A 485,033-nucleotide genomic window follows, 5' to 3' on the forward strand; every position below is an offset into this window, starting at 1 on the left:
TCTCATCTTTTCTGTGATTTGTAGTAAATGAACAGAAAATTTCCTAGAAACAAGCCTGAGAGCTGCTTCAGAGCCATGACCAACAGCATCACTCCAGCAAGCCTTGGGCCGTGTTCACACGGTGGTTGGTACCAGTCTCAGTGCAGAACTCCTGACCAAGCAAAGTCAAGGCTCAGTGTGGCAGAGCCGTGGGGAAGTTTTCATTTGGGTTAGGTTTTGTGTCCCACCTTCTTCTCATCCAACTCACCATCAGAATTCACTGCAACTGGCAGAGAGTCACAAATTCTGACCCCTCACATATCTCTCCCTGTGAGTTTGGCTCTTTGTCCTTGAGGATCTCTGGCTGTCACTTAATGGAGCCACAGCCCAAGGAGGAGACAGATGGTACTGATGGGCTGAAATTATACTCAGCTAAGTGCAAAGCTATAACTGCTATTTGTCATTCTAACATCACTGATTTGTCTAGAGAGACAAACAAATAACTTGTTGGGGGAGTAAGCAACCGACTGGCTGTGGCCAGGCCAGATTGGAAGTGGGTGTAAAGCTCAGCACACAGAGACCCAGGTGCCATCAGCACTCAAGGGAGGCTATTAGGATGTCATTTCAGTTTCTTTCTCTGCCTGTCTCTCTCTCTGCTTGCTGTGGAGGTGGAAGGTGCATGTGTTGTGAGGTGAACTGGGGAGTGAAGATAAAAATCTGTGGTAAGGAAATGCTACAGCTTTATCTCTGTTCTTTGATGTGGCAGGACAAATTAATTGATAACAGAACCAGCTAAAGCAGATGTGGTCATGGCCTCCTGAACTGCCCTATTGCAAGGAAAAGGCCTAGCAACATCAAAGACAAAGGTCAGCCAGCATTCCCCAAGCACAAAAAGACAAATCATGACAGGCAAATAGCTCAGGCTGCCATTGGAAAGGGTTATGACCACCAGAGATGATGTCTGGCACATGGCCACCATCCCAGGCAGCTGGGCTCAGTGGCTTCTCTTCTCTGCAATTCTTTTCTGTACCCAAAGGCAGAGCTTGGCCACAACGTTTTGCTGTCAAAGTGACTGTAACTTGGTGTGTAGTGGCACAGGAGAACTAAAGCATGAAACAAAATCCAAGGAGCAGGCCAAAGCCCACACACCAGGGTTAGAAAACCAACCTCAGCAAGCTGGAGTCCTCTTATAGCCCTGTCTTTTGAGACGACCCTAAACTGATCTTCTCACCTCCCGCTTAGCCTCAAACGAGTTGGATTCTAGTCCCAGCTCTGTTTGCTGCCTATGTGCCTTGAGCAAATCAGTTCCTCTCTTGTCTCTGACCTTCCCTGTAAAATGGAGGTGATGGAGAAGGCCTCCCTGAGTGCTCCAGAGCTAACAGAGCTCCAGCTAATGTTGCTGCGTTACATTCACCCTTGTTTGTTTCTACCTTTGTGTCTGCTGCGTCTTGCTGCTCCTCAGGCACGCTGCCCGGCAAACGTTTCAGCAGGCGCTGAGCACGGACACTCCTGCCAAAGAGCTGCCTGCACAGCACTTCTCAGCTTCGTTTCTCCATCTAGGAACACAAATATTTGTCCCTCAAACACTGCGACCTTCAAAGCTGAAACCCACACCCCCCTGGCAAGTCGTCGTTACCAAGCTTGGGTTGCCTGTGTTCCCTTCTGCCATAGTCCTGAATTCCTGGCAGACACTCATGTATTTCTCCTGGGATCTCCATAGAACATCAGCACACCAGAAATCCCTTTTTCTTCACCTGCTGTCCAGGTGTTAGTCCAAGCTACGTCTCAGTTCCTTGTCAGAAGATCCTGGCGCTCGTCTCATGCCTCTGCCCCCTGAGTTTGCGCTGGTAAGAAAGCCAGCAGGCTGGAAAACGCCTGCCAGGAGATGCTGCCTGGCAGGCAGCCCTGACGCCCTCCAGCCTAATGCCTGGACATCCCAGGACACAGGGTGGTGTAACGCAGAGCAGCTGCCCCCCAGCTGAGCTGTGGCTGCAGTGCCTACACGGCTAACCCACCCTCACCTCTGAAACCTGCAGCATGCGGAGCGCTCTGATCACCTATTCGAGACTTGGGACAGGGCTCTGGCTGTCCCGAGAGACATGGAGCGAGCTGCTGTGCCAGACACAGACTGCCCTGAGCTCGGGAAGAGTTTCTCCTCGCCACAGGAAGGGAGTCGAGCAGCAGAGCTTGGTGTTCTCAGGCATCCCGGGAGAGCTGCACAGCACAGGCTAGCAGCAGAGGCTTGCTCGTTCCACTTTTGAGTGTCCTTGTGCCCATTATAACACTGTAACAGAAATAACCAGCGGCGGGTGCGTGCTCCCAGCAGGCAGCAGTGATTCACAGCAAACTGCACAACCAATGCAGGACATAGATAAAGGCATTTGAAGCCCCAAGACACAGCTCTGGTGTGTGGATGCACCCTGGACTACGCCACCAGGAAACAGAGGGCTGCAAAGCTCATCTCCCACGGCGTGCAGCCATAACGCGGTGGGACAGGGCACATTCATAACCGGCCCTGTCCTGTCCTTCCCCTGCCGAGGACCTGAAAGGAGAGCCCAGAAAAATGGGAAAAGCTCTTGGAGGGAGCCTGGGCAGCGTCCTCCAAAGCTCTCCTACAAGGAAGGTGGACAGCTCAAACTGTGGTGCTCAGGGCACTGCTGAAACGGAAGGCTGCCAGCTCCCCCCTGCAGGCTGCAGACAGCCCTGGGCAGTGGAATCTCTTGCGCACAGTGCCACCTCTGCTTGTTTACTGCAGAGAGGGGGGCAAGCTTTGTCCCTCTTCCCCAGGGTAACCTTGTGGACAAGTTTAACTGCAGGGAAAAGCTGGAGCAGAGGTGTCAGTGAAGAACAAGGCCGCCGATGGGGTAGGTATGACATGCTATGATATGATCTGAGAGCCGTTTCAGACCCAAAAATGAGCACTACAGATTCCAGAGGAAACATCCCTGTTTACAAAAGGGAGAATCTGACCCACTGGAGTCACCTCTGATTTCAGCTTGGTGTAACTGCAGGAGAGTTAGACCCAGCTGCAAGCCTGAGGAAGAGGGGAGCTGAAGATAGTTGTCACTTGAGTGGGAGAGGAAGCACCTGCCTGGACCATAAGGATGCACACCAGGAAAGCTCCTCCTGGGTCACCCTCGTTCACCTACAGTCTCTCTTTGCCTCACTTTCCCTGTCTGTCAGGGTAGGAAAGTGACATTGACCCTTTTTTTGGAAAGTGATGTGACAAGCACTAAGTATGAGATTGTTAGACAGCTGTGGGAAGCACTGAGAGATCTCTTGGAATTACAGATACAGGAACAAGGAAAGATTTTGTCAGCTGGATACAAGGACTCAAAAAAAGAAGACATTCTGACATGCTATTGCTGCTGAAGTACCCTCCCTAGAGAGGTCTGCTGAGGGCATTTCTCAGTGCCCACTCTTTATCTGAACTCCTCCACATGCCTCAATCCTAATCCAGCACAGCAGAGACTCATCCTATTGTGTTAAAATCAAATGTACTTACAGGTAAATGTCACTCTGCCATAAAAAGAAAGGAAACCACTTAACTTTCTGTTTCTTTGTCTACCTCCCTCCGTAATAGTTCTTGTCAATTTACATTATTCATGACTAGCAGAGCTAACTCAAAATGTATCTTTCAACGGAGTACAATGCAAACAGATTTCTGTGTGGGCAGGGTAAAACAAAATAATAATTACAATACACGATGATAGTGCTTAGAACAAAATATTATTCCCATAAAAAGACTTTTGTGGCAGGAACACATCCTGCAGCAACAACAAAAAATACCAGGCAAGAAAAACATCTCTGCTGGCGCATCAGATTCTATCAATGGCACTGATGGGTTCATTGTCTAAATAAACATTGTGTGTTGAGAAAGTGTGACCTGCAAAGTGAGCCCTCAGATTGACAGGGTAAAGCAAATCAAGTCGCTGCTGCCTTCCTGCCTCCCACCAGATACACAGGCAGCCTTCTCCCTATGTGGGCACTCCAACTGCAAGCATCTGTCAGGATCAGCTATTCTTGTAGCTCAGGTTTGGTGCTTTATGCTAATCTGACCGAATTGCAGCAGACCATTGCAGACAGGGGGGTTTTCCCCCTCTCTTTTCAGCAATACAACTACCTAACATCACGTCTCTGAAAGGGCACAGGTAATTGGGGGTTGCAGGCACTCGGTGTGCACATGTGGGATCATAGAATCAACCAGGCTGGACATCCCACGTGTGGAATTCATTCAGGAAGCAAACACACAGCACTGTAGCTGCCACATCTTAAATCACTGAAGAGAAAACCTAAAGGGAAGATCTTGCTCCTCTTCTAGCTGAGCTTCTGCTTGCTCTCCCGCTAGAATTTTCTCTGCTTTAAAAGCAAAGTAAATACTGTTGGATTAAGGCACTCAGTGTAGCAGGCCCCAAAACTCGTGTGAAGCACTGAGAGGAAGCACCAGGATGTCTAACAAGTGAATTCAGGCTAAGCACTGTCCACAGCCAGAGCAATAATTGTCAAGATGATAGAGCTGTGATAAAGCAGCCAAAGCAGAGTCTCGCCCTAACTCACAGCTCCGAGGGGATCCAAAAGCCAGCTGACTGTGAGCAGAAGAGAAGGGGACAGGGCAGTATAAGGCTATATTCTCTTGTAGCCTTAATTAGCAGCCCCCACCGACCACAGTGCCCACAGTGGCTGCCAAACACTTGGTGCAAACCACCCTGTTAAATGAAGATGCACCTGTGGAAGTGAGCAGGTTGTGCGGCACTGGGTGAAAAAGGATGTGCTGTGCCACCGCCTGCCTGCCCCCAGCCACCCTGAAATCTCCACTGGTGGCAGTTTTGTGGCAGTGTTTTTGCTGGAAGAAGTCCCTCCCACGTTACCAGAGAGTCCTGATGAACCCCTCTTTATTTGTCTTCCCCGGGACTACGGTGACCTTTCTGCAGGGTGGAAATGCTTTCAGAAACTATTAATCTCTTCTCTGGGGTGGAGAGAGAGGACCCATGGAGAGAAAGGCTCCCACAATCTTCCTCATCCCTGTCAACAAAGATCAGAGCCAGGGACTAGGTTTCTTGTTTGGCAATGTACAGGAGTAAGCACGAAGCTATTACAGGGTAGGGCTCTGTAAAAAGGAAGGGTTGAGAAACACAAGATGGAAAAGCAGTGCTGCTCAGTAAATATTGATAGCTGTTCCCTGCACTGCCTCTGCCTCCCCGGCACAGCCATCCCCTTCTCCGCTGCCTTGCACACTGCCACTCTGCAGACCAGAACATTGCTTCACTTTCTGGCTGCTTAATTTAAAGCACGTTTCTTGCATTTGCTCTGCAAAGTGAGGAGATAAGAGAGATGGCAGGAAACTTTCCACTCCAGACCTTCTGCTGAGGGACAGCAGCACAAATGTAGCCCCAGCTTACCACGTGAAATGAGGTGAAAGGTTTTGTCGGTGTTGATCAGTGTTCATTTCACTGGCCCTGATTGCCCACTTTGGTAGAAAGATCAAGGGCTGAATGCTGAATGGAAGGAAGACCAAACTAACCTTTCTTCCCAGGAGATGATCAGTGTAGGTCATGCTTGAAGCACATTAGCTGGCTATTATGAGGGGAAGCAATGCTGAAACTCCTGCTGTGCCTGCTTGGCAGATAAATAAAGAATTTCAAGCTCTGGGGCAGACAGATCAGCAATAAATTCATACTAAGAAATGTCTGTGAGATTTGCTAACGACTCCAAGCCCCTCGGGGCAGGGACCAGGGCCTTTCATGTGTGCATAAAGCACCAAACTGAGCAGGGCCCTAGTCCTGAGCAGGGTAGCCACAGGTTAGCGCAGTGCAGGTAAGGGCTGTACAGCAGCTCTGTGGGCACACATATGCCACAGAGAAAGGGCATGAGGGCACCAGTACAGCCCTCGGACAGGCTTCAGTGCCGAATGATCTGTCCAACCCTCTCCTACAAAGCAAGGCTTCAGTCACAGAGAGGGCTGTTTAGTAACCTCTTAGAAGACTGCTGTGAGTTAAGTTCAGGTCTGCTTGCCATAAACTCCAGACTGAGTCCAGCTCCTGCTTTGCCACAAGTTTGGTTCTTACCCAAAGAGAAAGAACTTGGGATGGGATGCTCTGAAAATGTCTCAGTTAGCTAAGAGTAAGGTGGAACTCTGGTGGGCTCTGGAGCTTCCTGCTCTTAGAGCAGTAGCCCTTTTCTGTGCCAGCAGCATCTGTAGAACCGAACTGAATATTCAGCGTAGAAAGGTGCTGGGGGACTGAGTCTGATGAGTTTTGCAAAGCACTAACATGAATATTGTCACTGTGGTAGCAAGAGAGAGAGTTAGGTGAGGTGAAGGAACAAGATTGTCTCACTAGATTGCTTTCAGTCAGCCACCTCTGCTTTTGCCATGCAAAGCCGAGGGAGAACTCCCCACTCTGCTACTCCTCCCTATCATAATGGCACCCCAGCTCCTGCCAGCTTCCCTCCTTCAAATTACACAAGTAGGAATGTGAAGACTTCCCTTCGAGAGGATATTCATGGGGCCACTCTGGGCCGGGCAGGGTTTGTGGCTCACATGCTGTTGCACAGAAGAGGGAGAGCAGAGGGACACGGCGCTGCTTGGAGTTTATACGGACAAGCAAATTTATCCTGGCTTCAGGAGGTCTTCTTTCTCTGCCCCCTCTCCATCATAATTAGACACATCAAAGAGCTGATCTGTCATCTGAAATGGCAAGATGCCTAATATTTATATTAGAAGGAGTCAAGCCCCAAGCAAACAAAGATCAAGAACATGATGGTGAACGCGAGGGGGGAGATTGAAAGTCTGTCTGCAGACCCCAAGGAAGCTGGAAAGTGTGCAAGGGAAGGAGAAAAGGCACTCAACCTTCCAATTAAAAACCCCAAGGATGGGAGTTTTGTCTGTGCTTGTATTAATCAAGGGTAAGAAATCAGACAACTCAATGAGACAGGAGGAATTGTAGTGAGAAGCAAAGGCCGGGGAAGAGCTGGGGGTCACCGGGGGCTGGGTGCGCACAGGAGGAAAGCAAACAATGACTGAAAATTTAACTACAAGGTGCTTAAAGGAAACAAAAAGCTCCCCGGGGGCCGGCAGCGTTCTGAAGGCAAGACAGGCTTTACTCACCCCTCGACCTAAGCAGCAGGCTGGCTTCAAAGCAGAGCCCTACTGAAATATGCTTATGCAAAGAGGTTTTAAAGCTTTTATTGACAGCGCTTCGCAGCCAGGGCTTTCCTGCACCCCAGCCTGCCGCAGGGCAGCATTGCGTAGGTTGAAAGTCCTCCTCTGGCCGGGGACACTGTCCCTCGCTGCAGGGAGGTGCTGGGTGCAGCACAGGGAAGGTGCTTGCTCACCTCTGGAGCTCGGAATCAGGACTTCTGCAGCTCTCCCTACCTCTGGCACCCACGAGGAGCAGACCTCAGTCAGACCTATAGTGATTAGCCTGCGGCAATAGATGGTGTCAGTGTCAGAGCCAGGATTAAAACTCCAGTGGTTTTTGGCTGCCAGTCTGATGCTCGAATCACCAGACCACACCTCTCATTATAAAATAATTGTCTGATTTTCCCTTTGAAATCAAAGCTGTTTACAATTAGATGGGAGAGAGCGAGAAAATGCAATCTGGGATGGTTCTCTTTAAAAGCATTTCCACCTTTTTATGTTAAATTTCAGCTGAAACAAGCCCTCTGTGTGCAGTTGTTAGAGGATTCTGCTTAATCTCTTCTTTTCCCTTCAATTTGACAGGAGGATTTCTTGTCCCTTCTGGAGGAAGTCTCCAGATTGAGATGAATTCAGGGGTTTTTATCTAACCGAGAGTTGCTGATTGTGATGAATATAAAACGTTACACTTGGAACAGAACATAAATGTCCCCTGCTAACTGAGTAGCCAAAGTGACTCTGTGAGGCTGGAGCACCTCTCCTACAAGGGCAGGCTGAGGGAGCTGGGGTTGTTCAGCCTGGAGAAGAGAAGAACCCTAGGAGACCTTAGAGCAGCCTTTCAGTACCTGAAGGGGCTCCAAGCAGTCTGCAGAGGGACTGTTCCCAAAGGCCTGCAGGGACAGCACCAGGGGCAATGGTTTGAAATGAGAGCAGAGCAGACTGAGATTGGATGTGAGGAGCAAATTCTGCACCAGAAGGCAGCTGGAACTCTGCAGCAGGTTGCCCAGGGGTGTAGATGAGACCCCATCTGTGGAGATAGTCAAGGTGAGGCTGGACAAGACTCTGAGCAGCCTGATCTGTTGGAGGATGTCCCTGCCCATGGCAGGAGGTTGGAACTAGATGAGCTTTAAGACCCCTTCCAACCCATACCAGTCTATGATTCTGTGAAGACTTTGTCTATGGTAGTCTTATGAATTTGTGAGCGTTGCATAGGGGTAAGTTTTCTTCTGAAGTAATCCAAGGCAAGCACATAACACCATAAAAAATCAGTGTTGAGTGTGAGTTTCTCTATGAATGAGGTAATTTTCTAATAACACTAATGAAGCAGTAAAATTTGGAACAATTAAGCACTCCTAAGTAGTAAACTACTAAGCAGAGCAACCTACAGAGTGCCTTCCCTAAAAATCCACACAACTGCTCCAGTATTTCAGGTTGTGCAAGTATCTAAATACTGACTGAATCTGGCCTTATTTAGTAACAGGATGGGACACACCACCTTGAGAGGCAGTTGGCTGAGACTGTCTAACACTGAATTTCTCTGCTTTCTGGTGTGGAGTTTCAGGGTGGGAGGGTTGGATACATTGCACCTAAGCTTGATAAGCCTAATGTCAGCAGGAGCCTTCCCCTCCAGTTGAAGGGCCCTTGGACTGGATCCTGGGTACTCAAAGAGCTGTAGGCAAGTCTGTATTGTAGTCAGCCTTCATATTTAGATGGTAATGTATATTGCTCATGGTTATTATGAAAATGATTCCAATTAGAGATACCAGATGCCGTGATATGAGGTAAGCTGAGGAAGCTGTCTTTAGCTCAGAAATCACAGGCAGCCCTGTCATTAGCAGAAGATGGCTGAAGCAGTTGATATTTAAGGCTGCACACAAATATTAGTCACTGAGAGCTCTGCAATATGGTTCCCCTAATATTTTATAGCTGAAGCCAGCAAGAAGCTGGAGATGTTAACATGCTGTTATCAATATTGTCCTTCCTTCAAGTGAATTCCACTCCTTAACGTTTTGTTGGCATCTGCTTTTTACAGACACACATGAGTTCATTGAGCTGCCTAAACCAAAGCCACAGAAACCTGCTCTCAGTGCAGTGCCTGTTCTGGGAGCCTGGAGGGTCTTTTCCCTGTGGAAACAGACCATAGACACGCACAGGTAGATGACATTTTGTTGTCAGTGGCTCCAGAGGCAATGTTCTCACTGACAAGTAAAGCTCTGGGGATGAGAAGAGGGAGGATGAAAAGGAAAGGTCAACTTAACCCCAAATACTCAAAGTACTACTTATTTCTTCTTCTTATGCCCTATTTTCAGCAACTACCTATTTTTCCCCCCCTCCCACTGGTTGGGAGACATGGAACAGGGCTTGGGTGACATGTACCCAGCCTCATCTTCCTGGGTGGCACATCACAAATGTGTTGACACCAGTGGTGGTAAGCAGGCTTTCTTTCAGTGCTAGGCACGATGATAATGATGCAACCCTAGATAGTGCTGTATTGTAATTACACAGTTGTGCCAGTTATTACATAGTTATAACACAGATCAGCTTCTTGATCAGATATGCCCAGGAGCTTCTTTTGCTTTACACCTAATGTAGGAACAGAAAACTAGATCCCTAATTAACTCTGATTGAACCTTGATTAGATAAGGGAGTGGGGCCAGCAGGCACCAAGCGGGCGGGCGGGGAAGTCAGCCCATAGGTAGATATGTTAAGTGTGTAGGCACCATCCTGACTAGTCACAGGAAAGAGAAAGGAAACTCCCTTTTCAGGAATTGATACCTCCCGACAAGCACAAAGGAATTAGCCCAGACTAGCCCTCAGAAATCTAGCAAACCTCTTCCCTTCCTCATCCAGCAATGCCCCCGCCCTGCCAAGATGAGATCCTCAGCAATTCGCCTTGAGAGCAGATAGATTGGGCTCCCCCCTCCTGCCACCACAGGAGGGAATTGCAGAGCGGGCTGTGCACGGAAGACAATTATTCCTCCCAAGCACCCACCCCTCGCTCCTTATTTCCAGCTGGAAGTGCTGAGCTGCTAGTGCTCTGCGAACAAAGTCCCCTCGGCCCCTCAACAGTTTCACCGAACACGAGATTTTGTACAGGGGTGAATGAAGTCAGCCTGGGCCAGCTCCCTGGTGGGCAGCTGAGACCTGCAGAGCAGCAGAGGAACCTGAAGAGAGCACGGCAGTCATTCAGCTGACGGGACAGGAGGGGTGCAGCTGCCATCTCACCTTGCCAGAGCTGCCCTGGCTCTGCAGCAGTCCGTTGCTGCACCCACATGTTGGTATGTTGGCTAACAGGACCCTCACCCCCACCAGCTCGGTGGGGCAGGATGTGCTGTCCTGGTTTCAAGAGCAGAAGGGCACATTCACACACCAGGTTTGCTGACTGCACACCTTGCTGGGAGTTATTAATGGCAGAAACTCAACAAGAGCTCTGGGTTGTTTAGAGTCTCTGAAGATGTGACTACTTCTACCGGTCACAGAATCACAGAACAGTTTGAGTTGGAAGGGACTTCAAAAATCATCTAGTTCCAGCTGCCCTGCCATGGGCAGGGACACCTCCTGCTAGAGCAGGTTGCTCAAGGGCCCATCCAAACTGACTGAACACTTCCAGGCTTGGAGCCTCAAGAGCTCCTCTGGACAAACTGTTCCAGTGCCTCACCACCCACATGGGGAAGGATTTCTTCCCAATGTCTCATCTAAATCCAGCTCCTTCCAGATCAAGGCCACTGCCCTTCATCATTCCGTGCCTTTGTGCAAAGTCCCTCCCCAGCTCTCCAGGAGCCCCTTCAGGTACTGGAAGGCTGCTCTAAGGTCTCCCTGAAGCCTTCTCTTCTCCAGGCTGAACAAGCCAAATTCTCTCAGCCTGCCTTTGTAGGAAAGGTTCCCCAGCCCTCTGATCGTCTTTGTGGCCTCCTTTGGACCCACTCCAGCTGTTCCATGTCTTTTTTGTGTTGAAAACCCCAGAGCTGCCCCAGCACTGCAGGGAGGAGGTCTCAGCAGAGCACGACAGAGGGACAGAGTGCCCTCCCTGCCCCTGCTGCCCACACTGCTGGGCTGGCAGTGCTCAGTGCTGCCTCATGTCCAGCTTCACACCCATCAGCATCCTCAGGTCCTTCTCTGCAGGGCTGCTCTCCATCTACTCTCCTCAAAGCCTGGATTTGTGCTTGGGATACCCTGACCCAGGTGCGGGACCTTGCACATGCCTTTGTTGAGCACGGGCTCACCTCTGAAGCATGCCCAGATCCCTCTGAACCTTTGAACAAAGAACTGCATGACACTTGGAGTGCCCTTAAAACACTTTCTTAACCATCCAAGGCTGATTTTTTCCCCCATGCATGCTGCTGTCCCATGAATTGCTAACCTGTGTTACACAGATCTGACTGCCCAGCTTCATTACTGAAGATATTTAGAGTCCTTGACCATAGACACCAGAAAAGTGCAACAGTTCTCTGAGAGTGCTCCCAGCTGCCACGGCCTTTTGTACCACCCTGAACATGGAAGGGAGCATAAAGCAGGGGTTTGAGAAGCCCAGCACAGAATGTAGCTCCTCTTAGGTGAAAACACTACTGACTGCTGCGAGGGCACTAAGCTTGTGCCTGCCATGCTCTTGCCAAAGGCTTTCAGTTGTCTTAAGTCCTTTGGGCCAAGTTTGGCTTTTGGAGGCAAGAAGGAGGGGGAAAACTCTCAAAGAAAACTTCTTCACTTTCTAAGTTGCTGGAATCATAGAATTATAGAATTGTTTGGCTTAGGAAAGGCCTCTAAGCTCATCCAGTCCAACCATCAATCCAGCACCACCACAGCCACCAAAACATGGCCCCAAGTGGCATGGGTCACATTGTTCTGGAACACCTCCAGGGATGGGGATTCCATCACCTCCCAGGACAGCCTGTGCCAATCCCTGACCACTCTTGCAGTGAAGAAACTTTTCTTCACTTCCCATCTTCTTCTATCACCTGATAACAGGCAGAAGAGACCAACCCCCACCTCACTGCAACCTCCTTTCAGGGAGCTGTAGGGAGATATTCTGTCCCATGTCACAGCCAACTTTCACTCCTTCAGACTTGCATATTATCCAACCCCTATTTGTTTCGCTGTATGGGCTGTGGACATTTCCCTCCATGAGAGCTGTTTTCGTGCCGAGTATCAGGTTTCAGAGCTCTTTGATATATTAGCTGCGTGGTGTAGAAAAGCATGGCAATAATGTTCCTTAAAAAACAGGGGAAATTCATTCATTCCTCTTCTGCAGCGCTCAGGAGTGGTTTGAGAGTTCCATTTCACACACCTGGCTGAGAATTATGGACACACAGCCACAGACATGAGCTGGGCACAGATGCAGGATGGAGCTTCTCAAAAGCGAATGGGTGAAGTGGATGGAACTTGTCTACTGGTGCAGCTCTGCTCAGTCCTATCGGCTTCATCGGGACTATGGGAGGGAGTCTTAATGCTTCCAGAACTCTGACACCATTGCTCCTTGCTAGCATGCCTTCTCCTCACCAGTACCTTAGAATCATGCAATCAAACAGGTTGGAAGAGACCTCCAAGCTCAGCCAGCCCAACCTAGCACCCAGCCCTGCCCAACCAACCAGACCATGGCACTCAGTGCCCCAGCCAGGCTTGGCTGCAACACCTCCAGGCACAGCGACTGCACCATCTCCCTGGGCAGCCCATTCCAATGCCAATCTCTCTGCCAATAACTTCCTCCTAACATCCATCCCAGACCTCCCCTGGCACAGCTTGAGGCTGTGTCTCCTTGTTCTGTTGCTGGGTGCCTGGGAAGAGAGCCCAACCCCACTAGGCTACAGCCTCCCTTCAGGTAGTTGTAGGCAGCAATGACCCCTGAGCCTCTTTCTCCAGGCTGCACACCCCCAGCTCTCTCAGCTGCCTTCTTGAACTGGAAGGCAGACTGTCAAAACCTGCGCTTCATTGCCATTTCAAAGCATCAGTTTTTGTGAATGAACAGAGCAACAACACACAGCTCTGAGCTGAGGAGGAGAATTCCTGACACCTGGATGGCTGAATCCAGGATGCACTTCCATGCTTTGCTGAACCAGAGGCAATACCATTAGAACTGCAACACCTTCCCTTTATGTTTTTGCTGGTTTCAGGGCAGAGAATCTAAGTGACACAGCAGGAGAAGCATCCTGTAGACCTCTTAGGTCTTTGCAATAGCCACGGAGACTCCAGCACAAGTAAACTGTCTGATGGCACTGATTTGGTTTCCACTGAGTCAGACCTTAGGAGAGAGATCAGCAGCTGGGCTCCAAAGGGAGAGCCTGGCCCTACACTTGTCCCACTCGAGCAGTTTTCATCTCACAGACAACAAAGCAACTTCCCACTTTTGCTGCTTTACAGACAGAGCTGTAGTGACAGGAAGCTGTAACAAACGGTAGAGCACGTGGCTGATTTGTGCTCCCAGCACTTGAACCTCTGAAAAAAATGATGTTGTGTTCAGAGCTGGAAGGTCAGGCCCTGTAAATGCAGTGCTGCCTTCCGCTCTTCCCCGTGGCCTGCAATTCTTCTACCAGGGTTGGCTCCTCTTTCCCCTTTAACAAATCATCACAATTTCAGCAAGCACTCCGCTGACTGCCAGTGCTGTGCTACCGAGAATCCAGCAGAATTGAGAAACTTTCCTTCTGCACAGCTAAATTACCTCCTGCATGCCCGGATTTGTTCCGTTCCGGATGACGTACCAGAGGCTCGGTCCTACCCTGATACTGGGCACTGTCTCCAGGCTCTTGCACTGCGAGCAGTCCCAGGGATTTAGAAGCTAGGAGGATGGGTGGACAGTGTGGTTCCACGAGGAACACTCTGCTGTGCGTCTGGGAAGGGAGACAGAGAGTGGCGTGATGACTGTGCCCCAGCAAACAAAAGCACTTGCTCATCACTTATCAACTTCTGGAGGCTGATGGAGGGCTTAGTGCTTTTTGACACGTCAGCTCCAAGAGCACCTTCCGCAGCAGGCTGCATCGGCACAGGTTACAAATTAACCCCATTTAAGCAGTTTGTAAAGTTGGTGCAAAATGAGATGTGGCAGCTGCAGGCAGGAACGCGGAGGTCCCTTCTTCCTGAGGTCTTTTGGGGGGTGAACTGTACATGTGGAGAGGAGATGCTGCGTGAAGCTGCGATGCAATTTCTCCTATTAGCTGCGGTGCTTAGGCTCAAACTCGTATCAACCTGGGAAATAATCTAAATGCCATTTGAAAGCCTATTCTTGTAACATTGGTGACCCACTTCAGGCTCCTCTCGGTAATCTGGGAAGGGACCTTTGTTCCCATGGCAGCCCATAATTTCCTGACTGAAAGAGTTCAGCTGAGCCCTGAATGACACAGCCAGGCATTTGGATGCTTATCTTGCTTCCAAGTGTTCCGAGGTTCCTCATTTCTCACTTATTGCACAATGCCCCAATCTCGCTGGGAAGGTGAGAACTGGATCAGAAAGAAATATAATTGCCTTTTTTTTATTAGCTTATGATCCAGTCCCGCCCTTCTGTGCTGCCAGCTTACCCAGCTCTGCACAAATGATGATATACATACAGAGAATTATATAATTATCAGCCTATAATTACAGGTATAGAGATATATACATCCCCCTGGAGGAGAGCTGGGCTTGGCACATACCTGCTCGCACCTCGGAGTCTGCAGGGAATTCATGCCCATTCTAAGCTGCAGATTATTTATTTATCAACTGCTTTCAGACGTTTTATGAAAAATGAACCCAAAAGAATCCTTTGATTCTGTTTAATAATGCTCCTGAAGTATGCGAGCGAGCAGATCCAGGCACGCAGCAGCGAGCCCTCCTGCGCGGGGCGAGGGCAGGGAGCTCTCAATAGCGGCGAGCGGTGGGGAGCGCAGCACTGGCAGCCGATGAAGAGGCTGCAGGAGCCATGCTGATTCGTTCAGGGAAGAGAAGATGCCAGTCTTGGCACGGCGATCAGAAGCCGAGGCTGAGCCAGCAGAGTCAGGGCTCTATTCCCATAGACACCTTCTCTTCTGAAAGCCTTAGACCAGAATTAGTCTCTCCTGCGCTGCTGTAAGCACAGCTAAAGCCTCTTGCCTCCGCGCTCCGTTCCGCAGGCTCCTGTTGTCAGCGGGGCAGATAGCGATTCTCAGCTGATAGCAATCAGCAAAGCTCCACTGATTTTTAACAAAGCTCTGCCAGCTCCGGCTAGCTGAGGGTCTGCCTGCATGCTCCTCTCCTTGCAAAGCAGAGAATCCAGCAGGCCAGGCTGCCCTACGTTGGGCATTCACTTGGCTCATTTTCCTTTGTTCTGTCTTTCAAGTGCTGCTCCCAGTCATAACTGCTTGGGTGCCCTCGAGCCTGCGGTGGGCCCTGAGCTGGCTGCTGCCTACCTAGGGGAGGCTGCTGCCTACCTAGGGGAGCTCCCTTCGGTTCAGATCCCTGCTCAGAGGTACTGCAGTGCCGTGGAAGCAGCATACTCGCACGCAGCCCTGGGCTGTAGATCTCACCGTGTGCCCCGTGTCTTTCCAAGAGTTTATTTGCAAACAAACACGGAGAAGCTTCGTGGCTGAGCAGTCTGGTTCCAGCCCGTGGAGAATGGACTGAGCCTCCGCCAGAAACCGGCGGCAGACACTTGCTAATTACCTTGGGTGGCCAGCTCACAAACTTCAGCAAAGGAGAGAACTACCCCATTCAGCTCCACTCTCCCAGTTTGGTGACATCATTCACATCATTATGTTGTGATATGCCAGATGGGAAAATTTGAGGTGGGGATGAAGTGAAAATCCTGGTTACACCTTTTCTCCAGGCTATCTGCCTCTCCATCACTTTCCAACATCACAGAGAGGCTCAGACAGCTTGACTCTGCCATCCCCGGCTGGTTTGGACCCAGCAGATAAATGCTGAAGCACCAAGAATCAATACGTGTCTCCACCATTGCCACAGGTCGGGCTGCAACAGAGCTGACCTTCAGTTCAGTAGTTTGTGCAAGCTCACTGGTACATGGAAGCAGAGGAGGAGGGCAATGGGATGAAGTTTGTAATTTCTATTGCCTGGGGGGAAAAAAATAAAAGCAGCCCTGCATCAAATGCTGCTTATTGAAACTGAAACATATGTATTAACATATGGCAGAATTTCACTTACTGTATGTTTTAGTGCAGAGCTGATGAGGAAGGCATCTGTGCTGAGAGCGTCTGAATGGAGGCTCAGATAATGAGCAGGGCACAGAAAAATACACTCTGAAAGGTTGGGATGTGTCAAAGTGCCCTGCAGTTGATTTGTGTCAGGGCTGACGGAGCACACTCGAGGCTCCTTGCACACTGCTGTGCCTTGCTTCCTGCTGTGGCACCTTTCCGAGGCTTCCTGTGCCACTCTGGGCACCTGCTTTGGGAATCCTGGGCAGATTCTGAACCTGAGACACGTGGCTCCACACCAGGAATGCTGACACAACACTGGAGCTTAAGCAAGTGCTGCTATGGCGTTGCTGCTTGACAAAGAGCAAATTAACTGGAGATCTTAAACGTCAAGCCCCAGTCTGCATCCAGATTCGGCATTCCCTTGAGGACAGCAGCTCCTCAGAGCTGCGAGTGTGGGGCTGTGCTTTCTACAGCCATGCTGACTGGGACAGCGGTGAGCATAATCTCTGTCTTCAGAGAAGGGACACCAAGAAATGAGAGCAACTTCCCTCTTGCTCAGAGCCTCACCCCAGTCACACGAATTGACAAGGTCTGGAGCAAGCCAGGTCCTCTGGTTCTGAGCCGAACCCCTGCATGCCCTGAACATGATCCTACGGCTCTATGACCATCACCCATCTCTCCTGCACAGAGTCAGGTAGTGTCTCAGTAAAACTGTGTAAAGACTCTCAGAGGCTCTTGCTGCCAACTGCTAGTGTTATTAATGGGCACTACAAAGCCACATTGTTCTACACCTATTTACTGGAAGCAAGATATGAGGATACCAGGTGTAATTACTTCACTGCCTTAAGGATAGAAGTCTTTCTTTCTGCTTTGACCACAGCAGAACATCTGCATCGCTCAACCACAGATTACCTGGCTCCTGGGAGATGCTTTCAAACCTCCCAGCTGCTGCTCAGTGACCCAGAAGAAAGTTTACCACCTACTCACAGCCTGGGTTGGAAGTACTACGCCTCTCGTGAAGGCATCTCCAGGTTCCTGCGTACTAAGCACCGCTGTACAAATCGCAGCTTTTGATAGCAAACTGCACTCCAGGGACAGTTCCTTTTCCAAAACAAAAGGAATTCTTGAGACTAAAAGTGTTTAGCCCCTGTACATTGCTTTCCAGGGAGGCTTTTGCAGAGGAGCTTCCAGACACAGTGCTTGGAGATGCAGTTTAGTGGTGGGCTTGGCAGTGTGAGGCTTACAATTGGACTCAACCTGAAGGGTCTCTCCCAATCAGAATGACTCTGTGAAAGAAAGGAGATAACTGGGGGCAGCTCAGAGTGCTCCTCAGAAGTACCAGGGAGATGCAGAGAAGCTATCATGGGGTGGAACTCAAAGCTGTGTTTGCTGAGAGGGTTTGAATTTGTTGTATTTCCATTTTCACCTGGACTGAGGAAGCTTCTGGAGGTCCTGCCATCCAGAGAGCTCGGTTTGTAGCCTTCCAGCAGGGATATTTTTCATGCATTTATTGCACTCCACCCAGGTACAAGCTCCCCCTTCACGGGAAGGACAGGTTGTCTCCTTCAGGGCAGAACACAAAGCTTGTCTTAGCTCTGCAGGGTAAACACCGAGCTGCAAATGCCCGGGATGAAAGTGTAAACGTGCTGAACTGCCTTCAGTCGAAGATGGCATTACTCCTCCTCCTCCTCTGCTCACTCTCTGCGCTGCAGGTTACCTCCCACAGAAGCTTAACAGGCAGGAGACACCTGCCCGCCTCCCCACCACCGCTCTGAGACAAAATCAAGTCCTTTCAGCTCTTTGAAGGCAGGTTTGTGCTAAAGACCCAGCTTTGCTGCTGGAGCGGCTGACACGAATAGAAGGCGGGGGATAAGGGGTAGCCTTTGGCAGCAGACAGCTGAGGGTTGTATCATCTCCAGCCAGCGCCGCAAGATTTCCCAGAGCTTGTCTGCTGGCACCTGGAGTAAGCCCCCGATTAAATCCACCTTGACTGAGGAAAGAGCAGAGTGGATTAGGCATGCACAGAGGGATACGAACAGACATTTAAATGTCTGCTCGGGTGCCTGAACAACCCTGTGGAGAGAGGCTGGGTGCTTGGCTCCGGGGGAGGCAGGAACGTGTGCCACACGCCGGGCCACTGAACTCGGATCTGCTGGGTCCCAGCGCAGCAGTTCCATCGCAGCGCCATTAGTCTCTCCCTGTATGGATTTGTCTATCTCCTATGTCTTTTCCATCATCTCTAAACTTGAGTGACTCCTATGACTAATGTGATTGTAAGTCATAAAACATTAAGTTATGACACAATCAAATCAAGGCCAAGAAATTCATCGTTAGGGTGTAGGCTACATTCTGAACTCAAAACCAGAAAAGCAGCATCGCAGGGTAAACAAAAGGCTGAAGTGTCAGCCCTCATTTTTCACTTTTTGGGCTCTTATCAGTTTGTATCAATTTAAGCCCTTTTAAAGTCTGTAATTTCTTTGACTTTTTTTTCCCTTTCCCCCCCTCTAGGAAGCGAGAATTATTCTGCTTTGAGGTCTGGAACCTGCCATACAATAAACACTACTTAATTGGGACATGCTTAATAGGGATGGCCACTTTAATGGGACATCTCCTAGGGAACCTATTTATGTTAATGAGACTGAATGACAATGACTGTTCCTTAAGTGGGGCAACAAAAAGGAAAAGCCTCCACTTAACAGGGATGCACTCAGCTGTTACTCCTTTGTTAAGTGTTTAACCAGGTGTTAAATAGGTCTGAAATCCTGAGCTTCCATCTTTTAATTCAAAACTGGAATATTCAGACACTTGCATCGGGCTGCAGCGTGGTGTTTGCGTTTGCCCAGCGGTGTTCAGCCACAAAGGAAGGGGCAGGCTGCTTCCAGCTGCGCCAGGGATAGAAGCACTCTTCTCCAAAGAGCTTAAAGCACCCTTTTCTCCAAGCCTGGAACTACCTGTGGATTGGATTAGTTCCAAGATCCGTTGCAAAAGCCAGAAATAAAACCCATCCGCCCTCGTTCTGAACCCTGCGTTTTACCCTCTCACCCCGAATCTTGCCTCCTCTGCAGCCTGAATAAAAAGATGGAAGCCCAAAAAATAGAAATAGGAAAGCTCCTTAAGCCTAAGTGATCCTAAGATCCCTAAGAATAGATGTCTGAAGACTCGCAGGAGCCTCCAAGAGCCTGTAAGCCATTTTGAAGGTTATTCTCCTGCCGAAGATCTTTTGTGTTCTGTGGTTTCCTCAGAAAACTCAGGCACAGGTTTCAGGGAGGGAGGGAACGAGAGACCACGAGAAGGAGCTGTCTTGAAAACAAAAATCCCATCTTAGACGACAGCTATATAAATTTGGGGACTCTCCCAGGCAAACCAAGACATCTGATTATGCCATTGTATCCTGCTTGGCAAAGGAGAGAGTGAAGGCAAGTGATAGACGTGAGGGGCAGATGGAGTTTGCCTAATGTGTCTGTTCTTTTCTTCGCTGCCTTTTCAATTTAAGAATGTAGCAAAATAGCAGCTGCTCATAATTTCATGAATCGAGAAGTATGTAAATTTCAGCTACAAAATTTGGTGCATAGTTAGACACACACACACACACACACAAAGAAGTGGAGGGGGGAAAAGGAGAAGAGAAAAGATCTTGCTTGCATCTACAACTTTCTTAATCGTGCATGCAAATGTAGCTGTCAGGCCTGGTTCTCCTCTGGGTTAGGAAGGAACCGAGAGTGGCTCCACCGATTCCGCTGTCGTCATGTAGGGCAAAGTCTGGGGTAATTGTGCTCCGGGGTTCAGCCAGTCCCTGCTTGTTGCCCTAACACTGGCATGGAAGGATGAGCCTGGCACGAAAGGCTGCTCTCACAGCCCTGAGCTACCATGGGATCTCTACACCAGCACTCTGCTTCCAGGCTGCTTACGGCAGGATCAGATCAGATCAGATGGAGGTGAGGAGGAAAGGGGCTGTGAAAGGTCTCCACCAGCAGGGAAGGCAGAGCTGTGAGCAGCTACCTGAGGATGCTGACAGGCACCGCGAACTGAAATGGAAATCACACTCCTCCTATTTCAGTCCCCAGCAGCCCTCAGATTAAAAACTGGAAAAAGTGACTGGAATTTGTATCATCCAAAGGTAGGAAAGTGCTCAGGAGCTGGGGATCAGGGCCTCCATATCCTCTACAGCTGGTTCCAGTTTTCAGACAAGATTTACTAAACACATGTAAACCCTGCCTATCTGTTTGAATACTTCTTGTGCAAATAACTTCCTCTGTGGTCAAGCTGTTTCTCTCAGATCCAGGCTATGGATCTGTGCTTTAACACTCCTGCCATTTTTACCCTTGGATTTCCACCAGTACCAGTTCACACTCGGAGTACCAAACTGTGAAGAAGGGAGCTGGGTTTGGCAGGAAGAGTCAGGAGGATTGACAGTGCAGAACACGGAGCAAAGCCATGATAAAGGGCAGAAATCATCCCTGGCTCAGCTCCATCCCAGTCAGTGGGCCAGATCCTGAGCAGCTATAAACAGAGAGTGAGCTGAGTGTCTCATGGGAGCTGCAACCGGTTATATCATTTGGTCCAGCAGGCTCTGGCACAGACAGAACACTGCAGCTGCTCCGGTGGGTTTCTGCTGCGCTGCTCCCCTTGAGGGAGCAAGCAGAGCACCGCTCTCTTCTCCAGGTGAAGCTGCCCCACAGTGCTGCCTGCTGAGCGTCACAAAGTGGGACGCTGCACGGAAAGCAAGAAGCTGAAACCGAACATAAAGAAGCAGGAGGGCAGAGTTTTATGATGGATGTTTTATTGCAATCACCCCAAGAACATTGCTCAGATTCCACGCAGGTATTTTACGTGCAGATTTAATGTGAGTCCTCTTCTTGCTAAACTCTGCCACGATCTGTGTAGTGCAGGGCATAAAACACAGCACAGGACAACTATGAACAAGTTTATTAAAAGAGCTTGGGTCCTGTTGACATCACCAACCACACAAGTGCTTGCTCAGGGTTGGTGTGATCTTATCAGCCTTTCCTTACATTTCAGGTTACCTACTCGTTCCTTCTCCCTATATATCTTTCATTGTTACAAGAATTCAACTCATGGGCAGATCTGGGAGATAAATCTGCTGCTCTGTTTTGGGAACATGGCTCTAGTTCTAATTTGGCAGGCTCTGTTCAGGCACTACTCCCTTTGACTTCAGGGATTTTTTTGCCTGAGTAATCCTTTCAGAATTGGACTCTCTGTGATTTTCATTTACTTAGCAACTTGGCATTACATCTGTAAAATGTTAGCCTGGTAACGTGAACTATCAAATTAGATTCATGCATTAATCTAATCTATACACCAAGCTTGATAGTCAGTTCTGTTACACTGCACGGCTGCACTGCCAGGCTGTCTCTGTCACTTCACGTTTATCCTGATGATGCAAGAGACAGAAGAGTGAGGTTTGTAGACCAAAGTTGGTAGCCCACACATGGGAAAAGAAAGCCTGAAATGTTAAACTAAAAGGAGTTTCTTCTTTCAGTTAACCCAGGGAGATGTTTCTCTGTCGGCCACGAAGAGGGAGAGCGCAGACACAGACACGCAAAGCGAAGCCGAAATAACCAACAAAGCAATAAGCTATCCAAAGGAAAAAGCAGGCCGAAAGAGACACTCCAAGTGCAATGTATTCCCTAAAAGTCCTTGGAAAAGACAAGTAAGTGATTGTTCTGTTCCGTGTTGCAGCCTGGGAAGTAAAAAATCACTCCTTCACACGTGTTCCTAAGCTGCGTTTATAAACACTTCACCTAACTAAATGAGATCTCTCCCCTCCAGGTTGGCTGCCCTTGAACATTCTTCTCCTCCTCACAGTTTTAAAGTTTGTTGTGTGCAGTCCTTCCACGAGAGCAGGGTCTGTGCATGTGGCCCTGGTGCAGGCTCCAGCCTCACGCAGCAAGGCGTTCAGGAACAGGTTAAACCAAAGCTTTGCACATGCTTTGGAGCCTGAAAAGCTGACTGCTGGAGACAAGACACTGCCATGGTGTTCTTCCACCTGAAACACATTCACTCCTCTCCAGGAATGCTTTCTGTTTGTTTTACCTCCAGCTTGTGATGTACAGAATGAACACAAGGTTAATAAGCTGTGCTCTGTGCTAGCCTACACCCCTGGGCATTCGTAGTGGTCCCAGCAATGCCCCTGCAATTTCTTTAAGGTTAAAGCTCCAGTCTGGGACAATGCCAAGCAGATGCAAACAAGGGCTTGCATACAAACGTGGAGAACTGTTGCCAGAATCTGTCTGGACCTCTTTATTCCAAAGGAGAAGGTAGTGTTTAGAGATAAAAAGTCCTGTGTCATTTTGCTCTCTGTTTCATGATCCATCACCACCCAAACACCAATGCCAGGGGGGAAAACACATCCACCCCTTGTGTGTATGCCACTGAAGCAATAGGGATTGGCATCCCATCCCAAGCACCTTGGGCCACTTGTGTATGCTATGCCCAGCACCCTGGACCCTTTCTGCAAAGAAGGAGGTTCCTGTGGGGTGCAGCACTGGGTTTGCCAGCATAAGGCAGCACGGGCAGCGGGCTGCTGGCTTCCCTGCCCTCCTGTTCTCTCCCTTTCTGCACTGATCCAGAATTGCTGTTTCCCCACCCCAGCATCCAGGTGTATAACCCCAGACACAGTTGTGTTTGCAGCAAATCCCAGTTGTGCCAAATCAGTCACAGTTGTGTTTATAAGAGATGTGCCTCCCAAAAGGAAACCTCACACTCGTTACTGGAAGAAAATGCACCTCGGACATCCTCAGGTACCACAAACCCAGCTTCCCACCTGCCCCCACAGCTCTGGCAGCCTGGTGCTCAGGGCTGTGCAGTGCGGCGGTGCCAGCCCTGCTGGGCACCTCCCATCCCCACACACCTCTGTGTGTCCTGCATACCCACCTGCCTCTTCTTGCCTGGCCCTGCCTGTCACAACCGGGCTCAGGCGTGGGTCTCTCTCCCCTTGGCACCCATGCGCCGGAGGTGGCTGTGCCACCCTGGGATGGCTGACACCCATGAGGGGACACACCACAAGAGATGTGAGCACTGTGGGTGGTTACAGGCCAGGAGAAGGGGGCAGCCAGAGGAGAGGAGGGATATTGCCTTCTTCCTGTCCCACTTGAAGTGTTCTCGATTGGAAAGTGAAAGAAAAACCTTTTCCCTTTTCCTCTCCCAAGGCAGCGTCAGCCTTGTGCTCACCCACTTCAGGGCCCTGCCTGGAAAAGACCCAAAGGGAAACTGGGAGGTGTGGGAGCAGCCTCTGAGCTGCTTCATTTCCATCTCCTTCTTGCAGCTTCCCAGTTCTGCAGCCGGTGAGAGGCAAGTGCCCAGCAGTCACCACCATACACAACTGTGTATCTCCTGGTGACCAAGCCTGTCTTACAGAAGGGAGAAGCTGGGGGAAGAGCCTGTGAATCGTTTTGTGCCATCAAGAACCCTGTGACAGCAGCTGAATGCAGCTCCTGGCCGCAGCCCCAAGCACTACCTCAGCCCTCCTGCCACAGGGGGAGCGGCACCAAGACAGCAGGAGAGAGCCATCTCAGCTGGGCTGCAGAGCACAAAAAGGGATTTAAACTAATAATGGTTCTGATTCCTACTCTGAAGTAATATCTGAACTATTGCACCTGGAGATTCTGCAGAAATGAGGAACAAAAACAGGTTTAGAGGAGTTCAGCTGGAGAGGAAAGCAGAGCCAAACGGGACTCCTGACTGAGCAGGGAGGGAAAGATGGCAAGAGCAAGAACCTGAAATGAGGAGTGTTGGGAGATTCCTGACAGGAAGAAGAGGAGTTAAGCACAAGATAAAATGGATGTTCAATAAAACCCAAATCCCAAAACTCCAGAAAAGAGGTAAAATTAAGTGAAAGGTTCTAAGTGAGAAAAAAAGGTGAGACTTTTGCCTGGGAACACAACCTCCTAACTTGCCTCCTAACCCCTTTAAAGGACAGAGAAGATAAATGCCCAGATTAGCCAAGAGCCTAAGTGGGAGAGAAGAGTGCTGGCAGGAGCCTGAGCCCTGACCAGCTAAGAAAGGACTCATCCTGATACCATCCTGCTCATGGCTGAAGGGCACTAAGGGCTCACGAACTCGGACTGGTAAGAACCACACAGCAACATCAATCTGGTGTGCAGTGATTCACTGCCAGCTCCAGGAGTGGGTCCTTTTCTTCTCTAATTCTCCTGATTGCCCATGGGTATGGTTATTACTCAGCTTGGCCAAAACACGACCATGCACCTGGGTGGAATGGCCCCTGGGAGAAGCAGCTATCCCACAGAGATGTTCCAAATGTGCTCAGTCTGGGAAGCCCAACTCAGCTCCTTAGAGGTCTTTCTTCTTTGAGGGTCTTCAGCAGCTCCTGCAGCAGGGCAGAGAGCACCACTGCAGTGGCAGTCATCACTGGGTTATGTTGCTGTGGGTTAATCCACAAATCCTCAGTGAAGATCTGTTGTGGGTTGTGCTGGGTACTTACAAACGTGTCTCCAGAGTTAAAGAGTGATTAACCACAGCACCCAAATTTGCTTTGCTCTTAATTGTGGCTGTTTTCCCTGCCCTCTGTCAGAATTGCTTGCTCCTCTTCCACCTACCAGCCTGCAGCTCTCACAGGGCTTCACGCGTAGCTGATGCACGTCACCATCTAAACTGTGCTAAAACTCACACAGTTGATTCTGTTGCTTCAGGAGTACACACAGCTGAATCTCCTCTCTCTGCCAGTGGACACCCAGGGAAGAGCAGGCAGGCACACAGGATACCTCTCCCAGCTTCCAACCATCCTCTGCTCAAGGGGTCTCCTGAGCTTCTGCACATCATGTTCACATCACTGGCCAAATCCTGGTGATTTATATGGTGCAGAACCTCTGGCAACTACATCAGATATAAATCAAGCAGAAGTGGAGTCATGGGCAATAATGGGGAAAAAATGTCTCTGCTTTGGAAGACATACATGAGTTTTGATCTTAATTTGGGTTAAATGTCCCAGCAATACAAATTACCTGTCTGGCTGTCTCTGCTCTCTGCCATCCCTGCAAGTCTCACTATGGAATGGCACAGTGTGATAAGGATGGATGGAGCACAGCTTCCTTTGCTCTCAAATTCAGTTAAAGAGTGAACAGGGTGACACAATTCACAGTGGAGAGGAACGGGGTTTGGGAAGGAGGCACTCCTCTTCAGCAGGGACAGGCAGCTAGGGATGAAAAGCAGATGAAGGAAACAGAAGCAACACAACAAGGGGACAAAGTCTCAAGTTGTGCTGGGGGAGGTCTGGGCTGGATGTTAGGAGGAAGTTCTGCACAGACTAGCATTGGAATGGGCTGCCCAGGGAGGTTGTGGAGTCACCGTCCCTGGAGGTGCTCAAGACAAGACTGGATGAGGTACTCAGTGCCATGGTCCAATTGATTGGCTAGGGCTGGGGGATAGGTTGGGCTGGATGATCTGGGAGGTCTCTTCCAACCTGCTTGATTCTATGATTCTATGAAATGCAAAGATGAGAGCCATGGTCAATGGGCTGGAAAGGAGCAGACAGGGGCACAGATAAGGAATTCTTTTATGAGAAATTCGGGAGCTGCTTTAAGTGAAAAAGAGGAGAGGGAAAGACAAGAGTCCATGGAGAAGAGACTCAGTTACAGCCATGCTGGGAGAAGCACTCTCAGTGTCCTGGCTGTCCCAGACTCACCAAGGCAAACACAAGCCTAAGTCCAGCAATTCCAACTGACCTTGTGGACCAAAACACCTTCATGCCCAAAGGAGCAGCTGTGACAACCAATTGTTTCTGACAAGTTTGGGACCCCTGGAGTAAAGGTCCATTTTCTGCAGCAGTCTGAGCAGTGAGATGTGAAGCACAATGTGCACCAGTTGCTGGTGATGTCTCAGTGTGCACATGTGCTCCTGAACCACCTGTGCCAGTGACACTCCATGACACGAAGCTAATAGGAAACAAATTCCAATCAGGGATTTGCTTCGTTCCTAAAATGGTGCCTGTGTGCCTACACCTGGGAGAAAAATTAAGCAGGAATCTGTGCAACATACTTGGAGATCTTTCTGAAGAGCTCTTAGTCCCTGCTGTCATTTCAGATTTCAAACTGCACATGCCTTGTGCTGACTCTTTCAGGGCTCTGTTAGCACGTGCTGAAAGCCGTTAGCATTTACACAGCTCAAACCTAACCTTAGGAAACCCTTCCTCGGATCGAGAGAGATGAGACTGATTTCTCCAATCACAGTAATGCCAGGAAACTTCCTTCTAATCATCTTCTTGCCAGAACGCACCCAGTTTCCCAAGGTCCTTCCTGCACCCTACACAGGTACCTCTCAGCAGGAACACCAAGGGAACTGCCGCTTGCTCCGAGGTGCTCTGAAGCCTGCGGGGTCTTTGCAGCAGGCAGCCTGAAGAAATCCAGCACTCTGCACAAACAGAGCTGTCAAGCCAGATTTCCTCAGGCTCGCTGCCACACAAAATGGCAAGGAAGGGACTGGATCCCGCACGGAAGACAATAGGAATTATCGGTGCGCAGCGTTTGTCTTCCGGCAGGGTTAAGGTTTCTCAGCACTTCCTAAACTCAGCTGTGCTGTTTGTCCTCGGAACCGCACAGCTGAAGGCTCTGGGATCCAGCCACGGAGCTTCCACTTCCACTTCCACCCGGCGATAACGCCACGCGACCTGACTCCCGCAGCAAACAGCCTGCGACCACGGGAAGAAGATCATAAAACATTATTTATGCTGGGATCGTTTGTTACCTCCCCCCCCCAATCACTCCTCTTTCTTGACAGATGTAAACCTCCGCTTAACACATTAGTCTCATAAATATTACCAGGGAGAAGGCTGCGAGTTAATACCTACCAAATGTATGTGAAAAATATGACTCGATTGAGAACTTTGGATTTTAACCAGATGCCTTTCCAGCAAATGATTCAGGTCAGATGCTTTCTTCTCCTCCTCGCCGTGTGTGCACCTTCAAAGCCCAGCATTCCCCTGTGATTTATTGTACCCTGACTGTATGCCCCGAACCTAAACCAGCACCAGGACACTTCATCCTTGAGGCTGTACACACCTGCAGTCCAAACTAACAAGAGAAAACATCCCCACGGCACGGCAGGAGCCTTTGAAATGTCTTTTTGCAGTTGCTTGGACACAGAACAGACTGGTAGAGCAGGGAGGCAGCGGAGAAAGGGTGAAGACAGGAACTCCAAGGCTCTTTCATCTAGAAAGGGGGGACCATGGAGAGATTAGAGGAAAGGATTTTGATTAGATCACTGGAATGTGAAATGATGCTTCCCAGGATTAAAATCCTATTTTAGGGCTACCAAACCGGTTATGCTGTCAGTCAGGATGTGGAAGCTCCTGCAGTTCTGTCCCTAACAGGCAGCTGTCACTCAGCAGCACCCAACATGCCCTGGCTGAAGCAACTCTGGCCAGGCACCTCTCACATCTCCCCACCCTCATCCCAGGCGCCGACGTGGGGCCTCCATCCCAACAAAGCGCTGCCAACCCTTCAAGGGTGGCACTTGTGGAGGAAAAGGGGTGCCCCTCTCACAGGTCATCCCCGAGTCTAGCCCTGTGACTGCCATAGGGGCTCTTGGATGTGGCTCTTGTAGAACTCCTGGCCTAGCGGAGGCCTGACACTGCCATCACCCAGCACAGGTCAGTTTATTCCCAGTGCAGCCAACAATCCGAGGGGCTGCAGTTGTCAGGCTGATCGTTGCGTGGCACCCATTAACATAAACCCCGCCATCGCAATTAGTATCTTTGTAAGCAGCAGCCTCAGCAAAAAGTGGAAATGGAGGCTGGAATCACGGCGCCGCTCCCAAGGAGGGCAGCAGCAGGCTGGGAAACGATGGGCAGCGATCGCTCTGCCGCTGTCCCCGCCGGGACTGCCCCGGGACAGCCAGCGCCAATGCCAAGCGGTCACCCGCTGCCCGGAGTGAGCGCTGCATGCACTGGGTGATCCAAGGCAATCCGAGGAGAAATACGGCACTCCCTCCCTCCCTAGGGGAAGCTGTATTTGCCTTCTGGATGAAGGGCAAAATAGTGGCAAAAAAAAACCCTGGTTTGCGTGAAACCCCGCAGATCGTGTGTCTGAGAGAGGACCAGGACGCCTCACAGGAGGACACAGGGACTGCTCTCCCGGGGGCGGGTAGCAGGAGGCTGCTTGTGCGCACCCGGGCTGGTTTGTGGAGATGAGCCTGGCGCAAGGCTCTGCTCTCCAGGAGGGCAGACGGAACCCGCTCCTGTTCACAGCAGCATGGCTGTTTAGAGCACAGTAACTTATTTCACCTTTAAGTCTGCGTTTCTGTGGCTATCCCGCGCCCAGACGGGATCCGCTCCTCCAGCCCCACCGCGGTGGTCCCCGCCAAGGCAGCGGTCAGCGGCCTCGACCCGCGGCCCCGGCCCCTGAACAAGTGCCCGGCGAGCTGCGCCCCGTCCCTTCCAGAGCCACATCCGGCCCGCTCCGCACACGGGGACCAGGCCCTGCCGCGGGCTCCGCCGCTGTCGCTTCCCTGAAACTCTCTCACCGAGCCCGTCTGGCCCCGCGGGCTGCCCATCTTCCTCGGCCCTCCGCCACCACCCGCCGTACGCGCTGCTCTGCCCCAGACCCACCGCACCCCGCACTCACAGGGGATGCGGGGGCAGTGCAGGGCACGGCGGGGGCTGCGCGCTGCCACCACTACCACCCCCTCCCCCCCGCCACACTCCGCCTTGCCCCGGCTCCGCATCGCCCGGTTACACCCCGCACTGCCCCGTTGCCCCTCGCATTGCTCCATAGAGCCCCCCAGCCCTTCCCGGCCCCGCACTGCGCGACTGCCCCCGCACTGCCCCGTGGACAACCCCCACCCCATCCGTCGCTCCCCGCAGCTCTCGTCTGCACCCCACACTGCCCAGCTCCGCACCGCCCGGTTACATCCCGCACTGCCCCATCGAGCGCCCCCACCACTGCCCAGCTGCGCACCGCCCGGCCCGCATCGCACAGTTGCGCCCGCACTGCTCGGTGAAGCCCCCCCCCCCCCCCCCCCGGCCCCTCCTTCCCTGCGCGCCCCCCGCGGCGGCACGCGCGCTGCGGGGGGCGATGCTGGCCCTGTGAGCTCGCGCGGGCGCGGCGCCCCCTCCCTCCCTCTCTGCCCTCCCCTGCCCCCCCCAGCAGAGCCGGTCTGAGTCCGTGTTCCGGGCGGGCGCGGGCTCCAGGCCGGGATTTGGGCGCTCCCTGCCCGCCTCCCTCCCCCTTGCCCCCCCGCCCCTCCTCCCCCCTCCCGCTGGCTCCCTCCCTCCCCCTCCCTCCCGGCTCCTGAACTCCAGCCCCTCTCTCTCTATCAGCCGCTCACTCTGTCTCAATATGTCTCAAGATGGCGGCCAATGTGGGATCGATGTTTCAATATTGGAAGCGCTTTGATTTACAGCAGCTGCAGGTCAGGCTCTCCCCGCTCGCCGCTCCGGCCGGGCCGCGTCGCCGGACCCCCCCCCTCCTCGCTCCCCTCCTTCCCTTCTCCGCCTTCCCTCGGGCCCGGCCTCCCCCTCCTCCTCCCGCTGCCGGCCCGCGCCGCCTAAAGGGAACCCCCCGCTCCGCCCGGCCGCGGCGCTCCGCTCCCTCCGCCTCTCCCCCCCCCTTGCGCCATTGATCACCGGCCCCATCGGAAATTGATCCTCTTTGTTCAATTCATCGATCAGCCCAAGATGGCGCCGGAGCCGGCGCTGCCGGGGCTGTCGCCGCTTCGTCCGCTCCGTCCCGGGCTGCTCTCTTTCCCCGCTTCCCGTTCCCCCCCGGCGGCCGGGGCCATAAAGGGCGGCCGAGGCGGCGGGCGGGCGGTGGGGCTGCCGGCGGCCGCTCCTCTTCCCGCGCCTGTCTGTCTTCCTGCCCCCCCTCTCCTGCCCCTTCTCGCCGACGCTTCCCTGTCGCCTTTTCTCCCCAGGAGCCGGGGAAAGTTTACCGAGTGCTGGGACTTTGTGTGGGGGCGCAGGGAGCCGGCCGGGCTCGGCGTGCAGGCGCGGAGCGGCGGGGGCTGGGGGCGCTGTGGTGCCGGCCAGGCGGGCGCTCCCCGCCGCTGCCCGGCCGCCGCCGCCTCGCCTCGCCGCGGGGTGCCGGCCCTCCGCTGCCGCCGGCGGGCAAGGGGCTCCGGCCCGCCGCGCTCCCGCCGGTCCGCTGGCACCGCGCCGGGGAGGTGGTGGTGGTGGTGGGCAGCTGCCGCAGGCGGGGAGGGGGGACGAGGATGGAGCCGCTGCGAGGTCCCCCGAGGAGGGAAGGGGGCGAGCGCCCGGCCTCACTCGGCCCCGGGAGGGGGTGTGCGGGAGGACAGGGGCAGCGCCCAGCGCGGGGGGCAGCGCCCAGCGGGGAGGCCCCCGCCTGGCACGGGGGGCCGATGCGGGGCCGGCTAGGCGCGGAGGCGCCCGGCCCGGCGGCCCATGGCCGGCGGCGGCTGCGGGAGGGCACGCTTACATAATTCACCGGCTCCAGCCTCTCCTGCCGCCCAGCATCTGACAGATGAGCGGAATGTTGATGCTGTACTGTGCTGGCTCACGACAGCCTAGAAGTCTTGTTTCCTCCGAGGGAAAGTCCTCGCAAACCAGCTTCCCTTCACCGTTGGGTGCGTGCCCTGAGGAAACTGCAGATGCAGTATTTAATAGAATTGCTGGGCTATAGATAAGGCCTGGGCGGGTTGGGGAGGGGGGGAAAGAGGTTGTCAAAGGATGAATTGGTGCTGCTCCCGCCGCTGAAGGGGATTGCAACATGCGTGCTTCTCCCAGTTGATTGGTGCAGGAAAGCGCTGCCCTGCCTCTTGAAACCCTCCGGTGCCTCCCGTTTAAATAAATTGGCTCGAAAGCCGCCGGCTGCCCACCCTTGGCCCCCTCCCGAGGCGGGCTCGGCGGTGCCCGGCCGGAGCCCTGCGGCAAGCAGAGACATGGTGCGTTGATGCTGGGCAGAGCCGCAGCCCCGCTGGAGGTGAGGGGATGCGGCCGGGGGGGCGCGGGGAGCGGGACTCGTCGCCCTCCCCCTCCTCGGCGGGGCTTGCAGGGGGTGAGCTGGTGGGAGCGGTACTGTAAATAAAACCAACCCAGCAACCCCTAAAACGGGAAGTGCTGCGCAGGGTGTGCGGTGTGAGGCTGGTGCCTGCTGACTTTCAGGTGCATTAGGAGGTGGGGTAAAGGAGTGTTTTGGTTTAGGCTTTTCTTTCTCCCCCACCCTCCCCTTTTCGGGTTTTATTGTTTCTTTTAAAGGCTTTGGATTAAGGTAGACTTGGCTGAACTTTGCTAAGTTAAAAGGGTTCTTAATAGCGACCCAGAATACCTACAGGAATAGAGCAAATGAGATCCAGATGTGGGGCTGTATAAAATAAAATGGATTAAATTAAGATGTAGTTAAACAAGGTCTGACATCTTTAATTGTCGACTTTTGCTTTTGCCTCTGCGTATGTGTGGTTGTTCTTGCTTAGCATAGGAAAATAAACGCTCTGCACGTCACTGCCGTGGCGTGAGATTTAACAGGGAAGGAGTCCAGACGCTGCCCTTAAAAATAAAGCCTTCAGAAATGCTTATTGATTAAAACATATTACACTAAAGTATCTATCATGGAAATTAAATTCTAAAACGCAACGAATGCAGCCAAATGGCATTTTGATAGATTGTTCTCTTATTTTTTTTTAAGTAAAAAATAGCTTACTTTTATCACAATTTCTGTGCACACTGTAAAACCTGTTGTGGAGTATAGCTGTGCAAAGCTTAATCTTGTTTTTGCAGACTGAAGGTGACAGTCTGACTTGAGCAGCTTGTGGGTGCTCCTTTGAAGCCTTCTGGTAGCGCCGGCTTCAAGTTGTTTGAACAATCTTCATCGCCTGCTTTTGGGGACTGGGGGTTATTTATCTGTGTCGCCGGTTGAGCTGCTCGCTTTTTTGGCAGTGGGTGCAGCACAGAGTTTATTAACTTGGCAGGCAGGCTGCCTGTGGAGAGTCCCAGAGTGACCAGAGCTGTGGAGAGCACCTTCGTCTATCTGCTGAATAGTTAATTGGTTTCAAATTAGCCGGTTTATGTTTATTTTTTATCCACCCATCTGCACGAAGAGGTAGTGTAACATTTACTCCCACTTGCAGATGAAGCAATATGCTATAAAAACTATCCTTACTGAGCATGAAGTTCAGCCTCACCACTGTCCATCCCTCCCTCCCCCATCATTCATTTCTACTAATATATTTCCAGGGTGGAATTAGTGAAAAGCAAAACGCTTTTGTCTGCGCTTCCCTTACTCTGTTCCAGGGGGGAAAAAAAACCCAACGAACCTGAAGGATTTATACTTGACACAGTTACAGCCGTGCCCCGTAAATGCCAGCTCACGTACGTCTGGGTCTAGGTGGCTTTGAAGCTGTCTCTCTTCTGCATCAGAAAGTTGCGAGGAGCTGAGGCTGTGCAGTCCCGTGGCAGCCAGCGACATGCACCCTGCCTGCTCGCAACTTCCTCTTCTGCCTTCTGTTAAAAGACTTTTAACTGTTGATGAGCTTCGACCTGCTGTGTGATATTAAGCAGCGGGTTTCTCGAGTTTTTATCAATATTAATTAAAAACAGAGCCAGGAACACTTGAGGGGCTGACTCTTTTAATTATTTATTTCCTCTAGCCAAATAAGCTCTTGTTTGCAGGAAGAGAGATTTCAGCAGTTGGAGGCAGGATTAAATAATTCAGAACTTGGATTAAAGAACAAAAAGGTCTGTTCACAAATGGAATATGAGATGCAAACCCGGCAGTTTTCTACAGGTATCAAACGTGGCTCTTTGCTTGAGACTCTCCCTGGAAGGCTGAGTATTAACCCTTTTCTCCAGGAAGGGCTGTTCCAGCTCTTAGAGAAACGATGGAGGTTAGGGTGGCATTTCTGCTTCAGTTTGTCATGGAGCAGAAGATGGATCTGTGGTTGCCAGCTGAGGGCGAGGGAGCACGTAGAGAGAAGTGGTCTCGCAAACAGTGAGTGTTTGGGGCAGTGAATGTGAGTTGAAGTGCTGTTGCCCCCCAGTTAAAACTGCGTCTTCTGTCTGGGGTGAGTTGTGCTCTGAGTCAGGCTGCTGTGCAGCAGCACAAAGGTTACCTGCTCTTTGGTCTTGTCTGGAGGTTGTTGTTTGTGGCGTCACTATCACCTTCACCACAAAAAACAACCTTCTGGAGAAGGAACACGAGCCTCATGTTCCTGTGGGTCTGACATGCAGTCCTCTTGAGGTTGTGCTTAATCTTTCTGAGTATCTGTGTCTGTTGATCTGTACTAAAGGAGAGACCTAGCCCTGCCAAACCTTTTCTGACCAGCAGTGCCTGTGAGGAAGTCCAGCTTGGCTCTCGGATCTAAGTGGAATCTGCAGGATGAATGGGAGAAGTTAATACCATTTGAAAAGTTAACAAACTATCTGCTGAGGTAATTTGACAATAAAGACGGCTCAAAATGTCAGCTTAGCTTTTAAGGGCAGGCACACACTGGTACAAAGTGCAGTTTCTCAATGCTTGTGAGTAGGAGGCCATAGCTTGTTACTGTCGGGACAGGGAACAAAAATCTAAAGGCAGATCTTGCTCAAGTGTTTCTCTCATAAAATCTCATCCTGGTATTGCATCATAAATGGTCAATGTAAGGATGGGGTACTAGTTGTGTGCATGCTGTGACTAATTGGTTAATGTAAACCATTGATCTTACAGCATTATAAAATTTGTAACAAAATCTGGAGGAACTAAGCAGCAATGAGAAGCTTTTAAATACCAAAGTGCTTCTATTATTGAATTGGAACCAGGTGGGGTTGTTGGCATCTCTTAGCGGGCTCTATCTGTACCAGAGCACAAGCTGGTTTGCTTTAGGTGAAGGAGCTAATATACTCCAGCAGAGGTGGAATCAGCGCTCATGTCCCAGTGTTTGGTTTTGTTTAGCCGTGCAGGTCGCTGTAGAACTTGCAGTTTATGTCCTGACAGTAGGCAGTGCTTCACTCTTAATAGTGGCAGCTTAATGTGCAGCAAGAAAAGAGTCTCTGGCTGCTGTAAATATGTTTCTGTTCCTTCCAACTGATCAGAGATGTGGGGTGAAAGCAGCTTGGTAGCTCTGCAGGAAGATGCAATACAGGAGACTGGGGGGGGGGTGTGTGTGTAAAAGCTGAGGTATGCTCAGTCTGTATACTCTGAAAGTTGCTACTTCCCTGCAGCAGGAAGCTTTGGCTCTTTGCTATGTTGTCCCTGGACATCTAACACACACTACATCCTCGAAGAAAGGCCCTTGATGTACTTCTGGCTTGAGAACTTGGCTTTCATAGGATTCCTTGAATGTTATTCCTTGAGTCCTGTTCCTTGGAAGGACCTTTCTGAAACATTTTCTATCCTTCTTTCCTCAAAGGAGTAGTGCCCCTCTGAAACGGGGCAGAATCTGTGCGTGTGTCAATCACGCTGCTCTTGTGCCAAGTTTGTGGTTAGCTGGCTGGTGTCCTGGGAAGTGCAGCAGTGAGAGGGTTGGAGTGTGGCGATGGCTGGGAGATGTTTGAGGAAAGCTGGCACCCCTGGGCCACGTCTAACTGTACCAGATAGTAATGGGTGAAGTGTTTGCTGCGGCAGAAGGGGCACGTGGGCCGGAATTCCAGCAAACAATTTTTCCTTGTTTCCAAGCTGAGCTGTAATGCAAAGAGTGGATGTAGAAAAATGCATCATCCAGAGTTTGTTTGCTCACACTGAGGCTGAGAAGGAAGGCGGTTTATTTAGTGACTGGAGAGCAGACACATATGTGCATGCTTAGTGTTTTTCGAGACACCAGCAGGCAGTGCTCACTGACTTGTCCTTTTGATGGAAGCAGAGTAGCAAATTTCCATCTTGCGTGTTCAGGTTTCCCTTGCACATGTTAGGTTTTACTCGTTGCTTATCTTTCTGCTTGGTTGTTCCTCGTACACTTCTTGGGCAGGGTGTTGAAAAGATGATCTCTTTTGGGTTGGGAATATAGCGACGGTGTTCCAGCTCTGCATGCAGGAGTGGTGAGCATGTGAAGCAGAGGGGGAGAAAGCTGAAATGGGGTGGTGAGCAGAAGGCAAGGAGTCTAGGGCAAAGAGACTTGTACAGGAGTACTCACACGGAGTAGTAGATGTGGTATTGAGTTCACCAAGAGACACGACAGAAAGTTAGAGCTCATGATCAGAACAGTTAATGTCCTTGCGTTAGTAAAGCCAGGATGAATCCTACCTGTTTGTGACGTGTTTTCAGCTTGTCTTTGTTGTCTCTGCTTTGACAAGGTAGTAATTGCTGCTACAGTGAAGAAAATGCAGAGGGCCCATTGCTGGGCCTGTGAAGAGCAGAGAGAGAGCTGAATATTGAATGCAGAGTGCGCCGGTGCTGGGTGTAGGCTGTGGTCCTGCCTGTTGTCCAGCACAAGGTGCAGCTCTGGAACAGCAGCAGGCAGGGAGGAGTTTGTACTAGAGCCACTTGATCCTGTTCCTGTTCTGGCTCCGGCTAGAGACAGCAGTTCTTGCTGTACTGTGCATGGTGGCTTCTGTGCCTCGCAGAGTGAAGCATTTGGAAGGAGTCACATCGTTTCCCCATGTGAAGGTGCTGAGGCTGGGAGATGGCCTGGTGGCACTGTGCAGATATTGACAGTGGCCCTGGGTTTGAAGTTGGAGCCTTTCAGGCTTTCAGACCAAGGCCTTTTTACCTTGGTGGTAACTCACTCTCTTACCTGGCAATAATTGAATGCCACTGTCGACAGTTGGGGTAATAAGGAAGTTTCTGTGAGGGCTGGAGTTCAGCTGTCCTTTCATGAATTGGAAGGACAGGATCTGGGGAGGTGCTTGTCTGCCTCCTGCTCGAGTTCACGGACCCACAGTGATCTGCTCTGACAAAAGAGTAAAAATTACTGTCCTTGAAAAGCTCAAAAGCAGATGCACAAAAATACTGAAGCTGCCGTATTGAGATGCTTTAAATTCTTCTATACCTTTGTGTTTCTGGCTGTGAGCTTTTTAAGGCATGTGAAGATATAGGCCATGGCTGTCTCTGAGGCTTTTTCAGCGCAGTTCATACATCAGAGCTGAGCAGCTCCTGTTGCTAATTTTTGTGTTGAAATGTACCTTAGTGAATAAGCAAACTTGGACGTGACAGCATCTGGCAGTGCCAGTACAAGGCTTCTGTGAGTGATATGAGAGTTTAAGTATTGGTGAGGGACTAAATTTCACAGTGGGGCTGGGCCCTTTGTTTTGCTGAAGGATCAGGTGAGCATCGCACAGGTGTATGCAGGTGAGACCCAGCTGAGGGACGATTCCTGCAGCCCTTCAGGTACCCCTCAAGCTGTGGAGATCAGAGGGTCCTGTGCTGCTGAGTTACTGTGTCACTCTGGGATTGCTTTCAGAGGTTTGAGTGTGTCTACAAGGAACTTGAATCACTTGTGATGCTTTCCTGGCTGAGAAGCCTTGGCTTCTGTTTGCAGCTCACAAGGGACAAGCTCAGGGCAGCGGTGTGGCAGGGATGTAAAAATAAAAGCAAGTGAAGAGGGGGAAATGATGCTGTTTAAAGGCCTGGATGGGTTAGAGGGGAGTGAAGAAAGGAAGGAGTTAAGGAAACTCCTTAGACTTGGAAATGGAACTCTTAGTGCAGTGCAGTGTGGGGATGAGGAGAGCTTATTTTAGCATTTATATAAATATTGGGCAGCGCAGCTGGGCAGCGTGGAGGGGCTCCCGGCGAAGGCTGGGCACTGGTGCTGCAATCAAATCCAGCTCACCTGCACTGCCGAAGCCCTGCGAAAGGATAGCCTGGGGTTTGCCACCACGCTCTGCCTGTGAAAACATCCTAGCAAGATGTGTACAAGAGATAGCAGGGTGATGGTTTGACTTCCAAGCACTGACAGGCTTTTTGTGTTGCCCCATGACAAATAGGACTTACGTTGCTGTTGTCTTTTTAACCACATGGGTGATACTTTCAGATATCAGGGATAGCAGAAGTGTTCTCACTGTGGTTCTTGGGGAGGAAGAAAGGCAATTTAGTAGCTTTTGACTTTAAAGAGAGAGTCAGACCAGATATATCTCTGGTTTTGTGTTTTGCATGGCAGTGCCCTGCCTTATTCCTACAGAAACTAATCTGTGAGGCTACAGATGATGAAACATGGGTGGAAATTTGATGAGTGAAGTCTTGCTCGTGCTCTCTGGTACTCTGCAAGGTGTTTGGTGTGGCACAGTCTTGCTGATCTGTCTTAAGGAGCACAAAAGAAGGGCGTGCATCAAAAAGCTATACTTTGGGCAGTAATGCTTCTGGAGACTGGCACTAATGGGCAGTACCTTCTGCTGCTTTGGCTGCAGTTTGAGCCATGGTTACTGGGCAGTAGTGGCTTTGAAATGAGCTGGGAGCTAGTCTTGCTGTGGCAGTAGCTGTTGTCTGTCCTCTGCTCTGCTGTGGGTCTGCTCCAGCCTCTGAGTCTGTAACCGGGCCTCTGCCAGCTCAGTTCTCCGTCTGGAAAACATTGATAATGCTGCTTACTGCTCTTTGAGAGCACTTTTGAGACGCAAGGCTGTGAGCTAGCACTTACTATTCCTTATTGCTGCTACTTCTGTTCTGTAGATAAAAAACTTATGCACCTTTGTTAGCTTTCTTTTTAAATGGATTGAGCGGAGGATGTGCTCCTCTTGAGTGCTTTGCAGACGTGTTGCTGGAAGCAGTGCCTGTAGAAATGAATGTGGAAACAGAGCTGAGTAGCTGTGTCCTGAAAGAATATTGTTGATGATTGGTACTGAATCACTGGGAGAAAATGTTTGCTGCAGATAAAGCTATTATCTGGAGTTACTCATTCATACGTACACAGACCCTTACTTTACCTGTGTGTTCTTTGGTAAATTGTTTGAGAGCCAGATCAGGTTTCCCTTCAGCTTTTTCTCTAAGTTAAAGGCTGTTTGAAATTTACATTCTAGGTGCCCAGTGGTGTAAATGTGGAAATTAATCTTCGGCAGTTTGTGGTTGCATCATTTGAGCCTGCAGCCCTTGGCTGGCTGCAGCCCTGGGTGTGAAGCAGCTCCCTGTCTCAGGAAGACACCACAGGCCAGCTCGGGTGAAGGAGCATCCCCAGCTGGCAGCAAGGCTTTTCCCAAGCCACGAGGACTGGCAGCCCCCTGACTGGCCAAAGAGAGGGCCGTGTTCGGAGCGGGTTGTGTGAGGTGTTAGGTTCCTATCTGAAGGCTGCAGTCCTTTATTCTCCAAACACGATGAGGGAGCTTGAAACTTTTTCTGGCAGCGACTTTTATCTCTTACCTAAACTGTTCAGGCTTTGTAGTCTAAGTATTGATAGCCTGCTAAGGCTGTCAGCAGGGGTAGAGGTTATGATTTAGATGTCTGCTTGTGCCATCAGAACTATCGATCAGCTCCTCATTTCGCATGCCTGCGCTTCCTGCATAGCTATGAGGCTGGAGAGGTGCTGAGCTCTCACCCGCCGCTGCTGCGGGCGGCTCTGCGCTCGGCTGGGTGAACTTTGCAAAGGTGAATGAGCTTTATCCCTGTTTAGCACAACACAAAGGCCCTGACCCACTAAAGCGTTATCACATGTGCTTAATTTTGAACACATGCGTAGTGGCAGCCTTCCGACCGAGCTTGGATGGGAAGGAGCTGCCTGTTCTGACCCGGGCCGTGGTTAACTTGAGGAGGGGCGAACCTCTCTGTACTGGTCCAGTGGCTTCTCACTCTGCCTTTATCTCCTGTTTCTGATCAACTTAATCCTTGTCGTTTCTTCGATATGAAATACAAATGCTGTCAGAAAGCCTCAATAAAACGTAGACTTGTGTTTTGTCTGTAATTATTTTCCATTTCAGTTTTATTGGGTATTTAGACGTTTTATTGCGTGTGCACGTCAGAATAAATTTGTGTCATGTTATCAGTTAAAGATGTTTGCTTAATTTTCAGGCAGAAATAAAACGTAGCCTTTGCTTGTGATTGGAAACATGATCTGGTTAATTTTGTCTGCAGGCGACGCATCACTTCTTCTGTTGCAACTTTTGCGTATGCCTGTTAACATTGATAGTGCTCAGCTTGGCTGTGGTATGTCTGGTATGAGCGTGGCTGCTCTTCTAATACTAATTGTGGAGATGGGATGATATTAAACATTTAAAAACAAGGAGCCAGCTGTCTTGCAATTGATTTTCTGTGGAGACACCTCTGTAGTGTCTTACGTGAGGGTTTGATACATTACAAACTAAAAAGGCTGTGACTACCCTGCTTTTCCCTTCTCCCAGCTCTGTCCTGGCTCTCTCAGGAGCTCTCCTTTTCTTTTCCTTAGAGGTTTCTGCACGTTTTCATTGGCATAGAGTCCTGCTATTAAAGTTTTTGGGACGTTAGACAAAGCCAGCCTGCTAATATTGTGTCTTCAGCTCATCTCCCCGCTGCTGCTCACAACACCCTGCCTGCGTTCTCGAGCAAACACTCTTTATGCTCCTAATTACTGCTGAAACTCGGGATGGCTCTTTTCATTCCTTTCCAAAGTCAGTCGGTGCTGCTTTGTAGGGGTAAAGTCGGGGGGGCTGCTGCGCTCTTGCTTCACAGGGCGGCAGCAGCATTAGGTGCGTGATGAAGCAGACAGTAAGGAGGCAAGATAAGGTCGGTGAGAGTTTATTTCCCTAACAAAGAAAGCTTTTCTGGTGCAAGCCTTGTCCTGCCAGACTCTGGGTGCCTTCTGTGTCCCTGATGGTCCTTAAACCCCACTGGACTGGGGATCATTTCCCTGGTTTAGATCAGGCTTTGGCTCACATGAAATTGCCTTACAAATTCGTGCTGTTTTAATTGTAAAACATTGTTTGCTGTTTCCTCGTGAGGAGGAGCTAGTTTCGGGCTTTTTAGGTATGTGCAGACAGCTTTGGCCAGTCGCACAGCTGGGAGGTTGTTTTGTAAAGCTGCTTTTTTCTGTGTGGTACCTGATGCTCCTTTCCTGTTTGGAGTCCTCTGCTGTGCTCCTTTGCCATCGGCTCGCGTGACTAGAACCGTGGGGGCTTTTCCTTTTTGGTGGTATGTTAAATACAGCACGAAGGCTTAAAACAGCTGTGATCAGGTTGTTTGAGATAAATTCAAACTCGTTAGCATCTGAGATGTCCTGGCGTATCCTAAGTTAGTTCTTTAGTGTGCCAAGCTAAGTAAAACTTAATGTCACTATCTGGGATTTTCTGTCCTCTAAATAGGACTTAAAAGCTAACACTGAAGCTGTGAAAACCTGCTTGAACTGGTCTTAGAAGAATGTGGTGGTAGCTCAGATAGTTGTAGGAATGTTAGGAAGTGGTCGCTGTGCCCCGGAGCTCTCGGACCTGCCACCTCTTTGAAATGAGCTTCCCTGCCAGGGAGCTGCGCTGGAAAGAGTTTGGGTCTGAAGCATGCTCTGCTCAGGCACTCCGTGCTGCGAAAGGTGCTTTCTGTGCTTGGCTGCTGCCTGCTGTGCCAAAGGTTGTTATGTCTCTGGTCTCATGGGCAATGCAACTCCTGATAGCCTTTGAGGTTCTTGCTGGTGAAAGGTGATGGTAGCAGGCGGGGGTGATATTGGAGGCTTCCTTTTGGAGTGCATGAGCAAACGTGGAAGCTTCTTATTTCAGGAAATGTTGGATATATTCATTGACTGGCATTTTCCAAGTCAATTTTGGTTTTGTGCAGATGGATTAAATGGCAAGTGGTGAACTAGCACCGTGGCTGGTGTGAAAAAAACTCAGCTCCTCTTGTTTTGGGGCATCCCTTGCTCCTTCTCTCTTTCTCCTCTCGGTGTCATGGCCATGAATTGCAGTGGTTCTGTGCCCTCTTTGTTTCTTGCCATCATTTTACCAACAAATCAGGGAGTTAATTTCAGTGGTAAGAAATGCTCGTTCTATAGCTAGGGGTTTTTACAGGAGAAGTTGAGGGTTGGCAGCAGCCTCTTTGTAGGGTTTCTTGATTGTCAGCTCTTCATTATAAATTTACTTTATAAATACTGACTTAAGGCCTGACAGGTTGTTTGTTTAGCTGTCAGTTACACTAGTTTGGAGACCTAATAAAAGCCTTTCAGATCTTTTCATTGAATTAGGCCATCCTTTACCACCCTGGTGACTGAAGTAAAACAACTCAGTGTCTTTTGATACCTCTCTCATTTTCACTGGAACCCTGCTCAGATGCTTGCTTCTCCCTATGCCAGTAGTTAGTTCCCTGCTGAAAGGTCACTGCAATATTTTAATTGGATTCTTCATCTGCAAGGAATATAAAAATACAATTTTGTTAATAGCATAGCTTTGATCTTGAAGGGTTCCAAAACATTTGCTGCTTTGCTTGTAGAGGAATGGTTTAGTTTTCCTGCTAATCAATTCTGTGGTGGAGCATAGAAGCTGGATGCTCTACCTAGCAGGTCAGGAGAGGTGAGGAGCACACCCACATGAGACAGAACTTTGTTCCCAAACTGGAACTTCCCCAGGATCCAAAGCTGAACTGAACTGTGCTGCTCTCAAAGGTGCCAAGGGATCTTTCACCAGTGGGTTTGGTTTGAGATCTTTGAAGAAGGTCATGGGCAGTAGGCAGTTAGAGGGACGCCGAGATGGCCTTGCTAGTGTATTTTGGTGGAATTCTTGTGCTTCACACGTAACTGCTGCTTTACGCAGATGGTTATTGCTGCTTTCCATCTGCTCCTCACGGAAAAGTAAAGGCAGAAGCCATCAGCTTTAACTGGATTTGTAACCAGAACTTGTAGGTTTGGTTTCTTCTTTGTCCATGCCAGGTTTATCTGGTGGGTACAGTGAGCTGTGGCTGCAAGGAGAAGAGATCAAAGTGTGAATGTGTCTGCACAATATGGGTCACGATAGCAGCTTCCTGTGTTTCAGGCACCCTTCTCTTTGAACAGTGCTCAGGTATGTAGCATGGTATCACCCTGGCAGGTGGCCAGGCCACGGGAAGGCTCTGACCAAGGCTGACGTTGTGGGAACCATTTAAGCAAAGTGCTTTGTGGCCAAAAGGGACCCTTCAGCTCCTGTGGCTGCTTGTTTCCCGTTGAAGCCTGGTGCTCTCAGTGTGAATGACTTCACAGTACCACAGTGGAGTTTTCCTTGGCTTTCCCAAAACCTGCTCCCTTACGCTGTCTTGATGGTTATAAACTTTAAAATCTTTCAGGGCTGCAGGTGTGGGAGCTTCCTGCTGGCACTGATGCAGCCGAGCAGGCATCAGTTTTAGTGCTCATGGTGATCCTCCGTGCTTCAGTCTCTGAAGAACAGTGTGAGAAGGAGCCCCAGAGATGCAAGAGAATGATCTGGGGGGTTCCACCTGATGAAGAAGGAAGCCAAAGGAAAAACTGCTTCAGAGTCCTGTCATCCTGTCTGTGGCACTCACAGAGGTTTTCTCCACCTGGCTACTCTCTTTGAACTGCTGGGTGATTTGTTCTTGCAGGGCCAGTTTCAGTCGGGATGGAAAAATGAGCCTGTCAGGTGGGAGAGCTGTGCTGAGGGGTCCTGAGCTGGGATACAGAAGAGTCATTTTATTTCTTCCACTCCCACTTGCTCAGCCAGATGTCCCAAGTAGTTTGTGCTAGAAGATGTTAAGTAATTAGATCATTCAGATTCTGGTTAAACTTAATTAGAACCCAGTGTAAACTGAGCGAAGCTGACAGGTTTTATATGTTGGTCAAAGCAAAAATATCAGATGATATAGCTCAGCGTTAGTACAGAAAGATTTCAGCCTCCCTGCCCTCAAATAAAGAGGTGTTTAGTCTCCTAATTTAATCCTTAATTAGAACTGCAGTTTATGGAACACACTAAAAATTTTTCCAGGATCTTGGAAGCCTCACTCAATAGTGCTCCCATGCTGGTTCAGGTTTCTCCTCCTGCACTCCTGGTTCTGAAATGGAGAAGCTGGTAGGTAAAGTTAAATGGCAAGAAGAGGATTTTGCCTTTGCCTGTGCTTTCAGTTAGTGAATTGGTCAGTTGTGTGCTCCTTGACTTGAGAAGGGTCTGGAGAAGTGGCAACATCTCTGCATTGCGCTCCCATTTCCTTCCCCAGGTTGCAGCCAGCTTGCCTATTTGGATCACAGCCTTTGTGTTTTCCCCTTCCAACCGGGGTGCACAGCCATCAGGTTTCTTTGGTGGTTGTTCAGTGGCAGAACCGGAGAGAATCTCTGTGTGATGTGCCCGTGGCTGTTGCAGACTACTGGAGGTGAAGGCAGGTTTGCAGGCACAGGGCTGGAGCATTAGCTGCACGTTGCAGCATTTGATGATTGTTATTTTATTGCAGCACTCTGAAGCTGATCCTGATTATTTCTCTCTCTGGTTTTACAGCTAGGACACGTTGTTGTGGTGTTTGTTTGCTGGCAGGAGAAGCATATTTTCTGAAGGAAGGTGTTAACAGATACACTGATAAAATGCCTGTCTTCTCAAAACTGTCTGAAGACAAATTGAGTATTTGTCTACGCGTGGTGTTCACACTGTTGTTGTGCTGGCTACTGAACGGATTAACAAGATGATTCCTGTCTTTTCTACCCTGTAAACTTTCTTCTTCGGTGTTGTAGGAATCCAGAGTTGTGAACTAGACCTGGGGTGAGCCTCGTTCTGCCGAATGCTCCGAAAGCCGATTGCTGCGTTGCTTGGCAGTGTCTGCTGAAGAAAACAAGAAATGCATTCCCAGGAAAGGAAAACTGTCCTAAAATTCAGATTCAAGCTGAGGGGATTTTGCAGTTAGACTTACTTAAAAAAGAAAAATCAGAAGGGGAAAAAAAACCACAACCCTGCAGTTATTTCTTGGTAATCCTAAATGATTAAGTTGTCTTGCTGGGTACTGAAAACAGCTCCTTTGCATGCCCCACAGAGTTATTTCATGCAAGAACTTCCCACGTCCCCTCCAGCCTCTCCCCACCACGCTCGGTTATGTCACTCGTGCGATGCTGGGAGCCTGGCTGTCCTGGCTGGAATCTCGGGCCCGCTTCCAAGGCTGTGTTTCTCACTTGGCAGCACACGACGCGGCTGGTGGGCAAGCTGCCGCATCCCTTTTTTGTCAAACGTCGGAGTCCGCTCCTGACACCCAGCCCGGGGAGGAGAGCAGCGAGAGGGAAGTGTGCGCAGGGGAACGGAGGAGCTCTGCTGGGCATCTCGCTGCCCTTCTCTGTAGTTGCTGCTCCTGACTGACGCTGGGTTCTGGTGCTGATGGAACCACAGAGATGTTGCTTTTCCCTTTCTTGGGTTAAGTGATTAGCAGGACCTGGGAAGTGGAAAATTTTCAGCTCCTTCTTTCAGTGGAGTGCTACAAGTGGAAAAACTCCAATTGGGGAAAATCCCCTGAAGTTGTGTAGGAGCAAAACAGTTTTCTGGAGGTGCGTGTGTGTGTCTGTTTGTGTAAACACACAAGCTCACACAAGCACAATCTCCTTTCTGGATCAGCTCCCACCATGCAAAATACAAACCTGAAAGTGTTATAATTGATTATGTGCAATAGGAGACAAGCACGCAAGATTTTGGGAGAGGGCAGGGTGTGGTCCAGATCTGGCAAAACATTTAAGAAGTGAACATTTAATTTTTTTTTTCCCTTTTCAAAGGTAGGGAAACTTTAAAACATGGGTCCAAGAGTTAAGACTGGTTGGGAGAAGGAAAAGAGCACAGTGAACTGAGCCATCTCCTTTGTAGGGGGAGGTGCTGGGGGAGGAATTGGGAGGAAAGAACATGCAAGTTTAGGTTAGTACATGTTCATGTTCTTCTGGTTTTTTAACTTCATTTGTTTCCCTGGCAGATGTCCCATGGCTTTGAGGCCTTTGTCTGTGTGAGAGAGAACACGAAGGAGGGCTTGGCAGGCTGCTTTTGGGTTGTGTGGAATAGCTGATAGTCATATTTATAGTGAGTGTTGTCTCTTGGCTTACACAGCTTTGATAACCAGCGATTGTTCTGTAAAGTTACATCTTCTCTTGGCAGGAGGCTCTCCCTGAGTTTCCTCCACGGGTCTGTGTTGTGGAGAGGTTTCATCCACAGGTTTTTCTGAGGTGTAAGTGGGACTTGTCACATCCACACTATTTAGCGTTCAAAGTACTTATTCATAGGCAGCTCCCTGGATTAGACCCTCTTTTAAAATGCCTTCATGCAGCCTCAGCTATTCCATGCAACTCTGCTAAATCAGGTGGAAAAGAAACAGTGCTTTAAGCAGAGCAAGAAGTCCTGAAGCAATGCTGTTTCACTGAGCTTTGCTGCGTGTGTAGGGGTGTTTGTGCTGCACCCTCCTCAGAAGGCTCCTCAGTTTTAAGTGACCATCATAGTGTCCAGTGTTGTGCTCTTTTGGCTTGCTGAAATCCATGATGGAGTTGGTTGCACACAGAATCCCAGCATGGTGGGGTTGTAAGGGGCCTCTGGGGATTAAAGCCAAAATCCCTGCAGGGACACCTGCAGCAACTTGCCCAGCAGCACAAAGCCCAGAAGGGTTTGGAAGCTCTTCAAACAGGGACACTCCACAGCCTCTCTGGGCAGCCTGCTCCAGGCCTCCAGCACCCTCACAACAAACACCTTGCTCCTCCTGCCTGCCACTTTGTGCCCCTTATTGCCCCTTCTCCTGTCCCTGGGCACCACTGACAAGAGTCTGGCTCCAGGCTCTTGCTCCCCACAGCTCCTTTAGCTCTTGCTGAGCATAGCTCAGATGCCCTCTGGGGCTGCTCTTCTGCAGGCTCTCAGCCCCAGGGCTCTCAGCCTTTGCTCCTCCCAGAGCTGCTCCAGGCCCCTCAGCAGCTCTGCAGCCTCCTCTGGACTCTCTCCAGCATTTTGCTGTCTCTCCTCAACTGGGGAGCCCAGAACTGCACCCAGGATTCTGGAATTGGCCTGGCAGGCAGAGTAGTGGAGGGATGAGAACCTCCCTTGCCCTGCTGGCTACAGTGTTCCCTAAGCTCAGGAGTCCATTGGTTTTTCTGGCCATAAGGACAGGCTGCCTTAGCTGCCATGCTCTGCAGGGGAACAGTGTTTGTATGCTGTGATGGCTTGAACCTTCTGTTAGACTTTTGCTTTTCCGTGTCTGTGACTCTAAATGGATTTATAACTCAGCAGCTTTATGCCTCAGAAACACCTGCTGTAATTGCTTGGAGATGCACTCCATGGCAGCCTTTACTGCCTACTGTGATTACACTTCTGGTTACCCTCCTTGGTGGCAGACTCATAAAGTGAGCTTCTCATCATAGGATTCTGAGCAGAGTCAAACAAGATGTGTGGTTTAAAGTGTAAATACATTTTATTGGGGAAAGATAATCATTCTACAGGTCTTTGAAGAGGCTGCCAGGGAGGTTGTGGATGCCCCCTCCCTGGAGGTGCTTAAGGCCAGGCTGAATGAGGCCTTGAGCAAACCTGGGCCGGTGGGAGGTGTCCCTGCCCGTGGCAGAGGGGTGGGACTGGATGAGCTTTAAGGTCCCTTCCAAACGAAGCCATTCCATGAGTTGAGTATATGCAGGAGTCTGAAAGAAATGGTGTTCCTCTCATTTTGTGGATGGGAGGAATGTGGGGGCTTTTGTGTGGCAGGTTTGTGGCTGACAGCAAGGTGCAGGCAAGTTCTTGAACTTGCAGACACTTCCTTAATCAGCAAGCATCGTTTGTGTGCAAACTCTGCAGAGGTTGGAAAAGTGCTGCTGGATGCTGCTGCCTGTGTCCAGTTCTGGGCCTCTCAGATCAAGAGGAACCTCAGAGAACCACTTTGAGGAGTCCAGCACAGAGCCCCAAGCTGCTGCAGGCAGTGAACATCTCCTGTGAGGCCAGGCTGAGGGAGCTGGGGCTGGGAGCTGGCAACAGAGCAGCCTGGGGGCTGTGCAGGGCAGTGTGGGCAGGACGCAGCCAGGCCCTGCTGAAGGGTGGCCAAGGGCAAGGCAAGGGGTACTGGGGGCAAGCTGGAGCAGAGGAGGTGCCAGGGAACAGAAGGGGAAACTTTGTCAGTGTGAGGGTGCTGAAGGCCTGGAGCAGGCTGCCCATAGAGGTTATGGAGTCTCCTTATCTGCAGACTTTTCAAACCCCACCTAGATGCATTCCTGTGTGAGCTGCCCTGGGTGCCCCTGCTCTGGCAGAGGGATTGAACTGGATGATCTTTTGAGGTCCCTTCCAGCCCCTGATGTTCTGTAATTTAACACCCAGGTGCTGTGTGAGTACTGGAAGCATACTGGCGTCTGAGGCCTGTGCCAGCAGCTTGGCACTGATCTTGTGCTTCCCTGTAGAGCAGAGGGTCCTGTGATGCTGTCTGTAGGGTGTGATGGGCGAGCTGTCAGGAGGCTGCTTGTGGTGATGCATTTGATAACGTGGCACAGGGGACAATGAAGGTGCAGAGGATACCCCAGGCACTTGACCTTGGTGCTGTGTTCCTTGGCCTGGCTCTCTTACCTGGCGTGCTTAAGGTGGGCATCAGAGCATTGGACAGTTCTGGTTTAACATCGCAGAGGGACTTGGTGTGTTAATGCTTGTGAAGTGTTTGCAGAGCTGGCAGGTTTGAGGAGGTGTTATTTATCATCACTTCAGCTAAAGAGTTCCACCCATGCAAAATCCTTTGCACTAAGAGAGTTGGGCTCTTTGGTGGGCGGGCTGTGCTCAGAATCTCCAGGAGAGGAAAAGGTGGTGACTGGATATTTTTGGACCTCTTTAATATATGGAAATAAAATGACTGGGGTTACTCAGTGTTCTTTACATCAGCACCTTCATCCTGAGGGATATTTTGGTGGTTTTGCCTTTGAAATTTAGGCTAGACTTCAAAGGAGAGGAGGGAATTTCTCAGAAGAAGCAGGGTGCTGTGGAATAGTAGAGGCTGGAGTTTGAGAAGACAAAGTAAATGAGCGTGAGTTGCTTGGTACTGCTGGCCTGGTGTGTCTCAAATCAAGGAGCCAAGCCTGATTCTGCAGGGAAGTGAGACACCTTCACTTAGGGTCTGGAGAACAGGTTTTCTGAGGAGCCACTGAGGAAACTTAGGTGGCTCAGCCTGGAGGAAAGGAGGCTGAGAGGAGACCTCCTTGTTCTCTACCATTCCCCGAAAGGGGGATGGAGCCAGGCAGGGGTTGGTCGTCTCTTCCAAGAAGCAAGTGACAGGAGGAAACAGTCTCAAGCTGCACCAGGGGAGGTTTAGGTTGGACATTAGAGAGGGTTCTGAAAGCCTAGAAGAGGCTGCACATGAGGTGATGGAACCTCCATCCCTGGAGGTGTTTCAAACAAGCAGTGATGTGGTGCTCAGGGCCATGGTTTACCCCCAGCCTTGGCAGAGTTGGAGAATGGTGGGACTGGATGATCTTAAAGGCCTTTTCCAGCCCAGACTGGTTCTGTGATTCTGCTGCCTGGGATGTATGTGTGCCTCAGACAGTGCTCCTGGGGGTTTGGGCTGTGGTGCACTTGTCTCTATCAGCCTTCTGCAGCAGGGTTTTGATGTGCCTGAATACAGCTGTGAGCTTCTGCCTTAGCTGATGTGAGGCACTAGGCCTGGGGACACCATGTCCAAGTGCTTCATGCTCTTGTGCAAAACCTTGAGTGGTTCTGGCCATTTTCCTGTGGGACAGGGGCAGACCCAGGTTTAATTCCCTTTTTTTTCAGGCGTGGAATGTATGATACAAGTACAAAACCAAATGCTGTGGGATGGCAAATGCTGTTTTTCAAACGAGTTGGCTTGTTGTAGCTGTGATAATCTGTGTTGATCAACCCTTTTGGTGTTTGCTGCAAAATGTATTCTAAAAGGCATGGTAGCTCATCCTCCTTGGTGGCGGGCCAGATCGTCTCTGCTGCCAAACTTGGCACTGGTGCCAGTGGTTTGCTTTAGCTGATCTAAGAATATAATACAGATGGTTTGATGCTCAGTACAGATATATACAGATGGCTTCAGACTTTGGAATGTCTTTATTCCATTCCATTGTTTCTGCTCAGTGTATCGAGTATCTCTGGATATATAATTGCTATTCTTAAACCCATCTGAGTTGTGTTTGCTTCACCTTCTGCCTGTCGTTGCTGCAAGGACTCAGCAGCAGGAGATTGCTGCTCCCTGCGTGTTGGTACAGGCAGGCTTATTTATAGTGCACAGCAATACTTCTGTCAAGCTGTCTGACCACCACACCTGTGTGTAGCCAGCCTGGAGAAGGCTCCAGGGAGACCTTAGAGCAGCTCTTCAGTATCTGCAGGGGGCCTACTGGAAGGCTGGAGAGGGACTGTTCAGAAGGGCCTGTGGGGATAGGATTAGGGGCAGTGGCTTTGAGCTGGGAGAGAGGAGATTGAGACTAGAGGTGAGGAAGAGATTCTTGATAGTGAGGGTGGGGAGACACTGGCACAGGTTGCCCAGGGAGGTGTTCCAGGTCAGGCTGGATGAGGCCTTGAGCAACCTGTGCTGGTAGGAAGTGTCCCTGTCCATGGCAGGGATTGGAATTGGATGAGCTTTAAGTCCCTTCCTACCCAAACCATTCTGTGAATAGGATGAGGAGTGATGGTTTGAAACTAGAGAAAGGTAATTTTAGATTGGACTTTAGGAAGAAGTTCTTCACAGTGAGAATGGTGAAACACTGGAACAAGTTGCCCAGAGATGTGGTAAAGGCCCCAGCCATGAAAACATTCAAGGTCTGACTTGATTTGGCTCTGAACAACCTCATCTAGTTGGAGATGTCCCTGCTGACTGCAGGGATGTTGGACAGAATAAGCTTTGAGAGTCACTTCCAACCTGATGCATTCTGTCATGTATGCTTCAGGTCCTGTGAGGTGAGGCTGTAGGTCTAAACATCTGGAGATTGTGGTTACCAGCACTGGCCTTGCTTCAGATTTGTTGTCAGCACTGGTGTTGAGACTTCTGCAGTGGAAGCAGTGAGGTATAACAGTTGAGGCAGAGATGGGTGAGCTCTGGCTGAAGGCTGGATGGTTTGCTTGCAGGACTCATCACAGCCTATAGTTGCTTCTGTTGCCTACAGAGTGGGACAGGTTGTAAATAGGCATGGCAGCCTGACTTCAGTGCTCTCCCTGCTTCTCCATTTATCCAGCACATTGATCTTGCAGGAGCTGATGCTGGCACAGCTCATTGCCTGGGGAAATGGTAAAATCAACCTCTGCTTTGATTAGCTTCTGATCTGACTAGGTGTGGAAGTTCCTGGCTCTGTAGGTTGAGGGTATTGACAGCACAGTTCTGTGCGTAGCGTTGGAGGTGGTTCTGTGGACTGCCTTTGGAGCAGTGATTTACTTAGCTTCCTTTAGAAGGCTGTTTAAAGTGCTTCACAACGCAATTAATGTAATTTCAGGGCAGTTAAAAGCAGTAGTGGTTCTTTTCAACTTAATTGGAAGGGCTGAGGCAGATTAAGCAGTTTGAACAATGACAAGATTGTGCTCTATAGGCATTGAGCATACAACTAAAACATGCCCTGGTATGTGGAGTTCTGAATCCCAAAGGTATGGAACACTGCAGTGAGTGACCCTGGTTCCATTGCCTTTCCCTGGGCTCTTCAGACTGCTGCCCAGCTAAGTGTGAGCTGTGCAAACCAGGGTTTAGGTGGCAAACCTGGGATGAGCATTTTAGTGCCATAGGAGCTACTGCTGGGGACTTCAGGACATGGTCTGTCTCTGGAGTTCGTTTCAGTTCCTCTGCAGATCCTGACAGTGGTTCCAGCGGTGAGACACAGAAGGGTTTGGGAGCTTGCTCTTCTCTCTGCACAGAGGCATTAGTATTTTAGCCAAAGAGGTGGTTGGGTTCTGTGCATGAAGATGGTCTCTGGTTTGCAGGCATTCTGCCAGATTCTCATTCAATTCATATTGCTAATGCAGAGAGTTCAGATTGTACTGAACAGGAAGGAAAGTTTCACAAGAGTAGCCCTATGATGAAACTGCCACCTAAATCCATCACCATCAGCACTGGAATCATGGAATCACAGAATTGTTTGGGTTGGCAAAGCCCTTTAGGATCCTGAAGTCCAGCCATTCTCACCAGCACCAAGGCTGGTGCTGAACCATGTCCCTCAGCAACACATCTCTGCCTCCTTGAAACACCTCCAGGGATGGAGATTCAACTACTTCTCTGGAGAGCCTGTTCCAGCCTCTGAGAGCACATTCAGTGAAGAAGTTTCTTCTAATGTCCACCCTAAACCTTTCCATGTGCAATCTGAGGCCATTTCTTCCTATCCTATCACCTAGGGAGAACAGACCAACCCCCACCTGGCTCTAACCTCATTTCAGGGAGCTATAGAGAGCCAGAAGTTCTCCCCTCAGCTCCTTCTCTTTAGGCTGAACAACCGTGGGTGCCAGAGGAGGTTTAGTTTGGGTGTTAGGAAAAATTTATTCACTGCAAGAGTGGTCAGAGGTTGGCACAGGCTGTGCAGGGAGGTGGTCGAGTCCCCATCCCTGGAGGTGTTGCAGAAATGTGTGGCCATGATTTAGTGGCCATGGTGGTGTTGGGCTGATGGTTGGACTGGATGATCTCAGAGAGCTTTTCCAACCCAACAATTCTATGAAATCATAGGTGGATGGTGCAGAGCCATCAGCTGCCTTTAGCACCCAGTCCAACTCAAAAAGAGTGTTGCTCTGGTGGAGGCAGCTGCCTTGGTTACACCCTGAGAGCTGGCAGGGCTTTGGCAGCAGTGTCCTCACCTGAGCTTGTGGCATGTACAGTGTTCCAGTGAGCTTTGACAGGCGACTTCAGCTCTGGAGGAACAATTCCATGTGTGGTCATTTATCTGAGCAGTTCTCTTCCAACAGCCTCAAGAGCTTCAGTTCTGTTTCAGACTTTATAACAAAATTTATCTTTGCTCCTCTCTGGTAAGGCTGGAGCTTAATTGGGGTGTTTCCCAGGCAGCTGGTTTAGGAGTGAGTGACTGCTAATGGTGAGTGACAGAATTAGCATGAATTCAGATTAAGGGAGATAGGGTCTGCTAGTGCCAACTGGCTGCATGGGTATAAGAGTCAGCTCTGGGTAGCGATGACAGAGGATGATTCTTTTATCCCTCTCCCCCACTGCCTTCCCACCCAGAGAGCTGAATATCTGACTGGATGTTAAGTGCTTGAAAATCAACCTACTTAGCAGCCTGGATCAGGCTCTGGGGACCAGATCTGAGAAAGGAGGGCTTGTTTGGGGTGGTTTTGACCTCGAGTATGTCTCCAGGGGCTGGTAAAGAGAAGCTGGCTGCTGGCGTGCCACTGCTGGGTGCTTCGGGGCTGTCTGAGCAGTGCTGGGGAAGGCTGGGGCCATGGCTGTGGGTGGCTGGGATGTCTCTCCTCAGCACCCCGAGCTCTCCTGTGTCATGCAGTTCCCTGGTGAGTGCTGTTGCCTGTGGCACCTGGCCAGCTTGTCATGTCGGTGTTGAAAGCCCTGGGATGCTTCCTCAAACGTTGGGAACCTGTCTCGATCTGCCTGCTAACCTCAATATATCCTCAAGCTCCACACGTAGAGCAGCTTCCAGCTGTCAGCCTTTTGACCATGTCTGACCCACTCTTTGTGGCTTGTTAGCAGCTGGGTCCAGATCCACATGCAGCATGGGAGCAGCTTGGAAAACTCAGGGTGTGGTGGAGAAGCAAGAAGGTGTACATGTGGCCACCCTATGCCATCCAGCTGACAGCATCTGGAATCAGGCTAGGCAGGTCTCAAGGCTGTAGCCCGTAGTGGCTAGAGTGGTGGACCTCTAACTGCCTGTTCTGGCTTGGGAGTGCTCCCTGGTTTGTTTGCAGTTGTGACCTGGGAGCAGGTGTGGTAGTAGCACAAAGTGCCAGGAAGGAGCTCCCCTGGGCTTGGCTCTGGCACAACTGTGGAGCTAGAGGTGACCTGCCACCTGTTCCAGGCTTGGGGATGAGGAGTCACAGACACCTTTCTCCTTATTGTCCCTTTCAGAATGCAGACTTCCAGATCCTCTTTGTGATCCATACCTTGGACAACAAAACCAAACAGAGATGAGTGAACCTTTTGCCGTGCGAGGCAGCAGCAGACAAAGCCCTAAATCGGTGCATTTATCAGTGCCCTTTCGCTGTTTTGCTCTCCTCACACTTGGTACCCATCGTGTTGCATTCCTACCTGGTGACACCTGGTGTGCTGTGCAGTAGTGAGGGTGGAGGATGGTCAGCCTTGGTTGTGCCAGCGGTGAGCCATGTGGATCTGGGCAGTATGTTCCAAATGCCCCCTTGCCAGCAGCGCTGCTGTTTCCCCCTGCACGCCTCACCAGCCAGCTCCAGAGAGAGGCTGATCAGATGGGGCTACTGGAAAGCACCTGCAAAATCAGTAGCAGTGCTGAAGCCCTGGGCCCTGTATGCTGATTAGGCTCTTGTTTTTTCCAGCCCTCGCAGTGAATGTGCTGAAATGCCCAAATGAAGTTTTTTTCCCTCATTATTCCCTGCTCGAGTACGCTTTGAAAAGGATTTGCTCTGACGCTGAAGAAAGTGGAATGCTTCTGCCCTTTTCTTGCTCTAAGTGCATGCCTGAAACACTCTGAGTGTTCTCTCACATGATTTCTGATATTTCTTCCTAGCCTATATATTTTCTTCTCCTTTGTTTTTCTTCTGTTGGGCTTACTGATGAGTTCTGTGACTGCCTGTGAGTGTAAAAGACTCGGTAGTAGCCCTGTTAGCTTATTTAGCTGCTTAGAAATAATTAGCTTGTTTAGCATAAACTGGGCTTTGAAGGCAGATTTCTCAGGTATCATTTTATTTGCATTGCCTGCTTCCCCACACCCCCATCACCCACACTCGTGGCAGGTCGGCTGAGACACTGCCGGTGCCGTTTGTCACTGCTCTGGTTGCTTGTTCAGCCGCCGGAGTGGTCAGTTTAAACGTACAGACAGGTTCCTTTCCTTTGCAGCCACAGTGTGTTTGTTTTGGCAGGCTGTCTCTTTGCTCTAACGTGGAGCAGTTCCTATTTTTTGGTGATTATTCAGCCTTTTCAGTCACACAGCACCACGTATTACTCATGGGCCTGGAAAAAGTTACTCTTTGGCCAGACAAAAGCCTGGGAAGCTCTCTGAGCTCCCTGGTTGTTTTAGCTGACAGGTACTAATGAGCTGTGGGCACAGCCTGCTGTACGTGAGCAAATGGCACAGGCTGCTGGTGGCTCTGGAGCCACAGGAGCCCTCAGTGGGTGGTTTGGATGTGGTGATGGTTGTGCCCTACCTACGAGGACGATGCTTTGGATCCACCACAAGCAAACCCTGTGTTCGCCAGGGCTGCTGCTAAGCTTCTCCCACATGGTGGAGCTTTTACCCGTCAGCTTGACCACAAAAAGACATTTCTGAAGAGCAGAGAGCCAGCTGAGGAGGGGAGGGCTCCTCCTGCCCCTGCTCTGATCCGTGAGATATCTGTGTCCTGTCTAATGATGTGTTGGAGCTGCGCAGACACGGACACTATCGCCGTGCTAATGCCTGCCGATCGATTAGCGTTAAGCAGAGGAGAGGCTGCTTGGATACCTTCACAACTGCATGGCAGTTTCCAAGTGGCCTGCACTGGCAAATATCACACAGTGCCCTGGCTGCTGGAAAAAAAAGTCACCTGTTTTGAGACATAAAAAAGGCTAACCAGGTTTGTAACACGTTCAACAGGTATCTGGCCTGTTCTCCCCCCCAGCGCCTCCATTTCCAGCTGCCTCCTTTCACAGCCTCTTGCCATGGTGTTCCTCATGCTGCTGCCTCCTTTCACAGCCTCTTGCCATGGTGTTCCTCATGCTGCTGCCTCCTTTCACAGCCTCTTGCCGTGGTGTTCCTCATGCTGCTGCCTCCTTTCACAGCCTCTTGCCGTGGTGTTCCTCATGCTGCTGCCTCCTTTCACAGCCTCTTGCCGTGGTGTTCCTCATGCTGCTGCCTCCTTTCACAGCCTCTTGCCATGGTGTTCCTCATGCTGCAGGAAGTGTGAAGTCTTGAGATTCAGGATTAGAATCATAGAATGGTCTGGGTTGGAGGGGACCTCCAGAGGTCATCTAGTCCAACCCCCTCTGCTGTAAGCAGGGGCAGGGAGCAGGGCAAACGGCTTCTGAAAGAGGTATTGAATCATCTGGGAGTTGTTGTGAACCTGCCCAGGAACTGAGAGAAGACAGTGTGTCAGCTATTCCTTCCTGACTAGGGGTAGGATGGGGCCTGGAGCTGCTAACGGGAGATGTCCCTGCCCCTGGCATTGGAACTAGGTGGTCTTTAAGGTTCCTTCTGACCCAAACCGTTCTGTGGTGCTGTGCAGCCTTTTAAAGGTGTTCTTTGAATTCACTTCAGTGCTTATCTGTTTTCTAACAATCTTTAGAACAAGAGGTGCCCTTTCCTTTTTCTTTAATTCTCATGGAACAGAATAACTTCAGTGTCATTTTCTTTATTTTCCTTACACAAGGAGGGGAAAATAAACTAAACAAAAACTGTTTCCTCCAGTGGAAATGAGTAATGGTGATGCAGGTCAGTTTGGACTTTAGATCAACCACTTGTTTACATCACAGTAATCTTTCCTCCTGAAAATCTGCAGCCTTCCTGGGAACTCTGCCTTAGTTTTGAGCTCACCCTGTTCACAGCACACTCCCATCTTGTGAAGGATTACGCAAAATTAATAATCTGTATCGATTTTGCTACCCAGGGGATGGTTGTTAATAACTATGGAAACTGTTTATTAATATCAAAACTCGCCAGAAGCTTACTCACAGGTTCAGAAAACACACGGGTTGGAAATTTGTACAGGCAGGGCACAGGCAAAACCAGAGCACTTATTTCTTACAGTGGCAAACACAAATATTATACTGGAAGAGGCTTTAAGTACTTGCTCACAACATTAGAAATCAGACAGTACCCGAAGCAGGTGGAACTCTGTCCGCTTGGCTGCTGAGACTTGATTTCTCCCAGGCTCTGGAAGGGAGGCAGACAATCTCTGCCCTTGTCCCCAGCTCCTCTGGATGATCTGTGTTTCTCCAGGACTTGTAGTCTTAGCAGGAGGACCTCAGGGGCAGGCAGGATGTCTTGCGGTGTGCAGGGTCTCGGCACAGTGTCATTCTGGGGGCTGTGCAAGGTGACCGCCTGCAGGCGTTTGGAGCCTGTGCCTGATCAGCACTCCAGGCAAATTCGGGATGCACAGTGAGGCAGCAGCAGCAGTCCTGTGCTACAGGCAAGGTCATGGAACAGGCAATCTTGGGTGCCATCACAAAGCACCTACAGGATGGCCAAGGGATCAGGCCCAGCCAGCATGGGTTTAGGAAGGGCAGGTCCTGCCTCACCAACCTGATCTCCTTTTATGATCAGGTTCCTGCCTGGTGAATGTGGGGAAGGCTGTGGATGTAGTCTGCTTGGACTTCAGCAAAGCCTTTGACACTGTCTGCCACAAGAAGCTCCTAGCCAAGCTGGCAGCTCATGGTTTGGACAGATTCACTCTGTGCTGGATCAAGAACTGGCTGGATGGCAGAGCTCAGAGAGTGGTGGTGAATGGTGCCACATCCAGTTGGCAGCTAGTCACTAGTGGTGTTCCCCAAGGATCAGTACTGGGCCTAGTCCTGTTCAATATCTTTATTGATGATCTGGATGAGGGAATTGAGTCCAGCATCAGTAAGTTTGCAGATGACACCAAGCACTTTGGCCACAACAACCCCAAGCAGCACTATAGGCTGGGGACTGAGTGGCTGGAGAGCAGCCAGGAGGAAAGGGACCTGGGGGTACTGATAGATAGTAAGCTGAAGATGAGCCAGCAGTGTGCCCAGGTGGCCAAGAGAGCCAATGGCATCCTGGGCTGCATCAGGAGCAGTGTGGGCAGCAGGACAAGGGAGGTTCTTCTGCCCCTGTACTCAGCACTGCTCAGGCCACACCTTGAGTACTGTGTCCAGTTCTGGGCCCCTCAATTCAAGAGAGATGCTGAGCTGCTGGAACATGTCCAGAGAAGGGCAACAAAGCTGGTGAGGGGCCTGGAGCACAAATCCTATGAGGAGAGGTTGAGGGAGCTGGGCCTGTTTAGCCTGGAGAAGAGGAGGCTCAGAGGTGATCTTATTACTGTCTACAACTACCTGAAGGGGCATTGTAGCCAGGTGGGGGTGGCCTCTTCTCCCAGGTAACCAGCAATAGAACAAGGGGACACAGTCTCAAGTTGTGCCAGGGTAGGTCTAGGCTGGGTGTTAGGAAGAAGTTCTTCACAGAGAGAGTGATTGGCATTGGAATGGGCTGCCCAGGGAGGTGGTGAAGGCACCGTGCCTGGGGGTCTTCAAGAAAAGCCTGGATGAGGCACTTAGTGCCATGGTCTGGTTGATTGGATAGGGCTGGGTGCTAGGTTGGACTGGATGATCTTGGAGGTCTCTTCCAACCTGGCTGATTCTATGATTCTACCTGCTCATCCCTTTGGTCAGTATCCAGCCCGTGACTAGTGGGGCACTGGGCATCGATTAGCCACTCGGAATGACACTGTGCCAGGCCTGCCCATAGGAGGCACAGCCAGGCCTTTTGCCGTCCCCTCCCGAGGTGGCTTCCCCAGCACAGAAGGAGGGGGGGCAGGCAAACGTGTGTGGGCATGGATAGGCCCATGTTTGCCCCACCAGGCCTACCACCACCCACACACATTTTTCACCTGTTACTCCTGCAGCTGGAAATGGCAAATGTTTTTCCTGCTGCCCCTCTCTCTGTTGGAAGATTGGGTCTGCTGCTGAGATGCTTTGTTGCCCGTGTGCCTTCTGCACGGCGTGCTCTGCCACCTGCCCTATCCTCCCTGCCAAACTTTCTGCTCCTGTTCTCTGCTCTTTCTCAAGCAAATAGCTGAAAAATGTATTTATTCATTCATTTATGTCCCTTCAGTTATTCATCTCCCCCCCCTTACCAGGCTTCCCCTGCCTAGTTACTTGGTTTTTCTTCATTAAAGTACAGAGTGGAACTGAGCAGTTGGGCAGATCTGTGAGGTTTAGATGGTGAGCTCTTGGTGAACAAAACTGCTGAGCCTTCCTGCCTCTTCTTACTGCTCGGCTGGCTGCATGCTTCGATTTTTGTCTTGGAGAGCCCTTTTGTAACAGGTTTGGGATGGCTCTTTGACAGCAGGAGGCTTGGTTCTGTTAGGTGAGAGTAAGTAATGGCTCCCTCCCATAAACTGGGTAATCTTTTAATGTTGGTGATTCAGGCTTTCATATAAATCCAGAGAAGTGACAGCCTTCACACTCTTAATTTTTAGGGCTTTTAGTCATCCTCAGAATTAATTTAGGTTTCAGTGGAAGCACTCTTTAATAAAGCAAACACGGACTCAGATATTTAATTGCCTGATTTTTCCTCTTTGAACAGATTTTTGGGAACATCTGTGGATCCTAATAAAGTCAGTGAGACTCCTGGCCCCTAAAAACGGCCTCGATTCTTACAGGAGCGTGGGAGGAGAGGGGAAGGATTAGGGTGGAGGGCAGGGTGCTGTGAAGATGCCTAGCATGTATTTTCCGAAGCCTTTCCTGTATTTTTAGCTGCTGGGTATGTTTAGTGTCATTCATTTTAGAGAGGAGGATCAGTTCTAGAGTGCCTGCATTTCTAGGTCCCCTCTAAAATCCAGTGGAGTTTTCCTGTGGGGATGGTTCGAAGCTGGATGGTTCTCAGCTGTGACAAAAGAGTTGTGTTGATTGTTGTCTCTTCCCTGTTTCCTTTAGATTTCAAGAGGCTGTGCTTAACACTTTAAAATTAGAGAACTTACCAAATGCTTAACTCTACCTATGAGAAGTGGGGTCCCTGTGGCTGCTCTCCACAGCACTGCAAATAAATTCTGTATGGGAGCAAATTGTTTTGAAAGCAGTTCTCAGACTGGGCTGTTGCTTCTCAGCCTCTCCATGCAGCTTTGGCTGGAGCTGGCCAAGCAGTTCTCAGACTGGGCTGTTGCTTCTCAGCCCCTCCGTGCAGCTTTGGCTGGAGCTGGCCAAGCAGTTCTCAGACTGGGCTGTTGCTTCTCAGCCTCTCCATGCAGCTTTGGCTGGAGCTGGCCAAGCAGTTCTCAGACTGGGCTGTTGCTTCTCAGCCTCTCCGTGCAGCTTTGGCTGGAGCTGGCCAAGCAGTTCTCAGACTGGGCTGTTGCTTCTCAGCCTCTCCGTGCAGCTTTGGCTGGAGAGGGCCAAGCAGTTCTCAGACTGGGCTGTTGCTTCTCAGCCTCTCCATGCAGCTTTGGCTGGAGCTGGCCAAGCAGTTCTCAGACTGGGCTGTTGCTTCTCAGCCTCTCCATGCAGCTTTGGCTGGAGCTGGCCAAGCAGTTCTCAGACTGGGCTGTTGCTTCTCAGCCTCTCCATGCAGCTTTGGCTGGAGCTGGCCAAGCAGTGAATTTGAGCAGGAAAACTTTTTGCAAATTCAGTTTCAAATTTTCAGACAAACAGAAACAGGCAAATTTTCATTCTTTCTGTCCTCTGTAGAGAGGGAGGAAGGGTTAAAAAAACCCTCTCAAATCTATTTCAGGACTTTCTCAGAAGTTTGCTCATATATTTTTTTTTCTTTCTCCTCTGAAATGTGACTTAAAAATCAGGAGAATTCTTGAGGGCTACTAGGAAAAATTTGCTTTTCAGTGGAGTGTGACTGAAGAGAGAAATCTGCCTGGATACTTAGAAGCCACTTGAGAAAATAAAACCTGGCCCAAATAGCTGCTCAGAATTCCCAGTCAGTTTGGTAGTTTTTCATTTAAACCAGCATGCTTTTGCGTCTTTGTGCAGGGACCCCTGTGTGCTGGTGGCAGTGATGCCCTTACCAGCCGTGCTTTGGCTTTCCCCTCGGTCCTGCTCTGCTGTCTGCTCTGACCTAAAGACAAACGGAAAGCTTTGTTTCAGAACACAGATGCAGGCTTACCAGGTGTGAGAGTTTTGCCTTCCAGTCAGTGCCTGGAGTCTTGTAATCACATTTTCTTGAGCTTCGTTCTCTTCATGCTTGTGGTGCAGCAGAGTTTGAAGGGAGCTGTGGTTGGAGAGCCTAAGCTCAGAGCAGAAGAATGTCTCTTACCTCTTCCCTTGTCTCTGCTTACCTCCGTTTTTGGGGGGTTGGTTCCTACCTCGCAAGCACATTGCTGCAGTGACTGGGATGGGAAGTGCAGGAATAGTGCTTGAGGCTTCAGAGTGATTTGTTTCACTCGTAAGTGGAAATGTTTAGCTGTACTCCAAGGTCCTGCTTTGTTCCAGAGAAATCAGCACATCGGTGACTTGGTTGGTTTTGGGGTGCTCTTGTTGCAGACTGCTCTGACTTAAGGGGAAACTTCACAGATCGTGCAGACTTTTCTGCAAGTTAGGGATTACCTTTTGTGTACTTAAAATGATCAGAAGTGAGTGGTGACCTCTTGCTCTGGGAGCAGGGCAGCCACTAGTTCGTCTGTATTCAGATACCCTGACAGCAAGCCTGAGAAACCAGTAAGAAACCTGCTAATGGGGCTTGCATTTTCCTCCCCTAAACGAGCAGCAAGGTGGCTGCCCTTAAGTCATCCTCTGAATGTCGTGGGCTAATCTAAGTGGCATGCTGGAGTGTTTTGCAGCAGCATTCAAGGCAGCAGTGCAAACTGATGTGACTGATGGTATTTGTGGATTATATCAACATCAGTGGATTATCTGCAGGAGGAGGAGGAGTAGTATTGGAAACAAGGATGAGTAATACACTAAACAACTAACTAGAAGTGGCTAATGAGCAGACTGACAGCAGAATTAGAGACTGGAGGATTTACAGTTGGTTTGTACTTGACATCCTCTTGGCAGTTGGTGTGAGAGAAATCTCCTGGAGGGGCAGCAGCAAATGCGAGGCAGTTTACTAATAAATTACTCTAACAATAGGAAGTGGTCTGAGCAGGGAGCTCAAGTGTGTGGGGTGGCTGTTTGGAGCTAACAGAAGTGAGGTGTCTTTGCCACCTTGGGGAGGGTGATGTTCACAGAATCACAGAATGGCAGGGGTGGGAAGGGACCTCGGGAGGTCGAGTCCACCCCCTCTGCCTAGGCAGGGTCACCTAGGCAAGGTCACAGAGGAATATTAGGAGGCAGGTTTTGAATGTCTCCAGAGATGAAGGCTCCTCCACCTCTCTGGGCAGCCTGCCCCAGTGCTCCATCACCCTTACATTACAGAAGTTTTTAGATGGAGCTTCCCATGGTCCGGTCTGTTACGCCTCGTCCTGTCACTGGGCACCACTGGAAAGAGCCTGGTCCCATTCTGCTGGCACTCACCCTTGAAGTATTGATGAGCATTGATGAGACACCCCCCAGGTCTGCTCTTCGCCAGACTAAACAGCCCCAATTCTCCCAGCCTGTCCTCATCAGGGGAGTGTTCAGCACAGCTCTTTCTTACCAATGGAAAACTCCTGAGCACTGCCATTGGTGGCAGCAAGAACTGGTTTGGACAAATGTTTTAGGGGGTGACTGTTTCAACAATGGCAGCAGAAAAAACCCCAAAACATAAGGGAGGCAGGATTTGATTCCTATACTGAACCCCCACCTCTCCTAAACCTCAGCCTGCTGACGGTGGTGTTACTGGATAGCATTTGAGTGAGCTTGAGGCTTTGGCTCAAAACAGGGATGGCAGCAGTCAGTGAGAGCCTGCTCTGCAGCTGAAGGTTTGGCATCTGATGGATGCTGCTTTGTCCTTCAGCCCTCCTGTGGAAAGAATGATCCACAGATCAGAGGTGATGCTCGTCCCCCAGCTACCTGCAGCAGCTGAGTTGCTGGCTGGCTGCTCAGATCTGCCCTTGCTGGCTGGAAATGAGAATTTGGGCGATTCAGATATTCTGAGCACATGTTTTTGACAACTTGGGCAGAAGGCAGAATTCTAAGAGTAGTTCCTTTCTCAATAAAAAAATCATGTTGCAACTTTCATGTGTGCAGTGTTCTCCAGCTGTACTTATCATAGGCCTGAATTATTGAAACCATAAAGCAACATCTTGCAAAAAATTCCTCTTCCTAGGATTTTTTTTTAAAGAAGATAAATATTTCAAGTCTACACAAAAGACAAACCTTGTATAAAAATATCAGCCAGGAGTAAGAAAAGTTATTAAAGGTATGAAGAGACTGAGTAATGAGCTGGGAACAGCAGATTCCTCAGAATAGCTGTTACTAAGGGATGCTGAAGCCAAGAGAAAAGAACTCCTCTCTCTTCTAATTTTGGAGACTTTCTTTTTCAGACTTAATTTAATTATGTCTTGAATATCCCCAATCTGATGTTGATGGTGTGCTTGCTTTGGATAAGGATCAGCTGTTGCAGCAGAAGGATTGACATGGGGTTTTAATTTAGGAAGCAGGATGCTGATTTTTCTTCTGCTGGGCTTGGCCAGCAAACATCTCTCCTGAGATGCTGGTGGAGTCTTGGGTGCTGCTTTAGCCTTCTGGCTCCTTTCTCAGGAATCAACAGTATCAGGTAGAGATTTTATGGATTCGTAGGATAGGTTGGGTTGGAAGGGACCTTAAAGCTCATCCAGTTCCAGCCCCCTGCCATGGGCAGGAACACCTCTCACCAGCACAGGTTCATAAAGGCCTCATCCAGCCTGGCCTTTAACACCTCCAGAGAAGGGGCAGCCACAGCCTCCTGGGCAGCCTGTGCCAATGTCCAGCCACCCTCATGGGAGATGTCTCATCTAAATCCACCTGCTTCCACCTCAAAGCCATTGTCCCTTGTCTTGGCATTCCCAGCCCTTGTCAGAACTCCCTCCCCAGCTCTCCTGGAGCCCCTGGAAGGCTGCTCTGAGGTTTCCTTGGAGCCTTCTCCAGGCTGAAGAGCCCTAACTCTCCCAGCCTCCTCTGATCATCTTTGTGGCCTCCTGGACCCTCTGCAGCAGTTCCATGTCCTCCTTATGCTGGGGGCAGCAGAGCTGAACAGTGGTGCAGGTGGGGGCCTGTGTTGGCTGCTTTTGTCAGTGTTGCCTTTTTTCAGCAGTTGTTTTCTGTAACAGTTCATAAACCTGTAAAGAAAGTTCTGCTCAGAGCTCAGCCAGAACGGAGGCATTTCCCTTTTCCTTTCACAGCTCTTAGGAGTTAGTCTATAAGATCCTGCCCAGTGGGAGGGACAGACACAGCATGCTGGAACCAGAGCTAAGTGAAAACAGCCCTGCTTCTCCCTTTTTCATGTTCCCTTGTATCTCCCTGCACAAAGTAGTCCCTTGGTCTGCCCAGCTGCCATTTTTGTCCACCTCTTGAGTATTTGCTAGAAAGGGGCTTGCATCTGCTGCACTCCAGGAAATGGTGGTGCTGTCTCATCTCTCCCTAAAATACTCAGAATCACAGAATGTTAGAGGTTGGAAGGGACTTGGAAAGCTCCCCAGTCTAATGCCCCTGCCAGAGCAGGATCACCCAGAGCATGTCGCACAGGAATGCATGCAGGCAGGTCTTGAACATCTCCAGAGAGGGAGATACTCATTCTTTTCTGGGTGAGACTTTATCCCTTTAAAAAGGTATTAAAGTATAATATTGATGGTAGAGAAAGGCATCTTCTGCCTGTTGTGTTTGCCTCCTGCTGCAAACAAATGTTGAGAATCTTTCCAAACCTGAAAAATCCTCAAGGATCCTTCATTAGATGTGCTCCTGGGAATTGGTAATAGATACTTGAATATCACTCAGTTTAGGAGCAGGATTTTGATGCCTATTAAAATCAAATGTGCACACTAAATATTTACCCTGTTTGTTTTGAAATGTCTGTACCTTTTCCAAACAGCTTCTTCTGCATCTCTGCAAAGTGTGCAGATTGGGAGGCACGGAGCTCTTCAGAGCCTCCCAGGGATATCTGGGTCTTCACTGAGAGGGATTTCACTTTCCCAGCTCCTGCTAGATGCTGTGCTGGCCTGGTGCAGGAGCAGATGGTAGAGCAAGAGCTTGCGAGGTCTGCAGGCCAAGGGTTGCAGCAAGCAGGGAAAAAAAAGAGGCCATTGTTAATATAGAAACTTGAAACATCCCTGATAAAGAGGAGGGAGAGATGCCGAAGGGAGGAAGCAATAGTGCTGCTCTAGAGGTGGTGTTCTAAACTCAGATGTAAACCTGAAGCTGTCCTGACCTCATCCGAGCAAGGTCTGTAAGCCCCAATTCCTCTTAGAGCTGGAATTTAAGTAACTGCAAACTTTGTGCCTGGTCTTGGCTTGCTTTTAGCTGAGGCAGTGATAAGGAACCATTTTCTTTGGGGAGGAGTTTTAAACAACACCCAGGGGTGATGTCATTCCTGACACTCCATATCCTGATCCTAAATCTGTGATGGTGAAAGAAAGAAGTACAGCTAAGGAATGCTGTATCATTAGAAACCTCTCGGGCACTGGTTTAGGTGCTTTGAAACAAGCCTTGGCGAGAGCAGCTCGCTGGGTTTGTAGGAGACTGATCTCCTTTTGAGCTGCAGAAAGCCCCTAAAGTCATTACTCAGACTGCCTCTGATAAAGTGATAGTGCAGACTTGAGGCTGCAGTGCTTTTTTTTTTGGGAGGGGGTGTTGGCTTTTGATGTGTTCGAAACGGAGAAGGCACTAAGGTTTCTGCAGGTAAAACACTGCAACTCCTGAAACATTAAAGGAGCTAAGACTTGGAAGCATCTGAAAAGGAAGTGGATTGTTAAAGTTGCTTGAGAATTTCTTTTGCTGTCTGTTTAGGTAATCATAATTAAAAAATGCCTGAATGATCTTAATAACACATGATTCAACTGACAAGCACTAATTGCTCTCTATCAGGCCAAGAGAAGATGAATGTTGTCAAGAAAACCACAAGTCAGACAAGCTGATTCTCTTCTAGTCTGACACCATGTTCCCATGTACAAACCAGTTTTTACTGGAGCCTTTCCAACATCAAAAGAAAATCCTTTGCCTTCCCATTAATTCTCGTTGCTGGCAGGCTGGAGCTGTTTGTGACGAGTTACTTTCGTTCCTCTTGCTGGCCTGCTAATGCCCAGGGTTGTGCAAAGACAAAAATGTAAACAGGTTTCCCAACTTCTCTTTATCTTTGCTGCTTTAAGCCCGATGTATTTTTTGTGTTAAGACTGCAACACGAAGCATTAGGTGTAAAACTCCCTTCCCCCCCCCCTTTTTTTTTTGTTTGTTGTAGCAATCCTTTTCTTTTTGCTTTGCTCTGCAGTGTGCAGTGCACTGGGCCAGGTAGCTTCAAAGATTCCTTCTTTTTAATCAAGATAAGCTATGCAAATTCTGTTGTTGTAGTGAAAAATCCCAGTTTTGTAGAGCAACACTTCCTGCAGGCTGATGTGTGTCTGGTGCCATGCTTTGTTTTCTTTTCTTTTGCCTTTCTTCCTTTGTTTTAAAGCCCCCTTCTTTGTCTGTGCTGCTTCTAGCCAGAATGAGAATTTGCCCTGTGCCGCCCACCTTTGCTGTGTTCCTTGAGTCGGGGTTAGAGCATGGGGTCATGGTGAAAAACTCACCGTGAGCTGGCAGTGTGTGCTGGCAGCACAGAAGGCAACCAGAAGGACTTGGGGGTGGTGACTGACAGAGGCTGAAGATGAGCCAGGGTGTGCCCATGTGGCCAGAAAGGTCACCGGCATCTTGGCCTGGATCAGCACTGGTGTGGCCAGCAGGAGCAGGGCAGGGATTGTGTACTGGGAACTGGTGAGGCTGCAACTTGAGTGCTGGGTTCTGTTCTGGGCCCCTCACTCCAAGGAGGACATTGCGGGGCTGCAGCAGGTCTAGGGAAGGGCAACAAATCTGGGGAAGGGTCTGGAGAACAGGGCTGGAGAGGAGCAGCTGAGGGAGCTGGGGGTGTTTACTCTGTTAAAGAGGCGGCTGAGGACAGACCTCATTGCTCTCTACAGCTCCTTGAAAGGACGCTGGAGCCAGGTGGGGGTTGGGCTCTTCTTCCAAAGGACGAGTGACAGGACGAGGTGAAGCAGCCTCAGATTGCACCAGGGGAAGTTTAGGTTGGACATGAGGAACAGTTTCTTCCCCTTGAGGGTTGCTAAGGCCTCCTTGTGGCTGCCCAGGGCAGTGGTGGAGTCTGCATCCCTGGAGATGTTTCAGAGCCGTGGAGATGTGCTGCTGAGGGCCATGATTTAGTGGTGCCCTGGCAGTGCTGGGCCCAGGGCTGGGCTTTATGATCTTGAGGTCTTCTCCAACATTGATGATTCTGTGTTTTAATACAGATTTGAGACCCTTACAAATGGAAAAAGAAAGGGAAGAGGGAACCCTGAGGTCTTTCTGTAAGCAGAGTACCTGGTTTAACCTGACACACTCAAGCAGATCATTACATCTCTCCCCAGAGTTCAGTAGCATCAATTTGTCCTTTAATTAGTGTTCCTGAGGAACAGGACTATTGACTCTTGCACTCTGCAAGGACTCCAGCTCAATCCACTCCATGTTCTTGTGGAGGAGACTAAGATCAGCCTCTTAAAACTTGAGCAGAGCTCCCAGAGACAGCTCTTGCACATCATGGCAGCTGTCAGCTTGATGACATTGTCCCACCACATTTGATGGCTGTTTTACCTGTTAGATGCCCAGTGGAGATCTGAGATCTTCAAACCATTGATTGCTTTGTGCTGGGGGAAAGTTGCAATTGCGTCTCAAGTTCATCACCCAAGCAGAGTCCCTTGTCAGCAGCTGCACATGCTCTATGTGGTTTAGAAACACAGCACTCATGGACACATTTCCCTTACTGGTTTCTTCTGCTGAGGACAAACTCCCCTGCTGCTGCCAGAATCACAGATCTTTTGGGTTGGAAAAGCTCTCTAAGATTGACTCCAAGCATCAACTCAATGCCACCATGGCCATCAGACCATGTCCCCAAGTGCCATGGCCACACACTTCCTGGCACCTCCAAGGATGGGGGCTCCACCAGCTCCCTGGGCAGCCTCTTCTAATCCCTGACCACTCCTGCAGTGAAGAAATTTTCCCTAATCTCCAACCAAGCCCTCCGCTGGCACAATTTCAGGCTATTTCCTCTCCTCCTATTGTCTGATCCTAGGGAGAAGAGCCCAACCCCCAGCTGGGTCCAACCTCCTTTCAGGCAGTTGTAGAGAGCAGTGAGGTCTCCCCTCAGCCTCCTCTTCTCCAGACTAAACATCTCTAATGGGCACGTTGAAGTGTGGAGGGCAGGGTGGGTGGAGAGCATGGGATGAGTGCATTCCTGCCTGGCTTTCCAGCAGGACACCAGTCCCTTGTATTTACTGGGTCACCCTCAGAGGTTTTGTTGCCCCTTTTTTGGCTCACTGACAGCAGAAATAAGTAAATAAATCTGAGTGGATAGGCAGGAGCAGGAGCTGACAGAGAGTTGATTTGTCATTTCCAATCTCCAGAACACAAAGCAGTACCTGTGTCTGTGTGTCAAAACTATTATCAAATCCAGCTGAAGTTATAATCACCTGTGACAGTTTAACAACATCCCAGGCTATAAAAAGCCTAGTGATAAATTAATTGTCTTAATTTCTGCATGCACTGGGGGACAGCAAACCCCCTCCCTTCTGAGTGGTGCCCTGAGATGCTCTCTGTCGACACCCAGAAGTACCAGGGGACCTCTTGAGACCCCATCTCAATTACTGCAACCAGTTCTGGTGTCCCTATCATCAGAAGGATGTGAAACTGTTGGAATGAGTCCAGAGGAGGCTACAGGAATGATACAGGGGCTGGAGCTCCTCTGCTGTGAACATAGGCTGAGGGAGCCTGGAGAAGAGAAGGTCATGGGGGACCTTAGAGCTGCCTTCCAGTACCTGAAGGGATCCTGCAGGAAGGCTGCAGAGGGATTCTTCCTGAGGGTGTCTAGAGACAGGCCAAGGGGGAATGGTTTGAAGCTGAGGCAGAGCAGGGTTAGACTGGAGATGAAGAAGGAGTTCTTTAGTATGGGTTTGGAGTGACAGAATGAGAGGCAATGTCTGAGTTGGAAGAGGAGAGACTGAGCCTGAAGACTAGGAAGAAATTCTTGAGAGTGGTGAGACTCTGGAGCAGGCTGCCTCGGGAGGCTGTGGATGCCTCCTCCCTGGAGATGTACAAGGCCAGGCTGGATGAGGCCTTGAGCAATCAAGTCTAGTTGAGAGATGTCCCTGCCCATGGCAGAGAGATTGAAGTAGATGATCTCTGAGCTCCCTTCCAACCGAAGCTGTTCTACAGTTCTCTTAAAAGGAGCAGCAGAGCACTGAGCTAGAGTTGTGTCCTTAGGGGCAGTGGCAGGAGAGGGCTACTGTGTCCTACTGCATCTTTCTGTGGAAATTAGGAGAATCCTGGTATTTTTCCTGAAGCCCTTTGCTTCTGTGGGGGAGAGAACAATGCAGAAGAAATCGAGAGGGTGTGTTGGTGTTGGGGCTGTGAGCACAGCACCTGAAAAGCACTACCTAGTTGAGGGGAGGGGGGGCTGAAGGTAGCCATTGTCTGCCTTTGTCAGGGAGTCAGGTCTGAATTTCCAGCTTGTGTTTGAGAAATCATGGGGGAAAAACAGCCTGGCACCTGTCGGGGGAGCTGTTTGAGCTATCTCTAACTGCAGAAGTTTCTGGGGTCCTTTAGGCAGGTTCTTGGGTTTGAGCCATAGAATCAAGCAGGTTGGAAGAGACATCCAGGCTCATCCAGTCTGACCGAGCCCAATCCAATCAACCAGACCATGGCACTCAGTGCCTCAGCCAGGCTTTGCTTGAACACTTCCCTGGGCAGCCCATTCCAATGCCAATCACTCTCTCTGACAGGAACTTCCTAACAACATCCAGCTTAGACCTGCCCTGGCACAGCTCCAGGCTGTGTCCCCTTCTTCTGTTGCTGGCTGCCTGGCAGCAGAGCCCAACCCCACCTGGCTACAGCCTCCCTGCAGGCAGCTGCAGGCAGCAATGAGCTCTGCCCTGAGCCTCCTCTTCTGCAGGCTGCACACCCCCAGCTCCCTGAGCCTCTCCTCACAGGGCTCTGCTCCAGGCCCCTCCCCAGCCTTGCTGCCCTGCTCTGGGCACCTTCCAGCACCTCAACATCTCTCTGCAATGGAGGAGCCCAGAACTGGACACAGCACTCCAGATGTGGCCTGAGCAGTGCTGAGCACAGGGGCACAAGAACCTCCCTTGTCCTGCTGCCCACACTGCTCCTGAGCCAGCCCAGGATGCCATTGGCTCTGCTGCCCACCTGGGCACTGCTGCCTCCTCTTCAGCTCCTCTCTGCCACCACCTCCAGCTCCCTCTCTGCCTGGCTGCTCTCAGCCACTCTGGCCCCAGCCTGTAGTGCTGCTTGGGGTTGTTGTGGCCAAAGTGTAGAACCCTGCACTTGGCCTTGTTCAGCCTCATCCCCTTGGCCTCTGCCCACCCATCCAGCCTTTAATTGGTTCTGTTCTCTTTTGCTTGGGCTTTTTTTACTTCATGGTGTCCTTTCCAGTGAGTTCTGGAAGTTTGGAGTTTGCTCACTGACTGTGTAGAGCAGAAGCTTACCTCTGGTCTTTAGGTGTGAGCGCAGTTACCAGGCTGCTCCTCGGGAGCAGATCTCTGTGCCTGCATCAGGTGGGCTGAAGAAGAATGTGTGGCTCCTGCTCAGGCCGCAGGGTGATGGAGGGACTGGGGCATCTCTCTTGTGAGTAGGGATGAGAGGCTTGGGCTGTTCACTCTGGGGAAGGGAAGGCTGAGAAGGACCTTATCAACGTCTGCAAATACCCGAAGGGCTGTTGGGGGGCTGGGGCCAGGCTCTGCAGGGATGGGACAAGGGGCAGCGGATGGAAACTCAGCCACAACCTAAGGAGAAATCTTTGTCACTGTGAGGAGGCTGCCCGGAGAGGCTCTGCTGCGCTGCAGACCTTGCACAGCCTCCTGCGTGTGTCCTGTGTGACCTGCCCTGGGGGGTCCTGCTTTGGCAAGGGGGTTGGACCTGAGCTCTGGAGGTGCCTTCCACCCGCTGATGCGCTGCGATTCGCGGGTGCGGGCAGCGCTGGCTGCGGCAGCGCGGAGGTGTCCCTGGAAGGGGCTGCTCTCGGCCGCCCTGCGCAGCGCCGCGGGGGCGCTCTGTCGGCCGTGCAGCCGCTCCGCGGCCGCGCAGGGGCTGAGCCTTCCGCGCCCGCCTCTGGCTGCGCCGGGCCGAGGCAGGAGCAGCGCCGAGCACTGCCACCTAGGGTTGAGCCTGGCCCAGGGCTCGGCCTCGCTGCTGCCGGAGCAGGCAGCCCGGCAGTGGCAGATGGCAGAGGACGGAGCACGGCCCCGCTGTGGCAGGAGGGGTTCTGTGGCTGGTAACGTGTTGTAAAGGTGCCCAGCGCTGCCTTCGGGGTCTCACCGAGAGCTGCTCGTCTGCATTCACAGCATGGGTTGGGCTGGAAGGGACCTCAGAGCTCATCCAGCTCCAACTCCCTGCCAGGGGCAGGGACACCTCCCTCCAGCACAGGTTCATCAAAGTCTCATCCAGCCTGGCCTTGAACACCTCCAGGGAGGGGACAGCCACAGCCTCCCTGGGCAGCCTGTGCCAGTGCCTGCCCACTCTGTCAAGAATTTCTTCCTCCACTCTCGCTCTCCCCTCTCCCAGTTCAAAGCCATTCTCCCTCCTCCTGGCACTCCCAGCCCTTGTCCAAAGTCCCTCCCCAGCTCTCCTGTAGCTCCTTCAGACACTGGAAAGCTACTCTAAAGTCTCCTGGCAGCCTTTTCTCCAGGCTGAACAGCTCTCTCAGCCTGTCCTCACAGGGGAGACTTCCAGCCTCTGATCATCTTTGTGGCCTCCTCTGGAGCTGCAGATGTTATATCAAAAAGACATAGCTGTGCCAGGGAGACTGCAGGGTGTCTTTGCTGGGTCTGTGGTGTTAGGTGAGGTTTGGGAAGTGCCTGGTGTGTAGATGAAGCGTTTGGGTTGCTCTTCAGAACCAGAGGATGTTCTGGTTTAGCTGATGCATGCAGGAGAACATCTGCCAGAGGAAAAGTCGCACTGATTTGAATGGGAATGATGTGGTTTGATCATGTGGCTGAGCACATCTTCCCAAGCCAGCTGAATTGCCTGCACGTCCCCCAGTGTCCTGGCTGGGAATCGATGTCACTGCCAAGCTTGGTGCGGTTTGGTGTTCGGAGAGCAGGTGGAGCTGCAGTAAAAATCTGATTTTCTCCTTGGGGCACTGTGTTTGAGGCTCTGCCTAGCAGAGTCCTCTGATACGCATTGCTGCCAGTGCCATGGATCTTGGTGTCTTCTGCTCTGTGTCTGCGCCATCCCTTGAGGGCAAAGTCTGCAGAAGTCACTTAGCTCTGGGGCTGACCTCTACCCAGAAGGGAAAGACTGTTTTACAGGTTGATCTGAGGTTTCTCTGTAGCTGTGGGGGCACTCATGGGACTTGATAGCAGGTGCTGTGGTCTTGTTAGTATCACCCAGGAACGCCTTGTGGTTTAGATTCGGGTTACAGCTTTCCACCAAGGGCCACCTTACCTTACTGAGGAGGTGTTGAAATTCTGTCACATCCTTCTGTGCCCACATTGCCCAGTCCAGACCTCACACTCCAGTAACAGACTTGCTGGAGTACACTTTGCACAAGACTGTGTAGAACAAACCAAGTCCAAACCCTGGTCCCTCCAATCCCACCTGTCCATCCCAGTGCATGTGGCACACACATACTGCAGGCAGTCTCCAGGAGCCAGCCTCAGCTGCTGCTCGGTGCCTGTGGGCAGAGGTAGGTTTGTGATACTTTTGGGTAGCAATGGAGTTGAAATGTCTACAACTTTGACTCCATCAGTCAGCAAACTCCAGTAGTTTCTTTCCCAAAGTGCTGAGCTCTCCGAGCCTCCTCCTGTCACCAGGTCCTCGCAGGCTGTACAGTGCTCTGTGGATCTGCGGTGCTGCCGCTCGCTGAAGCCCAGGCAAAAGAAGGTTGTGTGGCTTTATGTGAGGAGAGAGGCTGGTGTGATGGAGTGCAGCTGCCCAGGGCAGCTTGTGCTCACTGGCTGTCCTGACTCTGGGGGCTTGAGGGGCCCGTTCTGACCAAACTTGCTTCAGGTTTCTTTTCATCTTGAGAGTGACTCATTTTCCAAGGAATTTCCTTATCCTTTGGTTGGATGCGTTAGCCCACAGGGGCTGACTCCAAGCCCATAATCTTGTAGAGGTGGTTCTTTTCAAGATGCCCTCCATCCCACCCCAAAGCAGCAAGTGTGGCTTGCCTTGACATTCGGGTCACTCCATCCTGTTGGAATGTCTCTGTTTGCTAGCTTCAGGGTTGCTCTTTTCCTTCTTTTCATAGAATCACAGCAGAGGTTGGGTTGAAAAGGACCTTGAAGCTCATCCATTTCCAACCTCCCTGCAACAGACAGGGACACCTCCACCAGCCCAGGTTGCTCAAGGTCTCATCCAGCCTGGCCTTGAAGGCCTCTGGGGAGGGGGCAGCCACAGCCTCCCTGGGCAACCTGTGCCAGTGTCTCCCTACCCTCACTGTCAGGAATTTCTTCCTCATCTCCACTTTCAATCTCCTCTCCTAGCTCAAAGCTATTGTCCCTTGTTCTGTCACTCCCAACCCTCCCCAGCTCTCCTGGAGCCCCTTCAGATGCTGGGAGTCTGCTCTAAGGTCTCCCTGGAGCCTCTTCTTCAGGCTGAACAGCTCCAACTCTGTCTGTCCCCACAGGGGAGGTTCTCCAGCCCTTCCCTTTGTTTGTTTCCTGAAAAGTACCACTGCAACCCCCTCCAGCAAGTTCTTCCTGGGCTCTCCTGGTGGAATGACTAAATGCTGGAGTGGGAAGCAGAATGTCTGGCCTTCCAGTCTGTGATCTGCTGACTCATAGATAAATATCCTATAAAAGACATAGTTGGGCTTCTCAGAGTTTAGGGCTGAATATTCTGGTTGGGAAAACAGCCACAGCTTGACTCAGACTTTCCACTTGCTTCCAGCAGGATCAAGTTCATCAGCCTGACTTGAGAGCAAGTCTTGGTTCTTGCTGCCGTGCATTAAGCTCATCCCTGTGCTTTTATACCAAATGTAGAGCTGGGTGAGCCCATCTTGATACTCCTCCTTGCAGAGCTGTGGGTCTCAAGTGGCAGTCAGTGTGATCGTGGGGTGTTTGGAACTCCTCTGTTGCAGGCCCCAATCAAAATACTGAAAAGAAGAATCCAAGGCAGCTGTGGGCAACTGAGCTGCTCAAGACTGTGGGCAGAGAAAGCCCAAAAGCTTTCCCCTCCCTTTTGCTTTCCCCGCTAAAAGGGGAGCTCCGACAGGAGGTGGTCTATGGAAGTGTTGTGTTTTCTGTGGTGAGGGAAATAAAAGGGTTTGTCAAATTTGCACAGTATTCCTTGTGGGGAAGGGGGAGGAGAGAAGCATGAAGCCGAGTGCTGGAGCACAGCGATGCGGAGTCCCTGCTCGGTTTTCTGCAGCGAGATGCGTTCTGTGGGGTCTGGAGAAGCACTTCTTGGCTGCCCCGAGCTTGTTACAGCGTTTCTTAGCTGGCTTTTTTTCCTCAAGTATTAGCATTAATCACTGAAAATGTTAATGGGTTTTGTGACTTGTACAAGTGGGAAGAGCAGCAAGAAGAAAATAATATCCCATCCTCTAGATTCAGAGATGATTCAGGAGAGCAGTAGGAGCTTGTGAACGCCGGTGGAGGAAAGCTTGGTGCCACTGCACTCCCTCTGAGAGAGAGCAGAAGCCCTCTCGCAATGGCCAAAACTCTGCCGACAGCCCTGGAGTCTTTACTTTTGCAAGCCACTGAGTTTTGTGGGCTTCGGTGGGCTTCTCCCTCCCGGCTCCAGCAGCAGCGTCCAGCGGGTCGGGGCTGGGCAGCGGCGCTGGCAGCGCTCCGGCGGGCACACGCTGCAGGAGAGCCTTCCCCGGCGCTGCCGCTGAGCTCGCTGCGTCCAGGCACGGTGCTCCTTAAGTAAATAGCTCCCAAGCGTAGGAAACCGTCTGGGAACCGACTTTGTGTTTCTTCCTCTGCTGAGGTATCTTAATTTGGTTGGTGGAGCAGAAGCCCTGGAAATCTCTTGGAAGGGAAATGGACACTGCAAACGGCACAGTACTATTCTCAGCTCGTTTTCCTGCTTCCTCTTTTCCTTTTTAGCTATGATTTTGTTTGGGTTTATGTATTTTTGTTGGGGCTTTGCTGTTCCTCAGGTGCTTTAACGCTGTCTTTATGCTGACTTCCCTCGAGGGGAGGACTCGGTGAGGCCCCAGGCACGTCCCAGGCTTGACTCCAAGGCAACAGAGGTTTTCCAGGAGCTAATTCTGGCCCTTTCTCTGAGAACCCTTGTCAGCACATTTTTGCTGTAATGAAATGGTGAATAACCCAAAGTATTTTTGGTAGCAGTGGTGCACCACACCTCTGCAGTGCCTGTCCTGGGAGGGTGTCTGCTTTGGAGGCTGGGGAATGCCACCGCTCCAGTGTGGCTCTGCACCAGCTGTGAGGAAGCGTTTCTGCTGACAGGCCAGGGCAGAAGCTCTCAGGAGTGATCCTTACTGTTTCACCCTGCATGGTTATCAGCCTCTCCCCTCCTATGATTATGAACTGGTTAGCTGGAAGTCAGAGCCACGTAGCAGCCTGGCCGAGGAGGTCTTCTCCTTACAGTCAGTCCCCTTTGTAGGTATCAAAGGGAGAATCCTGCCGTCGTGGATGCACTGCATGGGGGGGACCTCCAGCATGCCTCTGGCCTAAGGCCCTGGCCCAAAAGGAGCTGTCGCCTACACTGGCAGCTCTGCTGAGCACAGGGAGTCCCCATGGATGGAGAGCCCCTTCCTATCACAACGTCCCAGTGCTGTAGCACCTTTGCAATGAACTTCTCTCTTCTGAAGTTTTCTCCCGAAGAAGAATTCTGGCCATTGCTGCTCAATTCCACCTCTCCAGCTAAGACTTGTTAGCTTTTGCTCTGAAGGGCTCATAGCATGAAATAAGCCCCTTGTAGCAGCCAGGGCTGGTAGCAGGGCTCCTGCGTGTGGAAAGCTGACAGATTCTTTTGAAAGAGCATGCAGCTATCCAACTGAGCTTTAGTTTTTATCTGTTAGCCTTGTTGCCTCTTCTGTGTTTGTAGGAGGGAGTCAGAAAAGTCTTGATGAGGGAAGAGGAGGGAGGAACCACCCAGCGTTTAGCCTGGCATTGCTGTGCATTGTGATCTGGACTTTGCAAATTGGATTGAACGTTGTGATTGAGAAGATTGTCAGCACTATGCAAATGAGGAGGAGAAGGGAAAGTGCATCTCATGCAAGTAATTTCTGTGTAGATAATTTGCCATAAAAATTTATATTGCAGTCCTTAAAACCTTCAGAGATTTATTCTGTCTAGGGAAAGGTGATTTATGTGGTATTAAAACACTTTTTATGTTCCAGTCCTTTAGATTTAATGTTTATTGCCTATAAAAATGAAATCTTCCTGTGGATATTTAAAAGTTTTGGTACTGTGTGAAATACATATTCAGCTTAGAATCTGAAATGCTTTGGAGCTGCAGTAAATAAGTGATGGAGCTATACCTCGGGTTCACTAGCTTCGGCAGTCCAGGGCTGAATGCATTAGCTACAGAGCATTCTGCTTACCTTAGACATCTGCTAAAGGACAGCAGCTAACAGCCGTGGTGAGGTGCAAGTCTGTCATTCTTTTGGGGATGAATATTTAGGGCGCTTTGTGTAAAGGCTTAAGAAGCTGGGCTCAGCCCTGCTGTGCAAAGGAAGTAGTAAAATGCAGAAGCAGGCACAAAGGGCTGGCTGGAAGCACGAGGGGAAGGAGGACTGCAGGAGGACCAAGAGAAGAGACCTTCTGCATTGTTTCTCTAAATAGCTTCTAGACCTGCTGGTGAAGGGACAGGACAGGGATTACTGCAATCCCCCTGAATAGGTAGGCAGGGAGGTGGCTGCCTGCTGCGTTTATTTCCACTTCAGTTGTTGGTTATTTTTGCTGTGCCTACTACTGCAGCACAGAAGAACCTGCACTGCTTCAGGAGTCACAGCCAGCCACAGAGCAGGGCTGCTTCCCTGCTTGCCCAGGTAACTTTTCACAGCGTGATCCGTCTAGCATTGTATAAAATACAAAGCAGGAGAGAGAAACAAAGCAAGTGGGGTTCTACACAAGCAAGACAGTGTGAGAAGGTGCCTGCTTTGCTTTGTAGCTGCTTTGGTGGTGGTTCCCTGAGGAAGTAAACGATACAAGGGCTACAAAGCTGCTGAGGGGCCTGGAGCAGCTCTGTGAGGAACAAGGGCTGAGAGCCCTGGGGCTGCTGTGTCTGGGAAAGAGCAGCCCCGGAGGGCATCTGAGCAATACGCAGCAAGAGCTAAAGGAGCTGTGGGGGGCAAGAGGCTGTGGCCAGACTCTTGTCAGTGGTGCCCAGGGACAGACAAGAGGCAGTGGGCTCTAACTGGAGCCCAGGAGGTTTCATCTGAACAGGAGAAACTTCACTGGTGTCATGATGCCTTGGAACAGGCTGCCTGGAGAGGTTGTGGAGTGTCCTTATGTGGAGAGCTTCCAAAGCCTCCTGGACAAGCTGCTGTGGGTGCCCTGCTTGAGCAGGAGGTTGGACTGGATGATCCCCAGAGGTCCTTTGCAGCCCCCCCATGCTGGGAGGCTGTTACATGCATTGCTTTTCCCCAAATGTGTGCTGTCGGTTTTCAGTTCACCCCCCAGCAAATCCATGCAAGGTGAGCTCTGGAGCATGTGTCCCACTGAGCACTGACAGAGATGGAGGAAAGTCTGGTACAGCCTTTGGAGATTTTCATCTGCATCTGCAGAATCCTGCTCATGAGGCACGAGGATTAAAGGCTGATTTATAGGCACAGCACTAATGTAACCAGAAACACTGTGGGAAACAATTCCGAGGGCTTACTGATAATGCTTAATTTGCAGTGGAACATCAAATAGCATCCAGCCATCCCCTTCCCAATTATTCTCCTCTAATAGGACTCTGATGTTCCTGTCTGGGTTGCAGTGGAGCCTGCAGCCCTGCCTCTGGCCACGGCAGCACATGGCAGCGGTGCAGGGTTTCTCACACTGCTCTGCCTCAGCCCCGGCTGGGAAATGATGCAGCTCGGATGTTGCAACATCAGGCAGCCAAGAGAGTGGCACCGGTTCAAGGAGGAGCGGTGGTGAACCTTCTCAGGGTTGTCTGTGCCCTGACACACGGCGGCAGAGGAGGCTCTGAGTGCTGGAGCAGTGCTACTCAAGCCCTTCTCTTAGCAAGTGTAGCTTAGATGCTGCAAAGATGGCTTGTTTGGTGGTGAAACGCTGAGGCCAGCTGGGTGCCCCCAAGACTGAGTGGGTGAGGTGGCTTGCAGAGGGGAACAGGAACAAAAAATCCCAAGGAAGTGTCAGAATAAAACTTTGGAAAGCCAGGATCGTGGTCAAAAGTGGCTTTTCCCTGGTGCATTTAAGTGTTTATGCCATCGAGGAAATGGTCTTATTAATGTCCATGAATAGCTGAAGGGTGGGTGTCAAGAAGGAGAAGGTGGTGGAGTCCCCATCCCTGGAGGTGTTCCCATGGCCATGGCACCTGGGGACATGGCCGTGGTGATGTTGTTGAGTTGGTGGTTGGTCTGGGTGACCTTAGAGTGTTTTTCCAACTCAAACAGTTCTGATCACCCGGCCCCCAAACTGCCTGGAAGCCGCAATGCACATCACCCTCTGTGTGTAGTTTCCTTCTGTGCTGGGGAGAGGAGGGAGTAATCTGTGCCATCAGCTTGTAAAACTGAGCTAATTAACAGACAATCAGCAGTGATTGAGACAGCTGCATTCCGCACGGAGGCTTGCAAACAGAGCCTGCACAGAACTGGGTTTGCTGCTCCGAAGCGCAAGGAACTGAAATTGTGTTTGATAGCCCAAATTAGGGATCTGTTGGTGACACAGTGTCATAGCCAGGCTGCCGCTGCAGCTGAAGCTGCTCGTTTTGTCTCAGTGTGGTTTGTTGCAGTGGATAGTGGGGGAGCTCTGCACGTTAACACCAAAGAAGTTTTGTATGTCTGAAAAGAGTTGTAGGTGTGTACTGTCTGCCTTAGTTGTGTTCGTGGGACAAGGGGACGTTGAATGTCCACAGTTTGATGCTCTCCTGGTGTAGGCATCGCCTTTTAGTGGTTCTAAAGTGAGGTCTGCAGCCCTCTGGAAAGGTTTTAATGATACCTCTGGTAATGTAGCGTTTTAGGAGGACTTCGTAGTAATTCCTGGTAAACAGTTCAGAGCATCAGAGAATCTCATCAGAGTGGGGTTGGAAGGGTCCTTTGGTGCATGGGTACCCACTGCAGCTTGCCCAGCAGCACAGTGCCAGGGGGGTTGGAAGCTCTCCACACAAGGACACTCCACAGCCTCTCTGGGCAGCCTGCTCCAGGCCTCCAGCACCCTCACAGCAAACAACTTGCTCCTCCTCTGCACAGCCAACCTCCTGCCTGACACTTTGTGCCCCTTGCTGCCCCTTGGCCTGTCTCTGGGCACCACTGACAGGAGTCTGGCCCCAGGCTCTTGCCCCCCACAGCTGCTTCAGCTCTTGCTGAGCATTGCTCAGCTGCCCTCTGGGGCTGCTCTTCTGCAGGCTCTCAGCCCCAGGGCTCTCAGCCTTTGCTGCTCCCAGAGCTGCTCCAGGCCCCTCAGCAGCTCTGCAGCCTCCCCTGGACTGTCTCCAGCAGATCCCTGTTTCTCCTGAGTTGGGGAGTCCAGAAATGAGCATAGGACTCCAGAACTGGCTTGACTAGGGCAGAGTAGAGGGGAAGGAGACCCTCTCTTGCCCTACTGGCCACACCTTCTTCATGCATCCTGGGCTACTTGGAGCTCCCCAGGGTATGCTCGCAGGTGTTGGTGTTCCACCACATTGTACAACATGGACAGTGCTTGTTAACAGCTCTGTAGAGGGCCAGGAGCAGTGGTTCCAGGCGAGCCTGCAGCAGCCTTCGCACTAAGCCTGTTACGTTCTGTTACCTGCTTGCTGTCAGCTTCAGGCCAGCCTCCTTGTGACCATCCATCAGCTAATTTTGCTCTGTGAGTCAATGCTTTTAATTGCTTTTCATGTCCCAGAAAACCAGCTTACCGAAGTCCTGCAGTGTGCTGTTGGGAAACACCTCGCTGGAGAAGGTGTTCTGCATTCCGCCGCCTCTGCCGCTGGGCGTGAGCTGGCCGTGCGGTGTGGTGCCTTGTGCTGAGCTTCAGTCCCCTCGATCCATTACTAATGCCTCTGCCGCTCCTTCTGCAAGGCTGCAGACCCTGCTCCTCTCTTTAACTGTCCCAACACGTGCTGCGTGCTGGCGGTGCTGAGCCCCAGCCGCACGCTCCTGCTGTCCTGTGTTGTCCTGCCAAGCTGAGTCACGCTTTGGGCTTTGGATCTGAAGGAATACCGAGAGGCCAACGTGGGACCTCAGTAGTAGCAAAAACCTAAATAAAGCAAACGTTGCTTTCTTTTCCCTATTTATATCCCTCATTATGTTTTTGAGAAAGCATGCACCAATGGGGTGTGCAGGCAGCTGCTCTGAGAGCTGTGTTCTTCCCTTCATGGGAGAAGCACAAACCTTGGGGCATGCCCAGAGCCAGCCAGCCCCGGGCGAGGAGGAAGCGCCTTCGTCCGGAGTCAAGGACCCTGTGCTGACAGCTCTCTGCCAAATGCCCTTCCTGCTGGAACTGTTTATCAGACAACAGCTTCAGCTGCACTAAAGCTGCTGCTGGTCTTCTCGTTGCTGCTGCTCATTTCTTAACGCAAGTTCCCTGCCAGCTTCCTCTGCCGAACCCTGCGGTCCCTGGCCCGTGCCCCCCGGGCTGTGAGCTGCACCGTGGAGCAGGACGCAGCTCTTCTCTGGTGGTCCTTGCTCCTCGGAAGGAGCATGCTGGGGCTTAAGTGTGTCCATTGGTCAGCGGTGGAAGGGGAGGGGAAATTAACTGTAGTTTCGGGGGTCGCTGGACAGTAGTTCTCTGTCTCACTTCAGCTGAGCACTCCACAGCTGGAGACAGGACTTCACAGGTAGCCTCCTTCGGGCAGGATAGAGGGGGAGGAGGACCTCCCTCAGCGTCTTGGCCACACTTTTTCAAGCCCCCCAGGGCACATTGCTGCCCCATGGGCACTTGCTGTCCCCCAGCACTCCCAGCTCCTTCTCCTTGCAGCTGCTTCCCAGCAGGTCCCCCCTCAGCTGTCCTGCTGCAGGAGGTTGTTCCTCCTCAGGGCCAGGACCCTGCACTTGCCCTCGGGGAGCTCCATGAGGTTCCTTCTGCCCAGCTCTGCAGCCTGCCCAGGTCTGGCTGAACGGCAGCACAGCCTGAGGGGTGTCAGCCTCTGCTCCCAGTCTGGGACCAGCAGCAAACTGCCCGAGGGTCTACTCCTCCTCTTCATCCAAATCACTGATGAAGAATTTGAACAAGAGTTTACCCAGTCCTGTCTCTAGGGGAACACCACAAGCTCCAGACTGGACTCTGTGCTGCTGATCACAACTCTGAGCTCTCTCCTTCAGCCGATTTTAACGTTCTGAGCTCCTCAGGAGGATGTTATGGTGGTGCCAAAAGCCTTGGTGCAGTCAAACCTTGTTTGTGATACGCATGGCAGGACATCTACTGCACCTCTTCTGCAACAGCCAGAAACATGGGAAAGGAGGCAGTCTTGAGGTGTTGCATCATTGAAGCCCAGGGTAATTCTTTCACCTCCCTCAAGGTTTGACTGTGGTTGTAAAACTATTTTTAGGTTGCTTTTTCAGTCTGTTTGGTAAATATTTTGTGTCCAAAGCTTAAGAGGCTTTCAGATTGGTGATTGCATTTGAAAACTGAAGGATTATTGAGTAGTTATAGTGATGGTCTTCAGGGTGGACATCTGCTCTGTCCATAGTGGTTAAATGGAAAAAATAACACAACATTTGTTGTCAGAGGAACAGGAATTGTGACTCTTAGTCCAGAGGATCTCTTGGTGTAGTCAGGGTTTGGGTGAATTCTGTGAGTTTGTTTTCATTTGTTCAATTTGGTTTCATTCAGAATCAAAACCCAACAAAAAAGCTTAACTTCAAGAGTCAGGACCAGGACTCTGTCTCTCTTTGTGTATATATATATATATCACTCTGATGTATTGGTGCAACATGTGCAGCAAGTTCTGAATGCCAGTCTGTGTCTCTGTGTGTCTGCTTAAAGCAGGAGCATGCTGCAGTGAAGCTCAGGCTGGAAAGGAACTAAAGACTTCAACTGATGGAGCAGAGCTCTAGGTCGAACTTTCTGTTCTATAAACCACTCTTTTTAAGACTCAGTTTTATGTTGTCCGTGGTTAAAAGAGTTCTTAAATGCTGCTTCAGACCTGGATCTTTCTTGGAGATGAGATTCAGATGAAGTCAGTGCCTGTGCTGGCAGTGTGAGCCCCTTCTCCCTGAGCACAGCACCTGGGGTCAGCAGTGCAGGAAGGCTGAGACTGAGTTCTCACTGTGCTTCCACAGGCAGCTTTCCCAGTCCTGGCACTGGTGTGGATACAGGAAGGACTGGAAAGGGGACAGGTGGGACACTGGGAGGAGTGCTTGACACTCCCCCGGGATGTTTGTTGTGAGGGTGCTGGAGGCCTGGAGCAGGCTGCCCAGAGAGGCTGTGGAGTGTCCTTGTGTGGAGAGCTTCCAGCCCCCCTGGGCACTGTGCTGCTGGGCAAGCTGCTGTGGGTGCCCTGCTGGAGCAGGGGTTTGGACTGGATGATCTCCAGAGGTCCCTTCCATCCTCACCGTGCAGGGATTCTGTGACCACCTGCCCTGCCATGCTCTGCTGCTGTCTTCAGTGACAAAAGCAGAGAGGAGCAGGAAAGCCAGCGTGGCTGTTGTGCTCTCTGCCAGCACTTCAGAGCAGGGCTAATTTATCTGCTGTGGTGTGGTAACAGCTCTGGTCAGCAAAGCTGCAGAGGCTGTAGTTTGGTCAGTGTTTGATGAAGTGGGGAGATAGAAGGTCCAGCAGATGTTTGGCTTTGTGTCTTGCCTAGGCAGAGTCCCTGCAAGCAGCAGTGGCTTTCCTTTGGCTTCCCACTCTGTGTTTGGTTTGGCAGAAGCTGTAGTTTCTTTCTCCACCACCCCATAGCTGCTACACAAGTCACAAATCTGAAGTTGAGTCATTTTTAGTCCCTTCCAGAGCAATTGATGGGTGTGCTCACGATGAGCTACCTTCACTTGGTCATGGATGTTAAAAGATCCCCTCTCAACCTTCTCCTCTCAAGACTACACAGCTCCAGTTCTCTTAGGCCTTCCCCATAGCAGAGATGTTCAAGAAAGGCTGAGGGCCCTGGAGCTGTTTTGTCTGGAGAGAAGGCTGAGTGGAGACCTTATCAATGCCTATAAATACCTGAGGGGTGGGTGTCAGGGTGAAAGTGCCCAGGAACAAAGGGTACAACCTGGAACCCAGGAGGGTCCACCTTAGCATGAGAAGAAACTCAGTCTTGGGTTCAGTTCTGGGCTCCCCAGTTGAGGAGAGCCAGGGAAGTGCTGGAGAGAGCCCAGGGGAGGCTGCAAAGCTGCTGAGGGGCCTGGAACAGCTCTGGGAGGGGCAAAGGCTGAGAGCCCTGGGGCTGAGAGCCTGCAGGAGAGCAGCCCCAGAGGGCATCTGAGCAATGCTCAGCAGGAGCTGAAGGAGCTGTGGGGGCAAGAGCCTGGGGCCAGGTTCTTGTGAGTAGTGCCCAGGGACAGGAGAAGGGGCAGCAAGGCATACAAAGTGGCAGGCAGGAGGTTGGATGTGAAGAGGAGGAAAAAGTTGTTTGTTGTGAGGGTGCTGGAGGCCTGGAGCAGGCTGCCCAGAGAGGCTGTGGAGTGTCCTTGTGGGGAGACTTTCAAAACGAGCATGGCTTTGTTCCTGTGTGTCCTGCCCTAGGTGATCCTGCTTTGGCAGAGGCTTTGGACTCAATGCTCTCTGGAGGTCCCTTCCAACCCCTGCCATTCTCTGGTTCTGTGGAGAAAGCCTTTGGTGTGGACCCTTATGACAGGACCCCCTGGCTGGCCGTGGGGAGGTGGTGGGCGAGCAGATGGCTCTGGGTTGGAGCAACTCCTGCCACCTCACGCCATACCCTTGCTGCCTGCACTCCTCCCTTCTGGGAAGCCTCACTGCAGCAGGGTTTAAATTACATTTTTGGGTTGTTTCTTTTTGCTTTTGTAGCCGTTGAGGCAACTGCTTCAGGCTCTTATTTGGAACAGTGTCAAAATCCATGTGTGATGTGTGGGAAGGCAGGGAAGGTGTAAGCAGTGCCCACCAGGGTGGGAGCTGAGCAGGCTGGCTCTGGACCTGCTGCCTGTTGAGAGCTGAAGGAGCTCTCTCCCCAGCAAACATTTCCATTTAATATTTGGGAAATTTATGTCCTTCAAAAATAGAACAAACTGAAATGTGAAACCCAGCAGAGTGTTAACTAACTGATGGAGGTGGTTTGCTGACAGCTTCTCTGCCAGCTATTGAAATCAAACTGCAAGGTCTTTGGGGGTGAGGTAATGGAAGGTGATGGTGTCACAGAATCCAGAATCTCAGCATGGTGAGGTTGGAAGGGACCTCTGGAGATCATCCAGTCGAAGCCCAGAGGCACCCACAGTGGCTTGCCTGGGAGCACAACGCCCAGGAGATGCTGGAAGCTCTCCACACAAGGACACTCCACAGCCTCTCTGGGCAGCCTGCTCCAGGCCTCCAGCACCCTCACAGCAAACAACTTGCTCCTCCTCTACACAGCCAACCTCCTGCCTGACACTTTGTGCCCCTTGCTGCCCCTTGGCATGTCCCTGGACACCACCACCAAGAGTCTGGCCCCAGCCTCTTGCTACCCCCAGCTTCTTCAGCTCTTGCTGAGCATTGCTCAGATGCCCTCTGGGGCTGCTCTTCTGCAGGCTCTCAGCCCCAGGGCTCTCAGCCTTTGCTCCTCCCAGAGCTGCTCCAGGCCCCTCAGCAGCTTTGCAGCCTCCCCTGGCCTCTCTCCAGCACTTCCCTGGCTCTCTGCAACTGGGGAGCCCAGCACCAGAATGCTGTAGGGACTGCGGTGCAGAGAGTGGAGCATCGAGGTGAGAGAACCTTTGAATAGTGCTGGGAGAGGAACAAGCACAGAGCTGCAGAGCAGTGACTGCTACTGGGCTCTGACTGACACCTCCAGCTGTGGTTTTTAGCTTGCCCAGCACTGGAAGCCAATGCTGAACTGCTGAGGTGGTAGTGGTGAGGTGAGAGTAGACCTGGTGGGGAGAGAGATGACTAACAGTCTGGTGTAGAAGCTGAGGGACATGAGGAGGAGGAGAGAAACCATGGGGTTAGGACTGAAACCATGAGTGAAAGCAGAACCTTGTTTCTGAGGAGCAGTCAGAGTAATCTCCGGTGCTGTGCTGCTGTTGGCAGCGATGGAGACCCAGCCGGGTGCTGCTGCTTGGTCCTGGGGCTTGGGAAAGGCAGGGGAGAAGAAGGGGGAGAGTGGAAAGGAAGGGATAAATAATGCCAGGGTGGAAAGAGGGAATGGCTAGTGCCCAGAGATGAAAACCACTGCTTTGGACAAATAGGCAGCGTTTCCCTGAGTGAGAGGAAAAGCTCCTCAGTTACAGACCTTTGGCACTAAGGGCTTCATAGCTCTGGCCAGGCTCCTGCTGGCATTCTGTGACGAGCCTGCAGCTGGGGGTGTAGAAGTAAGACAGGCAGGAGTGTGGTGGCTGTGGCAGTGGCAGCCCTTTCCCCTCGCAGTGTGTTTGGTGCTGGGCAGGCAGGCTCTGGCATTCTGTGACAGGCCTGCAGCTGGGGGTGTAGAAGTAAGACAGGCAGGAGTGTGGTGGCTGTGGCAGCCCTTTCCCCTCGCAGCATGTTTGGTCCTGGGCAGAGGTCTCTGTGCTGGTTCATGCTGATAGCAGCTGCTTTTGCACAGCCAGTTCTGGCTTTCCCCTCCTGCAGGGCTGTTCGATGAGCTCTGCCTGGGTCTGTGGCCAGGACTGGTGCTCCTGGGAACAGACCAAGCCACAGCTGAGTCTCTTTTTTTTTCTTCTTTATGTTTTCTTTCCTGTTTCCTTCAGAGCCTTCAGCTAAGGGATCCTACCGAGGGCTGCATCAGCACCTCTCTTCCTGTTTGCTCTTTGCTTTCCGTGGTGGCCACCACACATTGACTCTGCACAGAGCAGAAAATGTCTTCCAGTTACAGCTTGTTTAAAAACTTGGAGTCAGATTTACTTCAGTGAAGGGAAATGGAATGTGCATGACATTGCCCAACTCACTTTGTGTGCAAAAGGTAGCTGCATCAGTCTGCCAGATGGCAAAATGCTTCCTCATCAGCGTGGTTTGTTTAGTGCTTAGACTTTGTGATGGACTCTTCTGTCTGTTTTCTCCAGGAGTCTACAATGCAAACCTGCTGCTCGTAGCTCTGGGATTTGTCAGCACTTGCTTTAGAGTTGTGAGGCAGGGAGATGGTGGCTGCTGAGGTGCTGCATTCCTGTTGTTGGTGTGCAGAGGGCTTTACAGCACGGCAGCCACCACCTCCTTGTCCTGAGGAGAAACTTCTTCCTGAGGTCTCCTCAGACTGAGGGAGCTGGGGTGGCTCAGCATGGAGAAGAGAGGGCTCCAGGGAGACCTTGGGGTGGCCTTCCAGTACCTGAAGGGGGCTACAAGAAGGCTGCAGAGAGACTGTTTGCAGAGGCCTGCAGGGACAGGATCAGGGCCAGTGGTTTGAAACGAGAGCAGAGCAGATCGAGACTGGATGTGAGGAACAAGTTCTGCACCAGGAGGGTGCTGGAAGACTGCAGCAGGAGGGGGTTGGTCTCTTCTGCCAAGTAACAAATGACAGAACAAGAGGGAATGGCCTCAGGCTGCACCAGGGGAGATTTAGTCTGGACAGGAGGAAAAAAGTTATCACTGAAGGGGCTCTCAGGCACTGGCCCAGGCTGCCCAGGGAGGTGGTGGAGTCCTCATCCCTGGAGGTGTTTAAAAGCTTTGCAGAGGTGGTGCCTGGGGATCTGGCTTAGTGGTGGACTTGGCAGAGTAGGGTTAGTGGTTGGACTCAGTGATCTAGAAGGTCTATTCCAACGTGAGTGATTCTGTGACCAAGCTGGCGAAGCAGTTTGTCACATTGGAGCTATTGGATCAGCAGGTAGGCTTCAGAACAGCTGAGCCCTGGGGGGCTCAGGCTGGAGGGTCCAGACCACATGTGTCGGCTGGGGAAAGGTGAAGTTTCACCAGGCTGTTCTCGCGGAGTTGTTGCCCGAAGCTCCTGCTTTGGTGGTGTTGCTGCTCCCAGGAGTTTTCCTTGCACAGGGAGTTAAACATGGCAGAAGAGCTCCAGTGAGCGCTGAGCTGGATCCAACAGACACAAAGCTGAGAGAGGAGGAGCACAAAGCCCAGAGTGCTGGAAACTGCCTCCAGCAGCAGAGGATGGAGGAGCCTGGCTTGGTGATAAAGGGAAAGCTCCTCACTACCCAGGAGCTACAGCTGGGGGGAATTGGTGCTGCTAGGAAATTGCCAGTCTGCCTGCAGCTGTGATTTGTGTCTGTCCTTGGACAAAATGAAATGAGGGTTATGGTGGCAATGTCCTGTCAGCATCCATGCTTCAGGCTTCTGAAGGCACAGCCTAGCCACTGTGGCCAGGACCAGAGCTAAAATCAGCCTGCTCCAAGGCTGTGATCTGTGTTTCTCACTCCAGTGTAAGAGTTCTGTGGAAACACAGCACTGAGAGCTGGAGATGGACTTTAGACCTAGGCATGGAGTGACAGATCAAGGGGTAATGGATTCAGACTGGAAGAAGCTGGTCTCTTCTGCCAGGCAAGCAGCAACAGAAGAAGGGGACACAGCCTCAAGCTGTGCCAGAGCATGTCTAGGCTGGATGTTAGGAGGAAGTTGTTGTCAGAGAGAGTGATTGGCATTGGAATGGGCTGCCCAGGGAGGTGGTGGAGTCTGTGTGGCTGGAGGTGTTGAAGCCAAGCCTGGCTGGGGCACTTAGTGCCATGGTCTGGTTGGTTGGGCAGGGCTGGGTGCTAGGCTGGGCTGGCTGAGCTTGGAGCTCTCTTCCAACCTGCTTGATTGTATGATTTAGATGGAACATTAGGAAGAAATTCTTCCCCATGAGGGTGGTGAGGTGCTGAGACAGGTTGCCCAGAGAGATTGTGGAGGCTCTAAGCCTGGAAGTGAGCTTTTGACAGGGGCTTGTAGTGACAGGATAAAGGCAGTAGCCTTGCGCTGGAAGAGGAGAGATTGAGACTGGAGACCAGGAAGAAATTCTCTACAGTGAGGGTAGGGAGACACTGGAACAGGTTGCCCAGAGGGGCTTTGGCTGCTCCATCCCTGGAGGTGTTCAGAGCCAGGCTGGATGAGGCCTTGAGCAGCCTGCCCTGGTGGAAGGTGTCCCTGCCCATGGCAGGGGGTTGGAGCTGGATGATCTGTGTAATGCTGCAGCACCTGAGCAGGGCACTGCTGCAGTGCAGCAGGAATCAGGAGGGCAGCGCTGGGTAGGTGTTCTTGGCAGTCCTGCTTTCCTGCTGGGGTTCCCTGCACAGCCATGCCATGCTGGTGTGTGGCACGGGTGACAGGCAGGATGATCAGGGCCAGCTCCTGGGCAGCTGAGGAGAGGCTGGAAATGCCACACTGGTTGTTTCAGTGCGTGGCAGACTGACCCTCCTAACCCAGCAGATCAGCCCCACACAGCCCTCCACTGGGGCTAGAGGAGTAGCAGTGAGAAAGCTGCTGGAGTGAGAGACACTTTAATAGCTAAAGCAAAAGCCTCTTGCATAAGCAAAGCAAAAGCAGGAGTCAAGCCACCACGGCAGGCAGCTGCTCAGCCAGCCCCAGCAGGGCTGGGCTCCAGCACAGGTAGCAGTGACCTGGGAAGACAAAAACCATCACTCCAAAGCTCCTCCTCCTCCCCCCTTCTTCCCCCAGCTTTGCAGGCTGAGCTCGATGCTCCCTGGGGCCAGTTGCTGTCAGCTGTCCCAGCTGTGTCCCTCCCAACTCCTTGTGCAGCCCCAGCCTGCTGCTGGAGGGGTGAGGAGCACAGAAGGCCTTGGCCCTGTGTGAGCAAGAGCTGCTCAGTGGCACCTGGAGCATCCCTCTGTGATCCACACTGGCTCCAGCACGGATCCGAACAGCTACTGGGGGGGAAATTAACCCTGTCCCAGCCCAAACAGTACTGCATGAAATAAACCTTTCAGTGTTTGTTTTCTGAGGGTTGCTTTTAAGGATTCCTGTACTTAAGAGCAGAAGACTTTATTGCCTCCTCTTTCCCCACTGCCTCCCTCCCACCTCCAGTACATGAGCTGATGTTAGGAACAAGTTCTGCACCAGGAGGGTGCTGGAACACTGCAGCAGGCTGCCCAGGGAGGTGGTTGAGGCCCTATCCCTGAAGATATTCAAGGTGAGGCTGGATAAGGCTGTGAGCAACCCAATCTAATGGAGGTTGTCCCTGCTGAGTGCAGGGGGGTTGGATTGGATGAGCTTTGGAGGTCCCTTCCAACCCAGACCATTCTGTGGTGCTATGAATTGGGTCAGAGGAGGAACCCTGGATAGGGATCTGTAGTTTAATGTGGCTTGTGAAGTGTGCCCCAGATGTGTGGGGCTCTGGGACAAGGGGAGAGATAATTGTCCTGCTTGTCCTGCTCTCCAAGTGTGACTCCTGCTTTGCAGGGGCTAATTTTGGTGGCTGCTTCTGAGCAGAAAGTTTGTTGCCAGTGTTGGATCAGTGGGGCTAAAGCTCCCAGGCCTTGAGTCCTTCCTCTCAGGCAGGTCACTACTGCTACCTCTTTGAGCTCTGGGCTCTCTTTGCTTTTTCATTGGAAGCTCTTTGATTTCAGAGGTGTGGAGAATGGTACTGAGCTGTGATCTCCTCTTTAGGTGCACTCTGACTCTCCCATTCAGTCTGTCTGTAGGGTGAAGAGCTGCTCACAGAGTGGCTGCACAGCTTGGGCAGTGTGCGTGGCTTTGAGTGCTGGGTAGCAGCCAGATTTGAGATCTCAGCGCTCCTCATGGACACCTCCCACCAGCACTGGCTGCTCAAGGCTACATCCAGCCTGGCCTTCAGCACCTCCAGGGAGGCTGTGGATCACAGAATCACAGAACGTGATCTTTGATCACGTTCTGTGATTCTGTGATCCACAGCCTCCCTGGACAACCTGTGCCAGTGTCTCCCCACCCATATTATCAGGTTTAAATAAAGGATTCTTGCCTTTTGCAGGGTTGAGATCAAGTAACCAAGAGAAAAAAAGGTGTCTTTTCAAATGCTTTTGATTTGGGGCTTGTTCATTATGACATAGTTTGGCAGCTGAGTGTCTCCTTTTGTGTCTGAGCTCACCTATGGAGCTAGATTGTCTGCTGCCCTTCAGCTGGGCTTGAATCTTGCTATCTCTGTTGTTGAGAAATGCCAGGCAAGACCTTGAGCTGGTGGACTTCAGCCCACAGCATCACACGGTTTGGTGTGGTCACATGCTGGCATTTCTCCTTGGCCATGTCTGCACCTGAGATGTCCCATGAGGAGATGTTGTTGTGGTGAGAAGTTCTCAGGCCCATCCCTGAAGGACTGGAGAGGTGCCTGTGGTTAAGTGCATTGCAGCACTGGTGCCCAGCAAGCAGTGGGGCTGAGAAGATTGTTCTTCACTTGCCACCTGACTCTTCACCTTAGCACAGAATGTGGAAGAGCTCAGTTTTAATCAGGTCTTTCTCATTCTTACCTCCTAAGATTGGTCTTTAAAGGTTTGCACCTGTTCAGTTCTGGGTGCCACAGTGCAGGACAGACACTGAGGGACTGGAGGGTGTCCAGAGAAGGGCAGTGAGACTGGTGAGGGGTTTGGAGGGTGTCAGACGAGGAGCAGCTGAGGGAGCTGGGGTTGTTTAGTCTGGAGAAGAGGAGGCTGAGGGGTCCCTCATTGCTCTCTGTGGCACCCTGAGAAGAGGGTGAGGTGAGGCTGGTGTTGGTCTCTTCTCCCAAGTAAGCGGCAATAGGACAAGAGGAGCTGGGCTTAAGCTGTGCCAGGGTTAAGGGTCAGGTTGGAAACAAGCAATGATTTCTTTGCTGCAAGAGTGGTCAGGGGTTGGAAGAGACTGCCCATAGGAGGTGCTGGAGTCCTGTCCCTGGAGGTGTTCCAGAAGCTGTGGCTGTGGCATTTCAGGCTAGCTCAGTGGCCGTGGCAGTTGGGTTGCAATGGGGCTGCATCTTAGAGGCCTTTTCCCACCGTGCTGATTTGGCATGTGCAGTGCACAGCAAAGTCTTTGGTGGCTCTTCCCCCTGCTTGATGCTTTGTGTTTGCTTTGCCTGCCTCAAATGAGTGCTTCCCTTTCCAGGGGAGCCTCCCGAGCTGCTGGCCCTGGCAGACTGTTTATATTTGTGCAGAGCCTTCTGCTTAGCCGTTACACTGCTCCTCAGAGCACTGCTTAACCACATTGGGTTCTGTTGCTCTTTTTTCTTGCATAAACTTAGCTGGGAAGAATTTCAAATGTGGTTTCTCCAACTGTTCAGGATTTCCCACTTTTCTGCAATAGATTTCACATATGTTGCAGAATTCCAGCCCAAGATCTGGTGGACATATTGCCCTGTTTCTCTTTTTTTCCCCCATCCAAGACAGAAATAGAGAGTTTTTTAAAGCATTACAGTGGCAATATTTAGGTCACTGGCTCCAGCATGCTGCCTTAGCTGCAATTCCATTTGTCACATTTAGCTGATTTCCAAGGATTAAGATCACCATGGTCCAGATAGTTATTAAAAACTATTTAAAAGTTCTCTTACTGTCATGATAATCATCCCAAAGGAGGGGGAGATATTGATCCTTCTGAGTTGGAAGCTTTTCTTTTGCCTGCAGAGGTCAAACTGGAGTCATGCCAAGCACAGGTGCATCCATCCAGTCGCTTGGAGTGAGTTGCAGGATGGACCTGTACAGAAATAGAGCAAAGAATTTGGGATTGGGCTTTTCTACAGAGTATCTGAAAGCATCATGGCTCCATGGCCAAGAGAAGGCCAGGGAAAAGAGGAGTTCTTCAGGGATCACTCCTGGGACCAGACTTGTTCAACATCTTTGTGGGTGCCATGGACAGAGGCACTGAGTGCAGCCTCGGCAGGTTTGCTGCCCACACCGAGCTGTGTGGTGCAGCAGCCAGGCTGGAGAGTAGGGATCCATCCAGAGGGAGCTGCACAGGCTGCAGAGCTGGGCACAAGCTAAGCTCAGGAGGTGCAACAAGACCAAGGGCAAGGTCCTGCAGCTGGGGCGAGGCAATGCCAAGCGCCAATGCAGGCTGGGCAGTGAGTGGCTGGAGAGCAGCCCTGAGCAGAGGGACCTGGGGGTGCTGGTGGAGGAGAAGCTCCACAGGAGCCAGCAGTGTGCACTTGCAGCCCAGAGAGCCAAGCAGAGCCTGGGCTGCAGCAGCAGAAGTGTGGCCAGCAGGGCCAGGGAGGGGATTCTCCCCCTCTACTGTGCCCTGCTGAGACCCCACCTGGAGTCCTGCATCCAGCTCTGGAGCCCCTGGGACAAGAGGGCTGTGGAGATGCTGGAGAGTGTCCAGAGCAGGGCCAGGAGGATGCTGAGAGGCTGCAGCAGCTCTGCTGTGAGCACAGACTGAAAGAGTTGGGGCTGTGCAGGCTGGAGCAGAGGAGGCTCCCAGGGGACCTTCTTGTGGCCTGCCAGGATCTGAAGGGGGCTCCAAAAAAGCTGGGGAGGGACTTTTGAGGCTGTCAGGGAGTGTCAGGAGTGGGGGGAATGGAGCAAAGCTGGAGGTGGGGAGAGTGAGGCTGGAGGTGAGGAGGAAGTTGTTGAGCAGGAGAGTGGTGAGAGGCTGGACTGGGTTGCCCAGGGAGGTGGTTGAGGCCCCATGGCTGGAGGTGTTTGAGGCCAGGCTGGCTGAGGCTGTGTGCAGCCTGCTCTAGGGTAGGGTGTCCCTGGGCATGGCAGGGGGTTGGCACTGGCTGCTCCTTGTGCTCCCTTCCAACCCTGACTGATTTTGTGTGATTCTGCTGGTGCTGCACCTTCCTTCTTGGGCTTTCCAGAACTGGGATTTTAGCAGCTGTCCTGCAGGCTCCTGCTGGCTGAGGCACTGTAAAAACAGGAACTCTTTTCTTGTATTGTTCCCCCATGCTGACTGCCAACTTCTGCTGCCAGGTGCCTGTGACCCACTGCACAGGACAGGTTTAGTGCTGACCATGCAGTAGTAACCAACTCTGCTTTACTTCTGCAGTGGGATTTGTGTGGTGGTGTCAAGAGATGACACTAGTCTGTGACTTTGCCCCAGGCAGGCCACAGCTGCACTGTGGTGTCCAGTTCTGGGCTCCCCAGTTGCAGAGAGCCAGGGAAGTGCTGCAGAGAGTCCAGGGGAGGCTGCAAAGCTGCTGAGGGGCCTGGAGCAGCTCTGGGAGGGGCAAAGGCTGAGAGCCCTGGGGCTGAGAGCCTGCAGAAGAGCAGCCCCAGAGGGCAGCTGAGCAATGCTCAGCAAGAGCTGAAGGAGCTGTGTGGGGCAAGAGGCTGGGGCCAGACTCTGCTCAGTGGTGTCCAGGACAGGAGAAGGGGCAGCAAGGGGCACAAAATGGAAGGCAGGAGGTTGTCTGTGCAGAGGAGGAGCAAGTTGTTTGTTGTGAGGGTGCTGGAGGCTTCACTAGATAATCCTCAGAGGTCACCACATAGGCAACAGAATCCCAGCATGGTCTGATCTCTGTGGATCATCCAGTCCAACCCCCTGCTCAGACAGGGCACCCACAGTAGCTTGCCCAGGAGCACAGTGCCCAGGGAGGTCTGGAAGCTTTCCACATGAGCTGACTCCACAACCTCTCTGGGCAGCCTGCTCCAGGCCTCCAGCACCCTAAAGAAACTGGGAATGGGAATCATGCACCTGGAGGACCCAAGCCATGGCCTGAGCCTCTGCTTCAGCCTGGCAGAAGCTGTTGGAAGATAGTTTAGCATTCCTCAGCTGCTAACAAAGGATGTTTGGGGGAGGAAATGGAGGTCCCTGCAAAGGGTTTTAGAGGAATAGATTGCAGCAGTAGGAGCAGACAATGTTGTATTCAGACAAAGACAGGCTTGCATGAAAGCAGGGCACTGCAGTGCCAGGGCAGAGCTGTGTGTGGTCTGTCAGGTGAAATTAAGAGGGACTGAAGTGCAGCCAGACTAGGCTGAAGTGTCACTGAACCTGTATTTAAGAGACTGTATGAAAACAAGATTAACTCAAAAGGTAGAGTCCAGGATCCCTAAAAAGCAGGCAGGTGGAAATAAACCTGGCTTGGACATCTCAGAGATCTGTATCCTGCAAATGGTTAGGCCACAGCTGCTGCCCAGTGTAATGCTGTGGCAAATCCAGGCATGATTTAGGGGTAAACGGTTATGTTTTGGGTGGAAAATACTATCTGGAAGGTTGTAGACCTGGACTTGATGCAATTCAGGAGGTCCAGTTTCTGGAAGCATGGCTCTTTGTTCTGTATCCTTCAGTCCATCTGTCTGTCTGTTCTCAGTGCCATGGTGGGAAGGCTGAGGCAGCTGGGGCTGGCAGCTGGCAGCAGAGCAGCCTGAGGGCTGCCCTCAGTGCTGTGCTGAAGCTGGGCAGGGCAGAGTGGGCAGGACGCAGCCAGGCTCTGCTCAGGGGTGGCCAAGGGCAGCACAAGGAGCACTGGGGGCAAGCTGGAGCAGAGGAGGTGCCAGGGAACAGGAGGGGAAACTTTGTCAGTGTGAGGGTGCTGGAGCCTGGAGCAGGCTGCCCAGGGGTGCTGTGGAGTCTCTTTCTCTGGAGACATTCAAACCCACCTGGATGTGTTCCTCTGTGCCCTGCCCTGGGTGCCCTGCTCTGGCAGGGGTGTTGGACTCGAGGGATCATTGAAGGACCCTTTCACGCCCTCCCAATCTGTGCTGTACACATGAGGCTTTTCATTCCTGTGAGACACAGCGTTCTGACCAGAGGTGTTGTTTTGTTTTCGATCTGGACAGCGAGAGCTTGATGCCACAGCAACGATATTGGCCAACCGGCAGGATGAGAGCGAGCAGTCCAGGAAAAAGCTCATCGAGCAGAGCCGCGAGTTCAAGAAAAACACTCCAGAGGTAAGCACAACAGCTGCCTGCTGCCTTGCTTGCAGCAGCCTCTGCTCTTAGCTCTGCTTCAGTGTTTTGAGAGGTTTTTTTCTCTCCTACCTGTTTGTTTCCATGACTTTTCTCCATGTCTAACTCCATCTTGGCTCAGGTGCTTATCTTTGCTGCCTTCTCTTCCAGCAGTCTTTGCCTCTTGTAAATAATGAAGCAGGAATTGATGTTGTTTAGAGGAAGTATGAAGCCTTCAGATGGGCTCTGAACTTTGTACTAAGCTAAAGCCTGGAGAACTGCAAAAGCTTTGGTTCACTAATCCAAACTCAGGTAGCACCCAGATGTGGAGAGCAGCGTTTCACTGCCAGAACACACCTGCATCTAGGGAGTCACTTCAGAGGTGCTCAGTTCCCAGCCAAAATCAAATGAGATTTTGCTGTTGGTTGCACTGGAGATGCACCAAAGGCAGTGCTGAGCTCTCTGGAAAAGTCTCCTTGGAGGATGTGGGTTGCATGGTGCTGTGTAAAAGGTGCCAGGATTAGTGCTGGGCAGCCCTTGGGAAGGTGAATGTTGCCTGTAGGGCACTGAGAGTGTTTGAGCTGTTCCCTGTCAAGTGTATGTCTGTGTGTGCTGAGCTACATCACAACCTCCTGCGGTTCACTGATGGATGCAGAGCAGTGTGTACAGCCTGTTTGTGTTGTGGGGCTGCTTTCCCCCCCATGACTGCCAGCAGCCTGCCCATCCAGGCAGGTCCTAGGCTTTCAGAGCCCCTGCCTGGGGCACAAGCGTCCATTCCTTCCAAGGCTCTGCCTGGAAGAGAGGCAGCAGGCAGCTCTTCTGACCTGCATGGATGTTTCTGAAGTAGCAAATGCTGCTTTGCTGCAGCCTTTTGGTGCAGAGGGAGAGGTGCTGGAGGGTCTGGCTGACCCAGAGATGGGGAAGGGAATGCCAGAGCAGAATTCACTTCTGGGCAAAGGGGAGTGTTTAGCTGATGGCTGAGGAGGCTTTGTGGGGCAGAAAGCAGCTCTCTTCCTTTGAAGAGGAGAAAATCTGGGAGGCTGAAGCTTTGAAGGAGCTGAACGTGAGCGAAAGAGCATGAATGCAGCAGCATTGAGAGGGTGAGGAATGAGCTGATTCCCTTTGCAGGAGAGAGCAAACTATTGGGAAGAAGAGGAGGAAGGTGAGAAGTGAAAGAGTGTGGACGGTAAAGACACTGTCCAAACATCCAGAAAAGAAACTGACAACCCCTTCAAGAAAGAAATTGTTCTTTATATTCAACTTAAACCTCTCCTGGTGCAACTTGAGACTGTTTCCTCTTGTCCTGTGACTTCTTACTTGGGGGACACCAACCCCCACCTGGCTTCAGCCTCCTTTCAGGGACTTGTAAGGAGCTGGAAGGTCTCCCCTCAGCCTCCTCTTCCCATATGCTGAACAACCCCAGTTTCCTCAGCTGCTCCTCACCAGCCCAGTTCTCCAAACCCTTCATTGCCCTTCTCTGCACACACTCCAGTCCCTCAGTGTCCTTCTTGGAGTGAGAGACCCCAAACTGACCCTAGGATTTGAGTTGTGGCCTCACCAGTGTTGATTGCTGGGGTGACCTTGCTGCAAACCTCACTGACTTCCTCCTTCCACAAAAGCTGAAGCCTGTGCACTCTGTGCTCACTTTCTGCTGTTCTCTGCACTCCACTATCAGGAGGGAAGTCCCTGAGTGCTCCTCAGGGATGAGGCAGCTTTGGAAGACAGTTGCACATGACAAGGCAGGGTTGGTAACTGCAACTGCATCTCTGTCTGAACAGCTCCCTGGTGTGATGAACACATCCTTGGTGGACAGGAGGAGCTGGGAGCTTCTGGCATTCCCAAATGGATACATTAATGTTGCTAAAATTTCAAACATGCTCTTTTTAATACCAAAAAAGAGAGCTGTGGGAGCAGAACCCTTCTCCAGATAGATAAATAACTCAGTGTGCAGCTGCCTTTATCTGTCCACAATGAACTAATGACTTTCTTGGTATAAAGAACTCCCAAGCCCACAAAGCTGCAATTGTTCAATGTCAGGATTTGTTTCACAGTTCTGCCTTCCAGTTTTGTTTCATTCTGGTTGCAGCCCTGCCAGGGCAGTGCTGGTTTAGCTCATTGCACCATCTCTTTTCCTCTGCTGTAGCCACTCTCACCTTGTCACAGAAAGGGAGGGCCTGAAAGGGTCCTTCAAAGATCCATCCAGTCCAGCCCCCCTGCCAGAGCAGCAGCACCCAGGGCAGCTCACACAGGAACACATCCAGGTGGGCTTTGAATGTCTGCAGAGAAGGAGACTGCACAACCTCTCTGGGCAGCCTGCTCCAGGCCTCCAGCACAGAGTTTCCTCTCCTGTCCCCTGGCACCTCCTCTGCTCCAGCTTGCCCCTTGTGCTGCCCTTGGCCACCCCTGAGCAGAGCCTGGCTGCATCCTGCCCACTCTGCCCTGCACATGCTTCGCACAGCACTGAGGGCAGCCCTCAGGCTGCTCTGCTGCCAGCTGCCAGCCCCAGCTGCCTCAGCCTGGCCTCACAGGAGATGTTCACTGCCTGCAGCTATGTGGGAACTCTGGGCTGGACTCTGTCAAGCAGTTCCTTGAGGTCCTTCTTGAACTGAGGGGCTCAGAACTGGACATAATATTCCAGATGTGGCCTCACCAGGGCAGAGCAGAGGGGCAGGAGAACCTCCCTTGACTTACCCTCCCTCTTCTGATCCACCCCAGGATGCCACAGCACACGTTGCTGGCCCGTCGGCATCCTTCTGACCCTCAAGTCCCTCTTCCCTATGTTGCTGCCCAACCTATACTGGTCCCTGGGGCTGCTCTTCCCCAGATGGTGTGGATTGTCCTGACTTTGCTGCCCGTCACTGTCTGGAATGTCCCTTAGGCTTTCCATAGTGCCTGCTTGAAAGCAGCCTGCTGTGTGGCAGAGGGGGAGCTGCGAAGTGCCTGCTGAAGGTGAGGATGCTGCTGCTGCTGCTTTTAATGAAAGTGACAGATCTATTTGGGTCATTTCTGCCTTCCTTGCAAATTACCAAATTGCTGCAAAGGAAATGGACTATTTTCATGTTTATAGGAATGGCTCCAGGGCTTTTGGTATTTAGAAATGTTAAAATGCTATTTCTGACCTGGCACACTGGGACATGGCTGTGGGAAGAAGAGTCTCGTGTTTGGGAACCTTAGGAGAAGGGAAAATTCAGTGGTGGTGGTTACATGCAGGGGATTCTAGAGAAGGTTCTCACTTCCTGCTGCTGCAGAAGTACTTTTTACCTCCTCACACCTTGCAAGGGTCACATCAGAGCTGCTGTGTTTAGATGTCGTGGGGTCTTTTCAGTCTCACAGAGTGCACTGGGTGGGAAGGGACCCCCAAAGGGCATCTTGTCCAGCCCCCCTGCAGTCAGAGCAGATGGCTCACAGCAGTTTCACCTTGAATGTCTCCAGGGATGAGGCCTCCACTACCTCCCTGGGCAACCTGTTCCAGCGTCTCACTACCCTCACAGTGTGGAACTTCCTCCTGATGTCCAACCTAACTCTGCCCTGCTCCATTTTCAAACCACTGCCCCTTGTCCTAGCCCCACAGCCCTATCTGAACAGCCCCTGCCCAGCCTTCCTGTAGGTCCCCTTCAGACACTGAAATGCAGCTCTAACATCTCTCCAGAGTCTTCTCTGAACTTTTTTGTTGCTGAGCAGCTACTGTGGAAGGCTGAGGCTGGTCAGGAGGTGACTTGAAACATCAATTTTATGTGGCTGTTACTTGGAAGACGTCTCAAAACCAACCCCATGGACTGCCACCCTGCAGCAGATGAGGCCTTTTATTTTAGAGTGATAATTCCAGAACTGTTGTGACTAACTGTGGTGCTTCTGGGCTATTTTATCCTCTGTGAAATCCTTGGTCCAGTTCACCATGTCCTCATGTGCTGACTCTGCTGTGAGTAAGCTGAAGTGTGGCCATCTTTGCAAGTAAACAAAAGATAAACTCCCCATGAGCTGGCAGTCCTGTGCTGGCTGCAGCCAGAGCAGGGAGAGCAGCAGCAAAGAGAGGGGGTTCTGCCCCTCTGCTCTGCTCAGACCTTACCTGCAGCATTGCCTTCAGTTCTGGGGCCTCCCAGCACAAGAAGGACCTGGAGCTGCTGAAGAGGTCCAAAGGAGGCCACTAAGATAATCAGAGGGCTGCAGAACCTCTGCTGTGGGACAGGCTGGGAGAGTTGGGGCTGCTCAGCCTGGAGAAGAGAAGGCTTCAGGGAGACCTCAGAGCAGCCTTCCAGTGCCTGAAGGGGCTGCAGGAGAGCTGGGGAGGGACTTTGCAAGGGCTGGGAGTGGCAGGATAAGGGACAGTGGCTTTGAGCTGGGAGAGGGGAGAGTGAGAGTGGAGAGGAGGGAGAAATTGTTGAGAGTGAGGATGGGGAGACACTGGCACAGGTTACCCGGGGACGTTATGGATGTCCCCTCCCTGGAGGTGATCCAGGCCAATGTTCTGTAGCAGGGGTTGGTAATTTGTGGTACAAAGTGAGCACAGTCCCTGAAGCTGAGAGCTTTGCTTTCTCTTGATCCAGATTCCCTGCTCAGCAACTGCCTTTTGCTTACCTGCTTCTGATGTGGACACAGAGAAGCTTTCAAACTAGCTGCTTGCTGTCTTTGTCACTGTTGCTGTTGGCTACCTGAGCAAGCCATGGCTCTGTAAATCAGCAGTGTGTGGTTGTTGGGTGCTCCTGGCTTGGGAAGGCAGGGATCCCTCAACCCCTTGAGTTAACCTCTAGCTCTGCCCTGCTGGCATGATGCAGCCACACAAACCAGGTAGTGCTGGGCCGTTGGTGGTTCTTACTGCCCCACCTGAAACATGGCTCATTAAAGTGAGCACAAGGCAAAAGAGCAGCCTGAGAGGCCTGGGCTAGCTGCTCTGGGAAATCAAGTCATGGAATGCTTTGGGCTGGAACAGACCTTTGAGATCTTCAAGTCCAATCATTAACCCAGGTCACCACTAAACTATGACCCAGAAACCCCTCCAGGGGACTCCACCGCTGGGCAGCCTGGGTCAGGCCTGGACAACCCTTCAGGGGAAGAAATTACTCTTTGTGTGCAACCCAAACCTTCCTTGGTGCAACCTGAGAATGATCCTTCCTGTCCTGTTGCCTGGGACAAGAAATCTCTCCCCCACCTGGCTCTGACCTTCCTTCAGGGTAGCTGCAAGGAGCCAGAAGGTCTCCCCCTGAATGAAATCGAATGTGGGAGCATGAGCTCTGAAACGTGAGGCAGTGCTGAGGCACCTGCCTGCAGCAGACACCTGGAGCCAGCAGGCTACCCTGGCAGCTTGGTGCTTTGCTCCCTGCTTTGTCCTGGCGCTGAGCTGGGCTGGGGGTTCCTCACTGCCGCTGCCTCTCTCTGTTCCCAGGTCGTGGTGGTGAGATGTAGCCAAGGCTGCCTTTAGCTGCCCCACTTAACATCTGTGCTTTGTAAAGCAGAGTGCAGATTGGGTCAGCAGAGCTGTGGCAGGCCATGGGAGAACCTTTAACAGCAGGCATGGACAGCACAAGTTTCATCCTCACAAACAGCTTTAATGTGCTCTGCAGAATGCACTCTGGGCACTGCCAGAAGGCAAATGGAATGAGCTCATGGAGAGTCTGTCCTAGCAGTGCCTGCATGGAGGTGGCTGCCTGCTGGCACCAGGCACAGAAACAACTGCAGGTTGTGCAGGGTGACAGCAGTGCTGTCACCGAGGGCTGCCCAGTGCTGTTGAGTGCCTGTGCCAGCAGAGGCACTGGAGCTGCTGCAGTCTGTGTGTGCCTGGGACCCTTCTGCTGTGCGGCATTTTGTGCTGCCTTGATTGGTCTGGCTGAAGGACAGAGCTCAGAGGGCTGTGAGCAGTGGGGCAGTCTAGTTGAAGGCCTGCAGCTGGTGGTGCTCCCCAGGGGTCAGGTCTGGGGCTGGCCTTGTTCAGCACAGAATCATAGAATGGCTTGGGTTAGAAGGCACTTGGAAGATGGTCCAGTTCCACCCCCACTGCCGTGGCCAGGGACACCTTCCACTAGCCCAGGATGGCCAAAGCTTTATCCAGCCTGCTCTTAAAACGCTTCCAGGGATGAGATGTCCACAGCTTCACTGAGCAACCTGTTCCAGTGTCTTACCACTCACTGCAAAGAGCTTCTTCCTGATGTCCAGTCTAAACATCTTCCTCAGCATTGTGGGTGAAGGGATGCAATGGAGCCCGTTTGCTGTTGGCACCAAACTGCCACTAGAGAGGCTGACAGCCCTCAGTCTGTGCTGCCATCAGCCAGACCTGGGCAGGCTGCAGCGCTGGGCAGAGGGAACCTCATGAAGCTCACCAAGGGCAAGTGCAGGGTCCTGGACCTGGGCAGGAACAGCCTCCTGCAGCAGGACAGCTGAGGGGGGACCTGCTGGGAAGCAGCTGCAAGGAGAAGGAGCTGGGAGTGCTGGGGACAGGAAGTGCCCATGGGGCAGCAATGTGCCCTGGGGCCAAGAGGGTCTTGTTTCTCATGCAGAAATGTTTTTGTTGTTGCAAGTCCTCAGGAACTAAAGGAAATGAGCACAGGCCTGAGGTTCCATTAAGTCCCAGGCTCTTCGCTTCTGGATCCTCCTATGGAACTATCCAGTCTCTGCAGCAGAGCAGAGTGAAGCTGCTAGAAGAAACAAGAGTGTGAATTCTGCTGCTTGAATTAGTTCTTGAAATGAGAGAGGGATCTTTCTAATTGGTGGCAGTGAACTGTGCTGGACTCTGAGTGTCCCTGCACCGTCAGCTTTGGTCTGGGCTCTGGGGATAGGAAAGTAACACCTGGAAAGGCACTGAGCATACCCAGAGTGCAGGGCTGGAGCTGGTCTCAGCGCTGTCTGCATGGGGTGGATACTGATTTGCTGCCATCTAGAGCTGGGTTCTTTTCCTTTGCCTTTCCCCCTTTTGGTTTCCTTTTCCCTCTCCTTTTTTAGTTTCTTTTCCCCCTTTTTCTTTTAGCTTCCCTTTTCCACTTTAAGTTTCTTCCTCCTTCTTTTAGTTTTCCTTTTTCTCCCCTTCCTTCAGTTTCCTTTTCCCCACTATTTTAGTCCCCCCTTCTTTTAGCCCCCCCCTGCCCTTTTAAACTTTTCTCTCCTCTCTTAGCTTTTCTCCCTCCTCTTTTAGGACTTTTCCCCTTGTTTTTTCAGTGTTTTTTTCCTTCTTTTCCTTTCTCTTTTTCATTCACTTTCCCTGTGTTCCTGACAGTCCACAGTGATGTGTGTTCCCTCTGCCCCTTCACCAGGGTTTCACCAGAATCAGAGGGGAATCCTGTAGGGCTCTGTGTGGCCAAACAGACCTGGCACTTTAAGGTACAGACTGGGCAGTGGGCACAGCTCGGTGCAGTTGCTGTGCTGCTGTAATGCAGGGCCTGTGGTGCTTCTGCCTGCAGGTCCTGGGGCTCTGTCAGTGTGCTTCAGACTATTTGTAAAGAGCATATGGCTCAGTGCATGGTATGGGGTGAAAAATGAGCACCTTTCTGTCTGTGCAGGGATTCAGAGAATGGGTTGGGTTGGAAGGGATCTTGAAGATCATCCAGCACCAGCCCCCTGCCATGGGCAGGGACACCTCCCAACAGCACAGCTTGCTCAAGGTCTCATCCAGCCTGGCCTTGAATACCTCCAGGGAGGGGGCAGCCACAAGCTCCCTGGGCAGCCTGTGCCAGTCTCTCCCCACCCTCACTCTCAAGAATTTCTTCCTTGTCTCCCCTCTCAATCTTCCCTCCCCAGCTCAAAGCCATTGTCCTTCCTCCTGTCACTCCCAGCCCTTGCAAAGTCCCCCAGCTCTTCTGGAGCCCTTTCAGGTACAGGAAGGCTGCTCTAAGGCCTCCTTGGAGCCATCTCCTCTCCAGGCTGTACAGACCCAACTCTTCCAACCTGTCTGATGCCTTAAATATTATTTGAGGAAAAAGATGAGGAAGAAAAATGGTTCTTAAACTCTTCCTTCTTCCTCTTTACCCATGACTTGGAAAAGGAGGGTTTGAGATTTCTACCAAGTAGAAAGACTTCACTGGAATGAAGCAGTTCATTCAGAAAGAGTCTTTAGCAGTTGAGCCAAAGGAGCAGAATTCTCAGTGTTGAATTCTGTTATGGAATAGTTTTGTATTTGAAGGACTCTTCCTGGATTTCAGACATCAGGAGGATGTTAAGTACAGATGGAGTTAAAACATGACCATAAAAACCCTGATTGGAGAAACAGAAGAGTGGGACTTGCCTTAGAGGTTTGGAACGAAGATGAGTCTTGCCCTCTCCTTTGGGATACTGAGATTTAGGTGCCACATCCTCCTTTGCAGTGTTGCTGGTTGCTGAAGAGGGTCTGTCTGAATGATGTTTGATGATTTGTACTCTATGAGCTTTTCACTTCAACAGCTAAGTGAAGAATATGTTATTATGAGACTTATTTCAGCAAAACCAGTCCCATCCCTTACAAACTGGTCTTGTGGAGTCAGTCAGGTTACAGCAGCTCTAACCTTATCCTGGAGGTCTCTTGCTCAGGAGTTCTCAGTCATTTTGCTGTCATTGTTTGATACTTCTGTGTCTGTGGCCAGTCCTCATTGCTGACAGGGAAGCCAGCAGGGTTTCTGCCGTGCTTCTTTGCCCTGCTGCCTTTTCACTTCACTGGAGGTGAAGGAACAAGAAGAGAATTACCATTTCCAGATACATTTTGCTGGGTTTTTCTTAAACTGACCTCCTCCTGCCCATCCTCACCACTGCAATTGCTACACCTTATTAATTTTCCTTTTGTACAAAAATTGTCTTCATCTCCCCAAAAAAGGCTAAGGTAGGATCAGGATCCCTGGCAGATTGCATCTCCCCTGCTCTTGACTCTGCACTTCACTTAATGCTCGCAGTGGTTCTTGCTGTAGCTCAGCGAGTTGAAGAGCAGCAGATCCATGCCAGGAACAAACCTTTGTCGTGGGAGCCTTTCTCTGCTGTCCCCATGTCGTTGCTGTGTGTGAACTTTCCCCTTGCTGGGCTGCTTTGCTGGCTGAACTGGCAACCTGGCGTCATAGATTCATTCACAGAATCATAGGTTTAGGTTGGAAGGGACCTTAAAGATCAGGCAGTGCCAGCCCCCTGCCATGGGCAGGGACACCTCCCACCAGCAAAGCTTTCTCAAGGCTTCATCCAGCCTGGCCTTGAGGTGTTCCACAACCACTCTGGGCAACCTGTGCCAGTCTGTGCCCACCCTCACTCTCAAAAATTTCTTCCTCAGCTTCAGTCTCAGTCTCCCTTCTCCCAGCTCAAAGCCATTGTCCCTTGTCCTGCTACTCCCAGCCCTCATCAGAAGTCCCTTCTCAGCTTTCTTACAGGCTCCCTTTAGGTACTGGAAAGCTTCAGTTAGAGGTTTTGGGGTTTCTTTTGCCAAAAGCAAGCAGTTCTGCTTGTCTCAGCAGGGAGGAGGTGGCAGCAGCGGCTGTAGGTGGGCAACAGGCTGTTGGCTGGCAGAATCTGTGGGATTTATTTTGAGAGGAGAGGACTTGGAGAAGGTCCCTTTGCAAAAGGGGATGCAGCATTTCACAGGCAACTGTGCAGCTGTAGAACTGAAACCTAGGGAGAGAACTGCCTGGAGCAGCAGCGCAGGGCCCATGCGTGGCAGGCTGCTGGGCTTGGCGGAGGTGTTGAATGTGAAGCACACGTGATGGAGGACACTTGGAGTCACTGCCTTGCTCTGCATTTGCTTCACAAACGTCCTTAAAATCAGTGCTCTGCGAGACATTTACCTCAGAAGTCTTTGTGTAGGGCTGAAAATAGATGGGTGGTTGCTGTGGTGGAGAGAGCCAGGAGCATTCCGGGAGGGCGCAGATGGGAGCGGCGCAGGTGTCGGAGCGCCTGGAGAAATGGATTCCTCTGGAGTCGCCTGCTCCTGGTCATTCAGATCTGTTCCACTGGAGCACCTTCCCGTCCAGCATGCCTGACAGCTGGGGAGTGCTTTTCTTCTCCTTGCAGCACCACTGCAGGTGTTGGGTGGGCTGCCCAGAAGCCGAGCAGCAGGTGCGTTCGGTGCCGCGGTGGTTTGCAGAGGGACAGAGCTGGGAGCAGCTCTTACAGGGCAGCCTCTGGTGAATCTCTCCCCTCACTCCAAACCAAGCTGGCTTTTCTCCAGGTCTGCCTTTGCTTCAACTTCCCTGCCTTGACCTGTCTGGAAGCTGGCCAGGGCGAGTGACCGGCGTGAGGGGAAGGCTGGGGAGGGGACGTCAGGAGGAGGAGAGGGTTTTCAGGGGCAGAACTTGAAGTGAAAAACCCTGGGGTCTTACGGGGCGTTTGTGATCCTTCCCTTTACTCTGCTTTGGTGGGAGCTCACCTCCAATACTGCCTCCAGTGCTGCTGTCCCCAGCAGAAGAAGGACATGGAGCTGCTGGACAGAGTCCAGAGGAGGCCACAAAGGTGATCCCAGGGCTGGAGCAGCTCTGCTGTGAGCACAGGCTGAGGGAGCCTGGAGAAGAGAAGGACCAGGGGGACCTTAGAGCTGCCTGCCAGTACCTAAAGGAATCCTGGAGGAAGGCTGCAGAAGGACTTTTCCTGAGGGCCTATAGAGACAGGCCAAGGGGGAATGGTTTGAAGCTGAGGCAGAGCAGGGTTAGACTGGAGCTGAGGAAGAAGTTCTTCAATACTCATATTCCCAGGCTGCCCAGGGAAGCTGTGGCTGCCTCCTGTCTGGAGGTGTTCAAGGCCAGGTTGGACGATGCCATGGGCAGCTGAGTCTTGTTGAGAGATGTCCCTGCCCATGGCAGAGGGTTGGAGTAGATGATCTCCAAGGTCTGTGATTCCTCCTGCAGAGTGGCTGCAGCTTCAGGACGCAGTGCCAGACTAAGAGAACACTGCTGCCATGTGTGCATCAGTGCCTGCTGTGCCAGGGAACATCCTTCCATTTCTGTAGCCCAGGGAGCTGAAGGCCTTCTCGCCGTGGTGCTGACAGTTAACAGCCCCTCTCGTCCTGCTCCTGTGCTTACAAAGCTGGGTGCTTAGGTACAGGTCACACAAATACTCTCATAGCCAGTCCAAAGCTCAGTTCCTAAGTGGTTTTGAGCCACTTCAGTGCGAGTTTGATTTGTTTTCATGATGGAACATTAGAAGAACAGGCTGGCAGGATCTCTGCTCTTCCTTCCCCTGTGCATTCCCCAAGGGAAGAACCACAGTCACACAATGGTAGGGCTGGAAGGGACCTCCAGAGGTCATCGAGTCCAGCCCCCCCTGCCAGAGCAGGGTCACCTAAAGCAGATCACACAGGAACACATCCAGGCAAGCCTTGAATGTCTTCAGAGCCAAGAGACTCCACTGCCTCTCTGGGCAGCCTGCTCCAGTGCTCTGCCAGCCTCAAAGTTCCTTCTCTTGTTTAGGTGGAATCTAAACTTCAGTTAGAACTCTGCAACTAAAGCTTTTCTCCTTTACTTTGTGAACAAGCACACTGCAAACCTGCTTTGGTTCCTCTGCTGGACCACCTCAGAGTCCTTCAGGTGCAGCTGAGGGAGCATTACAGTTGTTGGGTTGTGCTGAGTAACCTTTGGAGTAAGAGCTGGGGACTGGGAGAGATTCTTCTTGTTGCTGTGTCACTGGATGAGTGTCGAGTTGGAGCTGCTTGAGAGGAGCACAAACAGTGACTGTGTTGAATGAAAACTCTCACAGATTTATAGTGGCTTGGGTTGGAAGGGACCTTAAAGGTCATCCATTTCCAACCCTCTGCCATGAGCAGGGACACCTCCCACCAGCCCAGGCTGCTCAAGGCCAAAATGCTCCCAAACTGAGGTTGTGCTGAGGTTGTAGGTGAGAGCTGGGAGCTTTCCTGTTCAAATAAATATCCCCCAGCTTGGCTTCCTGCAGGACCACTCTTCTTCTGGGCAGCTTTTAAATGAGGTCTGGAGGTCAGTTCTCATTTTTTCCCAGAAGTTTTGGGTAAGTTTTGCTTACTGAAGAAAAAGAGAAGGCTTCCTGGTAAGCACTCTGAAGTGACTGCAGTGCCATCTGAGCATGAGGGCAGGGGAGAGTCAGCTGGATTAGAGAATTCTTTCTGCATTAGCACAGCTGCAGCGTTGATGAATATATGGAAAAATGAAACTGTGCTTCTCTCCTGCCCTGTCTCCAGCGTGACAATAAATCAGCTTTCTTCCCCCCTTTTAAAACGTCTGGCCCTGTAATTTATGTTTGCATAACCCATTACTAAATTCATGGTAGGTGTTTGAGTTGGCAGGCACAAGTCCAGGGATTCAGGGGACCTATTTTAATACTAAGCTGTTGTTGCTGTTCCTAATTACGTGCAGAAATATATGGATCCTCTTAATTACAGCCCCCAGCTCGCTTTGGCCTCGCATCTCCTCTCGCTCCCTCAGCACAAATGGAGCTTGAAAGCTCTGAAAGAATTAATGCTTTTTAGACTTGGTCAAAAAAAACCCAAACCAGCCCCCCCAAAGGAAATAGGTTTGCCAGGATTCTTTGTCTCTGGTTTTTGAGCACCACTGAAGTAGCAAGGAGTCGAGTTGGGACGCTGGGATGCATCCCTGCTGCTGTGTGGCTCATTTCTGAGCCTTCTTCTTACTTTATAGTCGAGTCGTAAATATTTAGGCCAGCATCAAGACAGTATGCAAATAAAAGAAGTTTTATTAATAAGCATTATCAGGCCCCTGGTAATAAATATGCATGACTCAGGCAGGGATAAACCCACCCGAGGAACAGCACAGCCATGCAGAGCCATTAACAATTTTTAATGGACTTGCAGATGGAATAGTTTAATGAGGCTCCAGCTCCTCAGGTTCCAGCTCCTCCAACCATTCCTCATCGGCTTGAAAGCTCTCATCTGAGATCCGTTGCCACCAGTTGTGCTCACACCTTGTCTCCCTTCAGAGCCATCAACCTGGGGCTTCTCGCGCTCGGGAGCGCTGATGTTCGTTTACAGCTGTTGTGCGTCAGGGAGGGTGAAACAGCAGCTCCAGGCAGGTTCTCCTTCCCCTCTGTTCTGCCCAGGGAGGCCACAGCTGCAGTGCTGGGTCCAGCTCTGGGCTCCCCAGCTGAGGAGAGCCAGGGAGAGAGTCCAGGGGAGGCTGCAAAGCTGCTGAGGGGCCTGGAGCAGCTCTGGGAGCAGCAAAGGCTGAGAGCCCTGGGGCTGAGAGCCTGCAGGAGAGCAGCCCCAGAGGGCATCTGAGCAATGCTCAGCAAGAGCTGAAGGAGCTGTGGGGGGCAAGAGGCTGTGGCCAGACTCTTGTGAGTGGTGCCCAGGGACAGGCCAAGGGGCAGCAAGGGGCACAAAGTGTCAGGCAGGAGGTTGGCTGTGCAGAGGAGGAGCAAGTTGTTTGTTGTGAGGGTGCTGGAGGCCTGGAGCAGGCTGCCCAGAGAGGCTGTGGAGTGTCCTTGTGTGGAGAGCTTCCAACCCCCCTGGCACTGTGCTGCTGGGCAAGCTGCTGTGGGTGCCCTGCTTTAGGAGTGGGGTTGGGTTGGATGATCTCCAGAGGTCCTCTCCAACGCCCCCATGCTGGGGCTCTGGGGTTTCAAAGCACAGAGGTGCTTTGGTCATTTGTGTGTTGCTCACAGACCAACTGTTTACCTGGGAAGCTCTCTCTGCAGCAGCAGCACTGGGCCTGTGTTCAGCACTGGAGCTGGAGCTGCCTCAACCACTGAGTTCATGTCATGTAGCTCTGCTGCTCTTGGGCCCTCACTGCAATGCAGGAGTCACTCCCATGCCACTTCCTCCCGCAGGGCACACGGAGTCATTGCTCCTTGCTCTAAAGGTTGAAGCTGCTAAGGACCAACTTGAGCCCTTCTGCCTAAAACTGGATCTGTGTCTTGTTTCTCATCTCCTGCTTCAGATTGGAAATGGAAGCAGTCTGGTTCTGTGAACTAGCTGCTGTACATCAAGCACCCTCACATCTTCTGAGAGCTGCTGCTGTGGGTTCCTGTGTGGTGTGGTTCCTTCTGGGTAAATAAGGGTGGGATATGTTGCCAGGTTGGTCAGTTTGAGTGGTGGTGGTGGGCATCGGAGGCCTTTTAATGGGCAGGGTATGGCAAAAGGTATCCTTGGCTGTGGTCTGAATGCTGATAAAGGAGCTGCTGTGTGAGCAGAGGGCTTGGTGCACCATGTGGAGCTTGAAGAGCTTTCTTTGACCTCAGTGAGCTCACTCTGACCCCAGGAGCTCACTCTGACCCCAGGAGCTCACTCTGACCCCAAGCTTTGGCTGAGCGTGAGGTAGCGCTGGGGGTGCTTTGAGAAGTGCCTGGGTGTGTTAAGGATTCTCAGTCCTGTTTGTCAGAAGTGATCTGAGCAGTGAGGAGCTGAGCCCTCCCCTGCTCACTGCACTTCAGGGCATGTCTGCACCTGCAGCACGGCTTGGCTGTGCCTGCTGAGGTGACCCTGGCTTTCACACGGGGTTTAGTGTATGTGCCCTGGCTGCTGCCTCTCCCGCTGGCTGGGCATGGCCTAGGGACTGTGCTGGATCACACATGCCAGATGCCACATCTCTCAAGGGTTAATCAGACACATTCACCTGTTGCTGATCATCCTCTCTGCCTCTAACTCTGCTGCTGAGCAGCTGAAGAACTGACTTGGGCAAATAAGAAGCAGATTAGGTTTGTGGTGGCAGGAGGCTGCAGGTGAGTTGGGGCTGCACATCAGAAAGCCTACATCACTGTCCTGGCACCCTACCCACTGCTCCTGCTGCAAGCTTTGCAGAGCCTTCCTGAGCTGGGCAGGGCTCAGGTCAGATTTGCACATCCCTGTGGCACTTTGTAGCCATCCTCTCTTGCTTCTCAGCAAAAGCCATTTGTTCTCAGGGGAGGGCAAAGGTGTGGCTGGCAGGCAGTGTGCGTGGACAGTTCTTGGGGTCCAAGGGAGTTCAGCCTGCAGGAAAGGAGACTCAGGGGAGACCTCTTGCTCTGTCCAGTTCCCTGGAAAGAGGTTGGAGCCAGGTGGGGTTGATCTCCTCTCCCAAGGAGCAAGCAACAGGATGATGGGACACAGCCTCAGGTCGTGCCAGGAAAGGTTTAGGTGGGACACAAGGAACAATTTCTTCCTCAAAAGGGTTGTCAAGCCCTGGCTCAGGGCAGTGGTGGAGTCCCCATCCCTGAAGGGGTTTCAGAGCTGTGGAGATGCAGTGCTGAGGGCCATGGTTTAGTGGTGCCCTGGCAGTGCTGGGTTGCTGCTCCGACTTGAGGATCTTAAAGGTCTCTTCCAACCAAAACCGATCCTGTGTGAAGGGAAGCAGGAAGACTGCTTGGATTCTTGGAATGCTTCCTCTTCTGTATCAGCAGTACAGACAAAACAGAGGAGGAGCTGCCAACAGAAGAAGTTAATTCTGCTTTGACATGATTTCTCTTCTTGCTGTCCTGCTCCCCCTGTCATGCTCTGCCCCTCTGTGGGGATGGGTCACAGCCCAGAGCAGCTGGTGTCCCAGGGGAGCAGGGGCCACCAGCAGCCTGACTGCAGACGTTGGAGGGGGAGGGATGGTGCTGAGGTCAGGAATGTTCACAGTCCTGTGGATGCTGAAATCAGGCTCCACATCACCAGCTGAGGGTGGCCAGCAGCAGCTGCAGCCATGTGTGGTGCACCTCTGGCCCATGGCATCTCACTGCAGGCAGGAACACCTGGGGTTTGCTGGGCATGGGCTGCATCCAGCCAGCTGAAATAAGGGCAGCAACAGGGAGATGAAAGTGCTGCTTTGTATCATGCCTTGGGCTGCAGCAGGGCAAGAGAGGGGATTCTGCCTCTTGACTCTGCTCTCTTGAGACCTCACCTCCAGTCCTGCTAGTTCTGCTGTCTCCAGAAGAAGAAGGACTCAGAGCTGCTGGAGTGAGGCCAGAGGAGGCCAAAAAGATGATGCAGGGGCTGGAGCAGCTCTGCTGTGAGCACAGGCCGAGGGAGCTGGGGGCGTGCAGCCTGCAGAGGAGAAGAGAAGGTCATGGGGGACCTTAGAGCTGCTGCCAGTGCCTGAAGGGATCCTGCAGGAAGGCTGCAGAAGGACTTTTCCTGAGGGTGTCTGAGACAGGCCAAGGGGGAGTGGTTTGGAGCTGAGGAAGAGCAGAGTTAGACTGGAGCTGAGGAAGAAGTTGTTCAGTGTGAGGGTAGTGAGACTCTGTCAGAGGCTGCCCAGGGAGGCTGTGGATGTCCCCTTCCTTCAGGTGTTTAAGGCCAGGTTGGATGAGGCTTTGGGCAGCTGAGTAGCATCCCTGCCCGTGGCAGAGGGCTGGAGTAGCTGATCCCTTCCCATCTAAGCCATTCTGAGATCCTGTAGTTTCTCAGGAAAAGGAGGAAATCCTAATCCAGCAAAAAGAAAACCAGGGAACTGCTCGAAGCAGTTCTTCACTTAATGCTTGCCAGAGCAATAAGCCAGTCAGAGATGTGCTCTCAGTAGCATGTGTTAAGCTCACCTGTTGAGAGGATTATCTCTGCTAAACACACTCCTTTTGCAGGAGACCAAAATAGAGCCTTAAAACCCCAGCAGTGCCATAGGTGTGCAGCTGACAGAGAGCCTCCTTCAGCCCTGCTTCCTGCCTGCTCATCTGCTATGCTAGGAATCCTAAGCGTGGAAGGAATGAAGTCAAAGCTGCTGCCTGTCTTTGAAACGGATGCCTCTTTGATAAGCCTCTGATCTCTGTACCCAGAGTTGTAGCAGCAGATTCAAACACTGATTGTGAAATTGGGAGACTAAAGCCTAGCCACACAGCTTCAAAGGCTCTGCCTCTGTCAGAGGCGCTGCGCAGGACGCTGCGGGAGCTGCAGCGGAGCGGAGCGGAGGTAGCCTACTGAATCTGCCTGCCAGGGCGACCCACAAAGGAGCTGCCACTTCCGAGCCTCGCCTGCCTTTCAGATCGCTGCTTCCCCAAATTGGGCTCCCTGATCTCCTGAGCTGCGGCTGTTGTGCAGCTCCGAGGAGCTGTCTCTGCTCTGATAGCAGCAGTGTCTGCGGTTTGCACAGGACCTTTTCCTCCCGCGGCTCCCCGGGAGCTGTGTGCGCTGCACCGGGACACTGCAGCCACCTCTTGGGTGGCTGCTGCCAGGCAGCTGGAGAAGTGGCTGCCAGCTCCTCACCCTCCCCTGCTTGCTTCAAAGCCTCCTGCAGAAGCGAAAGACACAGAGGATTCCCGCTTGATCCCCAAGGCCTTCCCCTCCTGTGGCTGGGAGCTAGAGCTGCACAGGTTGCAGTGGGTCGGAGGGCACCCTCCGAGCTCACCCTGTCCAACCCCTCTGCAGTCAGCAGAGACTCCTCCAACTACATCAAGCCACATCAAGTCTGGCCTTGAATGTCTCCAGGGATGGGGCCTCAGCCACCTCCCTGGGCAACCTGTGCCAGTGTCTCACCACCCTCATTGTGCAGAGCTTCCTCCTGGTGTCCAAGCTAAGTCTCCTGTGCTCCAGTTTCAAACTGTTGCCTCTGGTCCTAGCACCGCACGTCCTTGGGAGCAGTCCCTGCCCAGCCTCTAGGGTCCCTTCAGATGCTGACATGTGCAGGCAGGGAGGTGTGCTTGGAGATACATCTCAGTAGTGGACTTGGTAGAGCAGGATTAGTGGTTGGGCTTGGTGATCTTGAAGGTCTCTTCCAAGCTGAATGATTCTGTGCTCTGCCCACCCAGCACTGGAAACACAGTAACGAGGGAAGAGCAGCACAGTCCTGCAACCCCTGGGCTGCTTTTGGGTCGTGATTGCAGTCTACTCCTGGAGAATGAGCACACCTGACACTAAACTGGGTGGCAGTGGGGGTGTGCTGGAGGTAAGGGAGGCTCTGTAGAGGATCTGACCAGGCTGGATCTGTGGGCTGAGGTGAGTTGTGTGAGCTTTAATAAGACAAAATGCTGGGTCCTGCCCTTGGGTCACAACAACCCCATACATGTGGCAGGGTAGCTGGAAACTGCCTGCTGGAAGAGGACCTGGGGGTGCTGGTTGACAACAATTGGAGATGAGCCAGGGTGTACCCAGGTGGCCAAGAAGGCCACCAGGATCAGCAGTGGTGTGGCCAGCAGGAGCAGGGCAGGGATTGTTCCCCATACTGAGCACTGGTGAGGCCACAACTTGAGTGCTGGGTTCTGTTCTGTCCCCCTGCAAGGAGGACATTGAGGGGCTGGAGCAGGTCCAGAGAAGGGCAAATGAAGCTGGAGAAGGATCTGGAGAACAGGGCTGGGGAGGAGTGGCTGAGGGAGCTGGGGGTGTGCAGCCTGGAGAAGAGCAGGCTGAGGGCAGAGCTCATTGCTGCCTGCAGCTCCCTGCAAGGAGGCTGCAGCCAGGTGGGGTTGGGCTCTGCTCCCTAGGATCAGGTCACAAAAGGAGAGGAAATGTCCTGAAATTGCATCAGGGTTAGGTTGGAGATGAGGATCTCCTACCTGCAAGAGTGGTCAGGGATTGGCACAGCCTGCCCAGGGAGCTGGTGGAGTCCTCATCCCTGGAGGTGTTCAGGAAAGGTGTGGCCATGGCACTTGTGGCCACGGTGGTGCTGGGTTGCTGGTTGGACTGGCTGAGCTCAGAGGCCTTTTCCAACCCAAGCAAGTCTGTGCAATTCTGTAAAATGCCTCACACTCTGGAATCTGGGAGAGGAAGAGGAGTAACTTTGCAGGGCTCCTTTCAGAAGGTACAGGTGAATCGTAGAATCCCACAAGGTCAGGGGCTGGAAGGGACCTCCAGAGCTCAGCCAGCCCAAGCCCTGCCACAGCAGCAGCACCCAGAGCAGGTCACACAGAACACATCCAGGCAGGGTCTGAGGATCTCCAGAGAGGGAGACTCCACAGCCCCCCTGGGCAGCCTGTGCCAGGCCTCTGCCACCCTCACAGGGCAAAAATTCCTCCTCAGGTCTCCATGGAACTTCCTCTGCCTCAGCTCCCACCACTGCCCCTTGTGCTGGCACTGGCATCCCCCAGCAGAGCCTGGCTGCAGCTCCTGGCACTCACCTGCACACATTGATCACCACTGCTGAGGGCACCTCTCAGCTCCTCTGCTCCCAGCCCCAGCTCCCTCAGGCTCTCCTCCTAACAGAGCTGTTCCCTTCCCTCCAGCACCTTTGTGGCTCTGTGCTGGACTCTCTCCAGCAGTTCTGTGTCCCTCTTGAACTGGGGGCCTAGAGCTGGACACAGGACTGCAGATGTGGCCTCAGCAGGGCAGAGCAGAGAGGCAGGAGAACCTCTCTCACCCTATTCACCACAGCCCTTCCAATCCAGCCCAGACTGGCACTGCCCCTCCTGGCCCCCAGAGCACATTGCTGGCTCATGGGTACCCTCCCACCCACCAGCACCCCCAGATCCCTTTCCCCTTCACTGCTCTCCAGCAGCTCAGTTCCCAGCCTATCCTGCTCCCTGTGGCAGTCCTTGCCCAGGTGCCAGACTCTACACTTGCCCTGGTTGAATTTCATTCCACTTCTCCCTGCTCAGCTCTCAGCCTGTCCCATTCTCACTGAATGGCAGCACAGCCTCCTGGTGTGGCAGCCACTGCACCCAGTTTGGTGTCTGTGCCCTCATCCAGGTCATCAATGAATATATTGACCAGAACTGGTCCCAGTACTGACTCCTGAGGGACCCCACTAGTCACAGGCCTCCAACTGGACTCCATCCCATTGACCACAACTCTCTGGCTTCTTCCTTTCAACCAGTTCCCAGTGCACCTCACTCCCTGATCACCCAGACCACACTGCCTCAGGGTAGCCAGAAGGATGCTGTGGGAGGCAGTGTCAAATGCTTTACTGAAATCTGCCATCATCAGTGCACCTGGTGATGAGGACATCAAGGGCTGCCAGGGTGGTCCAACATGAGTGCCCCTTGGTCACACCATGCTGACTGCTCCTGGTGACCCCACTTGGCCTTGGCATGCCTAGGGACAGCTCGAGGGTGGATTTCTCCATTACCTCTCGGGCGATGGAGGTGAGGCTGGCAGGTCTGTAGCTACCTGGCTCCTCCTTCTTACCCTTTCTGAAGATTGGGGTGAACTTTGGGTCCCTTCAGTATAAAGCACTTACTTGAAGGTCAGAGTCCCCAACCTGCCCTACAGTCTTCTCCCTCCTCTGCAGGCTTGGCAGAGGCTGCCTGGGCCACCTCGTTGTGACCTGTCAGGAGATGAGCTGCAGTGGCATCTTCAAACCTCCAGAAGCTGGGGGGATGATGGCCCAGGATAGGCTTTTGTCACAGTAATTGTGACTCTTGAGGTGATCATTTCTGGGACAGGAGGTACTGGGGTGGGATGTGCACTGTGCAGTAGTAAATGGAGCGGAGCAGAGCTGAGCTGAGCTGCTCTGCGTTGGCTTCTGAAGGGGAAGAGGGCAAGAGAGCAGTAGGCAGAGGTTTGGACACCAGACCAGTTCCTTCAGGCCAGTTTCCTGTATGGCTTATTTTGGTTCTGCCAGAGCTTCATGTTGCCTTTGTGTGGCTCTGAGGGTTTTAACCAGAGTTGCCTTTCAGCAGCAGTGATCTTTGGAAGATCTTTTTGAGCTCACTGATGCTGAAAGGCTGCTCTGGTTACAAACATGCAGTACAGTTCTGGAGCCCCCAACACAGGAAGGGCATGGAGGTGTTGGAGCCAGGCCAGAGGAGGCCACCAAGATGCTGAGAGGGCTGCAGCAGCTCTGCTCTGAGCACAGGCTGAGAGAGTTGGGGCTCTGCAGCCTGGAGAGGAGAGGGCTTTGAGAAGACCTTGAAGTGTCCTTGCAGGATCTGAAGGGGGCTCCAGGAGGGCTGGGGAGAGACTATTGACAAGGTCTTGTCATGACAGGGCGAGGAGGAATGGGGTTAAACTGGCAGAGGGGAGACTGAAAGTGGATTTTAGGAAGTTGTTTGCAGTGAGGGTGGTGAGAGACTGACACAGGTTGAGAGTGGTGAGACACTGGCAGAGGTTGAGAGTGGTGAGACCCTGGCACAGGTTTCCCAGGGAGATTGTGGAGCACAGAATCACCCAATGTGATCAAAGATCACATTGGGTGATTCTGTGCTCCACAACCTCCCTGGAGGTGTTGAGGACCAGGTTGGATGAGTCTTTAAGCAACCTGTCCTAGTGGGAGATGTCCTTGCTTATGGCAGGGGGTTGGCACTGGCTGAGCTTTGAGATCCCTTCCAACCTAATCCATTCTATGATTCTATAGCTGAGGCTCCTTTGGCTCCTCGGCTTAAGAGCCGCCAGCATGGCTGAGGAGCATCCTGCTGTGATGACTTCTTCTGCAATTTGGATCATGTCCAACCTCATAACTTTCTAAATCTCTCACGAATTTCATGTTCTGGATCCCATTAGAGACCATTTGCTGTGTCCATGCTCCTGTCAGGAGCTCTTCTTCCTCACCTACTGCCCAGGAGTGCACCGCATGCTGGCAGCGAGGGCTCTGCTACTGCCTGCAGAGAAGGCTCTCACTGCAATGGTTCCTGAGAGCCAGGAAGAGGGAAAGACAGAGGCTCAGATGTGGTCTCAGAGGCCTTAAAACCGTGGAAAAAAGTGAGAGCAGAGCCACAGACAGTGATGCTAATGGACACTTAACCTGCCTCTGCCCGTGAATTATTGAGGTCCTGCCTCGCTCTGCCAACGCAGCTTCATCCGAGTTAGCCTTGCTGCTCTGACCCCTCAGGGAACCCTCTCAGCCCGTGGTTTTGTCAAGTCACTGCACAGGGAACCCTCCCAGCCAGCCTCCTGGTGGCATTTTGAAGAGACACACTGGTATTACCTAGAAGAAAGTTTCATGAGGCTTCAGTGCCAAAGATTTTTCCTGCACTGCTGAGCAGATGGAACCTGGGCAGCTGTGTGCAGTCCTGAGCTGGGGAAAGGAGGGTCTGGAGAAGAGGCTGGGGAGGAGCAGCTGGGGGGCCTGGGGTTGTTTAGTTTGGAGGAGACTGAGGGGAGACCTCATTGCTCTGTGCAACTTCCTGAAAGGAGGCTGCAGCCAGGTGGGGGTTGGGCTCTGCTCCCTGGGATCAGCTGATAGACCCAGAGGAAATGGCCTGAAATTGTGCCAGAGGAGGGTTGGGTTGGAGATAAGGAAGAATGTCTTTGTTGCAGGAGTGGTCAGGGATTGGCACAGGCTGCCCAGGGAGGTGGTGGTCCCCATCCCTGGAGGTCTTCAAGGCCACACTTTGAAGAAAGATGTGGCCCTGGCACTTTAGGATATGGTTTAGTGGCCATGGTGTAGTCTAGTTACAGTGGGACTCAATGACACTAAAGGTCTTCTGCCACCCTAAAAGTTCTGTGTGGAGTGCCTGACAAACCTCTCTGCCATGGCTTCCAAAGGCAGGCTGCTGCTGAGGCTCTCCTGGGCAGAGGCCCTCTTCTTACAGCTCCTGCATCTCACAACTGTGCTGAGTTACAACTTCTGCTTGCATGTCTCTGTTGGTGAGGTGCTGTGAGACTGCCCCTTGCCTTCCCACAGATTTAGCACAGGAGTTGGGGTTCTTCAGTCTCCTGAGGACTAGTGAGAGCTTGGCAGACAGGGAGGAAGCTGGAACTCGACTCTGGCAGTTGCTTTACTTAGGTGTGTGCAAGCTGAAGGTCAGTTATTGGGGCTGGCCGAAGGCATGACCATGGCACAGCATTTTGTAGCTCCTGGAGGGGTTCTTTGTGAGGCTGTGCAACGAGGCAGAGCATGAGAGCTCTCCTCACCCACCCTGCCCCAACCGTGGGAGGTGCACACTGAAGCTGTCTTCAGTGGTACACTAAGAGTGGTCCTAATTTTGTACTATGCCAACTCTAAGAACTTTGAGTCCACAGACCCCCAGCAAGCTGGGGTGGGAAGGGACCTCTGGAGATCATCCAGGCCAAACCTCTGCTCCAGCAGGGCACCCACAGCAGCTTGCCCAGCAGCACAGTGCCAGGGGGGTTGGAAGCTCTCCACACAAGGACACTCCACAGCCTCTCTGGGCAGCCTGCTCCAGGCCTCCAGCACCCTCACAACAAACAACTTGCTCCTCCTCTTCACTTGGATCCTCCTGGGGTCCAGTCTGTGCTCATTGCCCCATGTTGACCTGTAGGCCACACCTTTTTTCTTGCACCTCAGGAGACCTTTGGCCACAAGAGAACATTGCTGGCTCATGGTGAAGCTGGTGTCCAGCAGCACTGCCAGCTCCCTTTGTGTGCACAGCTCTACAGAAACACAGCAAGATGTGGAGGTAGGCAGCGCCTGAAGAATTCCAGCAGGAGCTGAAGCTAGCAAAATGGAGTCACAAATTGCTTTCTGTAATAAGGAATCTTGAAGGGTGGAGGAGGTTTTGAGCTAGTCAGTGGTGTGGACCTGTAGGGTAACAGCCTGCAGAGATGTGGAGGAGCATCCACCAGCACCTGCCTTACTCTGTTCTTTGTACCTCGATGCTGATGAAGAGCAAAGGCAGCCCTTACACCAATGAGCTGCACTTCAGCAGTCAGAGACTCATTGTTTGGGCAGAGAATGTTTGCCTTTTTGTCTTTCTGTGCCACCATCCAGTGGGGAAGAAGCCCTCAAAGCATGAAGCCTGCTAATCTCCTGAGCAGAGGGAATTGCTGTTAAAAATACTGTTCAGACAGAGGCTTTGATGAAAGTCTGCTCCACAGGCTCATCAGACTCATTAAAACTAGCTTTAAGTCCCAGCCTTGGCAGTTTAATCCCTTTAAGAAACCTCCAGACTAGGCTAAGAGTAGCTGCTGAAGCAGGGTGGATGACTTTGTTGGGCTGGCAGTCAGTGTAAGGAATGCACCATGATGCTGCCCTGCTGAGGTGGCACTGTTCAGCTGTGTTGCACTCCAGCTCCTTCCAGCACTCAGCTAAACCACAGCAGCAGATTTCTTTGGGAGCTAGGCACAGTGCATCTGTGCTGCATCTTTGCCATGGCTGCATTGAGAGAAGTAGGGCAGGAGAGGTTCTTCTCCCCCCTGCTCTGCCCCAGGGAGGCCACAGCTGCAGTGCTGGGTCCAGTCCTGGGCTCTCCAGTTGAGGAACTGCTGGAGAGAGCCCAGAGGAGGCTGCAGAGCTGCTGAGGGGCCTGGAGCAGCTCTGGGAGGAGCAAAGGCTGAGAGCCCTGGGGCTGAGAGCCTGCAGAAGAGCAGCCCCAGAGGGCAGCTGAGCAATGCTCAGCAAGAGCTGAAGGAGCTGTGTGGGGCAAGAGGCTGTGGCCAGACTCTTGTGAGTGGTGCCCAGGGACAGGCCAAGGGGCAGCAAGGGGCACAAAGTGTCAGGCAGGAGGTTGGCTGTGCAGAGGAGGAGCAAGTTGTTTGTTGTGAGGGTGCTGGAGGCCTGGAGCAGGTTGCCCAGAGAGGCTGTGGAGTGTCCTTGTGTGGAGAGCTTCCAACCCCCCTGGCACTGTGCTGCTGGGCAAGCAATGCTTAAAGGATCTGATCAGAAAGCTGGGCCCAGGCTCTTGAGCAGGATCTGTTGTCACAGGGCAAGGGGTGCTGGTTTGAGCTCAAAGATGGGATTGAGGCTGGAGAGAAGGGAGAAATGTTTGACACTGTGGGTGGTGTGAGATGCCTGGAACCATTGCAGGTCAGGTTGTTTGAGGCTCTAGTTGCAGCTGTCCCTGCTGGCTGCAGGGTGGTTGGACTGATGAGACTTGAAGGTCCCTTCCCAGCCAAAGCAGTCTGTGACAGTGCAGTCAGTGCTGACTGCATGGCTGTGGTGTCAGCAGCAGTTAAGCTGAGCAGGTCCTGATCTGCTAGCAGCATCTCAGGGGATCCTTCTTCCTTTAGTGATGAAGGACAAGAATATGGTTCACAAGTCCTGACTTAACTCCTGCTAAATGGGAAAGTCTGTAATTGAAACTTTGCCCCTCCCTTTCATAAGGATTTGCTTTCTGCCTGTCAGGATTCAAAGAACTGGGAGTGAGATCCAGTCAGGTGTAAATGGTGTTCCATAAAGCTTGCTGCCAGAGCAGTGCCATTGAGAACAAAGTGTTTTATTGGAAGTAATCATTGCACTTTACCAATCTGTGGACTTCTTCTGGTCCCCAGAGCAGGACAATTGGCAATTAGGTTTCCAATAACCCAGTCCTAGGGAAAGATGTACCTGTTGTGAGCTTAGGATTTATGGCTCATATAAAAGCTGGTGTGTGCCAGGTTTCTGGGAGCCTGTGCCTGGACTTTGGGAGTTTTTGTTAGCAGTCAGGGAGGGAAGTGAGAATTTGTTCATCTTAGATGGGTTGGAAGGGACCTTAAAGTTCCAATCCCCCACCACGGGCAGGGACACCTCCCACCAGCACAGCTTGCTCAAGGTCTCATCCAACCTGGCCTTGAACACCTCCAGGGAGGGAGCAGCCACAACCTCCCTGGGCAACCTGTGCCAGCCTCTCCTCACCTTTCAACAATTTCTCCCTCATCTCCACTCTTACTTTTCCCTCTCCCAGCTCAAAGCCATTCTCCCTCCTCCTGGCACTCCCAGCCCTTGTCAAAAGTCCCTCCCCAGCTCTCCTGTAGCCCCTTCAGCTACTGGAAGGCTGCTCTGAGGTCTCCCTTAATTAAAGTCCAGAACATTCCAGAGCTGTGTTTGTGGACTCTTGAAGGCCATCAAGGGGTAACTAGTAAATATGCTGTGCTTGAAGCACCCTGAGTTTGCATTCAGCTCTCAGACCCTTGGCCACGGTGATCCTGAAGCGTCTGTCCCTAGAACTCTTGTGTGGAGTTTCTGGAAGCCAGACGATTGGATTGCAGGTGTCCAGGAGAGATGGCCTCCACGTGGGTGCTCTGCTCTGCTCCCACTCTCCTCTCCTTCTTACTCAGGAGCAAGTCCTGTGTTCGTGGCATGGATTTTATGCAGTGCCACAGTCTCAAGTGGTGCCCACAGCAGAGTGCAGTTTGTTTAATAGAAGATGGAGTCAGAAGAACTTTGGAGTTTGGTCTGCAGTACATTCACTCTATAAGCTCAACATTCTGGAGCCAACAGAAGAGGAAAAGTGTTTAAATTCATGACCCAAAAAAAGAGCTGTTCCTGACAAGTGTAGTGACTCCTGTTTGATAAATAGGGAATATTAACCCTGCTGTCAGGGGTGGAATCACCAGAAGGTGCTTAGTGGCCATAGCATTTATCTGTGTGAAAACAGGGTCTTGCAGGTCAGCATCTTTAGTTGGAGGCTTTCCAGAGCTGCATGAGTAAGAAAAGACAACTCCCAGAGCTGCTGGGTGGAGTTCCTAGACTGGTACCAGTGAATTCCCAGAAAGGAGAACAATTGCTCCTTACTTGGAGTTCTTGAATCCACAGATTATTCACTTATCAATACTCTAAAAATATCTTGCCTGGTTTCCCAGAACTCTTTTACTGGGGATGGAGCTGTTGTGCTCCCACAGCCATGGGAGGTGTGCCATGGGGGCTTTTCAGTGCTTCCTCAGTCTTGAAGAGCAGAAGGGGAAAGAAGAGGTGAAAGAAATGGAAAGTTAAAGGAGGTGCAGTGTAACACAGAGCTGTGAGGAGCGACTGTGAAAGGTCACAGTTGGATCTAAAACTTTCACTTGTGGTGGGAGAAGTGCAATTTTGCTGTTGATTTCCCTTTTTATATTGCTGGGCTGTGTAAAACTGCAGTTTGGTGACATATTCAGATGATAAACCCAAACCTCTTACAGACTGAGAGAGTTGGGATTGTTCAGTCTGGAGAACAGAAGGCTCCAAGGAGATCTTATTGTGGCCTTCCAGTATCTGAAGGAGGCTACAAGAAAGCTGGGGAGGGACTTTTTGGGGTGTCAGGTAGTAATAGAGCCGAGAGGAATGGAGCAAAACTCGAAGTGGGTAGATTCAGATTGGATGTTAGGAAGAAGTTCTTCACCAGAAACCTGATTGTGTGTAGAAGGAACAGAGATGTTCCCTTGCCTTGTGGCCAGGGACTGGAGCAGGCTGCCCAGGGAGGTGGCAGAGTCCCCATCCCTGGAGGTGTTCAAGAAAGGTGTGACCATGGCACATGGGGACATGGTTTAGTGGCCACGGTGGTGGTGGGTTAGTGGTTGGACTCCATGGTCTCAGAGGGCTGTTCCAACCCAAACAATTCCATGATTCTGTGATTTGTTTCAAATCTGTCCTCCGTGGTTCCTTGGCACCTTCTTTTGGAGACAGAAACCACTGAACCTCCGTCGTGAGAGCTGCGCTCGGGCTCTCGGGAAGAGTCTTCTCCTGGGACTACTTAACACTTTGCAAGCACTGTGTGTTTGTTCTGGCCCTTAGCTTGGACCTGCCAATATATAGGAAAGCAAGCCAGAGGCTTCAGGAATTCCCAGAAATAACTTCCCTCTCAGCTGGGGAAGAGAAACCTTCCCCAGGAGCTGAGGCTCAGCAGCGAGGAGGGGAAGGAGCCGGCAGCGTAATCGATAGAGAGCTTGCATCGGCATCCCGGAGGCTGCTGGGGCAGGTGGCTGAAGGGCTGCAAGCAAAACACATGGGCATTATTTTGACAGCATTCCTGTGCTTACTGCAGCTTTAGAACTACTCCAAACTGAAATGCTGGGGTTAATTCTGGCACTTGGAAGAGCAGGCAGCATCTCCTCAGCCAGCCATTGCCGATGCACCTCCTGTTTCGCTCCTTGGTCACTCAGGCGCAGCAGATGTCCAAGACACCTTTGCAGGTGGCACTGCCGTGGAAGATGCAGGCTGCAGATGCCTGCAGGAGAGAAGATGGAGTGTTATTTGCTGACCATCAAGCTACCTCTTAGTGGTAATTAACCCTTACCCTAAAACCACTGGAGCTCAGCGTGCTATCGACTGAGCCAGTGCCAGTCTCTCTGTCACCCGGTGAGGTGTTTCGAGGCAGTGATGTTGTGGACAAGGACATGCAACTTGCTGTGGCTTGCAGGACAAGATGATGCCTGCAACTCTCTGGAATCAGGAGTGAGATCAGGGAGTGCTCCACGTGCCTGATGGACACAGATAATCTGTGCTCTGGGGAGGTGGAGAGTGTCCTCCTTGCCTGCACACACTGCATCCGCATCTCACTTTGTTTTGCTGTCTCAGACAATCACAGAATGGGTTGGGTTGGAAGGGACCTCAGAGCTCAGCCAGTGCCAAGCTGCTGCCATGGGCAGGGACACCTCCCACCAGCCTGGGTTGCCTCCTGCAGTCTGGCCTTGAACACCTCCAGAGAGGGAGCAGCCACAACCTCCCTGGGCAGCCTGTGCCAGTCTCTCCCCACCCTCACTATCAAGAATTTCTTCCTTCTCTCCAGTCTGCTCGTTCCTCAGCCTCTGGCAGTGGTGTGGTGATCAGCATCTTCCTGGGCTTCCCGTGGCTCTGCCTCTTAATTCATACCAGACATTTATGGACTTGGGCTGTATTTCTTCTTTGGCAAACTTACTGGTGGTGTTTTCTTGGCATGGAGATGGTTAAAGTGTTGGCATTGTTTTGTCAGAGGGGTAGGCAGTAATTTGGGTGGTTTATTTGTAGAAGAAGTTGGTTTGTATCATAGAATCAAAAAGTGGTTTTGGTTGGAAGAGATCTTCTAAGGTCATTGAATCAAAGCCATTAATGCAGCACTGCCAGGGCACCACTAAACCACAGCTCTCAGCACCACACCTCCATGGCCCTGAACCCCATCAGGGATGGGGAGGCTGAGCCTGTTCCAGGGCTTGACAACCCTTTGGGGGAAGAAATTGTTCCTCATGTCCAACCTAACTTCCCCTGGGACAACTTGAGGCCATTTCCTCTTGTTCCTTTGGAGAAGAGGCTAACCACCACCTGCCTCCAATCCTCTTTCAAGGTGTCACAGGGAGCAATGAGGTCTCCCCTCAGCCTCCTTTTCTGCAGGCTGAACAAGCCCAGTTCCCTCAGCCACTCCTCACAGGACTTTGTGCTCCAGACCTTCACCAGCTTCCTTGCCCTAACTTGTTCTTATTGTGGCTGCTTCTCTCAAACCCAGAAAAAAGAGCAAAACCCATCCTCTGGGTGGAATCTCAGTGCTGGTTTAAGCAGCTCCAGCTGCAGTGCTGCTGAAGGAAGTGGCTTTATCCCATGCTGCCCATGCATTGTTACCCCACAGTGATCCAGTTGGATTCTCTTTGTGCTTAGCAGTTACTTATTTAGATGAGGTCTGGCAGCTCCATCAGGAGTCCTGAGGTGGCATTGTCTGCTTGTGCCTCCCAACCATGCTGCTCCAGCCTTGGGTGCTGCAGGAGAAACTCCCTCTAAAATGTTCACAGCAGCCCTTGGTGTTCCTGGGCTGGGAGGAGTCCTCCTCCCCTTGCAGCCAGGGCAAGGTTACTGTCTGCTCCTCAGGCTTTTTTGGGGTTTGGGTTTTGGGGTTTTCTTTAATCTGAGGAAAGCAGTTCTTTGTGGGTGCTCTGAAAAAATCAACCCCACAGCTTCTCCTTTCCCCTAATTTGACCCCAGCTAAGGGAAGTTGCCTGAAGTTTTGGCTTCTCCCGTTGACTGAAGTGAGCAGGTCCAAACAGGACTCCTCAGTTTCACCAACTGCCTTCTCCTGGGTTAGCTCCATCTGATCGTGTGGAAGCCTGTTGCTGGCCTCCAAAGCTGCAAGTGCAGTATTCCCCAAGTGCAGGCACTTGGGAATGTTTCTCAGGAGTGATCTGTCATGGAGTGCCAGTGGATCAAACCAGGCCTTGCCTGGGAAGATGCTGTGCTAAAGGTTGGACTGAGAATGGCTGCCCATGGCTCTTGGTTGGAGCAAGAGTGCCTGCTGTCACCCAGCCAGCTCATCCAGCCCTGAGTGATGGTCTGAGTGCTTCCCTGCAATAAAGGGGGTCCAGGTCAGCATCCTCCTGCCTAAGTGACCTGCAGAACCGAACAAGAGGTGCCCATGCCCTGCCTGAGCACTTGAACGCATCTGCTGAGTCAGCATCTGCCCTGCAGGCTGTTCCAGGGCAGTGCATGGTGTCTGATGAGCAGCTTGTTGGGAGTGACACTGGGGCTGTGAAGAACCTCTCAGGGCTTTTCCAGAAAGGAAACACAAGGTTGTCCTGCAAACACAAGGTCTGGTGATTAAAGGAGTCACTGCTGGTGACAGTGACAGGGCAGGCTCTTAGCCTCCACCTCTACTCCTTGTACCTTACCCAGGTTTGGATGGCCAAGGAGAGGCTTGGTTGGTTCCTTCATTCTGCTTCTCCCAGAAAGATTTGTGTTCTTCACAGCAAGAGTGATTGGCATTGGAATGGGCTGCCCAGGGAGCTGGTGGCTTCCCTGTCCCTGGAAGTGTTGAAAAAGAGATTGGATGTGGCACTTGGTACCATGATTTAGTTGATTAGATACTGTGAGGTGATAGGCTGGATTTGATGATCTTGAAGGTCTTTTCCAACCTGATTGATTCTGTGATGCTGTGAAGGGAAAGCTGCCACATCTCTGCCAGCACTGCCTCCCAACAGATGTGGGCTGTGCAAAAGTGGTATCTGATGGTTTCTCACCACCACCTATCCTAGTGAAGTGGTATCTGATGGTTCCTCACCACCACCTGTCCCTGGTGAAGTGGTATCTGATGGTTTCTCACCACCACCTATCCTGGTGAAGTGGTATCTGATGGTTCCTCACCACCACCTGTCCCTGGTGAAGTGGTGTCTGATGGTTTCTCACCACCACCTATCCTGGTGAAGTGGTATCTGATGGTTTCTCACCACCACCTGTCCCTGGTGAAGCCCATGAAGTGCTGCTCTTGAGGAGGCCCTGGCCCCCCACTCCCTGGGCAAGCCTGGTGGTGCAGATCCCCTGCACGCAGAGCCTTGGAACCCAAAGGAGGAACAAAGATGAAGAAATTCCAGAGCAATTAACTTGTTGTGCAATATTTAAATGCTTGTTAATCACAGTTTTACCTCAAATGATAATTTCAGCTATCTGCTGTAATCACCACTCACACCAAATGAAGATGGAAAGGGCATGTTCTTTCTTCTGAACATTCCCCATGTCATAATCAGCTAATAACTCTGTCTGCCTTAATTCACAAGTTCCACTTGCTGAGTTTTGAACTTGGCAGGCTGCTTTTGAATTCCTCTCTGCTAAGTTGTTGGAACATGCATGAAATCCATCTGTTAATTTGAGTAAATAAAGCGAAGTTAATCAAAGGAAATGATTGCAGAAGGAACCCAAGAGGGTAGCTGGTTCTTGGCGCTCAGGAAGGAGCTGTGGAGCTCTGCCAGATTAATTAAATACTACTAGTTCAAATCAAAGCTGGGGGATAAGAATCTTGTTGAGTTTTGGATAGTGGTGACTCGTTTTAATTGATGAAAGGATGACCCTTGGGGCCTTGAGTAACCTGGGCTAGTGGGAAGTGTCCCTGCCCGTGGCAGGGGAGCTGCAACTGGGTGATCTCTAAGGCTGCTTCCAACCCAGCCCATTCTGTGATCCCACTGCAGCACTTCAGGTCTCTGAAAATGTGTTGGATTTTTCAGGTACTGTCTCTAGTTCCAAGGAACCAAAGCTGCAGTCAGGGCAATACACACGCAGTGAGGGTGGGGAGACACTGGAACCCAAAGGGGTTGTGGATTTCCTCTCCCTGGAGGTGTTCAAGACCAGGCTGGATGAGACTTTGAGCAGCCTATGCTGCTGAGAGGTGTCCCTGCCCATGGCAGGGGTTGGATGAGCTTTAAGGTCCCTTCCAACCCTGCCCATTCTGTGAATCTCTGACTCGGGTTGCACAGGTTCTGGTCTGTGTCTTTGGCACAGCCCAAGAGGTTCGTTGCTGCTGCCCATCCCAGTGCACTCCTGTCGAGTTTCCACATGGATGTTCCCTCCCTGGGCTGTGCAGGAGACCTCTTCTGCCTCTCCCCCATGCTGCCTCAGGGTTGCTTTACCAGCGGCCTCTGGGCTCATCGCCTCTCTGCGTGGCTGCTGTGTCCCCTCTCTGCTAACAGCTGCTCTTACCCCGCAGAGGCTAGCAGAGGAGTCGGCCAAGTGCCCAGAAACCAGCCCCAGGTACTGCCTTCCCCGGGGCAGGGGTGCCCATTTCACAGCTCCTGCTGATGGCAAATGCCAACTCCCAGCTGCTCCTAGCAACACTACCTTTGGCTTTTGCACTGTTCTTGTGTTTGCTGCTGCTCTCTGCAGTGAGTCTGCGAAGCCTCCGCTGTGAGGAGAGCCCAGGGCTCAGCTGGGGAGGCTCCCATCAGCTGCTCGCAGCCAGGCAATGGAAGTGGCCTGGTACAGGGGCAGACAGCCTGGCTTGGATGGGGGATTGGGTCCAGCTCTGGATTCCCAGTTGCAGAGAGCCAGGGAAGTGCTGGAGAGAGCCCAGAGCAGGCTGCAGAGCTGCTGAGGGGCCTGGAGCAGCTCTGGGAGCAGCAGAGGCTGAGAGCCTGCAGAAGAGCAGCCCCAGAGGGCATCTGAGCAATGCTCAGCAAGAGCTGAAGGAGCTGTGGGGGGCAAGAGCCTGGGGCCAGACTCTGCTCAGTGGTGCCCAGAGACAGCACAAGGGGCATCAAGGGGCACAAAGTGTCAGGCAGGAGGTTGGCTGTGCAGAGCAGGAGCAAGTTGTTTGTTGTGAGGGTGCTGGAGGCCTGGAGCAGGCTGCCCAGAGAGGCTGTGGAGTGTCCTTGTGTGGAGAGCTTCCAACCCCCCTGGCACTGTGCTGCTGGGCAAGCTGCTGTGGGTGCCCTGCTGGAGCAGAGGTTTGGCCTGGATGATCTCCAGAGGTCCCTTCCAGCCCCTAACACTCTGATTCTGTGACTGCAGCTTAGCAGAGACCAAAGGGAGCAAAACAAAAGTGGTGGTTAGGATTGGTCAAAAATGTGTCTGCACTGAGAAGATTCTTGTTGGGGGTGTCCAGTCGGTGCTGCAGGAACTCAGAAACCTGGCTGTTTCTTCTGCCCCCTCCCTGGAGATCCTCAAGACTAGCTTGGAAGAGGCCTTGAGCAACCTGGGCTAGTGGGAGGTGTCTGTGCCCATGGCAGGGGGTTTGAGCTGGATGAGCTTTAAGATCCCAACCTATTCTGTTGTTCTTTTCCATCATGTGCTGCCTCTCAGCTGGTTTCTCTGCTCTCCTCTTTTCTGTTTAAATCCTTCATTTTTTCTTTTTCCCTTTCCTTCAGATGGATTTTCTCAAACATTCCATGACCAGAATCTGATGTTAGAGGCAGTTGGGAGAAGGAATTAGTTGCTTAATCTCCACGATGGATCTGTGCCTTTCGAACTGTCTGTTGGAGCTGAGTGCCTGCAGTGCAGGTGGCAGAGGCACAACCTTCCTGAGCCTCTGCATTGGTCTTGTCTGGAGGCTGGAGCCTGTGGCTGTGAGATGTGCTCTGAAACACCTGGAGAGGGCTGGTAACACAGGAGCTATTTCCGTGCTCTGTGCCAGCTGATCCCCCTCTTATCCTTCACTGTTCCAGGGCTGTGGATAGCTCTGTGCAGACTTCTTGCACTCCCCACGTGGTGAGTCCCAAGTTTCACTTGCTGGTGGTCTGCTCTGAGCAGGGAATGGACATGTCCTGTGCTTCTCCAGGCAGAGCTTGAGGGCTCCATCACTGGGGAGGAGTTTTAGTTCAGTGCCTTCGTGTTCCTGTGGAGACAGTGACTTTGACAGGGAGATTGGTTGGTAGTCCCCTGAAACATTTCTGCTCAGTCTTCTGATGCCCTCTCAGGCTGCTCTCCTCTCCAGATGGAACCTCCTGGGGTCCACTTTGTGCCCCTTGCTGTCCCTTGGCCTGTTCCTGGGCACCACTGACAAGAATCTGGCCACAGCCTCTTGCCCCCCACAGCTCCTTCAGCTCTTGCTGAGCATTGCTCAGATGCCCTCTGGGGCTGCTCTTCTGCAGGCTCTCAGCCCCAGGGCTCTCAGCTTTTGCTCCTCCCAGAGCTGCTTCAGGCCCCTCAGCAGCTCTGCAGCCTGCTCTGGGCTCTCTCCAGCACTTCCCTGGCTCTCTGCAGCTGGGGAGCCCAGAGCTGGACCCAGGACACCAGATGTGGCCTGTGTAAGGGAGAGTAGAGTGGGAGGAGAACCTCCCTCTACCACACTCTTCTTCACAGAATCACAGAATCAACCATGTTGGAAGAGACCTGCAAGCTCATCCAGCCAACCTAGCACCCAGCCCCAGGACACCATTGGCCTCCTTTGCCGTAAGCTCACGTTGCTGGCTCATGGATTATTTGGTGTCCTGTCCATGGGGAGCTACTTCCCAGCAGGTCCTCCCTCACCTCTCCTGCTGCAGGAGGTTGTTCCTCCCTAGGGCAGGACTCTGCACTTGCCCTTGGTGATCTTCATGTGATTCTCTTCTGCCCAAGCCTCAAGGCTGTGCAGCTTTCAGTGCAGAAACAACAGAAAGTCTGTGCAAAGCCTGAGCTGTGTCCACGGCAGGAGGTGGTGTCTGAAGTGTGAGCTGTGGGTAGGTTACACTGGCGTGGGGGCAGCAGGACCTTCAGCTTTGCTATCTGTGGGAGAACTGACAGGCACCAAGGATCCCATCAGTGCCTCACCCTGCCTTCCCTCAAATCCTTTTCAGCTCCTCCACTGCAGCAAAGTCATTTGTGTGCAGGTTAAAAGATCTGCCTGAGATGGTGGCAGTAGCTTGGTGACAATTCAGGCTGGGACTTGCTTTCCCACCTGTGTTTAACTTGATGTCTTACTGAGTTGAAGCCACAGTGGGATGAGAGAGATGTTAGGTGGGCGCTGGATGATTGCTGGGTGTGAAGCAGTCCCTCCTCGAGCTGGTAGAGCAGAGTTTGTGGGTGAGGCAAGGTGACAGGTCCCTCTGTCCCCTGCCCTGCTTTCAGGGCACCAGCTGAGCACTGGTACCAAGCCTCAAAAGTAATGGGAGGGGAAAGATGCCCTGAGAGTCAGCATGGATCTTGTGAGGAGAGCTGAGGGCCCTGGGGTTGCTTAGCATGGAGAAAAGCAGGCTGAGGGAAGCCCTTCTGATTCTCCACAACTCACTGAAAGGAGGCTTGGGGCCAGGCAGGGTCTGGCCTCTTCTCCCAAGGAAGAAGCAAAGAGGAGACAGCCTGGGGTTGCTGGACTGCTGTAGTGACTGCAGGTGTCTTAGTGAGCAAGACAGGAACTGGCTTTTGACCGTGGTGCATAGAATGAGCTTTAAATAGCTGCCCTGTAGATAACGTTTTCAAACACTGCCAGGGTGCTGAAGCCCTGGAGCAGGCTGCTCAGAGAGGCTCTGGAGTCTCCTTCTCTGCACAGATTCCAGGAGGCCTTCCTGTGTGAGCTGCCCTGAGTGGTCCTGCTCTGGCAGGGAGGTTGGCCTCAATCTCTGGAGGTCCCTTCCCACCCCTCCCACTCTGGGATTCTCTGAAATGGATTTTCATGCACTTGGCTGTGGCCCTTTCGCTGCTGTGAGCAGAGCTGGGTGAAGGCTGAGTGCAGAAGCCATGGCTCCTTTTGGAGGGACTGTCTCCTCACCCTGCCTGGCCATGTGCTGATGGAGAAGGATTTCACATCCAGCTAACAAAAACATTGCCAGGGAGGAGAGATCCCATGGAAAAGTTGTGGTGGTGTGAAACATGGCAGGACCCAAGTGTTGCTCTTCCCTCTGAAAGCAATTCTGCAGAGGGTGGAGTTGGCTGCAGTTAATTTTATTGTGTTTTTACAAGTGGAGCTTTTTCCCTTCCCTGTTTGTTCTTGCTTGATTTTTGGGAGGATTCAGCTTTTGGTGTTTAATTAGTAGGGAAAATATCCTGCTTTTTAGTCTTGCATCATGGATTGGATCCGTGTTCTGACATGGTGGAGCTTGTGGACCCTTTTAAGTGTAGCTTCATTATTTATAAGGCATTAATCAGATTAATTTTGTAATAGTTGCCTGCTAATCCTGCCATTGTTCCTTAACTCAGAGCTAAGCAAAGCCCCATTTTAATACCTTTTTGGTTGCTACAACATCCTCCCATTATCAGTTAGATTTTTATTGCAGAGTTACTTTCAAGCAGTTCTCTGAAATCTTAAGATGATTGAGCAACACTTTTGACTTGCAGCACTTTTACCACTCAGAAAAGGACAATTGATCAAGCAAAGCCCATTTTTATTAAGAGCATCTTTCTCTGTCACTTAGCATTTGTGGGAGTTGTCCTCCTGGATAACCCCAGCCCTTCTGCAGACTGCATTTGCTCTGCTCAGCAGTGAGGCTCACTTCAGAACCTGTGCTGAGGTCCTTTTGGTGATCCTGGACTTGGCAGCTGAAGTTCTCAACATGATGCAGCAGTGGACACCAACATCTGAATTGTCACAGAATGGGCTGGGTTGGAAGGGACCTTAAAGCTCATCCAGTTCCAATCCCCTGCTGTGGGCAGGACCAGCCCAGGTTGCTCAAGGCCTCAGCCAACCTGGCCTTGGACACTTGCAGGCAGGGGACTCCTGCAACCTCCCTGGGCAACCTGTGCCAGTGTCTCCCCACTCTCACTGTGAAGAATTTCTTCCTCATCTCCAGTCTCAATCTCCTCTCCTCAGGCTTCAATCCATTCCCTCTCATCCTATCACTACAAGCCCCTGGAAGAAAGTCCCTTCCTGCCTGTCTTGTAAAACCTTCAGGTGCTGAAGTCATCACCTGAGGATTCCTCTGGACTGTCTGTACTGGGCTAATTTCCTTCCTGGGCAGGAATCCTGCTGCTGATTTCATTTCTTCTTGCAGTTGATGAACAGAGAAATGAAAGTCTGAAAAGCTCTCACCACTCACTGCACCTTTAGAACTTACCTCCATGTTCTCCTTTTGAAGCCCCAAGGGAAGCATCATCTTGCAGTCCCACCCTGTGTGCTACCTAAATTAGGGTGGGTCCATCACTTCGAAGGAGCTCAACCAAAATGTGCTGCAAAGGAAGCTTTGTCAGTTGGATCTGGGGCCTGGCAGGTTCTGCCAGCAGGAGCTCCTCAGCTCTTAGAGCTTGCTCTGTGTCAGAGACCTGCAGCAGCAGTGCTGATCTCTTGTGGTCAGGCAAGGTGTCAGTGCTTGCTGTGGGGAGCACTTGAGCAGCTGCTGCTGGGCTTGGTGAGGTCTGGTTTTAGGTGTGTTAGCAGGGACACTGCACTGCACATAGTGTGGTGTGGAGTTGCACCTGGAGCCCTTACGTTCTGCAGTCTTGCTTTGGTCTCCAGCTGAAGGAGTGCTGGGGGACAGCAGTAGCCCATGAGGCAGCAAGGTGCCTGTGTGGCAAGGAAGGCCAATGGTGCCCTGGGGTACATGAAAAACAGTGTGGCCAACAGGTCAAGGGAGGGTTCTCCTCCCACTCTACTTGGCCTTAGGCCACATCTGGAGTCCTGGTTCTAGTTCTGGGTTCCCCAGTTGCAGAGAGCCAGGGAAGTGCTGGAAAGAGTCCAGGGGAGGCTGCAGAGCTGCTGAGGGACCTGGAGCAGCTCTGGGAGGAGCAAAGGCTGAGAGCCCTGGGGCTGAGAGCCTGCAGAAGAGCAGCCCCAGAGGGCATCTGAGCAATGCTCAGCAAGAGCTGAAGGAGCTGTGGGGAGCAAGAGGCTGTGACCAGACTCTCGTGAGTGGTGCCCAGGGACAGGAGAAGAGGCAACAAGGGGCACAAAGTGTCAGGCAGGAGGTTGGCTGTGCAGAGGAGGAGCAAGTTGTTTGCTGTGAGGGTGCTGGAGGCCTGGAGCAGGCTGCCCAGAGAGGCTGTGGAGTGTCCTTGTGTGGAGAGCTTCCAACCCCCCTGGCACTGTGCTGCTGGGCAAGCTGCTGTGGGTGCTCTTTGTGAGCAGTGAGGTTGGATTGGATGATCTCCAGAGGTCCCTTCCCACCCCAGCCTTGCTGGGGGTTTATCTCCCCTTGCCTGAAGGAGTTTTTGCATTTTCCAGGGTCCAAGCTCATTGGAGTTAGAGGTGGTCTTGGTTCAGGCTGACAAGTAAAGCATTTCTCTGTACAGCTGGGAAACAGATGTCATGAGTATTCTGTAGAACAGTTTTCTGGTCTTCAGGGTCAAACCAGAAATGCAGGTTTTGACCTGGCTCATCTGTGGGCATGTGTTCCATGTGTTCTTCCCACTTGATAGCAACGAGCTACAGCTCTCTCATGCTTACTTTAAGATCACAAAGCAGGTGCTGGTGCTTTGCCATTCAAAGCCCCTCAGTGTCTTTTTCTCAGAAGGAAGAAGCTGGTAAATAGTTTTGTTGCAGAGCAGCTTCAGCAGTGCCACTGGAGGTGCTCCACAGGCTTCTGGAGTATGCAGCAAACCCAATTGGCAAGAGGCTTGGAGAGGAGGCAGAAAAGGTAGCTCTGAGAGAGCATCATTGGGGCAGAATGCTGAAGTTTTGTGTTCCTCAGAATGCCATAACAGATTACCTCTGTCAGCTATGGCCACAACCAGCAGCAGGCCAGAGAGGGAGAGGAAGTGGAGAGAAGTGATGCAGAGCAGCAGTGTGGCCATGCAGGCTGAGGGACCTGGAATTGTCCAGCCTGGAGAAGAGAAGGCTCCAGGGAGACCTCAGAGCTGCCTGCCAGTGCCTGAAGGGGCTCCAAGCAGGCTGCAGAGGGACTGTTCCCAAAGGCCTGCAGGGACAGAAGCAGGAGCAATGGAAATGAGAGCAGAGCAGATTTGGGTTAGATGTGAGGAACAAGTTGTGCAGCAGGAGGCTGCTGGAACACTGCAGCAGGTTGTCCAGGGAGGTGGTTGAGGCCTCATCCCTGGAGATACCCAAGGTGAGGCTGGACAGGGCTGTGAGCAACCTGCTCTAGTGGAGGATGTCCCTGTTGAGTGCAGGGAGCTGGACTGGATGAGCTTTGGAGGTCTCTTCCAGCCCAACCCATTCTGTGCTGCACAGTGAGCAGCTTCACCAGAGGTGTCAAGAAATACTCCAGCCCCTGCTTCTTTTCCTGCAAGTAAGAAGCTAGCAGGTACTGACAGCTTCATCTCTAGGAAGCCTCCAAAGGCACCCTGTGCTCAGGTTTGCATGTTAAATCATGCTGAGGATTTTATAGTGTGGAACAGGATGAGTGCCAGGATCCCAAATGCTTGGTTGTGAAAGCAGCCTTTCAAAGTGGGAGAGACAGAGAGGGCCTGGGCTTCCTCACCAGGCTGTTGCAAGGAGCTGCTTTGTTTTCATGGCTTCGTCTGCTTTGGCCCCAGTTGTGGAAATCAAAGGAGAGGTTCTGCTGCTTGTTACACAGGTGCATGAGTCAGCTCTTGGTTGGCTTTTCCAAGCCTTTCCACTTGTGCAATAAAGCCATGTTGAAATGCATTTTAGTGCTAACTGTGGTGTTTCTCTGAGAGCTTCTCTTCAGCCATCTCTAGGACAATTCCATTCTTCCATCCAGATGATGAGTTGCCTTCAGGAGAGGTCTGTAGCTTGGCATCCAGAAGGCAGCACAAGGTGAATCCTGACAATGCAGCTGCAGCTCAGTTTGTGCTGCTGAAAGCAGAGGTGACCAAAGGAGACCTCTGTGCAAACATTGTTGTTCCTGACGCTGGTCCTAGGAGATGCAAACACACTGCAAAGGTCTGGGGTAGAAGCAAAGGAGGATGAGATTCTTTTTCACTTTGATATGGATCAAGAACTGGCTGGAGGGCCAGGCCCAGGGAGTGGTGGTGAATGGTGCCACATCCAGCTGGCAGCTGGCACTAGTGGTGTGCCCCAGGGGTCAGTGCTGGGCAGTATCTTTATTGATGATCTGGACCAAGGGATTGAGTCCAGCATCAGTGAGTTTGCAGATGGCACCAAGCTAGGAGCATCTGTGGAGCAGTTGGAGGGTAGGAGAGCCCTGCAGAGGGACCTGGCCAGGCTGGATGGGTGAGCAGAGGCTAAGGGGATGAGATTGAACAAGGCCAAGGGCAGGGTTCTACACTTTGGCCACAACAACCCCAAGCAGCACTACAGGCTGGGGCCAGAGTGGCTGAGAGCAGCCAGGCAGAGAGGGAGCTGGGGGTGGTGGGAGAGAGGAGCTGCAGAGGAGGCAGCAGAGTGCCCAGGTGGGCAGCAGAGCCAATGGCATCCTGGGCTGGCTCAGGAGCAGTGTGGCCAGCAGGACAAGGGAGCACTTGCTCAGCACTGCTCAGGCCACACCTTGAGTGCTGGATGAGCTTGGAGGTCTCTTCCAACCTGGTTGGTTCTGTGGTTCTATGATTCTTGCTGGTTATGATGTCCAGAAAGTATGAGGAAGTGCTTTGCCCACAGTGGAGTGGAAAAACATTTCATGGAGTGTCTATGGCTTGATTTGTTCTTCTATATTACAGTACTACCCCCCAGACCCCCACCTTTCAACCAGGCCTTGTGATTTTAAAGCAAACAGTTCTCCTTTTCCCCAGAGTGAAATGTTCTCAGAGCCTGCCTGTCTGTAAACTCTGCCCTTAGCCTTGATTTTCTCCTGCTAATTCCAGCTCTGATTTACATTTATTAATGGTACAAAGCCCCCAAGAGCTGTGAAGATTCCCACTCTGCAGTGCTCTTGCTTCCTGCCAAGCAGGTGTCACTCACAGAATCACAGAATGGCTTGGGTTGGAAGGGACCTTAAAAATCATCCAGTTCCAGCTCCCTACCACGGCAGGGACACTTCCCTCTAGCCCAGGTTGCTCAAAGGCCTCATCCAGCCTGGCCTTGAGCACCTCCAGAGAGGGGACATCCACAGCCTCCCTGGCAATGTGTGCCAGTCTCTCCCCACCATCGCTCTAAAGCATTTCTTCCTCGTCTCCAGTTTACATCTCCTCTCTTCCAGCTCACAGCCATTTTTCCTCATCCTGTCACTCCCAGGCCGTGTCCAGAGTCCCTCCTCAGCTTTCCTGAACACCCTTCAGGTAATGGAAGACAGCTCTGAGGTCTCCCTGGAGCCTTCTCTTCTCCAGGCTGAGCAGCCCCAACTCTCCCAGCCTGTCTTCTCCTGCACCTTCCCTCTACGTGACTGCAGGTTCAAGTTCAAATTGTCTGTTGCTCAGCTGAAAGCAAATCGGTTCAGAGAGGCCTCTCCTGTCAGGTTCCAAACATTAATGCTTTCCAACCAAATCAGCTCATTTTTCTCCCACTCAAAGCAAGGAGCCATTCCTGTTGGAGAAATTGCAGCCCTATCATCACCGTGATGAATTTTAGGATCCAGAGCCTTCCTCCCAGCAGTGCTTTATTTACAAGGGAGCATTTGGGAGAAAATAAATGAGCTTCATATTGCACTTGAGGAGTTAACTGTGCTTTTAGTGGTAGAAATTGGAAACACCAATACAGGAGTCAGGAGTAATGAAGCAGAGGAAGCAGGATGCGGCTCCGTCCGGCTGGGTAGTTAAGCACTCCAGCCTGTATGGGATTTACACCTCTGTGAGACTCTTCTGCAAGGCTTCTTAGCAGAGCTGAGTGCCTAAAAAATGGTCTCTTCTTACAAGTTTGGGGCTGCAAGCTTAGTGTTAATAGATCATCTGCTGAGGGCTGTCTGGTGTGTGCAGGTCAGAGTGACAGAATGGTAGGGGCTGGAAGGGACCTGTGGAGCCAGCCAGGCCAAGCTCCCTGCTAAAGAGGGGCTTCAATGTGCACAAGAGGGGAAACCTGCCCTCTGGGTTACTCTGGGATGTCAGATGCAGACTCACAGGGCTTTGTTTGTTGAAGAAAAGCTGGGCTGGGCAGAAGCTCGGGAGGTTGCCTCCTCCATCAGCTGCCCCAGGGCAAGCTCAGTGCTACCTGACAGAGGTTCGGTTAACCTCCTCTTAGCCCTTGTGTTGGTGGAGGGCCCTGGATGGTTGCTTCCAGTGCTTTAGGGCTCTTCCATTCCTCAGTAACCCTGAAGTTGAGCCTTCAAGGTGTGGTACTTGCAAGTTCACTTCTGCCTATGCTGTCCACACCCTGGAGAGCAGATCAGCAGCTGCAGTGCTGCCATCCTGCCCAGCCATCTTCTTTCTCCTGCACCAGGACCTCTGTAATGCACTGTGAGCACCCTGAGATTTGTGTTCCAGTGCCTCTTTCACTGCAGACCTGCTGCTGGCTAGTGCCTGTGCCTTACATGGATGCTGGTTTCATGAGAGAAGTGAGTCCTGAGCAGGCTGCACTGCTCTCATGTCTTCTCTTTCCTGCAGGTGATGCTTCCTGGGTCTCTGGTAATTTCTGCTCCTGCAGAAGTCCTCAAATTGAGTGATACCCAGAGCCAGGAAGACCTCAGCTGGAGTGCTTCATCCAGCACTCACTAGAGCAGAGGAATTATTTCATTTCTCATTGGTTGTAGGCAAGGGTTTGCTCTTCTGAGAGCCTTATCTTCTCTGAACAGCAGAACACTCTTGAGCCATGTGCAGCTTGTGACCCAGTGCTGGCATGGGTTGGGTTGGAAGAGACCTTAAAGCTCATCCAGTTCCAGCCTCCTGCCATGGGCAGTGACACCTTCACCAGCACAGGCTGCTCAAGGCCTCACCCAAGCTGGCCCTGAACATCTCCAGGCAGGGGACATCCACAGCCTCCCTGGGCAGCCTGTGCCAGTCTCTCCTCACTCTCACTCTCAAGAGTTTCTGCCTCATCTCCACTCTCATTCTCCCCTCTCCCAGCTCACAGCCATTGTCCCTCCTCTTGGCACTCCTAGCCCTTGTCCAAAGTCCCTCCCCAGCTCTCCTGGAGCCCCTTCAGGCACTGGAAGGCTGCTCTGAGGTCTCTCTGGAGCCTTCTCCACACTGAACAGTCAGTCCCAGCTCTCTCAGCCTGTCCCTGTATCAGATGTGCTCCATCCCTCTGATCATCCTCATGGCCTCCTGGACCCTCTCCAGCAGTTCCATGTCTCTCTTATCCCGTGGTTAGTTTTCATTGTGGAGCTGCTGAGTGCCCAGGTGTGGCCTTGGCCATTGCAGAGATTTCTGCTGAATTTTGGGGGTTGAGAGGTTCTGAGGTTTTAATTTTACAATGAATTTCCTCCTTGGTAGAGCTCCCTCTGGACTGCAGTGCTGTCACCTGTCCTTGCTGCTCTTCACACCACCTGCCTGTTCTTTGCTGATCAAATCTATCCTCTCTCTGTCCTGAGGCTCTGGCTGAGAGTTTAGTAGGGTCACAGACTCTGGAGGAACCTCTCTCTAAACACCATAAGCATCTTCTGGTAAGCTCTCTGCATGGATGGAGCTGCCCAGCCCATCTGATGCCTCACCTAGATAGGTGGATCTAGAGCTTCCTTAACGTGTGCTAAGCAAGGCTTTGTTGAAGCCTTCCTCAGTTCATGTCGTGGCATTTCCTGCTCTTTCCTCAGACCCTTAAGCTCCTTAGCAACTCAGAGAAGGAAATCAGATTGCTTTTTAGCAAGGCTTTCTGGTGACAGGTTCAAGTGAGCTATAGGTTTTCCTCTGCATGCCTCCAGGCAGGTGGCTATTTGATTTAGAGCACCTCTGCTGCATGCTGTCCAGCCACCCTGCCTTCTGCTTCTGCAGCAATCTGCTGCATATTTGGACTTTTTAGGTCCTTTTAAAGGTAGCAGCTAATGTCAGCTAACAGCAAGAGGTAGCAGCTAGAGTCAGCATACACAACACCAAAATCTGGGGAGCCATCAGTTTGGAAATCCCAGAAACCCAGCAAGGTGAGTTGGGAAGGGACCTCTGGAGATCATCCAGCCCAGCCCCACTCCTACAGCAGGGCACCCACAGCAGCTTGCCCAGCAGCACAGTGCCAGGGGGGTTGGAATCTCTCCACACAAGGACACTCCACAGCCTCTCTGGGCAGCCTGCTCCAGGCCTCCAGCACCCTCACAACAAACAACTTGCTCCTCCTCTGCACAGCCAACCTCCTGCCTGACACTCTGTGCCCCTTGCTGCCCCTTCCCCCGTCCCTGGGCACCACTGACAAGAGTCTGGCCCCAGGCTCTTGCCCCCCACAGCTCCTTCAGCTCTTGCTGAGCATTGCTCAGCTGCCCTCTGGGGCTGCTCTTCTGCAGGCTCTCAGCCCCAGGGCTCTCAGCCTTTGCTCCTCCCAGAGCTGCTCCAGGCCCCTCAGCAGCTCTGCAGCCTGCCCTGGACTCTCTCCAGCACTTCCCTGTCTCTCTGCAACTGTGCAGCCCAGAGCTGGACCCAGCACTGCAGCTGTGGCCTCCCTAGGGCAGCGCGGATGGGGAGGAGAACCTCCCTCTACCTGCTGGCCACACTCTTCTTCATCACCCCAAATAATTAACAACTTTGTAATCTGGTCAGGTAAAGTTCCTCAAAGCTCTCCTCCCTTCCCCACACATCAGCCACCTCCTGGCAGCCCTTCTAGCGTAAGCTGAGGTCCAGGTCCATGCCCTGTGCTGGTGCTGGCGTCCCTCTGCCGCTGCCTGGCAGCCTGCAGGCCCTTGGCTTCTCATTCCCTCCTGTCTTTGGAAAATAGATTTTTGCTGCTGATTGCATTTCTTGCTGCTTCTCTCCTCCTCTAATTGTATTTGTCAGTGGTTTTGCTCCATGGTTACACTTGTCTCAGGCAGGCTCAGATCTTTCATCCCTCAGGCGTTCTTCCCTCATCTGAGGTCAGCAGAGAGCTTCTACTTTAGCTACCTTGTCCTTTTCACACTCTTCTTCAGGGAGGATTTGGGCCTGTGTCCCTAGCTGCAGCTACTGAGGGCTCTGCCAAACTCTTAAGTGCCCTTCCCTGTAGGTTTAGGTTCTCTCTCACTTCATCTGCCAGCTGCGTGGATTTGCTGTTCTGGTGTCTTAAGCTGTGCCCATGCTGGAGGCCTGGAGCAGGCTGCCCAGAGAGGCTGTGGAGTCTCCTTCTCTGGAGAGCTTCCAAACCTTCCTGGGCATTGTGCTGCTGGGCAAGCTGCTGTGGGTGCCCTGCTTTGACAGGAGGGTTGCACTGGATCATGCCAGAGGTCCCTTCCAGCCCCCACCATGCTGGGATTGTGTCTCACAGCCTCCTCTCCTGTTGCTAATCTTCCTTACCCAGAGCCAAGCAGGAATCCCCACTTCCAGAGAATCACAGAAGGGGTCAGGTCACAAGGGGCTTTGAAGATCATCCAGTTCCAACCCCCCTGCCATGGGCAGGGATACCTCCCACTGCCCAAGGTCCCATCCAACCCAGTGCTGAACACATCCATGGAGAGGGCATCCATGACCTTCCTGGGCAACTTGAAACCCTCCCTGCCTTTGCTTTCTGCTTCTGGTCATCACCAGAGACTTTTGGCCAGTTTGTCTTCTGCATCTGCCTGGATCTCAGAGTGAATCTGCTGAGTCTGATGTTGGAAAGAGTCCTTCCCTTTGCCCCTTTGCTCCCTGCCTCCCTCCATGGTGCATTTTGCTCCTCCAGGGGCAGAGTCCCAGGCCTGTCTGAGAGCCCTGCTCTGCAGCTGCAGGCAGCAGTACCAAGGGCTGCTTGCTCTGGGTTTTACTCCTTGAAGTGTGCAGAGTCCAGGCTATGGTGTTTCTCCTGACAGGGCAATGGAATTCCCTGCATCCCCAGATGTGAATGCTTCCTGACTGCTCCTGTTGGAGCCCTCCTTGGAGTGTGTGTGTCTGTGGATGTGTTCAGAAGCTCCTTGAGCATAAGTGATGAAGACAAGGGGTGGGAGGGCAGAAGTGATAACTCTCTGAGGGCTGCTGGCTCATGGACATGGTGTTGGTTAAGTGGATGTGCTGACAAGTCCTGGAATGTCACCTGCTGCTCAGTGCTTACAGGGAAGGTGCTCTTAGGAGGCACCTTGGGAAGAGGAATCTCAAAGCTAGGAGCAGTTACCTGCAGGAAGATCCCAGCTCTCAAGCAGTGCCTGGCTGTGACTGCTCCCTGTGATGATCCAAACAATTCCTTGGATTCTCATACTCTGATGTAACCCTGTGAGGGTGGTGAGACACTGGCACAGGTTGAGGGTGGTGAGACACTGGCAGAGGTTGCCCAGGGAGGTTGTGGAGCACAGAATCACCCAACGTGATCGAAGATCACGTTGGGTGATTCTGTGCTCCACAACCTCCCTGGAGGTGTTGAGGACCAGACTGGATGAGGCCTTGAGCAACCTGTTCAAGTGGGAGGTGTCCCTTCCTATGGTGGGGGGTTGGAAGTGGCTGAGCTTTGAGGTCCCTTCCAACCTAAACCATTCTATGACTGATGGATGTGGTTAAGATGCAGTAAAGAGCCTAAGCAGACCTGAGACTTGCCCTCCACAGCCCAGTTTGTGACTGTTTGGCAGTGCAGTAGGGAAAGCAGCTAAAGAAGTTACCTTCTGGTGCTGTACAGCTGTTGGGGAAGGCAGATGGTGCTGAGGTTGATGGAAGAAGCAGGCTACAGGAGTGAGTTTGGCCTTCAGCCACAAGCCAGGGTCTTGGTGAAAATCTCTCCTCAGTACAGCTCATGGTCAGCTGGGGAGCAGTGAAAAACAAGCAGCAGGCGTCCAGAAGGCAGCTTGCCACGGGGAAGGGAGGCTTCAGCCCTGCCTGCTGCTGCCCAGACATGGTGAAGAGGGACAGACTTCAGGCCAGAGGGCAGGTAAAACTGAAGGCAGGAGGAGATGGTGGCCATTTGCCTGCAGAGAGAAAAAGGAGATTAGATGCTAACTTGGGGCTGGCACAAAATACCACTGCAGGTGAGAGGATGAGTGCTGGGTCCAGCTCTGGGCTCCCCAGCTGCAGAGAGCCAGGGAAGTGCTGGAGAGAGTCCAGGGCAGGCTGCAGAGCTGCTGAGGGGCCTGGAGCAGCTCTGGGAGCAGCAGAGGCTGAGAGCTCTGGGGCTGAGAGCCTGCAGAAGAGCAGCCCCAGAGGGCATCTGAGCAATGCTCAGCAAGAGCTGAAGGAGCTGTGTGGGGCAAGAGGCTGGGGCCAGACTCTTGTGAGTGGTGCCCAGGGACAGGCCAAGGGGCAGCAAGGGGCACAAAGTGTCAGGCAGGAGGTTGGCTGTGCAGAGCAGGAGCAAGTTGTTTGCTGTGAGGGTGCTGGAGGCCTGGAGCAGGCTGCCCAGAGAGGCTGTGGAGTGTCCTTGTGTGGAGAGCTTCCAACCCCCCTGGCACTGTGCTGCTGGGCAAGCTGCTGTGGGTGCCCTGCTTTAGGAGTGGGGCTGGGCTGGATGATCTCCAAGAGGTCCCTTCCAAACACTACCATGCTGAGATTCTGTAGTCTGGGACTGAACAGCAGAATATGTCCAGAGCTGAGCTGAATTTTGGCATGTATCAGGGGCCATGAAAACTGGATGTAACCTGCATCCTTCTGCTCCAGTTTTGACTTTACACTCCTGGTCCCTTTTTCATAGGTAAACCTTACAAGGAGGAAGGTGTTTGTATGATAGCCTCAATGGCAGCTCTCTGTCCATCAGTTCTGCTTAAAGGAGGGGGAGGAATGGGTTTGAACTGGTAGAGGGGAGATTGAAACCGGGTGTTAGGAAGAAGTTGTTTGCAGTGGGGGTGGTGAGACACTGGCACAGGTTGAGGGTGGTGAGACACTGGCACAGGTTGAGAGTGGTGAGACACTGGCAGAGGTTGAGTGTGGTGAGACACTGGCACAGGTTGAGGGTGGTGAGACACTGGCACAGGTTGAGAGTGGTGATACACTGGCACAGCTTGCCCAGGGAGGCTGTGGAGCACAGAATCACCCAATGTGATCGAAGATCACATTGGGTGATTCTGTGCTCCACAGCCTCCCTGGAGGTGTTCAGGACCAAGCTGGATGAGGCCTTGAGCAACCTGTTCCAGAGGGAGGTGTCCCTGCTTGTGAGAGGGGGTTAGAAGTAGGTCTCTGAGGTCCCTTCCAACCTAAAGCAGTCTGTGTTTAAGGTTGCTGTGATGGAGCTGCAAGCAGTTGGAGGGAGCAGTTGCCTTAAGTGGATGAGCAGCCCTGTGGAGTGTGTGGATCCACTGCTGACACTTGCATAATTGTCCATTACTGCTCCTTAAGAACAGCTCTCCTGCTCTTGGAGTTGCCAGCATGGAGTCCTTAAGAACACCATTTTGGGTGGAAGGAAACCCAGCTGTAATCAAAACAATGATTACCATCACCTTCATTTAAATGCAGGAGGAGAAAGTAATGTGAGCTCCAAAGGGGTGGGGAGGGGGGGGGGGGGGGGAAAACTAGCAGTAATTCCTGGGTTTGAGGTTGGGTTTCTGATGTCCATGGGGAAAAAAGTTAATTTCTTACCTTTCACTTTCAAGTGAGGATTTTTGCATTCGTTCCTCACTCTGCATTTCAATGAGGGCGATAATAATCATTGTTTTGATTACAGTCGTGCTTCCTTTCCCCCCCCCCGTAATGGTGTTCTTGAGTACCCCATGCTGCTAGAGCTGAGAGCAGGGAGCCCTTCTTAAGGAGGAGTAATGGACAATTAGCTGAACATTAGCACCGGAGCTGTGGACTTCTTAGGACTTCTCAGCTCATCCAGAGTGCTCCTCAAAAGGTGTGGGGAAAGTCCCCGACAGGCTGCTCTAATTGTGCAGGGTCTGAATGGAGCTCTTGGTAGCAGCACAGGGAGACCTGCCCTGATTTGGCACACAAAGCAATCTCAGGCAGAATCATAACATGATAGGTTGGAAGGGACCTCAAAGCTCAGCCAGTTCCAACCCACTCCGACTAAAACAGGTCACTCATGGTCTCATCCATCCTGGTCCTCAACACCTCCAGGGAGGTTGTGGAGCACAGAATCCCCCAATGTGATCTTTGATCTTGCTCAAGGTCTCATCCAACCTGGTCCTGAACACTTCCAGGGAGGTTGTGGAGCACAGAGTCACCCAATGTGATCTTTGATCTTGCTCAAGGTCTCATCCAACCTGGTCCTGAACACTTCCAGGGAGGTTGTGGAGCACAGAATCCCCCAATGTGATCTTTGATCTTGCTCAAAGTCTCATCCAACCTGGTCCTGAACACTTCCAGGGAGGTTGTGGAGCACAGAGTCACCCAATGTGATCTTTTATTACATTGGGTGATTCTGTGCTCCACAACCTTCCTGGGAAACCTGTGCCAGTGTCTCACCACCCTCACTGCAAACAACTTCTTCCTAACATCCAGTCTCAATCTCCCCTCTGCCACTTCAAACCCATTACTCTGTCCTGCCATTCCCAGACCTTGTCAATAGTCCCTCCCCAGCCCTGCTGTAGTCCCCTTTCAGATCCTGGAAGGCCACTCCAAGGTCTCCCCAAAGCCTTCTCTTCTCCAGGCTGCAGAGCCCCAACTCTTGTAGCCTGTCCTCAGAGCAGAGCTGCTGCAGCCCTCTGAGCATCTTGGTGGCCTCCTCTTTGCCTTTACTGACCCAGCCTCTTGGGTTTGGGGTTTTGTTGGGTGTGATGCTGCGGTCCCAAAGTGCAGCAGAGCTCTGGAGCTACCATGCAGCCCTTTGTGCTCTTGGGAGCAGCTGATAACATGCAGGGATCATAGAATCACAGAATGTCAGGGGCTGGAAGGGACCTCAAAGTTCACCCAGTCCAGTCCAGCCCCCCTGCCAGAGCAGGGTCACCCAGAGCACATCCCACAAGAACACATCCAGACAGTTCTTGAATGCCTCCAGAGAGGGAGACTCCACAATGCCCCTGGGCAGCCTGTGCCAGAGTTTTGTCACCCTCACAGGGAACAAATTCCTCCTCAGCTTCGTATGGAACCTCCTATGCCTCAACTTCCACCCATTGCCCCTTGTCCTGTCACTGGACATCACCCAGCAGAGCCTGGCTCCAGCCTGCTGGCACTCACCCTTTACATACCATGGCACCAAGTGCCTCACCCAGTCTTGTCTTGAGCACCTCCACGGACGTTGCCTCCCCCACCTCCCTGGGCAGCCCATTCCAATGCCAATCACTCTCTCTGTGAAGAACTTCCTCCTAACATCCAGCCTACACATACCCCAGCACAACTTGAGACTGTGTCCCATGGTTGTGGCTCTGTGCTGGGCTCTCTGAAGCAGCTCCCTGTGCTTCCTGAACTGGAGGAGGAGCACACTGCCCAGCTCTGCCATTCCTCCTTTCCCCCACTCTGCAGCCACCCAGCCCTCTAACATTACTGCTATTGCTGTTATATTTTGGAGCAGGCCTCCCATCTGGGAGCAGGGGATTAAAGGAGTAATTGCCTTTGGCAACAGGCAGGCAGCATCACTGCTGGAATCCTTTCTCTCCTTGGGCACTGGGGTGGTGCAGTGTTGTCAGGAGGTTGGCTGGCAAGTTGCACATCAGCGCAGGGCGGGTGGCTTGGTCAGGATCGCTTCGAGGCGCCCTGAGCTACACAGGAGCAGCGGCAGCAGCAGCAGCAGCAGCAGCAGCACAAAAAGTCTTCTCTGCAGATGTTTTTTTTTTTCCCCAACTCTTTTAATCTTTATTTTTATTGGAAACCCCAAAGATAGTGCAAATATAATGCCTTCTCTTCAGAGTGATGTGCTGGTTGGGGGTGGCTGTCAGTACAAAGGCTAATGCTATTTATTAAGGCCCTGGTTTTATTTAATAGCCAGATGAATGGAACAGTTAATAAAAGAAATATTGCTTTATTCCCTGACATTTATGTCCTTGGTTTCCAATAAAGAATTGGAATTATGAATAGTTGATGGTTTAAATTGATGTTTTATGTTGAACGCTGGCTGTAATTTCCCCTCTGAGGATTGTAATGCCGAGAAACAGATGGTTTTGCACAGTAACAAATTGCTGTGTGTACCCTCTGCAGGGAGCTGCCTTTCAGCTCCCCTCACCTTCCTCGCAGCCCCTGCGCCGCAGCCCAGCCACAGGCAGCCGCAGGCAGCCGAGGGCTCTGCCAGGGCTCCCTGACAAGACATTCCACATGCCCTAGCAAACACCACCTACTTTTTTGCAGGTGCAGCAGAGAGAGCTGCTGCTGCTGCTGCTGCTGCAGTGGCTCTTCTGAGATGTGGTGTGAGTGGAACACCTTTGTCAGGACAGGCTGAAGGAACTGGAGCTTGGAGCAGAGGAGCCTGAGGTTCTCCTGCCTCTCTGTTCTGCACTGATGAGGCCACATCTGGAATACTGACTCCAGTTCTGGGCCCCTCAGTTCAAGAAGGAGCTCGGAACTGCTTGACAGACTCCAGCCCAGAGCCCCCAAGCTGCTGCAGGCAGTAAACATCCCCTGTGAGGCCAGGCTGAGGGAGCTGGGGCTGGCAGCTGGCAGCAGAGCAGCCTGAGGGCTGCCCTCAGTGCTGTGCTAAAGCTGTGCAGGGCAGAGTGGGCAGGGTGCAGCCAGGCTCTGCTCAGGGGTGGCCAAGGGCAGCACAAGGGGCACTGGGGGCAAGCTGGAGCAGAGGAGGTGCCAGGGGAACAGGAGAGGAAACTTTGTCAGTATGAGGGTGCTGGAGCCTGGAGCAGGCTGCCCAGGGGGGCTGTGGAGTCTCATTCTCTGAAGAGAGCCTCCTCGTGTGGAGCCTTTCAAGCCCCACCTGGATGTGTTCCTGTGTGCCCTGCCCTGGGTGCCGCTGCTGTGGCAGGGGTGTTGGACTGGATGATCATCTGAGGTCCCTTCCAGCCCCTGACGCTCTGTGATCTGTGATGAGCAGCTAAGTTGTACGAACACTTTTGGGCTTGTCTTGCTCACTGGGTCACAAATGAGTGCTGAGTGTGAGCTTCCTTCCACCATGGAAACTTTGGACAACTGCAAAGTGGTGGTGGGGAAAGGAAGAAGTGAGTCTGGAGCTCAGCAGGCTGCTTGGGTCCAAGCCCAGCTGGTTTCGTTGTGGCAGCTACACGCTGAATTTCTGACTGCATCCAGTTTGCGGTACCTTGAGGTTTTATTGATGTTTGGTCTGAAGTAAATGAGCCCTAAATGCTCTGCTTTATGCATTTTTAAACTGTCCTTCAATAATTGGTACTGTGGGGAAGTGGTGTGAGATGGTTAGTGGAGAGTTTGGCAATCCACATTAAAAACACTCCTTTATAAGCTAATTACCTAGGGAATTGGCTAGTAATTATCACTTTTAAACGTCCTCTGCTCAGATTTACATGCAATATTTGGATTAAGAGTCACTTTAAGCTCCATGTAAAAGCAGAGAGAAGAAGAAAACAGGGAGATGAAAGGATATAAACAGAGGGAGGGATCACAACCAGGTCTGTGCTCCTCCACGGCTTGCGGCTGTGATGCTGCTGGTGGGGGGAGAACTGCTTTCCTGATCAGTCCTGTTCCCAGCACCTCCTTACAACACACTGCAGCCCCAAACCAGCAGCTGTTGTGTAAGAGACGTTAACTGGTCACAGTGAAGCTGCACAGATCAGTGGCAGACTGGTTTGGGCTGGAAGGGACCTTTAAAGCTCATCTAGTTCACCCCTCCCCGGAACGGTTACTCAGAGCTCCAGAAAACCTCACCTGGAATGTGCCCAGGAATGGGGCAAAAGATCTTGGAGATCATTTGAGGTCACTGGAGAGTGCAGCCAGGGGGTCAGGTGGATAGAAGACTGCCCATGGGCCAGCAGTGTGCCCAAGAAGGCCAAGGGCATCCTGGGGTAGATTAGAAGGGCTGTGGTGAATAGGTTGAGAGAGGCTTTGCTGTGCCTCTGTTCTGCCCTGCTGAGGCCACATCTGGAATATTGACTCCAGTTCTGAGTCCCTCAGTTCAAGAAGGACCTCAAGGAACTGCTTGACAGAGCCCAGCCCAGAGTCCCCAAGCTGCTGCAGGCAGTGAGCATCTCCTGTGAGGCCAGGCTGAGGCAGCTGGGGCTGGCAGCTGGCAGCAGAGCAGCCTGAGGGCTGCCCTCAGTGCTGTGCTGAAGCTGGGCAGGGCAGTGTGGGCAGGACGCAGCCAGGCTCTGCTCAGGGATGGCCAAGGGCAGCACAAGGGGCACTGGGGGCAAGCTGGAGCAGAGGAGGTGCCAGGGAACAGGAGGGGAAACTGTCAGTGTGAGGATGCTGGAGGCCTGGAGCAGGCTGCCCAGGGGGGCTGTGGAGTCTCATTCTCTGAAGACATTCAAGCCCACCTGGATGTGTTCCTGTGTGAGCTGCCCTGGGTGCAGGGCAGGAGGACTGGACTGGGCTGGATGATCATCTGAGGTCCCTTCCAGCCCCTAACTCTCTGTGATTGTGTTATCATAGGGTTACACTTTTAGGACTCATTTTCCAGAGAACTCTAAGTGGTAAACTACTTTCAAAAACCTTTTCTCCTTGTGAGCCTGAGAGATCTCTGCTCACTGAATCTGAAGTGCTCTCAGACCTTTGTGTGTCCTACCAGATTTGGACCCAAGTGTGGTCATTGCATCATCTGATTGTAAACCAACAGTAAGCTATCCTTTTGCTCAGGCAGTGAGGCTGCTGGCATGACATAACCATGTTAATAATCAGGGCTGGTGAACTAAATGGGCCTTGCCCTGATTTTTCTGTTTGTCCTGCTAATGGCTTGCACTCCAAATAGCAAAGAAATGCCTCAGAAGTCCTGCCCTTTGCTGGTTTCCCTTCCTGGCTCAGCATCAGGGAGCAGCAGGGTTCTGCCACTCGTCTGGCTCCGGCTACTGCTAGCAGAGGTACAGCACTGAGAGCAGCCAGAGCCCAGAGCTGCAGCCACTCACCCCGGACAGCAGAGGTGAGGGTGCTTGGGGAAGCCATTTCACACAGAGCAGCTCTGGTGCTTTTTGAGCTACCTGGAACCAGTTCCCAGCAGTTTGCAACACAGAGCCTAAGCAGGAAAATCCAACTGCAGTGCTGGCAGTCAGGGTTAGAGCAGAGGGCTTGCCGGGGCCAGCGTTGGAGAGCTGGAATGGGGCTGGTTTCAGAGAGGGCTCTTTGTCAGCCCTTCCCAAGGGGGCTGAACGGTGCAGGGCAGCACTGCTGTCAGCTCCAGGCCAAAGGAGTTGGTAAGGTGAAGTCTGCTGCAGAAGTTGCTGCAGAAGTGGGTGAGACTTGTAGTGGTTTGAAATCAGTTCCGAGGGATGGTAGTAAACCCACTCCTTGGCTCCTGCTCGGAGGAGCATTGTGCTAATGCAGCTAGGGTCAGCTTCCAGACGGGGGAAATGCAGAGGGGGCACCAGGAGGTCCATACCTGCAGGCACAGCAGTGGTGGCTTGCAGCCACTGACTGGCTTGGGTTGGAGGAGACCTTAGAGCTCATCGAGTTCCAAGCCCTGCCATGAGCAGGGACACCTCCCACCAGCACAGGCTGCCCAAGCCTCACCCGGCCTGGCCTTGAACACCTGCAGGGATGAGACACCCACAGCCTCTCAGGTTCCAGTGTCTCACCTCCCTCACTGTGTCTGTGCTGCCTTAACTGCAGCCTTGGTTCCTTGAAACTGCAGAAACCACATGACAAATTCAACGTAATGCATAAGTGATGGGAAGTGCTGTAAGGGGATGAGAGACCATGTTGGGTTGGAAGGGACCTTAGAGATCATCCAGTTCCAAGTGCCCTGCCAGAGGTATCACCAGCCTGCTGCTCTCCAGGCATGCCCTCACACCTTCTGTCTTCTCCTCTCTCTTCTCCTTCTTCCCTTCCCTTCCCTTCCCTTCCCTTCCCTTCCCTTCCCTTCCCTTCCCTTCCCTTCCCTTCCCTTCCCTTCCCTTCCCTTCCCTTCCCTTCCCTTCCCTTCCCTTCCCTTCCCTTCCCTTCCCTTCCCTTCCCTTCCCTTCCCTTCCCTTCCCTTCCCTTCCCTTCCCTTCCCTTCCCTTCCCTTCCCTTCCCTTCCCTTCCCTTCCCTTCCCTTCCCTTCCCTTCCCTTCCCTTCCCTTCCCTTCCCTTCCCCTCCCCGTTGTGGCTGCCGGTGTTGCCAGGGGCGCTGGAGCAGCCTGGCTCCCCGCCAGCTCAGCCGCAGGGCTCAGCCGCAGGGCTCAGCCGCAGGGCTCAGCTCAGCCGCCGGGCGCAGCTCAGCCGCAGGGCTCAGCCGCAGGGCTCAGCCGCCGGGCGCAGCTCAGCCGCCGGGCGCAGCTCAGCCGCAGGGCTCAGCTCAGCCGCCGGGCGCAGCTCAGGCGCAGGGCTCAGCTCAGGCGCAGGGCTCAGCTCAGCCGCAGGGCTCAGCTCAGCCGCCGGGCGCAGCTCAGCCGCAGGGCTCAGCTCAGCCGCCGGGCGCAGCTCAGCCGCAGGGCTCAGCCGCAGGGCTCAGCTCAGCCGCCGGGCGCAGCTCAGCCGCCGGGCGCAGCTCAGCCGCAGGGCTCAGCTCAGCCGCCGGGCGCAGCTCAGGCGCAGGGCTCAGCTCAGGCGCAGGGCTCAGCTCAGCCGCAGGGCTCAGCTCAGCCGCCGGGCGCAGCTCAGCCGCAGGGCTCAGCTCAGCCGCCGGGCGCAGCTCAGCCGCAGGGCTCAGCCGCAGGGCTCAGCTCAGCCGCCGGGCGCAGCTCAGCCGCAGGGCTCAGCTCAGCCGCAGGGCTCAGCTCAGCCGCCGGGCGCAGCTCAGCCGCAGGGCTCAGCCGCAGGGCTCAGCTCAGCCGCCGGGCGCAGCTCAGCCGCAGGGCTCAGCTCAGCCGCAGGGCTCAGCTCAGCCGCCGGGCGCAGCTCAGCCGCCGGGCGCAGCTCAGCCGCAGGGCTCAGCTCAGCCGCCGGGCGCAGCTCAGGCGCAGGGCTCAGCTCAGGCGCAGGGCTCAGCTCAGCCGCAGGGCTCAGCTCAGCCGCCGGGCGCAGCTCAGCCGCAGGGCTCAGCTCAGCCGCCGGGCGCAGCTCAGCCGCAGGGCTCAGCCGCAGGGCTCAGCTCAGCCGCCGGGCGCAGCTCAGCCGCCGGGCGCAGCTCAGCCGCAGGGCTCAGCTCAGCCGCCGGGCGCAGCTCAGCCGCAGGGCTCAGCTCAGGCGCAGGGCTCAGCTCAGCCGCAGGGCTCAGCTCAGCCGCCGGGCGCAGCTCAGCCGCAGGGCTCAGCTCAGCCGCCGGGCGCAGCTCAGCCGCAGGGCTCAGCCGCAGGGCTCAGCTCAGCCGCCGGGCGCAGCTCAGCCGCAGGGCTCAGCTCAGCCGCAGGGCTCAGCTCAGCCGCCGGGCGCAGCTCAGCCGCAGGGCTCAGCTCAGCCGCAGGGCTCAGCTCAGCCGCCGGGCGCAGCTCAGCCGCAGGGCTCAGCTCAGCCGCAGGGCTCAGCTCAGCCGCCGGGCGCAGCTCAGCCGCAGGGCTCAGCCGCAGGGCTCAGCCGCCGGGCGCAGCTCAGCCGCAGGGCTCAGCTCAGTCGCAGGGCTCAGCTCAGCCGCCGGGCTCAGCTCAGCCGCCGGGCTCAGCTCAGCCGCAGGGCGCAGCTCAGCCGCTGGGCGCAGCTCAGCCGCAGGGCTCAGCCGCAGGGCTCAGCCGCAGGGCTCAGCCGCAGGGCTCAGCCGCAGGGCTCAGCCGCAGGGCTCAGCCGCCGGGCTCGGCTCAGCCGTCGGGCGCAGCTCAGCCGCCGGGCTCAGCTCAGCCGCAGGGCGCAGCTCAGCCGCCGGGCGCAGCTCAGCCGCAGCTCAGCCCCCGGGCGCAGCTCAGCCGCCGGGCGCCGCTCAGCCGCCGGGCGCAGGCTCCCTCGGGCTGGGCAGGTTTGCCCCTGCCGGGGCCATGTGAAGCCTCCTGGGTGTGAGCAGGGGCCTGGGCCGGGCTCCTCGGCAGGCCGGGGCTGGCTCCCTGCGCGCAGAGCCTTCCTGCGGCACAGGTGCAGGAGGTGCAGAGTCCTCCTGGCAGCTGCCCCAGGCCCTGCGTGCGAGGAGAAGGCTGCGAGCAGAAGGAGCCCTTCCCGAGGTGCTCACTTGGCTCTGTGCCGCCGGCGCCCTGGGCCGGGCAGTGGCAGCAGAGCGCTCCCTGCGCCCCGGGCAGCCGTGGGTGTCTGCGGCGCTTCACAAGCGCACTGCCATCGTCTGCTGCGTGCGGCGCTGCTAGGGCAGAGGCTGGGCTCCAGCCCAAAGGTCTGTTCCAGGCTCTGTGAGCCTCACATAGTGGTAGGAGACCTCCAGAGATCATCCAGGTCAGCCCCTCCTGCAGGGCAGAGTGGCCTGCAGAAGGCCACACAGGAGCAGGTCCAGGTGCGTCTGGAATGTCTCCAGAGGAGACTCTGCCACCTGTCTGGGCAGCCTGTGCCAAGGCTCCATTAAAGGCTCCTCCTCGTGTTTGGATGGCACTTCTTGGGTTGAAGTTTGTGCCCCTCAGCCCTTGTCCTGTCACTGGGCGCCACTGCCCAGAGCCTGGTCCCAGCCTCTCCTCTGTCTCTCGGTTCAGAGCAGCTCCTTAGTTCTTCCAGATTACATCTGGTCCCCTTGGTGAGCCATGTGGGCATGTGCTGGGCAGCAGTAACCAGCTATTTCTGTTTCAGAAACATAATGGTTTGTGCCAAACAAATCAGCACTCCCTTTTCCCCCTAATATTTCCATCTGTTGATGATTTATTTACTTAGGGAAAAGCACAACTAGTAACAGGTGTCTCTGATTTGCAGCTTCTCCTCCCCACGAAGGTCTGAGGTGTGGGGGTTTCTGGCTCTTGCTGTTGGCAGAGCTCTCATCCAGGATCTCCGACTCAGCAGCACGCTGGGGTGGGAAGGGACCGATGGAGAGGTGCCGAGCAGGGCAGCCGCAGCAGCTTGCCCAGGATCACAGCGGCCAGGGGGCTTTGGAGTCTCTCCAGAGAAGGAGACTCCACAGCCTCGCAGGGGAGGCTGGAGAGAGCCCCTGAAGGCAGCTGTTGGCACCTCCTAAGCTGGAGGCTCGAGGCAGCCATGGGCTGTCAGAGAGAAGAGCCCTGCATTTCCATCTCTAATCCACTTGTCTGTCTTAGTGCATGTATGCACCCAGCGTTCTTCCAGCCCTCTTTAATAAATGGAATAATAGCAGACTTAGTGTTAGATGCAGCAGATTATCATCTGCAGTGATTGTGCCTGCACAGCTTGTGCCATCAGAAGATTAAATGGATCTTAAGGAGGCTGCTTCACAGTCAGATTTGATTTGCCTCTGCACGAAGGCTCCGCAGATGACGGAGCCCTCGCGCTGGCGCTTGGCAGTGGGAAAGGCAAGAGCAGAAAAGTTGGGAAGCAGCTCACAGAATGTGAGAGGCTGGAAGGGACCTCCAGAGATCATCCAGACCAAGCCCCCTGCCAAAAGCAGGACCACCCAGGGTAGTCCACACAGGAATGCATCCAGGAGGGGTTTGAAAGTCCCCAGAGAAGGAGACTCCACAGCCTCTTTGAGCAGTCTGCTGCAGGACTCTGTTGCCCTCACTGTAAAGGAGTTTCTCCTCATGGTGAGGATGTTAGGGTGATTAAGGGGCCGGAGCCTATGAGGAGAGGCTGAGAGCCCTGGGGCTTTTTGGTCTGCTGAAGAGAAGACTGAGGGGATCTAATCAATGTCTATAAGTAGCCGAGGGCTGGGTGTCAGGAAGGAAGGGACAAGGACAGCCTCTGCTCACCTCTGCCCTGGAATAGCACAAGGGCAAGGGATGGAAACTGCAGCACAGGAGGTTCCACCTCAAGAGGAGGAAGAACTTCTTGACTGGAAGGGTCCCAGAGCCCTGGCACAGGCTGCCCAGAGAGGCTGTGGAGTCTCCTTCTCTGGGGCCTTTCCAGCCCTGTCTGGATATGTTCCTGTGTGACCTGCTCTGGATTCTCTGGTGCTGCTCTGGCAGAGGTTTGACTGGAAGCTCTCCAGAGGTCCCTTCCAACCCCTAACATCCTGTGAAACCTTCTGAAACCTTCTCCATTCAAAGTTTGTATCCATTGCTCCTTGCCTTGTTACTACACCCCACCAAAACGAGCTTGGCTCCCTTCACTTGACCCCCACCCCTCAGATATCTATAGACACTGACGAGAGCTCCTCTCAGTCTTCTCCTCTCCACACTAAACAGCCCCAGGGCTCTCAGTCTCTCTTCATAGGGGAGATACTTAAGTACCCCAATCATCCTCGTGGCCAAGACAGCCAATGGCATCCTGGGCTGGCTCAGGAGCAGTGTGGCCAGTAGGACAAGGGAGGTTCTTCTGCCCCTGTGCTCAGCACTGCTCAGGCCACACCTTGAGTACTGTGTCCAGTTCTGGGCCCCTCAATTCAGGAGAGATGTTGAGGTGCTGGAAGGTGTTTGGAGAAGGGCGACAAAGCAGGTGAAAGGCTTGGAGCACAAACCCTATGAGGAGAGGCTGAGGGAGCTGGGGGTGTGCAGCCTAGAGAAGAGGAGGCTCAGGGGTGACCTCATTGCTGTCTACAACTACCTGAAGGGGCATTGTAGCCAGGTGGGGGGTGACCTCTTCTGCCAGGCAACCAGCACCAGAAGAAGGGGACACAGTGTGAAGTTGTGTCAGGGCAGGTCTAGGCTGGATGTTAGGAGGAAGTTCCTGTCAGAGAGAGTGATTGGCATTGGAATGGGCTGCCCAGGGAGGTGGTGGAGTGGCTGTGCCTGGAGGTGTGCAGAAAAAGACTGGATGAGGCACTTAGTGCCATGATCTAGTTGACTGGATAGGGCTGGGGGATAGGTTGGGACTGGATGATCTTGGAGGTCTCTTCCAACCTGGTTGATTCTGTGATTCTGTGTTCCCCTTGCTGGAGCAGAGTGGGCACTGTGGCTCGTCACACAGGTGGGCTCTGGGCAGGGCAGCTGTGGAGCCAGTGCTTAGTAGCAGCACTTGTGCCTGCTCTGATGCCACCAGCCCCTCGTTGGCAGCACTGCTCCAAGCTGCTCCCTGATTATTCATCTGCTTTAGAAACCTTGGCAGAGGGGCCCAGGGAAGCCATCACCTTCCCTAAATCCTCATCAGCCATTTGTGTTCCCTGACAGCTCTGCTGGCGCCGTGCGGTTCCCGTGCCCTGCTCCCCTCCTCCGCTCACATATTAACCAGCTTGAGCACTGCTCCATATAAATGAGGCATAATCTGAAGCTGTCAGACCTAAACTCTGTCTTCAGCCTGCACTAAGTGAATATATTCAAATTTCTCTTTAAAGCTAAGAATATTTATAATAAAACTTGTCAGAGCTTCAGTTAACAGTTTACAGTGGAAGGAGTTTTGGTTGTGAAATACAAAAACAAGTCCAAAAATGACTTTTTTTTTCCCCCCTCTTTTTGGAGCTGATCTGATTCTGTTTGCCCTGCATATGGAAAACTCCTGTTGCCATTTCGACAGCAGATGAGAAAATGGTCGAACTTCTGTGCAAATTAATTAAGTTCAAACTTTATGAAAATTAATTAAGCTCAGACTCTGATGAAAATTAATTAAGCTGAAAGGAAAATGCATTAAAACACTTCACAAGTGTATACTGATGCCACTTGTACCCAGGCAGGGAAGGAGCAGCAGCCTCTGCTAGGAGCCAGCCTCGTTGTGGTTGTGGAGCAGATTGGAAGCGGGAGAGGCAGCAGTGGGCTCTTGGGTTTCCATCCCTGTGGTGTGGTGAATAAGGTGTCCCGCTTAAAAATGCCTTCTGGCTCCTGGAGCAGGCTGCCCAGAGAGGCTCTGGAGTCTCCAGCTCTGGAGACATTCAAAACCTGCCTGGGTATGACTTGCTCTAGGTGAAGCTGGCTTGGCACAGGGGAGCTGGACTCAACCTCCAGAGGTCCCTTCCAACCCCTACCATTCTGCGATTCTGTGTGAGCAGCAGGCTCTCCTGTTTGCTCTTTGAATGCTCTCCTGTTAGCGTCTCTGCCTCCAATTCCTCTGCTCCCTTCTGTCCTGTTGGATACAGGACTGCATCCTGGCTGGGGCAGAGGCCAGGTGGAGGGAGCTCGGCTGTTGTCTGCGTTTTGTTTGTGTTGCTGTAAGACAAGGGCAGGGGATGTCAGAACGTGCTGTGTGTCTGGGAGTGAAAGCAGCACAAAAATAAACAGCATCCAAAGGTGGTTATGTGACTTAAAAACCTGAATTCCTAACTTCAAAGGCACAGGAGGTGCTGGCTGCAGGAAGGAACCCTCAAAAGGAACAGTAGTAGGAGCAGAGGATGCCTCTTCTAGCTGCCAGGAGGAATGGAGTGAAGGCTCTGGCTTCTGAATCTCAGCCCCTCCTCAGCTCCAGCAAAGGCAGGAGTCTGAGTGTTCTGTGCTAGGAGAAGGTAAACCGAAGTGAGGCTTTCTGGAATGCAGCTGAGGAGTTTCTGTAGCCTCACTGTGAGCCAGCATGTGCCTAGGTGGCCAAGAAGGACAGTGACGTATGGGTATGGGTCAGCAGTGATGTGGCCAGCAGGAGCAGGGTAGGGATTGTCCCCCTGTGCTGGGCACTGCCACAGCTTGCAAACTGGGGTCCATTTTGAGCCACTCACTCCCAGAAGGACATTGAGGGGCTGCAGCATGTCTAGAGAATGGCAACGAAGCTGAGTCTGTAAAACAGGGCTGGGGAGGAGCAGCTGAGGGACTTGGGGGTGTTTAGTGTGGAGAAGAGGAGGCTAAGGGGAGACCTCATTGCCCTCTACAGCTCCCTGAGAAGAGGCTGGAGCCAGGTGGGGAATGGGCTCTGCTCCCTAGATTCAGGTGGTAGAAGAAGAGGCAATGGCCTGAAATTGTGCCAAGGGTGGGGGTTAGGTTGGAGATGAGGACAGATGTCTTTGCTGCAGGAGTGGTCAGGGATCAGCACAGGCTGCCCAGGGAGGTGGTGGAGTCCCCATCCCTGGAGGTGCTCCTGAACTGTGTGGCCATGGCACCTGGGGACATGGTTTGGTGGCACTGGTGGTGCTGGGTTGATGTTGGGCTGGATGTTCTTAGGCCTTTTCCAACCCACACAATTCTCTCGTTCTTTAAGTCCTCAGTGGAGAGGGAGAGCTCTGATGATCCTCCCCTTGTCCAGCATCCTTCAGTCTTGACCTGCAGTCTCCTGGCAAAACTGAGCCCCTCAATCTTACCCAGTTGAAAGCATGAGCTCTGCCTGGCCCTGTGTCCAAGGCTGAGCAGACACTTGGAATGTAAGCTGAAGGCTGATGGGAAGAGGAGATTGATCCTCCAGCACAGAGGTGCAGAGTGCCAGATGCTGGTGGCCAGGCCAGGACGCTGCGAGTGAGTCGCTTCGGTGTGAGCTGTTTACGCTGGGTTCAGTCTGAAACAAGCATTCAATCAGTTCCTAAAGCAGACCTGAAAGCTCTGCTGTTGGAGCTGGTGGGTAATGAATGAAGCCTGGACTCTTGCTGTTGGAAAGTGAAAGCAGCTGCAGATTGGCTGTTCAGGCTCAGCTCCTCACTGGCTGGCAGCCCTGGAAGATCAGTTTGGTTTATCTGCCTGGAAGCCTTTCCTGTGCTGAGCCAAAACTGGCCCCTGGCTCCTGGGAGGGCTTTGGTCCCACACCACGGGACAGAGCTCACAGTCACAGCAGCAGAGTGGGACTGCTCTGTTCAAAAAGGTGGGGGGGAAAGGAAAGGTTCACTTAATAGCTCCCAAAGGTGGCATTGAATATGTTGGTACCTATGTTTGGTTCCTTACTCGTTACCTGGTTGTGCTGCTAATCATAATCATAGACTGGGTTGGGTTGGAAGGGTCCTTAAAGATCATCAAGTTCCACCCTATGGCATGGGCAGAGACACCTTCCACTAGGGCAGATTGCTCAAAGACTCATCCAGCCTCGTCTTAAATACTTCAAGAGAGAAGGCATCCACAGCAGCCTCCCTGGGCAACCTGTGCCAGTCTCTCCCCATCCTCACTAAAGAATTTCTTCCTCATCACTCTCCCCTTGTCCCTCATCCTGTCACTCCCAGCTTGTGATCCTGTGATCCTTCCTAGCTATCCTGGATCCCCTTCAGGTACTGCAAGGCTGCTGTAAGGTCTCCCTGGAACCTTCTCTTCTCCAGGCTGAATAGCCCCAACTCTCCCAGCCTGTCCCCACAGGGGAGGTTCTCCAGTCCCCTGTGATCATCTTTTTGGCCTCCTCTGGACCCTCTCCAACAGCTCCAGGTCCTTCTTTTATCTGGGACCCCAGAGCTGGGCACAGCACTGCAGGTAGGATCTCACCAGAGCAGAGAGAGATCCCCTCCCTTGACCTGCTGGCCATGCACCTTTTGTTGCAGCCCCTCCTTTGAGTCCTGTGTGGGAATCCAAGCCCCCTTTAGTGCTGGTAATCCTCACGTGCTGTGAGGCCAGCATTGTTCCCAGCCATTCCCCACTCACTAAGTGGTGTTCGACTGCAAATCGTCCTCCTGAGACACCCTGGGTTCCCTGTGGGGCCCCTGCGTTTGACCTGCTCTTGCTGCTGCTCCCAGCTGCTGCAGCTGGCTGTTGTCACTTGCTCCGGGTCTGTGTGGTGCTGGAGTCCTGCCAGAAGCCACATCTCCTGTGCTGGCTGTGTAAGAAATGTCCATTGGCCAGGGGAGGGCAACGAGGCTGCTGGGGAGTCTTGAACACAAGTCCTGGGGGCAGCTGCTGAGGGGCCTGGGGTTGTGCAGTCCAGAGAGGAGGCTGAGAGGAGACCTCACAGCTCTCTACAGCAACCTGAAGGAGGCTGGAGCCAGGTGGGGTCCAGCCTCTTCTCCCAGGTAACAAGTTAGAGAATGAGAGGGAATGGCCTCAAGGTGCAGCTGGGGAGGCTCAGGCTGGGCGTTAGGAAAAACTGCTTCACCCAGAAGGTCATCATGCACTGGCCCAGGCTGCCCAGGGAGGTGGTGGAGTCCCCAGCCCTGGAGGGGTTTAAAAGCCATTTGGATGAGGAGCTCAGGGCCATGGTGTAAGAGTTGTGTGCAGGGAGGGGCTGGGTTATGGCTGGACTGGATGATCTTAAGGGCTTTTCCACCCAGCAGTTGTGTGGTGCTGTGATGCCAGCTGCACTTGCTCCAGCAGCCCTGTTTGCTGTCTTCCTTTGCCTGTGGGACACTCAGTTAAGGATCCTCCCCAAGGGGCTGCAGGGTGCAGCTCCTGTGGCTGGGGAGGCAGTCAGTGTAGAGGCTGCTGTGGAGAGCAATAACCAGAGCAGCCTCCTGCTGCTCCTGCATTCCTTTCAGACACACATACAGCATCACCTGTGGCATCCCGATCCATCAAGATCTGCACTAAGCACTTGTGAATCTTATTGACCACTTCTTTTAGAGGATGATAAATCCTCCTTCTCCCACAGCAAACAGATTTAATAGAGCAGCTTTTTTCCCCCCTTCTTTGATTTATGTTTGCCATGAGCAGAAAGCAGGATTTCAGCAGCCAGTGCTCTGCAGCTCCGGAGGCTGAGGTGGGCACTGTCTGCTTTGCTGCTGGGTGACAAATTGTGTATGAAGGCTTGGTGACAGTTCATGATGTGTTCATAGAGAGCCAGAGCACTTCTTGTTGCTGTTGTGGCTTCAATATTAAACTTTGTTGAAACCCAGCTTTAAATGCAGAGGATGCCCCTGGAGTGATGTGAGCTCAGAGAATGAAAAGAGGCAAAGAGAGCCCTGTGCATTGGGCTTCAGAACAGAGATGATGTTTAAAATCTGTCTGGTCTTGAAAATGTGGAAGTAGTGTGGCCAGCCAGGCTAGGGAGGTTCTGCTCCTGCTCTGCTCTGCCCTAGAGGGACCACAGCTGTGTCCAGGTCTGGGCTGCTAAGTTGAAAAGAGCCAGGGAACTGCTGCAGAGAGCCCAGGGCAGGCTGCAAAGCTGCTGAGGGGCCTGGAGCAGCTCTGGGAGGAGCAGAGGCTGAGAGCCCTGGGGCTGAGAGCCTGCAGAAGAGCAGCCCCAGAGGGCATCTGAGCAATGCTCAGCAAGAGCTGAAGGAGCTGTGGGGCACAAGAGGCTCTTGTCAGTGGTGCTCAGGGACAGGCCAAGGGGCACAAAGTGTCAGGCAGGAGGTTGGCTGTGCAGAGGAGGAGCAAGTTGTTTGTTGTGAGGGTGCTGGAGGCCTGGAGCAGGCTGCCCAGAGAGGCTGTGGAGTGTCCTTGTGTGGAGAGCTTCCAACCCCCCTGGCACTGTGCTGCTGGGCAAGCTGCTGTGGGTGCCCTGCTTTAGGAGTGGGGCTGGGCTGGATGCTCTCCAGAGGTCACTTCCATCCCCACTGTGCTGGGATTCTGGGATTCTATGAATCCAGCAGATTCATGTGAGCCTTAAATATTGAACACATAACCACACTTCAGATGCTGTGGCTGCTCCTACCTCTGAAGTATTTAAATGCCTCTGAGTGAAGCCTACATTTCCCCTTAATGCACCTAATGCACTTAGAACACTGCCAGCACTTCACTGCCAAGCCAGCTTCTGGAGCAAGTTGAATTTTTAAAGGCACCCATGAATTATCAATGACATCTGTTCTGAAAAATGTCAATTCCTATCCCTGCCTTGGCAGAATCCATCTCTTTTGTGCAACCTCCTCTTCCTACCCTGGCCCTGTCCAAGCCCTACTGACACAGGGTTCCAAGTGAGATATTGCTCCTCCAGGGTTTCGGTATTTGGACAAGTGCCCCTCTGAGGCAGTGATGAGCAGAAGTGCACACAGCTATTTCTGAGCCCTATCCCAGGGCTCCAACTGCAGCTGATGAAATGGCTGGAGAAGTGATATGCCCTCATACCCCATAAATACCAGGCTGGGTGGCACTGCTCCCAAGCCACACAGGCCAGGAGCAAGCAGCGGCTGGGGACAGCTTCACAGGACCAGCGAGCTGTGGTGGCACTCCTCATCACTAATTTGGCTGGTGTTTGGTTGTGACAGTAAGCAGGGGCTTGGCACCACACACCCATCCCATCAGCCAAAACCTGCTGTCCACCTAATCTTGCATACAGTCACAGTTTGCCTCTCACTCCTTTGTTCCTCCTGCTGCTGCGCACTGACGCCGGAGCCTGGCAAGCTGCGGCTAGGAGGATGGTGTTGAATGTCCTGGGGGTGGTACCCAGTGAGGGGTAGAAGTCTTTTTCACATGTCCACAATAGTTTTCCAGACTCTCTATAACACAAGCTCCAGTGCCCTCACAACAAACAACTTGCTCCTCCTCTGCACAGCCAACCTCCTGCCTGACACTTTCTGCCCCTTGATGCCACTTGGCTGTCCCTGGGCACCACTGAGCAGAGTCTGGCCCCAGGCTCTTGCCCCCCACAGCTCCTTCAGCTCTTGCTGAGCATTGCTTAGCTGCCCTCTGGGGCTGCTCTCCTGCAGGCTCTCAGCCCCAGGGCTCTCAGCCTTTGCTGCTCCCAGAGCTGCTCCAGGCCCCTCAGCAGCTTTGCAGCCTCCCCTGGACTCTCTCCAGCACTTCCCTGGCTCTCTGCAACTGGGGAGCCCAGACCTGGACCCAGCACTCCAGCTGTGGCCTCCCTGGGGCAGAACTTCCCTTGACCTGCTGCCCACACTCTTCCTCATGCACCCCAGGTGACCAGTGGCCCTCTTTGCCACACGAAGCACATTACTGGCTCCTGCTTACCATTACTCCCAAGGACCTCGCTCTGCTGAGAGGAAGTTTGGAACAGAGGAGGCTGAGGGCAGAGCTCACTGCTGTCTGCAGCTACCTGAAGGGACATTGTGGAGTGGCTGCTGCTGGGCTCTGCTCACAGGGAACTGCAGACAGAACAAGGGGGAATGGCCTCAAGCTGAGCCTGGGGAGGTTCACTCAGGACATTAGGGAAAAGTTTTTCCTGGAGAGAGTGGTCAGGGAGTGGAATGAGCTGCCCAGGGAGGTGGTGGAGTGACCCAGCCTGGCTGTGTTTCAGGGTGGTTTGGCTGTGGTGCTTGGGGCTGTGGTTTAAGGTGACTCTTGCAGAGCAGGGTTCTAGGCTGGGCTTGGTGCTCCTGAGGGGCTGTGCCAGCCTGCATGGGGCTGTGATTGTGTGAAGTTTTGGAAATAGTAATTTTGATTCTCTTTCTTAGTCTTGTGCTGGGATGGGAAAGCAAAGAGCCTGATGCTGGCAGGAAGAGTCACTTCCACATCTAAAAGTAGAAACATAGCTTTCTGCTGTAGTAAGCTGTTGGAACTTTACATTGATGCACTCCTCACTAGAAAGTGAGCTCTGAAGTCTGCAGGGAAAGCAGCAGAGGTCTGCCCTGTGTGCACTGGGCAGAGCTGGGCAGGTGGCTGGAAATCAGTCAGGTGCTTTTGTGGAATCAGGATTTCCTTCCTTTTATTTTTCTTTTTTTCTGGGAAAAAAAAACCCACAACAGCCAAAAAAGCAAAACCAAACCCAGCAAAACTGAGCCCTTTTTGTGCAGCCAGCTGAACCCGAGGAGGGTTAATGCACACTTTGCTAAGTAAGAGAAGTAACAAAGCCCAGAGGCTCAGGCCAGGAAGATGGGAATTCTGAGCTAATATTCAGTGTGCCCAAAGGGGCAGTGCTGTCTCTTGTTGTCACCATCTATATTTAGCCACCACGCTCACATGCAACTTAAAATACCTAGAATAGCAAGAAGATTTCTTCTTCTCCCCTTCACTGAAGTGCTGCAGTGTGGGGTTGTTAATTTTGGCTTATCACAGCTGACACTTGATGGGGGGGGGTGGGGGTGTGTGTGGAAAAAGCTTTAACTCTCTCCACATGTGCCCCTTGCCAGGAGGCCTTTGACTCCTACCCAACTTTCTTAGCTCTCTTATATTCTGTGCCCCCACCCCCAGTTAGGAGAAGTTCCAGAGGTCACTGAGTTGATTTAAAACCCGTTGCTGTTTGTGCAGCTGATACTGGGCTAAAGAAGAAAAGCTGTTAGCTACCAGAGCTGGCTCACACACACACAAAAGCTGTTAATAATGCCAGCTCCCTACTTGCATCAGCTGAAACCCTCCTGGTTGCTGAATGCAAACAGTGTGATGTATGGTTTTGTACAGTGGGCTACATGAAAATGAGCAGTAACTTTCACACTTCCAGGAGTGTTTCATGCTGGCACAGTGTTAAGTTTCTGTGGAGTTTACCCAGTTATGGAGAAGAGAAGGAAGGATTTCTGTGCTTGACAAATATTCATGTCTTAGGAACATGTTACATCTGCAGCCTGCTGGTTCTTAGGGAGGGATGCTCCAGAGGGTCAGAGAGGTCAGAAGAAGGGAGCAGAAAAGAGATGCAGAGAGTCAGAGAATGGCCTAGGTTGGAAGGGACCTCGGACATCTTCTGCTCCAACCCTCCATGGGCAGGGACACCTCTCAACTACCTCAGGCTGCTCAAAGCCTCATCCAGCCTGGCCTTGAACACCTCCAGGCAGGAGGCAGCCACAGCCTCCCTGAGCAGCCTCTGCCAGAGTCTCACCACCCTCACACTGAAGAACTTCTTCCTCAGCTCCACTCTAACCCTGCTCTGCCTCAGCTCCAAACCATTCCCCCTTGGCCTGTCTCAGACACCCTCATGAGGAGTCTCTCTGCAGCCTTCCTGCAGGATCCCTTCAGGCACTGGCAGCAGCTCTGAGGTCCCCCTGGAGCCTTCTCCTCTGCAGGCTGCACACTCCCAGCGCACTCAGGCTGTCCTCATAGCAGAGCTACTCCAGCCATTGGACCATCTTTGTGGCTTTCTCTGCCCTCATTCCAGCAGCTCTGTGTCCTTCTGCTGGGGACACCAGCACTGAAGGACCATTTACTGGGAGTGTGTAATTTGTTTTTTACTTTTCTCCCAGCACAGGCAGTATTTGAGAAGGGGAAGGAGCAGCCCTTGCTTTGCTACTTACAACCAGTCTTGGTAGTAGCAGGGAAAAGGCTGTTCCCTGGCATGACAATAAAACATTCTTCACTGTGAGGGTGGGGAGCCACTGGCACAGGTTGTTCAGAGAAGCTGTGGATGTCCCCTCCCTGGAAGCATTAAAGATCAGGTTGGATGCAGCCTGGGGCAGCTGTAGTTGAAGATGTCCTTGCCTAGTGGAATGGAGCTGGACTGGATGACCTTTAAAGGTCCCTTCCTACCCAAACAATTCTCTGTGATTCAGTGGCATCTTTTTGTAGGCACTGCTGATTGGGAGCCCATAGGTAGAAGTATTAAAGCCAAATAAGAAGCTTCATTGATACTGATTCAGAGTGTCCATAGAATCATAGGATGGTAGGGGTTGGAGATCACCCAGTCCAACCCCCCTGCCAGGTCAGGGTCACCTAGAGACAGTCACACAGGAGCACATCTTGAAAGTCTCCACAGAAGGAGACTCCACAGCCTCTCTGGGCAGCCTGTCCCAAGGCTCTGTCACCCTTGCAGTAAAGGTTTTCCTCATGTTGAGGTGGAAGTTGCAAGGTGCAAGAAGAGGAAGCCTGTTGCAGAGAAAGAGCTACTCAGTGTTGTGGAGGGGACTCACCATGAGCACCTCCCCAGAGCAGCCCTTGCTGTGGCTCAGCACAAAGGGGCTTCTGGCAAGGGCTTGCAGTGCCAGGATGAGGGACAAAGGCTTTGAGCTGGCAGAGGGGACATTGAGAGTGGAGCTGAGGAAGAAGTGGGTGACAGTGAGTGTGGGGAGACACTGGCACAGGCTGCCCAGGGAGGCTGTGGCTGCCCCCTCCCTAGAGGTGTTAAGGCCAGGCTGGATGAGGCCTCCAGCAGCCTGAACTGGTGGAGGTGTTCCCTGCCCATGGCAGGGGCTTGGAACTGGATGAGCTTTAAGATCCCTTCCAACCCAACCCATTCTGTGACTCTCTGAAGCCATGGCAGGTGCCCATGCTCCTGTGGCATGTTTAACCCTGAAGAGTGATATCTCACCAGCATTTTCCCCCTGCAGTTTGAAATGCAGGATGCTCTGCAGTCTTAGTCCTGACCTAGCAAAGGCTGCAGCCTGCTGGGAAAGCCTGGGGTGCTTTGGGTGCTAGGAGAGCTTACTGCAGTCTTGCACTTCCAGAGGCAGTGCTCCTTTAGGAGCCTGAGCACCGTGCCATGGTGCACACTGGCGTGCTGCTGACTGTGCTGGGGTTCAGCCTCTGCTGAGGCTTCCAAGTGCCTCATGGTCATTAGGGCAGCTGACCGGGGTAGGCATCTCAGAGAGGAAGAGGCTTTCACTAGCGTCTAAAAGCAAGCAAGCCCCTGGGGTGATTGGGAAGGGTCTGTGCAGCAGGGCTGCTTCTTAGGGAGGGGTTGGCAGGCAGCTGTAAGCCAGCCAGAGGAGGATGATTTAAGAACTATCAGCAACAGTAAAGTACTGAAAATGCATAAGGGACATCACAGAGCTGAGCAGCTCAGGGCTCTGTGAGCTGAGCTCTTTCCAGTGAGCAGCCTGCACTCAGCCTACAAACACCACTGAACCCCCAAAGTGCTCTCAGGTTGGGGTTGTGCAGGTCTTACTTTTCCTCTTCGTGTTCCTGTAGAACACAAGGGGCAGGGATCCACTCAGTTACCAGGCACTGGAACATCACAGAGTGGGTTGGCTTGAAGAGACTTTGAGATGAAGGCCAGCCACTAGCCCAGCACTGCCAGGGCACCACTGAACCATGGTCCTCAGCATCACATCTCACAGCTCTGCAACCCTCCCAGGGATGAGGACTCCACCACTGCCCTGGGCAGCCTGGGCCAGGCCTTGACAACCCTCAGGGGTCAGAAATTGTTCCTCATGTCCAACCTAAATCTCTCCTGGAGCAGCTTGAGGTTGTTTCCTCTTGTCCTGTTGCTTGTTGCCTGGAAGAAGAGACCAACCCCCACCTTGCTACAGTCAAAACACTGATGGCATCATAGAATGATAGAATCATAGAATCAGCCAGGTTGGAAGAGAGCTCCAAGCTCATCCAGTCCAACCTGTCACCCAGCCCTGGCCACTCAACCAGACCATGGCACTCAGTGCCTCATGCAGGCTTTTCTTGAGCACCTCCAGGCACGGTGCCTCCACCACCTCCCTGGGCAGTCCATGAACCTCTCGAGAGTGAGGAGATGCCAGCTCAGGGCCAGATCCTTCCCTGGCAAGCACCTTCTAGCTGCTAATGTTAGCAATCCAGTGCAGTTGTGCAGACAGATCTCTGTGTGAGCTGGAGGAAGCGTGGTGCAAACCAGCTGTGCCTGTGAGCTAAGCTGTCATTTGTGATCTGCTTTCCTGACGCAGCTCCTGGGAGAGCAGAGCTGCAGCTCGCAGCTCCCTGCCGTCGTGGCGCTGTCCCCAGCGCTCCGCAGCCCTCCCCCGGCGCTGCCGCCTGCTGCTCTGCTCCTGGGGGGGTTAGTGGGGACTTTTCTCCCTGGAAATCTTTTTTGTTTTTTTTTCCTATATATTTTTTTTTCCAAGAGACTTCAAAGGAACTGGTTTAGTGCAGATGCTCCTAACTAACTGTTCTTCCCGTGGCTCCTGGCTCGGGCGTCTGCGGTGGCACCGTCTGCTCTGCCAGCCTCTGCTGCTGCTCCCCTGGGCACGCAAAACTCAATATTTACTGCCAGCCTTTCAGGTTTGTTTACCCAGGCTCCACTCCTGCCTTTGGGAAGCTGTAATCTTAACCAGTTCTGATTCCTCCGTGGCACTTGATGTCCCTCTGGGGATGTGTATGGGATGTTTAGCTTGAGCTTGCTCTACCCTTTTGCTTTGGACACAGCTTTTTTGAGCCAGGTGGCAGAACCTCCCGGGCTCAGTGTTGTATCACACACCGTGGGGCTTGGTGGACTTGCTTAGGCACCTGGTGAAAGTTACCAGAAGGTGCTCTTGTGGCCAAGAAGTCCAATGCTGTCCTGGGGTGCATGAAGAAGAGTGTGGCCAGCAGGGCAAGGGAGGTTCTTCTGCCCCTTTGCTCTGCCCTAGGGAGGCCACAGCTGAAGCCTTGGGTCCAGCTCTGGGCTCCCCAGTTGCAGAGAGCCAGGGAAGTGCTGGAGAGAGTCCAGGGCAGGCTGCAGAGCTGCTGAGGGGCCTGGAGCAGCTCTGGGAGGAGCAAAGGCTGAGAGCCCTGGGGCTGAGAGCCTGCAGAAGAGCAGCCCCAGAGGGCATCTGAGCAATGCTCAGCAAGAGCTGAAGGAGCTGTGTGGGGCAAGAGGCTGGGGCCAGACTCTTGTGAGTGGTGCCCAGGGACAGGCCAAGGGGCAGCAAGGGGCACAAAGTGTCAGGCAGGAGGTTGGCTGTGCAGAGGAGGAGCAAGTTGTTTGTTGTGAGGGTGCTGGAGGCCTGGAGCAGGCTGCCCAGAGAGGCTGTGCAGTGTCCTTGTGTGGAGAGCTTCCAACCCCCCTGGCACTGTGCTGCTGGGCAAGCTGCTGTGGGTGCAGGGAGGAAGCCTGGATGATCTCCAGAGGTCACTTCCAACCCTCCCTCTGCTGGGGTTCTGGGCTTGTCTGTTGTAGGCATTGCTGGAATTCCTTTCTAAGTCCCTGATTACATCAGTCAGTGAGTCTTGACCTCCCCCGGGCTTTTTGGAGTGCAGATTTCCCTTCTTTTCTCAGTTTGTGCTGGAGCTCTCCTGGCAGTTGTTGTTTCAGGTGAGCAGTAATGGAAGACATCTGCTCTCTGCTGGGGGGTGAGTGGCTAAGAGAGAAGGTGAGCTTCAGAGCATCTCATCCTGCTTCACCGCCGTAGAAGTGCATTGCTGGGATGGAGAAGTGGTTGACCCAAGTCGCTTTTTACTGAGGTGTGCAGTAATTCAGTGCTTTTTTCTGCCTGGTAAAGAGTGGGGAAATGCTCTTGAGAAGAGTAGTTGCAGTTTGTCTCTGATTTAGTGGGGTGACAGATGCAGGAGGCTTGCCACGGGGCCAGGACGGAGGTAGGAAGTTGGAAGGGTAGGTTGCAGTGATTGTAGATAAGTGGATCTGCAGTGCCATATATAGTCATAGGAGAAAAGGGCTGAGCAAAGCCTCCAGACGTTTATGGACTTCTCTGATTCATCTGTGGAGCCAAACAGCTCCAGCCAAGAGATAGGGAATTTGTTAAACTGCATTAAGGGCCTCAACTGCTGGAGCCCAAAGGAGCACTCCTGCTTTTTTCACGGAGGAGGAGCAGGAGGGAGCAGGCAGGGAGGGAAGAACAGTATGAAGTGTCTCCTCTTGGTGAGGAGCATGAAGAAGATGAGTAGCATTCTGGAGCTCTGCAGGAAGCCCCAGCAAAGCCCAGGCACAAGCCCCTGAGTTCATTGCCCTGGCCGGCACCAAAGGCTGGCTTGCTAAATTTATCACTTCCCTACGGACACTCAGCCTCTGCCAGCAGCACTGAAACTCTTCTTCCTTAAGTGCAGTTTGTCAGCTCCCCTTCTGAGCAGGGGACAAGCCTGGGGTGGTTCTCCTCACTGACTGCTGGCCGAGTGGGGCTGCTCCCTGGACGCTCAGAGCCTCACACGGGGAGCAAGCACTCAGGGTCAGCAGCCCCTCTGCTTGCTCTGCCCTGCTGTCTCCTTCCCAGTCCTCAGGCCTCTGCGTGTCTTTTCCTGCCCTTTTTATCCCTTTCTTCCCTGTCCCCCGGTCAGCAGTGCTGGAGTGGCTCATGGAGTTTGTGGAGGTGCTGCTGGTGTTGTGTTTCTTGCGTGGAGCAGCCGAGCAGTGACTGTGCCGCAGGGACCTGCGGGGAGCTGTGGCTTGCGCTCATCTGTGTCTCATAGACCCAGGGCTCAGCACTGGGGCCAGTCTTGGGCAGCAGCTTCATCAGTGATTAGGGTGAAGGCACAGTCTGGAGCCTCGGCAGTTTGCTGCTGGTCCCAGAGTGGGGGCAGTGGCTGACACTCCTCAGTCTGTGCTGCCATCAGCCAGACCTGGGCAGGCTGCAGAGCTGGGCAGAGGGAACCTCATGGAGCTCCCCAAGGGCAAGTGCAGGGTCCTGGCCCTGGGCAGGAACAACCTCCTGCAGCAGGACAGTTGAGAGGGGAGCTTCTGGAAAGGAGGAGCCAGGATTGCTGGAGGACAACAAGTTTCCATGAGGCAGCAATGGTGTCCTAGTGGAGAAGGAGGCAAATGGTGACCTGGGGGGCATTAGAAAGAGAGGGGCCATCAGGTGAAGGGAGGTTCTCTTCCTCCTCTACTCTGTCCCAGTCAGGTCTCTTCTGGAGTACTGGGACCAGTTCTGGGCTCCCCAGTTCAGGAGACAGGGAAGTGCTGGAGAGGGTCCAGGGGAGGCTGCAAAGCTGCTGAGGGGCCTGGAGCAGCTCTGGGAGGAGCAAAGGCTGAGAGCCTGCAGAAGAGCAGCCCCAGAGGGCATCTGAGCAATGCTCAGCAAGAGCTGAAGCAGCTGTGGGGAGCAAGGGAAGTGCTCTGGCAGTGGGTTGGACAAGATGCTCTCCAGAGGTCCTTTCCAGCCCCACCATGCTGGAGTTCTGTGGTTGTTTCTCTCTCTGTGTCCCACCAAAGCAGATCCTTTAGAGGCCTGGGCAGGTTTCAGCAGGAGTTTGTGCAGGCAGCTGCATGCAGCCCAGGTCTGTGTGCTCAGAATCCCTTCACTTGCTGCTGGAAGGGGCAGAGGTCGGACCCCTGTTTGTGTTCAAGTCAGGAGGATGGCAGAGGAGTTTGGAAGGGTTTTGGCAGGTATGCTGAATTAGATGTGAGAAACCCTTTGACTCCACTGCCTGTGGGTTTTGAGGTTGTCAGTTTTCTCCCCTTTGGAATTCTCACCTGTTGGGGAGGCTGAAGTTACCACTACAGCTGCTGGTGCCCACCAAGGGCAGGCAAGCAGGCAGCGAGTCCCTGTGTAGCAGAGGTCGTGAAGAACATCAGGGCAGCAGAGGTGATGTCCACAGAGTTTCAGCAGTGCAGGCAGTGGCTTTGCAGGGCAGCAGGTGCTGTCCTCTGCCCCCTCTCAGCCAACACCTCTGCTGTGGGAGCTGCTAGCCCTTGAGTAACACCGAGGGGTTTGGATCAAGATGAAAGGAGCACATATGATGAGGAGATGCTGAGAGAATTGCTGAGGGTTGGATTGTGTTGCCTCAGAGTGCTGGAAACAGCCTGGCTGCTGGCACAGATCAGTCCCTGTGTTCCTGCACACAGGTGTGGCAGGGTATGAGTAGGGCACACTGCTCACATCTGAGTCCTGACCCTCTGCTGGGGAGAGGCACAGAGAGGATGATTTTGAAATTGCAAAAAATCCTAGAATGGGCTGAGGTGGGAGAGACCTTAAAGCTCATCCATGGGCAGGGAACACCTCCACCAGCACAGGCTGCTCGAGGCCTCATCCAGCCTGGCCTTAACACCTCTAGGGAGGGGGCAGCCACAGCCTCCCTGGGCAGCCTGTGCCAGTGTCTCCCCACACTCACTGTCACCCACTTCTTCCTCAGCTCCACTCTCAATCTCCCCTCTGCCAGCTCAAAGCCTTTGTCCCTCATCCTGGCACTGCAAGCCCTTGCCAGAAGCCCCTTTGTGCTGAGCCACAGCAAGGGCTGCTCTGGGGAGGTGCTCATGGTGAGTCTCCTCCACAACACTGAGTGGCTCTTTCTCTGCAACAGGCTTCCTCTTCTTGCACCTTGCAACTTCCACCTCAACATGAGGAAAGCCTTTACTGCAAGGGTGACAGAGCCTTGGGACAGGCTGCCCAGAGAGGCTGTGGAGTCTCCTTCTGTGGAGACTTTCAAGATGTGCTCCTGTGTGACTGTCTCTAGGTGACCCTGACTTGGCAGGGGAGTTGGACTGGGTGATCTCCAACCCCTACCATCCTATGATTCTATGGACACTCTGAATCAGTATCAGTGAAGCTTCTGGTTTAGCCTTGGTTGTGGAGTCTCCTTCTCTAGAGACTTCCAGCTGTGTTCCTGTGGCCACCTGCCATGGCTTCATAGATTCACAGAATGGGTTGGGTTGGAAGGGATCTTTAAAGCTCATCCAGTTCCAAACCCCTGCCATGGGCAGGGAACATCTCCACCAGCACAGGCTGCTCATGGCCTTGGACACCTCCAGGAAGGAGGCAGCCACAACCTCCCTGGGCAACCTGTGCCAGTGGCTCCCCACCCTCACTCAGGAATTTCTTCCTAATCTCCAGTCTCAGTCTGCCCTCTCCCAGCTCAAAGCCTTTGTCCCTCCTGCTGTCACTGCACAGTGCCTGGGCTTTGCAGCTCTCCCCACCTGACCAATTCCAGCCTTTAACACACAAATGTTTGCTGCTTCTCTCCCTTTTCCAAAGGAGAGCTGTCCCTTGGCACTGATGGCTTCAGATGGGCCCTACCTCTTTGTTCCTTGAGGCAGCACTCTGGGTCCCAGTGTGAGCACCCAAGGAGGCTGAAGTGGGGAGCAGAGGATTCAGCCAGAGCTCTGTGCTGTGTGGAGGGAGCAGGGGAAGCTGCAGGTGCAATTATGGTTGCACATCAAATATTCTGCTTTTGAAATCCACCCTGTGAAGCATTAAGGCTGTGTTTGAACTGGTGGTGTTAATTGGACCACACTGCTTAGCTGTGCTGTCTGCAGAGTCATGCCCCATGTCATTAGCTCCTCATTAGCCACGTTAATTTTTTAAGGCTCACAGTAATTACCTCTTTTTTCCAGGAGTTCTCCATTTTACACCGAAGGGAAACCTCTGCTCTGCAGGCTGTGGTTGGGAGCAGGCAGGGGAGCTTTGTGAGCTCCTTCTCCAGGCTTTGAGAGTGGAAAATGAGAATCTTGTGGTGCATGAGGCAGCAGTGTGAAATTGTGGCCAGGAAGGGCCAGAGGCCTCCTGAGCTGCATGGAGAAGAGCATGGCCAGCAGGGCAAGAGAGGTTCTTCTGCCCTGCTGCTCTGCCCTAGGGAGGCCACAGCTGCAGTGCTGGGTCCAGCTCTGGGCTCCCCAGCTGCAGAGAGCCAGGGAAGTGCTGGAGAGAGTCCAGGGGAGGCTGCAAAGCTGCTGAGGGGCCTGGAACAGCTCTGGGAGCAGCAAAGACTGAGAGCCCTGGGGCTGAGAGCCTGCAGGAGAGCAGCCCCAGAGGGCAGCTGAGCAATGCTCAGCAAGAGCTGAAGGAGCTGTGGGGGGCAAGAGGCTGGGGTCAGACTCTTGTGAGTGGTGCTCAGGGACAGGCCAAGGGGCAGCAAGGGGCACAAAGTGTCAGGCAGGAGGTTGTCTGTGCAGAGGAGGAGCAAGTTGTTTGTTGTGAGGGTGCTGGAGGCCTGGAGCAGGCTGCCCAGAGAGGCTGTGGAGTGTCCTTGTGTGGAGAGCTTCCAACCCCCCTGGCACTGTGCTGCTGGGCAAGCTGCTGTGGGTGCCCTGCTTTACGAGAGGACTGGACTGGATGATCTCCAGAGGTCCTTCAAACCTCAACCATGCTGGGATTCTGAGATGGAGAAAGAGATCTTGCAGGATGTGATGTGGGAGTGGTGCTGAGGATCTTTGTCCCTGGTAAGCTCAGTTTCCAGAGGGGCAATCTGCTGTGGAGTTTCTGGAGAGGCAGTGTGGTGCTGGTGAGAGCTTGGGAGGTGTGGGTGAGGCTGCCTTTGGCAGGCAGAGCCAAGCAGGCACTGTGCTGTCAGCTGTGTGGGACACATCTCCTGTGAGCTGCAGGTAGTTCAGAGCCCAGCACCAAGAACTCCCCAGACACCGTCCCAAGCCCGGAGAAGGGCACTTGCTGGGTTCCCTGACACACATGGGTGTCCTGCTGGCAAGAGCCTTGCACTGCCAAGGCTCTCAAATGCCCTTTGGCCTATCAGATGGTTTGTCATTGCAGAAATAGGTGATTCTGCTGACCTGGCATGGTTTGGGTTCATGACATGCTTGGTGTTGTCTGCAGCCTTCAGCAGGGAGCTCAGGCTCTGGAGAACAGGGCTGGGGAGGAGCAGCTGAGGGAGCTGGGGGGGGTTAGTCTGAAAAAGGCTGAGGGCAGAGCTCATTGCTCTCTACAGCTCCCTGAGAGGAGGCTGCAGCCAGGTTGGGGTTGGGCTGTGTTGCGGAGGGCAGTAATAATTCGTGGCCGAGAAGAAAATTTATCAAAAATAGATATTTTTTATTTTTTCAAAACCCGCCCCCACAACTATATATACAAAGATTAATTTCGTTTGATAAACAGGTTCAGTTGCATGAGAATTCTACGAGGATACCATTAATAATCTGACTATATATATTTGGAAGTCAGTTTTTGGAAAAGGCTTTAGCTATTAATTAATAGCGGTTTCTTACTAAATTAAGCTAAGCCAAATAACTCACTCAGGCTGGCTTGTGCGGTCGGTCTTCCTCCTCCAGCGGCTACAGGAGTCGTTAAGAGTCGTTAAGGGTCGTTAGGCAGACAAAGGTGTGCCTAACACCAAGGCAAGTCCTTTGGTCTCTCTGCAGTGCAGGCACAGGAGAGTGAGCGAACTCGTCCAGGCACAGGCAAAATCCAAAGCGGGAACCCCAAAGGCGGGAAGACCCCCAATATTTATACCCTTCGCTAGACAAAGGGCAGAGTTACCACACTTTAGGCGCGAAAGCGCACGGCCAATCCCAGCCTGGCTCCAGCGCGGGAACTCACGGGGCAGTCGCCGCCCCCTTCTCGGCTGCAGGGCAGGCGAGGGGGGGGGAAACCAGGCGGCTTTTCCCCTTCCCCCCCGAAGTCCAGGCAGGAGAGGAATTTAGGGGTACAGGACTCCAGGACATCCCACCCCGGTGGTAATGAGCATCTTTGTCTAGAACTTGAGTGAGAAGTGATCCCCCTTCAATTTAGGAACCTATTAATATATATATATGGCTTAGCCTTTTCCAACATTAACAATAGGTAACACATTAATCGCCCCAACAATATTTAACAATACTTAACAAGGCTTAACAATAGCCCAAACAGTATTAAATAAAGCTACACAGTCAATTTGAAGATTGCTCTGTTCTTGGTAGAGCAACCAAGTTCATGGCAGAGCCTTGGATGCTCTGAGTCCATGGCTGGAGGTCACAGTCCGTGGGTCCTGATGCCATCATCCACTGGCCACCCCGGTGATATGACTCCGTCTCTCGTGTAGCTGGTTCTCCTTTTCCCAGGTGCTGGTCAGGTAGTCAGGAACTGGTCCTCTGCCTCGACCTTAACCTGTAAGGAGATAAAACCTGCCTCGGCCTATAAAGGCCAGGCTTGACAATTAATAATTTGGGACGATCCACCGTGCACTAATCCGGTGGCCTTTTCCATTTGCATCTAGGGCTTCCCAGGCATATAAGCCTCTGGGTTTACCCCATGCCATTGGCACTACCCCTATAGGTTGGCCTTTTGTACTGGGGCAGGTGGTCAGTGACCACGTGGCTCACCTAGGCAGCAGGTCTTTATTCTGGGGGCTTCTGTAGCTCTCCCCGTGACTGCTAACCATTAAAAGCTGCCGAGCCACTATTACACTAATTCAGTGTTTTGCCTCCCGTGTGGGAGACGAGAAAGGGTTAACCTTTCTGTCTGGGGACGAGCTGCAGTTCCCAGCGGGGGGGCTGCCGCTTCTGGGCGAGCCGCTCTGGGAGCCACCGCTGGGTGTGCCGCTGCTGCTGGCCCTAGGCTTCTGGCGGCTGCCTCTGGATTTTGCAGCCGATTGCTGAAGGCACCGCACTAGATCCTTCAGCTGCCAGTCTGCCAGCTGCCTTAAAACAGTTTTTGGTACCCCTAAAGTCAGGGCTTGTCTATACCAGCTGTTCTTTTCTCTGGGTCTCCAGTCACTCTGTTGGTCTCTGCCCCTTCCCCTCGGGGAGAAGCCTGAAGGACCGGTCCCCCTGGGGGGGCAGTCCTGCACTGGCCGGACCTGCCTGCGCAGAGTCCTGGGATTTTCTGGGGGAGAAGCACGAGACTGTCTCTCCCCAGCCCCTTTTCCTTCAGGAGACCCAAACCCAAACTGCAGCCCGTGGGCATTCAAGTCAGTTAACAGTTCAGCCCAAGTCATTACATGCTCTTTAGCACCATCGTTCTCTGCATTCTCTGCAAGCACACGTTCAATTTTCTCAACATTCTTCATTAGTTGGATTTGCAGAGTTGCTGGCAAACCCTTCATAATAGGGTGCAGTCTCTCCGGGTCCACAGGGGCATAAAACGGGCAATCGTAATGTCCCTTATCATAGATAGCCTGGACACAGGCAAGTCTGCGGAGAGCAGTGATGAGCTCAGAGGAGCTGGTGACCTTTAGTTCCGTCGGCTCCCCCCGGTAGGCTGGACGGACACTGCTTGCCCAGTATGCTATCCGGGCGGTGAGGCTGTGTGTCCCCTCGGGTTCACGTGTCAGGAACACATCGTCCCCCCAGTCTCCAGCAGCTTCCTGCGAGTCTAGAAGGACCCGGTCCCCACCGGCTCGGGACACTCGATACACATAGTCAGCGACTGAGTCCCCAGGATCTCTCGCATATTTGACTTGTAAGTCACTGAGCTGTGCATCTGTGAACTGCTTTTTGATCACGGTGGTCCCTGCACCGCCTTTTCTGCCCTTCACGGACTCAATCCTAATCACAGGCAACACGTGCCTCTGCACCGCGGCGCCCTCCTCACCGGAGCTCTCTTCACCGCTAGCTACGGGAGAGTCCGGTCGGGACCTGCGCTTTCTGCGTGGCTTTGAGGCTTTCTGCCGCGCAGAGGCATGTGCAGGGGAATTCTCTGAGTCTCTGGCAGAGTCTTTTGTGCCTGGTTTCGGGGAACTCCTCTCCCCCGAAGAGCCCCTCGGGGCATTCTCTGCCTTTCTCCCCGATTCCCGCGAATCACTCCATTCAAATTCAGACACGGAGACCGAAGAGGTGGTGTCTGCAGGCGTTACAAGCCTTTCTTTCATCCGGGCAGTCAGTGCCGCGGTCAGGCTCTTTGTCTGCGCCAGCATGCTTTCCCAGATACTTTGGCATTTAGCTTTTTCGGCTAATAAATCCTTTTCCAAGGCCTGAATTCTTTTTTCATAATTTTCAAATTCGGCCAGAGTCTGGGTCACGACTGACCCCAGAACAACAGAGAAATGCTCCATTGGAGACTCTGTAATCACAGGGTCTGAGCGCTCAGCTAATTTTCCCAGGATTTTCTCCGGATTTTTACAATTTTTCTGAGCCCAAATTAAATCAAGACCTGTGATTAGGCATCCCTTTTCTTGTAGAAATTCTACGATTGAACTACCCTGCATACACTGCGCCATAATGTTGCGGAGGGCAGTAATAATTCGTGGCCGAGAAGAAAATTTATCAAAAATAGATATTTTTTATTTTTTCAAAACCCGCCCCCACAACTATATATACAAAGATTAATTTCGTTTGATAAACAGGTTCAGTTGCATGAGAATTCTACGAGGATACCATTAATAATCTGACTATATATATTTGGAAGTCAGTTTTTGGAAAAGGCTTTAGCTATTAATTAATAGCGGTTTCTTACTAAATTAAGCTAAGCCAAATAACTCACTCAGGCTGGCTTGTGCGGTCTGTCTTCCTCCTCCAGCGGCTGCAGGAGTCGTTAAGAGTCGTTAAGGGTCGTTAGGCAGACAAAGGTGTGCCTAACACCAAGGCAAGTCCTTTGGTCTCTCTGCAGTGCAGGCACAGGAGAGTGAGCGAACTCGTCCAGGCACAGGCAAAATCCAAAGCGGGAACCCCAAAGGCGGGAAGACCCCCAATATTTATACCCTTCGCTAGACAAAGGGCAGAGTTACCACACTTTAGGCGCGAAAGCGCACGGCCAATCCCAGCCTGGCTCCAGCGCGGGAACTCACGGGGCAGTCGCCGCCCCCTTCTCGGCTGCAGGGCAGGCGAGGGGGGGGGAAACCAGGCGGCTTTTCCCCTTCCCCCCCGAAGTCCAGGCAGGAGAGGAATTTAGGGGTACAGGACTCCAGGACAGGCTGTGCTCCCTAGGATCAGGTGATGGTAGGAGAGGACATAGCCTGGAATTGTGGCAGGAGTGTTAGGCTGGATGGCAGGAGAAAAGTCTTTGCTGCAAGAGTGCTCAGGGACTGGCAGAGGCTGCCCAGGGAGCTGGTGGAGTCCCCATCCCTGGAGGTGTTCAAGAAAGGTGTGGCCATGGCACCTGGGGACAGGGTTTGCTGGCCGTGGTGGTGCTGGGTTGGGGTTGGACTGGATGAGCTCAGAGACCTTTTCTAACTGAAGCAATCCTCTGATTCTCTGAGCTGTAGGCAGGAGGAAGGCAGGAGGAAGATCTCCACGGGGCCATTACCCAGTGTGTGGCCTTTCAAATCAATGTATGTGCTCACAGTGCTGCTTGGTTTTCTCTGTGTATTGGTGAAGTTCATTAAATCAGCCCTCTGGGTTTTTTTCCCTCCTGGGATTTCAGGGAGCAGCCTTCCCTTTGGGTACAGTCAGCTCCTTCCACAGCTCTGCCTGCACCGGTTTTGTTTGAATCCAGTCTCTTGTTTCCTGGCAACTCTAGTTGTTCAGTTCTGAGTTGTTTCTCCTCGGTGTCTGTTCTGAGCAGTGCTCTACAACTGACAGCAGGGCTGTGGCATGCTCCTGAAAGCTCTGCTCAGTATATTGTGGTGTGCAGTTAGTTAGGAAAGTTCTCATTTGGGTTATCTCAGCACCTGTGCGTGTGTCTGCAGCGGTGCACACAGAGGGATGGCTGCAGCAGCTCTCTCCTGGCACAGCTGAGCTTTGAGACAGTGCTGAAGGTACCCAGGCTGTTCTCAGGCTGCTGCAGAGGCACAGGGGCACCCTCTTGGCTTTTTGGTTCTCCTCCCTTGCAGGAAGCTCTGAGAGAGGATCCCATGAAGTCTCAGGCACCTGAGTAGTGCCATTGGAAGTGCCAGTCCTGGGCCCAAAGCAGTGTGCTTTGCAGGTGCTTCGTGCTGCTGGTGCCTGTGGTGAGCTTGGTTTGCTTCATCCCAGTGAAAAGGATGCAGGAGCAACCCCAAAATGCTGGCTCTAGAGGCACTGATTTCCTCATGGCTTAGTAGGACCCAGCTGCAGTGCCCTGAGGTGGCTGCCCTGAGGTGGGGCTTGGGCTCTTCTCCCAAGTCTCAGGTGATAGGAGGGGAAATGCCCTGAAATTGTGCCAGGGGAAGGTTAGGTTGAAGATGAGGAAAAGAGTGGTCAGGAAATTGGCACAGGCCACCCAGGGAGATGGTGGAGTGTCCCCATATCTGGAGGTGTGCAAGAATCATGTGGCCATGGCACTTGGGGACAGGGTTTAGTCATGTTGGTGTTGGGTTGCTGTTGGACTGGATGATCTTAGAGGCCTTTTCCAGCCTGTGACTGTGATTCTGTATTGGGTGGAAACAGGAGTGCAGTGGTTGGAGTTCAGGTGATGACCTGGAGCTGCACCAGGGGAGGTTTAGTCTGAAGATGAGGAAAGATTTCTTCACTGCAGGAGCAGTCTGGGAGAGGAACAGGCTGCCCAGGGAGGTGATGGAGTCCCTGTCCCTGGAGATCACAGGCTCACAGGATGTCAGGGATTGGAAGAGACCCAAGGAGATCATCCAGTCCAATCCTCCAGCCAGAGCAGGACCACACAATCCAGCTCAGGGCACACAGGAACACATCCAGACAGGCATTGAAAGGCTCCAGAGAAGGAGACTCCACAACCTCTCTGGGCAGCCTGTGCCAGGGCTCTGGGACCTTTCCAGTCAAGAAGTTCCCCTTGTGTTGAGCTGGAACCTCCTGTGCTGCAGCTTCCATCCATTGCTGCTTGTCCTGTGCCAGGGAGCAGTGAGCAGAGCCTGTCCCACATCCTGACCCCCAGCCCTCAGAGAGTTACAGACATTGATTCAATCCCCTCTCAGTCTTCTCCTCTCCAGACTAAGCAGCCCCAGGTCCCTCAGCCTCTCTTCCTCAGGCAGTGCTCCAGTCCCCTCATCATCCTCACAGCCCTCTGCTGGACCCTCTCCAGCAGTTCCAGTCCCTCTGCAGCTGGGGAGCCCCAAACTGAAGGCAGTTCTCAAGATGAGGTCTCAGCAGGGCAGAGCAGAGGGGCAGGAGAACCTCCCTGGCTCTGCTGGACACACTCTGCTGAATGCCCCCCAGGACCTCATTGGCCTCCTGGCCCCCAGGGCACATTGCTGTGCCAGGGATGCTCTCCCCCAGCAGCCCCAGGGCCCTCTCCTTGGGGCTGCTCTCCAGCAGTCACCTCCCAGCCTGGACTGCTGCAGTTCATTGTTGCTGCCCAGGTGCAGGACCCTGCACTTGGCCTTGTTGAACCTCAGTTGGCTCCTCTGTGCCCAGCTCTGCCTGTCCAAGTCACTCTGGATGGCAGCACAGCCTGCAGCTGTCTCAGCCAAGCCTCCCAGCTTGGTGCCAGCAGCAGACTTGCTGAGCAGACTCTGTCTGTGCCCTCAGCAATGGCAGTGATGAAGATGTTGAACAGCACCAGAGCCAGCACTGATCCCTGGGGGACTCCACTGGTTCCAGGTGTTGAAGAAAGGTGTGGGTGTGCCCTTGGGACATGGTGGTGGAGGTGCTGGGTAGAAGGTTGGACTGGATGAGCTCCGAGAGCACTTCCAGCCTTTGCGATTCTGTGAGCGAATGATTCTATGATCTGGAAAGTCTTTTCCAGCCCAAATGTTTTGGTGATTTCCATAGTCTTGAGGCCTCTCTGCAGCTCTGCTGGGCTTGCCTCATAGCTGCAGCTGTGCAGGATGACCTGAGGGTGGATGCAGCAGCAATTCCACGTCTGCCTTGCCGAGGAGCCTCCGGTGGTGGCTGTTGTGCAGGCTGGTTGTGCCCCGCTCGGTAACCTCTCTGCAGGGCAGGCTGCTCCCCTGGAATTACAACGCCTCTGGGTTTTGCTTTAATATTCCACTTCCAGCCCCAGCCTTTTTTTTACAAATGGAATATTTTTTCACTTCTCATTGGGTGGGTCCATAGACTGAAAAATAGGTCAAGAACAGTAATCTAAATGTACTGCTAATAAATAATTAAAGCTAATGGAATTTGCACAAGATCTGTGAGCTGACATCTTTCAGGGAGCTCCACAGTGTACATTTGGCCACTGGAAATCCAGATTTTTTATTTATCATCTGCTGGGTTGAAAGGTGTCTCTAAGTGTAACTCAGGTTTCTTCTGTAGAGAGGAAATCCTCAGCTCCTGAGCGAGCTGAACCAGGGGCAGATGTCACAGGACATTGATAACTTCATGGTTCCTGCTTTAATAATCAGATTGCAACTAAAGACTTCAGCAGCCTTAAGCACTGAGAGGTTTTAGATCTCATTAAATCCCATTGTAAATTGAGCAATAAATTGTTTGTTCATATGATTTAATTTGTCTTAGGTTCTGAGAGTGAAGTCATGAAGGCTGCTGCAGAGTACCTGTTGGGGCCAGTCTGGGACTGCAGCTTCCTGTCTTTTAGGGCAAAGCGAAGTGGAGCTGGCTGCAACTAACTAAACAGAGAGATTTAAATGCTTCCCTCACTGCACCTCTGATGGCATCTGCTCAGCATCACTTGAGGGAAAATTCAATGGTGGGCTTGGAAGGGACCTCTGGAGATCATCCAGTCCAACCCCCAGCTCAAGTAGGGCACCACAGCAGCTTGCCCCGCAGCACAGTGCCCAGGGGGCTTGGAAGCTCTCCACACAAGGACACTGCACAGCCTCTCTGGGCAGCCTGCTCCAGGCCTCCTCACAACAAAAAACTTTCTCCTTCTCTTCACATGCAACCTCCTGGACTCAGTTTTGTGGAACTGGACCCAGTACTGTGGAACTGACCTGACTACGGCAGAGCAGAGCAGGGAGAGAAGCTCCCTTGCCCTGCTGCCCACCCTCTCCTCCATGCCCCCCAGGACACCATTTGCCTCCTTGCCCCCCAGGGCACATTGCTGCCCCATGGGCACTTGCTGTCCCCCAGCACTCCCAGCTCCTTCTCCTTGCAGCTGCTTCCCAGCAGGTCCCCCCTCAGCTGTCCTGCTGCAGGAGGTTGCTCCTGCCCAGGGCCAGGACCCTGCATTTGCCCTTGGGGAGCTCCATGAAGTTCCCTCTGCCCAGCTCTGCAGCCTGCCCAGGTCTGGCTGAGTGGCAGCAGAGCCTGAGGGCTGTGAGCACTGCCCCCAGTTTGGGACCAGCAGCAAACTGGCTGTGGGACCTCCCATCCCTTCATCCAAGTGATTGATGAAGATGCTGGCCAGGACTGGCCCCAAGTCCTGACTGAATACAACTTCCCTGGACCTTTCCATCATTCTGGGTGCAGAGATCATGATTAAGACCTGTGTGTTGGTGAGTGAGTGTCTGAGGGATCCCAGCTTGTTCACCAGTTTCCTCACAGCAGTGCCTCTGGAGAGAGGAGCTTAAACCTGGCTGCCAGGCTGTGGCACACAGTGCCTCTGCATACCAGGCTAATTCCTCTTTAGATGCTGACTGAAGTGACAAATGTCTCTCCACACAGTCAGCATCACCGACTCACAGAATTGCTTTGGTTACAAAAGCCCTCTAAGCTCTTCAAGTCCAACCATTATCTCACTCTGCCCAGGCTGGTGCTGAGCCACGTCCCTCAGCACCACAGCTCTGTCTTCGAGACACCTCCTGGGATGGGGCTTCAGCCACCTCCCTGGAGAGTCGTGGCAAAGTGTGAGAAGCCTTTCAGTCAAGAAGTTTCTCCCAATGTCCAACCTAAACCTTCCCTGGGGTAACTTGGGGCCATTTCCTCTCCTTGTATCACTTGGTAATAAGGACTCAGCTCCCACCTGGCTTCAGCCTCCTTTCCAAGAGCTGTAGGCAGCAATGTGGTCTTCCCTCAGCCTCTTCTCCAGGCTGAACACCCCCAGGTCCCTCAGCTGCTCCACAGCCCTGTTCTCTGACCCTTCACCAGGACCTCAGTGTCTGTCTTGTGGTGCTGTGTGAACCCAGTAGCTTTTGGGGTTTTTTCCCAGCTTTGGACTTTTTTCTTTCCTTTTTTTCTGCTCATTTTGTAAGCTCTTCCCAGAAAGTATCTGGAGGTTCAGCCTGGCCAGTTTTGAGGCCAGGGCCACTCGTTAGTTCCTCATTACGTGAGGGCTAACAAGGAAGGAAGTGCAGAAGGGGTGAGATGGCAGGAAAGCAGTGATAAGGCAGCTCCAAAATAGGCTGTGACAGCTGAGCTAATGATGTCACCCATGCTGGTACGTGTGGGCTGCTTCTCATTGTGGTTCCTCTGCCAGGCATAGTGACAGTGGCCAGCCAGGCCCTGTCCCTGTACAGCACACATCCTACAGTCGTAGAACCATAGGCAGTGTGGCACAGGAGGCACAGGGCAGACCATCTGGGCAGTTCTGTGGTGTGGTGGATGCAAGCAGGAGCTTAGTACTGCTGAAGATGAGCAAAGTGTGGAGGTGAGGCTGAGCCTTGCTGGACCACTTCATCAAACCAGGGTCATGGGGCTCTTGTTGTGAGTTTTAGAGAGAAGTGTGTTGGAGGAGGTAAATGAGATGGAGCAGTCTGAGGAGATCAGAAGGTGCTTGTGGAGCTTCAGACCTGAAGTAAATTAGAGCCAGAGCTTTGGTAGCCTGAGCATGGAGAGGTGTCCTGTGTGCTGCAGCCAGCAGGCAGTGGAGCTCACTCCTCAGGAAGATGCATTTGTTGCCCAGGGTCTTCCCATGGATTTATCCTCACTTGATTTCTCCACAGAGCTCTTTTAAATGAGAATGGGAAGGGAGTTAAGCATTACTCAGATTCAGAGTTCACTGTGTGGCTACTTGATCAAAAGCTACACTTGCTGTTTAGCTCCCAGCTAATCAGAGCAGCTCCCAGCTCCCATTCAGAGCAGCCCAGTTCATTGCCTCCACATCCTGAGCTGGGCTAGGCTGGAGCCTTGCTCAGACATCTGCTCTGGCCTGATCCAGGGGGAGAGAGAGATGCCAGACGCGTTCAGATGGCACTGAGGAGCAGGCTGGAGAGCAGGGCTCCAGCAGTGCAGTGAGTTTGTGCTGATGAATTACTGCAGGATCATGTCTGCTTGGAAGAGACCTCCAAGCTCATCCAGTCCAGCCCTTGACCCAGCACTAAAGCAGCTCCACAGGATGCTTAAACACCTCTGGGGATGATGGCACCAGCACTGCCCTGGGCAGCCTGTTCCAATGTTTGAGGACCCTTCCAGTGAAGAAATGTTTCCTGGCATCCAGCCTCAGCCTCCCCTGGTGCAGCTTGGAACCATTTCCTCTGGCCCTCTCTTGCCACCGAGGAGCAGAGGCTGCCCCCTCCTTGCTTCAGCCTCCCTTCAGGAAGCTGTAGAGAGCAATGAGGTCTCTCCCCACCCTGCTCTTTTCCAGGCTGCACACCCCCAGCTCGCTCAGCCCCTCCTTGTGCCCACTGCTCCAGGCCCTTCTCCAGCCGCAGTGCCCTTCTCTGGACAGGCTCCAGCCCCTCAGTGTGCAGAGCTGCATGCAGCACTTGGGGAGCTGGGCTGCTCAGCTGCATGTTCCAGCTGCTGGGCCTGCTGGCACTGCTGGGGCTGGCTGCTCTTCCTGTTCTGGTCACAGCCCAGGCAGTAGAGGCCAGGAGGCTTCAAACAGACAATAAATCAGAGGGTGTCCTTGCTAAGCAGCCTTGCAGAGCCCCCTGGCTCTGCCCTTTCTGTTCAGGCAGGCAAAAGGCTGTTTGATGTTGGGGCCATGTTTTGAGACCGAGGCTGGTGAGGAATTTTTCCATACTGCCAAAAATAAACGTCCCCAGCAGGGCTGTAGCTGCTGCCTCCAGGCGAGTGTGTTCCTGACTCCTGTGCTTCCCTTTTGTTGTGAGCTGCCGAAGGTAGCTAAGGAAGGAATTACAAAAGCAGCTGAAAAGCTCTTTCCAAGAAGGAGAGGAAGAGACAGCAAAGGGTGTGAGGAAGGTGTGTGTGCTCTGTGATGCTGGGTGCCACTTACCTGCATCCCCAGCTGACATGCTTGGCTGTGGTGAAAACACTGCAGCAAAGCCTTGCAGCCACTTCCCTTGGACTGTTTGCTCCCTTAGGTGCTGGCAGGGGTGGAGGCTGCTCTGTCTCTGCTGCTCAGGGTGTTGCTAGGATTTCAGGTTGTCAAAGCATCTCACCTGGGTAAACTGCATGCTCTAACGGGGCCACTTCTGCAGTGCTGGGTCCAGCTCTGGGCTCCCCAATTGCAGAGAGCCAGGAAAGTACTGGAGAGAGCCCAGGGGAGGCTGCAGAGATGCTGAGGGGCCTGGAGCAGCTCTGGGAGCTGAGAGCCCTGGGGCTGAGAGCCTGCAGAAGAGCAGCCCCAGAGGGCATCTGAGCAATGCTCAGCAAGAGCTAAAGGAGCTGTGGGGGGCAAGAGGCTGTGGCCAGACTCTGCTCAGTGGTGCCCAGGGACAGGACAAGAGGCACAAAGTGTCAGGCAGGAGGTTGGCTGTGCAGAGGAGGAGCAAGTTGTTTGTTGTGAGGGTGCTGGAGGCCTGGAGCAGGCTGCCCAGAGAGGCTGTGGAGTGTCCTTGTGTGGAGAGCTTCCAACCCCCCTGGCACTGTGCTGCTGGGCAAGCTGCTGTGGGTGCCCTGCTTTAGGAGGGGACTGGACTGGACGATCTCCAGAGTTCTCTTCCCACCCCACCATGCTGGGATATTCTGGGATTGTGTGTCCTGGGATTGCCCCAGATTGATGCCTGTGGTGTGCCAGTGGGACTCAATCACTCTGAGCTGCATCCTGCTCCATCAGGCAGTGTTTTAAGCCCTGTCTCCCCCGCAGCAGAGGCTGCTGTCTCCATTGCACACACCACATTTTCCCTCTCTGGCACAGGTTTTGCTTGGTAACGTTTTGATTGCTGGGATGAGTGCTTAGCATCCCAAATGTGCTAAATGAAGGATGTGTGGGAATCAGATTTTGTACTTGAGAGCTTTTCTCCCTTTTTGGCAGCTTGACCAACTGCTTCCTTGGCTTTGGGATGCTCCTTTTATTCCTTTCATTCTCTTGCTTCTCTCTCTCTTCTCTCTGCCATAAACAACCAACATCATGTCTCTGGTTATTAAAGGTGAATATGAAGGCAGAGTCCTGATGGAGTTTGTATCATGAAGCAGAAAGTCCTGCAGATGCTGTCTGTCAGAAGCTGGTAGCTGTGAGGGGCTGCAGTTCAGTAGCAGGCTCTGGGCTTGAGCTCTCCATGCACACAGAGCAGCAGGGCTGATGTTCTGCTGCCTCCAGAGCTGGCTGTGCTTTACCTCACTGTGGTGCTTTGCCATCTGCTGATGTGCCTGGTGCTCACACCACATGCTTGGCCAGTGGTGGTAGTGCCCTGTTCTCCAGAGCCATGTGAGCAGGAGGCTTGGGACTGGGCTGGAATTACAACTCCTGTAGTTTTCCTTTCACATTTGACAGCAGTTTGCTGCCTGGTGCCAAACAATCAGTAAATTCTGACCAGGCAGAGCAGTCTGAACCCAGTGAGTTCCTGCCAGCTGAGATTTTTCCTGCAGGAGCTGCTGCTCTGCTTGGATGGTATCATTCTTCCTGGCTTTGAGGGTGCTGATGTCCTGGCTGGAAATCTGCTGTCTCTGTTTGTAATTCTCTGTGCATTAAAGCCACTGTGGCAGCTCTGGCCCTGACTGGGGGCATCCATTTTGCTGTTGATGGTTACTTCCTCCTGTTCCTCCTGCTGTTACTTCCTCCTGCTGTTGTGACTTCCTCCAGTGTTGTCATCATCAGGTTACAGAGACATGTTAGAAAAGCTGCAGAGCCCTCTGGCCTGCTGCAGGAGTCAGCAAGTGGGGAAAAGCTGCTCAGCCTGCCAGGTCCCTGTGTTAGAGATGGCATCTGTGGGTGTTTGTGACAGGCAAGGGCAGCATCTGTGGTCAGGAGGTTGGACACCTCTGCTACAGGGGCAGGCTGAGGGACCTGGGGTTGTTCAGCCTGGAGAAGTGTCCAGGGAGACCTTAGAGCTGCCTTCCAGTTACCTGAAGGGGCTCCAAGCAGGCTGCAGAGGGACTGTTCCCAAAGGCCTGCAGGGACAGCACCAGAGGCAGTGGTTTGAAATGAGAGCAGAGCAGATTGAGATTGGATGTGAGGAGCAAGTTCTGCAGCAGGAGTGTCCTGGGTTAGGGGGGATCCCTCCCTCGGCAGAGTAAACTCACTACAACATGGAGCTGTTTAAGCACAGCAGCATCAGGAGAATGAACTACTACAGAAACATAATAACCTGGAGGAAGATGGGGAAGGGGTCGAGCCGTGGCGAAGCAGCAAAAGCAGCAGCAGCCAAACAGCAGCAGGGGAAGATCACAGAATCAGGCAGGTTGGAAGAGAGCTCCAAGCTCAGCCAGCCCAACCTAGCACCCAGCCCTGCCCAACCAACCAGACCATGGCACTCAGTGCCCCAGCCAGGCTTGGCTGCAACACCTCCAGCCACACAGACTCCACCACCTCCCTGGGCAGCCCATTTCAGTGCCAATCACTCTCTCTGACAACAACTTCCTCCTCACATCCAGCCCAGACCTGCCCTGGCACAGCTCCAGGCTGTGTCCCCTTCTTCTGTCCCTGGCTGCCTGGCAGCAGAGCCCAACCCCACCTGGCTACAGCCTCCCTGCAGGCAGCTGCAGGCAGCAATGAGCTCTGCCCTGAGCCTCCTCTGCTGCAGGCTGCACCCCCCCAGCTCCCTCAGCCTCTCCTCACAGGGCTCTGCTCCAGGCCCCTCATCAGCTTTTTTTGCCCTTCTCTAGACACCTTCCAGCACCTCAGCATCTCTGTTGACTTGAGGATCTCTTCAGCAGCAGAAGCAGCAAGGGGAAGGTCCAAGCTGTGCTTCCAGGCACACAGCTCTTGATGCTCCAGGGAAATGACATTGACTTATCCACTGTGCCCTTGTGTGGCCTGTCCCTGGGATGTTCACCTCTCCACTCAGAGCTGACACTTCCAAGATTCTGTCCCTTTTTTTTTTTAATGTCTGAGGTAGAAATCAGCTGAAATGGCCACACAGGAGGCTGCTGGAACACTGCAGCAGGTTGCCCAGGGAGGTGTTTGAGGCCTCACCCCTGGAGATATTCAAGGTGAGGCTGGGCAAGGCTGTGAGCAACCTGCTCTAGTGGAGGATGTCCCTGCTGAGTGCAGGGGGTTGGACTGGATGAGCTCTGGAGGTCCCTTCCAACCCAGACCATTCTCTGCTTCTATGGTCTGCCCTTTCCCTGTCCAGCAGGAAACACTGAGGTGCTTTGGTGTGAGAAGAGCCATGCTTTGGTTTGCCGCTGAGAGGTTATAAAGCTGGAGCCTTGTGCTGAGCTCGGTAGGGTTAGCTGTGTGCTGGTGCAGAAACCATGCCAAGAAGCAGAACTTGGCTGATGGTTTGTCTCTGATAGCTTCCTCTGCCTTTGCCCCCCAAGCCATTGCTCAGGGGAGGGGAGAGCTCCTGCTACTCAGCTCTCTGCATCACTTGTCATTTGAATGACAAAGCTCACTTGTCTCCAAAGCCTCCTTTTCCTGCAGGAAAATCAGACCAAACCCCGGGCAGAGGCTGCTCTGCTGAGTGCATTCATGCCCAGTATCTTGCACCACTCCAGATGTAGAAGTCAATGCCTTGCCAAAGAGAATTTCCCAACTTGATCAGGTCACCTTCACTTCTGCAAGGCCCAGGGCCTCACCTGACTCCTTTTGCCTGGAGAAAGTACTTCAGAGACCTCTTGGTGACCTTTTGCATGAGGTTCAGGGCAGCTGAGGGACTGTGGTCTGTAAGCCAGGAGGGCTTCATGGTTCAAGCAGTCCTCACAGAGTGGCAGGGGTTGGAAGGGACCTCTGGAGATCTGTCAGCCAGGGCAGGTCACACAGGAACACATCCAGGTGAGGTTTGAAAGTCTCCAGGAGACTCCACAACCTCTCTGGGCAGCCTGCTCCAGGGCTCCAGCACCCTCACAGTAAGGAAGCTTCTCCTCATGTTGGGGTTTGTGGCTGTCCCGATTATGAGCAGTCTGCTCAGAGCATCACAGGACTCTTGGCTGGAGAGGACCTCCAGAAGCTGACCAGATCTCACCTGGCCCTATAAATGGGTCTTTAATACCCACACTAGTTCTGCTCAGCCGTGCCTTGGAAATGCCCAAGGCTGGGAACTCTGCCTTCTTCCTGAGTAAGCTGCACCAGTGCTGCCCTCCTCACACTGCAGCATCCTCTTACTGTTTCCCACCACCTCTCAGGGCTTTATTTTGGGCTGCATTTGCATGAAGAGTTCCCTGCTTCTGCCCTGCCCCTGCAATCCCACAGCAAGACTGGAAGGCCAGCTTCTTGGCTGAGCATGAGGGGCAGTGTCCTCTGCAGTGCTCCAGGACTTTGTGCTTCACAAGCAGCTTTTGGAGGATCTCACACGTTCATGGTTTGGAAGTGGTCTTTAAAGAGCATCTTGCCCAACCCCCTGCAGGCAGCAGGGACACCTCCAACTAGGGCAGGCTGCCCAGGACCACAGCCAGTCTGATCTTGAATGTCTCCAGAATTGGGGCCTCAGCCACCTCTTTGGGCAACCTGTTCCAGTGTCTCACCTCATTGTGCACAACTTCCTCCTGATGTCCAACCTAAATCTGCCCTGCTCCAACTTCAGATCATTGCCCCTCACACTGTCACTCCAAGCCCTTCTGAACAGTCCCTCCCCAGCCTTAAAATGCTGCCCTGAGAACCACTCTGGAAGTTCACAGAAAGCATTCAGTTAGCAACCAGGACAACGAAGGTGCATCCACCTTGCATGACATCCTCAGGGGTTCCACCTGCAGGCTGGTTTGGGCTGAAGTCACTTAGGAAATTGGGATGTAAAATAAAAGCTGTCAGACTGCTTTAAGATGAGAGGGGCCAGAGGAGGCCACAAAGATGAGCAGAGGGCTGGAGAACCTCTCCTATGAAGACAGGCTGAGGGAGTTGGAGCTGTTCAGCCTGGAGAAGGCTCCAGGAGACCTTAGAGCAGCGTTTCAGTATCCAAGAAGAGGCTTCAGGAGATCTGGGGAGGGACTTGTCACAAGGGCTGGGAGTGCCAGGATGAGGGACAGTGGCTTTGAGCTGGGAGAGAGGAGAGTGAGAGTGGAGAGGAGGAAGAAATGCTTTAGAGTGAGGATGGGGAGACTGGCACAGGTTGACCAGGGAGGTTATGGATGTCCCCTCCCTGGAGGTGTTCAAGGCCAGGCTGGATGAGGCCTTGAGCAGCCTGTGCTGGTGGAAGGTGTCCCTGCCCATGGATCTTCTAAGGTCCCTTCCACCCTAAACCATCCCATGAGAGAAACAAAACTGCTCCAGCCTGCCTCTCTCCAGTTCTCTGCTGCTAAAGGCAGAGCACTCTTGACAGAATAAGAGCAGAGCTGTGAGGTGAAGTGAGGGACAGGAACCAAGCCTGGCATCCACCTGGGGCAACGTCTGTGGCGTAAGGTCAGAGGTGCAGCTGCTGTTCAGGCTGATAGAGGCATTTGTTCTAATCTCCTTAGCTTCTGAGCTGAGGTAGGGGGTTGGAGGTGCTCAGTGCTTACCCAGCACCACCAGTGCTGATGAATGCTGTCTGCAGCAGCACAGCTCTGTGCCAGGCTGGCAGCTCTGCCAGCTGAAGTCCTGCAGCCAAAACTGCCAGCACAGGCCCTCAGGGTTGCCAGTGGTGGTTCAGAACCCAAAGTGGCTTTGGAGGGAACTTGTCACTGCCTGCTCCTTTCACCCCTTCCTGATCAAATACCCTGCTTGTGTCTTCCAGGACCTGCGCAAACAGGTAGCTCCACTACTGAAGAGTTTCCAGGGAGAGGTAAGAGCCTACACTTCTCTTGGTGCTTTGGTATGGCTTCAGGGGAGCCTGGTGTGCTGGCACAGCCCAGCATGGGCACTGTGGGTGCAGAGCCCTTGGGCAGGAGCACTACAGGGGCTCAGCCCCCAGAGATCGGTGCTGGGCACAGTCCTGTTCAATATCTTTGTTGATGATCTGGAGCAGGGCATTGAGTCCAGCAGCAGTGAGTTTGCAGATGGCACCAAGCTAGGAGCATCTGTGGAGCTGTGGGAGGGTAGGAGAGCCCTGCAGAGGGACCTGGCCAGGCTGCATGGGTGGGCAGAGGCCAAGGGGATGAGATTGAACAAGGCCAAGTGCAGGGTTCTACACTTTGGCCACAACAACCCCAAGCAGCACTGCAGGCTGGGGCCAGAGTGGCTGAGAGCAGCCAGGCAGAGAGGGAGCTGGGGGTGCTGGCAGAGAGGAGCTGCAGATGAGGCAGCAGAGTGCCCAGGTGGGCAGCAGAGCCAATGGCATCCTGGGCTGGCTCAGGAGCAGTGTGGGCAGCAGGGCAAGGGAGGTTCTTGTGCCCCTGTGCTCAGCACTGCTCAGGCCACCCCTGGAGTGCTGTGTCCAGTTCTGGGCTCCTCCATTGCAGAGAGCTGTTGAGGTGCTGGAAGGTGCCCAGAGCAGGGCAGCAAGGCTGGGGAGGGGCCTGGAGCACAGCCCTGTGAGGAGAGGCTGAGGGAGCTGGGGGTGTGCAGCCTGCAGAAGAGGAGGCTCAGGGCAGAGCTCATTGCTGCCTGCAGCTGCCTGCAGGGAGGCTGTAGCCAGGTGGGGTTGGGCTCTGCTGCCAGGCAGCCAGGGACAGAAGAAGGGGACAGAGCCTGGAGCTGTGCCAGGGCAGGTCTAGGCTGGATGTGAGGAGGAAGTTGCTGTCAGGGAGAGTGATTGGCACTGGAATGGGCTGCCCAGGGAGGTGGTGGAGTCTGTGTGGCTGGAGGTGTTGAAGCCAAGCTTGGCTGGGGCACTGAGTGCCATGGTCTGGTTGGTTGGGCAGGGCTGGGTGCTGGGTTGGGCTGGATGAGCCTGGAGGTCTCCTCCAACCTGGCTGATTCTGTGGTTCTCTGATTCTGCACTCTGCTGTGTGCAGGACGTGTGTGTGGTGTGCTGGGGTTGTGCTGGCCAAGCTCAGCTGGTCTCAGATCCCTTTGCCTTTAGAGTGATGGAGCAGAAGCTCCCCATGGCAGTGGCTCCTGGTCAGGGCTGTGCCTGGGAGACAGCAGGGTGGGAAGGCTGAGAGAATGAAGTGTAACAAAAGCAGGGAGATAGCCCAAGCAGCTTCACCTTCCCAGCCATCAGACGTCGTTCTGGAGGGCTGGGTGAAAGCCTGCAGTTGGCAGGGGTTTGTTGGGAAGCCAGCAGGAAGCATGAAGAGCTCTGGTGCTGGCTGCTCCTTGGGTTGCTCTTCACACCACACTGCTAAGAAGCACAGGCTGAGAGCCCTCACTAATTTAAAGCCAACTGCTGTTCTCTGGGGGAGATTCGATGGGAAACAGCAGCTGGGCAGTGGCAGAGCAGGCACAGCTTGTATTGGGTTGGAAGGAACCCTCCAAGGGCATCTTGTCCAACCTCCTGCAGTCAGCAGGGACACCTCCAGCTGGATTAGGCTGCCCAAACCTACACTGAGTCTGATCTTGCATGTCTCCAGGGACAGAGCCTCAACCAGCTCCCTGGGCAACCTGTTCCAGTATTTCACCACCTTCATTGTGCAGAACGTCCTGCTTGTGTCCAACCTAACCCTGCCCTGCTGCAGTTCAAACCATTGCCCTCATCCTACCCCCACAGGCCCTTCTGAACAGTCCCTCCCCAGCCTGCCTGTCAGTCCCCTGCAGATACTGAAAGGCAGCTCTCAGGTGTCCCCAGAGCCTTCTCTTCTCCAGGCTGAACAGCCCCAACTCTCTCAACCTGTCCTCATAGGAGAGGTTCTTCAGGCCTTTGATCATCTCTGTGGCCTGCTCTGGACCCCCTCCAGCAGTTCAGTGCCACAGCACAAGTTAAGTGCATCTTTGGGGTACTGGGAAAGTCATCCTGGAGAACTCAGCTCCAGAGCCGCTCACTGAGCCCCTCTGCAGAGCAGCCATGAGGAGCAGCCTCCTGCCAGGGAGAGCTCTGCTGGAGAGACCTTCGAGCCCAATGGCCCTGAGGCACAGCAGGGCTGATGGAGACAGTCTCTGGTCCAAATCAGAGGAGAACATGTCCCTGCCCCTTTGTCAGAGCAGCAGCCCAGTCCGACCCAGAGCCTCTGCTGGGGAGCGCCGTTGCAGCACTGCCACATCTGGTGCTGGACCTGGGTGTGTTCAGAACCCGGAGCTTTTGGGGGGCCAGCTGAACTCAGAGCACTATGGAATGGAACTGCAGCTCAGCATAAGACCACATCTCTTCAGCACTGCAGCAGAGGTCTGTCCTAGGACCTCTTCCTTCTCTGGGGCTGGGCTGGGAATGTGAATGCAGGTTCTGTCTGCATGAGCAGAGTGCTGGCTCTGAGTCGGAGCTGACCAGCTTGCTGCTTCTGAGTTCTGAGGGGGAGTTTCCCAGCTCTCCTGGGTGATTTAAGGTCTGGATGTTTAAACAGGCCATTGTGAGCAAGGCAGTTAGGAGTCATTGATTTAAGAGGTGTAAAATTCCTGTTGTTTCTATTTAAATAGCTCTCTTTTTCCCTTCTTCTTCTTCTTACTTGAATCACAGAACCTAGAATGGTTTTGGTTGGAAGTGACCTTAAAGTTCCAACCCCCCTGCCATAGGCAGAGACACCTTCCCCTAGACCAGGTTGCTCAAGGCCTCATCCAACCTGGCCTTGAACACTTCCAGGCTTGGAATCCCCACAACCTCTCTGGGCAACCTGTGCCAGTGCCTCACCACCCTCATGGGGAAGAATTTCTTCCTAATGTCTCATCTAAATCCAGCTCCTTCCAGTTTGAAGCTGTTTCCTTTGTCCTGCCACTCCACCCCTCTGTCAGAAGTCCCTTCTAGCTCTCCTGTAGTCCCCTCCATTAACTTGAGGGTGCAGCTCCTCAGTGGTTTGCTGCCTGTGTGCTGGGCCAAATACAGCTCCAAAGAGCTTCATCATTCCATGATAACATGAGTCGATGGCATTGCAGGCTGGCAGGGCCCTCCTCTGCAGGGCCATCTCAGCCTGCTGCATTCTGAGGAGCTCACAGAGTGCACTGGGCTGGAAGGGACCTCAAAAGTCATCCTGCCCACCCCCCCTGCAGTCAGCAGGGACACCTCTGACTAGAGCAGGCTGCCCAGGGCCACACTGAGTCTGATCTTGAGTGTCCCAGGGGTGGGACCTCAGCCACGTCCCCGGGGCAGCTGATGCAGTATTTGCCTGTTTCACTGTAAGGAACTTCTTCCTTCTGTGCAGCCCAGATCTGAGGGATGCTTTTGGCATGTGAAAGCTTCCCCCCAGAAAAACCAACCCCCACACCACCTTTCTTTTCTTGGCCTGTGGTAATTTACAGACCTAGAGCTGTGGTATGGAAGTCTGATGCTGCAATCCGTATTTGTGGAGCCATCAAACAGATACTTTGAGGCTGGGAGAGGATTTCCTGAGGTCATTTGCATTCTTTTCATGTGGCATAGGAGGAGTGTCCAAGAGTGATGCAGTAATCTCTCAGCTGGAGCACCCTTGAAGGCTGATCCTCCGGAGGGACAGGCTGGATTCACAGAATCATGGAATCAAGCAGGTTGGAAGAGGCCTCCAGGCTCATCCAGTCCAACCTAGCACCCAGCCCTGGCCAAGCAACCAGACCATGGCACCCTGAGCCCCGTGCCAGGTGTCCTCACCCAGCGAGCACCTGTAAGGCAGAGCTGCTCTGCTGAGCCCTCTCTGGCTCCCCACTCAGCTCAGCTGCTCTTTAAACTCTTCATGTGGTCAGTGAAGCAGTTCAGTGACTTTCAGTACTCAGCCCACAGGAGCTGGAGATCAGTTTGGTGTGCTGGAGCTAATCAGGCCTTGGAAGGAGAACTCTCCCAACAACTTCAGCCCTGCCTTTTGAAGCACTACTGATAGGCACCTTCTTTTCTTTCAGCCCTCCCTCTCCACCCCCCCACAAATCTCCCCCTTAAATTTCCTTAACGTTAAGTTTACAAACCTAATTAATAGAGTTTCTTTCCTGTAGGTTCACTCCATGATGGCTCAATTAGAGCAGCAGCAGAGCTGTGGTTCAATATTCAGGCCAGCTTCGTAATTGAAAACACATTTTCTCCTCCAAAGCTGCAGCTGGTTTGGTTCTGCTCATGCAGAAAAGGATATAACCTTGCATAACATAGGAAATGAACGGTTGAGGGAGAAGCCAAATTCAATTTCAGTCAGATATTTTGAGGATAAGTCCATGATCTATGGAAGCAGGGGAATGAGAAGTGTGGGGATGTGGAAAGCAGCGCATTCAGCACTCTATTAATCACGGCTAGCCGGCTGCCGCCGTGCGCTCCTGCCTTAGCGCCCCTGGTAGGACAGAGGCTGGAGAGCAGCCAAGCACTCCAGAAGTTAACCTCTTAAAGACCCTGAGCTGCTTTCTGTTGGAGAAATGTAATTTTGTGGTCAGAAATGAATGCCTGAGACGTCGCAGGAGCGCTGCAAACAACGGTGTGGCGAGGGCTGGACAAATTGCCCTGCGCTGGGGAAGTCAGCAGCATCCATCAAGCCCTGCAGCCCACAGCCCTCCTGCTGCAGCCACAGCTCTGCTGGATTGCTAGGCAGGGCCCAGGAAAGCAGGGAATCACAGAAGGGCTTGTCTTGGAAGGGACTGTAAGGCAGGGACACCTCTCAGTAGAACAGGTTGCTCAGCGTCTCATCCAGCCTGGTCTTGAATGCTTCCAGGGAGGTTGTGGAGCACAGCATCACCCAATGTGATCTTTGATCAACCTCCCTGGGCAACCTTGTGCCAGTGTCTCACCACTCTCAACCTGTGCCAGTGTCTCACCACCCTCACTGCAAAGAAGCTCCAATCTTTGATCACATTGGGTGATTCTGTGCTCCACAACCTCCCTGGGCAACCTTGTGCCAGTGTCTCACCACCCTCACCTCAGGAATTTCTTTCTCACCTCCAGTCTCAGTCTCCCCTCTCCCAGCTCAAAGCCATTATCCCTCGTCCTGGCACTACAGACCCTTGGAAGTTGTGTCACATCCAGTTCTGGGCCCCTCAATTCAAGAGAGCTGTTGAGGTGCTGGAAGGTGTTGAGAGAAGGGCAAGGCTGGGGAGGGGCCTGGAGCACAGCCCTGTGAGGAGAGGCTGAGGGAGCTGGGGGGGTGCAGCCTGCAGCAGAGGAGGCTCAGGGCAGAGCTCATTGCTGCCTGCAGCTGCCTGCAGGAAGGCTGTAGCCAGGTGGGGTTGGGCTCTGCTGCCAGGCAGCCAGGGACAGAAGAAGGGGACACAGCCTGGAGCTGTGCCAGGGCAGGTCTGGGCTGGATGTGAGGAGGAAGTTGCTGTCAGAGAGAATGATTGGCATTGAAATGGGCTGCCCAGGGAGGTGGTGGAGTCTGTGTGGCTGGAGGTGTTGCAGCCAATCTTGGCTGGGGCACTTAGTGCCATGGTCTGGTTGGTTGGGCAGGGCTGGGTGCTAGGTTGGGCTGGCTGAGCTTGGAGCTCTCTTCCAGCCTGCTTGATTCTATGATTCTATCTTTCTTGTAGCCCACTTAGGCACTGGGAGGCTGATCTGAGGTGTCCCCAGACCTTTCTCTTCTCCAGGCTTAACAGCCCCAGCTCTTTCCTCCTGTCCCCACAAGGGAGGCTCTCCAGCCCTCTGATCATCTTCATGGCTTCCTCTGGACCCTCTCCAGCAGTTCTTCATCCCTCTTATGCTGGCAGCACCAGAGGTTTCCTGGTTTCTGTGTCTCCATATTTCCCTTGGTGCAACTTGAGGCCAAGTCTGGCACTGAGCAGTGCTGGTTTGCTTTCAGCATCCACTCCACAGGTGTGTGTGTGGGGAGGAATTTCCTGGTGGGACAGGAGCTTGGCAGGGCTTGGTGCCACCTCTCCATGCCCTGTTGCGACACCGGCAGGGACAGGAGAGGTGCTGCACATGCTGCTGGGGTGCCTGGGCTGAGCAGCCCTCTCCCTTCTCTGTTGACACAAGTGTGTAATGGTTATTGCTTTCTTTCTGGCTGCCCTGATTGCAGTTGTAACAAATCTTTCCTCAGCAAGGTGATTTAAGTTACAGCAGCACCTCGCGGGCAGATGTGCTCTCCCCGGGGGACCTGCAGCATGTCTGCTGCCAGCACTGCAAACATCCTGAGCGAGGAGACAGCTCCAGACCAAGGGGCACAGCTGGAGAAGCAGTCAGAGCCTGGCCCATCACACAATCACAGCCCCATGCAGGCTGGCACAGCCCCTCAGGAGCACCAAGCCCAGCCCAGAACCCTGCTCTACAAGAGTCACCTTAAACCACAGCCCCAAGCACCACAGCCAAACCACCCTGGAACACAGCCAGGCTGGGTCACTCCACCACCTCCCTGGGCAGCTCATTCCACTCCCTGACCACTCTCTCCAGGAAAAACTTTTCCCTAATGTCCTGTGTGAACCTCCCCAGGCTCAGCTTGAGGCCATTCCCCCTTGTTCTGTCTGCAGTTCCCTGTGAGCAGAGCCCAGCAGCAGCCTCTGCACAATGTCCCTTCAGGTAGCTGCAGGCAGCAGTGAGCTCTGCCCTCAGCCTGCTCTGTTTCACACTACCCATCCCCAGCTCCCTCAGTCACTCCTCATCACATTTATTCTCCAGGCCCTTCACAGCTTCCTTGCCCTCCTCTGAACCCACTCAAGCACCTCCACATCTCTCTTCTGTTGTGGTGCCCAAAACTGAACACAACACTCAAGGTGTAGCCTCACCCAAGCCTAGGACAAGGGGACAGTCACCTCCCTGCTCACCTCACCTGCCCACACACACCTCTCCCTCCTTACTGGGATGGTATCTGAAGGGGGCTTCAGGAGGGCTGGGCAGGGACTATTGACAAGGTCTTGTAATGAGAGGAGGAGGAGGAATGGGTTTGAACTGGCAGAGGGGAGATTGAAACTGGATGTTAGGAAGAAGTTGTTTGCAGGGAGGATGGTGAGAGACTGGCACAGGTTGAGGGTGGTGAGACACTGGCACAGGTTTCCCAGGGAGGTTGTGGAGCACAGAAGCACCCAACGTGATCTTTGATCACGTTGGGTGCTTCTGTGCTCCACAACCTCCCTGGATGTGTTCAGCACCAGGTTGGATGAGGCCTTGAGTGACCTGTTCTAGTGGGAGGTGTCTTGCCTGTGGCTGAGCTTTGAGGTCCCTTCCAGCCTAAACCATTCCATGACAGAGCTCAGCTGCTGGGATAACAGGCAAGGTCCTAACCCTAACACAGAGCATGAGAAGCAGGCAAGGCTCTGTGCAGCTTTCTGAAGCTCTTGCAAGTTCATCTCACAGAGTTAGGGAATGGCTTTGGTGGGAAGGGACCTTTCAAGGCCATCCAGTCCAACCCATGCAGTCAGCTGGGATATCTGCAAGCAGAGCAGGTTGCTCCCAGCCCCAAATAACCTGCACTGCTGCCAGCCATGGGGCAGCTCCCACCTCTGTGGGGCAGCCTGGGCCAGGCTCTCCCCACCCTCAGGGGCAAACATTTCTCCCTTCTCTCCACTCTCAATCTCCCTCTTTCAGTCCAAACCATCCCCTCTTGGCCTGGCACAACAGGCTTTGCTCCAGACTGTCCCCAGCTCTCTGCTCTCCCCTCCCAGCCCTGCAAGGCCACCAGAAGGTCTCCTGCAGCCTTCTCCTCTGCAGGCTGAACACCCCCAACTGTGCCAGCCTGGCTCACAGCAGAGCCCTTCCAGCCCTGCCAGCACTGCTGTGGCCTCCTCTGGCCCTGCTGCAGCAGGTCCCTGTCTGTGCTGTGCTGAGCACTCCAGAGCTGCCCCAGCACTGCAGGAGGCTCTGAGCAGAGCACAGCAGAGGGGCAGAATCCCCTCCCTGCCCCACGCTGCTGGGGCTCAGCCCAGGACAGGCTGGGGCTGGGCTGGCAGGACTCAGTGCTCACCTTTGCAGCCTCCAGCACCCTCAAGTGCACCCCTACTCTTCAGGCCTTCATCCCCAGTCTGGACAGCTACTGGGTGTTGCCTTGACCTGTGTGCAGGACTTTGCCCTTGGCCTTTCTGAACTACAGGAGGTTCTTGACCTTATCCTGGCCCCTCTGGACCACATCCTGTACCTCTGGTGTGGCACTGAGTGCCAGCTCCTGTCCAGCACCCCCAAGGCCTTCTGCACAGAAGCCCATGCAGTGTGCAGGCAAGTTGCAGTGAGGCAGCAGCTACTCCTAGGGTAACTCTGGGGAGGCTCAGCCCAAATCCTCTTACTTTTATGTAACTGACAGAGTGCTGAGTGCCTGCTGGCAGCTGGTGGGTTCAGCTATATTAAGGCTGCTGTGCCGCTGCCACGCGTTGGGGTGAAATGCTCACAGTGGTGGGAAGGGATTTCTGTGAGATGGAGACAGGCAGCTCTGCTCCAGTTCACAGTGTCAGGAGGAGCTTCTCATCCTCTTCAAGAAAAAGAAGAGAGCTTGAAGTGTGCTGGAAGGAAGAGGGATGGGAGAGCTGTGCAGAGCATGGCATCTTCTTCTCCAAAGCCACAGTCGTGGCTCTGCTTAGTAGAGTTCCTGTGGGGCACTCTGCAAGCCTGTGTCTGGCCTGGTTCTGTTGCAACAGAGATGCAAGGTAGTAAAGTGTTAGCAAAAGGTTAGGGTTTGGTATTCCTGTGCAGGAGAGGTTTGCAGAAAGGTAGTGACTGAGCTCATCCTTGGAGGATTCTTCAGCCCTCATTTTAAAATCTGGGCTTGTTCAGCATGGAGAAGAGGAGGCTGAGGGGAGACCTCTTGGCTCTCTACACCTCCCTGAAAGGAAGTTGGAGCCAGGTGGGGACTGATCTCTTTTCCCAAGGAACAAGGGACAGGACAAGAGTAAATGGCCTCAAGTTGCCCCAGAGGATCTTTAAGTTGGCCACGAACAATTTCTTCCCACTGAGGGCTGTCAGCCCCTGGCACAGGCTGCCCAGGGCAGCAGTGCAGTCCCCTTCCCTAGAGGGACTTCAAAGCCATGGAGGTGTGGTGCTGAGGGCCAGGGGTCAGTGCTGCCCTGGCAGTGCTGGGCTAAAAACTGGATCTGATGGTTTCAGAGGTCCCTCTCAAGCTAAACGTTTCCCTGATCTATGAGATACAGAAAGAGAAGTTTGGATCATCCATAAGGGAGCAAAGCACTGCTGGGTTCTGGGTCACAGAGGCAGGAGGAGGGGCAGGTGACAGCTCCCACTCACCTCACTGTGCTGCTTCTCCTGCCGGGAAGCTGGAGGTGGTGTGGAACAGCACTGACTGCTCAGCCCCAGCAGGAGCACTGCTCCCTGTCCTTCTCCTGCTCCACTTTGCCACTCCAAGCGTGGCTGGGCTGGCTGCAGATGTTCTCCATCCTGCCTTGTGCTCTTGCTCGAGCACAGCAAGCTCTGACACCTCCCTGCCTAGTGGCAGGGCAAGCAATTTGCTGATCTGCTCTCCAGAGAGATGTTCTTTCACTTCTGGGGGGAAGAACGAATGCCCCCCCGGAGCAGGTCAGCTTTTCTTCTTGCAGGGTGTGTTACCTGTGTGAGTTAGGAAAAGTCATGACTGACCACTGCTGACCAGGGACAGAGGCCAGGAAGCAAGGTGCAGAATGAGAAGGGTAAATGATTATTTGTGTGCTCATTATCCAGCCCCAAGGGTGGCTTCACAGAGTTCTCACACCCTTCAGAGGCTCAGCTGGGACTGATCACTAGCAGCCACTCCACTGATTGCTCACCAGAGCCAGACCTTGCCAGTCAGCAGCATTTCTGCAGCATTCCTGCTGCCTTCCTATGGGTCCAGACTCCTCTGGAGCCAGGCCTGCTGGAGTTACTACCTGTGACACCTGAAAACGCTGGGAGGGCTTAAATCATGTCTCAGGGATCAGGGATGCTGGAGTTACCTTGGTTGTCCAGGGGTATCCTTTATGTGTCATGGACAGCTCTGAGCTTCCAAGGAGCAAAGAACTTATTTCCAGGGCCAAGTTGTTAAACATGAGCAATGCCACAGTCTGCAGGAACTGGGGGCAGATGTGTGCTGTGCACTGAGAGCCTGAGCAAGGGCAGCACTGTCCTCCTCCCACAGCAGCTAGGGAAGGAAGCTGCAGAGTCACAACTCTCTGCTTGGAAGAGATTTTAAGATCATCCAGTCCAGCCATAGCCCAGCCCCTCCCTGCACACAGCTCTTACACCATGGCCCTGAGCTCCTCATCCAAACAGCTTTTAAACCCCTCCAGGGCTGGGGACTCCACCACCTCCCTGGGCAGCCTGGGCCAGTGCATGATGACCTTTTGAGTGAAGCAGTTTTTCCTAATGCCCATCCTGAGCCTCCCCAGCTGCACCTTGAGGCCATTCCCTCTCATCCTGTTAACCTGGCAGGAGAGGCTGGACCCCACCTGGCTCCAGCCTCCTTTCATGCAGTTGCAGAGACCAGTGAGGTCTCCCATCAGTCTCCTTTTCTCCAGCTCCCTCAGCTGCTCCTCCCCAGCCCTGTTCCCCAGACTCTTCCCCAGCTTCACTGCCCTTCTCTGGACCTGCTCCAGCCTTGCAGTGTCCTTCTTGGAGTGGGTAGCCTGAAGTAGTATTGGAGGTGTGGCCTCACCAGTGCTAGGGTGGTATTTACAGGGGTAATTGTGATGGCATTTGGCACTTTGACCCTCCTTTTGCCCCCCCTGTCTTGTCACTGTGCTTTGGTGCCATGCCCAGCCCATGCCAGTATCAGAGTGATGCTGGCCAGTGCTGGGTGCTCACCTCCTCCCTGGTGCTGAGCCTGGCAAACATTTAGGGTGAGTCAGCGTGCAGGCAGGAGGGAACAGAAGTTTGCTCTCCTCTGTTGCTTAGATTGTCTTGGAGTGGCTGAGCTGAGCCATGCCAGGCTGCAGGGGCTGTAGATCTGGTGGGGGGAAGCAGGAGCCTGTGGCCCGAAGCAGCATGAGAGAGCTGAGCTGCTCCCTTCAGTCCCTGCCCAAGGATGGACTGGGAGCTGAGAGAGCAGGAGCTGAGAGCTTGGAAAGGCAGAGAGGTGTGAGGAGGGACACAGAGGGGTTATCAGCACATCTGGGAGAGGTTCAGCAGCCAGAGCAGAGCCACCAGGGCAGGTAGCTGAAGGCAGGGTGGCAAACAGCAGCAGGCAGGGAAACAAAGCTGCCCTGCTGCCATCAGGATCTTCAGGCACAGGGTGGGCTGGGCTGCTTCGCTGGGAGGAAGATCAAAGAGTGGAAAGGCAACCAGAAGCTGTCCTGTGAGATGCAGGGAGCTGAGCCTTCCTCAGGGGATGGCAGCATTGTTTGTCTGGCAAAATCAGGATTTCTCTGGGCATGAAAGGAAGAGAAGCTTTGAAGGGTTCAAGGCTGCAGCAGTTTCAGAACGGAAGAGTTGAGGGTTGAGTCTTAATTCAAGCTCTCAACTTCAGGTTAAATCAGGAGGTGGTGAGCCAGATGTGCTCTTCCCAAGCTGCCTTCTGGTAGCCTACCTGTGCCCTGCACCCAGGCAGCTGCTCCAGACAGCTTCAGATCATATCCTTGGGAAGTCCTGATTCCTGTCAGAGGATTTATAGCACAGCTGAGATGGACCCTGTGTGCTTTAGGCAGCTGCACGGGACATAGTGCTGCTTCATCCTCCATCCGAAGTCCTACCAGTTGCAGCAAAGATTAAACAACCAAGGAGGTAAAAGGAATTAAAGATGGAAAATGCTTTTCACAGGACTCACAGAATTAGGGACCCCAAAGACCATCTGTTTCCAAAACCCTTTGCCATGGGCAAGGACACCTCCCACTAGACCCAGCTGCTTAAAGCCTCATCCAGCCTGGTCTTAAAACACTTTGAGGACTGGAGCTTGCACAGCTTCACTGGGTAACCCCACTCAGTGCCTCACCACCCTCATGGGGAAGAATTTATCTACCAGAGTCTAACCTGAGTCAAGCTTCTTCCACTTCGGTGTGAGAATGCTGGAGGCCTGGGGCAGGCTGCCCAGAGAGGCTGTGGAGTGTCCTTGTGTGGAGAGCTTCCAACTCCCCTGGCACTGTGCTGCTGGGCAAGCTGCTGTGGGTGCCCTGCTGTAGGAGTGGGGCTGGACTGGATGACCTGCAGAGCTCCCTTGCAACCTCACCGTGCTGGCATTCTGTGATTCCTTCTCTGAGAAGTTGTCTTTGGGATGCTGAGCTGTCTAAAAGTGAAAGGAAAGCCCCAGCAGTGCTGAGTGATCCACGCTGCCCTGTCAGCAGCAGCACATCGCGGCTGTGTGCTGGTCCCTGGCTGTGCTCCTGTGCTGGTGCCTGTAAGGTCAGAGTACTCCAGTGTCAGTGCAGAGCACAGCAGCACCTTCAGTCCCAGCTTCGTGTGCAGAGCTTTATCTTCTGGCTTCATCGTGGTGCTCAGAAACACCCTGGTGCAGCCTCCTGGCTGCAGCTGCTGAGGCAGTACCAGGTACAGCAGCACGCAGAGAGCATCCATCCCACTTGTGCAGACCTCAGCACGGAGCGCAGGTGATTTGTGGGGCAGCTGACATCAGACTCCAATTAATGCTGAAATTCCTTAAGGAGTGACAGATTCCAAAACAAAACCACGGCTTTGGCTTTGATCTCTTTGCACTTGACTGGGCAGAGCTGCAAGGGGAAGTGGTGATCGTCGGATAAAGCCAGATTCATCTTCCCTGCCAGAGGGACCAGAGCTGTGCTGCTTCCCTGCCAGTGCAGATGAAGCCACTGATCTCCTTGCTGGTCTTGTAAGTTTAGCCCCATGCAGGAGATGTTAGGCTGTCCGTGCTGCTGGGGTAGTGTGCCAGCAGTACTGGGCAACCAGCAACCAGGACAGGGGGAGCAGAGAGAGTCCCAGCATGGTGGGGACGGAAGAGACCTCTGGAGATCATCCAGTCCAACCTCCCTGCTAAAGCAGGGCACCCACAGCAGCTTGCCCAGGATCATGATGGCCAGGAGAGGTTGGAAGCTCTCCAGTGAAGGAGACCAAGGAGATGTTCATGGTTAAGCTGAAGAGAGGTGCTTATGGAGGAGCAGGGTGTCACTCAGCCCCCACTGTGAGGCTGGGACCCTGAGCAACACCTCACGAAGAGTGAGGTGGGCAGAGGGAGGGCTGCTCCCAGCCCAGTGCCTTGCTGCAGCTCCCTCTGCAGAGCTCCAGGGGTGTCTGAAAGCCGAAGGGTGTGCTGAGGAGGGGAGGATTCCTCGTGTCTCATTCCTGGTATCTCAGGATAGCACCAGGGGGATTATCAAGACAAATAGGATGCCAAAACTTAAAAGTGAACATATGCTTGTGGGGGTGGTGGGGAATGCAGGGGTCACTGTTGCTTCTTTCTAGTCAGAGAAGACATAATGGGGCCTGCTTTAGATAAATTAAGATTTGGAGCTAAGCTGGTGTCAAGACTCCACTGGTGTAATTGTGAGCTGACTTCTTTCAGGGTCCCTGAAGTTTGTTAGAGTCAAATAGAACTGTTCAGCAAGAGTTTTGTAACAGACTGGGGCTGCTCTAACGCGAGCTGGCTGCAGCTCCTCCTCGGTGGCACCTGAACCACTTTTACTTTGGTTTGAAAACTTTTTAGTGAGCTTCCAAATCTGTGCATCCCTCTGCTTCTGGGCTGCATTTCGGGCTTGCTATTTTGGATGTCTTTTTTCATCTCCATGTTTCCTTCTTTCCTTTTGTAGCTGGAAGCTGGCATACTGAATTGGTGTGGGGCTTTTCGTTCCAGTTAGTCATCGCAGGGCTTCATCTATGTTTTATTTGGGGGATCTAAAATAGTTGCAGTGCTCATTTTTAATGGAACCTTAATCTGGACAGATGGATTCGTTCTAAATATTAAAGAAATCTTTCTTCCTGCTGGGCTTGTTTGGAATCCTGGTCCTGAATTTGGCAGGGAGGAGGCAGGGAAAGTGTGAAAGTTTCTGTGATTTACAAACTGCTTCTGTCAGGAAGTTTGTGATCTGCTTGGAAGATGTTCACAGAGCCACTGAGTCCCAGCACTGGGAGGGCTGGAAGGGACCCCTGGAGATCATCCAGTCCAGGCTCCTTGCTCCAGCAGGGCACCCACAGCAGCTTGCCCAGCAGCACAGTGCCAGGGGGGTTGGAAGCTCTCCACACAAGGACACTCCACAGCCTCTCTGGGCAGCCTGCTCCAGGCCTCCAGCACCCTCACAACAAACAACTTGCTCCTCCTCTCCAACCTCCTGGGCTCCCCTTTGTGCCCTTTGCTGCCCCTTGTCCTGTCAAAAGATGTTGGGGTGCTCAGCTGAGGTTCTTGCCAGAGAGAGTGATTGGCACTGGAATGGGCTGCCCAGGGAGGTGGTGGAGTGGCTGTGGCTGGAGCACTGAGTGCCATGGTCTGGTTGGCTGGGCAGGGCTGGGTGCTGGGTTGGGCTGGGTGATCCTGGAGCTCTCTTCCAGCCTGGTCTATTCGATGATTCTGATGGTGTTTTCTGTCGGGGTGCTCAGCTGAGCTGCTGCAGTTGTGTTGGGTGTTTGAGTGTGAGCTGTTAGGGGTGGAGCAGCCACACCTTTGGCTGTCCCTGGGGAAAAGAGAAGTGCCAATGCCCTTTATTACCATGTGAGCAAGCAGCAATGGGCAAACAGCTCGCTCCTGTTACTGCAGTGAAATGGGAGCCTTTAAAACGCTTTGGGTTTGGTACGAGGGGCAAATTGATTTCGCAGGCTGCAGTGCGGAATCAGCCCTGTAATGCTAATTGTATTTAATAATAGTCATTTAAATTTGGCTACACTCTGCTGAGCGGCAGCGAGAGCAAAGCCTGTGCGGGAACGCCGAAGTCCAGAAGCCTGCCATATGGTGTGCTGTGGCCTTCGGAGCCCGGCTCGGTGCAGCCACGGAGTGTCTGGGCTGCAGGAGCCTCCCTGCCGCCTGCGCCCTCCGCCCTCGCCCCTCCGCAAGCGGCGCTGGGACGCGGCTGGCGCTCCCCGCTGCCTCCCTGCCGTCGGCGCTCCGTGCCACGGCCTGATTTCAAACAGGCTTTGTGTGAAAATGTTCCAACCAAATTACTGATGTTCTCCTTCCCTAATGAGCTTCGTCCATCTGGGATGGCTTCGGCTCAGATTAGTACATGGGCTGCTCGCTGCCATCCATCCCTCGCTCTGCCGCACGTCGCAGCCCCCTCAGAGCCCAGTGCCCCTCCGGAGCCTGCCTCGGGGACGTCCAAAACGCAGACCTGGACACAACTTACAGCTGCTCTCCACCTCCTCCCTCATTTTGGCCTCTGCTTGTTAGCAACCTTCCAGTACCTTTCTGTTTTAGCTGTCGAGTTGCAAATAGCTCCAGTTGCAGTTTCGCTGCACTTCCACAAGGCTACATAGAGTGGGGTTGGATGGAAGGGACCTTAAAGAGCATCCAAGTCCACCTCCCCTGCCACGGGCAGGGACACCTCCCACCAGCACAGCTTGCTCAAGGCTTCAGCCAGCCTGGCCTTGAACACCTCCAGGCAGGGGCAGCCACAGCCTCCTGGGCAGCCTGTGCCAGTGTCTGCCCACTGTGAAGAATTTCCTTCTCCTCTCCACTCTCACCCTCCCCTCTCCCAGCTCAAAGCCATTGTCCCTCATCCTGTCACTCCCAAATCTTGTCCAAAGTCCCTCCCCAGCTCTCCTAGAGCCCCTTCAGGTTCAGGAAGGCTGCTCTAAGGTCTCCCTGGAGCCTTCTCTTCTGCAGTCTGCACAGCCCAAAAAGCTCTCCCAGCCTGTCCCCACAGGGGAGGTTTTCCAGCCCACCGACCATCTTGGTGGTCTCCTCTGAAGCTGCTCCAGTAGTTCCATGTCCTTCTTGTGCTGGGGCACCAGAACTGGACATAAATTAATGCAGATTTAGGGGGATTTAAACTTTTCTCTGAATACAATCTTGCCTTGTGCTGCAATAACTTCTCTCTTTACAACCTCTCCCCGTATCTCTCGAGTGCTGTCAGATGTTCTGGAGATGCTTTCCTTGTCCTTATTCTGCTCCTTGACCCGTCCCCATGTGCCTTTTCTTGGCCTGTCTATGGTGCATTGTGCTTCCCTGTCATTTCTACAGTTGTCCTGTGGTTCTCTGGCCTTAATCCTGCCTGTCCTGATCTGGACAAGTCACTTCCCAGCCACCAGACTAAGCTATGGCATCACGTGCGGCTGCCAGGCTGCCTCCCGTGCACTCTGCAGCTGACTCCCTCCATTATTTTAATCAACTACATTGTAGGATTTTTTTGGTCTCCCCCAATGAAAATCCATCCCTTCAGAGAGTTATTTTTGTTCAGTGTCAACAGAAGTGGCACCAAACCTGACCCCCAGCACCCTCCTGCTTACCTCTCCTCCCTGCATGCCTCCTCTCCCTGGTACCCTCTGCTTCCTGCGCCAAGGCTCTGCCAGCTCCGCAGCCACCCTGCAGCCCAGCTTCTGACCCCACCAGCCTGTCTGCTCTGGAAGAAAACATTGGGTACTTCCCTGAAACACAGGTAGAGAAGCTCTGGCCCTTGCTCCTGCCTTAGCTGCCAGATCAATAAGAGCTGAAGGACATCTTTTAGTCCATAGCGATGTACGCACCTGGCAGTGGCCTTGAATATGAGCTGCTTGGCCAGCTGAGAGCAGGCCTTGGGGGCTCTGCCTCTTCAGAGCCTTTCTTCACAGAATCACAGAATGTGAGAGGTTGGAAGGGACCTCCAGAGATCATCGAGTCATAGAATCACAGAATCAACCAGGCTGGAAGAGCCCTCCAAGATCATTCAGTCCAACCCCCCCTGCCAAAAGCAGGATCACCCAAGGTAGTCCACAAGGGTGCATCCAGGTGGGTTTGGAAAGTCTCCAGAGTAGGAGACTCCCCAGTCCCCCTGGGCAGCCTGCTTCAGGGCTCTGTCACCCTCACTGGAAAGAAGTTTCTCCTCAAGTTTGTATTCATTGTTCTGTGTCTTATTACTCTGCACCACTGAAAAGAGCTTGGCCCTCTCCCTCCACTTGCCCCCCACCCCTCAGATATTTGTACACATTGATCAGATCCCCTCCCAGCTTTTTCTTCTCCAGACCAAACAGCCCCAGGGCTCTCAGTCTCTCTCCATAGGGAGATGCTCAACTCCCCCAGTCATCCTTGTGGCTCTCCCTCGGACTCTCTCCAGCAGGTCTCTGTCTCTCTTAAACTGGGGAGCCCAGAACTGGATGCAGTATTGCAGGTGTGGTCTCAGCAGGCAGAGCAGAGGGGGAGAAGAATCTCCCTAGCCCTGCTGGACACACTCTGCCTGATGGCCCCCAGGATGCCATTGGCTCTCATGGCCACAAGGGCACATTGCTGGCCCATGCAGAACTTGCTGCCCAGCAGCACTCCATGAAGCTGCTGTCCAGCAGGGCGTCCCATAAGCTGTCCTGGACCCTGCTGTTATTCCTCCCCAGGTGCAGGACCCTGCACTTGTCCTTCTTGATCTTCATGAGGTTCTCAGCCTGCCCAGGTCTCATTGGGTGGCAGCAGAGCCTGATGCAGTGTTGGCCACCTGGTGTTGGTTTCTTGATCTGGGGAAGCTGTGGTGCAGTGGTGTCAGGATTTCCTGCTTCCCTTTCTCTCTGCTTTAGAGGATTCACTCAGTGGATTGATTTCAGCTCCAGATTTAGTCTGGAGTTCAGGAAGGAGTTCTTGACAGTGAGGATGGGGAGACACTGGCACAGATGGCCCAGAGAGGTCCTGGCTGCTGCCTCCCTGGAGGTGTTCAAGGCCAGGCTGAACGAGGCCTTGAGCAGTCTGTGCTGGTGGGAGGTGTCCCTGCCCATGGCAGGGGGTTGGAACTGGATGCTCTTTCAGGTCCCTTCCAACCCACCCCATTCTGTGACTGGCTCTTGGGCCACTTTGGGCTTGGCAATGTTTGGTAACTGTAAATCCTCTGTTGGTAAAGTCAGAAAATAGCTATTACCAAAAAGAAATGGTGCTGTGGAATAAATGGTTTCTTCTCAGAGCCATAACACTGCCCTTGCTTGTAAAGTGAAAGCTTAGGTGAAATTAGAGGTGTAGGGGAAGAGAAGAGGTCGTGAGGGGTAGCATCAGGCAGTGTCTTGGTTGCTCTGGTGTGTGCTGCTGAAGAGAAGGCGAAGGCAGTTGGAGCCTGGCGGCGCTCCGAGTGCTCAGCCACTGCAGACTCTCTAGGTCTGGGCCTGAGCTTTGCCTGAAAACTGATTTTTGTAGAGAAGATTCAGAGTTGCTCATTCTGAGTACCACAGGGTGCCCCACGGATGCCCCTTCAACCTCTGGTAGGGATGTGATGGGTCAATGTATGTGTGACAGAGCAGGCAGCAGCTCTCTTGCACTGCATCTTAGTATGTGCTGGAGGAGTGCTTCCCTCAGCCTCCTCCTCTCCTGGCTAAACACCCCCAGGTCCCTCAGCTGCTCCCTCCTCCAGACCCTTCCTCAGCATTTTTGCCCTTCTCTGGGTCTGCTCCAGCTCCTCAGTATCCTTCTTGCAGTGAGCAGCCCAAAATTTAACACAAGATTTGAGCTGTGGCCTCCCCAGTGCCCAGCACAGGGGCACAATCTCTGCCCTGCTCCTGCTGGCCACACCATTGCTGACCCAGGCCAGGCTGCTGGTGCCCTTCTTGGCCAGCTGGGCACAGCCTGGCTCATATTCAGCTGCTGCCAACCAGCACCCCTAGCTCCTTTTCCATGGGACAGTTTCCAGCCCCTCTGCCCTCAGCCTGGAGCCTCCGTGGGGTTGTTGTGACCCAAGGGCAGGACCCAGCACTTGGCCTTGTTGAAGCTCATCTCACTGTTGTTAGCCTGAGGATCCAGCCTGGCCAGACCCCTCTGCAGAGCCTCCCTACCTTCAAGCAAATGAGCACATCCCAGCTCGATGTCATCTGCAGGTTTACTGGGTGTGCCTCTGTCTCCTTGTCCAGGTCACTGATTAGAGAGACCCCAGAGAACTGGCCCCAGTGCAGCCACCCCCTGGCTTGGTGCATTAGCTAGTTTGGTGTGCAGTGCCTCCACTTCTTGCTCCAGCTCTCAGTGTAAGATCACACAATACAGAATGCCCTGGGCTGGGAGGGCCTCCCAAAGCCCAGCCAGTGCACCCCCCGCTGCAGTCAGCAGGGGTATCCTCAGATATCCCAGAGCCCTCTTGAGCCTCACCTTGAAAGTCTCCAGGGATGGGGCCTCAGCCACCTCCCTGGGCAGCCTGCTGCAGTGTACCACTCCCCTCATGGTGCAGAACCTGCTCCTCAGTGCAAAGGAGCTGTCCTGGGCCAAGCCTAACAGCCTTCTTCTCGCCCCCTGCAGATCGACGCGCTGGGGAAACGAAGCAAAGAAGCCGAGGCAGCCTTCTTGAATGTGTATAAGAGATTAATTGATGTTCCAGGTAAGCAGATGACCTCCCTGTGCTGCAAACCAGGTGCTTTGTGTGTGGCTGAATGCTGGAGAGCATTTGCTCTACCTCTGAGAAGGTCAATCTGAGCAGTGGGTTTATTCTGAAGGGCTTCCACTCCAGTACTGGTTCTGATAGAGCTACACCCAAGGCAGAGTTCCTGAGGGCTTTTAAACTCTCCACTGCATTTCCACTTGGCTGTTGGTGTGAATCACTGGAGATCATTACAAGGTGGTGTCAATCCCAGTAATTTGCCTACCAGAGGGTTCAGAGATGCTGAACAAAACCCTGAAGCTTCATCAAGAAGCAGCAAGCTTTGTAGAGGACAGAGAAAACTGTTCAGACCTTCCAAATAAACCCCAAAAGCTTTAATGAAAAGTAAATCACCTCCAGATTTCAGCTCTCCTCGGTGTAACTCTGACCATAAATGTTCTTCAAAGGCCTTTATTGTGTTTGCTTTCAGCTGGCCTTTGTGCTTGGCATCAGAAGTTTCCAGAGCGATTTCTTTTGGGAGTTGATGTTGTTTTCCCCAGGGGTAGATGGAGACTGCCTGAAGAGATTTTTCTCTTTACAGTGGCACCCAAAGGTGGCAACAGTCCAGGGCTCCCCTCCCAAAGCTAGGCCTGACTGACCTGTGGGCATAGGCCAGTGTGCTGTCTGTGTGTCTGTCTGTGTCTGTGTGTGTGTGATTTCCACTGAGTTCCAGCATGGTGAGGCTGCAAGGGACCTCTGGGGGTCACCCAGTCCAAGCTCCCTGCTCCAGCAGGGCACCCACAGCAGCTTGCCCAGCAGCACAGTGCCAGGGGGGTTGGAAGCTCTCCACACAAGGACACTCCACAGCCTCTCTGGGCAGCCTGCTCCAGGCCTCCAGCACCCTCACAACAAACAACTTGCTCCTCCTCTGCACAGCCAACCTCCTGCCTGACACTTTGTGCCCCTTGCTGCCCCTTGGCCTGTCCCTGGCCCCAGGCTCTTGCCCCCCACAGCTTCTTCAGCTCTTGCTGAGCATTGCTCAGCTGCCCTCTGGGGCTGCTCTCCTGCAGGCTCTCAGCCCCAGGGCTCTCAGCCTTTGCTCCTCCCAGAGCTGCTCCAGGCCCCTCAGCAGCTCTGCAGCCTCCCCTGGGCTCTCTGCAGCAGCTCCCTGGCTCTGCTGAACTGGATGCAGTGCATTTTATAGTTCTCTAAACCATTGACACTCTGTATAAATATTCAAACTACTTATCTGGAGAGGCTTCAAGATCTAATTAATACTTGTAAGGGCTTTTAAGGCCTCATTGCAAAGTGCAGCTCTATCTTTACTTACTTTACCTTTCAAAGAGCACATTTCCTGCACTCTTCAAACAAAAACTAATTTTGATGTATTTTTTTCACCCCTTAATTGGTCAAACCCCCTCAAATCAGCCTTTCTCAGCTGCTTGCTGAGAGCTCACAGGCCTCTTTTTGCTGCTCTTCCACTCAGAGTCGAGCAGTGCCCAGCGATGCGAAGCGCAGCAGAGGCGATGGGGGCCTTGCCACGCTCCTGGGCTGCCCTGGCTCTTTCTATCTGTTTCCAAGCTTCTCATGTGTTTCTTTATCTCTTGTCTAAAGACACACCTTGAGTACTGTGTCCAGTTTTGGGCCCCTCAATTCAAGAAAGATGTTGAGGTGCTGGAACATGTCCAGAGAAGGGCAACAAAGCTGGTGAGGGGCCTGGAGCACAAATCCTATGAGGAGAGGCTGAGGGAGCTGGGGGTGTGCAGCCTGGAGAAGAGGAGGCTCAGGGGGGATCTTATTACTGTCTACAACTACCTGAAGGGGCATTGTAGCCAGGTGGGGGGTGGCCTCTTCTCCCAGGCAACCAGCAATAGAACAAGGGGACACAGTCTCAAGTTGTGCCAGGGTAGGTCTAGGCTGGGTGTTAGGAAGAAGTTCTTCCCAGAGAGAGTGATTGGCATTGGAATGGGCTGCCCAGGGAGGTGGTGGAGGCACCGTCCCTGGGGGTCTTCAAGAAAAGCCTGGCTGAGGCACTTAGTGCCATGGTCTGGTTGACTGGATAGGGCTGGGTGATAGGTTGGACTGGATGATCTTGGAGGTCTCTTCCAACCTGGCTGATTCTATGATTCTAAGAAGGTTCTTCTTTACTAATGTTTCCTGCTTTCAGTTGATTTGCTGCAGGTAGAGCTCGAAAGGGCAAAGGGAAGTGCAGTGCCTTTGCACTGCTGGATTGGCTGTGAGTCGATGGTTCTTGTGTGGTGTTAGTTATCCCCATGGGTCCCTTTGGGACATCTTTATCACAGAAACTAGCTTAACATAAAGGAGGGAGCTAAAAAGAAGGCCAGAGCTGAATACAGAGCTGGAGAAGTTTTGAGGAAGTTCTACAACCCTCAGATGTGTGTGGCTGGGAGAAGACCTAAAGTCATCAGTCTCCCTGGTTTGAGGCACAGGCACAGCTGTGAGAAAATAGAAGCAAGGCAAACCTTTGCTCCCCCATCCTCACTGCCTGCACTTGTGGTTTTGCTAGCAAAGGGGGACATTGCTTAGCAAGAGTTGAGTCTCCTTCTCTGGGGACTTTCCAACCCCACCTGGCTGCATCCCTGTGCAAACTACCCTAGGGGATCCTGCCTTGGCAGGGAGGTTGGACCTGATGATCCCTGGAGGTCCCTTCCAACCTCTAAAGTTCTGTGCTTCTGAGAAGGCTGGAGAAAGACACAAGGCAGTGAAAGAGCTGTGGTGAGAGCAGTAGGCCCTTGGTTGCCTCACAAGTGTTGGATTTGGGTTAATCAGCCACAGCCTAAGAGTTTTTCTTTGCTTCTTACCTGCCCATAGCCTTAGTGAGGTTCCATAGGTGAGCAGTTTGTGTGGCCGCTCAGCTTGTGCCATGGGCAGAGGCGAATGACTCAGAGAGGTCCTGGCTGTTGTGTGCAGGATGTGAGCAGTGTTGGGCATGGGACAGGCTCTCCCAGCTGTGTTTTGTGAAGGTAACCTCTCCATGCAGATGTGCCCAGCACCTGCAGCCTACAGCCACCCTTCAGTGCTCAGGAGAGGGGCTGCAGCTCCACGCTGCCTCAGCCCAGGGTGCTCCTGCTGCCAGCATTTGGGAGGCCAGTAAAGTTTGACTTCCAGCAGTCTGGTTTGTTTCAGGGCTGAGTAGTGGTGTCAAACAAGAGCTGTGTGTGATCTTTTCCATGTGCAAGGCATTCTCTGCAGCCTGGCACTATCACAGAGCTGGGATGTGAACAGCAGAGCCTGAAAGAGAATGCAGGACTCGTATCCCACCCGTGCTGGAGGATCTGCCTGCTCTTGGGCTCTAAAGGGACTTTTTCAGTGCTTTTGGTAGGAGAAAGAGTTTTCTGCTTTGCTTACTTTGCAAGAGGAAGATTTACACCGCTCTTTCCACACTCCAGTCTCTCTCTTGCCCAGCCTTGCCCTGCACATGCCTTGTGTTACATGTCAGGGAAATACTTCTTTGACTACACCTCAGAGTCTCAGCCTGGCTGAGCTGCGAGTGCAGAGGAGTCTGTGGGATTAGAACTGTCTACAGGTGTGAACCCCTTGCTGTATCTGCAGGCCTGAGAGGTACCCCAGGACTGTACTGGTGTTGCTAAAAGCAAATTCCAGGCTCTGCAAGAGAAGTCCAGCCAGTCTCCTCCAGCTAGAAACTCCCTGTTTGCAACATAAAGCCACCAGGAATGTCAGGCACTGGCTTTCATCAGGCTGAGGTGGGCTATGCTGTGGGGCTAGGTGACCTTTAAGGTCCCTTCCTACCCATGCCAGACTATGATTAGGGCCTTGCTTCCTTCTATTTGGTTTGCTGTTTCCTTCTCAGGTGGGTGTCAGGAAGATGGGGCCAGACTCTTCTCACAGGATCACAGAAGGCTGGGGGTTGGAAGTGACCTCCAGAGATCATCCAGTCCAATCCCTCAGCCAGAATAGGATCACCCAGGGCAGGGTGCACAGGAGCACATCCAGGTGGGTTTTGAAAGTCTCTGAGGAGGGAGGCTCCATAACCTCTCTGGGCAGCCTGCTCCAATGCTCTGTGTTCCCCAGTGATAGGACAAGAGGTAGTGGGCATAAACTTGACCATAGGAAGCTCCATCTAAACCAGAGGAGAGACTTCTCTACTTCGAGGGTGGCAGAGCACTGGAGCAGGCTGCCCAGAGGCAGGGGAGTCTTTGTCCATAGAGACTTCCAGGGCCCACCTGGATGTGTGATCTGTCATGAGGACCCTGCCTTGGCAGGGCGGTTGGACTCAGTGATTCTCATCATACAGAATCACAGAATTAACCAGGTTGGAAAAGACCTTTGAGATGATTGAGTCCAACCATTCACCTAATGCTTCCAGTCAGCTAACCCCTGGCACTGAGTGTCCCATCCAGTCTCCTTTTAAACACCTCCAGGGATGGGGACTCCACCACCACCTCCCCAGGCAGCCCATACCAATGCCAATCACTCCTACTGGGAAGAGCTTCCTCCTAACATCCAGCCTGAACCTGCCCTGGCACAGCTTGAGGCTGTATCCTCTTGTTCTGTCCCTGGGTGCCTGGCAGCAGAACCCAACCCCACCTGGCTACAGCCTCCCTGCAGGTAGTTGTAGAGAGCAAGGAGGTCTGCCCTGAGCCTGCTCTTCTGCAGGCTGAGAAGAGCTGGCATTGGACAGCAGGCAGTGCCCAGGGAGGGCTGTCCTCTGCGCAGCAGCCTCAGTACCAGTTTCTCAGGTGGGTTAGAGTCACAGAATCAAGCAGGTTGGCAGAGACCTCCAAGCTCATCCAGCCCAACCTATCCCCCAGCCCTATCCAGTCAACCAGACCATGGCACCAAGTGCCTCATCCAGGCTTTTCTTGAGCACTTGCAGGGACGGTGACTCCACCACCTCCCTGGGCAGCCCATTCCAGTGGGTTGGCTCTGCTGGCTGTGGCCTTGCAGATGCTGTGACCTGTCCATGTGGCATTTCAAGCACCTAGGTATGCTTTCAGCTCTCGGCTCTGGCCGTGTTTGCTTTGCGGTGTGAGAAGGAAGCGATGATCTGGCGCGGGAGCTATGAGTGGAATGCTGCAGGGTGGCTCTCCAGCATCCCTGCTCCATGACAAGGGGGCAATTTTAGCAGCCTCTCAATATCCTTTATAGGGCCAGAGAATAATTGCAGCCGAAGCCTAATTCCCAGCAGCCAGTTTTATGGTTCTGGAGGCAAGCATCTATTCCTCTGCTCGGTAATAATGTGCACACTTTATATAATTAAAAAGGGCTTCTATTTTAATTTTGCTTTAAAATGATCTGTATTGAAACTCCAGCTCCAGTGTTTTATGGATTCAGCTGAGTTTAATGATTTTCTTTCCTGACTTGCCTGGAGTTTTGACTCTGGCTCAGCAGTAAGGAATTTGTGGGAAGGGTGATATTTCACTTGTAAATTGTTTGGTTTTGCTCTGTGCATCGGGGGGGTTCTCTTCAAAAGATAAACCCAGACCTTTTCATATCTCTCTCCGGCTTTTATGGTACTGTTAAAACAGTTCTGTCCCTGGCTTGTGCTGCAGAATTTATCCTTCCTAAAGGAAAGCACATGTCAAGGGAAACAGCTTGGTTTATGTACATTTATACAGCTGTAATTCTCACCCAGCTCGTTCTGTCTTGCTCGAGACTGAACATTTTTAATTAATGGAATTAATTTTCTCATTTAATTGCCTTATTTTCAGTGTGCAGCAGAGAGCCGGGGGAAAGCGAGTGCTGCCACATGAATTGCACTAATCAACAAGGTTGTCACAACTTACCTTTAAAAATAATGTGAATACATTTATTTGGAAGCACAGGGAGGCTGGGGTTGTATTTTGAGGAAGCTTTCTCCCATCTGTTCAAGATTTCTCTCTCTCTGGTTGTATAAAATGAGTGTATTATGTTAGCTCCCTTGGCTTTTAGGGTCTTAATCTTGCAAACACTTACAGTGAAATTGGAGCCCTGTTGTGTGAAGTGTTTGGAGGAGCCTGTGCTCATAATTCTGCTTTTCTGACGCTTTGAAAGAGAAATATTAAGCATTAAAAACACTAAAAATTAAATCTTTTCTCCTTTTAAAAGGAACAATGCTCACGTCGGGGGGAGGTGGGTTGGTTTTGTTGTTTGGGTGGTTTTTGAAATCAAACTTGAGTGTAATTTTCAAGTAGAAGTTCAAATGTGGAGCCCCAGAGCGACTGGCAGATGACAGTATCTGGCTGAACTGGTTAAATGGAGTTTCTCTTGCTGCTGTGTCTTTATTGCTGTGCAGTTAGCACACAATGCCGCAGTTGGGTTTGCTCAGCTTTCAGTCTTGCTCCTGCTAAGTGCGGCTCTTGTGTAGGCAAAGAAGAAACAATTCTGCCTCGGAACAGAAAATCTGCTCTCGCTGTGGCATCACTTAAACTGAAGCTGGGTTGGGTGCCTGTTTTCCTCTCAAAGCTGGTTATGTATCTTTGCAGTACTACCAAGAGTTTGCCAACAAGAGGAGTACCTGCGAAGGTTGTCTCCTTCCTGTGCCTCGCTCTGCTTCAGGGGGAACTGGGGTGCTGCCTGGGTTGTGGGCACAGCACTGTGAGCCCTGACCACGCTCTGGCACCCCGCCACTGCTTCCCCTGCTGCACCAGGCTTTGCTGACCCCTGCTCCAAACCCTCCCTCGCTCCTCCATGCTGCCTTTCCACCTGAGGCACAGCACTGCACCTCACTTACACCCTGTGTAGGTGTTGTGCTTGCCCCCGTGTGAGCGAGGGGGAAGGCAAACGCTTTGCTCTGGGTTCGGTGCCTGCGCAGGCAGTGAGAGCAGAGCCATAGGTGGAATTCCTTTCTGCTTAATGGGGATCTTCTCATCAAGAAACTACTCTTGTCTTGCCGGCTGGAAGGGGGTGGATGCCTGTTGTTATTGTAGGCTCTCCCCAGGTCTCTGCTGTCATCAGATCTGCCCTGACTTTGGTGCCGTATCCTGTGCGTAGTTCTTGGCTCAGAGATCTGCTATCTATGGAAAGGACAAAATAACAGAGAGGGGAAAAGGATTTTTTTTTTCCTAGTGTGCCCTGTCAAAGCAATTAAAGCAGTAACAGTGAAAGATGGCTGAAGAGGAAATTTTATCTCCCCCTTACTCCTTGCCATCGTAAATCGCATGCCCTGCCATGGGGGCTGTATCTTATGAAGGGGTTTGGAGGAGGAGCAGCCTGGTTCCAGGGGGGTTATCCACACAGCCAGCATGGAGCATTTTTGTTGACTTACAGCCACAGTTCAGCCTTGCAAATTCAAGCTGCCCTGTGCAGGGCTTGCTTTTCCAGGGAATAGGCTTTAGCTGAGGAAACACAAACTTCTTTTAAAAGAAATTAAAAAAAAAAACCAGCCCAAAAGCAAACAAACCAAAAACCAACACAAAATAAGTGCTGGGGGATTGCTTCTAAAGGCAGAAAGGGAAATGATTTCTCCTCCGTAAAGAGAGCTTCGTTTCTCCACCACGGAGCCCTTGCTGGCAGCAGTGTGAGCTGCAGAACTCACTGCTGTCACTCTCCAGTGCCTTGTGATTATTTACAGCTTAGCAACGCTCTCCAGACTTGCATTGCTGTTTGGGCTAAGAGAAGACTTCATTCAAAGTGTATTTGATCAGTGTTCTGAGGTTAAAGGTGGTACAAGAGAAAAAAAACAGGTTTGATTGGTTTTATTCCCCCCCCCGAAAAATTGTCTGTTGCTGATGTTGGAGGTCAGAAGTGTGGGTGAAGTTGTTGTGTTTATGTACATTCTGCAGTGTGTTTTTGTATAGCAGAAAGGTAAAGGTTAATGCCAGCCCCCACAGCAGAATGTCTGTGCAGACTCTTAGACACCCCAGTGACCCAGAAGCTGGGTGATGTGCTGAAACTGCAACCCGAGCACAGCCAGCCTCGTGCCAGCTCAGAGGGGGTGAAGGTAAATTTAGGAGAGATCTAACAAGGGGAGAAGAGAAAGGTTCACTGCAAGGAACTCTTTAAGCACATCCTAAAGTGGAACACTAAAAAACTGAATGCTCAGAGGACTCTTCACTGACTTTGACTGTTTAGCAAAACCCTAAAGAGCAAGGTCTGGGTGCTGTGTGCCCAAGTTTGTGAGCAAGGTCTGGGTGCTGTGTGCCCCAACTTTATGAACAAGGTCTGGGTGTTGTGTGCCCCAAGTTTGTGAGTAAGGTCTGGGTGCTGTGTGCCCAAGTTTGTGAACAAGGTCTGGGTGCTGTGTGCCCAAGTTTGTGAACAAGGTCTGGGTGCTGTGTACCCCAAGTTTGTGAGCAAGGTGTGGGTGTTATGTGCCCCAAGTTTGTGAACAAGGTCTGGGTTCTGTATGCCCAAGTTTGTGAACAAGGTCTGGGTGCTGTGTGCCCCAAGTTTGTGAGCAAGGTCTGGGTTCTGTATGCCCAAGTTTGTGAGCAAGGTCTGGGTGCTGTGTGCCCCAAGTTTGTGAGCAAGGTGTGGGTGTTATGTGCCCCAAGTTTGTGACTAAGGTCTGGGTGCTGTGTGCCCCAAGTTTGTGAGCAAGGTCTGGGTGCTGTGTGCCCCAAGTTTGTGAGCAAGGTGTGGGTGTTATGTGCCCCAAGTTTGTGAGCAAGGTCTGGGTTCTGTATGCCCAAGTTTGTGAACAAGGTCTGGGTGCTGCCTGCCCCAAGTTTGTGGCGTATCAAGGCTGATCAGCACTGACAGCTTAAGAGAAATGTTTGCTCTGGTTACAAACTGAGACTCTTTCCTGGCTCCTTCGTGATGCACAACACAACGGTCACCTCTTTCCAAATAAAATGGATTTAAAAACAAGTAAAGGCACATAAAATGAAAAGGCATCTAATTTGCTGCCCTTAACTGTAAATGGAAAAGGAATATTCCTACCACTTGCCTTTTCTCAACCTCAGAGGGAAAACAATATTAGAACGAGTATTCTTAAGAGGAAAAGAAACAAAATGAGCCTGCTCACGGACAACAGGAGCAGTGCAGAGACCCCCTCCCAAAGCAGTAGGGAGTCTTGGTAAACACACTTGAAAATCTGATAAAATTAAGCAGAGAATTGAGGATAGTTAATGCTTGAAAGAGTGAAAAGTGATAAACCCCTGCGGTGGCTGCAGGTAGCGAGGTTTAGCTTGTGACTGTTTTCCATCTGAAGACAAAAACCTTGACATGTTTACACCGGGTGAAAAAAAAAGCCATGGAGCTGCATAAAGAGATGAGAAATGCTCTAGTTGTGGAAGCTGGGTGTGGAGGAACAGTCTGCAGAGTTCAACTTAGGGGCTGCAGGCATCAGTGATTTCCTCCGAACTGTTCTGCGCAAAGAAATGCCAAGGGGGGAGGAGGGGTGGGAGGGGGGTGTTAAAGGGACGTTTTGAAGTCCGGGCTGCAGGCAGGAGTTCTGAGCTGCACTTTGGTGGGGGCAGCGGCTGGCACTGGTTTGTAGAAGTGAGTGGCCTGGGATGCTGCTCCAGCCTTTGCGTAGTCGAGTGCTGAGGAATGGAGAACAGCTCAGAACCACTTCAGCCTCCTTCTTTCTGGAGCTTGAAGCAGAGAGCCAGCATAAAATGCAGTTTTGGCTGTGTCCTGGACGAGTGCATGCTGGTAGGGCAGACTTTTAGCATCGCCGAGCTATTTTCAGCTGAAGCACAGGGTCCTGCCCAATTCTCCTCTTTAGTATTCATTCACTTCATCCTTATGTTTTGAAACCAATGTCAAAATACCTAAAAATAGCTCCTTTACCTGAATCCGTGCCTTGGAATTGGGCTGTCTGATCACATATTTATTCCCCCCCCCCCCCCCCCCCCCCCCCCCCTTCCTTTTCCTTTCTCGTTGAATTAATAATTGGATAAATTCCTTTGTAAAAGCTGGAATAAATATTCGAGGGGAGAAATATCCCTAAAGCACACACTTTAAAAAATTTATTGTGTGCTTGTCAAGCCCTATTTTATTTGGTAGGCTGGAGGCACGGAAGGAAGAGGGGAGGTGCAGATAAGGGGAGGGATGCAATGAATAGAAGCAGGAAGAATGTGTGGTTCAAGAGAGAAGATATCCCTGAGCTACAGGAGAGCAGATATCCCTGTGGGATAAGAGAGCAGCCGTCCCCGAGGGCACAGGCTGTGATCACCACCTGGAGGTGATGACTGCTGTCGCTTCAGGAGTGGAGTTAGAACAGCCCTGACCCCGGTGCAGGGAGCAGTGCTGGGAGCACCAGCGGCAGACTTGGCTGCGCTGGGGAATCCTGGACTTCGCCTTGCTCAGTGGCAGGAATGTGAGCTGGCATTAGAACAAACCTCAGCTTTCAGAGGGGTTAGTGCTAAGCCTGTTCAGCGGCGTGTAGGAGAACCAAGGGGTGATCGTGGCAGAAACACTTCCAGGCACAGCACAAGGCTCTTTCTGCTTTTAATAACCTCAAAGTAGGAAAAACGAAACTTGGGAGTGCAAGTGATTTTCAGTACCTGTCCTGTGCTTCGCACCCAGCTCAGGGCACGGGCAGCAAATTCCAGTGTCTTCAGCCAGTACTGGAATATTAACAGTCAAACTGGAGCGTTTTCAGCTCCATGGCTTCTCTCGTAACTCATTGGGTCCTTGGCAGCTGGCATGTGATAGTGCTGTAAAACACTGTATCACCTATTACGGGTACTCTCTTTTTAACATTAACAACCTTGCCGAGCCTTTGTTTTGGTAGCTTCGCTGGAAATACAAGGGACTGGCAGTGTGATTCCTGAAGGAGTCAATCGTTTACTTGCCCTTACCTGACTGGTTTGGATCCTAGGCTTAGAGATGCGTCTTTGGGGCAGGGCCAGAACATCTTTCCAGCAGTACCCATTTTAGAATTAGTGGATAAATAAAGGATGTCTTTAAATAATAACCCCCGACGTCTAAGAACCACGTTCTGGCACAGGGATCTCTCTGCCTGCGGTCAGCCGGGCTGCGTACCGCTGCTCCTCGCTTCACCTCGCCCTGCGAGCGGAGAGCGCTGCCGCCGAGCCGCTCTTGCGGTGATTAATAGGGAGGAAAGGCGCCGGCTTGCTGCCACTTCCCCTCGTCCCCGTGCAGGGGAGTCACTTCGGCATTGCTTTGCTGCTTTCCTGCTTGCAGAGGTCGGCAGAATGGGGGATTCTGCTTTTGTTAGGTTTCTTTTATCTCACAAGGAAAATGAGAGTCCCTCACCCTCTTGTGGGCGCTTGGAATGCCCTGGTAGAGCCTTTACAAAATGCTCCGACAGCAGGAGGGTGAGGAGAAGAAGGCTCTAAAAAAGTGGAGGGGGGAGGGGGGGAAAGCAAGACAAGAGAGAGATCTCGGTCCTGTGGGATGGGGGAGTAAGAAAATATGTATAATTCTTGATTGAAGGAAGAGCCTTTTCATGTTTTTTATGAAGTGAGTTGGAGAGATGATGAGCTTTGTTTCAAACGGAATTGCAGCTATAACTCTTCTGTCCCTGGGCTACCAGAGTCATAGGGGAGAAGGAGGCAAAGCTATCATTTATTCCGTGAAATCTTTGTCTCAGTCTCTCTAGGCTATTTCAATTTACCCCTGAAATTTCTGGGGAATAATTAATGAATTAATTAAGTACGCTGTGAGGTGTTTGAATATTCAAAAGCCACCATGGTAATTATTATTTTTTCTAAAACACATTTTCAGGTTATTTTCAGATACGCAGCCTCCCAAGAAAGCACTTCCAGCATCAGAAGCTAATAGAGCTCCTTCCTGCTCTTCCTGCCTCCGAACCGGAGCCTGCTCTCCAGCAGCGGCAGCCTTCACGGCAAGCAGCGGCGGTAGCAGGGCTGAGCAGGGATGCAGTTGGAAAGGGCAGGACCCTTTTTTGTTTGGCTTGGTGATGGAGGCGTTGTGACAGCAGAGCCGAACTTCTGGCCTTTCACAGGAGTTAAATCCCATTAATGACGTTGTCTTTAGGAGCTTTTTGGTTTTGCCTCCCTCTCCCTTATCACTTGGCGTGGGCGTCTCTTGTAAGCGATCACCGAGAGGGCTCTGCTAGCGGCGCGGTTTGGGCAACAGAAATGCAGGCTTGCTGAAAGAAACACCCTGCCCTCGATGGATTATTTTTAGATCTGAACCTCAGGAAACACATTTCCAGCGATATATAAAATATTAATTACCCCTCCACTTCTGGCACTGTTTCATAACTTGCTTTCTGAACGTTTCCAGTGGTAGCAGCCGGTGGGGAGGAGAGGGGAGGGTTTAGGGGAAAACACAACCTTTTGTTTTGGAAAAGTCTCTTCGGGAGCTCCATTTTCAAATTCAAACTTAACAAACAAATGCGCCAACGCCGGAGCCCGCTGGCCGCGGGCTGTTCCAGCGCCTTTCCTATCTCCGAGCATCGCAGTGTCGGGAAACGCTCTCGTTAGGGTGGCCGTGGGACGGGTGAGCAGCCTGTCCTCGGCCCGGCACCGGCCTGGCCTCGCCGCCCGCCTCCCTTCAGCCTGGCACCGGCTTGCCCGCCCTCAGCTGCCGCCCGGCCGGGAGAGGGCCGGGGCTGCCTCCCGATCCATGCCGGGCGATCCAGGCCGCACATTGCCGCTCGCCGCACGGCCCGGGCCGTTGTCGCCGCGGGCTGCGAGTAGCCTCGGCGCCGCCGCAGGCCCCGCTCCTAGCCGGCACCGGCCTGGCCCCTCCGGCCGCGGCCTGCCCGCCCGCGGGGCAGCGGCGGGTCCCCGGCGGGCTCTGCGGACAAGTGCGCAGCGGTGCGCTCAGAGAAATAGCGGCTGTGTGGAGAGGGGGAATCGGCCGGAGCTCCGCGCGTTGTGCATCTAGACAATGACATCGCTTCTCCACTTCATGGGGCCAATTTCCCTCCCGCAGCCCAGCCCTCCGGCGGGCTCCCTCTTAGGGAACAGGTTCACAGGGCGATGGGCAGGAAGCGGATCCCGTCCCGAGGCGGCGGATCCCTTCCCGAGGCAGTTTCTCGCCTCTCGCCACACAACCAGCCTCAGCCAAGGGGGTTTTAAACGCCGAGTGCCCAGAGCCAGCCTCTTCTCCTTGAGCCGAGGTGGGCTTTATCCCCCCCTCTGCTTAAATAACGAGGGTGGTCCCAGCATACTCTATATCGAGACAGCTTTTCATCAGTTGCTCATCAGCATGCTAATTGCTGTATGACTAATTATGCCCTGAATTCCAGTTGATTTTCTTAATGAGACAGCTGGGTTAATTATGTAATCGTATGATTACATTAGCCTAGAGTGCCCTGGCGAAAAGCAAGGCAGGCAGGAGCCGTGATGTCATGGCAGGAGCGGGGCGCACAAGGGGGTGCATTCATCGCTGCCTAATGACAGGGGAGGGCAGCGGTACCCACAGTGCTCTTTGTGTAAACACTTAGATTGAATTATTAAGATCTGTGTCTTTTTCCAGCTCGCAGAATGAGGGAGGAAGGGGCTGGGGTGTTGTTTTGCCTTTTTAAAGACACCAGAGTCGGGTTGGAAAGTCATCAGCGGTCCTGCTTCATCTCCCTGCTCCGGGGAGACCTCACCTGGAGTGCTGCACGCAGGTCTGGAGCCCTCCTTACGGGAGGAGCATGGACCTGGTGGGGCAGGGCCAGAGGAGGCCACCAAAATGATCAGGGGACTGGAGCGCCTCTGCCATGGGAGCAGGCTGAGGGAGCTGGGGGTGTTCAGCCTGGCGAAGAGAAGGCTCTGAGCTCACTCTCCTGGTGACCTTCCAGTACACGAAGGGGCTACAAGAAGTATGGAGAGAGCCTGTTTGCAAAGGCCTGCAGTGACAGGATGAGGGACGATAGCTGTGAACTGTAGCAGAGCAGATGGAGATTGGATGTTCGGAGCAACTTGATTCAGAACAAGACGTTGAGATACTGGAATGGCAAAGCTGGGGAGGGGCCTGGAGCACAGCCCTGTGAGGAGAGGCTGAGGGAGCTGGGGGGGTGCAGCCTGCAGCAGAGGAGGCTCAGGGCAGAGCTCATTGCTGCCTGCAGCTGCCTGCAGGGAGGCTGTAGCCAGGTGGGGTTGGGCTCTGCTGCCAGGCAGCCAGGGACAGAAGAAGGGGACCCAGCCTGGAGCTGTGCCAGGGCGGGTCTAGGCTGGATGTTGTTAGGAAGTTCCTGTCAGAGAGAGTGATTGGCATTGGAATGGGCTGCCCAGGGAGGTGGTGGAGTCTGTGTGGCTGGAGGTGTTGAAGCCAATCTTGGCTGGGGCACTGAGTGCCATGGTCTGGTTGGTTGGGCAGGGCTGGGTGCTAGGCTGGGCTGGCTGAGCTTGGAGCTCTCTTCCTATCTGCTTGATTCTATGAAGTTCTGCACTATGAGGGTGGTTGAGCAGTAGAACAGGTTGCTCAGGGAGGTGGTTGAGGCCCCATGCCTGGAGATATTGAGGGTGAGGCTTGACAGGGCTCTGAGCAACCTGATCTAGCTGAGGATGTCCCTACTCAGTGCAGGGGGGTTGGACTGGACGAGCTGTGGAGGTCTCTTCCAACGCAGACGATTGTGTGGCTCTGTGAGGCTGGGGTGGGTTGGAGCAGCACAGTGAGGCGCTGCCGCTGGCTTGTGCTGTTGTGGTGAGCTCCATCTTTGCATTTCTTTTGAGCTTGGCCATTAAATACGTAGTTTAAACGCAGAAGCAGCAGCAAAAACAAACCCAAAGCGCCCCTGTTTCTGGTCAGGAAAGATTTGTCATCCGGAGGGTCTGTGTTGCAAGGAGCCGGAGTGATGTGGAGGCAGCGGCGGCAGCATGGCACCAGCCTGTTAGGTGTGAAGTATGAGCGGCTACGAAGTGATGTTGCCGGGGGAACAGGCATTGGCTCACCTGAGCGGTCACTCAGCCGCGGCCATCCCGTGTGAGGAGGGGAGCTGCTCCGTGAGCCGCTGTCTCGGAGCCATGCGGGCTCAGCGGGGCAGGTGCGGAGGGAGGGCTGCTCCCGCTGCAGGCGGGGCAGTGGGGAGCTGAGAAGGGAGCAGGCTGCGGATGCTGCTCGTAAAACACAGCAGGGGTTGATGCTCTGGTGGGAGCCTCCTCAGGATCTGATCCAGATGTGCCGGGCTGCGGGCAGGCGCAGGCTTGGTGGTGGGCGTGGGGTGCAACAAGTGGATTAGGAAAGTGAAACAGAGTAGGGAGCAAAAGGGGGAAAAGAGACCCGGGTTAGGGAACAAATACACTAAAGGGAAGAAATATCCAATTTAGAGGAGAAATGTCCTAAATTTAAGGGAAAAAAATACCCATTTTATGGGGAAAATACACCCAGTTTGGGGAGAAAATATGCCTAATTTGGAGGAAAAAAATATACCAAATTTAGGGGAATATATACCAAATGTGGGGGGTGTGGAAATATACCACATTTAGAGGAAAAAAAAACCAACTTTATGGGAAAATGTACCCAATTTAGGGGGGAAAATGTACCCAATTTAGGGGGGAAAAGTACCCAATTCAGGGGGGAAAATGTACCCAATTTAGGGGGAAAATGTACCCAATTTAAGGGGGAAATGTACCAAATTTGGGGGAAAGTATAGCCAATTTAGAGGACAACTATACCAAGGTTAGAGGAAAAAATATACTGAATTTAGGGATACAATACCAAATTTAAGGGAAAAATAACCAATTTAGGGGGGGAAATATACCAAATGTAGGGGGGGGAAATACACCCAACCTGGGGAGAAAATATGCCTACTTTGGAGGAAAAAAAAAAACCAAACACCAAATTTAAGGGAAAATAGTCCAAATGTGGGGGGAAATATAACAAATTTAGCGGAAAAAAAATATACCAATGTTACAGGAAAATGTACCAAATTTAGGGGGAAAATGTACCCAAATTAGTGGAAAAATGTACCCAATTTAGGGGGAAAATGTACCCAAATTAGTGGAAAAATGTACCCAATTTAGGGGGGGAAATGTACCCAAATTAGTGGAAAAATGTACCCAATTTAGGGGGGGAAATGTACCCAAATTAGTGGAAAAATGTACCAAATTTAGGGGGGGAAATGTACCCAAATTAGTGGAAAAATGTACCAAATTTAGGGGGAAAATGTACCCAAATTAGGAGATAGATATACCAAATTTAGATTAAAAAATATACTCAATTTAGAGGAAAAAATATACTCAATTTAGGGAAAAAACCCACCCAATTTATGGGGGAAACCAGCCCCAATGAGGGGAAAAAGCAGTAGCCCATTCAGTGCCAATGTACTGGATCCATTAGTGCGTGCAGCAGCCTCGCAGCGAAGCACTGTCCCGTTCCGGATGATCAGGCTCCTGTTCCGAACGTTCTCCTGCCTAGCAGGGATGCCGAACTGTCGGCGAGGCAGAGAAGGTTCAAACCGAGGGAGTAATTTGCGATGGGTTTTGCAGGCTGAAGTGTGAAGTGAGATGGTTTTGCTGCCTGCTCCGCGGCTCTCTCGGCCAGCCTGTGCCGCTTGGTTTGCTGTTTCTCTTTCCGAGCCCTGCCTGCCTGTTGTTTGTGTAATGAATCGAAAGCTTTGGTCCATTGCTTGTTTAAAAATGCAGTGACCTCCTGTGAAGTGACATGAAGCATACTTTGCAAGGCTGCTTAATACAAAAAGCAGCTTTCTCATGCGTGCACGTGTTGGGAGCAGCAGAGGAGTTTCATTTGGGTTTAAAAGCGCTCAGGTGAGGAAGGAGGCAGCCTGACGCTGAGGTCTGTGCTCCTTTCAGCTGAGTGAAATGGTGAGGGTTTAGGGTTGGATCGGGTTCTTGTTGTGAGATTAAAGAGCACGTCGAGACTTGCCCCGAGAAACGAAGGGTTTGTCCCTCTGCCCAAAATTTGATTGCCTGCCCCATTCTGTCGCCTTGCTGCGATTGGTTTCCTTTAACGCCCTTTGTAAAGCTGGAGTCCGAGAGGGGCTTCGGCCGCGGGTTGGTTTTCACATGTCCTTAAGCTGCAGGCAGTGGCTTTAGGCCATGAGTCCTTCACACAGGCTGCAGCAAAGTTTGAAGTTTAAGGCTGGGAGACTGTTTTTACATTTTGTTTGTTCTGCCACTGTTTTGCTACTTGAACATTAACCTTTAATAGAGCTAAATTAAATATACATGTCCTGATGAATAATGATGAGGTTGCAAGCAGCTTGGGTTTGTCCATAAAGCTTCTCAGGGACTGCGAATTTGACTAAAGGTTTAGTCATTATTCACTCGGTAATGCCCAGGTTGGTTTTGTCTTTACATTCTTTACTGATTGAAATCTAAAAAGCCCTGCCTGTTGGGAGCAAAATACCTCTGGTGGGTGTCCTGGCTTTGTGCTGTGGGCATGCTAAAAGCAGGGGGGGGGGGAGGGAGAGAGAGGGGGAAAGTACACCCACAAGTTTGTCAGGTTCAGTTTCTTCCCTTGTGGTGCTTTAGCACTGCTGTGTAGCACTGTGACAGCTGAGGCTTGGGAGCCCTGCCTGCTAGGCTTGGTGGTTCGGGGGTGGGTGGATGGAGGCGATGCAGCCTTTCCTTGCGTGCAGCCGATGCGTGAGGGCAAGGCTGAGCTGTAGCCGTGTGACAAAGTGGTCACTGCAGGGAAAGGTCGGCAGACCTCCCTGGGAGAAGGGGAATGTTGTGACAGCCCAGACCCTAATTGGATCATCCATAAATATTGCAGGGCCTCTAACTCGTGCTACTGCTGTGACTTAGGCTTTATATTTAATTCCTTACCTGTACCCTCCTGTCTCTGCCACAATAACATTTTAAGCTTGATTTATTATAAATATTTGAGTGCAGATAATAATAAGGAAAAGTATCTGGCCTAAAAAGCATAAATGAAAAAGCTATGTAGTCATAAACTATGGATGTGCAGAGAGCAGATGACAAGCAACCTAGATTTTGTCTTATGAACAGGGTAATGCCATAAGCTGTTGAGGAACCAGAGTAACAAAATGCAGCAGCCTGCTACTTAGAGTGTCTCTGAGCTCAACATAACCCAGCTCTATTCTTCTGTAAACTCTGAAGCAAGGCTGGCATATTGAAAAAACACACAGGCTCATGCTTAATGTGTTAACAGAGCTACAATAGACTTATTATGTGTTTCCAGAGACTGAGGGTGGTCTGAAAAATTAATGACTGTGGTGGCTGAAAATTAAGTGAACTCCCTAATATATACTGTTGTTGATCCACGGAGTTTGGTGTTTAGCATTCCTCAACAGGAGACTAAATCTTTGCAGCCATTGCACAAGAGATGCTGGCGCCCAGGGCAGAAATAGATTCAATGATCTTTTATAAAAGTCCATCAGGCTTCAGCCTCCTCCTGCTCAGGCTGGGAAGAAGGCCCAGAGTGAATCATGTCTGTGCGCGTCAGGTGTGTGCTCAGGACCCGGCAGCAGAAGGGGACAAATGTATCCTAGAATCAGAGGATGCCTCAGGGGGAAGGGACCCCAGAGATCATCTGCTGCAAACTCTGTGCCCTAGGCAGGGACACCTCTCACCAGCCCAGGTTGCTCAAGGCCTCATCCAACCTGGCCTTGAACACCTCCAGGGGGGGAGCAGCCACAGCCTCCCTGGGAACCCGTGCCAGTGTCTCACCACCCTCACTGCAAACAACTTCTTCCTAACATCCAGTCTAAATCTCCCCTCTGCCAGTTCAAACCCATTCCTCCTCCTCCTGTCATTCCCAGACCTTGTCAGTAGTCCCTCCCCAGCCCTCCTCTAGCCCCCTTCAGATACTGGAAGGCCACTGCAAGGTCTCCTCGAAGCCTTCCCTTCTCCGGGCTGCAGAGCCTGTCAGCCTGTCCTCATAGCAGAGCTGCTGCACCCTCTCAGCATCTTGGTGGCCTCTGGACTCAGTCCAAAATGGGCATTGGTAGAGAAGGAAGGACCCTCGTGCTCTGGAGTGCTGTCACACAAGTGACTCTCATCTTACACTGCACTTTGCTGTTTGTTTTTCAGATCCAGTTCCAGCCTTGGATTTAGGACAGCAGCTCCAGCTGAAGGTTCAGCGTATGCACGACATTGAAACAGAGAACCAGAAGCTTAGGGAGACCCTCGAGGAGTACAACAAAGAATTCGCCGAGGTGAAAAATCAGGGTAGGTGCAGATGGATTCTTTTAGCAGCTCTTAATGCACACTGGAATTGAAAGGTGAGGATAAGATTCAGGTTTATCTCTTCCAGTAGCAGTGGAATTCAGCCAAGGAAGTGGAACAGTCTGTTGTAGCCACTTCTCTGTGTGGCTTGGGATAGACTCTTTGGAGTCAAGGGTTTGTTCTGATCAGGGTGAACAGAGTGGAGCTGCTCTTATGCTTGCTGGTGCAAGGGATACAGCACTGTCTCCCAGGGCATCCTGCTCCCTGCAGGGACATGGACTGGATGGGTGAACCACTTGCTGGCTAAGGAATTGGCTTGATGATTGCACTCAAGGAGTCAGTGGTTTGATGTCGAAGAGGAGAGCAGGGGGCAGTGGTGTTCCTCAGAGGTCAGGACTGGGACCAGTGCTGTTTAACATCTTTGCTGGCACATGCACAGTGGGATCCAGGCACCCTCAGCAAACCACGCCAAGCTGTGTGGTGTGGTTGGCACACTGGAGGGAAGGGATCCATCCAGAGGAAGTTGTTGTTAGAGAGAGTGATTGGCATTGGAATGGGCTGCCCAGGGAGGTGGTGGAGTCTGTGTGCCTGGAGGTGTTGAAGCCAAGCCTGGCTGGGGCATTTAGTGCCATGGTCTGGTTGGTTGTCCAGGGCTGGGTGCTAGGTTGGGCTGGATGAGCTTGGAGGTCTCTTCCAAACTGATTGATTGTGTGATTCTTCAGGGGGACCTGATCAGGCTTGGGAAGTTCAACAAAGCCAAGTGCAAGGTCCTGCACATGGGTTGGGGCAATCCCAGGACAAATATAGGCTGGACAGAGATACAGTGACTGGGCAGAGAGCAGCCCTGAGGAGAAGGACTTGGGGGTGCTTGGTTTTGAGAAGTTCAGCCTGAGCTGGCAGCCTGCCCTTGCAGCACAGAAAGCCAACCATGTCCTGGTGCCTCAAAAGAAGTGTGGGCAGCAGGCCAAGGCAGGGAATTCTGCCCTCTGCTCTGCTCTCATGAGACCCCATCTGGAGTCCACTTCTGGAGCCCCCAGCACAAAAAGAACAGCAAACTGTTGGAGTGGCTCCAAAGGAGGCTGCAGTGATGATCCAAGGGTAGAGAACTTCCCCTGTGGGCACAGGCTGAGGGAGCTGGGTCTGTGCAGCCTGGAGAGGAGCAGGCTCCAGAGAGACCTTAGAGCAACCTGAAGGCATGAGAGCTGGGGAGGGGCCTTGTACAAAGGCACAAAGTGACAGGACAAGGGGCAGTGGCTTCAAACTGAACGAAGCTGGATTTCAATGAGACATCAGGAGGAAAGTCTTCCTGAGGAGGGTGGAGAGGCACTGAACAGGCTGCCCAGAGAAGTTGTGGATTCTTCAAGTCTGGAGGTGTCCATGGCCAGGCTAGCTGGGGCCTTGAGCAACCTGGGCTAGGAGGAGGTGTCCCTGCCCATGGCAGAGGGGTTGGAACTGGCTGATCTTTGAAGTCCCTTCCAACCCAAATCGTTCTGATTCTATTTGGGTGTAGCCTTCAACACTGCCTGGAGATTACAGCTCTGCCTGATGTCACATGCAGACACTTTCTGAGAGGTGCTGCTGCTGCTGCCACCAGGCTGAGTGTGGGTGTGGGTGCTGCTAGGCCATCTCTGCTACACAAAAATCCACTGGTTTAGACACACCAATCTATATGAGTGCAACTTCTGTCGTGTCCTCTGCTTTTCCTCCTCTAAACCTGCAGTGTGTTACTGGAGTGCAGTCAGTGTAGGCCTTTATATTGGCTCTAGAGACCCTCCATAGAGCAATGTAAATACCAACTAATGCTGCTTAATTATTGAAGGAAATTTTAATGAGAGCAGAGTACATGGAAATAACAGGAAAATCTCTGCTGGCTGTAAGGCTGCTGAAGTTTCCTCCTGAGTCAGAAGGAGGCTTCCTGCAGCAGGAAGCAAAATTTGCTCAGTGTACACCTACTTGCCCGTGCACAGGGCTCTTCATTTCCATGTTTCATGTTGAGTTGTGGGGAGGGGGAAGAGAAATTGCTCAGGCTTTAGGGACTGGAGATAGTTGGGAGTTTTTAACATATTATCAGAGGATCACAGAATGGTAGGGGTTGGAAGGGACCTCTGGAGATCATCAAGTCTAACCCCCCTGCCAAAGCAGGGTCACCCAGGGCAGCTCACACAGGAACAAGTCCAGATGGGTCTTGAAGGTCTCCAGAGAAGACTCCACAACCTCTCTGGACAGCCTGCTCCTGGGCTCCAGCAACCTCACAGCAAAGAAGTTTCTTCTCATGCTGAGGTGGAACCTCCTGAGATCCAGCTTCTGCCCACTCCCCCTTGTCCTGCCACTGGGCACCACAGAAAAGAGCCTGGCCCCTTCTTCTTGACACCCACCCTGCAGGTATTTCTAACCATTCATAAGATTCTCTCTCAGTCTGCTCCAGACTAAGCAGCCTCAGGGCTCTCAGCCTTCCCTAGTCCCTTCATCATCCTCATAGCCTCCACTGGACTCTTTCTTGTCTGTGCCCTCAGAATCACAGAAACATTCAGGTTGGAAAAGCCCCTCAGGGTCACCAAGTCCAACTAATAATTCTGCTCTACAAGGTTCACCTTAAACCATAGCCCCAGGCACCACATCCACAAAACCTTTAAACACAGCCAGGGTTGGTGACTCCACCACCTCCCTGGGCAGCTCATTCCAGTGCCTGACCACTCCTGCTGGGAAAAAATATGTCCTAATGTCCAGTCTAAACCTACCCAGTGGCAGCTTGAGGCCATTCCCTCTTGTTCTGTTTACCTGTGAGCAGAGCCCAGCAGCAGCCTTTCCACAGCCTCCTTCCAGGTAGCTGCAGACAGCAGTGAGCTCTGCCCTCTGCCTCCTCTGTTTTGCACCACCCATCCCCAGCTCCCTCAGTTGCTCTTCATAGGATTTGTTCTCCAGGCCTTTCTCAGCTTCCTTGCCCTCTGCACTTGCTCCAGCACCTCCACATCTCTCGTACTGAGATGCTCAAAACTGAACACAGCACTCAAGCTGTGGCCTCAGCAGAGCAGGGTCAAAGGGGACAGTCTCCTCCCTGCTCCTGCTGGTCACAGCATTTCTGATTCCAGCCAAGATGCCCTTGGCTTTCCTTGCCACCTGGGCACACTGCTGGCTCCTACTGAGAACAGCTTACTCATGGAGCTGTTCCACCCAAATAGATAACATAGCTGTGACATCTCTGTTCCAGCAGCAGGAGCAGACACAGTTTGGTTTAGCACAGAGGGTCTGACCTCTGGAAAGGGTATCATAGGCTCATAGCATCACCTGGGTTGGAAGGGACCTCCAAAGCTCATCCAGTCAGCAGGGACATCTTCAGCTAGATCAAGTCTCCCACAGCCTTGTCGAGCCTCACCTTGAGTATCCCCAGGGATGGGGCCTCAACCACCTCCCTGGACAACCTTTTCCAGTGCTCAACCACCCTCATTGTAAAGAACTTTCTCCTAACACCCACTGTGAATCAGGGCAGTGCCTGAAGCTGTAGTGCTCTAAACCCGGCAGTGATTGGGGTTGGCTGTGCAGAACTCTCCTGAGGCTGCTCATCCTGGGCAGCCAAGCAGGACACAGGGCTTCCAATGAACAAGAGCTTGACTTGCAGAGTGTTTTGCTGCCACAGCTCCTCCAGGGGCAGTTTTTGTACCCCTGATGTTCACTAACCTCCTTCCCCTTTTTTGCCTCTTTTCACTGCGGTGCTGGAGCTCCATGCTCCTGTTCCAGGCAAGGATTAGTGAGATACCCAGGGAGAAGTCTGTTGTTAGCTGGGGTGCTTTGATCAGTTAATCTCTTTGTTTGGAGGGCTGTGGATGGGCTCTGCAGTGCCTGTAAGAGCTTCTGCCCAAACTGCTGGCAGTGGCTAACAAGCTTTAGCTGACCTGGCCAGGAAAGCAGGCACTTAGTTTTCCAGGTCATGTAGAGGATTAAACTGTGCTTGTCCAACACATCTCTTAGAGGCCTGAAGGGAAAAACAGAACTTAGTACAACTTTTCCCCATATTTTTGTGCTTCTTGCATCAGCTTTGGTAGTTTTCTATTTCTTTGGGGGTGGTTTTGTACCTTCTCCTTCTAAAATCTGCAATCTTAGTGAAGATTGACCTCACCAACGTGGATTTCCATGGGATGGTTTCGCTCTCTGCTTCTCCATTCCCCTCAACACTCCTGCAGCTCTCGCTGAAATACCTGCAGCAAAGGTGCCTCCAGTACAGAGAGGAGGCACTTGCCTGTGTGCAGGAGCATCCTCTGCTCATCCAGACAAAGAGCAGGATTTGCATGGCCACAGAGGAGCTCCCCTTGAGTAAAGGAACCCAAGGTGACACATCCTTTTCACAGCCTCTTCCTCAGCCATGAGCCTCATCTGATTTTTGCAGGGCTAGCAGAAGCCCTCCCCTTCATTCCCAAGCAGTTGCTTTGCTGGCAGGCATTTTACCACTCCCCCCCTGTGGTCAGAGTGGCCCAAGTGCCTTCTCTGTAATTCTCAGCCAGCAAACCTTGTCAGCAGCTCTCTGCTGTCCACAGTGACAGTTTGGTCAAGTCAAAGTCTAGACTTTGAAAGGATGAAAGGGGAATGACAGAGCTGTCAGCCTGACCTCAGTGCCAGGCAGGGTCATGGAACAGGTCATCTTGAGTGCCATCATAAAGCACCTACAGGCTGGCCAAGGAATCAGGCCCAGCCACCATGGGTTTAGGCAGGGCAGGTCCTACCTGACCAACCTGATCTCCTTTTATGATCAGGTTCCTGCCTGTGGGGCAGGCTGTGGATGTAGCAGCAAGGCCTCTGACACCGTCTGCCACAACAAGCTCCTGGCACAGCTGGCAGCTTGTGCTTGGACAGATTCACTCTGAAATGGGTCAAAAGCTGGCTGGAGGGCCAGGCCCAGGGAGTGGTGGTGAATGATGTCACACCCAGCTGGCAGCTGTCACTAGTGGTGTGCCCCAGGGATCAGTGCTGGGCACAGTCCTGCTCAATATCTTTACTGATGATCTGGAGCAGGGCATTGAGTCCAGCATCAGTGAGTTTGCAGATGACACCAAGATAGGAGCAGCTGTGGAGCTGTGGGAGGGTAGCAGAGCCCTGCAGAGGGACCTGGCCAGGCTGCATGGGTGGGCAGAGGCCAAGGGGATGAGATTGAACAAGGCCAAGAGCAGAGTTCTACACTTTGGCCACAACAACCCCAAGCAGCACTACAGGCTGGGGCCAGAGTGGCTGAGAGCAGCCAGGCAGAGAGGGAGCTGGGGGTGCTGGCAGAGAGTAGCTGAAGAGGAGGCAGCAGTGCCCAGGTGGGCAGCAGAGCCAATGGCATCCTGGGCTGGCTCAGGAGCAGTGTGGGCAGCAGGACAAGGGAGGTTCTTGTGCCCCTGTGCTCAGCACTGCTCAGGCCACCCCTGGAGTGCTGTGTCCAGTTCTGGGCTCCTCAATTCAAGAGAGATGTTGAGGTGCTGGAAGGTATCAAGAGAAGACAGCAAAGCTGGGGAGGGGCCTGGAGCAGAGCCCTGTGAGGAGAGGCTGAGGGAGCTGGGGGTGTGCAGCCTGCAAAAGAGGAGGCTCAGGGCCCTACAGGGAGGCTGTAGCCAAGTGGGGTTGAGCTCTGCTCCTGGGCAACCAGCAACAGAAGAAGGGGACACAGTCTGGAGCTGTGCCAGGGGAGGTTTAGGCTGGATGTTGTTAGGAAGTTGTTGTCAGAGAGAGTGATTGGCATTGGAAGGGGCTGCCCAGGGAGGTGGTGGAGTGGCTGTGGCTGGAGGTGTTGAAGCCAATCCTGGCTGGGGCACTTAGTGCCATGGTCTGGTTGGTTGGACAGGGCTGAACTGGATGATCTTGGTTGGCTAAGTTGGACTGGATGGATAGGTTGGACTGGATGATCTTGGAGGTCTCTTGCAGCCTGATTGATTCTCTGCTGGGTTGGTTTGTGTGCTGTTAGTGAGATTTCTCCCCTGTGCCCATAGATTACTTTTCATAGCAGTTTGTCTGCTCCAGTGCTCCTCTGGGAATGCTTCCACATCTAGAGGTGTTTTCCCTAAAGCAGTGGTGGCTGCTCAGCAGCTGATGGCTTTGAAGCAGCACGTGAGCACACTGCAGTCTGTTGCTAGCTGAGTCCTCTGGCAGCCCAGTGCTCTTCCAAATTCCATTGCTGTTACAAAGCACCCTCTGGTGAGTGTCCTGCTTCTCCTCCCCTGGGCCCTGTATGGATTCCATCCTTTCCTGTGGGTGGGATCAAAGGGCTCTCCCGTAAGAATGAGGTGGGGCACCTGACAAGATGCTGTCCATCAGAGACTGTGCATCTTCTTTCCTTCATTACCTGGCACAGTGGAAGCAAACCAGCTTCTGTATCTGAGAGAAGGGCTTCTGCAAATGCCCTGGAAGGCTGCAAGAGCGCTCAGAAAGTGACAGTAGCTAAAAACACAGTGCAGATGACAAGGCAGCTGGGACATGAAGGGCTTACAGATACACAGATTGCTTCGGGTCGGAAGGGACCCTCCAAGGTTATCTTGCCCAACCCCCCTGCAGTAAGCAGGGACACCTCTAACTAGAGCAGGCTGCCCAGGGCCACATCAAGACTGATCTTGAATGTCTCCAGTGGTGGGGCCTCAACTACATCCCTGGGCAACCTTCCCACTGTCTCACCAGTCTCACTGTGCAGAACTGCCTCCTGGTGTCCAGCCTAAACCTGCCCTGCTCCAGTTTCAAACCGGTGCCCCTGGTCCTGTCACCACAGGCCCTTCTGAACGGCCCCTGCCCAGCCTTCCCTTTCAGTTATTGCAGTGCAGCTCTAAGGTGCCCCCAGAACCTTCTCTTCTCCAGGCTAAGGAACCCAAACTCTCCCAGCCTATCTTCATGGCAGAGGTGCTCCAGCCCTGTGATCATCTTGATGGGCTCCTGGACCCTCTCCGGTAGGTCCATGTCCTTTCTGTGTGGAGCTCTCCATAGCTGCACACAGCCCTGCAGGTGAGGTCTCCCCAAAGTAAAGCAGAGAGGCAGGATCCCCTCTCTCCATCTCTGGCCACATTGCTTTGGATGCAGCTCAGGCTGGCATTGCCCTTCTGGGCTGCCACTGCCTGTTGCTGGCTCCTGTGCAGCTTCTCACCCAGCAGCACCCCCAGGTCCCTTCCCCAGGGCCACTCTCAATCTCATCAGCCCCCAGCCTGGGTTGGTATCCAAGATTGCCCAGGCCTATGTGCAGGATCTTGCACTTGGCCTTCTTGAACCTCATGAGATTCTCCTCAGGCCACCTCTCCAGCCTGTCCAGGTCCCTCTGGATGCCATCCCATCCTGCAGTCTTACCAGCTGCACCACTCAGCTTGGAATCATCTGCAGGCTTGCTGAGGGTGCCTCAGTCTCGCCGTCTGTGTTACCGATGAAGAGATTGAGCATCAGCAGTCCCAGTACAGACCCCTGAGGGACATCACTTGTCACCCAGACTCTGACCTGCTGTTACTCTAGCAGTTAAATCTTAGACCCTTCTTTGTCATCAGCTGTGGAGCTGGAGGTAGCTGTACCCCAGGTGTGTGTTCAGTTGGTGCTGGACTGCTTCAGTGCCTGAACCCCAGCGGAGCTGCCTCTGTGCGGGAGCAGAGCTGCATGAATGGAGTTGTCCTGCCTGTAGCTGCATTCTCACACCTCCAGCAGCACTGCATGAATCTGCACTAGCCAGCCAGCTAATTTGAGCCTAGTCAATAAGCTGATATTATATTTTGCAATTGATTTCTTTCCCCTTCTTGTTTTGTAGAAGTCATGTTAGAGGAAGCTTCTTTGCTCCACTTTCCAGCAGACTCCATTGATCCTTCGCAACCTAAACACTTAAAGTTCAATTTAACATTTAGGGAGTAAAAGGTCTCCAAAGGGACTCATATCCATTGATTTTGTGTCAGGGTTGAAGAGCTAAAGTTTAAAACACACTGAGCCTACAGGGTAAAGACAGCCTCGTGCCGTGGAGCCACGTGGAGCTGTGTAAACTCAACTCTTCCCCTCCGGTCTCTCTGCAGAGGTTACAATAAAAGCACTTAAAGAGAAGATCCGCGAGTATGAGCAGACCCTGAAGAACCAAGCGGAGAACATAGCCCTGGAGAAGGAGCAAAAGCTGCAGAATGATTTTGCAGAGAAGGAGAGGTGAGTGCCAGGGGGAGGGAGGTGTTCTGCTGTTTAATCTTCCCAGGCAGGCCTCCTTTGGTGCTCCAGGGCAGCGCAGAGGCTGGAGCCGTGCCGGCGATCTCTGTGTTTGCCGCAGAATCATTTGATACTCAGCTTTGCACAGAGAAACTCTTGGGAAGTGTGGAAGTAAAACAAGGACAGATTGTTTCTGGAGGGGGAAGTGGTGTGTTCAGGAGGCTGCAAACCTGCTTTTCTTCTTCACTGCCTGCACTGTCCTTTGTGACACTAATCTTTCTCCATTAGCCCACGGTGTAACCCAGTCCTGTACAACTCAGAGCTGTTTGAGATGAAACACTATTCCTGGGGCAGAGAGGCACCAGCCCTGCTCCTCTGGCAGTGCCTGTGAGGTGGGGGTGATCCTGAAGCATCCTGAAAAGATTGGCAAAATTAAGATCTGTTTTAATTGTTTATTACTGAAGCACCTTGGGTGTGTTTCTAGCCTTTTTCAGATGAGCAGGGAATGCTTGGATCTGGTAGGTTAGTGAGCAAACAAATCAGAGAGGACAAGACCTGAAGAGGGAGTTCCTTGAGGGTGCTTTGTCTGGCTTGGAGAATTTAATTCTCCCATGGAGCAATAGCACTCGAGGTAGAGCATGGTAACATCCTGTGCAAGCCCTTCAGTTTACCTAAGCTTTATAGCTGGTGGGTTGGAGCCCTGGGGCTGAGAGCCTGCAGAAGAGCAGCCCCAGAGGGCATCTGAACAATGCTCAGCAAGAGCTGAAGGAGCTGTGGGTGGCATGAGGCTGAGGCCAGATGCTTGTCAGTGATGCCCAGGGACAGGAGAAGGGACAGCAAGGGGCACAGAGTGGTGGAAGGCAGGAGGTTGTGTCTGAACAGGAGTAAGTTGTTTGTTGTGAGGGTGCTGGAGCAGGCTGCCCAGGGAGGTTATGGAGTGTCCTTGTGTGGAGAGCTTCCAACCTCCCCCCGGGCACTGTGCTGCTGGGCAAGCTGCTGTTGGTGCCCTGCTTGAGCAGGGGCTTGGATTGGATGATCTCCAGAGGATCCTTCCAACCTCCACCACCTTGGGGTACTCTGTGACACAAACAAGAAGACATTGCCTGTGGACATCAGAAATGTGAGGATGTTAAAGGTTTGCTCCCATTCCTTAAGAAATGCCTGTGTGAGCTTTGGTTTGAAATCTGTGCTTCTCCAAGGAGCAGCTAAGAACCTGCCTGGGTTTGGCATCCGCTGCGGTGCTGCCGAGCCAGCTGCCTCCTCTACTCACTGTATCAGTTATGGCAACAAATTTCTGCATGATGACAGTCGAGTGGAAATGTATCATTCTTCTTGTACTAACTTTGTACAACAGAGGGTGCTTGGTGACAATTTTCTTAATGTGTGTGACATTTCCAAAACAAATTATGCTCAAGAAAACCTTCCCCTGAAGTTGTCATTTATACAGCAGTCAGCTCTTGTCTAATGTTCACAGCTTATGTTCTGAGGTGGCTACGCTGCTAAAATTTTAATCAGTGGGACTGCAAACAGGAGTCAGGATTGCAGCCTGCCCTGATTTATGGCTTCCCTTGGAGCACCTTGGAGCCTGGGTGGTGTTGTCAGTTGTCTGATTAGAGCTGAGATGTTTAATCACTCTCTCTCCCAAATTTGCCAAACACAAGTGAGTTGTTGAACACGCCTGCGAGCTCTTCTCACCTCTCCCCTTCCCTCGCAGGAAACTGCAGGAGACACACATGTCCACAGCCTCCAAGCTGGAAGAAGCCGAGCACAAGGTTCAAGCTTTGCAAACAGGTTTGGCACTGCTCTTCTGACCTATACCAATGATCAGGCTGGAGGTGAGAGGGTAGAGAGCTCAGGACTGTCTGTGAACAAGCTCTTGCAAGAGCAGAGAGGTCCAGCAGAGCTTCAGTGTGCATTGTCAGGCAGAGCTTTTGGGCTTCGCACCATAATGAACCCCCTTTGTGTTGCAGCCAGGCTCTTGGTAGCTGTAGTGGGCAAGGCCAAGCATGAGGCACAGCTTAGGCCATGGAACTCTTCATCCATGTCGTGGTTTGCTCTGGTTTCACCCATGTCCAAGCCATGCCAAGTACACAGTGACAGTGCTCAGCACAAGCCCAGCTTCTCCCAGCACCTCTTGCCTGTTGCTGTGACTTGCTTGCTGTTAATTTTCATCCCTGCATGCTTGGGAGATTCCAGATCTGGACACATTTGGTTTTGTTTACTCTGAGAACACAAGAAATTTTATTCCCTGATTTACTGCACTAAATATTTCCAGTGAATAAGCAGTTTAGGCAACTTAATAGGAAATTAATAAGGTCTGGCTTTGTTAAGCAGAAACTGGGGGGGGGGGGTTGCAATGTCAAGGAAGTAGCATTAGAAATGACAAGCAACCAGAAGCTCTTTCTCTGTAGCTCATAACTGTTTGCCTAGGTAGAAAGATAAAGACTCCCTCCTCAGAAGGTGTGCAGCTTTATTTGTGGCTGAATAAAAGAGAAAGGAGCAGGCTTGTTGCTTTTTGCTGCTGTTGCAGTGCTGTAATGCTTCATATTTATGCCTTTTAGCCTTGGAAAAAACCAGAACAGAGCTGTTTGATCTGAAAACAAAATACGATGAAGAAACTACTGCAAAGTAAGATTTCACTGTTTTCTTTCTGTGTCTCCCTTCAGGCTATCTCTGCTTTTATTTTGGTTTGCATCTGTCTGTTGGAGACAGACGAGGTGGAAGTGATTCAGGAGTCCAGATTTGCTGGCAAACATGGACATAATTTGGTCTCCTATAGAGGGATTATTACTTTTCAGGTTTTCTTCCACTCAGCAAGGCACATTTCCTGGCACACAGGCTGCTGCAGGCCTGCTTTCACTCTCAGGTGCTCCTCTAGCTTATGTACCAGCTAGCTCTTAGACTTCATTTAGAACTAGAGCAATTCCAGACAGGAGATAGCTGCTGTCATCTTCCAATCCTCCTGAAAACAGAAGCTGGTTCAGCAAAGGCTTCACTGTGCAGCACCCTGCTTCTTCCCATGTTGGGGGGAGCAGTCAAATCCACTGTCAGATTCACCCCAAATTACAGAGAGGAGCATTTGGGGCAGATCTTTCTTGTTTCCAAGCAGAACATGAAGGTAGTCTCACAAATAGATAGCTTTGTCTCCTTAATGACTGCTGGTTTCAATTAGCCCCTGGTTTTATTAACAATCAGTGCAGGAAACAGCAAGAGAGAGGCAGAGTTCTGCTGTTTGTCTTTGAAGCCTTCATGTTTAAGGGAAGTTGGTAATGAGAAGGAATCTCACAATGAGCAGGACTAAACCCAAATAGCCCTTTTTGTGTCTGGAAATGGGGTGGGAAAGAAGCAGCCAGCTCAGATGGGTGTCCCTGCCCTGCTGGAAGGGCAGGGGTTGGAAGAGGCACATCCCTGTGCCCACTGCCTCTGTCCTGCAGAGCCCCAGCATCCAAGCAGGCAGGTGCTGGGCTGAAATTCATTGCTCCTGCCCTTGCCACCTCTTCTGGTCCGGGAGAAATAGTGAGGGAAGGCTGATGGCTGGCAGTGCCAGGCTGGCAGGGGCATGAGAAACTACAGCCCAGGCTGGGTGGGAGGAATGGCATGGTCTGGATTTGCTGGGGGGGAACTGCTTTCTGACAGTCTAGATAATACAGAGTTTGCAAAGCAGGAAAATTGCCCTCTGGTCTTAGTTTCTTAGTTTGTGGGATCCAGTTCCCCACTGAGGGTCCAGTTCCCACTGAGGATCCAACTCCCCACTGAGTGGATGTGGAACTTGGAGCTTACAGAATTCAATCTGCAGTAGTCAGGAATAAGCACCTGGGGTTGAGACACCTTCTGGATCATTCAGGATAATCCATTGGGGAGGTTTTGGGTTTGCTCCCAAACTCCAGTTTCCTTTGAGTCCCAGTAAGATGATGAGAAGTGTTTTGTTCCTCATTGATTTCATCCTTCTCTGAGACTCAGACACATCCTAATGATGTTTCTGATGGAGCCTTAAATTACTGCAGATTGCCTTGGTGAGCTTTTCTGCACAGCTCTGATGCTGGCAGCTCTCTGGCTGTTGTTTTGCCTTGCAGTCACTTGTGCAGCAGAAGTCAAAGGACCAGGGCTCAGTGGCTGTAGGCACTGACCCCAGTAACTCCTCACCCTTTTGAATGTTATTATTTGCAGAGCATTCACTTCAGTTTTCAATGCTGTTTCCCCTCAGTGCTGTAATTTATCTTGTAGTGGGCAGAAGATGCACTCTGAAATGTTTGTTTGCGTTTCTAATGTGTTTCATTCTTTCAGAGAGACTCAGGCAGAAATATTTTCCTATGATTCTTACCTAATAGAGAGGGAATTAAATAAAATTAGGAGCATCTGCAGGAGCAAGAAATTCATTGTGTTCTGTAGCAGAAGGATTATGAAGGCTGGGTCTAGAGTGTGGTGATCATGGAGCTGAATCCTGAGCAGCCATTAAGCTTGTGCTTTATCTCCCAAAGTAATGTACTGTGAAAACAAACTTGTAGGACCTCATAACAGCAGAAATAGTTTATCATTGCTTTGGATGTGGGAGGACGTGGACCTGATGGAGCAAGTACAGAGGAGGGCCGCGAACATGATCAGGGGGCTGGAACATCTCTGCTCTGAGGATAGGCTGAGGGAGCTGGGGGTGTTGGGCCTGGAGAAGAGAAGGCTCTGGGGACACCTTAGAGCTGCATTTCAATAGGTGAAAGGGAAGGCTGGGCAGGGGCTGTTCAGAAGGGCCTGTGGTGACAGGACAAGTGATACCCTAGAGCTGCCTTCCAGTACCTGAAGGGAACCTACAGGAAGGCTGCACAGGGACTATTCCCTAAGGCCCACAGGGACAGGATGAGGGACAATGATTTGACATGAGAGCAGAGCAGATGGAGATTGGATGTGAGGAACAATTCCGCACCAGGAGGCTGCTGGAAGTTGCTCAGGGAGGTGTTTGAGGCCTCACCACTGGAGATATTCAAGGTGAGGCTGGGCAAGGCTGTGAGCAACCTGTTCTAATGGAGGATATCCCTGCAAGGGAGGTTGGACTGGATGAGCTTTGGAGGTCCCTTCCAACCCAAGCCATTCCATGATATCCATGGCAGGAGTAGTTCTTGCCTAACAAGGTCATCTGTGGTGTTCAGAGCCCACATTTTGCAATATGGAAATGTAGAAGCAGATGAAAAGGGAACTGAATGTAGACAGTGGGATTGAGTCATCTCTTTTAATTGTAAAAGCTGGGAGAAATGTTGGGAGGGGGGAGGAGAGACCAACCAACAACCAATAAAAGAGGGTGAAAGACAGTTTGATTCTGCTCTCCAAAGCAAACCCCTCTTTTGATCTGAGGCTGAAAAGCTCCTTGTATTGCCAGTTTGAATTTTCTCTGTTTAAAAACATGTGATTTTTATCTGGGGCCAGAATTGTTAGTTTACAGACACTTATTTGATGCAGATGAATCGGAGTTGCCTGCAGGAAAGAAAAAAAAGGAAGATAATTGTCTCTTTTTTTTCAAGCTAACAGCACAGTAAGAGTCAGTCTGGGACTAAAGCTGTCTCACAACTGTTTGCAGCTCTGAAAAATCTTTCAAACAAAGTAAAAGCAGGAAGAGAAACGTGCAGGAAGAAGGTTTCAGTGTCAGCTTTCAGGAGTCTGGGTTTTGTCCCAGTGACTGCTTGTCGTGGTCTTCAGGTTGGGAGTCCTTGTGCCAGCTTCTTTGTTTGGCTGTGCACAGCCTCGTGGGTCAGAGTGCTGCACGCAAGAGGAGGCACTGCCTGGGCTGGATGCTGGCAAGGCACCTCCAGATGAGTTCATAGAATGGCTCAGGTTGGAAGGACCTCAGAGATCATCTGCTCCAACCCCCTGTCATAGGCAGGGTCACCTCTCAACTAGACTTGGGTTGCTCAAGGTCTTATCATACCTGGCCTCGAGCGCCACCAGGAAGGGGACATCCACAACCTCCCTGCACAGCCCCTGCCAGGGTCTCACCACTCTTGTGCTGAAGAACTTCTTCCTCAGCTCCAGTCTAACCCTGCTCTGCCTGAGCTTCAAACCATTCACCCTTGGCCTGTCTCTAGACACCCTCATCAAAAGTCTCTCTGCAGCCTTCCTGCAGGACCCCTTCAGGTACTGGCAGGCTACAGTAAGTCCCCCCAGGAGCTTTCTCTTCTCCAGGTTGCACACCCCCAGCTCCCTCAGCCTGTGCTCACAGCAGAGCTGCTCCAGCCTCTCATCATCTTTGTGGCTCTCCCCTTGAGTTGCTGAAATTAGAATCTTCAGTCAAATTAACTTCTGTCCTGCCAGCCTTACCCAAATGCCAATCCCTTTGCCAGCAAGCAGGCAGTGCCTGGGCAGAGGAGCTGCCCCTGCTCCTTCCCCAGACCCCATGCCGCAAGCAGCCACGGGCAGGGCACCGAAGGTGTTAACGCCAGGAGCGGTTTGTTGTGTGCAGTCACTGCTGCCTGTCAGCTGGGACATGAGGAGCTGCATTTGACAAGATGGCAGCAGCAAAGTTTTCCATGTGTAGGCTTGAAGTAAAATGTAATTAGCCTTTCTGTGCAGAACAAGGATCCATTGATGACTACAGCTGGTCTTTGTTTTCTTCTGCCGTGGAGTGTGGGAGGTAAAAGTGTTCTTCTTCATGTTTATTAATACAAGATTCCTCAGACAAATGGCAAGCACAGTTTAATATTTGTTGGAACACAGAGGGGCTTGCCAAAACAGTTGTTGTGTAAGAGGATTTCAAGGTTTTCAGATTATAATCATCTCTGGGTTAAATAAATGAATGATTACTCTTGCCTGTCTCAATTAAAGAGGCACATCCTTCCCAAGGCCTGATGCTGCCTGTGCCTGCTGGCCCCCACCTCTCCCTGGGCAGGCCTGGCTGTCACCAGCACTGGTGAGGTTGAGCTGCAGATTCTGTCAGAGCTGGGTCCAGCAGGCAAACCCAGCCTGGAGTTTAGGGGAAATTAAAGCATCTTGAGGGCAAGATGCAAACAGACTGTTTAACCCCCCCTCCCCTGCAGAAAAAGAGACATTCTTGTGTGCCTTTCCTCAGCTATCTGGGGACAAACTGTTCTCCTTGCTGACGTTGCTCTTCCACTTGGGGCTTGCTGCAGAGGCTGGGAGCAGCCTTTGGAATTCCCAGCTGAGCAGTTAACGCTCCCAGCCCCAGCGCTTGAGTTCCAGCCCGAGATCAATTCCAGAGCCACCTCTTTGCTCCCACCCCTCCTCTCCCCGAGCCTAAATGAATCCTAATTGGAAAAGGCTCTCTGGTTGTAGCACATACAGTAGGCTTGTTACATTACTGTTAACATGTGGGCTGAGGCTCCCTGCCTTTGATGAGAGAAAATATCGAATTTCACTGAAGTGCCTCATTTTTACCAGCAAATGTTAAGGAGTCTTGGGAGGATTTGAGGTACTGCCCCCCCTGTGCTGCAGGAAAAAGCCTTCATAAACAACAGAAAGCAGAAAGTGTTTAGGTTGAGGTTGTCAGTCAGAGCAGCTCTGCTGCCAGCGTTCTTACCTCTGTGATTTTCCATGAGGTGAAGAGGTTTTGTTGGTCTGTGGAGGAGGTTTTCATATCTGCTGCAGTCGTCATGGAATCAGCATGCTTGAGACTGGAAGGGACATTTCTCTCTTCTCTCTCAATCTCCCTCTTTCAGTACAAACCATCCTGGCACAGCAGGCTCTGCTCCAGACTGTCCCCAGCTCTCTGCTCTCCCCTCCCAGCCCTGCAAGGCCACCAGAAGGTCTCCTGCAGCCTTCTCCTCTGCAGGCTGAACACCCCCAGCTCTGCCAGCCTGGCTCACAGCAGAGCCCTTCCAGCCCTGCCAGCACTGCTGTGGCCTCCTCCTGCCTGCTGCAGCAGGTCCCTGTCTGTGCTGTGCTGAGCACTCCAGAGCTGCCCCAGCACTGCAGGAGGGTCTGAGCAGAGCACAGCAGAGGGGCAGAATCCCCTCCCTGCCCCTGCTGCCCACACTGCTGGGGCTCAGCCCAGGGCAGGCTGGGGCTGGGCTGGCAGGACTCAGTGCTCACCTTTGCAGCCTCCAGCACCCTCAAGTGCACCCCTACTCTTCAGGCCTTCATCCCCAGTCTGGATAGCTACTGGGTGTTGCCTTGACCTGTGTGCAGGACTTTGCCCTTGGCCTTTCTGAACTACAGGAGGTTCTTGACCTTATCCTGGCCCCTCTGGACCACATCCTGTACCTCTGCTGTGTCATCCTAAACCGACTACTGTCAATAACTGCATCCAGTTCTGGTGCCCCCAGCACAGCAAGGACATGGAGCTGTTGGAGAGGGTCCAGAGGAGGCCATGAAGATGGTCAAAGGGCTGAAGAACCTCTGCTGTAGGGATGGGCTGGGAGAGTTGGGGCTGTTCAGCCTGGAGAGGAGAATGCTCCAGGGAAACCTTATTGCAGCTTTCCAGTACATGAAGAGGCTCCAGGAGAAGTGGGGAGGGACTTTGGACAAGAGCTGGGAGTGCCAGGATGAGGGACAATGGCTTTGAGCTGGGAGAGGGGAGAGTGAGAGTGGAGATGAGGAAGAAATTGTTGAGAGTGAGGGTGGAGAGACCCTGGCACAGGTTGCCCTTGGAGGTTGTGGATGTCCCCTGCCTGGAGGTGTTCAAGGCTAGACTGGATGAGACCTTGATGGACCTGTGCTGGTGGGAGGTGTCCCTGCCCCTGGCAGGGGGTTGGCTCTGGCTGAGCTTTAAGGTCCCTTCCAAGCCAAACCCTTCTGTGACTCTGAGAGTGCCTGGCAGCAGTGCAGAGCTGGGCTTGAAGGCAGTGTGGAGAGTTCCCAAAGACACATTCCTGCCTGCACTCAGCTGCTGGAAGTGGTGTTCAGGTGTTCCTGTGAAATCTTGGTTCCAGTGGGGCAAACCTCAGTTTGCTTGGGCTCCAGAGGAGTAACCCTCAATAAACAGTGAGAATTGAGTTTGGATCAGGAATTAGTGCAGTTCTTTACCAGATGTTTCTGGCTGGAGTGCTAACTGCTACCAGTCTGACACCTCTTAAGTGTTTGTAGTCTTCTGTTTTGGGGGTGCTCAGGGTCGAGCTGCATAAGAGAGTCTTGCTCCCTCCAGCATCACATCATTACCGTGAGAGATGGAGTGCACTGCTGCTCCCTCCCACCAGGCACGAAGCACTGCACTTGGGATGGCTCTGTTGGACATAACATGAAATAGCTTTTGTTTGCTCTGCCTTTGAGGTCTTCAAGTTTCTTATTTCCTGTCCTTTTGATGAGTCATTAACTTCCAATACTGCTCTGGAATTCCTGCTGTATTTAAAGTGATTTCCCTACAAAAGAGGAGGTGGAGAACTTCCCAGGCCATGGCTTTGACAGTCTTTTCTCTTCTTAAATTTCCTAGGCATCAGTGAAAGCCCAGGAGCAGAGGGTGTTGAGAAAGCAGGGAAGAACTGATTTTATTTAAGGCTAAAAAAGAGATTTCAAAATGACTGCCTCTGATTTTAGAGGAAGCAGGATTTATTTTTCCACTGCACCATTTATTTGTTTAAAGTTCTCACTGTCTGCCCTATGCAAAACTCAGCAGGCTGAGAGTCACAACAGGAATATTTTACTTCAAAACCCAGAAATGAAAGGGAAATGCAAATGCTTTGGAGATCTGCTTGTTTTAATCCAAGGCTCTGGAGTCAGGTGTTGCCTGAAAGCCCAGGTGCAAAGCAGCCTGTTCTGGGCAGATTTCTGGTTCAATCTACAGCCAAAGCAGAGAAGCTGGAAGGAGAGGGGTTGTGGGGAGTGGATTACAGAGTCACCAGGAAACACTTGGCTTTGTGGAGTCAGGGGAGCATGGAATGGTTTGGGTGAGAAGGGACCTCTAAAGCTCATCTCATCCTCCAGCAGATCCTCCACTAGAGCAGGTTGCTCACAGCCTTGCCCAGCCTCACCTTGAATATCTCCAGGGATGAGGCCTCAACCACCTCTCTGCAGTGTTCCAGCAGCCTCCTGCTGCAGAACTTGTTCCTCACATCCAATCTCAATCTGCTCTGCTCTCATTTCCCATTGCCCCTGCTGCTGTCCCTGCAGGCCTTTGGGAGCAGTCCCTCTGCAGCCTGCTTTTAGCCCCTACAGGTACAGGAAGGCAGCTCTAAGGTGTCCCTGGAGCCTTCTCTTCTCCAGGCTGAACACCCTCAGCTCCCTGAGCTGTCCTGAGTGCTTGCTTTGCAAGGTGGTCACCCTTTCCTTTTGGATTGGGAAACTGAGGCATGAGGAGTAATTAGAGAGTCATAGAATGGCTTAGGATGAAAGGGACCCCAGAGCTCATCTGCTCCACCCTCCCTGCCATGGACAGGGACATCTCTCAACTCGACTCGACTGCTCCAGACCTCGTCCAGCCTGGCCTTGAACACCTACAGGGAGAGGTCATCTACATTGTCACTGGGCAGCCTGTTCCAGAGTCTCACCACCCTTCTTCCTCAGCTCCAGGCTAACTGCTCTCCCTCAGCTCCAAACCATCCTCCCCCATCCTATTGCTGGGCACCCTTATGGGAAGTGCCTCTGCAGCCTTCCTGCAGGGTGGGGTAAATGTAATGCTCAAAGGCATCAGTTCTTGGCTGGCATCTGGAGATGTGCAGAGCTGAGAGTCATCGAGCACAAGCTGGCAGAAGGCTCTGCTCTTCTTCTGGTTTGATTTCTGAGGTGCATGTCTGAGCATTCTGGAGAAATGCAGCATTTTAGTACTCTCAGTGCTCCAAGGGACCAGACCTTTGAGCAGGGCCTGCTGTGCAAGGCCAAGGGGTGATAGTTTGAACTCACTAAGATGGAGATTGAGAGTGGAGAGAAGGGAGAAATGTTTGACCCTGGGGGTGGGCAGAGCCTGGCCCAGGCTGCCCAGAGAGGTGGGAGCTGCCCCATGGCTGGCAGCAGTGCAGGTCAGGTTGGCTGTGGCTGTGAGCCACCTGCTCCAGTTGGGGCTGTCCCAGCTTCAAAGGTCCTTTCCTACCCAAATCATCTGGAACTCTGGGATCTGGCATTCACAGGAGTTGGTGCTGTGCTTGGGCCCTGTGCTAGCTTAGTGCTGTGTGCAGTTAGTTAATGGAACTTTGTGACAGCACAGCAGTGCCCCAGGTCCTTCTGTTTGTTTGTTTTTTAACCTCAAGTGGGACAGTTCAGTTCCTTTTCTCAGATAGCTAAAAGCTGCTGTTATTTAACAGCCCAAAGAGGGGAAAAATAGCCAGAGGGTACTGCAGCATGTTCCAGTCATCACCCTGTTATCTGTAACCTTGGCTTGACACAAGATCCTGAGATGGAAATCTTTAAATAAACACGGAGTGCTGCATCAGAGGGTCCTGCTGGCCCTTGCCAGCCATGCTGCTGGTCCTTCTGGGCATGGCTTCAGCTACAGAGCCTTCCTGGGCATGAAACTGCCCAGAAGAGCCTGCAGTGTCCATGGGTCTGTGTGAAGTCACAGCAGGTAGAGCATCCTGTCTTGTCTGGTCTCGCTTGCTCTTCAGAGAGTCACAGAATGGCAGGGGTTGGAAGGGACCTCCTGAGGTCATCTAGTCCAGGTGCCTGGTGTTTGGCTCTTGCTGGAGCCAAACATCTTCAGGCTGTCAAAGCTGCCTTAGTGTGCTGAGCAGAGGGACCACCAGCATGCTCCTGCTGGAGCTGGCTCTGCTTCCCAGCTTCTGATGCAGGAACCCTATCCCAGCTGGGCCCCAGACACTGCAACTGAAGGGCAGCCCAGGCTTTGAACCACAGTAGCTCACTGTAACAGCTGAGTTCTGTAAGCTGCCTGGGAGGGCGCTGTGAGGAGGAGGAGGAGCAGGAGCTGGTTACGGGGAAGGAGCACCCTGCTCACAGAGGCTCAGCTGCCCCCGGGCATGGGGAAGGTCCTTGTCCCTCCAGCTCCAGGTCAGCTGAGCTGGGTTTTCATGCAGCCCTTTGGTGTTTGCCTGCAAGTTAGAATAGTCTCATCTTTTGGAGTGCCAAGTGGCAAATCCACTTCTGGCACAGCCCTGCCTCCTGGCCAGGCCTTGTCTGTGGAAGCAGCAAGGGCAGGGTACTCTGCACAGCCACTGCTGGGCTGGGATCCTGGGGATGAACCCTTGGCTCAGCCAGAGCAAATGGTTCATCTGCTGGCGTTGTCAGCAGGGTGACCTGTTCCCAGCCGCAAGGCAGAGCTCCCAGGTCAGCTGTTGTGCTGTCATTGTCTCCACCTAGCCACACGTTTCATGTGTAGGCTTTGCTGGTGCTTGCTTGAGACTCTCCTTGTGCTCTGCAGATGGATTCCAGCTGCTTTTCCCACTCCCACACGAGAGTGCAGGCATAAAAGTGAGTCAGGCAGCCTGTGGTGTGCACCCCCATGGAATAGGAGATGGCTGTCCTGAGAGGGGGGCACACAGGAGACTCTGCATCAGGACTCTGCCAAGGAAAGGATCTTCTCTGCCTCCCTTCCTTCCCCTTGGAAAGCCACGTTTGCTGGGGAGCTGCCAGATTGCTGTGCCATCCACCACCCTGTTTCCTACAGACAGCTTTGAGATCAGAGTTGTTTTGGATGAAAAAGCCCTTTAAGACCATAGAGTCCAACTGATACTTAACTGTGCCAAGGCTGGGACCAAGCTATGGCCCTCAGCACCACAGCTCTGCCTCTTTGAAACACCTCTGGGGATGCCAGCTCCCTGGGCAGCCTGTGCCAGTGGTTGAATGCCCTTTCATGGAAGAATTTTCAGGAGTGTCCAACCTAGACCTCCCCTGCCACAGTGTGAGGCCTTTTCCTTTCATTCTGTCACTTGTTCCTAAGAGAAGAGACCAAACCCACCTGGCTCCAGCTTCCTTTCTGGGAGTTGCAGAGAGCTAGGTCTGCCCTCAGCCTCCTCTTCTGCAGGCTGAACACCCCCAGCTCCCTCGAGAGATTGGCCCTGGAATGGAGGCTGTGGAGTGCCATCCCTGGAGGTGTTTGAAAGGAGGCTGCAAGAGGCACTTTGTGCCATGGGTTAGTTAATTGGAAGGTGTTAGGTGCTAGCTTGGACTCGATGATCTTGGAGGTCTTTTCCAGCCTGGTTAATTCTGTGATCCTGTGATCCTCCCCAGCCCTGTTCCCCAGACCCTTCCCCAGCTTTGTTGCCCTTCTCTGGACCCACTCCGGTGAGGGTCCCCAGTATAAGGGTGCAGCCTTACCAGTGCTGATTACAGGGGTCAGTCCCTGCCCTGCTCCTGCTGGCCACACCACTGCTGACCCAGGCCAGGCTGCTGGTGCCCTTCTTGGCCACCTGGGCACAGCCTGGCTCATCTTCAGCTGCTGCCAACCAGCACCCCCAGGTACTTTCCCACTGGGCACCTCTCAGCCACTCTTGCCCCAGTCCTGGAGCATCCATGGGCTTGGTGTTACCCAGTGCTGCTATGATGCCACCTCACTGCAGAAACAAAGATCTTATCCTCTCCACAGCTGCTTGGAAAGTAAAACTTAGTGCTTCTTTTCTATTACCTGTGGGTGCTGCTGGCATTGGGAACTTGGGCAGTGCCATTACTGAGGGTAAAGGCTGAATGGAGGCCTGTGCCTGCATCACTGTACCTCTAGGTCATCCCTGATGCCTTCACAAGGGCTTTGAAACTCCTGGCAGTTGTTTCTCCTGCTTATTGCCATGAAAATCCTTGGATTCCCTTTTGACCCTTATCCTCCATGCCTATGGCAGAGACAGAGCTGGGAGGGAAGCATCTGCATTGGCATTGCACACAGGAGTCACTCTCAGCACTTGCACCTCACCACCTTTGCACCTCTGGGGCTAGAGAACCTACCCTGTGGAGAGAGTTGGGGCTGGGGTTCCTCAGCCTGGAAAAGAGAAGCCTCCAGGCAGACCTTAGAGCTGCCTTCCTGTACCTGAAGGGGCTCCAAGCAGGCTGCAGAGGGACTGCTCCCAAAGGCCTGCAGGGACAGCACCAGGAGCAATGGTTTGAAATGAGAGCAGAGCAGATTGAGATTGGATGTGAGGAACAAGTTCTGCCCCAGGAGGCTGCTGGAACACTGCAGCAGGTTGCCCAGGGAGGTGTTTGAGGCCTCATCCCTGGAGATATTCAAGGTGAGGCTGGGCAAGGCTGTGAGCAGCCTGCTCTAGTGGAGGATGTCCCTGCTGAGTGCAGGGGTTTGGACTGAATGAGCTCTGGAGGTCCCTTCCAGCCCAGCCCATTCCATGATTTGCCCTGTGCCTTGGCCACAGCAGCACTTCAGACCTGTAGCACTTTAGCAGTGGCATGGCCCAGCAGTGGTGCCATTGCCACTGAATCAAAGACCTGCCTGGCAGCAGCTGCAGCTTGGAGCAGTGGTGGGTGTCAGAGCAGCGTGTCCTGTCTGCTGCAGCCCCTTCTCATAATCCTGGGGGCATCACTTAATGGGACCTAAGATATATTGTCTCATTTGCATATCCTCTGATCCCAATTAAAGGACAGTAGCAGCATGTGGAGCTGTGCTTCTGTGTCACAGAGGATGTCTGGTGTGGCAGAACTGAATCTCGTTGCCTTGATGACATTTTTGGCCAATATAAATCAGTGTTTGAATTATCTTTGAATCAGAAACTGAGAACCCCAAACACGAGGAGCCGGGAACCAGGACTGAGCATGAATTGAGGGACTAGGAAGAGGAGGATGCTGGCCAGCTCCTGGAGCAGAAGGGTTGAGGCAGGATGGTGCAGGGCACTGGAGGCAGGAAGAACAATAGGCTACCCGGGGGCCTGATAATAACTTCATTAGCATTCGTGTAGAGCATTAAATAAACAAATGCACTGACAGGCCTGGGAGCCTGATCTGTTAACCCTTAGCACTTAGAAGAGAATCATACAATCAGCCAGGCTGGAAGAGAGCTCCAGGCTCAGCCAGCCCAACCTAGCACCCAGCCCTGCCCAACCAACCAGACCATGGCACTCAGTGCCCCAGCCAGGCTTGGCTTCAACACCTCCAGGCACAGCGACTCCACCACCTCCCTGGGCAGCCCATTCCAATGCCAATCACTCTCTCTGACAACAACTTCCTCCTGATATCCAGCCTAGACCTGCCCTGGCACAGGGACAAAAAGGAGGTTAGAGGAAAAAGGGTTAGGTTGGGTTGCAAAGACCTCATGCAAAGGAGCCAAGGCAGCTGCAACCAGCCACAGACTGACAGAGAAAGAGAACTAATGGCAAGGTGTGTGAGAAGTGAGTGCCTGAGCTGTGTTTTGACTATAGAATCACAGGATCAGGCAGGCTGGAAGAGAGCTCCAAGCTCATCCAGCCCAACCTAGCACCCAGCCCTGCCCAACCAACCAGACCATGGCACTCAGTGCCCCAGCCAGGCTTGGCTGCAACACCTCAAGCCACAGCCACTCCACCACCTCCCTGGGCAGCCCATTCCAGTGCCAATCACTCTCTCTGGCAAGAACTTCAGCTGAGCACCCCAACATCTTTTGTCAGTGGTGCCTAGGAACAGGACAAGAGGCAGCAAAGGGCACAAAGTGTCAGGCAGGAGGTTGGCTGTGCAGAGGAGGAGCAAATTGTTTGCTGTGAGGGTGCTGGAGGCCTGGAGCAGGCTGCCCAGAGAGGCTGTGCAGTGTCCTTGTGTGGAGAGCTTCCAACCCCCCTGGCACTGTGTTGCTGGGCAAGCTGCTGTGGGTGCCCTGTTGGCACTAAGTGCCCATCCAGTCTTTTCTTGAACACTTCCAGGGACAATGACTCCACCACCTCCCTGGGCAGCCCATTCCCAGGGCAGTCACTCTCTCAGAGAGGCTAGCTGCATCTCTCAGCAGCAGAATGATTGGCACAGAGCACTGGTATTTTTCTCCTCACAGCCAAGGATTTAATTCCTCTCAGTGAAATATTCCAGTTAGCCTCAAACCAGCACAGGATGGTTAGTGTGAAGAAGAGGAGGCTGAGGGGAGACCTCATCAGTGTCTACAGCTACTTGAGAGGAGGTTGTGGAGAGTTTGGTGCTGGGCTCTTCTCACAGGTAAATAGTGATAGAACAAGAGGGAATGGCCTCAAGCTGCCACTGGACACTGGTTTAGACTGTTTGGATGTGGTGCTTGGGGCTATGGTTGAGGGTGAACCTTGTAGAGTAGAATTATTGGTTGGACTTGGTGACCCTGAGAGGCTCTTCCAGCCTGAATGTTTCTGTGATTCCTGCCCCTCCTTCTGGATGAGCTCCTGTGGTTGAGCTGTGAGTGACCTGGAGTGCTGGGCTGAAGTCAGGCTGTGTTCTGCCTGTACTGACAAGCATAGAAACATAGATGAAAGAAGCCCTTGGAGGGAGTGCCATGGCAGCTTCTGCCCAGTGGCTTGCATCCATTGCCTTCCTTCTCACAGAACCACAGAGTGGTAGGGGTTGGAAGGGACCTCCTGAGGTCATCCAGCCCAGCCCTGCTGCTGGAGCAGGGTCACCCAGGGCAAATCTCCCAGGAACACATGCAGGCAGAGTTTGAAAGCCTCCCTAGGAGACTCCACAGCCTCTCTGGGCAGCCTGCTCCAGGCCTCCAGCACCCTCACACCAAACAATTTTCTCCTTATGTTGAGGTGGAAGTTCCTGGGTTCCAGCTCACACCCACCTGTCACTGGGCACCACCACAATGAGCCTGGCCCCTTCATCCTGAGACTCCCCCTCAGATCTTTATGGACATTGCTCAGGTCCCCTCTCAGCCTTCTCTCCAGACTAAACACCCCCAGACCTCTCAGCCTTTATTCATAGCAGAGATGCTCAGGTCCCCTGATCACCTTCCTAGCCTCCGTTGGGCTCTGCAGCAGAGCCCTGTCTCTCTTGACCTGGGGAGCCCAGAACTGGGCACAGTGCCCTGGTGGTCTTCCAGCAGTGAGAAAAGTGAATCTTTGTGCTGCAGTTGGTGCTTAGCAGAGTTGCAAGGGGGGATTGTGGAACTGGGAACTTCCTTTGCTTGGTTTCCTCAAGAACTTGTCTGTTGTTGTGTTTCCTTTCCTGCCCACTTCCCAGTGGGTTATTAACCTGAGTGCAGTAGTTACATCAGACAGATAACCTGAGGGGCACGTCCAGCTTTCATCCAAGCACCTATTTCCATCCTCCTGAGCCCTCACCTGCCAGCTGGGTTGCCATCAATTGCTGTGCCATGCAGGCAGCCTGCCCCAGGAGAGAGGGATGCAGAACTCACCCCTGGAGTAGTTAGCCTCGGGATAAGTCTGCATTCACTCCTGGCTGCAGACACTTCAGGCAAAGGGGGAACAGTTTCTCCAGCTTTTCTCCCACGTGGTCACAGTGATGGAAGGGGTAAGCAGAGCTGTTCTGTGGCCAGATCCCTGCACCCTGCTCTGCCTGGGGTTCTCTGCCTGGTGTAGAACCAAGCCAAAGCTCTGCCAAGCCGCCGCAGAGTGCCCAGTGCCCTTCTGCTGGGCTGTCATTAAAAGATTTCATGAAACAGCCTTAAAAATGAAAAGTTTCCTTTCTGAGGGAGAGGGAGATAATTGAACTCATTGATTTGTTTCACGGTTTGTTTGCCCTTTCATTCCCTTCCTGAGGTGCTGTTTGTTGAGGAATGTCTCCAATTGCCAGCGAGCCAGTGGGGTGTCTGCTGTTTCCCCGGCAGCTCTGCTTTCAGCCAGAGCAGAGGGCTGTGGCAAGCCTAGATATGAATTTTTAATGTAGAACTTTATAACACAGCCCTTGCAGCACGGCTGCACTACTCTCTTGAGCTTTCAGATTTAATGCTCTGATGAACAGAGCACAGACTTGGGGCATTCGACAGCAGTCGGCATTAACCCCTACATCACCGAGCTTGTAGCAGTTCATTTCCCCGTAGGTTAATGCAGACTCAGGGAGAAAAGATTCCAGATGCTCCTGTCTTGGAAAAGATCAGACTAACTTGGAATTCCACTCCCCCAGTGAGCCATTTGAGACTTTTTTCCTCTTGTGCTCATGGGAATTCTTCAGGCTGTTTCCTTTCCCTGGGCTTAAGGATGATGCTGTTCTGTACAGGATGAAATGACACTGCCTTGTCCACTGCCTGATCTCTGCTAAGGACCCAGGCTGCTAGGCTGGCCGACCAAAAAGGGGCTCTGGAATGCCTCACTGTAGATGAGTTTGCCATGGGAATGTTCTTCCAGGTCCTGTCACTGAGTCGTTTGAGTTTGTCTGAAAGGATTTTTGCTCTGCTTGGAGCGTGACCTTAGCTAGGTGTGAATCTTCTGCTTATTAGTCCAGCATCTTATTTACCTGGCAAGTGGTGCAGAGCCCAGCAGTGTAGATAAGTAGTGCAAATTATTACTCTTCAGGGCATTAGCAGATGTTTGCCAGTGTTGAATTTCATCTGTTGTGAAGCTGCCTGTTCACCTGCCCTGCTTTAGTGTCGACTGTTTGCTCTTTGGCACTCTTGATAAGAGAGATTCTGCTCTCCTGCAGTCAGTGCCACTGTGCTGTTCATCAGCTGCTCTGAATCATCCCTGCCCTTACTCAGCCACGCCAGTCCCACTGCACTGTCTGCAGCAGGATGGCTCTCAGCACCCTGCAGAGCCTGCCTCTGAAGGCTTTGGGTTTCACAGTGCTGCCTCTCCTTGGTAGCAAAGGATTTTGGGGTGCTGGTGAGTGAGAAGCTGGACATGATCCAGCAGTGGGCACTGGCAGCCCAGAAGGCCAGTGGCAGCCTGGACAGCATCCAAAGCAGTGTGGCCAGCAGGTGGAGAGGGGTGACTGGAGTAGATGGTCTCTAAGGTTGCTTCCAGCCTAAGCTGTTCTGGGATTCTTCCCCTCTGCTCTGGTGAGACTTCAGCTCCAGTGCTGTGTCCAGCTCTGGAGCCCTCAACACAGGAGGGACATGGACCTGAGGGAACAAGTCCAGAGGAGGCCATGAAAATAATCAGGGGCTAGAAAACCTCTGCTGCAAGGACAGCTTGAGGGTGCTGGGGGTGTTCAGCCTGGAGAAGAGAAGGCTTCAGAGAGGCCTTAGAGCAACCTGCCAGTGCCTGTAGGGGCTCCAAGCAGGCTGCAGAGGGACTGTTCCCAAATGCCTGCAGGGACAAGACCAGGGGCTGTGGTTTGTAGTGAGAGCAGAGCAGACTGAGATTGGATGTGAGGAACAAGTTGTGCAGCAGGAGGCTGCTGGAACACTGCAGCAGGTTGCCCAGGGAGGTGTTTGAGGCCTCACCCCTGGAGATACTCAAGGTGAGGCTGGGCAAGGCTGTGAGCAACCTGCTCTAGTGGAGGATGTCCCTGCTGAGTGCAGGGGGTTGGGCTGGATGAGCTCTGGAGGTCCCTTCCAGCCCAAGCCATTCTGTGCTTCTCTGTCTGGCCTTGCTGGGCATCTGGGCAGGAGCTGAGAAGAGAAAAAATGCAGCATCTGTAGGTGTAACTTTGGTGGTGGAGGGGTCCTCTGATGTGTTGTGATAGGAGTGCTGTGAGCCAGGGAGAGTCAGGGGGCACTCAGAAGGGGCAGAGGTGCTAATGGTCTTGAAGAGAAGCTCTTAGCCAGGAGATTGTCCTCTGGTGCTGCTAAACCATTTGCCTTAAGCCCTTGCGAATGGGACAGGCAAATTGTTCCTTACCAATAGCAGGGGAGTGGATTTATACTTTGGAATCAGCAGGCAGCATCCCTGCTTTGGGGAGACATTTCCACGTTGGCCTCAGATGAGGCCTTTTGAGCAGCTTGTTTTATTGATTATAGACTCAGTGTTGCCTTGGCTCCTGCACTGTTATTACTGACTCATGAGATTAAGGCTTGTTGCTAAAAGCTGAGGGGTCTCAGCGTTTCATTCACATCTTCCAGGCATCTGTTAACATCCTCCTGTAACAGAGCTCTGTGTTTGCAGAGAAGAGTCAGTGTAAGGCTTTGTCTTAGGGAAAGGACACTCCTGTTCCTGGCTGCTGTGCTGGGAGTTAGCTCAGCATCGTGAGCTGAACACAAGGCTGATGACCCAGCTTTGCCCTCTGTAAAATGGGCACAGGTGGCAAGGCCAGGCTCTGCTAATGGGCATCTGCAGCCCAGAAGGCAGATGGCAGCCTGGGCTGCATCCAAAGCAGTGTGCCCACATATGGAGAGAGGGGATCCTGCCCCTCTGCTCTGCTGAGACCTCTAGATCTGGAGCCACCAACACAGGAAGGACATGGATCTGCTGGAGAAGGTGCAGACGAGGCCATGAAGGTGGTCAGGGATCTGGAGAAGCTCTGCTGTGGGCACAGGCTGAGGGAGCTGGGGGTGTTCAGCCTGGAGAAGAGAAGGTTGTGGGCAGACCTAATAGCAGCCTTGCAGTACCTGAAGGGGCTCCAAGCAGGCTGCAGAGGGACTGCTCCCAAAGGCCTGCAGGGACAGCACCGGGGGCAATGGTTTGAAATGAGAGCAGAGCAGACTGAGATTGGATGTGAGGAGCAAGTTCTGCAGCAGGAGGCTGCTGGAACACTGCAGCAGGTTGCCCAGGGAGGTGGTTGAGGCCTTGTCCTTAGAAGTATTGAAAGTCAGGCTGTGAGCAGCCTGCTCTGGTGGAGGATGTCCCTGCTGAGTGCAGGGGCTTGGACTAGACCACCTTTGGAGGTCCCTTCCAACCCCAGCCATTCTGTGCTTCTGTGAACGTGGACACTCCTCCAGTCCCTGGAGAGCCAAGTGGGAGTGCTGCTCTGCTGCCTGTGTTGCAGCCTGCACAGGGGTGGAGGTGCAGACACTGTTTGCCAACCCTGCCTTTGGCAGTGCCATCCATTAGGTCATTCTCTGATGAATGGAAATGCTCTTCTGCCCCAGAGGTCACACCAGAGGGAACAAGGTGCATCTGCCATAGCACTGAGGGGTAGGTGGCAAGGTGAAGGGGCCAGGCTCTTTTCAGTGGTGCCCACCACCACAGTGGTGATAGGACAAGGAACAGTGGGTGCAAGCTGGAACCCAGGAGGTTCCACCTCAAGGTGAGGAGAAAGTTGGTGTGAGGGTGCTGGAGGCCTGGAGCAGGCTGCCAGAGAGGTTGTGGAGTCTCCTTCCCTGGAGACATTCAAGCCCCACCTGATGTGTTCCTGTGTAAGCTGCCCTGGGTGACCTGAGGTTGGACTCAATCTCTGGAGCTCCTTTCCCACCTCTAACTTTCTGTGGTTCCAGGACTGCCCCTTGGCATGGACCTCCAAACTCCCTGGGCCAGACAGCTTTAACCAGTGGAGCATTTCCCCTGTTTCACTTGTGTGGTGTTTTCATGGGGGAGTCTCCTGCTCTGGATGTGGTGAACTGTAGCAGGTTTCTCTGTGCAGTGGTGGGGCTGAGGAGCATGGCTCAGAGGAAGTGAAGAAGATGAACATCTCCAGTGTCTTTAACTGTTTCAAGTGCCTCACCACTGCCCTTCCCATTTGGGGGTAGGGAATGAGGGTTGCAGGAGAAGCAAAAGGCAAAGTCTCCCAGCCTGAATTCCAGATACCTCTGCCTGATCATGGAATGGGTTGCAAGAGACTGTTCAGATCATCCAGTCCAACTACTAAGCCAGCACTGCCAGGTCACTACCAAACTATGTCCCTCAGCACCACATCTGCACAGCTTGAAACCCCTCCAGGAATGGGGACTCCATCTCTGCCCTGGGCAGCCTGGGCCAGGCCTTGACTGCCCTTTGGGGGAAGAAATTGTTCCTCATGTCCAACCTGAACCTGCCCTGGGGCAGCTTGAGACCCTTTTCTCTTGCACCTTCTTGACCCAGATTCTAGTGCTAAGCAAACTTGAGTGTCTCATCCTGGCCACTTCAGTGCTTTTCACCTCCTGTGGCTTTGAGGTTTGCCTGCATGGCTGGGATGACTTCATTCCTCTTCCTGACCCCAGAGAAAAAGGTTGAGTTTCTGTTTTTTCCTCTTGCATGTGCTCAGCAGAAAGCAGCTTCTGCAGCAAGGTGTGCTTGTGGGTGACAGGTCTGGATGTTGCCACACACAGGGTCTGGTCAGGAGGCTGCCTCTGGAGCTGTGTCAGCATGGGGCTCAAAGCCAGAACTGACCTAAGTTCTGCCTCTAAAAATGCAGCTGAATGGCAGGAACAGCTCAGATTGCTGGGGCAGAAGTTGGAACACACTGCAGCAGAGTGCACTGCAGCACCTCTCATAAGAGCACAGACTGAAGGAGTGGGGGCTGGAGAAGAGGAGGCTTCGAGGTGACCTTTTGTGGCTTTCCAGGATCTGAAGGGGGCTACAAAAAAGCTGGGGAGGGACTTTTAAGGCTGTGAGGGAGTGCCAGGCCTGAGGGGAATGGAGCAAAGCTGGAGGTGGGGAGAGTGAGGCTGCAGGTGAGGAGGAAGTTGTTGAGCAGGAGAGTGGTGAGAGGCTGGCAGGGGTTGCCCAGGGAGGTGGTTGAGGCCCCATGGCTGGAGGTGTTTAAGGCCAGGCTGGCTGAGGCTGTGTGCAGCCTGCTCTAGGGTAGGGTGTCCCTGGGCATGGCAGGGGGCTTGGAACTGGCTGCTCCTTGTGCTCCCTTCCAACCCTGACTGATTCTGTGATTCTGCATGATCTTGGTGTCTTTGCAGGTGAGGAAGCACTCCTCAGCCATATGCAGGAGCTCTTTTAATAACCTCATGGGCCTGGGTTGGGTTTGTGGAGCCAGCAGGGAAATGTTCATGAGCACTGCAACTCACCAGCTGAGGATGAGAACAAACAGCTCCTGCCACTGTGCTGCTAACAGCTGACAACTCCTTTGGTGTAGCCATTTGCCACTTTAATGGCTTAGGCAGCTTAGCTTTAATTAAACAGCAGCTTCTGTGTATGATAGCAGAGAAAATAATGTTCTACTTAAAACTGAATTGTTTAGTGTTGTCCTCAGCTTGCTTTAAGATGCCCACAGCTTGTCTCAGCATTCAGCTGCTGCTTTGGCTGCCATTTCACATGCAGAGTTGGTGTGCAGCAAAGCTCCTCTTGGGCTGTGGGTGAGTTAAGTGCAATTTCAGCCTTGCCTTGGTGACAGCAGTGGTTCCTTGGGCAGGAAGAGCTCCATCATAGCATCACAGAGAGGTAGGGGTTGGTAGGGACCTCTGGAGATCATCCAGCCCAACCCCACTGCCAAAGCAGGATCGTCTAGGGCAGGCCACACAGGAATGCATCCAGATGGTCCTTGAAAGTCTCCAGAGGAAGAGACTCCACAGCCTCTCTGGACAGCCTGCTCCAGGGCTCCAGCAGCTTCACACCAAAGTTTCTCCAGGTGGAACTTCCTAGGTTCCAGTGTGTGTCCATTGCCCCTTGTCCTATGCCAGGACACCAGTGAGAAGAGTCTGTCCCCTTCTTGCCACCCACCACTCAGGTAGTTGCCAGCATTGATCGAATCTCTCAGTCTTCTCTTCCTCCAGCCTAACCTACCCCAGTCCATTTCTGGGCTGCCTTTCCCAAGGGACTCCATCACAAAGTTGCACAGGCTACAAGATCCTTTACCAAGGGGTTCTTCTAGGAGTAGGTGTTTAAGGCCAGGCTGGGTGAGGCTCTGGACAGCCTGACCTAGGGTAGGGTGTCCCTGCCCATGGCAGGGGGTTGGAACTATCTGATCCTTGTGGTCCCTTCCAACTCTGCCTGATTGTATGATTCCATCCTCTGACTGAGTAGCTCATGGATCAAGGGGTGAAACTGATGCCTCTGGTCAGAAGGAGCATCTCTTGTGAAGACAAGGAGAGGCTGCTGCAGGGGGGTGAGGGGTTTGGGGTCTACCTGAAAGTCATTCCCTGGAGAGTAGGTGGCTGTCAGGAAGCACAGTTGTGTCCTTTGCCTGACATTCCCTGGTACCTGTGGGCTAGAATCCAGGGTGGTGTTGGATGGTTGTGGTGGAGGTCCTCTGCAGGAGCCATTTCACTAGTTCCAGGATGAAGGTGTGGTGGAGAGTTGCAGAGGATGGTGCCTTTGCTCCTTGCAGTCACAATTCCCCTTCCCAGTCCTGCTGCTCCTCAGCTGGAATCTTCTGTAAAGCCTTTTTTGTTTCACAGGGAGGCTGTGGCTTGGGCTGTCTGAGCTCTGGCTGCTGTTCCTCCTTCTCCAAGAGAATGGCACACAGTAGATGAAGATTTAGCACTTGGGCTGCTCAAGGCTAGACCTGTAACATCCTGTGTAGACAGCTGCTTATAAATGGCCTGGATTTCAGAGATGATCCTTCTGATTTTGGTATCTGCAAGCATCAGCCCCAGCACTGCTTTCCCTGCTGCCTGATCCCTCGGTGTGCCAGCAGTGGTGAGCTCCAAATGTATCAAAGCAGCAGGAATTTGTCCATAGTCTTTATTTCTCCTTTTCATTTCCCATCCCTTCCTCTTCAGTCCTCCCCTGCTAGGAAAGGCTTTGAACCAGTTCATGCACAAGCTGTTAGCAAAAATGAGGAGGCAACCAGGAGAGGTTTTTTGAGGTTAAGAAGGTAATACAAATCCAGAATGCACATGGTTTAGTTCAAATTGTGCTTACTGGGGCAAGTGTTTCACATCTTGAACTGGAACCTCTGGAGGCTGGGGCAGCCCAGCCTTGTCTGATTTATTTAATCACATTTACATGGAATCAGATCCATTCATCAACAGAAAACATCAGGAGCAAGCTGAAGGAAAGCATTACTCAACAGAACTGCTGCCTTGATAAAACAAAGCAGACTGCAAGGTTTAGCTGCTGGGTTTAAGCTCAATAGCAGATCATGCACCAAGGAAACGAGGGCCAGAAGGCTGCTGCTAGTCTGTGCCTTCCCCTTGCATTCCCTGCTGGATGAGTAGGTGTCCAGAGCTGCAGCCCCCCCAGCCCTAAGGACATGGCTCATTAGCCCCTGGCAGCAGGAGGTGCCCACCCCGGGTCGGAAGGGATGAGCCAGGCTGCTGTTTGCTGAGGAAGAGGAGGGATGGTCTCTGTGTGGGCATGTTTGGAGAGGGAAATGCCCTTGCTGGCTCCAGACCTGGGCTGGCTGCCCAGCAGTCCACTGGCGGGGCCCACCCTGGTGCACCCTGCTCTTCATCACGTCACACACGGTCTGGGGCAGAAAAGGCTGCTCTCTAAGAGGCACTTTGAGCCTCCAGCTAGTGGCTGCTCAGTCATGTGCACGTCAGCATCACAGAATCCTAGGATTCTTTGGCTGGAAAAGCCCTTTAAGACCGTTGGGTCCACCTGTGCCAAGGCTGGTGCTGAACCATGTCTCTCAGCACCGCATCTCTGCCTCGTTCAGTTGCATAAAATAGACATCAAATTAGGCTTTGTTTGCAGGGCTTGGGTGAAGGGATTGAGTATTGAGTTCTGGGCTCCTCTGCCCTCAGTTCTTGGGGGAAGTGCTGCTGGTTGGTTAGGAGTGGAGCTGCAGGCACAGCGAGGGGGCAGGGTTTGACTGTCACACAGACAGTGGCAGGTAGCAAAGGATCAGCAGAGCCTCCTTAGTTCCCCCAGGCAGCAGCCTCCATCAGCACTCTTCCCTTGGCTCCCATCTGGGTGGCAGCTTCACATCTGCTGTGACTTCTTGAGGAAAAAGTGCACCCATCATAGAGTCACAGAACTGCTTCAGTTGGAAGAGACCTCTGAGCTCACCCAGCCCAACCACCAACCCATGGCCACCAATCCCTCTCCCCAGGTGCCATGGCCACATGGTTCTTTAACACCCCCATGGATGGGGACTCCACCACCTCCCTGGGCAGCCTCTGCCACTCTTGCAGCAAAGACATTTTTCCTCATCTCCACCCTAACCTTCCCTGGCACAATTTCAGGCCATTTCTTCTCTCCCCTCCATGTCCTTCTTGGAGTGAGTGGCCCAAAACTGAACCCAGGATTGGAGGAGTGGCCTCAGTACATGGGGAAGCCATAGCAGCTGGAGGGGCTTCACTTCAGCAGCAACAGCACTTCTTTTTCTAGTGTTTTTTTAGCTTGATGAGGAGGCTGGAGGGAAGGAAGGAAGATCCTGGTGGTGGAGCTGTGCTCATGGCTGTGGGGCTGTCCAGGGGCAGACATGTTATTGAGCTCCTAATTAAGGTACTCTGGATCTCAGTGGTGGAAGGCTCTGGGCTACACAGAGTGTGGACAGTCAGAGTGCAGGAGGATCAGGAGAGCTCTGTGTTGATGGTCTGGAGTACAGTCAGTGCAGGAGCATCAGGTGAGCTCTGTGTTGATGGTCTGGGGTACAGTCAGTGCAGGAGCATCAGGTGAGCTCTGTGCTGATGGTCTGGGGTACAGTCAGGGCAGGAGCATCAGGTGAGCTCTGTGCTGATGGTCTGGGGTACAGTCAGTGCAGGAGGATCAGGTGAGCTCTGTGCTGATGGTCTGGGGTACAGTCAGTGCAGGAGGATCAGGAGAGCTCTGTGTTGATGGTCTGGGGCACAGTCAGTGCAGGAGCATCAGGTGAGCTCTGTGTTGATGGTCTGGGGCACAGTCAGTGCAGGAGCATCAGGTGAGCTCTGTGTTGATGGTCTGGGGCGCAGTCAGTGCAGGAGGATCAGGAGAGCTCTGTGTTGATGGTCTGGGGCACAGTCAGTGCAGGAGGATCAGGAGAGCTCTGTGTTGATGGTCTGGGGCACAGTCAGTGCAGGAGGATCAGGAGAGCTCTGTGTTGATGGTCTGGGGTACAGTCAGTGCAGGAGGATCAGGAGAGCTCTGTGTTGATGGTCTGGGGCACAGTCAGTGCAGGAGGATCAGGTGAGCTCTGTGTTGATGGTCTGGGGTACAGTCAGTGCAGGAGGATCAGGAGAGCTCTGTGTTGATGGTCTGGGGTACAGTCAGTGCAGGAGCATCAGGTGAGCTCTGTGTTGATGGTCTGGGGTACAGTCAGTGCAGGAGGATCAGGAGAGCTCTGTGTTGATGGTCTGGGGCACAGTCAGTGCAGGAGCATCAGGTGAGCTCTGTGTTGATGGTCTGGGGCACAGTCAGTGCAGGAGGATCAGGAGAGCTCTGTGTTGATGGTCTGGGGTACAATCACTGCAGGAGGATCAGGTGAGCTCTGTGTTGATGGTCTGGGGTACAGTCAGTGCAGGAGGATCAGGAGAGCTCTGTGTTGATGGTCTGGGGCACAGTCAGTGCAGGAGGATCAGGTGAGCTCTGTGTTGATGGTTTGGGGTACAGTCAGTGCAGGAGCATCAGGCGAGCTCTGTGTTGATGGTCTGGGGTACAGTCAGTGCAGGAGCATCAGGTGAGCTCTGTGTTGATGGTCTGGGGTACAGTCAGTGCAGGAGCATCAGGTGAGCTCTGTGTTGATGGTCTGGGGTACAGTCAGTGCAGGAGCATCAGGTGAGCTCTGTGTTGATGGTCTGGGGTAGAGATGTTCTGCAGATTCCTACAGTTCCACTGCTTCCTACAGAGAGCTGTCACAGGCAGCCAGGCATGTGTGCTGGATCAGCCCTGGCTGGGAAAGTCCAGGGAGTCTGAAGGTTAGAAATGGGTGCTGTAAATCCCCTGGTATCTAAGCTTTAGCTGGGACTTGATCCTTTTAGCCCTGCTGAATAACTATCCCTCCATGCTGTCAGAGTTGTGGTTTTAACCATGCAGTATCTTAATGTGAAGTGTGTCAGACCAGCTGAACTCATCAGAAAACACAGGAAGGATGTGGACCTGATGAAGAAAGTCCAGAGGAAGGCCAGGAAGATGATCAAAAGGCAGGAGCACCTCTCCTACGAGGACAGGCTGAGGGAGCTGGGGTTGTTCAGCCTGGCAAAGAGAAGGCTCCAGGGAGACCTCAGAGCTGCCTGCCAGTACCTGAAGTGGCCACGAGCAGGCTGCAGGGGGACTGTTCCCAAAGGCCTGCAGGGGCAAGATGAGGGCAGTGGTTTAACATGAGAGCAGAGCAGATTTAGGTTGGATGTGAGGAACAAGTTGTGCAGCAGGAGGCTGCTGGAACACCGCAGCAGGTTGCCCAGGGAGGGAGCTGAGGCCTCATCCCTGGAGATATTGAAGGTCAGGTTGTGAGCAACCTGCTGCTGCCTGCAGGGCCATAGGACCAGATCACCTTTGGAGGTCCCTTCCAACCCTGCCCATTTCAGCCCAGGCCTGCAGCTGGCAGTGGCTTTCCTTTTGCCCTCTTCACCGACAGCCTCTGGACAGCACAGAGCCGAGCAAGCCAGGGCTGACTGTGTAAGCTCCCTGGGCTCTGATTAAACAATCAATAGATTGTTTGGCCAAGGACTGTGAGTTAGTTTTCTGGTATTGATCAAAAGCATATTTCAGGAGTGATACAGATGGCTTCTTTGTCCTGCTGCCTGGTGGATTGGTTTTGTCACCACCTCATCGGCAGCGATGCCACAGGGCCACCTTCACCCAGAGCAGAGCCAGGCAGTTGCCTACCTGGCAGCGTTCAGACGTGGCCCAGGGCAGTGTCTAACCATCTGCTGAGCTTGCTCTGAGCTCCTTTTGTTACTGGGTTTTGGTAAGTACATTGTTTGGTGCCTCTAGTAACTAAGCCAGACCTTGTTGCTCTCTGCAGCTCTCTAAGAGGAGGCTGGAGGCCAGGGGTGGCTTCTCCTTGGTGTTTGGTTGTAGAAGGAGGGGCAATGGCCTGACATTGTGCCAGGGGAGGGCTAGGCTGGAGATGAGGACAAATGTCTTTGCTGCAAGAGTGGTCAGGGATTGGCAGAGGCTGCCCAGGGAGGTAGTGGAGTGCCCATGCCTGGAGGTGTTCCAGACAGGTGTGGCAGTGGCACCTGGGGATGTGGTTTGGTGGCTGTGGTGGTGTTGGGTTGGTTTTGGACTGGATGAGCTCAGAGGCCTTTTCCACCAAGACAACTCTGTGATTCTGTGGGTTTTGTTTAACATTTCCCTCCCCCGCCCCTTCCTAGTGAGTTTCTGGTCTCTTTTCTTTCTACCTACACAGCATTGGTGTTAGAGCAAGCTCAAGCTTAGCTCTAGCCAGTACCCTGAAACAAGCTGCCCAGCCAAGACCTCTTTCAAACTTCATCATTGACCATTTCTGGGAACAAAACGAAGCAAACCCATCCCTGGACTAAATGCCTGAGCTTTACAATGTGCTCATGCACCCTGCCCATACAGACCCTCCCCTCCTGACCGTGTGTGTGTGTGACAGCAGGGTGGTCTTGTTGCTGATGGAACATCAAACAGACTTCTGTGCATGCTCCATTCAGCCTGTGCCTTGGGGAGCTGATGGAGCTCCAGCAGCCTGGCAGGGAAGGCAGGGCAGTGGGGGAAGGCAGCAGAGCTGTGCACAGCTCGAGGGGCCAGCAAGTCTGGCCCCATCCTCTCTGTTTGGATAACACTTCAGAAGCAAAGTAAGGTTCCCTGAATTGCTGATTTACTGCTCAGGGCCATAAAAGGAGCTAAGCCCAGAGGAAAAAGCAGAAGATGAGATGGGCTTTATTTGGAAGGCTTGGAACTTGAGCAGGCACAGTGAGGGAACTGCTCTTACTTGGGGGAGGAGAGGGGAAAATGCCCTGCTCTGGGACTGGGCCTGGCTGCAAGCTGAAGTGCTGCTGCCCACCTGCTCAGCACTGCTGAGGCCACACCTTGAATCCTGCGTTCAGTTTTGGGCCCCTCACTCCAAGAAGGACATTGAAAGGCTGGAGCAGGTCCAGAGAAGGACACCAGAGCTTGTGAAAGGGCTGGGGAGCAGCAGCTGGGGGAGATGGGAGTGATTAGTGTGGGGAAGAGGAGGCTGAGAGCAGACCTTGTTGCTCTTTATAGCTCCCTGAGAGGAGGTTGCAGTTTGTTGGGGGTTGGTATTAGATAATGGGACAGGAGGAAGTGGCCTGGCATTGTGCCAGGGCAGGGTTAGGTTAGACAGTAGGACAGATGTCTTTGATGCTAGAGTGGTCAGGGACTGGCACAGGCTGCCCAGGGAGGTGGTGGAGTGCCCATGCCTGGAGGTGTTCACAAAATGTGTGGCCATGGCACCGTGGGACATGGTTTGAGCCATGGTGGTGCTGGGTTGATGGCCCAGTTCTGGTGTCCCCAGCATTAAAAGGTAACAGAGCTGTTGGATTGAGTCCACAGGAGGCCCCAAAGATGGTCCAGGTGCTGGAGCAGCTCTGCTGTGAGCACAGGCTGAGGGAGCTGGGGGTGTGCAGCCCAGAGAAGAGTCCAGGGGACCTCAGAGCTGCCTGCCAAGAGCTGAAGGGATCCTGCAGGAAGGCTGCAGAGAGACTTTTGATGAGGGTGTGTAGAGACAGGCCAAGGGGGAATGGTTTGAAGCTGAGGCAGAGCAGGGTTAGACTGGAGCTGAGGAAGAAGTTCTTCAGTGTGAGAGCAGTGAGACTCTGGCACAGGCTGCCCAGGGAAGTTGTGGCTGCCTCCTGCCTGGGGGTCTTTAAGGCCAGCTTGGTTGAGGCCTTGAGCAACCAAGTCTAATTGAGAGACATCCCTGGCCATGGCAGGGGAGTTGGCACTGAGATCCCTTCCAAGCAGAGCCACTCTGTGGTTCCATGGCCAGACTGGATGATCTTGGAGGTCTTTTCCAACCAGTGCAGCTCTGAGATTCTCTGTTTTACTGTAACCTCTTTTCCTGAGTACCTGAAGTGGCTCCATCCTTCCCTGCACTTGTGCTGGGCGATGAGAGCTGCTCCCTGCCCTGCCTGGCAGGTTGCCTGGCTCCCCAGAACCTGCAGCAGGTGCAGCTGGGTCGGTGGAAGGATCCTTTGTGGCGCAGTGGGCAGCAGGAGGTGCTGCTTGCTGCCAGCCCCCGGGGGACAGCAGTGCAGCGTTTCCTGCTTTCGTCTTTGCAGCCTTATTGGCAGAAACATTCTTCAGAGTCTCTCCTTCCCTTGCTGCAGTTGTGTGGCCTTTGAAACGCTGCTGGCATGAGGCAGCAGCAGCCTTGAGCAGCGCTGCAGGGTGGAACTGCTCCCTTGTCCTGCCCCAGCAGGTTTGCTGCTGCCGCAGAAGGGGAGCTGGAACTGGAAGTAAGAGTTTGCTGCTGCTGCTGCTGCTGCAGACAACTCCTCCATGTTTCTACTTAACACCTCCTGTCCTGGCACAACTTGAGGCCATTTCCTCTTGGTTCTCTGCTGGCACATGTGCCTGGAGTGGAGCTGCACTGATCTAGTTGGGGTCTGCCTCCCCAGCACCTCCACCGAGTCAAACTCCTGAGGGTGACTGGAGGCTGAGGCTGCTTTTTGAGGGCTCCTGGGGAGAGAGAAAGGACACTCTTTGCTCTGTGGAGCAGAGGTGGTTGTGTGTCTCAGGCATGGTCTCCATGAGGAGGTGAGGAATGGAGCTAGTTAAGCCTTTTCTACTTCCTTCAGTTTCTTTTCTCTCCCCTGCGATCTCCCATTCCCTCCTTTGCTTCTTTCTGCCTGTTTCTTTGCAGCTTTGTCCCTCTGAGCAGCACAATTCAGGTTATTGATAGCTGTGAGATGGTGACACGATTGCAATTGGACAGAAGTAGCCTTTCCCTTCAGAGCCAGGCTGGGACAAATTGGGAAGAGAGCAAACCATCTGGGTAATTGGATGCATTATGGTAAAGGCAGCGATCATCCTGGTTGTTAATCTGCAGCATAGCTCATGGGAAAGGTGAAACCTCCCCAGAATGTGCAGCAAACACCTCTGCCATCATGCTTCATGCTATTTTCAGTCCCTTTATTGGATAGAAGCACATCAGCTGCCTTTATCAGAGCCCAGGTAATGCTGTTTTCTTCCATAGCCAGAAGGGGAAATCCTTGCTCGAGTTGCCAGCAGAGAACAGGGCATCACCTCTGCTCACTGCTGAAGCCCAGAGCAGCTGAAGCAGTCTCCAAATACAGCTCCCACTTGCATGCTGTCTTAGGGCAGAGTCAACAGTGAGCTCTGCTTTTGCACACTGTCCATGTCCCTGCTAGAGATAAAGGCAAAGAGCAGCAATAAAACACACTTTTTAACCAGATTCTAGCAGTAACACCTTGGATAGGGCTGGGAGATAGGTTGGACTGGATGAGCTTGGAGGTCTCTTCCAACCTGGCTGATTCTATGATTCTATGATCACAAACCACTGAGCAGATGCTGGAGGTTCCTTTGACAGTGTAGGGAAGAAGGCAGCTATGTGCAGGGCTGCATCCAAAGCAGCATGGGAGGGCATCCTGCCCCTCTGCTCTGCTGAAACCCCAGCCTAAAATCCTGTGTTCAGCTCTGTTGCCCCCAGCACAAGACATGGAACTGCTGGAGAGGGTCCAGAGGAGGCCACAAAGATGATCAGAGGGCAACAGAACCTCCCCTGTGGGGACAGGCCGGGAGAGTTGGGTCTGTTCAGCCTGGAGAAGGCTCCAGGGAGACCTCAGAGCAGCCTTCCAGTGCCTGAGGGGGCTCCAGGAGAGCTGGGGAGAGACCTTGGACAAGGGCTGGGAGTGCCAGGATGAGGGACAACGTCTTTGAGCTGGGAGAGGGGAGAGAGTGGATAGGAGGGAGAAATTGTTGAGAGTGAGGATGGGGAAAGACTGGCACAGGCTGCCCAGGGAGGCTGTGGCTGCCTCCTCCCTGCAAGTGTTTAAAACCAGGCTGGATGAGGCCTTGAGCAAGCTGTGCTGGTGGGAGATGTCCCTGCCCCTGGCAGGGGGCTGGAGCTGGATGAACTGGAAGGGCCCTTCCAACCCAACCCAGGCTGTGAACCTGTGATGTTTAGGTGCCTGTTGGTGAGTGTGCTGGGTGGCACAGAGGAGCAGCCTGTTAGGAAAGAGTAAACTGGGGATTAGTGGTCTAATGCAAATTCTTACCTTGTTTCAAGCCAGTAACTCAAGCAAGAGGCCATGCAGGAGGTTGTCTTCTACTCCATGGTACCAGCTACCAAAGTCAGCCTCAGGACAGGGGCCAGTGTGCTCAGAGGCTTTGAGCTGCTGAGCCGAGGCTGCAGCAGGTGCAGGCTCCTCTTAGAGTCACAGAATCAGGCAGGGCTGGAAGGGACCACAAGGACCATCCAGTTCCAACCCCCCTGCCATGGGTAGGAACACCTCACACTAGATCAGGCTGGCCACAGCCTCAGCCAGCCTGGCCTTAAACACCTCCAGCCATGGGGCCTTAACCACCTCTCTGGGCAACCCATTCCAGCCTCTCACCACTCTCCTGCTCAACAACTTCCTCTGTCTGTTCTATTTACCCTGATACATGATCAGGTCACTTTGCAGTGGCCACTGTCCAGGAGGCAGGGGCTGAGGGTCTGTCATTGCTCTGCTTGCAAACAGTCACTTTCCCTTGCTGCATGCCTGTGGAGTGGCACCTGTCCAGACATTGCCTCCTGCACTGGGCTGCTTTCAAACTGACTTAAGTCTTCTTCACTGGGTATAGGCTGAGGGAGGGGAAGGAAAGCTCCACAGGAGCCAGCAGTGTGCACTTGCAGCCCAGAGAGCCAAGCAGAGCCTGGGCTGCAGCAGCAGCAGTGTGGCCAGCAGGGCCAGGGAGGAGATTCTCCCCCTCTGCTGTGCTCTGCTGAGACCCCACCTGGAGTCCTGCATCCAGCTCTGGAGCCCCTGGGCCAAGAGGGCTGTGGAGATGCTGGAGAGTGTCCAGAGCAGGGCCAGGAGGATGCTGAGAGGCTGCAGCAGCTCTGCTGTGAGCACAGACTGAAAGAGTTGGGGCTGTGCAGGCTGCAGCAGAGGAGGCTCCCAGGGGACCTTCTTGTGGCCTGCCAGGACCTGAAGGGGCCTACAGGAAAGCTGGGGAGGGACTTATGAGGCTGTGAGGGAGTGTCAGGAGTGGGGGGAATGGAGCAAAGGTGGAGGTGGGGAGAGTGAGGCTGGAGGTGAGGAGGAAGTTGTTGGTGATGAGAGTGGTGAGAGGCTGGCAGGGGTTGCCCAGGGAGGGGGTTGAGGCCCCATGGCTGGAGATATTCTAAGTGAAGCTCACCAGGGCTGTGGGCAGCCTGCTCTAGTGGAGGATGTCCCTGCTGAGTGCAGGGGGGTTGCCCTGGCTGAGCTTTGGAGGTCCCTTCCAGCCCAGACTATTCTGTGATTCTGTGGCTGGAGGTTCCTGCTCTCCCCAGCTCTTTGTGCAGTTACAGAGGAGCTGCTCAGTGTCTCTGCAAAGGAGCTCCTCAGGATGTTGCTACAGTAAAAACTGTGAGCAGGGCCCAATGTTTGAGGCTATTTTTGGTTTTAGGAAAACAAACCTACAGAAATATGGCATCTTAGCAGAGCTGGAGAGCCAGGGAGGATTGTTCATTTGAGGGGTTCATCTGCTCAGAGCTTAGACTGAGAGCAGTGCTGACAGCCCTCAGGCTCTGCTGCCACTCAGCCAGAGCTGGGCAGGCTGCAGAGCTGGGCAGAGGGAACCTCACAAAGGTCACCAAGGGCAAGTGCAGGGTCCTGGCCCTGGGCAGGAACAACCTCCTGCAGCAGGACAGCTGAGGGGGGACCTGCTGGGAAGCAGCTGCAAGGAGAAGGAGCTGGGAGTGCTGGGGGACAGCAAGTGCCCATGGGGCAGCAACGTGCCCTGGGGGGCAGGGAGGCAAATGGTGTCCTGGGGGGAGCATGAAGGAGAGGGTGGGCATCAGGGCAAGGGAGGTTTTTCTGCCCCTGTGCTTTGCCCCAGTGACTCCACTTCTGGGGTGCTGGGTCCAGCTCTGGGCTCCCAGTTGCAGAGAGCCAGGGAAGTGCTGGAGAGAGCCCAGGGGAGGCTGCAGAGCTGCTGAGGGGCCTGGAGTAGCTCTGTGAGGAGCAAAGGCTGAGAGCCCTGGGGCTGAGAGCCTGCAGAAGAGCAGCCCCAGAGGGCATCTGAGCAATGCTCAGCAAGAGCTGAAGGAGCTGTGGGGAGCAAGAGCCTGGGGCCAGACTCTGCTCAGTGGTGCCCAGGGACAGGCCAAGGGGCAGCAAGGGGCACAAAGTGTCAGGCAGGAGGTTGGCTGTGCAGAGGAGGAGCAAGTTGTTTGTTGTGAGGGTGCTGGAGGCCTGGAGCAGGCTGCCCAGAGAGGCTGTGGAGTGTCCTTGTGTGGAGAGCTTCCAACCCCCCTGGCACTGTGCTGCTGGGCAAGCTGCTGTGGGTGCCCTGCTGTAGGAGTGGGGCTGGGCTGGATGATCCCCAGAGGCCCCTTCCAGCCTCACCCTGGGGCTCTGGGGTTGTGTGCAGCAGTCTTTCAGATGTGACTTTGCTGTCCTGGTGTGCTGAGCTCCCCCAGACCCCACATGTCCTGCGTGCCCTGAGTGCTCACAGTGTGACTCTGACCCTGTGATGCAGTTAAACTATGGAGTGTACATGGGAGGATTTGTACTCAAATCTCAGAGTTCTTCCTGCTGATTCTTCACAGGTTAAAGTGTTGCCATCCCTAGACAAGAAGAATGCCTCTTAAGATGCCTGCAATTAGGTTTCTAATTTTGGATCAATTCTCTGTTCTCACTGCCTCAGTAGAAGTGACTCAGCTGTGGCAGGTGCTGGGCTCCCAAAATGCCAGACCCTGTTCTCACTCTGATTTGTTTGGAGGAGCAACTCTGAAGTGTTTTGTGGCAGCTGTAGAGCAGCAGATCTGGTCAGTTAAGACTTGGTCTTTAAGGGAGTTCATAGAGTCATAGCATGGCTGAGTTGGAAGGGACCCTAAAGATTCGTGGGGTGGGAATGGCTTGGACTGGAAGGGCCCTTAAAGATCATCCAGTTCCAAGCCCCATGCCACTGGGGAGGACATCTCCAACTAGCCCAGGCTGCTCAAGGCCCCATCCAGCCTGGGTTTAAACCAGGGATGAGGCATCTACAGTTTCTCTGGGCAGCCCATTCCAGTGTCTCCCCACCCTCATAGAATCAGCCAGGCTGGAAGCTCAGCCAGCCCCACCTAGCACCCAGCCCTGCCCAACCAACCAGACCATGGCACTCAGTGCCCCAGCCAGGCTTGGCTTCAACACCTCCAGCCACACAGACTCCACCACCTCCCTGGGCAGCCCATTCCAATGCCAATCACTCTCTCTGACAGGAACTTCCTAACAACATCCAGCCTAGACCTGCCCTGGCACAGCTCCAGGCTGTGTCCCCTTGGTTGTCTGGCAGCAGAGCCCAACCCCACCTGGCTACAGCCTCCCTGCAGGCAGCTGCAGGCAGCAATGAGCTCTGCCCTGAGCCTCCTCTGCTGCAGGCTGCACCCCCCCAGCTCCCTCAGCCTCTCCTCACAGGGCTGTGCTCCAGGCCCCTCCCCAGCCTTGCTGCCCTTCTCCAAACACCTTCCAGCACCTCAGCATCTCTTGAATTGAGTAAAGAGCTTCTTCCTGATGTCCAATCCAGATCTCCTCTGCTTTGAGTTCTTGTTTTATCCTGAGTTGCACTTCTGTCTCAGGTGAAATGCAGCAGGCAGGTTTTGCCCCTGTGCAGTGGGAGCAGAGCAGCCCTCTTGTGTGTCCCTGCACACACTGCCAGCAGCAGCACTGCAGGACTACAGCCTCCAGCCCAGCTTCCAAAGGAAATGAAGCTTCCATGAGCCTGTGGTCTGGTTTACTGCCAGCCTGCTTGGTGATCAGTTTGAAGTTCCCCTCCTAAATTAACTTAGAAGCTGCTGATTGACTTGAGCAGCAATTAGCAGCGTTAGAAAGCTGGCAGAGGCAGCTCTGCTGGCTCTTGCAGGGGTTGGCAGTGGGAGGGTAGGCAAACAGTGCGTGGGAGTGGGGGGCTGCAGGCTGGCAGAGCAGCACTTGCTGCTTGGCTGCAGACAGCCACAGCCTGCCTGTCGTGGCTGGGCTGTGAGGTGAGGAGATGGCACCGAGGGGACCAGGACTGGCTTAGAGTGAGGAGAGAGAGAGAGTGCAGGAGGAGGCAGCCGTGGGGGGCAGCTCCAGAGCCCAGAAAGGATCCCAAGAGCTTGCTGTGAGCAGTGCCTGGGAAGCAGAGCTTGCTTTGTGCTGGGGCTGTGTTGTGCTGTCCACCTGCGTCCAGAGCAGCACAGCAAGCAGAGAGGAGGCTGTCAGGGGTCAGGTACAGCTCTGCTCCTACCAGAGCAGCTTTTCTCATGGTGCTGACTTGTGCTTTATAGTGAGGATTTTGCTCACTCTGGGAGTCCTGTACTCCCCCAGACTAGGAGAAGGGTGAGAGTGAGCTGTTGAGCCAGGAGAAAAGGAGGCTGAGAGGAGCCCTCCTTGCTCTCCATAACTCCCTGAAGTTTGGTTGGAGCCAGGAGGGGCCCAGCCTCTTCTCCCTCGTGGGAAGCCACAGGACTCAGCAGTAGTTCTCAAGATGTGCAGGCGAGTGCCAGGAGCTGCAGCCAGGCTCTGCTGGGGGATGCCAGTGCCAGCACAAGGGGCAGTGGTGGGAGCTGAGGCAGAGGAAGTTCCATGGAGACCTGAGGAGGAATTTTCCCCTGTGAGGGTGGCAGAGCCCTGGCACAGGCTGCCCAGGGTGGCTGTGGAGTCTCCCTCTCTGGAGATACTCAAACCCTGCCTGGATGTGTTCTGTGTGACCTGCTCTGGGTGCTGCTGCTGTGGCAGGGCTTGGGCTGGCTGAGCTCTGGAGGTCCCTTCAGCCCCTGACCTTCTGGGGTTCTGTGACTAAGGGCAATGGTTCCAAGCTGTGCCAGGGGAGGTTCAGGCTGGATGTTGGGCAATATTTCTTCACTGGAAGGGTTCTCAAACATTGGCCCAGGCTGCCCAGGGCAGTGCTGGAGTCCCCATCCCTGGAGGCATTTAAGCAGCCTATGGAGCTGGTGCTTAGGGACATGGTTTAGTGAGGACTTTGCACTGCTGGGTTGAGGGTTGGACTGGGTGAGCTTGAAGGTGTCTTCCACCCAGATCTATTCTGTGATCCTGTGGCTCCACCTGACCCCACCATCTCAGGTGCTGCTGCTTGTTTCCCTGCACCAGGGCAGTGCCAGGCACCAGTGGAGCATGCAGCACTGAGGAAGTCTCTGCGGTTCTGCACAAGTGAGAACTGCAGTTGAGTAATGACTCACCTGAGATCCAGAGCTCCTGGCAGCAAGAGTAAACACCCAGAGAGCAGGGCATGGACCCAGGGTGCTGAATTCCCACCTGCTCTGCAGGGGCATTTTCTGAGGGTCAGTGAAGTTCATGGCAGGTGAGAAATCAGAGAATCAAGGGAAGCTTTCTCTGGGAAAAGACCTTTCCAGGCCATCCAGCCCAAACCCTGCACTCAGCAGGGACAGCCCCAACCAGAGCAGGCTGCCCAGAGCCCCAGGCAACCTCACCTGCAATGGTTCCAGGGCTGGGGCAGCTTCCACCTCTCTGGGCAACCTCTCTCCCCACTCTCAGTGTAAATTATCACAGAGTCCTACAACCACAGAATGCTAGGGGCTGGAAGGGACCTCAAGTCCAACTCCCCTGCCAGAGCAGGGTCATACAGGGCAGGCCATAACATGGATACATCCAGGTGGGTCTTGAAAGCCTCCAGAGAAGGAGACTCCACAGCCTCTCTGGGCAGCCTGCTCCAGGGCTCCAGCACCCTCACACCAAACAAGTTTCTCCTCATGCTGAGGTGGAACCTCCTGGGTCCAGTTTGTGTCTGCTGTTCTTGTCCTGTCACTGGGCAACACCCCTCAGATATCTGTGGACATTGCTCAGGTGCCCTCTGGGGCTGCTCTTCTCCAGGCTCAGCAGCCCCAGGATGCTCAACCTCCCTGTGAGTCTCCCTCTGCAGCCTGGAGAAGAGAAGGCTTCCAGGAGACCTTGGAGTGTCCTTCCAGGATCTGAAGAGGCCTACAGGAAGGCTGGGGAGGGACTATTGACAAGGTCTTGCCATGACAGGATGAGGAGGAATGGGTTTGAAGTGGCAGAGGGGAGATAGAAAGTGGATGTTAGGAAGAAGTTGTTTGCAGTGAGGGTGGTGAGAGACTGGCACAGGTTGAGGGTGGTGAGACACTGGCACAGGTTGCCCAGGGAGGTTGTGGAGCACAGAATCACCCAATGTGATCAAAGATCACATTGGGGGATTCTGTGCTCCACAACCTCCCTGGAAGTGTTCAGGACCAGGTTGGATGAGACCTTGAGCAAGATCAAAGATCACATTGGGGAATTCTGTGCTCCACAACCTCCCTGGAAGTGTTCAGGACCAGGTTGGATGAGACCTTGAGCAAGATCAAAGATCACATTGGGGGATTCTGTGCTCCACAACCTCCCTGGAAGTGTTCAGGACCAGGTTGGATGAGACCTTGAGCAAGATCAAAGATCACATTGGGTGATTCTGTGCTCCACAACCTCCCTGGAAGTGTTCAGGACCAGGTTGGATGAGACCTTGAGCAAGATCAAAGATCACATTGGGGGATTCTGTGCTCCACAACCTCCCTGGAAGTGTTCAGGACCAGGTTGGATGAGACCTTGAGCAAGATCAAAGATCACATTGGGGGATTCTGTGCTCCACAACCTCCCTGGAAGTGTTCAGGACCAGGCTGGATCAGACCTTGGGCAACCTGTTCTAGTGGGAGGTGTCCCTGCCTGTGGCATGGAGTTGGAACTGGCTGAGCTCTGAGGTCTCTTCCGACCCAAACCGTTCCATGGTTCTGTGTCTGGTCTGGATGCTCATTCCTCCTGCTCCCGTTGGGATCAAAAAGAACCAAGGGGATGGAAAGGGTAGGGATCAGTGAAGGCCTTGCTGTGTGTGTGAGGAGAGCAGCCCTCTGTTGGGAAGAGCTGTGGGGGTTTGGGTCCCTGGAACTGAGTCATTTCCTCCTGTGCTCAGCGTGTGCCCAGCAGGAGCGAGGTGAGCACAACTGCAGGGCACATCAGGCTGCATACTGCTGCTGCTGCCTTGGTGTGATGAATAAGGCTGCTGATTTCCCCAGGTCTTATCAGGCAGCCCTGGCAGTGTTTTGTCTGTTTGTTATCTCCATTGTGGGCTGTACCAGGGGCAGATAAATAGAAATAGCACGGAGGAGACAGGAAACAAACCAAAACTAATCAAACATGTTTATCAGCAGAGCATTAAAATGGCTGCTGTGGCAGACACCAGATGAATTATGCAATACATAACTTAATTCTCTGGGCCACAGATGTTTCATTTCTCCCTGCTAGGGGATGATTGAACCTTGAATGACAGTTGCAGGCAGTCTTTGATTGCTCAGTGGGTCACATGCTTGATCTGACCTGCATTTGAGTTGCTTTCTACATGCTGTTGCTTTATAAAACATGGAAAATTGACATCGTGTTGGCTGCTCAAGGCCAAGGCAGGAGTAATTCCATACTCTTGATGTGCTTTGTGCATGAGGGAGGAAGAGGGAAGGGTGTCTTGTGTTTAAATTCTGCTGGGTTATTGAATCAGCTGAAGTCAGGAGGGGAATTGCAGCAAGCTCTTCCAATTTCCACTAGGAAGCAGAGAGTTTGCCTGGTCTGTGTCATCTTGCAGCCTTGGAAACCCCTCAGAGCTGTGCTGCTGGCTCAGGCAGTGACTCCTGCTGCCAGGGCAGAGCAGGGAGCAGGCTGGCAGTGGCCAGGGAGGCAGCTGGAGATGTTTGTTGGCCTAAAGCAGCTCCTCCCACCAGGAATATTTGACATAACCTGAACCTGGAGATTGTTTTCCTCACCCTGAGGACTGCAAAAGCCACTGGGGTCATGCTGCTGCTGCTGCTGCAGCATCTCAGTCTCAGGAGGTGGCTGCAGGTGGGATTCAGGTGTAGGTGCATCAACAATTGAACATCAGAAAGTTCTTTCTCCTCTGCTCCAGCCTCTAAGGGGAACACCAGAACTGCGTTGGAGGGACTGCTCTCTGCCTGCCAGTCCTTGCCCCTGCAGGACCAGGAGCCCACAGCTCCTCAGGGTGCAGACTTCCCCCCAGCTGCCTCAGAATATAATGCAAACAGCTTTTCTGGTCCATCTAAGCAAGCTCATTTGTTTCCACAAAGCTTAGCTACAAAGATCACCTCCCATTTCCACTGCCTTTGAGCTCCTCTGTGGCCCAAAGGATTGTCTCCAGTGGTGTGAGCTGGGAGGAAATCCATAATGAGCCACATCTGGACACTCCTCATGACTGCCTCTGACACAGCTTACAGGGCTTTGCAGAGCAAAGCTAAGGAGCACTGGGAAAGAGGAACAGGCTGCCCAGGGAGGTCAGCCCTGCTCCCTCCCTGGAACCATTCCTGGTCAGGTTGTTTTGGGCTCTGAGCAACCTGCTCTAGTTGCTGACTGCAGGAGGTTGGACTTCATGTTTGCAGTTCTGAAGTGATACAGACAACAGGAATCAGCTTCTGGGTTTTTTAGTTGAGAGAAGGGCAGCAAGGCTGGGGAGGGGCCTGGAGCACAGCCCTGTGAGGAGAGGCTGAGGGAGCTGGGGGGGTGCAGCCTGCAGCAGAGGAGGCTCAGGGCAGAGCTCATTGCTGCCTGCAGCTGCCTGCAGGGAGGCTGTAGCCAGGTGGGGTTGGGCTCTGCTGCCAGGCAGCCAGCCACAGAACGAGGGGACACAGCCTGGAGCTGTGCCAGGGCAGGTCTAGGCTGGATGTTGTTAGGAAGTTCCTGTCAGAGAGAGTGATTGGCACTGGAATGGGCTGCCCAGGGAGGTGGTGGAGTCTGTGTGGCTGGAGGTGTTGCAGCCAAGCCTGGCTGGGGCACTGAGTGCCATGGTCTGGTTGGTTGGTTGGGGCTGGGTGCTAGGTTGGGCTGGGTGAGGTTGGAGCTCTCTTCCTGCCTGATTGATTCTGTGACTCTATGATTGTATGTCTGAATGGCCTTCAGAGGTCCCTTCACACCCAGACCAGTCTGGGATGCTGTGTTTGACCATGAGCCCAGGATTTACTGCATTGCTTTCTGTGACAAGCAGCTTGGTAGCTGGGCACAGAGCTCACAAGAGACCTCTTCTTGTGGAAGGAAAGACACAAGACAAGCTGAGGGAGAGGGGTTTGGCTGTGTGGGGATCTGAGATTTGTGCTGCCCAGGGTGCAGTGTAGGTAAATTACTATTCCAAGAGGGCTGTGGAGATGCTGGAGAGTGTCCAGAGCAGGGCCAGGAGGATGCTGAGAGGCTGCAGCAGCTCTGCTGTGAGCACAGACTGAAAGAGTTGGGGCTGTGCAGGCTGGAGCAGAGGAGGCTCCCAGGGGACCTTCTTGTGGCCTGCCAGCATCTGAAGGGGGCTACAGAGAAGCTGGGGAGGGACTTTTGAGGCTGTGACGGAGTGTCAGGAGTGGGGGGAATGGAGCAGAGCTGGAGGTGGGGAGAGTGAGGCTGAAGGTGAGAAGGAAGTTGTTGAGCAGGAGAGTGGTGAGAGGCTGGAATGGGTTGCCCAGGGAGGTGGTTGAGGCCCCATGGCTGGAGGTGTTTGAGGCCAGGCTGGCTGAGGCTGTGTGCAGCCTGCTCTAGGGTAGGGTGTCCCTGGGCACGGCAGGGGTTGGCACTGGCTGCTCCTTGTGCTCCCTTCCAACCCTGCTGATTCTGTGGTTCTATAAGGAAGTGGCCCTCAGGAGGCAGCGTTGCTGTCAGCCACCGTGGTGGTGATGCAGCAGCAGGGCTGCCTCTCTACGCCACTGCTTCACCTCCTCTTCGTTCCAGCTGCCTCCACTCAGCATCCTTTGGTTTGCAAAGCCTGCCAAGGCCGTGTGCCCATGGCAGTCCCAGCTCTGGCTTCCCAGCACCTGGTGTGAGCTGGGAGATGTAGTTGTGCTGTTTGCCCTGTGCCTTGCCTTGTGCCTCCCAGCCCAGCTCCCGTCTGCAGGAATGCTGCGGGGACACTGCTGAGCTTTCCAGTCTCTGCTCCCTGGTGTGCTGCTGGGATAAAGCTGACTCCTGCTGTCTTTAGCCCTTCATAATTGCAAACATGATTTCCTTAGCTTTGAAACCCAGACTCAAGCCATGGGAGGGGAAACAAAGTGCTGTGCTGGGTTTCTTGGAAAGCAGTTTTCCTAGGGACCGAAAAATGCTTTATGTGAGATGGTTGAGATGATTCTTGCCTGGTGTGGCCAGGGATTGCTCAAGCTCTTGGGCTTCAGAAGCAGTTTCTTTAACCCTTGGTGATTACCTGGCATGTGTCAAGTGCCTGGGCCATGGTTTCTTTGAATGTCCCAACCTGCAGCTCTGTGACTGCTCAATCCTGCTACCAGGATGCTAACCTGATGGTGTTGGTGAGAAAGCTTCACATGAGATGTGGTTTGATCCTCAGCATGGACCTCTGTGTGGTTCATTGGCCCACAGAATGGTTGTGTTGGAAGGCACCTTAAAGCTCATCCAGCTCCAAACCCCTGCCAGGGGCAGGGACAGTTCCCTCCAGCACAGGTTGCTCAAGGACTCATCCAGCCTGGCCTTGAAGACCTCCAGGGAGGGGGCAGCCACAGCTTCCCTGGGCAGCCTGTGCCAGTCTCTCCCCACTCTCTCTGGAAAGAATTTCTCCTTACTGTGATGCCCAGGGCTAGCAGTGAGAGCAGAAAGAATTCATTCAGGCCAAAGCAAAGCACCCTGACACAGCTAGCACCAAGTCTCTCCTTTTTGCTGGGGCAGGAGCTGGGCTGAGTGTAAGAGCAAAGAGGGCTCTGGACAGCACCTGTTGGGCCCTGCCCCAGACCAGTGCAGGCAGTGGAACATGCCATGGCTGGGGCAGCTGAACCAGCCCTTCTTTGAGCTCTCCATTTAAAGCCCTGAGTGTTTCACTGCTTAGCAAAGAGAGGGTTTGTTTCCCTTCAGTCGAGTTCCTAGGAAAGGAAACTCCCAATTCATTACTGAAGTTGGTGGATTTATGAATCCCTGAACAGAGAAATTCCTTTACAAGAGGCCAGGATTTATATGACATTGAAAAAAGGATTATCTGATCTGAAGATCCTTAGAGGGCTGCTGTGAAAGAAAATATTAACCTATAGCTCTGGCAATGGGAAAAGAGGATTTGAGAACTCAGTGGCAGAAGGTGTGTGAGGTCTTGCCCCTTGCCTGCTGCACTGGCTGTGCTGAAATAGCTCTTTTGTCTTTCTTGGCACAACCCTCTCTTATTTTTGGAGGCTGTATTAGCAGCAAAGGTGCATTTGCCTATCTGAGATGGTTCAGAGAGTTCACACATTCACAGTGGGCTGGGTTGGAAGAGAACTTAAAGCTCAGCCACTGCCAACCCCCTGCCAGGGGCAGGGACACCTCCCACCAGCACAGCTTGCTCAAGGCCTCACCCAGCCTGGCCTTGAACACCTCCAGGGAGTGGGCAGCCACAGCCTCCCTGGGCAGCCTGTGCCACCCTCACCCTCCAGAATTTCTTCCTCCTCTCCACTCTCACTCTCCCCTCTCCCAGCTCAAAGCCATTGTCCCCCCTCCTGGCACTCCCAGCCCTTGTCCAAGTCCCTCTCCAGCTCTCCTGGAGCCCCTTCAGGCACTGGAAGACTGCTCTGAGGTCTCCCTGGAGCCCTCTCCAGGCTGAACAGCTCCAGCTCTCCCAGCCTGTCCCTACAGGGGAGGTTTCCAGCCCTCTGATCATCTCCATGGCCTCCTCTGGACCTGCTCCAGCACTTCCATTTCCTTCCTGTGCTGGCAGCACCAGAACTGGAGGCAGTGCTGCAGGTGGTTGCTGGAATAGAAGCATAATGAACTGTGGCAATGCCTGAACTCTGTGTGCAGTGCTATGTGTAAGGTGCAAGCAAACCAGAATCGTGGGTTCCTCTAGTCCCTCTCATCAGAACCTTTCTAAGACCTTCAAGGAAAGCATTGGATTGTTTTTGCTTCCTTAGAACTTAAGCAAGGCAGCACCATGGGTGCCTTGGCATGGTCCCTGAGGGGCAGGGATTAGAAGAGAGCATGAGCCAGCAGTGTAACTGCAGCCCAGACACAACCCTGTGCTGGGCTGCAGCCAGAGCAGTGTGGGCACAGGGCAAGGGAGGGGATTCTGCCCCTTGGCTCTGCTCTCCTCACACCCCACCTGGAGGCCTGGGTGCAGTTCTGGAGCCCCCAGCACAAGCAGGACATGGAAGTGTTGGAGCCAGTGCAGAGGAGGCCACCAAGATGCTGAGAGGGCTGCAGCAGCTCTGCTCTGAGCACAGGCTGAGAGAGTTGGGGCTGTGCAGCCTGGAGAAGAGAAGGCTTCCAGGAGACCTTGGAGTGGCCTTGCAGGGTCTGAAGGAGCCTACAGGAGGGCTGGGGAGGGACTAGTGACAAGGTCTGGGAATGAGAGGAGGAGGAGGAGGAATTGGGTTTGAAGTGGCAGAGGGGAGATTTAGAGTGGGTGTTAGGAAGAAGTTGTTTGCAATGAGGGTGGTGAGAGACTGGCACAGGTTGAGGGTGGTGAGACACTGGCACAGGTTTCCCAGGGAGGTTGTGGAGCACAGAATCACCCAATGTGATCTTTGATCACATTGGGTGATTCTGTGCTCCACAACCTCCCTGGAAGTGTTCAGGACCAGGTTGGATGAGGCCCTGAGTGACCTGTTCTAGTGGGAGGTGTCCCTGCCCGTGGCATGGAGTTGGAACTGGCTGAGCTTTGAGGTCCCTTCCAACCCAAACCATTCTATGATTCTATGATCTACCAGCAGGGCTTAGAAAGGAAAGTCTCAAATTTACCATTCTGCACTTTTTTAGCTTGGAGAAAAAGAGGCAATTGGAATATGCAGCTGCTGGGATGCCCTGGTACCCCGAGGAGTGCCCTGCTCAGCAGCCTGCAGGTGCTTCTGGCATGGTTTGCTGATCTGAACTCTCTGCCAGGGCCCAGGGGCTGCTCCTGCAGAGAGCTGTGGTGCAAACATTCCATGCACTGCTTGTGGGTGGAGGTGTTTTTCTGTTTTCATGCTCTGCCCTCCTCTTCTTCCTCTCCCAGATAGCCAGAGAAGGGCAACCCAAGCTGCTGGAGGGTCTGGAGAGCAGGGCTGGGGAGGAGCAGCTGAGGGAGCTGGGGGTGTGCAGCCTGGGGAAGAGGAGGCTGAGGGCAGAGCTCATTGCTGTCTGCAGCTCCCTGAGAGGAGGCTGCAGGGAAGTGGGGGTTGGGCTCTGCTGCCAAATACCAAGTTATAGGCTGAGAGAAAAGAGCCTTGGGTTGCCCCAGGGGAGGCTTATGTTGGACATGGGGGAAAAAGTCTTCCCCCTTCAAGGTTGTCAAGGCCTGGTCCAGGCTGCTCAGGGCAGTGGTGGAGTCCCCTTCCCTGGAGAGGTTTTAAAGGCATGGAGGGATGTGATTTAGTGGTGACCTGGCAGTGCTGGGCTCAGGCTTGGACTGGATAATCTTGGAGGTCTTTTCCAAGCTTGGTGATTCTCTTATCCCAAAACACTCTTCACATTTTCCTTTGCCAGCAAAGTCAATCCCAGGTCCAGCTGCCTCCAGTTCTAGGAGCTGAGGCTGGTCACCTAAACCAGGCAAACTCTGCTCTGTGGTGTTCCCAGGTAGATGTCATAAGTGAGATTTTGCTGCTTCTCTTAACTAACCATAACTGCACATCAGTTGTCAGTGCCTGCTTTTAGTCTGCAGTTGTCTGCCTCAGTGTTTGAGTCACTGGAAGGTTTTAACAAGCCCCAGTGGCTCCAGAGCCCATTTGCTCTGAGCAGAAAGCTCAGTCCTGGTTTTGAGGAAAACAAATCTGGGGGGGGGATGTTCCTTGTTTTCCTGCCAAAGCCAAATATTCATCTGCCCTGCTAGGGCAAGTTTCTTGGCCACCTCCTGCCTGCAATTTCCAAAGTGTCATCTGCAGTTTGCAGTTCTCCCATGTATGAAGAACCCAGCAGCAGTTTCCTTCAAGGTTCACTAAGCCTGAATGTTTGGGGGGCTGCAGCCAGGAGATTTGGCAAAGCACTCACTTGTCATGTTCATGCAAGAAAGGGAATTGCTTCTGCCTCTTTAGGCTGGGATCTCAAGGAAGGAGATGGATCAAGCAGATTTCATTCACAGAGTCCAGATTCCTCCTGCTCTCTGGCATTCAGACTTCATTTTCTGCACAAAACCAAGCCAGCTTCTCCCATCTCCCCAGCTCCTGAATGCTCTTGTGCTGCTCCAGCCTCATCACTCACCCTGAAAAGGGAATGGAGCCTTTCTGGGCTCTTTTTGTTGTTCCCCACAAGCAGTTGAATTGAAACGTGGGGGTGGTTCTTGGGGGGGTTTGAACTGCTTAAGTTGTTTGGGCTGGTTGGGGTTTTTTTTATAGATGGCATCTTAGCTCTGAGGGCTATTTCTTGGCTGCTAAAAGCTTATTCCCTGTAAAATCCATAGCTTTTAATGCATTTGGTGTTTCACTTCAAACACAGTGGCAGGGGGAGGCATAATAGAATATTTCATGGTCCTGCTGTTTCCACAGCTCGGATTCTTTTTACTCGCTGATGCTTGCACTGCACCTCCAAATGCTTGGGCTTCAAATTGATTTCCTCAATTCCTGAGCTTGACACTGTTGAAAGAACAAAAGCTGCCTGTGACACAAAGTGAAGGCCTGGCTTGCTTACATGATTGCTTCTCCTCTAACACAGAGATTAGATGGAATTAGATCGGATGAATCAAAGAATCCCAGAACCCCAGCACGGGGAGGCTGGAAGGGACCTCTGGAGAGCATCCAGGCCAAGCCCCTGCTCAAGCAGGGCACCCACAGCAGCTTGCCCAGAATCACAGAAGCCAGGGGGGTTGGAAGCTCTCCACACAAGGACACTCCACAGCCTCTCTGGGCAGCCTGCTCCAGGCCTCCAGCACCCTCACAACAAACAACTTGCTCCTCCTCTTCACATCCCACCTCCTGAGGTCCAGCATGTGCCCTGTGTCCACTGACAAGAGCCTGGCCCCAGCCTCTTGCCCCACACAGCTCTTTTACCTCTTGCTGAGCATTAAAAGATGTTGAGGTGCTGGAAGGTGTTTGGAGAAGGGCAGCAAGGCTGGGGAGGGGCCTGGAGCACAGCCCTGTGAGGAGAGGCTGAGGGAGCTGGGGGGGTGCAGCCTGCAGCAGAGGAGGCTCAGGGCAGAGCTCATTGCTGCCTGCAGCTGCCTGCAGGGAGGCTGTAGCCTGGTGGGGTTGGGCTCTGCTGCCAGGCAGCCAGGGACAGAAGAAGGGGACACAGCCTGGAGCTGTGCCAGGGCAGGTTGAGGCTGGATGTTAGGAGGAAGTTCTTCCCATCAAGTGTGATTGGCATTGGAATGGGCTGCGCAGGGAGGTGGTGTGTGGGAAGCTTTCTCCTGCAGCAGAGCATGAAATGTAAACATCAGGCCCTGTGATGGGAAGTGTCCTTGGGTCTTACTGATTCCCAGGGGCCTAAGCTGGCAACCATGAGCAACCCACGCACAGCTGTCAGGGGGTGGAATCTGCCGGCCCCCAGGGCGGATGCAGCCCCAAGGGGGGCTGACCCTGGCCAGCCCCCCTGGGTGGTACTCACAGGTTGTTTACCACAGGTAACCTATCTCTGCCTTACACATAACTTGGGGCCAATCTGTACTGTCCTCTGAGCACTATATAAGCCACTGCACTACCCTAATAAAGCTGTACTGATGCACTGATGCACAGATGCCTGGAAGCTGCTGTCTCGAGTCGTCAGTACCCCGATCTCGCCTCTCGCCAGCCTCCCTACCCCGACAGTGGTGGAGTGCCCATCCCTGGAGGTGTTCAAAAGGAGGCTGCATGAGGCACTTGGTGCCAGGGGTTAGTTCATTAGGAGGTGTTGGGTGCTAGGTTGGACTCAATGATCTGGAAGGTCTTTTCCAAGCTGGTTGGTTCTGTGATGCTGTGATTGAGCAGATCCTCTCTGGGGCTGCTCTTCTCCAGGCTCTCAGTCCCAAGGCTCTCTCCAGAGGAGACTCTGCAGCCTCTCTGGGTGCTATGTTGCCTGACAGGTAGCTCTGCTGAAATAAAGAGAAATCCTGAAAGAGGAAGAGCTGAGGAGTGCCCTGTGCTGGCCCAGGTCAGCGAGCCAGGGTGGAGCAGCCTGGTCCCTGGTGGGTCTGAATTCAAGAGGGTGCTTTGGAAACAATACATCACCAGGAGCTGCTTCCTTGAGTGCATGAAAGGTGTGAGAACTGTAATTTATTTGATAATAAATACTTCTGCTGAGCAAACACTGAGTGGAGCTATTAGAGACCTACTCAGAGGAGTGATTTTCAGACTGCTGAGTGCCAGCCCCTGGTGGGGGAGTTGTGCTTTTAAAATGAAATGAGTGAGTTCCTTTTGAAGGCTCTTCTGAATGCTGTTGACACTTGTGCTGGGCAGGAGCATGGAGGAGTTGAATTCATTCTTTTACTTAAAGCTCACATTGCTGGGTGCAGCATTAACCTCCCTCCGTGCAGGCTGCCAGGCTGCAGGTGCCTGCCACGGATGCCTCTGGAGATGTGTGCAGGGATGGACTCTGGGGGGAGAAGCAAGGAGCAGGAGGTGCACCAGGAAGGGCCTGGGGAGTTCAGGATCAGGCAGCTGCTGTGCCTGGGTGCAAAGCCAAAGGCATAACTTTGCCTTTGGCTGCAGTTTGACACTTGTGCTGGGTGCAGTCAGAGGGAGCTGTGCACGCTGAAGGGCAGCAGTGGCATTTTTATGGCCTTCTGTGTCCCTGGTTGCTTTTGTTCATCATTGGCTGCATGCAGCAGGCTGTGACAGAGCTCTTCAAGCACAGAAACATCCTGTGGTGGGAAAAGCCCTCTCAGATCATCCAGTCCCAGCCACCCAGCACCACCGTGGCCATTGAACCATGCACCCAAGTGCCATGGCCACACCCTTCTTGAACACCCCCAGGCATGGTGCCTGCACCACCTCCCTGGGCAGCCTGTGCCAGTGCCTGGCCCCAGCCCCAGTGTCTTACCAAGCTGCTGTTAGCACTCCTGGCAGTGGGAAGTGCAGCATTGCCTGCGTCCTTACCCCCTGCCTGCCAGGCACTGTCCTGTGTTTCTGCCTGCTGTGCTGGCTGGCACCCACCTTTCTGCTGCCCAGGGAGCTCCTCTGCTTTACTTCTGCATCTTGGTCCCATGGCCTTGGGCATCCCTCTGGCCTTCTCTCATGCAATCCCAGCGTGGTGGGGCTTGGAAGAGACCTGTGGAGTCCAACCCCTCTTCTAAAACAGAGGCACCCACAGCAGCTTGCCCAGCAGCACAGTGCCAGGGAGCTTGGAAGCTCTCCACACAAGGACACTCCACAGCCTCTCTGGGCAGCCTGCTCCAGGCCTCCAGCACCCTCACAGCAAACAACTTGCTCCTCCTCTGCACAGCCAACCTCCTGGATTCCAATCTGTCCTGTCACAAGAAACCTCTCCTCTTGCCCCCCACAGCTCCTGTAGCTCTTGCTGAGCATTGCTCAGCTGCCCTCTGGGGCTGCTCCTCTGCAGGCTCTCAGCCTTTCCTTGCTCTTCCCAGGTTCCAGACTTTTGGCTGATACCTGTGCCAGTCTGGGAGCATTGGCAGCGTTTGATTGTTCTCCAGACCCTGCAGAGAAGTGAGCAGAAGCTGGATTGGCTCAGGCTGTAGCCAGTGTGCTGGGCTGGGACATTCCCAGCTCTGATCTGGGAGGCATGTGACATAATCCAGACATCCTTTGCTGGCTCCACAGAACCTGAGGCATTCACACATCAGTTCAGCCTGACTGCACAGGCTTATATAAAGAGGATCCTTAAACTCTCCCAGCTAAAAATATTTGTTAAGTGCTGGGAAGCACTTTTCTGGCTTCCTCAGGATGCTCCTTTCCTTCTTATCTCTGTCACAGATACGTGGTGGAGTCACCTGCATGGTCTTAGGGAGCCCTTTTCCATCAGGAGTGCTGTAATTTCCTTAAGTGGGCTGGAGAGGGTCAAGAGGAGCCCACAGAGAACCTCCCCTGGGAGAGCTGGGGCTGTTCAGCCTGGAGAAGAGAAGGCTCCAGGGACACCTTAGAGCAGCCTTACAGTAGCTGAAGGGGCTCCAGGAGAGCTGGGGAGGGACTTTGGCCAAGGGCTGGGAGTGCCAGGAGGAGGGAGAATGGCTTTGAGCTGGGAGAGGGGAGAGGGAGAGTGGAGAGGAGGAAGAAATTCTTGAGAGTGAGGGTAGGGTGAGACTGGCACAGGCTGCCCAGGGAGGCTGTGGCTGTCCCCTCCCTGGCGGTGTTCGGGGCTAGGTTGGATGAGGCCTTGATGAACCTGTGCTGGTGGAGGTGTCCCTGCCCCTGGCAGGGGGTTGGAGCTGGCTGAGCTTTGAGTTCTCTTCCAACCCAACCCATTCTGTGATTCTTGGGTCTGGAGTCTAACCCAGGAGGCATTTCACAAGCTCAGTGGTGCTGCAGGCTGATGTTAACCTGTCCAGGTTGGTCTTGTGGCTGCTCCCTGCACTCCCTGGCTCCCTGCCTGCCCAAGCAGGGCTGCTGAGCTCAGTAGCTGTCTGCTAGTGATTGTTCATCCAAGCCATCTCCTCCTTGCTCTCCAGCACTAAGAGCACATTGGCTGCTCTTGCAGAAGGAACTGCTAAGCTACTTTCATTCTTGTCCAGGAGGCTTTTGCAAAAGGCAGTTCCTGGCGACATTAGAGGCTGTAATTAAAACCAATTAGCCACTAATTTATAGACACACACATTGACTTGCTCTGATCTTAGCCTGCATTCCCCTGAGTGTGCACACAGACACCTCAGATGCTGCTGCAGGGGAACTCAGTGCTCAGCTGTAATGACCTGGGGCTGAGTGTGCAGGTCCCCTGATGTCCTTCCATCCCTTCCTTCCTTTCTCAGTAAGCACACCTGCAGAGAACAGGGGTTCTTCCCTGGGATCAGCAGCAGAGCACCCCCTGAGTGGTGTGCAGGGGTCAGCAGGGGAGGGCAGTTCCAGGGTTTCTCAGCTTGTGCTGAGATCTGCTGCAGATCAGAACCCAAAGCCAGGCACAGTGGTGCTGGCAGAGTGCAAAAGGACTTGCTGGGTAAAGCTGCTGCTCAGAGGAGAGGAGGCTCCTGGTCACTGCTTCCATGTGGTCTGCAGAGACAAGGCAGGCAAAGTGTCTGGGGAGAAGGAGGATCTCTTAGTGTTGCAGTACAGAACCTGAGGATGGCAGGAATGTGTTGGGTGGAAAAGGCCTCTGAGCTCATCCAGTCCAACCCCAACCCAGCCCCACCACGGCCAGCAAACCCTGTCCCCAAGTGCCATGGCCATACCTGTCTGCAACACCTCCAGGCATGGGCACTCCACCACCTCCCTGGGCAGCCTCTGCCAAGCCCTGACCACTCTTGCAGCAAAGACATCTGTCCTCATCTCCAACTAACCCTGCCCTGGCACAATGTCAGGCCATTGCCTCTCCTTCTAGCACCTGAGACTAGGGAGAAGAGCCCAACCCCCAGGTGGCTCCAGCCTCCTTTGATGGAGTTGTGGAGAGCCAGAAGGTCTCCCCCCAGCCTCCCTTTCTCCAGGCTGCACACCCCCAGCTCCCTGTTCTCCAGACCCTTCACCAACTTCCTTGCTGTTCTCTGGACCTGCTCCAGACCCTCAATGTCCTTCCTGCAGTGAGGGGCCCAAAAGCAAACCCAGGATTCCAGCTGTGGCCTCCCCAGTGCCCAGCACAGGGGCACAACCCCTGCCCTGCTCCTGCTGGCCACACCACTGCTGACCCAGGCCAGGCTGCTGGTGCCCTCCTTGGCCAGCTGGGCACACCCTGGCTCATCACTGGCCTCTGCTTACCAGCACCCCCAGGGCCTTTCCCATGGGACAATTTCCAGCCATTCTGCCTCCAGCCTGGAGCCTTCATAGGACTGTTGTGACCCAAGGGCAGGACCCAGCACTTGGCCTTGTTGAACCTCATCCCATTGGCCTCAGCTCATTGATCCAGCCTGACCAGGTGCCCCTGCAGATCCCTACCCTCCAGCAGATCAGTGCTCCCCCCCAGCTTGGTGTCACCTGCAAACTGCCCGGGGTGCCTGGACCCCCTCCCCCAGTTCATTGGTGAAGATATTAAAGAGCTGAGCCCTGGGGAGCACCACTGCTGCTGGCTGTCACCTGCCCCTAGCTCCACTCCCCACCACCCTCTGAATGGGTTTGCTGCCCCTTTCCCTGGTCCCTGCACGGGTGAGAGCTGTGCTGTGAGATATTTGGCCATGATGATACTCAAGAACCCAAAGCAAAGCTTGCCTGAGGCCTGGATCCATTTGTGTGAGCCAAGGCTTGGCCTTGCTGGGTTTGGGAAGGGTCAGGGCTGGGAGCTGCTGCCTCACACTTGTCTGAAGGAGCTCTTCTGTATTTGGGGAGTCTTCAACCTTTTGACTTTCCTGCTCAGCTTCAGAAAGTGCATTAAAAGCCTGAGTCTAAATTTAGAGTTTCATAAATTAGTGTCAGAACCTCCTCCCTGCATAATGCAGAATCACACTGCTCACTGGCTGTGCCCTCAGCAGACCTCTTCTGTTCTGTAGCCAAACGCAGAGCTAAACCTCCAGACACTCTGAAACACAAGGGTCACCCAGGCTGCTCTTGGTTATGGGCTTAGGAGGGCTGGGGCAGGGGTTGTGCCCCCTGCACTGGGCACTGCCGAGGACACACCTCAAATCCTGGGTTCACTTTTGGGCCCCTCACTCCAAAAAGGACAGTGAGAGGCTGGAGAGGGTCCAGAGAAGGGCAGGGAAGGTGGAGAGTGGTCTGGAGAACAGGGCTAGGGAGGAGCAGCTGAGGGAGCTGGGGGTGTGCAGCCTGGAGAAAGGGAGGCTGAGAGCAGAGCTCATTGCTGTCTGCAGCTCCCTGAGAGGAGGCTGCAGTGAGGTGGGGGTTGGGCTCTGCTCCCAAGGACCAAGTGACAGAAGACAAAACCACCTTGGGTTGTCCCAGGGCAGGCTTAGGTTGGAGGTGAGTTAAGAAATTCTTCCCCTTCAAGGTTGTCAGTGTCTGCCCCAGGCTGCCCAGGGCAGAGGCAGGGTGCCCATCCCTGGAGGAGTTTCAGAGCCCTGGAGATGTGGTGCTGAGGGCCATGGCTTAGCAGTGGGCTTGGCAGAGTTGGGTTGCTGGATGCAGTCCATGAGCTCTTCCCAGCTAAGCCATTCTGTGATTCAGGGTGGTCAGCTGCAGGACTGGAGTCTTTGACTTCTCCATAGTCACTTCTGAAGCACCTTGCCAGGTAGCAAGGATGGCACTGCAGGAGCCTGGGGAGGCAGAGCTGCAGGGACCCAGAGACTATGCTGGGCTGTCCTCAGCTTACCTTGCTGCAGGAGGGGCTCAGGCAGAGGAACTGGAGAAGTGCAAAGCAGTGCAGAGAGCTGTAAGCCCAGAGGATTCCCCCAGTTGGAGAGGAGCTGATCAGCCTTCCTGTGTGCTGTCCTGGGAGTGCTGGCAAGTGGCCTTGTGTGCATGGATGTTGCAACTGTGCTGTGCCTGAGCTGCCAGAGCAGGCATTCTTCAGACGCTAACAGGACTCTGCTCTCTTCCCCTCCCAGGGCTGATGAAATCGAGATGATCATGACAGACCTCGAAAGAGCAAACCAGGTAGGATGTTACATGAGTCCTCACAACACTCTCGCTGTCACCGTGGGGGGAGGGGCTTCCCTCCCTTCCCTTCTGGCTTTCCTGCCAGTTGCTTGCCATGCACTTAGCCCTCCCGACAGGCTGGAGTAAGAAAAGATGCAACTGCAGAGCAAGCTGCAGCTCTGAGAGCACAGTGCAGAGCTCCTTGCCACCTCTTTACCTTCTAACCACTTCAAGTTATGCTTTGGCTTTATGGTTCTAAATGCATGGTGTGGGGCTCTGCCTGGACATGCAGCAGGCTGCTCTGCTCTGCTCTGCAGCACAAGCCTAGGGAGGACCTACACTGCCAGCCTAGGGAGGCCTGACCTGCTGCTGCAGCTTCTCCTTTCCCCTTTTCAGAGATGTTTTCTTGGCATATTAATTCTTCTTGTGGACTTGTCTGGGCTTTTTCCTTTCCCTTTCTGAGTTGTTCCATTGGCATATTTGCAGCAAGTGATGGTTCAGACAGGGCCATGCAGGAGGGCAAAGGTGTTGTGGAATGTGCCTGCAGATGCTGCTTTGGCACTGTGGAAGGTCCCTCCCACATCCCCTCGCAGTGCTGAGGAAGTGGCACAACCACGTGGAGCACTTCAAACCCAGAGGCAAGGGAAGTGCCCTTCTGGTCCAGTCTGTGCTTTGAGTGAGACTTTGGGGTGATGAAGATGTGTCTGGATGTGCAGGATTCAGAGGTGGTGCAGGCAGTGGGGGATGGCTTCACAGAGGGAATCCACCACCAGGCATCTGCTGATTGGTTGAGCTTTAGTAGTGCCTGGGCCAGGTAAGATCAGAGATTTCAGACCTCTGGCCTCAGTTTATACTCCATCTCCTTCCCTCACCACCTTGTCCTGCTGCACACCTCATGCTGCAGCCAGTGCTTGTGGAGCCTAACCATGACCCAGAGCATGGTCACTGATCCTGCTGAAAACTGGCACCCTCCAGCTTCTGCTTGCTTCTGTCCTTTTCCTTTTGCTGGATCAGCTTTGAGACCCCACAGTCCCCTGGGGCAGCTGACAAAGTATGGCAAATATTTTGTCCTTTCACTGAATCCCATCTGGGTGGTGGTGGGAAGGGACCTCTGGGGATCAGCCAGTTCAAGCCCCTGCTCAAGCAGGGCACCCACAGCAGCTTGCCCAGCAGCACAGTGCCAGGGGGGTTGGAAGCTCTCCACACAAGGGCACTCCACAGCCTCTCTGGGCAGCCTGCTCCAGGCCTCCAGCACCCTCACAACAAACAACTTGCTCCTGCTCTGCACAGCCAACCTCCTGCCTGACACTTTGTGCCCCTTGCTGCCCCTTGGCCTGTCCCTGGGCACCACTGACAAGAGTCTGGCCCCAGCCTCCTGCCCCCCACAGCTCCTTCAGCTCTTGCTGAGCATTGCTCAGCTGCCCTCTGGGGCTGCTCTCCTGCAGGCTCTCAGCCCCAGGGCTCTCAGCCTTTGCTCCTCCCAGAGCTGCTCCAGGCCCCTCAGCAGCTCTGCAGCCTCCCCTGGGCTCTCTCCAGCACTTCCCTGGCTCTCTGCAGCTGGGGAGCCCAGAGCTGGACCCAGCACTGCAGATGTGGCCTGACTAGGACAGAGTAGAGAGAGGAGAACCTCCCTCGACCTGCCACCCACCCTCTCCTCCATGCCCCCCAGGACACCATTTGCCTCCCTGCCCCCCAGGGCACATTGCTGCCCCATGGGCACTTGCTGTCCCCCAGCACTCCCAGCTCCTTCTCCTTGCAGCTGCTTCCCAGCAGGTCCCCCCTCAGCTGTCCTGCTGCAGGAGGTTGTTCCAGCCCAGGGCCAGAACTCTACACTTGCCTCCTGGGCTCCACTTTGTGCCTGTTACCCCTTTTGCATCAGCTCTTTCTGAGCTGCAGCCACAGCAGTGAAGCAAAAGGCAGATCTGAGAGGTGATTATTTAGTCGCTGAAAGAAAATTGGGCTTTGGAGAGAGGGTTTGGAGTTGTCTGAAAGAACTTTTGCAGACAGCATTAAATATTGATGGAAGTGCTGGTAATTATTTGCCAATCTCTGAGTGATGAAGGTGTTGAAGGTGTTCTGCTAGGCTCACTCTGTGATTTTTGCACAGTGCTAGCAGAGATTTACCCAGCAGCTGTTTTGTTTCCCTTCTGAGAGTAGCAAAGTGGTTGTAGTTCAAGAGCAAGGACTAACAATTTCCTCCTCACCATACTGGAAAGGAATCTTTCTGCTGGTAAGCACCAAAGAGCTTTTCCTGACTGGGATGGAGCTGCAGTTTAGAGGATTTTGCCTTTGCCTTTGTTTTCTCTTTTTCTTTTTCTTTTTCTTTTCCTTTTTCTTTTTCTTTTTCTTTTTCTTTTTCTTTCTCTTTTTCTTTCTCTTTTTCTTTTTCTTTTTCTTTTTCTTTCTCTTTTTCTTTTTCTTTTTCCTTTTCTTTTTCTTTTTCTTTCTCTTTTTCTTTTTCTTTTTCTTTCTCTTTTTCTTTTTCTTTTTCCTTTTCTTTTTCTTTTTCTTTCTCTTTTTCTTTTTCTTTTTCTTTCTTTTTCTTTTTCCTTTTCTTTTTCTTTTTCTTTTTCTTTCTCTTTTTCTTTTTCTTTTTCTTTTTCTTTTTCTTTTGCTTTTTCTTTTTCTTTTTCTTTTTCTTTTTCTTTCTCTTTTTCTTTTTCTTTTTCTTTTTCTTTTTCCTTTTCTTTTTCTTTTTCTTTCTCTTTTTCTTTTTCTTTCTCTTTTTCTTTTTCTTTTTCTTTTTCTTTTTCTTTTTCTTTTTCTTTTTCTTTTTCTTTTTCTTTTTCTTTTTCTTTTTCTCTTTTTCTTTTTCTTTTTCTTTTTCTTTTTCTTTTTCTTTTTCTTTTTCTTTCTCTTTTTCTTTTTCTTTTTCTTTCTCTTTTTCTTTCTCTTTCTCTTTTTCTTTCTCTTTTTCTTTTTCTTTTTCTTTTTCTTTTTCTTTTTCTTTTTCTTTTTCTTTTTCTTTTTCTTTTTCTTTTTCTTTTTCTTTCTCTTTTTCTTTCTCTTTCTCTTTTTCTTTCTCTTTTTCTTTTTCTTTTTCTTTTTCTTTTTCTTTTTCTTTCTCTTTTTCTTTTTCTTTTTCTTTCTCTTTTTCTTTCTCTTTCTCTTTTTCTTTCTCTTTCTCTTTTTCTTTCTCTTTTTCTTTTTCTTTCTCTTTTTCTTTCTCTTTCTCTTTTTCTTTTTCTTTTTCTTTTTCTTTTTCTTTTTCTTTTTCTTTTTCTTTTTCTTTTTCTTTTTCTTTTTCTTTTTCTTTTTCTTTTTCTTTTTCTTTTTCTTTTTCTTTTTCTTTTTCTTTTTCTTTTTCTTTCTCTTTTTCTTTTTCTTTTTCTTTCTCTTTTTCTTTCTCTTTCTCTTTTTCTTTCTCTTTTTCTTTTTCTTTTTCTTTTTCTTTTTCTTTTTCTTTTTCTTTTTCTTTTTCTTTTTCTTTTTCTTTTTCTTTTTCTTTTTCTTTTTCTTTTTCTTTTTCTTCTCCTTTTTCTTCTCCTTTTTCTTTTTCTTTCTCTTTCTCTTTTTCTTTTTATCTTTCTCTTTCTCTTTTTCTTTTTATCTTTTTCTTTGTCTTTTTCTTTCTCTTTTTCACTTTTTTTTTCCTTTTTCTTTTTCTTTTTCTATCTCTTTTTCTTTTTATCTTTTTCTTTATCTTTTTTTTTCTCTTTTTCTTTCTGGTTTTCTTTTGCTCTCTTTTCCTTTTCCTTTTCCTTTTCCTTTTCCTTTTTCTTTTTCTTTCTCTCATTTCTTTTTCTTCCTTTTTCTCTCTCTTTTTCTTTCTCTTTCTCTTTTTCTTTTTTTCTTTTTCTCTATTTTTCTTTCTTTTTTTCTTTCTCCTCTTCTTTTTCTCTTTTTCTTACTCTTCTTAAAACTTTTTCTTAATTAGCCAAAATTTACACTCTCTGCTTATGTGCACAACCCTCAGCTTGGCTGTAGTTCAGCAAACTTTGCATCTGCAGCTAAGCACCAGAGTGCATCTCCTCTGAGCTGCTGTGCAGCCAGAAGAAAGGATTCCATTTCACCCTTCCCCATCTCCACCTTCTCTGCGTCCCCCTCCTGGCTCCTCAGGCCTGTCTCCTTCCTCACAACACCTTCTGCACATGAGGACCCTTCACTGTGCCCACTGAGCAGTTGAGGACCCTTCACTGTGCCCACTGAGCTCAGTAACTGCAGAAAACCTGACCTGGGGGTGAAGGGAGCAGGTTTGTTCTCCATGGGTTTGGCAAATCAAAACACTTCAACAACACAGTGGAGAAGCAGCAGCAGCACCAAGGGCCTCCTCACTCTGCCCAGCTGAGGCCACATCTGCAGTGCTGGGTCCACTTTTAGGCTGTCCCATTCAAGAGCCAGGAAACCTCTGGAGAGAGCTATGGGGAGGCTGCAAAGCTGCTGAGGGGCCTGGAGCAGCTCTGGGAGGAGCAAAGGCTGAGAGCCCTGGGGCTGAGAGCCTGCAGAAGAGCAGCCCCAGAGGGCAGCTGAGCAATGCTCAGCAAGAGCTGAAGGAGCTGTGGGGGGCAAGAGCCTGGGGCCAGACTCTGCTCAGTGGTGCCCAGGGACAGGCCAAGGGGCACAAAGTGTCAGGCAGGAGGTTGGCTGTGCAGAGGAGGAGCAAGTTGTTTGCTGTGAGGGTGCTGGAGGCCTGGAGCAGGCTGCCCAGAGAGGCTGTGGAGTGTCCTTGTGTGGAGAGCTTCCAACCCCCCTGGCACTGTGCTGCTGGGCAAGCTGCTGTGGGTGCCCTGCTGGAGCAGAGGCTTGGACTGGCTGATCTCCAGAGGTCTCTTCCAACCCAACCATGCTGAGGTTCTGAGATGAGGGACATGGAAGGAGTGTTGGGGCCTCAGAGGGATCAGTTCATGGGTGGAGGAGCCACAAGCTTCTGGAGTGGTTCATCAGCTTTGCTGAACCATGCCCATGGTCCTTCCCTCATGTGATGCTTCACCTCTGTGAAACACTGGTGTAAAGTGGAGCTAAGTCATCTTTGTAGCAGCATTTCCTCTGGTTAACCCCTTTGTAGCTGGGAAAAAAAAAACAATTGGATGAAGTTGAATCCATTGCAGAGGCCAGAAAGTGAATTTGCAGCAGGCTGCAGTGTGGCAGCAGCAGAAACAAGCACTGCACATAATGATGCATCTAATGACTAAATCAACATTGCCTTTTACCAAGTCCTTGTCCCCCATGATTAAGGCCACCTAGAAAGAGTTCAGCTCAGCAGGCCCCCTGCTTTGGGGATGGACTGATTTGGATGTGGTGTTGTGCTGCTCTGGAAGCACTGACCCACAGGCTTGAGATTCAGAGCAGGAGTTTAGAGGACAGCAAAATGATTCCACTGGAAATGTGAAACGATTTTGGCTGTTACCATTTGTAGCATCTCCTGCTTCTTAACAGTCCCTCTCTCAGCTGCTGCCCTTTTGGAGTCCAGAGCTGGCATCTCTCAGCTTCCTTTGCTTCGTGTGAGGAGAGCTCTGACCCCTCCGAGGTGTGGAATGCCATTCCCCTGCCCAGCTGTGCAGTAGCAGGGGGGTGGCTGCACTCACTGGTGTGCAGGGTGGTGAAGGCCACGGGGAGAGAGCTGATAGTGTAACTCCCACCCTCGTGTGCTGCTGGGTGAAGCAGGGACTGTTCCCATCACCTCTTTTCTCCCTCTGCTCCTCAGTGTCTGACCACTCTCAACCTGTGCCAGTGTCTCCCCACCCTCACTCTCAAGCATTTCTCCCCCATCTCCACTCTCCCTCTCCCCTCTCCCAGCTCATTCTCCCTCCTCCTGGCACTCTCAGCCCTTGTCCAAAGTCCCTCCCCAGCTCTCCTGGAGCCCCTTCTGGAAGGCTGCTCTAAGGTGTCCCTGTAGCCTTCTCTTCAGTCTGACCAGCCCCAGCTCTCCCAGCCTGTCCCCACAGCAGATGTGCTCCAGCTTGTGATCATCTTCTTGGCTTCTGGACCCTCTCCAGCAGTTCCATGTCCTTGTGCTAGGAGGCCCAGAACTGGCTGCAGTGCTGCAGGGGGGGACTCAGCAGAACAAAGTAGGGTGGCAGAATCCCCTCCCTGGTCTGGGAGATGGTAACTGCTGCTCTGCCTACACCTTCCTCAGGAGGAGCCTTTAACTCTGTGGCATGGAGCTTTAGCAGGGCACAAGGGCTGGAGGCCATGAGGCTTTAGCAGGCAGTGAGGGCTGGAGGCCATGAGGCTGTAGCAGGCAGTGAGGGCTGGAGGCCTTGGGGCTGTAGCAGGGCAGGAGGCTGTGAGGGCTGGAGCCAGCAGCCCACTCCTGCTCTAGCAGCAGGATGCTGTGGCAGCAGCAGCAGCAGCAGGGCAGCAGAGGAGCTGGGCAGGGGCAGCTGGGGGCTGTTCTCCCTCTCTGACTCTGTCGGCCCCAGGACTGTGGGTCTGGGTCTGCAGAGGGCTGCAGTAAGAACAAGCTGAAGGCAGCAGCAGGGGCCTGTTTTCACTTTCCCAGGGAAGTCAGCCCCGAGTCCACCCCCCACTGCATGAAGCTTTAATAACCCCAGTTTGGGGCAGGCTCTGCTGCTATGAAGGTTTCATTTTGCACAATAAATCACTGCAGACTTTTCTGATAGGCTCCGAAGCCTAATGATGAATAATTAAAGGGGAACTTGCCTTCCTTGTCAAAATCAATGATTTAGCAGAGGTTGGGATATAGCATCTCTGAATTTTTCATTGTTGGATTCCCAGAATATTATCATTCCCAATCAGGGAAGTTAATGAGGCTGCAGTGGACTCACTCTGCTGTGTTCGCAGCGGTGCCGGTGGTGGCAGCGCCTGTTCCACACCAGTATTTATGGGCAGCACTTCCCTGTCCCTCTGCCACTTGACACCTTTCTCACAGGCACTTGTGGCAGGAGGTCACCAATCTCTGGGCTGACAAATGTACCCAGAGGCAGCCTGCTGAGTCTGTACTGCATCCAGCAACCTGCGGTCACAGAATCACAGAGAGGGCTGGGCTGGAAGGGACCTCCAGAGCTCATCCAGCCCAACCCCCTGCACTCAGCAGGGACATCCTCCACTAGAGCAGGTTGCTCACAGCCTTGTCCAGCTTCACCTGGAACATCTCCAGGGGTGAGGCCTCAACTCCCTCCCTGGGCAACCTGTTGCAGTGTTCCAGCAGCCTCTTGCTGCAGAACTTGTTCCTCACATCCAATCTCAATCTGCTCTGCTCTCATTTCAAACCATTGCCCCTGGTCCTGCCCCTGCAGGCCTTTGGGAGCAGTCCCTTCTTGTAGCCCCCTCAGGTACAAGGAGGCTGCCATTAGGTCTGCCTGCAGCCTTCTCTTCTCCAGGCTGAGCAACCCCAGCACCCTCAGCCTGTGCCCACAGTAGAGGTACTCCAGCCTCTGGTCATCTTCCTGGCCCTTCTCTGGGCCTGCTCCATCAGGTCCATGTCCTTCAAGTATTGAGGACTCCAGAGCTGGACACAATGCTCCATGTGAGGTCTGCCAGAGTAAAGTGGCTGAGTCAGCTCTGCATCTGCTGGCCACACTGCTTTTGGGCCACCAGAACTCCTCCAAGGCCTCTCCCTCTGTGGAAGCATCCAGTCCCTCTGCAGCCTGCTTGTTGTCCCTTCAGGTACTGGAAGGCTGCTCTAAGGTCTCCCTGGAGCCTTCTCTTCTCCAATCACTCAGGCATGAGAAGAACTGAGGGGGTTGTTAAAAAGAATAACTCCAGTGTTGTGCAGACAGAAATGCTTTGGAGTGTTGGGGCAGAAGAGAAGAGAGGCTCACTTGAAGGCATTTTAAGGTCTTCCTGCTGAGTCTCAGTTTTGGTTTTCATGTCATTGATGTGTCCAGATCTGTGTAGTGCCTTTGTGCACCCAGTTCACATTGTTGCAACAAAAACCAAGCAAACACCCCCCAGGAACAAACCTACAGGCAAAAAGGGCTTTGGCACTTGGGCCTCCTGGGAAGGAGAGAAAGGGAGAAAGAAAGAGAGAAAGGGAAGGAAGGAAGGAAGGAAGGAAGGAAGGAAGGAAGGAAGGAAGGAAGGAAGGAAGGAAGGAAGGAAGGAAGGAAGGAAGGAAGGAAGGAAGGAAGGAAGGAAGGAAGGAAGGAAGGAAGGGAGGAAGGGAGGGAGGGAGGGAGGAAGGGAGGGAGGAAGGGAGGGAGGGAGGGAGGGAGGGAGGGAGGAAGGGAGGGAGGAAGGGAGGGAGGAAGGGAGGGAGGAAGGAAGGAAGGGAGGAAGGGAGGGAGGGAGGGAGGGAGGGAGGGAGGGAGGAAGGGAGGGAGGAAGGGAGGGAGGAAGGAAGGAAGGGAGGGGAGGAAGGGAGGGAGGGAGGGAGGGAGGGAGGGAGGAAGGAAGGAAAGAAGGAAGGAAGGAAGGAAGGAAGGAAGGAAGGAAGGAAGGAAGGAAGGAAGGAAGGAAGGAAGGAAGGAAGGAAGGAAGGAAGGAAGGAAGGAAGGGAGGGAGGGAGGAAGGGAGGGAGGGAGGGAGGGAGGGAGGGAGGGAGGGAGGGAGGGAGGGAGGGAGGGAGGGAGGGAGGGAGGGAGGAAGGGAGGGAGGGAGGGAGGAAGGGAGGGAGGAAGGAAGGAAGGGAGGGGAGGAAGGGAGGGAGGGAGGGAGGGAGGGAGGGAGGGAGGGAGGGAGGAAGGAAGGAAAGAAGGAAGGAAGGAAGGAAGGAAGGAAGGAAGGAAGGAAGGAAGGAAGGAAGGAAGGAAGGAAGGAAGGAAGGAAGGAAGGAAGGAAGGAAGGAAGGAAGGAAGGAAGGATGGGAGGAAAGGAAGGGAGGGAAGGGGAAGTGGATTTTCACTTTTAAAAGAGAAAAAGAACTTGATCGTGGGTTATAGGAAACAGGTTTGAAGCAGAGGCTCAGCTGGAGGCATCCTCACACTTTGGAGTTACAGCAGAAGAAGACACAGGAGTTTTGCTGGACTATGTTGTGAAAACTCTCAAAAATGCAGGATTGTTTTCCTTCTTCTGTGCCTCTGCCATATTATCCCTTTGGAAAAGCAAAATGTTTCCATTGCTTTCCTCTCCATCTCTCCCAGCACTGAGAGTGCTCCCAGCCTTCTGCTGCTGCTCTTCTGCTGGGGAAAGGCAAATCGAGACACTTGTGTTGTCAGCACCACAGAGCAGCTGCTCCTGAAGCACAGGACCATGAATTAGAGCCTGGGCTGGGTCAGTAGCCTTTTGGGCTCCCCAGTTCCAGACAGACAGGGATCTACTGGAGACAGTCCAACAAAGGGCTGCGAGGATGAGGATGGGAGGTGAACATCTCACCTGTGAAGAAAGGCTGAGAGCCCTGGAGTCGTTTAGTCTGGAGAGGAGAAGGCTGAGAGGGGATCTGCTCAGGGTCTGTAAGTACCTGAGGGCTGGGGGCCAGGAGGAAGGTGCCAGGCTCTGCTTGGTGGTGCCCAGTGATAGGACACACCAATGGTTTCAGACTGGAACCCAGGAGGTTCCACCTCAACATAAGGAGAAACTTCTTTGATTGTGAAGGTGCTGAAGCCCTGCAGCAGACTGCCCAAAGAGGTTGTGGAGTCTCCTTGTCTGGAGTCTTTCAGAGCTGACCTGGACCTGTTGCTGTGTGGTCTGCCCTGGGTGATCCTGCTCTGGCACAGGGGTTGGCCCCAATGGTCTCTGGAGGCCTCATTCCAATCCCTACCAGTGTGTGATTTTGTGATTCATCCCACAGGAACAGTCTTAAATGTTAAGGTCTGGAGAGGAAGAGGGGGTGAATGAAAACATGTTTTGGCACCAAATCACCACCCAGGTCCACAAAGCTGTGCCTGCAGCAGAAGCAGAGAGCAAACCTCACCAGGGCACTTCAGCAGCAGGGCTGTTCTCAGATCCCTTCTTTGTTCCACTGGGTGGGCAACTTCGCCTGTCTCTACCAAATCACTTTGGAAAATGGTTTGAAAAGATCTCCCCCCTCAGTGAGATTGCTGTAAAATATGTCTGGGGTTTGAGCAGCAGCTGGGATCAGCTCTCCCCTTTCACTGGCAGCACAGTGTAGGTACTGCAAGGTTCTGCTTTGGCCCTGGTGGGCCCAGGCAGCACTTGGCTTTGTGTTCCTACCAAGGGGGGTAGAAGGCTGTTCATCCTGAACGAGGGACAGTGGCTTCAGAGCAGAGCAGGTTTAGACTGGATGTGAGGAACGAGTTCTGCACCAGCAGAGTGGTGAAACACTGCAGCAGAATGCCCAAGGAGGCAGTTGAGGCCCTGTCCCTGGAGATACTCAAGGTGAGGCTGGACAAGGCTCTGATCTAGTGGAGCATGTCCCTGCTGACTGCAGAGAGGGTTGGACTGGATGGCCTTTGGAGGACTCTTCCAAGCCAGACCACTCTATGAAGACAGCTCCTCCACCTGCTGCAGGGCTAAGGAGGATGCTGCCCACAAATGCTGTGCCAGAGTTTGCTCTTTCTTTCTGAGCCCCTTGGCCATGATCCTCAGCTCTCCTGGGTGCTGTAGCCCTGCTTGATTCTGCAGAGGTCATAGAACCCTGGAATGTTCTGTCTGGGAAGGAACCTTTGAAAATCATCTAGCCCAGGCCCCTGCAATGAGCAGAGACTTCTGTTAGTGACTCCTTAACTGGACAGGTTGTCCCCACTCAACCTGACCTTGAATGTTTCCAGACAAGAGGCATCTACAACCTTTTTGAGCAACCTGTGCCACTCCTTTACCACTCACTTCAAAGACTTTTTTCCTTCTCTCTAGTCCAAATCTCCTTTCTTTTAATTGAAAACAGTTCCAGCTTACCCTGATGCAGCAGGCTTTGCTAGATCTTCCTCTCCATCTTCCTTACAAGCCCTCCTCAGGTGCTGGAAGGCCACACAAAGGTCTTCCAGGAGCCTTCTCTAGGCTGAACACCATCAACTGTCTCAGCCTGTCCCCACAGCAGAGGTGCTCCAGCCCTCTGATCATCTTGGTGACCCTCCTCTGGACCCACTCCAACAGGTGCACTTGGCCAGCTGGGCTGTGAATGCACTGTCCTGCAGGGCTGGGGAAGTTCTGCTACCCCTGCTGAGACCACACCTGCAGTACTGGGTCAAGTTTTGGGCTCCCCAGTTCAAGAGAGATGGGGAGCTGCTGGGGAGAGTCCAGGGGAGCCTGCAAGGATGACTGGGGGAGTGGAACATCTCTGCTGCAAAGGAAGGCTGAGAGGGGACCTCATCCATGTCCATAGATACCTGAGGGGTGGGTGTCAGGATGAAGGTGCCAGGCTCTTCTCAGTGGTGCTCAGTGACAGGACAAGGAACAATGGGTACAAGCTGGAACCCAGGAGGTTCCATGTGAAATACAGGAGAAACTTCTTGGTGTGAGGGTGCTGGAGGCCTGGAGCAGGCTGCCCAGAGAGGCTGTGGAGTCTCCTTGTCTGGAGAGCTTCCACAGCCACCTGGGCACTGTGCTGCTGGGCGAGCTGCTGTGTGTGCCCTGCTGGAGCAGGGGCTTGGACTGGCTGATCTCCAGAGGTCCCTTCCACAACCCCTGATGTTCTGTGATTCTGTGATCATCAACTCCTGTCCAGCTTCTCACCCACCAGTCCCCCCACACTCTTCTTGGCAGGGCCACATTCAGTCCCTTCATCCTCCAGCCTGTACATGAGGCAGAGAATACCTCATACCCCAGAACATCTCCATCTGTAACCACAGCCATTGCCACCCAGGCAGGCTACCAGGCAGGTAAATAGCTGTTGGTGCCACACTCACACATGCAGCTGTGTTAGGCTGCTTCAGAGCAGCTGAGGTGCCTGCCTTGGTGCTGTGCTTCCACTCTGCCGCACAGCAGGGGAGGCTGTGGCTGTAGGAAGTGTGTGGAGCTGCTTGCAGGGAGCAGAAGGTGGTTCATGTTCTCATGCAAACACAGGAGCACCCTGCAAACCCCTGGCTCCCAGCTGGGAATGCATCTGGCAGCCTCTCCCTGCACACTCTGCAGCAGCCTGAAGCCTGAAGGCAACCCAAGCTCCACTGTGTGTTGGAGGCTTCTCTCCTTTTATTTCCATGTCATTCTCTATCACTGGGGGAAAAAAACAGGTGCCAGAGCCTTCCATGTCAGAGAGGAGCTGCTGACCTTGCTGCTGCTCTGGCAGAGCTGGGGTCCTTTCAAGGCTTCAAAGTGGATTTCCATCTCTCCAAAGGCAAGGAATTGAGGAGGCTGAAGCAGAGTTGACTTCTCTCTAGTCTGAGCAGCAGAGCTTGTGCAGCAGCTTGCCAGTGAGAGTGGCAGCTTCAAGCAGCTCAACCCAGGGCTGGTGGCTGCTGCCATAAGCAGGCTCAACAGCTTCAGCAGAATTAGTGCTGACAGCCTGCACTCAGAGCCACAGCAGGGTAGGGGTTGGAAGGGACCTCTGAAGAGCATCGAGTCCAAGCCTCCTGCCACAGCAGGGTCACCTAAAGCAGGTCACACAGGAGCACGTTCAGGCAAGCCTTGAAAGCCTGCAGGGATGGAGACTGCACAACCTCTCTGGGCAGCCTGCTCCAGGCCTCTCACCCTTGAATCAAAGAAGTTCCTCCTCATGCTTGGATGGAACTTGCTGTGCTCAAGTGTGTGGCCATCGTGTCTTGGCCTGTCCCTGGGGAGCACCCAGACAAGTCTGGCCCCCCTTCCTGACCCCCACCCCATAGGTGTTGGTAAGCACTGCTGAGATGCCTCTCAGCCTCCTCCTCTCCAGGCTGACCAGCCCCAGCCCTCTCAGCCTTTCCCCACAAGAGGGATGCTCCAGGCCCCCCAGTGGCCCCTCAGCACCACCTGTGCTGGACTCTCCCCGCAGGAGTTCTTTGTCTCCCCTGAGCAGCAGTCGCAGCCCATGGGAAGCTCTGGTGGCACAGGTCGCTGCTGCAGGCTGTGGGAAGGGAGTGCAGCCTGGCTGCTGGAAGCTAAGGGAGAGGTTCTCCTCGGGTTTTTTTTCCTCCTAAGTATCTCATTTGCTCTTCACACCACTGCTCTTTGATCAAATTAACATTTTTCTGTAAGTAGAAGAGCTCTTAGTTCATCCTATTCATTATCTTGTCAGGAAACAATGAGAATCATTTGGAGTGGAGATACTGTGGAAGGCTTTTTTGCTTCTCTTTAATTGGGAGGCACACAGCAGCATGGTGATCCTGACCTGCTGGCTCTGCTGGGAGCACTGCAGTGTTTGCAGCCTCAGCTGAGCACAGCCTCAGGGGGATAAAGTGTTTTGTTACCAGGGAGGTAGCTGTGTCCTAGCAGTAGGATCTGGAGCCCTCTGTCCAGTTCTGGAGCCCCTGGGACAGGAAAGATCTGGAGGTGCTGGAAGGTATCCAGAGAAGGGTCATGAGGATGAGCAGAGGGCTGGAGCTGCTCTGCTGTGAGAAGAGGCTGAGGCAGTTGGGGCTGTGCAGTCTGGAGAGGAGAAGGCTCCTGGGCACCTTCTTGTGGCCTTCCAGCGTCTGAAGGGGGCTACGAGAGAGACTTTGCAGGCTGTCAGGTAGTGATAGGACTGGGGGAATGCAACAAGCCAGAGGAGGGGAGATTTAATTAGGTGTTAGGAAGGAGTTCTGGAGTACGAGAGTGGTGAGACACTGGCACAGGCTCCCCAGATGGGTCGTGGAGTCTCCTTCTCTGGAGGGTTTCAGGCCCTGTCTGCAGGCATTTCTGTGAGACCTGCACTAGATCCTCTGGTCCTGCTCTGGCAGGGGGGTTGGACTCGATGGTCTGTGGAGGTCCCTTCCAACCCCTGACATCCTGTGAGCTGTGATCAATTTGTGTCCCTTCCAACCCCTGACATCCTGTGAGCTGTGATCAATTTGGGTCCCTTCCAACCCCTAACATCCTGTGAGCTGTGATCTCTTTGTGTCCCTTCCAACTCCTAACATCCTGTGAGCTGTGATCTCTTTGGGTCCCTTCCAACCCCTAACATCCTGTGAGCTGTGATCTCTTTGGGTCCCTTCCAACCCCTGACATCCTGTGAGCTGTGATCAGTTTGGGTCCCTTCCAACCCCTGACATCCTGTGAGCTGTGATCTCTTTGGGTCCCTTCCAACCCCTAACATCCTGGGAGCTGTGATCACTTTGGGTCCCTTCCAACCTCTAACATCCTGTGAGCTGTGATCAATTTGGGTCCCTTCCAACCCCTAACATCCTGTGAGCTGTGATCTCTTTGGGTCCCTTCCAACCCCTGACATCCTGTGAGCTGTGATCAGTTTGGGTCCCTTCCAACCCCTGACATCCTGTGAGCTGTGATCTCTTTGGGTCCCTTCCAACCCCTAACATCCTGGGAGCTGTGATCACTTTGGGTCCCTTCCAACCCCTAACATCCTGGGAGCTGTGATCACTTTGGGTCCCTTTCAACCCCTAACATCCTGTGAGCTGTGATCAATTTGGGTCCCTTCCAACCCCTGACGTCCTGTGAGCTGTGATCTCTTTGTGTCCCTTCCAACCCCTGACATCCTGTGAGCTGTGATCTCTTTGTGTCCCTTCCAACCCCTGACATCCTGTGAGCTGTGATCTCTTTGGGTCCCTTCCAACCCCTGACATCCTGTGAGCTGTGATCTCTTTGGGTCCCTTCCAACCCCTAACATCCTGTGAGCTGTGATCAGTTTGAGTCCCTTCCAACCCCTGACATCCTGTGAGCTGTGATCAATTTGGGTCCCTTCCAACCTCTGACATCCTGTGAGCTGTGATCAATTTGGGTCCCTTCCAACCCCTGACATCCTGTGAGCTGTGATCTCTTTGGGTCCCTTCCAACCCCTAACATCCTGTGAGCTGTGATCTCTTTGGGTCACTTCCAACCTCTGACATCCTGTGAGCTGTGATCTCTTTGGGTCCCTTCCAACCCCTGACATCCTGTGATCCTGTGATCCCCAGCACCAAGCAGCCAAGATTTTCTTCTCTTGGTTGCAGTGGAGGGTTCAGTGCCCCAGCCACGATGGGAGGTAGACAATGTCAGTGGGAGAGCATGGAGAGCAAGGGGTGGAGAGGCTGTGTGGTGGGGAGGGAGCAGAAGGACCAGGACAGGGATGCTGTGAGGACTGTGGAGAAGTAGGAACAAGGATGAAGAAGGAAATGGTGAGGGGAAGGCTGAGCCTGGAGGTCTGGTGGTAGGAGATAGGAGCTGGCTTTGGCCTGCCTGAAGCTGAAGGCAGTGTGAGGCTCAGAGAGGACAGAAATGGTGCTTCCAGCAGCCATGCTGAGTTAAGAAGGGTTCAGGGGTTCAAAGTGACAAGCAGAGAGGGGCAGGAGTCAGAGAGACAAACCAAGGAGGTTTTGGGAGAGCAGAGCTGCTCTGTGGGGTCTTGGGTTCTGGGGAGCAGATGAGGAGTGAGCAGACACAGCCTGTGCCACACAGTCAGCCTGTGCTTGACACCAGTGTGCAGAGCACCCCAGTGGGGCTGTGCTGGGGGCCTGAGGTGCAGCTGTTGATGTTTCTAAACTTAGATCCTTGGGTGGTGGAGAGCAGAGCTCAGGCTTTGGGGAAGTCATTCATTAATCCTATCTGCCTGGGGAGGGTGGGGTCAGTCAGCAGTGAATAAACCACGGGAGTCACACATGGAGCAAGGAAGACAAAGCCAAATATTCACTGACCAAGCAGGACTCATCCCCAGAGCTGAGTGAAGCAGGAGGTCTCACTGGGGAAAAGCCATCAGAGGTGTCTGTGCAGCTCCAGCCTCCCACAGCCCTGTGCCAAACATAGCCTCAGCCCTGGCCTTGGCCTCTGAAAACCTCTCAGTGCTGTGCTTGAAACAGGATCTTGTGGCTCATTTCTCATTCCTGTTGCAGCAGCACCCAAAAGTGCTCTCCAGGCACTGCACACACCTGGAATTCTGACTCTAAAAAGCTTCCATTCTGGAAAGAAACAACCTGAAAAGGACTCATTAAAAAATACAAAGGTGAAATATTGGCCAGAATTTGATAGAATATAGAATTCCTCAGGCTGGAAGGGCCCCTGAAAGGTCATCACACCCAACCCCCCTGCAGGGAGCAGGGATGTCCCCAGCTGCAGCAGCTTGCTCAGGCCCCATCAAGATTGAACTTGAATGCCCCCAGGGGCAGCCTGCTCCAGTGTCTCACCAGCCTCATGGTGCAGAACTTCCTCCTGCTGTCCAGCCTGAATCTCCTGAATCTCCCCTGCTTTAGTTGCCTCTTGTCCTATCACTCCAAGCCCTTCCAAACAGCCTCTCTTCAGCCTTCCTGTAGGTCTCCTTCAGATACTGAAATGCTGCTCTAAGGTCTCCCCAGAGCCTTCTCCAGGCTGAACAGCCCCAACTCTCCAAGCTTGTCCCTAAAAGGGAGGTGCTCCAACCCTCTGATCATCTTTGTGTCCTCCTCTGGACCCTCTCCAGCAGGTCCATGCCCTTCCTGTGTTGAGGACTCCAGAGCTGGACACAGCACTGCAGGTGAGGTCTCCCCAAGGCGATTGCCCTTCTGGGCTGGCAGTGCCCATTGATGGCTCCTGTGCAGCTTCTCATCCAGCAGCACCCCCAAGTCCTTCCCTGCAGGGCTGCTCCCAGTCTCGTGACTCTCAGCCTGGACTGGCACCAAGGCTTGCCCCAGCCTAGCTGCAAGGCCTTTCTCTTTGCCATGTTGAAGCTGATGAGGTTCTCCTGAGTCCACTTCTGCAGCCTTTCCAGGTCCCTCTGCGTGCATCCTGTCCCTCAGTCCTGTCAGCCACAGCCTCAGCTGCAAACCTGCTGCTGGTAGCACTGCCCAGAGTTAGTGTTGATGTGTTTGGGCAATGCAGGGTGTGAGGTGCTGCCTGCTGTGCCTGACAGGATGCCAGCAGCTGTCCTGCATGGGCTGGGGAGGCTGTGCATGCAGGTGTAGCATCCAGTGCAGGTCCCCTCTGTGCTCTGCCTGCATGCCAGCTGCATGGCTCTGCAAACAGCGCTGCCTGGGGTGGGGGCCAGCAGCAGAGATGCTAAAGGCTGCAAACTCATGGCTTAGAGAGCAGGAGATGCCAGTGCCACAGCACAGGACCTTCTGCTGCTTTGCTGGGGCAGAGGATGTACAAACTCCTCTAATACATGGTGAGAAAATCCTTCTCATTGTGTCTCCTCTGGGTTTTATCCTAACACTGCACCTTGGGGAGGCCACACCCTGAATCCTGGGGTCAGTTTTGGGCCACTCACCCCAAGAAGGACATTGAGGGGCTGGAGCAAGTCCAGGAAAGGGCAACAAAGCTGGGGAAGGGTCTGGAGAACAGGGCTGGGGAGGAGCAGCTGAGGGAGCTGGGGGTGTGCAGCCTGGAGGAGGCTGAGAGGAGACCTCATTGCTCTCTACAGGTCTTTGAGAGGAGGTTGCAGAGAGGTGGGGGTTGGGCTCTTCTCCCTAGGATCAGGTGATAGGAGAAGAAATGGCCTGAAATTGTACCAGGGGAGGTTAGATTGGAGATGAGGAAAAACGTCTTTGCTGCAAGGGTGGTCAGGGACTGGCACAGGGAGGTGGTGGAGTCCCCATGCCTGGAGGTGTTCAAGAAAGTCATGGCCATGGCACCTGGGGACAGGGTTAGTGGCCATGGCCATGACTGGGTCAGACCTGGGCTGGAAGGTTGCTCATCAGATCTTGGAGATCTTTTCCAACCCAAACAGTTGTGTGATTCTGATTTCCAGCTCTGCAGCCTAACCCCCCCTGGCTCTCTGCTGTCTCGCTGCTGCCACCGCTTCTCCCGCGGCCGTGCCCTGTGCCACGGCTGCTGCAGGCAGGGCACTGCTCCTGTGACAGTCACATTTTAATTGCAGCTGCAGAACCTCTGTGAAATCATTTAATAGAATGTTGTGAGCAAATAGCAGAGATGATGTGTTCAGGACTTGATTGCTGTTAGTTTACTGATTGATTAAACGTGCAGGCAGAATCTCTGCTCTGCTGGCGAGGCAGACACCCTGCACACCCCCGGCGGGGTCCTCCTTCTGCTGATTTGGGTGACTTAGCACTGCAGAAGGGTTAGCTGGGAAAGCAAAGCAGGCTGCACACAGAGATGTGGCACTTTGGGTGGCTGGAAAATCCCAGAATCGTAGCGTGGTGCCTTTGGAAGGGACCTCTGAGGATCATCCAGTCCAGCCCCACTCCTAAAGCAGGGCACCCACAGCAGCTTGCCCAGCAGCACAGTGCCAGGGGGGTTGGCAGCTCTCCACACAAGGACACTCCACAGCCTCTCTGGGCAGCCTGCTCCAGGCCTCCAGCACCCTCACAACAAACAACTTGCTCCTCCTCTGCACAGCCAACCTCCTGCCTGACACTTTGTGCCCCTTGTTGCCCCTTGGCCTGTCCCTGGGCACCACTGACAAGAGTCTGGCCCCAGCCTCTTGCCCCCCACAGCTCCCTTAGCTCTTGCTGAGCATTGCTCAGCTGCCCTCTGGGGCTGCTCTTCTGCAGGCTCTCAGCCCCAGGGCTCTCAGCCTTTGCTCCTCCTAGGCCCCAAAGCAGCTTTGCAGCCTCCCCTGGACTCTGCAGTAGTTCCTTGGCTCTCCTGAACTGGGGAGCCCAGAGCTGGACCCAGCACTGCAGATGTGGCCTGACTAGGACAGAGCAGAGGGGGAGGAGAACCTCCACACACTTCCTCATGCCTCCCAGGACACCATTTGCCTCCCTGCCCCCCAGGGCACATTGCTGCCCCATGGGCACTTGCTGTCCCCCAGCACTCCCAGCTCCTTCTCCTTGCAGCTGCTTCCCAGCAGGTCCCCCCTCAGCTGTCCTGCTGCAGGAGGTTGTTCCTGCCCAAGGCCAGGATCCTGCCCTTGCCCTTGGGGAGCTTTGTGAGGTTCCCTCTGCCCAGCTCTGCAGCCTGCCCAGCTCTGGCTGATGGCAGCACAACCTGAGGGGTGTCAGCACTGCTCCCAGTTTGGTACCAGCAGCAGGCTGGCTAAGGTGGCAGTGCATACTCTCCTGGCACAGCTGGCAGTGTCAGTTTATTCTCTCTCACAGTGTTGCTCTCACATGGTGGTAGTGATTCACCATTCCAGTAAGGAAGGGACCATCAGTGTGAAGGTTAACAGTCAGCTGAGAAAAGTGCTGGCCTTGATTGGTGACAGCTCCTGAGTTTGGCAAGACACAGCCACAGAATCACAGAACTGCTCTGGTTGGAAAAGACATCCCAGACCATCAAGTCCTTGGCAGTGGAGATAGAAAATTACTGCCACTGGTGCTGCCCATGCCCTGTGACTGGCAGAGGGCTCCAGGTGAGCAGCAGTGATGCCCCTGGGAGGGCAGCAGTGTGGTTATAAAGGAGAGGAGGCAGCCAGGGGGGAGGTGGGGTAGATGCTGTGGAAGCAATCAGCCTTAGTTCTGCCTTTCCTGACACAGGCTCAGACATGGGCAGGCAAAAACGTTGGTTGCTGTTCATTGCCCAGAGCTGCTGAGCCAGCTCTCTCTCCCCAAGGTCTTGTACAGCCTTTGCTCATCACTCTGCCTTTCTCCTCTTGCTGTTCCCTCTTCCTGTGGGAATTCTGTCTGCTGGCCAAGTCAGAGGCCATCCATGAGGCAGCACACTCATGAGGCACAGCGTGGGCAGCTGGGCTGGATGCTGTTGCTGCTGATCTTCTCTCTCCTGAAGCAGGATATGGTCCCTGGGAACTGGATTGGGGAATCCCAAGGCTGGGGAGGCTTTACTTGGGTAGTGGCACTCGATGGGGATGGCAGCAGGCTTGCTGAGGATGGTGATGGGGTTGATGGCAGGGCTGGGGTCATAGCTGAGTGTGCAGTTGATGAGGGAATCCAATGTGATCTAGGCAGAAGAGTGGTGAGAAGTCAGTGGTGAAACCCCCCCACATGGCCAACAGCCCCAGGGCTCAGTCTCTCTCTATAGGGAGATGCTCAACTCCCCCAGCCATCCTTGTGTCTCTCTGCTGGACTCTCTCCAGCAGGTCTCTCTCTCTCTTGAACTGGGGAGCCCAGAACTGGATGCAGTATTTCAGGTGTGCTCTCAACAGGGCAGAGCAGAGAAGAACCTCCCTGGCCCTGCTGGCTGCCCTCCCTGATGCCCCCTAGGATGCCATTGGCTCTCTTGTCCACAAGGGCACATTGCTGGCCCATGCAGAACTTGCTGCCCACCAGCACTCCAAGGCCTTTCTCCACAGAGCTGCTCTCCATCAGGGCAGCCCCAACCTGTTACTGCTCCCCAGATGCAGCACCCTGCACTTGTCCTGGTTGATCACCATGAGGTTTGCCTTCCCCCAGCTCTCACCTGCCATCCAGCTCTGGTTAGATGGCAGCACAGCCTTAGATGATGTCTAAGGCCCCCTCCAAGCTGAGCCATCCTTGTGCACAGAATCACAGAAGCATCCAGGTTGGAAAAGCCTCCAAACCCTTTCCCCCCTCCTGTCGTAAGAGAGCAGAAGCAGAGCCTGCAGGCTGTGTGCCCTACTGGGGGGGCACAAGAGGGCAGAGCCCTACCTGACCACTGCCCAGAGCTACTGACCCATCTCTCTCCCCAGAGTCTTGTACAGTCTTTGCTCATCACTCTGCCTTTCTCCTCTCCTGCTGTTTGCTGTTCCTGTGGGAGTTCTGTCTGCTGGCCAAGTCGGAGGCCATCCACGAGGCGCGAGGTGACTCCTGGATGGCTTTTCCCATACAGAGCCTGCTGGGATGATCCAGTGGAGACTTTAATCAGTTTATAACCAAGCCTAATCCAGGCAGATTAGGGACAGCAAGGATACCCCCAGCACTCCACCTTGTTGCCTGCCTAGTTTCCTACCCCTGCTCCATACAGTGGGGTTGCCAAGCCTGCTCTCAGCAGCAGGAGACCAGAACCTTCTTCCACCTGCGGGAGTGCCCCAGCACCTGGATCTCAGCCTGCTCCTCTGTCATGCCCCCACTAAGGCAGTGGTTTGGCAGGAGAGCTGCTTGCAGCCTCACAGATTCACAGCTTGGCAAAGCCCCTCAGGACCAGCCAGCCCAACCTAGAACCCTCCTCCAGGAGATTCACCCTGAGCCATCCCCCCATTCTCATGCAAATGCTGCGCAGGCAGGAGCTGAGCTGTGCCCAGCAGCCGCTGCAGGGTTAAACAGTGCTGGGCAGGGAGATCTGCTGAAAGCCCAGAATCCACCAATTCATGTTTGGGGCAATAATTCCTGCAGAAAGACAGCCCACAGCATTGTCTGCCTGGTGGGGAGAGTGGTCAGGAGAGCTTTTAATTCAGCTTTTACCCGTGAGAATGATTCCCAGGAGGACCCTTGCAATAAAATCTGCTTGGTCTGTGAGAACAGAAAGAAATTGAATAAAAAGACTCCATTTCCACTCGTATTTATTCAGGCTGGGAAATTCAGTGGGCCACAGCACTGCTATCAGCAGGGGATTCCTTGCTCCTAGCGTTAAATTACTGTCATAATCGCTCAATTATTCCTTCCTTGTACTGTGTAAAATAAAAATCCAGCACATTCTTGGGGTTTTTTGGTTGTTGTTTTGTTTTTTTTTTCCTTTTGGGTTTTGTTTTCTTTTTCTTCCCCCCACCCCCCCCCAACATTTATTAGGTTGAGTGTTTAGGAAAATCAATTATATTCAGTCAGGCATGAATTGATGAATGTTCTTGTAATAATTGTCAGTTGTTAAACTGAATGTTCTCTCTCTCTCCCCCCCCCCCAACCCCCCCAAACCAACTCCCCACTCCCCCCCCCTCCTCCCCTACCCCCCCCTCCTTTTCATTTCCTTCAGAGGGCAGAGGTGGCTCAGAGAGAGGCAGAGACCTTAAGGGAGCAGCTCTCCTCGGCTAACAAATCTCTGCAGCTTGCTACGCAGATCCAGAAGGCTCCTGATGTGGTGAGAAAAGATTCCCTGGCTCCTACAGCTCTCTGCCAGCCCTGCAGCATGGATCCTGCAGGCTGTGCTCAGAGCTAGCAACCTCTGGGCTCCTGCATCCAAGAGAGATGTTGAGGTGCTGGAAGGTGTTTGGAGAAGGGCAGCAAGGCTGGGGAGGGGCCTGGAGCACAGCCCTGTGAGGAGAGGCTGAGGGAGCTGGGGGTGTGCAGCCTGCAGCAGAGGAGGCTCAGGGCAGAGCTCATTGCTGCCTGCAGCTGCCTGCAGGGAGGCTGTAGCCAGGTGGGGTTGGGCTCTGCTGCCAGGCAGCCAGAAGCAGAAGAAGGGGACACAGCCTGGAGCTGTGCCAGGGCAGGTCTAGGCTGGATGTTAGGAGGAGCCATTTCTTCACCATGAGAGTGGTGAGAGGCTGGAATGGGTTTCCCAGGGAGGTGGTGGAGTCCCCATCCCTGGAGGTGTTTAAGGCCAGGCTGGCTGAGGCTGTGGCCAGCCTGGTCTAGGGTAAGGTGTCTCTGCCAATGACAGGGGGGTTGGAACTAGATGATCCTTGTGGTCCCTTCCAACCCTGACTGATTCTATGATTCTAGGAAGTTCTTTCCAGAGAGAGTGATTGGCATTGGAATGGGCTGCCCAGGAAGGTGGTGGAGTCTCTGTCCCTGGAGGTGTTCAAGGAAAGACTGGATGGGACACTCAGGTCTAGTTGATTGGCTAGGACTGGGTGCTAGGTTGGACTGAGTGAGCTTGGAGGTCTCTTCCAACTTGCTTGATTCTATGATTCTATGAAATCCCTGTCTGGAGCTGCAAAAGTGTTCTCTTCCTCTTCTCAGGGAGTTGGTGGCTGCAGAAGAGCATGGGACAGAGACCACTCTGGCCCTGGTCATCCATACAGGATCCATACAGGAGGGCTGGGGAGGGACTATTGACAAGGTCTTGTCGTGACAGGACGAGGAGGAATGGGGTTAAAGTGGCAGAGGGGAGATTGAAAGTGGATGTTAGGAAGAAGTTGTTTGCAGTGAGGGTGGTGAGACACTGGCACAGGTTGGGGGTGGTGAGACACTGGTACAGGTTGAGAGTGGTGAGACACTGGCACAGGTTGGGGGTGGTGAGACACTGGCACAGGTTGCCCAGGGAGGTTGTGGAGCACAGAATCACCCAATGTGATCAAAGATCACATTGGGTGATTCTGTGCTCCACAACCTCCCTGGAGGTGTTCAAGGCCAGGCTGGATGAGGCCCTGAGCAACCTGTGCTAGAGGAAAGTGTCCCTGCCTATGGCAGGGGGTTGGAAGTGGCTGAGCTTTGAGGTCCCTTCCAACCTCACCCACTCTGAGATTCTACAGCTCTCCACAGCTGCTGGCCCAGGTGACAGCAGCAGCTCTCCAATATTTCACCTTGCTAACAGCACTCAGCAGAGGGAAAAGCAGAGGCAGCAAAGTGGTGTGACAAAGAGTGCCTTGGTGAGCCATCAGCATGTGCCTGCCTGCAGGGCACAGCAGAGGCAAGCAGCTTCAGAGGGGGGCAGTTTTGTCCAGAGCTGGTTGCATTAGTGGGGAACTGCTGCCTGACCATTTCTGGGTCTTCTTGTTCTTGGATGAGGGACAATGGCTTGGAGCTGAGAGAGGGGAGATGGAGACAAGACATGAGGAAGGAATTCTTGACAAGGAGACACTGGCACAGGTTGTCCAGGGAGGCTGTGGCTGCCCCCTGCCTGGAAATGTTCAAGGCCAGGCTGGATGAGGCCTTAAGCACCCTGGGCTGGTGGGAGGTGTCCCCTGCTTATATGGCAGGGGGTTGGAACTGGATGAGTTTTAAGGTCCCTTCCAGCCCAGCCCATTCTGTAATTCTCTGATCACTCCAGTTTTCAGTGAAGAGATCTAACCAGAGAGCTACACCTGTAAATCCAACAGAAGAGGAAGGCCAGGGAATAGAGGAGCCTTCCTCAGAGTTGGGCTGCTTGTTGTTTCTAAACAAAGAGCCCCTGTGCCTGGGGAGGCTGCAGCAGCAGCAGCTCTGCTGACCAGAGCGTGCAGCTCAGTGTGGTCACTGGAGGCTAACCAGGCTAGCAGGTGAGCAGGCAGAGCATGGGACCTGTAAGGAAATGATCTCAAAGGTCCTGGAAGGTGTCCAGAGAAGGGCAGCAAGGCTGGTGAAGAGTTTGTAGGGCATGTTGTGTGAGGAGCAGCTGAGGGAGCTGGAGTTGTTTAGTCTTCAGAACAGGAAGCTGAGAGGACATCTCATTGCTCTCTACAGCTCCCTGAAAGGAGGCTGCAGTGAGGTGGAGGTTGGGCTCTAATCCCTAGGATGAGGTGGTAGAAGGAGAGGAAATGGCCTAAAGCTGTGCCAGGGGAGGGTTAGGCTGGAGATGAGTACAAATGTCTTTGTTGCAGCAGTGGTCAGGGCTTGGCACAGGCTGCCCAGGGAGGTGGTGGAGTGCCCATCCCTGGAGGTGTTCCAGGCTGTTTCCAGTAGTTCAGTGTTTGTGATGGTTGGGTTACAGTTGGTCTCAGTGATCTTTAAGGTCTTTTCCAACCTTTATAATTCTAAAGTCATCAAGTCCAACCTTCAGCCCAACACCTCCATGAGCACTAGACCATGTCCCAGCGTGCCACACCGACTCATCTGTTGAGCACCTCCAGGGCTGGGGACTGCACCACCTCTCTGGGCAGCCTCTTCCAATCCCTGACCACTCTGTAGCAAAGACATTTTCCCTCATGTCCAAGTCAAAGTATTCTTTTGGTTTCTCTTTGCCAAAGCAGACAGAGGAGGGTGCAAATGTTAAATGTGCTCTCATAGAGTCACCAAATGGCTTAGGTTGGAAGGGGCCTTGCAGACCATCTGGTTCCAAACCCCTCGCCGTGGGCAGGGATGCTTCCCACTAGAGCAGGTTGGATAAGGCCTCATCCAGCCCAGGCTAGTGGGAGGTGTCCCTGCCCATGGCAGGGTGTTGGAACTGGATGATCTTTCATAGAACTTCATAGAATGAATGGGGGGGTTGGGTTGGGAGGGACCTTTCAGGTCATCTAGTCTGACACTCCTGCCGTGAGCAGGGACACCTCCCTCCAGGTCAGGCTGCTTAGAGCCACGTCCAGTGCAATGTTTCCACTGGTGGGCTAAGGTCCTTTCCAACCCAAACCATGCTATGAATTACAGCATCACAAACTGGTTTGGGTGGACAGGGCCCTTGAAAAGCCATCTGGGTGAAACTGGGTCTCCTGAGCAGCAGCTTCAGCAGACAAAAGCAGCCCAGCTCCCTCCCTTGCGTTCTCTCTCGCAAGCCGCACAGCGCCTGCCAGCGCCAGAGCACAGGGCTGCCTTCGAAGTGCATTTACAGGGAGGCAGGAACCAGCCAGGAGTCCTCCAGATCTGTTTGCTTCTCTCTCAACACACCCCAGTGTTTTCTCAGAGGAGTCAAAAGCCAGGCAAGCAGGCTGCAAAGCAGAAAATGAAGAGCCTGCCTATCACTTGTAGCTCTGCATTACCTGCTGCTCCCTATCTCCTGTCCTAGCCTTATCATTATTTTAACATTAGGTCTTTCTTGTATTTAATAGCACTTCTGCACTTCATTTATATTTAATATGACAACTACTGCAGGATGAAAATGATCATTATCTATCTTATTGCAGACTCTACGTCCCAGTCTCAATAGGCACAAGCAGCAGATGATTATACAACTTGTGATGTTTCATGCAAGCAAATTAGAGAGGTGGTTGTGGTGGGGGTTTTTCTCCTTCTTCTTCCCATCACGTTAAAAGTGTAATTCGGTGTAATAGGAGAGTGTGGTTAACTGCTGCTGCTGCTGCTTGCAAGGGAGGGAGGCACTGAGAGCCAGCAAAGTGTTTAGAAGGAGTGGAGGAGAAGGTGTTTTGTTGTGGCGTGGAGGAAGGCGCTCGAGTGGCAGCGTCTGGGAGTTGCATTTGCAGCCCTTGCACTGTAGGATCTTTGGGGTAGTGCTTATGATTGTTGCTCCTCTCTCTCCTCTCCTCACTGTCCTTTGCTGAGGAGCAGGCATTAAGCTTTGTAAGGCATGGTTTAGGCTTTTAGTGGCATCTTTGTAAGGGAGCTGCCTTCTGCTCCCAGATCTGCACAAGGATCTTCGATCCCAGATCCTTGTGCAGATCTGGGAGCAGAAGGCAGCCCATCCTTGTGCAGCCCTGGAGAGCAAGAGGCAGCCCATCCTTGGAGGCAGCCCATCCTTGTGCAGCCCTGGAGAGCAAGAGGCAGGCCATCCTTGTGCAGCCCTGGAGAGCAAGAGGCAGCCCATCCTTGGAGGCAGCCCATCCTTGGAGGCAGCCCTGGAGAACAAGAGGCAGCCCATCCTTGGAGGCATCCCATCCTTGTGCAGCCCTGGAGAGCAAGAGACAGCCCAACCTGAGGTTGTTTAGTCTGGAAAAGAGCAGCCTGAGGGCAAGATCTCATCAATGCTGATCAATACCTCAAGGGTGGATGTCAGCAAGATGGGACCAGGCTTTGTTCAGTGGCACCCAGTGGCAGAGTAAGGGGTATTGGGCACAAAATTGAATGTAGGAAGCTCATTCTAAACACAGGGAGGAACTTGTGTAGTTTAAGGGTGCTGGAGCAGGCTGCCCAGAGAAGTTGTGGAGTCTTCATCTCTGGAGACATTCAGCACCCCCCCTGGATGTGTTCCTGTGTGACCCTCTCTAAGTGACTCTGCCTTGGACTGGATAAACTCCAGAGGATCCCTTCCCAACCCCTGCCATTCTGTGAGTCATGGGAGAGAGGTTCCAAGTTCTCCACTGCATAAGAGCTGTTGATCTCTTAGCCCAAGGAGCCCAAGGAGATGGTGCAATTAGTCTGTGTTGTCTTTCCTGAATAGATCTGCCCTCTTCTTAACTGCTCTGTCCTCTCTCGTCCCGATGGAATGTTTGATCTAGTCAGGAAGCTTCAGATTTGAGGACAGACTTTGCAGCCATGGGAGGCTGGAAGAAGAAAGAACCTGGCTTAGGAAAAGGGGATTTCTGCACGTGGAGACAGAGCAGAGGGAGAAAGGCCTCATCTTTCAGCTGTCACATCTATCTTCATCCCCACAGAGGACAGGCTTCAGTCGCTAGCAATGATGTGAGCAGCGAACGATTTTCATGCAAGGAGGAAGTTGATTGGAAGCAGCAGTTTGGGGCAAATTGTGCCAGTTTTGCCTGCAACGTGCAGAATGCAGATGAAGAGCCAAAGGCACAGGGCTCTGCCGGCCCTGATTAAGGAATTCTGCTCCATTACTCCCGAATATTTGATCTGATTAGCATTTTGTAAGCACAGATTTTCATAGTTGTCAAAGCAGTTGGGCTATTAATAATAAATAGAGCTAAACAGAAGCCTTTGACTTTCACAGCTGCCTCTTCCCAGTGCCCTCATGAAATCAGGACATTTATTCTCTTCATTTCACCAAAGGGCTGTCCTGGGGAGCACAAAGTTTTGCCTGCTTCCAGATTTGTAGATTTACAGAATGGGTTGGAAGGGACCTCAAAGCTCATCCAGTCCCAACCCCCTGCCATGGGCAGGGACACCTCCCACCAGCAGAGTTTGTCTCATCCAGCCTGGCCTTGAACACCTCCAGGGAGGGGGCAGCCACAGCCTCCCTGGGCCACCTGTGCCTGTGTCTCCACACCCTCAGTGTAAGAATTTCTTCCTCGTCTCCAGTGTAGGTCTCCCCTCCTTAAGCTTCAATCCATTCCTTCATATCCTGTCACTACAGCCCTTGTGAAAGGTCACACAGTCACAGAAGTTCCAAGTGGAGAAATTGGTTTGTGCCTCTCACAGGATCACAGCTGATAGAATGTTAGGGGTTGGAAGGGACCTCTGGAGAGCTTCCAGTCCAACCCTTGCCAGAGCTGGAGCAGAGAATGCAGCACAGGTCACACAGGAACACATCCAGACAGGGCTGGAAAGGCTCCAGAGAAGGAGCCACAACCTCTCTGGGCAGCCTGTGCCAGGGCTCTGGGACCCTTGCAGTCAAGAAGTTCTTCCTCCTCTTGAGGTGGAACTTCCTGTGCTGCCATTTCCATCCCTTGCCCTTGTTCTATGCCAGGGCAGGGGTGAGCAGAGGCTGTCCCTGTCCCTTCCTGCCCCCAGCCCTCAGGTACTTACAGACATTGCTCAGATCCCTCTCAGCCTTCTCTGCAGACTAAACACCCCCAGGGCTCTCAGCCTCTCCTCATCAGCAGTGCTGCAGTCCCTTCAGCATCCTTGTAGCCCTCCCTTGGGCTCTCTCCAGCAGATCCCTATCCCTCCTGAACTGAAGAGCCAAGACCTGGATGTAATATTCCAGGTGGGGCCTCACCAGGGCAGAGCATAGCTGGGGGAGAAGCTCCCTGGATCCGCTGGGCACTCTTCCTAATGCCCCCAGGATCCCATTGGCCTTCTTGCCCAGCAGGGCTCATTGCTGCCCATGCAGAGCTTGCTGCCCACCTGCACTCCAGGTCCCTCTCCACAAGGCTGCTCTCCAGCAGATCACCTCCCAGCCTCTGCTGCTGCAGTTTATTGTTCCTTCCCAGGGCAGGACTCTGCACTGGTCCTTGCTGACCCTCACTGGGTGCCCCTCTGCCCAGCTGTTGCGTCACCCAGTGCCGTGCTTGCTCCTTACCTGCCCGCCTGAATCCAGGCTTGTTTCCTTTGTTAGTTGTGTTGTCTGAGCCTTGTCTGTGTGTCAGGATTGCTGCTGCTGCTGTCTGACTCTTCCTTTTCCCACCAGGAGCAGGCCATCGAGGTGCTGACACGCTCCAGCCTGGAAGTAGAGCTGGCTGCCAAGGAGCGGGAGATCGCCCAGCTGGTGGAAGATGTGCAGAGGCTCCAGGGCAGCCTCACCAAGCTGCGGGAGAACTCCAGCAGCCAGATCTCACAGCTGGAGCAGCAGCTGACAGCCAAGAACAGCACACTCAAAGTAAGGCTTGGTTCTCTGCTCAGCAGCTCTCAGGGGTACTGCTGGCCTGGCAGGGCTGGGTTGGACTGCTGGGGGGGTTCCTGAGGCACTCCGAGGCACTGTACAAGCTTTTGGCTTCTGCAGGGTGCTGCTCAATTCTGGTGTCTGTGGCATTTTATTCTAAGTGAGCAGCTCTGTTGGAATATAAACACTGATGTGCCCAGGTGGCCAAGAAGGCCAATGACATCCTGGGCTGGCTCAGGAGCAGTGTGGGCAGCAGGAGCAGGGCAGTCCTTCTGCCCCTGCACTCAGCGCTGCTCAGGCCATGCCTTGAGTGCTGTGTCCAGTTCTGGGGCCCTCAGTTGAAGAAAGATGTTGAGGTCCTGGAAGGTGTTTGGAGAAGGGCAGCAAGGCTGGGGAGGGGCCTGGAGCAGAGCCCTGTGAGGAGAGGCTGAGGGAGCTGGGGGTGTGCAGCCTGCAGCAGAGGAGGCTCAGGGCAGAGCTCATTGCTGCCTGCAGCTGCCTGCAGGGAGGCTGTAGCCAGGTGGGGTTGGGCTCTGCTGCCAGGCAGCACAGGACAGAAGAAGGGGACCCAGCCTCAGAGCTGTGCCAGGGGAGGTTCAGGCTGGATGTTGTTAGGAAGTTCCTGTCAGAGAGAGTGATTGGCATTGGAATGGGCTGCCTTGGGGAGATGGTGGAGTGCCCATCCCTGGAGGTGTTTAAGAGGAGGCTGCATGAGGCACTCAGTGCCATGGCTTAGTTAATTAGGTGTTGGGTGCTAGGTTGGGCTGGATGATCTCAAAGGTCTTTCCCAAGCTGGTTAATGCTGTGATTCTTTTGCTGTTGAAATACAATTTACCTACTTCTCCCTGCTTTGCAGTCCCTTTTTGCAGGACAGGGCTGCCTTTAAAATCAAACCCACCCACAGAACCCCACAGACATGCACCATGGACATGGCCTGAGGGAGCTGAACTGCAGAGGCACAGAAAATCCTCCTAAAGTTTCAAACCTTTCCATTCCCAGTGCTGGGTGGTGCAGGTTTGCCAGGGGTGTTTATTGTGCTGTGGTCTCTCTTTGAATCTACCTGCTACCCCCTCTGGTTCTCTCCACTGGAAAAGGGAAGTGTGGCATTCAGAGCAGAAAAACAATCACAACCAAGGCAGACAAAAGGCTTTGCAGCATTAATAACCACTGGCTTACCTTTTTAACTCTATTTGTTGCAGAGTAATTCCCATTGCTAAGTAGCAGTCCACTCTTACACTCAACTGCACACCAGCAGCACTGCACTGAACGTGGAAGGGACATCCTGAACCTTCTGCTCTGCCCTGCTCAGACCCCACCTGCAGCACTGCAGCCACTTCTGGTTCATTCAGCACAAGAGGGACATGGAACAGTTAGGGACACAGTCTCAAGTTGTGCTGGGGAAAGTACAGGCTGGATGTTATGAGGAAGTTCTTCCCAGAGAGTGGCATTGGAATGGGCTGCCCAGGGAGGCAGTGGAGGCACCGTCCCTGGAGGTGTTCAAGAGAAGACTGGCTGAGGCACTTAGTGCCATGGTCTGGTTGACTGGCTAGGGCTGGGTGCTAGGTTGGAGTGGATGATCTTGGAGGGCTCTTCCAACCTCATTGATTCTATGATTCTATACTTGGAGAGGGTCCAGAGGGGGACATGAAAGTATCAGAGGGCTGGAGAACCTCCCCTATGGGGACAGGCTGGGAGAGTTGGAGCTGTTCAGCCTGCAGAAGAGAAGGCTCCAAGGACACCTCAGAGCAGCCTTATAGTAGCTGAAGGGGCTCCAGGAGAGCTGGGGAGGGACTTTGGACAAGGGCTGGGAGTGACAGGGAGAGGAAGAATGGCTTTGAGCTGGGAGAGGAGAGAGTGAGAGTGGAGATGAGGAAGAAATGCTGAGAGTGAGGGTGGGGAGAGACTGGCACAGGCTGCCCAGGGAGGCTGTGGCTGCCCCCTCCCTGGAGGTGTTCAAGGCCAGGCTGGGTGAGGCCTTGATGAACCTGTGCTGGTGGAGGTGTCCCTGCCCCTGGCAGGGGGTTGGCACTGGCTGAGCTTTAAAGTCCCTTCCAGCCCAACCCATTCTGTGAATCCATGAATCTGGCAGTTCCCTGAGTGACCTTTTCACCTCTGCCTTCAGCAGCTTTGCTTTCTTTGTGCCTAGCCCCCCCAGGTCTGATCTCTCAGTGAGCATGAGGAATGTTTCCTGCCATGTGTTGTGAATCAGTTTCCTGTTCCTCCTGTCTCCCTCATTGTTCCCCTGCCCTGCGATCGAAGTGTAAACAAGATAAATTCAGCCATTCCACCAAGCACTTCGCAGCCTTTACAGCCTGAGCCTGCTGAAAACAGGAGGCTGAGAGCAGCCACTTAGCTCTGCCCGTGCTGTGGGGAGCTTCCCTCCATCAGAGTGATTTAATGCTCAGCTGAAACTCTTACAAATGGCTCTAGCAGTTTTGTGGCAGTCTCTGGTGTTGCTCTGCTGCAGCATAATTTATGTGGGGAAAGGGCTGAGAGCTGAAGTGCTGCATCCCTGCCCCTCTGGCTGTGCTCAGGCAGCCCTGCAGGATGCATACCAAAATTCAGGAGCACAAAGGGAAGTTCTTACATGCCAGTACTGGCCAGGAAGGCCAATGGTGTCCTGGGGGGCATGAAGGAGAGTGTGGCCACTGGGGAAAAGGAGATTCTCTGCCCCCACTACTCTGCCCTAGGAAGCCACATCTGGAGTGCTGGGTGCAGCTCTGGGCTCCCCAGCTCAGGACAGCCAAGGAACTGCTGAAGAGAGTCCAGGGCAGGCTGCAGAGCTGCTGAGGGGCCTGGAGCAGCTCTGGGAGGAGCAGAGGCTGAGAGCCCTGGGGCTGAGAGCCTGCAGGAGAGCAGCCCCAGAGGGCAGCTGAGCAATGCTCAGCAAGAGCTGAAGGAGCTATGGGGGGCAGGAGGCTGTGGCCAGACTCTTGTGAGTGGTGCCCAGGGACAGGCCAAGGGGCAGCAAGGGGCACAAAGTGTCAGGCAGGAGGTTGGCTGTGCAGAGGAGGAGCAAGTTGTTTGCTGTGAGGGTGCTGGAGGCCTGGAGCAGGCTGCCCAGAGAGGCTGTGGAGTGTCCTTGTGTGGAGAGCTGCCAACCCCCCTGGCACTGTGCTGCTGGGCAAGCTGCTGTGGGTGCCCTGCTGCAGCAGGGGCTTGGACTGGATGATCCCCAGAGGTCCCTTCCAAAGGCCCCACCCTGCTGAGGCTCTGATTCTGTACTGTGTCTGTCTCTGCCCATCCATCACCATGTGGGCCCCAGTCTCAACCAGGGAGGAAGGAGCAGGCCTGCTCTGGAGGGCCACATCCATTTTGTGGCCACAGCTATATTCTGGGGGGGACATTCTTCAATTTTTCTTTCATGAAGGCTGATAGAAAATATCCTGAGCTCTTGCACTTGACAGATTTCCTTGGCATGCAGCATGTTGCTGGTGAGGTCAGCATTAGTTTAGCCATTAACTTCAAAGCAGTGGGATCACAGAAGTGCCAGAGCCAGCCTTTGATTTCCCTTGCAGTAATCTCCTCTTACTTTCTCCTAGGCTTGCCTGGCTAATGCTCTGTATTTAGGTTCCTGTTGATAGTGGCTGATGCAGTGACTCCACTGATAAACTTTTACTCATTTCAGCCTTCTTTAGGCTGATTTGTTGCTCTAGGAAAACATTTCAGCACAGACACTCTGACTTGGGAGGCAGCCTGAGCCCCGTTGTGCAAAGCACCAAATCTCCTCGGTGCTGGGCTGCTCTCCTCTCTGGATGCAGGGGAATTGCTTCTGAAAGAGCCAAGGTTGTCACAGCTGCCTCCACAAAAAGTCAGTCCCACTGGCACAAATTAGAGCAGTGTTCTCAGGCCCTGTCTGGGGGGAGTGCCTTAATGCTCACTGCCTTAATGAAACAATGCAGAGATACTTCTGAAATTATTGCTGCTTTGTCTTCATCTCCTCTCATAATCAAAGCATCTCCTCTGGCAGCAGGACTCTGCTGGCTCTCGGTCTGTTAACCCTTGGCTCTCCAGGCAGGATGCAGCAGTGCCCCTTAGCAGAGAGACACCAAATAAGCCTGGGGTGGTTACATCTGGGATCTTCAGCACAGAATCCCAGCACTGTGGGCTTGGAAGGGACCTCTGGAGGTACCTGAAATTCCCAGGAGTGCTTGCAGGGTGTAGCATGTCCAGAGGCAGAGCTGCATTCAGTGTAGCTTGCGTTGAAGTGGGAGCCCTTAGCTGATCCCAGAACCTCAGCAGGGGGTGGCTGGAAGGGACCTCTGGGGATCATCCAGTCCAAGCCCCTGCTCAAGCAGGGCACCCACAGCAGCTTGCCCAGCAGCAGCACAGTGCCAGGGGGGTTGGAAGCTCTCCACACAAGGACACTCCACAGCCTCTCTGGGCAGCCTGCTCCAGGCCTCCAGCACCCTCACAACAAACAACTTGCTCCTGCTCTGCACATCCAACCTCCTGCCTGACACTTTGTGCCCCTTGCTGCCCCTTGGCCTGTCCCTGGGCACCACTGAGCAGAGTCTGGCCCCAGGCTCTTGCCCCCCACAGCTCCTTCAGCTCTTGCTGAGCAGATACCTTCTCAGCCTCTTGTTGAACACCAGAAGAGGAGGAGTAGCCAATCCCTGGGTGGTCTTCCATGGCTTCATTCACACCACAAATGCAGAGTACTTCCCTACCATGGGATGTAAGAGGAGGCTCAGGGCAGAGCTCACTGCTGTCTGCAGCTGCCTGCAGGGAGGCTGTAGCCAGGTGGGGTTGGGCTCTGCTGCCAGGCACACAGGGACAGAAGAAGGGGACCCAGCCTGGAGCTGTGCCAGGGCAGGTCTAGGCTGGATGTTAGGAGGAAGTTGTTGTCAGAGAGAGTGATTGGCACTGGAATGGGCTGCCCAGGGAAGTGGTGGAGTCTGTGTGGCAGGAGGTGTTGCAGCCAAGCCTGGCTGGGGCACTGAGTGCCATGGTCTGGTTGGTTGGGCAGGGCTGGGTGCTAGGTTGGGCTGGCTGAGCCTGGAGCTCTCTTCCAACCTGCTTGGTTCTGTGATTGTGCATGTGAAGTGCAGTGTGCAGGAAAGCCACCAGCCCATTCCTTCTGTCCTCTGGCTCCCTGCTTTGTGTGTGGTGGGAGGACACTGGGATCTGGAGTGTCTGAATTAAGCAGGTTGGTATTTAGTGCTAGGTGTTAGCTCCTCCAGATTGTCTCACAGCTTGAACCTTTGTTCTGCCCTGCTCTGCGTGTTTTACAGGCTTCTTGCAGACAATTACCATACTAATACATTTAAAGCAGGCATCGACTGGGAGGATGCCAAGCACCTAAAGGGTCTGGTTCTGTACAGACATTGCCTCCCCAGTTGTTAGTTTCTGTTGTTTAGTAAAAGTCTGCATTCAGGTGCAGATTTTCCATGGCAACAAGCTCCGTGTTAGGTGCTGTGGAGTGATGAATGTCTGTGGGGTTTAGACACTTAAAAGGAAAATCTTGCAGGTTGCCATCCTGCTCCAACAGCACACAAGTACCTGGGAGTCCTCAACAGCTTCATGCCATCAACATCTTTCCTTTAGTGTGTGCTGTGCCTAAAATTCCCAGGAGTGCTTCCAGGGTGTAGCACATCTGGAGGCAGAGCTGCATTTAATGTAGCTTGTGTTGCAGTGGGAGCCATTGACTGATCCCAGGACCCCAGCAGGGTGGGGTTGGAAGAGGCCTCTGGAGAGCATCCAACCCAGCCCCACTCCTAAAGCAGGGCACCCACAGCAGCTTGCCCAGCAGCACAGTGCCAGGGGGGTTGGAAGCTCTCCACACAAGGACACTCCACAGCCTCTCTGGGCAGCCTGCTCCAGGCCTCCAGCACCCTCACAACAAACAACTTGCTCCTCCTCTGCACAGCCAACCTCCTGCCTGACACTTTGTGCCCCTTGATGCCCCTTGGCCTGTCCCTGGGCACCACTGAGCAGAGTCTGGCCCCAGCCTCTTGCCCCCCACAGCTCCTTTAGCTCTTGCTGAGCATTGCTCAGCTGCCCTCTGGGGCTGCCCTTCTGCAGGCTCTCAGCCCCAGGGCTCTCAGCCTTTGCTCCTCCCAGAGCTGCTCCAGGCCCCTCAGCAGCTCTGCAGCCTCCCCATGACTCTCTCCAGCACTTCCCTGTCATTTTTTCTGCCTCATCCTGCCTTACTAAATCCCATCCCCGGAGCTGTTCAATAACGTGGCCATGGCACTCGGGGACATTCCTTAGTGGCCATGGTGGGGTTGGGTTGTTGTTGGGCTGGATGATCTTAGAGGGCTTTTCCAACCCAAGCATTTCTCTTGATCTCTGATTCTGTAGTGCTTGGAAAACACCTGGGTGCAGCTGTTTGGGCATGAGGAGCAGAGGTCTTCCTAGCTGAGGGTTCTCCAGTCAGCACCTAGGTCTGTTTCACCTGGATCAGGCTCTCAAGCCTGTCAGGGGACACTAGGTGCCAATGCACCCACCTCACTTCACTCTTATTTTTCAGGCTCCCCAAAAATCCCACCTGCCTCATTTTCAAGCCTTTCTTCCCCCATCTCCTTAGGAGGGAGCACATGGCAGTGACATTGCAAGCAGGCAAAGTGGGACCTGCTGGATTGTGTGGAGCTTGGCAGGCTGTAAACAAAGGGAGAGTGAAGTCTAATTGTGTTTATGTTGGATGGGTGATGGTTTGTTTTCTCATCTATGTAAATGAGGTTTGAGTCATTAACCCTCCCTTGTGCACTGCTCTATCTATGGAATAATTGAAAGCTGATTTGGAAAGCCTGCAGAGAAACAGCCAACACCAAACCTTAATAATCCAATCCATCTTCTTTCTTTTCAAGCAACTGGAAGAGAAGCTGAAGGGACAGGCTGATTACGAAGAGGTTAAGAAAGAATTGAAGTAAGTGTTAAACGCCTGCATCTTTGCTTCCCCAGCTCTTCTTTAACAGTGCTCATTAAATGAAACCACAAATCTGTGTTCTTGGAAGAAGGAAGAATCCAGTCAGAGCCACAGAGGGGGAGAAACTGGGAGCGCTGGCAGCAGCTGCATCCAGAAGCAGTGCAGTGCTGCCTGTGAGAGCAGGGCTCTTGGCTGCAGCAAGTGTCACAGTGTCAGTGCAGCACCTTTCCTCTGGAGAGAGCCTGAATGAATTGGGGCTGGAAAAGGGAAGGCTCCAGGGAGGCCTTGGAGCAGCATTTGCCCCGAAGGGGACCTGCAGGAAGGCTGGGGAGAGACTTTTGACAAGGCCTTGAAGCGATAGGATGAGGAGCAATGGTTTGAAACTGGAGCAGGGCAGATGTCATTGGTCATCAGGAGAAGTTCTGCACAGTGAGGCTGGGAAAATACTGGAGCAGGTTGCCCAGAGAGGTAGTTGAGGCCCCATCCCTGGAGACATTCAAGGTCAGACTTGCTGTGTCCCCTGGCAGCCTGATCTAATTGGAGGTGTCCCTGCTGCCTGCAGAGGGGGTGGACAAGATGCTTTTGGAGGGTCCCTTCCAGCCCAGTGCAGTCTGTGACTCTTCAGGTGCAGGTGTCCATGAAGAAAAGGAGCTAAGCCTATGGTCCACCAAGGGTAGTGTTCTGGAGGTACTTGGTGGTTTGGGTGAAGCACTTTAAAATCCCCAGCCAAGAGCAGAGTCACTGTGGGGCAAGAATCCACAGTGGTGGGAGCTCCATCCCTAGAGGTCTGTAAGGCCAGGCTGGATGTGGCTCTGAGCAACCCAGTCCAGTAAGAGGTGTCCCTGCCCATGGCAGGGGGGTTGGAGCTGGATGATCCCTGAGGTCCCTTCCAGCCCTGCCAACTGTGTGATTCCATGATTCATGCAGAGCCCAGAACACCTTCCCCATGCTTCTGGCAGCCAGAGTTCAGCACTTCCATTGCAGTGCTCTGCTTGGCTCTCTGGATATTTTAGCTGATACCTCGTAGGTTTAAACTAAAGCCACAAACAGCCTCTTCCTCTTTCAAGGGTGTCTTGGGGGGGGGTTTTGGGAGACTTAAAAGAGCCTCATTTTAAACTCTAACAAGATAAGCTGTCAAGTTCAGAAGAGGAGGGTTTTGACTGGAAATATGTTTGGTGTCAAGGTTTAAATAAGTGCCAGAGACTCCCTCTCCTCTTTCATCAGTGTGGCATTTCCCTCTGTGTGCTTTAAGCAGCCTGGGAGAACGTTCCCTTGTTTAATGAGGGATTTCAGCTCAGCCTGGCAATCACGTGCTCTTGTTTACACATCCCTGGGGAATATGGAATGCAGGTTGGGGGTTGCAAGCCCAGTGGCTGCCCAGCCTCTGCTGCTGCTCTGTCCCAGCCACCCTGGCTGCGGCTCTGGTTCGCTGCCAGCTGCAGCACACCCTGACGGAGGTGGACAGTTTCAGTCAGCTGCAATGAGTTGGCCATTGCCTTAATCATTATTACTGGATATTAACTGGGCTTCAAGAAAGCATCATCATGGTAGTGTTGTGGGGAAAAACCTCCCTCTTCTCCCCACCTTAGAGTTTCAAGGCCCAGATTGCCTGGGTGCTGGACTGTCTCATTTAAACTCTGTTCTTACCCGGAAAGGTTGGACTGGATGATCCTTGAGGTCCCTTCCAACCTGCTCTTCTATCACTCTCTGAATCTGAGTTAAGGAATCAGCTCTCAGCTGCTTTGTGCCCTCCATGTGTCCAAAGCTGAATGGGAATTGGGTCACGACCTTCCAGTTTGCTGCCTGAGCTGTTGGAAGTGAAAGTGCCAGACCAGCAAAGAAGTTTTAAGCCCTACCTGGTTTAATGGCGTTAAATACAAAACTCCCTTGGCTCCTGTGCTCCTGCTGGTGATGCCTTTTGGGCCTTTGTCACACGAGGGCAGAGGAGAGGTCCAGGAGAAGCCATGACTCAGGAGTGCTCACGCAGTGCCTCTGCCTGCTCCTGTTATCTCTCAAGGTGAGCCTGAAGTGACATAGACAGGAGAGCCTCCTGGATGTGGCCCTTGCTGGGTGCCAGTACATTGGCTCCCTTCTCCTGGCTGTGCCAGCTTTCCTATCCCCCCTTTCTGGGTAACATTTTTCATCTGGTCAGACTGATTTTGGAGGGACAGACAGACAGCTTGTGGGGTGTCCTGGAGGCCAAACTCTGTCCTGGTGGATTGGGAGGGAGGTTAAGATTCTCTGTGAGAGCATCGAAGGTGTTTGCAATGCGGTAGCATCCCAGCAGACCATTCACACCACCCTCTCTGCTCCAGTGTGGTCCATGAAGATGTGCCAGAGTCTGAATGAGCATCACCCAAGAGTGCCAGACTGAGCTGAGGTGAAGCTGTGAAAGCTCTGTTGGTGTCAGTCTGATTTCCCTCCTGCTGAATCCCTCTGGGCCTGCCTTTGTGCCCTGAAACACTGACAAAAAAGAGCTGCTCGTAAGATGCATCTGCACCAAGAGCAAAGAGATCTTGTCAGCAAGGAGCAAAGGGTGTTTTGGCACTGGGCTGTTTTCCTGAATCCTTTCCAAGATGCCCAAAGGCATTTCTAGGCTGAGGAGTCTCAGGATTAGGCAGCTTCTGACCTTGGAGAAACTGAACTGGGTCCCTGGCAGGACCTGGGATGGGAGGAGTCCTTGCTCCCTGCACTGGCTGTTGTGCCAGGTGGCTTTTAAAGCCTGTTTTTGAGAGCTCTGTGTGTGCTTTTGGTTCCCTCTGGAGCAACAGATCAGTGCTAATCCTGCTGCCTTTGCCCTGGGGTGGCAGGAGCAGAAAGCTGAACTGTCCTGGCGCACACTTGGCTTTAGAGCAGGATCTTTTGAGTCACCTTAGGTGTGCAGATGGAAGTCACAAGATCGTTCCTTTAAGAAGCAGATAAATGATCTTGAGCAGCAGGTTGAGTCAGGATCTCATGAGCAAAGATATTCCTGGAATCCAGAGGGGAAAGATTTTGCTTCCTCTTGTTCCTGAGGAAAATGCCTCATTTGTGACACATTTGCAGGCTCATTTTTGACATGTTTAGCTTTGAACAAATGAGCCTGCTGTAGAGAATACCTCTCCAAGGCAACTTGAGATACCATCAGCCAGGTATTTCCTATATTTGGGGTTCTAAGTGTATAGGAAATCACCTCTGAAATTGCCAGAAGGTTATTTCAGGTGGCAAGAATCCACTTTCAAGTAGGTGGAGGTCAGTAAGTTTCCAGCCGAGGTTTGAATATGCATACCTGCTCCAAGCTGGCTGAAAAATGCAGCTGCTGCAAGCTTCAGGATCCTTTCTGAAGGTCCCAGTGGCAGCAGGTGCTTGGAACCAGGATGCATCAGTAGAGCAGCCTGTGCCAGCGGAGGGCACAGCAGGGTCAGGGCTTTAGAGCCAAGCCTCTGGCGCTGCAAGCTCGATGGAAGCACTGAACTTGCTCAGGCTTACGCCCGGTTCTGGGGCCTGAGCACATCCCACCTGCTGCTCCCAGAGGTGGCAGCACCTTTTGGTGTGGTCTCATCCAGAAGGAACACAGTTGGCATGCTGCAGGACTGCTGACAAACGGGAGTGTGGTAAGTGGGGGTCAGGGGGAGACCTGTGGCGAGGGTGCTCTGCTCTGAGCCGGAATGGGGAGCGTGGCCGAGACCTGCCGGCGAAGTTCTCCGCATCAGAGCTTTCTGGTACAGGCTGGGAGGGTTTCATGTAGATGTGTCTCCTTGGATGACCATCATGAGGGCATAGTTGCTGTCCTCTCAGAGGCCAGACCCTGCAGAAGCCACAGGGCTGGAGTTTTCCTGAGGTGAGTCTCTACCTGTTTATCTCCCTCAGCAGTCCTGGCAGACAGAGCTGTGGCTCTGATGAGGTGTCCCAAGGAACACTTCCTTCCAGCAGTGATTAGGAACCTGGGGCAACCTGCCTGGGATGTCAGGATGATGTCAGGACTTTAAAGAACTCAGGCCTCTCTCCTTGGCTGGCACCACTCCATTGATCACAGAAAAGGGGCACTACTGCCCATAGCTGAGCTGTTGTGCCCACCTAAAGCAGAGCATGAGCAGCTTTACTCCTGTCTTGGCTGGAGGCTGTATCCTGCAGCCAGTTCTGCGGGCAGCAGGTGCTGTATGGTGAAACCAAAGGCCAGAATTGGGTGCTTCTGCCAGTGGTTGTATCTGTAGGAATGCCTGCAGGAATGAAGTGTGTGCAGTGAGCATGCACAGAGGCAGGATTCCTGAGGGGTCTGTTTCAGAATGACTTTTTCCTTCTGGGATTTGCCATGGCTTAGATCTGGAATGACTCACTGAGAAGCCTCATTTTCAGAGCAGCTGGTTCTGGATCAACCTATGGAATGAGTTCCAGTGGAGCAGGGCAGCACTAAATGAGTGCTGAGTGCCTGGCTGACTGCTGCTGGCATCCAGAACTGGGCCTTAGATCTTTGTCCTGGCCTTTTCTGATTCAGCTCCCACAGTCAGTAGACAATTACACATCTTGTCCCTGCCTCAGAGTTCCTGGTGCTTGATGCTTGAACAGTGCTGCCTTGGTACTGCTGGAGAGGGGCAAGAGGAGGGCACAAAGATGATCAGAGTGCTGAAAAACCTCCCTCGTGGGGACAGGATGGGAGAGTTGGAGCTGTTCAGCCTGGAGAAGGCTCCAAGGAGACCCTAGAACAGCCTGCCCGTACCCGAAGGGGCTACAGGAGAGTTGGGGAGGGACTTTTGGCAAGGACTGGGAATGCCAGGAGGAGGGACAATGGCTTTGAGCTGGGAGAGGGGAGATGAGGAAGAAATTCTTTCCAGTGAGGGTGGTAGGAGACTGGCACAGGTTGCTCAGGAAGGCTGTGGCTGCCCCCTCCCTGGGAGTGTTCAAGGCCAGGCTGGATGAGAGCTTGATGAACCTGTGCTGGTGGGAGGTGTCCTTGTCCCTGGCATGGGGTTGGCACTGGCTGAGCTTTAAGGTCCCTTAAACCCAACCCATTCTGTGAATCTGTGACCCCTGTTTATGTATTTGCCCTCCACAGTGAGCGTCAGCTCTGTGCACTGAGAAGCTGCAGTCAGTTACTGGTGCACTCTGAGGAAGTTAACGTCCTGCCTGCAGCAAGGCTGTTTGAAACCATTGCTAAGGCAGTAGCACAGGTTCTATTCCTGCAGGATTCTTCTTTGCCAGCCCAGACAACAACTGTGGAAGGCTCAGAAAGGAGACCTCCTCCAGGCGCCCGGGCCGGAGATAAAATATCGAGAGGCAGACTATCAGCCCCTGCCCTTGATGTACTGATAAATATTTGGGCAGCAAGATTGTGCCATTTTGTCTTCCCTCCGCTGCAGCTCTGGGAGGTTGTTAAAATGAAGAGCTGCCTTTTGGGCTGGAGGATTAGTTGTGCATGTTTTGCTTGCCTCCTGAGCCGCTGCGCGTTACGGCGAGCAGCCCTGCTGGTGATTCCCCTCTCTGGTTGCTTTGCTGCAACTTTGGGTTTGTTGGGTTGGTTTTTTTTTTCATTCCCTTCAAGCTTCACTGATAAATTTATATCACTTCTGACAGCTTAAAATGTTATATCCTTATTAACCTTTAAATTTACGCTGTAAACTGGCCTGGTGGGATTGAATAGGGAATGATTTAGACGCCGCTCGAGAGCAGCTTCTTCTCCGACGCTAGTTAGGAGAGTTACTCTCTGTTCATTAGGAGGCTGCCTTCCTGCAAGGGCAGTTGTCAGCCCTCGTGGTGGTGCTGGAGGAGTGGGGGAAGGATGCTGTTCATTAGTGCAGTTGTGATGAAGAGAGGAAATGGGAAATAATCTCTTTTTCTGCCTTCCACAGTATACTGAAATCCATGGAGTTTGCTCCGTCCGAGAGCTCCGGGGCGCAGGTACTGAACCCATCCTTCTTCTCTTGCTTTGCTTCTTTGTCTGCTTCTTTCTGGGGTTGTTGAGCCTGGGGACATCAGACTGAGAGGGGAGCTCATTAGTACTGATGCATACCTAAAGGGCAAGTGGAAGAGGGGAGGATGAACTGAGCTGGATGTTAGGAAGAAGTTCTTTCCAGTGAGGGTGGTGAGACACTGGCACAGGTTGCCCAGGGAGGCTGTGGATGCTCCCTCCCTGGGAGGGAGGTTGGATGAGGCCAGGTGGGGTTGGGCTCTTCTCCCAGGCCACCAGCAACAGAAGAAGGGGACACAGTCTCAAGCTGTGCCAGGGCAGGTCTGGGCTGGATGTTGTTAGGAAGTTGTTGGCAGAGAGAGTGATTGGCATTGGAATGGGCTGCCCAGGGAGGTGGTGGAGTCTGTGTGGTTGGAGGTGTTGAAGCCAAGCCTGGCTGGGGCACTTAGTGCCATGGTCTTGTTGGTTGGGCAGGGCTGGGTGCTAGGTTGGGCTGGCTGAGCCTGGAGCTCTCTTCCAGCCTGCTGGATTCTGTGATTCTATGACCTGTTCTAGCGGGAAGTGTCCCTGCCTATGGCACAGGGGGTTGGAACTGGATGAGCTTTGAGGTCCCTTCCAACCTAAACCACTCTATGATTCTAGCAGGAGGATAGGGCCAGTGACAGGACAAGGGGCAACAAGGAGGGCACAGAGCGGAGCCCAGGAGCCTCCACAGAAACATAAGGGAAAAATTCTTCACTTTGAGGGTGCTGGAGGCCTGGAGCAGGCTGCCCAGAGAGGCTGTGGAGTCTCCTCCAGAATGATTCCAAACCCAACTGGGCAACCTGGGTGATTTACAGCAGGTGGCCCTGCTTTAGCAGGGGAGATTGGACTGGATCATCTCCAGAGGTCCCTTCCAAGCCCCACCGTGCTGGGGTCCTGAGGTTCTTACTTCAGCCAGGTCAGTTAAGCCCCAGAAATGCTGTCTTGTGTTGGGTTGCTGTTGGCAGGGACAGTTTCCTGTTGATGCTGAGACACGAGGGTTGGTCATGGTTCTCCTGATGCTTTGGGTTTTTGTCTCTGTGAAAAGCTGAGCTGAACAATTTTTTTGCCTGTTAATTTCTTTTAAGTGGTCAGGGCCAAATTCTGAGGTCTCAGCTGGAGAAACCTAACGCTGTGAAGCTGAGTCTTTTGAAGACACCGGAGCTAGTGGACAGCTGTGCTGAGATTTGGGTGTTTCTGGTAGCTGGCAGTGCACAGAGCAAGGCTCTTAGCATTTTGAAGTCTTTGTTATTAGCCTTGAAAATAATGTTTGCAGAAGAAAACAAAGCTTTGAGCGCTGAGGAAGCAGAGCACAGCGCTGCTGTTCCAGCAAATTAATCTTACTTAAGTTTAAAGGTGAGGAATTCAATTCCTGCCCCTGGAATCTGGGCTGAATATCAATATGGTGGCATTCATTCTCAATATGGCTTTTACTGATCAAGGGTTAGGTACTTAGGGGGAGGTAAACAGCAGATGTCTGCTACTGGATTTGTTTGTGAACAAGGTGTTTGTGCTGGAACGCAGCCTTGCGAGGCGATGCCCTGCTTGGGTCAGTTGGCCTAGAGGAAAGAACAGCTCCTTAACTCCTGCTGGAGTCAGATGCAGAGAAGGCAAAGGCCAGGTTGGAAATGGCCTGGTGAGAGGTGTCCCTGCCTGTAGCAGGGGGGTTGGAACTGGATGATCTCTAAGGTCCTTCCAGTACACGAAGGGGCTCCGGGAGAGATGGGGCAGGACTTTGGACAAGGGCTGGGAGTGCCAGGATGAGGGATGATGGCTTTGAGCTGGAAGAGGAGAGACTGGGAGTGGAGATGAGGAAGAAATTCTTTGGAGAGTGAGGAGACACTGGCACAGGTTGAGGGTGATGAGACACTGGCACAGATTGAGGGTGGTGATACACTGGCACAGGTTGAGGGTGGTGAGACACTGGCACAGGTTGCCCAGGGAGGTTGTGGAGCACAGAATCACAGAACGTGAACACCTCCCTGGAGGTGTTCTTCCCTTTCTTCTCCCTCTTTTTGCCCAGGGAGGTTGTGGATGTCCCCTCCCTGGAGGTGTTCACAGGCCAGGTTGGATGAGGCCTTGAGCAACCTGTGCTGGTGAGAGATGTCCCTGCCCATGGCAGAGGGTTGGAACTGGCTGAGCTTTGAGGTCTCTTCCAACTCAACCCATTCTGCAGTTCTCTGAGTTCTGCAGCTTTTAACCTGAAAGCATTGCCAGCAAAATAAGGAAGATCAAGGAAATGTTCCCTTCTGCCTTCCTAAATGATGCTGCTTGAGGAGTGATTCACAGTGAGCACGGAACAGAGACTCTCTTGCGTGGCTCACGTCGCAGCGCCGAGCGGCTCCTGCCGTGCTGTGCGTGGTGAATTCCCCAGCTGCCTTCCCAGCAGAGACACCAGCGCTTGTTTTCTTCTGCTGAAATCCTTTCTAGTGCCTGAGCGAGGCTCTTAATGCTCTCGGAAACAAAACCTCCCACTTTGATTTTCTTCAGGATGCATCCAAACCGCTGGAGGTGCTGCTGCTGGAGAAGAACCGCGCGGTGCAGTCGGAGAACGCCACGCTGCGGATCACCAACAGTGACCTCAGTGGTAGGTTGTCACGGGCCACGGCTGTTCCCCTGACTCTGCTGCCTTGTGGAGGGAGGGCTGAGGGAGAGGTGAATGCTTGACCTCTGATATTGTGCTGAGAAGGGCCATGAGCATGAGCAGAGGGCTGCAGCACCTCTTCTATGAGCAGCGACTGAGAGAGTTGGGGCTGTTCAGCCTGGAGAGGAGAAAGCTCCAAGGTTGCTTTATTGTGGCTTTTCAGAGCGTTAAGGGGGCTACGAGAAAGCTGGGGAGGGACTTTTGAGGCTGTCAGGTAGTGACAGGACTGGGGAGAATGGAACAAAGCTGGAAATGGAGAGATTCAGACTGGATGTTAGGAGAAAGTTCTTCACCATGAGGGTGGTGAGACTCTGGAATGGGTTGCCCAGGGAGGTGGTGGAAGCCTCATCCCTGGAGGTGTTTAAGGCCAGGCTGGATGAGGCTCTGGCCAGCCTGATGTAGAGTGAGGTGTCCCTACCTATGGCAGAGGGGTTGGAACTGGCTGATCCTTGTGGTCCCTTCCAACCCTGCCTGATTCTCTGGTTCTACATGGCAGCAAGAGCACAGGAGGACGTTTGGTTGCTGCAGTCTTATAGGCTGGATGGCAGAACAAAACCGGGGAGACCTCAGCGAGGCTTTAAAGGATAGGAGAGAGGCATTAGGAGCTGGAGCGAGCGGTTGAGGCTTGTCTTGTGTTTTGGGAACAAAGTCATCCGTGGCACCAGGAGTCTCTTTCCCCCCTCACCCTCCCACCACCGTGTTATGCAAACTTTTTGCCTGTAGAGCACAATAATCTTCCTGTTTGATGCACTTAGAGATCCTACCAGCAGCAGGTCAGCTCGGACAAACAAAACCCTTTCTTTTGAGCCAAGTGGTGTTTGCCGTTCCGCTTCCCGAACCTGGGCTTTTTACCTCTCCTGTGCACATTTTTCACATGGCAAGTCATGGAATTTCCAGGTCCTTGAGTGTGTGATGGTTTGTGCAGCTGGGTGAAAGTTAAGAGTTGCCACTGGCCCTGGGGATTACCGAATTCCGAAGCATTTTCTGAACTCGGGAGTGAGCTGTGGCGATCGCTCGATTCAGATTGGTTTGTTCCAAAACAAAAAAACCAACCAAACCCAAACCACCCAAAAATGTGAATGTTTGCTGCGTTTGGGTTCAGTCAGGTCCAATGAGGAGTGTCTGGAGTGGGAGACACCGAAGGGATTTGCTGTCTGTAACTGCCTTCCTTTTAAATGTGTAACCGCACTTCGTGTCGTTGTTCTCATGTTTGTAAGGGGGATTCTCCAGGCTGCGACATACAAGAAAGGTGCAAACATGAAATGCATGTTGTTTGTTTTGGGGGCCTTGTTTGGCTTATTACAATCTCAATTATGGAAAACAAAAAAAAAATAAACAAACCAACCAACCAAAAACCAAAAACCAACAACCAACCACAACAACCAAACCAAACCAAACCACAATACGAAACAACAACCGAAAGAGCAAAGCGGAGCCGAAAACCCCTCCATTGGCCCTTGGAAATCTGCACTTTTGAACCCTCTGCGGGGCAAACTTTGCATTTTTTTATCTCGGTTTTTCCCTCTTTGATCCCCCATAATGCATTATGTTTGACCTTCCTTGTAGGGTCAGCCAGGAGAAAAGGGAAAGACCAGCCTGAGAGTCAGCGTCCTGCAACCTTGCCGGCCTCCCCTCCTTCTCAGTTGCTCCGCAACGCGGGGGAGCAGGCTTCCAATACTAATGGTACACACCAGTTCTCACCAACGGGTTTAAGTCAAGACTTTTTCAGCTCATCCCTGGCGAGCCCCAGCTTACCCCTGGCCTCCACAGGAAAATTTGCACTAAACTCTCTCCTCCAGCGACAGCTAATGCAGTCCTTCTACTCCAAGGCAATGCAGGAAGCAGGAAGCACAAGCATGATTTTTTCAACAGGTCCTTACAGCACAAACTCCATATCTTCCCAAAGTCCATTACAACAAAGCCCGGACGTAAATGGCATGGCCCCCTCTCCCAGCCAGTCAGAAAGTGCTGGGAGCGTCTCTGAAGGCGAGGAGATAGACACGGCCGAAATTGCCCGTCAGGTGAAAGAGCAGTTGATCAAGCACAATATTGGCCAGCGGATATTTGGACACTATGTGTTGGGACTGTCGCAAGGGTCCGTCAGCGAGATCCTGGCCCGGCCAAAGCCATGGAATAAACTGACTGTGAGAGGCAAGGAGCCCTTTCATAAGATGAAGCAGTTCCTCTCGGACGAGCAGAACATCTTGGCTCTCCGCAGCATCCAGGGTAGACAAAGAGGTAAGCGCTCGCCGGCCCAGGCTCTCGCCCTCCCTTCCTCTCACTTCCGCTCGGAGCTTGCCCGTGCTGGGCCCTTGCTGCGCTGCTGCTCTTTCACCCCGGTCGGCTGCCAGGTCCTGACAGTGCAGCTTCCTAACTGCTTGCCAGCACTCAAGCAGGTCGGTGGCTTTGCTTAACGCCTTCTTGAGCTGCTGGCTTGTGTCAGGCGGCAGGGACGCTTCCATCCCTCGCTCCCTCTGCCAGAGGGAAAAGGGTCAGGAGCTACTCCAGGATGTCAGGCCTCAGGAACACTTGACTTCTCTTTGGGGGGAAGGGAGGGTTGCTTGTTGAGACCAGACTTGTGGTGTGTCTTGTGTGGCTTTTTTATTTCCAGAGTGTTTTGATAACGTTCAGGGAAGATTTCTGCTCCAGAAGGGTTGTCAAGGCCTGGCCCAGGCTGCCCGGGGCAGTGGTGGAGTCCCTGTCCCTGGATGGGTTTCAAGGCTGCGGAGATGTGGTGCTGAGGGCCACGGCTTAGTGGAGACCTGGCAGGCAGTGCTGGGTCCGGGGTTGGACTGGGTGATCTTTAAGGTCCCTTCCAACCATACCGGTTCTGTGGCTCTGGAATGCCACAGGTGATGCAGGAGATGAGTGATGAGACCACAATCCCAGCTGAAAGCAGCTTTGCATGTTTCAGGCAGCGACGGTGAGGAGTGAGATGCATTTCACTGTGATTCATCTTCCACATGCAGAGAATTTACATGTAGAGAACCTGAAAAGTGCCTTGTTTACAGCCCAGGCGGATTGGAAGGGACAGGCAGGCTTCTCCCAGACCGTGCTTAATGGAAAGCACACACGGTCAGATTTACAATCTGCTCTTCCTTTTGATGATGGTACTCGAGGGGATTATCTGCCCATCTTTAACCTCTTCGTTTTTGGTACTCTGGACATTTATTTGTGTCTGTCTAATCTCCTTTCCGGGCGTAGCTGTAATCTTTATTAACCAATCAGCCAGCCTCGCTTCTTCCAAAGTAGCCAGCTCCTCCCGCGCTCAGCCGCAGGCTGCAGGGGCTGCAGGGCAGACAGGCTGCTAGCTCCTCATGTCACACAGCCCATGATGTCAGAGCGACCATCCCCTGATTGTTTTGTTCTTACCAAACTTGTTTTTCAACAGAGAATCCAGGCCAGAACCTGAACAGACTATTTCAGGAAGTACCGAAACGAAGAAATGGGTCTGAAGGTACGTCACAGGCAGGTGTTTTTCTTTGCAGTCGATGCCTAGGGAGTGGAGTGTGCTTTAGCTGTGTGTTGCCTTAAAACTGTGCAGTTTGATTCTGGCCTGGAATCTGATAGAAAAACAGACAGTAAGTATAAAACAAACCATGGGTGAGACCAGCACTCTGCTTTCTCTGATTCTGCTGCCGCTGTACTAACACCGCCCTGGTGGGAGGCTTCCGCCGCTCCCAGCCTCGCTGCTTGGAAAAAGAGAGGAGCGCTGGAAGTGGCTCCATCCCATCTCCAGAGCTGTTGGAATGCTGCTTGCTGTGCTGCTCTTGTCGTGTTGGAGGGAGAAAGGTGGACAGTTAGCTGTAACCCAGCATCAGCTGCGTCCTGCTTCTGCCCTAGCTTCACTTCCCTCTTCTGACGGGGCTCCCGTTGAGGAGTAGGCTTTAACGCAGCGCTGAGTGCAGCACTTCAGCGCGGGGTGTGGGAAAGAGAGGAGAAGCCAACGTCAGGTGGTTAACTTCTCCCTGAGCAGGCAGTACAAACAGTTCTCTTCCTTACAGAGGAGCAGCAGGATTTTTCTTTTTAAGCAAGACAGGAGGAGGAAGGAAACCAAAAGCAGGTACCCTGAAAGGGTGGTCATGTGAGTGCAGTCAGGAGCTCTGCAGGGATCAGCTGGCGAGGAGAGCCCCAGCCCAGCGCAGAAGTCACAGTTTTCTCCTCCTCTTCTTCCCCTTGCTGGTTAAAATAACTGAAACCAAAGCAAACAGCCAAGGAATAGCTCTGAGCTGGAGAGCACTTCAGAGGGCATCTGCCTTTGAGTGACCGTTCCTCCCACAGCGTTAACCTCTGGGAAGTTAAACATTAATTGTACCCAGTTACTCGTTAGGTCTCCTCTGGGCTGAACACGCACACGTGCGCTCGTCCTGCCTGGCCTGGCAGCTCCATGCCGTTTGCAAAGTGATTCCTCATCTTCTGCTTTCACCTACCTTCCTTTCCCCTCTGGTGCTTTTCCCTCCTGTACCCTCTCCCCTTCCAAAAAAAAAAAAAAAAGAAAGAGCAAAAAAGCAAAAAAAAAACAAACCCAAAGAAACCAAAAAGAAAAGGGAAAAAACCAGACCCAGCTGTGTGTTGTCTTGGCAAGGCAGTGCCTGACCTTCCTCTGCGCTCCTCCTGCCAGGGCAGGCTGGTGCACAGGAGGAGGTTTTGCCTCTCTGGAGTTCAGGATGCTCTCAGTGATGTAAATATTGGTAATGGTCCTCCGTAAAGGGCCGTCAGGTGCTGCTGGCAGGCTGGCAGTGTTTGCTGGCTGGCTGTGCGTTACACCACCCACCCCCAGCCCACTGTTCCCTCTGTCATCAGTTTTGTTTTCCTCCCCAGGTAACATAACCACAAGAATCCGAACCGCAGAGGCTGGCTCTGATGAAGCCATCAAATCCATTCTCGAACAAGCCAAAAGGGAGCTGCAAGTACAGAAAACAGGTACAGGCTCATTTTGTCTCCTGTTCCTCTTAGTGCAGGATTTAATTAAAGCAATTACCATGAGCTTTCTGGTCAGTTAATTATGTTCTTTAAAACCTTGCATGTAGGTTTGAAGAGCTTTTCTTTATTTATCCTTATCTTTTTATGTCGTGGAGGCTGTCTCAGAGACATCCCAAGTTGAGGTGACAAGTCACAGCTTGCTGTGGTCTCCAGCCTCACTCCTGCTATCAGATTCCTGAACACATCTTTCCACGGGCAGAGCTCTGCTACCTCCACATCCCTGCAGAACCTCCACAATCCTTGCTCCTTGGAAAGGGAATCATCTCCTCTCCTCGTCCTCCTCTCCTCTCCTCTCCTCTCCTCTCCTCTCCTCTCCTCTCCTCTCCTCTCCTCTCCTCTCCTCTCCTCTCCTCTCCTCTCCTCTCCTCTCCTCTCCTCTCCTCTCCTCTCCTCTCCTCTCCTCTCCTCTCCTCTCCTCTCCTCTCCTCTCCTCTCCTCTCCTCTCCTCTCCTCTCCTCTCCTCTCCTCTCCTCCTCCTCTCCTCTCTCTACTTCCTCTCCTCCTCCTCCTCCTCCTCCTCTTCCTCCTTCTCCTCCTCTTTCTCTCTTCTCCTCTCCTCCTTGTCTCCTTTCCTTCTCTCCCCTCCCCTCCCCAGGGACACAACTGCATGGGAGGGACAGTTGAATTGGTTTGCAGGGTTGAAGGTCACAATCTAGCCAATAACTACCAGTCACAAAGTACTGTGGACATCATGTACTGAAACTGCAGCCTGGGCTCTGACTTCTCTCTGACTTCAGTTTGGGTTACCAAATGTATGCAGTGAAGGGACTGGCAAATCCAGAAAGCATTTCCTTTCCCAAGAACATCATTAGCATAACATCACAGCCTCAGATAAGTTGAATTTCTCATTGTGTGCTGTTGTGTAGTTAAGGTTTCTGTCTGCTCTTTGGCCCTCACACCATTAAAAAAGGGGGTTTAAAAGCAAAAGGGTTTTTTAAACCCATGCATAAGGCTGCAGTACTGCTGAAGAGTTCATGCTGAAGCAGAAAGTACTTTATAAGGCTTTTGATTGTGTTTTTTTAAGTAACTGCTGATTTACCTTTGGGATAATTTGCTCTTATGGTAGAACTCAGCTAAGCTCAACCAGAAGAGCCTGGTTAAGACATGATTTAAGTCCTCTGGCTTCATACGAGTCGTGATAGCATGGAGGAAATCACAGGCTGTGTGCAGGGGGCTGCAGGCACCTTGTTCAGTGCCACCTTTCATCTGAGATCCTCAGGCTTCCTTGCCAGCCTCCAAACTCCTGTGAAGCCAGCAGATAAACCAGAAGCTGTCTTTTTCCCCCCCCATTCCTTAGCTTTCCCTGTATTTTATAGTGTCTGACAGGAAGGAATGCAAGGAGGCAATCTGCAAATGGCTTCAGATGAGGCACATTACCACCAGAATAACAGACTGCCTGTTCCAAATCTTGTCTGACCTTCAGGCCAGTTCTGGCAGCTTACAAGTTCCCTGTCTAGTGCTTCCCTTTCCCTGTTCTCCAGAGAGAAGCTTTCAGAGGAATTCCTTTCCAAGCACTGGGGACCTCTAGCTTAAATGGAAACAGATGCCACTTGCAAAACCCTCCTGGCTCTGCAGAGATAATTCTACACCCATATTCCAGTCTCTGCTCATCCCCAGCTGCCTCCTGAGGCCAGGTTCACCACTGAAATCACTGAATCATGGAATGGGTTGGGTTGGAAGGAACCTTAAAGCTCATCCCATTCCAAAGCCCTGCCCCATGGGCAGAGACACCTCCCACCAGCACAGGTTGCTCAAAGCCTCACCCAGCCTGGCCTTGAACACCTCCAGGGAGGGGGCAGCCACAGCCTTCCTGAGCAGCCTGTGCCAGTGTCTGCCCACTCTCTAAAGAATTTCTTCCTCATCTGCACTCTCACTCTCCCCTCTCCCAGCTCAAAGCCTCTGCCCCTTGTCGTGGCACTACCAACCCTTGTAAAGAGGGCTTGCAAAGATGTGTCCCCTTCTGTGTTACTGCAGCATTTGGGTGTCACCTCTTCTGAAGGCACCCTTGGATCCATTTTAGGGCTTCAGCTAAGGCAGAGAGCCATGGCCAGGCATCAGCCTGGCTTTTGTGCCGCTGCTTTTTTCTGTAGCTGTGACCATGGAAGAGGAAAACAGGAGGCAGGAGCAGTGTTTAGCTTGTCAGAGGAACCCATGAAGTCTCTTGCTGAAGTTCTTGCTTCGTTGTAATCTGTGTGTTCTGTTTCTGGAGGCAGAAGGGCTCTCTTTATGCTGCCAGAGGGCACTGACAGGCTGTCCAGGTGAACGCAGCTCTGCTCCCTCTTGAGGGTCTCTTACAATTTGTTTGTGGAGAGAGAAGCAGAAGGTTAAACCCCTTGGCAAATCAGCCCTCAAAATGGTACTGACCCCTTGGGGAGGGGGAGGAGGAGGAGGAGGTGAAGGCTTGACTTGCAAAGGCACTTGTTGGGCATTGTTTCCAACGGTGGCAGAGGTGCAGGTGGTCCAGGAGCTCTGCTTTGAGTCCGGCACTGCGGCAGCTCTGCAGGCTTTGCAGCGAGAAGCTTTGGCAGCCCTGACCTTCCTTTGGGAAGCACAAGTCTGTTCTCCTCCCTCCCCCCAGCCGTGTCCTGCAGCCCTTTGCTCTGCTTTTGGTTGTTTTTTGTGTCTGGTGGGGAAGTGTTGGTGGTAGCAGCTGTTGAACCTGAAGCATGTTCGTGTGTTGCATTGAGTCTCTTGGTTGTTTCCCGTAGCTGAGCCGGCTCAGCCGCCTTCTGCAGCTAGCAGTGGCAATTCTGATGATGCTATTCGATCCATTCTGCAACAAGCCCGACGGGAAATGGAGGCCCAGCAGGCTGCCCTTGAACCTGCCTTAAAAACACCACCCTTATCTCAAGCTGACATTTCTATCCTGTCCCCCAAGCTAGTATCTACACCTGCAATGTCTTCGGTTTCCAGCTATTCTCCTTTGGCCATATCCCTGAAGAAACATTCATCTGTCACTGATTCCAGTATCTCTGCATTGCAGAACCTCTCAGGGCTCAAAAAGGAGCCTCAGGAGGCAGCTGTTTTAGAGCTTCATGGAATGAGTGATTCTGCCCAGGGTATGTTGAGGCATGTTAAGAATGAGTTGGGACGTGGTGGTGTTTGGAAGGACCATTGGTGGAGTACTGTGCAGCATGAGAGAAGAAATGCAGCTCTTCCCGAAGAAGTGAAAGTTGAGGAAGCCAGTGGTGGAAAAGAGAAGGTCAGCAATCAGACTAGGCCAGACCGTAGCCAGCTCCAAGGACCATCTTCTTCTTCAGAGTACTGGAAAGAGTGGCCAAACGCCGAGTCTCCCTACTCCCAGAGTTCTGAACTGAGCGTGACTGGGGCCAGTCGCAGTGAGACGCCACAGAATAGCCCCCTCCCTTCGTCCCCTATCGTGTCCTTGTCCAAGCCATCCAAACCTGCAGTTCCTCCACTGACACCCGAGCAGTATGAGATTTATATGTACCAGGAGGTGGACACGATAGAGCTAACGCGGCAGGTGAAGGAAAAGCTAGCAAAGAATGGCATCTGCCAGAGGATCTTTGGGGAAAAGGTAAACTCCTGCTTCTCTCTCCTCCCCTCACTGCTGGCCCTCTGCCCTCTGCTCCTTGTGCTGCTCAGCTGAACGCAGGGGGATGGCCCACATGTGTCCTGTGCATTTAAACAGGCAGAGGTTGGCTCCAGACACTCGAGATTGCATTTAAACATGCTAAGGTTAGCTCCAGGCACTTGAGATTGCACTTAAACATGCAGAGGTTGGCTCCAGCCACTTGAGATTGCATTTAAACATGCAGAGGTTGCCTCCAGCCACTTGAGATTGCATTTAAACATGCAGAGGTTGGTTCCAGCCACTTGAGACTGCATTTAAACATGCAGAGGTTGGCTCCAGCCACTTGAGATTGCATTTAAACATGCAGAGGTTAGCTCCAGACACTTGTGACTGCATTTAAACATGCAGAGGTTGGCTCCAGCCACTTGAGATTGCATTTAAACATGCTAAGGTTAGCTCCAGGCACTTGAGACTGCATTTAAACATGCAGAGGTTGGTTCCAGCCACTTGTGACTGCATTTAAACATGCAGAGGTTAGCTCCAGTCACTTGTGACTGCATTTGAACACACAGAGGTTGGCTCCAGGTGCTTAAGATTGCATTTGAACACACAGAGGTTGGCTCCAGCCACTTGAGATTGCATTTAAACATGCAGAGGTTGGTTCCAGGTGCTTGTAACTGCATTTAATCACACAGAGGTTGGCTCCACCACTCGTGACTGCATTTAAACACACAGAGGTTGGCTTCAGCCACTGGTGATTCGAAATGGGGCTCAGAAGCATCAAGAGCCAAAGCAAAATCATGGAGGCTCAGTATTCCATGCTTGATGGAGTGAACTGATGAGATGCTTCAGTTATGCCATTGCCATGTCTGCAGTCTCCAGTGTGTTCTAAGGGAAGGTTATGGACATCAGAGCATTTTTGCTCTTAGTGTTTGGGAGTGCTCAGGAGGGGTTTTAAACAAACAGAGGGGAAATCCCCTCCCTGCCATGGCTCTGCCTGTGAGAATTCCATCACTGCTTGTTGTCTCTGTGTGCTTTGAGGCATTCCTGGGCAGGCTTTGGTTTCTGATGCCCAGTGCACCACGAGGCCTTCCTGACGTCTCCCCTCGTGGGCCCTAAGCATTGAACACGTGGGATTTTGGGGGTTTCCCAGCCAGCAGCAGGCACTTGCCAGGCTGTAAGCAGTGGTGGACACCTGGGGGTTTCCCTTCCTTGAAAGCATCGAATCGATCCTGTAGTGTAACAGGAGCTGGCATTGTGCTGTTAGCTTTGTGCTAAGATGCAAGCTGAGCAGCCTGACCTCTGAGGGTCAGGAAGGATCCCGTGGCAGCTTTCATTAAGGATGATTTTTAACCCCTGGCCCCGTGCAGAATTCCAGGCAGGTAATTGTGTTCTGCCTGGCTGCCATTGCCCCCCTGCTGCAGGCAGCTCCTTTGCAGTATTTCCCTTACGTGGAGCAGTCACTGCTACAGGTGCTGACACACTCCCTGCTAATCCATACCCCAGAACATCAACCAAATGTAGGCCTAGTCTCAAAAGTCCCAATTATTTTTGTTTGAGAACAAAATCCCTGCCAGTCAGTGCCTGTTTCATCTGCCTGTGTGTGCCTGGACTCTGTTTTCCCGTTAGAACTGACGGAGCTCTTTGACAGGCGATTGGAAGAGCATGCAAATGAGCAGCACCCTGCTTCTGCTGCTGGTGCTGCAGGGGAAAAAACCCTCTCCTGAAGGAAACCAGCACCCCCCCCCCTCCCCTTCCCAGAGGGAAACCATGGCAGGGAGGGAAAACGTTTCCATCCCAGGGCCTGCAGATATCCTTTTGCAGTTCTGGTTGTCCATATTGGAGCGCTAAGGGCACTAAAGGAAACCAAAGTGACTTACAATGACACCCCCACCCCCCCCACCTGCCAGATCCAAATGTGTTAACGTGCCCTTCTTGGTTGCTTCACTTCAGGTGTTGGGGCTGTCCCAAGGAAGTGTCAGTGACATGCTCTCCAGGCCAAAGCCATGGAGCAAATTGACCCAAAAAGGCCGAGAACCATTTATTCGTATGCAGCTCTGGTTGAATGGTGAGCTGGGACAGTGTGTCCTGCCTGCACAAGGGCAGCAACAAGGACAAGGTAATTAAAATTCCACTCTGTTGTTTGAATTGAGGAGAAGGAAATTCTCCTTTTTCTTTTTTTTTTTTTTCTCTTTTTATTTTTTCCCCCCCCTTTTTTTTTGGTTATTCAGTCTGCAGTAAGTGAGACCCACACCCAGTGCCAGCCCAGGCGTTGCTGAACCTGCCAGTGGCCCTGTCTCTCAGCCCAGCTGGTCCCTAGGGAGATGTGCTGGGAGCCTTCATTAGCCCTGCAGTGGTTTCTGTCTCATTGATCAGCTCTCAAGTTCCTCATTGGGGTGGTGCTGTCTAGGCATGGCTGTGACACCTAATCCAACCAATTTGGGCCAGGGAGCTGGGAAGTCCTGGGGGCTGCTGGCTAAGCTCGCAGAGGGGATTTTGGCCGTCCCTAGGAGCCGATCGATTGCTGTCTCAGGAGGTGAGCAGGCAGAAGTGCACTTTAAAGGGGGCTGCTGTGTGGCAGTTACACTTTGACTGTGGCTCTCTCTTATCCCAGTGCCTCTTGGTACAGAGAGGCCAGGCTAGAGCTGGCCTCGCTTGTCCCCCTGTAACGCCGCTGGCTGCAGTGAGCCGAGTGCCCCTCGCCCAGTTTGCTATTTGTTGAGCCTGCTTACTGTTGAGTTTGTGGTTTGGCATCTCCTTTGATTGTTCCCTGATTTTCCTCTCCTCTCTTATCTAGTCCTTCACTCTGTGACATCATTACAGGATTCCCTACAGCAGGGATGTGCAAGCTCAGGTAATCAGCCGGTTTCAATGATTTGCTCTGAATTAATTCTCTGTGCTTTTGTTACGTTTCTGTTGCTTTGGATGCCGAGAGGTTCCTCACCACCTCCTCTCGGGTCACACAGGAGCCCCCTGCCACGTTTTTGGTTGTTGTTGTTATTAATGCAGTTAATTCCTCCTCCTCTCCTTGTTGCTATGGCAGGCGTAGGGCGCGCGTCTTTAGCTGCATACATTAGGTGCAGAGCCTCCGTCTGATCTGAGCTCAGCGGTGCTGTAGGAGGGTTTTTTACCACGGTTCAGCTCATCAGCTTGACGTGTGACAAGGGTTGTACAACAAGCCTTTGGTTTGTAATGTGAGCTCCTCACCCCAGCTGCTTTACTGCTTTACTCCATGGCGTGTTTTGGTGGTTTTTTTCTGCTGCTTCCATTTGCTCTGTGGAGGTGAAGGTGGGGAAAGGGCCACCTTGTGCCTTCCTCTTCTTGTCTCCCTCCCCTCCTTCCCTCTGCAGACAAAGTGAGCAGATGCAGCCGAGGCAGGCATCAGGGAGAAGCAAATGGCTAAAGGTTTTGTGAGATGGCCACAGGAGAGGAAGGAGACTGGGACAGAGCAGCTGTGCTCCTGCTGGTAGATACCAAACTCTACCCACACAGGCTGCTCGCCAGGGACAGACTTAGCTGGGAAAAGGCTTTGTGCCCTGCTCTGGACTCCCAGCCAGAGCCCTGTGTTGGAAGGTCGTTGCATTTCAGGATGCAGAGATGGAAGGGCTGTGATCTTCTGACACCTTTCTGCCATTCTGGAACGTCTGTTCTAGTTTTCTGGAGCTTGCAGGGTTTATTCTGAACATCCCACCCTGCTGGGACACCAGGCACTGGAATGAGCTGCCCGGGGAGGTGGTTGAGTCACCCACCCTGGGTGTGTTGGGATGTGGTGCTCAGGGGTATGGGTTAAGGTGAATCTTGTGTAGTAGGGTTATAGTTTGGACTTGGTGATCCTGAGGGGTTTTGCCAACCTGGGTGTTTCTGTGACTCTGTGTGATTCAGCATCCAGAGAAGCTGTGGAGTCTCCTCTGGAGACTTTCAAGACCCATCTGGATGTGTTCCTGTGCAACCTCTGCTAGATTCTCTGGTCCTGCTGTGGCAGCGGGGTTGGACTCGATGATCTAAGGAGGTCTCTTCCAGCCCCTTGACATCCTGTGATCCTCTGATCTGTGATCCTGCGAGATGTTGCTAGGAGGAAGTCCCTGAAGATCCTCAGCCCATGTTTTTCTTAGGAAGAATAGTTTAAAACAAACAGGTGAAAGCCTCCCCAAAATGCCCCTGCTAAAAACAAGCCATGAACCAGACCCCAATCTTTGCAAGCAGAGGGCTGCTGTTGCTTATAGCCGAGCAGCTACTTAGTGACCATGGAAATTTCCTGCCACATTTTGCAGGCTGCTGTTCATTAACAGGGTGCCACTAACTACTATTTTTGTTGCATCTGTACTGTGCAAGAGGCACAGTTACAGTTCTGAGTGCCTAAGACAGGCTGGAAAAGATGAGTAATTAATTGTAGCCGTGTTCAGAGGGGTTGGGAATCAGAGGAGCTGGGAACAGGCTGCATTGTTACTGCTAATCATCATATTTATGACTAACTGCAATTAGAAAAGATGGAAAGAAAAGCCCAGAGCATTAAAATCCAACCACCTTAGGGATTCCCCTGAGGCTGCCTGCTAGCTGAAAGTGATTTCCTTCAGGAAGTTTTTGTTGCTGTGATATTTTGCTCTCCTCCCACACTCCCAGGCTGGTTTTGTCAGTTCCTACCCTTGAGCTAATGTTTGGCAAGGCGACAGGTTGCTATCGGCTAATAAAATCAGTTATTGATGGTCCCACTCCTCCTCCTCCTCCTCCTCTCAGAGCAGGCTCACAACAGGGAAAATGAGCTCCTGTCCTTTTCTTCCACCTTCCTGCTGATTGAAGCTGGTGCACAGGACTTCGTTTCCCTTGCTGCCTTTCTTTCTCTGCATTAAGAGGAGGAGGAAGGTTGTAGCAGCCACCGAGAGCAAAACCCAGCTGCTGGAAGGAGGAAGGGCAGTTGGGTGATTCTGTTAGTGGTGCTGCTCTGGAAGTCAAACAGCAAACACTTTGCAAAAGGTAACAATAGTAATAACAGTGAGGAGAAGGAGAAGGAGGAGAAGGAGAAGGAGAAGGAGAAGGAGAAGGAGAAGGAGAAGGAGAAGGAGAAGGAGAAGGAGAAGGAGAAGAAGAAGAAAGGAGAAGAGGAGAAGAAGAAGAAGAAGAAGAAGAAGAAGAAGAAGAAGAAGAAGAAGAAGAAGAAGAAGAAGAAGAAGAAGAAGAAGAAGAAGAAGAAGAAGAAGAAGAAGAAAGAAGAAAAGAAGAAGAAGAAAAGAAGAGAAGAAAGAAGAAAAGAAGAAGAAGAAAAGAAGAGAAGAAAGAAGAAAAGAAAGAAGAGAATAAAGAAGGGAAGAAAGAAGAAGAGAAGAAGAGGAAAAGAAGAAGAAAGAAGAGAAGAAGAATAAGAAGAAAGGAAGAAAGAAGAAGAAGAGAAGAAAAAGAAAAATCAAACAGTAATGATAAATGCTAATACAAAATTGATAAACTTAATAATACAAACAATAAGAATATTAAAATAATAGTACTATTTAATTCTAACAACAATGATAATATAAGAGCATAATAACAACAATAACAATAATAATCAAAATCAATAATGATAAATAATGCTAAAGGGATACAAGTGCTAACAATAAGTACTAATAATAAGTAATATTACTGTTATTATTATAAATAGTATTCTAATACTATTTAAATGCAATAACAATAATAATGGTAATAAGAATATAATAAGAGTAACAACAACAATACTAGTAATCAAAATCAATAATGCTAATTGATAATGCTAAAGGGATAAAACTGATGACAATAATAATAATAATAAACAGCAATGATAAATAATATTAAAACTATAATACTATTTAAATACAGTAATAGTGGTACTGTGAGAACATAATGAGAACACCAATAATAATCATCAAAATCAATACTGATTATTAATAATGCTAAAGGCATAAAAGTGATGATGATGATAATACACAGCAATAATAAATGATATTAAAACTATAATACTATTTAAATACAATAACAATAATAGTGGTACTGTGAGAACATAATAAGAATACCAATAATAATCATCAAAATCAATACTGATAAATAATAATGCTAAAGGCATGAAAAATATAATAATAATAATAATAAACTAATAATAACTAATATTAAAACTACAATACTATTTAAATACACTAACAATAATAATGATAATATAGTAAGGATACAATAAGAACAATAACAAGAATAAAGCACAATCAATAATGATAAATACTAATGCTAACTGGGTAAAAGTGATAATAATTAATAATAACTAATATTAAAGCTATAATACTGGATGATAACTACTAATGCTAACTGGATAAAAGTGATAAGTAAAGCTTGGGTTGAAGGGAGGTTTGTGGCCAGTCCTTGGCTCCCCAGGTCAAGAGAGACAGGGAACTACTGGAGACAGCTTGGGGGTCCAAGGAGAAGGAGCTGGGAGTGCTGGGGGACAAGTTCCCATGAGGCAGCAATGTGCCCTGGGGGACAAGGAGGCAATTGGTGTCCTGGGGGATGTGAGGAAGAGAAGAGTGTGGGCAGCAGGGCAAGGGAGGTTCTCCTCACACTCTACTCTGCCCTAGGGAGGGCAGATCTGCAGTAGCAGAGAGACAGGGAAGTGCTGGAGAGAGCCCAGGGCAGGCTGCAGAGCTGCTGAGGGGCCTGGAGCAGCTCTGGGAGGAGCAAAGGCTGAGAGCCCTGGGGCTGAGAGCCTGCAGAAGAGCAGCCCCAGAGGGCAGCTGAGCAATGCTCAGCAAGAGCTGAAGGAGCTGTGGGGGGCAGGAGCCTGGGACCAGACTCTGCTTAGTGGTGCCCAGGGATAGGAGAAGGGGCAGCAAGGGGCACAAAGTGTCAGGCAGGAGGTTGGCTGTGCAGAGGAGGAGCAAGTTGTTTGTTGTGAGGGTGCTGGAGGCCTGGAGCAGGCTGCCCAGAGAGGCTGTGGAGTGTCCTTGTGTGGAGAGCTTCCAACCCCCCTGGACACATTCCTGTGTGACCTGCCCTTGGTGCCCCTGCTTTGGCATGGGGGTTGGATCTCTGGAGGTGCCTCCCAACCCCAACCATCCTGTGATTCCTTGAAATCTGTTCTTTTGTCCTCTTCTTCTCCACTGCCACACATGGGCAGCAGCACCCAGCAGCCTTTTGCATGTCAGAAGGGATGGGTTCAGCATTATCTGTACGTAGGTATTTGGATATGGAGGAGAGAGGCAGCAAATTGAAACCTCTTTTTCCTCTTTGAGAGCTGCCTTTATGCCTGTTGAGAAGCCATCTGCTCTACCAAAGTGAGGCCTCAGCTCGAGTGTCACAGCATCATAGCATGGTTTGTCTGGGGATTTTCTCCCTGGGACCTTTCATCAAGGCTTTGTGCTTTGATGCAACTCTCTGTGAAGCTGTTTCCCACCAAAATGGTGTCTCTGTGTACCCAGGGTGGTCAAAAATAGTCTTCCTTGTAGCCTTGTCTACCTTTTTTGCTGTGTGCTTCTTTCCACCTAAATGCTCTAATGCCCTTGGGTAAATCTGCCTTGTTAATGATTTCTGTGTCAAAAGCACAAACCAGATCACATGGAAACAAACAACAGCAGAAGTTGCATTAGTGTCACAGTAGTCAGCAGTGCTTTTGGGATGGATTTGGCCCTTTTTGAGTTGTGTTGCTGATGCTCAGAGCGTGGGCAGCAGCCCTGTGCCAGGAGAAGGTTTGTGTGCTTGGGTATTTTTCTGAATCCTGGTTTGGTTTAGTTTCACAGAATCCTGGAATGGTCTGGATAAGAAGGCACCTCCAGAGCTCATCCAGCCCAACCCCCTGCACATCTTCCACTAGAGCAGGTTGCTCACAGCCTTGTCCAGCCTCACCATGAATACCTCCAGGGATGAGGTCTCAAACACCTCCCTGAGCAACCTGCTGCAGTGTTCCAGCAGCCTCCTGCTGCAGAACTTGTTCCTCACATCCAATCTCAATCTGCTCTGCTCTCATTTCCAACCATTGCCCCTGCTGCTGTCCCTGCAGGCCTTTGGGAGCAGTCCCTCTGCAGGAGCCCTTTCAGGTACAGGGAGGCTGCTATTAGATCTGCCTGCAGCCTTCTCTTCTCCAGGCTGATCTTCCAGTAAAATCTTGTCACTCCCAGCCCTTGTCCAGAGTCCCTCCCCAGCTCTCCTGAAGCCCCTCCAGGTACTAGAAGGTTGCTCTAAGGTCTCCCTGAAGCCTTCTCTTCTCCAGGCTGAACAACCCTGTCCCCATAGCAGAGATTCTCCAGCCTCTGATCATCTCGGTGGCCTCTGGACCTGCTCCAGCAGTTCCATGTCCTCCCCGTGCAGAGTGCTGCAGAGCTGGTGGCAGTACTGCAGGGGAGGTCTGGCCAGAGCAAGGTGGCAGAATCTCCTCCTGTGTTCCCCCCTGGGCAAGCTGAAGGATTTTGGTGCCGTTGCTTTTGTGGCTGCTGGCAGTGCAGCTGATTTTTTCTTCACTTGTGCCTTTCTCCTCTGTGAAGGACACGAAGTGTCTCTTGTAGCTCCTCACTGGGCAGAGCTGTGCCTTTCTGCTGTGTGTTTCTGCGAGGCTCAGCTCCTGCCCTGATGTGGCAATCTGCATTTGCCCAGCCAGCTGGGGGTGAGCTCAGGGGATTCTGTGTTTCCCTTTTGTTTGTCTTCCTTTCTGGGTATCATCCATCATTCCTAACCTCGTGCTGCTTAGCAATAGCAGCACTCAGGGGAGTTGAAGAAAGGATTATAGCAGCAGAAAACGGGGAGCTAATTAGAGCTTCTTTCAAACTCAGACTCGAGCTCGAGATAATTGCGTCTTGTCTGGTGATTTAAAAACCCAAGACCTGCTCTGTTTAGATCAAGTGGAATGGGCAGAAAAGCTTTATTTTCTCACTAAAACAGCTGTAACAACAGGGAGATTACTGCCCCTTGGGAAGGAAAACCTGAAAGAGGAAAAAGCCAGAGTGCAGTCTGTGCTTTGCTGCAGCAGTAGTGCGTGCGGGATGGTGACGCAGCCGCGGAGCCAGGCTGGGTTGCTCGGTGGGGTTCATGTTCCTGCAGCAGCTTCTGCACTCAGAAATGCTCCAGGAATAGGAGGCAGGTAGTGAACTGTGCTGGGGAGATCTCCTCAGTTACCTGCTACCAGGAGGATGCTGTCACTACTGTGAGAGAAACCAAGTGAGGAGAGAGTTGTGTTTCAGGCTGGCAGTCCATGGCCAGGTCAGCAGTACCATCCTGGTGTGCTGCTAACCACCTGGTGGTCATGGACACAGGCTCACAGGATGGCAGGGGTTGGAAGGGACCCAAAGAGATCATCCAGTCCAACCCTCCTGCCAGAGAAGGAACACACAGTCCAGCTCAGGTCACACAGGAACACATCCAGACAGGCCTTGAAAGGCTACAGAGAAGGAGACTCCACAACCTCTCTGGGCAGCCTGTGCCAGGGCTCTGGGACCCTCACAGTCAGGAAGTTCTCCCTTGTGTTGAGCTGGAACCTCCTGTGGTGCAGCTTCCATCCACTGCTCCTTGTCCTATCTCAGGGAGCAGTGAGCAGAGCCTGTCCCCCCACCCCCGACCCCCAGCCCTCAGAGAGTTACAGACATTGATTCAATCCCCTCTCAGGCTTCTCTTCTCCAGACTCAGCAGCCCCAGGGCCCTCAGCCTCTCCTCCTCAGGCAGTGCTCCAGTGCCCTCATCATCCTCACAGCCCTCTGGTGGACCCTCTCCAGCAGTTCCTGTCCCTCTGCAACTGGGGAGCCCAGAACTGAAGACAGTACTCAAGATGAGGTCTCCCCAGGGCAGAGTAGAGAGGGAGAGGAGAACCCCTCTTGATCTGCTGGACACACTCTGCTTAATACACCCCAGGATCCCATTGGCCTTTTTGGCCCCAGGGCACATTGCTGTGCCATGGGGAACTTGTCCCATGGAGAAGCTCTTGCCCCCATTTCTCCATGATTCAGAATTGTTTCTTTCCTTTCAACCTGGAAGGAGGTTGCAGTGAGGTGGGTGTTGGGCTCTTGCTGGGATCAGGTGATAGAAGGAGAGGCAATGGCATGAAATTGTGCCAGGGCAGGGTTAGTTGGAGATGAGGACAGATTTCTTTGCTGCAAGAGTGGTCAGGGACTGGCACAGGCTGCCCAGGGAGGTGGTGGAGTGCCCATGCCCGGAGGTGTTCCAGACAGCTGTGGCCATGGCACTTGGGGTCAAGGTTTAGTGGCCGTGGTGGTGCTGGGTTGCTGTTGGACTGGGTGAGCTCAGAGACCTTTTCCAACCCAAACAGTTGTGTGATTCTGAGACTGCTCTGTTCGGTTTTGGAAGGGCAGAGCAGTCCATGCTGGAGCTGCAGAGCACAGCTGGGATTAGGAGTTGCTGAGTGCTGGAGGTGCCATGAGCTCCCAGTGCAGGAATGCTGGCAGCTCTTCCCAAATTTGAGGTGGTTTGTGTGGTTGAGTCAAGAGAGAGACTGGCTCACAGGCATTTGCTGGCATCCTGGCTTAGTCTGGCAGGTAAGGTCTGTGAGGAATGCAGTCCCTACGATGGCAGAGAAGGGAGCAGAAGGGAGGTGCTGTCAGCAGCTGAGCAGCTGGCCTGAGGAGTTCCTTGCACTGAAGTTCCTGTTGGATGGCCACAGTCTGAGTCCCTGCATCAGGCCAAGCAGGTTGGCTCCTTTTGTGCTAGGTTCAAGTTTGGAGCTGAAGGGCTGAGGCAGGCAAGGAGCTGTCTTGGTGCTGCCCTTGGAGCACTGCTGTGTGTCAGTGAGGCCTCCACATTCTTCCTGGGTGGTCTGAGGCTGTGGCTCTGAAGCAGTTGGCTGTGGCTGTCTTGATTTCAGACCACAGGGTATCAGTTGTCCCCTCACAGGGGCAGCTGTTGTAGTCTGTCCATAACATGTGTGGTCATATTCTGTGCCATTTCCCTGATGTTTGGACCATGAAAACCTTCCTGGCAGCCTTGCTGGTATCAGTAAAGCTTGGGGAAGTGCTGTCAGGGCATCTTACTGGGAATGCAGCGTGCAGTCAGTGTTCAGGTCCATTCTCATCTGCTCCTTTCTGCCTCTTGCTCAGATCTGTCTTCCCCAGGCTGCCCTGTGTGGCTGCAGTCCTTTGTCCATCAGCAGCTCTTCACAAACAGTGGGGGTTTGGCAAGAAATTCCTGTCCTGGTTGGATTCTTCTCTGTGCCCTGAGCCAGGCAGTGACTGGACTTGCAGGAGCTGACTCCATCCTCCCCATGGTCAGAGCTGTAGTGGTGTAAAAGCGAAACACAGCAGCAGGGAGGGAGGGCTCTTTGCCAGGCAGTTTTCATCACAGCTGGATTACAGTGACAGAGCACAAGACACTTCTCACACTGACAGAGAAAGGAGGAGACCCAGGCTGGATTCAGGAGACAGACTGAGTCCCCTCTGAAGGCTGCTGCTGGATTCCCGTTGGAGAAGTTGCTCACTCAAGTTGCAGCTGGTTTATTGCTGCAGTTAGTTTGGGTGGGAGATGTCCAAGCTGGGTGCTCCTGAGCAGCTCTGCAGCAGGATTTAGGCAGGCACACGAATGCCTCATTCCCTAAATCTTCACCTGCAGCAGTGAGCATTAAGCAATTAATTACTGCAGCTGTGTGGAAACTTCCCCTGAGCAGCCATGGCTGCTGCTGCACTGCTCAGCTACTTTGCAGGAGCACTCATCCCCAGCATCCCAGCACAATGGGCTTGGAAGGGACCTCTGGAGAGCATCCAGCCCAGCCCCACTCCTACAGCAGGGCACCCACAGCAGCTTGCCCAGCAGCACAGTGCCAGGGGGGTTGGAAGCTCTCCACACAAGGACACTCCACAGCCTCTCTGGGCAGCCTGCTCCAGGCCTCCAGCACCCTCACAGCAAACAACTTGCTCCTCCTCTGCACAGCCAACCTCCTGCCTGACACTTTGTGCCTCTTCTCCTGTCCCTGGACACCACTGACATGAGTCTGGTCCCAGGCTCTTGTCCCCCACAGCTCCTTCAGCTCTTGCTGAGCATTGCTCAGCTGCCCTCTGGGGCTGCTCTTCTGCAGGCTCTCAGCCCCAGGGCTCTCAGCCTCTGCTCCTCCCAGAGCTGCTCCAGGCCCCTCAGCAGCTCTGCAGCCCTTTGCAGTTACCGTAGCAGTTGCTAGAAGTCGTGCAGTGAGTTGCTGCTCCCTCTCCAACCCGAGCATCTGAGCATGCAGCTTCCTTGTAGTCTCCTCAGGCCTTGCTGGAAGCTGTGGCCACCGGGTGGTGGAGCTCTGAATTCCACTGTGCAGTTCTTGTTACTTCATTAATTACCAACATTTTCTTCCTCCTCCACTTGAGCATCCAGCAAGGAGCAGCCTCCTTTGGGGGGTGGCACCCCATCACCTCCCCTCCCTGCTGCCAGCCACAGGGAGCTTCTGGCAGCTGGGGAGCTGAGAGGAGCTGTGTGCAGAGAGCTGAGCTGAAGGGCTGGGAGGCAGGGGCAGAAATATCTGGGAGGGGAGCGGGGCCATGGCAGCCCTGCTGCGGCGTGGGGAGGCTGCGGCTCCAGGGGGGTCAGGGCCCTGGGTGGTGGCTGGGATCTGTTCCCCACAGGCTGGCAGCTGCAGAAGAGGTCAGGAAGGCTGCTCTCTGGAGGAGCAGGTACTCCTCCCTTGGTATGAGGAGGCTCTGGCAGCTGGCAGAAGCTCAAGTTGGGTCTTCTGATTGCTTGCAGGAAAAGGAAGGGGCTGTAGGTTCAGGCCATGTGGCTGCCAGTGGTGGGGTGGAGGTGGCCTTCATGCCCTCACCCATCCCCAGGGGACAGCCTAACTGCTGGGCCAAGTACCAGAGGCTGCTGGGCTGGGTGAGAGTCACTTTGCTTTCAGTTCAGGGAGCAGCTGCTGGGCTGCAGAAGGGGAAGGCACCACTTGGTATTCCCAGCCTGTGCTGGGGCCAGAGCTGCCAGGCAGCTGCCTGCTGCTGCAGGGAGCTGTGAAGTAGGGACACAACAGCCTGGTGGGCTCCAGCAATGCCAGCCTGCTCTGGGTGCAGTTAGGTGCTACTGGAGAGGAGCCATTCCCCAGGAGAAAAAGCAGAAAACTACCAGAAAGTGATTATCTGCTGAGTTCCCTTCCAGCCTGCCCTGGGCACTGGGGTGCAGGAGGAACTGCTGAGTTCTTCTCCCCTAATTTGATGGGAACTGGAGGCTTTGAAATTGGCCAGCAGCCACTCACAGCATCAGCAAACGAAGGACCCCCCTGGTTAGTGTAAATCTGATGAGGAGCACAACTTGCAGTGGAGACAAAGCAAAGTGGATTTGAGATCAAGTTTAAATAGAAGTGAAGACAGGAAAGCAGCCAAGTAAAAAGCCTAATGAAAGGAGAAAACATGACAAGAAATGTAGAAGAGGCCTGATGGTACATGTCCCATGTCTGCACTCATCAAAGGTCTGCCTGATGGCAGCTAGCAGATACTGCTTAGATACTCCTGCTTGGGCTGGATCTGCAGTGCCCTGTGCTGGGGTTCAGAGCAGAGGTTGTTCCCCAGAGCAATTCAGGCACTGTTTGGAAAGCAGCTCTAAGGAGAAGGAGATGGAAGTGCTGAAAGACAAGGCAGCAATGTGCCCTGGGGGCAAGAGGGCAAATGGTGTCCTGAGGGCCATGGAGAGTGGGCAGCAGGTTAAGGAAGGTTCTGCTCAACTCTACTCTGCTCCAGGAAGGCCACAACTGCAGTGCTGGGTCCAGCTCTGGGCTCCCCACTCAAGAGAGCCAGGGAAGTGCTGGAGAGAGTCCAGGGGAGGCTGCAGAGCTGCTGAGGGGCCTGGAGCAGCTCTGTGAGGAGCAGAGGCTGAGAGCCCTGGGGCTGAGAGCCTGCAGAAGAGCAGCCCCAGAGGGCAGCTGAGCAATGCTCAGCAAGAGCTAAAGGAGCTGTGGGGAGCAAGAGCCTGGGGCCAGACTCATGTCAGTGGTGTCCAGGGACAGGCCAAGGGGCAGCAAGGGGCACAAAGTGTCAGGCAGGAGGTTGGCTGTGCAGAGCAGGAGCAAGTTGTTTGCTGTGAGGGTGCTGGAGGCCTGGAGCAGGCTGCCCAGAGAGGCTGTGGAGTGTCCTTGTGTGGAGAGCTTCCAACCCCCCTGGCACTGTGCTGCTGGGCAAGCTGCTGTGGGTGCCCTGCTTTAGGAGTGGGCTTGGGCTGGATGATCCCCAGAGGCCCCTTCCAACCCCACCCTGCTGGGATTCTGGGATGCTCTGTGATGGCAGCACTTGAGCTGTGCAGAATGTCCTCAGGTTGCTGTCAGTGCTCAGGGTCTCCTGTGAGCCTCCCCCAGGTTGGTCAGCACCTTTGGAGAGGTTGTCCTTGCGAGGTGTTCTCACCAGCTCTCCTCACCAGTAGCCCAGCCAAAGCATGGCTTCAGATGGTCTCTCCTGAGGCATTCCCCTTTGCTGGGTGCTTGCTGAAGGGCTGTGATGGGCGCAGGGAGGGCAGCTCCTGCTGCTCTCTGACGCAGGTGTGAGACGCTCGGAGCTGCCGCGCTGCTGCGGCTGCCTTTTGTCTTTGTTTCTCTCATTTACCCCTCTGGAACGTGGCTCCTAAAAATAGTGCCAGTTTGAACTGGCAGATGTTTCATTTGTCCTTTACCAGAGGACCAAAATTAGCCTCTCATTTGGCACCTAAATAAAGCAGCTCCACTGCCTTCCTGCGAACTTTGCAATTACTGCCTACTGAAGTTGCACCACTCCGGGGGGAAGGTCATTATGGAAGAGATACCAGCACCTAAAAAGCCACCAGACCTTGAAAGAGAGAGGAGGACAAACAAAACCCAGCCCAGTTGTTGTGTTTAGGAGGGGGTGGTGTTGATTTTGAATTTGGGGTTGTGAGTTTTCTTTTTTCCTTACCTGAAGCAGGCGGATTTGGGGTTGGGGTTTTTTTTTTCTCTCTAATGAAGGTTTTCATTTTAAACTCCCCCCTCCCCCCCAAAAAAAGGGAAAGTAACTTGGAATTGCTCAGGAGCTGCCTATTGTAAAAGCAGGGGGTGGAAAAAGGAAACTAATAAAAGGCCAGCAGTGGTTTGTCTCATTTCCAAAGAAGGATCTGCACGGAGAGCCTGAAGCTGGGTTAACAGTGGGACTCCCCAGGGGCAACAGAAAGATGTTATAATCAATTACCACATCATAACACTGATGTATGATAATTACTGAGTGTTCCTCCTGAGATAGTGCAGCATTTGGCTGGGATGCAGCTCTTTCATGGTCCACTGCCTGATTAATATGCAAATAATAGGCTGATTGCATGATGAATGCAGAAAATGAGTTGGCTGATAACGTGAGCACCGAAGCGGGAAGATGATAAATTACTTTTACTGACTGTCCTACATTAAGTACCCTTTCTCAACAATTTTATCACAAATTAAGGAAAGCAGGATGGAGAGATTATGAGGATGTGTAAAATAATGTACCTTAATAGCTTTTAGAGCATCGCTGCGTGCCACGGCCCTGCCGGCGTCTTTCGGCGCTTCAGGCACAGAACCCTCCCTTCGGGGTAGCTGTGGGCAGGGTCACTCTGCTCTGCCTGCTGTCATAGGGTCACAGCATCAGCCAGGTTGGAAGAGACCTCCAAGATCATCCAGTCCAAACCTATCCAATCTATTTATCCAGTCCAACCTGTCCAACCAAGACCATCCAGTCCAACCTATCCAACCTATCCAACCTATCCATCCAGTCCAACCTATCCAACGTATCCATTCAGTCCAACCTATCCAACCAAGATCATCCAATCCAACCTAGCCATCCAGTCCAACTTATCCAACCAGGATCATCCAGTCCAACCTAGCCATTCAGTCAAACTTATCCAACCAAGATCATCCAATCCAACCTATCCATCCAGTCCATCTTATCCAACCAAGTTCATCCAGTCCAACCTATCTATCCAGTCCATCTTATCCAACCAAGGTCATCCAGTCCAACCAATCCAACCTATTCATCCAGTTCAACCTATCCAAGCTATCCATCCAGTCCAATTTATCCAACCAAGTTCATCCAGTCCAACCAGTCCAACCTATCCATCCAGTCCAATTTATCCAACCAAGGTCATCCAGTCCAACCAATCCAACCTATCCATCCAGTCCATCTTATCCAACCAAGTTGATCCAGTCCAACCTATCCATCCAGTCCAACTTATCCAACCAAGGTCATCCAGTCCAACCAATCCAACCTATCCATCCAGTCCAACTTATCCAACCAAGGTCATCCAGTCCACCCAATCCAACCTATCCATCCAGTCCAACCTTATCCAGCCAAGATCATCCAGTCCAGCACTATCCAATCACCCAGACCATGGCACTAAGTGCCCCAGCCAGGCTTGGCTGCAGCACCTCCAGCCACAGCCACTCCACCACCTCCCTGGGCAGCCCATTCCAATGCCAATCACTCTCTCTGACAACAACTTCCTAACAACCTCCAGCCTAGACCTACCCTGGCACAGCTTCAGGCTGTGTCCCCTTCTTCTGTCCCTGGATGCCTGGCAGCAGAGCCCAACCCCACCTGGCTACAGCCTCCCTGCAGGCAGCTGCAGGCAGCAATCAGCTCTGCCCTGAGCCTCCTCTTCTGCAGGCTGCACCCCCCCAGCTCCCTCAGCCTCTCCTCACAGGGCTGTGCTCCAGGCCCCTCCCCAGCTTCATCACCCTGCTTTATTCACTGGTTCATGGCATCACAGAGTAGATCTGGTTAGAGAGCTCAGAGATCAGCCAGGCCAACCCTAGACCCAGCACTGAAGGGGCAGCACTAAACCATGTCTCTAAGCACCATGTCCACACACCGAGCTTGAACACCCCCAGGGATGATGACTCCAGCACTGCCCTGGCGCAGCCTGTGCCAATGGTTGAGAGCCCTTCCAGTGAAGAAACATTTCCTAGCATCCAGCCTGAGCCTCTCCTGGTGCAGCTTGGAACCTCTTCACTATTTAGGAACTATTGACAAGGTCTTGCCATGCCAGGAGGAGGAGGAATGGGTTTGAACTGGCAGAGAGGAGATTGAAAGTGGATGTTAGGAAGAAGTTGTTTGCAGTGAGGGTGGTGAGAGACTGGCACAGGTTGGGGGTGGTGAGAGTCTGGCACAGGTTGCCCAGGGAGGTTGTGGAGCACAGAATCTTTGATCACATTGGGTGATTCTGTGTTCCACAACCTCCCTGGAGGTGTTCAGGACCAGGTTGAATGAGGCCCTGAGTGACCTGTTCTAGCAGGAGGTGTCCCTGCCTATGGCAGGGGGTTGGAATTGGCTGAGCTTTGAGGTCCCTTCCAACCCATCTCATTCTATGATGCTATTTCCTCTGGTCCTGTTGCTCAACACCAAGGAGCAGAGTCTGCTCCCCCCTCACTCCAGCCTCCCTTCAGGGATCTGAAGAGATCAATGAGGTCTCTCCTCAGCCTCCTCTGGTTTGGGTTGGAAGGAACCTTAAAGCTCATCCAGTTCCAACACCCTGCCATGGGCAGGGGCACCTCCTGCTAGAGCAGGCTCAAGACCTCATGCTGGGTAGGGACTCTGCTGGCAAGGGCTGGCAGCTGTTACCCTTGGGGCCATCCCCTGCAGATCTTGCCCATAGCAAATCAATGTCCACAGTGCTCAGTGCAGGGGCTGGGCTTCAGTGCAGCACACTGTGACATGATGTGCTTCATTCTCTCTTCTGGAATGGAGTCTCCTTCCCTGGAGAGGTTCCAAACCCACGTGGCCACTGTGATCCAGGACAACCTCTGCTGTGGTTTGCCTTAGCAGAGGGGTTGGATGGGATGATCATAGAATGGGTTAGGTTGGAAGGGACCTCAAAGATCATCTAATTCCAACGCCCTGCCACAGGCAGGGATTTCTCCCACTAGAGATGGGAGATGATCTCCAGAGATCCCTGCCAGCCACAGCATGCTGGGGTTCTGGGGTCCTGTGAGTGGCTGAAGTGTTGAAGGAGGATGTTGAAATACCTTTGCACTCAGGCTTGCAGCAGAGGAGGACAGCAACACATTCGAGTCAGTCTCTAACCAGGACCCAGCAAGTCAACAAAAGCCCCACCAGCTGCTGCAGAACCTCCAAGCCCCCTGATCCTGGTGCCAGGAAGGGATTTCTGACTCCACTTCCCAAAAGATTTCCTGCCTGTGTTTATTCTGATGGTACCAAGCATGCAGCTGCGTGGGGCTCTGGCACCTTGATTGATTGCTTCCATGGCATATTTGTTTTAATATTCAGAGAAGCCCTAATAAAGCTCCTGCACAGAAGCTGCTTTAATAGGCAGCTTATTGAAAACATTTTCCATCAGTCCTTTCTAAATGTTGGTGCCTGACTAAGTTATGGAAACAGGGGGAAAGCAGGATGTTAAATACAGCTTAGCAGAGCAGAGCAGTGGCTTTGAGAGCAGCTCTGATCTGACCATTAATCACCTAATTGAAGATCTGATTTCTGTGCAGGGGAAGCTGTTTAATTGTTTAAAAGGGCTGTGCCAAAACAAAACCTGAGCAAGCAGCACTCCTCGACATGGAGGCTCCAAGAGCTGGGCATGGGGAGGGAGGCATTTGAGGAGGTTCTCCATAGGTGCTGCCTGAGTGGGTGGTTGATCTCTTCCATAGACATCCTCTGCTGTCCAGTGAGACTGGGAAAGGATTTGAGGCTGTTGATCTGCCCTGAGCATTGCTCTCCTGCTTCACAGATCAGAGGTTGCATTGGGTTGGAAGGGACTGTCCCAGGTCATCCTGTCCAGCCCCCCTGCAGGCAGCAGGGACACCTCCAACTAGAGCAGGGCCACACCAAATCTGATCTTGAAAATCTCCACGGATGGGGCCCCCACCACATCCAAGGGCAACCTGTGCCAGTGTCTCACCACCCACACTGTGCAGAACTTCCTTCTGGTGTCCACCCTAAATCTGCCCTGCTCCACCTTCACACCATCACCCCTCTTACTGTCACTCCAAGCCCTTCTAAACAGTCCCTGTCCAGCCTTACTCCCTTCAGATACTGAAATGTCTTGGGGTGGAAGGGGCCTCTGAAGGCCACTTGGTGCAAGCCCTTACATGTTTCTGAGTGTGCTTCTAGCCAGATGAAGAAAAATCCCAGGTTCTTTCTCCACCACCTTGCATTTGCTGTAAAACAGTGCCTGGAATCATGGCTGTGTGGAGACCTCCTGCTTCCCTGCAGGGAAGCATCTCCTCATGCTGCTGCTTTGAGAGTTGTGTCAGGTGCTGTGGCTGTGTCAGTGCTTGGTGGCTCTGGGTGCAGCTGCTCATTTGAACTGGTTAACTCCAGCTCACACAACCCCAGCAGGGTGGGCTTGGAAGGGACCTCTGGAGATCATCCAGTCCAACCCCTGCTCAAGCAGGGCACCCACAGCAGCTTGCCCAGCAGCACAGTGCCAGGGGGGGTGGAAGCTCTCTACACAAGGACACTCCACAGCCTCTCTGGGCAGCCTGCTCCAGGCCTCCAGCACCCTCACAACAAACAACTTGCTCCTGCTCTTCATTTGGAACCTTCTGGGTTCCACTTAGTGCCTGTTAGCCCTTCAGTGGGGCACAGACTGTGCAGAACAGAACTTTGCAGCTCCTGAGGGGTTTTGCCTCAGTGGAGCTCTTGGAGAGAAGAGGACATTGCTGACACCAGGAGTGGGCTCCAGGCCCGTGTGTGAGGGGCTGCCAGCATGTCCATGCCCTCTACATCAGGCAGAGAAAGAGCTGTGAGATCTGAGTGGTGACACTGATGTACTCCATGTGAGCACAGGGAGGAAAATCTGACCCACTGAATGCTTGTGAGGTGAGGGCAATCTCCTGCCCTGCTCCCTTGCTGCCTGCCAGCCAGACTGAGCAGCTAGACAGGCCTCTGCTTGGTGCCAGCTGGGTTGGGCACAGGATGTTTTGGCATTGTCATTCCACAAGCAGCAGCTAACTCACAATGCTGCATTAGGACTTTCCTGCTTGTGCTGTGTCTAGAGGCTGCCACAAAGCTCATCCTTCCCTAGTGCCTTGGCCTGCAAGGAGGTCAGGCAAGGCATCCAGATCCTGCTCTTAACCCCTGCCACCCGTTCTGTGTGGCAGATGGTCTCAGGTTCAGTTCCTTCAGGCACCTGGCACAGCAGGTCCCAAGGAGGAAAAGGTTGCAGCCAGGAAAGCCTTAAATTGATGTTGCTGCCAAGGAGAAGTCAGAGCCTCAGCAGAGGTTTGGGCACAGCAGGGATGGGATGTTGGCTGGGAGAAGTCAGAGCCTCAGCAGAGGTTTGGGCACAGCAGGGATGGGATGTTGGCTGGGAGAAGTCAGAGCCTCAGCAGAGGTTTGGGCACAGCAGGGATGGGATGTTGGCTGGGAGAAGTCAGAGCCTCAGCAGAGGTTTGGGCACAGCAGGGATGGGATCTTGGCTGGGAGAAGTCAGAGCCTCAGCAGAGGTTTGGGCACAGCAGGGATGGGATCTTGGCTGGGAGAAGTCAGAGCCTCAGCAGAGGTTTGGGCTCTGCAGTGAGATTTCAGGACTGAGGCCTCTGTGGCTGCACATTCATTGGAAGGAGAATGAGTTGCCCAACTTCCCCAAGTGCTTTTGGCTGTCCAGCTGTAGATCTTTCCTCAGGAGTCTATCACCAGTGCCCAGCTTACTTTCTCCTTTCTGAACTTGGATTTCTCCAGCTCCTTCCTGGTTTCTGGAATGGCTGAAAATCTGTGGGTTTAATGCTAACAGAATGATTGAAAATGCAGCCTAAAGCTGCAGTGCTGCCTTGCAGTCCTGGAACAAGAGAGTCACAGGTGGCAGGGGTTGGAAGGGACCTCCAGAGATCATCCCCAAAGGTCCAATATCTGCAGAACAAACACACAGTGCAGACTTAGGATGGGAGCAACCACGGGTGAAGGGGTCTGCAGCTGGGGGCTGTGGTGGGTGCAGGCTGGGGGGGAGGGAGCTCCCTGCATGGAGCTGGGGCAGGTTGCAGCTGCAGGGAGGAGCCACAGTGATCTGCTCCTTCTCTCACTTCAGTGGAATCATGGAATGGGTTGGGTTGGAAGGGACCTCCAGAGCTCTTTCAGTCCCTGCACTCAGCAGGGACATCCTCCACTAGAGCAGGTTACTCACAGCCCTGTCCAGCTTCACCTTAAGTATCTCCAGGCCTCAACCACCTCCCTGCAGTGTTCCAGCAGCCTCTTGCTGCAGAACTTGTTCCTCACATCCAATCTCAACCTGCTCTGCTCTCATTCAAACCATTGCCCCTGGTCCTGCCCCTGCAGGCCTTTGGGAGCAGTCCCTTCTTGTATCCCCTTCAGGTACAAGGAGGCTGCCATTAGGTCTGCCTGGAGCCTTCTCTTCTCCAGGCTGAGCAACCCCAGCACCCTCAGCCTGTCCCCACAGTAGAGGTGCTCCAGCCTCTGGTCATCTTCCTGGCCCTTCTCTGGGCCTGCTCCATCAGGTCCATGTCCTTCAAGTATTGAGGACTCCAGAGCTGGACACAATGCTCCATGTGAGGTCTGCCAGAGCGAAGTGGCTGAGTCAGCTCTGCATCTGCTGGCCACACTGCTTTTGGGCCACCAGAACTCCTCCAAGGCCTCTCCCTCTGTGGAAGCATCCAGATTTCACAGGTGGTGTCCTCTCAGTCAGAAGAGAGATGTGTTCAGGGCTGCTCCCCCAGGGCTGGGCACATCTGTCATGTAGTTGAGGCTTGCAGTGCACTGCTGGTGGTGAGGAGGTGGTGCTTTGGAGGGGCCTCCAAGGCAGCCATTGCTAAAGGTAGAATTAGAGAGCATCAGAGTGGTTCTGACTGGAAGAGACCTCTAAGATCTTCAAGTCCAGCAGTGAACCCAGCACTGCCAGGGCACCACTCAACCATGGCCATCAGCACCACATCTCCATGGCTTTGAAACCCCTCCAAGGATGGGGACTGCACCACTGCCCTGGGCAGCCTGGGGGAGAACTTGTCCAACCTAAACCTCCCCTGGTGCAACATGAGGCCATTTTCTCTTTAACTGTTGCTTGTTCCTTGGAGAAGAGACCAGCCCCTACCTGGCTCCAGCCTCTTTTCAGGGACTTGCAGAGACCCAGAAGGTCTCCTCTCAGCCTCCTCCAGGCTGCACATCCCCAGCTCCCTCAGCTGCACCTCCCCAGCCCTGTTCTCCAGACCCTTCCCCAGCCCTTGCCCTTCTCTGGACCTCAGTCTCCTTTGAACTCAAGATTCCAGGTGTGGCCTGACCAGTGCCCAGCACAGGAGGACAATGAGTGTCCTGGTCCTGCTGATCCAGGCCAGGCTGCTGGTGCCCTGCTTGGCCACCTGGGCACACCCTGGCTCATCTTCAGCTGTTGTCAAGCCACACTCCCAGGTCTTGCTTTTCTGGGCAGCTTTCCAGCTGCTGCCCCTAGCCTGGAGCATTCATGGGGTTGTTGTGACCCAAACACAAGACCTGGCACTTGGCCTTTTTGAACTTCATCCCATTGGCCTTAGCCCATCCATCCAACCATCCAACCTGGCCAAGTCAAGAGGGTTGTAGGGAAAAAAAGTCTCTCCTGAAATGTTCAGGCCCTGAGAATCAGGGCAACAGAGTTGTCCTGAGCATGCTGCCCCTGCTCAGTGGACAGTCAGTCAGTGCTGATTCTCAGGACATGTCCCAGCTTTTGGTCTCCAAACTGGATGGCCTGAGCAAAGCAGAGGAAAGCAGGAACTGCTCCAATCCCAGTATCATAGAGTCACAGAGTGGCTTGGGTTGGAAGGGACCTCCAGAGGTCACCCAGCCCACCCCCCTCTGCAGTCAGCAAGGACATCCTCAACTAGACCAAGTTGAGCCTCACCTTGAACGTCTCCAAGGAGGGGGCCCCAACTACCTCCTAGGCAATCTGTTCCACTGTCCCAGCCCCTCCATGGTGCAGAACCTGCTGCTAGGGTGGAGAGCTTGTTCCCAGCGCCGAGTGTGCGCCGCTGGATCCCAGGCACTCCGCAGCCTGCCAGCCCTGCTGCCGCCCCTTAGCTCATCTGCACGGGGAGCTGAACGCAGGCCCTGCAGTGGCAAATGCTCTTTCAGGAGGCTGCTGAGAAGTCTCCTGCCTGCATCTCCCTCATTCCCTTCCTGGCTGCCAAGGGAGCAGGCAGGACACAGGGGCTGGGCTGCCCGCCGGCTGTGCCATGCTCAGGCTGCGGCCGCGCTGCCCTCTCCTCGGCCAGGAGCTGGGCACGGACCTGCAGCCTGAGCTCTGGCCAGGAGGAGCAGCGGTGCAGGAGCGGCAGGGGAGTGGTGCCCGGGTCCTCGTGGGAATGTCACGGAGCCCCCTGTCAGGTTGGGTTAGCAGCCTGTCCCTCCCGCGGCGCGCTGCGCCCGCTGCCACGCCGCCAGTAAAAGTGTCACTCGCAATAAGGGCTTGCTGCTGAAAATGCTTCCTGACTGCCTCCCTTCAAGCTGTTTTTTACACAGTGGGGAGATAATAAGAAATGACTTTATCCTGACTGCTCAAATGAACACTAAATGGAATTTAGGTTATTACTGCTGCAGAGAGAGGGCTGCGGATTGGAATTTAAATAGCAGAGCAGCTCAGCCTCGGAGATTTGGCTCTGGAAGTTACAGCGGAGCTGCCTCTCAACCCACTCTGCCCCACCAGTCCAGGCAGCTGTTCTCTGCTCGCTGTCTTTAGGGTAGAGTGTTTGTCATAATCCCCTCAGAGGCCCCTGAGTACCTCCTGTGCCTCACATGCTCTTCCTCAGCTGCCCCACGTCCAGCGCCTCACGCCCTGGGAGCCCTTTCCGCGGCTCCCTGGCCGAGCTGGGGCTGGCAGCAGAGGCTGGGCAGCTGCTGCTCCTCGCCACTCGCTGGGCTGCAGAGGGGTGCTCAGAGTGCAGCTCTGAGCTGCTCTGTGAAGCTTGTGAGCTCAGAGCACAGAGTCACGGAACTAAGCAGGTTGGAAAAGACCTCTAGGAGCACCGAGTCCAACCTAGCACCCAACACCTCCTCATTAACTAACCCCTGGCACTGAGTGCTTCATGCAGCCTCCTCTTAAACACCTCCAGGGATGGGCACTCCACCACCTCCCTGGGCAGCCCATTCCAATGCCAACGTTGTGAAGAACTTCTTCTTTAACATCCAGCCTAGACCTGCCCTGGCACAGCTCCAGGCTGTGTTCCCTTCTTCTGTCCCTGGCTGCCTGGCAGCAGAGCCCAACCCCACCTGGCTACAGCCTCCCTGCAGGCAGCTGCAGGCAGCAATCAGCTCTGCCCTGAGCCTCCTCTGCTGCAGGCTGCACACCCCCAGCTCCCTCAGCCTCTCCTCACAGGGCTGTGCTCCAGGCCCCTCCCCAGCCTTGCTGCCCTTCTCCAAACACCTTCCAGCACCTCAACAGCTCTCTGCAGTGGAGGAGCCCAGAACTGGACACAGCACTGCAGGGGTGGCCTGAGCAGTGCTGAGCACAGGGGCAGAAGGACTGCCCTGCTCCTGCTGGCCACACTGCTCCTGAGCCACCCAGGATGCCATTGGCCTTCTTGGCCACCTGGGCACACTGCTGGCTCACACAATCACAGAATGTCAGGGGCTGAAGGGACCTCCAAAGCTCAGCCAGCCCAACCCCTGACAGAGCAGGAGTACCCAGAGCAGCTCACACAGGAACACATCCAGGCAAGGTTTGAGTATCTCCAGAGAGGGAGACTCCACAGCCCCCCTGGGCAGCCTGTGCCAGGGCTCTGCCACCCTCACAGGGGAAAATTCCTCCTCATGTTTATGTGAAACTTCCTCTGCCTCAGCTTCCACTGTTGCCCTTTCACATCTTCCCTCTGGCTGCTGCAGAGCCAGCCTGGTGCTGCAGGAGCTGGGGCAGGGGCTGAGCCAAACCTGCAGCTCTCCAAACGTGCAGGAGAAGGAGTTGCAGCGGTGCTGGCAGGCAGCTGCAGGCTGCCTCTGGGATTTCTGTAATGGGATCTGTGTCTCAACACTGCTCTGTCATCTGGATCCCTCTGTGCAGGGGCTGGGACTGGTGTCATGTCCTGTAGACATCTCTGATGTTCTGGGGAGGTTGTCACAGGTGTCACCTGCAAGTGCATCTGAGGTGTCCTGAGCTCCAGCAGGAGGATCCAGCTGCAGCATGTGACAGTGCTTGTGTCTGGAGGGCCATGTCAGATGCTCCTCTGCTCAGAGGACAGTGGAAACTGTGGCAGTGGTTGCCTTCCATCACCCCTCTGTTCTGGCAGCAGTCACTCAGCCTTTAAATGTCTGCTGGATTTTTAAAGTAGATTACCAGAAGCTGTTTCATAGGATCATAGAATGGCTCAGGTTGGGAAGGACCTGAGGGAGCATCTCCTGTTGCATCTCCTCCTGTTGCAGAGTCTCACCACTCTCATACTGAAGAACTTCCTCCTCAGCTCCACTCTAACACTGCTCTCCCTCAGCTTCAAACCATTCCCCCTTGGCCTGTCTCTAGACACCCTCAGGAAAAAATCCCTCTGCAGCCTTCCTGAAGGATCCCTTTAGGCACTGGCAGGCAGCTCTGAGGTTCCCCTGGAGTCTTCTCCAAGCTGCACACCGCCAGCTCCCTCAGCCTGTCTCCAGCCCCTGCATCGTCTTCGTGGCCTCCTCTGGACTCACTCCAGCAGCTCTGAGTCCTTCTGCTGGGAGCAGCAGAACTGGGGGCAGGATTGGAGAGGAGATCCCAGCAGAGCAGAGCCAAGGGGCAGAATCCCCTCTTGACCTTTCTGCCCCATTTTGCATCGTTTGATTACTGAATTGACTTCTCCAAGCGATGGATCTTTGCCCCAGGTGTTGGAGTGTTTTCCCAGGAGGGACACAGATGCTCCCAAGGAATGAGGAAGCTCTTTGGAGTTCTTTGTAGCACACTGCTCTCTCTTCAGACCCCACCTGGAGCACTGTGTCCAGATCTGCAGCCCCATTACAAGAAACATCTGGAAGGTGCTGGAAGGTGTCCAGAGCAGGACCATGAGGATGAGCAGAGGGCTGGAGCTGCCCTGCTGTGGGGACAGGCTGAGAGAGTTGGAGCTGTTCAGCTTGGAGAGGAGAAGGCTCTGAGGAGACCTTCTTGTGGCCTTCCAGTATCTGAAGGGGGCTACAGGAAAGCTGCTGAAGGACTTTTTAGTGTGTCAGGCAGTGACAGGACTGGGGGGAATGGATCCAAGGCAGAGGAAGGGAGATTTAGATTAGAGGTTAGGAGGGAGTTGTTCAGCGTGATGGTGGCGAGAGACTGGCACAGGCTGCCCAGGGAGGTGGTGGAAGCCTCATGCCTGGAAGTTTTTAAGGCCAGGCCAGATGTGGCTGTGGGCAACCTGCTCTAGTATGAGGTGTCCCTGCCTATAGCAGGGGGCTGGAACTGGCTGAGCCTTGGGGTCCCTTCCAGCCCTGGCAGTTGTCTGTCCTGTGAAGCCTCTCACCCTTGCCTTTTGTTGGGGGTGTGAAAAGCAGCCTGGCATCTGTGCTGCCTCCCCAGGTCAGACCCAGGCAGGCCTACCTTTTGGAGTAGATCAGCAGCAGCTTGGCCTTCAAAGTGGAAATCAAAGCAGCTCTGCTCTGCCTTGCCAGAATGAAGCAGTGAACAGACAAGCAGCACAGAGTGCTTGGGTGATAGATGGTGATGGTGATGGTGATGATGGCAGTGATGATGATCAGAATTCCCTCTGCTGTGTGATGGTTCTCTCTGCTGTTTACACCCTTAGGTTGGGCAGGGGAAGGAGAGGGAGCAAGAAGCCTTGCCCAGAGCTTTTGCTCAGTGCTGTGTGGTGCTGAGGGGGGCTGAGGTTTTGGCCTGTGCTCCTCATGTGCCTGTGGCTGGCAGCGCAGGGCTGAGGAGATGGTGGCAGGAAACCTGCAGCTGCTGCAGGTCCTGGGGCAGGGTTTGTGTGAGCTGGCACAGGGGGGCAGGCCGGGGGGAAGCCACCCCAGGGCCCTGCAGTTGATTAGCAGGCAGCCACCATTTTGACCTTGCTGTGGGTTAAAGGAGGCAGACCTGAGAAGAAATCTGTTTATCATGGAGGGGCCTGGTGGCATCCCTGACAGAGTGCAGTGAGCAAGATGGATGAGCTGCCAAACCAGTCCCTCGCATGGGTGAGTCAGGGCAGATTTACAGTGCAGCTCCTCTGCTGCTCCTGATACAGAGACAGCATTTGCTGGGCTGGAGATTTGGTTGTGTGCTGACCTGGGGTGAGCCCAGAGAAGAAATGAGATTTGTAGGAGCCTTATGGCCTTTAAGATTTATCTGCCCCTTGCTTTCTGCCTGCCTCTTGTGCATCTCTGCAAAGTCCAAGTGCTTGCTTTGAGAGAGCAACTTTGTTGGTGTGTGGCAGGGAGATGCAGCCCTGTGGAAGCTTCTCTGCCACTCACAGCCCAGTTAATCACAGAACCAGAGTGGTGGGGGTTGGAAGGGACCCAGTCCAACCCCCCTGGCAGAGCAGGAACACATTCAGGTGGGGTTTGAATGTCTCCAGAGGAGATTCCACAGCCTCTCTGGGCAGCCTGCTCCAGGCCTCCAGCAGCCTCACACTGACAGAGTCTCTCTTTGGACATCGCTGAGAATCTAATCTGTGAATCGCTGAGGGTCTGCTCTGTGCACCCTGCTTCATTTCAGCAGTGTGCCCAGGTGGCCAAGAGAGCCAGTGGCATCCTGGCCTGCATCAGCAATGGTGTGGCCAGCAGGAGCAGGGAGGTCATTCTGCCCCTGTACTCTGCACTGGTTAGACCACACCTTGAGTGCTGTGTTCAGTTCTGGGCCCCCCAGTTTAGGAGGGACATTGAGATGCTTGAGCGTGTCCAGAGAAGGGCAACGAGGCTGGGGAGAGGCCTTGAGCACAGCCCTACGAGGAGAGGCTGAGGGAGCTGGGATTGGTTAGCCTGGAGAAGAGGAGGCTCAGGGGAGACCTTATTGCTGTCTGCAACTACCTGAGGGGTGGTTGTGGCCAGGAGGAGGTTGCTCTCTTCTCTCAGGTGGCCAGCACCAGAACAAGAGGACACAGCCTCAGGCTGTGCCAGGGGAGATTTAGGCTGGAGGTGAGGAGAAAGTTCTTCCCTGAGAGAGTCATTGGACACTGGAATGGGCTGCCCGGGGAGGTGGTGGAGTCGCCGTCCCTGGAGCTGTTCAAGGCAGGACTGGACGTGGCACTTGGTGCCATGGTCTGGCCTTGAGCTCTGTGCTAAAGGGTTGGACTTGGTTATCTGTGAGGTCTCTTCCAACCTCGGTGACACTGTGATGCTGTGATGCTGTGATACTGTGATTTCAGCCCTGTGGGGTTTCCTGTGGTGTCAGAGATGTGCTCCAGCCCAGGCTGCCTGTTCTGTAGGCACTTGGCAATATTCTCCATCACAAACTCCCAAAAGCAGTGACATTTGCTGCTAGCCCTTGCCCGGGGGTGGCAGAGGGACCTGCTCTCGGGGGCATGCCAAGGATGAGACAGCTCTGTTAGAGGGGCTGGTTTTGATGAAAGGTCCAGGAGAGGCCACCAAGGTGGTCAGAGGACTGCAGCACCTCTGCTAGGAAGACAGGCTGGGAGAACTGGGGCTGTTGAGCCTGGAGAAGAGAAGGCTTCAGGGAGACTTAGAGCTGCGTTTCAGTGTCCAAAGGGGACCTGCAGGCAGGCTGGGGAGGGACTGTTCCCAAGGATCTGTGGGGATAGGACAAGGGCAATGGTTTGGAACTGGATCAGGGCAGAGTTAGGTTGGACATCAGGAGGAAGTTCTGCACGTTGAGGGTGGGGAGAGACTGGAAGAGGTTGCCCAGGGATGTGGTGGAGGCCTCATCCCTGTGGGCATTCAAGATCAGAGTGGATGTGGCCCTGGGCAGCCTGCTCTAGCTGGAGATGTCCCTGCAGAGGGGGTTGGCAAGATGCCCTTGGAGGGTCCCTTCCAGCCAGTCACAAACTGTGTTTTAATCTTCTCATTTCTGGGCAGAGAGAAGTGGAAAAAAACCCTGGTGTGATGGAATCAGTAAAACTCTGGAGACACAAAGTGGTATCAGTTGTGGCAAACCCCTCAGTGACTGTACAGAACAGTGGCTGATCTTCTTCTGAGGCACAGAAGGAGCCTTAAACTGCCCTGTACAAGGAGATTTCAAAGCATCCTTAGAGAAAAATGTGGTGGAAAGTAAACTTCTGTGAGCTCTGCTGCCCGTGGAGACTCCTGGCAGACCTCCAGACTTTGTTTTCCCCTGGTTTTTGTTTGCACCCTGTCTGCAGAAGAAAGCAGAGATGACTCCAGATACAATCAGACCAACACTCTGAGTTTAAAAGAGAGGCTTTTTAGCAACCCAAGTCCTGACAAGTAGCATTTTGCATCCTGAGGCTGAGGCAGGTGGAATATGAGTGAGAAGGGAAGGTGCAGACCCTGTGCTCAAACCATCCCATTTATGCTCAAGCTGGGGCATTCTTCTCTGGTTTTTTTCGTTGCAGAAAGCACTCCAAAGACCTCTGCCAGTTGCAGCCCTGCTCCTGAATCTCCCATGAGCTCCAGTGAGTCAGTGAAGAGCCTGACAGAGCTGGTGCAGCAGCCCTGCCCCGCCATAGACACCAGCAAGGAGGGCAAGCCCCAGGAGCCCAGCGAGCCGCCCGCCTCCGACTCCCAGTCCACCACCCCCGTGCCGCTCTCAGGCCACTCTGCACTCAGCATCCAGGAGCTGGTGGCCATGTCCCCTGAGCTGGACACCTATGGCATCACCAAGAGGGTCAAGGAGGTGCTCACGGACAACAACCTGGGTGAGTGGCTGTGTTCTCTCCTCCTGAGCCGAGCGGCGTGGCCGTGGCCGTGCCTTGAGCCTCAGCTGGGCTTCCTCAGGTGTTGGCAGCAGTTTGACTCTGTCCTGAGCTTTGAGCTGTTCAAACAGAAGTTTGTTTCTTTTTCAACTGGTAGAGAAGAATCCTTTCAGAGTGTCACTCACCCTCACCTTCAAATGTCATCAGCCCCTTGCTGCTCTTCAGCTCTGCTCTTGGATCACCAGCCAGGCCCTGTGCCCACCTCCCCAGCAGGCTGGCAAGGGGTACCAAAATCCCAAAGCCAGGCAGGTGTCCCCAGAGAAGAGGCTGCTGCCCCCATGCTCAGCTCCCCCCCCCCCCCAGCATTTCAGGCAGGGATGAATTAGAGGAGTCCAGCATGATGTGCTTCACAAGCACAGAGCCTACCTGTAACGCTGGGAGGGGAGAGTTGAGGCTCAGCTGAGGTGTAGAGGAGCCTGTGAATGGGGGGGGGGGGAAGGGCATTCAGTTACTTGGTCTAGAGATGTGCAAAGCTGAGGCTGCTTTGGCTTCCAGAGGAGTTTTGGGGTGCCAGATAAAGTGTAATGTTGAGAGGGCTGAAGGTTTGGGACAGGCAAAGGGAATAGTCTGATCTGAGTATGGGAAATCCACCTTTGTGCTGCCACTGTGCCTCTGAGTCACCAGTTCCTCCTGTGCTTCCTCTTGCTTCCCTCACAAAGCCTTGGGAAACCTTTCAGAGTCATCAACAGTCTCTAGTGGGAGGGCAGGAAGGGCTGTCCCAGGGGCACCTGCTCCTGCTTCTGGGCCTTAGCAAGGGATTCATCTCACCTGCCTTTGGAGGGTCAGAGCAGAGGGCTGGGAGGAGGCACTGCAGGGGTAGCACTGCAGGTGGAAACACACAGGTCAGTTTAGACTGGTGAGATGCTCAGGATGAATTCCATCCCTGGCATTTAGACTGGTGACATACTCAGGTGGGAATTCCATCCCTGGCATCTCAGTGTTGTGAGTGTGTCACCAAAAACTCCTGTGAGAGGTGTCCTGCCCATGGCAGGAGGGTTGGAACTGGATGATCTTCAAGGTCCCCTCCAACCCAACCCATTCTCTGAACCTGTGAAGCCTTTTATCAGCTGGAGGCAGAATAACAGAGTCTTGCCTTAGTTTGGGTGCTTGAAGGGGAGAACTCCTGGGCTGGGGGAGGTTGCAAGTTCTCCTTTAAGATAATTTGGGGGTAAAAAAGAGAACCTGTTCCTTAGCATGGCCATGCCCTGCATAAGACTGTTCCACCCAACCCAGCAGAGTCCCTTGCTGGTGCCCAGTGGCGTGGGCAGGTGGTGGTGGCATGTTCAGTGGAGATAAGCCCCAGGTGGCAGCCCCTAGTTCAGGGGCAGAATGCTGTTGTGGCAGCCCCCAGTTTGGGGGCAGAATGCTGTTGGGTGCTGTACCTGCTCTGGTGCTCCAGAGAGGTGTGAGAAAAGTCATTCTTTTTGCTGACCTTTGCTTTGATGCCATTTTTTACTTAGTCTTGTTTATTTCCCATGGTTTCTGTTTTCCTACAGTGTGGCTGACAAGCCTAAAAAGCAGCAGAAGAGCCAGGAAATGTGCCCCAAACTCTGCATTAGGTGTGGAACCAGTTTCAATGTCTCCTTTTGTGTGCTGGTGCACCAGGTTGCCTCGGTGTCTTAGGCCACGGGGCCTTGGGAGCCTGTCTTAGGCAGCTGGTGGTGGCTCAGTTGTTCCAGCAAAGCCCACAGCTGTGCCAACCCCTTCAGGGAGTGCCTGGGTGGGTCTCCCGTGCCTAGGAGCATCCCTCCAGCAGTCACCACCTTAGCACAGGATGCTGGCAGCAGTGCTGAGAGGTTGCTGGTATTCCCAGTCCCAGATGTCAGAGTTTTGTCAGTGGTTCCTGGTAGGAAATGTGTCCCCTAGAGAGAAGAGCAGATGCAGGCAGCTCCTGAAGGATTGCAGGGGTGGGGAGGCTGCAGCAAGGACCAGAGCTAAGCATGAAGCCAGCTTCATTTAGCAGAAGTGTTACCCACGAGGGGGAAGAGGCACAAAGAATGTTGAGGTGAGCCACGAGGAGAAGGAGCAGGAGGTAGAGGAAAAGGAAACCTGTGCTTAAAAATAGTGCAGTTATTAATAGCACAGTGGTGGAGTGATCCAGCTGCTACCTCCTGAGCAGGAGCTCTGGCACATTCCCCTTCAGCTCAGGAGTTCTTCCAGGTGTTTTATCCTGCCCTGCCATGCCCTTTGGCATCCTTTAATTGCCAGCTTTGTTCCTGGCACCCAAAGAATTTGCTCTCCCCTCCTTCCACACTTGCATTTTTGAGGTTGGAAGCTGTAGTTTGAGGTTCATTCCCTTCAGCTGCCCTGCAAGTACCCGAGCTGGGCTACTTGTTGCTCACCTTAGTGCCTCTTCAGGTGGCCACAGAAGAGCTGGGATCAGTTGTTGTGAGTGGAAAGAGGCCACCTGAGCCTCGGTGTGTTGGTTTGACTGGCACCAGCTCCAGCTCACTGTGCAGCCACATGGGCAGTGGCAGTGGCTGCACTGGGCCTGCACAGCAGCTCTTGGAGCTCTCCCATCCTTGCATTGCAGCCTGGGCAGGGCCTGGGCTTAGAGCCCTGGGGGAGCATTAACAGGCAGTGGTTCACAAAGGCAAACTGAAAGGTTTTTCTCAGTAGCTGTCTGGTGGTGCTGGGAGGAGGCAAAAGGATGAGGCCTCAGAGATGTTTTTAAATGTCAGAGACAAGCAGAGGGTAGGTGAACTCCTCAGCAGCCTGGATCTCAATCTGGCCCTGACTTACTTCTTTTCTCTGGGTTTTCCTGATGGTGAGGATGGTGGAAGGTCTCTTACTGGACAGGAGCTGATGTACATTGTCAATTTAGGTTTCTTTCAGCCTCTAAGAGCCCTTTCCAGGGGTAGTTCCAGAGCTTTTTAGCAGCCTCAGTCCTGTTTCCCCCTTCTGCCTTCCAGCTGCTTCCTCCAAAGGCTTTGCAGGCCTACCTGCCCCGTGCATCTGAATGGGATGTTCTGCAGCTTCTGCCTGGTCCCACATTCCCTCCCCTCCCCATACAGGCAGATCAGCAGGGCACAAGTCTTGGAGTGCCTGTCCAGAGGAGGAGGAGGTCCATGGGCTTAGGCACAGGGGATGGGTCTGTAGGGCAGCTCTGTGTCAGGTGAGGCTGTGAAGATGCTTCTGCCAGTGCAGATGTGTGGAGCTGCAGAGTTCTACACCTTCTGCTGCAGAGCTGTAGGACAAGCCCCCATGCATCTGCCTTGTCCTTCGGGGACCTGTTTGTTGCCACTGGCTAAGGCTGGTAGGAGCTGAAGGAAAAGCCTTCTGCTGTGTGTTAGTGAGGGCATCCAGCAGCCACGGCTCAGACACTGCAGGGGGGGTGGAGTAGATGACCTTCAGAGGTCACTTCCATTGGTCTCATCCAATGGGATGAGATTGAACAAGGCCAAGGGCAGGGTTCTACACTTTGGCCCCAACAACCCCAAGCAGCACTACAGGCTGGGGCCAGAGTGGCTGAGAGCAGGCAGGCAGAGAGGGAGCTGGGGGTGCTGGCAGAGAGGAGCTGCAGAGGAGGCAGCAGTGCCCAGGTGGGCAGCAGAGCCAATGGCATCCTGGGCTGGCTCAGGAGCAGTGTGGGCAGCAGGACAAGGGAGGTTCTTGTGCCCCTGTGCTCAGCACTGCTCAGGCCACCCCTGCAGTGCTGTGTCCAGTTCTGGGCTCCTCCATTGCAGAGAGATGCTGAGGTGCTGGAAGGTGTTTGGAGAAGGGCAGCAAGGCTGGGGAGGGGCCTGGAGCACAGCCCTGTGAGGAGAGGCTGAGGGAGCTGGGGGGGTGCAGCCTGCAGCAGAGGAGGCTCAGGGCAGAGCTCATTGCTGCCTGCAGCTGCCTGCAGGGAGGCTGTAGCCAGGTGGGGTTGGGCTCTGCTGCCAGACAGCCAGTGACAGAAGAAGGGGACCCAGCCTGGAGCTGTGCCAGGGCAGGTCTAGGCTGGCTGTGAGGAGGAAGTTCCTGGCAGAGAGAGTGATTGGCATTGGAATGGGCTGCCCAGGGAGGTGGTGGAGTCTGTGTGGCTGGAGGTGTTGAAGCCAAGCCTGACTGGGGCACTGAGTGCCATGGTCTGGTTGGTTGGGCAGGGCTGGGTGCTAGGTTGGGCTGGCTGAGCTTGGAGCTCTCCTCCAGCCTGCCTGATTCTCTGATTCCATGATTCTTCAAGACCCCGAGGCCTAAACTTGGTTGATATGGAAACATCTTTGGGTTACCCTGGGGATACCTGAGAGCTGTGCTTCTATCAGAGAGCACCAGCAACAACCCAGACAACTTCAGGCAACAAAAGCTGTTGCTTATCAAGGCAGCCAAGTTTGGAAAGAGCAGCAAAGTGAGAGGGGATAGCAGAGCAACTGTGTGGTTGGGTTTGAGCTGCACAAGCCTTTTCCACACTCATTGAAGAGTATTGTACACTGAAAAGCACAACCTGCTTCCACCCTGCACGTTGGAGGAGAACCAAAGTTGGGTGCTCTTAACCAGCAGTAGTGCAGGGGCTGTTGGATGGTCAAATAGGATTAGCTGTAGTTGGTAAGACAGAGGCAGGACAGCACAGAACTCATGGGCACATGCCTTTGAGGACACTCAAATGCCACTGCTGAGCAGGGAGGTTGCATTGGTTTTGGCTCATTGACTGCTTGAAATGTTTGGCTTGTCCTGTTGGGAGGAAGCTGTTGCCCTGCCCTCCTGCAGAGCAGTGCAGCCTCACTGCTCTCAGTGCCTGCTTGGCTGACAGTTCAGCTCATTTGCAGTCTCCCTCAGTGCATGCTTCTGCAGTGCTCCCCAGAGCTGCCCAGCAGCCCCCTTGGCCATGGGATTGAACTAAGGAATCACAGAACCATAGAATATCAGGGGCTGGAAGGCACCTCCAGAGCTCATCTGGTCCAGACTCCTGCCAGAGCAGCATCACCCAGAGCAGATCACACTGGAGCACATCCAGACAGTTCTTGAATGTCTCCAGAGAGGGAGACTCCACAGCCTCCCCGGGCAGCCTGTGCCAGGGCTCTGTCACCCTCACAGGGAAAAAAGTCCTCCTCAGGTTCACATGGAACCTCCTGTGCCTCAGCTTCCACCACTGCCCCTTGTGCTGGCACTGGCATCCCCCAGCAGAGCCTGGCTGCAGCTCCTGGCACTCACCTGCACATCTCGATAAGCCTTGCTGAGGGCACCTCTGAGTCTCCTCCCCTCCAGGCAGCACAGCCCCAGCTCCCTCAGGCTCTCCTCATGAGGAAGATGCTCAACTTCCCTAACCGTTTGTGTGGCTGAGCCTCAGCGTTCACACCTGTAGCGGGGGTGGGGGGAAGAGGGGCAGAGCTTTGTTGCTTGTGAGTGGTTCTTTGCTGGGGGTGTCCGAGCAGCCCTGCAGCAGGACTGCATGCCAGGCGGGCCGGTAGGGGTGTGCTGTGTCTGTGCAGAGAGCCTCAGCTCCCAGCTGAATGACTTCATGCCCTTTTCCATCTCGCATTAGGTCAGCGTTTGTTCGGGGAGACAATCCTAGGGCTAACACAAGGCTCTGTCTCAGACCTGCTGGCTCGCCCCAAGCCCTGGCACAAGCTGAGCCTGAAGGGACGGGAACCCTTTGTGCGCATGCAGCTGTGGCTGAACGATCCCAACAACGTGGAGAAGCTGATGGATATGAAACGAATGGAGAAAAAAGGTAACCGGCAGCAGCCTGCTGCCCCCTGGGCTTCGGCGGTGCAGCCTCAGCCTGCGGCTGCTGCAGCGCCCCACGAGCAGCAGGGGCAGCACTCAGCCAGGCACAGCAGCGCAGGGTGGCAGGGCTTGGAAGGGACCTCTGCAGAGCTTCCAGTCCAGCTGCCCTGCCACAGCAGCGCCAGAGAATGCAGCTCAGGGCACACAGGAACACATCCAGACAGGGCTGGAAAGGCTCCAGGGAAGGAGACTCCACAGCCTCTCTGGGCAGCCTGTGCCAGGCTCTGGACCCTTACAGTCAAGGAGTTCTTCCTCCTCTTGAGGTGGAACTTCCTGTGCTGCAGTTTCCATCCCTTGCCAAGGCAGAGGTGAGCAGAGGCTGTCCCTGTCTCTGTCCCTTCCTTCCTGACCCCCAGCCCTCAGCTCATTGCTCAGATCCCTCTCAGCCTTCTCCTCTGCAGGCTGAACACCCCCAGGGCTCTCAGCCTCTCCTCATCAGCAGTGCTGCAGTCCCTTCAGCATTCTTGTATCCCTCTCTTGGACTCTCTCCAGCAGATCCCTGTCCCTCCTGAACTGGGGAGCCCCGAGCTGGATGCAGTATTCCAGGTGGGGTCTCACCAGGGCAGAGCAGAGGGGGAGGAGAACCTCCCTGGATCTGCTGGACACATTCTTCTTAATGCACCCCAGGATCCCATTAGCCTTCTTGGCCAGCAGGGCACATTGCTGTCCCACAGATCACTTGTTGTCCACCAGGACCTCATGGCAGCTCTTTCATAGCTCTGTTTGGTGCTAGCTCAAACAGATACATCTCAAAAACAGTGTTAAAAATAATAAAGGCCACCCAGCAAAGCAAGGCCAAGCTCAGAGCCTTCCCCAGGGGCTGTGAAAGAATTGCTGTGTCCTGCTGTAGATGAGTGACTGAAGGCCTGGTGGAGCACTGCTAACCTGCCCTAGCAAAGGAGGCATGGCAGCGGGGGAGCTGGCTTTGGGCTCTTAGCTAACACTGCTGCAGCTGGGCACAGATGTTGGGCTGGAAGAGCTGGGCAGGATCAGCAGTGCAGGACTGGCAAGAAGCTCAGTCAGGATGCCTGTGAGAGGTTCTTGGCAGTCCTGCAGGGATGGTCCCTGGGAGGAGAGGAAGATGCAGGCTGTGTCAAAGGGTGCTTGAGAGGGGCTCGATTTGTAGCCTTTATAGGGTTGGGATAAGGTAGTTGTGTTGCTGCATGCTCCAGGGAGGTCACCAGTGTGGAGCTGTGAGAGCTCTGAGTTGTTATTTGGGATCTTAGTAGGGAGCAGATGCTGAGAATTTCTCCTGCTCTTCGTGTTTTAAATGCATGACTGAAAAGCAGGAACTATCCAGAGGCCTGTTCTTAGTGTGCTTGTGTGACTTTGGCAGGCTGGGGGAGCTGGGGTGGTCCAGCCAGGAGAAGAGAAGGCTCCTGGGAGACCTTAGTACCTGAAGGAGCTACAGGCAGGCTGCAGAGGGACTGTTCCCAAAGGCTTGCAGGGACAGCACCAGGGACAATGGGAAATGAGAGCAGAGCAGACTGAGATGGGATGGGATTGGCATTGGAATGGGCTGCCCAGGGATGTAGTGGAGGTGTTGAAGCCAAGCCTGGCTGGGGCACTTAGTGCCATGGTCTGGTTGATTGGATAAAGCTGGGTGCTAGGTTGGACTGGATGAGCTTGGAGCTCTCTTCCAGCCTGCTTGATGCTATGATTCTTTGCGAGGAGCAAGTTGTGCAGCAGGAGGCTGCTGGAACACTGCAGCAGGTTGCCCAGGGAGGTGTTTGAGGCCTCACCCCTGGAGATATTCAAGGTGAGGCTGGGCAAGGCTGTGAGCAACCTGCTCTAGTGGAGGATGTCCCTGCTGAGTGCAGGGGCTTGGACTGGATGAGCTCTGGAGGTCCCTTCCAATCCAGCCCTTTCTGTGATTATCCACAATTTGTGCTCAGATCCTGCCCTGCCTTCTGTTTTGCTGGTTGCTGGGATGTGAATTCCTGCCCCAAAGCAGGCAGAGCTGTGACTGCCCCAGCAGCTCCCTCACTGCAGTTTTTAATGTAATCACAGAGTTCTTGATCAGAGGAGTTAATGCTTTCAGGACATCAGTCAACAGCCATGCTTGCAGTGCACACCATTAGTGCTGGCTCTAATAATGCCATTAAGGGATAGCTCCAGAGATGTATGTGTCCTTAATTAGCTAACTGCTGCTAATGCCAGCCTTGGAGTCTTGTAAAATCACACAAACACACCAAAACCAGGGCCTGGGGAACCTCTGGGCTTTAGTAATGAACTCAGAATACAAAAGGTAGGGGAAATGTTCAGCATATGGTCCCTACTGAGATCATAGAATGGTTTGGATTGGAAGGGTCCTCCAAAGCTGCACTCAGCAGGGACATCCTCCACTAGAGCAGGTTGCTCACAGCCTTGCCCAGCCTCACCTTGAATATCTCCAGGGGTGAGGCCTCAAACACCTCCCTGGGCAACTTGCTGCAGTGTTCCAGCAGCCTCCTGCTGCACAACTTGCTTCTCACAAAGAATCATAGAATCAAGCAGGCTGGAAGAGAGCTCCAAGCTCATCCAGTCCAACCTAGCACCCAGCCTTGTCCAGTCACTAAGTGCCCCATCCAGGCTTGGCTTCAACACCTCCACTACATCCTGGGCAGCCCATTCCAATGCCAATCACATCCAGTCTCAGTCTGCTCTGCTCTCATTTCAAACCATGGCCCCTGGTGCTGTCCCTGCAAGCCTTTGGGAACAGTCTCTCTGCAGCCTGCTTGTAGCTCCTTCAGGTACTGGAATGCTGCTCTAAGGTCTTCCTGGAGCCTTCTCTTCTCCAGGCTGATCTTCCATGGAAAACTCCATTCTCTTGGGTTTCCCACTTAGAAGTGTAAAGCAAAGGGAGCTGTGATGGGTTAACATGGCAGGAATAAAGTTGTCAGCTGGCTGGGTGCTTGCAGCCTCAGAGAGGACATCACCCAGAATGCAGGCAGAGGACACAGACACCATCCCAAAGTGGTGCTGGCAGTATCCTTTCAAAACTTCTTTCTGAACTGGAGTCTTAGCAAATGCTGTGCAATCCAAATGCTCTCTGGCTGGCACCTGAATAGAGATCAGGCTGTCAATCACCCAGGGCCTGTGCTCAGCTCCTCAGCTGTCTAAGTGCTGTCCTCCCAGCAGAGCTCTCTAGAGAGAGCCCAGCCCTGTATTTCCTGCAGGTGAGGATCCTGTGGTTTAACCTTTCCAGTGGCTCTAGAGCCACCTGAGGGAGTTCTCTTTCCCCTCCCTCAGCTAATGGCAGTTAAAGAACAAAGCCACTCTGCCCCCACGGAGACATTAGTACCAATTATTTCTCTGCCACATTTTATTCAGGGGCTCAGTCAGTAATGATGATGCAGGTGAGTTGCATGTATCTCTTTTTTTGCCTCCTGCTCTGAGGTTTGTGCTGCAGATGTCCTTCTTAAGAAGCTGTGACAATGTGCAGAGTGCTTTAACTAACCTCTTAGAGCAAGCTGGCTCCTGCTCACCAGGCTGAGCCTTCCTTCAGCCTTTGCTGCCTTGGAGGAGTTTGTTCCTCTTTCTTCCTGCCTCCTGGTGTGTGCTGCTGGGGCCATCCCACTCCTCACTGAAGAGTGCTGAAGCCTGCTGTCAGGAAGAGATTTCATTCCTTTTGTTTCCCCATTAGTTCAGTTTTTAATAATCTTGTTCAAGACCACATAAGATTAAAATGATACTGAAAGAAGCTCTGCCTTACCTCAGTGGGCAGCCTGCTTCTGCAGCACTGGCTGCAGTGTCTGGAGCTGGGGAGACTTCCAGAGGGACACAGTGATGCTGGGCTGGCAACGTGAGAGGAGGCAGAACTCAGGGGATGGAGCTGGCCCTGATAAGGCTCTGGGCAGGGCAACCAAGCTGGTGAAGGGTCTGGAGAACAGAGCTGGTGAAGGACCTGGGGCTGTTCAGTCAGGAGAAAAAAAGGCTGAGGGGAGACCTCATTGCTCTCTACAGCTCCCTGAGAGGAGGCTGCAGCCAGGTGGGGGTTGGGCTCTGCTCCCTAGTCTCAGGTGATAGAAGGAGCCGAAATGGCCTGGAATTGTGCCAGGGGAGGGTTAGGTTGGAGATGAGGAAAAATCTCTGTGCTGCAAGAGTGGTGAGGGGTGGGAAGAGGCTGCCCAGGGAGGTGGTGGAGTCCTCGTCCCTGGGGGTGCTCACGAAAGGTGCGGCCATGGCACCTGGGGACAGGGCTCAGTGGGGGTACTGGTTGCTGTTGGACTGGATGGTGTCAGAGGCTGTATCCAACCCCAGCAATTCTAGGGTTCTAAGTCATCTCAGACCTAGAGCCAGCCCTTTACCCAAAGTGGAGTTTGGATCAGTATTTGCCTTTAAGAGGAGATCCAGAATGGGACCTGGGTAGAGGGTTTGGAAAAGCTAAGCTAGGAGAATCTCAGCATGGACACAGTTTGGGATCCTTACCTGGAGAGGTCTGGCTCAGTTAGATGAAGTGAAAGAACCTGATGAGAAGCCATCAGCTTTCTCTGAAAGGTTGGCTGAGGTAGCTATAGAGAGGGACCTGAGTAGGATGCAGAGGGGAGGCAAAGCAGAAGCTGTTTAAATGCTGTCAGCTCGGGAGATGGGGAAGCTGGAGGGGGTGGGGTGACCATTCACAGTGAATTGAGACTGCTTGTGAGGAAAACAGCTGCAGGGAGAGAAGGAGAATCACAGAACACATAGGGTTGGAAGGGACCAGCCTCCCTGCAGACAGCAGGGACACCTCAAGTTTGAGTGCTTCCAGGGATGAGGCCTCCACCACCTCTCTGGGCAACCTGCTCCAGTGTCTGCAGCCTCATTGCACAGAACTCCCTCCTGCTGTCCAACCCAAATCTCCTCTGCTCCAGTTTCAAACCGTTGCCCTCATCCTATCCCCACAGGCCCCTGAAAGCAGTCCCTGCCCAGCCTGCCTCTAGGTCCCCTTCAGATATTTAAATGCAGCTCTGAGGTCTTTTCTCCAGGCTCAACAGCCCCAACTCTCCCAGGCTGTCCCCGTAGCAGAGGTGCTCCAGCCCTCCTCTGGGCCTGTTCCAGCAGGTCCATGTCCTTCTTGTGTTGAGGAGTCCAGATCTGGACACAGCACTGCAGGTGAGGTCTTCCCAGAGCAAAGCAGAGGGGCAGAGTCACCTCTCTTGACCTGCTGGCCACTCTTCTTTGAATGCAGCCCAGGCTGCCACTGGCCTTCTGGGATGCAGGTGCCCATTGCTGGCTCTCAAATTGAAGAGAGAAAGAGAAAGAGGAAGAAAGAGAAAGGAACAAGCAGCAAGAGGGATCACAGACAAGAGAGAATCTTCTCCAGAAAGGCAGTGTTTGTGCCTTGGCTTGCAGGCTGAGCCTTGCTGTCGCTGCACGCGTGCTGAGCCTATCTCCTTCTGCTGTCTACAGGCAGCACATGTGTGGAGTAAGAGTGCAGAAGGAAAAGCTTTGCTGAACATCCAGGGAAGTTTCCAGAGGCCACCTTTAAAGCCTGAAGCTTGGGTGCTAGCTCAGCAGATGGTGCAGTGCCAGGATGGTGCCTTTGGCCCAGTGGAAGTTTGTCCTGGTCAGGTGTTGTCCTCCAGATGCTTGAGCCAGAGGGCTGGGATGTGCCCAGCTGTATGTTGAGGGCAGTAGCTGTGTCTCCATAATCTGCTCGTTCACATGGAGAGCTCCAAATGAGCCCTTGCACCTTCTGTGAGCCCAGTGTCAGGTTGCAAAGCAGAGCTTGCCAGGATGCTTTGTCCAAGCTTTCACAGCTCTGTGCTGTCCTTAGCAGGCTAAGGATGGGAGCTGAGACCTGCCAGAAGCATCCTGTGGGAGCAGAGCCCCAGAGCAGCCTGGCATGGGGGTGTCTTAACTCAGTCACCTGAGCAAATCCCAGACACTCCAGTGAGAGAGAGCCTGAAAACCTTTGACATGGAGACAGAATAGTTTTGGCTGGAAAAGACCTTAAAGGTCATTGAGTCCAACCCAGCATGACCTAGGCCACTGCTAAACCATGTCCCTCAGCACCACATCCAGATGGCTTCACATCCCCTTCAGGCAGGGAGACTCTACCCCTGCCCTGAGCGGCCTCTCTGGGGCTTGTAAACACATTGGGGGTGAAACTGTTGCTCATGCCCAACACAAAGCTCCCTTGGGGCAACTTGAAGCCATTTCCTCTGCTCCTGTCACTCCTTGGGAGAAGAGACCAACTCCCACCTCACAGATCTCCCCTCAGCCTTCTTTTCTCCAGGCTAAACCATCCTCAGCTGCTCCTCCCCAGCCCTGTTCTCCAGACCCTTCCCCAGCTTCCTTGCCCTTCTCTGGGCCTGCTCCAGTCCCTCAATGCCATTCTTAGAGTAAGGGGCCCAAAACTGAACCCAGCACTCAAGCTGTGGCCTCATCAGGAGGGCAGGAGGACAATCCCTGCCCTGCTCCTCTGCACCATTGCTGATCCAGGCCAGGCTGCTGGTGCCCTTCTTGGCCACCTAGGCACACCCTGGCTCATTTTCAGCCACTGTTGGTCAACACCTCCAGGTCCTTTTCCACCAGAGAGTTTCCAGCCACTCTGCTCTCATCCTGGATCATGGGGTTGTTGTGACCTAAGGTCAGGACCCAGCACTTAGCTTTGTTGAACTCCATCCCATACATAAATTCTTCCATGCAGAGCTCCTGTTTTGTCTCGTGGCCTCCTTTAAGCTGCTGCCCATTGATGATGGATTGATGGATGCTGCCAGCCTCTTGGTTGTACTCTTAAAGGAGACAAGGGAATTTTGTGTCCAGGCTGCATGTCTGTGCAGGTCTGAAATACCACCTAGAAGTCTTGGAGATTAAAGACCTTATAGAAGTGTGAGATTATATTGCTGGAATGATTAATTCCGTGGCTGAAGGTTGTAACAGTTCCTTGAAGGCTGCTAAAAGAAGTGACCTTGAAACAGTGCATTTAGCTGTGGTCAGTGCAGGTCTACATCCAGCTGGAAGATCCAAACAGGGGCTTTGAAAAAGAGGAGAAAAAAGAAGTTCATTTAAAGAAGCAAACAGCTGTGGTTCCAGGGCTGTTTCACAGGCAGGCAGCAGTGTGTCGTGGCAGGGTGATGGATCGTGGGCACCTCCTGTGCTGTTCCATATCAGTGCTCTTACACAGCAGGCAATCCACAGGTAATCTGTCATGTTCAGGAGGAACACAATGGGGGCCATGCAGATAGCCCCAGAGGTCACAGAGTGTGTGCCACACTCGCTGCCATGGTGGCATGACACAGGGGAAAAGGTCCCACTGGAGGTAGCAGCGAGCAGAGCTGCCCCACTCACTGCCATGGGAGCATGATAGGGAGGTTCTTCTGCCCCTGTGCTCAGCACTGCTCAGGCCACCCCTGGAGTGCTGTGTCCAGTTCTGGGCTCCTCCATTGCAGAGAGATGCTGAGATGCTGGAAGGTGTCCAGAGAAGGGCGACAAAGCTGGGGAGGGGCCTGGAGCACAGCCCTGTGAGGAGAGGCTGAGGGAGCTGGGGGGATGCAGCCTGCAGCAGAGGAGGCTCAGGGCAGAGCTCATTGCTGTCTGCAGCAGCCTGCAGGGAGGCTGTAGCCAGGTGGGGTTGGGCTCTGCTGCCAGGCAGGCAGGGACAGAAGAAGGGGACACAACCTGGAGCTGTGCCAGGGCAGGTCTAGGCTGGATGTTGTTAGGAAGTTGCTGGCAGAGAGAGTGATTGGCATTGGAATGGGCTGCCCAGGGAGGTGGTGGAGTCTGTGTGCCTGGAGGTGTTGAAGCCAAGCCTGGCTGGGGCACTGAGTGCCATGGTCTGGTTGGTTGGGCAGGGCTGGGTGCTAGGCTGGGCTGGCTGAGCTTGGAGCTCTCTTCCAGCCTGCTTGATTCTATGATTGTATGGATTCTATGACACAGGTGAAAAGGTCCCACTGGAGGTAGCAGCATGCAGAGGACAGGATGCTGAACCCACTGGAGGCAGCAAGGCCTGGCAGGCCTGGAGAGCTGTGCCAGGAGAGGCTGGCTTCTGCCAGGAGGGCTTCGAACAGTGTGGTTTGATTGCAGCCATTTGTTATTCTTTGTGCACCCTCAGCCTTAAAGGCAGAGCTGTGGGGAGAGGGAAATTGCATTGGGTTGAGGAATTTGGTTGACCAGTGTGATGTTGTGCCCCACGCTGGTGGAGATTTAGTGCCTGCTGGATGGATGTCAGGCTGGTGTCATCTGGAATTTAATAGCCAAGGCTATGGAATTACAGCTCTCCCATACCTGAACTCTTCAGTGTCTAGAAGGTATTTAACAGGCCATTAACGCTTCTATTGACAGGATTCATCTATACTTGCTCTCTTCAGCCCCCTCATTAGCAATGCCTGTGCAGGATCCTGCCGGGTGCAGTAAATCCAACCTCTCCTGGCTCGCCGTGAATCACTCAAGGCAGCCACAGCCTTTGCTGGGGCTCTGCCTTGCAGGCTTTGCCAGGAGAAGTCAGTCCCTGTCAGGGAGGAGAGTATCAGTGGGGGCAGCACAGGCTTCTGCCATCACCCGCACCAAGTTCCGCTAGGGCAGCGGCAGCACTCCTGGAAGAGCCTAGGGAGGGGATGCTGTGGGCTGCCTGTGTCCGAACCTGGCCGCGCTGCAGGAGGCAGCAGCCTGCGCGGCGCTGCGGTCCCTTGCTGGCATCTCCGGGCTCCAGGCGCCATCGTGTGTCGGAGTCGCTGCCTGCCTCCAGCTGCCACAGCCCTGCCTTGGCTTCAGGGACCTGGAGCGTTAGAGACCTTAGACATCTTCAGCACTGAACAACCGAAACCAGTGAAGTCGAGAGGTCTCCTCTGGAGACGTTCAGGGCTCTGGAGATGATCACAGCCGTCCTGTGTGGCCTGCTCTGGCGGGGGGGTTGGACTGGATGAGCTTTTGAGGTCCCTTCCAGCCCCTGACCTCCTGTGACTCTGTGAAATGAAGTGCAGCAGTCCTGCTTGGGTGCTTAGGTGGAAGTTTGCCTCTCTTGAAAGAGTGAGTGTGAAAGCAGCCCCTGTCACCTGAACCCTGTCATTCCTATCCCACCACAGAGCAGAAAGCTCTGGCAAGTTCCCAGGTGGTTTGCTCTTTTCACCTCTTCTTTTCCTGTCTCTTGCATCCTCCCCACATTTACTTTCCTCTGATCTATAGGGCAAGGGGCAATGGTTAGAGAACGAGGGGCAGTGGCTTCAAACTAGGCAAGTGCAGATTGATGTTAGGTTGGACCAGATGGTGGAGTGGGTCCAGAGGAGGGCCACAGAAATGACCAGGGAGCTGGAGAAAGGCTGAGGGAGTTGGGGTTGTTCAACCTGGAGAAGAGAAGGCTCCAGGCAGACCTAATGGCAGCCTCCTTGTACCTGAAGGAGCTACAAGAAGGGACTGTTCCCAAAGGCCTGCAAGGACAGCAGCAGGGGCAATGGTTTGAAATGAGAGCAGAGCAGATTGAGATGGGATGTGAGGAACAAGTTCTGCAGCAGGAGGCTGCTGGAACACTGCAGCAGGTTGCCCAGGGATGTGGTTGAGGCTCCATCCCTGCAGATATTCAAGGTGAGGCTCACAGCCCAGCCTCACTGCTGGATATATTCAGGTGCTCCACCTGCTCTAGTGGAGGATGTCGCTGCTGAGTGCAAGGGGTTGGAGTAGATGAGCTCTGGAGATCCCTTCCAACCCAACCCATTCTCTGATCTCCAGTGATGCTCCTTCCTTTCTGCTCCCCCAGAAGGCTCCCCTGTGCACTTGCAGGCTGCCAGCTCGGCGTGGCCTGCACAGCTGCTGCCTGCTGCCTGCGTGTGCCCGGCGGGGCTGACGCTGAGCTCTTCTCTTGCAGCCTACATGAAGCGGCGGCACAGCTCGGTCAGCGACAGCCAGCCCTGCGAGGCCTCCTCCGCCGGCATCGACTACAGCCAGGGAGCCAGCCCCCAGCCCCAGCACCAGCTGAAGAAGCCCCGGGTGGTGCTGGCACCGGAGGAGAAAGAAGCTCTGAAGAGAGCCTACCAGCAAAAGCCATACCCATCCCCCAAAACCATAGAGGAGCTCGCCACGCAGCTCAACCTGAAAACCAGCACCGTCATCAACTGGTTCCACAACTACAGGTAGGAGCCTGCAGGGAGCCCTGCGCCTGAGGCCTTCGTTGGGGTGGCCCTGGCAGGGCTCTGCTGTGCCTGTGGCCAGCGCTCGTGCCAGGGGAGCTGCCTGGCCAGCGGGAAGGGGCTGGCCAAGAGCGGTGCCGAAGCTCAGGCTCCTCTTAAGCCGCCCCTGAGAAGCAGCAATGTTCACATCTTGCTGTGAGTGGTGCTTTTAAACAGACTCTGGTTGCTGGGGCAGGCTTTGGAGAGGTACCTAAAAACCCCAGGGCAGGAGTCGCAGAATCAGTCAGGTTGGAAAAGACCTTCGAGGTCATCCAGCCCAAGCTAGCACCCAGCACCTGCTTCTTAACTAACCCCTGGCACCAAGGGCCCCATGCTGCCTGCTCTTAAACACCTCCAGGCATGGCCACTCCACCACCTCCCTGGGCAGCCCATTCCAATGCCAATCACTCTCTCTGCCAGGAACTTCCTCCTAACATCCAGCCTAGACCTCCCCTGCCACAGCTCCAGGCTGTGTCCCCTTCTTCTGTCCCTGGCTGCCTGGCAGCAGAGCCCAACCCCACCTGGCTACAGCCTCCCTGCAGGCAGCTGCAGGCAGCAATGAGCTCTGCCCTGAGCCTCCTCTGCTGCAGGCTGCACCCCCCCAGCTCCCTCAGCCTCTCCTCATAGGGTTTGTGTTCCAGACCCCTCCCCAGCTTTGTTGCCCTTCTCTGGACACCTTCCAGCACCTCAACATCTCTCTGCAATGGAGGAGCCCAGAACTGGACACAGCACTCCAGGGGTGGCCTGACCAGTTCTGAGTGCAGGGGCAGAAGGACTGCCCTGCTCCTACTGACCACACCATTCATGAGCCAGCCTAGGATGCCATTGGCCTTCTTGGCCACCTGGGCCCACTGCTGGTTCCTGTTCAGCTACCAACCAGCACTCCCAGGTCCCTCTGCCCGACTGCCCTCCAGCCACTCTGTCCCCAGCCTGTAGCACTGCGTGGGATTGTTGTGGCCAAAGTGCAGAACCTGGCACCTGGACTCGTTAAAACTCATGCCCTTGAACTGTGCCTGGCCAGGTCCCTCTGCAAAGCCCTTCTGCTCTCTAACAGATCCACACTTGGTGCCAACTTGGTGTTATCTGCAAACTCACTGATGCTGGACTAAATCCCCTCCTCTAGATCAGCAATGAAGGTATTAAACAGGACTGTGGCCAGCACTGATCCCTGGGGCACACCACCAGTGCCAGCTGCCAGCTGTATGTGGCACCATTCACCACCACTGTGTGCCCAGCCCTCCAGCCAGTTCTTGACCCAGCACAGAGTGCCCCTGTCCAAGCCAGGACTTGCCAGCTTGGCCAGGAGTTTGCTATGGCTGACAGTGCCAAAGGCTTTGCTGCAGTCCAGGCAGACTACATCCACAGCCTGCCCCACATCCATCTGGCGCTCACCTGGCTGTAAAAAGAGATCAGGTTGGTCAGGCAGGACCTGTCCCTCCTGAATCCATGCTGGCTGGGCCTGACCCCTTGGGCATCCTGTAGGTGCCCTCTGATGGCACTCAGCAAGCCAGACTGGGGGTTGTTACTTGCATCTGCACTCTGGCACAGGCACACTCACACAGGCACTCACACACACAGACAGAGAGACACACACTCAGGCACTCACACAGGCACTCAGACACAGAGACACAGAGACACACACACTCACACAGGCACTCACACAGACACAGAGACACACACACACTCACACAGACACTCACACAGACACAGAGACACACTCACAGAGACACACACACAGACACAGAGACACACAGACACTCACACATGCACTGACACACACACAGGCACTCAGACACACAGACACACACAGAGGCACTAACACAGACACAGACACGGACACTCACAGAGGCACTCAGACACTCACAGAGACAGACACTCACTCACACAGGCACTCAGACACTCACAGAGACAGACACTCACTCACACAGGCACTCAGGCACTCAGACATTTACACACTGACACAGCAGCATGGGTGTGCAGTCTGGGTTACTGCTGGGTCACCTTTCTGGGGGGTACCTGGCAGTGTCCTCTGCTTAGTGGCACCAGAGTTGCACTGTTGTCATCTTCTCATTTTCCCACCTAAGAGCGAGAGTTTTCTTCAGGCCTTGAGTCACTGAGCACAGAAAACAGGCACAGGGGTGCTGGATTTATGGGCAGCTCCACACAGCCACAAAGAACTGAAACTCTGAAATCAGATATGGCTGCAGATTGATTCCTTCTTGTGATTAAAGCATCGAGTTCCCCTGCAATGAAATCTCACTGAGTGCCAGGTCAGAAGGGACCCCAAGGATCATGGAATCATGGAATGGTCTGGGTTGGAAGGGACCTCCAGAGCTCATCCACTGCAGCCCCCTGCACTCAGCAGGGACATCCTCCACTAGAGCAGGTTGCTCACAGCCTTGCCCAGCCTCCCTTTGAATATCTCCAGGGATGGAGCCTCAGCTGCCTCCCTGGGCAACCTGCTGCAGTGTTCCAGCAGCCTCCTGCTGCAGAACTTGTTCCTCACATCCAATCTCAATCTGCTCTGCTCTCATTTCAAACCATTGCCCCTGCTGCTGTCCCTGCAGGCCTTTGGGAGCAGTCCCTCTGCAGCCTGCTTGTAGCCTCTTTAGGTACTGGAAGGCAGCTCTAAGGTCTTATTGGAGCTTTCTCTTCTCCAGGCTGGACAACCTCAGCTTCCTCAGCCTGTCCCCAGTCCCCTGTCTGCAGTCCCCAGTCCTCTGGTCATTTCTGTGCCCTTCTCTGGCCCCACTCCATCATCTGGTGCAACCTTTCTAGGTCACAGTGTAGCTGAAATGAGCTGGCCCAGCAGCCTGGCAGGCTGAGCCTTCAAGCTGTCAGGTGCAGGGCAATCCACAGCTTCCCTTGGGAGGTGATTCCAGTGTCCAGCTGTTCTCATGGGAAAACATTTTCTTCTGCAGTCCAGTGGGAATCTCCCCAGCAGGAACTTGTCCCAGTCTCTCCTTGCATTTTCCATGGCACTCCTTGTGAAGAGGGAGTCTGCATCCTGCTGGTAGACACCGTTTGTGTCCCGGAAGGTGGCAGCAAGGGGTCCCTTGAGCCTTCTCCTCTCCGGGCTGAACAAACCCAGCTCTCTCCACATGTTCATTGCCTTCCTCACGTTAGAAGGAACCATCTCTGCCTGCGAACCGCTGCAGCAGGGTTTGGCCTAGAGACACTGATGAAAAGGAGCAGTGCTGGAGTGGCATGGAGGAGGGATAAGGATTTGAGGAGATATTGACTGTGCTTGGGAATGGGAATCCTTAATTAGTGCCTCAGTTCTCCAGGAAATTTGTGCTAATGAATCTTGAGCAGGTAGAGTCGAGAGGCAGAGGGCTCAGTGCTGTTGTGTGCCTAATTAGTCCAGATTGCTAAACTCGTTTGTTTGTGTAAACTGCCAACATTTAAAGGGTGTTTTCCACTCTGGTCCCCTTGTCAGCTTTGAAGAGGAGAGCTGCAGAAGCAGCTCCCTTTAATGAGATAGCTCAGAAACACTCTGCACGATAGCTGAATAATGTTTACAGTGCACAATCCCAAACGGAGAGGCCCTCCCCAGCAGCAGCCACAGGCAGCCTGGCTTCTCCCTGCCCTGCTCAGGCTCCCCCGGCTGCAGCCTCCCTTCCACTTCCCCCTGCTAGCCAATTATCCACAAGCTGGAGGGATGCCTGGGAAAGTGTGTTCCCTTGGGCCTGCAGCAAGATGTGCTGCTCCCAGTGGGGCAGACGGGCACAGAGCGTGGTGCCATGTGGCACCTTCACAGAACCAGCATCACAGAACCAGTCAGGGTTGGAAGGAGCCACAAGGAGCAGCCAGTTCCAACCCCCCTGCCATGCCCAGGGACACCCTACCCTAGAGCAGGCTGCACACAGCCTCAGCCAGCCTGGCCTCAAACACCTCCAGCCATGGGGCCTCAACCACCTCCCTGGGCAACCCATTCCAGCCTCTCACCACTCTCATTCTCAGCAACTTCCTCCTCACCTCCAGCCTCACTCTCCCCACCTCCAGCTTTGCTCCATTCCCCCCAGTCCTGCCACTCCCTGACAGCCTCAAAAGTCCCTCCCCAGCTTTTTTGTAGCCCACTTCAGATACTGGCAGGCCACAAGAAGGTCCCCTGGGAGCCTCCTCTGCTCCAGCCTGCACAGCCCCAACTCTTTCAGGCTGTGCTTACAGCAGAGCTGCTGCAGCCTCTGAGCATCCTCCTGGCCCTGCTCTGGACACTCTCCAGCATCTCCACAGCCCTCTTGTCCCAGGGGCTCCAGAACTGGATGCAGCACTCCAGGTGGGGTCTCAGCAGAGCAGAGCAGAGGGGGAGAATCCCCTCCCTGGCCCTGCTGGCCACACTTCTGCTGCTGCAGCCCAGGCTCTGCTTGGCTTTCTGGGCTGCAGGTGCACACTGCTGGCTCCTGCTGAGCTTCTCCTCCAGCAGCACCCCCAAGTCCCTCTCCTCAGGGCTGCTCTCCAGCCACTCACTGCCCAGCCTGCATTGGTGCTTGGCATTGCCTCAATCCAGCTGCAGGACCTTGCACTTGGTCTTGTTGAAGCTCATGAACTTGGCTTGTGCCCACTTCCTCTCCTGGCTTGAGGAATGCTACAGAAACAGCATGTTCTGGATCAGTGTCCACACAGAGGGAGATGTTAGGCATGAATAGGGCCTGATAATCGATGCTGCAGGATGTGTGCAATTAATGGTAGTAGAAAATTGATGTTAGCACCTGTGGTCTTGTGCTAGGTGAATCATTCTCTCCTGGGGCAAATTACAGACCCCCTAAATCCTTTTAAAGTGTGGAGTCAGCAAGTCCTGCTGAAACAGTCTGTTGCATTCCAAGTCAGTCAATAATACCATTAGCTTCAGGAGGAGTATTCAGGCAGCCTTCTGCATTTATCCTCATTCCTTGCCTTTGTGTGCTGCCTTCTTCAGCACACTGAGGGGAGAAGGCAGAGTTCCTGCAGCCAGCAGTGTTGGGGACAGCATTTCACTTGTGCTCTGCAAAACCCTGGGCAGTTCTCCCACCCAAAGTGTCATCTTTGCTCTGGAAGAAAAACTTCTGCTAAACTTCCCTGGTGTCTGAAGTCTCATCCCTCGCTGCAGCTCACCGAGGGTCCCACCTGGGTGCAAATTAGGGCCTGCAGAGGGGCTGTAAGCCCTGTACTGAGGGAGCAGTGCACAGAGATAGGCCAGGCCATCAGATTCTTCCACAGACCCACAGGCTGGAAGGGACTCTGGAAGCTCATCTTGTGCAACTCCCCTGCGGTCAGCAAGGACAGCTCCAACCAGAGCAGGGACTGTGAATGTCTCTAGGGGTGGGGTATCCACCACCACCCCTCTGGGCAACCTGTTCCAGGATTTTATCAGCCTCACTGTGTAGAACTTCCTCCTGATGTCCAGCATAAATCTACCCTGCTCTAGTTTCAAACCATTGCTCTTTGTCCTACCCCCACAGGCCCTTCTAAACAGTCCCTCTGCAGCCTTCCTGTAGGTCCTTTCAGATACTCAGATGCAGCATTGAGGTCTCCCTGGAGCCTGCTCTTCTCCAGGCTGAACACCTCCAATTCTTTTAGCCTGACCCCACACAGCAGAGGTTCTCCAGCCTTCTCTGAACCCTCTTCATCAGATCCATGTCTCCCTTGTGTTGCGGGCCCCAGAGCTGGACAAAGCCCTGCAGGGCAGATCTCCCCAGAGCAGAGCAGAGGGGCAGGATCCCCTCTCTCCATCTCTGCCCACACTGCTTTGGCTGAGGCCCAGGCTGCCTTTGCCTTTCTGGGCTGCCAGTGCTCCTTGCTGGCTCATGTGCAGCTTCTCACCCACAGCATCCCCAGGTCCTTCTTTGCAGGGCTGCTCTCAATCTCATCATCCCCCAGCCTAGGTGCAGGACCTTGCTCTTTTGCCTTGCTGAACCTCATGAGCTTCTCCTAAGCCCTCTTCTCCAGCCTGTTCAGGTCCCTCTGGGTGGCATCCATCCCTCAGTCATGTGAACCACACCACTCAGCTTGGTAATGAACTGTTCTGTAGGCATGAGGACCTTGTGGGCTTCTAAAAAGAGAAGGAAGGGGGAAGAAGGACCAAGTTAACTGGCAAAGGCAGCGTGTTTGGGGTATTACTGCATGCTTCAGGTCGCAGGGGGTGCAAGGTGGCAGATCAGGCCAGCAGAACCACATGTGGAGTGCATTAATCCACTCGAGATGCACTCCTTCCCCTGTCACTATTCATGTCCTGGAATCGATTTTCTAAATAAGAAATGAGGCAGAAGCTAGGCTGGCTCCAAGGCTGACAGCCTGGCAAGAGGCTGTGCTTCCCCAGAGCCAGCCAGCACAGCCCACTTGGCCTCTCCTGCCTGTTCCTCGGTGGCCAGGACAGGGCTGTCCAGGACCTTTTTCCCATTGTTTGTTTCTCACAGAGTTGCAGAATTAAGCAGGTTGGGAAAGACCTTCAAGGTCATGGAGTCCAACCTAGCACCCAGCACCTGCTCATTAACTAACCCCTGGCACCAGGGGCCTCATGGCAGCCTCCTTTTAAACACCTCCAGAGATGGTGACGCCACCACCTCCCTGGGCAGCCCATTCCAGTGCCAATCACTCTCTCTGCCAGGAACTTCCTCCTAACATCCAGCCTAGACCTGCCCTGGCACAGCTCCAGGCTGTGTCCCCTTCTTCTGTCCCTGGCTGCCTGGCAGCAGAGCCCAACCCCACCTGGCTACAGCCTCCCTGCAGGCAGCTGCAGGCAGCAATGAGCTCTGCCCTGAGCCTCCTCTGCTGCAGGCTGCACCCCCCCCAGCTCCCTCAGCCTCTCCTCACAGGGCTGTGCTCCAGGCCCCTCCCCAGCCTTGCTGCCCTGCTCTGGGCACCTTCCAGCACCTCAACATCTTCCTTCAGCCGAGGGGCCCAGGCCCAGTGGCTCATTTCTGGTTTGTATTCCCAAGCCTTTTCCCTCTGGATCTGCAAGCAGTGTTTGTAGTTGTTCCCCACTGCTGCCCGGTGTGTCGGAAAGTTTCACCTTCCTGACCTGAGGAGCAGGAGGCTGCAGAGGCTTTCATCTCTGTCCCCTAAACCACATCCAGTGCTGTGAAAGTGGAGCACACATTGATGGATGCTGCTTGATGTAGACTTGCAGAGCTCGGGAGGATGATCTGCCTCTGGTTTTCCCCAGCCGTTTTCCTGGGGAAAAGTTTCTCTTCCTGCTTCTTTCCGTAGTGCCTGCCGTGGTTACCAGAAGGGCACTGTCAGGTCTGCAGGAAATACACAGAGTCCTACTTGAAATCATAGACTCCTTTTGGTCAGAACAAACCTTTAAAGGTCATCAAGTCCAACCACTAACCCAGCACTGCCAGGGCACCACTAAACCGTGGTCCTCAGCACCACATCTCCACAGCTTTGAAACCTCTCCAAGCGTGGGGACTCCACCACTGCCCTGGGCAGCCTGGGTCAGGCCTTCACAACCCTTTAGGGGAAGAAATTGTTCCTCATGTCCAGCCTGAATCTACCCTGGTGTGGCTTGAGGCCATTTCCTCTTCACCTGTTGCTTGTTCCTTGGGAGAAGAGACCAACACTTACCCGGCTCCAGCCTCCCTTCATGGAGCTGTAGAGAGCAATGACATCTCCCCTCAGCCTCTTCTCCAGACTGAACACCCTGAATTCCCTCAGCTGCTTCTCTCCAGCCCTGTTCCCCAGACCCTTCCCCAGCTTTGTTGCTGTTCTCTGGCCCTGCTCCAGCCCCTCAATGTCCTTCTTGGAGTGAGTGGCCCAGAGCTGAACCCAAGACTTGAGGTGCGGCCCCACCAATGCCCAGCACAGGGGCACCATGCCTGCTCTGCTCCTGCTGGCCACACTGTTTTGAGAGGCAGGAGCCAACCTAGCACCGAACGCTGCAGGAGTTACCAGGAATGGTTTCTGTGCTCAAATCCCAGCATGGTGCTGAGCAGGGGACCCCAGGGGCAGCCAAGGGTTTCCTTCTGTCACAGCAGGTTTCACAGTGGGCATGTGCCCAAGGAAACGGAAATTAAGGACATCTGCTCTTCCAGTTGCCTTTTCAGTCAGGCCTTGGTGCCTGAGGGTGTGGGAGCGGTGCCTGTGTCCAGCCCACGGATGGGTGTGTGGAGCGGTGCCTGTGTCCAGCCCACGGATGGGTGTGTGGAGCGGTGCCTGTGTCCAGCCCACGGATGGGTGTGTGGAGCGGTGCCTGTGTCCAGCCCACAGATGGGTGTGTGGAGCGGTGCCTGTGTCCAGCCCACAGATGGGTGTGTGGGGCACTGCCTGTGTCCGGGCAGGGCGGCTGGCGATGACCTCCGCGCGCTGACCGTCCCTGTCCCCTCTCTCCTAGGTCTCGCATCCGCCGGGAGCTGTTCATTGAGGAGATCCAAGCCGGGAGCCAGAGCCAGGCCGGGTCGAGCGACTCTCCCTCCGCCAGGAGCAGCAGGGCCGCTCACAGCTCCGAGGGGGACAGCTGCGACGGCGTGGACGCGGAAGGCCCAGCTGAGGGGAAGCCGAGCGGCCCGGAGGCGGAGGAGTACAGCAATGCAACCACAAAGTCTCAGGGAGGGTCAGCGGAGTCGGCTTTCGAGGCGGGGGAAGAGGCACCGCAAGGCACTGCCAGGTCTTCGGAGAAAGCGGAGCCCTTCCAGGCAGAGAGCCTGGAGGACGCCGACAACGAGGGCAGGCTCAGAGCACCGCGCCAGAGCTCGCCGCCGGCACCGCAGTGCCCGGGAGAAGCTCCGGAGACACTGCCAAACTCTGCCACGGAAGGGGATGCCTCTACCTCAGCTGCCTCCACCTCAGTCCTTACAGGGGAGAGCTCCTACAAGTCAAAAGAAAGTTCAGAGAAAATCTCCAGTGTGCCAAGTACGAGCTCGACACCAGCCTCGGGCCCGCCGAAAGCCAGCTCCCTGCAGAGCTTGTTCGGCTTCTCCGAGGCGGCGAGCTCCAGGAACACGCGAGACAGCTCCTTGAGGAAAAAGAAAGCGGCCAACTTGAACAACATCATCCACCGGCTGGAGAAGGCGGCGAGCCGGGAGGAGGCCGTCGAGTGGGAGTTCTGAGATTCAAACTGGCCCCAACTCGGGAGAGCTGGGCAGCGAAACTGGACCTCTACTGGTTTTATTGTGTTGCGCACTTAACCGCCCTGCGGGCCACAGGGCAAAAACGCCATAGGCCAAGGTGCATATAGAAACAAAAAGGAGCGTGAAGCCCAATTTATGTTTTGTGTTTTCGAGGGAGAAAACTGAAATGTGTAGTCCCGAGCTTTTTTTGTACCCTGAAGTGTTTTTATTATTGCCCTAAAAGCGATTTCCACGGTTTTCTGGAATAACTCATACAGCTTTTGCCTTGTGCCCTCCTTCTTTGGTGTGGGCTTTAAAAAAATAAAGGAAAGGAAAGGAAAGGAAAGAAAAGAAAGAAATGGAAAGGAAAAAAAAAAAGGAAAGGAAAAAAAAAAAGAAATGGAAAGGACAAAAAAAAGATGGAAAGGATAAAAAAAAGATGGAAAGATAAAAAAAGAGATGGAAAGGGAAAAAAAGATGGAAAGGAAAAAAAAGATGGAAAGGAAAAAAGATGGAAAGAAAAAAAAAAAAGATGGAATGGAAAAAAAAGAGATGGAATGGAAAAAAAAAGTGAGGGAAAGAAAAAAAGAAATGGAAAGGAAAAAAAGATGGAAAGAAAAAAAAATGGAAAGGGAAAAAAGATGGAAAGGAAAAAAAAAGAAATGGAAAGGAAGGAAAAAAAGAAAAAAAAAGGAAAAAATAAAGGTGGGGAAAGAAGAGGAAAAAAGGAAGGGAAAAAAAGGAAGGAAAAAAAAGGAAGGAAATAAAGGAAGGAAAAAAAGAAAAAAAAAGAAAAACAAGGAAGGAAAAAAGAGGAAGGAAATAAAAGAAGGGAAAAAGGAAGGAAAAAAAGGAAGGAAAAAAAAAAGGAAGAAAAAAAGGAAAAAAAAACGGGGAAAAATCAGAATAAAAATGAAAGAAAAAAAAAAAAGAGAGGAGCAGAAGAAGAAGAAAAAAATCAAAACCCACATGTTAAAAGGGGGCTTTTTATCTGCCATCTAATGGCTACCGGAGCGATAATACACTATTATCTTCTTAAACCAGGAAAGAGTTAAAAAAAGAATAGAATAAAAGGGGAGGATTTTGCAAAAAAAAAAAAAAAAAAAAAATTAAGAAAAAGAAAAGAAAAAAAAAAAGAAAAAAAAAAAATTTGTTTTTTTTTTTTTTTGTAGCTGTTCAGTTGCCACTAAGAGATTGCACAGTCAAAGCGACTCTAAACACACTAGTTTGGATTCCTACGTATTTTCAAAGAGAGAGGAAAACAAAAAAAAAAAAAAAGACAAAAGAAAAAAAAAAAACTTGTTTGAAAACTTTGAATTTAACAAAAAAAAAAAAAGGCAAAAAAAGGCAAAAAAAAATAAAGAAAGGAAAAGGATAAAAAAAAAACCACACAACAAAACTGCATTTACTCCACGTATTTTTTAACAAAAGAAAAGGATATTAAAAAAAAAAAAAAAAAAAACACACAAAAAAAAAAGTCACATCAGGAAAAAAAAACAAATATCTTAAGTTGTGGTAGCTGATTTTAGTGTTTTCTTGTAAGTGAAATAGGATATTGACACGTAGTGCACATTGTTTCATAGCTTTAACTGATTCTGGGCTTTTGCAGGCCAGGATTTGTTTAATACACTCCATTTTAGGCCAAATCAGGACAACAACAACAAAAAAAAATAATAAATAACAAAAAAAAAAAAAAAGAGAGAGGAAAAAGAAAAAAAATCTGAATCTAGGTATTTTATAATCTGCTTTTTAACCTCTAACCACAGAGCACGCTGATCAGACCTCATATCTAGGAGGTTTAAGAGACAACTTCGAAGCGGCAATGTACTTGGTCGGTGTCGCCCACCTGCGCCTGTCCCGGCGGCCAAGGCGGAGCGCTGGGAGCAGCCCCCCCCGGCCAGTCGCATTTCAGCCTGCTCCCTCGGGCGCCCAGCCGCCACCCGCGGCGCTCCGCCTGCCCAGCTCGCCTGTCCCGACCGCTGGCACGCACCGCTGCCAGGGGCACTCGGAGACCTTTTTGCCTGCTGTTGGCGGCCGTTTGCCGATTCCCTTCCCACCGCGAGCACTGAGTTTTAGGTAACCTTTTAGTTGTGGGAAGCATCATTTCCGTTCGCCTGGACTAAGGGTGGCGGTGACCAGAGCGGGATGGAAACAACCCAAAACTCCAAACCAAAACCTCGATGCTCTCCGCTCCCAAGTCTCGCCCGCAGAAATCCAAACCATTTGGGGTCATTTCGCTGGCTTTTGTTCAATCAGCTTCCCCCTTTGGGGGTCATTTTGTTGGGTTTTGTTTAACCACCTTCCCTTTTTGGGGTCATTTCATTGGGTTTTGTTTGATTGGCTTACCCCTTTTGGGGTCATTTTGGTGGCTTTTGTTTAACCAGCTTCCCCTTTTGGGGATCGGTTTGTTGGGTTTTGTTTGATTGGCTTCCCCCTTTTGGGGTCATTTTGTTGGCTTTTGTTCAATCAGATTCCCCTTTTGGGGTAATTTTGTTGGCTTTTGTTTGATTGGCTTCCCCCTCTTGGGGTAATTTTGTTGGCTTTTGTTCAATCAGATTCCCCTTTTGGGGTAATTTTGTTGGCTTTTGTTTGATTGGCTTCCCCCTCTTGGGGTAATTTTGTTGGCTTTTGTTCAATCAGCTTCCCCTTTTGGGGATCATTTCGTTGGGTTTTGTTCAATCAGCTTCCCCTTTTGGAGTCATTTCATTGGGTTTTATTTAATCAGCTTCCCCTTTTGGGGTCATTTCGTTGGGTTTTGCTCAATCGGCTTCCCCTTTTGGGGTGATTTCGTTGGGTTTTGTTCAATCAGCTTCCCCTTTTGGGGTCATTTCATTGGGTTTTGTTCAATCAGCTTCCCCCCTTTTCTCTTATGCACAGGTCAGGACTGATCCAAGTACAAAAGCAATTCTAACTTGTCTCTAACTCCTCCTGTTGTCTATATGTATATGCGTGAGCATAGAGGTGCGTGGAAGGATGCGTGTGGGTGAGTTGTGTGCGTGCAATTTTATACGTCGGTGTATTTTCTTACCTACTCGTGCACACGTAGAGTGCATTACTGCCACCTTTTCTCAATAAGCTGGTTTATCACTTATGGCTTCTACAAGGGTTTTTTGCTAATTTTTAGGCTCCTTTATCGCCATATCTTTTAAAACTAACAATAGAATGATCACAGAATATATATATATATAAATATATATATATATATATATATATAATTTTGGTTTATTTTGGTTTATTCTGTTTTATTCTTGGTTCAGTTTGAATTTTTTTCTTTAATTATTATTTTATTTTGGTGTTGTTTTTTTTTGTTTGGTTGTTTTTTTTTTTCCCAAGGGGGGTTTTTGGTTGTTATTTTTTTTTTCTTTTTGGCTTATTTATAGGTGCTGTATTTTATTATCTGATCGTTAGGAAGGGATGAAAAAGGGGAGGGGGGGGGTGCAAAATATTTCTTTAGAGGGATAGACTGCCGGCAGTATTGGGTATAATTTACAAGATGTAGTTTGTCATACTGTATATTATTGATTGAAGACTTTTTTTTTTGACCATATTGTGTATCATGGAACTTTTGTCTTAGGTCAGCATCTTGTTTTGATGACACTTTAATGGTGCATTCATTACTTCTTAAGTTTAATTAAGTTCTTTTATCTTTATTTTCCTTCTCTCTTTTTTTTTCCTTTTATTTTCTCTTTCTTTTTTCCTTTCTTCTTTTTTTTTTCCTTTCTTTTTTATTTTCTTTTATCTCTTTTTTCATTTTCTCTTTTTTTTTTTTTTCCCTTTCTTTTTATAATTTGGAAAAGAGGGGGAAGGGAAAGGTGGGGGAGAGGAGTTCTGACTTTAAAGGTATGTTCCCGATATCACGCCTCAGTGTGCTCGTATCAATTCGTTGTTAGGGTTCTTTGAACTGTAAGATGTGAAACTCACATTTCTTGCATGATGTTTCTAGAACTTGATGTGTTTCGTTTGCAGTCTCTTGGAACGTGCAGCAGCAGCAGCACTTAGCTCAAGTTCTCACAAATTAAGGCTCAGTACACTAAAACCCAACCCTTTTCATGATGAAGAAGGCTCTAGGAGGCTGAAAGGCAGGGATTGGATTCCTATTTTTACTGCTAGCTGTTTCAGGATACCTCCTTGGGTAACTGGGGACTTGGAATGCCAAACCTAAAATTGAGGAGCAGAGAGAGAGAGAGCAGCTGCCCCGTTCTGAGATGAGCTGAGGAGACAATTGGTGACAGCAGGCAGCAGCCTGTGACACACAGGACGTGCTGGAAGCAGGGACAGCTTCTCCTCCGGAGCGCAGGTAGTCCGCGGCAACGGCCGGCAAGGGGAATAAGGTGGTGAAGCAGAGTGGTACCTCTGTACCTGTACAGCACTCTGGTTTGACTTGCCAAGCACAGCTCCATCCCTAGCCCCTGCTGGCAGTGCAGATAGCCTAACAGGAGGCAGAGCCAGCCCAGGAGCAAATCTCTTGACTGGACAACACAGATGTCTCCCTGGGTGCTTCGTTTTGTTCCGCGGCTGCTGTTGGTCGGTTGGGGTTGGGTTTGGTTGGTGAATTCTAGGCCATCCACTTGCCAGTCTGTCTTTGTCTGCTGAGTGGAGAGCCGGGAGCTTGTGGCAGTCAGGTGGCTTCTCTGGGCTCTCTCCTTCGCCAGGGGTTTTGTTCTGTTGGGCGATTTGCCTCTAACTCAGTGTCCCCCAAACTGTTCTTGTGCCTGTGTCTTACCCGATTTCATTCCACGATGCTTACTGAGAGCTCTTGCTGCCTTACACCAGGGCAGAACTGTATTCACAGCTCGACCACAAATGCAGCACTTAAGGTCAATCTCTCTTCTTAATAAGCAATACGTAAGTGCCTTGATGAAACTTATGACCTTTCCCCTTGGTTTTCCTCTTTATTTTTGGGTTGCTTTTCAGGTTTTCCCCTGGTTCTTCAGGATTCTTTAGCATCTGCCCAGTTTGTACTGCTGTAATGAGTTTTAAAAAGCATATCTGTAGCATGCCCTGGAGGAAATCTTTATTTTATAACACTAACTGTTAATTCTAAGCTCCATTATTCCATTTGAATCATGTCATTTTGCTGGCTAAAGACAGCACTGCTAAGCCAGAAATCACTCCATCCTGCTGAGGGTTGTCGCTGGGCTCTGGGATAAAATCCATCAAATAAAATGCTGTCAGGATTCCCTAGATTTTTGGCACTTTATTAATGGCCTAGCTCCTGTTGTTGCTTCATATTTAATGATCTGTGCTGAATATGGATTTGCCTGCTGAGATGCTGTTGAGGTGACCTGGGCTGCCCTGCTGGGAATGACTTTGGGTTCCTTAGTGCCCCCTTCATTTAAGGACCAGGGCAGATGAGCACCCTCAGACTGAGCTGGTAGCATTTAAGTGACGTTCCCAGCTCTTTGTTCCTACATTACAGCCAAGGGCACAGCTGCAGTGGAAAGGAAAAATAGATGAGTCTGAGCCTGAACTACTGCTGAGATTCTCTTGTTGGAGATGAGTTACCTACTGGCTTCCCAGCCTGGCAGGGACCTCCCCAGTTTAGAGACTGAACTTGGGCAACACTGAAAAGTTTTCACTCTTACTTCTGCTTCAGTGCAGCATTTGGAATGAAAGCTTGCAGGGAAATAGCTCTTGGAGTAACTTCTTTTCCTTTTCCTTCTCCTTTTCCCTTTTCTCTTTTCTTTTCTTTTCTTTTCTTTTCTTTTCTTTTCTTTTCTTTTCTTTTCTTTTCTTTTCTTTTCTTTTCTTTTCTTTTCTTTTCTTTTCTTTTCTTTTCTTTTCTTTTCTTTTCTTTTCTTTTCTTTTCTTTTCTTTTCTCTTCTCTTCTCTTCTCTTCTCTTCTCTTTTCTTTTCTTTTCTTTTCTTTTCTTTTCTTTTCTTTTCTTTTCTTTTCTTTTCTTTTCTTTTCTTTTTCCTTTCCTTTCCTTTCCTTTCCTTTCCTTTCCTTTCCTTTCCTTTCCTTTCCTTTCCTTTCCTTTCCTTTCCTTTCCTTTCCTTTCCTTTCCTTTCCTTTCCTTTCCTTTCCTTTCCTTTCCTTTCCTTTCCTTTCCGCTTTGCTTTACTTTTCCTTTCCTCTTACCCTTTCCTTTCCACTTTAAAATGATAAAAAATGGAGAAGAAATGCCAAAGAGTCTTTTGGTGGCTTTTTGTCCTCTGAGGTCACGGATCAGGCAGGGAGGGAGAGTTGTTATTCAGGGACGTGTGACCTGGGGCTTGTCTCCTTCTGTAGAGCTCCGAGTGTGGCCACAGAGCCCTCACTGGCAGCGTTTCTTTTGCTGACAGATAAAAGCAGAGGCTGGCTCAGAAGGGCCAGAGTCTGGGATTTGCTGTTTGATTTTTTTTCCCCTGAGGTTCTTTAAAAGCATTTTTATTGTCTCTTTCTGTTTCCAGCTCCGTGCTCTTGCTCAAGCTGCAGGTGAAGGGCCCAGGCTGTTTGAACCCAGGTACCTTTCTCCTGCAGCTGAAATGGTTGATTTTTCTCTCTGGATGGTGAGGGAAGGAATAAAAAAGCTGTAGTGCTAAAAGCAAGGGAAGAGTGTCCCTTGGCAGAGGGGTCACACGGTGGCATTGCCAATACATTCCATGTTGGAGGATGCACATTTCAGACTCGAGCTGCACGAGTTTGCTGGCCTAAAATGCAGTTGCTGTTGCTGCTGTAAACTTGGCCATTTTCTGGAGTCGTCTGTTAAATGCCTCTCAGCAGAGGCACTCTAAGGGAACCTCTATCAGCATTCTCTGCCCGTATCATGAATCAGGGAGTCTTTCAGTAATAAGCTCCTTGCAGTACCAGGAAAGATTTATCTTGCAGTGAAAAGGAGAACAAAAAATGTGCCTTTCTCATTAGGTGAAGGATCTCAGCGTGGTTTTTATGGTACCTTGCTCCCACAGGAATGATGGAGGGAAGGGGCCGCAGGAGCGTGGCAGGATTCTATGCAATATCCTCTCAGCCAATTACTTTAAAAGTTGCTATTTGGGAGAAAGAGGAGGTTAACAGTTCAAACTGCAGAGCTGATACATGCACAGGGGTGGGGGAGGCAGGAAGAAATATTGAGGGCAATCTAAATGAAATAGGAGGGATGGCATCCCCGGGAGGCATCCCCCACCAGCACTCTGCCATTCCCCCATCTTAAACGCACTCATTTCAAATATTCTTAGAGCTTAGATGAGATGAAAATGCTCCTGGCAAAAACAGGGGAGGTTAGAAAGAGGAAACAAAACCCAATTCTTTTGGCTGTGTAGAAATTATGGTGGTGTGCTAAAAACACACGGCTGGGGTTGGAGGCTTCTTTGCGCTTGAATCCAAATGAGTTGCGTTAAGCTGAACCCTTGCAGTGATCCAGACTGGTGCCATTAGTGAGGCTGCAAAGAGCCTTCAGCTGAACAATCTGTGGCAAGCAGAAGGGGAAGTGGTGAAGTGTGCAGAGGGAATCCCAGATTCCCAACATGGTGAGGTTAGAAGGGACCTCTCAGGATCGTCCAGTCCAAGCCCACTCCTAAAGCGAGGCACCCACAGCAGCTTGCCCAGCAGCACAGTGCCCAGGGGGGGTTGGAAGTTCTCCATACAAGGACGCTCCACAACCTCTTTGGGCAACCTGCTCCAGGCAAACAGCTTTCTCCTCCTCTTCACATCCAACCTTCAGGCTTCCACTTTGTGCCCCTTGCTGCCCCTTGGCCTGCTCCCAGGCACCACTGATAACAGTCTGGCCCCATCCTCTTGCCCCCACAGCTCCTTTAGCTCTTGCTGAGCACTGCTCAGATCACCTCTGGGGCTGCTCTTCTGCAGGTTCTCAGCCCCAGGGCGCTCAGCCTTTGCTTCTCACACAGGTGCTTCAGCATCCTCTCAGCCTCCCCTGGACTGTCTCCAGTAGATCCCTGATGGAGGGCACTTTTTTGCTTGACTTGTGTCTCAGTGAGTTTCTTAAGTGATCTCTGCATTCTTCTTCACCCTGTGCACATCTCTTAGAACCGCTGCATGTGGCTTAGCTCTGAGCATTTCTTGAAGCCCATCAGACACATAGCAGAACAAAAGTCAGTTCTTAGGTGGGAGCTTGATTTACCTTTCACTTAAACCACACCAAGTCTTTGCCATGAGTGAGTGGCACTTTTGTCCCTGATGAGATTCAAGCTGCTTACAGCCTCCGTTCCCTGAATTTCTCTGCAGAGCAGAGCTGGGCTCTCCCCATGCACTTCCTGCCGCCCCACTCCGCACCTCAGCCATTTCTGCCTTTGTGCTGCACAAACAATCCATGATTTCAAAAGAGAAAAGAGAGGATTTCCAGTCTGTCCCAACAAAAAGGCTTGATTCAAACCAGCAGTTTGAAACCTTGTCAGATGAGGTTACCTCGCAAGCAGAGGCGGCGGCGTGGCAGGCTGAATTCCTTCTCTGGCTCAGCCTTCTCAGGCTGAGAGGTCCCTGTCTCCTTCAAGGTCTGCAAGACCTAAAATGTAGAAATATCATTTCATCCTTTCCTCCCCAACTCTTTTATGGGCTGTATTGACTATGCCATATATAAAATGCAGTTAATAATGAACATTATAGGTAGAAAAGCCCTTTATGCTATGCCTAGGGAATGATTTGTCCTACATGACCAGGTCATGGACTCTACCCTACCCTATTAATATGCAAGGAGATAAAGTTTTTATGCTTGTGAGATTTATCCTTCTGGAGAAGGTTAGCATTAGGCCTGTGCACTTAAGTTCTCCAAAAGCCTTAAAAACAGGTATGTAATTGGTGCCATTTTGCTCCTCAGGGATCATTTTCCCCTCCAGCCAAGTGGTACTGTGACATAGCAAATAGGAGTTAGTAGTTGGAAGGTCATTTTCCAGTTGGAGAATTCATTAATTGTTGTTAGTGGGCATCCCCTGGCCCAGCCAAGGGCTGATGGAGGCATCTCACCTGCTTTTGCCAGTCCTGGGGCCTCTGGGTCAAACCCAAAATCCTTGGCTGGCTGTGAAGTTGATGTTTCTACATCTATAGTATGACTGGGAAAAGAAAAACTAAACCCAAAGCTGATCTGATTCCCAGTCTTGATTATTGCCATTGCTATTCACCAAGGTGTCCTGGCACTAAAGTGCAGTAAAAGGAAATGCCTCCTTGTAAAACATTAATCAGATTATTGGGCTTTCCCCTTGCCCAGCTATTCGTGAAGGACAAGCACAGCCATTTTCCAGCCTCACTTTGCTCACAGTGGTGTTGGTAGGGATTTTATTTTGCAGCAGTTCTGAAGTTTCATCATTCCAACTGTTGGTTTCATCACAGCATCTCAGTTTCTCTCTGTATGGAAGCAGCCAAGTGCAGCCAATGGTTCAAGTCTTCACTGCAGCGAAAGCAGTGGCCTGGAATTCCTCCTGGTGTCTCATCTTTGTGGTTGAGTTTTAGACCTGTCTGTCCTCTTTGGTGCAATCTTCTCCCAAAGATTCTTGGAAAGGGAGAGTCATGACAGGAGTTCCCTGTCCTTCCAGTGCTGTGTAATTCTGTGGTGATGTTGGTCCCAGCACAGACTCAGTCAGTAGCAAGAGTAAGGTGTTAAGTCGCTTTATCCTCTTCTGTCCACGTGGGGAGTTCCTGGGATGCCTGGGAGGTGTTCAAGGTCTTTGTGTCCATCATTCCTGGGATGGAGAAGCCCCTCTGTGTGTGTAGTGCTCATGTGCTTGGTCTCACTGGTGCAGTAGAATCTCTGCAGCCAAACTCATGAAATCATTTGGGGTGCAGGTGAGTGAGGACCAAAAGCAAACCCAAGCTGCCAGAGAGGTTATGGAGTCTCCTTCTCTGGAGACTTTCAAAACCTGCCTGGATGTGTGACCTGCTCTGGGTCATCCTGCTTTGGCGGGGGGGGTTGGACTGGATGATCTCTAGAGGTCACTTCCAACCCCTAACATTCTAACATACTATAACATTCCATTTTTCCACCTGTCAGTTAAGTTCCCTGCTGGAAAAAAAGGGATCAGCCAGGGAAGCGTTTGGACTGTTAGGGAGATGCAAGTTTAGCAAGCAAGGAGGGGGAAGATCACATTCAGAATGCATAAAAATAACTCTGAGGGTCTGAGGTGTGCAAAAGCCAAGGAACTGGAATGGAAGGGTCAGCCCTCCTGTACCAGCCGGTCTGGAGAGTTTGGTTCCATACAGCCTGCAGGAAGCTCATATCCCAAGTGTCTGCATATGAACCAAACTGCTGTATCCATCCCAAGTGGGCAGTGGAAGGTTGTTTGGCACAATCACAGCCAATTAGCAAGCGAAGCCAAGTATCCCACTAGAGCAAGGAGTTCATTCTTGCCCTCCCTGAGCTGGAAATTCAAGTGTTCTTGGGAATGAGATAGAAATTCTCTGTGAGGCAGCTCCTCCTGGGAGGCAAGCATCTGTGTCTGCAAGAGGAGAAATGGAACTGGGCACTTGACTCGCTCTGAAGTACAATCTTGCCTCCAAGTAAGGACAAAAACTGTTTTCTACAATCAGTCTTTCAATCAGACTTCTCTGGCTTTTGGTACCTGACATCAGACCCTTAGTGCTATTTTGATGTGTTCTTTATACCTGGGTAAATGATTAGTAGCTTTAAAAGTGTTTCCAAAGTACCTACTTACCTCTGGATGCTGGTACCGGCTGTACCGGGAGTACTTGAGCTCCTCCCTCCTGGAGGAGCTGTGTGTGGAATAAGCAAGGTCACATCTGTACCCCACTTTTCTTTCTCCTTGATCAGGGTTTCCATTTCCATCTCGCCTCCTCTAGAGACATGGAGATTATGGATCAGGTGTGGGGGAAGGATTTTAGTTTAGCTTGAAGTTATTTTGCTTCCATTCCATCAAATCCCTCTGCATTACCACTCTGCCCATTTAGCTCTTAGTTTTTGTTCCTCTCCTAAAACCTACTCCTTAGCCAACTTTCTGTCCTTGGAAAGCTATGTGCCTTATTTCCTAATCTCTTGGTGGAGAATAATCTAAAGCACAGTGATCTAGATTGCAGCATTCACGGCCGCTTTGCGTTTGGGCTGAGAGGGAGAAGGGAAGACCAAGCGAGGAGCGTGGCAGTGGCCCGACATGAGTTGCCCCTTTGAGCACTTCAGACACTGTGCATCAAGACTTAGTGCAATAGAAACCCTCCTGCTGCCTTTGGAGGTCCCAGCATGAGCTCTAGGTGAGGAGAATTCAGGTTCTTGAGGGAGGGGAAGGGAAGGGGGGGTGGGGAAAAAGGATATCCCTCTGGGTTGGCTGCAGCAGCACCAAGGCAGGGCTCAGGTTAGAGGATCCACCGACACCTGGCAGCATTAGCGCTCGAGGCGCAGTCTCGCCAGGCGGCCTCGCGGCTGGAACACTGCAACAGGCTGCCCAGGGAGGGAGTTGAGGCCCCACCCCTGGACATATTCAAGGTGAGGCTGGACAGGGCTGTGAGCAGCCTGCTCCAGTGGAGGATGGCCCTGCTGACTGCAGGGGGTTGGAGTAGATGACCTTTGGAGGTGCCTTCCAACCCAACCCACTCTGTGATTGGTTTTGTGACTTCGGCCAGCGCTAAGCGTGCCCCTGTCCCTTTGTGCCAGCACTGACACTTGCTGTCTCCATCCTCACACCCAGAGCCAGCTTGTCTCTGGGCGTGAGGCCCTGCAAAGTCATTCCAGTCTTCAGCTGGCTCAGTGGAGCTTCCATAGGCCACCAGCCTCAGCCCTTAGCAGCGCTCCTGCACCGTTTGGCCAAGCTTGCTCTCTCTACAGCATCCTAAGGCGAAACACACAAAGGAAAACAATCTTAACATTTCCTATGTATGAGATTTCATTTTAACCATTCCTGAGGTTGTGTTTGTTGGTTTGTTTGATCCAAACACAACAGGAGGATACATATCCCCTGAAGGGCCATCGGGAGAACCTTTGGGTTACCCCAGCCATGGAGCAGAGTGGCGTTGGCTCCTTGTAGCATCCATATCATGGTGCCCCTGTTGTGGGTTTGGGTTCTTTTTTTTGTTCTCTAGAGCAATCATTTTTGTTGTTGTTGTTTGGGAAAAAAGGAAAAAAAAAACCAGAAGTATTTTATCTAAATGCTTAATAAATAATATTATTTAAATAGTTTTTAGGACTGAGCATAAGAAGCCTTAGTGGATGAGAGAAGAGACTTAAACTATACAGAGAAAGAAAATACCCTGAGCCTCCTAGAGCCTCTACTGAGAATGTCATGAAGCTGCAGTGCCCCTTGGTCAAAGTACTTTGAGGTTTGAAGTGAGAGACTGGTTTCCTGTGATGTTCATCTTTGTTGGCATATGTTTGCTGGTTTTTCTTCTCGGTCAAAGTTGGGGGAGATAAAAACACAAAAAAAGGACAAAAAAAAAGAAAGAAAAGAGGAAAAACAAAACAACAAACCAAACAACAAACCAAACCGAGCCACCCTGTGCAGCAGCAGCAGCAGCAGCTTTTCCTGCTGTGGACACATGGTGACTTGGTGGTTGTCCTGGAAGGCTCGTTGGGGTTGCTCATGGTGGCCAAACGTGGCCAGGCAGGCTCGTCCCTGGCTGGGCGCCACGTCCCGAGTCAGCCGGCGAGAGGCTGCCTGGACCAAAGCGCTTTGAAATGCCCCAAGGGCAATGCCAAGGGCCTCCGGGCAGCACTCACCCAGCTGTGCCCAGCAGCAGAGCGGGCGGTGGGCACAGCTGGAAGGGGCTGAGCTAGTTGCAGGGCACGTCACCACTTGTGTGGATCTGGAAGCAAATTTGCACTTTGCCTTTCGAGGGTGTCCCACTGAACACCACCAGATTCAGTTCCCGCGCGAGGGTCTTGGCTTCTGGCGCAGTCTGAAAGGAGAAGTAAAAAGGCAGCCTCAAAAGAAACAAACACAGCAAACAAAATCCCCTTTGGGTTACTGCAGGCTAACCTCTGCAAACAGCAAGGTTGTTCCTGTCAGGCTCCTCTATGCATTGCTGTCTTGAAAAGCATTTTCGCTGCCGTTCCTGCACTGGCACACGCTGCGAGAACCTCACACGGCCAAACCTGGGCAGTAATTCCAAAGCAGATGGAGGCTGGCTGGGGAGAGGGGCAGGGCTTGGGAGGGCTGGGGGAGCTGTTCTTTTCGGGGGGGGGGGGGGTGGGCGTAGGTTGTGTTTCTGTCTCCCATTGGTTTCCCTCCTGTCCCTTCTCATTACTTTTCTCTTGTTCTCCTTCCTTCCTTTTTCTCTGTTGCTATTGAGAACTTAACTCTCTTGCATTTGTGCAATAACTACTTGCCATGAGAACGGGCAGAGCTTGGCCATGCCCTGACTACTAACACAGCACAAGATGAACTCCAACAGAAAGTGGTGGACTTTTCCTGAGAACTTTTTTTACACTGCTTTGTTTTTTTCTCCAATTCTTCATTTATTGTTTTGGGGGGGGGGGGGGGGAGTTGCTTGGCAGATATTGTCGGGGCTGAGGTTTCCTTTGCTTCTGTTTCCATAATAAGCTCAACATTCATTTTTTTTTCTGGTGTGTGTTTTGGTTTTGTTTGGTTTTGGCTTTGTTTGGTCTTGGGTTTGGTTTTTTTTTACCCCAGTGTGTTGTGGTGTCCTTACCTTTTTAGCAGTATTTCATAGATGGACATATATGTGTCTATATATAAATGTATATGCATATGTGTAATTATGTGTCTCTATGTACACATACATATAACTGCATATGTAAGTGTATGTATACATAATCATATGTATCTATACATATATATACACATGTATATGCATATATCATTATATATGTGTATCTAACATATATCATTATATATGTGTATCTAACATATATCATTATATATGTGTGTATCTATACACCTGTATCATGATATATGTGTATATATGTATACACACATATGCATATGTTTACATATATATCCATATGTATGTAATTATATGTATGTGTCTATAGACACATGCATATACTTATATATGTGTGTATGTACATATATGTACATATGTATATGCATATATATACTTGTATATGTGTTTATAGACAGATATACTTCTATATGTGTGTATTTACATATATGTACACATATATATACACATATGTCTATAGACACACATATACACATATGTATTTATATGTGTGTCTATAGACATATGTGTATATATATGTGTACATCTATGTGTACATATATATGTATACATACACAGTCATATATGTACATATATATGCACATATGTATAATTATATGTGTGTATATGTATACATACATATGTGTATACCTATATATATAATTATATATGTGTATACATGCACATATGATTATGTGTGTGTATATATGTGTATATGTAATTATATATCTGTGTGTATCTATACATATATATGTACATATATATGCAATTATCTATATATACATACTCATATATGCTTATGTGTGTGTATATATACATAATTACATATGTGTGTGTATATATACATATGTATATACATATATATAAAATTAGATGTGTGTATGCATACACATATATGATTTTATGTGTGTATATATATGTATATATATACATAATTATATATATGTATCTATAGATACATATATACACATATATATCATATATATGCATCTATAGGTACATATATAATTATATATGGTTACATGCACACATATAATTATATATCTCAATCTCATTACATATATGTAGCTATATATATATAATTATATGTATGTATGTACACATATATAATTATATATGTGTATATGTATGTATATATACATATATATGTATATGTACACATATATGTGTATATACATCCATGATTATATATATGTATACACATATGCATATATATATAGCACATATGTGTATATATATACACATATATGATACATATATGTATATATACATAATTATATATGTGTCTGCAGGTACATATATATATTAAATTACATATATGTGTGTGTATACATATATAGAACTTCGTTTTCTCTCCTTCCCCCCTCCTGTCTGTAACGCACCAAGTCTTAGCTGGTGGGTTGGTTGTTGGTTTTTTTTTTTGCTTGGTTTGGGTTTGTTTAGTTTTGGTTTTGATTTGGGTTTTTTTTTTTTTTAAGAGCTCTTTTGTTATATTCACAATCACAGAAGGAAAAAAAAAAGAGGGGAAAAAAAAAGGCAAAAAAAAAGACAAAAAAATTAAACCTCACAAAAAAAAAAAATAAAGATTGACCAAAAAAAGGAAATAAAAATTAAAATGTCCTTTTTTTCTTTTCTTTTTGTCTTTTTTTCTTTTCTTTTTTCCTTTTTTCTGATGTTTTTTCCTTTATTTATCTTTTTTTTTCCTTTTTTTTGTTTTTTTCCTTTATTTTTAATTTCTTTTTTCCTTTTTTTTTTGCTGTTTCTTTTTTCCTTTATTTTTCATTTCTTTTTTCCTTTTTTTTGTTTCTTTCTTTTATTTTTCATTTCTTTTTTCCTTTTTTTTTGTTTCTTTTTTCCTTTATTTTTTCATTTCTTTTTTCCTTTTTTTTGTTTCTTTTTTCCTTTATTTTTCATTTCTTTTTTCCATTTTTTTTGCTGTTTCTTTTTTCCTTTATTTTTCATTTCTTTTTTCCTTTTTTATTTGCTGTTTCTTTTTTCCTTTATTTTTCATTTCTTTTTTCCTTTTTTTTTCTGTTTCCTTTTTCCTTTACTTTTAATTTCTTTTTTCCTTTCTTTTTTGTTTCTTTTTTCCTTTATTTTTTCGTTTCTTTTTTCTTATTCTCTTCTCTTTTTTTCTTTTCTTTTTCTCTTTTCCTTTGTTTCCTTTTTATTTTCCCCCCTTTTTGTTTTCAGTTTTTCCCTTTCCCTTCCATTCTAACCCTCTGCTCCAAGTAGCTTTGAGAAGCCCACGTTGTGTTGCTGTGACTTCATCTTTTATAACAAATTTTTTTTTCTTTCTTTCTCGTCAAAAAAAAAAAACAAAAAAAAGATTTAAAAGAAAAATTTTTAAAAAAACAAACAAAAAAAAACAAAAACAAAAAAAAAAAAGGCATTTTGGAAAGGCTGGCAGCAGCAGGGCCACGCTCCCTCCGTCAGCAGCCTGGCATTGTTTCTTCCTGTCTTCGTTTGGTTTAGCCATATAATGTTTGTTCTCAGCACTGTACAACGGTCCCTATATGATATGGAGAAGCAATATCACTGTATGAAACTCACACGATGTATTATTATTATTATTATTCACTAGCACCCTAGGTGTGATAATTGAAGTAAATATCTTTTATACAAACACAAAGCGCGCCTGGGCTCTCTTTCTTCGGGTCGCGGACCTCCCCCTGAGGCCAAGCAGCAAACATTTACATTGGGTGGAAAAAAAAACCCACAACCCTAAATGAATCCCACAGATGGAAAGTGGGGTGGGGGTGAAAGGGGATGGGGATGGGCATGGGGATGAGGGAAGGTTTCTTTTTGGCCAAGGGAGCAAAAGTGACTTTTTGTCTGCGGTTGCTACGGGAGGAGGGGAAATGTTTTCCATGGCTTGAATTGTTTCAGTGTCATCAATTTATTTCATGATATATTTAATACCTTGACTATATTTAAAACCTTCACTGCATTTAATACCTTGACTATAGTTAAAACCTTCAGTGCATTTAATACCTTGAATATATTTTATACCTTCAGTGCATTTAATATATTGAATATGTTTTATACCTTCAGTGCATTTAATACCTTGACTATAGTTAAAACCTTCAGTGCATTTAATACCTTGAATATATTTTATACCTTCAGTGCATTTAATATATTGAATATGTTTTATACCTTCAGTGCATTTAATACCTTGACTATAGTTAAAACCTTCAATGCATTTAATACCTTGAATATATTTTATACCTCCAGTGCATTTAATATATTGAATATGTTTTATACCTTCAGTGCATTTAATACCTTGAATATATTTTATACCTTCAGTGCATTTAATACCTTGAATATAGTTAATACCTTCAGTGCATTTAATACCTTGAATATATTTTATACCTTCAGTGCATTTAATACCTTGAATATAGTTAATACCTTCAGTGCATTTAATACCTTGAATATAGTTAATACCTTCAGTGCATTTAATACCTTGAATATATTTTATACCTTCAGTGCATTTAATACCTTGAATATAGTTAATACCTTCAGTGCATTTAATACCTTGAATATATTTTATACCTTCAGTGCATTTAATACCTTGAATATAGTTAATACTTTGAATATATTTTATTTCTTCAGTGCATTTAATATCTTGGATATATTTAATACCTTCAGTGCATTTAATACCTTGAATATATTTAGTACCTTGAATACATTTAATACTTTGAATATATTTTATACCTTCAGTGCATTTAATATCTTGACTATATTTAATACCTTGAATATATTTAGTACCTTCAGTGTATTTAATACCTTGAATACAGTTAATACCTTGAGTGTATTTAACACCTTGAGTATATTTAATGCCTTCAGTTTATTTAATACCTTGAGTATATCTAGTACCTTGAGTATATCTAATAACTTGGATAATACCTTGAGTATATTTAATGCTTTGAGTATATTTAATACGTTGAGTGTATTTAATGACTTGAATACTACCTTGAGTATATCTAAATAACATGAGTAATACATTGAGTATATTTAATGTCTTGAGTATATTTAATAACTTGGATAATACCTTGAGTGTATTTTATGAGTATATTTAATACCTCAAGTGTATTCAGTAACTTGGATAATACCTTGAGTATCTCTAATACCTTAAGTATATCTACTAACTTGAATACCGTCTTGAGTACATTTAATACCTTGAGTATAATACCTCAAGTATATTTAATAACTTGGATATTACCTTGAGTATATTTAATAGCTTGAATACTACCTTGAGTATATTTAATGCCTTGAGTATACTCAATACCTTGAGTATATTTAATAGCCTGGATGCTACCTTGAGTATATCAAATAACTTGGATAATACCTTGTGTATATTTAATACCTCTAGTATATTTAATAACTTGGATACTACCTTGAGTATATTTAATAGCTTGAATACTACCTTGAGTATATTTAATACCTTGAGTATATTTAATAGCTTGAATTCTACCTTGAGTATATCTAATAACTTGAATAATCCCTTAAGTATATCTAATGCCTTGAGTATATCTAATAACTCGAATAATACCTAGAGTATATTTAATACCTTGAGTGCATTTAATAACTTGGATAATACCTTGAGTATATTTACTGCCTTGAGTATATTTAATAACTTGGATAATACTTTGAGTATGTTTCATGCCTTGAGTATACATAATACCTTGAGTCTATTTAATAGCTTGGACACTACCTTGATTATAGTTAATAACTTGAATAAGAATACTTTGAATATATTTAATACCTTGAGTATATTTAATAGCTTGGATACTACCTTGATTATAGTTAATAACTTGAATAAGAATACCTTGAGTACATTTAATAGCTTGAGTATATTTAATGGTTTGAATACTACCTTGATTATAGTTAATAACTTGAATAATTAACATCTGGAAAATATTTTATACCTTGAGTATATTTAATACCTTGAGTATATTTAATGCCTTGAGTATATTTAATGCCTTGAAAAATCACCATTTAATCTTCATTATTCTATTTCTTGCATATTCAATATCTGCTCTTGAACATTCAACCATCTTGAATGTTCAGTGGCTTGGGTAGTCAGTACCTTGGATCATTTCAGCATCTTGACCTTATTTAATCCCTTGAATGTGTTTAATTCCTTGAATCTTCAGCACTGAACCTTCAGCATTCAGTTTGAATATTTGATCTTGAGCACTTAAGCATCTTGCATGTTCAGCATCTTGGATATTCATCATTCAGCATCTTGAGTATTCAATGATCACTATTTAGTCCTGGATATTTTCAGTGTCTTGGATACTCAGTAGTTAGTATCTTGGGTAGTTTCAGTGTCTGGAATGTATTTAATACCTTGAATATATTTAATACCTTAAATATTCAACATTTCATAGGACCATAGCATGGTTTAGGTTGGAAGGGACCTCAAAGCTCAGCCTGTTCCAACCGCCTGCCATAGGCAAGGACACCTCCCACTGGAACAGGTTGCTGAAGACCTCATCCAGCCTGGCCTTGAACACCTCCAGGGAGGTTGTGGAGCACAGAAGCACCCAACGTGATCTTTGATCACGTTGGGTGCTTCTGTGCTCCACAACCTCCCTGGGAAACCTGTGCCAGTCTCTCACCACCCTCACTGCAAACAACTTCTTCCTCAGATACACTTTCAATCTCCCTTCTGCCACTTCAAACCCATTCCTCCTCATCCTATCATGACAAGACCTTGTCAATAATCCTTGCTCAGCCTTCCTGTATGGATGACCAGGGCCAGAGTGACCTCTGTCCCATGCTCTTCTAGTTCCAACCACCTGCCATAGGCAGGGTCACCTTAAGGTCTCATTTAACCTTCCTGTATTCAATTTCTTGCATATTCAACATTTGATCTTGAACATTTGACCATCTGGAATGTTCTGTATCTTGGATATTCATCATCCAACATCCTGAGTATTCAATAATCATGATTTAATCCTGGATATTTTCCATATCTTGGATGTTCAGTATTTGATATTCAGGATCTTGAATCAGTATCTTGAGTGTATTTAATAGTCTTGAATATATTTAATACTTTGAATACTCCATAATGAGCATTTAATCTTGGACATTTTCAGTATGTTGTTTATTCAGTATCCTCAATAATGTCAGCATCTTGAATGCATTTAGTACCTTGAGTATATTTAATACCTTGGATATTCAACATTTAACCTTCAGTATTCAGTTTCTTTCATATTCAATATTTGTTCTTGAGCACTCAACCATCTTGGAATGTTCAGTGTCTTGGATATTCATCTTTCAAATCTTGAGTATCCTGGATTTTTTTAATGTCTTGGATATTGAGTATTTGATATTCAAAGTCTTGAATCAATATCTGGAGTGCATTTCATACCTTGAATATATTTAATACCTTAAATAGTCAACACTGCACCTCCAGTATCCCAATTTCTTGCACATGCAGTGTCTGATCTTGAGCAATCAACCACCTTGAATGTTCAGTCTTGGATATTCATCTTTCAACATCTCGAGTACCCTGAGTATTTTCAATGTCTTGGGTATTGAGTATTTGATATTCAAGATCTTGAATCAGTATCTTGAGTGCATTTCATACCTTGAATATATTTAATACCTTAAATAGTCAACATTGCACCTCCAGTATTCAATGTCTTGCACATGCAGTGTTTGATCTTGAGCAATCAACCATCTTGAATGTTCAATGTCTTGGATATTGAGTATTTGATATTCAAGATCTTGAATCAATATCTTGAGTGTATTTAATACCTTGAGTATATTTAATACCTTGAATAGTCAACATTGCACCTCCAGTATTCAATGTCTTGCACATGCAGTGTCTGATCTTGAGCAATCAACCATCTTGAATGTTCAGTGTCTTGGATATTCATCTTTCAACATCTTGAGTACCCTGAGTATTTTCAGTGTCTTGGGTATTGAGTATTTGATATTCAAAGTCTTGAATCAGTATCTTGAGTGCATTTCATACCTTGAATATATTTAATACCTTAAATAGTCAACATTGCACCTCCAGCATTCAATGTCTTGCATATGCAGTGTTTGATCTTGAGCAATCAACCATCATGGAATGTTCAGTCTTGGATATTCATCTTTCAACATCTCGAGTACCCTGAGTATTTTCAATGTCTTGGGTGTTGAGTATTTGATATTCAAGATCTTGAATCAGTATCTTGAGTGCATTTCATACCTTGAATATATTTAATACCTTAAATAGTCAACATTGCACCTCCAGTATTCAATGTCTTGCACGTGCAGTGTTTGATCTTGAGCAATCAACCATCCTCAATGTTCAGGGCCCTGGATATTCATCATTCAACATCCTGAGTATTCAATAACCATTATTTAATCCTGGATATTTCTCATATCTTGGATATTCATTATTTGATGTTCAGGATCTTGAATCAGCATCTTGAATGTATTTAATACCTTGAACGTATTTAATACCTTGAATGTATTTAATACCTTAAATGGTCAGCATTTCATCTTCTTTATTTGATTTCTTGCCTATTCAATATTTGATCTTGAGCATTCAACCATTCAACTTTAGTGCTGCTTGGGGTTGTTGTGGCCAAAGTGTACAACCCTGCACTTGTGGCCTTCTTCAGTCTCATCCCACTGGCCTCTGCCCACCCATCCAGCCTGGCCAGGTGCCTCTGCAGGGCTCTCCTACCCTCCCACAGCTCCACAGCTGCTCCTAGCTTGGTGTCATCTGCAAACTGACTGCTGTTGGACTCAATCTCCTGCTCCAGATCATCAATAAAGCTATTGACCAGGACTGTGCCCAGCACTGATCTCTGAGGCACACCACTAGCAATAGCTGCCAGCTGAATGTGGCACCATTCACCACCACTCTCTGGGCCTGGGCCTCCAGCCAGTTCTTGACCCATACCAGAGTGAATCTGCCCAAGACAGGAGCTGCCAGCTGTGCCAGGAGCTTCTTGTGGCAGATGTTGTCAAAGGCTTTGCTGCAGCCCAGGCAGATTCCATCCACAGCCTGCCCCACACTCACCAGGCAGGAACCTGATCATAAAAGGAGCTCAGGTTGGTCAGGCAGGACCTGCCCTTCCTAAACCCATGCTGGCTGGGCCTGAGCCCTTGGCCAGCCTGTAGGTGCTGTGTGAATGTATTTAATATCTTGAATATATCCAAGGTCTTGAATATTCAACATTTAATCTTCAGCATTCACTTTCTTGCATGTTCAGTATTTGAGCTTGGATACTCAATGATCTTCAATGTCCAGTGCCTTGGATACCTTCACTCTCTTGGATATTCAATGTTCAACATCTTGAATGTTCAATAATCATTATTTAAATCCTGGATATTTTCAGTGTCTTGAATATTTCCAGCATCTGAGTGCATTTAATAGCTTGGATAGATTTCATCTTGAGCCTTCAACCCTCTTGAAAGTTCACTATCTTGGAGATCTTCACTATCATGGATATCTGTTGCTTAATATTCAAGTTCCTGACTATTTTCCTTGTCTGAGTGTATTTAGTATCTTGAATATATTCACTATTCAACAACCTTCAGTGTTCAGTGTCTCAGTATTCAGCAGTCTTCAATGTTCAGTGTCTCAATATCCAACAACCTTCAATGTTTGGTGTCTCAGTATTCAGCAGTCTTCAATGTTCAGTGTCTCAGTAGTCAACAACCTTCAATGTTCAGTGTCTCAATATCCAACAACCTTCAGTGTTCAGTGCCTTAATATTCAACAACCTTCAGTGCTCAGTGTCTCAGTATTCAACAACCTTCAGTGCTCAGTGCCTTAATATTCAACAACCTTCAGTGTTCAGTGTCTCAGTATTCAACAACCTTCAGTGCTCAGTGTCTCAGTATTCAACAACCTTCAGTGTTCAGTGTCTCAATATTCAACAGCTTTCAGTGGTCAGTGCCTTAATATTCAGCACTCTTCAATGTTCAGTGTCTCAATATTCAACAACTTTCAGTGTTTGATGCCTTAATATTCAACAGTCTTCAATGTTCAGTGCTTTAATATTCAACAACCTTCAATGTTCAGTGCCTCAATAGTCAACAACCTTCAGTGTTCAGTGCCTTAATATTCAACAGTCTTTGTTGTTCAGTGTCTCAGTATTCAACAACCTTCAATGTTCAGTGCCTTAATATTCAACAACCTTCAGTGCTCAGTGTCTCAGTAGGCAACAACCTTCAGTGTTCAGAGTCTTGCATATCTTCAGTACCTTGGGTATCCAATATTTAATGTTCAATGTCTTGGATATTTTCAGCAGCCTGACTGTTGTCAGTATCTTGACTGCTCAATCTTCAGTAGCTTGAATATTTTCAGTACCTTGACTGTTTCCAAACCTTGGGTATTCAGTAATCACCATCTTGCCTATTCAGTAATCCATATTTAATCTCTGTGGAATGCAAAGTGAAGAAGGATGTGGGAAGGGAGTGAAGAAGGACAATGACAGGCAGATGCTGACCATGGTTCCCAGCAGCTGCTGGCTGCCTTACCCCAGAGAGGATAGATAACAGACACCTCGTTAGTGAGAGAAACAAGCCATGGTTTGTGCTGATGGAGTGGGCTGTCCTTGACTAATTATGCTCCTGTGTAGGCCTGTGCCTTGTGGCCCTGAGGGTATTTATTGAGAGCTGAGTGATCAGTAAAGGTCTCAGGCATAATTCACATTGAACCCTCTGGAGTCCATGCGGACTATGAGGGCCTGGAGCACGTTTCCTGTGGCAAGCTGATCAGGCTTCTGCAGCACCCGAGCTACAACAGGTGTTTTGCAACACCTGGTGCCCAAACAGTAGGACTTGGCCCTCCTCTAAAAGCTGTAAATTCTCCTGGTGAGGATGTGTGGACAGCAGAAGAGAGAGAAGGGAAGCGGGAGAGCGACCGAAGCGGTCCCTGCCCTGGAGACCAGTTAAAGACGTGCACACGAGAGTTCAGGGGATCTCACCCTCATCAGGTGAGGGGTCGGGGGGAGAAGGGGTCCATGCTTGCAGAAGCAGTGGTGGGAGCTCCCCAAAAAAGTTTTCTCTCTCTAGAGGTGTCTCTGTGAGATGTTGAAGGCTCTATTTTGCTGGACAAAGGAGGGATTTTTGACCCCTGAGGTGTCTGTGGCCTTTGAAGTGGACACCACAGCTTGCAAAGCACCCATTGTAGCTCAGGTGCTGCAGAACCCTGATCAGCTTGCCACAGGAAACGTGCTCCAGGCCCTCACAGATCAGTGTGATCAAAGGCAGTGCCACGGGGACTCCAGAGGGTTCAGTGTGAATTATGCCTGAGACCTTTACTGATCATTCAGCTCTCAGTAAATACCCTCAGGGCCACAAGGCACAGGCCTACACATTAGCATCATTAGTCAAGGACAGCCCACTCCATCAGCACAAACCATGGCTTGTTTCTCTCACTAACGAGGTGTCTGTTATCTATCCTCTCTGGGGTAAGGCAGCCAGCAGCTGCTGGGAACCATGGTCAGCATCCACCTGTCATTGTCCTTCTTCACTCCCTTCCCACATCCTCTTCACTTTGCATGCTCACATACCTGGAATAGTTCCCTGCATTCTCCTGAGTAGTTCCAGCACCTTGGCTGCTCAGCACCTTGCCTGCTCAGCACCTTGCCTGCTCAGCACCTTGGCTGCTCAGCACCTTGTCTGCTCAGCACCTTGCCTGCTCAGCACCTTGCCTGCTCAGCACCTTGTCTGCTCAGCACCTTGCCTGCTCAGCACCTTGTCTGCTCAGCACCTTGTCTGCTCAGCACCTTGGCTGTTCAGAACCTTGCCTGCTCAGCACCTTGGCTGCTCAGCACCTTGGCTGTTCAGCACCTTGCCTGCTCAGCACCTTGCCTGTTCAGAACCTTGCCTGCTCAGCACCTTGGCTGCTCAGCACCTTGGCTGTTCAGCACCTTGCCTGCTCAGCACCTTGGCTGCTCAGCACCTTGTCTGCTCAGCACCTTGGCTGCTCAGCACCTTGGCTGCTCAGCACCTTGGCTGTTCAGCACCTTGGCTGCTCAGCACCTTGGCTGTTCAGCGCCTTGGCTGTTCAGCACCTTGTCTGCTCAGCACCTTGTCTGCTCAGCACCTTGGCTGTTCAGAACCTTGGCTGTTCAGCACCTTGCCTGCTCAGCACCTTGGCTGCTCAGCACCTTGGCTGTTCAGCACCTTGTCTGCTCAGCACCTTGTCTGCTCAGCACCTTGGCTGCTCAGCACCTTGGCTGCTCAGCACCTTGGCTGCTCAGCACCTTGGCTGCTCAGCACCTTGGCTGTTCAGAACCTTGCCTGCTCAGCACCTTGCCTGCTCAGCACCTTGGCTGTTCAGCACCTTGGCTGCTCAGCACCTTGGCTGTTCAGCACCTTGGCTGCTCAGCACCTTGCCTGCTCAGCACCTTGGCTGTTCAGCACCTTGGCTGCTCAGCACCTTGGCTGTTCAGCACCTTGGCTGCTCAGCACCTTGGCTGCTCAGCACCTTGGCTGTTCAGCACCTTGGCTGTTCAGCACCTTGCCTGCTCAGCACCTTGCCTGCTCAGCACCTTGGCTGCTCAGTACCTTGGCTGTTCAGCACCTTGTCTGCTCAGCACCTTGTCTGCTCAGCACCTTGCCTGCTCAGCACCTTGCCTGCTCAGCACCTTGGCTGCTCAGCACCTTGGCTGTTCAGCACCTTGGCTGTTCAGTACCTTGGCTGCTCAGCACCTTGGCTGCTCAGCACCTTGGCTGCTCAGCACCTTGGCTGCTCAGTGTTTGCTATTCAGTGTCTTGACTAATTTCAGTGTCTGTATTTTCAGTATCTTGACCATTTTCAGTGCCTTGACTATTCCATTCCTTGGCCATTTTCACTGTCTCAAATACTCTCGGTATCTTTGACATTCAGCATCTTGAATCTTCAATAATCAAGGTTTAATTTTGAGTATTCTCTGTGTCCTGGATATTTTCAGTCTCTTGGCTATTCAGTAGCTTGAGTATTTTCCATCTCCTTGCTGCTGAAGTGTTACCTTTTCAAGCTAACCTTTTCTGTTCCAGGGCCATTTGAGCGTGGAGGTTCTTGCCTGCAGTCAGTGGGAGGTGGTGGATACCTTCATAGCCAGAAAAGATGGGTTTGAGCCTGCGAGGGCTGGGCTGTTCTGAGGGCTGTAACAATAGAGCATCTAATCTGAGAGCATTAAAGAGGTTGTCTGAGGTCAGAAATGAAAAGCTAAAAGGGGTTAGGGGCAGAGGAGTTTGAGAGAGAGAACTTTGAGAGTCAAAAATGGAAACGTAAAAGAACTTGAAGAGAGGCTCAAAACTGCAAACAGAGCCACAGAGATGATGAAAGGAATGGAGAGCCTGAGGGAGCTGGGGCTGGGAGCAGAGGAGCTGAGCTGCTCTGGGTGCTGCTGCTGTGGCAGGGCTTGGGCTGGCTGAGCTCTGGAGGTCCCTCCCAGCCCCTGACATTCTGTGGGGCTGTGGTATTTGGTTGACTTTATTTCTGCATCATTTATATGAAGATAAATTCCCCTTCTAGTGCCTTAGGAGATGTTGTTCCTTTAAGAGATAGAGTTTGGAGCTGGGGGGTCCTGGGGTTTGTGATGGACAAACAGCTGAAGAGGAGCCAGCAGTGGGCCCAGAAAGCCAATGGCATAGAATAGAATCAGCCAGGTTGGAAGAGAGCTCCAGGCTCAGCCAGCCCAACCTAGCACCCAGCCCTGCCCAACCAACCAGACCATGGCACTCAGTGCCCCAGCCAGGCTTGGCTTCAACACCTCCAGCCACAGCCACTCCACCACCTCCCTGGGCAGCCCATTCCAATGCCAATCACTCTCTCTGACAACAACTTCCTAACAACATCCAGCCTAGACCTGCCCTGGCACAGCTCCAGGCTGTGTCCCCTTCTTCTGTCCCTGGCTGCCTGGCAGCAGAGCCCAACCCCACCTGGCTACAGCCTCCCTGCAGGCAGCTGCAGGCAGCAATGAGCTCTGCCCTGAGCCTCCTCTGCTGCAGGCTGCACCCCCCCAGCTCCCTCAGCCTCTCCTCACAGGGCTGTGCTCCAGGCCCCTCCCCAGCCTTGCTGCCCTTCTCCAAACACCTTCCAGCACCTCAACAGCTCTCTGCAATTGACCAGCCCAGAACTGGACACAGCACTCCAGGGGTGGCCTAAGCAGTGCTGAGCACAGGGGCACAAGAACCTCCCTTGTCCTGCTGCCCACACTGCTCCTGAGCCAGCCCAGGATGCCATTGGCTCTGCTGCCCACCTGGGCACTGCTGCCTCCTCTGCAGCTCCTCTCTCCCAGCACCCCCAGCTCCCTCTCTGCCTGGCTGCTCTCAGCCACTCTGGCCCCAGCCTGGAGTGCTGCTTGGGGTTGTTGTGGCCAAAGTGCAGAACCCTGCACTTGGCCTTGTTCAGTCTCATCCCCTTGGCCTCTGCCCACCCATGCAGCCTGTGCAGGTCCCTCTGCAGGGCTCTCCTACCCTCCAACAGCTCCACAGCTGCTCCTAGCTTGGTGCCATCTGCAAACTGACTGCTGCTGGACTCAATCCCCTGCTCCAGATCATCAGTAAGGGTATTAAAGAGTCAATCCTGTGAATCACAGAATGATAGACTCTGACAGAAACGTGGAATGCTCTGGGTTGGAAGGAACTTTAGAGGTCTTCTAGACCAGCCCCTGATACTCAATCCAAGGGCTAAGCTGGAACCCAGTGAGCACTTCAGTGCTGGTGCTGGGTGCCAACACCCAGGGGGCTCACTGCTGCCCCAATGTCAGCCAGCTTGTCCTGTGGTGGGCATGGAGATGCTTTTCCACAGAGCATCTTGTTCCTACCAGGTTAGAACGTGCTGTGAGCAGCTGAGGTGAGGGTTTTGGACTCTATTCCTCTCCAGTCTGAGTTGCCATCATAGAATGGCTTAGGTTGGAAGGGACCTCAAAGCTCAGGCAGTGCCATAGGCAGGGACACCTCCCACTAGAACAGGTCACTCAGGGCCTCATCCAACCTGGCCTTGAACATCTCCAGGGAGGTTGTGGAGCACAGAAGCACCCAAGGTGATCTTTGATCACCTTGGGTGCTTCTGTGCTCCACAACCTCCCTGGGCAACCTGTGCCAGTGTCTCACCAGCTGCAACCTGTGCCAGTGTCTCACCACCCTCAACCTGTGCCAGTCTCTCACCACCCTCACTGCAAACAACTTCTTCCTAACATCCACTTTCAATCTCCCTTCTGCCACTTCAAACCCATTCCTCTTCCTCCTCCTGCTATTCCCAGACCTTGTCAATAGTCCCTCCCCAGCCCTCCTGGAGCCCCCTTCAGATCCTGCAAGGTGACTTCAAGGTCTCCTGGAAGCCTTCTCCAGGCTGCAGAGCCCCAACTCTCTCAGCCTGTGCTCAGAGCAAAGCTGCTGCAGCCCTCTCAGCATCTTGGTGGCCTCCTCTGGACTCATTCACCTGCAGTGTCTGTGTGGTGGTAGGAGCAGTGCAGAACCTCTCTGCTTGCCAGCCAAAGGCTCCAGACAGCAGCCCTGGGATCCAGCAGAGCCTTTTCTGTTCCTTTTGCTACAAGCTCTGGGCAACTGATAAGCAAATTCCAACTGTTTCCTTCAAGTGGTTCTGGTTCCTCCTGTAATTATCTCAGTCCCCTTGGGACTAATCCTCTCTGCTCTGCAATCTCTGCCCTGCCAGGGTGAAGTTATTAAGCAGAGCTCTGCTGCCTTGCTGGGGGCTGTTTATTTTGGAGTGCCTGGGCCAGGAGGGAGAGGCAAGGAGAAATGCTTCAAATGTTCCCTTCCAAGCAGGCTCTCAGTGAAAAGAAAAAGGAGAGGGGGAAAGAGGGGAGGGAGGAAGCAGGAGTCTTGCCTGTGCCTGCTGCTGGCAGAGGGCTGCAGGGTGGGCACCAATCTCACTGAGGTCTGGGGGCTCCTTTTGCTCTTCCCCAAGGTCACCTCCACAACTGTGTCTCAGGGCATGGATGGGAAGGGCTGGGGAGGGCTTGAAGAGCAGTCTACAACTGCCTGCAGGGAGGCTGTAGCCAGGTGGGGTTGGGCTCTGCTGCCAGGCAGCCAGGGACAGAAGAAGGGGACACAGCCTGGAGCTGTGCCAGGGCAGGTCTAGGCTGGATGTTGTTAGGAAGTTGTCAGAGAGAGTGATTGGCATTGGAATGGGCTGCCCAGGGAGGTGGTGGAGTCTGTGTGGCTGGAGGTGTTCTTGCCAAGCCTGGCTGGGGCACTTAGTGACATGGTCTGGTTGGTTGCCCGTCTGCCCTCCCCAGCAGCAGCCACAGGCAGCCTGGCTTCTCCCTGCCCTGCTCAGGCTCCCCTGGCTGCAGCCTCCCTTCCACTTCCCACTGCTAGCCAATTATCCACAAGCTGGAGGGATGCCTGGGAAAGTGTGTTCCCTTGGGCCTGCAGCAAGATGTGCTGCTCCCAGTGGGGCAGACGGGCACGGAGCGCGGTGCCATGTGGCACCTTCACAGAACCAGCATCACAGAATCAGGCAGGGTTGGAAGAAGCCACAAGGAGCAGCCAGTGCCAACCCCCCTGCCATGCCCAGGGACACCCTACCCTAGAGCAGGCTGCACACAGCCTCAGCCAGCCTGGCCTCAAACACCTCCAGCCATGGGGCCTCAACCCCCTCCCTGGGCAACCCATTCCAGCCTCTCACCACTCTCCTGCTCAACAACTTCCTCCTCACCTCCAGCCTCACTCTCCCCACCTCCACCTTTGCTCCATTCCCCCCACTCCTGCCACTCCCTGACAGCCTAAAAAGTCCCTCCTCAGCTTTTTTGGAGCCCCCTTCAGATCCTGGCAGGCCACAAGAAGGTCCCCTGGGAGCCTCCTCTGCTCCAGCCTGCACAGCCCCAACTCTTTCAGTCTGTGCTCACAGCAGAGCTGCTGCAGCCTCTGAGCATCCTCCTGGCCCTGCTCTGGACACTCTCCAGCATCTCCACAGCTCTCTTGTCCCAGGGGCTCCAGAGCTGGATGCAGGACTCCAGGTGAGGTCTCAGCAGAGCAGAGCAGAGCAGAGCAGAGGGGGAGAATCCCCTCCCTGGCCCTGCTGGCCACACTGCTGCTGCTGCAGCCCAGGCTCTGCTTGGCTTTCTGGGCTGCAAGTGCACACTGCTGGCTCCTGCTGAGCTTCTCCTCCAGCAGCACCCCCAAGTCCCTCTGCTCAGGGCTGCTCTCCAGCCACTCACTGCCCAACCTATTATCATCCAGGCAGTTTGGCTACTCAGGTGCTCTTGGAGCCACCTGCCCTTTTCCCTCTTCCCTATCTAGAGAGGTTGCTCTAAATTATGCCCCAAGCCCAGTTCCTGTGTGACTGCTGCAGTGCTGGTAGCAGCTCTGCAGCTCTCCAGCACTGCTCTGGGTGATGGGGAATGATGCCTTGAGCAAGGTGCCCCTGCACATGGCAGGGGGGTTGAGCTGCCTTCCAACCTGAGCCATCCTAAGAGTCTCTGCTGTTTCTGCCTTGCTCTCTGAGGTGAGGTGGTCCTCAGGAGATGGCTCAGCTGGGCTTTTTGCTCTGCAGCTGCTGAACAGCTTTGAGGGACAGGCCTCTGGGAAAGAACTGTTAACTTAAGCCTCTTTCCCCTTGGCCTATTGCTCAGCCTGCTGATAGCTCCCAGCAGCAGTGAGCCTGGGGAAAAGGCTTTGCATAAAGTTAAGACACTTTGAAGGACTCCCACACAGCTGTGGGCTGTGCAGAAATGCTCTGCTGCTCTGTGAAAAGGTCAAGACAGAACTAGGACCAGGCTGAAAGGTCTTTGAGAAGCAGCCTGGCCTGGATTTTGGCTCAGATCTTTCCTCCTTGGCACCTTCAAGGACCAAAAAGAGGACAGAGGAGATCACCTGTTTCATCCCAGGCTGCACCTGCAGTGTGTGGGCAGTGGCCCACTTGGCTCCTCAGCTGCAAAGCACAGACTCAAAGCTTTGAATCCCCCCTTGAGCCCCCTGGAAGGGGAGCAGGACTCTGGGCAAGAGCAGAGCTGTCTCTTTCGTTCTTCCTTCAGAGCCAGATGCCAGGCACCTCGGTTGGTGTCTCAACCTGGGAGCCCTGGCAGAGCTTTGCTGGCACAAGAAGGCTGAGGGCAGAGAAATGCCAAAACTCCCTCTCTGTTGTTGCTGCCTGGGAAGGATGAACCATTCCAGCTCCTCACTGCCCACAGCAAGCTGCTCACCAGCCGCAGCGACCCAGCCCGGGGCAGGGCTGAGCGAGGGGCAGGGTCCAAGCTCCCTGCGCCTCCCTTTGGCTCCTGCTCCGTGTCCTGGCGTGCTCAGGCAGCAGTGTTTGTGCTGAGCGAGGCTGCAGCTCTGTGCTGGGGTTCTTACCTTCATCTCAGGCGCTGCAAGGTGTAGTTATCTCCCCAGCATCTTCCTTCCAGGCAGCAGCAGGCTGCAGAGCTTTGAAGCAGTAGGTTTCGGTGCCCTTCAGCTGCCTTCTGAGCGGGCAGGTCTTCAGAGCAGCCTCCTGGCATGCCACATCACCTCTCTGCTTGTTGCCTTCTCTTCTTTCACAGCTCTGTAAGCCCGGGGAGGCCAGACAGCAGCCTGGGGAGGTTAAAACTGAACCGGCAGGCAGAGCAGGGGGTGAGTTTGCAGAGCAGCATCAGCTCCTTGGCAGGGCTCGGCCGCCTGTGTGCTGCCAGCCTGCAGCTGCCTTCAGCAGCCCCATTTAGCTCTCACTTCCTCGGGGCTCAGAGGACACACATCAGCAGCTCCTCCACTCTCCTGGCCCTGTGGCAGCCTGGCTCAGCCCAAGGTGCTCTGTTCATCTCTCTGCCCTGGGTAATGAAGCCACTGTCTCGTGGCGAGATTGCCTCTCATTTATTTATGTCTGGCCTTATAACTTCAAACTAAGTTGCTGGGATGTCTTAATTCTCTCCATCTGTGCAAGCAGATGCTGCTTGCTTTGGATGATTTGCCAAGGGAGGCCAATTGCTGGGGCTTGTTACAGGAGTCAGAGTTGCTGCTGCTCCCTGGCAGCCCTGGGCTGGCTGTCTTCAGCACCTGCATCTACTGGGCTCTGGTGCTCCCTGTGAGTGTGCCCATGGAGCCCAGGGGCTCCAGAACCTTCCTTCCATGGCATTCACAGCTGGCAGCTGTCTGCTGGGCTTTGGTGCTCCCTGTGAGTGTGCCCAGGGGCTCCAGAACCTTCCTTCCATGGGATTCACAGCTGGCAGCTGTCTGCTGGGCTTTGGTGCTCCCTATGAGCGTGCCCAGGGGCTCCAGAACCTTCCTTCCATGGGATTCACAGCTGGCAGCTGTCTGCTGGGCTTTGGTGCTCCCTGTGAGTGTGCCATGGGGCTCCAGAACCTTCCTTCCTTGGTATTCACAGCTGGCAGCTGTCTGCTGGGCTTTGGTGCTCCCTGTGAGTGTGCCATGGGGCTCCAGGACCTTCCTTCCATGGCATTCACAGCTGGCAGCTGTCTGCTGGGCTTTGGTGCTCCCTGTGAGTGTGCCATGGGGCTCCAGAACCTTCCTTCCTTGGTATTCACAGCTGGCAGCTGTCTGCTGGGCTTTAGTGCTCCCTGTGAGTGTGCCCAGGGGCTCCAGAACATTCCTTCCATGGGATTCACAGCTGGCAGCTGTCTGCTGGGCTTTGGTGCTCCCTGTGAGTGTGCCATGGGGCTCCAGGACCTTCCTTCCTTGGTATTCACAGCTGGCAGCTGTCTGCTGGGCTTTGGTGCTCCCTGTGAACATGTCCAGGGGCTCCAGGACCTTCCTTCCTTGATCCTCTCAGCTGGCAGCTGTGGAGGAGTGCAGCTGCTGTGGCTGTCCACAGTGAGAGTTGTGAGAATCATCTCAAGCTTTTACTCTCCACTTAGGACCATTTTGTCTCCTCTCTGCCTGTGTCTCACCTGGTGGCCTGTGCAGCAGACACTTGACATGTCCTCAGGAGCACACCTCCCATGGCAGTGGCCCCAGGGCTGTGCTGCTCAGGCAGTGGCTGGAAGGATGCTTTGGGTATGCAGAACATACAACTTCTGAGCAATGTGCTCCTGTGGCCAAGCAGCCCAATGCTGTCCTGGGCTGCATGAGGAAGAGTGTGGCCAGCAGGGCAAGGGAGGTTCTCCTCCCCCTCTACCCCATTCAGGCCTCATCCTGGGTCCAGTTCTGGGTTTCCTAGTTCAGGGAACTGCTGCAGAGAGCCCAGGGGAGGCTGCAGAGCTGCTGAGGGGCCTGGAGCAGCTCTGGGAGGGGCAAAGGCTGAGAGCCCTGGGGCTGAGAGCCTGCAGAAGAGCAGCCCCAGAGGGCAGCTGAGCAATGCTCAGCAGGAGCTGAAGCAGCTGTGGGGGGCAAGAGCCTGGGGCCAGACTCAGTGCCCAGGGTGGTGCCCAGGGTGGTCAGTGGTGCCCAGGGACAGGCCAAGGGGCAGCAAGGGGCACAAAGTGTCAGGCAGGAGGTTGGCTGTGCAGAGGAGGAGCAAGTTGTTTGCTGTGAGGGTGCTGGAGGCCTGGAGCAGGCTGCCCAGAGAGGCTGTGGAGTGTCCTTGTGTGGAGAGCTTCCAACCCCCCTGGCACTGTGCTGCTGGGCAAGCTGCTGTGGGTGCCCAGAGGTCCCTTCCAGCTGCCACCTGCTGGGCTTCTCTTGAGCCGAGGCTCTCCCCAGCCTCTCCTCCAGCCTAGGGCCAGCTGTGCTGCTTCCCAGGGGCCTCACCAAGGCTGTTCTTCCTGAAGCATGTTTGGTCTTTTGCAGAGTGGTTGGCTCCTTGCAGAGGGCCTGACCCCCACCCCCACTCCTGCTGGGCATTTCCTCAGGCCCTGTGTTCAGTGGTGCAGTGCCCAGGATCCCCCAGGAGGCTCCATCTGGGGTGTTTAGGTGCCAGCCCAAGTGCTGTGGTTGGCAAAGTTCTGTGGCTGCTCTGGGGACCTGCTCTCCTCCCTCTGTTTGCTGCAGGTGGTTTCTGCCAGCCCCCCAGGAGCCTGGTCACAGGCCCCTGTTTTAATGCCCAGTGTCTGACTGGTGCTGAAGGCTCAGGGGGGTCAGCTTGGTGTCCTGAGGAGCTTCAGCTCCTTGCTCAAGGAGACTTCTGCAGCCAACAGCTGAGGAACCTCACAAATGCCCCTTGCAAAGCCAGAGTCCAGCTCCCATCTGCTCTGCCAGGAGAGCAGAAGAGGTTTTGCAGTACTCCTCCAGCCTCAGCTCCTCGGTGCCTCTGTCAGCCAAGCAGCACTGGAGCATGGCAGCAGGCAGGGCAGGTGGCTGCTGCTGCTGCTGCTGCTGCTGCTGCTGCTGCTGCTGCTGCTGCTGCTGCTGCTGCTGCTGCTGCTGCTGCTGCTGCTGCTTGGGTGCCCAGATCCTGCACTCCCCTTCAGGAGCTGGTGCCAGTGTCAGGCCTGCTTGCTCTCTTGCCTCCAAAGTCAGGCAGGATGGAGTTGGAGGCTGAAGATGCCTGCTTTAAAGTCTCACTTTCCCCAGGGCTTCTCCTCCTTTGTCCCATTCTCTTCTGCAGTAGCTTCTGAGGGATTTGCACATCTGAGGGGTCAGGGCCAGGGCTCTCCAGCACAGCAGCTGGGACAAGACAAAGGCTGATTTGCTTTTGCTCCATCTCAATGCTTGAGCTGACCTCCTCCTAGGAGAGCTGCCCACCCGTGGGGGGGAGGTGAAGAGTTGCTGGCAGAGAGGTGGTGGCCCTGGCCCTTTGGGGGAACAAAAAGGACAGTGATGATTAAAGCAAAAGGCAGCAGAAGGCAGCAAAAGGCAGCAGTGAGCAGAGGCACTGAAGGGCAAATGAGAGGCAGCTCCTGTGCACTTTGGTCACTGTGGGTGCCAGACACCATTCTGCTCTGTCACAGAGGCTCTGTAGAAGCCTGCCTGGTGCCAAGGCCATGAAACCCAAGGGAAGGCAGGAGCCAGCTTGCTTTAAAACCAGGAGATGGATTTCTCTGGTGACCCTTTGCTGTCCTAAGCAAACTGGAAATAAACTCCTGTGCATGGGGCTCAAAGGTGGGGGGGAAAAAAAAGAAACCCAAAGATCAAAAGCCTCAAGATTTAAGAGAGAAATTTGGGAGCTGGGATCCAGGGACACAGATGTCACAGAGGGGGTTGGGTTGGAAAGGACCTCAAAGCTCAGCCAGTTCCAATCCCCCACCATAGGCAGGGACAGCTCCCACTAGAACAGGTTGCTCAAGGCCTCATCCAGCCTGGTCCTGAGCACCTCCAGGGAGGTTGTGGAGCACAGAATCACCCAATGTGATCAAAGATCACATTGGGTGATTCTGTGCTCCACAACCTCCCTGGGCAAGCTGTGCCAGGGTCTCACCACCCTCAACCTGTGCCAGTGTCTCACCACCCTCAACCTGTGCCACTGTCTCAGCACCCCCACTACAAAGAGTTTCTTCCTCCTCTCCCCTCTCCCAGTTCAAAGCCATTCTCCCTCCTCCTGGCACTCCCAGCCCTTGTCCCAAGTCCCTCCCCAGCTCTCCTGGAGCCCCTGCAAGGTTGCTCTGAGGTCTCCCTGCAGCCTTCTCCCCTCCAGGCTGAACAGCCTCAGCTCTCCCAGCCTGTGCCCAAGGGGGAGACTCTGCAGATCTGTCTTGTGGTGTCCTCTGGACCCTCTCCAGCAGCTCCAGGTCCTTCTTGTGCTGGTTCCCAGAGCTGGAGGCAGTGCTGCAGGTGAGGGCTGAGCAGATTGGAGGGGCAGAATCCCCTCCCTGTGCTGCTGCTCTCCCTGCTCTGGCTGCAGCCAGCACACAGCTGCCTCTGGGCTGCCAGTGACCAGTGCTGGCTCTGGGCACTCTGGCACCAACTGACATCCCCAGGGCCTTCTCCTCCCTGCTCACTGCACGATTAGGTGACCCTTAAAGGTCCTTTCCTCCCCAACCCATTCCCCCATTCCATGACTCTCCTTCTCAGGATGCCCAAGCCCAGTCCTGCAGAGGGGTGGGAGGCAGGGGTAGGTGTCCTGCCCTTTCAGAGCCATTTGCACCACAGCCAGAGCTGCCTCCTGCGGGGATCAGGCCCCACAGCCCATGGCTGCTTGGTAATAGCTTCCCAATTACGTTTTAATGCAGCTTACAGAGACAGCCAATTAAATCATTAACCGTGGGGAAGAGGTTTTCCTTCTCTCCGTGCAAGGCTTTTGCATCAGGCCAGCCCTGCGTGGGGAGCAGGCAGCTGGTGCCTGTTCCTGGTGGAACACTGACATCCAGTGGGAGCAAGCCTTCAGCACAGCCTCCTCCTCCTCCTCAGCCCTCGCTCTGGAGATAAATATCCATTGCCAGCTAGAAATTGTGGGGACAATAAAAGAGTATTTGGCTATAAAAAACAAGGCACTGAGTGCAGCCTCAGCAAGGTTGCTGACAGCACCAAGCTGTGTGGTGCAGCAGCCAGGCTGCAGGGCAGGATCCATCCAGAGGGACCTGGGCAGCCTGCAGAGGTGGACACAAGCCAAGCTCAGGAGCTTCAACAAGACCAAGTGCAAGGTCCTGCAGCTGGGATGAGGCAATGCCAAGCACCAATCCAGGCTGGACAGTGAGTGGCTGGAGAGCAGCCCTGAGGAGAGGGACTTGGGGGTGCTGCTGGAGGAGCTCAGCGCGAACATGAATATGAACATGAACAAGAACAGTGTGGGCAGCAGGACAAGGGAGGTTCTTGTGCCCCTGTGCTCAGCACTGCTCAGGCCACCCCTGGAGTGCTGTGTCCAGTTCTGGGCTCCTCCATTGCAGAGAGCTGTTGAGGTGCTGGAAGGTGTTTGGAGAAGGGCAGCAGGGCTGGGGAGGGGCCTGGAGCACAGCCCTGTGAGGAGAGGCTGAGGGAGCTGGGGGGGTGCAGCCTGCAGCAGAGGAGGCTCAGGGCAGAGCTCATTGCTGCCTGCAGCTGCCTGCAGGGAGGCTGTAGCCAGGTGGGGTTGGGCTCTGCTGCCAGGCAAACAGGGACAGAAGAAGGGGACACAGCCTGGAGCTGTGGCAGGGCAGGTCTAGGCTGGATGTTAGGAGGAAGTTCCTGGCAGAGAGAGTGATTGGCACTGGAATGGGCTGCATGGGGAGGTGGTGGAGTGGCCCTGCCTGGAGGTGTTGAAGAGGAGGCTGCATGAGGCACCTGGTGCCAGGGCTGAAGCAATGAGCAGGTGCTGGGTGCTAGGTTGGACTGGAGGATCTTGGAGGTCTTTTCCAGCCTGCTTCATTCTGTCATTCTGCTGGGTGCAGCTGGGCAAATTCTTCTTCCTCTCACCTCCCCTTTCCCAGGGCTTCAGTAACAAAGGAATTGCTTTTCCCATCGAAAAAGGCACTCACAGAATCCCAGAGCTGTTTGGGTTGGAAAAGGCCTCTGGGATCCTCCAGTCCAACCAGCAACCCAGCACCACTGTGGCCACACAAACACCTCCCTGGGCAGCCTGTGCCAGTCCCTGACCACCCCCCCACAAAGCTCTGGCAATTGCCTTCCTGGAAGAGCAGCTCTGCCTTGGGGGTGGCTTGGTTCAAGCCCCCTTCACTGCCACCCTGAGCCCAACCCTCCTGAGCAGGCTTTGCATGGCATTGAGCCCTGTGCAGGGAGGGGCTGGGGGAGTTCAGCCTGGAGAGGAGGAGGCCAAGGAGAGACCTTTTGGCTCTCTACAGCAACCTGAGAGGAGACTGGAGCCAGGTGGGGGTTGGGCTCTGCTCCCAGGTATCAGGCTATAGGACGAGAGGAAATGACCTCAAGCTGCACCAGAGGAGGTTCAGGTTGGACATGAGGAACAATTCAGTGCTGGGCCCCATCCTCTTTAACATCTTCATAGATGATCTGGATGAGGGCATGGAGTCAGTCATCAGCAGGTTTGCAGATGACACCAAGCTGGGGGCAGATGTGGCTGGGTTGGAGGGCAGAAGGGCTCTGCAGCAGGACCTTGACCACCTGCACAGATGGGCAGAGTCCAAGGGGATGGCTTCAATAGCTCCAAGTGCTGGTGCTGCACTTTGGCCACAACAACCCCATGCAGAGATACAGGCTGGGGTTGGAGTGGCTGAGAGCAGCCAGACAGAGAGGGATCTGGGGGTGCTGATTGATACCCACCTGAACATGAGCCAGCAGTGTGCCCAGGTGGCCAAGAGAGCCAGTGGCATCCTGGCCTGCATCAGGAATGGTGTGGCCAGCAGGAGCAGGGAGGTCATTCTGCCCCTGGACTCTGCACTGGTTAGACCACACCTTGAGTGCTGTGTTCAGTTCTGGGCCCCCCAGTTTAGGAGGGACATTGAGATGCTTGAGCGTGTCCAGAGAAGGGCAACGAGGCTGGGGAGAGGCCTTGAGCACAGCCCTACGAGGAGAGGCTGAGGGAGCTGGGATTGGTTAGCCTGGAGAAGAGGAGGCTCAGGGGAGACCTCATTGCTGTCTGCAACTACCTGAGGGGAGGTTGTGGCCAGGAGGAGGTTGCTCTCTTCTCTCAGGTGGCCAGCACCAGAACAAGAGGACACAGCCTCAGGCTGTGCCAGGGGAGATTTAGGCTGGAGGTGAGGAGAAAGTTCTTCCCTGAGAGAGTCATTGGGCACTGGAATGGGCTGCCCGGGGAGGTGGTGGAGTCGCCGTCCCTGGAGCTGTTCAAGGCAGGACTGGACGTGGCACTTGGTGCCATGGTCTGGCCTTGAGCTCTGTGCTAAAGGGTTGGACTTGATGATCTGTGAGGTCTCTTCCAACCCTGATGATGCTGTGATGCTGTGATGCTGTGATACTGTGATTCCCTCACCAAAAGGGTTCTCAGGCACTGGCCCAGGCTGCCCAGGGAGGTGGTGGAGTCCCCATCCCTGAGGGGTCCAGAAGCCATTTGGAGGTGGAGCTGTGGCCCATGGGCTGAGAGCTGTGTGCAGGGAGGTGTTAGGCTGTGGTTGGACTCGATGGCCTCAGGGTCTTTTCCCACCAGGCAGTTCTGTGATTCCAGGAGCCCAGCTCCAAGGTCCAGTTGGTTCTGGGCTGCATGGAGCAGGTCCCAGGGCTGGGTGAGCTGGGACTGAGCTGCACACACTCTGCACCTTTCACCTGAAGTCAGAGGCCAGCAGGCCCCAGGGGCACAACAGTCTGCCCTTGCCTCTCCTGCCCAGGCAGCCTTGGCACCCTGTGCTCCCTGGCTGCAGATAAATGAGGACTCTTATTTAGGGTTTGTTGCCTTCCAGCTGTCTGGAAGTGAGGGGAATAATTGCACTGGGAATTATCAGGGAGGGACTGCAACATCTGGGAGCTGAGCTGAGCTTTCACCTCCTTGGAGGTGCAGGCACAGAAGGATGCATCCTGCAGCCCTGGGGTGGTGCAGAGCGCAGGGGCTGAGCCTGGAGCAGAGCAGTTCCCTCAGCCAGGCAGAGCCCAGGCAGGAGGTGGAAGGAAGAGCTCTCTGCTGGTGCTGCTCTGTGATTTGGGCTGGGTTGGGTTTGCAAGCAGAGCGAGGAGCTTGCCCCACGGTGCTGCTCCTGTGCCTCTGGCTGTGGCTGCTTCCCAGCTGGGCTGGGGTTATCCGAGGGCAGGCAGCAGCAGCCGCTGGCTCCTGGAGCATTCCAGACAGTGCCTCTTGTGGTTTAGGGCTGGGTTTTACCGGGAGGGTAACTGGAAAGAGGCCTTGGTCGTGGAAAATTGTCTGAGCTGGGGTGCTGGGGGCTGCTCAGCCTCACTCAGAGCCTGGGGACAGGATTGGTCCCTCCTGAGAGATGCCCTCCGCCCCGCTTCAACCCCCCCATGCCAGCCACCTACCCACCCCATGTGTGCCTGACCCAGCACCCATAGCCAGGGACTTGCTGCTTGGAGCTTCCTCCAGAGACCCTTTGCTGTGCAGACCAGAGCTGGGCATCATTTGCTGGGCTCAGCTCCCATATTGCTCTCCAGGTCCCACCAAACTCTGCCCAGTCAGGATGCTGCCAGGTACCTGTGGGCACCAAGAGTGTCTTGCTGGTGCGTTTGAAGCAGCCATGTGGGAGCAAGCAGCTGCCTGCTGGTGTTGCTTTTGGCACAGGGATGTGGCACTGGATATGGCACTGGGACATGGCACTGGGACATGGCACTGGTCCTACTTTCCCTGGGACATAGAACTATAGAATGGGTTGGGTTGGAAGGGACCTTAAAGCTCAGCCAGTGCCAAGCCCCTGCCATGGGCAGGGACACCTCTCACCAGCACAGGTTGTTCAAGGCCTCATTCAGCCTGGACTTGGACACCTCCAGGGAGGTTGTGGAGCACAGAAGCACCCAATGTGATCAAAGATCACATTGGGTGCTTCTGTGCTCCACAACCTCCCTGGGCAACCTGTGCCAGTGTCTCACCACCCTCAACCTGTGCCAGTGTCTCACCACTCTCAACCTGTGCCAGTGTCTCACCACCCTCACTCTCAAGAATTTCTTCCTCCTCTCCACTCTCAATCTCCCCTCTTCAAGTTTCAATCCCTTCCCTCTCTTGCTGTCACTCCTAGCCCTTGTAAAAAGGTCCCTTCCCAGCCTTCTTTCAGGTACCTGCCAGCTGCTGTGCCACAGACACACCTTCATGTGGCACCTCTGCTCCAGCTGTGGTCCAGGAACAAGGATGCAAGCAGGCTCCTGCCTGTGAGTTGGCTTTGGTGCAGCCTGCTCCAGTGGAGGATACGTCCCTGCTGACTGTGGGGGTGCTGCACTGGATGACCTTTGGAGGTCCCTTCCAACCCAGCCCATTCTGTGCTTCCCCAAGGGGGGGAGATTCTGAGCTTCTGGGTGCCCCCTTGGCACAAGGCAGGGGTTTGGGCCAGCCCTGCTGACAGCCCTGGCTGTGTCTTGCAGTGCGCTGCGCGGAGCTGCAGCTGCAGCTGACGGAGGCTGTGTCCACCCTGGCTGGCCAGAAGGAGCTCATTGCCAAGCTGGAGCATGACCTCAGCACCATCCAGGCCCTGGCCCCCCTGCATCGCCCGGACGCGGAGGTAACCCCCACGGGCACCGCTCAGTGTGGCCCCAGGGGCTGCTGGAGAGGGCAGCAGCAGGCACAGGAGCTGCCTGGGCACCTGCTCCTTGATTGCTCCTTTCTTACCCATGACATCATGCCTAGGCAACAGGATGGTACTGGGGTGGGCTAGGGTGATGGTGCTGGCATCCAGGGCAGCCCAGCCCTTCTCCTTGCCAGGGAAGGGATGGGATTTGGGGGTTGCTAACCAGCCTCTGCTTCGAGTCTCAGTCTCGCTCCTTGTTGAGTGCCTCTTTGGCAGTGATGCTTCCCACAGGGCTGCTGGCAGCAAGGTGCTAGCAGGACCCAGCAGGGGTTTGCTTTGAGCTGGCACCTTTGGGTGGGTGGGAAATGTTTAATCCCTTCTGCTTGTGCTGCCCAGGGTGCAGCTGCGTCCAGCCTGGAGAAGATCCCTGAGCCCATCAAGGAGGCCACGGCGCTGTTTTACGGTGAGAGGCAGGAGCCATGCGCTGAGGTGCTGCTGGGGGACACTCTGGTGCCATGGGCAGGCTGCTCACAGCTGCAGGGAGGTGACATCTGCAGGGAGGTGACATCTGCAGGGTGCTCACGTCTGCAGGGTGTGCACATCTGTAGGGTGCTCACATCTGCAGGGAGGTCACATCTGCAGGGAGGTCACACCTGCAGGGGGGTCACACCTGCAGGGAGGGTGCCAGGAGGATGGCCCCGGAGGTGCAGAGCTCACCTGCTCAGCCTGTCCTTCGCTGGGACCAGTGCTGGGTGTGCTGCTGCCACGGCTGCCCCCAGGGTGGAGCAGCAGGTACCTGCTGGGCTCAGCTCCGTGCCAAGATGCTGATGCCCAGGCTGAACCCAACACCTTGTGCTGTGCTTCCTGCTCTTTGCACACCAACCCCCTGCAGAGCCAGCCAGCTGAGGCATTCCTTGGCATCAGCTCATGGCAGGAGCCAACGAATCAAAGCAACCCCAGCCCCTGGCTCCTCTGGGAGGCAAACCCCAACTTCCTCTCCTGGCTTTTAGAGCTCTTTTCTTTCCTCTCTCTTGGGTTGGTTTCTGGTTTGAAAGGTTTTGCAAGCAGAGCCTAAACAATACCACAGCCACAGTCCCACCAGGCCAACCAACCTGCAGCCACTATCCTGAGCTTTGCACCAGAGACTAGGAGGGTTAGGACCTGGCAAGGCTGCCATGGACTGTACCAGGGGATGGGAGGGTTGGGTCCTGGCAAGGCTGCCATGGGTTGTACCAGAGACTGGGAGAGTTGGGTCCTGGCAAGGCTGCCATGGGTTGTACCAGGGATGGGAGAGTTGAGTCCTGGCAAGGCTGCCATGGGTTGTACCAGGGGATGCACTCAGTTGTCTCTTGAGGGGTGAAGCTCTCCATTTGCAGGACACATCCCCCCAGACTCAAGAAACAGAACCCCAGCCCATGGCACTGCAGCTGGGCAAAGGCTTTCAGCTGCCCCACGCTGTTGGAAGGGGACTGTGAGCAAGTCTGACTTGCTCTGGGGTGGATGGTGGGCATCTGCTGGGTCATTTCTCATGCCAAGCCTTGCCTGCAGGTCAGCCAACATCCCCTGGCACCTCATTCCCTGAAGGGCAGGTGGACTCCCTCCTCTCCATCATCTCCAGCCAGAGGGAACGCTTCAGGGCCAGGAACCAGGAGCTGGAGGGGGTAGGTTGCAGGGGGAGGGAGGCTGGGGGGAGTGCTGCAGGACCTGCAGTGCCACAGCAACCAAGAGAAGAAGATACTGTGCTGTTAGCCCACCAAAGCCTCCCCCAGCCCACCACTGCTGCTGCAGCCCGGGCACAGATCCAGACCCTGGCAGGGCGCTGGGGAGGGGCTGCGCAGGAAGCACAAAGGCTTTGGGATGCAAACCCCAAGAGCTCTGCAACCTGAAGTACAGCCCAAAATGACCTCTGCAGAGCCATCAGGCTGACTCTGCACCTCCCCTGGGGGCCAGGTCTCAGCCCAAAGCCCCCCCCCAGCCACCTTGGCCACCTTGGCCTTGCTGCAGCCTCGGGGGTTGGTATGGTTGGGAGCTGGAGCCCTCACTCACCAGCAGCTGGGGAGCCACTTTAATTCAAAGCCATGGGGGCTTCATCACCTAAGAGGGGACTGGGACCCAGGCTGGATGCACCAAATCAATCCTCCACTTCTGCCTCCCACCCAGGGAGGTTCTGTGTGCCCCCCCCCAAGCCCCCCTGCTAACAGCCCCTCGCTGCCCCGCGCAGGAGTGCCGCATGCTGCAGCACACAGTGCATGCCCTGCAGAGCGAGCTGGACACCCTGAGGGCTGACAACATCAAGCTCTACGAGAAGATCAAGTTCCTGCAGAGCTACCCCGGGCGGGTGAGTGCCTGCCCAGCTGTGTGTCTGTGCCCTGGCTGGCTCAGCAGCCACAGACAGAGCCCAGCGCAGAGCGGTGCCCTCCGCCGTGCCTCAGGCTCAGCGCAGTGGAGCTGGGAAAGGAGGTGCTGGGGAGCTGAGACCTCTCACTCCAAGAGGGACATCGAGGGGCCAGGGAAAGGCAGCAAAGGGTCTGGTGAGAGGCAGCTGAGGGAGCTGAGGGTGCCCAGCCTCAGAGAAGAAGAGGAGGCTGAGGAGAGACCTCATTGCTCTCTCCCTGCGAGTGAGGTGGGGGTTGGGCTCCTCTAAATACCAACTCGGAGGATGAGAGCAAAGAGCCTGAGCTTGCACCAGAGGAGGTTTAGGGTGGACATGAGGAATAATTTATTCCCTTTGAGGGTCGCCAAGGCCTGGTCCAGGCTGCCCAGGGCAGTCCTCATCCCTGCAGATGCAGTGCTGAGGGCCATGGCTCAGTGGTGCCCTGGCAGTGCTGGGTTCATGATGGACTGGGTGAGCTTAAAGGTCTCTTCCAAGCCACACGGGTGCAGGGCTCTGTCCAGAGGAGCAGGGAGCCAGCTCCTCCTCAGGCAAGGTGAAGGCCTTGCTGAAGGGTGTGTGACCTCTTTGGTGCCAGAAGCTCAGATCTCCTCCAAGAAAGAGCTGCTGCAAAGCACTTTGGTGCTCACTGCCAGCAGTGTGGTGCTCCAGTGGGCAAGTCCTGGATCCTCCTTCCTGATCAGTCAGCAAGGGGTTAAACCAGGACTTAGGGCAATAAATCCCTGCAGTGGGGTCCCAAGATCCTGAGCTTCATCCCCTCAGACCTGAGCTGATTCTCCACTGCCCTGCATTTCTTGTGGGGGCAGAGAGATCCTCAGCCTCCCCCTCCCTTACTCAAAAGAGCAGAGACCAGCCCAAAACCATCCCAGTAACGTCAGGAGGCAGCTGGGGAGGGGGACCCAGGCTTAGTTGCCACCTGCTCTGCTCGTGGCATAGCCCTTGGGGCTCCTGGGGGGGTTGCAAGAGCTCAAGCTGCAGCTTGGGGACTTCCACTGCAAGCACATCCTTGGTTGGGCTCCCATAGCCTGAAGCCTAACAGCTGGGGAGGTGACAATAACCAGGGCAGGGACACTGGGCTGAAAGCTGGCTCCATGCCCTGCCACCCTCCCCCTCAGGCTGCTGCCCTTCTGTGCTGCCCAGGCTGAGGCTGCTTGCTTCAGGAGAGCTTCACAGAGTCACTGAGGTTAGAAAGACCTTCAGGATGCTGAGCAGAGGGCTGGAGCTGCTCTGCCCTGAGGAGAGACTGAGGCCGTTGGGGCTCTTCAGTCTGGAGTGGAGAAGGCTCCCAGGTGACCTTATTGTGGCCTTTCAGTCCCTTAAGGGGCTACAAGAAAGCTGGGGAGGGACTTTTGAGGCTGTCAGGGAGTGTCAGGAGTGGGGGGAATGGAGCAAAGCTGGAGGTGGGGAGAGTGAGGCTGGAGGTGAGGAGGAAGCTGTTGAGCAGGAGAGTGGTGAGAGGCTGGAATGGGTTGCCCAGGGAGGGGGTTGAGGCCCCATGGCTGGAGGTGTTTGAGGCCAGGCTGGCTGAGGCTGTGTGCAGCCTGCTCTAGGGTAGGGTGTCCCTGGCCATGGCAGGGGGGCTGGAACTGGCTGCTCCTTGTGCTCCCTTCCAACCCTGCCTGATGCTATGATTCTAAGCTCATCCACTCCAACCACTAACCCTGCCCTACCAAGTCCAGCACTAAGCCATATCCCCAAGCACCACAGCTGCACAGGTGTTAAGCCCCCCCCAAGGATGGAGACTCCAGCAGTGCCTGGGCAGCCTGGTCCAGTGCCTGTCACCCTCTCAGATGGAAAGTAATTGTTCCTCCTGCCAGCCTCAACCTCCCCTGGTGCAGCTGGAGGCATTTCCCTCTTGTTCTGTCACTTGTTCCTTGGGGGAAGAGCCCAAATCTCTACCTCACAGCAGCCTGCCCGCAGGGAGCTGGAGAGGAAGGTCCTTGGAGCTGGCCTGGGGGCTTATTTTGGTAGCATTTGGGGATGGGAAACTCCTCTAGCCCCGAAGGACCTTATTTGGCTCTGTGATTTATGCCTTGCTGGTGGCACTGGGTTGTCCCTGCTGACGTTTTTGCCCGTGGAAGATCATTCCCATGTTTGTCAGCTGCCACACAGGGCAACCCCCGGATGCCACTCGCATGAGCTAAAGAGCAGAAGGCTGTGCCATGGCAGCACGGGGGGCACTTGCATCATTCCCACCTAATGGGGCATGTGACAAGGTAAAAATAATCTCCAAAGATCATTCCATGAGGCCAGGCTGCAGCCAGCCTGTGGGGAGCTGGGCTCATGGCTGGCTCCTGCCAGCACGGTGTCCCCCCCCCCCGCCCCGGCTCATATTGCAGGGGGCAAGGGCACCTCTGCTACAGCTCTGCCTGTGCTGGCCTGCACCTGCCAGAGACAGGAGCACAGCAGCACAGACTTAGGCAGATTGGAAAAGACCTCCAAGATCACCCAGCCCAACCTAGCACCCAGCACATTCTAATTGACTAACCCCTGGCACTGAGTGCCTCTTGCAGCCTCCTCTTAAACACCTCCAGGCACAGCCACTCCACCACCTCCCCATGCAGCCCATTCCAGTGCCAATCACTCTCCCTGCCAGGAGCTTTCTCCTCACATCCAGCCTAGACCTGCCCTGGCACAGCTCCAGGCTGTGTCCCCTTCTTCTGTCCCTGGCTGCCTGGCAGCAGAGCCCAACCCCACCTGGCTACAGCCTCCCTGCAGGCAGCTGCAGGCAGCAATGAGCTCTGCCCTGAGCCTCCTCTGCTGCAGGCTGCACCCCCCCAGCTCCCTCAGCCTCTCCTCACAGGGCTGTGCTCCAGGCCCCTCCCCAGCCTTGCTGCCCTTCTCCAAACACCTTCCAGCACCTCAGCATCTCTCTGCAGTGGAGGAGCCCAGAACTGGACACAGCACTCCAGGGGTGGCCTGAGCAGTGCTGAGCACAGGGGCACAAGAACCTCTCTTGCCCTGCTGCCCACACTGCTCCTGAGCCAGCCCAGGATGCCATTGGCTCTGCTGCCCACCTGGGCACTGCTGCCTCCTGTTCAGCCTCCTCTCTGCCAGCATCCCCCAGCTCCCTCTCTGCCTGGCTGCTCTCAGCCACTCTGGCCCCAGCCTGTAGCACTACATGGGGTTTTCATGACCAAAGTGCAGAACCTGGCACTTGGCCTTGTTCAGTCTCATGCCCTTGGACTGTGCCCATCCAGCCAGCCTGTGCAGGTCCCTCTACAGAGCTCTCCTGCCCTTTGGGTGGCCAGGCAGGAGGACAACCAGCAGGACATAGTGAGTGCTTCAGAATCATAGAATCATAAAGTCAAGCAGGTTGGAAGAGACCTCCAAGCTCATCCAGCCCAACCTAGCACCCAGCCCTGGCCAACAAAGGGCATCACTGTGGCAGCATCACTGTGCTGGTGCAGCAGAGCTGGAGCAGGCACTGGAGCCCTTGAGTGGGGGCAGTGCATTGTAGAATCAGAGAATCATTTGGGTTGAGGAAGACCTCCTAAGGCCTTCAAGTTCAACCTTCAACCCAGCACCACCATGGCATTAAACCATGCCCCCAGGTGCCATGGGCACACCTTTCTTGAACACCTCCAGGGACAGGGACCTGATCAGAAGTCTGAGGCTGATCAGAAAGCTGGGGACAGACCAGGGTCTGTTGTGCCAGGTCAAGGGGGGACAGTTTGGACTGAAAGAGGGAGGTTTAGAGTGGACAGAAGGGAGAAATGTTTGTCCTTGAGGGTGGGGAGAGCCTGGCCCAGGCTGCCCAGAGAGGTGGGAGCTGCCCCATGGCTGGCACCACTGCAGGTCAGATTGGTTGTGGCTGTGAGCAGCCTGCTCTGGTTGGGGCTGTCCTTGCTGAGTGCAAGGGGTTGGACTGGATGGGCTGGGAAGGTCCCTTCCACCCAACCCATTCCAACAGTCTGTGAGACAGCTCCTGCTGTGCATCTCCTGCTTGAAGGGACAGATGCTGACTGGGCTCTGCCCCTCCGCCCTTTGGGGGTCATCACTTAGAATGGTTTAGGTTGGAAGGGACCTCAAAGCTCAGCCAGCTCCAACCCCCTGCCCTAAGCAGGGACACCTCCAACTAAAACAGGGCACTCAAGGCCTCATCCAGCCTGGCCTTGAACACCTCCAGGGAGGTTGTGGAGCACTGAAGCACCCAACGTGATCTTCGATCACGTTGGGTGCTTCAGTGCTCCACAACCTCCCTGGGCAATCTGTGCCAGTCTCTCCCCACCCTCACTGCAAACAACTTCCACATGAGCAGCCTGGGGCAACTGGGGAGGGCCTGTGCTGGGTGTCCACACCCCACTTGCAGCTATAGCAGCACCTTCACTGCTGCCCTTGCCCTGGCTGTGCTCCGCAGGGCGGCAGCCGCGACGACACGGAGCAGCGCTACTCCTCCCAGTACGAAGAGCGCCTGGACCCCTTCTCCTCCTTCAGCAGGAAGGTATGCAAAGCCCCCAGCACCCTCCTCTTGCACCCACCACCCTCTTCTGCCACAGCACCTCGGCCTCTCACAGCTGGGGCAGGACTCAGGCAGCCCCGTTGGGGCACCCCGGGGCATGGCTTTGCCCAGCGGTGCTGGGGAAGAGGTTTTGCAGGGTGTTTGGGCAGGTGAGGTCCAGGCAGGGCAGCTCTGCAAGCACCAAACACTCTCAAAGGCCATTCACTTAACAGCAAAGGACTGGGACCCAGCCCTTGTCCCCACAGCGTGGCCCTGTGGCTGTGTGTGAGGGAGGGTGGCAGCAGCCCAGGGCACAGAGCTCCTTTCCTGATGTGCAAACCTTGAGTCAGCCTTTTGAGCCTCAAAACTCAGCTCCTGACTCCTCCACCTTGCAGGAACGCCAGAGGAAGTACCTGAGCCTGAGCCCCTGGGACAAAGCCACGCTCAGCATGGTGAGTGGGCTGCTCCCCCTCTGGCCCCGTGGGGAGCAAAGGGACTTTAGCCCTGCGCCTGCATCAGGAGTGGTGCATGGGGGCAGCGAGGCAGATCCCACCCCTGTTTCCCTGGGCAGAAGTGCAGCCCCCACCCCTGTATCCCTGGGCAGATGTGCAGCCCCCACCCCTTTTCCCTGGGCACAGGTGCAGATCCCATCCCTGTTTCCCTGGGCAGAAATGCAGATCCCATCCCTGTTTCCCTGGGCAGAAGTGCAGCCCCCACCCCTGTTTCCCTGGGCACAGGTGCAGCTCCCATCCCTGTATCCCTGGGCAGAAGTGCAGATCCCATCCCTGTATCCCTGGGCACAGGTGCAGCCCCCACCCCTGTTCCCCTGGGCACAGGTGCAGCTCCCATCCCTGTTCCCCTGGGCAGAGGGCCAGGGACACACTTGGGCTCAGTTTAGAACTTACTTTATTCTCTTCCCTTTTCCTTCCCCTTTTCCTCACTCCATCCCACAGCATCTCAGGGCACCCTGGCCAGAGTGGGGGACCCAGCCCCAACCTGACCAGCGATGCCACAGCCCAAGCCACTGCAGTGCCAGGGCATGGCCCAAGAGCCTGGGCACAGTGTGCCTCTGATCCCCACGAGCCATGCCCAGGCCATGCCCCTGGCTCCCCTGGGACTGGGCTGTGGGAAGCCTCCCTTCTCTGGTGTGCAACACTAGGGGGGGGCTCAGTGCTGCACCCCCAGCTGAGGGCTGGCTCAGGAGCTAAAGCCCTTCACACACAACGTGCAGGGGGAGTTAGCTCAGCCCAGTGCCCTGCAGGACACACAGCATCAAAGGATGTCAGGGGCCAGAAGGGACCCAAAGCCATCAAATCCAACACCCACCCAGCGAGCCCCAGCACCCCACAGAGCTGGGCAGCAGGGCTCTGAGGGCTCTTGCTCTGGGGAGATGCTCTGCACAGCAGCCCTGGGCACAAAGGGCACCCTCACTGCAACCTCTTCCCCAGCCCTCACCCTTCCTGCTCTGCTTCTTCCTTCCAAACAGACATTGGGAAGCTGCTGGGGGGTCCCCACCTGAGCCACGTGGGCAGGAGGGATGCTGCTGCCAGCAGGGGCTTTGGCTGCCAATGCCTAGGGGTGACTGAGCTAAAACATGAGGGCTTGAGAAAATCACAGAACCAGTCAGGGTTGGAAGGGATCAGCCAGTTCCAACCCCTCTGCCATGGGCAGGGACACCCTACCCTAGAGCAGGCTGCCCACAGCATCGTCCAGCCTGGCCTGAAACACCTCCACAGACAGGGCCTCCACCACCTCCCTGAGCAACCCATTTCAGGCTCTCACCACTCTCATAGGATCATAGAGTCAGGCAGGTTGGAAGAGCTCCAAGCTCAGCCAGCCCAACCTAGCACCCAGCCCTGCCCAACCAACCAGACCATGGCACTCAGTGCCCCAGCCAGGCTTGGCTTCAACACCTCCAGCCATGGGCACTCCACCACCTCCCTGGGCAGCCCATTCCAATGCCAATCACTCTCTCTGACAACAACTTCCTAACAACATCCAGCCTAGACCTGCCCTGGCACAGCTCCAGGCTGTGTCCCCTTCTGCTGCTGCTGGCTGCCTGGCAGCAGAGCCCAACCCCACCTGGCTACAGCCTCCCTGCAGGCAGCTGCAGGCAGCAATGAGCTCTGCCCTGAGCCTCCTCTGCTGCAGGCTGCACCCCCCCAGCTCCCTCAGCCTCTCCTCACAGGGCTGTGCTCCAGGCCCCTCCCCAGCCTTGCTGCCCTTCTCCAAACACCTTCCAGCACCTCAACAGCTCTCTGCAATTGACCAGCCCAGAACTGGACACAGCACTGCAGGGGTGGCCTGAGCAGTGCTGAGCACAGGGGCACGAGAACCTCCCTTGTCCTGCTGCCCACACTGCTCCTGAGCCAGCCCAAGATGCCATTGGCTCTGCTGCCCACCTGGGCACTGCTGCCTGCTGTTCAGCCTACACTAAGTGCCCCATCCAGGCTTTATTGAACACCTCCAGGGATGGCAACCTCCCTCCTCATGTCCAGGCTGAATGTGTGAGGTTAGCAGGAGGCTGAGGCTCAGGTTTTGGCCGAGTTAACCCCTGGCTGCCCAGCAGGGCAGAGCGTGCGTGGGGCTGCTGGGCTGCAGCAGCCAGAGGACACAGAAACCTCCTGTGAGAAAGGCAGAGCAGAAAGCCCATGGAAATGCCAACACGACCATGGATCTGGTGGTGTGCCAGCATCATGGAGACATCGTGTGAGGCAGCCACAGCCCTCCCCAAAGCCTTTCCCTGGGGGGGGATTTAAGAACATAATCGTGTTTGTTCCAGCAGCCTGCACCGTGGCCCTGAGCAGCAGAGCAGATTCCAGCCAAGAAGAGCTTTGGTTGGAGCTCTGTGAGCTTTCAGGGCAGCTTTGGTACCCTGAGGCATGGGAATCCCTTGGGGGTATTACAACAGGGGGGAAAAGCTGTCCTGCAGCTGCTTGTCAAGGCTCTGGTTACTCCTGACCGTGAGGCTTTGGAAGAGGATGGCAATGAGGATTGTTCCTCCTGGGGACCCCCCCCCCCACCACCCAGAAAGGCTTAGAGACAGAAGCATAGAATGGATTGAGCTGGAAGGGACCTTAAAGCTCAGTCAGTGCCATGGGCAGGGGCACCTGGCACCAGCACAGGTTGCTTAAGGACTCATCCAGCCTGATCTTAAACACCTCCCCAGGGAGGTTGTGGGGCACAGAATCACCCAATGTGATCTTTGATCACATTGGGTGATTCTGTGCCCCACAACCTCCCTGGGCAACCTGTGCCAGTGTCTCACCACTCTCAACCTGTGCCAGTGTCTCACCACTCTCAACCTGTGCCAGTGTCTCACCACCCTCAACCTGTGCCAATCTCTCCCCACCCTCACTCTCAAGCATTTCTTCCCCATGTCCACTCTCCCTCTCCCCTCTCCCAGCTCTAAGCCATTCTCCTTCCTCCTGGCACTCTCAGCCCTTATCCAAAGTCCCTCCCCAGCTCTCCTGGAGCCCCTTCAGGTACTGGAAGGCTGCCCTGAGGTCTCCCTGGAGCCTCCTCCAGGCTGAGCAGCCTCAACTCTCCCAGCCTGTGCTCACAGGGGAGGTTCTGCAGCTCTCTGAGCACCTTTGTGGCCTCCTCTGGGCCCTCTCCAGGTCCTTCTTGTGTTGAGAATCCCAGAGCTGGAGGCAATGCTGCAGGTAGGGTCTGAGCAGAGCAGTGGGCAGGATCCTCTCACTCATCCTACTGCACACACTGCTCTCACTGCTCACACTGCACACACTGCTCATGCTGCACACACTGCATACACTGCTCTCACTGCACACACTGCTCTCACTGCTCACACTGCATACACTGCTCTCACTTCACACACAGATCACATTGCTCACACTGCACACACTGCTCTCACTGCTCACACTGTTCACACTGCACGGCTCACACTGCACACACTACTCATGCTGCACACACTGCATACACTGCTCACACTGCATACACTGTTCACACTGCACACACTGCTCACATTGCTCACACTGCACACACAGCTCTCACTGCACACACTGATCACATTGCTCACACTGCACACACTGCTCTCACTGCTCACACTGTTCACACTGCACGGCTCACACTGCACACACTACTCATGCTGCACACACTGCTCTCACTGCTCACACTGCATACACTGTTCACACTGCACACACTGCTCACATTGCTCACACTGCACACACAGCTCTCACTGCACACACTGATCACATTGCTCACACTGCACACACTGCTCTCACTGCTCACACTGTTCACACTGCACACACGGCTCACACTGCTCACACTGCACACACGGCTCTCACTGCACACACTGATCACATTGCTCACATTGCACACACTGCTCTCACTGCTCACATTGCAGACACTGCACACACTGCTCTCACTGCTCACAGTGCTCACACTGCTCACACTGCACACTGCTCTCACTGCTCATACTGCACCCAGCAGTGGGAAGGGGCATCACATGCCTGAGAGATCATCTTTATGTGTGAGCAAGGAGGAGTGAAGACCTCCTTTGAAAGCTGTGACAAGTAGGAAGGGCACTGGGACAAGCTGTGGCACCTCAGGGGCCTGCCCAACCCCCCAGGACCAGACACAAGCTTCCCACACAGAGCAGAAGGGCTGCTAGGGAAGGGCCTGGCACCCCTGGGGGCTTACTGTGTCCAAGGTGCTCAGCCTTGCAGCCCAGCACCAGGGGCATGTGGCCCTCAGCATGCTCACAGCCTTGCCAGGGCCAAAGCTTGGGGCTCCTCCCCATACCAACCCTCTGATCCTGCTCTGCCAGCTGCTGAGGGGTGCAGAGCCAGCTGCTTTAGGCTGAGCTGGCTGAGGGCTGCCAGGGAGGGCTGCCAGGAGCTGGAGGAGTGTGCAGCCCCCGAGATGCAGAGTGGTCACCCCTGAAGCATGGTGGTGAGGAGGCCACAGCATCGTTGCCAGCCTGCAGAGTGCTCCTGTGGCTGATGCACAGGGCCACAGAGCTGTGGAGGCTGGCAGAGACCTCTGAGGGCATCCAGCCCAAGCACTCTCCCAGAGCTCACAATGCCACCACTGCTGCTAAGCCACTGAGCCACTGCCACCAAAGCACATCCCTCAGTACCACACCCACACAGGTGCTGAGCCCCTCCAGGGATGGGGACTCCAGCACCATCCTGGGCAGCCTGGGCCAGCCCTGACAGCCCTTGCTGGGAAAACATTTTCCTGACATCCAGCCTGAATCTCCACTGCCACAATTCCAGGCCATTGCCTCTCATCCTATCACTTGCTGCATGGCAGCAGAGCCCAACCCCCACCTGGCTGCAGCCTCCTCTCAGGATGCTGCAGAGAGCAATGAGCTCTGCCCTCAGCCTCCTCTTCTCCAGGCTGAACACCCCCAGCTCCCTCAGCTGCTCCTCCCCAGCCCTGCTCTCCAGACCCTTCCCCACCTTTCCTGCCCTTCTCTGGCCCTGCTTCAGCCACTCAATGTCCTTCTTGCAGTGAGAGCCCCAAAGGCTCAAGCTGTGCCCTCCCCAGTGCCCAGCACAGGGGCACAATCCCTGCCCTGCTCCTGCTGGCCACACCACTGCTGAGCCAGGCCAGGCTGCTGGTGCCCTTCTCGCCCACCTGGGCACACCCTGGCTCATCTCCAGCTGCTGCCAACCAGCACCCCCAGGGCCTTTTCCATGGGGCAGTTTCCATTCTCTCTGCTCCCAGCCTGGAGCCCTCCTGGGGTGGTTGTGACCCAGGGGCAGCACTCAAGACTTGGCCTCGTTGAACCTCATCCCATTGGCCTTGGTTCATCAACCCAGCCTGGCCAGATCCCCCTGCACATCCTCCCTACCCTCCAGCAGATCCACACTGCCACCCAGCTTGGTGCCATCTGCACCAAAGGTGCCTCAATCCCCCTCAATACATTAAAGATATGAAGGACATTGCACAGAATCCCAGCACCCCAAGCTCACAGCCCCACACAAGGGCAGGGGCTGGAAGGGACCTCCAGAGCTCAGCCACAGCAGCAGCACCCAGAGCAGGTCACACAGAACACATCCAGGCAGGGTCTGAGGATCTGCAGAGAGGGAGACTCCACAGCCCCCCTGGGCAGCCTGTGCCAGGGCTCTGCCACCCTCACAGGGGAAAATTCCTCCTCAGGTCTCCATGGAACTTCCTCTGCCTCAGCTCCCACCACTGCCCCTTGTGCTGGCACTGGCATCCCCCAGCAGAGCCTGGCTGCAGCTCCTGGCACTCACCTGCACACATTGATCACCACTGCTGAGGGCACCTCTCAGCTCCTCTGCTCCCAGCCCCAGCTCCCTCAGGCTCTCCTCCTAACAGAGCTGTTCCCTTCCCTCCAGCACCTTTGTGGCTCTGTGCTGGACTCTCTCCAGCAGTTCTGTGTCCCTCTGGAACTGGGGGCCCAGAGCTGGACACAGGACTCCAGATGTGGCCTCAGCAGGGCAGAGCAGAGGGCAGGAGAACCTCTCTCACCCTGATCACCACAGCCCTTCCAATCCAGCCCAGACTGGCACTGCCCCTCCTGGCCCCCAGAGCACATTGCTGGCTCATGGGCACCCTCCCACCCACCAGCACCCCCAAATCCTTTTCCCCTTCACTGCTCTCCAGCAGCTCAGTCCCCATCCTGTGCTGCTCCCTGGGGCAGTCCTTGCCCAGGTGCCAGGCTCTGCCCTTGCTGCATTCCATTCAATTTCTCCCTGCCCACCCCTCCAGCCTGGCCAAGTGTCTCTGAGAAGTGGCCCCAGTGCTGAGCCCCGAGGAGCACCACTGCTGCCCAGTCACCAGCTGGAGTTAACTCCAGCCCCCACAGCTCTCTGGGCACAGACATCAGCCAGTTTTTTTGCCCTGCATAGCCTGTACCCACCCAAGCCTGCACCCACCCAATCCACCCAAGCCTGTGCCCACCCAAGCCACCCACCCAAGGGCACTCAGCTTCTCCAGGGAACTGAGGGTCACAGGATCACAGAATCAGGCAGGCTGGAAGAGAGCTCCAAGCTCAGCCAGCCCAACCTAGCACCCAGCCCTGCCCAACCAACCAGACCATGGCACTCAGTGCCCCAGCCAGGCTTGGCTGCAACACCTCCAGCCACACAGACTCCACCACCTCCCTGGGCAGCCCATTCCAGTGCCAATCACTCTCTGCCAACAACTTCCTAACAACATCCAGCCTAGACCTGCCCTGGCACAGCTCCAGGCTGTGTCCCCTTCTTCTGTCCCTGGCTGCCTGGCAGCAGAGCCCAACCCCACCTGGCTACAGCCTCCCTGCAGGCAGCTGCAGACAGCAATGAGCTCTGCCCTGAGCCTCCTCTGCTGCAGGCTGCACCCCCCCAGCTCCCTCAGCCTCTCCTCACAGGGCTCTGCTCCAGGCCCCTCCCCAGCCTTGCTGCCCTTCTCCAAACACCTTCCAGCACCTCAACAGCTCTCTGCAATGGAGGAGCCCAGAACTGGACACAGCACTGCAGGGGTGGCCTGAGCAGTGCTGAGCACAGGGGCACAAGAACCTCCCTTGTCCTGCTGCCCACACTGCTTCTGAGCCAGCCCAGGATGCCATTGGCTCTGCTGCCCACCTGGGCACACTGCTGGCTCCTGGCCCAAAGCTGGGGTGCAGCAGCACTGGCACAGCAGTGGCTGAGCACAGGGCTGCTGGAAGCAGAGCAGCTCAGCAGTTACAAACGTAGGAGGCTCAATCACTGCTGGGATTCCTCCCCAGAGCAGCACTGAGCCACGGGTGGGCACGGGGCAGGGCTAGCACAGGGACTGGCAGAGCAGGAGCAGAGAGCTGGGGGCAGTCAGCTCCAGAGGAGCTCTGGCAGAGTTTTCAGGGCTGGGACTCGCAGCCCTGAATTCATCTCAGCTTGGGCAAGTTGGGGCTGGGGCACTTGTGGCACCTGGCAGAAGCAGAGCCCCAGTGCTCAGCCGTGGCTGGCAGGGGCAGGGTGCCAGTGCCCCCATGGCAATGTGCTTTGTGTTCTGCTCCCCCTGCAGGGGCGACTCATCCTGTCCAGCAAGACTGCTCGCACCGTGGCCTTCTTCTACACCCTGCTGCTGCACTGCCTCATCTTCCTGGTGAGTCAGCACCAGCCCTGCCAGGGCCGGGGGCAGCCTCTGAACCTGCTGTGCCACACCCCTGGCTGCAGAGCCATGAGGTGCTTGGCAGCATGGGCACCACAGCTCAGCAGGGACACATAGGTGCCCCCCCCTAGGGACAGGTGGTTGGCAGCATGGGCACCACAGCTCAGCAGGGACACATAGGTGCCCCCCCCCTAGGGACAGGTGGTTGGCAGCATGGGCACCACAGCTCAGCAGGGACACACAGGTGCCCCCCTAGGGATAGATGCTTGGCAGCATGGGCACCACAGCTCATCAGGGACACACAGGTGCCCCCCTAGGGACAGGTGCTTGGCAGCATGGGCACCACAGCTCATCAGGGACACACAGGTGCCCCCCTAGGGACAGGTGCTTGGCAGCATGGGCACCACAGCTCATCAGGGACACACAGGTGCCCCCCTAGGGACAGGTGCTTGGCAGCATGGGCACCACAGCTCAGCAGGGACACACAGGTGCCCCCCCAGAGACACGAGGTGCTTGGCAGCATGGGCACCACAGCTCAGCAGGGACACACAGGTGTCCCCCTAGGGACAGGTGGTTGGCAGCATGGGCACCACAGCTCAGCAGGGACACACAGGTGCCCCCCCTAGGGACAGGTGCTTGGCAGCATGGGCACCACAGCTCAGCAGGGACACACAGGTGCCCCCCTAGGGACAGGTGGTTGGCAGCATGGGCACCACAGCTCAGCAGGGACACACAGGTGCCCCCCCAGAGACACGAGGTGCTTGGCAGCATGGGCACCACAGCTCAGCAGGGACACACAGGTGTCCCCCTAGGGACAGGTGGTTGGCAGCATGGGCACCACAGCTCAGCAGGGACACACAGGTGCCCCCTTTGAGACAGGTGGTTGGCAGCATGGGCACCACAGCTCAGCAGGGACACACAGGTGCCCCCCAGAGGCACGAGGTGGTTGGCAGCATGGGCACCACAGCTCATCAGGGACACACAGGTGCCCCCCAGAGGCACGAGGTGGTTGGCAGCATGGGCACCACAGCTCATAAGTGTTCCCATGAGCTTCATGAGGTGGGTCTGGCTACCCTCTGGGCACAGCTTGCCCAAGGCCAGGAGCTGGGGGCCATCTGTGTCCCCAGGTTGTGCCATGCTGGGCCCTGACCCAGGCTGCAGTGCCTGTGGGGCTGGTTCAGCATCCCTGCCTGGCCCTGGGCTAACTGCACTCCTGTGAGGGGCAGCACGGCCAAGTGCCAGGGTCTGCATGTGGGTCACAACCACCCCTGGCAGTGCCACAGGCCTGGGGAGCAGTGGCTGGAGAGCTGCTCAGCAGAGGGGGCACCTGAGGGTGTCAGTTGGCAGCCAGCTGAGCCAGCCTGTGCCCAGCTGGCCAAGAGGGGCAGTGGCATCCTGGCCTGGCTCAGCAGTGCTGTGGCCAGCAGGGGCAGGGATGTGACCTTACCTCTGTGCTCAGCACTGCTGAGGCCACAGCTCAAATCTCAGCTTGGGTTTGGGTCCCTTGCTGCAAGAAGGACATTGAGGGGCTGGAGCTGGGCCAGAGAAGGGCAACAGAGGTGGGGAGGGGTCTGGAGAACAGGGCTGGGGAGGGGCAGCTGAGGGAGCTGGGGGGGTCCAGCCTGGAGAGGAGGAGGCTGAGGGCAGAGCTCATTGCTCTCTGCAGCTCCCTGAGAGGAGGCTGTGCCAGGTGGGGGTTGGGCTCTGCTGCCCGGGACCAGGTGATGAGATGAGAGGCAATGGCCTGGAATTGTGCCAGGGGAGGTTAGGTTGGAGTGGAGGAAAATCTTTGCTGCAAGAGTGGTCAGGGATTGGCACAGGCTGCCTAGGGAGGTGCTGGAGTCCCAACCCCTGGAGGTGTTCAAGGGCTGGTGAGGAGCAGCTGAGGGACCTTGGGGTTGGTTGGTCTGAAGAAGAGGAGGCTGAGAGGGACCTCCTTGCTGTCTGCAGCTCCTGCGAGGAGGTTCTGCTCAGCCAAGACAAGAGGGAACTGTCTGGAGCTGCTCCAGGAGAGGCTCAGGCTGCATGCCAGGAAAAGCCTCCCAGTAAGGGTTCTCAGGCACTGGCACAGGCTGCCCAGGGAGGTGGCAGAGTCCCCATCCCTGGAGGTATGCAAGGGTGGTGCAGATGTAGTGCTGGGGGCCATGATTTGGTCAAGGACTTGTCAGTGTTAGGCTGCTGATTGGCCTCTCGCAGCTCTTTCCAGTGCCATGCCCACAGGCTGGCACTGGAGCCCTCTGCCCTCTGGCAGCAAAGCTCTGGCCAGCCCCTGTGCAGCCAACCCCTGTGCAGCCAGCCCTGAAAGCAGTATTAGGAATCAAACAGATCACAGAAGCACAGAACCATACAACCATAGAGTTAAGCAGGCTGGAGGAGAGCTCCAGGCTCAGCCAGCCCAACCTAGCACCCAGCCCTGCCCAACCAACCAGACCATGGCACTAAGTGCCCCAGCCAGGCTTGGCTGCAACACCTCCAGCCACACAGACTCCACCACCTCCCTGGGCAGCCCATTCCAGTGCCAATCACTCTCTGACAGCAACTTCCTAACAACATCCAGCCTAGACCTGCCCTGGCACAGCTCCAGGCTGTGTCCCCTTCTTCTGTCCCTGGCTGCCTGGCAGCAGAGCCCAACCCCACCTGGCTACAGCCTCCCTGCAGGCAGCTGCAGGCAGCAATGAGCTCTGCCCTGAGCCTCCTCTTTTGCAGGCTGCACCCCCCCAGCTCCCTCAGCCTCTCCTCACAGGGCTGTGCTCCAGGCCCCTCCCCAGCCTTGCTGCCCTTCTCCAAACACCTTCCTGCACCTCAACAGCTCTGTGCCCAGTTCTGGGATCCTCAATGTGGGATTGAGGACCCCAGAACTGGGCACAGCACTCCAGGGGTGGCCTGAGCAGTGCTGAGCACAGGGGCACAAGAACCTCCCATGATGTCCATGGCCTCTCCTCACCTGTATCCAGATCCCTTTCCCAGCTCTGGCACATCTCTTGCCCCCCTGCATGGTACCGCTGGGTTCATTCGCTGCTTCCCTGGGTGAGGAGCTCAGGCTGTGTGTGGCATGCTGCCAGCCCAGCTGCTGCCCAGCTGCTGCCCAGCTGCTGCCCAGGGGCTTTCTTGCCCTCTGTCTGCTTGCCTCTAGTTTTCACATCTTCCCAACTGTACACTAAGATTGGAAACGGAGAAGGGAAGGTTTGGTGCCCAGTGACAGGTCAAGAGGCACAAACATGAATGTAAAAAATTCCATCTAAAGTGAGGAGGAACTTCTGGAATTTAAGAGTGATGGAGCCCTGCAGTGCTGGGCCCAGCTCTGGGCTCCCCAGGTGCAGAGAGTCAGGGAAGTGCTGGAGAGAGCCCAGGGGAGGCTGCAGAGCTGCTGAGGGGCCTGGAGCAGCTCTGGGAGGAGCAAAGGCTGAGAGCCCTGGGGCTGAGAGCCTGCAGAAGAGCAGCCCCAGAGGGCAGCTGAGCAATGCTCAGCAAGAGCTGAAGCAGCTGTGGGGGGCAAGAGCCTGTGGCCAGACTCTGCTCAGTGGTGCCCAGGGACAGGCCAAGGGGCAGCAAGGGGCACAAAGTGTCAGGCAGGAGGTTGGCTGTGCAGAGCAGGAGCAAGTTGTTTGCTGTGAGGGTGCTGGAGGCCTGGAGCAGGCTGCCCAGAGAGGCTGTGGAGTGTCCTTGTGTGGAGAGCTTCCAACCCCCCTGGCACTGTGCTGCTGGGCAAGCTGCTGTGGGTGCCCTGCTGCAGCTGGGGCTTGGACTGGGTGACCCCCAGAGGTCCCTTCCAACCCCTACCACCATCCTGTGCTCCTGTGCAGAATGCAGCCTCAGCGCCCTGGGAGTCAGTGGTGGTGCAAACTCCTCCTGTAGCCTGGGAGTTTATTTCTCATTTCAGGGGCAAAAAACCACAAACAAATCATCAATAATTAAAGGATGAAAGAAGATGAAAGGCAAATCAGAACAATATTTCCATCCTGATCTTCCCAGGCTGTAGCTGACTTTGGGTTATTTTTGGTGAGGAAAGGAGCAAAGAAGATAAAAAGTTAAATATCATTAAACTTTAAAGCTCTAACCTAGAAAAAAAGAGGGGGGGGGAGGGAAAGGTAAACTTGAGACCTGTCACAGGGCTGGAATGTTCTTGCTTCAGCTAGACACAGAAGGGTCTGAATTCCAGCCCCAGCACAGGCTGTGTCTGGTGGGAACTGCACAGACCTCAGCTCCTCCACCCCTCTGATGGCAGCGAAGCCTTTGGGGCAGCTCAGCCTCCCCCTTCCCACCCTCTGCCCTCTGCCTGCTGTGGTTGCAGCCAGCCCTGGTTTGGAATCTAATCACAGACTCACAGAACCGTCTGGGTTGGAGCAGACCTTGCAGGCTGCTGGGGGCAGCCCTGAAGCCAGCACTGCCAAGGCACCACTGGCCCATGGCCCTCAGCACCACAGGCAGGGCTTTGAAACCCCTCTGGGGATGGGAGCTGCACCACTGCCCTGGGCAGGAGGAAGGAGTCAGGGACCTGCTGAGCCACTTGGATCCTCACAAGCCCATGGGACCGGTTGGGATCCATCCTAGGGTGCTGAGAGAGCTGGCAGCTGAGCTGGCCATTTCTTTTCTCAAGAAAGAAATCGTTCCTCATGTCCCTGCTGAACCTCCCCTGGTGCAACTTGAGGTTGTTTCCTCTCATCCTGTTACTTGTTACCAACCCCCACCTGGCTGCAGCCTCCTCTCAGGGAGCTGCAGAGAGCAATGAGCTCTGCCCTCAGCCTCCTCTTCTCCAGGCTGGACGTCCCCAGCCCCTCAGCTGCTCCTCCCCAGCCCTGTTCTCCAGACCCCTGACCACACCAGCCTAGGTCCAGGGCTTGGTCCCTCCTTCCACAACCTCTCTGCCTCCTTGACCACAGCTTTGAGATAAAAGCCCAGCGGCACAAGAGCCAAAAGGAGCCAAAGCTCAGGCCCGTGCCAAACCCACAGCTCCATTCCCCTGCAGCCTCAAGCCTTGCACCCACCCAGCACAGCTGGGCTGGCACTGCCCTAGCACAAAACCCAGCCTGCTGGAAAGGGTCACCCTGACCCTCCCCACGGCCACCCCCTGGGGCATGTGCTGGGGGCTCCACTTTGGCAGCACAAGGCTGCAAAGCTGCCTTCAGCCAGGGCAAGGCTTGAGGGCTCTGCTTGATGAGCAGAAGCCACAGACAGCTGCAAAGCCTGTGCCAGAGGCTGCCCTGCTGGCCACCAGGACAGGGTGGCAGGGGTGGGGTGGCAGTGTTGGGTTGGGATGGGATAGGATGCCAAGAATGGAGTGGCAGGGATGGGATAAGATAGGATGCCAAGAATGGAGTGCCAGGGATGGGATGATGTGAATGGGATGAGATAGGATGGGATGGGATAGGATGAGATGGGGTGGCAGGGATGGGGTAGAGTGAATGGGATGAGATGAAATAGGATAGGATGCCAAGAATGGAGTGGCAGGGATGGGATGGGGTGAACGGGATGGGATGAGATAGGATGGGATGCCAAGAACAGAGTGGCTGGGATGGGATGAGATAGGATAGGATGCCAAGAACAGAGTGGCAGGGATGGGATGGGATAGGATGCCAAGAACAGAGTGGCTGGGATGGGATGGCAAGGGATAGGATGAGATAGGATGAGATGCCAAGAATGGAGTGGCAGGGATGGGATGGGGTGAATGGGATGAGATGGGATAGAATAGGATGAGATGGGGTGGAGTGGCATGGATGGAGTGGCAGGGATGGGATGGCAGGGATAAAGTTGCAGGGATGGGATGGCAGAGATGTGGTAGCAGGGATGGGGTAGCAGAAATGTGGTGGCAGGGGTGGGGTGGCAGAGGTGTGGTGGCAGAGATGTGGTGGCAGGGGTGTGATGGCAGGGGTGGGGTGGCAGGGGTGGGGTGGCAGGGGTGGGGTGGCAGGGGTGGGGTGGCAGGGCAGTGGTGGCCCAGCAGCGCTGGGCTGCTGAGAGGGTGGCAGAGCTGAGCTGCTCACTGTGCCTCTGCAGGTGCTGTACAGGACCGCCTGGAGCGAGAGCGTGGGGCGAGACTGCGCCGCCTACTGCGCTAAGAAGTGAGTGTGCGGCAGGGCACAGGGGCACCGCCTGCCCGGGCACGGTGGGCAGAGCTCGGTGGGTCGAGCAGGCTGGTTGCAGGCACTGCTTGGTGCACCTCTCCTCTGCAAACGAGGGTTTGAAACCCTCCATCCGTGAGGAGGAGGGGGAGGAGAAGCTGCCAGGACCTGTCTTCAGTCAGGCATGCTCCAGAGCCCTTCCCATGTGCCATGAGGAGCCTGCAGAGCAGGATGAAGCCCACACCTTGGCAGCTGCCAGGTGGTGCTGCCCAGGGCTGGAGAAGGCCTGGTGCTGGCTGTAAGGCCAAGCAGAGGGCTCTGGCTCAGCTGGCACAGGGCCTGGCACCTTGCTGACCTGGCTCTGCCCTCTCCCCAGGTACGCCGACCACCTCCACAGGTTCCACGAGAACGGGGACACGGGGGACATGTGGCAGTGACAGATGGACGTGGCCTCGCTGGTGCCAGCTCCCCCTTCACCCCTGGCAGGCTCTGGCCCTTCCCTCCCTGCCACTGCTTCACTTCAGCTTTACTTGCCACTTGCAGCACTGCTCCTGCTCCCAGCTGCTGACAGCACTGCCCCTGCTCCTGCTGCCCCTGCTCCTGCTCCCCCTGCCCCTGCTGCCCCTGCCCCTGCTGCCCCTGCCCCTGCTCCCCCTGCCCCTGCTGCCCCTGCCCCTGCTGCCCCTGCCCCTGCCCCTGCTCCCGCTGCCCCTGCCCCTGCCCCTGCTGCCCCTGCCCCTGCTCCTGCTGCCCCTGCTCCTGGCTGCTTGCAACTGCTGCCCCTGATCCCCCTGCTCCTGCTGCTCCTGCTCCTGCTGCCCCTGCTCCTGCCGCCCCTGCCGCCCCTGCCCCTGCCGCCCCTGCCCCTGCTCCCCCTGCCCCTCCTCCTGCTGCCCCTCCTCCTGCTGCCCCTGATCCCACTGCCCCTGCTCCTGCTCCTGCTGCCCCTGCTCCTGCTGCCCCTGATCCCCCTGCCCCTGCTGCCCCTCCTCCTGCTGCCCCTGATCCCACTGCCCCTGCTCCTGCTCCTGCTGCCCCTGCTCCTGCTGCCCCTGATCCCCCTGCCCCTGCTGCCCCTCCTCCTGCTGCCCCTGATCCCACTGCCCCTGCTCCTGCTCCTGCTGCCCCTGCTCCTGCTGCCCCTGCTCCCACTGCTCCTGCTGCTCCTGCTCCCAGCTTCTTGCAGTGCTGCCCCTGTTCCCACCCTGCCAGCCAACAGCCTCAGCTACCAGAGACACCTGATGCAGGTCATGGTGTTTCCAGCCCTCCCTCCCTCCCTCCCTGGGGTCCTCCTGGTGTGCCAGAGAGCTCAGTCTTTGCCCAGACCCACGAGCAGTGCAGGAGCAGAGGTGCTCCTCCCAGGTGCAATCTCTCCTTCCATCCTGCCTCGAGTGCAGCACAGTATGGGGTGGATTGAATTCGGTCACAAAACAGGGCAGAGGGTGGAGAACAACCTCCCCAAGATGCCTTTCCGAGTGCGATGGTTGAGAACCTCCTGTTGCTGAGGAGCCAGCAGCGCTGCGGGGCTCTGCCGGAGCACATGGGACAGCAGCAGGTCACCACCAGCCAGCTCCAGGGATGGTCTTGCTCAGCTCCTTGCCTTCCTGCTCTTGCTCAGCTCCTTGCCTTCCTCTGGAGGCTCCTCAGCACCTCCTGCAGCACTTCACCCTGCTGAGCACCAGCACATCTTCTTCAGGCAGAGCTCCTCTGCTTGAAAACAGCCTGGCAATGAGGGAGTTACTGGGTGTGCAGCTCTGGAGACAGACTCTGGTGCTGGTCAGAGCTGAGTGGTGCTCCAGAGGTGTTCCTGTTGAGCTGGGGTGCTCCAGAGGTGTTCCTGGGGTGCTCCAGAGGTGTTCCTGTTGAGCTGGGGTGCTCCAGAGGTGTTCCTGGGGTGCTCCAGAGGTGTTCCTGTTGAGCCGGGGTGCTCCAGAGGTGTTCCTGGGGTGCTCCAGAGGTGTTCCTGTTGAGCTGGGGTGCTCCAGAGGTGTTCCTGGGGTGCTCCAGAGGTGTTCCTGGGGTGCTCCAGAGGTGTTCCTGGGGTGCTCCAGAGGTGTTCCTGTTGAGCTGGGGTGCTCCAGAGGTGTTCCTGGGGTGCTCCAGAGGTGTTCCTGTTGAGCTGGGGTGCTCCAGAGGTGTTCCTGGGGTGCTCCAGAGGTGTTCCTGTTGAGCTGGGGTGCTCCAGAGGTGTTCCTGGGGTGCTCCAGAGGTGTTCCTGTTGAGCTGGGGTGCTCCAGAGGTGTTCCTGTTGAGCTGGGGTGCTCCTGCTCTGGCCCTTAGGAGTGCAGTGGCTTTCCCTGACCCCAGCAGGACCTGCCCCCTTGGGGCTCTGCTTGCTTTGTAGTTGATCTGCTCCCTTCCAGCCCAACCCATTCAGTGATTTTTGATGATTCTAAGAACTGAGGAAGCTCAGAAACATCATCCAGGGTAGAGAAAGGTGTGTGTGAGGGGGGGAGGAAGCTGCTTGTTGGGGGTTGTTGGGGAAGGGTTAGATTGGATTTAGCAGCTGGATGTGGTGCCTTGGGATTGCAAAACCTTCTGCAGCTCTTCAGCCTTCCTGCTCTCCAGAAATGACTTACAAATAGATGTTGAATGATCAAATAAACTCAGCTGTGCAGTGGCTGGCCTGGCTTGGGTGCTTTGCTTCCTGCCTGGGTTGTTTGGGGGGCATGTGTGGGGGAGATTTTGGGGGGGTTGTTTGGTTTGGTTGTTGGTTTTTTTTTTGGGGGGGGGTTGAGGTTGGGTTTTGGTGGAGATTTTGTGGTGGGTTGGTTTGGTTGGGTTTGGTTTTGTTTAGGTTTGGAGTTGGTTTGGGTTTTGTTTAGGTTTGGGTTGGGTTTCATTTTGGGTTGGGTTTGGTTTTGGGTTTTTTTAGGGTTGGGTTTTGTTTAGGGTTGGGTTGGGTTTGGTTTGGGTTTTGTTTAGGTTTGGGTTGGGTTTCATTTTGGGTTGGGTTTGGTTTGGCTTTGGGTTTTTTTTAGGGTTGGGTTTTGTTTAGGGTTGGGTTGGGTTTGGGTTGGGTTTTGTTTAGGTTTGGGTTGGGTTTGTTTTGGGTTGGGTTTGGTTTTGGGTTTGATTTGGGTTTTTTTAGGGTTGGGTTTTGTTTAGGGTTGGGTTGGGTTTGGTTTAAGGTTGGGTTGAGATTTGTTTTGGGTTTGGTTGGGTTTGGTTTTTGTTTAGGTTTGGGTTGGGTTTGGTTTTGGGTTTGATTTGGGGTTTGTTTAGGGTTGGGTTGGGTTTGGATTTGTTTTGGGTTTGGTTTTTGTTTAGGTTTGGGGTTGGTTTGGGGTTTGTTTAGGTTGGGTTTCATTTTGGGTTGGGTTTGGTTTTGGGTTTGATTTGGGGTTTGTTTAGGGTTGGGTTGGGTTTGTGGTTGGGTTTTCTTTAGGTTTGGGTTGGGTTTGGTTTTGGGTTTGGTTTGGGGTTTGTTTAGGGTTGGGTTTGGTTTAGGGTTGGGTTGAGATTTGTTTTGGGTTTGGTTGGGTTTGGTTTTGTTTAGGTTTGGGGTTGGTTTGGGTTTTGTTTAGGTTTGGGTTGGGTTTCATTTTGGGTTGGGTTTGTTTTGGTTTGGCTTTGGGTTGGGTTTGGGTTTGATTTAGGTTTTGTTTAGGTTTGGGTTGGGTTTGGTTTTGATTTGGGTTTTGTTTAGGTTTGGGTTGGGTTTGGATTTGATTTGGGTTTTGTTTAGGTTTGGGTTGGGTTTGGATTTGATTTGGGTTTTGTTTAGGTTTGGGTTGGGTTTGGTTTTGATTTGGGTTTTGTTTAGGTTTGGGTTGGGTTTGGTTTTGATTTGGGTTTTGTTTAGGGTTGGGTTGGGTTTTGTTTAGGTTGGGTTTGGGGTTGGGTTTGATTTGGGTTTTGTTTAGGGTTGGGTTTTGTTTAGGGTTGGGTTGGGTTTGGTTTAGGGTTGGGTTTGGATTTGTTTTGGGTTTGGTTGGGTCTGGGTTTTGTTTAGGTTTGGTTTTGGGTTGGGTCTTGGGAATGATTTGAGTTTTGTTTAGGGTTGGGTTGGGTTTAGTTTATGGTTGGGTTGGGTTTAGTTTAGGGTTGGGTTTAGTTTGGGTTTGGATTTGGTTTGGGGTTGGGTTTGGTTTACGTTTAGGTTTTATTTGGGTTTGGTTTGTGTTTGGATTTGGTTTGAGTTTTGTTTAGCTTTGGGTTTGGCTTGTTTTTTGGGGGGGGATGGTTTTGAGTTTGGTTTTGGTTTGGTTTTTTGGGGGTTTGGGTTTGGTTTGGGTTTTGTTTTCCCAGGGTTTTGCTATTAAGCAACTGAGCACTGTCCTGCTCCAGCCCAAGGGCAGAGCAGTGGTGCTGCTAATTTTAGAAACCCATTACAGCAGCTAAAGGCAGTGCCCAGGAAGGGCAGGACCTCTGTCCACACGTGCCAGAGCCCTTCTGCCAGCTGCCACTGGGCACCAGCATCCCATGGGATAGGCAGGAGACTCCCAGTAAAGAGGAGACCATAAGGGCTTGAGCCCAGACCAGCCTCCAACCCAAGAGGCTGGACCTTCACCCACTGCCCCCAAGTGAGCCAGGTGAATGTACTCTTTCAGCCTGGGTGCCTTTGGCATCAGCTGTGTGGGGAGATCACAGAATTAAGTAGGTTGGAAAAGACCTCTGAGATCATCAAGTCAAACCTAGCACCCAACACCTAACTAATCCCTGGCACTGAGTGCCTCATGCAGCCTCCTTTTACACACCTCCAGAGATGGGGACTCCACCACCTCCCTGGGCAGCCCATTCCAATGCCAATCACTCTCTCTGCCAGGAACTGCCTCCTCACATCCAGCCTAGACCTGCCCTGGCACAGCTCCAGGCTGTGTCCCCTTCTTCTGCTGCTGGCTGCCTGGCAGCAGAGCCCAACCCCCCCTGGCTGCAGCCTCCCTTCAGAGAGCTGCAGGCAGCAATGAGCTCTGCCCTGAGCCTCCTCTTCAGGCTTAACACCCCCAGCTCCCTCAGCTGCTCCTCCCCAGCCCTGTTCTCCAGACCCAGCTTCATTTCCTTTCTCCTGGTGCCCTGCCCTGGAGCTGCCAGGACCCACCCCTCGGGCCCCATCACCTCCTTCCATGCAAAACAAAAATGGCAAATCCACCAATCTGGCCCAAACTCCCCCCTGGGGTGGGCAGGGCTTAGGTGCAGGGTGCTGGCTTGTGTTGTAGTCACACTGCTTTGCAGCCTCCAGCAGCAACACATGGCACAAGGACCCACACCCCCTGTCCTCCCCCGGGCCACTAGAGAGGGGCTGGCAGCACCCAGGGCAGCACAGTGAGCCCCAGCAGCACTCAAGGCATCCCATCGTTGCTCTTCTCAACGCTGGTGATCTCAGGGCAGCCAGAGGACGTCTGAGTGTCCTGAGAGCCTAGCTGTGGCTGCCAACCCCTCCCAGGGAAGCCCAAAGTAGGGAGGGCTCCCAGGTCGCTGCCTGCCAGCTCCTCTGCCAGCTCCTCCAGGCTGCTTCCCAGAGCCATGCCAGAGGAGGGGGCTCGGGCAGGGCAGGGAGGGGGGGGCTGTGGGGGAGGCTTTGTCCCTCGGGCAGGGCAGTGTGCATCAGCTGGTCAGATGCCATGGTGGTGCCTGGGAAGGTGCCCTGCTCGTGGCAGGGTGTGCTTGGCTGCCTAGGCACCAGGACATGCCTCCTCCAGCCCCTTCACACCTCCTGGCACTCCACAGCCAAGCATGGCAAGGCCACAGCCTGGCACTGGTGTGCCCAGCTCCCTTCCCCCCTGAACACCAACGTGAGAGGAAGCAGAAGCCCCAGCGTGGGGGGGAATCACTGCCCTGGAGAGGTGAATCTGTGTGCCCTAAAAGCATCACCCCCACACCCCACAGACCCACACCCCCATACACCCACAGCCTACAGACCCACACCCCCATACACCCACACCCCCATACACCCACACCCCCCATACACACACAGCCTACAGACCCACACCCCCCAGACCCACACCCCCATACACTCACACCCCCATACACCCACACCCCACAGACCCACACCCCCATACACCCACACCCCCCATACACACACAGCCTACAGACCCACACCCCCCAGACCCACACCCCCATACACTCACACCCCCCAGACCCACACCCCCATACACCCGCAGCCTACAGACCCACACCCCCATACACCCGCACCCCACAGACCCACACCCCCATATACCCACACCCCACAGACCCACAGCCTACAGACCCACACCCCCATACACCCACAGCCTACAGACCCACACCCCCATATACCCACACCCCACAGACCCACAGCCTACAGACCCACACCCCACAGACCCACACCCCCATACACCCGCACCCCACAGACCCACACCCCCACAGCTGGTTCACACCCTACAGACCCCTGCACCTCCCCAAGCTCCATCCCTTGCTGAACCCCACGCAGGCTGGGCTCAGGGGGGGAGGAGGGGGCCAGACCCCTCAGCCCCCACAACCCCTGCAGCCAGAGGTGGGGGTCCAGGAGGGGAGGAGCTTTCCTAACGTGCTTTGAAAGCCTCTTTTATCCCCAAGCAGGTGGCAAGGAAAGGTTTCAGCCTCCCCTTGCTCTCCCTTGCTGCCTTAAATGTGATTATGGGGAGCAGTTTTAATTAGCATCGACACAGCCAGGGAAATAATTAAGGGGAAAGCTGTGCTTTTTAGAGCCACTTAACCTGCCTGCCTTGCAGCCCCTGGCACAGACACAGCCTGGGCTGTGGGGAGGGCAAGGGGGGGGTTTAATCTGCTAATAAAAGTGCTGCTGGGGAGAGGTGGGGGATGGTTAATGAGAGGACGACTGCTCACAGCTGGGTCACAAGTGCAGGTCGTGCTGTGGGCAGAGGAGATAGGGGAGAAATCACTGCCAAGGAGCACAGAATCACAGCATGGGTTGGGTTGGAAGGGACTTGGAAGCTTAGCCAGTGCCAAGCCCCCCCCAGCCCCCCTCTTGCTATGGGCAGGGGCACCTCCCATCAGCCCAGGATGCTCAAGGCTGGTCCTGAACACCTCCAGGGAGGTTGTGGAGCACAGAATCACCCAACGTGATCTTTGATCACGTTGGGTGATTCTGTGCTCCACAACCTCCCTGGGCAACCTTGTGCCAGCATCTCACCACCCTCAACCTGTGCCAGCCTCTCCACAACCTCCCTGGGCAGCCTTGTGCCAGTGTCTCACCACCCTCAACCTGTGCCAGTCTCTCCACAACCTCCCTGGGCAACCTTGTGCCAGCATCTCACCACCCTCAACCTGTGCCAGCCTCTCCACAACCTCCCTGGGCAGCCTTGTGCCAGCATCTCACCACCCTCAACCTGTGCCAGTCTCTCCACAACCTCCCTGGGCAACCTTGTGCCAGCGTCTCACCACCCTCAACCTGTGCCAGTCTCTCCACAACCTCCCTGGGCAACCTTGTACCAGTGTCTCACCACCCTCAACCTGTGCCAGTCTCTCCACAACCTCCCTGGGCAACCTTGTGCCAGCATCTCACCACCCTCAACCTGTGCCAGCCTCTCCACAACCTCCCTGAGCAGCCTTGTGCCAGTGTCTCACCACCCTCAACCTGTGCCAGTCTCTCCACAACCTCCCTGGGCAACCTTGTGCCAGCATCTCACCACCCTCAACCTGTGCCAGTCTCTCCACAACCTCCCTGGGCAACCTTGTGCCAGTGTCTGCCCACACTCACTCCTAGAATCATGGCATCATCCAGGCTGGAAAACACTTTAGCCAGTGCCAACCCCCTGCTATGGGCAGGGGCACCTCCCATCAGCTCAGGATGCTCAAGACCTCATCCAACCCAGCCTTGAACACCTCCAGGGAGGTTGTGGAGCACAGAATCACCCAACGTGATCTTTGATCACGTTGGGTGATTCTGTGCTCCACAACCTCCCTGGGCAACTTTGTGCCAGTGTCTCACCACCCTCAATCTTGTGCCAGTCTCTCACCACCCTCAACCTGTGCCAGTCTCTCACCACCCTCACTGCAAAGAACCTCCTAGAACCATGGAATCATCCAAGCTGGAAAACACCTCTAAGCTCAACCAATCCAACCAGCAACCCAACCCCCACCACGGCCACTTAAACCCTGTCCCCAACTGCTTTCCTGAGCACCTCCAGGCATGGGCACTCCACCACCTCCCTGGGCAGCCTGTGCCAAGCCCTGACGGCTCTTGCAGCAAGGACGATTTTGTTCCCTGCTCTCCCGTACCCGACGGACTTGCAGCCAATCCGGTTGGGGGGGGTTTGATCGCGGCTCGCATCCCCTCCCCAGGCAAGGGGGAAGGGGTGCGGGTGGCAGCGCAGCCCTGGCCGTGCGGTGCTGCAGGGGCGGAGCGGCAGCAGCGATGGTTGCAGCGCTTCGAGCACACAGCATCTGAGCTCCCCTAAGGGTCTCCGGTCGGAAAGGCTCAGCCCTGCGCTCCGGTGCCTGCCGGTACTGGGCTCCGGGGCAGGCTGCCAGCCTGGTTGCGCTCACTCTGCAGCCGGCAAAGGCAGATCGATAGGAGCGGAGCGGAGCGGAGCCAGCGCCTGGCGCGCAGGATGCCAGCGAGACAAAGGCTGCAGGAAAGAGCCTCCCGAACACAAACACGCTCAGAGCGATCTGCCTGCTGAGCCCACGAAAGAGCCCCGGGCTCCCACGGACACCCGCGGGGGTTAACTCCAGAGTGGAGCCAGGGAGCAGAGAAAGAGATGGCAGAGCTCACAGGATGCCAGCTGTGATGGGTCAGTGCCTGGGCACAGCCTGCATGGGAGAGATGGAGAGGAGATGGAGCTGTGGGGAGAGTCCAGAGGAGGCTGCAGAGCTCAGAGCAATCTGATTGCTGCGCCCACGAAACAGCGCCGAGCTCCACGGACACCCGCGGGGGGTAACTCCAGAGTGAAGGCAGCAGAGAAAGAGAGGGCAGAGCTCACAGGGTGCCAGCTGTGATGGGTCAGTGCAGGGGCTGAGACCTGGACATGCAGATGGACCCCACTTGGGGCATCCACGGAGTGCCAAGAGAGAAAAGGTCTGCAGGAGGAACAAGCCCTGCCTGGGGCAGAGCACCTGGGGGCTGCAGCAGGGCTGGGGGGCAGGTGGGGAGCTCGGGGCTGGGGTGATTTGTTTCTCATGTTTCCTGGCCATCATCCCACCCTGTGAGGTGCAGTCAGGGAAGAGGCCACAACTGGAGTCCAGCTCTGGGCCCCCCAGCTCAGGAGAGAGAGAACTGCTGGGGAGAGTCCAGAGGAGGCTGCAGAGCTCAGAGCAATCTGCTGCTGTGGCCACGACACAGCCCCGAGCTCCACGGACACCTGTGGAGGTTACCTGCAGAGTGTAGGCAGGGAGCAAGCAGGGAAAGAGATGGCAGAGCTCCCAGGGTGCCAGCTGTGATGGGGCAGTGCATGGGCACAGCCTGCATGGGGCAGATGGGAGTGAGATGGAGCTGCTGGGGAGAGCCCAGGGGAGGCTGCAGAGCTGCTGAGGGGCCTGGAGCAGCTCTGGGAGGAGCAGAGGCTGAGAGCCCTGGGGCTGAGAGCCTGCAGAAGAGCAGCCCCAGAGGGCATCTGAGCAATGCTCAGCAAGAGCTGAAGCAGCTGTGGGGGGCAAGAGCCTGGGGCCAGACTCTGCTCAGTGGTGCCCAGGGACAGGAGAAGGGGCAGCAAGGGGCACAAAGTGTCAGGCAGGAGGTTGGCTGTGCAGAGGAGGAGCAAGTTGTTTGCTGTGAGGGTGCTGGAGGCCTGGAGCAGGCTGCCCAGAGAGGCTGTGGAGTGTCCTTGTGTGGAGAGCTTCCAACCCCCCTGGCACTGTGCTGCTGGGCAAGCTGCTGTGGGTGCCCTGCTGTAGGAGTGGGGCTGGGCTGGATGATCCCCAGAGGTCCCTTCCAAGCCCACCCTGCTGGGGCTCTGGGGCTGCGTGCCATAAGGGGTTTGGATGCCTGGAGGCAGGGATGTGGCCAGCCCAGCCCTGGGGGTCGATGTGCATTTGCCCATGGAGGAGCAGTTCTGAGTACCCACTGCAAGCAGGCAGGGCAGTGCTGATGGATCCCTGCTGCCTGCTGCCCTTACAGAGCGCTCTGCGCTGGAAGGGACCCCCAGAGCCGTCCAGCCCAAGCCCCCTGCACTCAGCAGGGACATCCTCCACCAGGGCCCAGAGCCCTCTCCAGCCTCACCTCGACTGTCTCCAGGCATGGTCCCAGATCCCCTCCCTGGGAGCACGCCCCAGGGCTGCACTGCCGCCGTGGCGCAGCGCTGAGCCTGCGGAGGAGGTGCTGGGGCGAGGCAGGAGCCAGAGCCGCGCCCAGGGGCTGCGGGGCCAGGGCTGGTTACGGAGGACAGCAGGGAGGGTCTGAGTGCCCGCAGCCAGCCTGGCCCCGGGGCGCTGCCAGGGGTGCCCTGCCCAGCAGGGGCTGCGGAGAGCAGCGCAGTGGCCAGCAGCAGGGCAGGCAGCGTCCCCCGGGGGGCACAGCTGGAGCAGTGGGGGCAGTTCTGGACCCCTCACTGCAAGAAGCACACTGAGAGGCTGCAGCAGGGCGAGAAAGCTGGGGAGGGGTCTGCAGGGCAGGGCTGGGGAGGGGCAGCCCGGGGAGCTGGGAGGGGGAAGTCTGGGGGCACAGGGGAGGGCAGGCTGCGCCAGCTGGGGGGGTTTGGGGGCACAGGGGAGGGCAGGCTGCGCCAGCTGGGGGGGTTTGGGGGCACAGGGGAGGGCAGGCTGCTGCCGTGGGGGGATTTGGGGGCACAGGGGCGGGCAGGCTGCTCCCGTGGGGGGATTTGGGGGCACAGGGGAGGGCAGGCTGCTCCCGTTGGGGTGTGTGGGGGCACAGGGGAGGGCAGGCTGCTCCCGTGGGGGTGTTTGGGGGCACAGGGGTGGGCAGGCTGCTCCCGTGGGGGTGTTTGGGGGCACAGGGGAGGGCAGGCTGCTCCCGTGGGGGAGTTTAGGGGCACAGGGGAGGGCAGGCTGCTCCCGTGGGGGGCTTTGGGGGCACAGGGGAGGGCAGGCTGCTCCCGTGGGGGTGTTTGGGGGCACAGGGGTGGGCAGGCTGCTCCCGTGGGGGTGTTTGGGGGCACAGGGGAGGGCAGGCTGCTCCCGTGGGGGAGTTTAGGGGCACAGGGGAGGGCAGGCTGCTCCCGTGGGGGGGTTTGGGGGCACAGGGGAGGGCAGGCTGCTCCCGTGGGGGTGTTTGGGGGCACAGGGGTGGGCAGGCTGCTCCCGTGGGGGTGTTTGGGGGCACAGGGGAGGGCAGGCTGCTCCCGTGGGGGGGTTTAGGGGCACAGGGGAGGGCAGGTTGCTCCCGTGGGGGGCTTTGGGGGCACAGGGGAGGCAGGCTGCTCCCGTGGGGGGGGTTATGGGCACAGGGGCGGGCAGGCTGCTCCCGTGGGTAGGTTTGGGGGCACAGGGGAGGGCAGGCTGCTCCCGTGGGTAGGTTTGGGGGCACAGGGGAGGGCAGGCTGCTCCCGAGGGGGGGTTTAGGGGCACAGGGGAGGGCAGGCTGCTCCCGTGGGTAGGTTTGGGGTCACAGGGGAGGGCAGGCTGCTCCCGTGGGGGGGTTTAGGGGCACAGGAGAGGGCAGGCTGCTCCCGTGGGGGGGTTTAGGGGCACAGGGGAGGGCAGGCTGCTCCCGTGGGGGGGGTTATGGGCACAGGGGCGGGCAGGCTGCTCCCGTGGGGCGGTTTAGGGGCACAGGGGAGGGCAGGCTGCTCCCGTGGGGGTGTTTATGGGCACAGGGGCGGGCAGGCTGCTCCCGTGGGGGGGGTTGGGGGCACAGGGGAGGGCAGGCTGCTCCCGTGGGGGTGTTTGGGGGCACAGGGGAGGGCAGGCTGCTCCCGTGGGGGTGTTTAGGGGCACAGGGGCGGGCAGGCTGCTCCCGTGGGGGGGTTTAGGGGCACAGGGGCGGGCAGGCTGCTCCCGTGGGGGGGTTTAGGGGCACAAGGGAGGGCAGGCTGCTCCCGTGGGTAGGTTTGGGGGCACAGGGGAGGGCAGGCTGCTCCCGGGGGGGGGTTTAGGGGCACAGGGGAGGGCAGGCTGCTCCCGTGGGTAGGTTTGGGGTCACAGGGGAGGGCAGGCTGCTCCCGTGGGGGGGTTTAGGGGCACAAGGGAGGGCAGGCTGCTCCCGTGGGTAGGTTTGGGGGCACAGGGGAGGGCAGGCTGCTCCCGTGGGGGGGTTTAGGGGCACAAGGGAGGGCAGGCTGCTCCCGTGGGTAGGTTTGGGGGCACAGGGGAGGGCAGGCTGCTCCCGTGGGGGGGTTTAGGGTCACAGGGGAGGGCAGGCTGCTCCCGTGGGTAGGTTTGGGGTCACAGGGGAGGGCAGGCTGCTCCCGTGGGTAGGTTTGGGGGCTCAGGGGAGGGCAGGCTGCTCCCGTGGGGGGTTTATGGGCGGGAGGTGCCGGCTGGCAGCGGCTGCTGGCTCGCTGCCTGTGTCAGACACCGGCTGCCAGCCGGGGCCGAAAGCTGCTGCGGCATGGAGCGGGGGGCGCCCCCCCCGGCGCCTCTCTGCAGTGTCCCTGGCGATGCGGCCCCGGCAGCTCCCGCGGGCAGCGCAGCGGTGCCCCCCGCGCCCCCTGCCCCCGCACGGCTGCGCCAACGGCGGCGGCGCTGGCGGCTGCGAGTGCCCTGCTCTGGCGGCCAGCGCCGGGCATGCCAAGGAAGGGGAACCCTCCCTGCTCCCTGTGCCAAGGGCTCAGCCAAGCCCAGCCCTGCCGTGCCCAGCCCTGCCCGTAGTGGGGACTCTGAGGGTGACACAAGGACGTTTAGGGGTCCCATTATCCCCCCTTACACCTGCACCCCAAAGGGCACGGTGGGCACCCCAGGCATTGCTCCCCATTACACCTGCACCCCAAAGGGCACGGTGGGCACCCCAGGCATTGCTCCCCATTACACCTGCACCCCAAAGGGCACAGTGGGCACCCCAGGCATTGCTCCCCATTACACCTGCACCCCAAAGGGCACGGTGGGCACCCCAGGCATTGCTCCCCATTACACCTGCACCCCAAAGGGCACAGTGGGCACCCCAGGCATTGCTCCCCATTACACCTGCACCCCAAAGGGCACAGTGGGCACCCCAGGCATTGCTCCCCGTTACACCTGCACCCCAAAGGGCACGGTGGGCACCCCAGGCATTGCTCCCCATTACACCTGCACCCCAAAGGGCATGGTGGGCACCCCAGGCATTGCTCCTCATTACACCTGCACCCCAAAGGGCATGGTGGGCACTCCAGGCATTGCTCCTCATTACACCTGCACCCCAAAGGGCACCGCCAACCCCAGGCATTGCTCCCCATTACACCTGCACCCCAAAGGGCACGGTGGGCACCCCAGGCATTGCTCCCCATTACACCTGCACCCCAAAGGGCACGGTGGGCACCCCAGGCATTGCTCCCCATTACACCTGCACCCCAAAGGGCACGGTGGGCACCCCAGGCATTGCTCCTCATTACACCTGCACCCCAAAGGGCACGGTGGGCACCCCAGGCATTGCTTCCCATTACACCTGCACCCCAAAGGGCACGGTGGGCACCCCAGCGTGTTGCTGGTGCCTGTGGGGACATCAGCCTGTGCCAGAGGCTCAGCCAAGCCCCAGCCCTGCCTTCAGTGGGGGACACTGAGAATGGCACAAAGACATTTAGGGGTTCCCTTGTCCCTCATTATGCCTGCACCCCACAGGACCTTGCAAAGCCCCTACCTGTGTGGCTACATCTCTGAGGATGCTCCAGGATGGGGGGGTGGGGGGGAGGTGGGGCAGTGCCCACCTTCAGTGCCAGGTTGCAGAGCTGGGGTGGGCACGGAAAGGTGGCACCTCCAAAGCACCTTGGCTCTGCTCTCAGTCCCTGTGTTCACTGACACTGAGCAGAGCAGAGGGCAGACCCCTGGGGGCTGCCAGCCCTGCCAGAGAGACTCACAGGCTGGGCTGGGCTGGAAAGGGCCTTAAAGCTCAGCCAGCTCCAACCCTGTGCCAGGGGCAGGGACACCTCCCACCAGCACAGGCTGCTCAAGGCCTGATGCAGCCTGGCCTGGAGCACCTGCAGGGAGGAGGACATCCACCCCCTGGGCAGGTCGCCTAGGGAGCTGCTGGATCTCCTCCTCTCTGGAGGTGTTCACCACCACCTTGGGCAGGCAAAACTTCATCAAGGCCTCATCCAACCTCACCTGGAACACCTCCAGGGAGGGGACAGCCACCACCTCCCTGGGCAACCTCTGCCAGTCTCTCTCCACCTTCACTCTAAAGAATCTCTTCCTCCTCTCCACTCTCCCTCTCCCCTCTCCCAGCTCAGAGCCATTCTCCCTCCTCCTGGCGCTCCCAGCCCTTGGCCAAAGTCCCTCCCCAGCTCTCCTGGAGCCTCTTTGGGCACTGGAAGGCTGCTCTGAGGTCTCTCTGGAGCTTTCTGCAGGCTGAACAGCCCCAACCCTCTCAGCCTGTCCCCACAGGGGACCACTGCTGGTGTGAAGGTGTCTGCCAGGGCTGGCATTGCAAGGGGCAAGAAAACCCCAAGCAAGCAGGGCTGGGGGAGAGGGGTTTGGAGTCAGCGAGCCTGAGGTGTTGTCCAGCCTCGATGGCTCAGTGGCTGTGAGGTTGGCTGCTCCCCAGCCGCTGCCCAGTGGCTCAGAGCAGGGCAGCTCCCAGCCAGCCCATCTGACAGCTCCTTGCTCCCTGCCAGCAGCCCCGGGCTGGCAGCTCAGCCATTAGCTGGGAGAGGCTTTCCAGCGGGAAAATCCCAGCTCGTGGTGCCCCAAGGGGCCTCTTCTGGGTTACATCCCTGCCTCTGCTGGATGTTGCTCCTGCAAGACAAAAAGAGCTCTGGCAGCTGGGGAGCCCCAGCAGCTCCAGTGGCACTGGTCCTTGCCAAGGGCTATCTGGAGCTTGTGCTGCCTTTGGGCACAGCTCTGGCATCCAAAGGAGCAGGAGATGGTGCTGGGATCTGGATGAGGAGATGCAGGGCTGTGGGGGGCACCTGCTGCCAAGTGTCTCACCCATGGCTCTCTCTGCCTCCTCGGCCAAGATGTGCCTGCCCATGGAGGGAGTTTCCAGCCCGGGGCAGGTTCCAGTGCCAGGCGGAGCTATGGGTGCCCAAGGGGTGCACCTGCTCGTGCTGGAGGTGCCTGGGTGGCTCAGGCATGGCACAACGTGCCAGCTGTGGGCACAATGTGGGTGTCAGCTGGAAAACAGGTGCCACCCAGGCTGGCAGAAATAATGCCCTTTTACCTTCCTTCTGACTCATTCTGCCCCCTCCCTCTCATCTGCCCATGGCTGCAAGGGGATGGGCAAGGGGACTGTGCTGAGCTGCTCTGTGCCTTGTGCCCACTGATGCAGCTCAGTCCCTGCTGCACTGTGTGGTGCTTTGTGCCCACTGATGCAGCTCAGTCCCTGTTGCAGGCTGCTTTGTGCCCACTGATGCAGCTCAGTCCCTGTTGCAGGTTGCTTTGCGCCCACTGATGCAGCTCAGTCCCTGTGGCAGGCTGCTTTGTGCCCACTGGTGCAGCTCAGTCCCTGTTGCAGGCTGCTTTGTGCCCACTGATGCAGCTCAGTCCCTGCTGCACTGTGTGGTGCTTTGTGCCCACTGATGCAGCTCAGTCCCTGTGGCAGGCTGCTTTGTGCCCACTGATGCAGCTCAGTCCCTGTGGCAGGCTGCTTTGTGCCCACTGATGCAGCTCAGTCCCTGTGGCAGACTGCTTTGTGCCCACTGATGCAGCTCAGTCCCTGTGGCAGGCTGCTTTGTGCCCACTGATGCAGCTCAGTCCCTGTTGCAGGCTGCTTTGCGCCCACTGATGCAGCTCAGTCCCTGTGGCAGGCTGCTTTGTGCCCACTGGTGCAGCTCAGTCACTGTTGCAGACTGCTTTGTGCCCACTGATGCAGCTCAGTCCCTGTGGCAGGCTGCTTTGTGCCCACTGATGCAGCTCAGTCCCTGTGGCAGACTGCTTTGTGCCCACTGATGCAGCTCAGTCACTGTTGCAGGCTGCTTTGTGCCCACTGATGCAGCTCAGTCCCTGCTGCACTGTGTGGTGCTTTGTGCCCACTGATGCAGCTCAGTCACTGTTGCAGACTGCTTTGTGCCCACTGATGCAGCTCAGTCCCTGTGGCAGGCTGCTTTGTGCCCACTGATGCAACTCAGTCCCTGTGGCAGACTGCTTTGTGCCCACTGATGGAGCTCAGTCCCTGTTGCAGGTTGCTTTGTGCCCACTGATGCAGCTCAGTCCCTGTGGCAGACTGCTTTGTGCCCACTGATGCAGCTCAGTCCCTGTTGCAGACTGCTTTGTGCCCACTGATGCAGCTCAGTCACTGTTGCAGGCTGCTTTGTGCCCACTGATGCAGCTCAGTCCCTGTGGCAGGCTGCTTTGTGCCCACTGATGCAGCTCAGTCCCTGTTGCAGGCTGCTTTGTGCCCACTGATGCAGCTCAGTCCCTGTGGCAGGCTGCTTTGTGCCCACTGGTGCAGCTCAGTCCCTGTTGCAGGCTGCTTTGTGCCCACTGATGCAGCTCAGTCCCTGTTGCAGACTGCTTTGTGCCCACTGATGCAGCTCAGTCCCTGTTGCAGACTGCTTTGTGCCCACTGATGCAGCTCAGTCCCTGCTGCAGGCTGCTTTGTGCCCACTGATGGAGCTCAGTCCCTGTTGCAGACTGCTTTGTGCCCACTGATGCAGCTCAGTCCCTGCTGCAGGCTGCTTTGTGCCCACTGATGGAGCTCAGTCCCTGTTGCAGACTGCTTTGTGCCCACTGATGCAGCTCAGTCCCTGTGGCAGGCTGCTTTGTGCCCACTGATGCAGCTCAGTCCCTGTTGCAGGCTGCTTTGTGCCCACTGATGCAGCTCAGTCCCTGTGGCAAGCTGCTTTGTGCCCACTGATGCAGCTCAGTCCCTGTGGCAGGCTGCTTTGTGCCCACTGATGCAGCTCAGTCACTGTTGCAGGCTGCTTTGTGCCCACTGATGCAGCTCAGTCCCTGTTGCAGGCTGCTTTGTGCCCACTGATGGAGCTCAGTCCCTGCTGCACTGTGTGGTGCTTTGTCCTCGCTGTGTGGTGCTTTGTCCCCTGCACTGGTGCTGTGTCCCCTGCCCTGGTGCTTTGTCCCCATTGCCCTGCCCTGGTTCTTTGCCCCCTGCCCTGGTGCTTTGTCCCCATGGTCCAGACACTGTCCCTGTGAGCTCAGCACCATAACAGAACCTTGGGGTCCCTCCTGTTGCACCCCACAGCAGCAAACCCCAGCATCCTCCCCCCCCTCCCCCACAGAGGAGGCAGCTGAGTCCAGAGGCAGCAGAGCAGCCCTGGCATGACCTCCTCTGACGTCTCCTCTTGCCCAAAATAACTGTCCCCACCGGCAGCGGGGGGGGGGCGGGGGTGACAGCCGGCACGTGGCCTGCCAAAAATAGCTGGGGAGGGAGCAGGGGTGGAGAGGAACCCACACCCCCGACTGGGGCTTGGCTGTGCTCCCCAGCTCCCTGAGGGAGGCACATCTGAGCTGGCAGCACCAGGCTTCTTCTGGGGGCTGAGCATCCGCCTGTGACCCCTTCCCCCCCCCTCCAGGAGGCCAGGTCCTGCCCAGGCACCCAGCAAAGCACTGGTGGGGCAGGCAGGAGGTGATGTGAGGCTGGGGAGTTGCCCCCAGGGATGGCAAACCCCTGAGCCAGACAGGGGCTGCACCCCCAGCAGCAGAGTGGCTGCAGCAGGGGGTTCTGAAGTACATCCCCATCAGCCCTCCACACCCCCCCCCCTCCTCACACCACCCCAAATCTCTGCCCTGAACATCCAGGCTGTGAGGCCTTTCAGGTGGCTGTCGCTATGGAAACCTCATCCGGCAGGGCTGGTCCATGCCCAGGCTGTGCTGCTGCCTTCCCCAGGGCTGCTGCTGCTGCAAGGTGATGCTTGGGGCCCTGCAGCTTCCACACCCCCCAGGATCAGCACAGTCCTCACTCTCTTGGGGGCAGAAAAGGCTCTTCAAGGAGGTGTTAATGGCCCCTTGGTGGGTGTGGGGACTGTGGGGGAAGATGTTTAGCACAGAGAAGGGCTCTGGGCTGACTCTCACCTGTGGTCCCAATGATGTCCCCAAAAGGCTTCATCCCACCCCGGGTGTGGGAGCAGGGAAGGCAACGCCAACCCCTTTGAGAGGAGAAGCAGCATATTGCTGTGCCAGCTCCCTGGGTCCCCACTGAGGGAGGGGACCCTAAAACCACCCCCCAGCAGCAGGTGACACAGGTCTGCACATTGTGTGGGCAGGATGGGACTCATCTTGCCTCAGCATGGTGTCAGCACCCTTTGGGGTGACACAGCTTGCCCCAGGGTGGGGCAGGGACTATCCTTCCTGACCACCTTCCAGTGCCCTGGGTCAGAAGTGGGATTTTCCAGGGCTTTCTCCCAGTTCCCCACCACACAGTGCCCTGTGCAGGCTCAGAGGGCTGAGCAACTTCCCAGCAGCTGCTGTGGCTCCTGGCTTCACCTTGGGCATCCCTTCAGAGGCACTTTGCACACCAGCATTGCTGCCTGCACACAGAGCCCCAGCAGGGGGGTGGCTGGAAGGGACCTCTGGGGATCACCCAGTCCAAGCCCCAGCTGCAGCAGGGCACCCACAGCAGCTTGCCCAGCAGCACAGTGCCAGGGGGGTTGGAAGCTCTCCACACAAGGACACTCCACAGCCTCTCTGGGCAGCCTGCTCCAGGCCTCCAGCACCCTCACAACAAACAACTTGCTCCTCCTCTGCACAGCCAACCTCCTGCCTGACACTTTGTGCCCCTTGCTGCCCCTTGGCCTGTCCCTGGGCACCACTCACAAGAGTCTGGCCCCAGGCTCTTGCCCCCCACAGCTCCTTCAGCTCTTGCTGAGCATTGCTCAGCTGCCCTCTGGGGCTGCTGTTCTGCAGGCTCTCAGCCCCAGGGCTCTCAGCCTCTGCTCCTGCCAGAGCTGCTCCAGGCCCCTCAGCAGCTCTGCAGTTCCCTGTCCCTTGAACTGAGGAGCCCAGAACCGGAGCCAGCTGGCAGCAGTTCCCCAGGGGCTGGTGAAGAGATGCCAGGAGGTCACAGAGCGGGAGCAAGGTCGGGATTTTGGAGCTGCTCTGTGTCCAGCAGGGGTGGCTTCGCCGCTCGCAGCAGATGCTTTGTTCCGCAGCACAGGCGCAGGCTGCTGCTCAGAGCCGCTGCGGGCAGCTTGGTGCTGCGGGAGCGCCGCGGCCAGCCTGACCCGGCAGCGTGGGACTGCTTCACAGCCAAGGTTGCCAGAAGGACACTCAGCAGCCCGGAGGAAAGGCAAAACCCTGGGAAACTGCAACAAAAGAGCCACACGGACGTGAGGAGAGAATCCCACACAGCAGAGACCAGCCCCTTGCCGGCACCACAAGAATGGTTTCCCCTCTGCCGCCAAGCACAGGGAGCTGCTGCTGCTGCTGCTGCTGCTGCTGCTGCTGCTGCTGCTGCTGCTGCTGCTGCTGCTGCTGCTGCTGCAAGAGCATCTCACGTGAGAAAGGTGAAAGGCCTTTCCTTGTGCCAGAAGTCTCCAGGGGTCTGGTTCCCAGCAGTGTGGAGCAAAGGGATAAACGGGAGCCTGAGCAGCGGCACTGAGGGAGCCCATGGCTGTGTGATGCCCAGGGAGAGCAAGGGGAGAAGGATCCAACCTGGCACAAGCTTTCAGGAGAGCTCCACCATGGTCCCATGGCTGGGTCGAACATTTCCATCACCCTGGCTGTGGTTCATGGCCAGCAAAGTGGGGGGACCCCAAGTCCATGCCCACGCAGAGGACACCAAACAGATGCAGCTGCAGGAGGTCACAGGATGTCAGGGTTGGAAGGGACCCAAGGAGATCATCCAGTCCAACCCCTGCCACAGCAGGACCAGACAATCCAGCTCAGGGCACACAGGAACACATCCAGACAGGCCTGGAAAGGCTCCACAGAAGGAGACTCCACAACCTCTCTGGGCAGCCTGTGCCAGGCTCTGGGACCCTTCAGTCAAGAAGTTCCTTTTTTGTTGAGCTGGAACCTCCTGTGCTGCAGCTTCCATCCATTGCTGCTTGTCCTATCCCAGGGAGCAGTGAGCACAGGCCCCCAGCCCTCAGAGAGTTAGAGACATTGATTAGATCCCCTCTCAGTCCTCTCCAGACCAAGGCTGCTGCAGCAGAGGGGGGCTTCACTTGTGGAAAGCCCCTGGCCATGGGGCACAGCCACGGAGGACATGTGGGAGGATTTGTGAAGCCTTTTCTTCCCCTGGCTGGTTCCTACACAGTGCTCTGCTTGGGCAAAACAAAGCCTCTGACACCATCCTTCAAGCAGGGCCCCAGCAGAGCATGAAGAGCTATTTCAGAGCAGTGAGTGGGCTGGGACCCTGCTCCAGCTGAAAGAGGTGACAGGGAGACAGGGAGGAGAAGGTGCCCTCAGGAGGTAGGTGGACACCCAGAGGAGGCTGGCATGGCTGCACTGAAGGAGCAGGGCTCTTGGGCAAGAGGAAGCAGGAGCAGCCAGGCTGGGGTTTTGGAGGGGTTTGTGCTGGAGTTTCAGCTGTGCAGCCCCAGGTGTGGGCACACTCAGGACCCCCCACGCGTGTCCCCCGGCACAGCGCCCGGCGCTGGGCTGCTGCTCCCGGTGCAGGGCTCTGCATCTGCCGTGCAAAAGCTTGCACGCTTGGTGAGCTGCCACCTGCCAGCCTGCCAGGGGGCACGGAGGGGAACGTTCAGCACAGACAAACATCCCCTCTGCATTTGCATGGGCGCAGGAAGAGCAGCGGCAGCAGAACTGCTGCTGGCCTCCTTCGGCTTCCCCCGCCGAGACCTGGCTCCGTCACCAGAGACGTGACCTAAGAGATGTGACAGTCCAGAATGCAACCAGCCCTGCCCAGCCCTGCTCCCTGGGGGTGCTGCGGGAGCACAGAGAGCATCCTGCTGGGCGGGGGGGCTTGCTCAGCTCTGCTCCAGCAGGTTGTAGAGAGGGCATCAAGGTCAGGCTGCATCGAACACTTGAGGGTGGTAACTCTTGAAGCCACAGATTGTGTCAAGCTGCCCCAGGGGAGGTTTAGGTTGGATATTAGGAAGAATTTCTTCACAGAAAGGGTGATCAGGCACTGGCCCAGGCTGCCCAGGGAGGTGGTGGAGTCCCCATCCCTGGAGGGGCTTCAAAGCTGTTTGGATGAGGAGCTTAGGGCCATGGTGTAAGAGCTGTGTGCAGGGAGGTGTTGGGTTATGGTTGGACTCGATGATCTTAAGGTCCCTTCCAACAGTGCTGTGACACTCTGCCTACTGACACCGGGTTGGACACCCTCCTTTTACTCCTGACTCCTCTTGGATACCCTCCTTTTACTCCTGACTCCTCTTGGATACACTCCTTTTACTCCTGACACCTCTTGGACACCCTCCTTTTACTCCTGACACCTCTTGGATACCCTCCTTTTACTCCTGACACCTCTTGGATACCCTCCTTTTACTCCTGACTCCTCTTGTATACCCTTCTTTTACTCCTGACTCCTCTTGGATACCCTTCTTTTACTCCTGACTCCTCTTGGATACCCTCCTTTTACTCCTGACTCCTCTTGGACACCCTCCTTTTACTCCTGACACCTCTTGGATACCCTCCTTTTACTCCTGACTCCTCTTGGACACCCTCCTTTTACTCCTGACACCTCTTGGATACCCTTCTTTTACTCCTGACACCTCTTGAACACCCTCCTTTTACTCCTGACACCTCTTGGACACCCTCCTTTTACTCCTGACTCCTCTTGAACACCCTTCTTTTACTCCTGACTCCTCTTGGACACCCTCCTTTTACTCCTGACTCCTCTTGGACACCCTCCTTTTACTCCTGACACCTCTTGGACACCCTCCTTTTACTCCTGACTCCTCTTGGACACCCTCTTTTTACTCCTGACACCTCTTGGACACCCTCCTTTTACTCCTGACACCTCTGACAGCACTGCCAGGGAAGCAGCAGGGTCAGGCATCAAACCCATCTCCACCTGACAGTGGTTTTGGCACTCCTCTGCTCACCAGCCCCAACCATCACTCCCTTCCCCCCGGGGTCCAGCACTGAGAGGCTGCTGGGCAAGATCCCCAGGAGCTGTTGGAAGTGCAGAGGAGCCAGGGCAGGCTGTGCACACAGGATAAATGCTGGTGCTGCAAGCTCCAGCAGGGCTCCTCCGTTTGACCCTGTGCTCTCTGTAGCCACCCAAACTCCACCACTGTGGAAGGAGATGAGGATGGAGTTTGGTGCTGTTTGTGTATCCTCCCCTGCTGGGTTCACAATAGCAGGATCCCAGATCGGGTTGGGTGGGAAGGGACCTTTAAAGCTCCATCCAGCCCAGCCCCCTGCCCTCAGCAGGCACAGCCCCAACCAGAGCAGGCTGCTCACAGCCCCAGCCAGCCTGACCTGCACTGCTGCCAGCCATGGGGCAGCTCCCACCTCTCTGGGCAGCCTGGGCCAGGCTCTGCCCACCCTCAGGGGCAAACATTTCTTCCTCAGATGCAGGCCATCAGCTGCTCTGTGCTTGGGCTTGTGCATCTTGGAGCTTCCTCTGGGAAGAACATCACTCAGGCAGAGCTCTGCAGGTAGAAGAGGCTCAGGCTGCAGAGGAAATTCGAGTCACAGTCTCAAAGCCACAAAGGTTTTCTCCCTCTTGCCAGTTAACTCCCGAGTGTGTGTGGGGGTGAGGAGCAGAAGGGAATCAGCACGTCAAGGTCTTCACATCAGCACAGCCCTGGGAGAAGGCTCCTGCAGCCCCATGGCCAGGCTGTCACTGGCTGTTTGCCTTCCCCAGCGCTCCAGAGGACATCATGGAGCAATTTCTGCTGCACAAATCACTGCAAACCCAAACCTCTCTTCCTGCTGCTTTCTTCTCCGGCCCCTTTCATCCCTCTGACATCTTCCTGCGCTCACTCCTGTCCTTCCATCTCATTAGAGGCTGATCCGGGACAATTGGCAGCTGTGGCATGGCAGGAGGTGCCCGAGGCCTGTCTGCCTGGCTGACAGCTCTCCTGAGCAGCTGCCTGCTGCTCTGCCTGCACCACCCAATGGCTTCACGGCTGGGCTGCTCCAACCACAGCCGCTGAGCTCCGCTCTTGCTTTCCTCCCCGGGGTTTCGCTGGCATGCAGGACAAAAGGCTTCATTTCCCACCCCTGCTTTCCTCCCCTTAACATGCCCCTCCCTCCAAAATCGTGCTTCACCCATCTGACAGCCTCCTGTGGTGGTTGGACTGCCTGGGTAGATGGGACCAGTAGATGGAGTCTGCCTTGACCTCAGCAAGGCTTTGGACTCCATCTCCCTTAAAACCCTCCTAGGGAAGCTGAGGAAGCATGGGGTGGACAAGTGGGTAGTGAGCTTCTGGCTGAAGCAGAGAGCTCAGAGGGTTGTGATCAATGCTGCAGAGTCCAGATGGAGGCTTGCAGCTGGTGGTGTTCCCCAGGGGTCAGGGCTGGGGTCAACATCTTCATCAATGAGCTGGATGAAGGCACAGAGTGGAGCCTCAGGCAGTTTGCTGCCAGTCCCAAACTGGGGGCAGTGGCTGACAGCCCTCAGGCTCTGCTGCCATCAGCCAGACCTGGGCAGGCTGCAGAGCTGGGCAGAGGGAACCTCATGGAGCTCCCCGAGGGCAAGTGCAGGGTCCTGGCCCTGGGCAGGAACAACCTCCTGCAGCAGGACAGCTGAGGGGGGACCTGCTGGGGAGCAGCTGCAAGGAGAAGGAGCTGGGAGTGCTGGGGGACAGCAAGTGCCCATGGGGCAGCAATGTGTCCTGGGGGCAGGGAGGCAAATGGTGTCCTGGGGGGCACGGAGGAGAGAAGAGTGTGGGCAGCAGGGCAAGGGAGGTTCTGCTCCCCTTTATTCTGCCCCAGGGAGGCCACCCCTGGAGTGCTGGGTCCAGCTCTGGGCTCTCCAGTTGCAGAGTCCAGGGGAGGCTGCAAAGCTGCTGAGGGGCCTGGAGCAGCTCTGTGAAGAGCAAAGGCTGAGAGCCCTGGGGCTGAGAGCCTGCAGAAGAGCTTCCAAACCCTTCATGGCACTGTGCTGCTGGGCAACCTGCTGTGGGTGCCCTGCTTAGCTAGGAGGTTGGAGTGGATGATCTCCAGAGGTCCCTTTTCCAGCCTCACCCTGCTGGGGCTCTCCCCTTTGATCACCCACGGCACAGGGCAGCAATGGCAAAGCCAGGCCTGGGTTTCAGGTAGCATCATCAGGCTGGTGCAGGATCTGGGGCTCCTTTTTGCCCCTCCTAGATTCCACTGTTCCGAGAGCAGGAAGGCAAACCTCCCAGCTTCTACCAGGCATCAGACATCATCTGAGAGGAAAACTCACCAGGAGCCCAGGGCAGGGATGGGATTCTTTCCTTCTCTCTGGGAACTTGGAGTAACACTTTGTGGTTGCAAAGGCTGTGGTACATCACAGGCTTCCTTCTGCCTGCCCCCTGGGTGCTGCTGGCTGCTTCAGGACATGTGAAGCAAGGCTGGGAGGCTTGGCCTGGCTTTGTGGTGGAACAGCAGGAACTGGGGGGGGGCTGAAATTGAAACCATAAAGCTGGTCCCCAGGCACGGCAGGGCAGAGTTTGCCCTGCTGCTGCTGCTCACTCACTTGAACACTTAACCTCCCCCCAAGCCTCAGAAGGCCTTGAGGGCTAATTTTAGGTCTGTGCCATGACTAAAGAGATTGACAATAATTCCTGGGGTGAAAGTTTGGCTTCTCCCACGACTTTTCTCAGCAACCCCAGAGCAGCATCCCGGGGCCAGCTCCCCAGTTTGGCAGTTTAAAGCTTTGTTTGTAAACTGAAGCCTCAGGTCACCTTCTCTGGGATGCAAATTCTTCACCAATCCCAACCCACAGCTGGTGGGAGCTCCTCTGGAGCTTTAGGTTAAATGCTTGGCACCAGTTTCTGGCCCTGCTCATCTGCATACTGCCAGCAGGGATGCACATGGATGCTGGAGCAGGGCCAGAGAAGGTAGTGGAGCTGGGGAAGGGTCTTGGAGCAGGGCCAGAGAAGGTAGTGGAGCTGGGGAAGGGTCTTGGAGCAGGGCCAGAGAAGGTAGTGGAGCTGGGGAAGGGTCATGGATCAGGGCCAGTGAAGGTAGTGGAGCTAGGGAAGGGTCTTGGAGCAGGGCCAGTGAAGGTAATGTAGCTGGGGAAGGGTCTTGGAGCAGGGCCAGTGAAGGTAATGGAGCTGGGGAAGGGTCTTGGAGCAGGGCCAGTGAAGGTAATGTAGCTGGGGAAGGGTCTTGGAGCAGGGCCAGAGAAGGTAATGGAGCTGGGGAAGGGTCTTGGAGCAGGGCCAGTGAAGGTAATGGAGCTGGGGAAGGGTCTTGAGAAGAGGGCTGGTGAGGAGCAGCTGAGGGAGCTGAAGAGGCTCTCTCAGGCTGGAGAGGAGACCTCATTGCTCTCCACGGCTCCCTGAGAGGAGGCTGGAGCCAGGTGGGGGTTGGTCTCTGCCCCCTAGGATCAGGTGGCAGGACAAGAGGTAATGGCCTGCAATTGTGCCAGGGCAGGGGCTGAGATGAGGAAAACTGTCCTTCTGCAAGAGTGGTCAGGGACTGGCAGAGGCTGCCCAGGGAGCTGGTGGAGTCCCCATCCCTGGCGATGCTGCAGACAGGTGTGGCCATGGCACTCGGGGGTTTGGTGGCCACGGTGGGGCTGGGTTGCTTGGAGGCTTTGCCATCACCCTGCGACTCTGTGCTCCCCCCCTGGCGCTGCTTGCAGAAGCAGGGCCCCTCGGCGAGCAGCAATGGTTTCGAGCTGGCACGGAGCTGCCTCGGTATCTGCTGCCTGCTGCCAGCTCCCGTGTGCCCGGGACTCCCCCGGAGCCGCTGGCTGCCTGCACATCGGCGCTGCAAGGAGCGCCGCGGGCAGCGAGGGGAGGGCTGCTGGCAGCTGCCCGGCTGCAGTGTGCCCTTGGAACCCTGTGCCCGCATGCACCCGGCACAGCAGCTGTGCCAGCCCCGGCAGCCTGCCCTGCACCACCCGCGGCCCCGGCAGAGCCCCTTCTTGTTACTGCCATCACCTCCCTCCTCACCCTGACCTGCAGCAGGCTGGGGGGGACCCGGGGAGCAGGAGCCCAATGGTCAGGGAGAATTCTCCTGCAGACCCCTGAGGTGGCAAAGCCACAGAACACAGAGCCCCTGCAGGGTGGGGCTGGAAGGGACCTCTGGAGAGCATCCAGCCCAGCCCCACTCCTACAGCAGGGCACCCACAGCAGCTTGCCCAGCAGCACAGTGCCAGGGGGGTTGGAAGCTCTCCACACAAGGACACTCCACAGCCTCTCTGGGCAGCCTGCTCCAGGCCTCCAGCACCCTCACAACAAACAACTTGCTCCTGCTCTGCACAGCCAACCTCCTGCCTGACACTTTGTGCCCCTTGCTGCCCCTTGGCCTGTCCCTGGGCACCACTCACAAGAGTCTGGCCCCAGGCTCTTGCCCCCCACAGCTGCTTCAGCTCTTGCTGAGCATTGCTCAGCTGCCCTCTGGGGCTGCTCTTCTGCAGGCTCTCAGCCCCAGGGCTCTCAGCCTTTGCTCCTCCCAGAGCTGCTCCAGGCCCCTCAGCAGCTCTGCAGCCTCCCCTGGGCTCTCTCCAGCACTTCCCTGGTTCCCTGCCACTGTGTAGCCCAGAGCTGGACCCAGCACTCCAGGTGTGGCCTCCCTGGGGCAGAATAAAGGGGAGCAGAACCTCCCTTGCCCTATTGCTTCTTCATGCCCCCCAGGACACCATTTGCCTCCTTGCCCCCCAGGGCACATTGCTGCCCCATGGGCACTTGCTGTCCCCCAGCACTCCCAGCTCCTTCTCCTTGCAGCTGCTTCCCAGCAGGTGCCCCCTCAGCTGTCCTGCTGCAGGAGGTTGTTCCAGCCCAGGGCCACTTGCCCTTGGGGAGCTCCATGAGGTTCCCTCTGCCCAGCTCTGCAGCCCGTGCAGGGTGATGTTTGGGATGTTCTTGCTGGTCCCACGGCACAGGCAGGGCATCAGCCCTGTCTGCCAAGCCCCTGGCACGCAGCTCCCAACCCTCCAGCGATCGATAGTGAGAGCAGCAAAACCCTTAATGAAATCCAGCCCAGAGCACATTGATCCTGGGTCTGCTTTAGAGCCGGGGATGAATGGGAGAGAGCTCCTGCAGGAGAGGCTGGGGCAGGGGCAGGGCTGGCTGGGAGCAGTGTCAGCCGCTGCAGGACGCTGAGTGAACCTGGGCTGTCTGGGTCACTGCACCAAGCAGTGGGCTCCAGGCTCCTGCTGAACATTGACTCATCCCCAAAACACCTTGGGAAGGGAAGGTGCCCATGAGGCAGAAGCAAGAAGGTGGGCACTGACCCCAAAGCAGTGATGGTGAAACCGAGGAGAGGAGTCAAGGGCCAATGGCCTGATGTCACAGGGTCACAGCTCACAGGATGTCAGGGTTGGAAGCGACCCATGGAGATCATCCAGTCCAACCCCTGCCAGAGCAGGACCAGACAATCCAGCTCAGGGCACAGAGGAACACATCCAGACAGGCCTGGAAAGGCTCCAGAGCAGGAGACTTCTCCCTTGCCCCATGCTTCATGCTGCTGCCTGGAATAAACCAGCCCCAAGGCTCAGGAAGAGGCTGGGGTCTTCTGCTACAGGGGGTGGACTAGAAAATGGAGCATCACCCTGTGGCAGCCCTGCAACCTGCCCCCATGCTCCATCCTGCACCCTCTGAGTGCCCCCAGCAGCCTCTCACAACATCTCACAGATCCCAGAGCCCCAGCAGGGTGGGGACCTCTGGAGAGCATCCAGTCCAAGCCCCACTGCTGCAGCAGGGCACCCACAGCAGCTTGCCCAGCAGCACAGTGCCAGGGGGGTTGGAAGCTCTCCACACAAGGACACTCCACAGCCTCTCTGGGCAGCCTGCTCCAGGCCTCCAGCACCCTCACAACAAACAACTTGCTCCTCCTCTGCACAGCCAACCTCCTGCCTGCCACTTTGTGTCCCTTGCTGCCCCTTGGCCTGTCCCTGGGCACCACTCACAAGAGTCTGGCCCCAGGCTCTTGCTCCCCACAGCTCCTTCAGCTCTTGCTGAGCATTGCTCAGCTGCCCTCTGGGGCTGCTCTTCTGCAGGCTCTCAGCCCCAGGACTCTCAGCCTCTGCTCCTCCCAGAGCTGCTCCAGGCCCCTCAGCAGCTCTGCAGCCTCCCCTGAGCTCTCCCCAGCAGCTCCATCTCACTCCCATCTGCCCCATGCAGGCTGTGCCCATGCACTGCCCCATCACAGCTGGCACCCTGGGAGCTCTGCCATCTCTTTCCCTGCTTGCTCCCTGCCTACACTCTGCAGGTAACCTCCACAGGTGTCCGTGGAGCTCGGGGCTGTGTCGTGGCCACAGCAGCAGATTGCTCTGAGCTCTGCAGCCTCCTCTGGACTCTCCCCAGCAGTTCTCTCTCTCCTGAGCTGGGGGCCCCAGAGCTGGACTCCAGTTGTGGCCTCTTCCCTGACTGCACCTCACAGGGTGGGATGATGGCCAGGAAACATGAGAAACAAATCACCCCAGCCCCGAGCTCCCCACCTGCCCCCCAGCCCTGCTGCAGCCCCCAGGTGCTCTGCCCCAGGCAGGGCTTGTTCCTCCTGCAGACCTTTTCTCTCTTGGCACTCCGTGGATGCCCCAAGTGGGGTCCATCTGCATGTCCAGGTCTCAGCCCACCACAATGTGACCCCCATTACATCAGCACTCTCCTGGCTTTGCTTCCCTGCAGTGAGATAAACCTTGGCGACCCCTCCTGGCCCCCTTGGTGCAGATGGGCACCACGAATACTTGAGCAGGACACAAATGGCTGCCCACAGCCCTCTGCCCACAGCCCTCTGCCCACAGCCTGGGCAGGCCTGGGGACGTGTGGCACAGGGGAAGGCAGCCTCAATTCCCCCATCCTGTGCAGCAGGAATTGGGCTTTGGGGTGAGGAAATGCTACTCCCCTTTTTTGGGGTGCTCTGGGGATTTTGGGGAGGCTTGGGGGGCCCTTGGTGTTTTTGGGGTGCTCCTTGAGGGTTTGGAGTTCATGTGGGGCTGCCTCTGGGGATCTGAGGTGCCCCTGAGAATGTGGGATGCCTTCTGAGGATGCAGAGTGCCCTGCAGGGATTTGGGGGTGCCCTCTGGGCATTCGAGGTGCTCACTTGGGGGTTTAGGGAATCCCTCCAGGGATATGGGGTTCCCTTCGAGCATTTAGGGAGCCCTCTGAGGATCTGGGGTGTCCCCTGGTGATTTTGGATTCCCTCTGAGGATTTGGGGTGCTCCTTCCCCATTCACAGAGCCATCCAAGGATCTGGGGTGGCCGCCCATAGGTTTGCAGTGCTCATTGAGGCTCTGGGGTGCCACATCTGAGGCTTTGGGGTACTCCAGGGGAAATTAGGGCTCCCTCCAAAGATTTGAGGTGCCCCAGGGATTTGGGGTGCCTCCTGGGTGTTCAAGGTCCCTACTGAAGACCCAGGGTGCTCTGCGGGGGGCTTCATCTCCCTCCAAGAATCTGGGGTGCTCTGCCAGGGCTTTCCTTGCCCGCTGAGGATCTGGGGTGTCCCCCAGGGGTTTGCAGTGCCCGCTGAGGATTTGGGGTGCTCTGCCGGGGCTTTCAGTGCCTGCTGGGGATCTGGGGTGCCCTGCCGGGGCTTTCAGTGCCCGCTGGGGATCTAGGGTGCCCTGCCGGGGCTTTCAGTGCCCGCTGGGGATTTGGGGT

General features: G+C 53.5%; 1 protein-coding gene and 4 long non-coding RNA genes across 14 annotated transcripts; 3 read left to right on the plus strand and 2 right to left on the minus strand.

The window, feature by feature from the left end:
* Nucleotides 1-18,063: 18,063 nt before the first annotated feature.
* LOC135187566 (uncharacterized) lies at nt 18,064-19,766 on the plus strand. 2 transcript variants are annotated; one of them, XR_010307372.1, is made up of 2 exons: nt 18,064-18,169; nt 18,715-19,766. It is a non-coding gene; the product is annotated as an uncharacterized LOC135187566 (long non-coding RNA). The 2 variants fall into 2 exon arrangements; XR_010307371.1 differs by lacking the exon at nt 18,064-18,169 and adding an exon at nt 18,332-18,588.
* Nucleotides 19,767-25,348: 5,582 nt separating this feature from the next.
* Nucleotides 25,349-30,210, minus strand: LOC135187614 (uncharacterized). The gene is made up of 3 exons (XR_010307389.1): nt 29,804-30,210; nt 27,240-27,389; nt 25,349-26,869 (listed from the first exon to the last, which is right to left on the minus strand). It is a non-coding gene; the product is annotated as an uncharacterized LOC135187614 (long non-coding RNA).
* CUX1 (cut like homeobox 1) lies at nt 29,459-456,148 on the plus strand. 9 transcript variants are annotated; one of them, XM_064166473.1, is made up of 24 exons: nt 29,459-29,589; nt 93,496-93,606; nt 186,995-187,042; nt 206,331-206,409; nt 225,183-225,320; nt 233,312-233,435; nt 235,147-235,223; nt 235,994-236,060; nt 287,294-287,342; nt 308,865-308,969; nt 315,669-315,857; nt 322,670-322,728; nt 328,554-328,602; nt 331,124-331,220; nt 332,844-333,515; nt 334,669-334,734; nt 336,099-336,200; nt 338,969-339,798; nt 341,749-341,914; nt 342,593-342,649; nt 369,056-369,358; nt 374,880-375,068; nt 384,888-385,152; nt 393,503-395,914. In XM_064166473.1, exons 1-24 carry the CDS (start codon nt 29,527-29,529, stop codon nt 394,215-394,217), a joined length of 4,620 nt encoding a protein of 1,539 aa, XP_064022543.1. In that variant the 5' UTR covers nt 29,459-29,526; the 3' UTR covers nt 394,218-395,914. The 9 variants fall into 9 exon arrangements, with proteins under 9 accessions (XP_064022543.1, XP_064022549.1, XP_064022551.1 ...); XM_064166479.1 differs by having other exon boundaries at nt 333,150-333,515; XM_064166476.1 differs by lacking the exon at nt 29,459-29,589 and adding an exon at nt 30,867-31,080.
* Nucleotides 368,488-370,107, minus strand: LOC135187613 (uncharacterized). Its single transcript, XR_010307388.1, has 4 exons — nt 370,007-370,107; nt 369,782-369,831; nt 369,355-369,474; nt 368,488-368,836 (listed from the first exon to the last, which is right to left on the minus strand). It is a non-coding gene; the product is annotated as an uncharacterized LOC135187613 (long non-coding RNA).
* Nucleotides 456,149-457,502: 1,354 nt separating the features above from the next.
* Nucleotides 457,503-458,119, plus strand: LOC135187336 (uncharacterized). The gene is made up of 2 exons (XR_010307316.1): nt 457,503-457,708; nt 457,739-458,119. It is a non-coding gene; the product is annotated as an uncharacterized LOC135187336 (long non-coding RNA).
* The last annotated feature ends 26,914 nt before the right edge of the window (nt 458,120-485,033 follow it).

The sequence above is a fragment of the Pogoniulus pusillus genome, chromosome 27, assembly GCF_015220805.1.
Source record: "Pogoniulus pusillus isolate bPogPus1 chromosome 27, bPogPus1.pri, whole genome shotgun sequence".
Classification (NCBI taxonomy): domain Eukaryota; kingdom Metazoa; phylum Chordata; class Aves; order Piciformes; family Lybiidae; genus Pogoniulus; species Pogoniulus pusillus.

What these genes read in the sequence shown, in the direction of transcription:
- CUX1 (XM_064166473.1), top strand. Translation starts at nt 29,527, where the DNA reads ATGGCGGCCAATGTGGGATCGATGTTTCAATATTGGAAGCGCTTTGAT. An exon ending in CGCCGAGGTGAAAAATCAGG is followed by an intron (nt 225,321 to 233,311) that starts GTAGGTGCAGAT and finishes GTCTCTCTGCAG; the next exon opens with AGGTTACAATAAAAGCACTT. An exon ending in GCTCACGGACAACAACCTGG is followed by an intron (nt 369,359 to 374,879) that starts GTGAGTGGCTGT and finishes ATCTCGCATTAG; the next exon opens with GTCAGCGTTTGTTCGGGGAG.